This window comes from Meriones unguiculatus, chromosome 7, assembly GCF_030254825.1.
Source record: "Meriones unguiculatus strain TT.TT164.6M chromosome 7, Bangor_MerUng_6.1, whole genome shotgun sequence".
NCBI lineage: Eukaryota > Metazoa > Chordata > Mammalia > Rodentia > Muridae > Meriones > Meriones unguiculatus.
Window position 1 is genome coordinate 81,823,865 of NC_083355.1, and position 524,183 is coordinate 82,348,047.

Consider the following 524,183-nt stretch of genomic DNA (forward strand, 5'->3'; position numbering starts at 1 on the left):
GGGAGAGGTGTGGGAGGCTTATATGTCCTGAATGCTCATTTAATCTTTTTAAATCGCTACTTGCTCTGTAAGCTAACCTCATTCCAGGTCTGACTTAGGACATTTAAAAACAGCCTTGTCTCCCAGATTTTCTCTAGAATTTTCTAGAAAGCAATCAATACCCAAAGATCGTCCTATCTCTCATTAGTCCTAAGAGGAAGAAATCAAATAGTTGTACTTTTAAAATCTAGATCTTTTCTACATTGTACATGATTTTCTATTAGTTTGAATGAAAGAAAGAAAGAAAAAAGAAACAAAGAAACAAAGAAGGAAAGGATAGGGGTTGGATTTAACATTATGGGAGGACAGAGTAACTATCTACCTTTTGCTACACTCCTTTATTTTCCAAACAGAAACTGTGCTCTTTGGGTATAGACTAGAAATAACTGAGTGAAAGGGTGTTCTGGTTAACAGTGGCAGGCTGGGAAAAGATAGTAATAGCACGAGTTCCTTAACTTTTATGTACAAAGATTCATCAGTGCATTACACAAATACTATAGGATCAGAGGCTATAACATTGCAATTTCTATGATCTAAGGAATGTGAATAATAGGACCAAAGGCTTCATTTTGTATACAGATAATCTTTTGATAAATATCTTTCTAAATCTAGTTCCTATGACTTGAAGTTTTCATATTTTAAAAAGTTGAAGAGAAAGGCCATGGAATATATTGGTATCCCCTGAAATCCGCAGTGTACATGTAAATTTGCTTCTCATCAAACACATTAAGTTATCTACTGTACATTGAAGTATGTGTTCATTTAGAGAACACAAGATAAGAGCACGTTGAAGCCCACGCTCTGTGAGCCTACTGTGCAGTCCGAGAGTTTTCTGCAATAGCATGCTATGAAAAACCCATCTTAAAAAATAAGCAGTTCCGTCACTAGAAGTCCAATGCACTATCCATTGCGCCACAGATAGAGTCTCACAACAGCGTAATGCAGCCATGATCATTCAGGCCTTTACAGCCATTGAAGCAGGACAGTCTCCCCAAGCATGGTTGGCTACCATAAAAAGCTAAAATGTTATGTTCAGGATGCGAGGCTAAGCACTGCACTCAGGGTCAGCCGCTTTGGACCCAGAGAAGAGCAAGTCTGATTGCATGCGGGTTGATGCCCCAGGTCCCGCCTCTGAGAAAAAGGTATCGGATGGGTCTGATGCTCTTTGGGTGGATGACACCTAAATGAACATCAGTACAAAGTCCCAATTTATTTCTAATATCAGAGATCAGACCTCTACTCTTGCCTGATGCGTCCAAAACAAAAAGGGGGAACTGTAGAGAGCTGCGTAATGCTGCGCCTTTAAGATGGAGCTGGTTTCAGCCTTCCACCTTCCCGATGGTGAGTGCTCTCTGTCACAAACAACTCCACATTTGGCTAAGGCTGAGGATCTGGCTTGCTTCCATGTATGTGGACCTATCTGCATTGCCCATGTGGCATGCTGGGGTTGGCTACCCAGAGGCTAATTAAAGTGGGCTGGCTTTCTCCAGGGTCAGATGATTGTTCAAGGTTCCTGAATAAACCGCATTGAAAAAAAAAAAAAGCAGTACTTTAAGTACTTAATATCTTTGTTTTTACATAAAAGCCTGAAATTTTCATGGGCTTTTAAAATAAGCATGATGAGGGTATAAAATCAAAAGTTTGTCCTCAATGCCTACTATTACAAATGTTTGAATTGGAATGCTAATTAGATGGACTTCCTTAGGCAGAAATAAAGATCATGAAAAAGTCTGTATTCATCAAAATTGCATTTGTGGCCTATCAATATAAAGTAGTCACAATTTCTCCTTTGACCTGATATAATGAACACATATTCCAATGAGGTATTTGTGTCCAGTGATAAAAGAAAATGTCTTGAATTTCAGGTCCTTTATGGGGAGAGAAATCCAATTGTGTAATAGTAGAATTCTGCAGAGCAGAAGGTCAGAGTTGCTTATTTAAGTCATATCATTTAGCATAATTGATCTTAAATAGCTCGTGTTTTTAATAGATAATAGTCATAAAGGAGGAAGATCCCAGAGACAAGACTTCATATGTAAGTAAATGGGATCATAAGGTCTGTTCCAAACTTTTTCAAGAAACCAGAGATGCCAAGATCTACTAGTGTCATTTGATAAGGCCAACATTGCTACAGTTCTTTGTTCATGCAAGGTAAGAATTGAATATATAAAATTCAACCTAGAACCCTTCACATGTAGCCCAGGGCAGTTCAGTGTCCAAGTGGGTTCCATAGTAATGGGAAGAGGGACTGCCTCTGACATAAATTGATTGGCCTGCTCTTTGATCACCTCATCCTGAGGGGGGAGCAGCCTTACCAGGCCACAGAAGATGACAATGCAGCCACTCCTGGTGAGATCTGATAAACTAAGATCAGAAGGAAGGAGACGGGGACCTCCCTTATCAGCGGACTTGGGGAGGGCATGCGTGAAGAAGGGGGAGGGAAGGCGGGATTAGGATCGGAGGAGGAAGGGTTTTATGGCGGGATACAGAATGAATAAAGTATAATTAATAAAAGTTAAAAAATTCAATTAATGAAATTTATAAACTTCCGTAGGAGATCTTGGGGTTGAGAAAAAGGAAGACGTTATTAAGAAATAATGGTTCAAATAAGCCAAACCTGTAGAGGAGATTTTAATGCACAAGTCTATTTAAAGGTAGGTAAGTAGGTTTTATATTTCTTCCCCTTGAATTTGATTTGATGTAAATCCACATGACTTCTAGAGTAAGACCATAAAAGGAAATAAGGGAAGCCCTTTGCAGACCGGAACATTATATAAGAGTCCTCAGGTTGCCATACTTGGAGGAAGACCTAACTATCTTATGTAAAAGGATTGGATAGACAAGCCTAGAGTTTCCATGAAAACAGAAGCCACAAAGGCCATCAGTTGCTTCATTCAAAACTTTACAAAGACAGATGAAAGAACAATGCAGCCATGCCTTGCTTTAAATTACTGACCCACACAAATTCTCCAAGGAATTTGTTTTGAAGTCTTAAAATTAACTTGTGAAATTATGTATATTTCCAGATAAAGATAGGTTATCTTTCTGTGGTTGTGAGAAATTATGTGAGATAAACAAGATGAAGTAACAAAGGGGTTTTGCTTTTGGGTCACCATTTGTGATTTTTGTTCCATTGTGGTTCACCTTCCAATGGACAGAAGGGAAGCAGAGAGGGAGGAAAACTGGGAGGTTTTGCCAGCACTGAAAAGAAAGAGTGTAACAGAGAGACCTATTACCACACAAAAAAGGGTCCAAGATAAGTTATACCCTTCAATGGCACAATGCACAGGGGTCCATTTCCTCTAAATATTTCACACCCCCTAACTTTCATGTGATCTTCCTAGATAGTCTATAAAATAATCAATTCATCAGACCCCCAATGAGCCATCCTTTCCTTAAAGCTCAGCAGCTTACAGGCAAGCCTTTAGTATATGGACTCAGGGAGGGCAGTTTAGAACCAAACTATAGCAGAAGGTAAGCTCATCAATATGCATTAATTTATATGCTAAAATCTATATACAGACGTCTGTTCATACATATCATCTTTCATCTATATTTTATATATTCTTCAAATCTTTTAATATATGATTTATTGCTCGATATCAGAAAAGAAATAAAAAGAATATAAAATGTGTGCCACTATTTTGGAAACTGATAACTCTTAAATTTACTCAGTTAGAAAGCACATAATCAACTGGGCATGGTGGCACGAGCCTGTAATCCCATCACTCAGAGAGGCAGGATCTCTGTAAGGTTGAGAACAGCCTGGTCTACAAAGTGAGTCCAGGACATCCAAGGCTACACAGAGAAACCCTGTCTCAAGAAAAGAAAGAAAGAAGGAAAGAGAGAGAGAGAGAAGGAAAGAAAGAAAGAAAGAAAGAAAGAAAGAAAGAAAGAAAGAAAGAAAGGAAGGAAGGAAGGAAGGAAGGAAGGAAGGAAGGAAGGAAGAAAGAAAGAAAGAAAGAAAGAAAGAAAGAAAGAAAGAAAGAAGGAAAGAAAGAGAAAGAAAGAAAGAAAGAATACAGCTAATGGCATGGAAGTAGAAATGTTACAAGTGATAAAGAATACATTTTGTAGGAGATGAATTTTGATATGACTTTAAGAACTACTAGAACAGTGTGTAAGCTGTCCCTTTCATATGTGTTATTTGGTCTGACCTGTCAGCCAGTTTGCAGGTCAGAAAGGAAAACTAGCACCTGGATCCCATAAGAACAAACTGCAGGTTTATCTGGCTCTTAACACATCCAACCTCAGCATCATAGTCAATGGGGTTAATCAAGTGTTCTAGGCTCCCCGAGAGAGACCGATGTTCTACTCTGTAGTTGCATATGAAATTACGCAAAGCTGAATTGCTTCGTGCCTGTACCAACCATCACAACTGCTTCGTTTCCATTTTTCAAGTCTTATACAAAAAAAAAAATCTTCCATGATCTATGATCTATGCAAACCAAAATCCATGCATGAAAAGATGTTCTCTAAAAAAGTCGTTTACTAAGAATGACTTAATAAGGATCCAGCACAGACTGAGGCAGAGCTTCTTAACCTGTGTGTCACAGCCCCTTTTTTGGGGGGGGGGCTGCCATATCACATACTCTATACATCAGACATTTACATTATGATTAATAACAGTAGCAAACTTACAATTATGAAGTAGCAATGAAATAATTTTATGGTCATTAAAAAACCAGAAACTTATTAAAAAGTTGCAGCATTAAAAAGGTTGAGAAGCGCTGCTGTAAGGAATTCCCTGGATGAATCGTGGAGCTGATATCCAGCAAAGGAGGGAACAAGGCCCAGAGGAGATAACACACATACAATCTATTTGTGATGTGATGACCGCTATCATGTTTGATGAAGCCACCCATCTTTGCTTAACAAGTAGGAAGGAGTCTGTACTCTGGTTTATCCATATAGCACATTTCAATCGAAACATTAAGCTTCCCTTTGACCTTTGCTACAATCTATAATTCATGCTTCTATTTCAATCTACTACTCTCTTTAGACATTCTTGCTAAGTAAATACAGTCTTGAACACAGTCATAAAGATGAGATTACGTACTTGTCATTATCAGCTTTGCTTCAGTGAATGGATTAATTATGTCTCTATGATCCACTGGAACCCTGACCATATGAAAAGCCAGTACCAAGCCAGGGAAAAGGATATAAATAAACTCAGGGACATTTACGATTGTTTTTGCTAATTAGAAAGACAGTGCAAGACAAATTCATCCTTAGAAAAGAATGCATTTTAGTTTTTGTCTTTTGATGATTTATAAGACAATAAATTTTGTTTGTTTGTTTGTTTGTTTGTTTGTTTTAACCTCCCAGTTATTTGGAATCTGAGCCTGAGGAATCATAGCCAAGGTTAAAGGCATAAATGCTGTTGCTTACTCCCTGCTTCCGCACATTGAGCATGGAGAAGCTACACAGCAGTAAGTTGTAGAAACAAAACAAAACAGAAAGACTGGGCCATGAGAGTCTTCCAGAAGAGTCTAACGGGATGGAGAAAAGGGGGATGTGTGCGTTTTGGGAACAACAAAATATAAAAGGATTAGAGCAGACCGAGAGAGAGAGAGAGAGAGAGAGAGGAGCTGGAGGGACAATTCAGAAGTTAAGAGCACTGTTGCTCTTGCGGAGCACCTGGGTTTGGTTCTCATCATCCACCTGACTGCTCACAACTATCTATTATTCCAGCTTCAGGGGGTCTGACACCCTCTTCTGGACTTCAAAGGCATCAGGCATGCCTTCAGTGCACATCCATGTATGTGGATAAAGGACATATAAGGTAGATAGATAGATAGATAGATAGATAGATAGATAGATAGATAGATAGATAGATAGATAGAGATAAAGCTTTAATTAAAGGGAAACAAGAATAAAGGTAGAAATGAAAAGTTCACCTCCAAACCTTCCTAGTAGGCTTCAGTTTTGAATATGGAAAAGAAAGAAAGAATTCATTTTGCCATGAACTTCTGGAAGACTATGTTAGTCTATTAGGAAGAAATGAGATGAAATGGAAAGACCAAATACTATATCAAATATAAATGGTGGCAACACTATACAGAGCCAAGCATTTAGAGTACAGTGAGTTCAGGAGCAACATAGAAAGATAAGCAGCCATTGACACATTGTAGATCCTCCAGCATGCACTTCAGCCCTCACATCCACTCCATGATCACATAGGGTCCATCCTCCTTTATTCAAAAATATCTTAGAATAATAAAAGACTTACTGAGAACAGACATGGGACATCTCCAATTTTCTGTCCCTTGTGTCACCATACTATTTAACAAGATGACAAACAGGAAGGCTCCTATACAGGAAGACTTTTCCTGGGCAGTTCCATTGATCTCAGGTTGATTAGTGAGGTATGAAAGAACCTAGGTTTACTTGATTTGTTGGTGTTTAACTTTTTGAGTTCTTTATATATTCTGGATATTAGCCCTTGGTCCATATAGGGTTGGTGAGGATCCTTTCCCAGTCTGTAGGCTGTTCTTTTCTTCTGATGACAGGGTCTTTTGCTTCACAGAAGCTTTTCAGTTTCGTGAGGTCCCAGTTATTGATTGTTGCTCTTAGAGCCTGTGCTGTTGTGTTCTGTTCAGGAAGTTGTCTCCTGAGCCAATGAGTTCAAGGCTCTTCCCAGCTTTTTCTTCTAACAAAGTTAGTATGTCTGGTTTTGTGTTAAGGTTTTTTATCCACTTGGATTCTAGCTTTGTGCAAGGAGATAAATATGGGTCTATTTGCATTTTTCTACATGTAGACATGCAGTTGGACCAGCACCATTTGTTGAAGATGCTATCTTTTTTATATTGTATGGTTTTGGTTTCTTTGTCAAAAATCAAGTATCCATAGGTGTGTGGGTTTATTTCTGGATCCTCTATTCAATTCCATTGATCCATCCTTCTGTTTCTATGCCAATACCATTCAGTTTTTAATACTGTTGCTCTGTGGTACAGCTTGAGATCAAGGATGAAGATACCACCAGATGATATGTTGACTGTACAGGATTGCTTTAGCAACTCTGGGTTTTTTGTTTTTCCATATGAAATTGATAATTTTTCTTTCCTGTTCTGTAAGGAATTGTGTTGGTTTTTGATGGGAATTGCATCGAATCTGTAGATTGCTTTTGGCAGGATGCCATTTTCACTATATTAATCCTACCAATCCATGAGCATGGAAGATCTTTCCATCTTCTGATATCTTCTTCAAATTTTTTCTTCAGAGACTTGAAGTTTTTTTTTTTTTTTTCAAACAGGTGTTTCGCTTGCTTGGTTAGAGTCACAGCAAGGTACTTTATGTTATTAGTGGTTATTGTGAAGGGTGTTGTTTCCCTAACTTCTTTCTCAGCACTTTTGTCTTTCATATATATAGGAGAGAGCTACTGGTTTTCTTGAGTTATAAAAATGGGATACAGAGTTAAAAGGAATTCTCAATAGAGGACTATCGAATTGCAGAAAAACACTTAAAGAAATGCTCAACATCCTTAGTATTCAGGGAAATGAAAATCAAAACAATCCTGAGACTTGACCTTACACCCATCAGAATGACTAAGATCAAAAACTCAAGTGACAACACATTCTGGAGAGGATGTGGAGAAAGGGGAACCCTCTTCCATCGCTGGTGGGAATGTAAACTTGTATAACCACTTTGGAAATCAATCTGGTGTTTTCTCAGACAATTAGGAATAGTGCTACTTCAAGATCCAGCTATACCACTCCTAGGCATATATCCAAAAGATGCTCAAGTATACAACAAGGACATTTGCTCAACCGTGTCCGTATCAGTAGTATTTGGAATAGCCAGAATCTGGAAACAACCCAGATGTCCCTCAGTTGAGTAATGGATACAAAAATTGTGGTACATTTCCACAATGGAATACTACTCAGCAATTAAAAACAGAGAAATCATGAAATTTGCAGGTAAATGGTGGGAACTAGAAAAGATCATCCTGAGTGAGGTATCCCAGAAACAGAAAGACACAGATGGTTTATACTCATTTATAAGTGGGTATTAGAATACAATATAGAATAAACATACCTAAAATCTGTACACCTAAAGAAGCTAAGCAAAAGGACAACCCTGGATAAGATGATCAGTCTTACTCAGAAAAGCAAACAGGATGGACATTGGAAGAGGGAGAAAACAGGGAATAGCATAGGAACCTACCACAGAGGGCCTCTGAAAGGCTCTTACCAGCAGGGTATTGAAGCAGATTCTGAGACTCTTATTCAAACTTTGGGCTGAATGCAGGGAATCTTTTTTTTTTTAATGCAGTTTATTCAGGAACCTTGAACAATCATCTGACCCTGGGTAAAGCCAGCCCACTTTAATTAGCCTCTGGGTAGCCAACCCCAGCATGCCACGTGGGCAATGCAGATAGGTCCACATACATGGAAGCAAGCCAGATCCTCAGCCTTAGCCAAATGTGGAGTTGTTTGTGACAGAGAGCACTCACCATCGGGAAGGTGGAAGGCGGAAACCAGCTCCATCTTTCAGGCGCGGCATTACGCAGCTCTCTACAGTTCCCCCTTTTTGTTTTGGACGCATCAGGCAACAGTAGAGGTCTGATCTCTGATATTAGAAATAAATTGGGACTTTGTACTGATGTTCATTTAGGTGTCATCCACCCAAAGAGCATCAGACCCGTCTGATACCTTTTTCTCAGAGGCGGGACCTGGGGCATCAATCCGCATGCAATCAGACATGCTCTTCTCTGGGTCGAAAGCGGCTGACCCTGAGTGCAGTGCTTAGCCTCGCATCCTGAGTGTAACATTTTGGCTTTTTATGGTAGCCAACCATGCTTGAGGAGACTGTCCTGCTTCAATGGCTGTAAAGGCCTGAATGGTCATGGCTGCATTACGCTGTTGTGAGACTCTAATCTTGCATATATACCACAGGCCAACCAAGGTGAACAACACCAGAAGGCCTGCTAACGCTCCCATGCCCGCCCATTCCTGCAGATGATTCATGGCTGCAGCAATCCATGATGATAATCCTGTGGCTAGTCCTGCGTCCACTCTGGTAGAATTTACCATGACAATGGCCACTCTCAGCTGCTCCATCGTAGTATCGAATTCTCCAGTCCAATTACCTAAAATATAACTAGACAATTGTTTAGACAGATTTGCAGCACAGGGAAAATTCTCATGTTGTATGCTAGTGACTCAAAGTCCAGCATACTTCCATTGACAGCCAAGTTGAGCGATTTGCCATAGGGTATCAATTTGCTCCTGTACGAGGTCAATCCTCTGATTGAACACCATCAAACCTCCTTTTAGTTGAGCATAAATTCCTTTTTGTGCATCTAAGGCATGAGCTACATTAGCTAAATGATTATTCAGGGTCTGAGCAGTCTGCCCAGTATGACTAATGCCGTGGTGGTAGCTCCAACAGCCGCCAATGAGATGGCAGTAACAATGGCAGCTGTAATTCCAGGATCCCTTTTCTGTCTGAAGAGAGTCATAGCGTGAGGGCATCAACGGGCACAGGCACCCAGCAAGGCATGCGAGTAACCAGCTAGTAAATTTACTAGCATTACAGCATTGGGCAAAAAAGCAAGTATCATTACCACAATTACTTGGCTCTATCTGGCTAATAATGAATAAAAATGGGGGATATAAACAAACAGGTGTGCGCTTATAGGAAATATTATGAGAAGCCTTAACCCCTCGTTGGAACATCCTGCATCAGTTCTAGAACTAGCAGTGGTGGTGTCCGAGGTCTGAGTAGGTTCAGGAGACCATTGCCCCCAGGGGCGAGACGTACTCCTTGTAATTTGACTAACTCACTGTTTTCCTCCACTTTTGAAAGTCATTTAAGGTTCTTAAATTATTTTTTCCCTTTTTTTAAAAAATTTTTCATCATTTACACTTTATTCATTCTGCATCCCCCCATAAGCCCCTCCCTCCCCTCCCAATCCCACCCTCCCCCTGCATTTTGCCACTCCCCAAGTCCACTGATAGGGGAGGTTCTCCTCTCCTTTCTGATCTTAGTCCATCAGTTCACATCAAAAGTGGCTGCATTGTCCTCTACTATGGCCTGGTAAGGCTGCTCCCCCTCAGGAGGAGATGACTAAAGAGCAGGCCAGTCAGTTCATGTCAGAGGCAATCCCTCTTCACATTACTATGTAACCCAATTGGACTCTGAACTGCCCTGGGCTACATCTGTGCAGGGGTTCTGGGTTATCTCTATGAATAGTCCTTGGTTGGAGTATGAGTCTCTGGGAAGTTCCCTGTGTTCAAATTTTCTTGTTCTGTTGCTCTCCTTGTGGAGACCCTGTCCTCTCCAGCTCTTACTATTTCCCAGTTCTTACATAAAATTATATTCACTCTGCCCAACAGTTGCCCATCAGGCTCAGCATCTGCTTTGATAGTCTGTAGGGCAGAGGCTTTCAGAGGCCCTCTGTGGTAGGTTCCTAAGTTGTTTCCTGTTTTCTTCTTCTTCTCATGTCCATCCTCTTTGTCTTTCCGGATGGGGATTGGACATTTTAGTTAGGGTCCTCTCTCTTGCTTAGTTTCTTTAGATGCGTAGGTTTTAGTGGGTTTGTCCTATGTTGTATGTCTATATGAGTGAGTATATACCATGTGTGTCTTTTTGCTTCTGGGACAACTCACTCAGGATGGTCCTTTCCAGATCCCACCATTTACCTGCAAATTTCATGATTTCCTTAGTTTTCATTGCTGAGTAATATTCCATTGTGTAGATGTACCACATTTTCTGCATCCATTCTTCAGTTGAGGGGCATCTGGGTTGTTTCCAGCTTCTGGCTATTACAAATAAAGCTGCTACAAACATGGTTGAGCAAATTTCCTTTTTGTGTGCTTGAGCCTCTTTTGGATATATGCCTAGGAGTGGTATGGCTGGATCTTGGGGAAGCACTATTCCTAGTTGTCTGAGAAAATGTCAGATTGATTTCCAGAGTGGTTGTACCAGTTTACATTCCCACCAGCAGTGGAGAAGGGTTCCTCTTTCTCCACAACCTCTCCAGCATGTGTTGTCACTTGAGTTTTTGATCTTGGCCATTCTCATGGGTGTAAGGTGAAATCTCAGGGTTGTTTTGATTTACATTTCCCTAATGGCTAGTGAGGTTGAGCATTTCTTTAATTGCTTCTCTGCCATTTGGTATTCCTCTACAGAGAATTCTCTGTTTAGCTCTGTTCCCCATTTTTTAAGTGGGTTACTTGGTTTGCTGCTTTTCAGTTTCTTTAGTTCTTTATATATACTTGATATGAGTCCTCTGTCAGATAAAGGGTTGGTGAAGATTCTTTCCCAATCTGTAGGAGGTTGCTTTGTTTTGATGACGGTGTCCTTTGCTTTGCAGAAGCTTTTCAGTTTCATGAGGTCCCATTTATTGATTGTTACTCTTAGAGCCTGTGCTGTTGGAGTTCTGTTCAGGAAGTTTTCCCCTGTACCAATGAGTTCTAGGGTATTCCCCACTTTTATTTCAAGCCGATTTAATGTGTCTGGTTTTATGTTGAGGTCTTTGATCCACTTGGACTTCAGTTTTGTGCAGGGTGATAAGTATGGATCTATTTTCATTTTTCTACATGTAGACATCCAGTTGGACCAGCACCATTTGTTGAAGATGCTATCTTTTTTCCATTGTATGGTTTTGGCATCTTTGTCAACAATCAGGTTTCCATAAGTGTGTGGGTTTATTTCTGGGTCCTCTGTTCGGTTCCATTGATCCACCATTCTGTTTCTATGCCAGTACCATGCAGTTTTTAAAACTGTTGCTCTATAGTACAACTTAAGATCAGGGATGGAGATACCTCCAGAAGATCTTTTATTGTAGAGGATTGTTTTAGCAATTCTGGGTTTCTTGTTATTCCATATGAAGTTGAGAATTTTTCTTTCCAGGTCTGTAAAGAATTGTGTTGGTAATTTGATGGGCATTGCATTGAATCTGTAGATTGCTTTTGGTAAGATGGCCATTTTTACTATGTTAATCCTACCAAGCCATGAACATGGGAGATCTTTCCATCTTCTCATAGTTCTCATCTTCTTCTAGTTCTTTCTTCAGAGATTTGAAATTTTTTTCATACAAGTCTTTGACTTCCTTGGTTAGGGTTACTCCGAGGTACCCTATGTCATTTGTGGCTATTGTGAAGGGTGTTGTTTCCCTAATTTCTTTCTCAGCCCTTTTGTCTTTTGTATACAGGAGGGCTACTGATTTTTTTGAGTTAATTTTGTATCCAGCCACTTTGCTGAAGGTGTTTATCAGCTGTAGGAGTTCCCTGGTAGAGTTTTTGGGGTCACTCACATATACTATCATATCATCTGCAAATAGTGATAATTTGACTTCTTCCTTTCCAATTTGTATCCCCTTGATCTCCTTCAACTGTCTTATTGCTCTAGCAAGGACTTCCAGAACTATGTTGAAGAGATATGGAGAGAGTGGGCAGCCTTGTCTTGTCCCTGATTTCAGTGGGATTGCTTTAAGTTTCTCTCCGTTCAGTTTGATGTTGGCTATAGGTTTGCTGTATATCACCTTTACTATGTTTAGATATGTGCCTTGTATCCCTGATCTCTCCAATACTTTAAACATGAATGGATGTTGGATTTTGTCAAAACTTTTTCAGCATCTAGGGAGATTATCATGTGGTTTTTTTTCTTTCAATTTGTTAATATGGTGGATCACATTGATGGATTTCCTTATATTGAACCATCCCTGCATACCTGGGATGAAGCCTACTTGGTCATGGTGGATGATATCTTTGATGTGTTCTTGTATTCGGTTTGCGAGTATTTTGTTGAGTATTTTTGCATCAATGTTCATAAGGGAGATTGGCCTGAAATTCTCTTTCTTTGTTGAGTCTTTGTGAGGTTTAGGTACCAAGGTGACTGTGGCTTCATAGAATGAGTTTGGTAATGTTCCTTCTGTTTCTATTTTGTGGAATAGTTTGAAGAGAATTGGTGTTAGCTCTTCTTTGAATGTCTGGTAGAATTCTGCGCTGAAACCATCAGGTCTTGGGCTTTTTTTGGATGGGAGACTTTCGATGACTGCTTCTATTTCCTTGGGGGATATAGGACTATTTAATTGATTTACCTGGTCCTGATTTAGCTTTGGTAAGTGGAATCGATCAAAAAAATTGTCCATTTCATTTAAATTTTCAAATTTTGTTCCGTATAGACTTTTGAAGTAAGTCCTAATGATTGCTTGGATTTCCTCAGTGTCTGTAGTTATGTCCCCCTTTTCATTTCTGTTTTGTTGATTTGGATGGTGTCTCGCTGCCTTTTAGTTAGCTTGGCTAAGGGTTTGTCTATCTTGTTGATTTTCTCAAAGAACCAGCTCTTGGTTTCATTGATTCTTTGAATTGTTTTATTTGTTTCTAATTGATTGATTTCAGCCCTGAGTTTGATTATTTCCAGCCATTTGCTCCTTCTTGGTGTGTCTGCTTCTTCTTTTTCTAGGTTTTTTAAATGAGCCATTAAGTTGCTTGAATGCGCTGTCTCAAATTTCTTCTTGAAGGCACTTAGTGCTATGAACTTTCCTCTTAGCACTGCTTTCATTGTGTCCCACAAGTTTGGGTATGTTGTGTCTTCATTTTCATTGAGTTCTAGGAAGATTTTAATTTCTTTCTTTATTTCTTCCCTGACCCAGCTGTTTTTTAGTAGCAAGTTGTTCAGTTTCCATGTATGTGTAGGCTTTTTGCTATTTCTGTTGTTACTGAGGTCCAGCTTTATTCCATGGTGATCCGACAGGATACAAGGGATTATTTCAATCTTCCTGTATTTGTTGAGGCTTGCTTTGTGACCAACTATGTGATCTATTTTGGAGAAGGTTCCATGAGGTGCTGAGAAGAAGGTAAATTCTTTTGTGTTTGGGTGTAAGGTTCTGTAAATGTCTGTTAGGTCCATTTGATTCATGACCTCTGTCAGAGACATTGTTTCTTTGTTTAATTTCTGTTTTGTTGACCTGTCCTTTGTTGAGAGTGGGGTGTTGAAGTCTCCCACTATTAGTGTGTGGGGATCTATATGTGGTTTAAGTTTTATCAATGTTTCTTTCACAAATGTGGGTGCCCTTGTATTTGGGGCATAGATGTTCAGGATTGTGATGTCTTCCTGGTGGAATTTTCCCTTGATGAGTATGAAGTGTCCTTCCCCATCTCTTTTGATTAATTTTAGTTGAAAGAGTATTTTATCAGATATTAGAATGGCTACTCCTGCTTGCTTCTTGGGTCCATTTGCTTGAAAAGCCGTCTTTCATCCCTTTACCCTCAGGTAATGTCTATCTTTGTGACTTAGGTGTGTTTCTTGTGTACAACAGATTGCTGGGTTTTGTTTACGCATCCATTCTGTTAGTCTGTGTCTTTTTATTGGAGAATTAAGTGCATTGATATTGAGAGATAGTAATGACCAGTGGCTGTTAAATCCTTTGACTTTGATGTTGGCTGTGGTCATCAGGTTGTGTGCTTGGTTGCTTTTTGTTTTACTGAAGTGAGGTTATTTATTTTCTGTGTTTTCTTGAATGTAGCTAGCTTTCTTGGGTTGTATTTTCCCTTCCAGTGTCTTCTGTAATGCTGGATTTGTTTGTAGGCATTGTTGAAATTTGTTTTTGTCATTGAATATCTTGTTTTCTCCGTCTATGAGGACTGAGAGTTTTGCAGGGTATAGTAGCCTGGGCTGACATCTGTGCTCTCTTAGGGTCTGCATGATATCTGTCCAGGCCCTTCTGGCTTTCATAGTCTTTGTTGAAAAGTCAGGTGTGATTCTAATGGGTTTGCCATTATATATTACTTGGCCTTTTTCTCTTGCAGCTTTTAGTATTTTTTCTTTGTTCTGTATACTTACAGTTTTGATTATTATGTGGCGGGAGGATTTTCTTTTCTGGTCTAATTTATTGGGTGTTCTATAGGCCTCTTGTATTCTTATTGGCCTCTCCTTTAAGTTGGGGAAATTTTCTTCAATGATTTTGTTGAAAATATTTTCTGGGCCTTGGTGCAGGGAATCTTCTTTTTCCTCTATTCCTATTATTCTTAGGTTTTGTCTTTTTATGTTGTCTTGAATTTCTTGGATGGTCTGTGTCAGAAATTTTTTAGATTTATCATTTTCTTTGACAGATACATCATCTATTTCTTCCATTGTATCTTCCACACCTGAGATTCTTTCTTCCATTTCTTGTAGCCTATTGGTTATGCTAACCTCTGTAGTTCCTGCTTTCTTCCCTAAGTTCTTTCTCTCCACAATTTCTTCCATTTGTGTTTTTTTTTTTTAATTTTTCCAATTCTATCTTCAGGTCTTGAGCTATTTTGTTGGTTTCCTTCCCCTGTCTGACTGTATTTTCATGTTTTTCCGTCAATTCCTTCAGCTGTTTGTTTGACCAATCCACTGTTTCTTTTATTTCATTCAGTGATTTAAGCATTTCCTCTCTAAAGGCCACATACTTTTTGGCTTCAGCTTCTTCTATTTCTTTTTGTATTTTATTTGTTTCCTCTGTTATCATCTTCTTGAGCATAGATGTTAGGTCGTCTCCTTGAATTTCATTTATGCTGAGGTGTCTAGGGCTATTTGCCCCTGGATAACTGGGTTCTGGAGATGCCATAATGCTCTGGCTTTTGTTGGTTGAACTTTTACGCTGTCCTCTACCCATTGGGCTATCTTAGTTGTTTGAATTTAGTTTCTGGTTGTTCCTGGACTCTTGTAGTGGAGAGAATCCCTTTGGCAGGAAGATGTTTTTTCCTGAAGGAAGCCTTCCCAGCTTTTTGGGTATAGTCCTTGGATGTCTGCTGTTTTTCAGGAGTTGCTACAGCTCACCTCAGGCCTAGAGACCTGGGTGGTAACTGTGGTCCTGATTAGTCAAGAGGGCTCTCCTCTCACCGGGAGAAGTCCTGGGGGAAGCTGCCCTCCTTCTGGGTTTCTTGCTGTAAATTTAGTGATCAGCTGCGGTAATCTGTGGCGGGTGAGTACTGCTCTGGTGTCTTGGGGCACTCAGTTTTGTCTGTTTGTAATCTGCAGTCTGCTAGACTTTCCCTAGGTGACCCCAGCAGCATGGTTTCTTCCTTCTCTGTGGGGTCCTCTCGGGACAGGGGTTCCCAGTCCCTGTTGTACTGGGGCGCACAGCTTGTCTGTACCACTGAGCTGAGCACAAAGCTCTCTGCACGCAGCAGGAGCTCGGCTGTGATGGCGGCAGAAGCTCGGCTGTGATGGCGGCAGAGACCTTCCGGGGAGAGACTGGGTGACCTGCGATCAGACCCGCAACCCTGCTTCCCCGTGGGGTCCCCCCGCGACTGGGACTCCCAGTCTCAGGTACCCTTGTGCCCACGGATCAGCCTGGGAAAGTGGCTGGGACCTGCCTGCTTGCGGCTCCAGCCCGGAGACCCAAAGCCCGCCTGCGTTACCCGGGATTTCTTCTGGGTTCTGGCTGGGTAGCCGTGAGTGGACCGGACCAATTCCCCCGCCGTGGGAGCCTCCCCTCACCTGGGAAACACTATCGATGTAGTTTCAGGGCCCCGAGTTCAGTCTCCTGGTCTCTGCATGGAAAGTGCTGTCCTGCTGCTCAGATGTGCTGTTTTCCCGGCGCCGCCATTTTGGCTCCCCCTCGAATGCAGGGAATCTTATGAAAGAAGGGGGACATGAAAGATGGGGAGGGGACAGGAGTTCCACAAGGAGAGAAACAGAACCAAAAAGACTGGGCACAGGGGTCTTTTCTGAGAATGATACTGCAATCAAGGACCATGCATGGAGATAACCTAGACCCCCTGCATAGATGTAGCCCATGGCAGCTCAGTCTCCAAGTGGGTGCCCTAGTAAGGGGAACAGGGACTGTCTCTGACATGAACTCAGTGGCTGGCTCTTTGATCACCTCCCCCTGAGGGGGGAGCAGCCTTACCAGGCTACAGAGGTAGACAATGCAGCCAGTTCTGATGAGACCTGATAGGCTAGGGTCAGATGGAAGAGGAGGAAGACTTCCTCTATTAGTGGCCTGGTGGAGGGGCAAGGAGAAGATGAAAGAGGGAGGGTAAGATTGGGAGGGGATGAGGCTACATACAGCAAGGATGCAAAGTGAATACTTGTAATAAATTTTTAAAAAATTTAAAAATAACCACAGGAAAAAAATAAAGAAAAAAAGAGCTTGGGCTTGGATAAGTGAGTTTGTCATTTTAGTGTGTCACTATAGGAGCAGCTGTTCTTACAACAATGGCTGCTCCTTTTTCATTTTCTTTTTTTTTCTGAAAATAAAATAAAATAAAATAAAACAAAACAAAATATAGCTGTCACAAGAAAGTATCACAGTATTTTCTTATGGCCTCTCTGAAATTTCACTCAAATTCCACAAAAACAAAAGTGGCATTTTAGGGGAAAAAAAAGCATAGTCAGATTTACTCTGAAAAAAAAAAAAAAACAACTCTGTCTGCCATAAAGAGTTTGCCTTATTCATTACTGTTAGCATTCAGACATGATGGAACTGTTCCTTTGCAAGGTGAGAGAAAAATGCAGAAGAACACACCCGATAGAAGAATGAAGAATGATGCTGTGAGAATTCCTCCTTAGGGAACCATAAGCTACAACTACCCTTCCTCAGAAGGTCCCAATGACAAACCAAAGTTGGATTGCACCAGATTTCACCCTAGAGAATCAGCGAATTTATTGGGCTCAGAAAGCTCAATAAGGATGAAGGATTATAGCCAATACTTACAGAGTATGCATGAAGGGTTATGGACAAGAACAGTGTTACACTAAAGCAGCTGAACCAGAAAGTTTGCACTCTGCGTGGATGAAAGCTTCTTCTCCACCTACATGGCACTTCCATTTCTATTTGCTTTCTCCAGCTTATACTCTCCATCCAGCACATGCCAGAGATCCCCTAAGGCCACATGCAGTTATGTCAGAACCTCATAGCAGAAAGGAGTGCACACACACTTTCAGTGACGATCCAATGGCCCTCCCTATAGCCTTCCTTTCCATTCCATAAGCAGGTGTCTCTTAGATTTTTCTTCATATGAGCTGAACAAAGATGACAGCAATGGGCATGCCCTCATTGTACTCAATGTCCCTTGAGCTTTTGGTACAGGCATGTAGTTTAGATATATCTGGGCTCCACAACTCTGCACTTTGCTTGGTTGTGCCTTTTTGGTAGTGGTCTCCATCTGTTGTAAAGTTTAAGTCTCTGTGTCCCTTTCTCTCCCTCTCTTCTTTCTCACTTCTTATTTCCATCACTTCTTCTCTATCACTTTCTGCCCTATCTTTTCAAAAAAGGAAAGCCACTTGATTCCTCTCTTTTTATCATGTAAAATGTGAGGATGAGTTTCGATGCAGTCATTTGTGAGATATGGACAGTGACCTAAATCTTCCAGTCTATTAGATAGAATGTTACACATTTTAAACTCATCTTGAGAAGTGACAGACACTTCTGAATAAAACATGCATTTCAAGCCATAGTCAAAACGAAATCAGTCAGAAGTCATCTTTGTATGTTGTCTATAAAATGGATTTGTTGTAGGAAATACTCTCATTTAGTCCGAATGACAGTTGCTCTGTTATACATTAAGAAACACATAGTCTTTTTGTGTAGAATTCTCTTCTTATGCTTAATTTAAGATAACTCTTGATAAGTCAAGGGCTTAAAAGGCCAGGTTAGACTTAAGAAAGGGTGTGAAGGATACACCTACGTCAGTATATTGGAAGAGCAATAGTGACAAGATGAGAGAGTCTAAGACTCAAAAACACTTGCTTTTATGTGGCTTTCTTCTCCAGTCTAATCTGTAATTGAGATATTCTGTATTCCGTAACCTTGAAGGAAATGGCAAGAGCTCAGGCCATGTTTGCTACATTTCTATTCATGGTATGAAGGATCTATCCCATTGTCATTTCCTTTAACTGTTCTATATTATTCATACTTCTGTATTGTACTGTTTTCTATTAATGTCCTTGTATATAACTCCCAAGAAACTAAAATTACACTGATTTGCTTTTGACACAAAGATGTTAATAACTTTGTATAAGGATGGTTTTTAACTTTTAAAAACTCTCTCTCACAGCCTCATAAACCTCATAAACAGAAAACTCCCATGAAAGAAGAAAAAAAAACTTTTAAATGAATGATGGGTGGGTGATGATGTCATGGTGATAGCATAGAACACAGACACGTTACTTAGTTTTGTCCATAAATGAAATTCACGTTATAGTTACATTTTAAAAGGTTTTGTCTCAGAAAAGACCCCTGTGCCCAGATATATTTGGTCCTTGTGGTGCTCCTGTCCTCTCCAGGTCTTACTAACTCCCTCTTCTTTCATATGATTCCCTGCCCTCTGCCCAAGGTTTGGTTATGAGTCTCAGCCTCTGCTTTGATACACTGCTAGGTAGAGTCTTTCAGAGGCCCAGTATGGAAGGCTTCTGTCCTGTTTCTTGTTTTCTCCTACTTCCAATGTCCTTCCCATTTGTCTTTCTAAGTTAGGATTGAACATCTTACCCCAGAACCTCCTTCTTTTTTATCTTCTTTAGGTGTACAGATTTTAGTATGTTTGTTTATCCTATTTTATAGGTCTAATACTCACTTATAAGTGAGTACATACCATGTGTGTCTTTCTGTTTCTGGGATACCTCACTCAGAATGATCTTTTCTCGTTCCCACCATTTGCCTGCAAATTTCATGATTTTCTTGTTTTTAATTGCTGAGTAATATTCCATTGTGTAAATGTACCACAGTTTTTGTATCCATTCCTCCATTGAGGGACATCTGAGTTGTTTCCAGGTTCTGGCTATTACGAATAAAACTGCTACAAACATGGTTGAACAAATGTCCTTATTGTGTATTTGAGCATCTTTTGGATATATGCCTAGGAGTGGTATAGCTGGGTCTTGAGGAAGCGCTATTCCTAATTATATGAGAAAGTGCCACCTAGAACCCCTGCTCAGACAATGCCCATGGCAACTCAGCATCCAACTGGGTTCCCTAGTAAGGGGAACAGGGACTGTCTCTGACATGAACTCAGTGGCTGGCTCTTTGACCTCCCTACCCCCTGAGGGAGGAGCAGCCTTGCTAGGCCACAGAGGAGGACATTAAACCCAGTCCTGACGAGACCTGATAATCTAGGGTCAGATGAAAAGAAAGGAAGACCTTCCCTATCAGTGGATTTAGAGATGGGCAGAGAGGAGATGAGGGAGGGAGGGCAGGATTGGGAGGAAATGAGGGAGCGGGCAACAGCTGGGATACAAAGTAAATAACCCTTAATTAATATAAAAATATAAAAATTATATATCATATATATATAATAAGATAAATATAGTTGTGGTTTGGAATCCCCCCCCATCTTTGGGACAAAAAAAAAAAAAAAGGTTTTGTCTCTCTTATCAGGCTAGATTCTCATAGACTGAAAAAAAGTGTCTGTTGTCTTAATTATATTTGGTGCCAAGTTTAAGCATTGAGCAAAATAACATCAATGAACCTTCTTTGAGCACTTTTGGAATTCAGTTGGAAATCACCATAGGAACACATACTGGTTTCATATACATATCTTGTTTTCCTCTGAAAGAATGATATTTAGGCAATTTCATGATTTTTTTTTCCTCCAGGGGAACAGAGTTGGAGAATGAGCTTTGAGGACAGTCTCTCCCACACTCCAGGTCCTGCTCATATTACCCACTCTGTGCCTGGACCTAATTAAAAGCATCCACATCAATTGGTAAGACTGGATGGCATGCACAGCATTCTGTTTGACAGGGTCAAAGAAAGCTCTGAGAGTAAATATAGGACTTCTAACCCATCCCTCTAATTCTTAGGGTTTTATGGCAGTTGTAACTGTGGTTTATTGTGTTATTTTATCTCTCCTGTGGTGTTCTGCTGCTATACCAGAGCTATTGTACATGTAAATGTGGCATAACTTGAAAACAAGCTACTTGAAATCAGAGACTTACCACCCCATTGACTATTGCGTTTGAATATCTTTTGATAGGAATAAATATGGCTTTGCTGCCTGGGCAAAACCTTATGTTCACAATTTCCTCTCCTGGCTATTTTTCACAACTAAAACCTAGAACCCAGTGCTTAATTCATTTCCTGGCATCTAAAGCAGAACAAGAAGAGGAAGAACCCTTGAGTGCAGCATTTTTCTACACAGACAAGAAAATAGATTGCCTTTATTCACATTGAAAACAAAATCATCAGAGAGAATTGTTGATGCTCCTAGCAGCTGAAGGGAAGGCAGGTTGTAGGACAAGGAAATGTGGCTTCCACGTTTCCCTCTCTGCCTCCAGCATTGTCTAGGAAAAAGTCTTAGGGCTAGAATACAATCTTCAGGTGAAATATGTTCCCTAATTCATCTCATTTCATGGAACTATGCTACATCAGAAAAAAATAATTTTTCTTGTACTGATAGAATATAATGTATACTTAAATATATTACTATATATAAATATAAATATATTTAAGAATGTAGTGTAATTTCTGTTTCTAAAGTTCCTCAAGACAATATCATTTTAAGCCCTTAGCACTGCTATAAGCTCACATGCAAGTAAATTTCATAAATTACAGAATTGACTCTCTCCAAAGCAAAATAATAATAACAATAGCTTAGCTATGATGTAACTTTTTATTACTCATGATTTGTTGGCATTCTAAGTCTCATGTAACAATTATAAGGAGTTTGTAGCAATTTCTATTTCAGCTGTTGGCAATATAGTGCTAGAAGTGTTATAATACTTCAAGTCAAGCTCATCATTACAAGAACTACACGTTCCGTGAGAGTGTGGAATTGTCTGGAACTGCCACTTTTAATGGTAATGTGATACAAAGTTCTGTTTTTGTTTTTTTATATCTCTTAATGCAGTGCTATTGCCATTAACGAACTCCAGCTCCATGTAAGAACAAACACAAAGCAAAACAAAGATCCTAGAGGGACAGCTTATACCTCTCTTGGCTCTCTAGAAATACCATCAGAGAGAGATGTTAGCAGGTATAAACTCAGAGAGGAAAATGTTCTCCATGTACTATGATTTCATGTGGCTGCTGCTGTCTACTCAAGATCACGTGTTTTATTGGCACTAGAGAGAAATGTACATGGCCAAAATAACAAAATTCACCATCTAAAAAAATCAAACACCTATAGATGGGGGAAATAGCTCAGTTAGTAAAGTAGCTGCCATGAAAAATAATGAGATTTCAGATAACCAGCACTCTCATAAACACAGGCTTGCTCATACACATCTGTTGGCCTCATGCCGTGGTAGGATTTGGGGGTATAGTTGGCAAGCTCTTTGCCTGCCGTTGACCATTTTGTATGGCCCGTTAGTGAGCCCTGTGCTTCGTGAGAGATCCTATCTCAAAAGATAACATGGAGAGTAAACGTGGAAGACATTTGATGCCTACACACATCCATACACATTACTTATATCTGCACACAAAGCATCCTGTACTATGTCACTACCTTCATAGTGTATTTTTGGTTTTTGTTTGTTTGCTTCTTTGTTTTTGTTTGCTTGTTTGTTTGTTTGGCTTGGTAGGGTGACTAATTGAAATTCTAATAATGAATTTTTATAACAATGTTCCCAAGTTCTGGTAAAATCTGCTGAATTGTGTGTAAGGGGGAGAGAGAGGTCAGTGTGCTGGTTTGTGATGGTTGGAAACAGATTTTTAAGAGATTCAGAGAATTCCAGCTCTCAGATGCTCTTTGGAACTCTATCTTCTCTGTTCTCAGTCTCTAGCTAAGCTAAGTATTCTTTATCCCAGTAAAATAGTCAATTGATTTTCTATCTTGGAATTATTTCACCCAGGCTAGAATCTAGAATTAAAAGAATTCCTTTAGTTTAAAATGATTATTCAGTATAATAAAGAGAAAGGACCACACTGAAGAGTCTTGCCTACCACCTACAGTGAATATGATGAACATGATTGACAGTGGCTCTGTCCTGAGATCAAAGCACTCACTCTCATCGATGCCACAAACCTCTCACAGATGTTCTGTTTGCCTGCTTGAAACATTGATCATAATCAGTGACGAAACTACCGCTTTCTGTGGTTTTATTCAGTTGAGAGCCATCTCTAGTCATATCCTGATGCAAACACTTGTCTAGACCCCTCAGGCCCCTCTGTCAGTACGACCACATCTTCTTCCTGAGTATTTCTGCAAGAAACATATTCATTGTTATGTTTTCCCATTATCAAAATTAATAGTAGGTTCTTGGCCTTAAGCTTCATTCCACCTCCTTAAAGAGACTATTCCAACCTATTGTTTGTTTTACATTCGACATCTTTTTTTCCCTTTGAAATCAAATTTGCATACATTGAAATGCACACGTCTGAAGTGTACAGATGTAGGCATTTTGAACACAGCACTTTTGTAACTCATACCCCATCAAATGCAGAGCACTTTTAGTTCCTAAAAAAGTCTCCTCATGCTGTTCCATCTGAATTTGCAACACTAAAAAAAAAAAAATCAACAAAAACATACTTTTCTACATTTCACTTGATTTTATCACAGATAAGCTTGGTTTGTCATAAGATTTCATACATATGTGAAATTACATACAGACATATACATGCATTCACGTAAAATATGTAACCCAGGGTATAAGCATCATATCTGATTTCTTTTTTTTTCTTCCTGTAATTATTATGCATTTCTTCATGTTGATACAGTTCTTTTCATTGAAGAATATACCATATTCTGAATGCACAAGAATTTAGTTTTTTTCCTGCTGATAAAAAAGTTACATGGTTTCAATATACATACATAATAAGATATACAAATCTAGCATTTTCTAGAACAAATCATGAAGGAAGAGAAAATGGGGAGCTAAGAGATTTCACTTTTATAAATCTTTTGCACTAGTCAATGCTACACATAATAATTATGCTGGTAAACTTTATGTTTTTAACTGTTATTAAAAATAAACATCATTCAAAAAGTTACATGGTTTCAAGCTTATTTTCCACTATGAATAGAGATCCCGCAAGTATTCTTACCCAAGTGTTTATGTGCCTATGTTTTTATTTTTCTCTTGTAAATATCCTGAAACAAATTTTTATTATATATATATATAGAGAGAGAGAGATGCATATATTTAACTCTATACGCTGTCAAGCTATTTTCCAATCTTCCTTCACTATTTTCTCTCTTGAGGCTAATATATGAGAACTGCATTTATTCTCCAATATTGCCAAAACTGGTATGAAATACTTTTTAAATTTTAGCTTTTCTAGAAGATGTAAAATAGTGTCTAATCAGAGCTTTGATATTTGATTTCTGACAGCATTATATCTATTTACCTATTACTGTATCATGATTCCCACAAGTCTACCTAGTGCCTATATGAGTAACTAAATTTGGATTGTTTTAGTTCTTGTCTATATGATAAGTAAATTCTGTGTAATGTATATTATCTGAATATCTTCATGCGTAATTTTATTAAAAATGTATTTTGAAGATAAGTTTGAGTTAAGTATACCTTGTCATTTTTTTCTATCCTTACTCTTTTTTCGTGTCTGCCTAAGAAATCTTGCCTGACTGTGGTCCAAAGACCTCAAGCTTCTTCAAGAGGTTATGTAATATTTTGTTTTATTTTCAGATCCACATTTTCCATTGAAATTTTGTGTAGATTGGCAAACAAGGTTTGAGGTTTATTTTGTTTTCATATGTAGATTCACATGCACAGAAAGTGCCGGGTGAAAGCTGCTCCATTTCCATTGAATTGCTGTTCTGAATTGCTTTGACAGCTTCATAAAAATTAGTTTGCACAACTGTGAAATGCTGAGCATGACCTAAAAAAAGATGTGGAAATAAGAAGGTAGGTAGTCTAGGGATCTGTCCAATGGCTGCCACTTGAGTTCATCTTGTGTCTTGGCTATTGTGGAAAGTGCTAGGATGAACATAAGAATACAGATATCTCATTGACATTTTGAATTCATTTCCTCCGGTTATATCTGCAGTAGTGGGATTGCTGGGTCATAGACCATCATAATTTTAACTCTGGAGGGAATCTTCATGCTGCTATCTATAATGGCTGTAATTAATACTCCAACCTACAGTGCAGCAAGAGTTCCTTTCTTCACATTATCACAGAATTCTCTTTTGTCATTTGGATCATGGCAGCCTGATAGTTGAAATATAACACTCGTTATGGTTTTAACTCACAATCTGTGATGAATAGGGATGGTGTGTATTTTTTCATAGACTCCTTCACCATCTGTGTGTATTTTTCAGCAGATGTTTGTTCTGGGGCTGGAGATATGGCTTACGTTTAAACATGCTTGCCACACAGTCCTGGGACTCACAGCACTGACCAAAAGAGCTTTGTACACATGCCTGGCACTCCAGCTCTGAGAGACCCAGTGCCTTCTTCTGACCTCCATACATATAAAGAGGAATATAGGCTGATGCACAGACATACACTCACCTGCACACACATACAAAAACAAAACAAAACAAATCTCTTTGAAGATTTTGGCAGAATGCCCATTTAAGACTTTTGCATATTTTCAGGCAGTGATCTGTTCCTTTCTAGTGGTAATGCCCTACCAGATGATGGTAGTCAGCTATTTTTCTACTGTTCTGCCAGAAGTGTCTTCTACCTCTTGCTGGCATTTTGGTTATACAGACATGTTCTAGTGTGACTTTTTTCCTGAGCCTGTGGATATCACTGTCCAGACTTGCTTTGAAGATATTTACCTCTGTTTTGTTTTGTTTTTCTCCTAGAGTCTCATAGCTTTGTGTCTAATCTTTAAAACTCGAATCCATTTCAACTGGATGTGTCTGATGTGAGAAAGGGCCTAATTTCATTCTTGTGCATGTAAATATCTGGTTTCTCCAGCGCTGCTGTCTTTAAGGAGACCTTTCCTGCTGTGCATTGTTCAAACCTATGTAAAAAGCAGTCGGCCCTAGGTGTGTGCATTCCTTATAAGCCTCTTCCATGATCTACTGGTCTTTGATAGTAATTGTGGTCTATCACTTCTACTATGTTTGTTGTATTGAGATAAGTTCATTCTACACCTAAATATTTGGGAGAAATTTTTTAAATTATTTTTATATAATATATTTTGGTCATATTATTTCCCTCCAACTCCTTCCAGATCCCCTTGCAACTCTGCCCATCCAACTTCATCTTCTCTCTCTCTGTCTGTCTGTCTCTCAAAAATTCACAAAAAAATAAACCAAGGATACATTTCAAAACAACTACAAAAACTACAATCAAAGCAAACTAAAAATAAGAAAATTGATGACAAATACTAAAACAAAATGTGTATCACACACACACACACACACACACACACACACACTTTGTTGTGCAACTACTCCAGGGCATGGGGCTTACCCTGGAGTGTGGTTGATACATGGCAGCGACAAACAAACATAGATTTTTCTCTTCCCTAGAAGGTAAAAATCACAATAAGCTTTTGCCTAGAAGTGGAGCTCTGTGTTCTCTTCCCTTTCTCGGAGCCAGGATTTTGCCTGGTTTGATCCTATTCTGTCCCTGGGCACGCTGACAGGGTCTCAGTGTGTTCATAGGTGCGTCAATCCTGCTGTGTCTAGAAGGCACTGTTTCCTTGGGCTCATCAGTCACCTCTAACTCTTACCATCCTTCTACCTTCTCTTCCACACAGAGTCTTGAACCTTGAGGAGAGGGTTTGATACAGACATCTCTTTTAGGACTGAGTTCTCCAAAGTCTCTCACTCTCTTTGTATTGTCCGCTTGCGGGTCTGTTTACTAACGACCATCTACTACAAAAACATGCTTCTCTGATGAGGGCTGAGCATTGGTCTCCTCCGTGAGTATAGGAATGTGTCATTTCCTGGATAAATGATGGTGAGACTCGTTGACTTTTTTTTTCTGTGCCTATTGAAATCATGTGGCTTTTGTCTTTTTTCCTGTTAAAGTGAAATGACGTTTTACATTTTGATCTGGAGCACAGATTGGGTTTTGCATTTCGTTTGTTGTTTTCTGTCGGGCTGATTTGTCTTTGGGGCAAAGGAGAATGCTGAAGTCCGTTACTGCTGTTGTATTGCAGTCTCCCTCTCCCTTTGGGTCTACCAATATGTGCTGTGCACATTTAGTCAGCTGGACTATTTGTTACACCCTCTTTCTGCGCTGGTCCCTTTGTTTTATGTAGCAGCTTTCTTGTTTTTTAATAGCTCTGTCTTTTAGTTTAAACATTGTTTTATATAGTGTAGCTGCAGTGAGCATCTCTTTCTTCTTGCTTTCATTTGCATAGACCTTCTTTCCCATTCCTTTACTTTATGTCTCTATGATCCTTACTAGGTGAGGTGAGTCACTTGTAGGCAGCATATATTGGGACTTTTAAATAATGCTGATCAATTCATCCACCCATTCATCAATTCACCCATTTTTGAATGGGGTATTTATATTTAACCTTATCATTGAAATGTAAGGATGGTTTTCATCTTATTGTTTTTCTACTTTTCTCGATTCCTTTTTTACCTTAACTGCTATCTTTCTTTGAAGTTAAATTCTGTCTCCCTCCCTCCTTTCCCCTCCTCATCCCTTCCTCTCCCCCCATGGTCTTGCTAAGTAACTCGGGTAGGTGGTCTCAAACTCATGCTTCTCTTCCTACCCCTTCTTTAGTGCTTGGATTACAATGTGGGATACTGCACCCATCTAGACTTTTCTTTAATGGCATGTTTTGATCCTCATTTTGTTTTTGTTTTAGGTCTATGTGTCTGTTACGTTTTGTACTCTCTCATTACTGTGTAGCTTTAAAAAGTTCCTACAATTAAAACAGTGTATTTTAAGCTAATTAACAGTTTTAAGTTTGATTGCAAGAAGAAAAGCCTCTACCATTCCAATCCCTACCACGTTTTGAGTTTAGAATATTGAAATTTACATAGTTTAATATTGTATATCTTGATTTTAATAAATTATTAGAGCTATTAATATTTTAATAATTTTGTCTCTTTACCTTAGTAGTAAAGATGGTGACTTTTGCAGCACAGATGCACAGCACTGAGGCACTGGATTTGACTGTGCTTTAACCAGTGAGTTCTCTGTTTTCAGGTTACTAATGAGCACCCTTTTCCTTTAGCTTGGAGAATTTCCTTCCTCGTTTCTTCCAAGCCAGGTCTAGTGCTGCAGATCCTAACGCTGACTTTTCTCTTCTTTCCTTTTTCTGTCTTTTGGTCTGAAAAAGCCTTTATAGCTCCTGGCTTCTGGAAGACAGCTTTCCCCGGGGAAGAGTGTTCTTGCTTGCCAGCTCTTTTTGTTGTCCTTCAGCACTTTGACTCTACTCTCCATGCTCCTTTCCTACATGTTTCCTGCTGGGAAGTCTACTGCTGGGAACACAAGGACCCCTTACATTTCATTTGCTTCTTTTCTTGGTCTGCTTGAAGGAGCCTCTTTTTAATCTTTGAGTTCTGATGGTTGAACTCAGGGTTAGTTGGGTTGCTCCTGGGTAGACTTCTAACTTTCTACTTGCCAGTGCTGGGGGTGAGTGATGGTTGAGTAAGTCTCAGGAGGCTTCAAAAGTTGCTATTAAATGCCCACTGCGAGTTCTTAGTAGTATTAAAGCTTCACCTTTCTACGGAGGTTAGAGGCAGAGTTTTGGATAGGTGATCAGAACTGGATAAGGTAATTCGAATGTAGAAAGACTGAAACATGGGCCTTCATATTCCCTGTCTCTAAAATGTGATGATCTCTGTCACCTCAGAACTGTCCTTGGTAAACCTCTCAGCAAAGTATTACTTCCTTAAACGCCATGAGCCAAGACAAACGTCTTTCCTTTCAAAAGGGTATTTATTTTCAGACATTGTCATATAACTACATCATCCCCACCCTCCTCTCCTTCCTCCAAATGCTCTCATTTGCTCCTCTTTGTTCTCTTTCAAATTTTGGGGTTTTTTTCACTAATTGTGTTACATATATATGTATCTGTACATATATACATATATTCCTAAATATATCCTACTCAGTCTGTATAATGTTAGTGTAACGTGTTTTCAGGAATGCACATTTATTATCAACCAATTGTTGTGTTCTTCCCTGGGTAAGACTATTTCTCCAGCTCTCAGTATTCCTTAGCTCCCTATACTTCTTTGTCTAGGGTTGAGGCCTCATGGTTGTTGGGTTGTTAGCAACAGAAAATGAGCTAATACATCTGAACATTTACATATTTTCTTCATGTTTGAAATATTTTTGGCCAGAAATTTTTCCCTCTGTTTATAGAGACATAATCTTGCTAGGTAGCCCTTCATAGTCTTAAACTTGCAGAAATCCTCCTGTCTCTATCTCCCAACTACAGGGATGCCAGGAACTACAGGGATGACAGAGTGACCTGCCATGCTTGCTGCTGCTGCTGCTGATGATGATGATTCCTTACATAAGGTCTTTATGTTCTGTGTTTCCCTTTTCCTTTCATGGTTGTTGTAAATGAACTGTTTGCCCTCTCACAATGCTAAGTTATAAATCCCATCACCTTTTAATTCATGTTCTTTCTAGCTTTCTGATTTTAATGCTTATTTTCCCTAGACTCTTTCTTCTTGCTGTTGGTTTCCACTGAGCTTCCTTAGAACATCTAGTTTCATCCTTTTCAGTTGCCTCATACCCGCTCTCAGTTCATGCTGCTTTATTGTGTCTGTGTGATGATGCCATGCTTATCTGGTTGTTCTTGTCATTGTGGGCATACATCAGGGTCTGAGCACTTGAAGAAGTAGGTGACACTCCAATCTTCACAACTGGTTTTGCTCAGAAAATCCTGGTAGTATGCATGACACCATGGCATCCTGGAAGCCCCATGGCTGCTGTCTTTCTGCCAAAGGCCTGTGATTTAATATGACAAATAAAACGTTGTGATGGGCCAAGAGCCCAGGGAAGATCTTCTCTGTGCCATTCCCATTATGCTTGGCACAGGCGATGCTGATTTCTTACTGAGCCTTTTGTTGCTGGTGTCCGGAATATGCCAAAAGTGGTGCATGCCAGAAACTGAAGTTGCCATATAAGCCTGGGGCTGTGTGCTACCACCTGGCACTGGGCTGAGTTATTGGCATGGAAGTTAGAGCCATGTAATCAGAATAGTGCTGGCTTTTTACAAAGAAAGGCCTGCTGGTGAGACCCAGGGCAAAATCCTGAACTCACTTCCCTCTTTCTCCCAAGCAGATGTTATTTCTCTATGTGCCTTGATGCTTGAGGTTGGGAGAAAGGTAAGACAGCTTATGTAAAACTGTCCTTCATACCGTCTTTAACAGGTCTTACCCTGTTAGGTGCTAAAGCTAAGCATTCACTAGAGAGTCCAATTCTGCAAACTTGCTCTCTTTCTTCCTACACCACATGCTACTTTAATGTCCTTACTTACCATTTATGAGTTCCCTTCACCAAAGTATCATTTCAAGACTTTTTTTTTAAGTTGTTTGTTCATCACTTGAATTTGGAGTTCATGTACAAATTATTTATATATTTTAGATACATATATCTTCTTGGATATATGATTTGTAAACATTTTTGAGTCTGAAGTTTGTCTTTTTATACTCTTAGCAATGTTCTTCACAGTGAAGAAGTTTTCTAATTGTTTTGAAGTCAATCTGTGGGTTTTATTCTTTTATAGACTCTTCTTTTAATATCCCATCCAGGAACAGTTGGATTAAATGAAACTTTCCCTTCTAACTTTCATTATAACTTTGCGCTTTACTTTTTCAGTTTAGAAACTATTTTTATAGATGAGGAAGTCCAACTGAAGCTCCATTTTGTTGAATATGGATTGTAGTGGTTTGAAGAAAAATGACCCCCAGAGGCTCATATATTTGAATGCTTAGTTACCAGGGATTGAACTCTTTGATTGGATTAGAAGGATTAGGAGGCGTGGCCTTGTTGGGGGAATTGTATTCCTGGGAGTGGGTTTTGAGGTTTCAAAAGCCCATGCCAGGCCCAGACTCTCTCTCTCTCCCTCCCTCTCTCTCTCTCTCTCTCTCTCTCTTTGCTTGCAGTTGTACCTACTCAAAGGCAGCAAGTACTCCATCTATGTGAAGGAACTGATAAAAAAAGCAGTTTAAGTAGTAGAAGAAACAGCTTATTAAAATGTTTTGAAATAAGAAGGTTGACACACTTTTATTAAATTTTTTTTCATACGATGTATTTTGGTCTAGGGTGACACATTTTAAAAACAAAAAATCCAGTCTAATCAGAATAGCAAAATAAAGGACGCGAATAAACTACACAGTACCTCAGTTGCTCGGTGACTTTTCAGCAACATGGTGCTCTACGCACCAGGGTCCACAGGCAGGTTTTTTTAATCACTGAAGTGATTCAATAGAATTAAAGTTTTCAGTGGTCAGTGACTTCTGTGAGCAATAATATAGAGAGAAGGAATAGTATGTAAAGAAGATACGTAGAGAAGGGATAATATATAGAGAGAAGAGTAAAGATAAGAGGGTGGCTTAGTGCCATCTCTAATACTAATGACAATAATAAAATATACATACCAGGCTACAAACAGTTCCCTACACATTTTCTCATTCAGTTCTCATTAGTCTGACGCAGTAATTGAAAGAGTTATCATCTTCACTCTAGACACTAATAGGAAGAAACCAAAGCAAATGAAATGGTTTGAGGTCAGATCATTAAGGAATGACAGACCTGGCCTTTTTATGGATGAGTGATGGCAAATGTTGTGTATGACCTCATTTTCTTTCTGTTCTGATCCATGTTGCCTTGTGGTCAATTACTCAAACAATGCGATTGATGTGTCTTCTACATCTGTATATTTTATTCATTTACTATAACACTCATTTAGATGTCCTGCTTCTTCACTGGTTTCCTCTAAATGAAAAAGACGATAATTTAAATTTTTGGCTATTTGGAATTTTAACTATTAACGGAGAGATAAGAGGCCAAGTGTATAATCTTTAATTAGAGCAGGCTATTATTACATCTTTCAAAATCTGTATGGTATGTTATACAGAATTCAGCAATATCAGTGGGGGAAAGACACAGGTAAATTCTGGAGTCGGCAAAACAAATCAGCAAAATAGAAAATCCTAGCTTCTGAAGGCTCAGTGTGTCTTTTTATCTGAGTTGGTGATTAAAACCAGACAGGGTGTCTCTGTATGTGTGGGCGTGCATGAAAATGAGGACAAGCAATTCTGTATTTGTCTTTGAAGAGCAAAATGCACCATTTAAGAAAAAAAGGGAAAAATTAGCATCCTTGTTGGCATATTCCAAAATTGATCCCATTTAGATGAAGGAGTTGCAAACACCCCAGATGTGCAGAGCATTGGATTGGCAAGGCCAGTCCTGGACCCTAGTACATAACTGGGAATAACTCGCATTTAACAGTCTTTTCTGAAATATTTGCCTTATTTGTTCAAGGATTTTTTTTTTTTAGTGTCTTCAAGAAATCAACAGTAGGAAAAAAATACAGTTCTAGAAGGAACTGTTTCATGCTTCAAGAACTACGTGGTGAAAAAGACAACATGGTGGTCTCAGCCTTGCAGGCTTCTAGGTCTGGATAAACATGGTTAATGAACACACTTGATAAATAACTACATTTTGCGGTTACCTGTGTGATAGAACTTAAAGGCACGGTCTATGCTCTTGCACATACCTACTGAGAGACCTATCTTAAAAGCAGAATGGATGCTCTTATAACAAGTATTATGAGATGGGGCGAGTGTATATGATGTGGTATTTTAATCTACGTTTTGAGAGTAAATAAAACACCAGAATTAGATCTGTAACACAGATAATCTGCATATAAGTGTTATAAAATGTTGTAGAAAGAGAAGATTGAGATTATGTCTTTTTGGACTATCTGGTGGCATAGTTTCATAACAACAGCTATAAGAAAAAATGGGAAAGAATCAGATCTAAAGTCATCAAAGAGAGCAAGTTACAACAATATGAAAAAAATCAATGCAAATTTAGGGGAATTAGTGAGTAAATTAGGAACAACTATAATGCACATTAAGTAAAACATCAAAAATTTTGTAGGAAGAACTTGAATTACACCTAACATTAAAAACATTATTTTATTCATTTTTGAGTATTTCTTTTTTCTGAGATAATAGCACACCATTTCTCCCTTCCCTTTTATTCTTCAGACTCTCCCCAAAATCTTGCTTTATTCTCCTTTTTTCTTTGTTTATTGTTATTACATGCATGTATGTATGCACATAAACATGCCTAAACATAAGCTCTCCAATCTGTGTAATGTGATCTGCATATGTTTTTAGGACCAACCACTTGGTACTGGATAAGCAACCAGTATGCTCGTCAATGGGGAGGACAAATCCTCTCTCTCTCATTTCTTAGCTGCCTTTAACCATTTGTGTGGAGCTGAGGCTTCGTGATCTTTCCCTGTCTACTTTGGTGTCTCTATTACTGTTGTCCTTGCTCATCTCCCATTCTGGTAACCATGTTGGTGCAGCTTTACGTGTGTAGCTTCTGACACTACTAGGGGGCAAAATGTCACCGCAAACTCTCTGATCCCAGACCTGGGTGTAGCTGTTTATCTTTTGGGCAAAACTAAATAATGGGAAACTATGAGACTTGAGCCTGTGCTTTGTGCTTTCCTTTAATCAGGCATGTTTGCAGAAGCAATGCCATGTTCTGAGAGGTGGGAAAAGCTCAGACTCTTCAAAGAGTACGCTGGGGACAGCTCAAGATGTAACTGGTGATAAGCGGATCCTAACAGTATAAGTTTTATTAATATAAATACTAGTGAATGCTACGTTACTGAAAACTGTAAGCAGAACTTACGTGACCATATACCAGGAGTGTTACAACTCTAATTCTCTTTTGAAAGTAAAAAAATGTTAGAGCATGAGGATGACTTCAAAAGTTCAATTCAGTTCAGATGCTATTTTCCTGTCATGTTTAATTTCCTGTCATGTTTATTTTTATTGCTTTTCCTGGTCCTCTTCCTTTAGTTATAAAAAATTCATTTACTTCCCTTTGTTTTTTACTATCTATATCAGATAAAAAAGTTTATCTCTGCAATAGTGTCTATCAGTCTATCATTGTACCCCTTTACTGCAAGAAAAATTTATGACGAAGGAAACACAAAGAAAGAAAGTTGAATGCTCTCTCGGGATACCATCTCATTAAATGTGGAACTTGTATCAGAAGTTTCATGCCAATAGTACATTTTTGTTTTATTACCAAATTAAATATGCTTATTGTAAAAACTAGGGAGCTTCAAACAAAATGATGTAATTGGCCAAGAAAGAGAAATATTTTTTGGCCTTTGCTTTCCTAAAACAAAATTAGATTTATAAGTTACATTATAGAATGCTGGATAGGCTATATATCATAGAAGAAAGAATCATTGTTTTGAAATATTAAAAACTAGACATTGTTTTCTTCTTAGTCACCCTTCCCCTGAAGCTGCAATTTTCATCAGATCTGGTTCTTCAAGAAGGTTCAATGGTCCCTCTTCCTTCTGTTTTTGTTATGAGATTATATATGGTCCCGGTAACCACTAAATGAGGTGGGCACTTTCAGAGGAACTCTTGCTAATGTCCTGTTATAATATCCTTCATTCTCATCTAAATGTTACGGTGCAAGCTCAGCATGTCTATAAACACTTCTGTCTTTCACTTTAATCCCATGGCCTTACACTGAGCATGCTATGTGCAGGCTCCCTAAAAAAAAAAAAAAAAAAAAAAAAAAAAAAAAAAAAAAAACAAAAACAAAACCCTCGGTTCCCATTGTCCTCGGTGAGTGTTGCTTAGGAGATGACTTCTATTCTCTCCCTACCTGTTGCACGTAATAAAACATTCTTCATTCTTTTATGTCTCATCTTATCTTGTCTTTGCCCTCACCTCTGACATCAAATTAGAGTCCTAAGACACGGTTTGAGCTTAGGGATAGAGAAAAATGGGTAGTGCTATGGGCACTGGGTTTAGAAGCAATCCTTTCAACCTATAGCCTAAGTTGAGCCTACTAGGACTTCAGACACAGCTAGATGCTTTTAAATAATATATGCTCTTATTCTTCAAAAAATGTGTAGGGAAAAAAATAGCTGAAAGATGGTGCAGGAATCTGATATTGCTTGATCACTAGTCAAATATTATATAGTCGCCCTGTAGCTCCACCCTGTTTTCAACAGCCCCTTGACCTAGGGACAATCACAAGGCCACTTGTTCAAATGTCTTTCTTCTTCAGTATGAATACTGGCATATTTCTTCTGTTATTGTTAATGTAATCATCCAAAGTATACAATGGTGTAATACTTATTTATAACTTGTAAGTAACTTTCCATAGCATTAACTGTCCCATATAGCATTATTTTAATTTGTTTTGTGCCTGTATATAACTATTGTGCACAGGTGTGGGAGACATTGCTGGTACCTGCCTGCCAGCCATCCTTTCTTCCTTTCCTCATAACGTAATTCTGATTTGTGGTATTGCATATCACCTAGAATGTATTTCAAACGTATTCCAATTTTCTCATGGAACATCTGCCTGTGTTTTGAGGTTCACACTTTGCCAGTCTCCTTGCAAATAGGATTATCACATGACTTACTTCTGATAAATAAGGTAAAGCCAAGTCAGAAAGGAAAGGAAAACTTCTTCCCTACAGGGAATAGAGACTGCCATAAGCAATCTACTTATTTTTTTTCCATGTAACTTGGATCAGTGACTGAAACTATGTGGCCAAGAGAAGTAATATTGAGACAATCCCATCAAATGCATATGGCAAAGAAGGAACACAAAATGGAGCTGGCTCCTCTGGAGGATCGCAAAGGTGATGAACCAAACCATAAACGGAAAGACACTCTGGACACTCACCAGAGGCTGCCTACAGTGTTTCAGGACGTTCCATCCCTACAAGCAAATCTGTGGCGAGCATTTCTAAAGCTAAGTCTTAAGGATGGAATCCAAAAGACGATGTTGTCATTAATTTACAGACAATAAAAACCACTAAGGATTTTCCCAGACTTCCTTCAAATACTATACTATGTTTTATCAATAAAATAAGAGAAAGTCTTGAACATAAAGTTGTATTTGTGTTTATTCCCCTAAAAGCCTGCTCCTTGGGAAAAATAAAGTTGTGGACAAATTTTGTTCATTCCAGCTAGGACACAACAAGAACCTAAGACGAGCTGGGTGAACCAATGAGTTTATTAGAGTTGTAAGTATAGATGACATAAAAATAAAATGCATTAAGGCAAATCCTGCCCAGCATGAAAGATGACCTCATGAAAGAATCAGTGATTCCTATCATCTTTTAACTTTGTGTTTCTTATGTGTTTCAGCACCCCAAGACCATGCCTATGTAGAGGTTACAGCTATAGTATAAGGTAAAGATCTAGTGCCCCCCCTCCAACAGGCGAGTGCTACCAGCCTCATTACTGTTAGTATTTATCTTTACAGACCACATTACTGCTGTTTTGCATTCTTTATTGTTGTAACTTAGGAGTAAACTATAAGCTCTGCTCCATGCTGGCTGGTGACCAAATCAGGCTGGGAGAAGATTACTTCGCTGTGATAACACCCTGTAAAATTTCCAGAAGAGGCAAAGTGTCAGTAAAGCCTGCAGAACATAAAGTAGGTTATAAGTTACGTCTTCTACTTGAAAATGCCTAAACACATGTAGACTGTGTTTACAGAATAACTGATGTGTGGAAGGAACAGGATTGGGAAAATCAAGTATTGAATTTAAGCCCCTGGATTAGCTGTGCCGGGACAGCAGCTATGGCAGGGCACCTCTGTGACTCAGCGCATGCCCTCTGCAGCCTTCAGTGAACAGGCTGAAAATCTGAATCACCCCTGGCCCGTCTGCCTTGTCTGCCTTCTCTGATAAAAACCAAAAAGCAAAAGGCAAATATGATTGAGCAACAGAAAAATACACACCTGCTTTGGCTAGCAGCAAAGCTCAAGTTAACGCCATAGCACCCCACTTGTAGGTCTGTTAACTCAGATGTGAAAAGAGGCTGAGAGAGAGAAATCTCTTGGACTGAAGTTTTTGCTTGTTGACATCTATTGATCGTTCTATTTGACACATCACCTCTCCCGTGTTCACTGCATCTGTTTCCACCTGTCAGTCAATACACTAAGATAAATGTACAGTAAGCTTCCATGGCCCAAAGCATGATTTCATATTCTGCTTCTTTGGGGTTAGTTAACAGCATGAATGTGTGACATTTCCAGATGTGTTCTGTAAGTTTCAATGCCCATAGAAAAGAACCATGCTTATGTTTAAAAAAAAAATCCTGCAAGAGTTATTGGCTGTTTGAACATCATGATTGTAGATAGTCAGAACATTTCAAATTCAGAGACAAATTATCTTGGTCTGTCTTTAATCTCCTGAATAGTCATTTATGTCCATCTCTGTCTGACTTAACATGCTTTCAACTATCAAGCAAAACTTTTGGAATGTATTAACTCAGTAGACCAGTGGCTTCCACTGACCCAAAAGCTCCTGATAATATCTGGTGACACCTAAAGCTGACAGCACTCTCTGCTTACTGTTACCTGTTGCACCTTCCCACCAATGTGTCTGAAAACTGCCGTGGTTGACAGCTTCCCTTGTGTGGCTACAAGAGTTCATGTAACCTCTTTCAAGTTGTAGCATATTACTCAGGGCAACTTTAATCCATGTTCCATGGCTATTGTCACTCATATTGGGCTTATTCTGAAGTGAGAGGTGTTTTGTATCATCACTCTCCATACAAACAAAATCAAGTTCCTTTCTGGCAGTCATGAGCTCCTGCATTAATAAACGGACCCCACTTACTTCATGCTGTAATTAATTCTGTCTGCCTTCCACGTGGAATGTGATGGCTAGAAATGAAGAAGGCCCAGGACCTAGGACAGGCACTAAGAACAAATCCTTTCTTTTAGCCATCTAATTTATTGATGCAGATACAAATGGCATGAGAAAGTTATGAAATAATAACATATACAATATAATAAGATCAGAAGTCCGGTAAAGGCAAGAAAAGTATCCTTCATCTAAAATTCACTTAATGGCTCTTTGAGAGTTCTGTTGACAAAAGAAACACATTAAAGTCCTACTAAGTACCTGGGTTGTGGCTTTGATGTGCTGACGGATGACTGAGAGAAAGCTGCGAGCCCACAAGGAAAGTTAACTGAGACTCCCACAGAATAAAAAAGTTACCTATAGACTGGAATAATTTGTCATAAGCCTGGTAACTTTTAACATCTAGGAGAGAGAGGCTGGTAAGACCCATCTAGAGAACACAGCCTCTATGGTCTCTTGAGCTTAGACAATACAGACTTGTTGTTCTCAGAGTCTGGTCTTTGTCACAGAGCCCCTGGAAACGGCCACAACTGTGTCCTCCATCACACTCTTCACCATTGGCAGCCATCCTATTTGTTGGCTCACACAATTCTGTCTCTCAAATATTTTGTCTCCTGTGAGCAGAGACTATCTGGTCCTATTTTAGGTTCTATGGTTCATAATGTATTCATATCTAGATGACCTACGAAACTCAACCTAGAGATGTTTAAGGAAATCTGTGAGATTGAAATGTAAATAATTGATAGGCTTATGAAATGAACAAATATTTAAGTATTTCTATGTCCCAGGATCAGCTGAAAATACTGGGGACACTGGAAAACTGGATAATGGTCCACTCTGTCATTGAGTGTGTATTCAATGACAGAGAAAAATGAATACCTTGGCATAGCCAAGGTAAAAAATATAATACACAGTGATGTGGTAGGTAGTGGGATTGGGTATGAAACTTTCATGTATTGATCAAGCAAGCTCAGGAGTAAACTTTGTGAGTATTTGTAGCGAGGGGGTGTGACATCACATGAATGAGGCAGAGGGTAGATGAATTAAACTGGAAAGGGCGTTAGTTTAATCTCAAGAAACAGTTGCAATAAGTGATCAGGATCTGAACTCCATTCTAAGAGCAAGAAAAAAAATTACCAGAAGGTTCTCAATTATTTTTGAAACAATTCTCTTCGTTCTGCATGATAAATGGACTGTAGTGGAGCAAAACTGACAGGTGGAAGTTAGTCGGGGCCCGCTGGAGGAGCTTTGCTAAGGTAGTAACAGAAATCAGGTGAACATAATTCAGAACCAGGTGCTGAATGAGGTACAGAGGTGTTAAAACGCAGTACCCGTTCTCAGGTTTCTCCACGACCTCTGACCGGCCTCTTTATTGAATGGCTGTTCTTCAACTATCACAAGATATTCTGAGGTTTACATAAATGAGGGGGGAAAGATTTGGGGCTGGGAGATCTTGCAGCACCCCTGGGCGTGAGTAGTGCTGTTGTTTACAGTGGAACTTCTGCCATGATGTAGGTCAATCAACACCAGGTACTGAGTTCCGCACAGTGAATGAATGGGTGTGTTCTGACTCTAATTCATATTACAAATGGATTCCAAGCATTATAAAACAATGCTGTGACAAGTTTTAATCACCTTTTTGTAGATACTCCCATGCTTTAGACTTAATGTCAAATACTTCACACCTTACGAAATACTCCCACTCACCCAAACAATCCTCGTGAAGTAGCATTATCCTTCTGTGATGAGCCGAGCAACCGAGACAGCAGGGATATGCCCATAGAGTTGGGGCTAAGAAGTGGCCCAATCAGAGTTGTAACTTGAGTCTATTTACCTGCCAAGCCTGTTTTACCTTTAATTTTACATTTCTTCTCCTTTGGCTTGTGAAGACCTTCAGTAAACAATGTGATCTGTAAGAATAATTAAAAATAAGATAGAATATAAACACTATTTTAATTTGAAATGTGTATTACTGTGAAATATTATGAGTTTGTTTTAAATGTGAACATGCATATATAAATGTATATTTAAAATATAAGCATTTGCTTATGCATACGTATAAATGTATATTTCATGATATAAATATTTGCTACAAATGTATATAGTATGTTCATATACCCTGTGAAAACATATACTATTCATTCAGGGTAGAAATGAAGTATCTTGGTGGTGTTCTCCAGCCACATGTAACTTTGATGACTCCAGATCTAAATGCCCTTACAGTGCATAAACTCTTCTGGCCTATTGGAGAAGCAGTTTCCTTACAGACAAAAGGCAAATTTTTTTTTCTTTTAAATGCAAAGTGGGCTGCCATTTTTATTGCTTGCTCTACATTCCCACTCAGTGGGTGCTGAGAGAAATAAATCAAAGTGACAGAGAGCTGGAATGGAAATCGGAGCTTGCTAGCATTTTCATTGATAGAAGAATGCCTCAAGAAGATGAAAATGGAAGAAAAAAAATGAAAGTCATTCTTACTGCTAATGAAATGTTTCCTTGCTGTCAGGCAGTGTGTGGCTAGAAGAAAAATGACTTGGACTTAACCAGAAACTTGGACCACAGAATATTTTCAACCAGGTAATTAGGCTGATATGAGATGTCACAAATAGTGATTGTCACAAAGGCCTGTGTCTGAGATGCACACTCAGGAGTAAAAGGGTCCTTGGTGGCCAGGATGACACTTGCAGGGCTGAGCCAATGATGGTGTTTGGGGGCTTAGGACGACACTCTTGCACCTGCTGGGAATGCTGGTCCTTCCCCACGGTAGACCTAATTTTAAGGTTAAAAGATGGTGGCTGTGAGCAAATGAATCCACTCAATAGTGAGCAGCTGCTATGGCTAAAGGAACTGGTTCTTGGAAGCCAGCCTCTGGAACGTTGTTAGTCACCTGAGAGAGGTGTTGCTTCCTCTGGAATTAGGCCTGACAACTTCCCTATTAAACTATTTTTGGACACACACACACACACACACACACACACACACACACACACAGAAAGCTTTTATTAAAAAAAATTTTAAAGTAAAGGGACCTCTGTGCTTATAGAGGCGAACACATGACATTTTCGATGGATGCATTTGAACGATTCCTGAAGTACGAGTGGCAAGGCCTACATGCACTTGAAAAGAATTTCACGTATAAGGAAGTTTGGGGTGCTCTAAGCAAAGAGGGTTTTAATCTACCACTTGGTATTCTACAGGGAAGTGGGTAGAGAGTTGCTAGCACCCTCATCATTTGCTCCTTTTTCTCAGGGTTAGGCAGAATCTCTTTACCAGTAACATTTTAACATTCCAAAATGATATAGAAGATAGATATCTGGGTAGGTAGGTGATGATGATAGATAGATAGATTAGATAGATAGATCGATAGAGATATATGTATATATACTTTGTTTTAGAAAAAAATATATAGCTACTTGTATAAGATGTATATTATTATGGGGTAATTTAATGGTAAATAAAATGTTCTTCAATTAAAGGAGCTGAGAATTTGATGGAGAGAACAGATATGCGTGTATGAAAATTCAACTCACAATGATAGCTACTTGGTGAAAGTATGCTATAGGCACAAAAGAGACATCCAGTACAGCTTTGGAAACTAGGAAAGCATTTAAGAGAATCAGAGTTGAGCTGGCATCCAGAACTGGATACAGAGAAGGCATTGGGAAATCAAGGATCATCACAGAATCCATAGATGCAGGTTCAGAGGCCAGAGAATTCGGGGGAGATAACTTTAGCAAGAGGTAAAAATGGAGCATCTTCAAGTAATATAAAACATGTAACCTATTTTTGCAAAAAAATCTGGAAATATTAGCAATGCTTAGCAGTAACAAGGGGCAATTATTACAACAAGGCCTTGGGAATATAATTCTGTGGCTCTCCTGGGGACCTAGGCAGACCAGGTTGAAGGTTATAACAGCTGCCAAGCGTAATATTGGAACTGACAAGAAACTGAGGTGAGACTGCATATTAGTGCAGTGGCAGCAGAGACAGGGAGCATCACTGCTGATGGTTAGTAGTTTTTGACTAGTGTAGAGGAATTTTAGTTTAGAACACGGCTGCTCTGGCAAGAGATTACATCCCAAGACCTTCTAAGTCTGTGTGGTCCAGCTAGAATTCAAACACGCCTTCAATCTAGGAGACAGAGGCAAGTAGATCTGAGTTCAGGGCCACCCTGGTATAGAGCAAGTTTCAGGTAAAGACAAGTTTAGATCCAGGCATGGTAGTACATGCCTTTGATCCCAAACAGTGAAGAAAGCACTCATGTTTAAAGTGATGTCTAATTGAGTGGAAGAAAAGTTGACAAATCATAGGAAGACTTTTACAGAATAGGAGATACCCAACTCTCACAAGAGGAAAGAGAAAAGCGAAGCTACTTAAGGAGCAATGCAGAGAGAGAAAAAAGCAGTTTTGCCAGAACAGTAATAGAGACAGGTTTCAGAAAGAGAACTATGATGAAGACCACTTGAGCCAGAGAATGAGAAAGAGCCAGAAGATTAGAAAAGATTGTTGGAGTTAGTTTGAGGCCAAGCAGAGCAATTCAGAGGCTGAGAGAAAAGCCAGATTGAATAAGGCAGTTGGGAGAAAAGTTTGAAACAGAACAGCTGAGTTGAACCTGGTAGCTATGAGCACAGTAGAACAAGAAAGGGTAACTTTATTAAACAGTATGTCTCAGAGGATGAAAACACTCTAGGCCTAGGTTAGATTGTGCCCAGGCTAGAAGCTTCCCAGGACTAGGCCTCGGTTAGCAGAAGGAGGCAATAAGCCTCCAAGATGACACTTGAACCAGGTGAATAAAAGTCCTTTTATAGATGTGGATCAGTAATGGAGGTGGTGATCTGAGTATTCTATACATTAAGTCTATGAACTTAGATTTTAAGTGTGGGTGAAGGTACAAGAAAAAAACAAACAAACTGGAGTTTCATCACTAGAGAGCGAACCCGGGAAGACACTATACTTAAAACTGGCTTTCATTGTGGAGCCTGGAAAATCAGGAAGCAGCTACCCTGGTCAATTGTGCTCCAGGATGGAAGACAGTAGGCTAGAAGGATTACAAAACTCACATGGTCCCTGATGGTACAAGCACTGTGAAAGCATATTTAGATCATTGTGCTAGTGAAACCCAAAAAGCAGTGAGTTAGGGGTGAAAGAACCAACAAAAGTGAGTTGGCTTTCCAGAGTCTTGGGCACTTAGGATAAGAGATCACTGAGTGTACTCCAACTTAACGTGGTAATGGTCAGTGGCAGAAACCTGTAAGTCAGGAAACCTCGTGAAACAAACAAAGAAGAGAGATGCAAGAAACAGAGATGAAGGATTCAATCCAACACATTGGTGGGCAGCCTGGTTTGCCTCGACAATGCGAAAGTGATGTTCAGCACATGCATTTTTGGAATAAAAAAAAAGTAGAGAACGTTTATTGATGAGAAAGGATAGCAGCTAAAAGTGATGATGATTCCAAGCGGTTGGGAGCAGACAAAAACTGCAGACAGTGAAGCAAAATGTGACTGTGACGGAGGTAGAGACTGGGTGGTTGGTATCTTTCCAAATGATGTCTCGGGAAGCTAGGGATGGAAGAGACATTTGGCACATCATGGAAGTTGCCACCTCTACCAAGCTGAATGGAGCATATGCACACAGGCATACCCAGTTACACGGAGGAGGTTTTATACCTCATTAGACTTTCAACTCTCTTCTCTTGTTCTTCACAAAGGTGAAAAATATCCAAGTCAAGTGACTACAGCAAGAATTAGTTGAACTGATGAAAACGAATGTAAATGCACAAAAATAAAAACTCAGCATTCCATTCACATAATAGCTTCATAATTGCCAAACGCCTTTACACGCTGACTAACCACCTCTGAGCCTGGCAGTGCAACCCTGGACACCACTCAAGTAGGAACTCATTCTCCCGACCTGTTACTGAGGAAACCTGCTTGCATTGGTTTCTTGTTGAAGTCCTGGCCCAGAGAACTTTCTTCTGCAGTTCACACGTCATAGTTTCTTTATGTTCCGACAAGAGCTTTAAAGAGTATTTCGAGGTGAAATTAAAAAAAAAAAATGAATGAATAAACTATATTTCAAGTGCTAAAGTTTATAAAGTTGAATTTGTATGTGTAAGATCAATGTGTTAATTTACTGCTTGCAAGAATTTTTTAAATAAAATTTTGATTTCTATTGTGGTCCTGTGAACTCTGATATGCTGTTCTCTTGCAAGAACATCACTGTGTTCTATTTCTAGCTTCCTCAGAAACAGGAAATATAGATGACTATGAGGAATGGGTCAGACTAAAGAAAGAAAAAAAGCAGGCTCCGGGGGCATTACAGGGGAGAAAGAAACTGAAGGTGGGTGTATTAATTATTTAGTTGAAATTCGTAGTTCATATTTTTTTTTCTTTTTTGAGTCAGGGTCTCACATTTTATTACCTAGTTGCCCTAGAACTCTATGTGTACCAGGATGGCACCAAACTCACAGAGATCTAATTTCCCCTGCACTCTGAGTGTTGGGATCCATTCAGATAATGTAGGAAGCTTTTGACATTAGTTAGGTTCTAGAGATAGCAGCCATACAGTGTGTGGTAGTTGCCTGAGGCTTGTTTTCAATTGGGTCTCAATGCCTGCATGGTCAACTCAAACAAAAACAAAATACAGCACAAACAAACGGAACTCGTAGGGCCTGAAGAGATGGCGATGGATAGTGGTCTTGTAGTGTGAGCATGAGGATCCGAATTTAAAGCCTTGACACACACATAAGTTTCAGTGCCCAGGAGATGACAATCCCAGGAGAAACTGGCTAGTTGGACTACCCTAGTCAGTGGACTGTGATTCAAATGAGAGACTCTCCCTCAAAATATAGGGAGGAGGATAATCAAGGCCAACAAATGTTAAGCCATGGCCTTCACATGTATGTACCCACGTACATGCAAATGCACATAAACATATATCACAACAAACACAGAGAGAGAGAGAGATTTTTACTTGAGAAGCTGATTGGTGGGTGCTCTGGAATTAACCTCTCTGAACAATGGAGGCATTGCCTGCTAGAGCATGGTTGCTGTTACACTTAATCACTTTGTATAGGTAAAGAAAGAGTGGCTTTTAAAAAGTTCTCCTGTGTATGTTTTCTTCTTTTGTAGGAGAGCTAACTTCAGCGAGGCAACAAAGAAAACCGCTTTCTCTTAGGGCAGATGTTACAGTTATTAACCTGCCTTTGTTTCATCAATGGCTTCCTGCAGAGGAACCAATGTCAAGGGACAGATTCTGATGCCTCTCACCTGACATTTATTTTTTTATCAGATTATTTAGGATCTGACAAATGGCGGCGCCAAGAGCATCAGTGCTTTCTGATGCTATAAGGGGCCCATTTTCTACAGCTGGCTGTTCCCCATATTCAGCCTGAAGCATGCAATTTAAAACTCATGTTATGTTACTTTGGAGGTTAAGCTGAAAGCTTCCTTGGGTAATTGGGGTCACCTCTATGTGGGCAGGAGTACATCTGAAGCAATTTCATTTTTTTATTCTTTTCCACTCTCGGAAGTTGTATTCAGAGATGGCATGGAACTCAGAAGAGAACATTCTGTTTTTCAGCTGCTGTTGGTCACATGAATATTGGCTTTTTGTGCCATGCATGTCTGTAAAATTGTGTCTATGTTCAGAAGTGTTAATTTCAATAAATTTTTAAAATATCTTTTAGAAATGATAAGATACTCAAATGTAACACCCAGCCTCACACCCTTTGCCTCTACTTCTGGTATGTGTGAGGACAATAACAGAATTAAACACTGGCTTACAAAGCTAACTCTTTTCAAGGCTTAAGACTGTGGAGCTTGTTCAAGAGCTAGATTGAAAAAAAAAGGAAACTTCTTTATAACTTAAACTACAAAGGGTGTACTATTATTCCACACCTCATACTTTATCTGTTTTGAAACAAATTGAAGACCTTACTTCTGAAACACTGCCAAGTGAGGTCCTGCAGAAACTGAGCATTCAACCTAGGAAGACTTAACATTCAAACTTTCAAAGCAAATTCGATTGAAATTAGATGGGAGAACACTGGTGGCCATTCCCCCTTGTTCTGTCTACTAGGGTACCATTTCTTTAAAGCATAGCAAATTGCTAACACTTTCAGAAGCAAGAACAGATAATGATGGATCAGATGGGGTAAGAATAAAGGTGTGTGAGACAGGAAAAGAAGGGCAAACCCCAAAGTGAAGGAGTCTCATGCATGCCCTAGCATGCATTTGTTGATGCCTACAGCCATCCACACTGGGGAGAGATCCCCCTGAGCAGAGCCACCACAGGAGAGGAGAGGCCAGAGGCAACGTTGTCACAAGATAGAAATGATAAGGATGAAGAGCATGATTTAAAACACAAGAGAGGAGATGCAAAGGAAAATACTATCACCCTAGCATGTGGAAGGAGTGGATAGAACGGACTATCAGCAAACGATACCTGGGCCCTGCTAAGGAACTCTCAGAAAGAGGCAATGCTAGGCTTCTGTTTAAAGTAAGGATTGTTTGTCTCAAACAAATGTTAGATGATACCCCATACTCTTACTACTTCACCCCATCAACCTCTCCACCCATTCTCTACAACACTTCTCTATTCTCTTTGGAATTATATCTCTCAACCCCTTCCCCAGTCTGAGGAGGCAACAAGCAGAAACTTCATTAGCTCACTTCATTCTGACCAACAAACCCATAAACACTCAAACTGACCTCTGTCATGTGATCACACGAATCTCACTTCTAAGCTTAACTCTTCCACTGGTGCTTTGCTTTTGACCTCTTCTGCTCACTATGCCAACGGCACCATCCTGACCTTTGTGGTACAGGTCATTTTAAACAGATTTATGTATGTAGGTAGGTAGGTATGAATGTATGTATTTGTGTGTGTGTGAGTGAGTGAGTGTTTACCTGAATGTATGTATGTGTGCTACTGTGTGTGCATGATACCTATCAAGACCAGGAAAGGGCATAGGATCCCCTGAAACTGTAGTTACAGATAGTTATGAGCCAACATAGAGATGCTAGGAATCAATCGCAGGTCATCCGCAGGAACAGAAAGTGTTCTTAACTGCTGATCCATCTCTCCAGACCTTAGTACTGATCTTTTTGTAGCCTACTTAAAATGTTTTAGGGGCTAGAAAGATAGCTCAGCAATTAAAAGGATATATTGGTCTTGCAGGGACGGTTCCCAGCCCATACACAATGGTAGTTCACCACCATCTGTAACTCTAGCTTCAGGAGATTTGGTATCATCTTCTGGTTCCCTCATGCACCAGGCATGCAAATAATACATACACATGCATGTAGGCAAAACACCCAAACACATTAAATAAGTGGAAAAAAGTTTAAATGTGTTCGGGTTTCAACAAGCAAACCTTTTGTCAAATCATCATTTGTGGATTCAATTATCTTGTCCCTTTCATTGGTTCTTTTCTTTAAAAGAAATAGCTATATTTATTTTTTTCTGTCCAATTTACTTATTTTCTACTTATTTGTCAATATGTAATTCAGGAAATTTCTCAAAGCAGTTTTTAACATTCCTGATGACCTCCCTTATCTCTTCAGGGCAAACTTCATGAGACTTAAAATTGGGCTCTTTTCTATGCTTTCTGGTCTTACCCACGAGAGAGAGAGAGAGAGAGACAGAGAGATAGAGAGACACAGAGACAGAGAGAAACAGAGAGACAGAAGGAGAGGAAGGAGGGAGGAAGAAGGGAAGGGAAAGGAAGGGAAGGGGAGGGGAGGGGAGGGGAGGGGAGGGGAGGTCAGTCATAAACAGAGTGCACAGACAAGAAGTGGAGACAGACATAACACTCAGGGCCCACTTGGTGACCTACTTTTGCCAGCTAGGCCCTGCATCTCAAATGCTCTACAACCTTGGTCTAGGGGTCTAGGGTCTTCAAACACAGGAGCTGGTGCAGACCCTACACAGCATTCTCTCCTCAGCTCTGCTCTCCATGCCCTCTCCAAGTGCAGGAGCTCCTTTAAGCATGTCTTGGTGACGTCATGCCTTTCAAGTTTCTTCCTGTAACTGGCTTCTCCAGGATCAAACTGGGACATACACATATAAGAAAAAGTAATCTATATTTTATGTGAACATTTATTTCGATCTATAAATCTGCACATTATTGCTTTTAAACGTGCTCCAGTGTATTTACATAGTTTTGTGGGGGAGGTGGGATTTTTTTTTTCCTGTGGTACATATGTTACCTTCTGGAAAATACGTGTAAACATTGACAGATGTCTTTAAAAATTGTTCTAACATTATGGAACTGGCTTCGATTTCCCCAAAAACAAAAGTCTTGCTTACAGCAGGTCCTCAGTTTTAAAGCTCTGCACTCCAAGCTACCATAGATAGCCTAGGCTGTTATTTTGAACAAAGAGATGTTCAAAAAAGACGAATTTGCAAGGGGAGTCAATAGAGAACCCAGAAATTTTGCATTCTAAAAATTAGTTTTTCTCTTCCTCTTCTTACTTCTTAAGTCAAAAATATAACTATGAACTTCTAAAAGCTTGTTAATGTATTATTCATGAAAGAAGACCCAATACAGGACTGTGAGGTGCCTACAGGTATGTACTCTTACATCTCAGAAAGGGAGTAGCAAGTATAAATCTTGTCAGCAAACTCAGGATTATAAGTCATTATCAGTTTGAGAATTCAGTTTTCCTAGGATAGTACAAACATATCTTTCTAAAATTGCTAATTCAATAAAGCTCATACAAAAGCAGTTTTAATGTGACCACAAATTCAAGAATTCAGGATAATGACAAATAATGTACGTTTTCAAAACGGAGTTACTCCAGGCAGTTGTGTGTGTGTGTGTGTGTGTGTGTGTGTGTTTATCTGATAGAGATGCATTGAATTACAACAATTTTAAAGCTTATGTACATAACCAAGATTCTGTGGAACCAGTACTGTTTCACACAATGTAAGTACAAGCTTTGACTTTGTGATGTGAAATTCTGCAGGTGTTGGGGAACACTTCTGTGTCTCCTTTGCACACTATCTTTTATTCTGTATCTGTCCAACTGTTCACCCCTCTCTATTCATACATAAGCCATCTAAGCTTTGTAATATCTCACTGTGTTGCAAGCAGTGGTAGAAATCACCTTACAGCACTTTGGCATGACTGTACTAACAAAGCTTCTATTTTCCACATTTCTATCTCCTTTGAGATATAATTTACATACAATGAGAGAGATGCTTGTAAGTGTTGTGTTTATTGTTTTCCTCAACAGCATGCCCAACCTTTTATCTACCTTAAATTAGTCACACCTCAGAAGGTCTGAGCTCACCCCTCCTCAGCCCAGCCTGGTTCCCACAGGTTTGTTTGTCTGTTTTGTTTTTTGCATGTGGGTTTTGAGACTAGGTTTCTCTGTGTAGCCTTGGCTATTCTGGACTCACTTTGTAGATGGGGCTGGCCTTGAACCACAGAGATCCACCTACCTCTGCCTCCTGAGTGATGGGATTTCAGGCATGCGCAACACAAGCTAGTTCTACTCCAGTACAATTTTCAGGAATTATTTCTTTTCTCTTTGCACAACTTCCAAAAAAAATTGATATGGTGCATGCTTGTGCAGAAACTCTGCACACAAGACTGTGATTCATCCATAGTTTACGTTTGTCAATAGTGAGTCTCTTGTTGTCAAGCAGCACCTGATGATTGACTGTATCAGTTTGTCTTATTAACAGCATCTTAGCTGTTAATAATTGGATATGCTCTGGTACTGAAATCGGAAGAGCTGACTACCAAACATAAAGACATGAGCTTTGGGGTTGGCGATTTAGCTCAGTGGTATAGTGCTTGCCTAGCAAGCGCAAGGCCCTGGGTTCGGTCCTCAGCTCTGGAAAAAAGAAAAAAAGACAAAATAACAAAAAGACCAAAACAAACAACAACAAAAGAAAAAAAAAAAAAAACAAGGTAACTAAGACATGAGCTTTGCTTCCTACTATTCTGGTGAGTATATGATGGCTCACTACGATATCTTTCACTCTACTAATGTGAGCTAACACTGTTGGGCACATCCGCATGCAAATGACCTGTTGACGTTTGTTTGAAATATGTACAATTTTTTAATGTTGATTCTTGCTACAAATTGCTGGACATTTTCATAGATCTTGGATATCAGTATAGTTTTCAGATATATCTCATGGACATTTTCTTAAAATCTGTGGCCTGCCTGTGTATATCCTTTAATGACATATTGAAGAATAAGAAGTTTTGAATTTATGACTGAGTTCAATTTATTATTGTTATTATGCTGTCAATGTCATATCTTCAAATATTTGTTGGTATTTTCTAGATCAGAAGAATATTTTCCTATTGTTTTTTCCTTAAAATATGTATCATTCTATTCTAAAACCTATGATCTACTTCTAGTTAATTTCTGTGTTTATTAATTATTATTTATTTACTGTTTTATTATAGTTTGTTTTTATTATTGTTTGTAGTACATATAAATATTTGTTCCAACTATAACGTGAAAAGGCCATTTTTTTCTCCATTGACTTATTTTCATAGTTTTGTCAAAAATTGACCACATGTGCCAGGATCTATATCTGGTCTTACTTATTCCACAATGCAGGCTTTCGTCCACTTGTAGATTATAGATTTATATAGTAAATCTTAAAAGTAAAACCATATGATCCACACAATGTTCTTCTTTTTTTCAACTTAGTTTTGACTGTTTTAGTATATTTCTCCTCACATTTAAAGTTTAGAATAGTTAATGATATCAGTCCTTTTGTAAACGTATTATGCCTGCAGTTAATTTGAGAAGAGTTAGCATTTAAATACCAACTCTTCCAGTCTACAAATTCAGCATTCTGTTGTCACTTAGTCTTCTTTCAGATTTTAGCATATAGCGCTAACATTTGTTTGACTAGATTTAAATATGTATATCTCTGAAAGGCTCTTTTAAATGGCAATGTTATTAAATTTAGCAATTGATAGTTCATCAGTAACCTATGGAAATATGATTAATTTTGTAGTGTTTTTATATACTTTGACCCGACTCAATAGCATAAATCTTAGAATAATAGACTGTAATATTTTAAACACCCATATAATCTACAAGCCAGGTAGATGTGTGGTCTTTGTTTACAGTCTGTTTTCTGACTTAGCCAAGGCTTCCAGATCCATGCTAAACAGAAGTGGCAGGAAGGGGTCATCCTACCAGTCTGTCGTCATTAAATATAATGTTAGAGGAAGTGGTACTTATTCACATTTCCTTTATTAGTTTTGAAAGAGTTATTGCCTCAATTTGCAGAGGACTTTCTTTTACTTGATTACATTTTTTTCTGTACTTAATGATATGATCATCATTTTTTCTTCTTGGTGATTAAAGTATGGATTGCACTGCTTGGCGTTTCAGCATTGAATCAACTTCTCATTTCCAAAAAATTGGTTTTAAGCATTTTTCTTTTGTGTCTATCTTTAATCTGCTAAGCTTGTGTAGGTTTTTTTTTTTTTGTAACAGCCTTTATGACAGATATTGGATTATAGTTTCCTCTATTGCACTGTCTTTATCTGTCATGGGTGTGAATGATGGCTTCATAAAATCTGTTGGGAAGTATTTACTATTTTTCTGGAGATATTGATGTAGAATAGAATTATATATTATTGAAATGTTGACAAAAATACATCATACACCTCAGTAAAACCATCTAGTCAGGTGACCTCTTTTTGGGAGGATTATAGCTACTCAGTAATTGTGCATGTCTAGAGATATACTTCAATGGCAAATCACTGCCTTATCATGTGGGAATTGCTTTCCAGCACTGCAAACAAAAATATTCTCAAGACTATCTGCATTATCCTCTTCAACTTGAATTCATTTTAGTTGTTTGCAACTTTTGAGGAACTCCCCACAATTCAAATTTATGCAGGTAGTAGTACAGATCTCAACATGGCCTTATCCTTTTAACATAGGTATTTTGTAGTGATGCCTTTTGCTTTCTTGACAGTAACATTCTATGTGCACCCTCCTCTCCCTATATGACCCCATTTTTCTTTCCTTGCTAGGTTTGAAAGAAAGTAGTATATTTTACTGATGTTTTAGAAGTGCTAGCTTTTAAGATGACTGATTACGTTTCTTTATTTCCATTTCGAAATCTGATCTTATATCTTCCTTTTCTTACTGTTTCTTGGCTCTTGAAGCTTTAGAAACTATTATGTAGTTTGCAGGCCAATTGCCCTTTATTCCTAAACAAATATTAAAGTGATTAAACAAATTAATTGATATTTTCTATGGGTGAAAGAGCAAAAGACGATTGCCTTGTGACCTGTGATAGAAAATGTCTATTCAAAAACCTCAGCTCAGAATACTTATGAGAGGTGATTGGAGCTGATTCTCTCCTTCAACCTCATAGACACAGCACTAAGGTTGTCTGGCTTGGGGAAGGTGCCTTTACCTGCTGAGCAATCCTGTAGCCCAGCTCAAATTGAGTTTTGAAACTCATCACTTTTTACAACGTAAACACTTCAGGCTATATGTGTTCTTCTTAGCACTGAGTCAACAGCTCTTCTAAGATTTGTGTGAATTCAATTTCATATTTATTGATTACAAATCAAGTGATAATTTCTCTTGAGACATCTACTACCTGTTGGTGACTTAAAGATATATTGTTTAAGATGTAAAAAAAAAAAAAAAAAAAAAAGGATTCCTCTTTTTATAACAATACCATTAAGGTCAAAAGAGATATGATTTCTAATTTTTTTTGACATTTTTTTAAAATAATTTATTTAATTTTCATTTTATGTGCGTTAGTGTGAAGGTGTCAGATCCCTTGGAATTTGTGTTACGGACAGTTGTGAGCTGCCATGTGGGTGCTGGGAATTGAACCCGGGTCCTTTGGAAGAGCAGACAGTGCTCTTAACCACTGAGCCATCTCTCCAGCCCCGATTTCTAATTTTTAATATCCACTTATAAGTGAGTATACACCGTGTGTGTGTTTCTGCTTCTGGGATACCTCACTCAATATAATCTTTTCTAGTTTCCACCTGCAAATTTCATGATTTCCTTGTTTGTTTGTTTTTTTCATTTTTCTTATTAATTACACTTTATTCACTTTGTATCCCCCCATAAACACCTCCTTCCTCCCCTCCTAATCCCACCTTCCCTCCCCCTTCTTTACGCATGCCCCTCCTCAAGTCCACTGATAGGGAAGGTCCTCCTCTCCTCCCTTCTGATCTTAGTTTATCAGATCTCATCAGGAGTGGCTGCATTGTCATCTTCTGTGGACAGGTAAGGCTGCTCCCCCCTCAGGGAGAGGTGACCATAGGGCAGGCCAATCAGATTATGTCAGAGGCAGTCCCTCTTCCCATTACTATGGAACCCACTTGGACACTGAACTGCCAATGGCTGCATCTGTGCAAAGGTTCTAGGTTATCTCCATGCGTGGTATTTTGTTGGAGTATGAGTCTCTGGGAAGACCCCTGTGTTCAAATTTTCTGGTTCTGTTGCTCTCCTTGTGGAGTTCCTGTTCTCTTCAGATCTTACTATTTCCCTCTTCTTTCAAAAGATTCCATGCACTCTCCCCAACAGTTGGCCATAAGTCTCAGCATCTGCTTTGATAGTCGGCAAGACAGAGCCTTTCAGAGGCCCTCTGTCTTTAATTGCTGGGTAGAATTCCATTTTGTCAATGTACCACAATTTTTGTATCCATTCTTCAGTTGAGGGACATCTGGGTTGTTTCCAGCTTCTGGCTGTTACGAATAAGCTGCTATGAACATTGTTGAGCAAATGTTCTTGTATACTTGAGCATGTTTTGGATATATGCCTAGGAGTGGAATACATGGATCTTGAGGAAGCACTATTCCTAATTGAGAGAGCACCAGATTGATTTCCAAAGTGGTTGTACAAATTTACATTCCCACCAACAATGGAGAAGGGTTCCCCTTTCTCCACATTCTCTCCAGTATGTATTGTCACTTGAGGTTGTTGTGTTTTTTTTTTTTTTTTATCTTAGCCATGATGATGGGCATAAAGTAAAATCTCAGGGTTGTTTTGATTTGCATTTCCCTGATGACTAAGGATGTTGAGCATCTCTTTAAGTCTTTCTCTGCCTTTCTATATTCCTCTGTTGATAATTCTCTGTTTAGCTCTGTATCCCATTTTTTAAATTGGATTGCTTGATTTGTTGCTTTTTAACTTTTTGAGTTCTTTATACATTCTGGATAGTATCCCTTTGACAGACATAGGGTTGGTGAAGAGCCTTTCCCAATCTGTAGGCTGTGGTTCTGTTTTGATGATAGTGTAGGATAAACATACTAAAATCTGCACACCTAAAGAAGTTGGCAAGAAGGAAAACCCTAGGTAAGATGATCAATCCTCACTCAGAAAGGTAAATAGGATGGACATTGGAAGAAGGAGAAAACAGGAAACAGGAAAAGAGCCTACCACAGAGGGCTTCTGAAAGACTCTACCCAGCAGGATATCAAAGCAGATACTGATGCTCATAATGGAACTTTCAGCAGAGTGCAGGGAATCTTATTGAAAGAAGGGGGAACAGAAAGACCTGGAGGGGACAGGAGCTCCACAAGGAGAACAACAGAACCAAAAAAAATGTGAGCACAAGGGTCTTTTCTAAGACTGATACTCCAACCAAGGTCTATTCATGGATATAACATAGAACCCCTGCACAGATATAACACATGGTAGTTCAGTATCCAAGTGGGTTCCCTAGTAAGGGGAACAGGGACTGTCTCTGACATAAACTCAGTGGCTGGCTCTTTGATCATCTCTCCCTGATCAGGGGAGAGCCTTATCAGGCCACAGAGGAGACAATGAAGCCAGTCCTGATAAGACCTGATAGGCTAGTGTCAAGTAGAAGGGGAGAAGGAACTCCCCTATCAGTGGACTTGGAGATGGGCCTGGGAAGAGATGAGGGAGGGAGGGTGGGGTTGGGAGGGAATTAGGGAGGAGGGTACAGCTGGGATACAAAGTGAATAAACTGTAATTAATATAAAAAATAAAAATTAAAAAAAGGATATATGATTTCTATGCTTTAAAACGTTGACAGTTTTTTAACTCAGTGTCCACCTTGTTGGTTATCCCCCTGTACACCTGCGGAGATGCACAGGCTCCTATTGTGTGGAACACTCTTTGTCTACTGTTGTAGATAAGTAATATTTATTAATGACTCATTTTTTAGTTAATCTGCTGTTATTTCTAAACCAGCTGCATACCAAATTACCACACAGAGACTGTGATTTATTTAATTAACCCAGAGCACAATGCTGGGCAATAATTATTCCATCCTAAACCTCCAAGCCCATATAGTTTCCTACCATTCACATTTCACCCATTATACTTGGTTTTAGTCATATCTTTAGGTGTGATCCTATTTTTCCATGTGGTTCCAAGACCTCTTCTGCAGAATCTCTTCTTTTTCTCCTCTCACTCTTACTTCCTTCTCCTTCCCTCTCTGGACCAGGATGTCCCACCCTATACTCTCCATTGCTCAGCATTGGGGATGGTTGTTTAATTGACAATATAGAGAACAAATGGTGGCATGTTTACACAAACTTGAGACAGGTGATACTTAGAATAAGTATCACAATGCAATGTCTAGATTGAAACAAGATAGTGGGTTAGAGAAATCAGCATTTGAATGAACAAGAATACGTTGTATACATTCCAAAAGAACATTATGCCAACAGTCTATTTGATCACTTCTTTGGTAGATGCCTTCTTGTATCCTGACTTGCTTTGTTTCCTACTTCTAGATTGTTGAGTGGGAACTTAAGTTCTCAATTACCATTACAAATTTACTATCTCTATGTTCAGCTTGTTGGTTATTATACACATAGTGTGACTAATGGGCTTTTCTCAGTATTTTGTTGGGTCTGAGATCACTTAGGATCAATCTTTTTGGGTGATTTGACATGCTTAGCTGTTGCATTTACCTTTGATCTAAAGTGCCCTAGTTTGATATAAACAAAACTACAGACATTTTTTAAATAATATTTATAATTATTTTAGTGTTCCTCATCTGTAACGTCAATATGCAATGTAAACTTCATAATTGATTGAATAGGAAATAGCAGGGAAGTGGGACTTTTAGAAGAAATAATGTGTGGGAAGCTGGGTAAACATATATTTTTGAATAAATAAATATTAAAGTTCCAGCGGCATCCAAGTGGCAGTCGTAAATTTAAAGGCCTATAAGATAAAAGCTTCCAAATGATGTGGAATAGTTGTAAGCATAAGCATTTGAATGAAATTATGGGTAGCTTGTTATAAAAGCATCATTTCCAACTACAGACTAAATGATAGCCAAGAAATAAATGAGTGTTTCTTTTCATGCCTGAAGGGCATCAAGTTACAAAAAGGTATACAGTTTAAAAATGTCCTACAATGCAACATATAGACCATTGCAACACAATTTATTAAAGTTCATTATATTAATTAGAAAAACACTAGGCACCCTATAGTAAAATAGTCTAGTAGGCAAAAAGTTTAAACATAATCCACACAAAAGAAAAAATAATCAATGAATGCTTAAAGTAAATTCTGTTTTATTAATAATTAAATTAACTATAGACTATTTTTTCCATTTGTTTGCTTGTTTATTTATTTATTTAATCATCTTACAGCCTGATCCCAGTCCTCTCCTCCTGGTCCTACCCTCAAGACCCCTCCCCATATAAACTAACTTTTAAAACCCCATAGTTTGTATGTTTGATTTTGTTTAACAAAAACATAACATTTCTAATATGGTGTATATGGTGATGCTGACTCCTCTGTTTTGAAGCAATATTTTTGGAATGCCATAAAAATACAAAGCCCTTAAATGTTCATATCTGCAGTTGTCCTTCTAAGATGACCCCAGGGAAATAGTCAGAAATCCAAAATAATTGTAAAATAATTATTATAACTATGTAACATTAAGAAATAAAAGAGATCTATTTTCATTTTTCTGCATATAGACATCCAGTTGGACCAGTACCATTTGTTGAAGATGCTGTCTTTTTTCCACTGAATGGTTTTGGCTTCTTTGTCAAAAATCAAATATTCATAGGTATGTGGGTTTAATTTTGGGTCTTCTATTCAGTTCCATTGATCCACTATTCTATTTCTATGCCAATACTATGCCGTTTTTATTACTATTGCTCTGTAGTACACACACCTATGAAAACTTGAGTTTTGACAAAGAAGCCAAAAACCATTCAATGGAAAAAAGACAGCATCTTCAACAAATGGTGCTGGTCCAACTGGATGTTTACATGCAGAAAAATGAAAATAGATCCATATTAATCACCCTGCACAAAACTAAAGTCCAAGATATCACAGAAAACTAGACACACTAAATCGGTTAGAAGAAAATGTGGGTAAGACATTGGAACTCATTGGCACAGGAGATAGCTTCCTGAACAGAACACCAACAGCACAGACTCTAAGAGCAACAATCAATAAATGGGACATCATGAAGCTGAAAAGCTACTGTAAAGCAAAGGATACTGTCGTCAGAACAAAACGACAGCCTACAGACTGGGAAAGGATCTTCACCAACCCTACATCTGACAGAGGGCTAATATCCAGAATATATAAAGAACTAAAGAAGTTAAAAAGCAGCAAATCAAGCAATCCAATTAAAAAATGGTGTACAGAGCTAAACAGAGAATTCTCAGTAGAGGAATACAGAATGGCAGAGAAACACTTAAAGAAATGCTCAACTTCCTTAGCCATCAGAGAGATGCAAATAAAGACAACCCTGAGCTTTCACCTGATACCCACCAGAATGGCTAAAATCAAAAACTCAAGTGTCCACACATGCTAGAGAGGTTGTAGAGAAAGGAGAACCTTCCTCCATTGCTGATGGGAATGTAAACTTGTACAACCACTCTGGAAATCAATCTCGAGCTTTCTCAGACAATTAGGAATAGTGCTTCCTCAAGACACAGCTATACCACTCCTAGGCATATATCCAAAAGAGGCTCAAGTACACAACAAGGACATTTGCTCACCCATGTTTGTAACAGCTTTATTCATAATAGTCAGAGCCTGGAAACAACCCAGTTGTCCCTCAGTTGGGGAATGGATACAAAAACTGTGATACTTTTACACAATGGAATACTGCTCAGCAATTAAAAATGAGGAAATCATGAAATTTGCAGGTAAATGGTGGGACCTAGAAATGATCATCCTGAGTGAGGTATCCCAAAAGCAGAAAGACACACATGGTATATACTCACTTACATAGACCTATAAGATAGGATATATATACTGAAATCTATCCACCTAAAGAAGATAAACAAGAAAGAGGACCTGGGGTAAGATGATCAACCTTCACTTAGAAAGACAAATGGGATGGACATTAGATGTAGGAGCAAACAAGTAACAGGACAGGAGCCTACACAGAGGGCCTCTGAAAGACTCTACCTAGCAGTGTATCAAAGCAGATATTAAGACTCATAACCAAACCTACCGCAGAATGCAGGGAATCAAAAAAAAAAAAAAAAAAAAAAAAAAAAAAAGGAGGGGGGAGTTAATACTACCTGGAGAGGACAGAAGTTCCACAAGGACCAAATATATCTGGGCCACAGGGTTTTTTTTTTATGAGACTGTTTCTCCAAACAAGGACCATGTATGGATGCAACCTAGAGCTCCTGCTCAGATGTAGCCCTGAGTAGCTCAGTATCCAAGTGGGTACCCTAATAAGGGGAACAGGGACTGTTTCTGACATGAACTTGATGGTGGGCTGTTTGACACTCCTTCCCCCCCCCCCAGGAGGAGCAGCCTTGCTAAGCCACAGAGAAGGACTTTGCAGCCAGTCCTGAAGAAACCTGATAAACCAGTATCAGATGTAAGGGGAAGAGGTTCTCCCTTATCAGTGGACTTGGAAAGGGGCAGGGAGAAGATGAGAGTGGGAGGTTGGGATTGGGAGGGAAAGAGTCAATTGTTCCTCTCCATATACCTCCCCTAGCCAGTCCTCTCACCTCTACCCCATTTAACACTTCCTGTCTGTTATTTCAGTTTCTCCTTTATATCTCTGTGTTCTTTCTTCCCTTGAGAGCACCACCACCCTGTGGCTCCTAACTAACTTCCTAACCTCTGTTGGTAGTCAAAAGTAAACACACCCATCTGAAGTTGCAAAGCTAGCCATAAATGAGAGAGATTGTATGACATTTGTCTTTCTGGGTCCCGAGTTTCAGCCATTTACCTGTAAATTTTATCACATTATGTTTCTTAACGGATTAGTAATATTCCAGGGAGAATAGATAGATAGAAGATCATCCCTTTACCTTCTCACCCTTTTGGGATTGCACTTTGGATATAGTTGCTTCATTAATTTTATTCAGTTTTATTATCATTCAAAAGAATTAATCTAGTCTGGTAGAGGTTTACTGTCATTGGAAATGCTGCTTCAAGTTTGATGACAAAATAAATGTATATTTATAAGCTAAAACTATTTAAAATGTTTAGAGGTATGTGTGTGCGTGTCTGTACGTTTAAGTGTGTTTGTGTGTGTGAGTGTGTGTGTGTATATCAGTGTGTTTTTGTGTCTGAGTACATGTGTGAGTCTGTTTGTGAGTGTGTGTGTGCGCATGTGTGTGCATTTTTGATATCGATGGCAACTGGCCAGTGTTAGTTCTCTCCTTCTACAGTCTGTGTTCTGGGGATCGGAAGGCTGGCAGCAAGTGCCTTCAGTGGCCGAGCCGTTTCACAGGTCCCAGGGCTCCCTAATAGAACTTTATTCAGTGGTGGAAATGTTTTAGGGGGATAAAGGCTACCTTGTCACTGAGCAATTAAAACATGGTCAGTGCCATCGAGGTCCTAGATTTGCAAATAGTCTAATTTAAAAAGTAATACAACATGAGTGGCTACCTACTGGACAGGGAAGCTATGGCAGGAATGAAGGCATGTCATGAGCTTTATCCACCACCTTACTTGATGGCTCCATCTTGGTTTTGGTGCTGCAGCTGGTTCTCTGGCACTGCTTTAGTTTAGTCAGTTTTGGCCTCCAGGTTTCTGCTACTGTAGAGTGAGTCACTGGTTCTGCAGTGAGATGTGTGCTTTTCTGTTTTCTTGCGCTTCCTTTTCTGCCTTGCTTCAGACATGACGCCTCCCCAAAATTAATTTTGTCTTTCAATATTTAGCCAAAGAAGATAAGTACCATATAGAATCCAAGGGAGGATGCACAAATCTCACTCAGAAGGGGAGATAGACTAGACAGAGGTAGTGGCCGAAGAGAGGGAACAAGGTAGGAGAGGTGGCACAGAGTTAAGAGAGCAGAGAACAGATTTGGGTAGAGAAAGGGAAAGAGGACAAAAGACTATAGAGAAAAGAGACACTGATGGTAGGGACATCTCTGTGACAAGCTAAGTGAGACCTAAGTGAGGGGTTCGATCCAGGAAGGATATGAGGGGGACACAAACAGAGACTTCTAGTAGCAGAGGCCCTAGTGACTGAAGAGGACACCTTATTAACTAGACTAGTCTCCTAGCAGAGGCGGGAACTCCAACCCACCAACAAAACCTTCCATCCAAAATGTACCCTGCCTACAAGATGTGCAGGGATAAAGATAGAGCAGATAGAGCAGAGACTGAGGGAATGCCTGACCAATGCCTGGCGCGACCAAAGAGCCACTCTGTCCGAGAGTGGAAACCTCTGACGCTTTGAACGGTGCCCTGCTAAATTTGCAGGCAGGAGCCTGGCAGAGTTGTTCTCTGAGATGTGCTACCCAGAAGCACCTCAAAACAGATACTGAGACTCACAGCCAAACATTGGATGATGCGTAGGGCATCTTTTGGGAAACTGGGAGGAAAGAGAAAAGGACCTGGCGGTGATGGGAGCTCCACACGAACACAAACAGAGCCAACTAACAAGGGCCCAGAGGGGCTTGCTGAGAGTGAAGCATCAACCAAGGAACATGCATGAACTGGACCTAGGCTTCCTACAAGATGTAGCAGATGGACAGGGTAGGGTTCGAGTGTAAGGGAAGTGAGGACTACCTCAGACATGGGTCCACTTGCTAGCTTTTAGATCACTTGCAAAGAGCTACAGGGCAGCATCTCCTGTCTCAGGGTCAAAAGATCAGCCAAGCTGTGATGCAGAGAGGCAGCCCGAAGCCATGGGCCGGGCACACAGTGTGCATCTGTGTTTTCCTCTCCGTCCTGACTCTTGTACTGTAATAAAACAAAGTTTTTCTTCCTAGTACTTTTGAAACTGTCTTTTCTCTTTGGGGGCTTATCTACGTTGAATTCGTTGTTTCCAAGACTCTGTAGAAGCCCTGGGTACAATAATGTTTATTATCTTTCCATTTGTTGTCTTGCTTTTAGGTTCGTATAAAAAATATTGACTAAACCATCATGTGGCTTCCCTCTGTGTATTCATGTAGTTTCATAGTTTTATGCCAAATATTTAAGTGCAAGAATAAAGGGCATGTCTACAAAGCTGGGCCCAGAGAAGAGTGAAAGAAAGTAGATAACCTTGCCTCAGCAGAAACGACCCTGAAGCATTTCTGGGGCTCAGCTGGCCTTTGAGAAAGGTGGCTTCAAAATCAGGCAAGTACACACCCTCGCTAAAACAAAAACAAAACAGAGCCAAATATTTTTTAACAAAGAATTCTATCAGGCTTTCAAAGATTTAATGCCAATTCTCCTCAAATTAGTCTACAAAATAGAAACAGGAGGAACATTGCCTAGTTTGTTTTATGAGACCACAATTACCCTGATACCAAACCCACATAAAGATCCAAAGAGGAATTACAGAACAATTTCCCTTATGAACACAGATGCAAAAATTCTCAGTACAATATTTGCCAACTGAATCTAAGAACATATCCAAAACGTCATCCACCATGATCAAGTAAACTTTATCACAGAGGTGCATGGGAAATATGAAATATTTACAAATGTTGCACATTTACATATTTAACATATGCAAATTGATAAACATGACCTATTACATAAACAAATAGAAGAACAAAAGCATACATGAGCTCATTAGATACAAAAAAGGCCTTTGACAAAATCCAACATGCTGTCATGATAAAAGCCCTGGAAAGACAAGGGATACAATGTAAAAACATCAACACAATGAGACAGTTTACAGCAAGTCCATAGCCACCATCAACTTAAATCAAGAGAAACTCAAAGCAATTCCATTAAAATCAGGATAAGATAAGACTGTCCACTTTCTCCATACCTATTCAATACAGTACTTGAAGGCTTAGCTAGAGCAATAAAACAAGTGAAGGAGATCAAGGGGATACAAATTAGAAAGGAAGGAGTCAAAGTATCTCTATATGCAGATAATATAATAGTACAAATAAGTGACCTGAAAAATTCCACGAGGAAACTCCTATACCTGAGTAACATTTTCAGCAATATAGCTGGATACAATTAACTCACAAAAATCAGTAGCTTTCCCATATTCAAATGATAAACAGATTGAGAAAAAACACCTTTTGCAATAGCTTCAAATAATATAAAATGACTTGGGTGACTCTAATCAAGCAAATGAAGGACCTATGTGATAAAAACCTTTCACTATCTGATAGTGTCTTGCTTGCAAAGGCAATGGTAGCACAGAGCTCATGGGAGTGACCAGTCAATATCTGATTTGAATTTAGTCTGACTCCATGAGATGGAACTCATATCTAATCCTGCTTGAGTGACCAAGAGCCTGAGACTAGATAGCCCACAGACCTAAGGTAAAACCAAATTCTACTGTTCTGATAGAAGAAGATAACAAGAAAATGACTGGTAGTGGTTTCTGCTATACTCAAAGATCAGGGTCTTGCTTCCTCCTGCAGCAAGACAAGAACAAATACAGAGCTCCACAGCCAGAAAAAAAAAAATGTATTCAGAGTGAGAGACCATGGAACACTCATCCTTAAAAGAAATATCTTCAATAAATCCCTCCTTTCAGGGTTCAGGGAGGAGGCAGAAAAAGTGTGAGAGCCAGAGGAGATAGAGAACATCAAGAAAGTAAGGCCTTCCAACCACCACAGGACACAGCATACAAATACGAGCTCACAGAGACAGGAGACAACATGCACAGAGCCTCAACACGTCTGCATCAAATAGGGTCTTACAGCTGGAAGGAGAATTGGACATTCACCCCCCCATCCCTAAGCCAGAAGCTGTCTGCAACTTGCAAGTGAAAATTTTGTTTCCTTCAAGAGAGTCTCACTGGGGAGACAAAATACCCTTAAGGATAGGCGGCCTGCCCAGCAGTAGCTGGTCAACAGAGAGCAACTCAGCGGTGCCTTTGGAGGCTCATTGTCTCGTAATATCATGTCAGAGCCTTTTTCTCTCCTACAGGTCCTTAGCATATATATTATGGCTTCCAGTCCTGTGTTTTTATGGGATTTCTGAGTGTGCGAACAAGTGGATTTCTGAATCTGTGTTAGGTTTTTGTGCCTTTTCTTGGATTCTTCTCCTTCAGTTTGTTTTGTCTTATGTGTTAGGTTTTTGGTTTGTTAGTTTGTTTGTCTAATTTTGTCTCCTTATTATCCCTTAGAAGGCTGTTTATTTTCTCATGAGAGACAGAAAGTGGGTGGCTTCAGATGGAAGGGGAGATGGGGAGGAACTGGAAGGAGTAGAGGGAGGGGAAACTGTGATCATCATATATTATATGACAAAGCTATTTATTTTCAGCAAAACAAAAAAATAAGAAAATATATTAAAAATACAAAATATTTTGCAGTAATAAAGAACAAAAGGTAGAAATATGAACCAATCTCCCTATGTGCCTGAAATCACTCAAAGGTTCTAGTCCTGTGCTCTATCATTTTGGATTTAAGCTTCTTCTCACCGTGGCTTCTTGCTTATTGCTCTCACACTGAGGTTCTCGGCTGTCCAGGTTTTTACAGCTGTGATTCGTCAGCCAGGTTTGTACCATAAAACACCTAAGACACTGAAAGCACTTTTTTCATGAAGCCCAGAGTGCTCAGAGTTCATCATGGCTATTTTCACTTTCCCCACTGATGGCTGGGGATGGTGGGTGCAGCAAACAAGCCTGAACTGAAAAAGAGAGAAGGAGGTGAGCAAGGATGCTAGGAAGATAACCACTTAATACCTGGACAGAGAAGGGACTGGAGAATGTAAGGATGCAAGGGAATAATTATGATTTTGGTGCTTTGCTTCACAGTGATAGTCTTGTTTGTCATTACCCGGCCAGAAAGGTTTATGAGAAAATTTAGCGTATTAAGATAAAAAGGTTTTAGGAAGGAGTGGAAAGGAGGATGCCACAACCAGCTTCGGCTGTCAAGTTGATAACAACCCAGAGTCATATGCAGGAATTTCAAATGGAGGATTTTCTAGATTAGATTGGCCTGTGGCTATGTCTATAAGGAATTGTTTTGGGTTTTTTTTTTTTTATTTTGTTTTTTAATATTAGTTAGAGTTTGTAAACTTTGTATCCCTACTGTATCTCCCTCCCTCTTTCCCTCCCAATCCCTCCCTCACCTCCTCCCTACCCCTTTCCAAGTCCACTGATAGGGGAGGACCTCCTCCCCTTTCATCTGACCTGGTTTATCAGGTATCTTCAGGACTGGCTGCAAAGTCCTCTTCTAGCCTAGTGGGGCTGCTCCTCCCTCAGGGGAGGGGGGGGTCAAAGAGCCCGCCATTGAGTTCATGTCAGAAACAGTCCTTGTTCCTCTTATTAGGGTACCATTTGGATACTGAGCTACCAGGGGCTACATCCTAGCAGAGGTTCTAGGTTATCTCTATGCAGAGTCCTTGACCAATGTGGAACAACAGAGCCCCGCTGTGGGTGTCACCATTCCTAAGCATTTGGGCCTAAGTTAAATAAGAAAGCTTGCTGAGCAAGCCGGTAAACAGTGTTTCTTCATAGTTTCTGCTTCGGAGTCCTTCTTGAGTTTCCCTCCTGGCTTCTCTGAATGAGGGATTTTAACTTGGAAGTACGTGTAAGCCAAACCAAACCATCCCTCCCTCCGTAAGTCACTTTTGCTTTTGTTCCCATCGTCAGGAGACAAACTAGAATAGGGACCCGTTCTCTTTAAGATGTTCCTCTCTAAGGGAAGATCAGAGTCTTGGGATGTCTTGATGAGTTTTGGCAACACCCTGGTTCTGAGGGCTTCTCTCCACAAATAACATATTTCAAGCCCCCTTCTCCATGAAATTAAAGTAAAAAATGAAAGTTTACTTCATTATTGCCACTCCAGACACATTCACACATATTTACATGCTAATTTTTAAGGACTTAGACCTTCTCAGAGAAGTCTGAGATGACTAATGCCAGAGAATCCACTTTGAGGATAGAAAAGCAATAAAAAATAGCAGAAATAGCAGAAATCTGCAACCAGATTTAGAAAGAAAGGAGCCAATAATTTATCACCCGTTTTAAAATATTATCTGATTGGTAAAGAGTCTATCAGAGAGCTTCAGCATCTTAATAGCCAATGACACAGAAAATAATATTTTCATATTCAGCCACATAATTTTAATACTTGAGATGAGAAAATTCAAGAGAAGCAATATTTTGTGTTTCGTTGCTTGTTTTCAAGTATTTCACCACTAACCAAACCTGTGAAAAATAACTCCTTTGTATTTTGTAGCAAGTAACAAATAATATTAAACCAGGACTCACGAATGCCTCAAGCAATGATCTGAAAATGGAACACGTTGACTATAAAGTATCTTGGTTGTGGCAAATGCAGGATGCTAATGATGATTGTCTGAGACAGTTTGATGGCTTAAGCTCATTACTTTGATTCATAGAAAGTAACTCTCCGACAGATTCAACATGAAGGTTATTCTTATACTAATGACCCTACTAAAGTCCAGTCCAGTTTATTAATGTGAGTTTTAGTGGCACAGCTGATTTGATTTTGTGTGAGTCTCAGTCTGATGTTAACCATTTATCAGTGTTCTGTTTATCTAATTTGTTTTTATGAACAGCAAAAATTCCCATGCTCAATAAACCAGTCCAGGCAATCAAATTCATCTCTTGCTTCTATTGTCAGCCTTGAAGCAAACATTTACTAATGGACTGATTAATTTTATAATTGCATCACATGTGAGCAAAAGTTCTTTTTCTGCTACTCAGTTTCTGAAGAGTTACAAAACCACACACACAACTAAATAAAAATTGTTGGAAGGTACTTTTTAGCAAGCTGGTCAAGGGAAGGCTAACTTCTAGATTCTTAAACTTTGCCTTCAGTGAACAAATTCTACTCTTTTACTAGTATGGATGAAATCTGAGATAATTTTGCCTTTCTGACCAAGACAATAAAATTAAAATATAGTCAAAAGAATGCACAGATAGAAGAAGCATCAAAGGCTTATTAGAGAGAAAATTGGGTTGTCTGTAATACGTTGCAATGTGTTGTCTTTTTTTTTTTTTAACTAAAATGTTGCTTTGGACATCCTAGGGAGCTTTGTGGTATCTTCATAGTAATAAAGATGGCAACATATTTCCTGAGCTGACCACTTAATCTCCCTCCTGTTGTGATAAATGTGTTATGTTTGTAAGGTAGCTGGCCTTAACTGGGAAACCATGATAAACCCCTGAGCATAAAAGCTGTAATTTTTAATCATATCCGTTAAATGTTTTTTTTTTACCAATACTTTATTTGCTAATTCTTTTTTTAATGACCCTTTGACCTTTTTGTTTTTAATTGAATAGTTTCATGGTCTCTGTTGCAAAGACAGGTCTCTTGGAGGAGGTGTGAAGATTACGTTTATTTGAAGGTATAGGGACAGATGTTGATAGGTTATTGACAGGAAGGATGCTGGTTTGGTGAATTAATGGCTTTAGATTCTCTTCCAATAACTGTAATTTCACTAGCACTCAGTAGTTACCTAGATTGTTGGTACCATGCATGGCATCCTCCTTGTTGAGCAAGTCTTAAATCCAATTAGAAAATTATTGATTACTGCCAAGGTCTGTGTGCCACTACTGAACGTGTAGGGTCTAACGCCATGTGGGTCTTTGGCACTGGAGCAGGGTAAGATTGCTGGTTGCTTCTTTCCTTTGGAAGCTAGCATGGCACCTTCTGTTACTGTCAAAGCTAGCTCTCAGGGAGGGGCTGTAGGTCAGTTCCAGCTCGAGAATCTCTGGCCCTTGTGTGTGAAGTGCATGGTGTCCTTAGCATAAGGAGTTTCCACCTCTGCAGGTGACCAAGGGCAATAGCAACAGGCTTTATTTTTAAGACTCTCTCACATAGCCCTGACCAACAACTCAAAAAAGAGCTTTTCATGTCTGGGATTGGTAATTTCATTGCAGTGGTGGAGCCCAGTCCCAGTGAACACATTTACAAAACACCCCTACATCAAAGGCTCAGATGACATTGTGGAAGATGGGGCAAAAAGAATGTATAAGCCAGAGGGTCAGGGATTTTACTGTGAGACTATGTCTCCTAGTAACATCAGAAGCTGAGCCCATAAAATCTCACCAACCAAACATGAGCTGAAAAAAGATGACACCAATGAAAATGGACCAAATATATCCGGGCACAGGGCCTTTTCTGAGACTGACACTCAACCAAGGACCATCTATGGATATAACCTAGAACTTCTGCTCGGATGTGGCCTGTGGTAGCTCAGTAACCAAGTAGTTTCCCAAAGTAAGGGGAACAAGGACTATTTCTAACAGGATCTCAAGGGCAGGCTCTTTGACATCCCCCCCACCCAGGGGAGGAGCAGTCCTGTTAGGCCACAGAGGAGGACTTTGCAGCCAGCCCTGAAGATACCTGATAAAACAGGGTCAAATGAAAGGGGAGGAGGTCCTCCCCTATCCGTGGACTTGGAAAGAGGCAGGGAGGAGACCTGGGAGGGAGTGTGGGATTGGGAAGGGAATGAGGGAGCGGGATACAGCTGGGACACAGAGTTAACAAAATGTAACTGATAAGAAAAATAAAATTAAAAAAATAAATTTTAAAATACCATATAAAATATGAATCAATCAAATCTAAGCTCATCTTTAAAAAGAGTTACAAAATCTTTGGGTATGGTGGTGTATGCCTTTAATCCCAGAGGCAGACAGATCTCTGTGAGTTCCAAGTCAGCCAGGGCTGCATAATGAGACCCTGTTTCAAACTCAAAAGTAGGGGTTTAGCAAAAGTCTGCATGTATTAGTGACCAATGTAAGAGGGCCAGGAGGAGGGAAGGGATCGAGTGAGGAAAGAAAGCTGGGCAGAATTAGTGTGCACAGAGAAGTGTAATGGCCACCATCAGTGACATCAGAGGCTCAAGAAACAGTTATCACTAAAGTTCATCTATTAAAGTGATGACAGTCCACTTCATTCCTCAATACCAAAAGAAATGCAACATATTGAAAACTCTTCATATCTGTTAAAGAAATTAAATTTATAATTTTAAAATAAACTAATAAAATTTGCAGCACACATTTTGTTAATGATGCATTCCATCCTATGTGTAGGGGAAATAATGTGAACCCAATATAAACTCAATGTTGGGAGACATAAGAACCATTTCTACCAGTTTATGTGAGCAAACACCACCCTGATATCATACCCAAACAAATTCATACAGTCTCTGACTCTTTATGTGTTTTCCAGGTCTAACTTCTACTTATCATGGTATTTTGATATTCACCCAGGTTGTGTCTATAGAATCCTATTGCTTCTTTTTGTTACTAAACAATATCCTATTGTACAAGAGCATGAATGACTCTTGTTTATTTATTCATGGTGCAAATCCCTGGGGTCTCAAGACAGGTCTTTGATAGTTCCACATTCTTTTGTCTAAGAAGTAGATTGTGTTTGCTGTTTCCCAGGGCTGTTATACCATAATCTAAAAGTCTCTTTGGTGCTCTCTTTTTGTCTCTCTTTGTTCTTCAGGTTTTCTTGACAACCTAAAAATGTCTTAAACTCGTGAGCTATGAGTTCTGCTAGATAGCAGCTCTGTGTATGTGGAGGCCTTTGACAGTATCTGCTGGGTCTTTACTGAGTTACCCATTTTATTTCCCCACCTGAGAGAAGTTTGAGTTGGGTTATTTTCCTTCCTTCAGATCTGCTAGGCTCTGATAAAACTCTTTCCTTTTCCAGAATGCCTTGTTATAGAAAACAGGAAAATCCACATATATTTCAAACTGGCTGCTTTTGCCACCTGCTTGGAAGCAAGAGAACTTATGAAGGTAATACTCACAGAACAGTGAGGCTACTCTGGGTGCTATTTGCAGTTTGCATGCAAGTCTACCTGGAGCCTTTAGCAGCTTGTCAACTTAGACTTCAAGGAGTGATGCTGGATTCAATTGAGGACTTCTGCTCCATGCGCAGTGTAACTCTTAGTGTCTGCCTGCTGGTCTCCAGCTTTCAAGGCACTTTGCCTTGTGACCTCATTTCTTTGATGGGTTTGGGAGTCATTAGTTCTCAGTCTGTTCAGCACCTTTCTTATTGTGAGCAAAGAAGTGGTGACATCACTGTGTGTTAGCTTAAAAATGGAAAGTCCTTTGCTGTGTTTTTATTTTTTTTATTGAGTTATAGTTTCCATATATTCTGAATAAAAACATTGTGAATTCCAGAATCCATGTCTGAACCATTGAGAGTCAGAGGCTGTATGAATTTGTGTGGGTATGATATCAGGGTGGTGTTTGCTCACGTAAACTGGTAGAAATGGTTTCTTATGTCTCCTAACATTGAGTTGATATTGGGTTGGCATTATTTTCCCTACACATAGGATAGAATTCATCATTAACAAAATGTGTTCTGCGATTTTTATCATTTGATTGTAAAGTTATTAAATTAATTTCTTTAATAGATATGAAGAGTTTTCAATATGTTGCATTTCTTTTGGTATTGATTTTTAACAAATTGAGGACTGTTATCCACATTGATCTACTCTGTTCAGCAGTTGCTTGGAGATTGGGTGTGAGAATTGCAGCAGTAAACTAACTTTATGGAGAGATGGAAACATGCTCTTCATCTTGTTAGCAAATTCACTAAGCTGTTTGCTTAAAAATGTATTATTGTGTACGAATTATCCTTGAATAGAAATTGTCCTAAAACATTAGCTTGTATACTTTTAGAGAAGAGAAGACTGATAATGTAACTATAATTCATATGAAAAAACTCTTAAAATTTATTTTTAAAGCAATAGAGTCTTGATTCACACAGTTTATTTAGAAAATCATGTAGCAATTTATGACAATTGCATTATCTTATATGAATGAGAAAGAGGAGGCTTATAATTTGAGCTTGAACAATAGGTTTGGATTACGAGAACATGAGGGATAAGATACTTTTCACTAGCATTTTATGTATTTCGCTAAATGCAAAACCCAAGTGAGCGAAGCATATATTTATTTATATAACTAACGAAATGAATCAATAATTAGAAGGAACTATTGACAATTACAACTATAAAGTTGCCAGTCTCCTTGTCCATCATATCAAAGCAAAAGAACATCAAAACCTTACCATACGGCATTTCTATCACTTACCTGGTGAAGACTCACGTGCTGGAGAACAGGGCAGTTGGGCTGGTCTGTGCTTTTCCACACTCTTCAGGGTGAAGCCTTCATTGTGCACAATTTCAGCATGGATTGGAGCTTCAGTGTCGCCACACGGAGAAACGAAACACCTTTTTTCTCATATAATTCTAATTTGTCTTTTTTTGCATAAAAGTGCATATGGAGTGTATATCTAAATCTATTTTTTAAACACCTTCTACTGAGTTGAAGACAAGGTTCAGTGGTTAAGAGCATTGGCTGCTCTTCGGAAAGCCTAGGTTTGCCTCCCAACACCAACATGGCAGCTCACAACTTTGTGTAACTCTAGTTCCATGGGATTTAATGCCTTCTAGCTTCTGTGGGCACCAAGCACATGTGTGGGCATACATCCAGACATAAATCCAGGCCAAATATCCACACACATAAACTAAGTTTTAAAATAATTATTGCTAGGGTCAGATGGAGGGGGAGGGGGACCTCCCTATCAGTGGACTTGGAGAGGGGCATGGGAGGAGATGAGGGAGGGAGGATGGAATTGGGAGGGAATGAGGGAGGGGGCTAGAGCTGGGATACAAAGTGAATAAACTGTAATTAATATAAAAAATAAAAATTAATTAATAATAATTATTATTATTGTGTGTGCAAAGTGTGTGTATGTATGTGTATAGAAAAGGAAAAAGACAGAAGAGGAGGAGGAAGGGAGGAAAGAAGGGAAGGAAGGAAGGAAGGCAGGAAGGAGGAAAGGATGGACAGAGAAAGGGAGGAAGGAAGACACGTGCCACAATGTATATGTGATAGTCAGAGGATAACCATGGAGTCAGTTCTCCCTTTCCAGCTTCAGGTAGGGATCAGGGTCCCTTTACCCCCTGAGCCATTCATCTCAGCAACACTACAAGATCATTCATCTACAACTTCTATAGCAACACAGAGAAAACAATGTACATTCTGGTTTGCTTTATTCACAGGAATCTATGAAGCAGTAGTGTGGATTGGTCTCTCAATTTCCAGTAGCTAGAAGATGAAATCTCTTTCTTGCAATAATGTTTATGTCAGCTTAAGCTAAACTCAAATTATACTTCTGAGGAAACAGGACTGATAGGGCTTAACATTCTACATATATATATATATGTTATATATAATATAACATATGTATAATATATATGTATAATAATATAATATAATATATGTATAATAATATAATATAATATATGTATAATATGCTTCATTTGGTGGTTTAAGTAAAAGATGACAATGTCATAGCCACACACTGTATTTGGCCTAGGTTAAATTTGAAATAATGTGCTGGATTATTTAACAACACAGAAGTCAAGTTAATGGCATGTGTAAAAGCCTTGTCAGCCAAGACTCAAAGGAGCAGAAGGGTGAGCTGATTTTTATATAAATAGTCAGCTTTGTGCAATTCAAAGTTATTAAATTAACAGTATTCATCAAATATTAAACTTTACAAAAGCCATGTTACAAAATACATCAGTAACCTTATTTCATGTTGAAATGATTAACTACCCCAATATTCATTAGAATGTAGAACCTTATTGAGCTTTGTTCTATTTAGCCTTAACTGTTGGCTCCAAACAGATCTGACTACCTGTCAGAATAGGCAATTATCCAGCAAAAGAGAACCCTTCCAGGGAAACATTAAAAAATACACATTAATAATAATAGAGAGATAGATAGACAATGGAAAAACAGATATAAATGGATTTTAGAGATGATAGATATATAGCAGACAGATAGATAAATAAACAGATGATAGATGATTGAAGATGAGAGATAGCTAGATGAGAAATAAATGTACATAAAAGGTATATAATTGATTGATGATATATAGATAAATAGCTGATACATAGATGATGGATGATTGATACATAGATAGAGAGATAAATATAGATACATAAATTATAGCTAAATAAGACAGATGATAAAAAGATAGACAATAGAAAGATGATAGATACTAGATTAATATCCTGATTCATATAAGCAGCATATGCACATTTGAATTGAATTGCACACCTAAGGTGATTCTCACATGTAGCTAAAAGGACACTTTTCTACTTACAGAAATATTTATCTAAATATTCACCAGTAGCAACTAGATCTCTGTAGACTGAAGAACTGTCTTTTCTAAAAATATCTCATTAGATAAGCTAAAAATAATAATAATAAGATGAAAAGAGTATAAATTTGTCTTGGTGAATGCTTGAAAGGAAAAAAATTAATTGAATCTTATTACACTCTTTTAGTAGGTATTCCTTTTGGTAGAATTGTAAATTTTTTCACGTGAAATACATTGATTTCTAAGAAACATTCAACCTGTGGGCACCTAGCACACAAAATATATTTAAATGAGTCTTTGTGAAAAATATTTGTTCCTTAGAAACAGTAACTCAGGGACTGTCAGTGGTCATTGGAAAGGCACGAGTTCCCATTCATTTCATTGATATCAGAATTACAGGTAATTACATCTCCATGTTGTTGAAATGAAGAACAAATTTTCATTAGTGAATGTGGAAGAATGGGGTTTGAGCTGTCATTTGTTCTCTACGTCTGACCTTAATAAATTCACACAGTCATGACTGGAAATTAATTTATAAAACATGGTTTTGTTTGAAAATAACACCAGCAGTATCCAAACATTTATTTCCACTTTTTCATGAACGCATTTCTTACAGAAAGGCTTTCTTTTTCTTATTTTAAGTTCTTGCCATCCCATCCTAGAGCGTATCTATCCCAGTGTGTTTATTTTACACGTGAACTATGCATTTTAACATGTACACTTAGCATAACTATAAACAAGCATTTTGCTTGATAATATAACCAGGCAGAAATTGCAATCATTTTTTTAACTGATAATGTCCATAGCCTAGGTTATTCTAGCCTTCATACTTCCAGACATAAGTTTCATTTTCGTGATTTCCATTCTAATGATGAGCTGCCAGTGGTACTTGAAGTGAGAATGAAGACATAAAACTAAGTGCCGAGGCTGGTAAATAAAGTAAACTTTCTATTGTCAAACTAGTAAAGCTAATTAAAGAAAGAGCATTATAAAAACATGGTCTCATAAGACACAGTTACAGGAAGACAGAAAACCCCAGGATTCAAGGTGATAGAAACATACTGATCGTGGGTTTACCCAGCAGCATCTCAGGGAGGGTTGAGACATAGGTCATTCTATTCTCTTCAAAGAGCCCACTTCTTCAAAGACTTATGAAGACTAAACCCTTATATACTTGATAGTGTTTTGACAATTTCTTCACTCCATTCCTTGGACTCCCAGCACCATAACATGAATCCCAAAATAAGCTGCAAAAAAAAAAAAAAAAAAAAAAAAAAAAAGCCTTATGAGGAAATATAAGAGTGAGGAATAATTATATCCTGATCCTTATATAGGGATGCTTGTTTCTGGGAGACCGTCTGTGGTGTCTATCATCTAACAGACACATCTCAATGCTACTTATATACAGATAAGAGAATAACAAAGATGGTATAGATGTGGTATGTTTAACCTGTCATCTGGAAATACTGGATGGTGGAGACAATCTGTGTAAAAGAGAGCCATATGCTGAGAACCAAAATGTGCACCACAGCTACCCACAGTTTCTTCAAAGGTTCTCTACTCACTCATCCTCTATTTGCATACAGGATGTTTAGAAGAGCTTAGTGGGTTTCCCCACCATTCAAAGCTCTGTCTCGGGCATTCCTCTCTTTCTAAGTGGCATTCTGCATGCTAGTACCAAAGTCTATCCATTATAAGCACACACCAAGGACTCTCATTAGTATATCTTTAGCATGGAGAGCTCTTGACAGTTTATTGAGTATCTTACTTTAAGTTTTCCCAGATCCCACAAATCAATCTGCCTTCAAACAGTCACTTCAGGGAATGACCATGCCTGACCTCACAGTGACTGAGCTAGAGTCCTGAGCATCGTTCTCATTGTCTATATCTTTCTCTCCTCCTATATATCATCTCCAGGCTTTGCTGCATCTATCCTTTATAGCTCTGCCAAATTAGTCCACAGCTCTCCATCCTCACTGCTTTCCCTCCATGTCAGTCACCATCAATTTCTGTCTAGACCATTTCTTCTAAAAGCCTTCCTGCAGTTTACTGTTCTTTTCAGTGATCCTCCACAAAGCTCTCATTAGTGGTCCTTTAGCAATTCATATAGATACATAGATATATATCCAGGCATGTCAATTTCCTGCTTCAAATGCTTCCCTGGTTTTTGAATTGCTTTTAAGTCAGATTTTGGGCTCATTAGCATGACATTATAGAAGATTTGGGCCCTGAACACCTGTCTGACCCTTGTCTGACTATCCCTACTGCCACATTGTGCTGTAGACATAGCAGAGTATGGCACTTGCCATTCTTAGGGCTTATTCTGCTCTTAATGATGCTTCTCACTTTAATAAGTTCTTCATAATGTTCCTGACTTCTCTCTCTCTCTCTCTCTCTCTCTCTCTCTCTCTCTCTCTCTCTCTCTGTGTGTGTGTCTGTGTGTCCCTCACATACCATTAGTAATTCTCTTGAAAACGAACTCCTTCACTAAGATGTTCCTGACTTTCTAATAATTCTCATCACTTAACTGGAGCTAGATGCCCTTCTATGAGCTTTTGCTTCATGAAACTTGATGATAATACTTCAATTTATATTAATTACTATGTTCATTAAGAGCTGAAGCGATGTTTCAAGCAGTAAAACACTTAGGCATATACTAGACTTCTTCTGTGGAGCATTTAGTGCAGGCTAGCTCGCTTTTATACAGTATAAAGTTTGTCTACATGCTCATTTCATCGTCCGGTGAGCTATTTGTTGTACTGTAAGCTTTTAGCCATGTGTAGAAAGTAATTCCAGGAGTCTTAAATGTCTTTATGACATTTTACTTTTTCTGGTCATACAGTATGAAACCCTCCTAAAACAATGCTGGCTAATCAAGGCAAATAGGAAAACACAATAAACGTGTTTTAAATGAGGACGCATATCTGAAAGCGGAAGGAAAGCTGTCTCTCCACGATCTGTAAAAACATCTTTCCTGACCTGCCACCTCTCGTAGGTCCCAGGCTGTACCCAGGCCACCCTTTGCCTCCATGTGGGCCCAGCTGACTGGCACACAAGCGCTGGCTTTTTTTTTTTTACAAAGTCAGGCCTTATCTTTGACAGAATATTCAACTTGGGTTTTTCTTACTTTGTATTCCAGTGGCTTTAATGGACATCTTAGGGCATTTCTGATTAGTCCCCACTGGTGTACCTGTGACAGCTATAAACCATTAGTTGCTGGGCTTGCCGGAGGGTGACAAGGCTCCCTGCCATGATCATATGATTAATTCAAGTCATGCAACAACCAGAGTTCTTGATTCTTGTAGGGATCTAACAGGGGGAAATCTGGGAGAAAAACTATCTCATAGTTGCTAAAAATCCTTTTTCCCTACTAATCAATGCTGAAGATTTTGAGAAAACACCTTTTCCTCTTAACAATTGTAAAGAAAAAAAAACATTTTTTGTATTTATTATATCGGGAGGTAAACAAGAGCTCTTCTTTGAAGAAATTTTGTATCTAACAGTTCTCCAAAATGTATATGTATCACTGAATGAGTGAGCGAGTGAGTGAGCGAGTGATCAGCACAGTGTTCAGAACCAGAGGGTAAGCTGGGAAGTGGTTGTAGAGACCCAATAAATGGCTAAGCACTGTTTTCATAATGGTCCCTTTCCCTATCAAGGAAGTGTTAGTCCCCTACTTGTTCTATAGTGTCCAGGGTATTCTGGGATTCTGTCTGACTGTATAGTAGTCCCAAAGTATCTAAAGAGCAAACAAAACATTAACATCTCCCTGCTGTGTTAGACTTCAGAATTTTTGTTTGAAAAGAAGATAGATAATACACAATGTCTCAGCTGATATTAGATATTCAAACAATTGATTAAATATGAAAGGTTCCTGTTGAGCCTTGCTTCCCAATTAACTTAAATCCTTCTCTCGTGATTCTCCTTTTGAAGGACAATGAAGACAAATGTTCTAAGACCACAATGCAGTTTATTGAATTTGGACTACTAAATTTCTCAAGCATAATTTGGCTTGTTCGCTATTTGAAAATAATAAATGTCTTGGTAAATTTTTAAGTGGTTATGTTGTGATGATATTTCGTAGTGTGCTAGGAACATACACACACAGACACACACACACACAAAACAACAACAACAACAACAAAACACCTTCAAAGCTGTCAATTTCTCTGCCCACACTGAACTTGTGGAGAAAAAGAAAATATAGCTTTGAAATAGGTAATGAAAGGTATGAAGAAAACAGGGACATGGAGTGAGAAATAACATGTTAAGCAGCCGTCTCCTCCTCGCCTCTGACCTCAGCATCAATGTGCTCAACAGCAGGCGGAAGCTGTTGTGGACTTTCAGTGCACTGTCCTCACTGTGCAGCCCCAATGAGGAAAAGCTTGTCACTGTTTCACTTGAGTCAAGGTCCATGCCGTGTTGTCCAGAAACCTGCCGAGGAGCAAATGGTCACCTGCCAGCCATAGTTGGCCACCTGCTACCTCAGAACTGTCTATGATTGGCGACTGCCCAGGGGTGGTCTACTTCAGGGTGGTCAAAGACAAATTTGAGATTAGTTGCAAAGTAGGAAAGATGAAAACCCATTCACCTCACTTCCTAAGACTTCTTCAAGGTTGTCCACAAAACACACACGGCATCACCCTTACGCTGCCCTCCATTTCCACAGCCATGCACACAGGTTATCCAGCTGGGGCCTCAGAACAGCCCAGAGAGCCCAGTTAACTACTCACCTTCACAAGAGAAAGAAAAGAGGGGTCAGGAAGGTCAAGTGTCTTGGCCAAGGGCACACTGATAAGATACATGATGGTGGTGATCCCAGCTGAGACTCCTAGAAGGGGGGCATATAGAGCCTGAAGTGGCTACTTCCTGTGGCCGAGTGGGACTTCCAGTGGAGGGAGGGGGACACCAACCCCCACATAAAACTTTCGACCCAGCCAACCAATGACTGGCCCTACTTGAGTCTTAGGCCATGAGAGAGAGCCCACCACTGACACTATTAATAATATTCTCCTATTTTTGTAGACAAGAGGCTGGCATAACAGTCATCTGAGTGGCCTCATCCAGCAGCTGATGAAAACAGATGCAGATTCCTGCAGCCAAACATTAGTCAGAGCTTGGGAAATCTTATGGAAGAGGAGGAAGAGGATTAAAAGAGCCAGAGAAGTCAAGAACACCACAACAAAACCTACAGAATCAACTGTCCTAGACCCACAGGGAATCACAGAGACTGAATCACCAACCAGACAGTATACACGGGACAGTTCTACCCTGCCTTCACATATATTTCACATGCACAGCTTGAGCATCATTTGGCACCTCTAACAGCAAGAGCAGAGTATGCCTGTGACTCTTGCCTCTTGGATCTCTTTCCTCTAGCTGGACAGCCTTGTCTTGCCTCAATAGAAGACGGGTCCAGTCCTACTTGATATCTAAAGTTGGGTTAATACTTATGGGAGCTCTCCCCTTCTCTGAGAATAAAAGGAGGGAGCACAGGAGGAGGGTGGAGGAGGTGAGGGGGAGGGCCTGGGAGAAGAGCAGGGAGGGGAACTTTCTACTTACCAGGATATAAAATAAATAAATTAATTAATTAGTGAAAAAATAAAGGAAAGAAAGAAAGAAAGAAGGAAGGAAGGAAGGAAGGAAGGAAGGAAGGAAGGAAGGAAGGAAGGAAGGAAGCAAGCAAGCAAGGAAGGAAGGAAGGAAGGAAGGAAGGAAGGAAGGAAGGAAGGAAGAGAAAAACCCATCACAGAGATCTTTTCTCCCAAGATGTTCATTACCCTAATTTCTAAAATGATGTTTACACCTTGTGTCTGGTGGATTTTGAAGGCCGCAGAAACAACCTCAGACTCCTTGGAACTCAACTATGATGAGAATATGGGTCCTAAAGAACATGTGAAAATATCTCTTAGAAGGACAGTTATGGGCAAGATCTGGACAAATGGAACAAAATGTGATTGTTAGCATCACCAGTGAAAAATCCATCACAAGCAATACACTGAGAAAAAAAAGAAAGAAAGAAATGAAGAAATGGAGTTTTAAAACAAGGAAGTCATCTTGCAAATGACATATCTCGTTTCAAATATTAAAATTTTAGACATTTGGTGGGGAAGGTGAATTATTACATGACTGTTGGGGGAAAAAAGCATATTCTTCTAAAAGGAAAAATAAAACAGAAGCTTTTGCATCTTTTCCTAGCTCATGCTAGGACCAGAGTTGAGGTAAGAAAACAAGGGGTTCAGCTGGCTTTGGCTTCTGCCTAGCTGAAGGGAGAGCAAAAGAGGAATCTGAGCTATGCTTGAACAAAGCAGCTCAGAGGCGTTTAGGATTTACTTCAAAACACCGTAGCCTCCAGTCAGAACCTCCAGATTTCCTTCCAGCTTGTGTCAGGTGTTAGAGAGTGCTCCACTTTCTCAACTTGTGTATGATTATTTTTTTAAAGAAAGGGCTGAAGCTGTGCTCAGACCAAACCAGCATGCATTGCACACCCAGTCTGAAATGCTAAAACCTAGAGGAACGGTGACCTCAGAAAATACACTCTAGCATTTGGCACAATCTGGACTATGACTCTGATTTAACAGACTGGGATTCAAGGAAAGTTGGTGATTTAAAATACACACTATGAGCCCAGGCAGTCTGAGAGGAGGTCATTTGATGTGATAAAGAAGGATGCTTCTCTGATTATTTATTTCTCCACTCCTTTTCTGTCTTCTTGTTTCTCTCTGGATGTCTACCATCTTTCCTTCTCTTCCATTCACTTCCTACCTAGCATCTCACCACCTTTCCTTCTTTTGACAAAAAAATAAAATTAAAAGAGAAATAGACCTGCATGCCGGTCACTCAGGGAGCCAGGTAGCTGCAAACCTGACCACCGCTGTGGTATTCGGATTGGTGCACAGCTCTGCTCCAAACACTGAGCTTGCGCATAGGCAGGGAGAAATGAAGAGGGGATGAGGCCAAGGGAAAGCAGAACCAGAGCTGGAATTCACAGGCCTGGGGCCAGAGGGCATCTGAGAGAACTGCTCCACACACTTTCCCACCCCGGGGCCTTCTGGAGACCGCTGGCTACATTATGCCCACACAGCAAATCCCATTGCAAAGCTGACACAAGTCATGTTCTATTGTAGGACTGCTGACAGGGTGTGGAGACGTAAAAGTGTGGGGACTAAAGCAAAAAGTGCAGGTTAAGTACTTTCTATAGAAATGCTATAGTAAAGCTTCACATAACTTAAGGTGTGACTGTTCTAGCATCAGGATTATCTTGTATAGAAAAGAAATGTAAAGATTTTTCTGGGAATATCTAAAAAAAAAACATTAACTGTTACAGAGAACAATCAGTAAAGCCCAACCAATTTTGAAAATGTAGAAAATTTGAAAACATAGAATTAGAAGTCCTTCCCAGTTTCCTCACCCAGGGTAACAGACACAGTGGTTCGAGAGACGAGCCAGCTGGTTCTCCCTTCAAAAGGGGACTCATGGTGCATGGCATGGAGTGTAGCCACTTGGCAAAGCCTGACCCTCAGGGAAACTTCTTCAGCTTTGGAGCTAGGACCATACTTTCCCCATGCCATTACCTCAGTGTCTGAGTGTGGACACTGTGTGGCAAAGATGTCCAGTGTAAAACAGAGCAGCCTTTATCCCAAAATTGCCATGTCACATCCATTGTGTGACTCCTTCATGTCCATTAGTGTTCTCGCCTTTTCTCTTTTCACAGATATCAGATCTTCAGAGTTGTCTGGAAGCTATATTCTTATCCAATAATACCTTATTCTCTTCTTTCACAAGTTGTAACACCCCATCCAAGCCATACATAGTACAATAAATTTTTGTCAAGGTTTGTTACTCTCAGTCTACTTTTTATAAATGCTTATAGTTGTCCTTGAACATGTGTGCAATTTGTGTTAAGTGATTGAATTTATAACACAGACTGAATTTGAAACATTTTTATTTTACTTTCTTGGTGCTGGAGCTTAAAACCAGGTCCTCATGATATAAGCCAAACACTCTTCCAACTGAAATATCTTCTCAGCCCACAATTTTTATTTTTATTGCCGTCATAGTGAGCATTAAAAATGATTTCATGTCTGAAGCCGTTATTTTTACTTACTGTATGCATTATTATTTTTTAATCCTCAGAAGAGCAATTCAAATGTTAGTATTCCTAACTTGGTTTCTTTATGTGAAAAAAAAAAAACAAAAAAACAAAAAACAATTTCAGAGAAGGCAAGAAATTTGCCCACCAGAAAGAAACTGAGCAGTGTAGAAGTTTACTCCTCAAGCTGAGGTGCCCTGTTATGGCAGCCTTAACAAGATAACATAGGTGATTAGGCTCAAAAGACAGGCAAAGACTTGATTAGAAAGGTCATTATATGTGTGCCGGAATTAATGGCTTTATTCCGAAGGCAATGAGGAGTGACTAGAAGGCTTATCAAGGAGAGATGCAAACTCATGGTTTAGAAACGTTTAACCTATGCATTGTGATTATACCCCCCATCCCTAGCTAGCTTTCCCATGCTGAACCTGACTGGGAAATACGAACTAGCTTCTGGGTACCTAGCCAAGTTTAAGTGACAACCTTTGACAACCATATCACTAGCCTGTCTTCTTTCCGTCTTTTGTTCTCCCGGGATAACCTGTGAGTCTGACACTGTTCTAGGTTTATATCCTGTCTGTCTCACCAAATCTCATCACTGTCTGTGCCGGAACATGACATTTGCAATGCCCTGGAGATACTTAAAGAAGCTACGCAAGGGAGACCTCTGTAACAAAGGCTCACAACTGACTTGGCCCTGATTCGAAATCGCCTGGGCACAGCTAGAAATAGGGGCAATGCCCATGCTATGCCCAGGCAAACAGAGAGGTTGGAAATGCAGTTTTCCAACATCTGTCTCCAGTCCGGTCCCTTGGATGATTGCCAGGGACACAGAGGAGAAGCCAAACAAATTAATTTTATAAGGCCCCATTGGGAAGTGGAGTGATTGAGTGTGGCATGGTAGTTAGGAGAGCTTCCCATGGGCTTCAGGTATCACAGGCTCTTTAAGGGAGTCTTACTGTTTAAGAAACACCAAGAAATACAGGTGTTGGCATGGAAATGAGAGTTCTCACAGGGAGTAAGTGGACCATGAAGGAACCAGACATTGACACATGAGGTCTTCTTCTCTACCACGCTCTATCACTCAATCTGTCATGCAGCAGTGTTAAGTGTTGCCTAAGACAAGTGGCCTTGACCCAGTGAGGCCAGAGGAAATTCCTTACAGGGTTGGAGAATTAGTCTGGTGATCACTCATGAAATCCCACCACCAATCTTTTCTTGCCTTTCCACCTCTATTTCTTGTTTAGGGTGTCACTGTTCGGGATGCATATCATATGTCAAGCGATTATGTCTCTTCTTGAAGGCCGGGTGGGAAATGAGGATGTATGGTTAAGACTGGCTTTTCCTCGCTGTACACAGCGTGATTTTCTGGTGCATTTTCTTCTTTGCTTTTCTAACTTTATGGAACGACTTGACAATTAATAATGGCTTCATGTTGTTTAGAATTATGACAGAGTAAGAGCAGTGTGTTGCTATTCTCCTCATAAAAATCATCCCCATAACACTTGATATTAAGTAAAGATTGATTACTTCACTACGAAACACTCGGGCAAAATACCTGACAGAGAGTAGTGGGCTCCTTTTATGGGAGTGAAGAGAACAATCAACAAGGGAAGGTATTTCTTACAGCCTAAAAGAAGAAAGCCATAGTCGTCTTGCCAGGCAAGTTCAGAGCTCATCTTCCCAGCTTCCTATAGCTGCATTCCCCATACATCCCATCCAAAGACTGGAGAGCACCCCGTTCGTCAGTTATCTATGATCAAATAAAAAAATATATATGCCTTAGCTTATTTAATGGTTTCTTTTTAATGCTAGGCAACTTTCTTTTAGCTATGGAGAGAACAAGCCTAACATTCAGACCCATGAACCTTTTGATGTTTTCCAAAGAGAAAGCCCCTTGAAATATTATAGCTTGCTTCCCACCTTCTGGCTTATCTTTTATTGGGATTTCTTATATTTTTGCTTGTGAGTTTGGCCTCTAATGGTTGAACCATCTCTCCAGGCCTTTTCCAGTGCTCCTCTTTAAGTCTGATCTGTCAGTGTCGTGAATGATCTATGGATGTCAGAAGGGTCAGAGTTCTGTCATCATCTGAGAAGAGAGAAGTCGGTATGACACTCTGCCTACAAGGAAAAACAAACTGCTCTGGTGGGCTTAACATGGAGGGGGGGAAAGCCCCTCGTGACGGAGTGATCAGCATGCACAGCTCGAAACTGATCAGAATGCATGTCAGTTATCAAAGGCTTGGCTGAGCTGCTTAAGTAAGTATACTGCATCTGGAAAAGCAACAACAGCAGCTGTAAATTTAAATGACCACCTAATTGATTTATGATACTCCATTGTCATTGTCTGTAATGCATTTGCCAAACAGGGCAGTTAAGCAAAGACGTGACAGGAATCATCACCCTTTCCACTTTCATCTTCCAAGAGGATGCCTTGCTCTGCAGGATTCTACGGACACATCCAGGATGGCTCTGACTTACACACCAAAAAAGAACTTTCAGCTGCTTCTATATAGAAATAGTAAGAACACACTATGATGGCTTTTCCTTTTCCTTGTATGTGATCACAGCTCTACTTCTTAGCTTCTGCTTATCATGATTCGGGTTAGAATTTTTACATCTCCTCTAAAGACTTCTATACTATGCCTCTTGTTAAGGATCTACAAGTACTAGCAGTAGCAGAGTAAAACTATAGGAGAGTGTTTTATCTTTTTGAGTGAAATCTGCTTTATGGAGCCTCCAAACAAGTTTGTCTTCTTGATTAAGGATGAAAAGTTTCTTCCAAGGGAAAGGATGCTCTAGAAATTGAGTGTTCATACCTCTCACATTTGTTTTCCAAGTGTTCTCTTCCAGGTAAGGCCCCAGCTTCCATAGAAGAGAGTTGAAAGTGTGTATATGCTGTGTATGTGATAACTTATATACTGTAGATACAGATTCTGAGTCTAATTTCAGATTTCCACTCATGTTGAGGCTGTTTCTATCAGAGCATTAAATTTATGTAGAGCCCTGTTCATTCAGAAAGGAACAAATAAGTTTGCAACCCATGAGCTATCATCCAGCCAGCATCGCCACTAAAATGATCAGACTTTCTAATGTTCAATTGTACTTCCAAGCTGTGGTGATTAAATCTCAACTGTAAACTTGATCAGATCTAGATTCACCTGGTATATGGACCTCCAGCCAGGCCTTTGGAAATTACTTTTGTTAGGCTAATTGAGGTGAGCAGACTCACACACAGCAAGTAGCACCATTCCCTGGCCGAAATCCTGGATTATATGAAAATGAGCAAGTGGCCTGAGTATATTCTTTCATTGCTTTCTTTTCCTAATTTTGAATGCAATGTGGCCAGCTGTTTCAACTTCCTTCTGATTTGATTTCTCATCAGGGTAGTTTATTACAACCATAGAAAAGGAGATTAGAACACAAGCCCTATCTTATAAAGAAGGCCATCTTTCCTGGATGCCAACAGGCAATATATTAATTGTAAAAATAAAGCATGCTGTGAGCTATAGCCAATATATTTTTCACTCACAGCAAATTCATTTATTTCAAGTTCTATCCTACTTTATTTTGGTCATCTTCTTTCCTGGGATGCCTTCTAGTGATGCTAAGTATTAGTCAGGAGCTACACAAAAAAATATGAAAACAACTCAACTCTTTCAAACAGAAAGAAGGTAATAGGAAACAGCAAAAATAAATGAAATGGGATGGAAGGAATAAATGATCTCATTCTGAAATCAAGAAACCACTACCATCTCTGTAACAAAGTCCATTTTCATACACTTTCCAACACACAGGACTAGAACTTCCAAAGAGTGCTACCCTTGCCAGAGCTGGAGTACATTAAGCATTAGCATGCGGAATAAATGCTCAGCCATCTGGTCTCCACTGCTCTTACAACTACAGCAGCAAATGCTGATGCATTGGAGCCAGGATGCTCATAGTTCTTCCATCCTCCATTTTTCGATCTCTCGGTGCCTCATTTTTTTTTTTTTGGCAGAATTTAACAAGAAAGCAGATGCCAAGAGAGAAGGGTAAACATGTTTTGCAGTTCCAATAGTTTGAAGCAGAGTTGAAGAGAACAGGTGCCACTTTGGTAGAAAACAGATAAAATAACCAAAGTGAAAACTTAAAGTCTGAGACAGTAGCACTGGAGAGTTAGTTGCCTTAGTTACCCTTGGATAGTCTTCTTATGAAAATTAAATCCCAGTTTATTTAGACAATCCACTATTTTCTTTTCCCACTGTGCTCAGATGATGATGATCTCTACCTTAACAGTTTCTGGTAAGATAAGGGGAAGTAGGAGACAGCTAAAACAAACGATTCCCTTACAATGATGACAAGGAGAGTGCCCAAGGAGAGTGAAGACACATGAACTGGTGATTTTATGTGATTGATAGCCGGCGAGTTCTAACCAGCCGTACCTTCAGTGGTAAGCCATGTACCTCCTAAGGCTGCTGTGTTAGGAAAAAAGAAAAAAAAAAGAAAGGAAACGTTTTCTGTTTGATGTATGTTGTTTCTTGCTTTGGAAAGAATGTTGTAATAGAGAAATATGATCTTAAACTGGACTTTATATGAGAAGATTGACATGACAGAAGAAGACATACCTCCAGGCTAAAGTCACTAACCCTTGATCTCTATCAGGAAATTTTCTCAAATGCTTTAACTCTTTGTGGTGGCTAGTTTTAATTGCAGATTTGGTAAGATCTAGAATCACCTGGGAAGGGAGTCTCAGTGAAGGATTATCTTGATTAGGTTGGTTCGTGAGCTTGTCTGCAGGAGATTATCTTGATAAATGGGAAGACATGTCTATTGCGGGTGGCTTCTCTACCTGGGCCTGGGATCTTGGACCGAGCACTATCACACATATGTAGTCCACTACTTTCTGTGTTTGACTCCAGATGCAGTGAGACAGTTCTTTCAAGGTCCTGTTGCTATGACTTCTCTTTGATGATGGGCCGCAACACAAGAATGTTAGCCAAAAGAACCTTTTTCTAATAGGTAGCTTTGTACCTATTAGAAAAAAGAAAAAACAGTGGTTAAAAAAAAAAAAAACTATTGGTAAAAAACATCATTTTTACCAGCTCAAACATAGTCGATTTTGTTCCATATTGTATCTAGGTAGCTAGACAAAGCATGTGAAGCTGATTGTCTAGGACATAGCCTTGAGGACTTTCCAGTTTCCCACCATTCCAGGAAAAAGAAACTTTCATAGCAGGATGTTGCAGTCTTAAATCAAGTGGAACTTACATTAATCTTTAACTCAAGCCGAACATGTATTTATCATCTATTGTTTACTCTGAGCAACAGTGTTGAACTGTTGAATTGTATTCTGGTCTCAGGCACATAAGGCCTGAGAACCTAAACTCTGTTTCACCTTATAATCAAAATGGAGATTTGGAGGCAAAATGGCTTCTGATATGCTAAAGGCAACAGCAGGTGTTAACGTATCTACAGTTATGTTAGGAACTAAAGCAGGTCTCAAAGGAGGGGCTACAGAGTTTAAGCAGGTCAAGCAGATTACAACAAAATTAAGTCTTTAACCAACCCAAAGCCATTAGCACATTAAAAAGATTATACAACATTATCATTTAAGATTTTTCCCTGAAATTCAAGGGTGATTCAACATATAAAAATAAATTAATCATATTAGTAGAACAAATCATAAAAATAAATCATATTATCATCCTAATACATTGTTCTGATTGCTTTATATCGTCATAATAACGACACCAAGACCAAAGCAACTTGAAGAGGGAAGGATTTATTTCACAGTACAGCTTACAGTCCATCACAAAGGGAAGTAGTTTGAATGAAGAGTGTCTCCTGCTGGCTCCTGTACTGGAACACATGGTCGCTGGTTGTTAGCACAGTCTCGGGGAAGTCGTGAAACCTTTAGGAGGTACAGCATTTTGCTGTTGATGACACACAAAAAGACAATAAAGAGAGTAATATTTTACTAATTCACCAAATACTAAAAGCTTCTACCTAGGTAAGGAAGCAATCCGCCGTGAAAAGGCAATCTACCAAATGGCAGAAAACAATTGTAAGTCGTATACCTGATAAGGACCTAATCTCCAAAATAAATAAGAAACTCCTACAATTCGACAGCTCCCAAAACCTTCCATCAGCTGGTTAGAGATGGACAAGCAACCCGAATAGACATTTTGCCAGAGAAGATACAAAAATAGTCAACAGACATGAATAAAATGTACTGCACACCTGTCACACTGACTTTTTTAACCTACGTCCTGCCAAGCATGTGGAAAAACAAGGGGTCTTTCACGCTGTTGGTGGACTTCAGCATGGTGCAGCCAGTCTTAGGAGCACAGGATGGGGGTTCTGCAAAACTTTACAAATAGAACAACATGTAATTCAGCAGCCCCTTATCTGGGTATTTATCAAAAGATAACAGAACTGACCTGAAAGCCTCCTCCCTGAGGACTAGCTCATCATCAGACTGTCAAGGGAGCAGAGTTATGCTCCATCTCATGTGTTTTAAGAATTCTGGTGTGATGGAATGCCTGCATCTTCAAGGTAACCCATCGGTGATACTGTGGATTTTGTCACATCACTAGAACACATTGCTGTGAAATTGCAACAGTTGGACCTCCAGGCTAGTGCTGTTCCTGAAACAGTGCTCTAGGATTCTTGTCTTCATCTGCTCAGAGAAATAACTGCATAATGTTTGCTCTTGAGCACCCCTCCCCTTGGAATTCATGCTTATTAAAGTGGAAAACTAGTACTGATGGGCATTGATTGGCCAACGCAGGGAACTGTTCTTCTCAGATTCCTACCACTGACAGAGCCACATAGGAAGCCCCACATCTTCTCTGCTATGGTGACACAGTGATCATACCTGAAAAGATGTGACCCCAGAGTGGAGCATATTGAATGACTGCGTCATTGCTTAGATGATGGCTCCCTAGCTCTCTGTGGTGGAGACACTGGGCTTAGTACATGTGAGGCCTGGTACTCAATTCCCTGGACTGCAAAACCAAAACAACAAAAAGATAGCTTTCCTTGGAAGCCATGAGACACACATTGAACTTACACGGTAAGCCATTGTACTTTCGAATTAAGCTGTAACCAAACTACAGCAGTTTCTCCTAAGGAATGCATGAAGTCATTTATTTTATGATGGAAAGAGAGAATTTCCAGTACATTTTTCCCTTAGAGGTTTACAAAGTTGTAGTTACCATGTAATCATTTTTTGAAAATTATTCTTTAAAATACTGCAAACTGAGGAAAAAAAATTAAACATTCATACTTTACCCAACAGTGTAACAGCACCCTGACACTGGATGATTTATTCAAGTGCTCTCCTCTCTGAATCTGTATCTGCAATTCTTTCCCCATGATTCTAGGCAGCACTTAGCTGAGAGAGACGGAATCTTACATTATCCTATATTATTTTCCATATGCCATCCCTGCCAGCCATGTTGTGGTAAAGGAACAGGTGTTTCCACAATGATGTATTCCTGTCTTTCCCTAGTGGGTTAGGAACCTTCAAAGGCAAATTCCAAAATGTATCCATGAATTCACTGAAATCTTTAAAGTAATAGAGCCTGTTAGATTCAAACATTATTAAGCTCGTATAGAGTCTGTGCATGGTGGTGCATGCCTCTAATCTCAGCACTTGAAAGTGGAAAGCAGGAGGATCACGAGTTGGAGACCAGGCTTGACTACCTAGTGAGAAATTGTCTGAAAAATGACAACAAAAACGGGAGAGGTTAACTTCTGAATTCTGAATGTTTAATGGTCACGTTTTTAAGTCTGTGTATCTTTCAAGCCACTCATCCCAGCTTCATGTTGGTGTCTCCAGGGTCCACACACTGCTCAGATGTAGCCCATGGGCAGCTCCGTCTCCAAGTGGGTTACCTAGTAAGGGAAGCGGGGGCTGTCTCTCACATGAACTCTGTTGCCTGGTCTTTGATCATTTCCCCTTGGCAGGGCGGCCTAGCCAGGCCACAGAGCAAGAGGATGCAAGCAGTCCCGATAGGCTAGGGTCAAACAGTAGTGGGAGAAGGAATCCCCCATTTCAGTGGACTAGGAGAGGGGCTTGGAAGGGGAAGAGAAGGAGAGTGGGACCAGGAGGAGATAAGGAAAGGGACTATGATTGGGATGCAAAGTGAATGAATTGTAAAATAATAATAATAATAATAATAACAATAATTTAAAAAAAGAAAATCATTTGTAGGTTTGCAGGTGGAGGTAATTTCAGCTTGCCTGACTTCTTGACCAGTTTAGATTTAAATCATTGTATATACAAAATGTATTCTAGAACAACCTTATCTTATAGTTTGTTTCTTTAATTACTATTATCTTATAGTTGTGTTTCTTTAATTACCATTAGTATTAGCATGATTCACTTTTAGTCATTTTTTTTCTTTATATGTGGTTGCATTTAATCACCATTAGTTAATATAAGCAATAAATCCATCTAAACAATGGCATATGATTTTATATATGTGATAACACTGAAATAAGATAAATAAAGTTTCCAAATCCAGCCTTTCCCACTGGTGGAATTCCCATTGAGGACTAGGCAGTACAGAGGATAAATCCATGAGTGTCATTATGTCCTCTTCTCCACCATTCACTCCCTGTCCTTGTGAACAGGAAGAAGAGTCAACCTCTCCCAATCCCTTCCTTAATCTGAGTTGGTCATATGACACTGTGCCAGCTAATGGGAATAACCAGCAACCCTAGAGGCGGCATCACTTCCTAGATAAAACTGTGCTAGGAGACAGACTGACTCTAGCCCCGATAGCCCTTGGGGTTTGTTGCTATTATTTTGTTTTGTGTCCCAGCTGGGGAAAATGGAAGCCATTTTAGAAACAACAGCAACCAACCAGCTTAAGGCCAAGAAGCCACAAGATCCATGTCAATGAGCTAGTAAGGATTCGTGTGTGGAACAGGATACAGAAATGTCTGATTTTTTTTAAAGTCAAATATCCATAGCCCTGTGGTATCTTGTCCACAGGAGCTGAGATGAAGTATCCTTTCTAGGAGAGAATTGCAGATGAAAGAAGAAATTATTGCATTTGGAGATTCAGAAATGAGGCAGTTGCGAGGACAGTAGGATTTCAGGAGAGTGAGGGCCATCCCTAGTGCCAAGCATAAAGTAGACATGATTTTCACATTGGTGGAAGAAGATTATTTTAATGATGGATTTCAGAGAAGAACTACAATCACATGAAGCAGTCCCGTAGTGTTGATCTAATAGCTATCGCTGTTGTAATGATGATAGCTGTTAACTGTCCTATATACTGTGGGACTTATGGGGGGTGGCTGCAGTAGGTGGGAAGGGGGCCAGGAAGATCGTGACATTTGGGCAACCTCTCTGATTGTATAGAAAGGGGAATCCGTGTGCTCTAGCATCCATTGGAGTCTGCCTGTAAGGAAGCTCTAGTGGGCCAACCTTGTGAGAATTATTTTCTCATTATAAACAGTATCGATAAAAATCTTAACTTTATATCTATGTATACGAGCAGTAACTAAAACTAGTTGGCTTCCTTGCCTGGAAGCTGCATTTTCAGAAGGGTCTCTCCTGTTGCACAAGTTTTATACTTTAGAAAGACACACTGTAGGCAGCACATTGAAGATTTTTTTTTTTACCCTGGTTTGAACAGAGCATAGCTTCATAAGAAGGTGTAGGGAAATGAGTAAGAGTGTTTACAACTAGTCTGTGAGCAAGCTGGAAAAATCTAGTATCGCAGAGAACCATGAAGCCTAGGATGGGAATTTAATATTGTAATCTCTGGAATCAAAAATGTAAAGAATGAATCTAAACAAAATAAATAAACTTCAAAACTTAGTACTGAAAAGGACGTTGTCAAATTTTATATTAGAGATTCAGCTTGTTCCCATACTTTACTGTGTATTTTTGGCTATCTACAATTAATAAATTATATGAAGCTTAGATCAGTGCCTTCAAAACATTGCCTTTGCCTGACCACTGTGTTCATACAAACTATATCAACATGAGAAGAAAAAGGAGAGATGGCGCCTGAGGAAATTTTCTCGGCATTAGTGTCATGATGTTGGATATTTGCGTACTGCTGATGGGAACAGGGCTGCTGACCTAGATGCAGCGGCAGGCAGGTCAGTGTGGGAAGACACCGGCTTTCAGGCCTCTCGGGAACCCTTAGCTGGTAGTTAGCACCTGGTGTTGCATTCCTACATTCACCCTCACTCTCGTCACAATTTGCAGTGTGAAGGCTTCCTCGTTTTGTCAAACTCCTGTCTTCCGATCCAGAAGCCAAGGCAGTAAAGAGGTAAAGGAATGTTTTCCATAATCAAACTACAGTGGTTTGAACCAGGTAGATTTACTGAAGAGTTTCAATCACAGAGAACTGTGCCCTTGGCTTTTATGTGACTACTTTTGTCGACTTTGTCACTATTGACACTTTGTGTGGCCTCTTCTTTATCATGGAGGATTTTCTGTACATTGTGGACAGTTTAACAGCATGCCTGCTCTTGGAGGCAATATCACCAACACCCCTTCTTCACCCCAGGTTATTACAGTAAACATACCTGTAGATGCTGATAAATGTTCACTATTCACAAAACAGTATCACTCCTCTACCCTTAAGGAGCCAATCTCTATCCAGAGATTACCTGGCTGATGTGTTTCAAATAAGTCTGTAGTATGGGAGGCATAATTCTGACAGAATAAGAGGGAGAGAAGGCATAGTTGAAGTTTGGAAGACAAATAGATGATAGAAGAAAAATATATATCCATTGTTTTTCTGCAAGTTGGCATGATGGGATAGAAGTAAGCCAGTACTTGGCAGGGCTCAGTACTTTCTAGAAGGATGTACTGAAAACTATTATAGCTTTTTATTTTACAGCTTAAGAAAAAATGTCCCTTCAAGACATAAACAGCAAGCTTTAAGGTAAAAAAATCACATACAAAAAGAGAAAGAGAAGGGAAACAAGTCTGTGGTGATGATTGTTAGAGACAGAGTATATGGTGAAGAAGCTAACATAATGGGAATGGAATGAGATGCAGGAGGAGTTTGGAACCCAGAGCTGGGCTACGTAGTAATTTTAAATACAATAGTAGGATATGAGAACTTGGATTTTTAGTATAACATTTGATTCATTCTTTGAGAATTTTTTTTTAAAAATGTATTTTGATCATATTCACTCCTTATCCTTCCTCTAGCTCCTCCCAGACCTACCCCCTACCTCCCTACTTTCCCAACCTCAGGTCTGCTTGAGTTGTTTTGTTCGGTTGGTTTTGGTATTTGGTTTTGTGCTGCCCACGTAGTCATATGTGTGGGACCATACACTGAAGAATTCAACAACCAACCTACCAGGGGCCAAACCCTTAAACAAAGCTGACTCTCTGTCTCCAGAAACCATTTACTGTGTCAATAGTTCCTCATGGAGGCCTATGTGTTCCTCTTCACTCCATGCTATCATATTGAATGACTTAATTTTGTGCAGTTATTGTACAGGCAAGCACAGCTGTTGGGAATTCATGAGTGCATTAGTCCCATCAGAAGTGCCACCATTTTGCTCTGGTTCTCCCTGACCTTTGGCTGTTATAATCTTTCCACCTTCTCTTCCGTAATGGTCCCTGACCGTAGTGTGTGTGGAAAATTACGTAGATATATAATCTGTAATTGAGCACTCCACAGACAGTTATTCTCTGCACTTGGACCTTTGTGATTTTCTGCATCTGCTCCTATCCATTGCCCAAAGCAACCTGATGAGATTTGAGAACTACACTAATCTATGGGCATAGAGATAATAAATTTTGAGATCAGTTTTATATTTTATGTTAGCAGAATAAAAGTAGTAGATTCATCTCTGAGGATTGTGAGCTCCAAAACCAAGGGCTTTTAGCCAGATGTATCAGGCATGTGTGCAGTAGTCCCAACTGTAGCATATGGGGATGCTTTTAGATAACAGCCTTGTGAGAGGGTGCATGATCTTTGTCAGCTGAAAACTGCCTCATACAGAGGCATGTTTTTGCCAGATGGAAAACATCCTGGTGTGGACTCTGAGAGAGTATAAATAGGAGAAAAGAGAGAGAGAGAGAATACTTCACTTTGAAGTGCTCCTAGAGAGAAATGATCCTGAGAATGCTCCAAGGAGGTTACTGCTGATTCTGTTTCACTGCTGCTTTTGCTGCTAGTGTGTTCGCTGGATTGCTGTTTGGCTGGACTGCTGGAATCCTGAGGATGAAAACTGGAATCACCTCAAGGAACTCAGTCTAAAGAGGTCTACTCCTGTCTCTACTAACCTTTTTTTTTTCTCTACCTGGAGATGGGTGGCTGGAAGTAAGGTAGATGCATTTAGGAACCCCAAATAAAGTAGATTTTAAAAAATAGAAGCCTTTCTAAATTAAGATTGATCATCTTACCCAGGGTCCTCCTTCTTGATTAGCTTCCTTAGGTGTACAGATTTTAGTATGATTATCCTGTATTATATGTCTAATATCCACTTATAAGTGAGTGTATACTTTGTGTGTCTTTCTGCTTCTGGGATACCTCACTCAGGTTGATCTTTTCTAGATCCCACCATTTGCCTGTAAATTAAATGGTAAGAAACAGGAAAGGAGCCTACCACAGAGGGCCTCTGAAAGACTACCCAGCAGGGTATCAAAACATATGCTGAGATTCATAGCCAAACTTTGGGAAGAGTACAGTGAATCTTATGAAAGATGGGGGAGATATAAAGACCTGGAGGGACAGGAGCTCCACAAGGAGAGCAACAGAACCAAAAAAATCTGGGCACAGGGGTCTTTTGTGAGATTGATACTCCAAACAAGGAGATAACCTAGAACCCCTGTACAGATGTAGCCCATGGCAGCTCAGTGTCCAAGATGGTTCCCCAGTAATAGTAACAGGAACCATCTCTGACATGAACTCAGGGGATGGCTCTTTGACTCAGGGGATGGCTCAGGGGGGAGCAGCCTTACCAGGCTGCAGAGGAAGACAATGAAGCCAGTCCTGATGAGACCTGATAGAGTAGGGTCAGATGGAAGGGAAGGAGGACCTCCCTTATCAGTGGACTGGGGAGGGGCATTGAGGAAGAAGAGGGAGGGTGGGATTGGAGAGGATGGGGGAGGGGGCTACAGCTGTGATACAAAGAGAATAAACTATAATTAATAAAAATAAAATAAAAAATAAAAAAATAGAAGCCTACACATGTGAGACCTTCCGTGGAACTGGCCAAAACATCAAGCAGAGAATGGTTGTTTACTTTACAGCATTCATGCCACTGTCCACCCACAGGCAGCTCTTGCCAGGCCAGTAGTTCCTGTACTCCTCAGGGTTTATAGACTGGTAAGAATGTTGATGACTCCTTTTGCTCAGCAGCCTACACATCAATCTCCACTACTTTTAAAATTAGCCATCATGAAGAAAGTTTCCTGAACAGCATTTTAAACTATTACAGGGCTTAAACTTTACCTTTTATGGATATTCACATATTGTAACATTCTATGTCAACTGCACACAGGTGGCCAGATACTTGGTACATATGTCTGTGTGGTTTGGGGGTAGAATTAGCCTTAGCTAATGAAACTTAGTAAAATAGTTTTCTCTTCCTTTTGTGATCAGGGCTTATCTACTCATCTAAAGGCCTGAACAGAATGAAAAGAGCTACCCTGTCAAAGCAAGAGGAAACTCTTTGGAGAGACTGAATTTGGGATTTCTTGCCTTTAGATTCATACTCAAACACAAACTTCTTCTGTCACTGGCAGCAGATTTCTTTTCCTGTATTCTAATTAGCACTAGAGTAATACTATGGGTTCAACTGCAGCTCAATGGACTTTTTAACATGTGTAGTTGTATAAATCGATTCCTTATAATAAATATTTGTCATGTAACTGCCTTCTGAACGAGTTATAATACCTGCCTAGAAAAAAAATACACATGGATATGTTTTATACATCTATGTTATATATACACATATGTATGTATGTATGTATGTATGCATCTTCATATCTGCAGTTACAAACACACACACACACACACACACACACACACACACACACACACACCATGCATGCACCTGATTATTTCTGTTTCCATGGGGAGCCTTTCCAAATACACTGTTTTGCCTGGAGCTGTACTTACTATATATTCAATTTAGTCCTTGGTTAGAGTGAAACATTTTTGATATAGTGTAAACTGTGATTTTATATTGGAAGTTTTACACTACTTTATTTTCAGCAATGTAAACACTTGTGGAGTTAAAGCCAGTTTGAAGGGCTGATCATGAAAAGTAAATGGCTTCAGTGCCAGCCAGGCTGCCTGCAAGATCATGACTTGATTTAGTATTTCATAAACTAGACTCCATGGATATGCTCGCAAAGATTTTTGAGAAGACAATGTTTTTCCTTAATTTTCATTTTTCATCTTGGTAATGGCCTAAATTACTACTCTGCCAGTCAATATACGTTTTGGGGAGTAATAACACCCAACTGATAATTCCAGGAACTTGACCTCATAAGTATAATTTCTCCAACTTTCCATGCTTTATGAAAGGTTCACTAGATTATTTATATGTAAGAGAAAAAAACAAGCAAATAAACAACAGCAATAAAACCAAAATCAAACAAACAAAACCTTCATCCAGTTTAGGGGGAAAGCCCTGTGATGAATCTCAGCAAAGCAGATTCTAGGACTGATTTTAAAGACAGAGATATCACCAAGTACCTGGTCTTGAGGGTCTCAAAAGCATGATAAAATGTTGCTCTTTTTGATTTTCCATGTAACTGAGAATTTGGGAGAAAAGTCACTGGTGTGTTATATTTGCAAGAACCTTCTTTGGCCAAGCCCTTTGACTCACTGGTTTAGGTGCATTCCTTTGACTGCTTGTCACATTCATTTTATGCAGTAGGAACTGATTTGTCTCCACGTCATCTATTCAAAGAAGAGGCTTGAAGAGTAAGCAGATAATCCAGCAACTACCAGGTAACCGTTGCCATCAAAGGTGGTAAATAACAGGCATTTTCACCATCTGTTACCTGCATGAAATTTGTAGTTGAGTCAGGAGTAGCCTTGTGACTTAATTTTAATTAGTCTCTTATCCTGCCTTTTAAGATGATTTTCTGTCTTTTATTTCAAGAAATATTTGTGGATTTTTATCAGGAATTCCTATTACTGCTCTTTTTGGATTGATGCTGGTTATGAAAGCCTCAGTAATCTTAACGCACTTCCCCGTCTGTGAATATATAGTGGAGCATAGCATACCTTACAAATAGGCTAACACAAAAAGCAATTAAACAGCAAATGTTTGATTACTGCCCAATAACGGCACCCTTCCCACCCCTATTTCTATATTAGTAGCCTGTAAAATGCAGTGTTTCTGAAGCCATATTTGTGACAGTCTTTAGGTTGGACCCACAGTATGACAACCGTAAAGATAACCTTGTCTTTTGTTTCAGTTAAGGGAATCTCCAGCAGCCCTGGTTTCACGTTGGTTGTTGACCCTCTGTTGGAGGGGGACATTGTGTTCTGTAGGTGAGGAGAACGATAAGTGAATTACCAAGTCAAAGCTCACCCAGTCTCTGTGCCAAGGTGACTTACCAATGTCTGCAGTCTCCCTCATTTAGCTATTTACTATCTCAGTTGGAGACATTTTATTCCTTTCTCAGGGTTTCATACTTTTGCCGTTGGTTGACTATAATCTACTTCAGTTTCTTCTCTTTGCTAGACTAGCTTGTCTAGGGTCCAACGTAGATAAATCTTTTTCCTTCTCAGCATAAAAGTGATTTTGTAATTTGACGAGTGAGATGATAACAACTCGGACACACACTGAAACGAACCACCAGTGTTTTCCCAGGAGTATAGTCACTGTTTTGTGTGGAGAATATCTCTCCTGGACTCACCTGAAACATCCAACTCGGCCTTGTCCCAATTTTCTTTCAGCAAAACTGGGAAAATGAAGAAGTTGGAGCCACTATCTAAGCACAACAACTGTTTAAAGATTAAAGAAGCAAAAAGAATGCTTCCAGAAGGGCAGTCAACCAGCATTCCGGAGTCAAAAGCAATCAACTTGGAGGATCAAGAAGGCTGAGGAATTTACACCAGAAAACAAATCTTACCGATGTGTGTGTGTGTGTGTGTGTGTGTGTGTGTATACATGTGCATGTTTGTGTATGTATCTGTTGATACACGCTCATTCATTATCTATTTTACCTTAATTTTACACAAATTTTCCAAACACATGATGCTGAACAGATACCTCTGCACCCAGGGTAACAAGGGGAAACAAAAGTAAAACAGCAAACGTATTAAAAGGTGGAAACATTTTCTCCTGTGGAATTTATTAGCGGAGACTCTCATGTGTGACTTGCCCCCAGTGCAGACCGCTAGGTTTACTTTCATCTATTCTGCGCTTTCATTCAGATTGGGCAGAATGCCTCTGAGTCAAAGATGCTTAATCTCTCCCGACTCCTGGGCCATCCACTGAAGGAGGTGCTTCTCATTGCTTGTTCATGCGTAAAAAAAGGCTGCTTGTTAAGCCTGAAAGATCAAAATGCTGTCCTTAAATGGCTCTCAAAGAGGGCAACTTTTTCACATGTGTTCTACTAATCTCCTTTGGAAAAAGAAGAAGAAAAAAAATCTCAATGCTTTTTTTTCGTTCTTTCTTTTGCAAAGAAAGCAGAATGACTTAAAAGAAATTAGTAACTGCTTTGCTAACCAAAACTTAAAGACCTACTCTATCATCTCACAAATGTGAGTCATTAAAATATGTACCAGTGCATCATCAACAATTCCCTCCATCCCTAATGTCTCCAAAACTTTTTAACTTGAAGTAATCAGATTTTTTTAAATACTTGGTATACCTCTGTTAAGACGATGGTTTGACTTCTATCTTTAAATCCATATATTATTATTTTATTTTATTTTATTTTACAACTTATTCATTTTATATCCTGATTGTAGCTCCCTCCCTCATCTCTCGGTCCCATCCTTATCTCCTTCCCATAGTCCACTGAACTGGGGGACTGCCCTGCCATCTGACCCTAGTTTATCAAGTCTCATCAGGACTGCCTGGATCCTCTTCCTCTGCGGCCTGGCAAGGCTGAATCGCCAGGGGGAAGTGATCAAAGAGCAGGCAACTGAGTTCGTGACAGAGGCAGTCCCTGCTCCTCCTACTCAGGATCCACAGGGAGACTGAGCTGCCTATGGGCTACATCTGAGCAGGGGTTCTATCTAGGTCCTCTCCATGCATGGAGAGGTCGGTGCATAGTGCTACCTCAAGATCCAGCTATAGCTCCTGGGCATATACTCAGAAGATGTCCCACCATTCAACAAGGACATTTGCTTAACTATATTCATAGTAGCTTTATTTGTATCAGCCAAATTTTGAAAATAACCTAGATGTCCCTCAACTGAAGGATGGATACAGAAATTGTAACTCATTTATACAATGAAATACTACTCAGCTATTAAAAATGAGGAAATCATGAAATTTGCAGGCAAATGGATGGAACTAAAAAAAGAGCATCCTGAGTGAGGTAACCAGAAAGACATACATGATACATACTGACTTATAAGCAGGTATCAGCCCTCTAATATAAGATAACCATACTAAAAGCTAAAGACCTAAAGAAGATAAACACCAAGGAAGGATGCTTAAATCTCCTTCAGAATGGCAAACAGGCTAGACACGAGAAGTGGTGGAAGAGAGGGAACAGGATAGGACGCTACCATAGAGGTCCTCTGAAAGGCTCCACCCGAGAGTGTATCAAAGCAGATGCTGGGATTCACAGCCAAACTTTTGGCAGAGCACAAAGAGCCTTATGGAAAAAGAGGGTGGGGCAGAGAAGTACCTGGAGGAGACAGAAGCTCCACAAGGAGACCAACAAAGCCAAAATATCTGGGCCCGGTGGGAGGGCAGCAGAGACTGATGCACCAACCAAATCCTTATATTATTAATAAAGTATTTATTTGCATGTGTTAAAGCATCTCTAAATTGACAGACTACAGAATGATAGAAAATCTTTATCAGCTATGCATCTGACAGACCATTGTTTTCCTTACACATGGCAAGAATGGGCTAAGAGATCATGAATATGAAGCATGATCCCAGTATAGAGATCTTCATGCTGAACCTACATGAGCAGTAATGAGGTCTCTGTGACTCTTGTAATAAGGGACCTGTTTAGGTTCACATCTGCTGCCGAGAGGAAACACCCAGACAAAAAGCGACTTAGAAGAGAAAGGGTTTATTTAGCTCATCAGTCCCAAGTTACAGACCACTAGTGCAGGGAATCAATTAATAAGAGCTTGAGACACCATTTACACATCAGTTCCAGAGTCAACACCAGAGAAATGAAGAATGTATGTACCCTTAGTATTGAGCTAGCTTTCTCTATTATTAATAGATCAAGAACCTAAAAACAGGGAACGATAAGGTCTGCTTTCATGTTGGGTCTTCCCACATCAATTAAGAAGACCAAAGTAGTTATAAAGAGACCTGACCACAGGCTAACCTGATCTAAACGTTACCCTATTGAGACTCCTTTCTTAAGAGATTCTGGATTGAAACAAGTTGATAATATCAATCCCCAAGAACCCATTCTACCAAAGTAAGACAGTCCTGGGAAAGAACCACACAGACATCTTTGTAGATAAACCATAAAAGAGTTAAGTTATGTATCTTCCTTAAGATGTCATTTCTCATGACTGTATAGTACACATTTTAAACATGAAAAAAATTAAATGCTATATAATTAAACAACTTTTCTGTTGTTGTGGGCAGTGCTAGGAATCGAATATAGACCCTCTTGCATATTAGGAAACATTCTACCATGACTTACATTACCAGTCTAAACAGAATTCCATGGAAATGCAAAGAGAGACCAAATTCTGTTGAAATTGCTAATTAATCCCAAATAGAACAAGGTCAATGTGGGACCCAGCAACTTGAAATTAGAACCATGGGAGAAGAGTCAAATGATAGAGAATAAACTACCAACCTCATAGAATTGTGATGAGCAGAAAAAAGGCAAAAGAAAAATAGGAATCAGGTAGCAAAATCATGCTGTATTTTATTTTACAGCACCTTTTTACATTGGCGAAGAGGGTTTGATTATGAATGATTTTCTTACAGATGTTTCACGTAGTCTCATATCAATGCTTGACCTTTCTCTGCTAGCATAGCCATAAATTATTACTACATTTTAATCCATCTCTACCATCTTTTTTGGCTGAAAAGCTCAATTAGAAAGATACAAGTAGCTTTAGGGAGGGCATATATTATGATGAAAAATCTCTTGCTTAAGATGTGGTAAAATAGCTAATGATTTTAAGATATGAAGAGATTTGTTCTAGCTGTTTTATTAATTGCTGACTTCAGGCTGCATTTTCAAATGTAGGGTGTTTCAAATTACTAAAACTCTAAGTTGTAAGAAATCTAACAAAGTTATAATAACTTATTTTTAGGTTAGCTGCAGTATTTCGACTAAGATAAAAACAACTGTTTCCTTCCTTGCTTATCTTGATTTTTTTTTCATTCTTAAGAATTGCCACGCCTGTCTATCATATTATAATTTGTAACCAGACTCTTAATAATTTATTATGTAGATAGTAAAGAGTAAGTTTTTAATCTTCATGTTTAGTTTCTAAATTTTCAAAGCATTTTAAAAATAAAGCTTACAAGTTGAGTAATCCAGCATTGTTGCTCTATTTTATTTTCAGGAGAATTTTTGTTATCTCCAAACTTCTAGCTTTCTAAAGACCCAATCTGCAGGTGTAGCATACTGAACATATGGACTCCTACCACTGTCTCACACCTACTTCTCCAGGCACAGAAATAACCTGCCTTGAGCCTCCAGCAACAATCACACTCCCAGACTTCACCAAGATGCTTTTCTGGACCCTTTGGAATGGCTGACCAGTAAAAAGCTTTCTCCTGTGAGATCACACTGCAAAAGTTAGAATAGAACCTTAAATTCCAAGTATGTATTCATCCATGAAAAGACACACAAGGCATAAATAAATCATTAAGGAGTTAAAACATCACAAGAAGAAAGTGGTTTCCAAGCAGCTGACCTCTCAGAAGATACCTAAAATAACCTCACAGAGAGATCGAAATAATTGCTTTAGGAAAAGCTTAATAAACCAGAGAAGCCTTATAATTAAATGAGAGATAGAGAGAGAGAGAAATGGAGAGAGAACAAAGGATCAAAGTAAAAAAAATATACAGGAGCATCTGAATCTGGGAAAATATAATGAATGAAATGCTGTGTTTCAGATATCTTTTATCCCTTTCTTCAGAGACTGGAAGTTTTTCTCATACAAGTCTTTCAGAGCATCAACAGTAGAACTGAAGGAGTTAAGTAAGAATGTGTGAACTTGAAGGCAAGTTATTGAAAAATATGCAGGAGAAGAAGAAAAAAAAAAGAAGGAAAAGGAGTTGTGGAATATTTGAGAGGAAAATTTTTTGAAACCCAGAAGTTTGTGAAACAGAACAATAGGATTCACTGTTTGTAAAAACAAAATCTCACAGTGCCTTGTTAGTGCAGTAGAGTATTACCAGTCTCATAAAAACAACAGAAAATGTTCAGATTTGGGATAAGATCTAAGTATTGAAATAGAGTAAGGCGAAAAGTTTCTAATCAAGGGCTGGAGACATGGCTCAGCAGTCAAAAGCTCTCCTTGTTCTTCAAAAGGACCCAAGTTCCGTTCCCAGTACCATGTCAAGAAGCTCACAACAACCGGCAACTCCAGCTCCGGGAGGACCACCCTTCTCTTCTGGCCTCAGAGAAACCTTCACTCATGTGCACATACCCCACGGCTCACCTCACACACACATGTGTGTGTGCACATCACTAAAAATAACCATGATTTAACAAAATTCTAATAGGACAATCCCAACAAGATTACACAAGACATATTCTTGATTAAACTGTCAAAAATCAAGGCTATCAGGTCTCAACCTTACACCAAAAGTTATAGGCAAATCAATTAACCTGGAAGCAGAAGAGCTGGCCTTCTCCCGGGAAGAAGATCAAATCACTTGGTTTTCCAGTGCCAAATGACCAGTCCTGAAAACACATGTACAGCCAACATAATATGGACTTAACATGTTATATTTTAGGAACACACATATATGCATGCAACAACAACAACAACAACACACACACACACACACATATATGCACACCTCTATATATATGCAAGCAATGATAGTGAAAAATAGGCTATGGATGTGAAGAAAAAATGTGTGCTGGAGGCTTTGAATGGAGTGCAGGGAATAATGTTGTAATTACATTATAATCTCAAAATTTGAACATTTAAAAATACATAAAATGGGGGAAAATCAAGGTTAAAACGTATTTCCATAGTAGCAAGAGAAGTTGTCAGTAACACAAGGACATTACAATAAGACCATATAGGCTGCTTACAGCACCGTGTACTTTATGGCACAATCAAGAGCAGAAATAATGAATGCATGCTGGTTCCCAGCTTGCTTTCTCTACTGCTATTCACCTCAGGATCACCTTGCCCCTGGAATGATGCTACCCACATTAGACAGGCCTTCCCACTAACCAAGATACTTCCCCTCAAACATTTCCTCAGACCATCCTAATATAGCCAATCCTTCATGAGATTTCCCTTCCCTTTCAAGGTGGTTCCTCATTGTGTCAAGCTAACAATCAACAGCCAACAGCTTCTCATTAAGGGAGATTTTACTGGTTGGTAAAATAGATATAAAGCTAGTAGAGCGTGTGTTGAAGAAAATACGGGGGAAGCTGAAGGGAGGAAATGGGGGGTCTATATTGTCATATATCATTGTGTATGTGTATAGAATTCTCAAGAATAAAGAAAAAACACTGAAAGACAAAACTATTAAAAATAATTTTAACTGTTGACTTTGTCATCAAAAAGTCACTTGTAAAGAGAGGCTAAAAGTTAGCTTTCTACATGTAACAGAGGTTAACAGCTCTAAATTATATTCAATTATAACTAGAATTTATCACAAAGAAGCCTCAGATAACCAAAAAAAACAAACCACAGCAGATTTACACGGGACAGAAAGAAATCCAAGCCTTGATCTAGAGGAAATTAAAGTAAATGAGAAAGGAATGAATAAACTATAAAAGAACAAGTAAACTAATAAAGCAGTGATGGTCGGTGTGTTATCAATAGCTCTGAAGCAAAACAAAAAAAAGAAAGGGGAGGAGGTCCTCCCAAATCTGTGGACTTGGAAAGGGGCAGGGAGGAGATGAGGGAGGGAGGGTGGGGTTGGGAGGGAATAAAGGAGCAGGATACAGAATTAATAAAATGTAACTAATAATAAAATTCTCATTTTCCAATCAAAAGATATGAAGGAATTAAATTAAATTAAGAAAATGAACTGACTATGTGTTATCTAAACGAACCCCACTTAACATTTAAGGAGGCACACACTGAACCTGAGTAGAAGGGGAAAAAATTCTACGTAAACCAAAGCCCAAAATGCAGAAGTAGCTATACTTAGATAGAATAGACATCAAGGGAAAGATCACAAGCAATAAAAAATAGTCATTATTTAATGATAAAGGGACAAATCTATTGAAAGAATAGGGTGGAACACATATGTAGACCCAGTATTGGAGCACCTAAACTCACAAAGTAAATGTTGATGAGTATAAAGGAAAAATATAAAGCAAGACAGTAACAACAGGAACTTGACTGCCACCTTCCCAGTTAACAATGTCAGCCAAGGAGTTGTGTTCTCCCTGATTGTGGGTACTGAAATTTTATACAGAGAAAAACAAATCCACTACAATTGTACTGTTAGATCTAATGCAGTCACTCAGGCAAGTTGCAGGACAGAGAATCAAGTCCCAGCACCATCACTGTAATCTATCGAATCTATTCAGAAAGCAGCATGCATTTACAACGATTACAGTATGAAAACCAAATACTTCGAAATAATTTTAAGCCAGATGAAATATCTGTATATTGAAAACTATAATGCATTCTAGACAAGAACTGAAAAAAAAGCACATAGGCAGAAAAATGCTTGTGCTCACGAACTATTCGTACTACCTAAAACAACCTGCAGACATGTGACAATCACTACTAAAAGTTTAATGACACTTTCTATGAACATAAAGATTTGAGAATTTCTATGTAATTACAAGGGTAGACAAATCAATCTTGAGCAAAAAAACATGGTGGTGGCCTTGCCTTACTTTAAATTATACTATAAAGTTGTAGTAAGCAACTTTATAGTATAAAGTGGTAAGAGTATAAAGTATGCTTTGATTAACAGACCAAAATTAAAGGCACATTCTTAAATTCAACTGATTTTTTGATAAAAGGGTCAAGAACACATAATGCAAAATTATATTCTATTCAATGAATGGTATTAAATCATTAGTGAATCATTGAATATTGAATCATACTCATTCAACACAAAAATCAATTCAAAGCAAAAGAAACTGTTAAGCTGTGAGAATAAAGCAAAAAAAAAAAAAGTCCCATGATTATTATTGCTTGAAAGTATCCTCAAGTTTGTGTATTAAAGAGAAAAATCCCCCGAGCTCATATGGTAATGGTACTTAGCATATGGTTCTGCCTTTGGGAGACAATTAGGATTGTAAAGGGTCACGAGAGGCAACCCCTCACAATAACATTATTGGGTTTTTAAAAATTACAAGCTAAAACATGAGACAAGCAAAGAACATCAACAATAAACATGCTAAAGTGGACAGAGAAAAGCCACGAGGCCTCGATCCTACGCAAAGAACTACAGACAGTTAAGAAACACTGAGAGCGAGAAATAGCACCGGAGAAGAGCACACCAATTGGTTAGATAATACCAAATAGCCTTCAAAACATACCCACGGGTAATAATATATAGACTAAGCATGTTGTACTCAGTTATAGATATATAAATACACATAAGTTTTCTTTAAACTATTTTTAAAATAAAGACATGATTTGAGCATTAATGCTGTCCCTAAAATCTGTAGGCCACCACACAAAAAAGTCTAGTACTAGACACGGGATACCCACCTTTGAGTTGTTTATCAAAGGGGGTCTCTGAGACCCAGCCCCCAAATAACACAGACTATTGTCACTGATCTTGTCTGTCAGAACTTTACGATAAGACCCTGTTGCTGAAAACACCCCATATGTTGGTCCAGAACATAGAGAAATCAAGTTGGTACTGACTGGGAAGGCTTTTCTCTACTGGTTAGCTTTCATAGTGCTGGAAGGTTTTGTGCAGGCCACTGTGGAATAAAAGTTATCAATGGTCTTACTGAGTTATGAACCCTGTAAGCTACAATTAACGACAAGCCTGGCAAAGCATACCCATTGGTTCAATAGTGGCATGAATGTTATGGGGATAACCAATTGCTTTTTTATTGGATCGAAAGCCTGCTCCATGAAATGAAAGCCGTACCTGCTCTATTAACTGAACCAAGAGCCTGTGATCAGGTAGGTAATGGGCCTTCGGGGAAACCCTACTATTATTACGTTACTAAATGGACATGGTGTCAAACTCCTTTCTAAACACTATGTATGTCTCAGCCCTCATCACAGAAGCTTCTTCTTGAAATATGGCACTTTATACAGACAGAGATCTGCAAACTGAACAAACTTCAAAAAATATGAGATGTTTAAGTGCTCAGATCTAACTATAATATCTATACTGCTTCTTCTCATGAAGATTTATTATCAGTATGGAAAAGGAAGTGGAAAGACTGTAAGAACAGAAGCTCTGGAAAATTGCTGGGAAACAGCGTTTCCCATGTATAACATGCCTATTGCACATATGGACTCACTGCAAATTTCAAGCTAGTGAAAATCCCATATTGGATGACTCATGAAGACCCACCTTTATCTTTGCATTATTAGCAGTTGATGGCTGCTGGGAAAATCTCAGCTTTCTTCAGAGATACATCCCCAGTAACTTCCTTTACTCCAGAAGGTGACCCTACACCATACTCACATCCTGGAAGAACCAAGTGGAGTTGGCAAATTAAAAAAATAAATAAATAAAGCTCATGAAACTGGGAGGAAAATGTGGTTGAGAAATTTGGGAAGAGTTAGAGGAGAGGAATTGATCAAAAGACATTATATACATGTATGAAATTATCAGAGAATGAATAAAATATATTTTAAACATTTAGATGCCCTCAAATTACTGATAGAATATTGTCAACATTCCTAACAATCAGGAAAAAAGTAGAAGTTAAAATCAAAACGAACAATAACATCAAAGATGTTCTATGTTTGATCATTATCAAAAAGCCGAAAGAGAAGAGTCAGTGAGAAAACAGAGAAATGAGACTCTTCTCTTCTTTAGAACACAAGTTGCTATTACCATTCCAGAAAATGTGAAGGTTCCTCACAAAATTGAAAATAAAATCAACATATTTATCAACCCAACTTGTGGGTATAGGAGGACTTGAAGTAATTATGTCTGAGGGATATGTGAACTTTCAGGTCAGTTGCAGCATTGTTCACAGCAACTGAGATAATATGGTAATAACTTAAGTATCTACCAGTGACTGGATAGTGTAAATGTGATATATGTTTGTATATATATATATATATATATATATATATATATATGTTTATGAATATATGTGTTTATTTAATGAAAGAGTATCTGACCTTAAGAAAAATATAATCTTCTGTTTCATAGCAGTATGAATGAGCTTGGAAGATATTATGTTACATGAACTTTAAAAATATGTGGAATCTTTTAAAAGATGCTGAACTTGGGGCTGTTAAAGCCAGTTTCCAGGATCCATGCCCTGGGGAGATTCAGTTACATGTGTGGTTATAATTCAAGTAGAATCAATTGTTCTGAGCCTTTTCTTCAGCTCTCTCACATTGGTTATACTGAACAGTTAATAGTTCATTATTGTTTAAGCTGACTCATCTAATGGAAAAAAAAAAATGGGTTGAGGAGTGAAATGACCAAATTCTGAGTATGGAGGTCACAAGAAATAGAAGGCATTAGGGTAGAACAGTTACAGTAAAAGCTCCCAGATAATGAGTCATGCAGAAAAGGATAGAAGCGTGTTAAGAACATGGCAACCAGTAGATGATAGGAAGATGCTGGGTGAAAAGGCAGGCTCTCTCTGCAAATCCGTATTTCTGATTTTCACTGGAATGAACTCTACCCTTAACAAAAACATTCAAGAGTGCTTATGAGGAGACATTTTCTAATGCTGTGTGCTTGAAGAGGTTAAATATCACAGGCAGACGAGCCCACAATGGTTCGTAGGCAAATGTGTAGGAACCTGAACTTCAGCATGCCCTTAGAGGGACTCTGATACGTGGGATCCAGGACCCATCTTTGGGCATAATAGGAGTGACTCGGGGGTCTTGTTTTCAACACCTGCTCAGATCCCAGCATCCTGTTGAGTTATCGTCGGGCCTGACCGTGAACACACTGTCTTCCAGGAGGAAAATAACTCTATGCCTTCACACACCTATTACCCACGGTGCTTCCTGCCATCTGAGGTCCAGTGTAAGATGAAGAAGGAACCTACAGCTTCAAAATCATTTAAATATTGAGACTTCACATGTGTTGCATTAAGTGCTCCGTGTTCTCAGAAGAAAAGAATTTGTTTTTCTTTCATATCGTTTCAGGTTCCTGAAAGTCCAGCACCGTGCACAGTTTTCAGTACTGAAGACACTGTAGATTCCGCAAGAATAATTCATGGAAATCCTCGCAGAACCCAAGCATGGACGTGCAAGCACAATTGTTTAGCTTCTCAACTTTCAAAGTATACCCGAAGAGCACAATCGAATCTCCGGAAAGTAATTTTCTTATGAAAGATGGCCAGCAAGTGCTTCCCATAGATAATTTTTTTTTACTGTTATTGATTTTTTTTTCCTTTCTGAAAAGCTGTATGGAAACAACAGCCATTAAAGCTTACAGAGCTTTGCAACATCTGGTTATGATTGCTGACAATGGCTCTATCCCTTATTCTCAAGACTGCAAATAACACCACTGAGGAGACCTTCATTAGCCGCCTACTCTTCTCCTTTCAGAGGGCACCTGGGGAAAGACATGGAAAAGAGGTAAACACCCAAAGGCAAAGCCGTGCCTATTTGTCCATAAATTACTTATGCTGCTCTCTCAGAGCCTTCTCCCTGGTAGGATGATAGAAGAAAACCTTGCTCCTGTGTGGGTCACTCAGGATAGAGGTCTCGGTGCACTCAGTGAAGAAAACGCATCCATTTTTACTTTAGAGATGTATTTCTTGCACGTAAACTTCTGCTTGAAAATTTCTGTGTATGCAAACAGCAATATTTTTAATCATTTTTGTTAGCGAAAAATAAAAACGGAAAGTGGCTGACTGGGAAGTTTAGAGACAAAAGTCTGGAAATGAGCAGAAGGAAGAGATGTCAGGTAGGAATCTGGGCCACAGGAAGTATGACAAGAGGACAGGAATCTCTGCTTCTGGAGAAGAAGCCGTAGTTGCTGCATACTGCCCTCCTTCCAGGGGGTGATGGGCAGGGCTGCTGTGTAAATGAATGTGGTCCATGATTAGGAGGATTTGGGTCTGGTTAACTAAGCCTGGGTCTCGTGGCTGGATTCCCAGGCCAAAGCAAGAAGGACAGAAGCCTAAAGCTAAATCTAAATTAAAGGAGCTTCCTGAATCTTTTGTTAGAATTCAGACTCTGCCTCCTAGTCAAACCCATAATAATGTTGACACAAAAACACAGTTTTTAAGTTTTAAGGGGATGAGGTAGATATTCTGAGGCCACGTATGAGTGACCACAGCCTGGGAACACTGATAGAGGTTACTCCGAATTTCACATTTCAACACTGAAGTAGTTTTATAGAAACAGAAAAAAGAAATTGACGCAGCAAGACACTTTTGGACTATGTCGGTGGAAACATGTAGACAGAATGAAGCAAAGCAGGGAAGCCTCTGCTATGCACCTCAGATGCTAACAGGGAACAGTCTCAGCTTTCGGGTGGCTGGCAGGAAATTGGGGTTTTGTTAAGTTGATAGATTCCAAAAGGCCTTTTTCTTAGTCACAGGATATTAGGGCAGACACAGAGGTTATAAGGATGGCTATTTATAAAGCTAAGTAGAACCCAAGGGAAATTGTAATGAGGCTCTGGACCCACATCATTCAGACCTCTCCACAATCATTGATGGTCCAGTCAGTGAATCTGCCTTTAGAGGGCAACATGGTGGATGCAGCTTCTTTCATGGAGCATTCCCCCATGGTGGAAACATAGAAAGTAGGGCTCAAATGTCAGGGAATGTAAAAACTCTAACCCAGACACTTAGCACTAACATTCAAACTGAAGTCAGATTTATGGCTTGTTTCAGGACCTGTTAATTCAAAAGATCAAGACTTTAACACGGGCTGTGTCCTATCGGAAAGACTGGAACTAACTGCCAAATTTATGATAAACTACTAGGAATGTCTTAGGTGGGGTTAGATTATTTCTGTGATGAAACACCACGACCAAAGAAGCTTTGGGAGGGAAGGGTTTATTTTACTCACACTTCCATATGACAGCTGACTATCAAAAGCATTAAGGGCAGGAACTTAAAACAGGGCAAGAACCTGGAAACAGGAGCTGATACAGAGGCCATGGAGGGTTACTGCAGGTACTGCTTACTGGCTTGTTTTCCATGGATGGCTGAGCCTGCTCCGTTATAAACCCCAGGACCACCAGCCCAGGGATGGCACCACCCACGGTGGGCTGGGCCCTCTCCCATCAATCACTAATTAAGAAGGTGCCCTACAGGTTTTCCTACAGCCTGACCTTATGGAGACATTTTATCCCTCAAGGCTTCTTCTTCTGACTCTAGCTTGTGTCTAAGCAGATGGAAAACTAGCCGGTACAAGGAGATTTAAGGGGTATAACCTGGTAAGTATCTTGAGAAGGAAAAATGAATCAGGTATTTATGGCCAGAGATACCAAGTTTATACATATAAGTAAAGTAGGTGATTTACATTAAATACATGTAATTTTTCAAATCACTTCTTCAGTTAATATGCATTATTTTATGTGTTCTATGGAACAGTTATTGTATTCGGGGCTGGTAACTCAGAGGTGAATCTAATTCAGCTCTTGCTTCACAGTGAATGTTACAATCGAATGTGGCCTGTATGCTGCAGGAAATAGTGAGGGTGAATTACAGGGTGCACAGAGTTCTGCGAAGATACAAAAATGTGAAAGGGCAAAGGTTATAGCAGGGGGAAATGCCAAGTCTTAGCATGAAAATATATTTTCCTGGGAAAGTAGGAAAATGGATTTTCAGATGTGAGGAAAACAGGCAAAAGATTGTAAATGTCAGAATGGATGCATGTTACAGTGTATGGGCGCAGATCAGGGAAGCAGGAGGGTAAGTCATAGGATGAAACTGTAGGAATTGTGAAAATCTGGAGAGCTCCTTCTTAAAAGAGAATTTGGGTTGTTCAGACAGATAGTAGAAAGTCATCAACAATTTCAGTCAGGAGAATCTCATGTTTGTTTGTTTGTTTCTGGTCTCTACAAAGATTGTTGGGGTGAAAAATTGATTGGAAAGGGAAAAAATGCAGAGACATCTGATAAATTTTGGGGAACATTTCCAGGAAGAGATGAGACAAAGCTACTGGAATTGAAAGACTAATGGAAAATGGGAGAAGGATTTGAGAAATGAAAAAGAAAGAAAAAAAAAAGTGGTAAAGTTTTGCACCTCACAGCACACAGAGAGTGAGGGGAGGGGTGAGGGGAAGGGTGGGCTAGTAGCCACAGTATCAACCAGGAACCAATGGAATAACAGGTTTGATAAGGAAAGGTGAATGCCCTGCCAGTTAAATATAAAACTAGAGTGTGATGCAAAAAAGTGGCATCACTAATCCTGTGGCACAGTACACAAGATCTCTCTAAGAGAACATATACCATAAAAGAAAATACCAAAACAAACAAAAAAAAGTGCACATACAGAAAGCATAACAAAAGTGGAAGTTTAGTTCTACCTCGGATATTTAAAAATATTGTTTTAATTGTTAATTATCTACAGAGATTAAGACAGAGAACATACACAGGGAAGGTCAATGCAGTAATAGGACGGTAAACAGGGTACTGATATTGCATACACTTTGGATAGACAGAGGAGAGGGCATTTTAAACATTGCAAAGCAATACGGAAAGGGGAGTAGCCAGTCCATTGAGCAGGAAGCTTACTAGCAGGATAACAACTCTGAATTGGAGACGTCACCTTGATCAGTAGAATCCTTGAAGGCTAACAGGCTCAGTTTCATATTGACCGAGAAACTGGACCTTTCTGATGATTTTCAAAAAGAGAATTCATAGGAATAAATTCATTTTAGAAAAGATTAACTGTACTTGAGATGATAAAGAATGGGTTGACCATTATGAGGAACTTGGACTTTAAGCCCTTTGAGGCAAAGACTGACCTTGTGGGTAGCTGTGAAGGGAATTGGGAGGAGACCTGAGAAAGCTCTTAAATCAAGAATGCAGCAACCCCCTGACTGCTCAAATGACACTGGGGCCCAATCATGCCATATTAGTAAAAAGGCACTAAATGTAAATAAATGGAATTGATTAATTTAAATTATAATGACTGGCAAGAGCTGGAGCATTGATTTAAGGGTTTTTTTAAAATTTTATTTTACTTTATTAATTACACTTTATTCACTTTGTATTCCCCCATAAGCCTCTCCCTCCTCCCCTCCCAGTCCCACTCTCCCTCCCTCTTCTTCATGCATGCCCCTCCCCAAGTCCACTGATAAGGGAGGTCCTCCTCTCCTTCTTTCTGATCTTAGTCTATCAGGTCTCATCAGGACTGGCTGCATTGTCTTCCTCTGTGACCTGGTAAGGCTGCTCCCCCCACCAGGGGGAGGTGATCAAAGAGCAGGCCAATCAGATTTTGTCAGAAGCAGTCCCTCTTCCCATTACTATGTAAGCCACTTGGACACTAAACTGCCACGGGCTACATCTGTGCAGGGGTTCTAGGTTATTTCCATGCCTGGTACTTGGTTGGAGTATGAGTCTCTGGGAAGATCCCTGTGTTCAAATTTTCCGGTTCTGTGGCTCTCCTTGAGGGATTTAAGGTTTTAAAACATGACATATTGAAAGTTTCTAAAGGCAGAGCTCTATTTAATTTTCCAAATTGATGCTTTAGAGATGTTTATTTTCTTGCTCATCTCATTTTTTAAAAGGAAATATAGATTACAACATTGATGCCACATAATCATTTTCTTTCCCTAGGGCAAGGAATCAGACTCAGACCTTACACATGACAGCAAGTTCTCTGCCATAGAACTATGTTGAAAGTTGTATAGTCAATGCTCATAAAGGGTATGATATTCTGGGTAGATATTCTGAATAGCACAAAAGTATACCAAGGCACAGGTAATCATAAAAGTTGCAGTATGTAGACATAAAAAACAAGTTTCAAACTACACTAGAACACATGCAGGGAAGAAGTCAAATCCATGACATCCCGTTCTCTCTCCATTGCCTAAGGATGGTAAGGGCATTTCAGTTGTGTGGTGCGTTAGACTTGGTTCATGTTGGTCATAAAAGTCAAGAGTCCAGATAAAATACCAGCATTAAAATACCCCAAGTAAATTTTGTTCCGTTTTTACGGAGCTGAGAATACTGTAGTCTCATGAGGAGCACTTAATGCAATTCAAGAGTCTGAACAAACACAGTCCTACGCAGAGTAGAGTGTAAGAGTGACAAGATGCCAACAGATTATGACAGCTCCTGTGCTGCCTGACCCGGAACATTTATGCGCTTTCTAAAAGTGCCTAAGAAGCAAATTTTATCACTGCATCCAGGGCATCAACCTCATATTTTGAGGTGTTCATTACCCACAATCCCATGGGCTCTGGGAAGACATCAAACTGGAGTTCATTAGTTAACATTTTAAAAGGACACGAAGATGCTCCCCCAGGTGCCCTGATTTCAGCAGTTTTGCTTCATATGCCAAGTGCTGAAAACAGCTAACACCACTATTATTATCCACAAGGAAATCCACCCACAACACGGACCAGTGCCAAGCAACCACTCTGAAATGCTGACAGCATCACAAGTCTTTCCAACTGCAGGGACATTGAAGCAGCTGTGGCTTTCCTCACCAATGCAGATGGCGACTAGGGAGTGTTTTTGTTGGGACTCAGGAGGATGGATACAGATTGGAGAAGCCAGGAAGAACTTCGGCAGAGGTATCCAGCCATGCAGCAGTTAGTTCCAAATATTAGTTACGCGCCGCTCACATCTCCCACCTGCTCCTCATGTGATTTCTCGTTCTCAGATCCTTCAATTACCATCTACCCGATGATCCATGCTATGAAACTGCAAAATTGAATTTTTCTGTCCACTGCCCCTCCCACGGTGTCCATCAAAGTGAGAAAACCTCAACCCCATCCCTCTTCCCTGGCCCACACTTACACCTTCCCCTGCCCTCTTATTTCTCTAGACTACTGCTGGAGGACTTCCCCAGGTTTGTGTTTGACCATGATGCATTAATAAAACAGTATTATGTCTTCACTAATGATTTGATGACGTGTTAAAGACTTGATGTTGAAAAATCCAAACTGTTAATTTGGAAAACAGAAATCAAATGAGCAGTTTGAATCATTTCTCTGTGATGTTCAAATCCAGAAGCAATACTGAGCTTGACAGAATATTGTCACACAAATAAATTATTTAATTAAATATCCCAAGTATGAAAACTCGATAGAGGCTGGGGAGATGGTTGCTGGCAAAGTGCTTGCAGAGAAAGCAGGAAGAGCTGAGTTCAGATCTCCAACATCCGCACAAAGTGCTGGGTGTGGCTACATGTGCCTGTCATTGCGACACTGGGGAGGTGGAGACAGGGGCTTTCTGGCCAAGCAGTCTAGTGAAATCAAGGAGCTCCTGATCCAGCCAGATACCAAGGAAGAAGGCACACACACACACATACACACACACACACACACACACGCTGCCAAATAATTTCAGAGGAAAAGATTGAGACTGAAGTAACAGAAGTGGGGTTGAAGGACGATGCTACCTTCTGGCTCCCTGTGAAACACTTGTGAAGGACATGCTTATCACATGACATAACATCTCAGAAGAGTCATCTTCAGAAAACTAAGGTGTGAACTTTGCTCTTAATTTTGGAGGTTGATAGGAGCTGTGGTCTCTTTATTTCACTGCTAAAGAAGGACATTGCTTCCCCTGAAAATTAAGTCGCTCCTACAGAATTCAGAGCCAGTCTATGAGTGACAGCTTGGAAGGGGGTCTATTGACTGCTGCACACATCTCCACCAAGACCACTGCTTCCCTGCCCTGTCAGGGGCAAGCCTATTGCTATGTGACAATCACCTTGGAGACACAGCAAGAGCAGCTTCCCCTGGTGGCCTTTTCTTCAGTTCCTCACTTTGAAAGCCACTTACTCTTGAATGTATTATTTAATCTGGTGAAAAATGCATCACTCTTTCAGACCTTCGGAGCTCATACAGGTTTTAAAAGGTCTGGAAATCTTTCTAAAACTAAAATAGCCCTGTCCTTGACAGGGCGATGCATGGTGTTCTTATCACGACTATCAGCAGTGAGCCTGGGCGAGAAAAAACAATTAAATGAACAGTTTGTGGAATTTAGGTTTCATGATGGCCTTTTCCCCACCAAGAAGCTTAAAGAGGGGCCTCAGATGTCATAAACCAATTATCCTCCCACCATGGTTAAAAGAAGTACAAAATTACTATAGTCATAGCGTCGAAGATGGCGTTAAATCCCAGATGAAAAATACCCAGCAAAGGAAAATAGCCTGACCCTGCTTAAAGCACAAAGACTGAAAAGCCTTCAGCAAATGCCCAATTTCCTCACAAATGGAACAAACTGGCCATGCCAATTGAGTCAGAGATTGCCAATTCAATTAGTACATTTAAACAGGACCGTCAGAATTTATATGTGAGTTTTCAGTACTTTTAAGCTATAGGATCTAGCCACAGACAGGCAGAGAGACAAAAGCACAGGTTACCCTGTGCTAAGACACCTTATCTAGGTTTCAACTACATTTCCCAGAATCCTCTTCTCTTTGTGACATGGAATCCAGAAGATATTTAGAATCATATTTAATGTGGCTTCAGACTACAGTGCGTTTCATGTATATTGTTGTGACTATGCTAATCTATATTGGCTTCTGTCTTGTCACTCTCTTGGGCTTTGCCATGTTTTAAGTTTTATTTTTATTTTTATTTTTATTTTTATTTTTATTTATGTGTGTGATAGTTTGAAAGAAAACGGTCCCCATAGACTTACTTATATGTTTACGTATTTGTTTCCAGGAGGCTGAACTGTTAGGAAAAGATTAAGAGGTTGGAGAAGGCATGTCACTGGGAATGGCTTTAAGGTTTCAAATGACTCTCAAGCCATTCCAAATCTCCTCCCTCTATCTCCTACTTGCAGACCAGGATGTAAGCTCTTAGTTGTTCTTACCACCATGTCTTTGCTTTGCTGTCATGGACTCTAACCCTCTAAAATGGTAAATAAGGTTGCCTTGGTCATGGGATCTTATCACAGCAAGAAACCGAGTAACTAAAATAATATGTGGGTGTCTGTATTTGTACATCACATTTACGAGCATGCCATCAGAGGCTGGAAGAATGCACTGGCTCCTGTAGAGCTGTAGTTATAAGCTGTCGTAAGCTGCCCAATATGGGTACTGGGAACCAAACTCATGTCCTCTGGAAGAGAAACAAGTGCTCGCAACTGCGGTGCTCTGTCTCAAGCACTGGCTTTTACTTGCGACCTTGAAATATCCTTAGGACCGTTAAGCACAGGATCAGCTTGTCCTTCAAGTACCCTAATCATCAAAATCAGAGCCTCGAAGGTGATGCCATCCCCTCAGCATCCACTGCATCCTGTAAGCTCCAGCTCGCTCCACTTCATCCATGTGCCCTCGCTCTGCCTCATTTCACCTTCTCCTTCCTCCTCTAGCTTCCTGATCACTTCAGGTACATCACCAGATGCAAATGCAAATGACTGTACAGAAACTGCTTAAATGATCAGGCCAACGGAAAGAAGTACAGAATTGCAGTAGACAGAGCCTCAAAGGTGGTATTACACCCTAGTCACAAAGATAGTAATGGGACAGTCTGTTCCAGAAATTAGAAACAAGATGATCTCATCACCCGCCTGCTCAGTTGCAATGTCTAGTCCCTCTAACAAGTTCCTCATTTTGTCTGATTCCTAATGACTTGCTTTCCTGACACAAGGGCATGGCCGGTTCTGAGGCAGGCATATTGTGATATGTTGTCCAATTAAAACTGCCCGAAAGCTTCATTTTCAACCACATTGGAAGGAAAATTAGGTGACATGCCTATAACCGCACAAGTCTGTGGCACCAAATTCAAGCTTTCTGTCATGATCTCTGTGTCACATAGTTTGATGAAGGCCCCTATCCCTGAAGCAGTTTAAACAGTGTTTTGATAAATATAGGTAACAAGTTAAAGAATTTAGAGCAAAGAGCCAGGTTATAATAGGCTAGAGGGATACATGTTGATTAGACCAGAGACAGAGCTAAGGAGCTCCTGACAAGGACAAAATTGAAAGGCTAGAAGTAAGCATACTTTTTGTGGACCAGAGAGCTTCAGCATGATTTTCTGAGACATAGAAAATCAAAGATGGAACAAGTCATAATCCAGAAAAGAACCAGTAATTGGACAAAGACCAAAGTGAACAAAATAAAATTTTGGAAACTATACATCACATTTTGAGAGAACACTATATCTTTAAAAGATAAAGTTGATGCTGTCAGAGACAAACCACTAGGAAAAGTACATGGGGAAAGGCAAAATTATCGTTGAGATTCTGATGATTCTACAAGGACCAAAAGGGACAGGGAGAATGTTCAGAAGCTGTTAGGCAACTTTTAGCCACGGGGACAAAATACATGAAAGAAAATGAGTTAAAGGAGAAAATGTTCATTTTGGCTCTTAGTTTTGGTCTGTGGGCATTTGGATATATGCTTCTTGTTGTGATGGTGAGACAGAACTTCATTTTGGGGAGCACATGGTAGAGCAAAATGGCTGACCTCATGGAGAGAGGAATCAGAGAAGACAAAGGAGGAGGAGGCAAGGTTCTTCATCCTAGGGCCAATCTTCCTTCCTAATTTCCACCAGTCACAGTAATGCCTTCAAATTATGCATCCATGAATAGATTAGCCCACTCATGAGGTGAGATCACTCCTATTCCAGTCACTTCTCCAATACCATCCACTGACCAAACCTTTAACACTAAAGGCTTCGAGTCAGGAGTCATTTTGAATTCAAACCATACCAAATGGGGTGGGCTCAAGAACCGTCTGTCTCATTTTCTAGGCATTTTGAGTAACTCATTCACCCTTCTCAGTAAAACTGTGTCTATGCTGATCTTGAGATTTAAGTACAAGGAGCAAATCATCAGGGCTTGCTCAACTCCCAGTGAGGAGCAAATCAAGAGTCACTAAACCTAAAAGCCTGTGTCTTGAGATTTTCTCTCCTTAATGGAGTTCAGGACTGGTACCATGGGTGCTACACAGTGAGATCAAGGGATTGCAGAAGCTGGTAGAGCAGAAATGAGTAGGGAAGGTAAATTACAAAGTTTGAAAAATAAATTTTATCTAATAGATATATAAATTATAATAAAAGTTTCTACCCCAAGATGGATGCCACTTATCTGAATTCCAGATTATAAGTATATGTATATGATATGTGTGTGTGTGATTGCTATGTAATATTTGTACACAGAATGCATATTTATAATAGAGGTCATATATGTCTATAAGTATAAAGAAGCAAAGTTGACCCCATTTGCATAGTCATTATATTTAGCGAGGTTATGAATGAAATAAAAATTTGGTTTAGTAATTAGCTGAAACTTTGAATCTGAAGAGCTATTTCTTAATCTGTACTCTGGAATAAAGTCATTCCAATGGAATTACTTACATGAGTATTAATTTTCTCTTCTGTTGACCTACTACCAGTCACAAGATATACCTTTCCCGTTTCTTAAAATGTAATAACTTTACCCCAGTATGCATATAATTATAATGACTAAACTTGGCTTTGTGTTCTAATATGTCAGGAAGTTATACAACAGAGTAGCAACGCTAAATGAGCTCACAGGTGTACATACACTGCCATCAAAGCCACAGCCACTTTGAGTTCCCTAGCCTTTGAAAGAACTAAGAGCGCTCACAAACTCACCTGCTATTTATAGACAGCGATGGCATGTCAACATAAATAAATAAGTACCTAAAGCAAAAAAAAAAAAAAAGTGTAGTAATGGTAACTTTCTCTTTCTTCTCCTTCTTTTGTTTAGTCATATTACTTTCTGTTAATACAGACCATCAAGACCCAGAAAACCAAAACACCCCTGGCTAAGTTTTGATAAAAGTCATTAAGGGGTTCTACTACATCAGTATAGCTTAGATCCATGTTTAGTTTTGACTCATTTCAATAACCTGAGTCTTGTTGAGTTTCTAACCCTCATTTCTTGGCTCACTGTAGTCTAACCAACAAGAAAGCTGTTAATAGGTTGTGCACCTGGATTCCTGTCTAAGGGGAATCTATTTGCTGTTCTCCTGTATAGAAGGCAAGAGTTTTTATGTAAGTATTATCTTTGGAAATTTTTAGTTCATTCCACTTGGACCAGGAAAATGTCTCCTCTAATTGAGCTACGAATAGACAGAGAATAATGACCAGGTTTCTCAATACTGAAATGTAGTATGCCGTGGAGAACAGAGCTAAGCCAATCTCCAGAGAAAATTTGAGGGCAAATCACTGATGACTAGAATTATCTTTGAGCTGGCTGTTAGATCAGGAAAAGTCTACCTTTCTGATAGTTTCAGAAAGAAGTACCTGTAGGGAAGCAGTTACTCTGTGATGATCAGTTAATATCAATCCCTTATTCTGTGATGATCAATTGTTATCACTTAAAGAAGGGTAAGGGAGAAAGACTGGCCCATTGTTGTGTGACAGAACTTTTCCTGAGGAGACACAGCAGACATGGCTACTTAGGCCGTATAGGGGGCCCACAATACAGATACCACCGTGAACCAATGGGTTTTACAGTTACCAGAGTACAGCTGAGAGATTACTTACAGGACCAGAAATGACTCAAAGACAGCTGTGTCACCAAAGCCAATGCCAGCATGGGAGACAGCTGATACAGCTCACAAAGCTGGGAACCTGGAGCACACTGCACAGCCTGCAGGCAACTCAACAAGTTGGAGAGTGTACTTTCCAGATGCCTCAGTTGGTCTAAACTTCTTCAGACCAGTCTCGGGGTCTTCTTTGCAGCTTCGCTTTTCTGAGAGTAACTCTCAGAAGTCTTTATTGCTTACCCATGCAGGTAAGAGCCTAATGAATCTGGTCAGTTTTAGGGACTTCCTGAACCTATTTTGAGTCGTTTACCTCCTTGTTTAAAGAGCTATCTTGCCCGGTAGAAAGTTTCAGTCGCACAGGAAAATGTTAGACAACATCCACTATGCACCAAAACCTACTTATTTGACTAAAAGCACTTGGAGATAAGTGGAAAGGCATGAATATGCTAATTTAACTTACTAGGAATTATGTAAAAAGTGAACTGAGGAACTGAGCCCTAGGTTGTAAGAGGTCTGTCCTGGTGCAACTATAATGGGAACAGGGGTGTTTTTATCCTTATTATTCCTTAACATCAGTAATAAATACTTCAGAACAACACGTTTTCTAAGTTTTAAACAGAGCTTGCCCTCATGATTGAGCTTTAATTACACGTGTTTATATAAAATTACACATTTATACTTTTCTTTTTCTGTTTATAGTTTTTGATTCTCTTTACAGTGAAACAAAGTAAAATTGCAGAATTTAGTGTTTTACTTCAAGCGTAAGGTTAGTTCATGGCTGGATGGTTACTCATGTAGCTTGGTCTAGTGAATGGATTAGTCACTTGATAACAATCATCGTGAGATGATGGTGTTCCTAGGAGGTGTTGAGAAGTAGGAAGTAGAGCCTGGTGAATGTGGGTATGTCCTTGGCGGCAGTGTCTTGCCCTGGCCTTTCCTATTACCGTTATGCTTTGTTTTCCTGTCGACCGTGTATTCTCCTTTACCACATTCTGCCCACGTGCGTGGGGTCAAACGATTCTTTTCCTTCTGGAATTGCGAGAAGGGTAATTTAGTTTCAGTTATTTCCCACTTTAATTTGTCTGTTTCTGATATTTGATCACAGTCCGGCAATTTTTTTTTAACACAATGAACTATCTTGCTGCACTTTTTTGCTTTAATTGTTAACTGTTGGTTGTAAAAATTTTAAAAAACAGAATAATGTTTTTTTTTCTTGTAGCGTTAATATAAATACTTCTGTCATTGGAATGAAGGTGGTAAGGGGAAAACTGACTGCTCTGCAGATTAAACATGCTAGTCATACTGAGGACAAAGACAAGCCACACTGTGAAACTATGGTTTGCAGAGAAATAAAGTTGAACCAGCTTATAAATGGCCCCCCAAGACACAGATACAATCAGTCTGAATATGCCATGGTAAGTTGTTACTTTTACGAGTTGGCTTGTCCCAGATAATCATCACTTTCATAACTGCACAGGGAAGAGCCACATTTTTAAAAAAATCTTAATCTTTATCACTGAATGTTCGTATAGAGATGACACCAGAATGTGTTACCCACTGAATCCTCCAGCCAACATTGTCATCAAGGGCAATTAGTGCTGTTGCTTTGTGAAGATATCCACTATGGTTTCAAGATAACTCTGAAACCAGCAGAAAGAAAAGTGTCTCATGCCTAAACAGTTGTTTGAAGGACCCAAAAGGTTCATGGCGCTTTACATGTTCATCTTCCCTTTCATGAGCAGCTACAATCTGATGTGTTTTACTTTCTCGTAACAGAAATAATGACCAAGAAAAGCATATTTAATTTTTTTTCCATTCCTAGACAAACGGGTTTGTAAAAATGTCAGGCATGTGTACCAAATAAATAAGCAAATGAAGATTTAACAGTGTAGCTAATGCAGGAATCAAGAGCTGGTGTATATTGTTGCCTTATGTAATAATGGGAAAGCGATAAATATATCTTTTATTTGTTTCGTCACAGTCATGAATGGTTACAAGGGTAATAGAAAAGAATGTAATAATATATTGTAAATGTACATTAGTATACAAGACTGCGATACCTGTAATGGAAGTCATGGCCATACTTGACTAGGGTAGAGTTTACATGATTCTGTTCATTTTTTTGTTGTTTATTGTTCTTACAAAGGAAGCAAAGACATGACAGGACTTACGAAAATGTTTTGTGTCTCTATTCCCAAATAAAGGAGGTGACTCAAGTTTTACTTACTGACCTACCTTTTAGCAAACGCTCTCCTTATCCATCATTATTAGCAAATCACTAGGAGGGGAACTAGTATGTCAGCAAGGGTGGGGCACCTGTGGTTTCCACGCCATGGAATCCATTCCCACAGAGATTAAGGACATAGAAAGGTGAGCCCCGTTCTCCCAGTGAGGGAGCAGCACAGTTTGTATTTTTAAGGTGATGTTTGCTCTTGGTTACTGTAAAAAGAGCTGCATCTGTTAACTTTCCTGAGACCCAAATTTGGATAACCTTGTCACTGCCAACCATCACTTGAGTGACAGCAAAGGGAACATACTCTCTGAACATACTCAGAGAAGTTTAGAAAGGCGTTTGCCAGGGTATTTTCTTTCTCTTTTCTTCTCACCTCTTGACAGTAAGCTGCCTTATTGGATGTGCCCATTACATTGTACATGACCTTTATGCTAATGTCCAATTAATAATATCTCAAAGGACAAACTAACCCTTTATTTTGCTCTTGTTTTCTGTTGCTTCTTTGTTTCTGACCCAAATTATCTTTTACCAGGTTTCTAAAAGTCTACCCATAAAATGTAACAGCTGCTGTCAAGGCCCTTTGCTATCTCATATGAGCCTCTAATAGTCTTAGTTCTATTTTCCCCTTGATGCCTTTTTTTAAAATCACTTTTGCAAAAGACCCAGATCTGTCCTAGATACCAGGAAGTCACTATTCTAAGGTACTTCAAGGAATGGTGAAGGGGAGCTCAGGAAAAGGGAAGAAGTTTGTCGTCTTAAAGTTGTGGTGAAGAATTAGACCGGTGTCAGAGAAGACAACGTTTCTAAACACTGAGCACCTGCTGATCTGCTGTAGAAGAGTTCCAAGAAAAAAGTCAGGGAGGAAGGAAAACAGCAGTCGTGTCTGTGACAAGCACTAATAAGGCACATTAGCAGCAACACAGAAATGTCAACAATGAAGAGGTAACCACAAAATACAACAGCTAGGATAAGCTCAGAAGATACTGAGGAGTCTACCCAGAGGAAGATGGCTAACCTGCACAGATTCAGCCTCGTAAACATAGCTCTTCCCATTTAAGAAGAAACATGACTCATCTGTGGCTTTAAGTCAAAACAACAGATATTTAGCAATGGGGATGTACAGTCATCTCAAAATATGAAAAACAGTGTCTTGGCTTTAGGAGGACTATGTTAAAAGATAGCCACTTCCATATATTGATATGGATTTATACACAGAAACTAGGTGTTGTGATATTTATTTTGGTAGGCTCTTTGTTTCTAATTTTGTCTTTAGGTTTCTATTCAGAGTAGACAAAAGTTAAAATTGTTCTTGACAAGAGAAAATCAGATTTAGGTGCACCAGTTAAGACAATGATTATCTGATACCAAAATGCATGAGACAGAAGAAATGAACATGTATTTCCGATTTAGGTGTGCTGACATGAGGCTTTCAGAAGTCTACAGGCATCAGATAACTTAAGTAATGACCAGAGAATGCGTAAGGGCCTGGGGCCTAAGCTTTTATTAAGCACCATGTTACTTTTTCCGGGCCTGTGGATTGGCTGGTTTAAAGAAAACACACACACAGAGGACTTCCATAGACAACTGTGGTGTCCAGCATTAAGTTATAGCACAGTAAGCATCTGTAAGGTATGTGGAAGTCAGGGTCAGGGGGATGAAGAAGAAACAGGCTACATAGCAAACTACTACGCAGAAGGGGGTAAGTTTCAGTGAGGTAAAGGTATAAAAGAAAGGTGCTGGAGACACAAACTTCATGATAATAGATTTTCAACACTTAACTCTTGGGTAAGATACAGAAGAAAAGAGAGGCTGTCATGAGGAAAGGAACAGAGACATCCAGGCTCCTTCATGAAGCTAAGCAGAAAGAAGTGGAGGCTGCCCTTAACTTTCCCCCTGTACAAACCTGTAATTTCAAATTGTGAAGGTAAATAATTGTGTAATCAATAAACTCAGTGCCTCCACACTTCCAAGCAGCCCAGTAGATGAAACATTTGGCAAAAGATCACTTTGATTACTTGTTTTGTGTCTGTGTGTGCACATGTGGGTGGGCATGAGCATGAGGAGGCAGAAGACAGTATTTGGTGTTTTCCTCCATTTTATTTTTTGACACAGGGTCTCTCTGAACTAGGAGTTTCCTGATTTGGCTAGACTAGCTAGCCAGCACACACACACACACACACACACACACACACACACACACACACTGAACCTTGAAAGTAAATCAGTCAGATAAAAATGTAAACCATCTTCAACAGACACATTGATAACCAAGAGTACGGTGTGCAGCTGTAATGTCAGAGTTGGGTCAGCAGAGACAGCGATCCAGACAAAAGGTCTCCACCCTTAAGTTTTAGCAGCAACTACTTTATCCACTGAGCTACCTCAGGATCTGTGAGAGAGCATGCTCAAAATATAAAGTGGAGAGCAATTAAAGAAGACACCCAGTGTCAACCATTGGCCTCCTCATACAGGCATATATGCACCCCCACTATACACGAAGATGTATACAACACACACACACACACACACACACACACGTACTTTAACAGCAAGTTAATTAGATAATTTGGTTTTTGGTTTTAATCCACAAGACCTGTGCAAGCCCAAACCAAACCAAATACCAGCATAGCGCACAGAGGTGGACACAAATCTGTACGCTAGGCAGGGAGTTGCTTAAGGAGAAAGGGTTGCTTAAGGAGAAAGGGTCAGGTTTCTCTAAGAGTGTTCTCCCTCCAGGAATAAGTCTATTATGCTCCTGTGCAAGGCCACACATCCAAGAACATTTGGGCAGCAGAAATTGTCCTTGGTGGGGGATAAAGGTAAATAAAAGGAAAAGGAAAAAAAAAAAAGATTCTCCAAGAAATAACACACACACACACACACACACACACACACACACGCATTTCTCGGATGTTTTGAGAAGTGTGTTTTGAAATGTCCAGATACAAACTGATTCATGCATTCAAGAAAATGAGAAATCCTTTATTCCTATCCCAGCCTTGGTTGTAGTTCAGTAACTAACTATAGTTTGGGATAGTAACAAAAGTTCAATTAAAAATTGTTTTTGCATTAATGTGAAGTAATTGTGGAAACAGAAAGTTGTCAGTTATCTCTTACTTTTTATTAACAAAAGAAATAAAGATTTAACAGCGGGGGTTGGGGATTTAGCTCAGTGGTAGAGCGCTTGCCTAGCAAGCGCAGGGCCCTGGATTCAGTCCTCAGCTCTGGAAAAAAAAAAAAAAAAAAAAAAAAGATTTAACAGCTATTGTCCATACAAAAGCAGACAAAGATTACATAAACTTCCGAATGCAAACTGTCCAGGTACCTTTCATCTACACATGGGTGAGTCATTGACTGGGAACAAGAACTCTCTGTGAGCAGCTCAGGCACTTCTTGAATGTTTTCCTGGCACCTTGAAGAAGGCTCTCACTACAAAGGAGCCCCGTCACAAGGTCACCGGTTTTACTCTCTCCACGAGTCTCTTGGGCATCCTCTAGGTAATTTGGCTTTTCAACCATCTTTCCTCTGACATAGAGCAGTCTGTCTCAAACTGGCTTTCTCCTTACATTCTCTTCACTTCAAAACAATTTCCCCGCAGCTGTGAAGTCCTGGAAAGAGCCAGAAAGAAGCAGAATTTGTACCAACCTGAAGAAAAGCAGTTAGTTAAATGGAATTAAGACCAACTGCCTTGTGTTCTTTGACTCTGTCATTTCGTTCTTAAGAATACATGATAAGAAACTATATTGAAGGGCTGGATTGATGACTCGGTGGTTAAGAGTGCTGACTGCTCTTTCATGGGGACCTGGGTTCAACTCCACATGGTAGTTCACAACTCACTGCAACTCCTGGTCCAGGGGAACTGATGCCCTCACAAAAGCATACACGCAGGCAAAACACCAATGTATAAAAAAAAAATACAAATAAATAAAATTTTTTTTTCAATGCAGTTTATTCAGGAACCTTGAACAATCATCTGACCCTGGGGATAGCCAGCCCACAGCTTAAATAGCCTCTGGGTAGCCAACCCCAGCATGCCACGTGGGCAATGCAGATAGGTCCACATACATGGAAGCAAGCCAGATCCTCAGCTTTAGCCAAATGTTGTTCCTGACAGAGAGCACTCACCATCGGGAAGGTAGAAGGCGGAAACCAGCTCCATCTTTAAGGCACGGCATTACGCAGCTCTCTACAGTTCCCCCTTTTTGTTTTAGATGCATCAGGCAAGAGTAGAGGTCTGATCTCTGATATTAGAAATAAATTGGGACTTTGTACTGATGTTCATTTAGGTGTCATCCACCCAAAGAGCATCAGACCCGTCCCATACCTTTTTCTCAGAGGCGGGACCTGGGGCATCAACCCGCATGCAAGCAGACATGCTCTTCTCTGGGTCAAAAGCGGCTGACCCTGAGTGCAGTGCTTAGCCTCGCATCCTGAGTGTAACATTTTAGCTTTTTATGGTAGCCAACCATGCTTGGGGAGACTGTCCTGCTTCAATGGCAGTAAAGGCCTGAATGATCATGGCTGCATTACGCTCTTGTGAGACTCTAATCTTGCATATATACCACAGGCAAACCAAGGAGACCAACACCAGAAGGCCTGCTAACGCTCCCATGCCCGCCCATTCCTTCAGATGATTCATGGCTGCAGCAATCCATGGTGATAATCCTGTGGCTAGTCCTGCGTCCACTCTGGTAGAATTTACTGTGACAATGTCCACTCTCAGCTGCTCCATCGTAGTATCGAATTCTCCAGTCCAATTACCTAAAATATAGCTCGACAATTGTTTAAACAGATTTGCAGCACAGGAAAAATTCTCATGTTATATGCTAGTGACTCAAAGTCCAGCATATTTTCGTTGACAGCCAAGTTGAGCGATTTGCCATAGGGTATCAATTTGCTCCTGCACGAGGTCAATCCTCTGATTGAACACCATCAAGCTTCCTTTTAGTTGAGCATTAATTCCTTTTTGTACAACTAAGGCATGAGCTACATTGGCTAAATGATTATTCAGGGTCTGAGCAGTCTGCCCAGGATGACTCATGGCTAATGCCCCGGTGGTAGCTCCAACAGCCGCCAATGAGATGGCAGTAACAGTGGCGGCTGTAGTTCCAAGATCCCTTTTCTGTCTGAAGAGAGTTGTAGCGTGAGGGGCATCAACAGGCACAGGCACCTAGCGAGGCATGCGAGTAACCTAAATTCACTAGCATTCCAGCATTGGGCAAAAAAGCAAGTATCATTACCACAATTACTTGGCTCTATCTGGCTAATAATGAATAAAAATGGGGGATATAAACAAACAGGTGTGGGCTTATAGGAAATATTATGAGAAGCCTTAACCCCCTTGTTGGAACATCCTGCATCAGTTCTAGAACTAGCAGTGGTGGTGTCCGAGGTCTGAGTAGGTTCAGGAGACCGAAAAAACCTATATCGAAGTTGCAGGTTTTATATATAAAGATGGTCACTGAAGCAGTAAGGCTGTATAAATCAATGTAATGTCTAAAATACGAATTAAACAGACTTGTTTACTGTCAGGAGTATAGGCATGCAAGAATGTCGTCACAAAAAGAGCTCTTTCGAAGGGAATGTGCATAATATAAAAACCAAAGGGGAGTCCAAAGCTTGAAATTAAATTGCTAAGCTACATTTTAAAATTTAACCCTGCTTCTCTTTGGCAGCTCTTTTGAATGAATAGCTCATAGTTCCCTGTATTTTTTTTCTAAGAAACATTGATTCCTTTTCATAAAGAACAGCATTTTAAAATATATTTCTGTACAAATGCTTTCCCCTCCTCTTTTATTCATTCCTTTTAACCAGCTAACCCTCTGTCTATGCATATAAAGCTCCGTCTCTCATTTCTCCCACCTCAGCTGTCCTCTCTTCATTTTAAAAATACTTTCACATGTGATAACACATAAAACCAAATCAACCAATCTCATGTTTCTTGTCTACTGTTTAACCTACTTATAGTATTCCTTTCCTTCTCCAGCACTAACTTTATTTATTTTAAGCAAATAAAATTAACATTTCTACACTTTTGCAGCGCGTTTGCCTGGAAAGAAATCTCCTGTATCCTGAGTTCTGCTCCTACGTCTCCCCTGAATTTCTCAGTCACTTTGTTTTCCAGCTGTGGCCGTGATCGGCTTTCTTTACCTGGGGAGTTTATGATTCTAAGCAGCAAGCAGTCATCTGGAAATGGCTAGTAGATAGAGTCCAGGCCGTTTTACGATTTTGGCCATGCTTCTTCCAACTTCCGTCATAGGCCAGTCCCCCTGTTTCCTTCCTGGTCCCTAAGATGGCTGTGAGAACGAGGATCAAGCAATGACGATCCTAATGAAAATAACTAACAAATGATTTCAGATAATACCTGTCATTTAGTCATTGTATAGTCACAGAAAGTTAATGAGCAGGTGCGGCCATGAAATGGAAACACAGTAAAATTAACTAACCTGTCTACAGTAATACCTTCCCTGAGTGACAAGATTTGAACCCAGAGGTTGACTCTGTAAACATCTATAAGCTTATTCTGGATTAGCACTTCCAACATCTCTCAGAGAATTACACTTGTAGATCTTAGAATGTGACTTTGAAATATCTGGCTTTTCTCTACTATCAGTGCTGTTGTTTTACTCGTAAAATCCTTAGCTCAAAACAACCTTTCATTTCCTGTTCCCTCTCCATCTTTATGTTCATATTAAGGTCACTGCAGACGACTTCTTTACCTTAATTCAACGATATTTCTAATTCAGTTTGTACACTGATGTCATGGCTATTCTTGGTTGTCAGCTTAACTGCATCTGGATTTGACTAAAGCCCAAGTGGCTGGGTACATCTGTGAGGAATTTTCTTAGTTAAATCATTTGAAATGGGAAGACCCACTTTGAATCTGGACTTTTTTTTTTTTTTTTTTGAGATGAGAAGATCTCCCTTAATCTGGGCCACACCTGCTAGCAGTCTATATAAGGAGATAGAAAAAGGAAGCTCTTTTTCTTTGCCTGCTTGCCCTCACTTTACTGGCAAGTCAATTCCTTTAGTGGCATTAGAGCCTTCTTCTTTGGGATTCTGGTATGTACTAAAAACCAGCTGGGGCACACGGCCTCAGGGACTAAACAACCACTGGACTCTTGGACTTTGCATTTGTAGACAGCCATTATGAACCACAACCTTTAAGCCATTCTAAATGAACTCTGCACAGCGCGCGCACGCGCGCGCACGCGCACACACACACACACACAAACAGATTCTAACAGTTCTCTCCCTCCAGAGCAAGTTTTCCGAACCTACCTAATGACCCTTTTAGTATGGTTCCTTGTGCTGTGGTGTCCTCCAACCACAAAATTATTTCATTACTATTTTATAAATGTGACTTTGCTACTGTTTGAATCATAATCTAAATATTTGATATGCGACTCCCTAAGGATTTACAACCCACAGGTTGACAACCTCTGCTCTAGAGGACCGTAACCAACAACTGAGATGAAAGTTTTCAGTGGCTACTTATTTTATTCCTTTGCAATTAATGTGTGTGGAGGGGAAGTTTAACCTTATTCATTATTTGGTTCTAGCAAACCCAGAGTTAATACTTTACTGGTAATAGGTTCTTAAATATTTTTAAGCTCAGTGATAGCTTTTAAGGGGGCGTAGTGACAAAAAAAACAAAAAACAAAAAACAAACCAAACCCCCAAAAAAAAACCAACCTTAACACTTGGAGCTAATATAGTAAAAGGTTTCTTTTCTTTTGCACACCCACCTGTATAAATGTATTCAGTGAGTCACCTATCTGTTTGTATACACTAAGAAACAGGATTGCTTTTATTAACTAATTTCCTTATTGGTGCTCTCAGTTCTTTCACACGCCACATCAAGTGGAAAACATTATTGTCTACATTCTTCATGAATCTGCGTCAGCAGCTGTGAGCCAACTCTCAAAATCTATTCTGCTATTTCCTACATGGCTGGGCCAGCCTCATTAACCACCTTGCTAAATCTCACAGTATCCCCAGTCATCCTTGTCTCTCCCTGGTGCAGCACAGCTAAATCTTGGCTAATAAATTACGAACAGACACATTGAGCAGTACTTCCGCGAAGTCTTACTAGAGTATCTGGAACACCATTCCTCTCATTTAATTTCTTTTACCTTGACATTCCTTCTGTAGATAGGCTTGCCTCAGGCACACAGAGATCCTCCAGCCTCTGTCTCCCCATTGCTGGGATTACACGGCTAAGTCATTTTGCCCAGCTTGTTCCTTTCATTGCTTTCCACCACATCTGCAGACAATTCAGATGGAATCTCAGAGCCGTATTTGCAATGAAAATTAAGGATCCACCTTAGAATAGTACTGGGGAAAACGGAAACAATTAGGAGTCCCCAAAATCTCCGAGATAGCCACAAGGAGGGACATGGAATACCTACAATGACATCCTACAAGCAGTAGAAGGCAAGATGCAATCCAGGGAGTCTTATCCTGAAATCAGAGTTCTTAGCGTCTGTGTTGTGCGGTCTCTTTATATTCTATCTGCAATTAGCCATGTATTATAAGATAGTCTAATTAGTAGGCCGTAGACTCACATCAAATGGATCATTTTAGAATATGATTGTTCTTAGTAAACTAGAATGATGACTTCAATCTTAGGATTAAAGAGAGTGTTTGCAAGGAGAAGAAATGATTAAAATTGGAAATACTGTGATAAACCTATACTATGGGTACAAAAATTGATTCTTAAACTTTTAGGAAGCCCAGATGCCAAGTTCTCTAAAAATAGCAAATAATTCTCTCTTCACTTGCAAATAAAATGATTGTGACTATCCCTAATACAAATTTATGTGTTGGCTATTTTAAAGTATATTATAATAAAACTATAGTTGCAAAAGAACTATGTGTGCATCAAAATAGAAATTGCCACACAAAGGGGAGTTTTTCTTTCTCTTGAAGTTCTTTGTGAGAGGGAATTAGAATGTGTCTGCCTTTTGTTGTTGTTGTTGTTTTTTGAACACTAATGATGCATCAAGTAAGATAAAAGAATATGCTCAATGCGAATCACCATCACACCTTCAACAGATGCAGCCCATACTTTAAACTGCATTTGGCTGAACAGTATTCATCAACATTCCTTCCTAAACAAAGGGATGCGATTTTAAAGTGTTTTGTGTCAGTGTGGGTTTTCGTCAATTCCCTTTTAACAGTATCTAAACTGAGTAAAAATTTAAGTGCTTCCAATTTGTTTTCCTAGGAATTAAAATATTTATTTTGCAAAGGGAAGATATGAATATTTAATCTTTCGTGCATACGACTGTGAAAAAAAAAAAACAAAACAGGCAGACCTTAGCTCGGTATAATAGCTAAGCTCACCTGCGTTCATTTTATCGAATTCTGTTTTTTTGTAATTCTAACTATGGGAGCTGAAAATGCTGCTGCAAAACTTGTCGTCATGACAACAAAATCCCCTCAGAAATGATGCAAGTTTCCGTATGAAGAAAGTATTCATGACATGATTTAACAGAAAGATGTTGCAAACAACCACCCACAACTCCATTTTTTTTAGTTTGTCTATTGTTTGCTTGCATATCTTAACATCTATCAAAATCTCTTCTCTACATAGCTCTTCAATAAGTACGCTATGATTAATAATTATTTGAATATTCCTGTAATAACTCTTGTTTACGATAAAGGGAAAAGACAGCTGCTAACATCTGCCAATTTTCACAAGTTACTTAGACACATTTTACTGGTCCTTGGTGTCCTTAAAAATCCTTTATCCATGAAAGGAAAGATTTGCTAATGCTGAACAAGAATAATGTGTAATAAATTATATATCTGTTAACAAAGGTGGGAAAATAAAAATTGAAACAGTGAAAGTAATCATTTAAACTCATAAAGCATTATGTACATACAAACATACATACATACATTTTGAAGCCTACCACCTCACAAAAAAAGCTTTCTGCTGTGTCACTTCCTTAAGACTTTACTCTCTGTTTTCTAAAATGAAACCAGAAATCTGGAGAAAAAAATAGCAGAATGTAAAATACTGGTAACGTCTTTGAGAATACGGAAGAGTGCAAAACAATGAAAGAGTAATTTTGGTCTCCATCATCTCTGCCTGTTAATGTACCGTCTTAGTTTCTTCTTACACAGGAGCTTGTTAATTCAGCACTTGGAGTCCTTCTCACTGTGCACCACTTCACCAGTCCTTTCTACCTGCATCTAAAGTTCTGCCTAGAACAACTACAAGTAAGATTAATTTAAAATAATTAACATGGGAAAGCAAAGGAGCATAGACAGTCAAAACAACTTAGAAAAACAAGAATAAATAGAAAGGGTTGATCTATTTAATTTCAAATCTTGTTAACTTAGTCCAATAATCAAGATTATGTAGAATTGGCAGACCCAGACACACAAATAAATGAACAGACTAATTAATATATTAACCTAATTATTTTTAAAAGTCACAGAGTTAATTCGGCGGAGGAAGTGTAAATGTTCCCACAAACAGTTCTAAAAGTTCAGACATTTAGTGGCAAAGAAGCGAATGGCAAAGCGAGTCTCATGTTTTACAAAGTCTAAGTCAAAATGAACCCATAGGTTTAGATGTGAAGCACAGGAGATGTTAAAATTTTATATGAGCGAGTGAAAACTTTTTTTTTCAATCTAAAAATTAGACCTAATAACAGTTAAACTTAAGACATAAAAAGTCTTAAGACAACCAAGGGGGCTGGAGAGATGAACTCTAGACTCTGTCCTGAACACCACCAGCCAAGATAAGCTCGTGTTTAAAGTGCGTAATCCATACGTCGTCACTTGAACCTCCTTGAACTTGCTTGTGCCCTGCCAGGATGCACTCTTGACCATTAGCTACACCACTGAGGTTCAGGGAGGTGTCGTCAGGCAACAGGTCAACATTCTCTGCAATGAAAGTCGGGGAGTGTGTATCCCCAGTGTTTCCACGTGGAAGTTTGGGGATGCTCCTTCCCACGGTCGATGCTTTTTGTATCCACACTCCGCTTTCCACATACCCTCTCACTTATTCTCCTTATCTGTGTGCCACTTGGCGTCCCCCCCTGAAGTCTAGCTACTCTGAGGGAAAAGACACTCTAAAGTGTGCCTCTGTGCGTCTCCCTTCCAAACCATAGTCGTTCTATAGAATAAGAATATAATTAGTACACGTTTATAAAAGAAGACATTTCAGAAATTATAGGAGATTAAAGATCATATGTTATACATTCAAAAGTTCCACTATTCTGTAATGTTATAACCATATAAAATTACCATATACTATGCCGGTTTCTTCTGTTTAAGCACATTGAAACAAAGGCAGAAACATTTTAAATTAAATTTTTGTTTTTTTATATAAATTACATTTTATTTACTTTGTAGCCCCCTCCCTCACTTCCTCCCAATCCCACCCTCCTTTCCTCATCTCCTCCCTGCCCCTCTCTAAGTCCACTGATAGAGGAGGTCCTCCTCCCTTTCCATCTGACCCTAGCTTATCAGGTCTCATCAGGACTGGCTGCATTGTCCTCCTCTGTGGCCTAGCAAGACTGTTCCTCCTTTGGGGGTGGGGGCCAAAGAACCAGCCACTGAGTTCATGTCATAGACAGTCCCTGTTCTCCTTACTAGGGTACCCGCTTGGATACTGAGTTGTCCTGGGCTACGTCTGAGCAGGGGTTCTAGTCTAGGTTATATCCATCCACGGTCTTTGGTTGGAGAATAAGTCTCAGTAAAGACCCCTGTGCCCAGATATATTTGGTCCTTGTGGAGCTCCTGTCCACTCCATGTCATACTAATTCCCCCTTCTTTCATATGATTCCCTGCACTCTGCCCAAGGTTTGGTTATGAGTCTAAGCATCAGAAAGACACACACAGTATATACTCACTTATAAGTAGATACTAGACCTAAAAGATAAGATAAAACTTCTAAAATCTATGCACCTAAAGAAGCTACACAAGAAGGAGGACCCGGGATAAGATAATCAATCCTCACTTAGAAAGACAAATGGGATGGACATTGGAAATAGGAGAAAACAAGAAACAGGATAAGAGCCTACCCTAGAGGGCCTCTGAAAGAATCTACCTAGCAGTGTATCAAAGCAGATACATTTAAAAAAAAAAAATTAAATACCTGAAAATACCAAGTAGAAGACAGTGGCTCTGGAAGGGAAACAGTTCGGTACTGAGTTATTCATTCGATTCTTGGTAATGTTGATGTTTTAAATGTTAAGATAACATTGAACATCTGTTATCCACAAATACTTGCTCAGCGTATTTTAGGAGCGTGGTTCAATGGTAGGTGTTAGCATGGAATAAGCATTCAGGAGACATGCTCTTTGCCTATTTACAGTCAGGTCACAGAATCAGCAGAACAAGAATACGATTTATTTTTATCAATTAGAGAGGACATAGTATAAGGTACACAAGCTCAGAACAGACACACCGAAAAGTAGTATCACCTGAAGACCCTAGGCTGAAGGGCTTCTCATTGGCTTCTTCTTAATAGTTGCTCTTCCTGAAGCATCAGGAAAGTAAGCCAAAGCCTTAGTCTGGAGCAGCTACAAATCTGTCTAAATGTTAACAAGCTGACTCTCTTCAAGGTAATTCAAATGTTTTCCTACTAAGGCCTCCAGGAAGATGATTTTCTATTGCCAAAATGTCAAAAGATGGTGCTGTTTTCTTCCTAACATCCTAAGAAGTCAATAAACCATACCAACAAACATAGATTTAAAGTGAAACAGTATTGCATCTCCTAAGCCCATGAGTTAAAACACGATTTCCCTAAAGGGAATATCATAACGCAGCCATGTCTCCTGTCTCAGCAAAGCAGAAGGGTCTTTTAATTTTAGTTTGACTTTTTTAAAAAATGTACCAGAGAAAACACAGCGTGCTGAGGGAAGCCACTTTTCCAAAGGACAAAGGGTCCGACAGAAGGATTGAACAGTTGCTGAGGCCCTGCAGTTCCTTCCTCGGGTGGCAAGGAGAGGATCTTTCCTAGATGTTCATCTTGGATTTTAAGGTGCTCACATTTGAGGCTGGGGAGATGGCTCTGCAATTAAGAGCACTGGCTGCTCTTGTAGAAGCCCAGGATTTGATGTCTAGCACCAGTACAGAGGTGCACAACCAGCTGTAAGTCCAGTTTTAAGGGAGCACGACACCTTCTTGATGCCTGCTGGCCCCGGAAACACGTGTTACACAAACATATGTTCAGGTAAACACCCATATATGTAGAAGATAAATCTTGTTTGAAAAGGCGCTTACATTTGAGGCTCCTCAGGATTTAATTTAATACTCACGAAAGTAAGTTCACTCTTTTTCCTTTTGTGGATAATAAAGTCCTTGAGATTAAAATCTTTGGAATTGCATCTGTCTTCAGCACAAAGTAGCCGTATTTAGTGAGTAGTGGAAGAGGGATCCTGGGAGGCTCTGAACGCCTTAAGCTCTGAAGGGTTCAGTCTCTGCTCCCCGAGGGAACACTTCCCAAAGTGCTACTCCATCTGAACTCTTTCTCCAAAAAGAAATTACTAAAATGTTTAAAAAGGCCATATCTGAATAGTTCATAAATCAATTAATTTTCAATACCAAGGCAAAAAGAATAAACAGAGACAAGAGGGGACAAGAAGTTTACTATCCCCCTAATGAATTGTATTCCTGTACAAAGTTCCCCAACGACAAGACAGGAAGGGGATATTAATGAAGCTTAAGATCATTGGTCATTAGGGAAACATACTTTTAAGTAACAAGATACTATTCTATACTCCCTGAATGAATAGCAACATTAGGGGTTCGCAAGAAGGAGGGGAAACCTGATCCACTGCATTTTGCTAGTGCAAATGTGAAATGCACAGTCACTTTGAAAACAACTCAGCATTCTTGCAATAAAGCACATGCAACCAAAGGCCCCACAGTGGTTCCACGTCTCCATATCTACCTGTAACAAGTGAAAACATGTGTCCATACAAACGTTTACAAAAGCATCATTCATGACCCACCCCCAAACAAAGCCTGGATCCAATAATATTGTGTGTCAACCATTCAAAAAAAAAAGGTGTAATATTAGAGGGTTACACTGTAGTAAAAATAAACTCTGTGTGTATCCAACACATGAATCAGCCTCCAAAATGTTTTAAGTGAAAGTAGTTAGGTACAAATGTTTACATCTTTGGCTGTATCAGTCTACATACTGTATTAAAACAGTCTTGCCGTGTTATCTTATGGCCTAGAACTCCCTATGCAGACCTAGCTGGTCTTGAACTCACAAAGATTCTCCTGGCTCTGCCACCTGAGGGCTGAGGTTGAAGCATGTGCCACCATACCCACTGTATTAGTGTATTTCAAGAACTATTTCTGTAAATGAAAATCTGAAGAAACAGAAAGCAGATGTCAATACTATCTCAGGGTATGGACATGAAGACTGAGCACAGATCGGTGTGAAAAACCATCTTGTATTAACTGAAATATTCTAGAATAGACTCGTGATAGTTGTGTATGATATACATTCACTGAAAATAACGGAATTCTCTATAGGGATTCTCTATAGTGAGACAACTTAACCGTATTTAAAATCGCTTCTTGAGAATAATTTGTTAAAAGGTAACAAGGCCTTTGAAATGGAAGAATCTCTAGTAGATCTGGGCACCTGGCTTTGATGCTGGAAACTTATTTGTAAACAAACTGTCAATCACTGTCGGAACTAAGGAAGATGGATTTCTAGAGTTACCATCCTCATGAAGAAATGAGAGTGAGAGCTCTTCAGCGAAGCTATCAGTTCCTCATAAATTGTTCTGTTCTGTTAGTTTGTTTCTGTGCTTTCTTTTGTTGTTGTTGTTGTTTTCAGTGCTGTGGGTACATGTGTGCTTGTGAAACGGTGTTTTGGACATCCCTTTCAGGCAGGTGGGGATAGAAAGGAACAGACATGCGCAGGATTACCCACTGACATGAAAAGGGGCACACATCACTGCCTGCAGCTCACACCATCTTTTAACTTGTCCATTAGAGCACTGGACAAGTAAGAAGGGGCACAGGGACAGGCAGGGCAGGCTCTTGACTCAATTCAACCGTGGAGTCTAACGTCTAAAGTCATCGTAATAAACCCATTGAAGGCATTTTTGCTGACATTTATTAGATCCCTTACAGTTTCAGCTATAATGGAATGGGTGCTATCGTTTACAGTGTGAGAAATAATTCAGAGTCATTATACGGCTGAAAAAAAAATATGCTCTCAAAATAAAGATTCACTCATCCGTTTTTGTTTTTGTTTTCACGTGAAAGGTGCTAGCGAGGCCCATTGAGACCACTACTATTAACTGTAAAGTATGCATTGCAGTGGGGGCTACTGCTTCATGACTGATTGTGGGTGCGCTCTCCTCCCACAGGCGTGAAGACCATGGCCGTGGGGCGCGCACACTATCTACAAGTTGTAAAAGCAGGAGGACGCTTTGACTCTGTGCCGTTGCCCCAGCTGCTTAGTACCCTCTAGAAACAATTCCCAGGGATCATCCTTAAAAAAAGCCAGCCACTGCATCTGCACTGATAGTCTGCAGGGCAGAGCCTTTCAGAGGTCCTCTGTGTCGGGCTCCTGACTTGTTCCCTCTTTTCTCCTTCTTCTGATGTCCATCCTCTTTGCCTTTCTGGATAGGGATTGAGCATTTTAGCAAGAGTCCTCCCTCTTGATTAGCTTCTTTAGGTGTACAGATTTTAGTAGGTTTATCCTATATTATATGCCTATATGAGTTAGTATAAACCATGTGCATCTTTCTGCTTCTGGGACAGCTCACTCAGGATGATCTTTTCCAGATCCCACCATTTACCTGCAAATTTCATGATTTCCTTATTTTTTATTGCTGAGTAATATTCCATTGTGTAGATATACCACAATTTGTGCATCCATTCCTCCACTGAGGGGCATCTGGGCTGTTTCTAGCTTCTGGATATTATAAAAAAGACTGCTACAAACATGGAGCAACCTTTGGGCAGAGTGCAGGGAATCTTATGAAAAAAGTGGGATACAGTAAGATCTGGAGAGGACAGGAACTCCACAAGAAAAGCAACAGAACCAAAAAAATCTGAGCACAGGGGTCTTTCCTGAGACTGATACTACAACCAAGGACTGTGCATGAAGATAACCTAAGACCCCTGCACAGATGTAGCCTATGGGAGTTCAGTATCCAAGTGGGTTCCATTGTAATCGGAACAGGGGCTGTCTCTGACATGAACTGATTGGCCTGATCTTTAATTACCTCTCTCTGAAGGGGAAGCAGCATGACCAGGCCACAGAAGAAGACAATGCAGCCACTCCTGATGAGACCTAACTGACTAGGATCAGAAGGAAGGAAAAGAAGACCTCCTCTATCAGTGGACTTGGGGAGGGGCATACATGCAGAGGGTGGAGGAAGGGAGGGATTGGGACGGAACGAGGAAGGGAACTACAGGGGGGACACAAAGTGAGTAGAGTGTAATTAATAAAGAAAAACAAAAAGCCAGCCACTGAATGTGGTCTAAGTCAGGGTTCTCAACCTCAGCCACTTGGGCAAGTAAAGGCTGGGTATTCACTGGGGGTTAGGGTTGCCCTCATACTGCAGGGTACTCACTATGTCCGCTCAGCATGTACGCTTGGTATGCTCCCAACAGATGTCAGTAGCACCCAGCCCCCACTGTAAACAACAACAACAGAAATCCTCCAAGGCAAGGACAAATATCTTCCAGAGAGCAAAACCCAAAACAAATCTGTGAAAATATGTGGCAAAATCAAACTCTTCGAAGCAGCTGGAAGGAGAAGTAGAGTTCGAAAGAGTTCGATGTTTTTTCCACTGCTGGGTGGTTCAGATAACTACGTACCTATGGATACACAGGGCATTCAAAAAACATTCTAGAGAAAACATTTGTAAGAAGGAAAAGGCTACATTATTCTGCCAACAAACTTCAGCATCCAGTACAGTGAGCAGGGGAATGGAAAAGAAACAAAGTTTTACTACATGTGTGACACCTGAGCTCAACAGACCACCTTTATTATAAAATTAAAGTAACATACTCCAAAACCAGAATCTAAAATTTATAGCCAGGATTTGTTACTTTACTGGATGTCAGATCTTAGTGTGTGTGCATATATGTAAATTTATATGTATATGCATATATGTTTGTATATTCTATGTGTATGTGTGTATATGTATATAGTATATTCATATAGATAATGTATATATACCAAAGTCATTGTACAGTCCACAGAAAAATGAAAGGCAATGTATTCTGAAAGTTTATGACTGTCATTACTTCATATACATTGCAATCACTTGAGCAAAACAAATTAACATCACGCTCTAATGGCTTGCTAGTCATGCCACTGATGAAGGTTTGACAAAACAGACAAACTTCATGTAAAATAAAGTGCTGGACAGACTAATTCATCAGCAATCCCTTGATGTATACACTCACATCCTGGAGCATGGAAGACCTCACAAAGCATGGGGGCCTGCATTAGGGCTGCACTCAGGAAAGCATCAATGCATGTGGGAGGCAGACTTTGTAGGAACAAGATGATGCATTGAAACTTGGGTTTCAAGAAAGAATATGATTGGCTTGAATAAGCTTGAGGACAGCAAAGGTGTAGTTCTTGGGCCATTGAGCTGACAACTAGAATTGTGCTGCTGGCCCACCTGGTTAAATGTAAATGAATATATTTAATAAATATATATTTTATATATATATGAAGTGCTATCCTTTGAGGGGTAAGGTAGAGTAGAACTCATCAGGTAGGAACAAGAGAGCCTACGCTTATTTTGGAATTCCTGTGTAGTGCAAAGTTATCAAGGGAGGGCATAGAATGAAGAGCATTATGATCCACATTCTCAGACAGTTCAGATTTATTATATTTCACTCAATTTGAATACAAGGAGAATATCAAGCAACCAACTGCTGCCCCAAGGACTTAGTTGTGCTAATGTTTTGTAAATTAAAGTCTTCCTTCAAAACTTTTACTTTCAGCAACTGGAATTCAACTTTTTTTTTGACTATTTATTTCTATTTTTTTAATTTTTATTTAACTTTTATTAATTACACTTTATTCATTTTATATCCCCCCATAAGCCCCTCCCTCCTCCCCTCCAGATCCCACCCTCCCTTCCCTTTCTGCATGCATGCCCCTCCCCAAGTCCACTGATAGGGGAGGTCCTCCTCTCCTTCTTTCTGATCTTAGTCTATCAGTTCTCATCAGAAGTGGCTGCATTGTCATCTTCTGTGGCCTGGTAAGGCTGCTCCCCCCTCAGGGGGAGGTAATTAAAGACCAGGCCAATCAGATTATGTCAGAGGCAGTCCCTGTTCCCATTACTATGTAACCCACTTGGACACTGAACTGCCATGGGCTACATCTGTGCAGGGGTTCTAGGTTATCTCCATGAATAGTCCTTGGTTGGAGTATGAGTCTCTGGGAAGTTCCCTGTGTTCAAATTTTCTTGTTCTGTTGCTCTCCTTGTGGAGTTCCTGTCCTCTCCAGCTCTTGTTATTTCCCCCTTCTTACATAAAATTCCATTCATTCTGCCCGACAGTTGGCCATCAGGCTCAGCATCTGCTTTGATAGTCTGCAGGACAGAGCTTTTCAGAGGCCCTCTGTAGCAGGTTCCTAGGTTGTTTCCTGTTTCCTTCTTCTTGCTTTCAGAGGCCCTCTGTAGCAGGTTCCTAGGTTGTTTCCTGTTTTCTTCTTCTTCTGATGTCCATCCTCTTTGCCTTTCAGGATGGGGATTGAGCATTTTAGTTAGGGTCCTCTCTTTTATTTAGCTTGTTTAGATGTACAGATTTTAGCGGGTTTATCCTATGTTGTATGTTTATATGAGTGAGTATATACCATGTGTCTTTTGCTTCTGGGACAACTCACTCAGGATGATCCTTTCCAGGTCCCACCATTTACCTGCAAATTTCATGATTTCCTTATTTTTCATTGCTGAGTAATACTCCATTGTATAGACGTAAAGCAACAAACAAAGTAATCCACTTAAAAAATGGGGAACAGATCTAAACAGAGAACTCGCTGTAGAGGAATATAGATTGGCAGAGAAGCATTTAAAGAAATGCTCAACCTCATTAGCCATTAAGGAAATGCAAATCAAAACAACCCTGAGATTTCACCTTACACCCATCAGAATGGCCAAGATCAAAAACTCAAGTGACAACACATGCTGGAGAGGTTGTGGAGAAAGGGGAACCCTTCTCCACTGCTGGTGGGAATGTAAACTTGTACAACCACTCTGGAAATCAATCTGGCGCTTTCTCAGACAACTAGGAAGAGTGCTTCCTCAAGATCCAGCCATACCACTCCCAGGCATATATCGAAAAGAGGCTCAAGTACACAAAAAAGACATTTGCTCAACTATGTTTGTAGCAGCTTTATTTGTAATAGCCAGAAGCTGGAAACAGTTGAGATGCCCCTCAACTGAAGAATGGAATTAAACTTTCAAACACTGCAGGAAGTAGGAGACACAGTCCTCTCTTTTAAGCTCAGTATTACATCATCTGAGAGCTCGGCCCTGAACTCGGTGCTTCTTTGCAATTTCTCTGCACAGGTCACCATGAAGGAGGAAATAAATGAAGCAGTACTGGGAATTGAAATTTCTCCCTCTCTGTACATAGGCAGGCCATGTGCTGGGTCTACCTTAACACTTTTTCTGCCTCAGGAACATAGGCAGAAAGTTGCCAAACCCTGAAATTCTACAATTAGATAGTTTTCTGGAGATGCTTTCAACTACCAGAGATCTCCCCCAAATAATTTACCACTTATTTTATTTCTATAACCACTAATACAATAGCTAAGTTTTGTCTAGATCTGAGAATCATTTGGAAAATTAAAACAGCAAATATGTAAAGAGCAAAAGCTTGCTCCAGAGTCAGATCTAAGTTTGAAAACTTTTCTGACAGTTTCAACCTAGGTAAGAGTGGGAAAAGGCTGTTTATCGCCCATAACCTGAAGCCTTGTTTCCCCCGTGGGATTGATGGGAGAATTATATATAAAAGCAGCTAAAACTCATGATTTCTCTACTTGTCAATCCATTCACTCATTCATCCATCCATTCATTTATACATCTACCCTGTCAGCTGGCCTCTCATCCATCTGTCCATCTATCTATTCATCCACCTACTCATCTATCCATCCATTCATCCATCCATCCATCCAACCATCCATCCATCCATCAATCCATCCATCCATCCAACCATCCATCCATTCATACCACAACAAGTGAGAATCTCAGTTCTATACCAATGTTAATCAAACAGAACAACTAACCTAACAATGAAAGCACAGAAGACAGAATCCTATAGAAGTGACAGACATCTGCCAGAAATGGAAGAGAGGTAGGTAGCACTTGTGAAGATGAAACGTCAAACTGTCAGCCTCAGCTTTGGGTTCTATATCATGTTTATATAATTTGATTAAATATCTCTGACCTTTCTTTTTGGTCACACACACACACACACACACACACACACACACACACACATTCTTTAGCTTGAACCTTGAGATTTTATTTTGTGGCTATGAATTTTAAATCAGGACGTACTCTATAAGCATCCAAACCCTAGTCTAGGTGTCAGGAATCTCATACGATATTGCAATCCTGAGAATGAAAATGTCATATAGTACCACTCTCTGGACAATTTTAATTTAACTTTTAGATCAAGAAAACCAGGCAGTTTTTTAATGTAGCTGATATGTTAATAAATTGTAATGCATTTCAATTAAGACAGGAGTGTGTGTATGTGTATGTGTGTGTGTGTTGATTGTGTCTGAGCAAACTTGGAGTTTGTCCAGTTTTCTCTATGCATACAGGAGAACTTGGAGCTTTACTCAGAGCTAGGTGTCAGCAAGGGTTATTAATATTTATGGCTCCTTCTCAGTAAGTCTGAAATCTACTCTTGCCTGGTAGAAAAATCAATGGAAGCTCCGCATAGTCCACTCTATCCTTTAAGGCACTTTCACTCTGTTATCTCATTTGATCTGTCCCCAGACTACTTTAGGCTACTCAAAAAGTGAAACGCTCTCCAGCAAGCAAAAGAAAGAGAACTCTGCCCAGGCCACCAGTGCCAAGTGTCTTGTTTTCAACTGATGTCCAAAAAGGCCAATATCCCCAACCCCCACCTCCCCTGATTCCACTTTGTTGGGGATTTCCTGGCGATTGTAATTGTTGGACACTTTCTCTTTTTTTTTCATTATTTTTTTAATTTAATTTAATTTTTTATTATTAGTTACATTTCATTAACTCAGTATCCCAGCTGTATCCCGCTCCTTCATTCCCTCCCAGCCCCACCCTCCCTCCCTCATCTTTTCCCTGCCCCTTTCCAAGTCCACTGCTTGGGGAGGACCTCCTCCCCTTTAATCTGACCCTGTTTTATCAGGTATCTTCAGGACTGGCTGCAAAGTCCTCCTCTGGGACACTTTCTCTTACTACCTTTATTTTCCTCAGCCAGGCAGGGAACCCAGTAGCTACCTGCAGACTGTCTCTTCTTCTTGCCCTGCTGGTAGCACAATAAGAAACTACAGGGGAGAGGAGGGCACTAGTAAACGTATGCAGCAGGGAGCAAACTCCTGTCCTGAGTCACTCCCCTCCTTCCTTTGTCTAGTTGTAAAATTTGGGGCAAGAGTTTAAAGACAGAGAACGTGGAAACTTAAAGAAGGTTGACTTCCCTTTCTCAGCAGCAATCACATGTCAATAGCTCCTCGGCTGCGGGCTCTTCCATGCTGGGATTTTGTCTGGCTTGAGCTTGGGTAGGTCATGCTATCTCAGCTGCTGTGAGTTTATTGTGTGTACCTGCCCCATTGTGCCTAGAAGACATGATTTTCTTGAAGTCTTCTATCCCCTTTTATCTCTTACAGTATGTCTTCCTCCTCTTTCACATAGATCTCCCTGAACCTTCAGGGTAGAAATGCAACACAGACATCCCAGTTAGAACTAAGCACTCCATCGTCTCTTATTCTCTGCACACGGACCAGGTGGGGACCTCTGTGTCAATGTCCATCTACTGCAAAGAAGCTCTTTGTCTAATAAGGGTTGAACACTCTACGGGTAGAGTTACGGGTGGAGTTATCAGGCATTAGGAATCGTTTTAATGCTATTCTTGGTGGAGGGGGTGGATGTTGTAAGGAAAAAGGGACGAAAGCAGAGGGAGCACTGTACGCTAGTTTATATAGTGTGTCCCACACGCTCTACCCTGAGAATGCGGCATGTGTGATCATTACAGCCTTGACTCTGATTACTGGGATTTGATATAGCGTGCCCACCCGTACCCTGCTGCTTCTCCAGCAGAGGATGTGGGTCAGCTGCTCTCCTTTCAGCATGCCGCTTTAGAAACTAAGCAGGTAATTCCACAAATGCTGTATCAGAAACCCTTTGCTTTCTTAATTAGGAAACGGAAAGTAGTTCTCAGAGATACTTCACGTATTATTGAGGTTTTGTAGGATACTCGCCCTCTGGTTTTTTTGTTCTTGCTTTCAGTAAGGATTAAAGTCAAAATCTTTGTACAAAAGTGAGAAAGCATCATTTTGTTCCATGTATGTCTTGAAATAATTCCACAATGTCATATTATTAGAAGAATTTCTAATACAGTGATAGAATTAAGAAATATTCAGGGGGCTGGGAAGATGGCTCAGTGGTTAAGAGCACTGCTCCTCTTCCAGAGGTCTTGAGTTCAATTCCCAGCAACCACATTGTGGCTCACACCCATAATGGGATCTGATGCTCTCTTCTGGCCTGTAGGCACAAACGCAGATAGAGCACTCATGTACATTAAATCAATTCAATTAATCAATCAATCAGTCTTTAAAGATTATTTTAAAATATTAAAATAAATAAGCTTTATTTTAAAATTAAAAAATAATATCTTGAATTCTACTTAGGCCAGATCATTAGTTGTCATTTACAGTACAGTGAGATCTGATAATTCAAAGAAACATTCACCTACAGCTTAACATTATAACTTTAGATGTACTGTGAATCTCTTTACTTATCCCACGCCAAATATAAATATTGCACAAGTATGAGATGACACTGGTCAGGTTAAAATCAACATGATTCTTGTGTTCGATATTTTTCTTTTTGTCAGATTGACACAAACTAGGATAATCTAAAAAGAGAAAACGCTTACATCAGATTGACCTGTAGGCAAATCCATGGGCTATTTTTAGATTAATGATCGATGTGGGAGGGTCAGGCTCGCTGTGGGTGGTACCATCAATGAGAAGTTCCTGGAAGGTGTAAGAAAGCAGGTCAAGCCAGCCATATGGAGCAAGCCAGGAAACAGCACTTCTCCACAGCTTCTCCTTCAGTTTCTGCCTCCAGGTTCCTATTTTGGGCTGTTGCCTTGGCTTCCTCTGGTGATAGATGGCTACCTGGATGTATAAAATGAAGTAAACTCTTCCCCATGTTGTTGCTTGATCACAGTGTTTATCACACCAGTAGAAAGCATCGAGGCACGTCCCCAAACTTATCCCCTTGTGTTTTTGTAATAGGAATCTCTTTATATATGTAACCAATTTCAAAATTCCAAAAAGACTCGCTAACTCAAATAAGTTCCATAAAATGCACATTTTATTTTGTATCATGAAAAAATATCCACATTTAAATAAAGTGTGAAAAAAAAAGCAAAGATAATCCTCCCTGATGAAATACAGTTTATTGTGCTAAAACCCAGGATTATTTTGGGTTAAAAACTTCCACCTGCCAATTCACTTTTGGAAACAACTATTTCTTTAGAACGAACTTTTAAATAAACTGAAAATTGTGACAGCCTTCCCAACTGCAATTGAATTTTGATCAAAAGCATTTCAGAATTGACCTTAATGTCTCCAACTTAAGATGTTTTCACATAACCTCTCAGCAGCTGAGCAATAGATAAGTTGATAGTACATACAAATCTCTATATTACACACTGCAATGCCTTGATTTAAGTAGAAAAAACATGATCAGCCTAGCATGAACCAAATTTTGAAGTATAGACAAGTACTGCTAGCATATTGGCATTAAAAATATCTTCCATGTAGTGCTGACCTATTTCCTTAGTTGATACATAAACCAAATATTTCCAGTGAATTAACTCTTAGGAAGCATTTTTAATATCCACAGACATGGTTACAGTGGCAGAAACATTTGAGAACTTAAAGAACAATCCCTGTAGCAACATCATCAGGAGTTTACATTTTAGGGTACAAAGTGATATCACAGGTATACAAAGTCAGTAGACCATACAGTGAAAAGAAATATATAATTCTCATTATATCACAGATATGCATAATTCAATAGTGTTGTCTGAGTACCAAGCATTTCCTGAAGCCACTGCTGTCTCAACAAACAACAGGAAACAGCTGCTAGCTGTTTTTACCACAACATGTGGGTTTGAGATAGACTGGGTCTAACTTAGTGTCCAACTTACGCTAACCCTTTCACTAGGGAAAAATAGGAATTATGATAATGATGGGTGAAGTTGGTTTCTTAAGTGAAGTATATGTTTTCCCTTCCTCTCTCTGTGACCGAGGGTGCCAATGAATCCACCGTAAACAGTCGGCCAATGTAACATCATAATGACGGTGCTGAGACTCAGAATGAAACATTCCCCCAGGGCTCATAAAAAGCGGTCCTTTTTATGAGCCCTGGGGGAATGAGCGGCCACTAACTTCTCTAAAATGAAATGCATTAAATAATCGATTTCCACGTAAAGCACATTCACATTTTATTTAACGGTACACACGTTCGACATATAACAGACCGGTATAATAGAGTCGATTCCGTCACACTTCGACACAGAGCTAGAAAAGATTCATTATGCCAAAGTGCATAGTTTGCCGACTAGCTCATCTTCCTTCTCAAGCCACTGTGCTCTTATCAGGAATATTTTCTTTTTTTTTTTTTTAATATTTTCTTTCTTTAAATTTTATTTATTTATTATTTCTACAGCATTCTGCCTGCATGTGTGCTTGAGAACCAGAAGAGGGCACCAGCTCTCATCGTAGATAGCTGTGAGCCACCATGTGGTTGTTGGGAATTGAACTCAGAACCTTTGGAAAAACAGCCAGTGTTCTTAACCTCTGAGCCACCTCTCCAGCAGGAATATTTTCATAACGTTTGGTTGGAAAGTCTGCAACCAACTCAGACCCTTATGCAGCTTCTGACACTGTTCAATTTCCTTTACTAGGTGAAGCATCCTACCATGGGAAGAGGGGGATCAATTTTACATTACACCGTCAAAGACAATTTAGCTGAGAATAACGATACAATATTTGACTGGTATTTGCCTCAGCTATTAAGTGTACTTATTCAGTCGGGTTTACTCCGGCATTGAGGGTTTTTTTGTTTTGTTTTGTATTGTTTTGTTTTGTTTTGTTTTGTTTTGGTTGGTTGGTTGGTTGGTTGGCTGGTTGGGATTATTATTTTTTGTTTGTTTGTTCGTCCTTGTCTGTGCTGGTCTTTCCTCGGCCAGTGATTCTGCATAAATGCCAGTCCTCTGGAAACCATCTAATCAAGATGCATGCCAACTACCCAAGCAGAGACCTAGATTTCAGGTTTGGAGTCAAAATCAAAAACTTGGAAGTAGGTAAAAAAGCATACTCTCGTATTAGAAGTACCAAATAATTGCCAACTTTTCAAACTAGTTCATCATGTTTTGTTAAAATCAAAACTATGGTTGTAACTAAGTAATTTTAAAATTACTCAAACACAAACTGTTAAGATATCACACAAGGAGACATCATGGAGGAAGCAACTCCCTAATCCCCCGTAGCTTTCTGGGTGTGTTCTGTGAACAAATGCCACAATTAGCACAGGTTACAGAGAACATTTAGAGACTCATTCAAGTGAGAATGCCCAGGAAGAAAGTGGCCTAACCAGAAAGCGCCCCAGAGGTCCTCCCAGTGAGACACAGAGCTGTGTGCTGTTCACAGTTCCCTCTGCCTCCTGTCACTCACAAGGTCGTCTGGATTGAGACTCCAGACTGCAAGGTAGTGACATCATAACTCTGTTTTGTTTTCTCGAGACACTTTCTTCAAACATCTCAAAAGATAGGAAAACAACAACAGCAAAATCACATTTTAGATGTTAACCTTTTTCATAAGAGAAAATTATTTACTTTCTTAAAAGCAAGTATATGTACAGCAAATGTATTAAATTTGAGGCATGAGAACACACAAGAGTCCATTCTAAATAGAAATAGCTCTTTTGGAAGATGTCTTTAATAGTGGTTTGGCAAGAAACGACCATCAGTGTAATCAATAAAAAGACCTGAAAACACTATTTAAAATCCAATGAGTACACCTCCCCCCGCCCTGACAAATTTTCTAAATAAAGCCCTCTGATGTCTTACAAATTCCAATATTAAAAATGAAAGTGAACTACAGAAAAACATAAATCTTAAACACTTATTGCTTTTTTTAATTTAATTTACCTCTTAGGTGAAAATTCAACTGGAAGAATATTAAATATAAAATGCCTGTAATGTGTTTCATTTGCCTTTTACTTATGACTATACTTCCCAGTTTCCCCATTGCTGCCTCTCAAGTGTTGGGAGAAGGGAAGGCAAATTCAGTTGTTGGCTCATGCTACACTTTACTCCCAATGGCTACTGTATAAACCTCTTCATTTACTCTGGCCACCATGAAAGACAAGCATTTCCATCTCAGGGTGTACTTTTAAAAGTTATTTTGATTTGGGGAGTCTTTGCACGTATATGTCCTAAAAAAAATTGGAATTCATGCTTCAAGAGCCCCATCCTTATGACCCTTTTTCTCTAAGGTCCATTCAACTGCTTGTGTTAACATCTCAGCTTTCCTGATTTAGTGGTTATTAATTAGCTATGGCAATCCTATTCAAGTTCCTTAATTTACTCCCTCAGAGGAGTGCTGCAGAATTAAATACAATTATTTAAATACATTGCTTAGTACAGTGAGCACTCAAAAAAAAAATGGGCCTAATTAACATTTGCTTACTTTTATATCTAAGAGGGATGGGCGAGCCAAACAGATTTGACTACTTTCAGCTAGCCTGCACCATCTCTGGTTCATTTTCTAAATCCTCAGTGGTCCTGACCTGCACAAAGCATTCAAATGCCCTAGCCTTGTATTAAGCAAGAAACAGAAAAATTTAAGTTAGAATACAGACTAGTACTCTCAGGACATTTGTCAAGTGTGGTAGGTATTTAAAAACAAAAAACAAAAAAAAAAAAAAGAAAGAAAAACAACCTGAGTCTCTTCCCTATATAACATGACTCAGCATTTTAATGAGAATCTAGAACAAACCACACCTTCTATTGCCATGTAAACAAGTATGGAATAATTAATTCTCTCTTTACCCCCAAAATTTTGCAAACACTCCAAACTTCACTATTGAGTTTAATCAATTTTAAAACCTTTAATGATAATTAAAGAATTTTAGGTGACTTACTCTCAGTATAAGGAGAGGCCCTATGTTTGTATGTGTGTGTGTATGTGTGTGTGTTTGCTTTCCTGAGTGTGTTTGAGGTATAAAAGACAATACTGTGGGTGATAGTGTAGCAGAAATCCATCTTTTTTCAGGATTTTTGGACATCACCATTCTCAGATGGCTGAGGAAGCATCTATTGGGCATAAAATACTTTGAAAATTAAAGCTATTAATCATAATTTACATAGGCACTGCTTAACACATTGATGTATTGAAGACAATTAAGTATCAGTATTCAATTAATTAATTTGTTATTTAAAATATTTAAAATTTAGAGAAAGCATTTTGTCTTAATATTGAAAGTCATTTGACTTAGCATCTCTAAGTATTTCATTCTAGAAATATACTTAAAGAGAAAAACTGAGTTAAGTCCAGGGGATTAAAAAAAATCTATAAATGTGGGAAAAGTTAATTTGATATTTTAGGGAAAAAGGGGGGATGGTGGCTAGTAAAAAGAACTCAACCACTGGTTATCATTAAAATTAAGGATGATAAATATCTCAAAACACATAAAACTTGGGAAGAATATTTTACTGAAGATCTAAACTTTACAATAGAGAGACACGAAAATCGAGAACACCCAGCTGTCGAAGAAGGGTGACTGGAACTTCATTGTTAAAACTGCATTTTCCACAGTTTACTTAAGGGGACTCGAACCAGCTCATGGATGAATTCCTTTGCTTAGAAGAGTAAAGAAGAATCTGTGCAGGACTGCGGCATCTGACTTTATTTCTTGTTCAGTTCTTACAGCTGGGGAAAGTGCAATAATAGATGTTATCCAAGTGTCCAAAACCTGTTTAATATTTAGAACGCATATACAGTTGTTCTCTTCCTTTTCAGGGGAGTGTGCCAGTCAGGAAAAGATATTATAACTACAGAAAAGGTGCAGTAATGTTTTCCTCTGCTCTGTTATTGTTCCGTGTCAATTTCTTGGAGTTTTTTTTTTTTTTTTTTGCTTTGTTTTGTATTGTTTTTTCAACTAGTATCAAATCTAGACTTATGTAACCTTCTCACTGAGAAGGCAGCGTGTACATTTACAGAAAAGGGAAAAAAGTGTGTAAAACTAATCACAGCACAAGAGCAAAGCAAAGAACTGTCATTCTAAATGTGGACACACTCACTGGTGTAGACTAGAGCTTGCCCAACAAGCCTGATAAAATTCTACAGGCATCCAGGTGTCAGCCGCCAACATGCATCTCTTTGTCCATTTCTCCCAAACGTGGATATGCAAATCCTGATCTGGATTGTCACACATGCGCGTAGCCTGGCATTAGTAACTTATTTAGTACTTAAGTTTCCATTAGTTTCTTGATTGTGTGACCCTGATGAACTTTAGCTCTTGCTTTCTTCTCTCTGGTCCAGAATAAGAATATTTTCCGTAGGGTTAGAGCACTTTTTATCAGCTCTAAAAAGTAGTGTCTGCCACATCACTTTCATAATGGTTCTTTGTTTCATTTTGTTTTGTTTTGTTTTTTATAGAAGCTGATAAAGCATTAAGGCTATAAAGCAGAAGTTTGCACTCAGAGCAAATTGGCTGAAAATATTTATTTGCATATAAAGCAAATGTTAGTTGTAATGCCACAGGCCTAACATGGTGGATAAAAATATTACTAATAGCTTAGCAAATAAATAGAATATTACAGTGGGTATTAAAAAGTAGGGACCAATGATGGACCATCCCTTAACCCCCTTTGACTCTAAGTCTTAATCTTTTAAAAAACACTTAAAGCTAATCTTTTTTTTCTTTCAATGCTTCCAACTATGTACATTTTCAAAATAGTCTTAATTGGAAATCATTTTTAAGTTGCAGTTTGGTAAGAATCCTAGCAAAATCCAGTGAGAGACCTAAACATAAATGTTTTTTCTGGTGCAAAAATAATGTCCCCTTTGTGTTTAGTGCTCTGGTTATTTTCTTACCTCGGACCATCACAGCAAACATAACAAAAGACTCTGTGTGGAGCCCAAGGACAAAGGCTTCTCCGCCAAATAATAAAACATTAACAAATTGAACCTTATCTTCAAAAATCAAATGTTACTATGTTGTATGTTGCCTCCTTGAATTACCAATAGTAACTATGCCATCAATTTTTCTATCAAAACACTGTTGCCAAGGACACATGAGCAGGTGTCAGTGCTCTTGAAACAGCTAATGTGATTTTCCTATGAATAAGCCACTTTCCCCTGACCTAACAGCAGCTTGATGTAAGAGGGGAGTAGTTTAGGTCTTTGCTTTAGGATTTGTTGTTTGGAAAACTGAGATAGAAACACATTAATGATAGATGACTGCGCAGTTTCTGCTAGACTGATAACACCTGGAGTCAGAATCCAGGAAGGCACCCAATGCTCATCCTAGGACATGTAAAATCTAAACATAATTTCTTCTCTTCCCATTCAACAGATTCCTGGGAGCAATACTCACATCTAATAAAGATATCAAAGCTCAACATTCACCCAAGAAAATATTCATTTTGGAGGTATCTGTGTGTGGTGGCTCCAGATAAATTTTCTCATTGTCTACATGAAACTTTAGGGAAAAATAAAAACTCAGAGAAAATAGCTTAAAAAAGAGAAATTGTACAAGGTAAAAAGATTCACCAATAACAATTACCAGGAAAAAAAAAAAGAAGCCATGAATTTGCAGAACAAGGAAGGACATCTGGAAGGGTTTGAAGGAAGGGAAGGGAAGTGAAAAATATTGTTAATTAAGTTATAATCTCAAAAAAAAATAAAGTACAATTCACAAGGATCAGCTGCTGCTATACAATTCCAGTCACTTCTTTGAAGACTACTTAAAAAACAGTTTTTTTCCCCCAAAAGAATTCCAAAGTTTTCTGGGTCTCACAGAGAAATAGCAACTCCTTAAATTCTCTAAGACTTGTATTTGCATTCCGGTTGGCTTAATTCTCAAAATGACACTTTGGTTTGCTGTTATAATTAAAATTCCCATTAAAATACTGGGTATTACTGAGTTGATATTTGTTCTAGGATCCATTTAAAATCTTGCATTCTCACATCCTCTGTCCTTCTGCCTATGTAAAGTTATAGGGAATTTAGAGCTTTTGTAGCCTTGTATGCCCGGTGAGGTGTAACCAGGATTGTAAAGAAAAGTTTCCTTTAAAGAATGAAGTTCGGATGTGAATTCCAAGAATAACCCTGAACTATTTTAAGGTCATTTGTGTAAAAGAGATACACCAGTGAGCTTTGCCCATTGTTTTCTACCTGATGGGTTTCTATTTGCCTTTTACTGTAAGTCCTTCTGTGTTCTAGAGCACATTGGGTGTGACACTATTTGAGACAGGTTAGCAATCCTTCCTGCTTTGATGCAAAGATCACAATTGTGTTTGCATTTGACTTTCACTATCCCATCACAACCACCTGTCAGGAATACAGTGTCTGACTGTATGTATTCATACCATCATAAGAGAATTAAAGGTGTAAAGGTTGCTTTGCAAAATGTTTGCATTTCAAATACGTATTCACTTAGTCCTATTAGTATGTTGTTCAGAAGTATAATACTAAAAAAAATATTCTGGATGCATCAATTGCACCTAGACAGTGTAGGAATAAAACATGCAGTCATCTGGTCTCCCATAGAGCCTGCACTGTGTGTTGGTTGAGGCCACACAGATGTGATTGCATCATTACCACATGTGTGCAAGCAAGTGTTCACCCTTCATTAAAATCTGACTAAATTCTACTGCGAAGGATTTTAAAATCTGGAAACCTAAGACTATATACAGTGTTTGCTGAATGTGTGCAGAGTGCCTGCAGCCCCACAGGTGTGCCATCGCTCAGAGGCAGGGGTCTGGAAAAGAATAGTGTGGGAACTGCCCCGAAAAACAAACCGCCGATGCTTTTCCTCCCCATTGAAGGCCTGGCACAGTCCCAGACCATTATGGTTGTCACCCCCCACCTATTGGAACGAGTGTTTAGATAGAAATCTCATTATGGCTAAAGTCGTAGGTCGTTAGCTAGAACTCTGAGCCAGTGTCACATTCTGGCAAAGGTTTGAAAGGACACGCACTACACTTGAAACCAGCTTCTGTTCCAGTGACCATCTGACAGCTTTAGACCAACTGTTAGTTTTAAATGTGGCTAAAGCCAGAACACTGGTTTCTGTATTCACATTTTTTTTTATCACTCATTCATCTTCAAAGGTATTTGTCATACTTGACAAATTGAGTAACCCAGTACATCACAGAAACCAAGGACGAGGCATCTTTTACAGCACGATAGCTAAAACAAACACACCCCCAAACCTCAAGTCTAAGGCTGATGCTATAACTATTTCATTTCCTTTTGCCTGTGGTAGTTAGGCATCTCCTCAGAGCATGGAGATATATGACCCTGGAAATGTCCATTCTGAGAAATGGAGAGGGAGGCAACTGTAACCCATGGTGCGTGACACGTATTCCAAGAGTCCTAGAACAAAGGGACACATCTTTGGGACCTGTGAAGAACTTAAAGAGTATCACTGTTTCGTACTTCTCCAGTATGACTGTGGTAACTCTTCTTCCTATAATTTTCAAGAGACTAGAAGATACAAAAGCGCTTAAAACTGCATATAAAAGAGCAAAATATTTTCTTGAATTTTGTCACCATTTTTGCATATTCACCTGTGGAGATATATATATATATATATGTATATCTATATATATATGTATATATATATATATATACATTCTACATATTAGTAGTCTAGCCATATATGAGTGATTGACATATATTTTCAGGTTAATGCAAACACTAGCTTCCTTACTCTCGTTATTAAATCTTATGCCTGTGCCAACTGAAAACCACATCCCCAGGAAGAACTCCAGAAAATATGCTAGAGCCATAAGAAACAGCTTCCATGGGTTCTCAAATAAGGTATGCGTTTCATTCGGAGTGTTTATCATCTGAGGACCTAAATACAGACTGTGCAATGTTGTGACATCTCTTTCGACTGATAATAGGCACTTTCTCAGAAGAGGAATTGTTACCCAAAAGACTATGACATTCAGCCTCATAAGCCTTTTGTAAGTGGATCTGCCTGAGCCAAAGTGGTCTATTGTATCAACTCAACAGAAGGCCTGCAGTGCAACTGTGTGATGAAGAGCTTAGGGAAATTGTATCCAGAGTAAAGTTATAGAAAAGCAGTTCTCTTAATAAAGCAACTTTAACATTTCCTTCTAGGTTGGTTATTTTATAAGCCAACCACATTTCATATGTTACCTCTATAAGCAATAAAATCATGTGTCAGCATTTCTGTACCTATATTTCGTTCTTTCTAAGTCACAGATGGGCAATTAAAATGTGCCTAATTGCTTATGTTCTTTTAAAAATTGCATCATTAACCAGTTACACTTTTGATACATTTCTTTGCTAAGAGCCTTTCAACATCCCGCTTTGAACCAGCTTTGGAAATACAAATGTAGAACAATCATCGCCTTTGGACAATCGGCATATCTAAGATGTTGCTAAGAGGCCCTGGTACCCTGGGGTGCAGTGTTTCTATAATAATATACACTATATTAACAATTGAGTATTTACGGTGTTGATAATGTCAGCTCCCAAGATGACAGTTGTTCTCCAAGACGGAGAGACCAGGGAATTCTTTACATAAGAGCTAATGATTACTATCTACTACAACGCTAAAAAGGAGAGGTACCATTGAGTGGAAATGCAATTCATGCACAAAACCCATAGCAATAAATTCTCAGTATCCGACACTGGCATCAGATGTAGGCAACGAAACAGTCATTTCACGGAGCAAACATTGCCTGTAGGGAAAAAGAACCTAACCGTAAGTTACAGAAAAATACCCTATGGCATGAGATCATAAAATGGTCTGGCAGCTTCAGAAGCTGAGCTCTCCCTTGACATTAATCTATAAATTTTAACTAAACAGAATAGTGAAGAAATGACAGTTCGATATACTCAGCCTGAGATCAAGTTTGTCATGGCCACATTGGCAGGTTGGACCCTGATTCTTCGAAGATTACATTGCCTTAGTTAACAAAATTCATACTTTTTTTTATTACAGAATAGAGATTATAAATACATGTAAAGTGTGCATGCAGTCAACTTCATAATGTACAAGCAATATCTAGGTTTTGAATAATCGTCTTTGGCAGGCCAGAATCCAGCTGGACATGCAGTATGTACATATCAAAATCCATATTGTGTTCATCATATTGAAAGCAAGTGAAAATATATATGTATATACTATATATACACACATATGTATATAGATGTATATACTATTTTAAATATATTAACAAATATATATGTATATATATATATATATTAAAAGTTGATTTCATCTTTGTCAGATTCTGGTGACTCAGGCCTTGAGACACTAAAAATATCCTGACATGGTATTTGGGGAGGTACTTGGAGTGGAATTTGGGGTTTTGGAGAAGATGCCTGGGGTACACTTTTCTCTGAGAGTAGTTTTAAAATTTCCGCCACCTGTTTTTCCAGGGCGGTCATCCTGCAGCTCAGCAGCTGGATGTCCTCTTTGAGTTCATGCTTCACTTCCTGCAGTGTGGTCTGTAAGGCCTGCTCGGGGATGGGGTAGAAAGGGTGCTTGGCATCAGCCTGGATGGGACTGTGTTCTAGAGGGCTTCGGGCCTCACCGGCTTTATCCAAACGAAGGTCACTTTTTGTAATCCCGCTGTCACAAGAATCTGTTTTCCTCAGGGGGTTTTTGGTCACACTGTTCTCTGAGTCGCTGCCCTTGGGGTCCTCCGACAACAGTCCCATCGACTCAGCTTTGGTGACATTATTCCAGTCTTCCTTCTTCTCCTCGTGAGCCGCCACGTTGTTCTTCAGTCTCAGCCACCCTTTTCCATTCCCGTTTTTCATTCTGATGGGGCTGTTGACTTTGAGACATTTTTGTTCAGCACCACCATTGGGCTTCAGTTCCATGGCATCTCGGTTGTTCTGCTTAAGAGACTCGTTGGTTTTCACGTAGGCCAGAGACGTCTGGATGGGGGTGATCTGTGACACGGTAACCACGCTGGTACCTGTGATAGAGGCTCCATTCTGCAAAGGGCGGCTCTCTACCTGGACCTGGCTCCTCTCAGGGTCACTTTGCGCTGAGCCCTGGTTCCTTAGTTCCTTCTGCTGTTTGAACTTCTGGAAGAGCTTCCTCACCGGGTGGTCCACAGGGATGCTGAGAGTCACCTCGTTTTTCTGCCGCAGCCTCTCTTCCTCCTCCTTCTTCACATCACTGATTTTACGGAAGATGATCTGGAGAACAGGAAAGACCATTAAGCCATGGTTACGGAAGCAGATGGCTCTATAATCATGCGACACTGGGCTGGGTGTGCTTTGCTTTACAACGAAAACATCTGCATTGGAAAACATCTTCATAGCCACACACTCTTTTCCCAAGGGAAAATTTATGCAGCTGCCACACAACAATCCAACGTACCCGAAATCTAACACAGGGGACACTGAGGATTCTCTTAGACACCAGGAGGGGAAAATAGTTAGCACAACACTGTACAGGCACTTCATGGACCCATTTAAAAGAATAGACACAAACATACATTAGTATCTGTTCATCGCTATATGTACAAATATTCCTGACAATTATATTCCTTACAATTCCTTGGTTGCTTATGTTTCCATGAACACAGAAGAAGAAGAGTTTGCGAGGAAAAATCTCTAAGAAACACATGCCAGGTCAACACTCATCCCTGAACTTGCTGTTAAGTAGACCACCTCGGAAACTATTGAACTTCCATCTCTAAAATGTTCAAACACATAAATTTTGCTCACGTGACATTTTTGATGTAGATGGAATTCCAAATTTTAAGGCTCTTGATATTCTAAATATAAAATTCAATATCTAGCATGTGTGATGCTAGCTAGACATCCCTCAGTGAATAAGTAGACTATTAAAATCTCCTGAAACTGTTGGGAAGGATTTGTGGAGACACTATCAAAGGTAACAAAAATTATTGGCTATATGAGATATTACAAACTATATTTTCAGTTAGAAGCTAACTAAGTGAGTTTATTTTTTCCTGGGTTCCTGAAAAGCAAAGTGACCACAGGGGAAATCTGTGAGGAAAATTAAGAAGAGTTTCATCAAATGAAGCACTTTCAGAGTCAAGCAGTTTTACAACCCAAACAAAATTACTTACCTTTTCCATCCTCCCCATGTTGTTGTTTAGAGTGAAAATTATACATTAAAGATGTGGTTCCAACCAATAGCAGACCCTCAAAATATATACATATTCTCTTTCCTTGAACTCAAAATACCTCCAACTTGTAACCATTTTTATCACCTTTCAAAGGTTCAGCAGCTCCCAGGAGTAACATACGGTCACTGATTTTTATATCAGAAGGAAATATTAATGATGACTACTGTTGGCAGGAGAGCCCAAGGTCAAATAAGCAAAAATTCTCCTTCTAGGCCAGACCATGTTCTCTAAATTGAAAATGATACGCTAAAGTCAGTCTATCAAGTGGTAACAATTTGTATCTTAAGATAAATAAATATTAGAAGCTCCATGATTATATGGAAAGGCTATCATATCCTCTCCTATCTGGTAGCACATGACATTGGCTCTTTTTAACAGATGTATCACTAATTTCCAAGTCTGGCATCAAAGTGCAGTGGTTTAATTAGAAACTTTCCCAAGGTTTGACATGCTTCTCATCCTTCCTGCGGAAACAGAGCATGTACTAAGCATTCAGGGCATGAAACACCTTCAGGGATCAGGCAGACACCAATGAGAAAAACTCAAATACCATTTCCATCCAACTCATGTTGGTCCCATGAGCAGACAGAAGAAGCCTGCCAGAAAAGACCTGCCATAACCCCATCTAACTCACTCTAAGCCACTGTTTTAAACAATAGTTAGCCTGGAGCAGACAGAGCCTTGGTATGATCCTTGACCTTAGGGGAAAAGGAGTTCATTTCAAACCTCAGTGGAGAACAACAGGTGATTGGAACACAGAAAAGTCAGAAATAACCCGGGGCAACCACCCAGTGTGTGGATCATGCTAAACAAGCGCACGTTATTTGCCTGAATGTTGAGGCATATCTGGACTCACGTGCAATTTCATTTTAACATAGAGTCTTGTATTTTTGTTGCTCCTCTTGGTGACCCTCTTCCTGTGCAATAGATCGGACTGTTGCCATCCCTCTGCCTCACAGCTGATAGACACCTCACTGAAAGGCTTGCGACCTCCGGTTATTGAGAATTAGAGGCCTCTGACCTCGGGAACAATTTTATAAGCTTTTTAATATAATTGCCTAGAATTGCACACAATTACTGTGTGTTTACCAAGTTCAGGGTATGAATGATTTAGGACTGCACTATGCCTATGGAAAATATCAATAAAAAAGAAAAAAGTCTTTTTTAGCTTTCTGGACCAACAGTTGCTCATGTTCACCTCTCTTCACCCCCCACCCCATGAACAGACAAGGGTATTTGTATTGCCAATATTAAATTGAGAACAAAGACTCCAAATACCAAAAGACATAGTGCAAAGGAAATCTTGGCAGAGGGCCAGATCTCCTGTGTGCACTGGGAGACAAATGACGCACAATTGGACTAGCCCATTTTGAAAGAGGAAGAACCAGAGTTTGGGATGTTGGGTGACATGATCCTGAAATGCACAACACAGTTGTTCCTTTTTCTCACCTACTGCAGGGCCTGAGGGAATAAGGTGGGAGATAGATCTAGCTTCCCATGTTTGGGGAAACTTGAACATCAATACTGGCTCTTACTACTCATTGGGACTTGCCCCTCTTGAGACATCAATGTATGTTGAGAAAGAAAAAGAAAAGTACAGCATGTCTCCTATGGAGGTTGAAGGCTCAAACCCTTAGCCCCTCATCCACTACTTCCGTTGTAAGCTAAATAAGCACTGGCCAGGAGCCACACAGGCTCAGGACCTGTGACTTCAGCCTCTCAGAAGCCAGACACTGAGAGAGCAGCGCACGGAACAAGGAGAGCTATTGCACTTTGTGGAATATCCGCTACCCGCGATTTTCAGACCCTTAAATAGCCACACATATTTAAAAAACAACAACCAGGAATGGCCCAAACCCTGATTAGTGACCACAAGCCTTCCAGACCTCAAACACAAAACAAAAGCCTAAGACACCGAAATAGGACAGGTCACCTTTCTCCCTTAGCACCTCACAGTCCTGAGCCGCGTGAAAGCAAGAAGAGGGTTAGAAGATTCCACACCCAAAGTATACAATTTAAACCAAACCCTAGATACTAACAATGGCACTTGCACTTGATCGACTTGCCGAATGTATCTATGTATTTTGAGCCAGGATATAATATTTTAGAGTATTGGATTTGATGGCATTTACTGAATTAAAAAAAAAATAGTAAGGGACAGAAATATCAATTTAATGTAAAGATTATAAACGAAGCTTACCTACAGCAACATAATCCATCACACACTTGCACCTCCCATTTAATGGTCATCCATACTGCGTGAGATAGGTCCTATTAGTTTCATGTAACCGAGGACCAAATGGAAAAACAGAGAACAGAAATGGTTTGTCTTAAGCCACACAGCTAGGAAGTGGCTAGGACACAAACCTAAGGACTTGGACTTTGTATGAGCCTAGCCATTCACTCTTTTGTCAGTCAGGATGACTTAGTGCTGACACCTGGACAATGGAGGAACCTTGGATAGTTTAATGGATGAGAAAGAGAGATGTGGGCAGTTCCATACCCCAGAGGTCCCCTTCACAGACAACGGCTATGGAGAAATATCCTTTAAAAGAGTGAGATGGAAACTCCATGCTTGCTGGATCAATGGCAGCCTTGACTAATGGCAGGAGAGGTCTCTGTGAGAGACATCTGACTCCTTAAATTTATTTTTGGAGGTTCCTTATGCAGAATACTTATTCAGATTCATTGTAGGGATATAACAATATTATGAACTTAATTCTTAGCTTATGACAATACACAATTTTCTTCATGAAAGGTAAGCGAAGATAGGGACAGAAATTTAAAGGTCCTAATAATTTGACATAAACTATACAGATTAATTTAAATGAGTATTTTATTGAAAGAATGCTGTTTGCTCCAGAAAACCAGCATTAAAATGATCCACAAAGAGATCATTGTTTTTCAATTGATGGAGAAAAAACGTAAATCTGTGATTATCAATATAAAATAAGTCAGTTTTTAAAAAAATTTCTCATCAGTACTCATAATCTTGTACTTGATGCACTCTAGAACCATCTTTTGTCCAACTTAAAAACAAACTTCTATTAACCACAAAAATCAAAGATACAGTTATCAACAGAAACTCAGGCATCGGGCCACACTTCTTGCTACATATTATCAGCACCATGCATAACAGCCGGTGCTGTATCAGCAAAGAGGTTTAGTTCTTTTAAGCTTTCCTCCTCAGTGCGCCATTGTGTTCTGCAGAACCTGCTGGAAGGTTTAATTTATTTAAATGATAAAAAGCTTCTTAAACGTAACAGGGAACATGGCCAAGTGAGCTTTCCATTTCAAAAGTAGGACATTTGATCATAAAAGTGATATCAAAATTGAATAATTTGAATGTGTACTGAACTTTGAAATCCAATAGAGGCAGCGGAGAGGAGTCATTTGTTTAATGACATGGGCTTAGCATTATGCAATTTGGAGAGAGAGAGAGAGAGAGAGAGAGGTGTTTTCTCTCAAACGGCCCATCACTTTCCAGATCTCTGAGTCTGAGGAATTGACTGGGAATTTACAACTCTCTGCAGTCAAGCAGTGGGCAGCTCTGGCTCAGCTGACTCTCCTGGGATCCAGCTGCTTTGACTCTTTGGTTCATATCGTTTTCAATACACTTAGTCACTCAGTCTAATTCTACCTGTTCCACACCATTTCAACCCAAGTAAAGGCAAAGAAAGATTTATTCCACACTACCCTGGGCGGATCAGAGGCTGTGAGCTCCTAAGAAGTTACAGGATGCTCTCGCTGTAGCTGCTGCATCTCTAAGTTTAGATATCTTGATGGTTATGATGAAACGCCGCGACATTTTCAGGTATGGCACCCTTGCTCTACCGACTCCAAGATGCCTAAGAACAAGGGTGATACTACAAATTAAGCGATCCTCTCTGGTTCCAAATGAAATTGGAGGAATTCATAAATTAGTAAATTAAGGTAAATATAAGGTGAAAGGGTGAAAGGAATGTCAGCAGGGAAGAAAGAGAAGGGAAAAGGCGGAAGAGAGGAGGGGAGTGCTTTCATTTAGTAATGTGTGGTTTCTACCTACTGTAAATGAGGTGATCAGCAAGAAGGAAAGACAGAAAATGCCCTCCCCTCTTTCTGACTCTTCTTTCTTCTCTCTCTCTCTCTCTCTCATTTTCTCAGTCCCCCTTATTTCTGTTTCCCCTTCCTTCTTACCCACCCTCCCACACAGACCACGAAAGCCACCAGACCACGTAGGAAAGTATTGAGTCACATTTGTTAACTTTCTCTTTCTGGGAAAAAAAATGTAATAAAAATTTTCAAACTTATTCTTAGTACTCTCTCCCGCTCTATTTTCTTTTCCGTACCTGGGCGTGACAAAAATAGACGGGAAAAACCTATGAAGCCTCAACTCTACCCAAGGAACTACACATGAGAACAGCTGGGAGGGGCAGGGGTGGCTCTCCCCGAAGAAGAGCACACCAACTGGTTGTCCAATCTGCAATGGTCAGCCCCCAAAACACACGTGCAAGTAACATTATACAGACTCAACAGAATATATTCAGAAATATATTTCTCTCCATATGTTTTATATACATAGGTATTTCTGTATACATTTCATATATGTATAAGCATGCTATAAAAAAATCAATGAAAATAGAGGTCATGAATTGAAAGGAGAAAGGGGAAAGGTGTATGTGAAAGCTTGGAGGGAGGTAAATGAAGGAAGAAATGCTGTAATTATTTCATAAGCTCAAAAGTAAAATAAAATACTTAAGTGATCAAGGAGAAAAAAGAAGCTAGCCAACCTATGACCATCACTTTCTTTTTTTTTCCTAATCTGTGTTAAACACAGCCAGCCTCAAGCCACAAACCTACTGCTACCATTTTCCAATCTCTTCCAATAAAACCAAAGTGTTGGGAGGCTATCACAGAGAGCAGTGTCAAGTGATTTGTCGCTGGAAAATACTTGACCACTTCTTTCCAATTCTTACCTGTTAATTTTCTTTTAAATTGTTATTCTTTGAGAATGTTTATATATGGGCTGTTTCACATCATCTTCACTCTTCTTTCTCCACCTCCAACTCACCCAGGTCCCCATCACTCCCTCTTCAACTCATGACCTCGTCTTTGTGAATATTACGCATATGCAGATGCGTGAGCGCCAGCACAGCAACCTACTGAGTCCATTTAGTGTTGCTCACATGTGTTTAAGGCTGACACGTAAACTTGCATGTGATTTCGAGTCTTACATGTATTTCTGTGAAGCTTCTTTTTCGAGATTTGTTTTCCTTTTAACCATGCTCATTTGTGTGCCTGTTGTCCAGAGTCCTGAGGAGAGTGGCAGAGCCCCAGTTGTACGATACCTGATACCTAATAGTGACGCTGGAAACTTATGCTCAGTCCTCTTTGCCAGAGCGGTTTGTGCCCTTAACCCACTGGGCCCGCTTTCCAGCCCTAAGCACTACTATTTTAGAACAGATGATGCCAGGGCGCGCTGCTAGCATTATCTCATGTTAGTTTCTAGGGGCATTGCCCTGAAGAAAATTCAAAAGAATAACATCATTTTATTTCTAATATTTTAGCATAAAGGTTTTAGCACACCCATTTTCAATGATTTTTTTAAAGTCGATAAAGAAAAACATCACAATTGTGTTTTGCTGGGAAAGAACAACTAACCCCAGCACTTGCCTGAGTTCCGTAAACGAACCATTAGACTGCGTTGTATTTGAGATAATCATTCCAGCCACAGCAAACCACGTGCACATATTGGTTTTTTGTTTGTTTGTTTGTTTGTTTGTTTGTTTGTTTTTATCTTGGGAACATTAAACACAAATACCAACATTAAGAAAATAGTACTCAGTCATTTACAGGGATTATTGCTGCATTTAATCATCACACGAATCCATGTGAAAGAGGGGAAAACTGAGGCTGAGAAGGACTGAAAAATCCTCTCCAATCTCACACAGCTGAGTATCAAAGCAGGCTTTCCGAGCCAGGTTAATGGACAGAAAAGTTAGGCTACTGCAACATGAGAATTCTTTGATTAAATGTTTATGTTGGCTCACAGAGAAGGCACTTTAAACAAAATGAAGGAATCCAGGGCTTGAGAGATGTCTCAGTGGTTAAGTGGTCAAGAGTGCTTTCTGCTTTTCCACAAAACACAAGCCCAATTCCTAAAATGCACCCCAGACCACTCACAACCACCTGTAACTCTGGCTTCAGGAAATCTGATGGCCTCTTCGGGTCTCCCCAGGTACCTTCATTATGTGGTATCTCTCTTTCTCTCTCTTTTTCTCACTCTCTCTCTCACACACATAAAAATATCAATATTTAAAAAAAGACAACAACACTGAATGACTTCTGTGACCACATTAACCAGAAGTCACCACTGGGAGCTGAAATGTCAACATCCAGGAGATGTATTCAGACTTGATACAGATGTAGACAATAGTATATTTGGTATATGGCTGTTGTGATACACTTGACAAAGGAATCAACCTGTTTTCTCCATCCTCCATTTTCTTCTTGAAACTCTGCACTGTAATTACTATTGTTTCCATTCACGGTTCTTCCCAGATGACAGATGAGGCCAAGAGGAATTAATTATACAGGTCACCTAAACTACTCACCTTGTCAGTACATAGTTTTGAGGAAACCCATTTCTAAAAGCCAACACCAGTGTTCATTTGTTCTTCTATTCTATGCTAACATTGTGTGTGTGTGTGTGTGTGTGTGTGTGTCTAAAATTTTCTTTGAGCCTGGGATATTGGCTCACACCTTTAATCCTAGCACTCGAAGGCAGACACAAGAAGATCTATGTGAGTTTGAGTACAGCCTGATCTACATAGTGAGTTTTGTAGTCAGAGCTAGGAAATAAGACCCTGTCTTGGAAAAACAAAACAAACCCTATTTTGTAGTTCAGAGTACACTTTGAATATATTACCCAACAAGATTGCATTTGATATTATCGTTTTGTCAGAGGGAACAGACCTAATACGAAGCTGTAGCTTTTACTTTAGAAGAAAATGGTTTTATTTTATTTTATTTTTATTATTTTTATTGTTTTTTTTTGCCTCAGGGGTGCAATTACTAAGATGGAATATTTACAGTCATTTTATATGTTTTCTTTTTCCATAGTAGAGACAGTTTTCTTTAGCTTCGGAGGATGAACACAACCCTTAGACATGTATTTAAAATTTTAGGTGTTTCTACATTTGGTTTAACATAGAACAACACAGTTTCCCTTTAGCATCACATAGATTCAGCCATAAAGGTAAATAATTTAAAAAAGACTTAGAAATGTGCATGTAGTCTAGATGACATATCACCACTTTAATATTTTACAGGTAGAATCAAAATTACATTAAAAATGGTGAGGGGTTTTGGTGTTTCTTAATTTTTCTGAGTTTGAGAGCTGAAATGTAAAGGAACCATTATTGCCTGTCTCCAAGACCATCTTCTACTTCCTATTAGAGTATGTGTAATTTATGGATTTTTACATTTGTCAGGGGAGGTTTTGTAAAGGCTTTTTGAGAGTAAGGAATCAAGGGTTTAGATATTATAATATTCCATTTTGCTACAAAATACGTGAAGTTAAATGTGTTGTAAAGAAAAGAGGTTTATTTAGCTCATGGTTCTAGTGGTTGAAGAGCCCAGGAAAGGGCCTCCTGGCAGAGGACATCATAGTGGTGGGCTCTATGTCAAAGGGAAGTTTCGGGGAAGGTGCTGGGCTCACAGTCCCACCGGGCTCAAATCAGTCTCTCTGGCTGTGATGACCTCATAACTTCACTAGTTACCCACTGGCCATAGCTCCCAAAGCCCACTTCAGGAACACTCTCTCGCCACACATGAGCTTCTGGGAAGCACAGTGTATCAAGACTGTATCCGGTACCATCCTCAACACACCTATCTGTGTGGAATCTGTTGCTATTCTTTCGTCCTTTTAAGTACCAGATGTATTTCAAGGTATTTCTAAACTAAAATGCTATTTTACCATGACGTGTGGCGATGCAACGCAAAATAAATCCTGGCTGTTTATGTCCATTCTAACGAAAGTAATAAATATAGCACATACATACCCAAGGTCAAAGCTCAGAATATGATCTTTAAATATTTCTTATGCAAACTTATCAAATTCTTGCTCAGTGGTCTTTGCTTTAGACCCAGATTTCAATCCCTGCCCCCTACATGGGGCACATGGCATGGCCTTATCTACTTGGACCATTTCCACCTTTATTTAACTTAGGAAAACACTACTAGAAACAATATTAGCAATTAGTGCCACTTCTAATTGAAATCCCTTCAGCAGGAGACTTAGTGTTTGGGTCACTGGAGTACCAGGCCTAGCCAGAGCTCTGACTGGCTGTGTGACCTCAGAAACAAGTTCCATGACCTCTCTAGAGAGTAGCCCGCTTATTGCACTAATAATAAAGTGACGAGGCTTGTCTTTTTAGCAGTAGCTAGCTTTGAATAGATAGCACAGGCAGCCAGTATTAGATTCTTAAAAACATACATACACACCCACAATCTCCATGTACTCTTTAAGTTATTCTACACATAATATCTTGCTGGGAATAACATTTGCCCTTTTTTCTAGGTGTCAAAATTTCCATGTACCAACCACTGAGATTTCTGTGACCCTAGGTAACAATTATAGATCCAAGATAAATAAGTACTCCCTTTATTTATGTTTTGGCTCCATGTCTGCCAGAGCCAACTGCTCACACGCTGTGTGGAGAGAAGATGAAAACTTGCTGCTAATTACCAAGGTTTCTGCTTCTAAACATGGCTGGCCAGTAATTGAATCTCAGTGTCTAGAGTCAAGCACTAGTTAATAACTTTGTCCCCGCAGAGTTGAACTGTGATTAGTAAGTCTAGTCAAAGAAGATAAAAGCCCTGCTGACTGGATCTTTGGTGTTACAATTGCCAGGAGTTGGAATCTACAATTTTTAAAAGGAAAGTTTGTTTAAGTGACTGAGAGATGCCTCCAACGTTACATGTACACAGACACCATGAGCAGAGCCTATAGGCCCATGATGAGTGACCTCTGAGCTGCCAGGAATGGGAAATCTGGTGGAAGGGCACTCATTGCGCTATTGGGGCATAAATTGTGAAATTTTACATATGTGCATTAGTATCGAAATATGTGCTAATTTCACAGGCAACCTCTTATATACTCATGCCATTTGTATCAAATATAATATTTGATCATTGAAAACATCTGTGGCCAATGTTTAGACTGCTTGAAAAGAATCATTACATAGTCAAAAGAAACATCCTTCTATTGCATTTCTTTTATTTTTAGCAATTTTAGCAATTCTTTCAACCTTAAGTTGGAAGAACCCCATATTTTACATTGGCATGAGAAGAACAGTTTCCTACTAGCACAATCTATAAAAGCTTAAGAAGGGCATTGAAACCCTATTTCCATAGTAAAAGCAGACTAGACTAGAGCAGATGACTCTTCAAGGATTTTGGGTCTGAGTGGAGGAAAACCTTTGAAAGAGAAGTAAATGAATCAAATGGGGGAAAAAATGAAAATTCATCTTTTACAGAGTCATCTGGACTACAGGCACGATTTATCCACAGAAAATGTAAAAGCAAGTATCATAAACAAATGTAGGTATATATACATATTTGTGGTTTGAAATATTGACTATTGCTAAAATGTAAAGATTTTTTTTCTAATTGACTCATAGATTTAAAACAATCAAATCTTAATAAGATCATTTAGCAAAATTTAGTGACCTTAGTCTACAATTTACAAGTGAATGCGAAAGAGCTTCAAAAGTCTGACTGGTGTTTGTTGAAAAGAAAAAAAATCTCTACTATTTATGTCACCCATATTTCAGTATTAAAACTACAGCAATAAATACAGTATGGTGCTGGCACACTATAAAGCAAATTAGCAGAATAGAGTGCTAGAAATAGAGCCACATGAGTTAGACATTGATTTATGAAGGTGGCAATGCCAGTACATGCCAGAGATACAACAGTCTTTTCTATATAGATATAAGTTAAACTGAATTTCTACCAGATATATTGTACTTCAGACTTTACTGTCCCCATACACAGCAGTTGTCAATATATCATAGAACAGTGGTAGGTAAAAGAAATAAAGAGGAAAATATAAAAATGCTTTCTTGACTGTAGTATATAAAAAAGTTTTAAAGCGTTACACACGCACAACCAGTAACCACATAAAGGGAAAAATCAAAAACATACACTAATCTGCGGTAAGATTTTATAAGGCGTTTTTGTTCTTTGCAAGATACTATAAAAAGGACCAAAAGTCAAGGAACAATGAAAGAAGATAAATTAAATACCACATGTGGAAAGATGACATACATATTGTTTGTGTAGATATGACATAAGAATATATGGCACTATGTGTATTGGTGTATACGTGTGTAGACACAAATTTACAAACAAATGTGCTCAATAAAAGACTTATATCTGAAACTTGTAAAGAGCTGTTATAGATTATTAACTACAACAGACAGGTCCAAGGGAAAAATACCATTTGAATTTTTAAGTTATATAAGTAGCCATTTGCTAAGAAACTGTGCTTCCCTTAGTCAAGGTACTACACCTTAAAACCTCAATGTATTTCATTTACATCATCAGTGTAGTAAAACAAAAGAAACACAAGTGGTCAAATAAATAAGATAAGCACCCTGCTTATAGTTCAGAAAGGACAAAGAACATGAACAGGCGGTTTAAATATAAAATGAAAGCATGACGTAGAAGAGTGCATGCCACGGGCGAAAGACAAATGTCACCTTCACTATCTCCTCATAATCTGACCATTGTTTCCCAAATTCAGTAATCTGTATTGACTGGTGTCCATAGCAGTAGATAAACTGTGAGCCTCTGCTTCCCTCAGCTGAATTGTATGTAGTTATCTGCATAAAATTTTTCCAATAGTCTCATGGTTTACTTAAAGACACACACACACAAAACTAGAAACCCAAAGACTCTATTATGATTAATCTTCGCAAGATAAATACCTCAAAATATCAGTAATAGGACATACTTTTGTAAGGTTTATAGTTAAAATAAGAACACCTAAACAGCATATTCCATCAATCTGTAATGATGAGGCTACTCACAATACTCCAAGAATGAAAGCTCTAATTTGTACTGGTTTGTTCAACTTGTCCTTCCTATGTACACCAGCTCTTTTCTAGGCAAATTTCTTTCTTTGTTTCATTTGCATCATTGCCAATTGGAAGGTAAGAGAGACTTAGTATAGGGTTGTTAGTAGGCGTAATGTATTATGGTATCTAAAGAACTTTGAAGAGTGCCTGAAGCCTAGCATAGCTTTAGTATGTGTGATACCTGTCACATCAGACAGAAAGGCAGTCAGAGTAAAGATGTAGGATCAATAAAGTAGATATAGAGCAGAAAGCATAATGACTAGTGGTTGTCAACTGTATAAAGCCACTATCACTAACTTGTATGATAGCATGGGAGAAAGCTTCACAACTCTTTAAGAAGGAGCCTTGAATCACCGACAGGATGCAAGATACAACCAGTACGAAACTGTGGGCACAGTGACCCAGACAGTAGAGAGGTACACACGGCTTACAACATGGTGCATGTACAGAGCCTTGCTTTGGCCTTTATTCTTGGTGTCAAACATTCTTTGAAATAAGAGTGGAAAGCTAAGCTAAAAAATAATCTTACTTTAAAAATTTCAGGATCTGGCTTGCTTCCATGTATGTGGACCTATCTGCATTGCCCCCGTGGCACGCCTGGGTTGGCTACCCAGAGGCTATTTAAGCTGTGGGCTGGCTTTCCCCGGGGTCCGAGGATTGTTCAATGTTCCTGAATAAACTGCATTGAAAAAAAACAAAAAAAACAAAAAACTTTTAGAGTAACGTATATCAAAATGAATGTTGAGAGATGCTTAAATAGTGGCAATATATGTTGATTAAACTTAATTAGTATTGTAGTTGCATATTTTTCTAAACTATTGTATCATTTCTAATTTTCTTGATGTTAATTAACAATTCAATATTTGTGCTAATTTTTCCTCAACTTTCCAACTATCTTTTTAAAAAAATATTCCACCATTTCCTTTCTTAAAATTGATTGATTAGCATTTGAGGTAAGAATAATTGACTTGTAAGAGGCAATATTGTAAAGTAGAAACAATTTTGTCCCTTTATCCATGATTTTACTTTTCCAGTTGAACCACAGTTCAAAAATATTAAATAATAAATTCTGTAAATAAAATTTTATGCATTTAAAATTGAAAAAAAAAAAAACTTCACACTAGACCATAGCTTCTATGTTATACCTCCTTACAAGAATGTCACCCTGGAGACCAATAGAGACCCCAAATATAGCATTACATCAAGACCTGTAAGGCTTGGTGATGGTAATATAAACAACTACCACCATCTGTCACTGGTCAAAGCTGAAAAGGCAATAATGTGGAGTATGTCAGAGGTGACACCACACTGCTAATGCAATGACTATATTTAGCTTACAGGGTCCATTTGTTCATGCCATGTTTGTTCCAGGAATAATGTTCTGACGTTTTGTGTGAATATAAACATTGTCCCTTAGACTTGTTCTTCATTGAAATTTTAACTTTAGTTCTACATATATTGTTCCAATGAAGGAGATCTCCCTCCTGTCTCACAAATACTCAGCAATAATTGACCAGAACTTTTACATACACTTTTCTTCTCTTCTTGAAAGGATTATGATTTCTGACATTCAAATTTCTTGCCATCTGTTAGTCCAAACTCTACCTCCATGATATCTTAGGTTATACTAATTTTTGTCAATCATATATACTATGAACTATTACTCCATTCTTATATAAAGAATTTCGTGTAAGAAAAAAAAATTTCATTATTCATCAGTAACTTTTGAGTTCTATAAGAGCAGTCACTGTTTTATTCTTTTCCCCAATTTTTTTTTCTGTATTACATTTCCCTTCCACATAACACACTCTCCTGATTGACATTCCATTCACTGCCCAGGGACCCACCTCCATCACCTCATCTAAATCATTGTTCTCTTCTGATTTCTAAATGTCAGCATATTCAAGTTTGTATCACTTGAAATAACATTTGTATCTTGAAGAATGACATTTTTGTATTGACGTATTTATTCTCTACAATATACATTTATGTTCCTAAAAAGAATCACTTAAATTTAACATATCTTTTTTTTGTATTTTATAAAAAAGAAAAAAAATAGCTTTTACCTGGGACAAAGCAGGTATTAACCCTCTAAACTAACTTTCCCTCCCAGCCTCAGTCTCAAGGTACCTCCCATCTGTCCCAAAATACCTACTAATGTTCCCCATATCCTCCACCATGCTGCTCCTTTTTCATGCTAACCCATGGCCCCAGTCCATTTCCTTCTTCTCTGAGCCTCCCTTCTCTCTTATCTTGTGGTCTCTCAACCCCAGCCTATGAACCCCAAACTCTACCTCTCTCTTCTGACAAATGCCAAGCTTCAGCAATTTTTTATCAATCAATCCACTTTTAATTAGGTGGAGCAGGGTTTGCACAACAACTACAGGTATTTGAGAATGTGCTCTGATGATATGCTCATCTGAGCAGGGACAAGATCTTGGGGGCCAGTAATTAACATTGAAATACATAGCACCAGGCCAACCCCAATTCCCCTCTTCTGTCTAAATTAAAAGGCCATTTTAAAAATAATATACAGTAAGAACAATCATGAAACAATTATAAAAACTATAGGTAAGACCTCTATACATAATGTCTGTTTTAATATATTTGGCAACCTTGAAGAAAATATCTATCCTATCTATGAGGGTCTGAGGTTTTGTATCTAAGTTATTTTTTATCATAGTTTGTATCTATTAACCATTATTATCTATTATCTATCTAGACAAAAAACATCTATTTACTTCCTCAGCAACTAAGCTAATTATAAAACTATGACTATCTGATCTTCAACCCCATCAGAGACTCAAGAAGGAATAAAATTAATAACTTGAGTAAATAGGAAGTGCATGTTAGCAGCCTCCAAAAATTAAAAATTGACAGTAACAGTTTGCTGCCTGAACAGCCACCCAAAATCTCTATAACAATGGAGCATTTTGGCCCAGTACCTTTGACAGACATACTTACAAAGGAGGAACTATTTAGGACTTGCGCACCCTGTCTTAGCAGAGCTTGGCAGTCTACTTGTCCTGCATTTAAGCTTTCCTATTTTAGGCAGATTCTGTCTGTCATAAAGTAAGGGCATTTTTTTTTTTACCTAAATGGTTAGCTTGCCACACTTGAAGCTATCTCCATATGGAGGTTCTTTGAGGCTCATCATCTTCTTTGAGGTAGGCTGGGTGCTGCCAGGAGTTGATCTGTCTCATTGTGAAAGACTCTTTAAAATAATAAAACATCCTTAAATGCCATATTCTGTAAGCCTCTAGGGTTTTTGAAGACCACCTATTTATTCATTTTTACATAATATATTTATAAAATTATATATATATTAATCTTAGGATGTATATTCTTGTGATAAATTATACTAGTATCTGACATGACCGTGAGTTGGTCAACTAACAATTAACCTGCAGTACCTAAATATCCTAAACAGCTTGTAATAGTAGCTTTAAAAATAACCTTGAATTTGTATCAATATACCAAAATTTATACGAATATATTAAAATAGACTTATTTTTGCAACAATATAAAAACCCTATACCAATGAGTTAAAATTAACTTTATTTGGGAATAACAAATAAAGTCTTAGGTTGAGGAGTAGATTCAATAATCTACCTTTTGTCTATGTTCCTATAAGATATCACTACATTTTCTTTTTTCTTTTCAACCCTTTTCTCCATATCTAAGAAAGAGAAAATAAAAGGAAAAAGAGAAATCCCTGAGTCTAACTTTATTTTCTCTCTGAATAAGATCATTAATAATTTATAACCAAGCCCCAATGACAATAAATATCCATCACTCAAGAAAACAACCAAGAACCTACCCAAACCCCCTTAATGGAAATGAGGCCTCATTCTCATGGGTTTCTTGTAGTTGGTTTGTGGGGCAAAGGAATCCTATTTTGAGGCCCAAAGGAAATTGGGAAAATGTTTAAATAAGGTAGCATTAACATTTGTGGCCCAGTCTCTGAATACTGAGAAATTCCAGGCTTACTAGAAGTCCTGTTTCGAACAGTCTGAAATGTTGGACAGTTGAGACCAGCAGCCTTCTTTGAAGCTGTTTTGGGAGCAGGCTTTGATGAGAAATAGCCGTTGAAGCAGTTGAGGTTGGATTTGCAGGATACAAGAACAGATGAGTCAGCATCTCAGAATGCTGGAGTAGGAATCCTGTCAAGTCTCATCCAGCATCATCAGTGTCCAGTTCTTTTGTTCTCCCATCCATGGTCCCAAAATACTTATTAATGTTCTCCGTATCCTCCATTCACGTTTATTTAGCCATGTGCTTCTTTTCTATTCTAACCCATGGCACCTGTACATTTCCTTCTTAGAGGCAGGGGTACTATCATTAATTATTCCTAGACAACCAATATAACTCAGTACTAGAGAAATATACAGGCCAACACACACACACACACACACACACACACACATTGTCTCTACTCAGTTAGCCAAGTCAAGAAAGAAAGAAAGAAAGAAAGAAAGAAAGAAAGAAAGAAAGAAAGAAAGAAAGAAAGAAAGAAAGAAAGAAAAAGGTACCAACTTTCCTGAGAAACAAGATAGCACCTGCCTGGACTCCTGGATTCTGATTAGAACCAGTTCCTGGATGAGACTTCTAGTTTCTCCTCTGAGCTCTAAGTATAATAAGGATTAAATTTTTATTTTAATTTTTCAAATGTGTGTATGGGGGTACAGTGTGTGCGTGTAAGTGTAGTGGCCACAGAGGCCAAAAGAGGGACTAGGATCCCCTGGAGCTGAAGTTACAGACAGCTGTGTGCTACCCAAGTGAGTGATGGAAAGCTGACTCAGGTCCTCTGAAAGACCAGTACAAGTTTCTAACCAGCAAGCCATCTCTTCAAGCCCTGAACCGTCACCTCTTCCCTACAAGAAGATGGAGGGCATTCCTTCTAGAGATAAGAGCAGCCACAATACTGAGCTGGAGCTCAGGAACTGTAAACTGTGAGTTGTGCACCATGCCTAGGCCACGCCTAATAGTTTGCCCTGGAGGACCATTTTATCGTTGTCAGATCAGGGAGTTACATAGTCAGCTGTTGCCATTCACTGTCTCAGAGAACTCACTCGCTCATACAAACAAGGCACACATGTAACATCTCAGGACTAGTGAAGCCAGGGGACCATAAAGCTAAAAAATGGATAGTGTCCAGGTCTCTGAATCTCAAGTGGAGATGGCATACTAGAGGCTTGTTTGGGACTGGTAAATGCACAGTAGTTAACATTTTAGAGTGGCATGGCACTTAAACTTGAGGGCTTATGGATTTTTGAAAAATATCATTTTCTTTTCAAAGAAACAAGAGCTTTCTCTAAATTTTCACTGTGATTTCATTTTATTGGTATTAAGTTTTATAGAACTAAAGTCAAAGCAAATTATAATCTAGAATCCTTTGCATGAAAAAAGAAGTCCTTTTTCTTTACAGACTACACAAAAAAAACCTATAGTTTTTCTTGGCATTTACTATAGAGTGAAAATATAACTTTGGGACAATAGATGGTATGCAGGGACAAGAAACACATAAAGGACTATTTTCTGGCCCTTGTTTTCAATAACGTGTAATAAAGTGGCTGTTAAGATGCAGTTGTTTAATTTCAAGTATTGGCTTGAAAGTAGTGGTGCCTGCAGCTCATATTGCCCCATCTCCTTTAATGTTCATGGAAAAAATGGTTCCAGGGGAGGGAAATCAATAACTTTACAAATAGTAGTGGCCTCCATGGATCAATTTACTACAATCAATAGCCCAGGGATCGATTTACACGACTAACATTCCGTCCTTTTGTCTTCCCTTTGTTGCTATTCACTGTAAGGGCACAGAAGTCACTCCAAATTATTTTATCTTGCTTTAACATCCAAAGGAACAAGAAACCTCCTCCCACATCTCATCATGAGCAGCAACAATGGCATGTTTATTTGTTCAATGAATCTAAAGATTCAATATAGCCACAGGAAAAAAAAATCTTCATGTCTACTAGATAACATAGCTAAAATAGATTCTTACTTGTAGAAGGATGTCCTCTTCTATGCAAAGATAAACATCCCAAAGCTGGGAGACTACCCCAGCACCTGAGGAAGGACTGCTGTATTGTTCTGAGTTCAAGGCCAGCCTGAGGCACAAAAAGAGCTTCTTAAAAAAAAAAGAAGGAAAGAAAGATGGTAAGATGAAAAAAATAAAGACAAAGAAAAGGGTCAAAGTAGCAGTAACAGTAGCTTGAAAACTTTTTATTGAGCTTATTTGTAAAAAGTGAAACTTGAAGACTTCTGATTTTCAAAAAATAGCTGTAGTTTTGAAAGTATTAATTATCTGGATAAAAAGTAAAGGTAAGCAAAAATTGTCACTAAAGTTCAATTTAACTCTCTTCCTTTTAAAACCCAACATTGATTTTTTTTTTCTGATATGGTTGCATGGATTCAACAAAGGAGTAAGCAGTTTCCACATGGATTATAAAGATATAAATGTAGTATAGCTTTATATAAAAATCAGAGTCACGGCTGTATTCTTATGCCTCTTGTGACATCTGCTTTAGCATTTAGGTGAAATTTGCTACACTAAAGCATGAAGATGTTAATTATAATGCTTGTAGATGTTTTGTTACCTAAGCATTATAAAATAATTCTAAGTTGCCACGTCCGTGGGTTTAAAATAACTGGAAATAAACTTTAAAAATAGCACCTGAAAGAAGAAGAGAAAAATCAAATGCTTTCCGCTGTGTTAAGGTGGGTTTTGAGGGATGGTAGTTAATGGCCTCATGTCCAATGATTCTATCCTTCCACTGACCTAATCTCTTGGAACTCTGATCCTGAATCACCCTTTGAACTTAACCTTCTTGAGATACACTGTCAGACTACCATTCATACACACACTGAATGAGAAAAACCAGTCAGTAAAACACAGAAGGTACATGAGATATCCCAGGACCCAGGAAGAGCACTTTCTTCTCTCCTGTGACTGTGTTAATCATGTCCTTTCTTACAAAATCCTCCCCACTCCTAACCTCTTGCAATCTGCAAATGGTCATGCATTGTTCATTGGGAAATTGGGTTTAAGAGAGCAACTTTCTCAATTTCTCTCTCAGCTCTCCTCACTATCTGTAGATGAACACAGTGGTGCCTCTCCTCTCCCCCTCCCTTCATCAGAGGAACAAAATCTTCCTTCTGTGTAAAGCCTCTGACTCATTCAACCACCTGTTACCTTCAAGATATTTCAGCATCAATCATTTTTACATCCAGCAATAGATTTAACTTCTTGGCTTTAACTTCAATAGCTTTGACCTTGGCTTTCAGTTCATCTCTAGTTTGGTTAAGAAATGAGAAAAAAGAAAGTTTGTAGAACTCAAAACTGAAACCTTTCATCTAACTTTTTCAACCACTGTAATCATATTTTCTTCCTCCTCTGCTCAATTTAATGTGCAGCTGAGTATCACCCATTTGCCTCTCCTCAGCCTTCTCTCCCCACTCTGTACTCTGAGATGCTGGCATAGGTGACCAAACCAACAAGCTTATGTGTTGCTTTGTTTTTGGCTTCATATCGCCAACAGGAACCAGTAAGAAAGGGTGAAGTGCAGAAGACTAGGGACCAGGGTCTTTGTTATTTTGATTTTAAAGGATCTCTGTGGGTTGGCTTAATTCATTCAACCTTCTTGGTAGATTCCTTCTCCATTTCTTTTTTTTTTTTTTTTTTAATGCAGTTTATTCAGGAACATTGAACAATCCTCGGACCCCGGGGAAAGCCAGCCCATAGCTTAAATAGCCTCTGGGTAGCCAACCCAGGCGTGCCACGGGGGCAATGCAGATAGGTCCACATACATGGAAGCAAGCCAGATCCTCGGCCTTAGCCAAGTGTGGAGTTGTTCGTGACAGAGAGCACTCACCATCGGGAAGGTGGGAGGCGGAAACCAGCTCCATCTTTAAGGCATAGCATTCCGCAGCTCTCTACAGTTCCCCCTTTTTGTTTTAGACGCATCAGGCAAGAGTAGAGGTCTGATCTCTGATATTAGAAATAAATTGGGACTTTGTACCGATGTTCATTTAGGTGTCATCCACCCAAAGAGCATCAGACCCGTCCGATACCTTTTTCTCAGAGGCGGGACCTGGGGCATCAACCCGCATGCAATCAGACATGCTCTTCTCTGGGTCCAAAGCGGCTGACCCTGAGTGCAGTGCTTAGCCTCGCATCCTGAGCGTATCATTTTAGCTTTTTATGGTATCCAACCATGCTTGGGGAGAATAATCATTTAGCCAATGTAGCTCATGCCTTAGTTGTACATAAAGGAATTAATGCTCAACTAAAAGGAAGCTTGATGGAGTTCAATCAGAGGATTGACCTCTTGCAGGAGCAAATTGATACCCTATGGCAAATCGCTCAACCTGGCTGTCAATGAAAGTATGCGGGACTTTGTGTTACAAGCATACAACATGAGAATTTTTCCTGTGCTGCAAATCTGTCTAAACAATTGTCAAGCTATATTTTAGGTAATTGGACTGGAGAATTCGATACTACGATGGAGCAGTTGAGAGTGGCCATTGTCACAGTAAATTCTACCGGAGCAGACGCAGGACTAGCCACAGATTATCAACATGGATTGCTGCAGCCATGAATCATCTGAAGGAATGGGCGGGCATGGGAGTGTTAGCAGGCCTTCTGGTGTTGGTCTCCTTGGTTTGCCTGTGGTATATATGCAAGATTAGAGTCTCACAACAGTGTGATGCAGCCATGATCATTCAGGCCTTCTCCAGTTCTTATCTCTCCTGGACCACTCCCTCTCTCTGTCTTTGTGTTTCTATATGTCTCAAAGCCACTGCAAGCTGACCATTCAGGATGGGTCTTTCCTCCCTTGATAATCTCTCTGAAAGAAGTCTCAGAGACACATCAGTCTTCTTCCAGGTAGAGGGTGAAGAGTAACCATCACTGCAGTTTACTCATCCCTATAGAGACAAATCCAAAGCTTGCCTGCACTTCATATGCAAGTCTCTGATTTAGGTTTCTGTGGTCCTAAATCACAATCACCAAAATGACCGGTTTGAAAGATACCTAGCAGATTACTAAAGCTCACCTCTCAGCCTACCCATGCGCATGTCTCCAGAGATAATTTACCCTGGGAGGAAATACTCATCCTGATGGTGGGCAGCACTAGCCTGTGGACTGGGGCTGAGATGGAATTAAAGAAAGGAGAAATCAGCTAACAGTTGCTTCCTGGCTGCCGTAAAATGAGCAGCTGTGCTCTACCATACCCTCCCAACACAACGCACTGCCTTACTACAGGCCAGGGCTAATGCCCTGTTCTGTGGAGAATTCATCAAAGTAACAGGAAGTCCGGCTGATAAATTCTCCTTAATTATCCATGAAGACTTGGCCATTTTTTTTTCTTGCTAAGTCTCAGTCTGAAATGTTTTTCTTGGAAGATTAGCTGTGGCATGGAGACCCTGTTGCTGTTCCTCCAGCGCTCATATGTTGATGTCCTGATCTCCAACCCGATGGTATTCGAAGAGGGACCTTTAAGAAATAAGGGCACATGGATGGTGCTCATAAAAGGATCAGGGTCTTGTAATATGAGGCATGTGAGCTTCTCCCTTCCCTCTGTTCTTTACCATATGAGGACCTGAGAAGACAGAGGTGCTCACGGCAGCAAGATGTTGTCGCATTAATCGTGGATATCTCATCCTCCAGAACTACGAAAAATGTGTTTTATTTTTAGGCCACCTAGTTTATAATAATTTATTTTACCAAAATAAGATAGAGAATTCTCTTGGCCTAGGGTTAGATTTACTCAATTTCATTTCTTGTTTCTATTTCATTCTCGTTCCCCCAGTCTTCCTGATTCTACTCATGACTCATCAAAAAGCAGTGTGGATATTTCAATGACTGTTTTCTAGATTTAAAAAAAAAATATCTGACCATTCCACCACACTGTTTAAGAATCTTCAGTGGTTCTAGTTTGAGCTTATTCAAGGCACGTAGGTACTTTTTTCCTGTTTTGACCCCTATCTATGAATCCTTGACCCCAGCAGCTAGAATCTTGTCTTGTGCTTTATGAATCACTAATACCAAACTGGGTTTAGTTTCTAGTCCAAGTCATACTATTTTATGCCTGCATGCCATTGAAGTTTGTAAGTTTCTAAAATGCCTTTGACTGTGTCATGTGATTGTGTCCTTAATGCTTAGAGTAAGTTTTGTTTTTATTTCCTGTCTGAGAAGGTATTCCTTTAACTGCTTTCTCTCGCTGCCATTTCTACTGACATTGTCCTCCACAGTCTCTCCTCCTGCTTCTAAATGGCTGTATTTCCCTGACACATCTTTCAGGGAATTTAAAGTGTTATATTGAAATTATCTGTCAGCACTCTTTCTCTTCTTCATCAAGACCTGGAAGCACGGTCATCTTTTCACAACTGCACCACAGAGCCACTAAAAAGCAAAGCAAATACTCAACATCATTCTTATAACAAAAAGTGAGTGTTGTTAATAACAAACCTGTTCTTACTCTGGCTTTGTGGTCATGGTTTAGAAAATGTACACCAAAATACTACAAAGGGTCCTGAGAAGATTCTATTCTGATAGATTCTAGTTTCTCCAAGGGTTGAACTGATACACAGTAGGCAGCAGGTCTTACAATAGGTACCAACTTGTAACAAAAACAACTGCAGACAAGTTCATGGGATAGTTCAGCTTAAAGCTATATGCACTAAGAGAAAATGTCATGCCTACCTACATATATAAGAAAGGATGTCCAGGGCCTGTCACCAAGACCTGATTAAATATTTTACAAAAAAAAAAAAATGTAGAGTGTTCAGTTTGGAACATAAGAGAGGGATTTTGAAGCAGAAGGAATGATGACATCAAAGGAAAAGTTTTCGAGGCTCAAAGTAATTGAATGTCATAAGAAAATGACAATTGTGAGGAATGATGAGTCTGAGGAACAATAGCTATGGTTCGAGAAACTCAACACATAATTGTGGCTGTGGTGGTGGGGCACAGACGGCAGCGAAGAACAATAAACCAAGACTGCTCAGGAGCCCGTCCGATGCCCTGAAGACCCCCGAAGCTAAAGACATGGTTTTAATATTTGCAATGCCTCAATTTCATTGTTAATGTCTTTTCTGTATGTTGCATAAGAGAGTTAACTTGTTATGTAGGTAACAGTGCTTACATGATCATGATAATAAATTTAACATAATTCATTACAACTATTTATTATCACTTTAAAGTCACACAGTTATACAGCTATGTATGTAATTACTGTTGACCTTTCCTTCAAACGATAGCCGGAATCTAAGCAGACCTCACTATTCCTACCAGAGCTAATCTGGTTTAAGCCGCTGGCATGAACTGAACTGTGTTCCCCAGAAAAGCCACTTGCAGTCTTCTAGTATCTCAGAACGTGACTTTAGTTGGAGACACTATTTTTTCCTCTCTTTTTTTGCAGGAGTAACCAAGTAAAAAAGAGATAATTAGAATGATCTTCCCTCCAATATGACTGTTATTCTTTATAAATCTGGGAAATTTAGGTATAAACACACTTCCATCAGGAAGATTATGAAGACAAACAGACGTGCGGTGGAATGACAACCAGCAACCAAGGAACACGGAGGATGCCGGTAAGCAACAGATACTGAGGGTCACAAGGTCGATCCCCGTCTAGGGCTTTCAGCGACAGTGCACCTGCTCAAACCCCAATTTCATGATTTGAGCATCCAGGACAGTTAGAATAATTTAGAACTTATTTTTTTTTTATATTTTATAAATCACATACTTTTTTTTTAATCTAAAATGAATGGTAATATGATCTACAAACATCTAGTAAAATGATTATCAGAGCCAAGTAGTTTAACAATCCAGTGCCCCATATATTTGGTTTTCTTTATGCATGCATGTTGGGGAAAGGTGTGTCGGTGATATAGCCACTGGTAAGTTGTCTTTGCTTCAATTAATAACCTCCCGCCCATGCTCGGACAAGAAACTAATTAAACTCAGTGAGTCACACACAAAACAAAGCATGAAAGGAGGGGGACTCCATGGGAAGAAGAGCATCAGTTGGAGAGGTGGGGGGCAATGAAAGGGGACTAGATCCTGAAAACAACTAACTATAGAGAAAAAAGATGTACAGCATGGTGACTATGGCCAGGGTTCTAATTTCGTTTTAAGCTACACAGTCTTGAGTGCTTGCAGCCTAGCAACTTAATGCAGCTACAATGCCTGAATATTTGCACCCACCAGGGACCACCTCACTGGTCCCTTGTTCCACAAGACATTTGCATCTTCTAAATCTCTACCTATAAAATCCACATGGGAAATAAGAGCAAATGAACTTTGTAAAAAAGGAAGGTTGGATATGATTAGTCTTTCTCTGAAATTGTCCTTTGGTTCCTCATCTTGTCTAGAGTAGAAACCAAAGTCCCACAGCAGATTCCAGACCGCTTGATCTTATATCTTACTATCAGCTTGTTTGAACTCCATGGTACAACCTCACTTGCCTTCATGTCTGCTTCCAAAATATGCCTGGAAGCTCTGATCTCGGGTCTTTGTGCTTACTGCTTCCTCTGCTTGAGTCTTGTGGATGCTCAGCCTTGCTCCTTCACCTTCTGTAGATTTGGGCTCAGATATGAGGTTGTTGTGATGCTTAGTCTCCCGATGTGTATTTATAACCCCCCCGTAAGTGTTTCCTTTTCTTTCAGTGCTCCTTCCTAGCAGTGTGTAGAAGACCATCTTATATTTATTTGTTGTTTTTCCAAACAGAAATTGGACAAGGATTTGATTTGTTCACTGTTGTAGGTTAAGTAGGTGATATATAGCCACAAGAGAACACCAAACAGTAGAATAAAGACTGGCTACCCCTAGACTGATGATTTACGTAGTTCACTGAAACACTCAAGAGGGGTGAGTAGCCTTGCTCTGTAGCCTCAGAGTCTTTATTCATCTGATAAAATGAGGAGTCTAAAATTTACTGTTGACCTCACCACGAGGATAAGCTTGAGTGGAACACAGGCAACTGTATCTGGGCCTACACAGTATTTTATAAATACAAAATGTTATTAGAATGAAATAATTCAAAGTGTTATAATGAGAGCATTTCTGTATATTGAGGGGTTAGTAATAAAAGATGACAGTCTTAATTGTTGAGTTCAGCCTTCCTGAAAATAGGCTATAAAAACGCAAGCGAAAGTAATCTAATGAAGCACAGTTTGAAAATCTCTCTAAATTAGGAGCTATGAAATCCAGTTGCCTTATTAACAGTTATTACCATCTAAGAGTTACTGAAAATACTAGCAACATACAGGAACTTGGGCTTTTTAAGCTTTTTTGGGTGCCATAAAAGAGCTCCTATGAATGAATGAACTTCAGCTTCCTTAACAGAAAGTACACTATGCCATAAGAGGAATAAAGTATCTAAAATGTAAAACAGGTTTTTAAATGAAAATATAATTACATTGTTCCCCTTCCCTTTGATCCTTCCAATTCTTCCCATGTACACCACCCTCCTTCCCCTATAAAAATCATGGCCTTTTTTTTTAAACTTTAATTGTTATTATTTTACACACACATACACACACACACACACACACACCTAAATATGCAATCTGCTCAATATATTCAATGTTGCCTGTATGTGTAGAATATATTTCAGGGCTGACCATCTGGTATTGGATGACCAACTTAGTGGACTCATCCCATGGGAAGATATTGCTCTTGCTACCAGCATTCTTCAGGTGTCAATAATTCTTTGTCTAGGAGTGGGGCCCTGTAAGATTTTCCCTTCCACATTAGACTATCCATTGGTGTTATCATTGTTCAGGTTCCGTTTAGGCAACCTTTTCACTGAAGAATGATGAGTGACTTTTCTTTGTAATTTCTAGAACACATAATTTTACAGCAGACTTCCTGGTCCTTTGGCTCATAAAATCTTTTCTCTCTCTCCTGTGATGTTCCCTGGGCCTTAGGTTAAGGAGTTCCCTGTTGTAGATACATCAGTGGAGGCTGGGCACTCCATGAACATTTGTTCTTTGTATTTGACCAAATTGTGGTTTTCTTTAAAGGCTCTGTCAGCTGCAGTTTCTTTAATTTACCATTTCCACTAAGATTTGCATGTGTGTACTCCCATCAAATAAGAGTTCAATCTATGTTTATCAATGCCTACTGAGGATATCTAGTATTAACAGGCAGTACATAGTTTAAAAGGATCTATTTCTGCTTAAGGTTAGTATTATGCCCGATAAGACTCAATGGTAAACAAAACCTGGTTTTTATCTCGAAAATCTTATCATTGATGTATAAATATATAGGTCTGTAGAACCTCAATACGAAATAGAGGACAAAGGGCTGTTAAATAAAATGAATGGCCTTCAAAAGTTCAGTGGGAAAGAGGGAAAGATGAATTTAGAGTGGGTAAAACTAGAAAGGACTTTAGAGGTGATGTCATTTTGCCTGAGTCTTAAAGGACTCTCACAACCCAACAAAGGAATATACGATGAGAAGCAGGGAATGAACAGGTTGGCAACTCCTGAACTAAAAAAAGATCAAGAATAACTTAGTCTTAAGGCATAGGGTGGACATTCAGGGATCATCCCTGATAATTGGGAATTAACCATGTGAATGGCAAGAATTCTCTCCAACATAAATTATACAGTGAAACTACATTCAAAGAGAGTGATACTCAACAACCTTAATAAATAAATAAAAGTATTGCTGTTGTGCTCTTTTTAAAACTAAACTTTATTTGGGGTTCCTTAAAGCCTCTTCCTTCTAATCCCCAACCTTAGGTAGGAGAGAGAAGGTTAGTGGGGAAAAGAAGTGCAGACCCCTTTACTTCTCCTGGTTGTTTAGGGTCAATGGGTTCTTTTAGGGCTCTACTAATCTCCATCAACAGCAGACACAGCAACCAGTCTCCCAAATCACTGTGTTGAAATGCTTCTCTCCATCTCTCTCCAAGCTGCCACACTGTCATCGTCTCTCGTCTCTCCGAACTGTGACTCGCCACACACCACATTTTCTCTCTCCAGGCTCTCCTTTCTATATCCCTTAGAGTCTTAGGCCATGCCCCTCTCTGTGCTGCACAAGGCAGGCTGTTAACAGCTGGCAAAGACCATGCCCCACAGGAGGCAATTATCAGCTGTGGACAAACTGAAGCCCAAACTAAAATCCTACACTTGGATTAAAACAGAAACAAATTTATATAACAGAACTGAGTTTTTTAAGAAACCAAAACTTCTATTGCATATTATCTCTCTTATTCAAATAATTTGGGGGGATCCTTATGAATCTTTTACAATACATCAATTAAAGATATATATATTGTTAAAAATAGGAATACTTGTACATTTCACTTCAAAAGCCTAGTAGATTTCATTGAAGGTTATATTTGAACCTTAGGTAAGGAACTAAATCACTAGTTTAAATGACAATACTATGTATGGCTAAATAGACTAAATACTCCTCTATGTTTGGGCATATAGTGGTTCCTAGAGAAATTCTGATGGTAGAGCTGCACTTGAAAAATAAAAAAAATCACGAGTCACTCTACCAGAGACTATCTAAGATGCCATCTGCAGAATGTCATCATTCTGTCACCTCAACAGAGAATGCATTTGATATAGAACCCAGTGACCCATCAAACACATCAACCCCAAAGGCCTGACAGCTGTGCTCACATCCCTGACACACAGATTGGAACACACTAGAGAAGGTTCCCTGCAAGCCTGCAAGTGGGCAAAGATTTATCCCCCTAGAATCCCAGAGAAAGAGATCTGCAGTGTGGCTCTGCCTCAGAGCCACTGGGGGAAAAATTGCTGCATATTTCCAGGATTACCAATGACCTGTTGCCTTTAATTTATAGCAGCAGTTTAATGGACTTCTATAAACAGGCCATCCATGTAAAATATAATCAAATGCATGCCTTTGAAAAAAGCAAGCTGGTGATGTTGGGGGGGGGGTGTCGGTATGAAGAGTGCGCTAACATCTGAATCAGCACTGTTAAGCATCTTTTTGTTGTTGTTACTCAAAGGTTTTTTTTTCCTTTTATTTTGGAAATCATAGTACCATAACATCATTTCTTCCTTCTCTCTCTCCAAATCTTTCTATATACCCCACCTACTCTTGATCTCTACTTGTTACTACATACATGTAGACACATACATATACATATGCACATTCCTAAATACAACCTGCCAGTCTGTCTAATGATACTCGTATGTATGGTTTCAGGACTGACCATTGGTACTGGATAAGTAATTGGTGTGCTTTTCTTCCCTGGGGAAGATTGTTCTCCCACGCTCAGCATTAGTTGCCTGCATTCTCTGTGTAGGGTTGAGGACTCCTGGTCTTTCTCCCATTCACTTTAGCATCTGTATGGTGTCCTCATTCAGCTCATGCATAGACAGCCATGTTGGTGAGACTCCATGGTCTAGCTTCTGACATTACCAGGAGATATAATCTCAGAGCAAACTCCCTTATTCTCCGGCTCCTCTTCAGCTTTCCTGCTTCTCTACAGCAACGTTTGCCAAGCCTTAGATGTGGGAGCATGTTTTCTTCCGATTGAAAAACAACATAAGAAGAGCTAAGCGTCTTGACATTCCTGAATATTTAAACATGTCAGGTCTAGTTAAACAAACAGAAAAAGGAGCAAATGGGAGCTGGCCTATGACAGACTCACAGGATGGAGGACAGTTATCAAAATATGAGGACATGTGGCTGCGGTGCCCAGATGTGGACAGGGGCATTTCTGATGATATATATGACTACAAGAAGACACACGTCTTGTCATTACACTCCATATTTCTCTGTGTGTGTGTCTCTGTTTCTCTGCCTGTCTCTCCGTTGCTCTACCTCGCTCTGTCTCCATCTCTGTTTCTGTCTGTCTGTCTGTCTGTCTGTCTGTCTGTCTCTCTCTCTCTCTGTGTGTGTGTGTGTGGTATGTGTAGTATTGTTGTTTCTGTATCTCATCTGTCTGCATGCCTTGTCTAATCTCAGAAACGCTGTGACAAGCATGCCCTCCCTTAAGCCAAAACACAAGTGGTCTTGTTTCAGATACTAGTTAGCTAGACTGCCTTCTGCTCACCATGCTGCTCCTGTATTGCTATCCTAACATCATGCCAATCTCACATCTCCTTAGAAAAGCCTTCCTCATTTTGCATAAGCTGGTCCAAGAAAAACATGACACTGGAAGAGACGCAACCCTAAATGGATAATATCCTTATATTTGCAACCACATCTCTTCATTTATTATACGATATACACAAAATGTGATTCTTACAGAGGTATAAATGATTGCTGTCAGCTCAGCTTCCCATAGCAGATAGTTTAGTGCCGAGGAGCCACGTTGGGATGGCAGTCAGAATGGAATTAATATCCCACTAACACGCCAAGTTTCCCCATTCTCTCTTCAGAGCAGCACAAACTGATTAGCTCTGTGCAGCAATTTAAAACGAAGAACTCATGGGAAGCCTCTAATAGTCTCATTTCTGACTTCCATTACTTAGTTAACTAAACTTAATCTGTTAATTTTTAGATGTGTCTTATTTTTAAGTAGAAGTCACTTAAACATATGCCTTTATTTCTTCTAAATATGGACAAAAAGGGAAATGCAGAAATGTAGACACATCCCTTTCAAATTTTTTCTTTGCCTTCCTTTCACCTAGTTGAGTGTGCGTGTCGTCTGTGTGTTCATGTGTGTGCAGGTGTAAATGAATGTTGCGTGTGTTCCTGTGAAGGCCTGAGGTTGAGGTCTTGATTCTTCCACAATTCCCTTTTCATTTTATCCTTTCAAAGCCTTATCTCTTAATCAGACCCAAAGCTACCCAGTGGCTGGTCTTCCTACTTAGCTTGCTGTGGGCTTCCACATGGGTTCTGGAGGTCCAATTTCCAGATGCATGTGTGAAGCACTTTAAATGCTGAGCAATCTCCCAAGCCCTTCCATCTCACCTTTTAAATGTATTTTGTTTTATGTAGACGAGTGCTTTATCTGCACGTATGTATGTGTACCACAGGAGCACCAGGTACCTGTGTAGGTCAGAAATGGCCATCAGATCACCTACAGTTGGAGTTAGGAACAATTGTGAGCAGCCATTGTAGCTATGGCATCTGAACCTGGGTTCTCTGCAAAATTAACAAGTTCTCTTTACCACTAGGCCATCTCTCCAGCCCCCCAAACTTACTCATCTCACATTTTTAAAGGCAAGCATCATGATCTCAAACTGCATCAATAGCTGTGTGGTAAAAAAGGCTCCTAAGAGAGTTTCCCCAGAAGAACAAGGATATTGATGAAGAAGCCTACACATATTCCTTAAGAACACTGCCGGGTTTTTGATGCTTCTGATGGAGGAGATCTGAAAGACTGTGCTACACTCTCAGATGACTGGATAACTGACAGTAAAAAAGCTGCTCACTTTATCAATAGGCTAAATTAGGATAAAAGGACCAGTGCTCAAAGAGCTCATGAAAGCACAGATGGGAAGATGTTAAAGTTGTTACACAGGCTGCCTGCAGAGAGCTACACCTGCTCTTAATGAATTGAACAGGCCAAGACAATAGGTGCTTAAAGCAGGAATGGCTTATCTGGATGTTTAGGTTGTAAAAGGCTTTGTATCATTCATGGTATCTTAGGCTCTTGGTTCCTTTCCCCCATTCAATGACAATGTACAGAAAGGTGATCAGTATTCTAGACTTTATAGAGGCACATAAAACCATGTGTAAATATATTGCATGAAAGTAGAAGTTACTGCCTTGGGGAAGAAAAAGGACTAAAATAAAAGGGATTGGCGAGAAGGGAGAGGGAGATGAAAATTCAGTGGAGAGGGTAGCATGTGGGGGATATGCTTAAAGTCCATTATACACTTTCCCTTATAAAATTCAGTACCATGTACAGTTGATGGATGAGCATTACAGTGTTATTTTGAGAAAGATACTGCCTGAACAAGACTTGAACAAAGACAATATCATCAGGCATGCTAAAGTGCAACAGGAAAAAGGCGCACAGAGTCCCATCCCAGACAAAGAAATCTCACATTCTTACAGGCAGCTAATGACTGATGAGATGGTAAAAATTCACCTCTACCAGGGGGAAGCCCCTAATTGGTTATCCTATACAAAGTTATACACACTAAGTCATATACACACAAAGAAAGAAAAACAGATTCAACAGGCTCTGTGTGCTCTCTGTGTATGTGTGTGCACGTGTGTGTGTGTATGTGTGTGTGTGCAAACAATAATCATCAAAGAAAAAGAGGGCCTCAATTCAAGAGGAAGACAGAGAGAGGACACAGGAAGGGCTGAAGAAAGAAAGGGGAAATGATAAAATTAAATTTTACTTAATTCAGAAGGAAGGAGAGGAAGACCTCCCCTACCAGTGGACTTGGGAAGGGGCAGGCCTGGAGAACAGGCAGGGAAGGTGGGGTTGGGAGGGGAGGAGGAAGGGGTTTATCAGGGGATACAAAGTGAATAAATGTAATTAATAAAAAAATAATAATAAATAAATAAAATTTTAATTAAAACAGCAAAATAAATACATTTTTTTTTAAGAAAAGAGACTAACCAGTAACTGGAATGATATTTACAGCTCATTTGATTTAAAACGAATGATGTATGATTTAAAACATTCCCTGAGTGGGTGGTGCTTTTACACAGTAGAGGTGATATTGTCTTCTGCAGATTCCATTTCTATATTTCTATATACTCCTTGTTCGCTATGTGTACACAGAAACACAGTTTTTTGTTTTGTTTTGTTTTTTGATTTGTTTTTTTTTTTCTGCATGTATTTTATTTTACTATAGCCTCTATTTTGTACCTTAATAGATAACCTTTGGGAAGAAAGCATGGTGCAGTTTCAAGTGGACAGCTCTGTAAGTTTCATCCTGCCAAAATTTCATGTAAGTTTTCTACCTCTGAAGACAACATGCTATAAACAGGACCTCTGGTCTCCATGAAGCCCAAGCTCCATTTTGACTGCGCACCTTAGGAACACGCTGAACACCTGTGAAGCTCAGGGTGTTTTGGATTATCAAATGGATCAGCGGTCTATTCCGCAGACGCTTGGAAAATTAAATTACATGGCGTGTGGGAAAACGGTGACATGATGCTAGCCCATAGCTTCTGGAAGCTTTAGGGAAGCAAGTGCCTGTACTACAAAGAATACAAGTTCTACTCACTACACTATGAATCCACTGACCTTAACACTTGTAAAATGTTAATTTCCTTTAGCTCTTATTAAAACATAATAAACTGTATGGACACGGTATGAGTTTTGATAAGTGAAAGTACCAAATAAGGAATGAACGAAAATAACATGGTTAAATCTTCATTAAAATTTAAAAGAGACCTCTTGAAGAATTTACAAAGTGACTCTGTGACAACACCTCTTGGGAAAGTCACCTGTGACCATCTGGGCACAGCGGTTTTCAGCAATGACTACACATGCACATGATAATCACCCAGAGTACTTTGAGATATCTATCTATCTATCTATCTATCTATCTATCTATCTATCTATCTATCTATCTATCCATATATACACACACACCTATACAGTCTGCATAAATATGTGTGCTATACATACATACATAATATAACATACATACATGGATACATTTGTGCTGCATATATGCACGCATGTACATATGGGCACGCAATCCACTAGCACCACATATGTCCAGGTAGAGGTTAGAAATCTGCATCAAAACACAAGCTCTTGAACAGGTGAAATGCTGGAGTGCAGGCCTAACAACCTGAGTTCAATCCATGAATCCCACAGGTAGAGAGAAAGAAATGACTCCTAGGAATTGGCTTCAGGCATCTACAAGAGCTCTGTGGCTTCACACACACACACACATACAGAGAGACAAACACACACACACACACACACCACACACACACACTCAAAAAGCCAAGTCAAGCAAGCCTTTGTAGACACATCTACAGGCAGGAAGCTTGTGTACTCCTTGTGCCCATTCCCAGCGCTGCCTGTACCCACAGAGCATCAGCAGACTCCTATCTGTTCTCACCATGCCCATGCAAAGCAGTCCCATGGCAAGGGTTTGGAGAAGGAAAGCTGTCTTGGTAAGGAACACTGAAGAACTGGGAGCAGCTCAACACAGTCTTGACCCAAGAAAACTTCACCGTGACTTGGAATAGTTAGTAAACATGGGAAAGAAGAAACCACATTTGGCTAAGGCTGAGGATCTGGCTTGCTTCCATGTAGGTGGACCTATCTGCATTGCCCACGTGGCACGCCTGGGTTGGCTACCCAGAGGCTATTTAAGCTGTGGGCTGGCTTTCCCCGGGGTCCGAGGATTGTTCAATGTTCCTGAATAAACTGCATTGAAAAAAAAAAAAAAAAAAGAAACCAATTTAAAATTGGAGCCTCCATTTGGGGTTTCTCTATTTTCATTTCTTTAAACCTCTATTTTCTTCAAGTTCTTATAATTTCGGGGGGAACTAAAGAAAAACAATGAGCATGGGTGGGATCATTAGGAAAGACAATCCTGCCTCATTAGTGTTTCTGTGTACAACCACTGATAGATTTTTGATTTTGTAGCTTCAGCCTCCTCATTTACTTCTTTCAATAATTCTACAAGGTTGAGAAGGCACATTTCTATATAGTAATATAAAGCAAATTTTCTCACGGCTTGCTTAGATTCCAGGAAGCTATTGTTTATAACTCAATATTGAGAGATCTTAGTGTGGGCGTTAGCTTCTCTTGGTCTGAATGTGATGATAAAATCTACATAAAATATAAGAGCTTTACAAGTGTTGACTATTATAGGCATTCTCATTTTAGAGGTGATCATACTGAGGCACAAGAAAAGATGGTCACTTAAAGTGAGAAAGATCTTAACGGGCGGTATAAGTTACAGCATAGCTTGCTGATCTTTAGCCAGTTATATTCATACTATTAATGGCCACAGAATATTGCTCAATAAACTTCATAACATCAAATTAACTAAAAAAGAAATAGTAAGTGTCTATTATGATTTCAGATCCTAAGCAGTAGTTTGACTATGACCTTAAGAAAGAAGATAGAGTACTAGGCATGGAGATAACCTAGAACCCCTGCACAGATGTAGCTCATGGCAGTTTAGTATCCAAGTGGGTTACATAGTAATGGGAAGAGGGACTGCCTCTGACATAATCTAATTGGCCTGCTCTTTGATCACCTCCCCCTGAGGGGGGAGCAGCCTTACCAGGCCACAGGAGAGGACAATGTAGCTACTCCTGAAGTGTTCTCATAGACTAAGATCAGAAGGAAGGAGAGGAGGACCTCCCCTATCAGTGGACTTGGGGAGGGGCATGCGTGAAGAAGGGGGAGGGAAGGTGGGACCAGGAGGTGAGGAGGTAGGGACTTACAGGGTGGATACAAAGTGAATAAAGTGTAATTAATAAAATTAAATTAAATTTAAAATAAGAGAAAGAAGATAGACACATGCTCTTGTTTAGGAGACGTGCAACCCAGCACGTCCCAGTCTTGGTCCCCAGGACAGCCACTGGAAAGTGAAGAAACATTCAGGGGTCAGGGCTTACCGTATGGTCTCTTAATTGGTCATGTGCCTAAGGGGATTATGGGAGACCCTCAGCTCCCCAGCCTCGCCACTCATATTCCCAAATATAACCTTAAAGTAGCAAGTTCCCTCGATCATGAATTCAAAATCCAGAACTGTGAACTAAAATAAACATTTTCTTTTTTGATAATTTATTTATCGCAAGTATTTTTGTTGTAGTAACAGAAAGATGAATAGAATCACTTGCATTTGTATGTTTTTAAATAAGAGGCAGAAAAGTTAAATGAAAGCTGTCACAGTGTCTGACACTAAACGCTATGCGATGATAAGAAACTATGATTATTCACTCAGCCAACGTATCATTCAAAGGGCTCTGGGGGAAAGCCTCCCTTTGAAATAGCTAAAGTGGAAGGAAATGTCTTCTGAACCATGTGCTTGTTGCCAAGAATTAGAGACTAAGAGTCCTTAGTAAGAAGAATCAAATGAAACAGCTCAGCTCTCAGAAGACTGTCAGACAGGAAGAGTAATAAAGGGAGGAAGAAGGAAGGTGGCTGAGGAAAGTTACAAGGGATTGTAATGGGGACAACCAGGCTTCCTCAACTGCGACGTTAGCCTGTACATTTTGTTTTGGCCTGGAGTCCGGCAGGGGAGGCTCCCTACCTCCTCCTTCTCTGTAGGACGTTCACATTGCACAAATCACCAGTGAGACCAAGGTCACATCTCCGGGCTTCTCGAGCTCAGAAGTTATCTTCCGGAACAAATACACCCAGTGGCTGGTACTGGGTTTGTTTATGTCTCACAAACTCATGGGGCAGAGAGCCTGAAGAAGTCATCAGACCCCTGTGGTCAGGACTGTAATATCCCAGACAGAGCAGCAGCGCACCGCTTCTGTAGAATAGCACGCTGTCCCCTCACAACCTCAGTGGGTCGTCTTAGAAAAGGCAGCCTTAAGTTAAATCAGTGTCAAATGTAGTCACTTCCAAATCAGGCAACCTTCCCTCAGAATTTTTAGTGTGGCAGAGAATGTTCAAAAGCACTAAATTTAACGTTTGTGGATGAATTACACCATATACAACTTAAAACTTTCATAGACCACACGCTTTATTTTTCCATTTTCAAATACTCCGTGGGGTGGGGGGAATCTTCTGACCTGAAGTCATGAGCAGAAAGACTCCAGGACAAAATCTTGTAGAGAAAAATGGAATGAGACTAGGGTGCAGGGGTTCTTTAATTTAATAAATAAATTCATTTATTATTCATTTTACAACCCAATTGAAGCCCCCTCCCTCCTCTCCTCCTGGTATCACCCTCCCATTCCCCCTTTCTCCTTCCCATTCTCTTCAGAAAAGGAAGCTCCCCCCCTTACAAACCCACCTCCAGCACACAAAGTCACATCAGGACCAAGTACATCCTCTTCCACTGAGGCCAGACGAGGCAAGGGGCTAGGGCATTTATCATAGAAGCCAATAAGTTAAAAAAAAAAAAAGACTATTGGACATTTTCTGTTATTATAACAAAACTACCTGAGGCAGGCTATCTTTTTCAAAGTATGAGGGTTTAGGACATTATACTTGGAAAGTTCAAGACCATGACAACAGAATTGGCTGGGCTCTGGAGAAAAAAACTACAGAGCAGATAGAAGCACGATGGTACAAGCACGTGCGAGGGGAAAGTAGCCAGAAGATTGCTGGGCTTCAACATAAATGGTTTGTTAATCCCTTTAGAAGACACAACTCCAGTGGCTTAACAACCCCCCCCACAGCCCACTTCCCACAGACTGCCACCTCCTCACATCGCTGCAGTAAGGATCAAAGTCCCAGTGCAAGAGCATCAGGAGACACCCTCAAAGCGATGGCATGTCGCAGCGCCAGTGTGAAGGCTAGGCTCCCTAGGTGGGAAACAGAACAGACCTCACCTCTGCCATGCATCCTTCAGAAGAGTATCCATTCCTAATCTACATAACTCACTTCCGCTGTCTCCTCTCTGTGAAGGACATGGGGTGATGGAAGATGATCACAAACCTCTTACTGTTCTAAGAGGACTTGGTACCCTCTAAAGCTTTTCAACCATGCTATGTGTATAAATCACCTGGCAAGGATGCGCCCAAGGTATATTTTATACCTGTGGAACACTATCTCTGAAGTGAATCCCAGAATCTGACTCGAACAGCATCTGGAGAGATGGATCACGTGGGAGCCCCCTTCTCCTATGTGGTTTGGTCTAACCTGTCTCTCTTCAAGAAAAAGGGCTCTATAACTTCTCATCCAGAGTTCCCATAATCCTTCAGGTTGTTATCATTTAGCTGGAAATTCTTCCATTGGGCTTTCAGTAATCTTTAAATGTATAAATTGATATATAGATGTGATAACATATGTATATGATCATATATGTAGATATATATATCGTACATAGATCAAATATAGAGATCGTCTATGTAGGTGTATATCACATACATGTATTTATAATTTTAAAATTGTGTGCCAAATCAATGTGGATGTTAAAAGCACCAGAAGTAGCCTAGCCAGGTCTAGGTGAAATTTGGCTGAGATTAAAAAAAAAGAGTGATGACAAATGCTGGCGTGGGTGTGGGGAAAGGGGAATACTTCTTCACAGCTGGTGGGAGTCTGAATGGGTGCCGCCACTATGGAAATCAGTGTGGAGGCTCCTCAAACAGCTCGAAATAGATCTACTGCCTGATCTAGCTGCACCCCTCTTCAGTGTCTACCTAAAAGGCTCTACACCCTACGACATGAACATTTGTCCATACAGGTTCATTTCTGCTCTGTTAACAATCTCCAGGAAATAGAAAAAAACCTAGGTGTCCCTCCACCGATGAATGGATAATTTTTAAAAAGTGGGACGTTTACTCAGTTGAATAATACTTATTTACAAAAAAAAAAGGTGAAAATATTAAATTCACAGTAAATGGAAGAGACTGGAAATAGTCCCTCTGGGTGAGGTAACCTAGACCCAGAAACACAAATGTAGAATGTTTTCCCTCCTTTGTGGATGTCAGCTTCGAATCTTTTAGATGTGTGTTTCTCCTTGTCCATGGAGTTCCAGAAATTAGTAAATGGTCATGGGAGTTATCAAGAAAGGGAAAGTAGAACACAGTGATATAAAGGAGTCAAGGGGAGTTATGGAACAGGGAGAGCTAAATGGACTGCTGGGTGAAAGAGCAGGGTAGAAGAAGGAATATTAATATGGGGAAAGATAATACAACCTGAAAAGTTTGTATTAAAAACTACTGTTGCAGAAACTTTCTAAAATATAAATACATACATATATCAGAAGAGCTTAGCTGGAGGTATCTTCTAAAGGGGTAACAATGCTCCCGTGAGATACCACAGGCTAACAAATTAAAAGACCCAGGATAAAGATGGGCTACTTTTATTGGAGCTGTTGGCCAGTGATACCTCAAAGACCCCCAAATTTTACAGGCTACTGCCAGGGCTCACGGTTACCCTTCAGAACTTGACTTGGGCACAAAAATCCCACCATTAGCTAATGGGCTCTTGGTAACTGATACTCACCATAGAGAGAGATTTAATTTTTTTTAAGGTTGTGGCCCTGAGTAGGCCTAAGAAGTTCTAGGCGGTGGCCATGTGTTTAAGAATGTATAGGCAGCAGTAATGGCACTGAGTGGGTTAAAAATTTAAAAAGGGGGTAGGGAGTGAGAGTGAAGTTGAGAGGAGATAGGGGAAGGGTTGAAAAAAATCTTCAAAGCTCAATCTATGAAACTCTCAAAGAATAAAATGCATCTTTCAGAACACCAACAGCACAGGCTCTAAGAGCAACAATCAATAAATGGGACCTCATGAAACTGAAAAGCTTCTGGAAAGCAAAGGACACTGTCAAAACAAAGCGACCGTCTACAGATTGGGAAAGAATCTTCACCAACCCTTTATCTGACAGAGGATGTATATCCAGTATATATAAAGAACTAAAGAAGCTGAAAAGCAGCAAACCAAGTAATCCACTTAAAAAATGGGGAACAGAGCTAAACAGAGAATTCTCTGTAGAGGAATATCGAATGGCAGAGAAGCATTTAAAGAAATGCTCAACCTCATTAGCCATCAGGGAAATGCAAATCAAAACAACCCTGAGATTTCACCTTACACCCATCAGAATGGCCAAGATCAAAAACTCAAGTGACAACACATGCTGGAGAGGTTGTGGAGAAAGGGGAACCCTTCTCCATTGCTGGTGGGAATGTAAGCTTGTACAACAATTCTGGAAATCAATCTGGCGCTTTCTCAGACAACTAGGAATAGCGCTTCCTCAAGATCCAGCCATACCACTCCTAGGCATATATCCAAAAGAGGCCCAAGTACACAAAAAGGACATTTGCTCAACCATGTTTGTAGCAGCTTTATTTGTAATAGCCAGAAGCTGGAAACAACCCAGATGCCCCTCAACTGAAGAATGGATGCAGAAATTGTGGTACATCTATACAATGGAGTATTACTCAGCAATGAAAAATAAGGAAATCATGAAATTTTCAGGTAAATGGTGGGACCTGGAAAGGATCATCCTGAGTGAGTTGTCCCAGAAGCAAAAAGACACACACAGTATATACTCACTCATATAAACATACAACATAGGATAAACCCACTAAAATCGGTACATCTGAACAAACTAAGCAAAAGAGAGGACCCTAACTAAAACGCTCAATCCCCATCTGAAAGGCAAAGAGGATGGACATCAGAAGAAAAAAACAGGAAACAAACTAGGAACCTACCACAGAGGGCCTCTGAAAGCCTCTGCCCTACAGACTATCAATGCAGATATTGAGCCTGATGGCCAATTGTTGGGCAGAGTGAATGGAATTTTATGTAAGAAGTAGGAAATAGCAAGAGCTGGAGAGGACAGGAACTCCACAAGGAGAGCAACAGAACAAGAAAATTTGAACACAGGGAACTTCCCAGAGACTCATACTCCAACCAAGGACTATTCATAGAGATAACCTAGAACCCCTGCGCAGATGTAGCCCATGGCAGTTCAGTGTCCAAGTGGGTTACCTAGTAATGGGAAGAGGGACTGCCTCTGACATAATCTGATTGGCCTGCTCTTTGATCACCTCCCCCTGAGGGGGAGCAGCCTTACCAGGCCACAGAAGATGACAATGCAGTCATTTCTGATGAGAACTGATAGTCTAAGATCAGAGAGAAGGAGAGGAGGACCTCCCCCATTGGTGGACTTGGGGAGGGGCATGCATGCAGAGAAGGGAGGAAGGGTGGGACTGGGAGGGGAGGAGGGAGGGGCTTATGGGGGGATACAAAATGAATAAAGTGTAATTAATAATGATAATAAAAAAATTTTTTAAAAAGTATGTCTTATTTATATGTGTGTTTAAAGTTCTTTAGTATTTTAATATTGTACATGTTATCTACCCTTTACATATTATGCATATTATACCTGTATGTTAAATTTTGGAAGTGCTGTAATACCATTTCTGCTCAGCACTAGGAGAAAAATATTTTTTGCTTCTTATGCATTCATACGTAGAGGTACTTCCACAAAGATGATACGTTTTCCTCCGGTTGTAACTATTTTCTCCCAAGGAAAGACATAACCTTTCTGAGTAGGAAAGCTAAAAGGAGAAGCAGCCTGGACACTCCCTCTCCACTTTTGAAGCGGAACTGCCTGCAGAGAGGATGTATCCCCTTGCAGCTACCTCCTGAGGAGTTAGCCAGGCAGTCCACCTACCTGCAAGGCAAGTCTGCTAGTTTAGAGCTAAAACACTGAAAAAAAAAATCACTTGAAACAGCTCTGAAGCCAGACCCTATACCGGGCGAGCTCAATCAGTAAAAAACTATCCTATTTGGTTATTTCGAGTAATTCCCAATGGACGTAAGGTTTCCGTATCTTGAACACTTCAAACTTGTACAACTACCTAAATAAAGGTCAGACCGCAGAAGTGATGGCATTTACTGTTTGTTTGTTTATTTATTATTTATTATTGTTGTGTGTGTGTGAAAGCATGAGGTGGTGAGCAAGGCACAACTGCATGGAACTGATTCTTTCTTTCCTTTTGCCTTTATCCTGAGATCGAACTTGGGTCACCACACTTGCACAGCATGCGTTTGCATTTCACCCACTAGACCATCTTGCTACCACCAGAAGAAGGGATTTCTGAGCTCCTTCGAACTGTGAGGGAGCTGGGATGGAGCTGAGATTAAGAACTCTGGGAGCAGGGAAGGGAGTGTGAACTTAACTACTGCTTTCTCCTAGCTTGGTTCTCTGCCGCTTATTTTCTGTCGCACTCGCTCCTCCCCCAACAAATCAAATAACTCTAGTTCCCATCACATTTTCATACAGATAGAATTTACTCTACAGAAATATGAAGCCAGGCAAGAGGTCTACCCAGTCCTATTGGAAATAGGATATATTCATATTCATTCCCTCAGTCACCATGACTTTTCTTTAACAATACAATATTAAAAAAAAATTACTACTCAGGGAACATTGCAGATGGGAGAGGGGCACAAAGATTGTGAGAGCCCAAGGATTGGGGAGTTTATTATAAGATTGTAGCAGGTTGTTTTTTAGAAATGTATGTATGTAAACATGCATACGTACTTAACAGCAATTAATGGGTGGGGAAGAGGCATCCATTGAGGTCAGGGAGGGGTTTATGGTAGCTACGAGAAGAGGAAATGATGCGATGTTATAATCTCACAAATAAAGGAAATAAAGAAACAAAACCTCACTACCCTAGTGTGTGGCATTACACTGTTCACATCCTTAGCCTTCGAGTGAGTTGATCCTTTGGCCTCAGTTTTCTTTAAGGATGTGGTCACAGGGCGACAAGCGGGTGGAACTCTCTAAGCTTCTGAGCAAAAGCGTCTCCTGCCTTGATGATGATGATAAGTTAGGGCTGGGCAAGGGCAAGGTGGGAGCACTCCCACTGAGACGGCAGACATGGATCCTGGGGAGGACCGCTCCGAGCTAAACTTTTGGCTGAAGACATTCTCTAATTCATGAGATGCTCTTTCAAAATGACAGTTTTATCTCCCCATGTTTCTTTTAATTAATAACCCCATGGAATCTTTTTCATTAAAAATGAATTTTACCTTTATTCTGAAATGTCAAACATGAATAGAAAGAGTAACTTTTTCTTGCAGGTAATATTTTTTTATAAAGATATCAGTTTACCTTTTCTTTGACAGATTTTTGCAGAAGAACTAGGTTGTTGGAGAAGTATTTCTCTTTCTTATACCAGTGGCCTCTTTATTATGTTCTTTTATAAGCCGATGGATGGAAACAAATGGTATTTATAAAAGGCAAGTCCTTCAAATACACTATATAATTAAGAGCAAGTGAAAGTTAAAATTTTATAAAAGCAAGTGGTTTCTTTTTTTTTTTTTACCTCTAAAAGCGTAGATTGAGGCTGAGTACTTGGCTTGAAGGTTGAGCACCGTAACACTTGAATATTTTTTAATGCAATTCAAATTTTATGTGTGTCTGGAAATAAAAAGGTGAAATTAACTTGTAGTTTATAAAATTTACCAGGAAGTTTAAGCAGATATTGCAAAGCGTTTTCCCACTGGGTTTTACGACTATTTCCTATTAAGAGAAACACATTCAGGACGGGTGTGCTACTGCATGCCTTTAATCCCAGCACTGGAGAGACAGAAGCTTGCAGCTCTCTGTGAATCTGAGCCCGGCCTGGTCTACAGGGTGAGTCCAGGACAGCCAGGGCTACACAAAGAAACCCTGTCTTGAAAAACAAATGAGAGAGAGAGAGAGAGAGAGAGAGAGAGAGAGAGAGAGAGAGAGAGAGATGTGATTGTGGTGTCTATAGCCATAGAGGCATGGTAACAATAACCAGCTGAGGACGAGTCCAGAACCTACAGTGCGAGGGTGAGTTCCCCTCTAGGTCAAGTTAAACTGGGCTCATGCTGACTTAGTGCCCGCAGTGAGATAAGGCCAGGAAATCTTGCCAGTAGCTGACACCAGGGCACTGCACTTTGTCAGTCAAACGTGCCAAGGCTGAAACTTAACATCACAGCCCTTGCCTGTCCCTGACTTATTGGTGTTACCCACCTTAACTGAGAATTTGGTCCTGACAGCGGCTCCACTGTGTGTGTGTAGCTTTGTAAGTGGCCACTGCTTGGGTTAACAGATGGAAGCATTTTTTTTTTTTTTTAAACTCAGCTCAGAACCCTGACATCTCTGTGATTTTTTTTGGAACATCTCATTGCTGCATACAAAGTCCTGTGAGAAAAGGTTACCACTTTATTGTGAGTGTAACCAGAATTGCATTAGTCCTGATTTGAAAAGAAGCCCTGGCCCACCTCTCCTGTCCACAGAAGTTTAAATGGGAAGCAGTCATTGGTTGAGACTCTTCCATTTTTCTCTTGCAAACAAACAACTAAAGACTCATCCCAAGTTACAAGCCCAATACCAGGGAAAGAAAGTATTCAGCTGTCTCCGAGAGAACCCCAAATATTATAATGTTCCTTTACTCTTTTAGAAGTTTCAGCCAGCTAAAGTGTATTTGCTCATAGAATTCTCTGGTCAAATATATATATATATATATATATATATATATATATATATATATATGCTTATAATTCTCAGATGATTTTCTAACCTTCTAGAAATGTGGTGTCTACATTTTTATTAAAGATATATTCACAAACAAACATCTTAGCATTTTTCAGAGTTAAAAAAAAAAGAAAGGGCTTAGGTGTTTCCACAATACCACCACAAAGAAAAATAAAATGGAAGATGAGAAGAGGTAGCAGAAAAAGTGAAAGAAAAAGCAGCAGGAGGAGAGAACACGAGGATAAAGGAAAAAGCGGGGGCACTCCAATCCCTTTTCCTTTCTGTCTGTTACTTTCCTCCCAATACTTGCTCTGTTATGAGCATTAGGCGCAACCACCAGAGAGGAAAGTGGCACACCCTACATCGGATGAATGAACTACATCAGATGACATCGTAATTCATTCATAATAATGATAATATCACTTGAGTGCAGTGAGAGACAAGGGATAAGAGAGATGCCTATTTGAGAACTTGACAGTGGGTTTCTGAAGACAGCATCCATTCTGTACATCCTTTGAGCCTTAAATGCAGCGTGCAGAAGATACTGAGCACAGCACTGAGCTGTTTGTGTGGGAGTTTGAAGAAAGCAGCGGCCATGTACAACTGGAGCTCATGAGCGGAGAATGAAGTAAGGCCAAAGCTGAGCCTGGGGTGGGGGGTGGAGCTGAGATAATGTGACTTGTTTCTTTTATGTGATATCAATATAAAGGAAGCATATCTTTTTGCTTTTTTCTCCAACATTCATTTTCCTGCACTTCATCACTGCAGCTAACTTCCGTAGAAATTGGTTCAAATTTTAAAGGCAAAACAAACAAACAATCCATTCTTTTAAAGCAATGTCCCAGATGGAATGGGCTAGAGAAACGCTACCAAATCCACTTTCATGACTCCAGTGCTAGCACAAACACGCATTTTGAGGGGCATTTGCAAACGCTTTGGACGATCCGGCTACATTAGAAGAAACACGACAAGCTCCTTGAAGGCACTTGGCTTTGTTCATTGCCCTCCTCCAACAGTCTGTCCAGGAGGTGTCTGTGTCAAGTCATTCCAAGCAAGCTGGCAGTCAGTCTCTATTGATGGGGTCATAAATCCACCAGGCTGGATCCCCTCTCACTTTTCACTGGCACAGAGACCCTCTGCTGAGTGGTAGCATACCCCACAAGACTGAGGAGACCTCTCAAAACATTCTGGGGTCTGCACTCCATGCACTAAAGATGTTTTTCTTACTCTGGATGGAATGTACAGCTTCCTGCCACGGGGAACTGACTGTCAAAGGATCCAGAACACTTACTGACTTTTCAGTGTATTTAAGTGGTAACTCCATACACCACCACTCTTACAGTAACCACAAAGACACTGATTAAAAAGAAGAGAGTTCTGGTCAGGGTCCAATGTCTCATAGGCCCTGCGTGTGCTGCACTTAGGAAAAATTGGCTTCTCTGCACATAATTAGCAGTTGAGGTTTTTAGCCTGAAGTTATTATACTCATTTCAAACTGAGTATTTCCTAAGGGGCCATGCCGCTGCTGAACTCCTGCAGGTAACCTCACTCTCTGGAGGGTGAGACTGTTGGCACAGAAGAAACCTACGTGAAAGCAAATGTCAACTTCAAAAAGCACCCAGCAAATCGAGTATAACAGGGTGTAGAGGAAAGACACAGAAAAATGAATGACTTTCTCCACAAGAAATTACTGTGACTTCCTTAGGTCATCTCTGTGTCTCTGACTATTTAGTGGAACTGCTTGATTTGATACCTTTAGGGAAACATTGTTATGGCACAATGCCAAAATCTTCAAGATGCATCTCGCAGGTGGGAGGAAAAGGGCAGTCTATGAACCTAGATGCTATTTTTGGCCAGAGTAGTCAGCTATTAGAAATTCATTCCAACTACAGTACAGCTCTCTGTTTTCTCACTTGTAAAAAAATGCATGCTTTAAACTCCTTTGAAGTCTATATACATATGCAATATAATATTATATTATACATACAATAAGAGTAATGTTTATTTTACTCTTCATAGGTGACAGTCTGGCTGAATTTACTGTAACATCGGAAAAATCCTCCTCTAAATAAGCAGATGCTTCTGAAAATGTGTTCCCTGCTAAGCCTTTATGGCCAACCTCAGAGGCATCTTGGAAGCCTTTCAAGTTCAGGTTTGTTGAGTGATATGTTTTCCCAGATGACTCTGAGGACAGAAACAAATGAATCAGTTGAGTCAGTTTATAACGTGAAGGAAATAAGTCCCTAAAATGACAAATCACATGGTAGAATATAGATATTGTTTTTGGGCAAAGAGCAAAGAACTCACAAATGCTCTCTGTTCCTAAAAATATATTAAAATGTGGGTCCCCTAAAGAAGGATTCAAACTCAATATTGTTTGTTTACTTATAGTATATAATATACTCACACAGAGAATATTCATTGGCTTTTTCGTCGTTGTTGTTGCTCCAGAAATGACAAGGAAAGATAAACAGAAGATGGTCTGATGGGGAAAATCGTATGCATTCCAAATCAAATGAATCTTTAAAGGCACCAAGAAAAAAGAATACTATACACACCATGACCTTAGCATCCATTTAAACCTTGTGTTTTCATCCATGAGAAATAATTCCCTTTAAATAAAGATGTCTCACAAGCATCATGCTTCCTGTAGCCCACTCACTGATGTGAATTGGTGGGAATCAAGAAACGGTAGAATAGAAATGGAAAGTATGCCAGGCCACAGAAGATGACAATGCAGCCACTCCTGATGAGATCTGATAGACTGAGATCAGAAGGAAGGAGAGGAGGACGTCCCCTATCAGTGGACTTGGGGAGGGGCATTCGTGAAGAAGGGGGTAGGAGGATGGGATTGGGAGGGGAGGAGAGAGGGGCTTATGGGGAATATAAAGTGAATAAAGTGTAATTAATTAAAAAATACACTAAAAAAACTCCTTAAAAAATGGAAATTATGGGAAAATACTGAACCCATCCCTTCCTCTGGAATTTGAGAAACTCAGTGCTTAAATGGCTGCTCTGGAGGCATACTGAAGGGTGAAAGATCTGTCAACCTTTGTCCCGGCAACTAAATGTGGAAAAGTCTTCATTCTTTCTGGAAGCAGACCAATAGAGAGCCCCAAATAGAAACAGCTTAAGGACTCAAAAGACTCCATAATTAGGTCCCTGCTTCATCTAAATGCGCATGACAGACTTCTAGAATTGCTGAAGTTGCCTCTGTAACCCCCGTTGCTGAAATGGGAGCCAACTTGGAGGTGGAAAAGGTAGGTATGCGCAGGTCTAACTCTCCTGGCTTGCCTCTAACAAAATGGATTTCCAGTACAAATGGGGTAATTTCTCAGTGCCTAAACTAGGAGGCAGAAGCTTCACCATCCGAAAGGTGACTGTTTTTTTATACTTCATGTCCTGGGGGCAGAGCTCAGAGTGAATTTGCAATCCAGATGACCAAGTGAGGTAAAGACAGCTATAAGCATACTCTGCTCAGATTCAAGTGTTGTGAAAATTCCCAAGAGTCTTTCCTGCCAGTGCCCCAGAGGCAGTCTCTACTCTGCCACCACAGCCCTGAGACCAGGGGATCCTAATTCCCTACCACCAGAGCTGCTGCACCCCTCTAGAATGCAGCAGCAGGATCGTGCAGATTCTGCAGGCACAGACAATTAGAAGGAGCAGCTGGAAGTTAACGCTAATTGTGATTTAGCACCAATTAGCAGTGGTCATTTTCATCATTCTGTTTCATAAGGCTCTTCGCCAAAGTTGTCAAGGGTATTGTGTGCCTGGGTGTTTTCAGAGGACAGTGATTAGTCTAGTCCCTGAAGTGGAAGATTTGTGCTCGGGAGAATGGCAGACTCATATTTCATTTGTTCACTTATGTATCCCACAGTACAGAAGATGGGTTTGTTTGTTTGTTTGTGTGTGTGTGTGTTTGCTTGCTTGCTTTTTTGGTCTTTGGCAATAGAAAATACCCTCTTAAATTTCATTGCTTGGAAGTAAGATCAGAATACAGACAGGAAAACAAATCGCCACAATAGGTGCTATGAGACAAATAGACATAGGGGCCATATATATAACACACAGTTCAGAATGTTATGGAGGCAATGTGATCTTTTGTTCCAAGTGTGGACAGGGTCCTAGTGATCTTTTTCCAACAGCTAAAAATGAGTGGGTCTTTGGAATGGAGGAGCTGTCACATGTTGTATAGCTGTCGTAGCTTGGGAGAGGGACGAGAGCGCTGCCCCTGAACTCCCACTCATAGCCCATGCCACTTTCCACAAGAAGCTGGCACGCGCTTCTGAAATCTGCACAGGACACAAGCTACCAGTACAGTACACTTAGCAAGTACGTCAGGGAGGTTTGGTAGCCAGTTCTAGTAGATTTTCACTCGCAGGACTGCTGAAATACCTCATGGCTCACAGAAACAAAGAGGAGATTCTGGGGTGCTGGAATCACCACGGGGAAAAGCATGCATCCTGGGAAGAAAAGTAGCTGCTGCGTTGCAAGCTAACGCCAGTGCAAGTATGCAGCTAAACCGCCGTTTCTTCCTTCGGGAAAAACAAAATGCAGCGCTGGTGGGTGCTTTGCTTCCCCATAAACCTGCCAGGTAACTTCTGGAGAGCTAGACTAAAGATCTGGTAAAGATCTGGCTTTGTACTCTCCGTCTGTCTCCCTGTATCTGTAGATTCTTTAGGGCATTTCTCTTTCTCTAAATGGGTATCCTTCTGTGTGGTTATGCTTTTTTCTTTATCTCTTTGACCTCTCCTCCTCCTTCTGTTCTTTCTCTCTTTTCCTCTTTCTCTTTCTTCTGGTTGAAAGAGGGTGTGATTTAGTAGCCTGGGCTAGCCCTGAACTCACAATTCTCCTTCCTTGGCCTCTTAAGTGCTAGAATTACAAGCATGCACCACCAGGCACCCGACTTGACATAGTTAATCTTGTCTGTCAGCTTGCTCTGATTGAGATATACACACCTAAGAATTCAGTAGAGTAGCGTTCTGGATGTCTGTGAGAGCATTTCCAAACACGATTGTCATGTGGGCTGGTGACTGAAGTTTGAAAAGCTCTCCTTGAATGTGCTCAGCCCTGTACAAAGGGATAGGGGATCTGGAGGGAATAGAAGTAAAAAGTGAAGACTGTCCATTGTGTACAAGCTTCATTGTTCATGAGCAAGAGAATGTGGTGCTGCTGCTCTCTCCTGGGACCTCAAACCCTAGCTCGGCTGCCTGGGAACAGATCAATACATCCGCCTCACTGCAGGCCCTCAGCCTCCAACTGGGACTGTGTCGTAGGTCTCCGTGTTCTGACACTTCCAGTTTCTTGGACCAAGCAGATACCAGGTTCTCGGTTTCTCCAGCATGCAAATAGCCAGTCTCCACTCATGTAAGCCAATTTAACACCATTCCCCTTTCCAAGGAAGCATCTATTCTATTAGTCGTGTTCCTCTGAAGATCCCTGGTCAGTGGGTCTTCATCAATCACTGAGTAATCAGAAACAACTCAGAAGTTATAAAATGAGCAAATTTTTGTTGTGGTACATCTGGAGCGGTTTAGTCCCACTCCTCTGCAGCTTTTAGGTTCAATTATTTCTCCATGGTTAGCTTAAAGTAATAAACCGTGGTGAGTATGGATCAACTTCTGACATTATTCTCAAATATATATATATATATATATATATATATATATATATATATATATATATATAAAACTTCTGGTATAGCTTAAGCTTTAGATAAGGCTTCTATGAAGTCAACTGACATAAATCATTATGACATCAAGTGTAAGTAGTAGGTGTATAAAAGAGGATGCCAGAAAGTCCCTTTTATCACCCTCTCCATTTAGGGCAGTAGGATAAAGGCCATGTGAGCCCACAGTGAGAAAGTATTCCCTAAAGGAATGGCCTTCATCCTCTATTCTGTAATTCTAGCCTCTGTAAGTTTAAGCCACTGAGAAGTTCTATGTTGTAGCCGCCAAATGCTGGACTTAGATGAGACATATACGAATGTGAGCAATGAAATTAATATTGACACTAGATTCCAAATTAGCCCTGAACTGAGTACTATAGAGTGCAATACAGAGGAGTCTGAACCCGCAATTACTCTCAGGCACGCAAGGAAGGGGTTTCTTTGGTGATACAACTGAAGGACATCTGTCAGTTTGGCATCATTTTCTATCAGTGTCCAGTGGATTCCCCTTTATAACAATTATGGAAGTATTAGGCTTATTTTTTCCTAGTACCATGTAGCTTAGAATTTTGATGATAGCCATCAAAGCCAGCAAAGCCATGGAGTTAAAACAGATGGCCCCTGGTCCTGATCTAAGGCAGCAGTTCTCAAACTGTGGGTTGTGGCCCCTTTGGAGGCCACTTACCAGATATCCTACATATCGGATATCTGCATTACAATCTATAACAGTAGCAAAACTACAGTTATTAAGTAGCAATGGAATAATTGTATGGTTGGGGGTCACCATAAATAACATGAGGAGCTATATTAAAAGTTCACAGCATTAGGAAGGTTGAGAATCACTGTTATAGAGGCATAAAGGAGTTTGCATATGTAAATATATTCTACACCAGGAAGTTAAACAGGAAACCTCCATCAGGAATATATTTTTTAGCATCATTAACATTAGTTATGTGAGTTAGTTTACTTCACAGTATTTTCCTTTGAGGTTTTTTTTTGGGGGGGGGGAATTGGCTAGAGGGTAACCTTGGTTCTCTGTCCCCAACAAAGGCCATTCTCTCTACAGCTCCACATGGTTTGCTACCACCAGCTGAGAAAATTTCAAGGCTTATAAGAAATACAGCCATGACCATACAGGCCTTTACAGCCATTGAAGCAGGACATTCTCCCCAAGCATGGTTGGATACCATAAAAAGCTAAAATGTTACGCTCAGGATGCGAGGCTAAGCACTGCACTCAGGGTCAGCCGCTTTCGACCCAGAGAAGAGCATGTCTGATTGCATGCGGGTTGATGCCCCAGGTCCCGCCTCTGAGAAAAAGGTATCGGACGGGTCTGATGCTCTTTGGGTGGATGACACCTAAATGAACATCGGTACAAAGTCCCAATTTATTCCTAATATCAGAGATCAGACCTCTACTCTTGCCTGATGTGTCTAAAACAAAAAGGGGGAACTGTAGAGAGCTGCGTAATGCCATGCCTTAAAGATGGAGCTGGTTTCTGCCTTCCACCTTCCCGATGATGAGTGCTCTCTGTCAGGAACAACTCCACATTTGGCTAAGGCTGAGGATCTGGCTTGCTTCCGTGTATGTGGACCTATCTGCATTGCCCACGTGGCACGCTGGAGTTGGCTACCCAGAGGCTATTTAAGCTGTGGGCTGGCTTTCCCCAGGGTCAGATGATTGTTCAAGGTTCCTGAATAAACTGCATTGAAAAAAAAAAAAAGAAATACAGCTCTTCTAGCTTCTCATTATTTTTCATACTTGAGATTGTCATCTTTGATGATAAACTTGTCAATATTTTCATAATTTTTAATGCAAAGGTTAATAAACAATGTTTCCTGTCAAATAAAAGCTTCTCATTCTATATATTCATTCCAAAATGCGTAGTAGCCAGGACAGTTCCTAAGGCACTGACATGACAGCAAGGAGAAAAGCATGGTATAACATTGGGATGACACAGCATTTTGTCATTCGCTATATCACTTCTTAAACGATGTTGATGTGAAAGGCACACACTTTTGATAATGTCAAAGTCTCTGCAATGCAGGTGACAGGGAAGCCAACATTCACTGTCAATGTTGGCTCACGCTCAGGTTGGAATCCTACTGATACTAACCATGCATATAACTCACTTGGTTTGCCTGCTTGCTTGTTTGGGGTTCTCTGTCTATTTGTTCTAAAGCAAGGGTGAAACATACTGAAGTCGATCTCTGAATTGCATATGAGCTCATGCTGTCCTTACTTTTAAGGCTGAATGTAATCAAGCCTCAGATTTTATAATCTTCTACAAAAGACTTGTTAAAGATAATCTTTAGTCTGTCCTAGAAATGGCTGCATGAACAAAACCAGAGCAAAGGCAATATCAAGGGATACGTTAATGTGGAAAGTGGAAGCGTTCTGCAGGGTCCTACTTTTACTCCAAGACTTTTGATCTACATTTAACAGTAGAAATGCTGGCAGCACAGGATTCAAAGAACTTAGATACAGGTGGAAGATTTGGCACTGGCTTGCTAAGTTAACTCGAGTGAATCCTTCCACTTCTTAGTCTATTTTTCATCTATAATGAAATAAATTAAAATAGGTAAGCTACAAATTTTTTTTCTTGACCTGGAGGGAATAGGAGCTCCACAAGGAGAGCAACAGAAAAAAAAAATCTGGCCACAGGGCTCTTTTCTGAGACTGATATTCCAAGCAAGGACAATGCTTGGAGATAACTTAGAACCCCTGCATAGAAGTAGTCCATGGCAGCTCAGTGTCCAAGAGGGTTCCCCAATAATAGGAACAGGGACTGTCTCTGACATGAACTCAGTGGCTGGCTCTTTGATCACATCCACCTGAGGGGGGAGCAGCCTTACCAGGCCACAGAGGAAGACAAAGAAGCCAGTCCTGATGAGACCTGATAGACTAGGTTCAGATGGAAGGGGAGGAGGACCTCCCCTATCATTGGACTGGGGGAGGGGCAAGGGAGAAGAAGAGGGAGGGAGGTTGGGATTGGGAGGGGATGAGGGAGGGGGATGTGGTATATAAAGTGAATAAACTGTAATTAATAAAAAATAATGTTTTTCTTATTCTCAATTATCCTTTCTTTGAAATGAAATCCTGTGTATTGTCATCACCCTTCTAGTCTCTCCATGTCCCCTCTCTTGTGTTAAACTGGATTCATCCTCTTAGTGTCCTTCAGAACTTGAGTGTATCCTTTCATAGCACCTTCCCAAATCTGTGATAATCTCTGATCTGTGGGCTCCTGGACAGCAAGCACAGGCCTCTCCCTTGGTGACCCCACAGCTATTAGTAGGAACTGCATTAAATACACATTGAGCCAACCAATGCTTTCTGTGCCATGCTTCAACAAAGTGTCTCATCTGACTGTGTATACAGAAAATAGCAAATAAAACCTCTCACTCTTCTTATTTAAATAGTTGCTCTGGAGGGAAATATGTTCCTGCTATCTTGAAAGTGAAGAAAATATTCAGAAATAATTCACAATCTCAGCCATGCTTAATGTAGCCGTAAGTGCTAATGTAACATTTATTTTAAGCTCCAAGGAAATGAAATCCTCTTGACAGCCTCATGTACAAATATACCTACCAATTTTTAAATGGCTCATTTTCTTATACTCATAAAATGTAATGCCTGTGGGCTTCATAATTTTTTTAAGAAAAGGCATCCAATAAAATTACCAATGTATCTATCGATCTGAGGAACTCTGAGAATACAGATTCCTTATTAACCTTTATAAATGTAGTATTGTTGGTCCTCAAGATTATTGTTGGTTTGAATGACTGCCTAGAAGTCACAAGATCAGCACAGAGTCACAGTCATGGTCATGACCTTCTGCAGCCTGAGCACGCAAAGCAAGAGAGAGAGAGTCTGGAAGACCTAGGCTAAAGCACCCTCTCAATTCCTAAGAAGTGCATGTGAGGCGTTGCCAACCGTGAACTTCACCAGGGATACAGGGTCTGGGGAATGCTCATCTAAGCATCTTCTACCTGGCCTACACCAAAATTCCACAAAATAAAATAATGCACTGTTTACACACATCACATTATTTGAACAAACAATTTAAGCACAGAAAGGGACTCACTAACCAGAGCAGTAGGAATCATCTCAATCCAAATCCCCAAGTTAACTATTTAGGTAATTTTTTCAAAGGACAGCAGTCATTTCTACTGGGCTCGATCTGTTTTCATATAAACACTTTAGACAATTGAATAGCCACCAGATGGAACAATGAGAAATGCTATTAGTTTAAGAGTCCAGTGGGAATCTTTTGAAATCTACCACCTACACTGAGAGTGCCAATTATCTCCTTTGACTCAGACCTGCAGGCAGTATTGGATTCAATACATCCTCATTCTTTCATCACCGCCAGAAAGAGCATCTTGAATTGGTTAAACAGATAAATACATAAACTCATCTGATGCCTTTTCTAACCATTCCTAAACTCATAATAAACCACCAAAGTATGCTCTCATCACAGAAAACAGTATATCAACCAAAGCCCTTGGTGAAACTCATTTTAGATTCTGACTTCTGCACAAGAAGGTTCATCTTCTGCTGTCTGGTGAACCATTTGGACCTTTCTCAGAACAGTTGCTTTAAATACATAAAATAACAATAACCAGAACAACATCTTGGACTATCTTAAGCATACATGACGAAAATCTTAAAATAACTGTGTAATAGTTACGTTATAGACACAAATATTGTGGGAGTAGCCAACCATTATCTGATTGGATTTAAGGCCCACTCCATGAGATGGAATCTATCCTTGAAGAGTAAAATACAAGAGTTTTATTATCAAAGTTTACAGGTTACAAGTAAAAAAACCTGTGTCAGCCTTCCTATACCATGATACCAAGGTTCAATAATTTATTCCATTTAGGTCACAACTGATAGGGTCAAGAGTAAATAAACAAGCTTCGCTTTTTTTAATTGTTTCATTTGTTTGTGCAGAACTTTTAGAACTAATCAAATACATTGGTTTTAGTACTAATTTTTTATTATTTAATAAGGTAATTTGATTTTACACACTATAAATATACATATATACTCTATCTAGTTTGTATATATACACATAATTTTTCACACACACACTATGTAAATATAGGGTGTATACTATATATACATTTTACACACACACACACATATATATATATATATGTGGTGTGTGTGTGTGTGTGTGTGTGTGTGTGTGCCAAGAAACCCAGCCTGGCACTCAGTAAAGCAGTTTCCAACTTGAGTGAGAAGCAGAGGCATTGACCTCCCATATGAACTTGGCAATCTTTACAGTAACTTTCGCTCTCTGGTGCTCCTGGGTGCTCTCTGTCTGGCTCCTCAGCCACTCCTATTTCTATAATATCCTCTGTTTTTTGGGTGGCCCTCCAGCTGGGTGGCAAATAAGGGAGATGTGATTTCCGCCAAAGGTAGAAAGATTTCTGTTGGTATAGCTGCTGTTTCTATCTAAACTCCCGTCCTCTGCGTCCATCGGCTGACACGTACATAATGCTCATGAGTAGCCAGTCACCTGTCTGGAAAAGGTTTATCGAAACGCGGGGGTGTTCATTAGCCTTGTTACACCAGTGGCCTTTAAAAGGAAGAAAGGCGGAGAGTTGATCCCTATCTCTTTCACCATGAAGACACAGTGAGAGGGTAACCACCTGAAAAGGCCAAAGAGGGTGCTCACCAGGGAACCAAATAGACCAGATGCCCAGCTCAGGCCTCCCAACCACCAGACCGAAAATTTCTTATTTAATCCAATCAGTCTTTGGGAGATTACATCCTAGTCTCAGAACCTCTACCTTCCCATGGGTGAAACAATTACTTTACCTTCTTTATGTTGCTAGTATTTAGTTAAGACTATTATATAAAACATACTGAAGTGCCTGGCTCCATTCCGTTACGGTCGACCCGTGTGGAAAGTCGGAGACTTGAGATTGGCAAACAAGCACTAAAGATTTTGCTGTCTGGTCCTTGATTCAAAAAGTTTGCTAATCCCAGCTCGAATTGTTGGATAAAATTTACCAGAATACTTTTCTACAAGAATTTTTTTTTTAATAGAAGAGCTTAAGGCTTAAGGTTCTGTTAAAGGGGAACTTCTAGTACAGCCACTGAAAACCACACACTACAGCATCTCCACTGTGTAATGTGCAATTTATACACTGGCCAGAGCTGCACTCTGCTAAGGCTGAGAACACGGGCTCAAACTCCGAACCCTTACTTACTAGAATCATGTTCTTACTAAATGGTCACTATGAGATCCCTAGCTCACTACGAACATAGTCTTCGTTACAGAAGTGAATGAGAACTGTTCGACACAATCATTCTTACAATAACAGCAAAAACAACCTTATTTTTTTTCAACTGGCAAATCAATGGAGAATAAAGTCAGTGAGCAGATGGGGCATCCTTCAAACTGTGGGGCGTGTGTCTACGGAAAAGCCTGGCAGCTGTTGTAAAAAGTTTGTAGATCCAAAGAAGGGTTTGAACCCAGACTCTGACCCACACAAATTATTTGGCAGGTGTAAATGACACTTTCAGAACCTTCATCTTCTTACAGTTGAAGTGGATATTCTGCCCCTTTTTGGTGGGATGCTGGCATTAACAATATTATCATATATAAAATACATTATGCCCACACATATAAAATAGGCTGTTTAGATGGTAGTTTGTGCTACTCATCACTGAAAGAAACCCTTTTACAGTTTTCTTTCACATTTTGTTTGGCTGAGAATGAAGTGGCAGAGACTGGCAACACATCCTGTTCTCACAATTTGCCAAGTTACTAAATAATCCATTAGGAACAGAGAGATGAGATTATGAAAGCAAATTAAAAAAGCAATACAAGCCATAACAAACTGGGAAGGCGAAAAGCCACTTGCTGTAACTTAGCAAGGTACAGTACCAGCACCTGCACACAAAAGCATGCAGTCCCAGATCCCGATTTTAAAAGTAAAAACAAACAAGAGTTCTCGGTGTGTAGCTCAATTTTTTTTTAAACTTGGAGAGTCACAGTCATATACGCTGCCAGCTCTAATAACCAACAAAATGTGAGTGTGTATGTGCGTGCACGTGTGTGTGTGTGGTCTCTGCACAAATGCATGCACGGGAGTGTGCAAGAGAAAAAGAGGGAGCAGAGCTTATGATTAACTTACTTTGAAGAAATATATATTTTATTTGTGATCTGTTTGAATTATTTCTGCTTGAGGCTAGGCCTTGCAACCATATCAGTTGGTGTGCTGGCTAGTTTTATTTCAACTTGACACAAGCTGTTATCTGAAATAAGGAAACCCCAAATGAAAAAAAAAAATACCTCCATAAGCTCCAGCTGTAGAGCATTTTCCTCATTAATAATTTATGGCGGAGGGCCCAGCCCATTGTGCGTGATGCCATCCCCAGGCTGGTGGTCCTGAGTTCCATAAGAAAACAAGCTGAGGAGCAAGCCAGTAAGCAACATCCTTCTATTACCTCTATGTCAACTCCTGCCTCCAGGCCCCTGCCCTGCTTGAGTTCCTTTCCTCACTTCTTTCAGTTATGGACTTTGATGTGGAATTGGAAGCTAAATGAACTCTCCCCTCAACTCACTTTTGATCATGATGTTTCATCAAAGCAATAGTAACCTTAACTAGGACAATTAGTTATTTAATATTAATCTGCTGGTTCTGATTTCTTAACATGTTCAGAGGAACATTTTATGTCACAAAATGTAAATATCAAGTGATATCTGAGGTAATCAGCACATTTTGAGGAGTACAGTGACGGTGTATATTCTGTAAAATGTAATGATGATAAATAAGGGCTTAGAAACTTTTAGAACAGAGAAAAAAATTTCAAGTCTGATTCGTTTTTGAGTTAGTATGAATATAAGAACTTCAAATAGCTGTTTGTAGGTGGGGACCTTACAGCAGAAAGCAGAATATGAACCCAAGAAACATGGGTTCCCTAACAGCAGGTAAGAATATTTTATATTTGGTTCATATTTGGACCCCTCTCACTCATCTGTCAATGGTTAATGCTGGTATTTCACACTGTGTGCACTTAAAGCTTCCAGAGCTCAGGGGGCGTATGGCTCATCTCTGTTCTCTAGAGCTGTTAACTTGTCCCCAGGTTCTGGATATTCGGTGACAATTTGTTAACACATGAACTGAAACATTGCTCTAATACAGATCAAATGTTTTGAAACTCAGTAGGATTCCCATTCTGGCCAGCCTATCCTTCTCTTGAACCCCAAGCAAGAAGCACATTGATTTAATTCTGTTTGTTTCTGCATTGCTACAGTGTGGATATTAATTTCTCTCTTGACTGGCTTGTTTGCCTTCATGTTAACTACAAGAAAGGTTTTATTTAAGAGGCCGTAGAAAGGAAGGATCGTTATACCAAAACACTTCACTATAGACAGGCAATCATTTCACGTGACATTCCTTAAGTGCAGTTATCTAAATGTGTAATTCATTCTTGGCCATAAAAGAGTCTTAGCCAATGTCCAATGACCCATAAATCAGAGATAAGAGGTTTCTTTATGCAAATTAACTTTATGTCACACTCATCAATAAAGAAACAAATGGTAATGAGGATCAAGTTTATAGCAGAACCAGAGTAAAGGTATCCTGTATCTAGGTACAGGATATGTCAGTGTGGCTAATTCATTCTTCTGATGGTATTCTTTGAAAGAATGGATGAAAAGGAAGCTTTGCGGATTGATTGTGATTATGAGAAGAAGGGTTGAAAGAACAATGGGAATAGAAAATAGGTAGCCAGCTTGATGGACCTTCCCAACTTTAAAGACATGCATACCATACAAAAAAATGCTGATGTCCATTTTGGAGCAGTGTCACAGACTCAGTGAGCTAACTGTATGTGATGACTATCTTTGGTTGACAACTTGACTACATCTGGAATTAACTAAAATCCAAAGGGCTGAATGATTTTTCTTGATTGAATTTTTCTAAGTGGGATAATCCACCCCAAGTCTGGATTTTTTTGAAGTGGGAAGATCCACCTTAATCTGGGCCACACCTTCTGGTGGCAGCCTATAGAAAGGACATAGAAGAAGGAAGCTCTGACTCTTTGACTGCTTGATCATATGTTTTTTTTTCTCTCTCTCTCATAAGTTTATTCCTTCACTGGCATTATAGCCTATTTCTTTGGAGTCCTGACATATAATGACAACCACCTGAGACATCCAGCCTCAGGGACTAAACAACTGCTGGATTCTTGGACCTGGGGGAACCCTGACTAATAATATACCATGCCATAGCAGTTTCCAGTCCCATTTGCTTCTCCCCAAGTCTGTTTTTAATTTTGCATCTTAAATAATAAAGATTCAAATATTTACTTAGATAATCAGAGCTGTCTTCTCCCTTTGGAAGTAAAAGATAAGAATAAAAGGAAAGAAAATTCTATCACTTTATGCAGATGGGAATGTACCACTTCAAAATAAAGTACTTCTCTTTCCTGGCTGATAGAATATAACTTGTTAGTCCACCTGAATACTCATAAGGGAAAGAAGATGCAACATACCCGCTTCCTTAGATTGCAAGTGAGAGTGAGATTCCTTGAAAATGAGTTTGCAAATGCTGTATAGAAGTCAAGGACCTTGAGCAGGGCTTCTCTCTTGATGATGTGCAGATCACAGTAAGTCAGGGCCCGGACGTTGGCACACGCATGAGCAAGGGTGGTTTCCTTCCAGAAGATGTCTCCGAACACATCACCTTTCCCTGGAGAGCAGGAAAAGACAACAGTTTCCGCCATGCCCACTAGTGTTCTCCAGTTTACTAAACCGTCCTGAGCTATAGAATTCAAACTCCTCTGTATGTACAGAACATGGCTCAGCACGTTTTCGTCCTTTCAGTTCCTGATGGAAACCTGATATTGGAAAAATAAATGCCATTTATTGGAATAGCCACTACCTTCATTTTAACACATACTTTCAGGAACCTTTGCAACATTAATTTTCCCATTCTGAGAAGAAAGAGCAAAAATAACTTCTTTTTTTTTCATACTTTCTAGGAAAAAAAATTGAAAACAAAACAAGATGCAGTATACAAGAATCTGTTGTTATAGCCTTTATATATCTGCCACACTTGTAATTTCTACCACATAATGTAACACAATATCCATTAAACTGGATTATTCAGTAACTAAGGATTGCACTCGAAGCACGCTAAAACTGTGTCATGTCTGTCTTCAAAGCATGCCCTTCTCTCTCCACAAGGTTAAACCTGGCAGGGTCTCAGCTCTAGCTCCAGAGTGCCCCAACCATAATTTCTGAGCTTAGAAAACTCAACTGTGGGAGCTGGAGAAGGATACACATTTGCAATCCTACAGAATCAGAGTCAAATGAGGATGCACTGAACTATGGGAAATGTAGAAAGATACACACTTGCAATCCCACAGAATCCGAGGCAGATGCTATAGCCAAATATGGATGCATCTTTATTACCTATTCATGTCCAAAGCACCATTCCTTGAGGCCCAAGCACATCCACATTTCCAGATTATAAGTGCCTAGTTTTACAAATGGCTTGAGGAAATGTCAAATGTCCATAACCCTCAACGGTCCTTCTGCTTAGAAGGTTCCCTATGAGCCCTCTGGCTTCTAAAGTTCAGCCATCTGCTCTCTTTGTCTGTTTCTGCCAATATGTGCTAAAGTGGAAAAGACAGGAGTAATGGATTCCTGTGGGATAAGCTTTCCTGGAGGTGTTCCGTAGATGATTTGTTCTTTCAGCATTCTAATCACGGGAAACAAATACCTATTTACATTGTACAGATTAAATCAGAAGAGGAGGAAAAAAGACGTGGTCCGTAAAACCCCCAAGGATAATATACATCACTGGAAAGGAAGGTGGGAATAACCAAAGAAATGAGAGAAAGAAATAGGCATAGAAATGGAAGTTGGCTCAGTACATCCCAGATTCTTTGCAGCTGGGAAACGCTCAGAACATAGGAGCAGAGGGGCCAACCCTAACAAACACTTTAAAGTAGATGAAGAAGGCATACAAGTTATTAACAAGGTGTTCAGGTAACCATGTGGATCACATGATCAGCATAAAATAATCATAATAGGTACTTAATTCATTTTCAAAAATCCACTTGATTTTCAACACAATAAAAAAAAAATATATCCTTGCGGTTGATATCACTGTTTAATGACTCAACTGTTTGGTACCTACGTTGGCCAAGGAAATAACATTAGGAACCAAGTAGCCAAGTGGTCAAGATACACAGTATCATGATAACCTGGGGAGACGGAAATGTACATCCTAATACCACATCCTATTATAGAGAAGAAATCTTTATGTGACATTCTCCTTAAGCTAGCATCTCCAATTATGAGTATTTATCCTAACAGCATAATCAGAAGCGCTAAATTTACTTGTGAAAATGCTCGCAGAACCAATATTTATAATACTCCAATGAAGCGTGTGAGCTAAAGGTCAAGGGATAAATTACGAAACACTAGATAGCCACTTACTAACAAAGACTGTATGAACTGACATATGGAAATACTCACTTTACATAAAATTAAAAAATCAGAATATCAACGGATACACTCAGTACAATCACATTTTATGAGCCACACATTCCTACCCTATCACCCATGCATGTAAATAAAGCTTAAAAGCAAATGTACTAATATGGTCAATGCATGTTTTTGTTCAATGGACATGCATTGTTTTACAAAGATAAGATATTAAAAACAGTTCCAACAGCACAGTCTCTGGGGCTAAAAAGATAAGTTTTTAAGAGGGCTCTTTTGCTCCACTTCCACATTTTTTTTTAATCTCTATATGCTAACTTAGTCTATACTTTCTTTAGACTCTTACTCTTCCTTAAAAAGATGGGAAAAGGATTATATTTCTTTCAGATTCATTTCTATGACACTATCTCAAATTACCAATTATAATATCATCTCCGACTGTGATCAAATATCTGATTTTCAGGCACGAGACACTGTGGTACTAGCTAATGCATTTGACTCAATTTTTTTCAGTTCTAGGGATTTATAAAAATAGATTGGGACCATCACAGGTAATACACAGGGTGGTGTTATCCATCATAGCCTGACAATTTTTTAAAAAGTGCCATGCATTTGGCTAAGGCCGAGGATCTGGCTTGCTTCCATGTATGTGGACCTATCTGCATTGCCCCCGTGGCACGCCTGGGTTGGCTACCCAGAGGCTATTTAAGCTGTGGGCTGGCTTTCCCCGGGGTCCGAGGATTGTTCAATGTTCCTGAATAAACTGCATTGAAAAAAAAAAAAAAAAAAAAAACCTAGATGCAACTGAGAAAAAAAAAAAAAAAGAAAGCCATGGGAAATTTTCAAACTCCATTTCAGCTTCCAAAGTTGTTACCAAATTCAATTTTTTTTCCTCAATAAATTGTTAGAATAAAAAAAAAAAGTGCCATGCACGAAAGGCCAAAAGGAATCACAAAAATGTACATAACATACCAATGAATATGAATAAGTACTTAAATCAGTTCTTTGAAATAACATAATACTAGATCAAAAGCTGATTAAATAATTGGATGGATGAATCTAGAAATTCATTCCTCTTAAATTTCCCAAATGTATAGAGTATGAATTTTTTTAAAAGTATTCCCTTATAATATTCTGGGTTTCTTTAATGTCTGTTGTGATGTTTCCCTGTTCATTTCTGATTGATGTTTTGGGTCATCTATTTCTTTACTTTGGTTAGTAGGGCCAAGGACCTGCTTTCATTGGACCAGAAGGTGTCAGACGAGCCTCCAAGGGAAGGTAGTAAACAATTGTCCTGCCCACCTATGATGCCTATAAACTACAACAGGGACTATCGCATCACAATAATAACCCAAAGGGTGCAATATTGGCACCCATATCTTGGTAGCAACCAACAGCTCTGTGATTGGACTCATCGCCTCTTAAACAAGAGGTACTGGTATTAAAAACCTGGTCAACTACATAGAGGAAGTAAACTCATGGATTTTTAATAGAACTCACTTTACTGAATCATCACAATCCCTATCTGCTTCTGACAACAATAATCAAGCATACAGAATAAAACTAAAGCACCAAGACGAAAAATATTTTATCAAGAAATAAACTTTTTTAGAAAAAAAAGTTCTCATAATAGAGTCAAAGTTCATTGTGTAATTGTGCTATGACATATAATCCATTACACTATTTTTAACTTATAAATCAAAAACAAATTTAGATAAGAGATAAAAAGAACAAATTAATAAGAGAAAACGCATTACAATAATAAAAATAAAAGTTTAAGTAATAGGCTATTACTTTTTTCTTTCTGTCATTTCCTAACATTCTGTATAATGAATCTACATAACCTTTATTAAAAGAGCAAAAAATAGCAAACTAATTTATACACATATATACTGATAACACATTAAAAATTTAAAGCATATACAAATATCAAAATATCAGAGACCTACACCAAAATTAACAAATGTGGATTATTCTAATTCTATCATTAGACTAGCTAATAAATGTTTACTGTTTGTTAGTAGAGACTCAGGTATTTAAAGATACTCAATAAATGAATAGAATTTCCTCTTACAAAGCAGATGGTTGTTAAGTACATAGGCATTCAAATGTTAACTAGGCATTTTATTTTACCTCGTTGAAAGTTTAAAGTCTTAACCTATTTCTACTTTGAATTTTACAAATTGATCTTTTTCCCCCAAAAGCTAAGGATCAAACTCAGGGCCTCAGAGCTCTCCCATTGTACTTCATGATCACTCCAAAATCACTTATCATTTTGGAAACATGGGGGAAAATATCTACAATACAGAAAGAACAATTAAAAAAAAACACAATATTAACTCCTGACAAACTTTGTCTCCTACTTCCCCTTCAAAAACATTAGAGAAATATAACAAAACTAGCCAACATGGATAATTCTACTTCTTGCATCAAAGTTCTCACAACCCGATGCTAACCATTTCATGGCATAAAATTACCGAGTAAATGTGATCTATGAGCTGAACATTAGCTTGATCATTCACTTCAAATTATACTTGCTCCGTCCAAGTAAGTCATCTAACATATTGCTTCGATTCACAGCAATCTTTTATTACACTTCTGGGAAGGTGGTCATCATGCAAGTCAATGACTTATTTGCCAGCTGTGATAGAACCCATTAATGTCATTCTTCAAAGCACATTACAAACTTTATATATTCTGAAGAAAATTAAAAAAAAAATGTGGACATGGAAAACCTAGTAAACACACACTCTTCCTTCATGGCAAAGATTTTTACACACTTTCAGACAAAGAAACTCCTATTCCTATTCATAACTACAGAATTTCTGATGCGAGTTTTTAGGTCAATTCCTGCTGGGTGCAAGTCATCCCTGCTGTAAACATTTTGGCTCTTAAGAAACTAAACCCCCTTAAAGCCCTAAAATAGGAAGGAACCTCACACTTAACAGCAAAGCTGTTGTTTGGCCTATTTATATTTTCTCAGTTCTTTGCATCAAGCCCAATGAAGTACTGCACTGCTGAACCACAGGAAACTGGATTGGAAAATAGAAATTAATGCTTAATATTCACATTGTAAGAAACTGTAAAATGTGTCTTATAAAACGAAGCTAGATTTACAACATGATTAAAGGAGGAATACGGCTATAATCAGCTTGGGGATTGTGATGCGCTATGGGGCTAGTTTGACAGCCAGATTGGTTGCTTATTATTATTATTATTATTATTATTATTATTATTATCATGTAAACACATCATCTAGTAAGTGGATGACATGGATTTAAAAATGCATAAAGTTCATCAAAGTTATTCGTTGGTGAGTATAATTAAATTATCCAACAGGTCCTTTGAATTTTACTTGGGTAGTTTCTTAGCATGTTTAGAGTGTGGCCATGGTTCTATTCAATGAGTTTTCCCACCCGTATTTGATAAGAGTTTATTTCAGCTGATAGTTCCACATCACGATCCATCGCTGAGGGAAGTCAGGGCAAGGACTGAAACAGGGCAAGGATCTAGAGGCAGAGGCTGACACAAACGCTACAGAGGAATGCGGCTTACTGGCTTGCTCTTCGTGGATTGTTCACCCTCCTATCTTGTAGCACCAGGATGGCCAACTCATGGATGGCATCACCCATAGTGAACTGAGCCCTCCGATATACAACCTCAATGAAGAAAATGCACCACAGGCTTGCCCACAGGACAATTTAGTGGGAGCAAGTTCGCAGCTGAAGTTCTCTGTTTCAAAATGATGCTAACCTTTGCCAAGTTGACATAAAAGTAGCCAGCAAAGGAATATGTAGGAACTAAATATAACCATGATGAATCAAATTAATATGTATCTATTATCTCAGATAGTGAAAATGTGTTTTTGTTCATGGGCCAGGGGAATTACAAATCTACTTATTTAGCAAAAATCCCTAAAAATTACAGAATCCATTTAAGAGAAAATGCATTTAACCAAAACTTAGCACTACAGAACTTCTCCAAAGCATAAAGAAAAGTGAAAAAAGGAAAGAAAGGAACAAAGGAGATGCAACCAGCAAGAAAACAAGTGATAAAGTAGCCGTTGTCCACTTAACAATAAGAATGGTAAATGTAAATGGATGCAGCAATCCAATCAAAGACACTAAGGCAGCTAAATGTAATTAATATCCAGTTGTGGCTTGAGGTGACTATAACAACACAGCCCAATGAAAAGTGATGATAATGCATGCTGCCTATAGCTGATACATTTTATCTTTGAAGATATGTAAAAACAAAGTAAAAGTATGTATGAACATATTCAATGAGACAGTGATGGAAAGAGAACAAGGATACTGATATAAGATAGACTTCTAGAACACAGTGACCATCAGAGACAAAAAAGGTCATTGCTTAACGATAAAGGGACCAATCATGGAGAATAGATCACAGCTGTAAATACATGTGCTTGTGGGGCATATAAATATGTAAAACAAATATTTTTGACAGGAGGAAAAGAAGGAAACAATAATATATTTCCATTAGGAGATTTCAATACCTCACATTCAACAATGGTTTCATCAATAAAACAGAAAGTTAGCAAGGAAATACTGGACATGAGTGGTATTTACTTAATTTACTAGTCAGTTCATCACTATAAGCAATCGTGACAGTTGGCTCATAAACTTTATTACGAAGACATATTTATAACGGTGTTCATCTTTGAGTTTTTCAAATTTACATTTTCAAACGAATTTTGACTCCTTGTAAATTGTAAGCGCCATCACATAATATCTTTAAAAAGAAAGAAGTGTGAGAAGTATTAAAGCTAAAGGTTTTATGCATCCATTAGAATTCTAATTCTTTTTGCATGTGCTTATTCGTTTTTATTTTTAGTTTGCGTGTGTAAGCAGTTCAGCGAAGAGCATGTAGAGGAAGGGGAGGATACAAGCCTGGCTACCGAGGAAGGCAGAGAGCAGGAACTGAGCATCCTCATCACTGGGACATAGTTAATCCTCAACACTGGAAAGCCATGGTGGAAATCCCAAGCAGATGGACATGATGCCCTGGATTGATGGCAGAGTAGACAGAATTGGGATTTGAAGCTGGGAACAAACTGAGGGCAATGCCAGCTTTAAGCAAAAACCGTAACGGCAATAATAATAGTGACAGATAGTAAAGATAAGAGACCCAAAGGAGAAAGCTGGTAGATGCTCAGTAAAGTGCTTTCCTTACAAGCATGAGGACTTGAGTGTAATTTCAAGAACTCACCTAAAATAAATCTATGCATGGAGGCACACACCTTCCAGAGTAGAGGAAGTGCAGACAGGCATATACATGAGGCTCAGTGGCTAGCCAGCTTCACTTAGTTGGCAAGTTCAAGGCAGGTTAGAAAGACTGACTCGGAAACCAATACTCAAGGCTGTCCTCTGTCTTTCGTGCATATGTACACAGACACATACATGCGTATACACATACATGTGTACAACAGAGAGATAGAAATAGATGCATGCATGCGTGCACACATACATGTACACACATATACACATGAGCTACAATAATAATAATAATAATAATAATAAAACTTAGTTTAAAGAATGTTGTGGAAAGGGTTTGAAACTATCAAGAAGACAGTTGCTTTCATAGGTTAGGCGATATCTGCCACATGAGAGACTCTGAAGTAACACTCGGAGCCCTCGATAAAAGATGTGTCATGAACCCCAATTAACCGATTAAAATCAACATCATTTAAAATTCAGCAAGCATGTACTTCAAGAAAAGGAAGAGCAAATTTGTTGATACTACTGACATTTGTCTTCATAATATGCAGGTCAAAGCTATACGTTTGACACTTCATCTAAGGTAAGGGTATATGGAGAGAAAGCAAGGAAGAAAAATTAGTTCTAGGACTAAAGGGACCAAGCACTTGACTTCTAATAGGGTTCAGTGGAAAACAATAGCCACAGGTTCCAAGTTCTCAGAAGAGTAAAATATTATTCACTCACATCTCAGATATGATTTTCTTTTCAGAATAAAATTAACGTGCAGAATTTGAATTTTGAAAAGGATAATTTATGTTCTCTTTGAAAATGCACAAATGTTTACAAGACATGACTCTTCAAGAACCAATTCCAACTAAAGTAAAATCTTGATCCAGCAGATTTTCCTCATATTTCTACATTTCCCTTCCATCTTTCTTCTCTTATGCATCCTTCTCCCAACCTCACAATAGCATCTACCCCACCCCTCTCCTGAATCCTACATACATAGTCAAAGATCTTTGGGGAATTGAAATTTAAAGTTGAAAGCCGTAAGGCATAGATTTTCTTAGTTTAAGATTCTAACCCTATGATTCTAAGAATCAATAAAGACAAGTGAAAAGAAGAAATGTGAATAAAACAAAACCTGAGTCTTAGGAGCAAGGCCTATTGTTGGTAGCAAGCTACTATTTTAACAGTCTCTGAAAGGTGCAATATACTTGTCAAGACATTTAGAAGTAACCTGGCTATTTCAACCACACCAACAAGTCTATTCACATTAAGTAATTATAGACTAGGAAATAAAAAGTAAAAAGACATTAACGAATATAAAATATGTATGCATCATGAACTTAATTTGGAATTCTTTGTGTTTCATGCAAAGTGGGAAGGTCAAAGAAAAAATGCGTGGAGGTGTAAGAACTGAAAAGAGCTTCAAGTTGGAAAAAGACATCAACTGCAATTATATTCATATGCTCTATTTAGAAAAAAAGCACCCTGAAGCCATCCCACAGTGTGAAAACAAAGGTATTTATTGACTTCATTTTTTATCTTTGCTGTAATTAGTTACGCTTCAGAACGTACTTTTTAGAGTGCTTGGAACTTTCGACACACTAAAGAATCATGCCCTACCAAGAGACCACATCAAAGGCTGATCCCAAAGAGTAAGAATGTGCCTGTTTCTGGATCCAGAGACTTGAATTAATTTAAAAATTACCTCCCTTCTTTACTTTTCATCTGGAAAACAAGTCCATAGCAAGGAAGGAGGCTGCTGGAGAGATGATAGAGAACCTGCCAACTGACTTATCAAGCTATAAGGAAATGGGGAAGAAATGACAGAAGAGGGGAGAGAAAGAGGAGGTAGGGAGAGGGAAAGAGGAGAGGGGAAAGATAAGAGATGAGAGGAGAGAGGAAGAGAGGAGAGATGGAGGAAAGTGGAGGGGGAGAGAGGAAAGTGGAGGGGGAGAGAGGAAAGTAGAGAGGAGGAGTTAGAGAGGAAAGTGGAAAGGACAGGGGAGAAGGGGAGAGGGAGGGAAATAGAAAGGGAGAGAGAGGAGAAAGTGGAGTGGAGGGAAGAGGGAGGAGAGTGGAGGGAGAGAGAGGGAGGTAAGTGGATGGGAGAGGGAGGGAAGTGGAGGGGAGAAGAGAGAAGTAAGTGAAGGAGAGGGAAGAGAAGGGAAGTTGAGAGGAGGAAAGTAGAGGGAGAAAGAAGGAAGTTAAGGAGAGGAGAGGGGAGGAAAGTGGAGAGAAGGAGAGAAGGAAGGATATGAAGGAAAGAAAAGAGGGGAACGTGGAAGGGGAGAGAAGGAAGAAGGTGGAGGGCAGGGGAGGAGGGAAGTGAAAGATAAGGACAAAGAAGGCTACCTAAGATTACTTGCAACTTGGTGCTATTTAAAATTTCTTCCATCTTCCATAACTTCAAAATAAGCTAACAAAAAATGTTTTAAAGGAATGAAAAGAAACAATTCCGAAAGGAAGGGGCAGTGACTGCACGCCAAGCTTGATTGTTGAGTTAGCATCCACCAAGTCTGCCTCTCCTGAGGCATGTTCAAGTGTCTTAAATGTTACAAACTGAACTTTTATTGCCTCTTGGCTGAAGCAGTCTTTTAATGATCATGAGTGAGGTGTCCCAGAAGCAGAAAGACACACATGGTATAAACTCACTTATAAATGGGTATTAGACATATAATATAGGATAATCATACTAAAATCTGTACGACTAAGAAAGCTAATTAAGGACTCTGGTAAGATGTTCAATCTTACCAATTCAGAAAGGCAAATGAGATAGACATCAGAAGAAGGAGAAAACAGGAAACAGGACAGGAGCCTATCACAGAGGGCCTCCGAAAAACTCTACCCAGCAGGGTATCAAAACATATGCTGAGATGCATAGCCAAACTTTTTGCAGAGTGCAGGGAATCTTATGAAAGAAGGGGGAGATAGAAAGACCTGGAGGGAACAAGAGCTCCACAAGGAGAGCAACAGAACCAAAAAATCTGGGTTCTTTTATGAGACTGATACTCCAAACAAGGACCATGCATGGAGATAACTTAGAACCCCTGCACAGAAGTAGCCCATGGCAGCTCAGTGTCCAAGAGGGTTCCCCAATAATAGGAACAGGATCTGTCTCTGACATGAACTCATGGGCTGGCTCTTTGATCACCTCCATCTGAGGGGGGAGCAGCCTTACCAGTCCATAGAGGAAGACAATGCAGCCAGTCCTGATGAAATCTGATAGACTAGATTCAGATGGAAGGGGAGGAGGACCTCCCCTATCATTGGACTGGGGGAGGGATATAGGAGAAGAAGAGGGACAGAGGGTGGGATTGGGAGGGGAGGGAGCTACAGCTGGTATACAAAGTGAATGAACTGTAATTAATAAAAATAAAATGAAAAATTTAAAAAGGAGGGGAGATAGAGAGGTATCCACATAATTTTGACTCACTAATTTAGATATGAACAGAATCTCAATCCCAAGACTTGGGAGAAGAAAGAATTAAAGTGCACACTCAAAGAAATAAAGAGATGGTGAGACTAACCTGAACCCAGGGAGAGGCCTTGGATTCATATTTACAGTCTCATTGGGCAAAGCCAGCTGCCATTTCCTTTTCAAATGGAAGGAAAATGAATTTTGTCTCCCTGAGCGAATGACTCCGTTTTAACAGACCCAAGCCAGGGTCACTGTGCTCACAGCTTTCTCTGCCCCTTTTGAGGAGTTACCAAGGTACGGTGTGACAAAGATAATGAAGCCAAAAAAAAAAAAAAAAAATGGCTAGGAGTCTGCAGCACTCACCTAAATAGCATGCATTTGGTGTCTGTTTTCCCATCAGCCTTTTCTGTCAAGACCAGTAAGGAAAAGACGAACGCATGTGATCAGTGTTTCTTTTTTATCTTCCTCTTTAAGTAAACAAGTGTGGTCATAGTATGGACATGCTTCATTTTACCACAAAGGGCTGTTCCAGGGGTGTGCTGCTTACAGGAAAGCACATGCCTCCTTTATACCCCCCAACAAACAAGAGTGAAAGGAGGGCAGTATCAAGCACACCCAGGATGCTGATTCCCAGGTACTCTACTGTTTGCTTGCAAAAATATTTAAGGAAAAATAATTCCTACAAGAGACCTAACTGAAGCAATCATGTTATTTTTCAAACAATTAAAGAAAACTTTGAAGACAATGTAATTTCTTTCTTTCTTTCTTTTTCTTTTTTCTTTTTTTTTTTTTTTTTTTTCAGCCCAGGTCCATTTTCTACTGCTTATACAGAAACACCTTTCCTGTAAAAAGGTCATTTCTTCTCCAATCTAAATTCTGTCTTTTCTAAGAAAGTGTACTTTTTGAAATGAGGCTTTTCTTCTTTCTTTCTTTCTTTCACTTTTCTATTTCTTCCTTTTTTTTTGCATTGGATTCCACCTTAGTTTTCATTTTTGCCTTTACAGTTTTTAAAACCCATCAGTCAGTCTTTTTCTTAGGAGAATCAGTACAATCAAACTATGGTACACTGGCTTTGGTAGCAAAAAGAAAAAAAAATCCAATAGTTTAAAGATTGAACTCATTTTTCATGAGGCACAAGCCATGAAAAATGTGATCAAAATGAAGCCGACATCGTGCGATTCTAAGTTATTTCACCGGAGAGAAACACAAGGGGTGATGTTCATCTGACCTCCCATTTCTTCCTTTTTTATCTGTGTGGATTCTATGAACCTGCGGCCAGATTAGAGCAGAAAGTGATCTAGAAGTTCATGCACCAATTTTGCTTACCAAAATGTGCCTATTACCTTTATGGCCGTGTACGTTAAGTTGGTTCTTGTTGTCATTGTTATTGTTGTTTATTTTGTCAAGTTCACGTTCCGTCTCCTTCATGTCGTGCTGTTGGAAACCTTCCCTATTGAATGTCTGAACTGCAGAATAAATTTATTGTCAGCCAACTAATTTTCCTAGTTTGTGAAAATAGGTGGATGGAGCCAGCTTTCTAAACCCAAATTGAATTTCCTTCCATTGTGCTCACTCCTGTGGGTCTCAGTAGCCTGCTCAACACCATCACCTTCATACTTCACCCACCGTGACGAAACAGAACCAGAGAGCGGGATGATGTAACAGCGCTCAGCTGGGCACTGACTAGCTGGGCAAGCCTCCATACTTTCTCAGGCCTTGCCTGGTGCTTCTGTAAAGAAAAAGGCCGAACTGGATGGATCTGTTGCCCCGTGAGACCAAATCCCCGTATTACTAATCTGACAATGGCTCTAAAAGTAAATTCCCACTTACCAATGAGGGTGTGTCAAGTCCCTTAGGCTGTGGGCAGCTTTTGTCTACACAAATGTAATGCGACCCTAGGTCACCTGTTCACTGTGACTGAGAGTAATGTTCTCTGCTGAAACAGCAGCCGGTTTTTGCTGAAATTCATCATCTCATTAGTGACCCCATTTCTAAAGTCACCAAACAGAGGAGATTTCTGTTTAGAAGTTTGGGAAGCTAAAACTCCAGGTCTGAGACCCATTTGTCACCGTGTCAGGAAAGTTCACAGTACCTAAAATGGCCACCACCTCGTCATCCTGGATAACTTCCAAGGACCCTGACACCACAAAGCATAGGGCATCCACACTCTCTCCAGCGTGGTAAATCAGGTCCCCAGGGGCACAGTGAATGGTCTGGAACTCCACTGCCAAGGCACGCAGACATCCATCACTGGCCAATCGAAATGCGGGATGTTCATTAAAAACCTTCCGGTTCAGATGCACACAGATGTCAGCTCTCATGTCCTTGGGACAGATGGAGAGAACCTGGAAAGAGTGAAAAGTGAATAAGTGAGCAGGAAAGAAAAAGGGTCTAGTTCAGAAATTAAAAAAAAACAAAAGCCACACAACAAATATTTACTGACCACTATTATGTCTCCTAGACAAGGTGCCAAGGGCCTGGAAGGCAAAGTTAGACGCAGGCCTGTACTCAAAAAACCTGGGGTCTAGTGAGATGCACAGATGTCACATCACAACACAGCCCTTGTCACAGCCAGGGACCATTCAGTCAACACTTGCGGAACGTTTCCCTATTACAATAGTCGTTTTTGAGTGACAGTTGGGGAGAATCTTGGGCAAAAAAGTTATAGTCATGCCTGAAAACATATGCATGCAAGTAACATTATATAGACTGTGCAGATTGAAATTACTTATTTAGGAATACATGTGTGCCTATATATATGCGCATCTGTACACATATCATATATATATCATATATGTATATGACATATTTATCAACAGTTATAGAAAGTGAGGCCAGGAAATTGGGAGAGAGTAGTGGGTGACATGAAAGGGTTTGAAGAGCTGGAGGGACAAATGGTGAAATTATACTGTAATCCCAAGACCTGAATTTTAAAAATAAGTAAATAAAAATAAAAACTAAAGTTGATATCCTTAAAGCCAATTAGCATGAAATATTTGCATTCGTATCAATCCAACCAATGTTTCAAAATTATTTTATAACTACACAAGAATGAATAATATTATGCTAGTACAGACAGGAAGTAGATAGGTATTAGCTGACCATAAGAAAATTAAATCAGCACAAGCAGTGCAGCAACTCGACATTCTGTAAGCTCATGTAAGCCCACTCTTACTATTTCTCCAGTCTGAAAGATTTTCCTCTATAAATTAATGAATGCCCGGGCAGAGAAAAGAGTCTGCATAAGCCCTCTCTGAGGCAAAGGTAACTGGACATATCTCTAAGCAGGACAGACAGTCTTGTGATGCAATTTCATTACAGGTTGACTGGGTTGGGTGCTGGGAAGGGGAGCAAAATTCAAGCTCAAGGTTCCCCTTAGGAGTGATGAATGGCAGAGCATGCTGGGAAAGCAAGGTGTAGGGAGCTTTCATTAACTGTAGGTTTCATAGTAGCATTTAAAAACCTCTGTTACAGTGGATATTATGATCCTGTTTTAGATTTTGTTTTTACTCTTTTACAGATTCATCCACTCAGTTCATGGCTTTTAGTTGTTTTCATTCCCTCCTTTTCTTGCTGAAATCCTTCTTCTGTGCAACAAGTCCCCCAACTTTCAGGTTAGGGTGCAATGAGTGTTGGAGGGTTGCCTGTCTGAGTACGGGAGGGAGGGTGTGGACTGGAGCCTGTGCAGCTTATCAGTGTCTACAACACTGAAGAAAATGGCATCCCTTCACCACCTCGAGGATTAACTGTCAATGGTATCTCAGCGAGAGGCGGGGCTATCATATCTAAGCAAAGAATCAAAGAAGGCAGGCTGCCCACCTTGAAGATACATGTGAAGGCTCTTTCCCTCTACCCCCTTGATAAGCCAATTTTAATACAATATTATTTGGTGGGATTTCTTTCAATCTTCCAAAGATAAAGCTAAGTTGCTTTTCCCATTCAACTACAATGAATAATAGTTAATGTAGAATAGTTCTCTTTCTTTTCTTAATTATGCTCTAGCTGTAGATAGATCCCTGCCCTCCCCCAATGCTGGAAATAACCCGATGTGTCTTTTTATTTGTGTCTTACCATAAATGTAACACTGGTTGCTTCTCTGCAGGGTTGATCCATCATCACACAATGCAATTAATTATGCTTCCTGGATTCTTTCTCTTTATGTTTCCTGAGTCTACATTTTATTTCACATCACAATCATCTCCAAGGGATTTATTTTGATAATCTTCCAAATTCCTACAGAACACAGCCATAGACTCATCCGCCTTTCTGAAATGTCTCCTCTTTGAAGAAAGGAATGCCCTAATGGAGCTTAAAAAGCAGATGGTGCTTCCCCCACGATAGCAATTTCCAATGATGCTAATCAATGTATCAGCCTTTAGTGAGTTTAGATAAGAGTGATCGTTCCACAGGCACTTACTCAGTTTCTACTATGTGTCACTGTGTTAAATCCCTGGACATGTATACACAGGCATTATCTTTGCTGTAGTGGAGCTAACAGTGGGTTCTGAAGACAGACATGAAGAGACAGTCACAACGTAGCGCAAAACTGTAATGGCAGGGACACAAGGGCACAAGCTACCTATGAGTACAGCATGAGGTCATAAGGCTGGGCTCAGGAGGACATAGCCCCAGGTTCAGCTAGATCGTTTACTAGTTTTATGGTCTAGAGCTTTTGCTTAATCTCCCCAGTCTTCATCTATGAGATAAGGACATTGATCACTGGCATCCTATGTTCATGGTAAGAATTTAAGTTATCCTGTATAGCCAACATGTAGCCGGAGCTGAAGAAAATGCTGGGCTTTATTACCATCATTAAGCACACATATTCCTCTAGTTTGTTTTACCCTCTGCAAAGTCCATTTTCTCAACCCCTGTGTGAAGTCTATGTTGTTCGATAAATTCCCAAAGAGAATTAAGAAAGTACTTTAATATAAATCTGAGCATACTTCAGAGACGGGCTAAGGTTAATGTTTTTGCAGGTTGAAAGCATATAATGTTTTTAAATGCATATATAAATATTTCATCAAACAGCACAGGGGAAAAATGAATTTGTCTGTTTTTGTCCATTTACCATATAGGGTTTTTAATTCATTTTGGAAACAGCGGGGTTTTGTTTTGTTTTGGTTTGCTTTTGGTTTTTTAAATTCCTGATGCTGGGGCTGAAATTCAGGGTCTTCTTGTTTTAATGATTTTTTTTTCTGCTTCCTCCTTTTTTATTTAGAATGCATTGTGTTATATATTTCATCAATTTTTTTAATTTTATTAATTACACTTTATTCACTTTGTATCCTCCCATAAGCCCCTCCCTCCTCCCTTCCTGGTCCTACCCTCCCCCTTCACTCATACCCCTCCCCAAGATTTTTATTTTTATTTTTTATGTGTGTTTGTGTTTTGCCTACATGTGTCTATCTGTGGAAGGGCATCAGATCCCATGGAACTGGAATCATACAGAGTTGTTAGCTAATATTTGGGTGCTGGGAATTGAACCCAGGTCCTCTGGAAGAGCGTCCAGTGCTCTTAATTGCTGATCCATCTCTCTAGCCCTGGAAACAGTCATTTTATGCCATTTTAGTTATTTCTCCGAAGACTCATATTGCAATTGGAATCTTCAAATATTTAGAGTAATCTGTGTTTACTAAAACATGACTGCCGTTGCATTTTAAGCACGCCTCTTCTGTTTCTTTCACATTTTGATACTCTCACTACATCTTTTCTTTAGATTATAGTCATCTATTATGTTTATTTGTCTTGCTTTTAGTTTTCAAACCAGATTTTGCACACACACACACACACACACACACACACACACACACACACACGGCTAACCTTGAATTTACTGTGTAGTCCAGACTGGCCTCAAACTCATGGCAATCCTCCTGCCTCAGACTTCCACATGTTTGGATCACAGGCGTGTGCACTTGCACACTCTACTTTCACTGATTTCATTGATTGATTGCGTATACAGACAGCTGCCACAGAGCTATGCCTGAAGACGAGCTCCCTCTCTGAGGCCTTAGACAAACCATCTTCCTGGCATGCTGTCAGAATTATAAATATAACATTATTTATCCCGGGAACTGATGACATTCACAACTTTCTTAGGCAAGAGAAATGTAGTTTTAAGCGACAGAATAAAAATATCATTGAAGGTAACTCTCTCACAGAGTACAGTGGCTCTAATTGCAGGGTATTTTGCCATGACAGTCACATCCATTTCTGCCCCCCTTGGTAGATTCTCTAATGGTCTCTCACAATCACCAGCAAATAAAATTATACTGCAGTGAGGAAGATTCAGGGTAAGAGTGACTTCTGTTTATCTCCAGTGTGTATTATGTCTTCCTTCATCGTGTTAGCATATCAATAAATTAGCTTCTTAATTAAAAGAAGCCATAAATTTTCCCTTGGAAGGGCGATGAACTATTTAAGGAATCGTTTCTCATAACACTTCAAACCGACTCTGAAAAACAGGTGAATGCCATCCTCTGAACTCTAAAATGCTTTTGTATTATTTATGACATCCATTAAAACCAAGGTCAAGTCGTACAGTAGCAGACATCTCTTGGGATCAGAGGGGCAAATCTCAACACTGGCTACAGAACTCTTAGTAAAATAAATATGACCATGTTATCTCTGCTTTCTTAAAGATCATCCATGGCTTGCTTCCGCACATGGTAAAGGCAAAGTTCTGACCAGGCTTCCAGGGCTTTGGTAGGACCTTTCACTGTTTCCCTGCAAGCAGGCACATTTCAGCCACCCGTTTCTCCTCGCTCTGAAACTCCCAAGGCACCTGGCAATGCTTCACATGTCTTTCCTTCTTGATTGGCAGGTCCGTTGTCAAATCCTTTGCCTCATCATCTCAGATCCATTTCTCTCTCTCAAACGCAATTCTATACAGTTCTATCACAGAATTTAGGATCGTAGAGAAAGCAAAATTAAGAATAAGAGCTCTTGTCATTTGTTTGTGTTTTTGTTGTTAACGGCAAAGAAAAAGAAAAGAACTTGGCAGAGGTTTCAAACATTTATTTTTCAACTTTGAATTAATTTTTTAGTGTTTTTTTCTAATGAACCCTTAAGTTATACTTAATATTATATATATATATATTATATATACATATTTGTTTTTTCAAAAACCAGCTTTGACTGGAAGAAGTTTCTAAGGACTAAGACTCTCTCTCACACACATTCAGTTGTTCATTTAACCATAAATTTTGAGCACTGGCTAAGTGTCCAACGCTACACAAGTCCTCAATGTCTAGAAGAAAAACTGTCACAATGCCTATTCCCTGGAGCTTACAACTGGGCGCAGTTGAAAAATCACCATTTCTGATCCAATGCCCCATTTACAGGTAAGATGAATGCTTTCCCTAAAAGCTATGTGATTGGCAGAGGTCATTCTCAACAAATAACTAGCAAAGCAAACAACAACAAAAGAAAAAAAAAAAGCACAACTCTTTAGTTCAGCCATGAAGTCATGCTTCCAAGTGGAGATGAATCGGAAATAAAGTGATACTGCTGTGCCATCTGGTACTCTCTGGCTCTATGTATACTACAAGAACACACATACTGATTTCTAAAAATAATTGAAGGTTCAGTTAATCAAAACTAAACTCTAACAGAAAAGCACTAGTTCCCCACTTTACCGCTGGGCAGTCAACCCTTTGTTAGAAATTTGTTCTTATTTCTATTGCGCATAGCTCACAAAAATGCACCTCACACTTCAACATGTCGGTAATGGCACAAAAGCATGCTGATAGGTCCCGTATGCCATCAAGGTTTACTAAGTGGAAGTCATCTCTTACCGGAAATTCAAGCAGCCACCCATGGATGAAAAGGCCTGAGCTAGATATTTAGTGAGTGCTTGATAAATATTCCTTGCCTTGGCTCCCTCCCTCTACCACATTCATCCATTATGGTGTTAGTAACTGGGAAACCTTGGAAAAGGAGGTCTAAATATATTGACACAGGAGCCGTCTCTTACTCAGTATTTCAGAGTACTTAAAGCCATACTCTAACATTTACTCTACGCGGTATGAGTAATCAAAGCCATTAAAGAAATTAAACTTTTCCATGATTTATACTTATTTATGCTGCCATTTTCATAAAACTTGAATCTCTAAAGTTTTATCTCCGACTCTTCATTCTTCAAAATCATATAATCAATATTTTAACTCAGGTGATACTTATTTTTAAAAGCAACAACAGAGTTCATTAAGAAGAAAAGGTCTTAGTATAGATTTAAGCATTGACATTAAGGAAGACAAAGAGAGGCTCAAGAGACGGCTCAGCAGTTAGGCACACGTATTGCTCACGCATACACACACACACACACACACACACATGCATGTACACACAATAAACACATGTAACAAAAAATTTCAACACTAGAAAAAAGAAAGATGGGTAGAGATATATGTAAGAGAAGCAGAGTACTACCTGCCTTCATGAGGGAGGGTGGTATGGACTGCTTGCTTGAAAACATACTTTCAGTCACTGCAGACTGTTTCCAAATAGTTGCCGTGAACTTAAGCCTTACGTTGTAATTAGAGAGCAGGCTTCCCGTTTTCTTTTCCGTAAGTCAGCAGCCACCAATACCCTGCCTGTATCAGATTATCAAAATACGGGCTTTAGAAAGCCAGTGTGTAAAACACAAAAACACCTTTAAGGCCCTTTCCAAATTGCTTCTCAGCAAAAGCGTACCAAGTCACTCCACCCTGCTGTGTGTGAGAGAATTGTATGTTTTCTTAATACTCTGAAACTTAAATCTCCCAGATAAGTGTGGAGACAGAAAGGCAATTTCACCTGAAAGAAAAGCAGAATTGCACAGTGTAGGGAGCAGAAGCAGGGCAAGCTTCAGCCTTAGCGGAGTCCTTCCTGTCTTTACTCCTAGCCCACTGCTCATAGGCTGACCGCCATTGGGCGTACTGAAAACACATCTCCAGTGGATAAGTAGAGATGAGGTCACAAGGCAGAGAATGGAACAGGGCCTCATCCTAAGGTCTCCGATTGCTATGAGATACATAGTTCTTCTGATTATCTACAAAATCCTGCATCAGGAATAATATATAATGTTAGAGCTTTTAATAATAGTGGACGCATAAAAAAATGACCTCCCTTTTTTTCCCCCTAGGATATGCAAAGGATGTAAATACACTAATGACATGCTGATAGGCTTCAGCCATCACTGACACTATTTAAAATCCTTTCTTGCTTTCACACAGTTCAGTCATGCACTGCTAATTAATCTCTCCTCAGGAGGCCTGGAGAATTGATATTAAGTCAGAGAAATCAGTAGAGGGAGTCAGGCAAGTGACATTTACACATAAAACATTTTTTATCCTCCTTCTTAGAAATAAGGAGCCCCGAGACTGGGAAAAACTGGTGTGCTTCACAGATATGCTGCCCTCATTCATTTAAGGGAAAGGAAGTTCACGGGGAGGAGTGAGGGAAGAGAGAGAGAGAGAGAGAGAGAATAGGGAAGGAGGGAGGGAGGGAAGGAGGGAGGGAGGGAAGGAGGGAAGGAGGAAGGGAGGGAGGGAAGGAAGGAGGGAGGGAGGGAAGGAGGGAAGGAGGAAGGGAGGGAGGGAAGGAAAGAGGGAGGGAGGGAGGGAGGGAAGGAGGGAGGGAGGGAAGGAGGGAGGGAGGGAGGGAGGGAGGGAAGGAGGGAGGGAGGGAGGGAGGGAAGGAAAGAGGGAGGGAGGGAGGGAGGGAAGGAGGGAGGGAGGGAAGGAGGGAGGGAGGGAGGGAGGGAGGGAAGGAGGGAGGGAGGGAGGGAGGGAGGGAGGGAGGAAGGGAGGGAAGGAGGGAGGGAGGGAAGGAGGGAGGGAGGGAGGGAGGGAGGAAGGGAGGGAAGGAGGGAGGGAGGGAAGGAGGGCAGTCATGCAGAACAGCAGAAGCTGGGCTTGATGTTCATTTGCCAGTCTCCAGGGTGTCAGACCTCCAAGGAATTACGCTGGGAACAAAGTAATGACATGACACTAAGGCAAATTAACTTCCCTTATTTAAAAGCAAAAGGTCATTTTTATCGACTTAAGACTGTTATAACCAGTGAAGAATTAGAAGTTAAAGCCCACTTCTTTCACTTCGGAGATTAATTTCCTGAGAGCAGGCCCCAATACTGAAGTGAGGCTCTTATTATAAACACAGAGAGACCATCCTATGAGGTCTCCGGGACCTTGCTTTCAGATTGACCTAAGTAACACATGGGGAAAAGAGCAATTGCTGTCATTAGTGTTCAAATCACCAAAGCTTCCAATGACTGCAAGTAGTAACTTTCTAAATTAGGACTCAGATAAAATGCAGGCTACGCTGGGACTAGTAAATGGAGCAGTAGGAGCAGCACTGGTTGCTGAGCCTGAGGACTTGTCTGCATGCCTGAGTCTGATCTCTAGAATATATAGAACTATGCTGTGACCATCACATGAGATGTGACCATCTCATACAAACCTAGTTAATAATATAATTGTTCTGATATAAATCTCACATGTCATTTTTTATACTGAATTTTGACTAAATACAAGGGTATCAAAGCAGATGCTGAAAGTCATAGCCAAACTTTGGGCAGAGTGCAGGGAATCTTATGGAAGAAGGGGGAGATAGAAAGACCTGGATGGGACAGGAGCCTCATAAGGAGACCAACAGAGCTAACAAAATTGTGCCCAGGGGACCCTGCAGAGACCTATACTCCAACCAAGGACCATGCATGGAGAGGACATAGACCCCCCTGCCCAGATGTAGCCCATGGGCACCTCAGTCTCCATGTGGGTTCCCAAGTAAAGGGAGCAGGGGCAGTCACTGACATGAACTCTGTTGCCTGCTCTTTGATCACCTCCTCCTGGTAAAATGGCCTTACTAGGTCACAGAAAAAGAGGATCCAGACAGCGCTGATGAGACCTGATAGGCTAGGGTCAGATAGTAAGGCAGGAGGACCTCCCCTATCTGTGGACCAGGGGAGGGACATGGGGGGGATGAGGGAAGAAGGATGGGACCAAGATGAGATGAGGGAGGAGGCTACAACAGGGATACAGAGTGAATAAATTGTAATTAATATAATAGTAATAATAAAATAATAATGATAAAAATAGCTTTGCAATCATAAAGCCTATCTCCACTATGTGTAATGGGAATGGTTTTCCTTAAATACACAGTAATTTCCATTACTAATGTTTTAATTAGGATTTCATCAATGTCATTAATAAGGTATGAAAATCAGCACTGAACTCTGATAGTTACTGGATTATTGGCTTAGTACTATATGTGGCGTCATGGTGACCAATTGGCATAATATTTTTGGAACCAAACTTTTCTTCTATGCAAAATCCTATCTAGTAATATAGTAGAAATAAACCATTTTTAAAGTTTAAGAAATTCTTTTGAATTGATTTGTAGTCTTCAACATCGTAAATACTAAACTATCATCTTTTGGAATCAGCATTGTGACACTATAAAGGTGCTTTGAGAAAAAAGCCTGGCTTGAATTTTAGCTCATGCAATATTTATACTGAAATGTGTCACCAGTGCCTTCTTGGCTGAGAAACTAGACATGTCAATAACACCATCTTTTTGCTCAGAAATCAAACTTGTCACAATTTCATCTCCCAGAAAATAGCCATGAGTACTAGAATAAGTAAGAGCCCTCCATGAGGAGAAGCTGTCACCAATGTGCAGGATTTACATGTGACAGAGACCCTCAGATGCCTCTTAAAGCCTCAAAGAATTCAACTGAAGTCCCAAATCCTGTAAACATAATCTCCTTTCTGCCATGGCTGATCAAACACAGGAGATGAATAGACAGGCTGCTACAGGTGACATGTTGACTATAAGGAAAAACAATGGATGACAGCCATGTACCAAAGAAGCATTCAAAACGCTGCAATATCACAATCAACTTATGGTAATGAAAAGAATCGTAGTACCATTCCCAGTGGAGCCGAAGAAGATAAAATCCTTAGATATAAATCTAGCTAAACATGGATCCATATTCTTACAATGATGAAGTGCTAATGATAGAAAATCAAAGAATGTCTAAAATAATAAAGACTTACCACATCAACAAACCAGGAGATGGCGCATACTAAACACTGATTCTCTAAGCCAATCTGCAAATTGCTAAAATTTTCACCGAGATCCCATGAAGTCTGTTTGCAAGCATAGCAAGTTTATTCTAAGATCCATATGTTAAGGTATAAAATCTAGAAGACCTAAGACCCTTGGGAGTTGGGGCAGAGGAAGGGGAATGACTAGTCAATGTTGCAAATCACAACAGTGATTAAGAAAGTAGAATGAAGCTGGATTGGAACACACCTTTAACTCCACCACTCAAGGAGGAAAAGGCAGGCGGATCTCTGTGAGTTCAAGGACAGCCTGGTCTACAAAGTGAGTACAGGGCAGCCAAGACTACACAGAGAAACCCTATCTTGATAAAACCAACATATAAAGGAAGTATAGTGTTAGCAGAGGAACACAGGTTAACAAAAGAAAACAAAAAACATGGAGAAAAATATGTTCATTTCTTTACAAAGCTTCAAATGCAGCTCAGTGAAGGACAGATAATTGTTCAACAAATAGAAATGGAGAAATTAGAGATTATTGAACCTCCCTTCAAAAAGCTAAAATCCCATGTTGAACCTCACATCTCAAGAATGCTAATTTAAAGTAAATAAGGAGAGGAAGACCTCCCCTATCAGTGGACTTGGGGAGGGGCATGTGTGAAGAAGGGGGAGGGAGGGAAGGATTGGGAAGGGAGGAGGGAGCGGGGCCACGGGGGGGGGGATACAAAGTGAATAAAGTGTAATCAATTAAAATTTAAATTAAGAAATGGAAAGAAAAAATCAAGTAAATAAGGACTTAAGAATAAAATTCAAAACTGAACTAAAAACTTTGGGGGGAGGGGAACATAGCAGAATATATTCTGAACCTAAGTCCAAAGAGAGCTTTTTCTTTTTTTGTTGTTGTTTAATGTCCCTCCACAAAATAAGCTTTTGTGCTGTGAAAATATGTTGTAAAAGATTGAAAAGACAAATTACAGGCCGGGAAACATATTCGCCAAGGGACTGGTACCTAAAATGCTTAAGGACACTCAAAAATTTATTAAGAATCCAGTTATAAAGTGCCCAAAACACAAGGACAGATATTTCACTGGAAAGAATATATAAACAAACAAACAAGAACATATGCTCAATATAATTAGCCATTAGGGAAATATGGATGAAACACATTCTTCTACTGCTCATCTAGACAGAAAAATATTGATTTCCTAAGTGATTATCAAAGGAAGTATGTCCCATATACTGCCAGAGGATATACAGAATGACACAGCCACTTTGATAAAGAGCTTATCAGCTTCTTATAAAAATAAATGTGAACTTACCACATGACACTGTGGTTACAGTGTTGAGCATTTACCCCAAAAGAAAGAAATAATTGTTTTATACAGTGTAACTACACATGAATGTTTATATATACACTTTGTTGTAATAGCTCTAAATAGGAAGCAACACAAACTCCTGTCAGTTAATGACCACCTGAAATGTAGTGAATCTATATCATGGGACTGTGCTTAAAAATATGAAGGAGCAAAGCATTGCCATACGCAACAGCTTGAATAGAACTGGAGAGAATTTTGGGTGATGATCCAGAAAGTAACTTCAAAAGCTCATGGGATTCCATGTAGAGAGCACTGTTGGAATTTCAGAGTTAAAGAGAGACTAGAAGAGGAATAATGAAGGGAGGTCATCATAAAATAGATGGCCCTTAATAAGGTTAATATATAGAGGAATTTTATTTCAGAACATGGCTGCTCTGAAAAGAGATCACATCCCAAGACCTTCAGGTTTATGAGATCTGGCGGGAATGTATACACACCTTTAATCCCAGGAGACAGTCTAGCAGATCTCTGAGTTTAAGGCCAGCCTGGTATAGAAGAAGTTAAAGGTTAAAAAAAATGTTTAAATCCAAGTATGGTGGGACATGCTTTTAATCCCAGCACTCAGGAGACAGAGGCATGCAGATCTCTGAGCTCTAGCAACTTTAGTTGAGTTAGTGAGAAGGGAAACAGTGAATGGAGTTGAGTTCCTGGCAGGTCATTCAGACACAAACTTTTACCAGGAGAGTTTTGCAGAGAAGGAGATTGAAGAGAGAACAAGCTAGACATAGGTAAAGACAGAACAAGCCAGAGAAAAAGAAGGAACCAGACGTTTAGAACAGAATGCTAGAGTTAGTTTGAGGCCAAGCAGAAGAATTCAGTCAGAGTTGGAGAGAGAAGCCAGTTTGAATCAGTCAGCTAGGAGAGGAGTTTGAGCCAGAACAGCTGAGTTGAACCAGCCAACTAGAGTTCAGAAAGAGCTGGAAAGGGTGAGCTTATTCGGCAGTAAGTCTCAGAAGCTCAAAACATTCTAGGCTTAGATTAGATTGTACAAAGGCTAGAAGCTTCCAGGACCAGGAGGCAGTAAGCCTCCAAGATAACAAGTACATTGGGTGAATAAAAGTTATATCAACACTAGTGACATATTAATGTTGATTTCCTAGTTATGCAAGATGGTGTCATGTGGAGAAACTGAGTGAACAGTATAGAGAACTCCTCCATTTGTATCTGAGGACTCTATGAATCGCAAAATAGGAAGACAGAAAAGATAAAATTCTCATATTCGGGCTTTTGTAGGAAGTAATACGTAGCTTCTCAAATGTCTGGAGTCTCTGGTAAGCCAAGATCAACAGGCAGGCAACACACATGGAGCCTCTGACACATTTTTAAGAGTCCTAACTTTATTTTGGTTTGTTTTCTTTTGTTTAACCTAATGATCTCCGTTTCAGACTATTTTCTTTTTATTTTTTTTAATTTACATATTCACTTTACATCACCAATCATAACCCCTTCTCATTCTCTCCTCTCAGTCCTACCTTGTCACTCGGTTTCACCTTCTCCTCAGAAATGAGAAGCCCCCCCCCACACACACACACACCAGACTCTGCCTACAAGATGTGCAGAGATACAGATAGAGCAGAGACTGAGGGAATGTCCAACCAAGCCCTGGCCATGGGAACCACCCCATGGGAGAGAGCTAACCCCTGGTACCATTAAGAATACTCTACTACAGACAGGAGCCTAGCATAACCATCCTCTGAACCAGCAGCTGATCCAATCTGATGCTGAGAATCCTAACTTTATATAAAGACAGATATCCGTGAGAGCACTCCAGTAGGAGGGCCCAGCCTCTGAAACTGCAGCCCAAGGTAAATCTGTCTACTTTGTAAGATTTCTTTCAGGCATTTTGCTTAGCTCAAGTCATCAGCAACAGCAAGCTGGCTAACATACTGTGAAAGGTGAATCAAGAAGAGAAAAGAACTCCTCCCTTGTCTAGGTCCACGGAGATTTTTTTTTTAAGTGTACCCTAAGCAGCTTTGTCATTTCTTTTTCATCAGCTCAGAGATATACTTATTCATTCACTCACTGATTCCCTTGGGTGAATATTCATTTGAATAAATTATCCAACAAATGGATAACTCATTTGTTGGACACCCATGGATACTGGAAATACATCATAGCTTTCAGAAAATAAATAGATGATCATGGCATTCAGAAGTTTCTCAAGTACTGGCTGATACAGACATGTCGACAAAAACAAACAACAACAACAACAAAAAAACCCTATGCTATAGTGAGATAAGTGCCTCATTCTAGAAGGTCCGAAGGATTGGGGGACTTGAATGAAAACTTTACTAGGATAACCAGCAGCCTTGTATCTACACTAAGATCACATGATTTAATGTTTGTGTCATAGCAAACCAAACTTACTGTTCCCAAAGTTGAGATTCACGCTCAGTGAGTAGTCTCCAGAACATGCGCACTCCAACGAGTCTCTCCTCTCATGTTTTGTCTGTTCCTCACCATCTACTTCAGAACAAATGCAGTGATTTTCTGCGCTTAGCTTTCCCTTTCTCAAATGCTTTCCTGCCTCACTGACTAAGTTAGAAAAGACTACATTTCCTTGATATCAGATACAGACTGTCATGTGCCAATTTATTAGAACATTCACAGATGGATGAATAGTGTAATCACTGTGGAATTAAATATTTGTGAATGTTTAATAGTGAAACTCGCTCACAGTGTCTATTAACAGGAATTTATTAATGTTTTTAAAGATCTCCAAGGCGTTGGCTGCCAGCCCTCTCCTACTGGGTAGGTTCCCGCCTCATCTCATCACTCTTTGAATGTGTCAATTTCTGCTATCATTGTGTGCATTTGGATTGTTCTCTACCCATTACAATATTTACAAAAACTCCATCTCTATAGATAATGTCAATCCACTTCTGCTGAAGGGTCTTGCTTTAAAATAATATAGCTTAAAATAAAACACGCATTGGTGTCTAGGTTCTTCACCTTCCCATTTGACAACAGGACTACTTCATGCATTAACCCCCTCTTTAGTCTTCCTGCTCTAACGATAAGTCACAACCAAAGACTTCCTCTCATCGTCAGAAGATAGGAAACGTCCAACCAGACAAGCTACCTTACAGCAGACTAATCTTTCCACTGAGGACAGCTACAGAGCTTGATAACAAATGGGGGAAAAGACATTTGAATCCATCAGACAGATAACAAAGATCTCAGGAGCCAAGAAATAGCAGAACAGAGAAAACATCATCAAGGTGAGTCTCAGACTCATTTTATATTTCCCTTACAGAATACATATGCTAACTTATTAACGACGCAGGCAGAGAGAAGAAATTTGCAGCAGTGCAGAGTAGCTAGCCAGACAGCCAACCCCTAGGATCCTAAGATCAGGAAGAGACATGCGAGAGCCTAAGCGCTCTTTGCCAGAGTCATTGGCCGGTTCTTACGCAGGACAGACCAAAGGGTGCAAAGCTCCACACAGTTTGTGAAAATTTTCCTCACTGAGAAAACAGTGTGCATCCCAAGACCTACAAAGCATGAGCGGCATTAGTAAACAGCATCTAGCCAAGACTCCAGCACTAAGAGCAAACGGTGATGCTTTAGATCTTCCAAAACATTTGATGTATATTTAGCTACCTCAGTCTCAGATGACCTCAGACTGGGTGGCTTCTGCCCTTGCTGACTTCCAGAAAGCAAAGAAAAATCTTTCTGAAAAAAATTTAACATTAGCTATAGGCACTTCCATTTTTTTTTCTTTTTATCCAGCGATTAATAAAAAGTTAACAGACAGCCAGGCATGGTGGTGTGCAGATCTCTGTGAGTTTCTCGCCATCCTGGTCTATAAAGTGAGCCCAGGGCAGCCAAAGCTACACAGAGAAACCCTGTCTTGAAAAAACAAACAAACAAACAAACAAAAAAGTTATCAGGCAAACAAAATGAAATGACAGCAAACCAAGCAGATCCTTAGGTGATCTACATATTGTATTTCTCAGACATTACTTTTCAGTAGAGAGGCTGTAGATTTCTAGAATGACCTGTAGATATTGCCCTGTCATAGTTCTACCATTTATTTATTTGTTATTTAATCACTGTACAGCCTGATTGCAACCCTCCCTTCTCTCCTACCAGTCCTGCTCTTATCCCCTCTTCTCTGAAAAGGTGCCAACCCACCTTTGCACATCAAGTTGCAGCTAAGTGCATCCTCTCCCACTGAGGGCGGACAAGGCAACCGAGCTAGGGGAAAGGATCCAACAGCAGGCAACAGAGTCAGATTGCTTTGGGTGTATGGTTATCTTTATGGTTGTATGTGAATTTTAGGATCTTTATTATATCTCTTTAAAAATACTATGGTATATAACATTTGAGTTTTATAGTCCAGAATTTATTATTATGGTGCAAAGAAAAATCTAACTATATTTCTTCGCATATGCGGAACCCGCAGACATATGCTCCAGCGCCAGGCGGTTTCTGGCAGAGAGATCTGGGCCCGGGATCTGGGATTGAAGACATTCAACCCAACTCTTTCCTGAACTACCCTGGGACCAGCCACCATAAGCCTTCCCTGTTGGAGGGGAAGGTCAGAGAGGCAGCACACAGTGCAGGTGGACACCGAGTCCTGCTGCTACAGTGCCACAGAGCTGACTGTTAGCCTACACCTGCATTTGCCCCAGCAGCATCAAATCAGAGAGTAGAGAGCAAGGGGAACCCCTGTGCAATCCCACTGGTCCTGCAACCACTGTTGACTGCTCTCTCCTTTCCGGCATCTGTGGTATATAAAAACTTCTCATACATTTGGAGTTATTTTTTAGGATCATCTCCGGTCATTCTCATAGGTTAATGTGATCATCCTTCTGATGAATTCACACTGTCTTATTTATGACCCAGTGCTCCTTACCTCACTCCAGTGTCATGTCTGTCTCCACCACCCAAATGAACCTCCTTCATCAAGCTAGGAAGCAAAGTCCTAGGAGAATGCCCTTCTTTATATTTTATTTATCTGTTAGACAACTTCAGAAGAGTTGTTCATGCTCTGCTCAGTTAAATAACTGTTCACTTTACTGAATTCCCCAACCACCTTTGACCACCCTCTCTGGCTCTCTCATCTGCTTTGAAATCTAGCTGCAGGAGCAGCTCAAAACTTGGTCCTTCTCACACTGACGCGGATGTAATTCTGAGTTATTTCACTTAGGAACTCCATGTGTTTCACGTACTAGTGGCTTCTGAACTTATACAACACGTGAGCTCCAGAACTATAGCCACAGGAAAAATAGGTACTGAATGTCTACTGTTTTCCTGGGCACCCTTATAGGGGCTACATACACAACAGCAAACCGAGAAGACAAAAATAGCTGCCTGTGTGGAATATTTAGTCTGAAAAGAATGTTAAAAGTGAATATTATCTATAATGTTTCAAGTGGTAACATGCCTGTGTAGAAACGAAAGTGAAGCAAGCAAAGAAGACCTTCAGGATGGCAGAAACTGCAAGCCTGAATAGGGTAGCCATCTGGTAATAGGGCAGAAAGCCAGCCGTTTGAAAATGATGTCAGGAACGTGCAGCGTAAGGATCAAATGTGGCCTGCCACCTGTATGTGCGCGGCCAGAGAACTAGGAATTATTTTTTTTTTTACATTGATAAAATACATAGATCAAAAGAAAGCTCATTCTTTATGCTATTGTGAAAACACCGAATTTGGATCAATGTGCCCGTGAATAATGTCTCCTGAGACACGATGATATTCATCTATTGACACACGTCTATGACTCCGTTCACGCTTCATTGGCAAAGCTGAGTATATGAGACAAAGATCACATGGCTCACAAAGCCCTAAGTATTTTCCATCTGATCCTTTAGAGAAGAGGTGTGCTGATCCTTGATCTCAATGAAAATTCCTCACTGTTTTACACAGAAAGCCCTACACAGCCAAATCCCTTTTAACATCAATTGCAAGATATCTGTAACTGAACAAATGTATTTACTTCATTAATAGACAAGAGCATTTCTCTTTGGAATCCATCTGCTAGGAGAATTGAAAGATTCATATGATAAAATTCGTAGCAATGACTTCTATCCTTCACCTGTATTCACATGTGTTTTAGTATCTCATTCTTTATTGACTTTAGTTTTGTATGAAACCTGTATGTCTGTGTATAAATCAACAAAAATTTGAACAAACTTAAGGAAACAATGTTTGATTAATATGCTAAGAGTTATCCTTAAAGCATAATGACTTTCTCTGTTGCAGAGGTACAATTTTACTATGAAATAGATACATTGAAGTTCATGTAACATATTCTGTGTGAGGAAGTGTTTGTCTTCCATAATATACTATGTAATATCCTTACAAAGACTTTAAGGGAAATATGTGATACTATTTCAAAAGCTTTTCTTTTTTTTTTTTTTTTTTCAATACAGTTTATTTAGGAACCTTGAACAATCATCTGACACAGGGGAAAGCCAGCCCACAGCTTAAATAGCCTCTGGGTAGCCAACCCCAGCATGCCACATGGGCAATGCAGATAGGTCCACATACATGGAAGCAAGCCAGATCCTCAGCCTTAGCCAAATGTGGAATTGTTTGTGACAGAGAGCACTCACCATCGGGAAGGTGGAAGGCGGAAACCAGCTCCATCTTTAAGGCGCAGCATTACACAGCTTTTCATAACTTTTTTTTGTGTGTGTGTGTGTGTGTGTAGAAAGAGGGGGAAATCGTAGTGAGCTGGAAAATTTACTGCTATGAAATAATTGAAGTGTTGGTGCTAACTCTCTCAGAAACAAATGACCAACCCGGCTTTTAAAGAAACAACAAGTTAGAAAATGGAATTTGAACTTCAGTGTCCCAGTTTCCCTGTCAGTTCTACTGGTCTCTTCTAAAATACTTTAAAAATACAAAGACAAGGGGGAAACAAAACTAGACTATTCGAGTGTTTTGTTTATTTGCTCATTTTCTTTTATCTCTGATACAATTAAATATTTGCAATAACCCTCAAAAAGCCAAATACAGATTTGTAGGGAAAATCCATTATAAACACTTCTTCAAATAAGTTACAGATAAATGTAAAATCATAAATATGAGTTCTAGAATTCTACCAAATGTGGATGTCAAACCCCAACTTTTTTAAATGTGTGTTTTGTTGTCTGGTTTTTATAAATACCAGGCTTTGTTGGTGGGACCATCATGAATACTGTTATTGGTTGCTTTTTTGCAGAGTATTGCATGTGTGTTGGCTTCACTATGATCCCATGATGCACTGCAATTGGTTCATTAAAATAAGTTTTTAAAAAGAACTTAATTTCTTGAGGGAATTCAAGAAAATAATATTTGCATATATTTATAAATGCTCCACGCTAATTATACAAATACAAGCAGCCTTTTCTAAGCTCAATGCTAATAGGACTATAGGAACATTTTCTCAATATTGGAAAAAATGCTAATATTACTCTAATATTCATTCTACATTAGTCAGATAAGCTTACTAAAATTCCAGGCTTCATTGTTCCCAGTTGTAATTAGACCAATTCAGTTCAATAAAATACATATCTTTTATGCATTAATGAAATGAGAAAAAAGAATTATTACAATCACAGCTATTACTTGGCTTCAGAACACTTGTGAAGTAGTAATCAGAGATCATGTAACTATAATACCCTCATAAGGATTAATATTTTTCCACGCATCCCAAAGCACACTGAATTCTGAAGACTATATTCCCCTTATTGTCAATGTGAGCGAAGACCAATCCTCTAAATCGTAAGGAGGAAAGCAAAGGTAACAGAAAAATCCTGCTACCACAAATGTTAACAATGCAGAAATCATTCAAGATGTGCTAGAGGAACTGAAAAATATTATTAATGGCATTGTCTATTTAAACCTATCCCCCCCCTCACTTTCAGGCTTTATAATGGCAAAGATGCTGGCTTTACATTTCACAGCTTCGTCTCCAGCACCAGTGTGGTCTGGGGCCTTGTAGGTATAAAGCAAGTGAGGGCGTGTAAGACAGAAGGCCTGGAGCATAAACTGGAGAGCTAGAACTCTAGAAATCAGAATCAAATTCATTTGGCCACTTATTAGCTCTGGCATCTTGAGTAATTTTTTTTTTCACAGTTTCTTTTTTTATCTTTAGAATGAGGACTCTAGCACCACACAGAGCATTTATCATCATGCCTGAAGGGAAAGAATATATAACACTACGAAGAATTCCATCAGCATTCTCTGAAGCAGAGTTCCCTTGCTATTTAACTTTATATTTATTTTATTTCGTTTTGAGATTATAATAAGTTTACATTACTCCAATCCCCTTTCTCCTTCCAAGTCTTCCCAAATGCTCCTCCTTACTCTCCTTCAAATTTGTGGCCTCTTTTTTCACTAATTGTAATTACATGCATATATCTGTATACATACTCATTCACAAATATAACTTGTTTATTCCTTTTCTTTCATTGAAAATAGATTCTTCTCTCATATAATACATTCAGAGCACAGTTTCCCCTATCTCCACTCCTCACAAACCCCCTTATCTTTCCTCTTTTCTAGATCCATCCCCCTTCCTTTAGAAAAGACAAATGAGACTGTTTATCCAACCAGCGACCATGCATGGATATAACCTACAACCCCTGCTCAGATGTAGCCCATGGTAGCTCAGTATCCAAGTGGATTCCCTAGTAAGGGGACAGGAATTGTTTCTGACATGAACTCATGAGCTTCCCCTCTCCCCTGGGGGAGGAGCAGCCTTTTTAGGCCACAGATAAGGACACTGCAACCATCCTGAAGATACCTGATAAGCTAGGGCCAGACGGAAGGAGAGGAGGACACCCCCTCTCAGTGGACTCAGAAAGGGGCAGGGAGGAGATGAGGGAGGGAGGGGAGGATTTGGAGGGAAGGAGGGAGTGGGCTACAGCTGGGATACAAGTGAATGTATAAAATTATTTAAAAATTAAAAAAAATAAAATAAAAAGAAAAGATAAATGACAGCAACCAAGCATGACAAAACACAATAAGACAAGGCAAAAGCCTTCACAAGGAGGCTAGACAAGGCAATCCAACAAGAGGAAAAGAGTCTCAACAGCAGGCAAAGGAGTCAAAGATTCACCTGCTTTCACAGTTAGGGATCTCATAAAAAGCACTTTTGGCTTTTGAGCTACATTCGTCCAGGTACTGCCCCACTGAAAGCCAGTACTTTTGACATCACCTTAAAATCAGTATCGTCAGGCCTAAGGCTGAAGCTTTATTCGATCGTTCCTGCTGGACCGTGAGAGCTACACGGCAGGAGCTATCACACAGCTGCCACTGTCATCCCAAAGACTGAATAATGGATTGAACACACACAGATGTTTATTATTGAATACCAAAGTAAGGAAAAGGATCTCCGAGGTTAATGTCAATACCTCCTAAAAATTTTTTTTGGGTTATCTAAACTTCCTGTCAGGTCTCAGCTTTCAGCATTAAAGAGAATTTTACCAGCCATTAAAAGAATTATCTGCTTTTCTCTTCAGTCATATATAAGTGTATTACAAAGTCAGGCAGTCAAGGTCCAGTTAAATTATTCTAAAAAAATCAAGTGAGAACGGTGCCTTGCCATTTGCAGTGAAAAGTATGTGGAACTCACGGGGCAAATTTGGTTTGCTTCCTTATTGTATGGCAGGGGGACATTTCACTGTGTTGAGAAGGGCTGAATAAATGAAATATTTCCAATCAGACTTCGCCCTATGTTTTGTCAAATTGTATGTTATTACAAATATGCTAAAGTTGTGTGGCCATCGACTTTTGACTTTATAAGGGGCTCTGAAGTAAAATGATGGCTAGATTAGATGGACAAAGACTTTGCATCTACTATCACTTTAAACAGTCATTAGATTGGATTCTAATCACAGCAGCTGGACTGTTTCTCTTTCAACAGTGACTGGTTTCCCCTGGGAAATGGTTTTTCCATAATTCTTCATTTGCTGTCAAAATGAAGTTGCTACGAGTGTTAAAATACTAAACTGTTAATTTAAACCCTGCCTTCTGATTTTTCCTGAGTACTAAGAACACTACAATTATTTCTCCTAAGATCTTCTCAACAAGTATACTTAATTTTTAATTTTGTAAGTCATAGAAAAAGATCATTAAAGAATACACAATCTCACTGTAAGTTTGCCTGATCGTTGGAAAATTACCACGGGAGACCTGCATACTAGAACCTGAGACTCTTTGCTTAACCCATTGTATCCCACCTGCAGGGTCTGGTTTTATTCCTAAAGAGGAACCCTTAGATCTTCCCATTGGTTTCTAGGAGTAACCTCTGGCCTGTATTATATATAAATAAATACCCAGCTGCGTCTCCCAAGAAATACCTCACATTAGCAGCTAGACACATTTTTCAAACGGCCTCTGTTGCAGAGCTTAGCTCTGAGATTATGTCTATCAGTTCTACCCACTTCTTTAAGTCACCATGACATGGTGGTGAGTGCTAAGGCAGAAAAGGCTTACTCAGAAGAGAATGCTGTAAAAAACAGGAACAGTTAAGGTATGATAAGATATACTGGTCTTCCAGAGGCTGATGCTTCATATCGGGAAAGTAAGTGTAGCTGCTTCCCTTGAATTGAAACATTGCTCTCTGAAAGGAGGAGAGTTTCGTAAGTCTGAGGACAATTAGAATGTTGCAAGATTCGCCAGGCAACTTAAAAATCAAACAAACAAACATAAAAGCAGTTACATAGTTTTTGAGAAAAATGCTGTCTCTGGTGCAACTGCCTCCTAGGTGGGCTTTTTGGTGAGAAACTCTACATGCTCCATTTGTGCTGGCTAGTTTTATGTCAAACTAACACTAGCTAGAGTTATATGAAAAAGAGGGAACCTCAATTGAAAAAAAAATGCCCTCGTTAGACCTAGCTTCAAGGCATCTTCTTAGTTAGTAATGGATGTGGGAGGGATCAGCCCATTGTGGTTGGTACCATCCCTGGGCTGGTGGTCCTGGGTTCTATAAGAAAGAAGGTTGATCAAGCCATGTGAAGCAAGCCAGTAAACAACACCCCTTCCGTGGTCTCTTCTTCAGCTCTTGCCTCCAAGTTCCTACCCTGCTTGGGTTTCTGTCCTGATTTCCTTTAATGATTAGCAGTGTTGTGAAAGGGTAAGTCGAATAAACTGTTTCCTCCCCTACCTGCTTTTTAGTCATGCTGTTTTAGCACAGCATTAGAAACCCTAACTAAGACAAGTATGTAACCCCCAGCCCGTGCTTCTGTCAGTAACCTAGATAAACTCATGGGTTCAACAAGACAGACTCTCTCATAGCCTACCTTCTGTTGTATTAAATGGCAAAAAATATAGTATGTGTGTGTTGGAAGAAAGAGAAAATCAAATGTGCTATTAGTTGGTCTATTAATTTTACAAGAAATTGAAAGATCAATACCTAGTGTCAATATCAATATTCTTTAAAAGAACATATACAAATTTATATTGTTATAGTTGGCTTGATGTTTTAGAAGTAATAACCATAAAAATAGCACAGCCTATGAAATATGAAAAGTCTACGACCCAGAAACCCTTATTTCTGCTGTTTATATCAAGGTAACAATCATAAATATACAATAATGGGGAAATAAAAAATATATTGATATATATCCACAGAAAAGAACACAAAGGCTTCCATGACATGGTTGAACATCTTAAATTCTACAGTCAAAATATATTCAAAACATCACCAAATCAAAAGGGAATTTGAAATATGATACCAACTGGATGGTTCCACATTTGAACTCATGAGATGGGTTGCAGCAAAATACAGGGGTGCTGAAAGCATTATGGAAAGTTGTCTTCAGTTTATATGCTCAGGAGGTGCATTATAGCCAAACAAGTTTCATGTAGATACCTCATCATGTATAGGTAAACCCCAAATCTAAAAAAAATGTCCAAAGACCTCCCCATTTCACATATTTCAAATACAGGCTTTTTATCCTGTACATAGTTACAACACCCAGCTGCTCATGAAGCCATATAGAGCAAAAGTGCCAGAATGTAGTTTTATAAGTAGTGTTATTATGAGGGATTTAATGTACTTTCTCTTTTTTTTTTTTCTGGTTCTGATTTCCAATTTTACATAAAAGTCATCTGTTTTCATATAAATTAACATTTTTAGAAATAAAATGGTTATATAATCTCGAGACTTTTGCTTAAAAAGGCACATTTCAGGAACACCACATGTCAGCGTTTTAAAAGGGAACTGTGCCACCCCTTCCAACAAACGCACCATTGTGAGATGTGCTAATGGTATCCTCAGGTCACAAATATATCCCTGACACTTCCCCACAGCCCTGTCTTGTCTGTGCTCTGGTAACACATACCACTGCAGCCCCTGATTAATGCCCTCAAAGCCAGATGATCCGTGTAATTTTATCATAGTCTAAGCAAATATACACTAATGCATTAAGATAGATCCAGGAACCAATAACATGTTATACTGCTCTATGTAGCTAGTGGATTTAGAGTAAAATTTTTAACGAATATGAAGTGTTAGTTGAAATTATCCTGTGACAGTAGAATGCCAGGTAACATATGTCTAGATAAATTGGGTAACTGATGATTTATTTGTAATTAACAGAGTCCTAAGATCTTGGCTTTTTCTGCTTTTTGCTGTTTCCCATCCTTAGACCAGTTGTTTGGCTACCAACACGTAACTAATTTCAGTCTGATTATGAAAGGTTGCAAAGTTTCTATTTCTAACAAACTCTGTTGTCCAAATTCTACTATGATTTTTTTTAATTCCACCACACAGCCTTGCAACTTGAATTAGATTGGTCTTCCCCAACAGACTCTTGCCTAGCATACTCTATTCCAAGCATCAACACAACTTACCATGTATGTTTTTTCCATAGTTTTTGTGTTTTCCTTTCTATTAATTCTAAGTAACATAAGAGCAACAATTGTTTATTTGTATTTCTCACTCTACAGCTATGATTACAAAGACCAACAATATTTTTATGCAGAGTCAAACTTCAGAAAGTACTGCTGCTACACAGATCCTCCTCAACTGATGCCTCCTATCATCTGAGATGCCTTGGCAGAAACTGGGGAATTGAAAGCATCCTTGAGGAAGCCCAAGAAGTGAGGGAGGATGCTAATGTGAGAAAATAGGAGGTTAAGTAAAGGATTTGAGGAAAATCCAGATTTATAAAAATCAACGTAGAAAGAACCCCATCAAATTTCTCGGTCATATGGTCCACTCCTTGATGCCAAATCATACCAGGAATGGCACCAAGGAATTGATGGGCAATATACAGCTGGAAGGACAACTATCTTTCATTGTGATTATTTTCTTTTTTAAAGGTATTCCCTGCATCTTTTACCACCTTTTCTCTGCCTTCTGCTGTGTCAGACAGAGATACCAATGGCTATTTGACATGACATGTAAAGGTTCTAAGCTTAGTTTTTAAGAATGAATAAAATAATTTTTAAGCAGGCATCCTTTATCCATTATAATAAAACCCAAGAAAGAGACAGGAGGGTGGATAGAGAGAAGGGAGTCACAAAAACTTTAAAAAAATAAATAATAAAGAACAATGCACTCAGGCCGGAGAGACGGCTCAGTGATTAAGGGTACTTGCTCTCAAGACATGGGTTCAGAACCCAGGACCCACAAAGTGAATCTCAGCCATCTATAACTTCAGTCCCAGTGGATCTGCTGCCTTCTTGTGACCTTTACTGGCACTGCATGTACACAGATCACATGCAAACACACGGGTGGAGAATAGACACATAAATAAAGTAATTCCTCTAAAAAGAACAATATGGTCAAACCATGGCAAAAGTTAGTAAGAGAAATCCCAGGAAACGATGCATCTTTTAAGTAAGGCGATTATAAAGCCTGACCATCTGCATAATTCTACCTTTAACCTAAAAAAAATGTCTCATGTTCTAAGAAGCATAATGATTTTGCTCAAAAGGAGGTGCCATTGCTGAGAATTTGTTCTGGTTGGAGTCAAGTCTGAAAACAGACCCATCAAAGCATCTCAAAATAAAATAACAGGTTAAATAGAGACATCAATTCTTAGTATGACATGGTCCCCATGCAGATTGGCTCATGGCTTTTCCCCATAGTCTAGAATGTGATTCTATATTTGTTTTTAGTGTATACATATATAAAATATTTACTTATCTAAATTATGATACAGTTGATGTTTCAGTTTCATCCATATTTAAAAACTATTGTATTTTCACTAAGTGCTAAGTAAAGACTAAGAAAATGATGCCAGCCATACAGCCATGACTGGAGAAGAGGAGAAAGCTATGCTCATCACTCTGAGTGAAATGATTTGCCTCTCTTATCACTGTCTACCCACTGCAGGCATGCTATGAGCACTTTTCACACTCCAGCCAACCAAGTGAGGATAATGGCTGCATCTCTTCCAGCGATGTGAACCCAGAAAGATGGGACGCAATGCTTGTGGTCTAGATGAAACCAAGTTATTAAGTCATCATGGCCCGTGTGGATAGCTCCATCTGTCTCTTTCTCTGTTACAGTTATCGAATGATTCCTGTGACCTTCCGCAGAAGCTAATGGCCAAGTGATGAGAAAATGAAGTTCAAACTAGCCTGCACTTTTGCGCTAAAGTAATGTCAACATAGTAAAGCAAAAATGAAAAGATTCTACTTATTATTATTCCTACAGAGATATTTGAGGCATTAGGACTTAATTATAATATGTTTCTTCTTTCTTAAAAATTAGCATAGAAAAACAACATTGCCTATTAGAGTACATGTACAAAGCTTAACTAATGATATTAGGTAACGGTAATATAAAGACTGCATTGAAGACTTCTAAAACTATACAAAAGCCATGAGAAATTAAAATTCCTACTTTGAGTATTCCAAATTATTATTACAGAAAGTATTAACATTCCCATTTGCTTAAAATAATACTATTGTATGTTTACTAAGACCATTCTGGATTACTGGTTTTCTCCAGCATTTTTATTAATGTGTCTTACTTTTATAAAATAATGATATTCATTATGACATTTTAATGTGACTGTAATATACTGTGTTCATAGTCAGCTCTAGTGTACTCTGAAGTGCTTACTTAACTTCTGCTTCAGGGAAGCGGCTGCATATAAAATTTACCTTGTTAGATAAGATATGAAAGCTAGCGAGAAAAAAGAAATGACAATCACAACTCCAAATACACTCACTCTATATAACGTTAGGAGCTAGCAATTGAGAAACAGTCGTGGATGAAGTTCCTTTCCCACATCTAAGCCAAAATTTTAAAAGTTGCACTTTTCAGATACTAGAAGCCTAAGGATATTATTTATTTATTTATTTTTAAATGATAGAATAGGCATAGTGTCTCTTGCCCAATAAGCGAGTAGTATACAGGAGAAATGCTTCAGGGCTGGCCTGGCTTAGGCCCATCAGAGAATCTATGAGTTCAAAGTATTTTTAAGGAAGTATTGATTTTATCATCTTGCAAAGGCCAATTCATCTCACTCGTGAAACTCTATGGACAAAGACGTTAATAAAAATAATGCTGATTCCCTGCACTCTGCAGAAGGTTTGCTTATGAGTCTTAGTATCTACTTTGATTCACTGCTAGGTAGAGTCTTTCAGAGGCCCTCTGTGGTAGGCTCCTGTCCAGTTACTTGTTTTCTCCTACATCCAATGTCCATCCCATTTGTCTTTCTAAGTGAGGATTGATCATCTTACCCCGGGTCCTCTTTTTTGTTTATCTTCTTTAGGTGTACAGATTTCATTATGTATATCATATCTTATAGGTCTATATAAGTGAGTATATACCATGTTTGTCTTTCTCCTTCTGGGATACCTCACTCAGAATGATCTTTTCTAGATCCCACCATTTGTCTGCAAATTTCATGATTTCCTCGTTTTTGATTGCTGAGTAGTATTCCATTGTGGAAAGGATAGGAACTCCACAAGGACCAAATATATCTGGGCACAGGGTCTTTTCTGAGACTGATACTCCACCAAGGACCAGGTGTGGATATAACCTAGAACCTCTGCTCAGATGTAGCCCGTGGTAGCTCAGTAACCAATTGTTTTCTCATAGTAAGGGGAACAGGGACTATTTCTGACAGGAACTCAATGGCAGGCTCTTTGACCTCCCCACTCCCCAAGGGAGGAGCAGTCCTGCTATGCCACAGAGGAGGACTTTGTAGCCAGTCTTGAAGATACCTGATAAACCAGGGTCATATGAAAGGGGAAGAGGTCCTCCCCAATCAGTGGACTTGGAAGGGGGCAGGGAGGAGATGAAGGAGGGAGGATGGGGTTGGGAGGGAATGAGGGAGTGGGATACAGCTGGGATACAGAGTTAATAAAATGTAACTAATAATAAAAATTAAAAAAAAAACAATGCTGAGAAATGGGCTGGAGAGATGGCACAGTGGTTAAGGTGCTCGGCTAGCAAGTGTAAGGAACAGAGGCAGATCCCCCAAAGCCCACATAACACACTGGGTGGGCAAAGGAGCTGGCCTGTACTTCTAACAGAAGAAGGAGGAGACGGGGTCCACATAAGAGAGCTCTAAATTTGACTGAAGGACACTGCCTCAATAAGTAAGTCTGAAGAGCAATCAAGGTTGATTCTTGACATAATGTTTAGGCCTTCACATATATGGGCACTCGTGTGTGTTCACACACACACACACACACACCACAAAAATGGAAAAATGTTAAAATTAGGTGTTCAATTACTTTAGAATTTTTTTTCTGTAAATTGTATGCAGACTATCTTAAATATTGTTCCTGAATCAGAAATAACAAATAACACAGCTCAAATCATGCAGACACTATTACCTACAGATGTAATACTCTCAGCGTTAGTATTAGGGAGCTAATCAGATATGAGAGGTAATAAGGTTGTTGAAGACTTCTCTCTCTCTCCCAGACACTATCTATCTATCTATCTATCTATCTATCTATCTATCTATCTATCTATCTATCTATCTATCTATCTATCTATCTATTTATCTATCTATCTATTTATCTATCCATCCATCTATCTATCTATCTATCCATCTATCTATCTATCTAATCTATCTCTTCCTCCCTCCATCCTTCCTTCCCTTTCCCCCCTCTATTTTTCACTTTCTCTCCCTTCCCCTTCTCTCACTCCTCCATCTTTCTTTCTCCATCTCCCTCCCTTTCTCTTCTTCTCCATCTCTTCCCTCTCTCATCCTCCCTTTCTCTCCTCCTCCCTCCCTCTCTCTCTCCCTGATTCTTTCACTCTCTCTTACTTTCTCCCTGACTCTCCTCTCCATCTACATCTCTCTTTCCCTCTCCCTCTCTCTCTCATCAGCTTGTAAAACCAGAAACTTCAACTGATCAAAATAATGGCATCTGAGTCCCTCGGTAGAAACATGACTCTCTGAACTTCCAGGAAAAATACAAGAGTACTATCTAGCTGGAGGCTTTCTGCCATTATCCAGTCTCATACATGAGGGTATGTGCCTACACAGTGACCTTTCTCTCCCCCTTGGGAGTGCCTTCTGTCATTCTGTAACATGCAGCCTTTCTTCTGCTCTATGCCCGTATGTCACCATCTAAATTTATTCAAAAGCAATCACAAAGACTGGAGAGCAGAGAGACAGCAAGAGTAGTGTGTGGGGCCCGAGAGTCCTTTAGGTTTTCAATCTACTTGAGTCTACCTAAATCAGTGGTTCTCAACCTGTGGGTTGCACAGGCATGGCCTAAGAATATCAGAAAATAAAGATATTTACATTGCTATTCATACCAGTAGCAAAATTACAGTTATGATGTAGTAATAAAAATAATTTTGTGGGTGGGAGTCACCACAGCAGGAGGGTATTAAAGGGTCGCAGCATTAGGAAGGTTGAAAACTACTGACCCAAAACCCCTACTTGTAGAAATGAATCTCCTTCTGAAGCAGCATGATCTTTTCTTCAAATAAATTCAGTTCTTCGAGCTACTTTCCACCCCTCTCCCCAAGTATTCTCTTAGCCAGATAAAATATTTATGTTTCCTTTACCTGTCTTTCAGATAGCAATATGATCTGAATTGTAAACCACCTTGTTCAGCTTTAAGTAAGTGGGCTGCCCTTTGTTGTTATTTCTTTGAAATATCTGGTTGAAAGGTGATTGCAACAGTTGTTCTGTGATGTGATTGATACGAACTGTATTGGGGTGACTGTTACCCCTTGTAAACCGAAGACAAAAATACGTCTACTGAATCTTCAGGCAGAGCCATGTCTGATATGTAACACTGAAATCATGACAGCCCCTATGAACCTGTCACCTGACCATCTCAGGAAAGCATCATGCAACCGAGAGTAAGAGACTCCAGAATGTTCCAGGAGATCCAGCACTGTGTCTTCCCTATTGCTGACAAGGCTGCTGAAATTGCCATCCAGAAGTATATCCATTAGACCAGCTAGATCTGGTTCTGCATCTAATTTCTGAAGCAATACTCTAGGCAGATGCTAAGTTCAACCCTATGACCTTACATTCCTGGCATCTGTCTTTTCATCTGCACCAGCCTCTGCATAGGCAACCATTTAAGACCTCTTTGAATTCCCTTGGACTCTGCTGTGCTCTCTTTAATCCTCTGGAGTCATTCTCTGGTCTACATATACACATGGAGAGATGCAATGACTGTAATATACAATGTGTGGTCTGAGAATTCATACTGGTAAATAGGATTAGTTTATGGATGGAAAAGGTCGTAAGAATTGTAAATAAAAATCATGAGGGTTTGGGTTTTAACCTGTAAAGGAGACTGCAGGCACTAGGGTAGTGAGAAGTATCTGGTCTATAAAACTTTATACGAATTATAGGTTTTTGTAGTTCCCCCAGACTGAAAATACAGTCCCAACCCATTTATTTCATTTGAGTTATTTTCCTGAAAAGTTATTTCAAATGTCAGGATACATTTTATGAGCTTTAATCATCATCCCTTCTATTTCCCTTCATAATCTTCTTTCATTTTAAATCCTCTCTCATTCCACCCATTTCTCAGTCTTTTAAATACAGAATGTTAGCCAGTGGCAAAGAGCAGAAGACGGATTTTGTTATTAAGTCAGTAAATACAGAGCACCTGTAGTGGTTGATAGTCAATAAAGTATTGTCTAGTAGATAAAATTAATCTAGGTGCTGCCCCATGCCAAAAAGAAATCACCTAAAACAAGCTTCCATGATAAAAAAAAAAAAAAAGTCCTAATCCCCACATGAGTATGGATTTAACCCGTGATTGTACTCAACAGAAGCTGGTTAAGACTGAGTTAAATCACTGTGATTAATTTGCTTGTGTATTAGTGTTGAATTCAAAAATCTATAAAACTAAATATGTGGAGAAGCTAGAAGGAAATCATAATAATTGGAGCAAAGTTTTCCCTCTAATTAGCTGTAATGCATCATTAAATTCCATTGTACATAGGGCTGAAAAAAATAGATGCTTTAGAGCTAACACAGAAAGAGACATTAAAAAAGAGACCAGGCTTCATTTATTTTCCTCGTTTTGGTATGTACATTTATAAATTTTCTAATAATATCTATGAATAAAAATATTTTCAAGAAAACATAGGCGAACTATGCAGTAAGACACCTATGTTAAGACAACAAACTTCACTTACCAAGCAATATAGGAACAAAACATTGAATCAAAGAGAGTAATTATTAAAAATTCTTGTACTCTTTACTATGGATGTACCCTGAGTATATCCATTGATATAATTACTGTTACACACCTTTCATTTTATCACCCCACAACTGTATTTTCATAATTTCAATCAACTACACTGTAAGTGCTTGTAGCAGAGGTTAACATACATTAAAAAGGTTAAAGATAAACAGATAGAAAAGCCCCACGGGTCCTTTGCTTCTCTGCTGAGAACATTCTCTTAGGAGCACAGAGCAGTTAACTGGCGCACCAACTCTTATGGGGCAAGATGATGGCTTAGATTCACTGGTGACAATGGAGGTGATGGGAACTGAAGTTAGGTAAGGGTGTAATGAGGGTTCAAATGTGTGGAATTTTATCCTAAGAATCTGAAAGTTTAGTTTCCACTAGGTAAACTGGGGAATGTCAGTAAAATGTATTTCTAAAAGATAACTAAGAACCTAAGTTTTGGGTCTTCTATCTGATTCCATTGATCCACCATTCTGTTTCTATGCCAGTACCATGCAGTTTTTATATCCATTGCTTTATAGTACAGCTTGAGATCAGGGATGGAGATACCTCCAGAAGATCTTTTAGTGTAGAGTAGTGTTTTAACAATTCTGGATATCTTGTTATTCCATATGAAGTTGAGAAGTTTTCTTTAAAGGTCTGTAAAGAATTGTGTTGGTAATTTGATGGGAATTGCATTAAATCTGTAGATTGCTTTAGGTAAGATGGCCATTTTTACTGTGTTAATCCTGCCAAGCCATGAGCATGGGAGATCTTTCCATCTTCTGACATCTTCTTCTAATTCTTTCTTCAGAGACTTGAAAATTTTTTTATACAAGTCTTTGATTTGCTTGGTTAGGGTCATAGCCAACCTTTGGGCAGAGTGCAGAAAATCTTATGAAAGAAGTGGGAGAGAGTAAGACATGGAGAGGACAGGAGCCCCACAAGGACAACAGATCCTAAAAGTCTGGGCACAGGGGTCTTTTCTGAAACTGATACTCCAGCCAAGGACCACTCATGGAGATGGCTTGGAACCCCTGCACAGAGGTAGCCTATGGCAGTTCAGTATCCAAGTGGCCTCCATAGTAATGGGGACAGGGACTATCTCTGACATGAACTTATTGGCCTGCTCTTTGATTACCTCCCCCGAGGGGGGAGCAGCCTTACCAGGCCACAGAAGAAGACAATGCAGCCACTCCTGATGAGACCTGATAGACTAAGTGCAGAGGGAAGGGGTGGAGGGCCTCCCTTTTCAGTGGACTGGGAGAGGGACATGGGTGGGGAAGAGGGAGATACAGGGGAGATACAAAGTGAATAAACTGTAATTAATAAAAATAAAAATAATTAAATAATAAAAAATTTAAAAAGAACCTAATTTTTTGACAGATTCATTGGACCTGAAAAGCAGAGAGCAATATATAGTTGAGGAAACAGGTCTGAGATTAGTTGGGACACTCACGTGTTGTTAGCATGTTTTTGAAGTCATGACAAAGGCTTGTATCACTGCAATGAATAAAGACAGAAAATAGAAGGCCTCAAGGACTGAGCTCTAGTGCCAGCTCTGATACTTTAGAAAATGTTAAACCCATTTCTTCCACAATTTGCAGAATTGCACAGCAGAGCCAGGCAATGCAGTCTTTGCTAAGACTGGGCATTTCTGTATCTATCTAAAAACGGCTTCTTAATGACTTGATTTTTATTCTGTTATAGGTGAAAGTAAGCTTTGTGTAGTGTTTACTAGTGATATAATTTTGAGATTATATTTTTTGAAATTATAATTTAATAACAACATTTCTCCTTTCCCTTTCCTCCACCCAAACCCTCTAATGTACCTTTCCCTGCTCTTCTTCCCAATTCACTAATTGTATACATATATATTCATAAATATTACCTGTTCAGTACATATAATGTTACTTGTATGTATTTATCTTTTTAGGGCTGATTGTTTGGTTTGCCTACTTTGGGGAAGAGCGCTTCTTCAGCTCCTAGCTTTTCTTAGTTGCCTACATTTCTCTGTGTAGGGTTGAGGCCTTCTGGGCTTTTTCCTGTGTGGTTTAGCATGTTCCTTGGTGTGATCATTGTTAGTTCACGTGGGCAGTCATGTGGGCAACCTGAATGCTCGTTCTCTGAGGATTGGCTTTCTTGGTACCAGAAGGTGCCATGTAAGCTTCCAAAGTGGGTAGGCAACCAGCAGTCCTACCAGCTATGACACCTACATACTACATCAATAATCAGCCCAAAACAATAACTGTAATGGTACAATAGTGGTTTAGATATCTTAGTGGTAACCAACAGCCCTCTAATTGGACTTAAGACTCACTCACCAAGGGTAAAACCATGTCTGGTATTAGAAACCTAGCTAATACCCAATGCTAGTGAAGTCATAGTTATTGTAGCAGAAGCTACAACCACTGATTCACTAAAACAGCATAATGCCTTGTGACTATTTTTTTTAATGTCTAAATAACCTTAACTATGACTTTGGCTCACTTAGTTGTTAAAACATTCTAATATGACTGATTTATAAAAATACTTTACAAATTATAAAAATTGATTTTGCACTTTTGCAGTGATGCTTCATTTCTACTCAAATGTTTCAATTTTTCCTTAACTTATTTTTTCATTAATGTGTATATGTGGGTCTCTTTCTGTGTCTCTCTCTCTGCCTCTCTCTTTCTGTCTCCCTCTCTCTCTCTCGTGTGTGTGTGTGTGTGTGTGTGTGTTAGTGGGGTGGGGGAGCTCCACAGAGGCAAGAAGAGACTTAAATCAAGGAAATGGATACAAATTTCTGTTTTCTTCTTGTTTGGGTAGCTTAGGAAGCTTGTTGGCATGTAGCTTAGGAAGCGTTTTAAAATTCAGTCTCTCCGAGGAAGGAATTATGGGGAATCCCCACACCCCTTCTGTAGGCCCGAATCTGGCATGCATCTTCTTCTCATCATGTATACTGTCACCGTAGCTAACTCGCATCTGATCTGATCTGAGTGGGGATTTCCCTAATAGGCTGAAAGGAATCAATAGTCATGGCATGTTTCATGCACAGCAAAGCTTTTATATTTGTCACATCAACTTAAATCTGCTTTTCCCAGCGCTCAGAAACAACTCTGAGTGTAATTGAGTACCTTTACCCAACTTCCTTCTCTCTTCCCTCTTCCCTCTTCCCTCTTCCCTCTTCCCTCTTCTCCCATCCCATCCTGTGGTTACCACCATTCTACACTCAACTCGGCTCCTTAAAGTTCTCTGAATGAGACAGAACACGAGTTACTTGTCCTTCTAGGTCTAATCCCATATAAAACAATCTTCTCCGGCCCCATCTGTTTTGTTATTCATGACAGGCTTTCATTTTTTTTCTTTAAACGTTTGCTTTATCTTGACTGTTGTGACTAGTGCAACAGTAAACACGAGAGTGTGAATATCTCTTTTGTACAGTGGTCTGCTTTCCTTTCGCAGCTGCCCAGAAGTAGGATAGATAGATCCTGTGGTAGATTCACTTTAAGCCTTTTGAAGGAACATCCTGTGCTCAACAGCAGCTGCACTAATTTCCATTCCAATCGTGGAAAAAAACAAAAAAAGTTCCTTTTCTTCAACACCCTTAACGGCATTTGTGATTTTGCCTTTTTGTCACTGTGACAAATGTTCCTTGAATGTTTTCCCACTAACCACATATTGGTGGGTCTTAATCAAATCGCGAAGAGATGTGCTTTCATTGCTTTTTCTTCTGTGGTCATTTAACTGGGAAATGTCTGCTGCGGATTGTGGAATACTGAAGAAGGAGCCTGTCTCTCTTCTCTCAGAACGCCTCCATGGAACTACCTCGAACATCACCTGCACCTTCCCTTCCAATTTCCAGTCACACTTCACACCTGCTCTCAGTCATCTGGGTCTTCCCATGCCTGCTCTGGCTTGAAACTCGCTTGCTGCGGTTTGAAGTTCCAGTGTATAAACATCTAGTTTGATCACTCATGAGTTCTTACACACACACACGCACACACAGACACACACACACACAAGCAAGTCAAAAATACATATCACCTAGAAATGGCAAGAAAGGTGTTTTGGAATTTGACTGTCAGCTGTCAAAAGCAAGTGTTCTACAAAGAACAGTGTCCAGTGATGCTCTCCAATTCCAATAACTCAGGACTGGCTTTCACTCACTGTGCGCCAGCTCTGGCTGCCGCCCCTTACATTTGATATAAATCGGGTGGTATACAAAAGTGAGGAGACTTTGATTTATTGGAGAATTTTATTAGAGAATTTTGGGTCAGTCTTTGCCCCAAATATAAGATAGGTGGGAAAAAATTTTAAAAAGCAGCTCTCACAAAAATAAATTAAAAAAAAAAAACAAGAAATGAAACATGGGAATAACTGGAAAAGAGGTATGTCTCTACTACTTGTATGAAAAACCAAGGGAAGATTAAGAATTAAAAATTACTTTATAATACATGTGATAGAGAGGAGTTTAAAAGGAAGATACCCTAGAAGATAATACAGATTTTTCACTTATAACAGGGGAGTTTCTTTCTATTTTTCTTTTTTAAAAATATACTTTAAAAATGTCTCTCCCCCCTCTCTCTTTGCGTGTGTGTGTATGTGTCTGTGTGTGTGTGTGTGTGTGTGCAGGTACCCACAGAGGCCAGAAGGGGGTGTCTGATCTCCTGGAGCAGGGGTTACAGGAGGCTGTGGGCTGCCAGACATAGGTACTAGGAACATAATTCCAGTCGTTAGCAAGGGCAGCAAGCTCTCTCAGCTGCTGAGCCATCTCATGAGCCCCTTGTAATTTTTAAATGGACAGAAAGTCGAAGGAAAAATTAAGAATAAGATCTCATAGGAGACTGCTCAGAGAATTTAACAGAAAATTACTAAGTAGTAATGAGAGTATCGTGGGGGAAATGGAGTAATGGGCTGTTTTCAGAAACTGAGTTTTCTCGGTTGACTATTATGACTGGTGCTAATTGATTGTTAATGGTTGGGTGCTCTGCACTGTCTAAGCATCAATAAATGTGACTGACTGAAATGTCACTTACAGAAACTATAGCAACTATAAGGCAATTGCAAAAAGGGAAATGTAATATATCTAAATATCTTGCTAAGCATGAGATTAATAGTAAATAGTAATAATAACAATCAACAACTATACCTTCTCCGTGTCGATGCCCTTTGACATTGACCACGTTGAGACGATGTAATCCATGACGCGTTCACTAAGGCCTTTCGGAACCTGATACAGTTTCAGGAAATCTCGAACATTGTTCAGCATCTCGTGGTAACGGTTGGTGTTGGCATACATTTGCTGGAAAATTGTGGTGACGTTTCCAAAAATAGTTGCATAAAGAAGAGCTGAAACGAGAAGAAATGATCAAACTTGAGACAGACGTTCCAAGTTCAAAAGAAATCATAAGCTGACCGTGTCAGTAGCGAACGTTACAGAAGTATCTTCATTAACTTCCAGAGGGAAACACATGGGAAGGAACCCCTGACTGCACTGCTTGGCCTTGGCATACTCTCTAGAAAGGTGACCATAGAACAACAGTCGTGAACTCCGTGAACATTAGCATGCCAAACAACATAAAAGCTCCATGAACGCGACATAAAGTTATACATTTGCTAAAATTTCTGGCCCTATTTTACTTGCATATTATCATTATTAGTGTCTGTGTGTGCGTGCATATGTGTGTGTGTGTGCGCACGTGTGTGCATGTGTGTCCCTGTGTGTGTAGAGATCAAAGAACAACTTTGTACCGCTACATCTCTTCCTTTCACTTTTCCGTTGGCTCTGGGGATAAAACTCGGGTGACCAGGTTATGTAACAAGCACCTTACCCACCAGGCCATCTCCGCAGCCATCAGCATTTCTAGCCTTTTTTTTTTTTTTTTTTTTTTTGTCTAGCCTCACCCTCTCAAGAAAAGCCTTATCAAGTCATAATTTGCCGGGGCTTGACAATCTCGCTTAGAAATGCCTGCTCCTCTCACAGCTCACTCCTTCCAGCTTTTGGAGTACTTCTTTGGTTATAAATATTTTTGACAGAACATCAGAAATGCTGGGGGGGGGGAGTGGAGACAGATTAAAGTGCTCTATTTTTAGAACTTTGTGTAGATGAGTAGGGACGAAACTCAAAGCTGAAATAAAACTGTCAGAGAGCTTGGAGTCGTTAAGCCCGTGTCAGTACAGAAAGAAGTAGAAATGCTTTGAGCCCATCATTTTCAGAGCGAAGGCAGCCTGCGACCGTTGTGGGTCATCTACAGGGGACTGCAAGTGAAAACGAGTGCTGCTTAAGGCTGAACCTTGAGTGTACCAGCTCCCTTCTCCCTGGGTCCTGTCGGTCTGCGCATAAGGATCTACTGTGGGGGAGTCTGTGAAAGTCACTGGGTTCAAACCCCAGCTGAACATGCATCCACTGTTTCATGCTACATTAACTCCTCCCCATCACTTTCTTACTAGCGGGAAGTCCCGCTGACAAAGGGGTGGTGCTGTACTCTGATTTTCAGTAAACACCACGCAGCAACTGCAGGAATTCTAGAAGCTTCTCGTTAATACATGTGATCAGCAGAGATCACTTCCATCTGTCATTTTCCATTCATTTGAAAAAGGAAAAAAAACATTTCTTGCAAGAAAATATGAGCTATTTCCCTTTGCAGTATCTGAGCCAAACACTGTTGGATATAAATGATGTAAAACCCAGCGAGTAAAGCAACTTAGGATTCTTTCTGTAGTGGGGAAAGGGAGGGAGCAGGTGGGATTATTTGTTTCTCTGAAAGCAGGTGTTCTCCTCTGAGTGTAACACATTGTAATTCCACAACAGAAAACTGTTACTTTATAAAAAAAAAAAAAAAAAAGTCTGTAGTTCTTACTCTTAAGGTTGTTATTAAGGGATTCAAACACCAGAGCAGGATGTTTTTTAAATAAGTTGTATTTAATTAAAATTAGATAGAAATATTTCTAAACTGGGTCTTTAAAACTTATTTAAAATTATTTAAAACTTATTTAAAATGTAACACCCCCTCAAATAAAAGTAATTACAGACATGACATCCCATTATATCATTGTTGTGCTTAAGAACAGAAACAGCAACAATATTAACAAGTTCTTAGGGAATAATCATCTAAAATATGCAAATTCATGTTTTCAGAAAAGAAACAACCAGAGTGAATGGTATTTTTCAAAAAAAAATAATGAATAACTATACAATACTGAGACAATTCATTAACTGTGTTCTGTAATAGTTCACAGCCTTTAAAAACTGTCAGTCTGTATCACAGGATTACTTATTATTTATGCTTAATTAGACTGTCTTTCTAACATGCTTGAAACAGGCTGCATTTGCCAAGCATCTTACTGCTGCCTTCCACACAGAGGAAGAGCAAAGTGTTAGCAAATAGTGTCTCGCTCAGAAACATTGAACAGTTTTTCATGTCTTTGCAAGAGCTGCGGAAACTAAGTGAGAGACGTTGTCATGGGTTTTAGTATAGTAAGAAAGTTAGCATTGAAGAATGCAGAAAGAAACAATGTTTCCAGGCTATGGCCTTAACTTCAGGAAGTACACTGAGAGACTCCTCCTGCTCAGGGGAGAGACAATTCGGTATATGTGTTAATTTTTAATGGAGCACAGCGTGGAGAAGTGCTCTGTCTACTGCAAAGGAAGGAGAGAGGTGAGCGCAAGACTATAGTAGAATTCTGCCCACCTGGTAAGACCCAACACAATGCCTATCAGATCTCAAGTTTCTACACCAGGACCAAGGGCTACTTCTGGACCTGTCCTGCTACCAGACCCGAGGCCCCAGTGGAATACATCCATAGTCTGGACACTACCTCTGGGTAGCTGGAAGGGTTTGCAAGGTGAGGCTACACCAGCCGCGGGCTGCAGTACCATGGGCTTTGGCTCCAGGTTGCACTGAGCTGAGCCCAGAGTGTGGACTTTGGATGCAACAGTATGGAAGCATTGACGACTCATGGGAGCTTATGAAAAGTGCCTTCACCGGGAGATCCAGGAAGAGACAAGAATCCCGTGGCTTCTGACCACATATCGGTAACTGTGGATGAGTTATCTGGGCTCACCCCAACCCTAGAGAGATTTATAGGAACAGCTGCCTGATAGCATGTAACCAGGGATTTATAAGAAATAGGGCCCTCAGGCACCCCACAATATTGAAACAATGGCAGTGCTCCAGTGCGGACTTGGGGCAACACTGAACTTGGCTTTTCATCTGCTGCTGAAGTAGCTGACGCCACAGAGCAGCTGCCTAGAATTCCCGAGACAAGCAAAAACAAAGCCGCATCTTCAACTGACAATAATGGACGAAAGGAAGTGCCAATTACTGACCCTATAGCAATCAATCTACACACAGCCAGGGGATTGTCATAAACCCTTTAAAAAATTGAACAAACTTCAAGGAAACATAGAGAAACAACTCAGTATTTTATCGGAGAAACCTAAGAGAACTGCAGTAACTTAAACACCAACACAAGTAGCCCTTGAACTGAAATAAATTAATTTTTTAGAAAGGAAAAATAAATAAAGAAATGAATAAATAAATAAATAGAGCAGAAAAGTTCACAGCAACTTTGGGACAGCATTAGAAGAATAAATACTTGGGGTGCGGCATTCAAGAGTCTGTAGTGTGTTTCAGAAAGAAAAAAGCATACTCACATAGACAATAATAATAAAAAAAACATAAAAAACTGCCCAATCCTAAAATCCTACAATTGAAAAGAAACTGAAATAGTGGTACATGAAGGTCAATGTCATCATAATTGGTTCCCAGGGTCAACATGATTGATTTAACTCAATGAAAACTATCTCAAATCATAACATAATCAATTCCCAGAGGTTAAATAAAAAAGAGGTTCTTGAGAAAGCAGGAAAGTAACATACACACAAACACATGTATGTACATAATGCACATAGACACATATGCACACACATACGTATATGCCCACACATGTTACAGTTACCTGCTTTCAGTAGAAACCTCATAGGCCATAAGGGAGTAGTAGGATGAGGTCATCACACATGCTAGATAAAGTTTTTCAACCTGTGGGCCATGACCCCCACAGATGTCACATATCAAATATTTACATTATGATTCATAACATCAGCAAAATCACGGTTATGAAGTAGCAGTGGAATAATTTTATGATTGTGGGTCACTACAACATGAGGAGCTGAAAAAAGGTTCTAAAGCCTTAGGATAGGTAGGAGCCACTGTGCAAGAGGAAAAGAAACTATCAATAAAGGATAAAGTACCCAGCAAAGCTATGGTTCAGAAAAAGAAGTATCCTCAGACAAACAAAAGCTGAAAAAAATTATCACCACCTGACATGTCCTCGCAAAAGGAAAAAAAAAAAAAAAGACCGAGTTCTTTAAATGAATAAAAAGGTACTAACCATCAAGAAAGAACTGGACGTTTAGAACTCATTAATAAGAGAAACTACACAAACTCAGAAGAGCCTGTAATCCCAGCACTAGGGAGACAGAGGCAGGTAGACCCCTGTGAGTTCAAGGCCAGCGTAGTTTACAAAGTGAGTTCAGAGCAGCCAGAGCTACACAGAGACACCCTGTCTCAAAAAAACAAAAACAACAAAACAAAAAGTGTGATGGGACATCAAAACTCACAATATGGGGAAGGATGAATATAAATGTCATGGTTTTCTCCGTCCTCACTCTCATCCTTTTGTTTCTTGGCCAGTTTTATGATCAGTGTTTAAGCCACTCTCATTTCAAAATGTGTGTGTGTTTTTTTTTCTTAAGTTCCACTGTAACCACAAAGCACAAACCAGCAACAGACCAAAAAATAAGAAGCAAGTAAGCAAAACACCCTCCTAGAAAAAAAATAAAATAAAATAAAATAACCCAAGCACTATAAAGAAGATTACGAGAGGAAGAAACACACAGTAAAACTGAGAGCCACAAAATGGCAGAAGCAAGATATTACTTAACAATTACGTGAAATGCAAATTAATTAATTTCCCGAGAGAGATATGTGAGGGGACTGAACAAATAATAAGGAATACCCGACTACGCGCTGTTTGCCACACATGGCCCTGTGCTTCTTTCCCACTTGGCTCAGCATCTTCCCTTTGTACACTAATCTCTTCTCCTCGCTCAGGTCTCTGCTTAAAGTGCGTTCCTCTCAGGGGTCGTCCCTGACCACCGGGGCTGAACATTCTCTTCTACCAGCGTTCTCCAGATCTCTGGCTGAAACATAGCTGTCTCCGCTTTAATTTATATTCCTGTGCTCATTTGTAATGTATCCATTTTCCTTTACGCTCCCTACTATATTTCCCCCAAAAAAAGATGCGGTTCCTGGGACATATTGGTGTTCAATATTTTTTCTAGTAAATTCTATGCCCCCAAAAAAAAAATAGTGTTGCAAAATATTTTTTTTCATATAAAAACCCTTTACTGGTGATACAGTGACGTACATAAAATACATATTACTGAGACAGGTATAGTAATGAAATATTTAAAAGGAAACATACTATATATCCTTGTCACATTAGGTTAATCAATACATTGGAAAGCCCCATTACTACTTAGCAAACACAAATGCTCTTGATGGAGATGGTCAGCTGTGTAGAGAAGCATCGCACTGTTGTGCTCTCTGAGCGGCGATAGTCAATCACATCTTAGTAATGACGAGGAGCATGCGTGGCAATTTCAGATGTGTGTTTTTATGTAAATTTTGTAGTCTTTTAGACACAACACAACTGCTAATTTCATGAGTTTTGGTCTTAGTAATCTTGGCATACACGTTAGCAAATGTCATATTAAAGTCTTACTTTTCCTGTATCCATTACAAAAAGATTACTGTATGATTAAGGCTGGGGATAAACACTTGGATTTCCCTGTCATCAAGAGACAGAGGCCCTTTCCCCTTAAATCTTGATATACCCCAATGGTATAGGAAGGCGATGTCTGCACAGCAAATATATATGCTTAAGCCTTAATAAACTAGGAAATTCCAGTTCTCTATCATTTGAACATCTCTGAAAATTTAGTTGCCATTTCACGAGGAAGCCAAAGTGTTCTAGATATATCTTCATGAAGAGAAATAAGGAGCCCTGGACAATAGTCTTGACCTTAGACTAAGTAATTTTAAATATTGATAGGAATATGCATTTATGATAGCATTTAAGAGTATATACTCAACCATCAGTTCTCTTTTCAGTATATTCAAGATATGAAAGCTGATGTAACAGCATCCACTTACCAGCCATTTGGTTGAACCAATTAAAGGGAGCCTATCCCAGGCTCATTCAAATCATTCCAGCCAATACCAAATGAAGTAGAAATAATCCATGTCGCCCAAGCCTTCCATAAGTCACAGATTCATGACATAATAAATTGTAATTCTTTTTCAAAATCCACTAAGTTTGATTAGCTATGCAACTATAATAATTTAAACCATAATAAAGCAGAGTGGTTCTCTTGGAGAGTACCAGAGGCAGGAGGGTGGAGAGCCTCTTCTGCTACATGTCATCATGCCGGAGTGAATTCGGGAATAAAGCTTTTCAACATTAAATATGGCTTCACGCTTTACAATTGAAAGCACCTATTTTTCTTATAAAGTCATAAGTGAGCCCTTAAATGTTTTCAAAATCAGATATAAATTGATTGGATCTCAGAGGAGTTAAGGAACAAGATCAAAATAAAGTGTGTGCGATTCTAAAAGAAGTTCTGCAGGTATTTTGAAAAGATTGAATGCTGCCCCTGTAAGTCATCATGAAGTATCAGCATTCGCTTGAGAACTGTTCAGCTCAATGTATTTTTCTGGAGTACAGACTGTGCACGCCAGCCAGTACCCCAGCTGCCGGGGCTAAAGTTTCAAAGGACACATTACACTTTCACGGCTGCCCATCTGGCACTGAACAAACAGTTGGTGTGCTGCTCCCTGGGAAAACCACCTCTCCCACTCGCAGCTCTGACTGGTTGTCTTTAGTTGCTTGCGTAGGTTTGGGGCACCATAGACTCTTCTCCATCTAGTTTGGTTTGTCCATTGATGTCATCCTTGTTTTCACTCACATTTGGGCAGTCAGGTTGGTGAGCTTCGATGGGTGTAACCTCTGACATTATGACACACAGTAGCACAGCAAACTCCCTTATCCTCTGGCTCTTATAGTATTTCCATATCCTCTTCTACACTGTTCCCTGAGCATTAGAAGCAATGATGTTTTGCAGATGCACCATATCCATTGGGCACACACACACACACACACACACACACACACGCATGCAATAACAATTAACAGAAAAACAGGCCATGAATTTGAAGTAGAATGGGGAGAGCGTATGAGAGGGTTTGAAGAGAGAAAGAGGAAGGAGAAAATGTTGCAATTACATTATATTGTAAAAAAAAAAAACAAAAAAACGCACGTAGTTATAATATGCCAAAAAAATAAAAAATAAAAAGAGATTATCAGCTTTGAGTAGCATACACAATTTCCTAGAGCTAAACACTATTCTTAATTATCTTGAACCAAATTTTGGGAAAAAATATTCCATTTTTAAATAGTACTATAATAATAATAAATCCACAGATAAACTTATAACCATCCAAAGCATAGGAGCGGTCAGTAGTTTATTTGTCAGAATTGAATATTATGTAGCACAAACAAAAATCTATATTCAGGTAATTAACTGCAGAAGCCTCCATTAGTGAGTTGCAAATGACAGCAGATAAAGTAATGATGTTGGGGAAGGCTCTGAGGAAAACAGGTTCTGCATTCAGTCCATTTTATTTGTTCTTGGGTCACGCTGCACTCACTATGTTCTTATCAACAATCTTTTCTTTGTGGAATCTTTTGTGCCTATTACAACGAAAATCAACCCTGACTTTTTTGTAATTATCTTCTGTGTATGAGTTTTAGATGTGACAATTGGCCTTAGACAGAGCTATCCAAAATACTGAAATAGAGACACAGTTCTGGTGATTTGTAGGGTCATGTAACTGGTTTAACGATCATTTGTTTCCTATTAAATTTCCTGAAGGCCACCTTTACTGGTGATGCTTCAGAGGTGCAAGAATGAGCCCCATCCATTTGTGGTTGGTGATCTGTAGCTTGTTAGAGTGACTGTAGCGGTGTTCTGAAGTGGAAAGGCTCATCTTCGGAAATCCCTGGTGCCAGAGTGACTCCCCTCCCACATCTCCTCTAAAGGCTCTTGCATGCCTTGGATCAGCTGTTTACACGGGTCCCCTCCAAGCTCTCCCATACGAGCTGGGCATTTTCTTTCTCTAGTCTTCATAGTCCATGCTCCATCCCAGCCAGCGTCTGCACTCTACCACTTATCTTTCAGAAGTGAGTATCATTAAATACTTTGTGTTATGTGCTTATTATTGGAAACTATTAAAAGTGCTACCCTTTTAGGGGATACTGGAATTTGGGGGAGAGGAATCTGATGAGGTGATATAAGCCAAATGAACACTATTTGAATAAAATCAACCTGGAAGAGAAACTGAGACATATCATCACATATCAAATTTTCCCATAATGCTGGACAGATTTAATTGGCTTAGAGCTGATCTTGTGGTTATCATAACAACCAGCTTCACCAAAATAGCCCTAGTAATTGACATTGTTCTCTATATCATTAATATGGTTTTAAAGTTACAAAGACAGCCATAAGCCTACATTTACTTTTTACTGATGTTATATCAAAGATGGAAGGAAAAGAGAGTCAGAAAGAAGTGAGGAAAAAGAAAAGCAAGATTTCAATTAACTTTAATTAAAAACAAGAATTCTAAGAAATCAAAGAAAGTAAAATGAAATATCAAGATCGCTTATCTTTCCTGTGTTTATTATTTTCTTTTACGCCAAGTAAACTCATTTTATTTGCTCTCTCCAATCCATCAGAATACAGGTAGACTTTTTAAAAATAAATATACCCCATTTGCTTGTACAGTTATAGTCTTTACGGTGTTGATGAAAACTAGCTGAATAATACACTGGGCTCATCATTGCAGATCCTTTTGGTCTGGGTTACACATACCAATAATACCTAGATTGTCAATTGTCAAGCAGCCAAAGAAAACTCGCATGTTAAATTAAAATTAAATTAAAGTGCATGTTATTAGACTGGTGTGTGGCAGGGTTAAATCAATAAAGTGTTTGCTCTCTAAGCACATAGACCAGAGTTTGTTCCCCAGAATTTACAGAAAATGCTGGGGATGGTGGCATGAGATTATGATCCCATCACCGGGGCAGGGGAACATGTACAGGAGGAGGCTTGGAGCTCACTGGCCGGTCCATTCTAGTAAATGATCTCTAGCCCAGTGAGAATCTGTCTCCAAAGAGATTCATGATGTTACCGGGAACTAAACTAGTGGCTGCCTCTGGCCTCTACAATTACGTACCCACATGTTTGCACACCTGCACACACACATACACACACACACACACACACACACACACACACACACACACACAGTACCTTCATGAATATGGGTACATACAGATGCACACAAAAATAAATAAATATAAAAACAAAAGTGTACGTTACCTTCAGAAAGCTCTAGCTGGCTTTCTCAGTGCCAAACACTTACCCCTCACCTCTGTTTTCACACCTCTCCTCGCCCTGAGCTCTCCTCACAGCATCTACTTCCCTGATTGTTGTATCACACCTTGTTTTTTATTAACTGGTACATGTGGGTCAAATACCATTTTATTTTTACTTTTCATGCACATTGCTGAATGCATGGGAGAGAGTGGCTTAAAGCTGTACTTAGAGCAGTAACTACGGGACAGCAGGGCAGGCCCAGAAGCTGGCCACTGTGTAACTTTGGGCAGTGGTCATGGATGCAATAGGATCGATGGTGGGTTTTCTTCTGAAGAATTTAAAGTTTTAGAACCTCGGGAACGGTTTTTCATATGTTCTGATCTCTATAAAAAGCACGCACCACGTTTATAATTACACGCTAGGCAGGGACCGTGGATGCTGTTAGAGCAGAGTTAGGTGGGAGAGAGGTAGAAAACAAGCTGATGGCAGCCTCTGCTGTGTCCTGTGTGACCTTTATGTGCGGCATCTCCAGAAAGTCACGTCATCTCCCTAGGTCTTCATCTTACCCCCACTGTAGAATAGGAGGGAACAGATATTAAAACTGAATCTAACCCAAGCCAAAGCTTGATCAGAGATTCAGTTTCAACAGATATTCAACACAGAATTCATGTGACAGGGACGGAAGACAGTTATTCTCTCTACTCCACAGAAAACCACAGGGACAGTGTCAGTTCTGTCCTTGACAGGACTCAAAGCTCTCCCGCATGAACAGCCGGTATTGAAGAAGAGCTTGGGAACTAGAATGCCCAGGAACCAGACACAGCGTCCATCCCTTAAGGATACATGTCAGGAGATTGCAAGTCTATTATGGTTGCTACTTTCAAAACCTCGGCCATTTACTGCTGCAGAAAAGAATGCTGGCTGACTAATAGCTTCGTAAACAAAAGGGAAGGGGTAGTTCACCTCACTTATGCTGAGAATGACAACTTATTCATTGAGGCACATGTCAACACTAATCAGGACTGATTTTTATTTTCAGTGAATTAAGAGTTCAAGAAAATTAGGTACGTATGCTTGTGATAGAATGGCATTGCTAGTTAGTGAATCTTGGAGTATACAAATTGCCTAGGAAACATGAATTGATACAGCTCTAACATTTATAGCGTCTCACTGCCGCTTCATGTCCTGAATTATTAAATCATCGCTGCGTTCAGAAACCTTCCCTGACAGCCCAGTTTCAGTGCTACATGTGGGTTGTGACAACAGTACCTCCATGTGTCAGGCACAAAGCAGGGCCATTGAACTTAAGAATAGGTAAACACATGTTTGAAAGGGACTTCCAGCCCCTTTATTAAAGTTTTATGACTTCCCTGCACTGACTCAGCTCCTAAACACAAGAAACCATACCCTTACCTTCTTTTCAAATGAAGTCATAGTTTTGCCTAATGAATAAATGAATAGAAATTAATTTAGCCTGGTTATATTTCTTAAAAAGAAACGAGGTATAAGGCGTTTCCTCTCCATGTATAGCTAACAGAGTATAACTCTATCTCTTCAGTTGCTGGACACGGTACACAAATTATATTACTCCATTTTAAGATCTCACAGACCACCTAACAAATAGTCCAGAAAATAAGCACTATGATTCATGAGCCAACTTATTCTCTAAACTCTTCAAGCAGGCTCAGCGTCATCCATCTCCTTCATAATACCCAAGAATGGCTTCAGTAGTCATCACTGAAGTAAATTATTAACCAAAGCAATTAATGCAACACAGGTACATTATCTTGAAAAACACATAACTAGCTTGTGTGAGCATACTAAATTGCTCACTAAATTGCATGTACATAACTGAATTTTTCTAAATAGGCTTTTAGAGATGTTGTAAATGTATTTCGGCCTTTTTGCATCAGCCAATAGGCAGGACTGACGCACTGAAGCTCACAGTCAATGCATGTTTGCTACGTGTAAGCGCAATGCTACGCGTCACGGGGAATACAAGGCTATGCAATTTTACACACAGACCTTTATTCTTTAAACTACCACTCGAAGCAATTTGGTTGTAAAATTATATGATTATGAATTCCCTCATAGTACTTAAAATGTTCTGAACAATGTATCAGAAGGCTGATGAAAAACCGGCACAATAAAAAAGCCTGACCACTAAATAACAACAAATTTGGCTACGTGTTCTAAAAGGGCTAATGTCAAAACTAGATGAGCTGCCCACATTTCCCACTGAAATGAATCCACATTAAAGTACTGGCTCAGCCTCGTCATTGCTAACTTTACGCTGTCCCTGCCAACTTCCCTCTCCTACGAAAAGGGCTACCTCCTCTGCTTCTGTGGCACACATCTTCTCATCCTGCTATCCTCTCCTCCCTTCTCTGAGGGGCCCTCACCACTAATCATTCCAACTGGCAGCTTCTGGGGAGCAAAGGAGGCAGCTTCACACCCATCCTATGTAGATGGGATTAAGGAGCTGCCCGGGATAAACCGGTTTTCTTCCTTTGGTCCAAACTTCTCTATTTCAAGAGACAAAAATCTGAGGGTTACAGCTCATTGCCTGCACTGGAATGCACTCTGTGATGGAGTATGCCGATTTTCAGGGTGCCAAGCAGCATCTGAACTCCTGTGGCTTTCCTCTTTCCAAGCAAGGACATCAACATCGCAAGTGCCTCCGAGGTCACACGATTAGGATCCTGGGGTCTCCCTCTCACAATGACTGATGTGATTCCTCACAGGGACGGTGCCATCTTCATCCGGCCTAGAATACTTCCCCACTCCACTTCCTATATTCACATGAATGAGTACAAAACACGAAAGCGAGGCTCTAGAATCTGAAACCACCATGTTTTTTCCTTGCTAGGCCCGTATGCAGACTAAGCTGACTCTGAGTTTAAATCGTACAGTAAATTCTGAAAAAAAAAAAAAAATGAGACAAAGTAAAACTATGTTTAAATAAGGCAAAATTAGTTGGTCAAGGTGTAAGAAATTTAATTTAATGGAACAGCCAACATCTGCAGGCTGTAATCTATTGGAATACTATAATAATGCCTGTGATGGTTAACAGATGTTTCTCTTAAAAAAAAAAAAAAAACAAGCAAGGATTCTGAATCAAATAAGTTTCATTAACATTGCATATTAATTTTCTTTCTTGGAGAGTCCTAATCCACATTAACATATCACAATGAATATTAGCATATCAAAAGCACTAAGGAGCCTTCTGGTAGACACCATTTTTCCATACTTGTGTGTTTTGAAAAACCTTTTTTGATCATTTGAAATCTACAAACATTGCAGATCTCTGTGGAAAACTACTTCACAATCAAAGCATCATGCAGGAGGGAGCAGGTGCAGACACTAGGCACATGACAGGCTGGCATCATTGTTAAGAATCCTGGTACAAAACAGCCAAGGACTCTAACAGTTATATCTGGGAATCATCCCCTACCTCCTCTTGCAGTGTTCATTTTCAGTCTGTAATATCTTCCTTTGTGCCGACCTATGCCTTCCCAACCCTTCCTGACGGTCACTTCAGTGTGCTTCTAGATTTTTCTGCAGACAGTGAAATTTTATTACAGGCAAGATAATATTGTCCATGATGTGTTTATTTTCAAAGACAGCCATGCACACTGATTGACATCAGCTTATCCATGGCTGTGGAAGCACTTCTTTGACTGAATAATAACCCACCCCATGTTGCAACAAGATTGATTCTTATACTGAGTAATACTCAAGGGACTATATATATATATATATATATATATATATATATATATATATCAAAATATCACCATCAAATGAGAAAAACAAACCTATGTGACAAGAAAAACCCACCGCCCATAAACTGAAAAAGTGGAATAAATGGCTGGAACTTTAGTCCTGAGAAACTGAGAATTCTGCCTACAAAAGTTTTGGCCTTCTGCCTAGTCATCAAGAGCTGGACAACATAAATTAGCAGTGTAACTAATGGCTTATGATCAGGAAAGCCAATAGAAACTTACTAGGTTAACATTTCAAGGTTTCAAAGATTGTTAGTCTTGACTTGATGAAACTCTTTGCACCTGTCTAATTATCAAGGCTGTGTGTCCTATGAAACCCTGTACATTCCATGAAACCCTGTGAGACATATTCTTGCATCTACTTTCTTACCAGCTACCACAATAACATAATAGGTTTTATTCTTTTCTAACTCTTGGTGCCAAATGCTCACCTTTTCAATAAATTATTACTGCCAAGGTTTGACACGTATGGAATAAAGTCGTATCAAGTTCATCCCACAGGATGCGTCATTGTGGCAGAAGTGTCAGCTATAACAAGCGTGTGATGGAAATGATCTTCAGGGCTCTTGTCAGGTGGTATGTACTAACCTGGCATTGGTTAGGACTGAACACTTACATGACAAACGTGGATAACCGGGGCTGACAGCTGCCATTAACCCTGTGAAGGAGAATTATACTAGCCACATTTCCAAGATTACATAGTTTACAGGTGCCTTCATAATTCCCACTATTAAGTTAAAAACAACAACAGGGGATTGGCTATCCCCTCAGAAATCCATATTTTCTTCCAATCTATTTCTAAGATTGAACTGCCGCAATTACCTTCTAAGGGGAAGTCCTTGCCAATGATCACAGGCCAACTGGAAAAATGGAGTGTGACTAGAACTTTCTCCCAAGGAAGCAGAAACCTGCAAATGTGGTGTTTGATCGGTGACCAAGCATTTCTGTGTTTCCTATCCCCATGGCAGATGGGCAGACCACACAGACTTTCAGAACACTGATGCTCTCGATGGGAACTCAGACCTCCAGCCTGCCCTCCCCTGCGACTCTGCAGTCTTTGTATGTGTTCTTTAGGGTCATAACTAAAGAGAGGAGGGTTAGATGATCATGCAGACTGCTTCCAACATTTGCTGGCTGGAAAAGTGCTAGAGGACACGGAATCACCGAGGGATGAAAACAGCTCTGCTGCAACAACCTTCAGTGAAGCCAGACTGGCTGAAATATGAATCTACCCATACCATTCTGTTTTAGGTCTTGCGGTGATCCCTTGATGTCACCGGCCTCGACTCTTCCAAAAGTCACCCTCCAAAATCCCTTGAGAGTGGCTCTCTGCACGCTGGGCTGCTTCTTAACCTTGTTATTTTCTGAAACAATCGCAATATGCTCACTCCTAACTACATCCAGAGAGCATTGCTTACAAACCCATCTATTCCGTCCACTTCTGCAGTAGCCTCTTACCTGGCTATTTAGTCACAGCCTTGCTTCAAGAAGTATGTTCTCTACACAGCAGCTGGAACAGGAATTTACAGCCTCGTCAATGTGTGCAACTAGGCTGCTAAGAAGTTTCCAGGGCGTTCTACCATGTGGAATATGAAACCAAACTGCAGAATCCAGGTCATCCTCCGCCCATCTTGCGCCCTGGACTCTCAGATGTCATGCCTCTCAGTACCTCCCCGCTTCAGCAGCCACTGCCTGTCTATTTCTGATGTCTACACCAGAGATACACCACATGCGTCCATGCTTTATCTTCCCACACAACGCTTTATCTCCGCTTGACATGGCCTTATAAACCTGTTTGTGGTCTAGAAAACTAGATTCCCTCTCCAAAATGAAAGCCCATGAGATCTGGTATCTGTCAGTCTTAATATGTTATTCTCAGACATTAGCTCCAGCAACAGCAAATGGATGGATGGATGGATGGATGGATGGATGGATGGATGGATGGATGAGTGAATGAATGAATGAATGAATGATAGCTGAATTTGCGGGTCCTGGCCTTTTATGCCCACAATGCACATTAGCCAGTGACATTTTTCAGTTACTCCATCTCATATTTCAATTGAAATTTATTCAAGTCTCCGTGATCTTCCCAAGACCCCCACCTCATGTCCAGGGCAAGATCCCCTCTCTCAAACTCACAGCCTTTGTCTCTGACATCATATCTGGCATGTGTGTAGGGGGGGTACTCAGTCATATCATATAAATGTGTAAATGTTCAAAGACAATAAGCCACATAAGAAATCATTAACAAGTGGAGGTGCAGACCTAACATTGTGGTTTTTAGGTCCATGGCTAAGTGTACATGATGTCATAGTTGCTGTGAAATATAGACTTCTTTCAAGTGAAACCCATGTTTCTGCGGTATTTTCTCCTATACTGCTTTCAACACAGTTGACATTTTGGTTAAGTAAAGCAGACATTTGCTTAGGGCGTGTTACCTAAATATTAACTTTCATAGATCTCCTTGGCACTTTCTACAGAGGGATGCTTCAGGAATTTCCCAGAGCAGGGTGTGTTATTGACTTGATGCATTAGAACAAGCGCATGTCAAGAATTTGCTCCTAAATTGATGGTGGTCAATCTGAAGGACCAAGCCTTTGCTAGCTGAAGGTATGCTGTAATAAATCATTTGATTGGAAATATATCTCTAGAGCTCGTGTGTGCTAAGAGAATGGGACAGAGACAAGTGAGGAGTCTCACCCCTAAAAAGGAGTGGAGATGAGTACCCATTATCTGGAATACTTGGGTATTTCTGATTTCATATTTATTTCCAAATATGAAACTTTTATGTATATATGGATTACGTGAGACCCAGGTCTAAGCATGAAATTCATTCATTTCATAGCCATCTTACACACACAGCCTGAAAGTAACTTCATATAGTATTCTTAGTGTGCCTGTGTGTTGTTTTGTTTTTAAGTTGGTGATAATGCGGTGTTTAATTGGTTTTTTTTTTTTAAAACCATTTCTGTTTCTTTTTCTTTGCTTTGGGAGTGTTTCTTGAGATTTTAACTTAATGACAACACTTCTCCCTTCCCTTTTCTCCCTCCAAACCCTTACTTATACCCCTCCTTGCTCTCCTTCAAATGCATGGCCTCTTTTTTAAAATTTTATTTATTTATTACGATGTATTCACTTTGTATTCCCAGCTATAGCCCCCTCAATCTCCTTCCAGTCTCACCCACTCTCCCTCTTCTCCCCCTATGCCCCTTCCCTAGTCCACTGATAGGGGATGTCCTCCTCCACTTCTATCTGACCCTAGCCTATCAGGTCTCACCAGGGCTGGTTGCATCATCTTCCTCTGTGGCCTGGCAAGCCTGCTTCACCCTCAGGGAGAAGTGATCAAAGAGGCATGGTCTCTTTTTTGTTAATTGTTGTTGCATGCATATATGCATATAGTTAGACATATATATATATATATACATACATACATATGTCTAAATATACCCTGATGAGTCCATACAATGCTAATTACATGTGTTCTATTCCCCGGGGAACTCCACCTCTCCCTAGCTTTCCTTGGTTGAGTGTGTCTGCTTTGGCTACAGCTTGTTCTACACTGTCAGGTGTGTAATTTTTCCTTTGTAAAATCACGTTCGCCCTCAAAAACTTTCAAATTTGGATTCAGAATTCGGGCCTAGGGACATTCATTCTTATAATTTTAGTTTTAAAACATTAGATTTTATTCTACTCAAAGTCTACTTTTTCTAGCTGTCTATCTAAAGTTAAACTAAGGGGATGAGGATCTTCTCATAAAATAATGAATGAAACTGTATCCAGTAAGAGCCAAATAGACCATTTTGTTCATGATCAAAACTGTTACATTGTGCTATAAGAAAAACCTCCTGGGGATAGGGGGCCCACACAAACATGAGCCAGCACCCAGTGAGACCATTTTAAGTGTTTTCTAAAGTTGTTTTGTGTGGCTTAATGTCATGATAGATGAGTCACGTGGAGTCACGACAGTCAAACTTTGAGTCACAGCTCAAAGTTTCCATCCAGGTGAGGCAATTTCCCCGTGTGAAACACTGAGAGTTCTCACGGTTTCACTGAAAGACTTGTCTAAACAATAGACATGAGTTGAAAAGCTGGATTTCAGAACTGACCGTGTCACCCATTAGTTATGCTAAGGGTCCTGGGAAATGTTAAGGGAACTGGAATAAACAGAATCTCCTGCTTCTTTATTGAACGTGAGAAAAGATAGACAAGGACATGGAGGCTGAGGAAAATCATAGATAATTCCATGAACTGCGAGGCAGAGGCAGGAGCTGCACAGCTGTTTGGTTGGAGGCAGGGATGTCTGCCTACATAAGTCAGAAGGAGCTTGGTCAAAACCAGACAAGCAACTTTCACGGGAACCCCAATTCTCAACCCTAGTCATTCCAGATTCGGTAGCATCTCTCCGGTCAGCTTATCCAGTGTGGAGAGGCTGTAAAGTTCTTTTCTCCTGTGTTCTCACCCCGTTCCGTCTCCCTCAAGAACAAGGAAATCTCCTTTCTTTCAGAGGAACCTTTGCAATTTCTTTTTGCAATCAAGTCTTTATCAGCTTGTGAGAAAATTTTTTTCTTTTATAATTTCATGCCACATTCATTCATTGACTCAAAAGTATCCTTTAGGCCAGATACTACACTAACTTTAAACAAAAGGATCTTACTCTGTGTCATCTGCTGCTGCTTTCACTGTATTACATAACAACAATCAAAATAGCAATTCCCTCATAAGAACTCAGCTCCTCCCTTGAAGATGGTTCTGACAAACACAAGCAACAACAATTACATAAAGCATATATTTGAAGGTGTGTGTATTGACTAAGGACTAATGAATAAATATGAATTAGTTATGTTACTTATTATGAAGTTCCAAGAATTTACACTCTAGCTGCTGACAGAGATACTCACAAACATATCAAATTATCAGAGGATGTAGAAATATCAGGGGGATTAGTAGGAAAAGGAGAGTTGCAAAGGAACTGGAAAATATAAATTCAAAACTAGGCATATTAGTCTCACACTAGTAGGAGAAATAATGGCAATTTAAAGTGTAGAGTACACATGAAAGGCTGCTATCTATACTGTTAACAGTTTACTGACCTGGAATGTGTCTCTTGGTAACTGAAAGTAATGGCTTTTGTAATGTTTATAGTGCTTGTTTCAGTCATTAGGCAAACAAACTTGTATCATGTCTCTAAGGATGAAAACAATATACAAATCTAACCCAAGTGTGTGTCAGTGTGTCATGAGCACCAGACTTCAGTAACTGAGCTGTCCAGCCACTTAGGTCACAGACATGACCCTTGAGAAAGATGATGACTTAATGGAGGAGCGTAGAAATCACTATTTAGTTTTCTGGGAAGGTTTGGTGTAGAATAATATAATAAAATTACTTCCCTGTTTGTTCGTTTGTTTGTTTGTTTTAATCAATGCCCAAACATCCCTCTCAATGTTTTTCTACAAGTTGAAAACAAACCAGGTGGCAGCATGCAGACGTAGCTTGGATAGGAGAGCACTTTTGGGATTTGTGAGCTTTTAAGCAACTTTGACCAGTCTCCTGCTGACGGACGTTAAGTCAAGTCTGCGTAGTTCAGCTGACGTCAGTTGAGCTCATGGCTGCTCAGAGCCCAGCTTTTCTACTTTTAGTTAGGAGTGTGGCTCTGTGTGCAGCATTTACAAGGGCTGCTCAGTGTCTTCTAATCTACTCAAGGCCTGAGACCACGAGGAAAACATATTTTTGTATCTAAGACAAACAAATGCACTCATAGAAGAAAAGGGCCCAAGTTAAAATTAGCAGCCTATACTTTCATCCATGAAAAAAATATATGGGTTTTGTTGGAAATTTTACATATTTGTTACTGCAAATATGCAAACATAAAATATTATATATTGATGGATTTAGAATGCACATTCACTCAGAGGCCCTTCTAACAATCATCCCTCAGCACCTTGCACATAAATGTGTGACTTACTTTTAAACAGCTGTTGAGAATAAGAACAGAATAAGAATATGAACAAGTTGAATTTGGCCCTAACTCTAAGAAAGCACCAGGCTACTTTGTGACCACCAACGCTATTTAATCTTGCCAAGTTTCTTCTGTCAGATGCTCCCCTCACAAATTAATACCTTGCCCATTTCTTTTTGAGATAAATGGAAAGAGATTACAAATACAAAATAATGGGCTGGTATACACAAAGCCCTCAGAAAAGGACTCCCTGTCTCTCTGCTTGAACCCGAAGGCTCACCCATGCTACACGCTGGGTCGTAATATTTCATTGATCTATAGCATGCACACTATCCAGTTTCAATGCCAAACGCCTGGAAATGGGTGGAAATATCTTGGTAGTGGTAGAGATGGCCTGTCAAAACCTGTAGAGGATAACATATTTCATAGCAAAGTGCTTAGAGAAAATTCAGCAGCCATACTAACTGCAAGTAAAAAACAGTGTTGACGTGCAAATGACGTGAGTGCACAAAGGCACATTAATCAGAAATTAACCAAAAGTACTGAGTATGCATGAGTTTAGTCACATTGTGAATCACAAAGAGAATAAGCAAAAGTCTACCTTTATTTCTTTTTTCCATTTCATTTTTCATTTATTTATTCATTGTGGGGAGTGAACAAAAAAAAAAAAATGCCTTATTCAAATTCCTACTCAGGCTTACACTGAATGGTGCCAGGAAAGTTTCTTTCTCAGGAGACAATTCTATATGTAATTATATTTTCTTCAGAATAGGCTGTGGAATTTGAAGACAGGTGTTTAGTGGAGCAATTAAATGTTAGAGTTATATATCCTGCCTCCTTTACAAACATACAAACATATAATCCTGTGTCCTTATTCTGTGCTAATGTCTCAGACTGAATAGAAAAAAAATCTCCAAAAAAAGAAATGATTCCTGGTACATGCCATGGGATGAACGAACCTTGAATATAGGATACTAAGTGAAGTAAAAGAACACAAATAAATAAAATAAAGTGAAATGAAAACACAAAAGGACAAATGTTGTAAAACTCCACCCATAGTAACTATCTAGAATGTGGAAACTCACAGGAACAGGAAGTAAAATGGCAGTTATCATTGGTGGGATGGTCAAAATAGAAGAAACAGTGTTTTCATGGAAACAGAGTTTCAGTTTGGCTTGAAGAAAAGGTAATGAACACTAGTTATGAAAGAGAATATAAAGCTAGTTTTTTTCTAGTTCTAACAGCCATGACTTTTTTCTTTGTTTGTTTTGGTGGTGAATGCATAAAAATGTCTGATGTGAAAGTATAAATCCACCATGAAGCTCCACAGTTTCCATACTGAATGACTGTTCTAACTATATGGAAATTCATTTAGCTGTATAGCCTTTAGGTCTGGTTAATTTTGTTGTGTGACACTGTTTTATTTGTGATGCCTTTTTTAAGCAATGAGGTTTAAAATAAATATTTAAAAAATTAAAAACAAACAAAGAAAGTGTGGAAAGTTTTCAAAGAAGAACACCCAATGCCAATGTTAAAGATAATTCAAAAGTAGAAAACCAGACATGATTTCTCAAAGTCGGTAGACTCTGGGAAGATCTGACCTCAGTGTGCCTACGTGTAGCTTAGGATATTGTGGCACGTGACAGCCTACAGGGAAGCCGACAAGATCAGTTACCACATCACAGAAAACTGCAGAGAATCTTCAGAATGACAATAAAACAGCAACGTGCCGATGCTCTTTAAATATAAAAGAAGAGGAATATTAATTTCAGAAAGTGGGTCACAGGCGAGCAGAGAGTGGTGAGGGAGTCCGTCATGGCAGCAGCCTTATCATGACACACTTCACCTTTTCACTCGAGAGTGGAATAACGAACAGTCGCTAAAAAGTTATTGCAATATTTGTTCACTTGAACATGTTTCAGAAAAAATGGCCGTCGTCTCAAAAGATGAAAAATAAGCATGACCTGCAAAGGTTACACTGCACTTAGAGTTACAAAGAGGCTCTATTTGAGAGCCCTGCTTGAAGCTGAGAAGGAGAGATGAAAGTAGGTTCTGGGGAAAGTTGGTGGTATCAGAGTGAGGAGAGGGGTGGATATGATCAAGATACATTTTACACATGTATGACATTTTCAAAGAATAATATAAATAATTAATAGAATAGAATACAATTAAATGAAACTAAATGCTTATGACTTGCTTAAAGATTTTCAGATTACCTATTTTCAAAGCTTTCGCTTCTGCATTGACATTCTACTGTATCTCTATCACCTTTACAAGACTATAAGAGCTGATGGGACAGCTGTCTGTAAAGTGCTTGCCATACAAACCTGAGAACCTGAGGTCAGAACAGCACCCACACGAAAGTCAGGTACGGGTGGAACATATCTAGAACACCAGCAATGAAAGAGCAGAGACGGGAAAATAAACCAGGAGCTTGCTAGTCTACCCAACTTTTGACCTCCAATTTCATGGATAGCAACCATATCTCAAAAACAGGGGACCCCTGAAAGACTTTACCCACGAGGCACGGAAGGAGATACTGAGACTCATAGCTAAACTTTGGGCAGAGTGCCAGAAACATTATGGAAGAAGAGAGAGATAGAAAGACCTGGAGGGACAGGAACTCCACAAGAACAACAGAGCCAAAATACCTGGGCCCAGGGGGTCCTACAGAGACCAATACTCCAACTAAGGACCATGCATGGAGAGGACCTAGATCCCCAGCTCAGAGGAAGCCCATAGGCTACTCAGTTTCCAAGTGGGTTCCCTAGTAAGCGGTGCAGGGCCCATATCTGACATGAACTTGGTGGCTGGCTCTTTGATCACCTCTCCCAGGGGGGTGCAGTCTTGTCAGTGCACAGAGGAAAGTGATGCAGCCAGCCTTGATGAGACCTGATAGGCTAGGGTCAGGTAGAAGGGGGGGAGGTCCTCTCCTACCAGGGGACTAGGGGAGGGGCATAGGGTGAGAAGAGGGAGGGTGCATGGGACTAGGAGGAGATGAAGGAGGGGGCTACATCAGGGATACAAACTGAATAAATTGTAATACAGAAATAAGGAAATAAACAAATCTTAAAAATTAAGGTGGACAGTAGTTGACTGAGAAAGACACCAACGCTGACCCCTGACTTCCATTCACACCCACGCATATGTATACAGACAAGTCCACATACACAATGGCTAACCTTAAGCACATAATCATGTTTATTAGTCTTCTAGAACCCACTGGAAGCTCTTTAATGTCATCCTCCTAACCCTCCAACCAAGACCGTTGATCTCTCTCAGGAAAATAGTTCTCTTTGATGGTAGCATGGACTGTTTAGCAGAACCAGTGCGGAGCTGTTATGCCATATAACTAGGCTCTACGTCATATGCACAGCCAACTGAACATCAGCCAAAAGTCACAAGCAATGTGCTCCATGCTTAATCTGTGTATCATGATTAATTACGACACTTGTAGCTGGGCTGCCAACGATACTCAGGTCTGCAGAGTAGACGGCACCCTGGGGCTCAGGTACCCATGGTTCTAAAGCATAGTGTGATATGTACCTGGAGTACCAGGATCTCCTCTCTAATTCGCAAAAGAAATCACTTCAGGACAAAGTTTTCATTCCTTTTTATAATGATGCACGAGTATATGAGAATCCATGCAGGATGTGTTTCGTGGGTGAATTGCAACTGAGCAGCATAATTCTTCAGAATTGGGCACAGATACAAAATCACAGTCAGCTGAGGTTCTTACTGGTAAAACATGCCATTTTGGCTCATATTTATTAACTAAATTAGCATTTAGACAGCTAAGCAAAAAGTGTATACTACCGCGTGCACAATAAGAGTCTTCGGGACGGCAGCAATTCTTTTCTACTGTGTGAGCAAAATGATTTTTTTCTGGTATCTCTAAGCATTCCATCGGTGGTTTACAAAGATAAGCTTCTACAATGAGATTTTAAGTCTCTAAACATCAGTCCAACCCAAAATTACATTGAGGAATCACAGTGGGAGCTGTTTAATGAGTTAATTAGTACCCACTCTTCCAGTGGAGCTGAACTCATCAATCTGGGGGATAAACAGCAGATGCTTGCCTTCTGCTTTCCGAGTGTCTTTCCTGTGTCCCCATCCTCCATTTCACCGCACGATCCAATCAGGACAAATGTCTGAACAGCATCTAAGAAAAAGTCACTAATCTTTCATTATGTTTGTTTGTTTGTTTGTTTGTTTGTTTGTTTGTTTTTGGAAAGCTGACAAATGAGTTATTCCATTACTTATCCCCAAAAGATGCAAGATTTTATATAAAAGATAGAAATCTTTTCTCGGTAGGGGATGATTTTGATTAACTAGGGTGACTCTCCAGGGTTAAAATTAGTCCCGAAGCTGCAGCTACCACTCGTGGGATATAAGTGAAAGATATCTAAACTCCATACTGGAAGGCTGGCCACACAGTCCTGCTAACACTGCACTTGTAAACAGCACATAAGACAAAAAATGAAATTGACATAGCCTATACGAAGTGTGTAGTGATTTTAAAAAAATGAAAACTACTATTCTAGCTGGCCATTTTCACAGCCTCAGGGTGTATACATATATCCAATATTTATAGACACATATGCTGTCTTTCAAAAAGTAAACAACAAATGCAAAGATTGGAAGGCCAATTGAACAGTCAAGTGAAAATTACTGATAATGAAAAAATAAAATCTAAGTTTGCGTTACTAAATATACAAACCACAGAATATGCTCATAGAAATTCTGTAACTCAAAAGGATATCACTTGGAGCTGCATTCAGTCATAAACTAGGAGCCTTATAGGTAAAGCACTGGAGAGGAAGGTGGGTGAGTACCCTATGATTTATTAGCAACTTAACAGGAGGAGAATTTAACAAAGATGCACCAAGGATATCAAACCCAAGACTCCGAAAACAAATATTCTGCCCCAATAAACACAAAAATCAGCTCCTGAAAGAGGAGGAATTTAAAATATTGTGCAGCCTTTTTGCTTAAAGGCAGCTTGTCCTTTTGTCTTTCTATAAAATAAAAAAAAGAAAGTCCTAGTCTGACAAGTTTGTTCAGGAGAGGCAGGCAGTTCACTGAGCCAAAATGCTTGTCTCTGTGACTTTGCCATAAACCCTTGTTTCAATACAATTTCTGTCTTTATTGCAGTCCTGTAAATGAGAGAACATCAGGTTTCTAAACTTGCTTACTTTGTCCTCAAGAAGGTACCAAGGTCTGTCAATAATAGCATGATCAAAATCTCTTCCTGTCCATACCAGTTCCTTGTTTCTGGAGCTGAACATAAAAGCCTCGTGATTTAGTTACAGCTTGTCGGCTTCCAAATTTTTCCTGCTTTTTTTTTTCTTTAACATTTAACAATTCTTCTCAAATCCTCTACATCATGCTTACTAATATAATTATTAATAACATAACAGTAAATCTAAACAGGTTCTATGGAAGGCTCAATTTTCTGCATAACTGTTTTTTTTTCCAGGAAGCCACCATTAGGTTTATTATTTTTTTATTAACACCAGCTTTTGTTACATTATTCTAACTCTAGCTTTTGGAGAGAGGCCCTTAACAGTAAGAAATATCCACCAAGGGCAATGAAGGGTCAATCCAAGGTGTGAAGGAACAGATACTTTGTCAAGTAGTGCCCCCAGGATGCTTGGCTTCGACAGTTAACCCATAAAACTATGTCATTATCGTTTGTAGACTTCCAAGAGTCTGTTCTTCATCTGAAGAATCTATTTAGGTCTGTGTCTTTTTTTTCCCCAGAAATCAATTTTAATTTCAGAAAATACTCAAGATCTCAATCTAATTAGAGAATAATAAGAATATCTCCATTTACCTAAACAGAACCTAAGAACTTCTTTGTCATGGAAACACGTCATTTGGGAGAAGCCAAAGTCACCTGCAGACATATTTGTCCTTAAGAGCCAATTTTAACGTGTCCTAGTAGGTGAAAACACTGGGCCATCATGGACTAAAAATGGTGGAGTATGCAATGAGATCTTATAAAGAAGGAATTCTTGTTTGCAGTTTTGGTGTCTGCTTCTAGGTGACACAAGTTAGATATCCATGGGATTTCAAACTGGAGGGAAATGAAATTATTTTTTTAATGCTCTGTTTAACATCTGTTCATGGAGAATGTGTCAGCTACCTGCACTGTTCCAGACAATGTGAGCAGGACCCTGAACAATGCAAGTGGAAGCCCCCCCCCTTAGTGAAGCAGGACAGCACCTGGAGGAAACACAGAGAAGACAGGGTAGCAGAATGTTAGGAGTGGCAGGACCAAGGGTCATCAAGCAAAGTGGGAGGCAGCGATAGAGGAAGCTAAGTCAGAATCAGAGAGGAGGCTGCACAGACATCCAGAGGGCATCCACCGCACAGAGCACCTGGCAGGACGGAGTCTGGGATGAGCCCTGGTGCTGGTTCTCTGTTGTCACTACCATAAAATATTCCTCTAATGATTATATGTGCTGAGTCACTATGATCTTTCTGCATTTGCATATGTGGTGTTTTTATTAATTGTACCCTCCCTGCTCGCCCTCTTCCTCTCCTCTCCTCTTCCCTCCCTGGTCCACTTCTTCCCTAGTGGTCCTTCCTTTACTTTTAGATCATATTTTTTGCTTGTGCGTTTGTGTTCAGTTTCCAAATATAGGGAAAGGTAAATGCAACACACGCCATTCTGTGCCCTGAGGATTTTGCTTGAGGTGATGATGTCCAGTTCCATCCACTTCCTCCAAATGGAAAAGTGTTATTCTTTTCCATGCTGAGTAAAAATCGTGTGCATGTGTGTGCGTGTGTGTGCCCACATGCATCTGCGTGAGTAGGTGTGTTGCGTGTGTGTGTGTGTGTGTGTGTGTGCATGCAAGTGTTTCCACCTACCTCATATTGACACTCTCCACTCTTAGAAGCATCACCCCTGAAATAATGTAACTTTCTTATTCAGGAAGATGATGCTGTGCTTGTCCCAGAGGGCTAAACTCTGTATTCAAATGACATCTCCTACAACACAAGGAAGTTGAGGCTGGCTGCCAGTGACTTCTGCTGTGTCGACAAGCTCTCAATAGCCTTTGTATAACTGATATATTAGAAGCAAAATGTTAACTGTAAGACGTTCTCCAATCTCACTTTCTCTGCATGAAATAGTTGCTTCCATCCAAGAGCCTTCACTAAATGAATCCACCTTTGACTCTCATTAAGTGCACTGAAATTAAACTCACCAAGCTCAATAAACTTTTCAGATGTTTCAAAAGATAACTCCTCTTAATTTAATTTCCAGAGCTCTGAATGAATGCATCACCCTCTCTCCCGCAGCTGGGAATCTGTAGAGAGCGAGCCCTATAATCTCCTCTGATGATAACTCCAAAATAGATCAAAAGACCTTAAATTCCTAACACTGAGCCTAATAATGGAGATGAACTTGACACTTACCCTTTCTTTGGCTTTTGACTCAGTTAATGAAATTATAAATACTACATAATTCCAATATGCTCAGTTTGCTCTGAGTAAGCCTTAAAGCTTTGAGTATGTGAGATGGGAAGGTCCATTCTTTCTATTTAAAAAAAATGTTTTAGAGCATTCCTCTTTACTATAAATATTCCTTGGTTGTACTTTGTTCAGACTCCTCGGAAATTGTGGAAAGATTGTAATAACCCTACGGCCTGCAATTTTAACCCTTCAGCTAGTAATACAGTCCTAAAAACTTAACAGTCGAAACCAACCTAATCAGATCCTGAGACGGGGCTCAGAGGATGAAGGTGCCTGCCACAAGACCAACACTATGAGTTCAATCCACAAGACCCGCATAGTGGAAGAAGACAGCTGTAAATTGTCTGGCCTCCATTACTGTATAATGGCATGGTGTGTGTGCACATATACACATACACAGACACACACACACACACAATGCATTTAATTTCTACTTAAAAATCAACAACAGCCTCATGACTGTAATAAGGTAAATTACTTCTTTTAAAAAAATGGGGCAAAGAATTGAAATAGAGCATGTATATCATTTTAGTAGGTCTTCTTACTGTAGAAATGTAATGATTTGGGTGTGAAATGTTTCCAGAAAAGGTGTAATGTTGGAAGGCTGGTCTTTTTCAGATTTTGAATTTTTTAGGAGGTTGGCCCTAAATGGCATAAGTAATCTTCTATATTCTTTTCTCTGTTTTTCTCGTTTCCTCCCCTAAATGCTCATTTCTCTCTCTGTCTCTCCCTGTCTCTGTCTCTGTCTCTGTCTCTCTCTCTCTGTGTGTGTGCGTGTGTGTGTGTGTATATATGTTATCTCTAACTCCTCCCTCCTCCTTCTTCACTTCTCTCCTTCCCTGCCCATTACAATGTAAAAAAAAAAAAAAAAAAAAAACCTGAACCACATTCTCCCATCACAATAATGTTCTGAGCAACAAAGAAACTAACTAATGATATATTTTTTAAAAGGTGAAAGTGAAGAGAATCAACAGAAATATACCTTTTCTCATTAAAAATAAAAAATGAAAACTCAAAGAAGATACCTTGTAAAGGTTCATCAACATTACTAAGCAACAACTTCTTATGCACAGGAGTCAGTTGAAATCTCCCTTCTATGAACTTTTGATGTAATCCTAACTATATTTACACATATTCTAAATTTATCCTTGTAAGAAGAAAGATAACACTGAAGGACAAGCCATAAGCAGAAAAAAATAATAATCTTTCAACTGCTAAGCTCTTCCAGCAGGTAAAAATGATGGAAATCTCCATTGTGTCTTCAATTCAATAAGTCACAAGTATGTCCAGAATGAGTCTGTAGAAACAGTTCTCAGAACCGTGCTCTTCCATAGTACTCGCTTAGTCCAGAGAGACAATAGGAGGTAGTTTCAAGCAAATCCTCTTTCCAAATCTGAACTGTTGATGAGCTGCAATGCATCAGCGAGATCTGTTTCCATTTGCATATAAAAATACCTTTGGTGTAAAGAAGTGCCAAATGTCTACTCCATTCTTCACGTCACATTGCCAATGAACATTGGAAATTAGGAGAAAACATTTCATTCCTATGCCTCTTCCCTAGAAGGTATCCTTAAAGAAAAGGTATACTAATCCATATAGTATCAATATTTTGTAGATGTGTGTGTGTGTGTGTGTGTGTGTGTGTGTGTGTGTGTGTGTACAGGCATAACACAGGCTGCTGGGGTTGAGCCTAGGTCCTCGAACATGCTAAGCAAGCATTCTACCACTGAGGATGGTAGAATGCCTACCACACCAGAAGCCCTTCAGCACTCTCTCGGAGGAAGCTCTCCCAAGGTCTGTTCTGCAGTCAACACAGCTGCACTAATCATCTCTCCACAGAGCGCGCACCACAAACTGCTCTCCCTGTGCAGTTGTTGGCCATGCAGTTCTTCTGATCATAACTTAAACTTTTTTCCAAATAAAAATCTCTATGACAGTCTAGGAAGCACTGTGGTGAAGCCTTTTCATTCCGGCCAGTATATTAAGGATCTCCATAAAAACATTTGAAGATTCAGTATGTGTAAGTATCACCATCTACATTCAAGGCCCAACCAGCACCCTATCTCCCTTCTAAAGAGAACATTTACTGAAATGGAGAGAGAACAAGTTGTTCTTCACATCTGAGCAAGGTAACAAACAGGCACAGTGAGAGGGCAGGGAAGGACAGAACACTTTGTCACCTGTTTGTTCTTCATGACGGGGACCCCTCTTCTCTATTAATACCATGTTTCAGCTTTTTTTAAATTTATGCTTTAGTGGCATCGAGACAAACTGGATATGACTACCAAAAATGTATGAATCTTTTAAGCAAGTAGCTTGAAAATAAACAGAAGTAATGCCCTATTAACATGCATTTGAGCATAGGCTATAAAAGATGAGTAAGAATAGTAAGAGCTGGAGAGGACAGGGTCTCCACAAGGAGAGCAACAGAACAAGAAAATTTGAACATAGGGAACTTCCCAGAGACTCATACTCCAACCAAGGACTATTCATGGAGATAACCTAGAACCCCTGCACAGATGTAGACCAGGGCAGTTCAGAGTCCAATTGGGTTACATAGTAATGTGAAGAGGGACTGCCTCTGACATACTCTGATTGGCCTGCTCTTTGATCACCTCCCTCTGGGGGGGGGGGGGAGCAGCCTTACCAGGCCACAGTAGAGGATAATACAGCCACTTTTGATGTGAACTGACATACTAAGATCAGAAAGGAGAGGAGAACCTCCCCTATTAGTGGACTTGGGGAGTGGCATGCAAGCAGAGGGAGGAGGGAGGGTGGGATTGGGATGGGAGGAGGGAGGGGCTTATGGGGGGATGCAGAATGAATAAAGTGTAATTGATGAAAAATTAAAAAAAAAAAGATGAGTAAGAAAGGTCTAATATGGAGTCCTTCAATTATTATCCTAAGCTAATTCAGTTTATTTCTAAGCTATTATTTTTTATATCAAATACTGTTAAGCAAGAAAAAAGTTTCTATGAGTGGAAAACATTTTTTCTAGATAAATCAAATGAAAACTATAAGACTGGAAATTAGCAAGAGTGTTTAATGCTTAATTAACGAAAGAAAAGGCTTTTTATTTTGAAGATGCTGGGATACTAAGAAAAAACAGGATAGATAAATAAAAAGGGATCATGGAGTGTAGCTCAGCTCTACCATGACCTCAGAGGACAAAACAGAAGACAGAAGACTAAAACATATCAGAGCTTTTCCTACAAAATGTAAATACTATAGAAAATTAAAGGTTTTAGTTAGGTAGACAAGGAGCAAATGAAAACTGGAAGCACATTATTCTTTCTGCATTCCCAAAGGCCCCAAAATATAGTACTTTAAAAAAAATTCCTTGTTGTTTATTTATCTATCTGTCTACCCACCACTTCCAGGGCCAAACTGGCTTAGTAATTAAAATTTCCAGTTGAGTCAGTCTCACATCAATGAAGCATGGCAAATCAGTACTAACCACAGCAGAAGAATCGCCAAATGTTTTCATTCGGATGCTAAATTTTCTCATTTAATGAAAACTCATGAGTATAATCGGATGTGAAATCGATGAGCCAGAACGTATTTATTAAGCACCTGCTCAGTACATGACACTGTCCTGGCATGATAGGTTAATGAAGAATAAAAAACACTAGAGGTTTGGTTTTAGGAACCTGTGACTACATTAGGGACACACAGTAAAAATATAAACAAAATTAATAGGTTGTAAAGAGTCAAATTCCAAAATTATATTTTCAAAAGTGAAGAATGAGTTGACACTGTGATTATATTTTGCTCACCATGGTACCTAATTTATGGAGCTAAAAACTAAATAGAATGAAGAAAACAGCATGGAATTTCAGAAGGGAATGAGTAGATCTTATCTGAAACATCTTATTTTGCCCTGGGAGAAAATGGGGACAATCATTAACAGGAGACTTTGTCAAACACAGTCACTGGGGTATCTAGAAAAACCATGATGGGAACATTCACAGAGATCATCACTTCATAGAGCATAGGGGACATGCAGAAAAGAAGAAATTCTAAAAACTTAGAGACTGAAAGTACAAAATAAGATTAAAGATGTGGCTCTAAGTGTATCACAAAAATAAAACTAATATAAAAACAAAGACTGACTATGTAAATATAATTATATGTGTAAATGTATTATATATAAACTGTGCCCTGCTTGCCAGTGATACGAGTGTATTAATTGCCAAACAAACTGATATGCAGGTAAATAATAAACTAAATAAAACTGGTACTTACAACACACAAAACAAGCCTTCACTACAAAGCTTCAAGCATTGCTAGAGACAGATGTAAATATTGCAAGAAATATAAGAACATGAAATGGTTGATAGACCTATTAAAATTATTTCCGGAGATATTAAATTATTTTCAGAGATATAAAAACACTACACACACATACATACACACACACACACACACACACACACACACACACCTATTATATCTCAGTCCATTTCCTGGTTTCCATTTTGGCAGCAAAATCTCAGGGTAAAAAAAACAAATGTTCATTATAGGAATAAAATCCCTCAACTCAAGGAAAGAGGAGTGCAACCCAGCATGGAGTCTGCCTGTGTAGAAAAAGAGGAGGGGGGACCATTATCCTTCCCAGACTGGAGGGGGAAACAGACAGCTAAAGGAAACACAGGAGGAATTTCATGTCATCAGCCATATCACTTGGTGCCTTTGAACTTCAGGTTCAAGAATGGTGTTGGCTATTCAACCTATACTTGCATTCTGCCACCATGCTGTCTTATAGAGGATGCTGACAGTCACAGAGAGCTGAGAGAAAATTTTATCTAGGAGTATCAGGGAATGTGTCAGGCGTTCAGTGATAAGTAAGTTTCTTTACTGTGACAAAGAGACTGCCTGCATCATCCATGTGGCCCAAGGAAATAGCTAGAAAAAAAAAAAAGATCACAAATGAGTAGATGACTGACTCTGCCCTCAGATTCTTCAAAGGCAAAAAGAACCTGTGAGCCTGTGAGCACTGATGCTATCACAGCTTCAACCCGACAATGATTACATCATATGTAAATAATAGCATTATAGTACAGACCAAATTGTTATATTTTTCAGAAAATGTTGATGATTGGAGATTATTTCTTAAATAAAAAGCATCATGCCTAAATTACTTTTCCCAAAGGATCAAAACACAGGATACAATTATAAGTGTGATTTTTAATACTACAGAAATTTTGGTATTTTATAAAAAACAAAATTCCAATACTGGGGACCTACTTAATGATTCAGGCATCTGGCGACCCTTGCAAAGGGCCCAAGGCTGGTTCCCAGCACACACACACACAGCAGATCACAACCATCCCTTTCTTTAACTTCAGTTCCATAAGATCTGAAGCCCTCTTCTGGCCTCCATGGACACCAGGCATACATGTGGTACAAAAATTCATACACACAAAATAAAATAAATAAATATTACAAACAGTATTCCCACACCGTTCCTCATGAACTTGACACAATTGTAGTCCACACAAAATACACAACTTTTATTAAGAGTGAAAGCAAGGCAAAAAAATTGTTCCTATATGGGCGTACAATAAGTTCAACCTAGCTGACTCCTTTATATGTTAAGAATAAAGTCACCCTTCCTTCTTCTTTTCGTTACTATAACTGTTTACATTCATGAACGCTCATCTGTCAGAGCATACACGTTCAGCAGCCCCACACTGAATTGAGCTGTTATGAAATGCTTACGCACTATTTTGACAGAAGTACAAGCAGAGGAAATGCAGATTCGGTCTGGTTAATGAGACATGTTAATTCTTCTCATCCAACTGGGACACTCTTACCCACAGAGGATTTGCAACATATGTTCCACCTGATTCCCCATGAGCCCCAACTGCTTCTTCACAGCCACACCTTCCCCTTAGTGTGGGGAAGCAGATTTGTGTTAGGTGCTCCTCATTCCCAACCCCATATAGATATGTTCATAGAAGGAGGATCTCGTCAAAGTTACAAACAGCATTTTTTTTTCAATGCAGTTTATTCAGGAACCTTGAACAATCATCTGACCCTGGGGAAAGCCAGCCCACAGCTTAAATAGCCTCTGACCCTGGGTAGCCAGCCCCAGCATGCCACGTGGGCAATGCAGATAGGTCCACATACATGGAAGCAAGCCAGATCCTCAGCCTTAGCCAAATGTGGAGTTGTTCGTGACAGAGAGCACTCACCATCGGGAAGGTGGAAGGCAGAAACCAGCTCCATCTTTAAGGCGCGGCATTACGCAGCTCTCTACAGTTCCCCCTTTTTGTTTTAGACGCATCAGGCAAGAGTAGAGGTCTGATCTCTGATATTAGAATTAAATTGGGACTTTGTACTGATGTTCATTTAGGTGTCATCCACCCAAAGAGCATCAGACCCGTCTGATACCTTTTTCTCAGAGGCGGGACCTGGGGCATCAACCCGCATGCAATCAGAAATGCTCTTCTCTGGGTCCAGAGCGGCTGACCCTGAGTGCAGTGCTTAGCCTCACATCCTGAGCGTAACATTTTAGCTTTTTATGGTAGCCAACCATGCTTGGGGAGACTGTCCTGCTTCAATGGCTGTAAAGGCCTGAATGGTCATGGCTGCATTACGCAAACAGCATTTTTTTTTAAGAAACTTGACTAGTTTTCTAAGATGATTTACTAAGGGCTAAATGGCTGCTAAAGATACTCCCAAGACGGGCCTTAGGTTTAACAGAGTGCCGAGTTTCAAGCGGGATGTGTATCTAGAGCCAAATGGAGGGCATGTGTCTAAAATACGATGGTGCCTAATTTCTCCAAATCCTAGAATCCATCCTAATAACTGACTAGCATGTTCAAGCTTTCCGTGTGAGACAAAAGAACCTTTGATGCAAATGGAACTAACCTCATAGAGAACAAAACAAGCTTTTTTTTTTTATTTGCCATGCTCAAAAATTAGCTCACCCTTGATCTAAACACATTTCTGAACACCTGCTTATTTGTCTTGTATATTTCACAGAATTAACTAGAGGAACACTTGAGAAGTCACGGCAGTTGCTCCAAGTTCAGATGATATTGTCTGTGTACTAAGGTAAGAAAAATACCAGAACAAGTAGTCTCTGTCCCGCTTTCCTTTCTGTGTCGCCTTTTAATCTCCTTGTCAGTTCATTGGATCCTCAAGAACGAATATGGTTTTATTTACTTTGAGCTTAAATGAAAAACACATGGTAGTGTGTGCATGATTACTCCTGAAAATTATTAGCAAATATGAAAAATAACAAGGCGCAGATTGAAGAGACTCTTGTATATTTACAATTAAAGCCAGCACTATCCTCCACTTAACTCCATAGAATGAAGACATGGTAAACATTTGGATTCATCTTATTTTTCTCTCTTGATGAAATCTCCTTTCTTCCCTTCTCCTTCACTAGGAAGGGATGGCTCAGGAAGAGTGTGACAATTAAAAAAGCATCTTGAATTTCCAAAGGTTAGAAAATCACTCTGCCAGTTGTATTCAATTGCTGTAACAGTCCCTGGCACCTCCCCTGCTCTTCAGGGAGTGAATCCCAGATTCCTGCTAGATGAACCAACTGCCAATGGAGAGGAAGTCATAAGCCAGCTTTCCAGAGTGATATAACAATGTCTAGTCCTCAGCTCTTTGATCACTTTGACTTGCTCTATCAAAAGGACCAGAGTGCTTTTAAACAGGCTCCCAAGAGCATGATAAAAGAGAGACATACCCTGGGCAGTGATCAAAACTAGGCTAAGGCTGAGGCTGGAACCAGTCTCACTCACATCCATCTAGTGCTCAGATTGCCGCATGTCTGCCTCTCTCCAATACTTTGTCTTTCTCATATTTGGGGAATGTCCCAACCTCAACAAAAAACCCTTTCAGTAGGCAATGACCATGGTCTTATTCAGCCTCGCAGGGTTGTTGATTGTTGAATTTTTTCCCCATCATTCTGTATTTTAATATCAAGAAGGCGCTCATTCACTCTTTGACTCCTTCATTGAGAGGCAGTCCTCATTAGCTCTCTTTACTGCGAGTCTACAAAGTGCCAGCACCACGCTCAGTAGAAAAGAGTAAACACCAAATGTGTGCTGCCTGTATTCAGTAGAGTTTGCGGCTATCTCATCGAGGAATATATGTGCACACCTCTGCAGGTCAGCACATATGGTATGGGAAGTCTGGGTTGACGCAGAAAGGAAAGAAGTCGCTCTCTAACAAAGCCCTTCCCTTCTCTTTCACACAAAGCTCTGTTTCATTTGGATCAATACTGCTCAAGGTTTCTGTTGAGGATCAGAATACTCTACCTTCTCTCAAAGAAAATAAACCAAGATTGGGTGGGGAAGCGTAAAACTCAACCATCCTTCATTGGAACAAAGAGAACACAAGGGGTTTCTCTCCTTTGCTTTCAAATTGAAATTTAAATTCATAAATATTAAGTGACGGGACTATCACTCACGTGAAAGAATCACATTACTTCCCTCTATCTAAAGCACACCAACCATGAGTTTATTTTTTTTTGCTTTTTTATCTTATAAGAAGATGGCCTTTTCTCCCTTGTCTTATTTTATAAAGACATTAACAATGTATCTCATTCTAGTTTTCTCGTAAGCTGGTACATACTTGTAGCAACAGCTTAATAGATTTAGGATGAACTCCAGAGACTAAAGAGATAGCTCAGAGGTTAAGAGCACTTGTCCTCTGGAAAAGGACATGGGTTGAGTCCCCATCACTCGCTTTCATACTGGCTCACAACTATCCATTTACAGTTCCAGGGAATGTGATGTCCTCTTCTGACTCCCTAGGCACTGGACACATATGTGCTACATGTACATAAATTCAAGAAAAAAGCACTTCTACACATAAAATAAAATGTATAAATTTAATTTTTAAAAAAGCATAGTATCTGTCCACGTAGAGGTTATTCTCAAATACCTTGCATCTATTTTTTTTAATTGTTCCATTCTGTAAACATTACACTGCCATTTCATTTCTCCCTGGAATTTTTTAAGATACATCCATCTTCAAGACATATTATTTGTAACTTTACAATCTGAAATCCTCCAGGTGCCTGAACTGTAACTTCCTATAAGTCCCAACTCTTCCAGTATCTCTCTAAAGAGAGATGGAAGGCATCTCTCTTTAGTTATTGAATTCTGATGTCATCATTTTTTTTTCCTAATATAAACTATCCAGGTTGGGTGTGGGATCTCACAGAAGTGAGGCAGATTAGTCAGGCATCATAGCAAAAATCTTGTTTACTTAGAAGATATTAATCCCTGTGCAAACATTAAGTGTGGCCCAGTCATACCCTGAGTGCTTCAGAAGTAATTACAAGCAAGAAACATAGATCTTGTCCATTACCCCTCCCCCTGGTTTATGAGGCCTGTCACACTATCCGAGAAGGAAATGAAATGTCTGTTATGATTTGTCTTCATGCTGTTTGCTAGTTTATTGTGCATTTTTATTCCCTCCCACCCGATGGTCTTGTTGACAATTTCAGGCAAGTAACGAAGAGAAGGGCAACCGCTAAAATGAGAAACCAGCAAGAGACCTCAAATCCAAAGTCAACATTCAGCACAGGACTGCGAGCAAGCAGGCAGACCTGTGAGGATTCAAGCACACCTGCAAGCTTCCAGATACACCTGGGAGCATCCAGCACACCTGGGAGCATTTAGGCACACCTGTGACAATCCACGAACATCCGCAGTTCTGGAAGTGAGAGTCATGCCCCTAGACAAGGAGCCTGAACAACAAGAGAATACAAATAGGGTCTCAAGAAGTGATGTATTTTTTTTATGTTCCTTCCCATCTTTGGGTGTTTCCTACAAAGCCAGAAGCAGTTCTCAAGATCAGGGTCAATGACTAGAGTGGCAAGTGGATGAACACAAAGCAAAACTGCAAACAGCCAGTGCCTTAGAGAAAAATAAAGAGCCCAGAGGTGTTGGGCAAGCAGCTTCTTTCACAGCACCAAGTCCTGAGTTTGAAAGTCAGAAACACACACACACACACACACACACACACACACACAAAAACACATGCTCGTGTGCACACACACACAGCATTTACATTCTCTCACAAAAAAGAAATAAATGCATTTTTTCTGTTGAATGCAAGTATCTTTTATTTCAGATGTTTTTTAAAGAAAGCAAAACTTTTGGGCTGTGAATGAACTGCATGATTTTCTGCACATTTTTAAAATTTATTCTTCTCTCATACAATATATTCCAATTGCAGCCTTTACATTTAAAAGACAGCAAAAGATTTATCAAATAACTCACCTTTCATTTCAAGCAGTTAGGATGCCTCTGGGTAAACACGGTTAGGAACCCTGAACTTACTGTTGATGATAAAATAGAGCAAAGATTTTTCTAGATGTGCTTTTTGTCAAGGTAAGTAAATTATTCTAATAACATGAGGAAGAATATTGAGACTATTTTTCAGTAATTTTCTTTGACTACAGAGTCAACAAAATATTTCAATTAATTAGGAAACATTTTACCTAAGAATTTCCTTAGCAAGACCTAGAGAGGACAGGAACTCCACAAGGAGAGCAACAGAACCAAAATATCTGGGTACAGGGGTTTTTTCTGAGACTGATACTCCAACCAAGGACCATCCAAGGATATAACCTAGAACCCCTGCACAGATGTAGCCCATGGCAGCTCAGTATCCAAATGAGTTCCCTAGTAAGGAGAACAGGGACTGTCTCTGACATGAACTGATTGGCCTGCTCTTTGACCACCTCCCCCTAATGGAGGAGCAGCCTTACCAGGCCACAGAGGAAGACAATGCAGCCCATTCCTGAGGAGACCTGATAGGCTAGGGTCAGATGGAAGGGGAGAAGGACCTCCCCTATCAGTGGACTGGGGAAGGGGCATTGGAGGAGATGAGGGAGGAAGGGGGGATTGGGAAGGGATAAGGAAGGGGGTTACAGCTGGGATACAAAGTGAATAAGCTGTAATTAATATAAAAAATAAAAATTTAATAAAAAATACAAAAAAGAATTTCCTGCCTTCTTTCAAGTGTGCAAGTGAGAGGACCCAGTCTGTTACAGTCCCCTTGTTCTTTGATTCCGTTGCCTTAGTAAAGTGACATGTTTTGAATCCAGGCACCCAGTTGCAGAGGCAAACAGATCTCTGTGAGATGGAGGCAAGATTTAGCTACCTAGTACTTCCTACAGGTAAACTGCTCACCTTGTGGCCTCCAAGAAAGAGGTGGGGAGAAGACTTCCCCAAATTGCTTTACACTCACCTAAGGATCTTCCCGCTAAGATCCCTCTGCCAAAGGTTCTAGTGCCCTTCCATAGTACTGTCATGGGGATCAAGCTGCTGACACATGGACCTCTGGGGTGCATCCAAAAGTCAAAGCCTGTGACTGTTCCCCTTACCTTCCCGCTGTACAATATAAGAGTTCAGAGCGAGCTTACACGAGCTATGCCATGCCTTGGCTTGGAAGCATGACCTGTGACCCTACCTCACTTTCAGTACCAACTCCTCCACCACTCCCATCCCGTAATTGTTCAGTCATTTCTATTTCCACTATACTTAAATGCACAATTGTCTTACTTAGTTTTGCTTTTTGTTTTTTCTTCAGTAGAATGATACTATAAGCTCCAGGAAACTAGAATCAGGGGATGTTTTATTCACTAACACAGCCCAAGTTCCTACAGTAGTGCTTACTCCTTCAGACACCTAATCCTTCTCAATTAATGTACGACTGAAAATTTTAAAAACAAGTAGATACAAAAAAAATGTTAATTCAGTTCTCTGTGATAATGTGTTATGCATGCACACCAATTTCATAATAGATAACAGAAAGATTTGAATTTAAAAACCTTATCAAATGGTAAATAAGGAGGAAATTACCTGCTTTGTTAAACCAGTAATATATACCAGGCTTTGTTGTGCAATTAGAAACATTTCATTTACATCTGTGAAAGGAAGGTATGCTCATTTCCACAGCTATCATGACGTATTTTACTGAGTCTCCAAGAAATGCAATAAGATCATGTAAAAACAAAACACTTTCGGATGGCGACAAGAGAGTCATGTGAGATTGTCACTTAATAATCCAAGTGGAATCAACAAAATACTAGCATAAGACACACTAAATCTGTTAGAAGAAAAGGTGGGGAAGAACCTTGACCTCATGGCATAGGAGACAACTTCCTGAACAGAACACCAATAACACAGGATCTAAAATCAATAATCAATAAATAGGACCTCATGAAACTGAAAAGCTTCTGTAAAGCAAAGGACACTGTCATTAAAACAAAACAACAGCCTACAGACTGGGAAAAGATCTTCAATCCTATATCTAACAGAGGACTAATATCAAGAATATTTGGGCAGAGTACAAGGAATCTTATGAAAGAAGGGAGAGATAGAAAGACCTGGAGGGTACAGGAGCTCCACAAGGAAAGGAACAGAACCAAAAAGTCTGGACATAGGGGTCTTTTCTGAGACTGATACTCCAACCAAGGACCATTCATGGAGATACCTAGAACTCCTGCACAGATGTAACCCATGGCAGCTTAGTGTCCAAGTGGGTTCCATAGTAATGGTAACAAGGACTGTTTCTGACATAAACTGTTTAGCCTATTCTTGGATCACTTCCCTCTCAGGGGGCTGCAGCCTTACCAGGGCACAGAGGATGACAATGCAGCCACTCCTGATAAGACCTGATAGAAAAGGATCAAATAGAAGGGGAGGAGGACCTCCCCTATCAGTGAACTGGGGGAGGGGCATGGGTAGAGAAGAGGGAGGGAGAGTAGCTTTAGGAGGGGAAGAGGAAGGGAGCTACAGGTGGGATACAATGGGAATAAATTGTAATTAATTAAAAAAAGAATAAAAAAGAATATAAGTTACCATCAAAAGCAAATTAAAACTGCTGAGGTTTTCTCCTCTTAACAACTGTATCCATGTTTTTATAATGTCTGTAAATGGGTTTTAAATCAGAACTAGGTTAAAATTTTCTTCTTAAGGGGTAAAAATATACAGGCAAGTGGAGGGGAAGAACTCATCGAGGTGAACGAGATCACAAAATATATGGTGCACCCCCTCTGGGCTTTAGATGTAAAATGGGTCACTAATAGTGACATAAATGAACAGCAGACAGTATGTCAAAACAAATTTGAAATGTCTACATGTGGAGACAAGAAGTTGGCAATTGATTCCAGTTTCTAGGTAATATAGGAATAGTTTGTCTAATTGGCAGGCACTCTTTAAATTCCATTTATATGACCACATAGAATAATTATATTACTCTGGCAAAACTAAAATATAAAAGGGTAAGTTGGATTTTGGTGTACAATTGGAAAATTCTTTGATTACTTTCCTTGTGTGCCTGTGTGAATGGGTTATGCACACATGTGTATATATGATTTGTGCATGTGTATGTGAGAACACATGAATTTGTTACAGAAAAAAGCACGAATTTGGGGGGAGATGTGGGCGTAGGGTCAAGGGAGGAGCTGGAGAAAAGGGAGGGGAGGGTCTTACAAAGAAATGTTGAACTTATGTAAGAATTTCTCAAAAAAAAATATTTGAAAAACCACAACCAATCAAAATTCAGAGTTGTGGAGACAAGTCCTGACAGATATATCAACAAAGAATATTTACACATAAGGCTCAGGGAACATTATGGTGGAGAGATTGTAAGAACCAGAGGATCAGGGAGTTCTCTGTGGGACTGTGTCTCTTAGTAACATCAGAAGCAACACCCATAAAATCTCACCAACATGAGTGCCTAAACATGAGCCAGACAAGGGCAACACCAACAAACACTCCCAACATCTTGTGGAAAAACCCACAAGACCTCAACCCTACACAAAGAACTATAGGCAACTCAGTAAAGCTGGGAGGAGGAGGAGGAGGAGGAGAGGTGGTCCTCCCCAGGAAAGAGCACACCAATGGGCTGTCCAGTTCCACACAGTCAGCCCTGAAAACATACACATATAAGTAACAAATGGACTTAATGGTATATATAGTATGTGTGTGTGTACATGCAAGAACAATTGATGAAAAAAAAAGGAGTTTTATGGAAAGTAGGGAAGTATGTATGTGAGAGTTTGGAGGGAAAAGGGTGAACAGAGAAATATCATTAAATTACAACTTCAAGTTTTTTTTTAATCATGGTTAAATCCCACTTCGTTCTTAAGACTGAGAGTGCCAATAAAGAAACATATCCACAGACATTCTAATAGAAGTAATCAGAGTGAAAGGGGCTGCATCTTCAGGACTAGATGCACAACATGCTAATATATTTTCTTAAAACTGAAGACTATACCAAGGGTTATGATAAAATCAAAGTTGCTAATGATATATAATGAGCTCTCAGGCTTTAGCCATATTCCTTCTACACAAAGAGCAATCATTCACAACCATTTCAATTGAATGAGTCCCCACCAACGCTGGCTGCTGCAGCCTAAAGTAATCTTACTTGTGTTTACATTTTCAGGAGGCCCAAACCTCTGTAAACTGAAAAAAAAAAAAAATTCAAAGATGGAATCAAGGAAGAATGTCACAGGATTTATTCTTATCATCATCATCATCATCATCATCATCATCATTATACAATTTATTCACTTTGTAAAGGATTTAGAAGCACCATGCCACTCCAACCAATGAGTACATTTGGGGAAACAGGATTCTAACACAGACGCAGTTAGAAAGATGCAGAAAATAAAGATACCATATACTTTGCAATAACGTTAAGCAGTGAGCACTGTGGCTTTTTAAATTTGGGACCAGCACTATTAATCATCTTGAAATTTTCCACTGGAAACCGATGAAAGCTCCTTAGGGCTCTCCTCTCAGACTTAAATCTGCTTTATATTTATGTACAGCATATAAAGCATATACATTATGTGTTTCCTTGAAGATACATAAACGCCATGCCTAGTGTCAACAGGAGAGGGATATGATGATGACCACCTTCGGGGATGAAAACAGGTTTAATTACTTATGCTCCTATGATGATGGAACAAACCAATGTGACTTCTAGTACCTTTACTTGGCACAGACTAAATAACAAGACACAGGCTAATCCGTGGGCAGTGTCTCTTGATCCTATATGTCTCTGCAATGCCCACCTCAAGCACATGGATTGCACACAAACAGTTTTATGCCTGCCTCGGTCCTTCCATTCTCTCTTGCTATAACAATGCAACTGGCCATTCGCTATTATTAGTCAGACACACTTACATACTCTTTGCATTTTACCGGTCATATTGCCACTACCCTTCCCCAGCCATACTGTCCTTCATCTTGCTGTTCCTCAGCTATGAACATGGCAGACACATCCACAACTCCCCAAAGAATATGTGTTTACTCTTTCTAGAAGGCGCTTCCACAAGATTATTCACAGAATACCTCATGTCATCTTCAGTCCTCAAGTATGACCTTTCCCATAATCCTACCTGATTCCCCTCTAGAATGTCTGTGCTCTGATTTTCTCCTTATTTTTCCACATGCTAATTATTATCATCCACTGATATACTATAAACCCTCGTGTTTCTGGGTCTCTCATCTATTGCTCTTCTCCACATTTTAGGACATAAAATTTGATGACAGCTGGAATCTACATTTACTTCAGTGTTGTATTCCAAGCTGAACAACAGATGGCTCGTATTAGGTGCTTAGCAAATATTTGTTAAATAATTTAATGGAGTTGGGCCTCCACACCTATGGCTTCCATATGACAATTCAAACAGCTACCACAGGTTTAAAAAAAATTGTCTCTATTAAACATATTCAAACTTTTCTTATTATTCTGTAAACAGTATAACACAACAACTTTTTATCATAAGTAATCTAGGCATGATTTTTAAGAACGCATTGACAGGTTATGCACAATACTATGAAACTTTATGTAAGATAAGTAGCCATGTGCAGATTTGGGCATCTAAGTGGGTTGTTGGGATGAATTTCCTATAGACACCAAAGTATATATCTTCTAGAGACTAATCCTTTATAGACAAGCAAAGTATATAGCTCTAACATTCAGAAAAAACTACAGGAAAGATATTAATCTTTCATCTATGAGAAGGAAAGGAAACCTTAGAAATATCAATAAATGGTCCAAAATTACACAAACAAAAACTGTAGAACTGTCAATACCCAATACTAGTACACAGACAGGTAGTTTTCCTCATCGCCAGAACAAAATACTTAATTGAAACATCATTAAGAGAAGACAGGGGTTTTTTTTGGTAGGAGTTTCTGTGCGCATTGACAGGGAATGCATGGCAGAGCTAATGGTCCTAAGAATGTGTGTCAATAGCTCCTCATGTCCTGGATGCTCGGGAGAAGACCAGAACTGAAAACAGGAAGTGTTGGAATCCTTGGAGTCCTGTTTCTAGTGGCATTCCACAGCCAGCAAGTTCCCATGTCCCCAAAGTTAATCAACTTCCCCCAAAAAACTGCCACCATCTGGGGAATCACATGCTCACACATATGAGCCTGTGTGAAACATTTTATATTCAAACCATAATAGTAAACCACATCCTAGCTCACACTTCAAATCCAATGGGAAGATTGTTGCCAAGCATACCTCCATTTTCTCTGTGAGGAGAAATAGCTGCTCAACAAAAACACAGGAGAAATGAAGAAAAAAGACCAAGTCATTTACTGTTGTTGACAACTTTAATTTTTTAAAAATGAGGGATGAATATGAAGAAGAAAAATAGCAGAAGTCAATAGTCAATTTTCCAGCACTACCTGTACGAAGTAAGTCAAATACAAGAAAAATACATCTGCCAGAACAAGAGCCCACACATTCCCAATGCCTTTAATTCTCCTTTAGAGGAATAATATTTCATATTCTCATTCCAGTCTGTAAATACACATCTAGATATTGACTGAAATTACTAATATTTTAAAGTGATGACAGTCTAGAAGTGAATATCATGTTTATGCCAAGTTTCCATTTATGTAATTTTTTTCAGCTTGAACATCAAGATATTATTACATTGAAAATAAATGCTTACTGGAATTTTTATGAAGCTAGTTTCTTTGTTTTGTTACATATTTTCTATTTATTTATTTATTGTTCTGACAGATATATTTTTCTTCTACTTGACTTGTTTCATACAGGTAGCACTGCAAAATTGACTATTTACTTCTGCTATTTTTCAGAAGCATCTTAAAAATTATATTTAGTAGCCAGGAATGGTGGCAACTGCCCTTAATCCCAGTACTCAGGAGGCAGAGGCAGGTGGATCTCAGTGAGTTGGAGGCTAGGATTGTCTACAAAGTGAGTCCAGGACAGCCATGGCTACACAGAAAAAAAAAAACCGCTTCAATAAAAATAATAATAAATAATAAATAAGTAAAGTTTAAAATTAAATTACATTTAGTCACTTGGCCATTATATTAGATAATCTGCCTCTAAATATGGAAATATTGTATTTAGTAATATAAAAGTATCCCTTTCAATCTATCAGATAATTCTTGGGTAGGGTTGAATTTGATGTATTATACAATAAATAGGTTTGAATATATGTATGAATGTTTATGTTTTGTAAAAACCCACAAGTCATAATACTTTTCCTCAACATGTTACTATCAAGAGGGAGGGTGCCTTTGTTAGGATGCCTATTGATGTGACCAAAAGCAACCTGGGAGAAAAAGGATTATTTCATTTTACAAGTAACTCTCGGGTCACGCTCTACCACTGAGGGAAGTAAATACCTAGAGGCAAGAACTGAGGCAGAGGTGGTGACAGAATGCTGCTTACTGGCTTTCTCCTCATGGCTTGCTTGTTTCCTTTGACTGCTCAAGACCACCTGCCCAGGAGTTTGGAACCACCCCTCACTGGTATGGTCCCACCAACATCAAGAAAATTCACAACAGACTTTATAGGCAGGTCTTATGGAAAATATTCTCAATTAAGATTCAACATTCCCAAGTAGGTCCAGGTGTGTCTCGAGCTGACAAAAAACAACCAGCACAGAGGGCTCTATCGTAGTCAAGGACTTTTGATGGGCACAGCGTTTGATAGGCATGACGTTTTGAAAGGCAGGGCCTTTGGAGAGGGAGAGCCTTTAAGGCAAAGGCCTTATGGGTGTGTTAACCTTACAACAGAGGCATGGTGGGTGCTTTGTTCAACCCGTGTGCTAGATGAGGTTGCCAAGAAAGCGCCATATGAGAAGACAGGCCCTCACCATACCCTCCCTGAGCCTTGGGCTTGGCGTCACCTACAGTAATGTATTAATAGAAGCTCAAAGGAGCTAAATACGATGCTAATGAGAAAATATTCACAATTCAAATATGCATCCCTTGACATTTTAACAGGAAGAATGATGTCTCAAACATAAGTTTTCCAGCCAAGTCCTATTAAATTTTGGATTCTGCAGCCTTTGTGAGCAGATTCATTGTCTTAGTCACTTATTTTATTTTATTTTTTATTGTCTTCAGGATTGAAATAATGCCTGGCTCAGAACTGACATCAAATATCTGTGGGAATCAGATTAATGTACCATAGGTAACAATCCAAGCTCTCCCCCATTCCGATCAAGACGGATGAAAAAAAAAATAACTATCTATATTCCTAGTTGGCTCTGTGACTGGCCTAAACTCATTGGGATTCCTACCAAAACGTTCTCTAAAATGATTAACACTCTTTCTCTCGTCACACTCACACACAGAGGGAGAGACACACACACACACACACAACACCACTTTCTTAAATTACTTCCAACCGAGTACATGACTCGGCAGCTTCTCCTGAGGCCATCAATCCTCATTCTTGAGAGCGGCGATGTAGTGTTACCCGGGAGCTGCTTCACCCAAGGCTTGGTCCCCAGCCCACCATGCTACCAGAAGGAGATGAAACCTTAAGGCACCTGTTATTGAATGTTGATTTGACACCAGGTATTAGGAAAGCATTCTACAAAGGTATAGCTCTAACTATGGTAGCTACATCTACTGTTATTATACTAATGTAACATCCACATAGTAAATGAGAAAAAAGGTGCCCCAGAAATGAGCAAATGTCCCAACATCACCTGCCTGGTGAGCGGCCCAGTCAGAATTTGAAACCACCTGTGGCTGATGTTGGTGTCCCTAACCACAACCATGCCCAGAATAATTGTTTATTTGCAGGAACGTCAGCCAGCTTAAAGGGACGGAGCATTTCTTGGCCTTGCAACCTGTGCATGTTTTCTTTATACCTCACCAAATAACCTGCACCTCGCTGAGGTCCCCGTGTTATTTTATTAGGAAGAACAAACCTGACTTGAGAAGTAATTAACTTCAGGGAAACCCCCTGGTTCTTGGAGCCTTTTCATCAGAGCACTAAAACAAACATGGCTGTGGACCCGCTGAGCTGTCTTTTCTGCCTTTCTGTTGAGGGAAGAGACAGCTTTCACTGCCTTCACTTGAAGCTCTGAAAACCCCAGGCTGGCAAACATCACTAATGGGATCCGAGGACTTGGACAGTCGCAGCCATCGACAGACCTGGCGTGAGAGGAGTGCGGCACCACTCCTCTCACACTCCTCTCACACAGCAGCAGGCTGAGTGTGTCTAAGTGAGGCACAGGAAAATAAATGTTGGGTCTCAGCAGACAGCAGTCTCGCCCTAAGGACTCTCAGTGCCGGGAAGGATTTTGCCTTAGTTTGATGGTAAAGGAAGGGATTCAGATGAAGAGGAAAACTGCAGAGGCCAACTGGTCTGCAGAAGTAAGTGTTGTCCCAGAAGAGTCCAGAAAGATCTAGAAGCAATTCACGTAAAAGGTCAAAAGGGTCATTTTCTAGAAATACCAGAAATTACAGTTTGAGGTTCATACCAATGAAATAAGGATATAAACTAATATAAAAATCATAGCTTACACCACTGTCTAAAACCTGTCTGAATGCCAAAAGATGGTATATTAGAAAATAATGATATTTCATTTTTTTTCCATCCAAGTAAAGTATGTTTTTCTCTCATTACCAAGCTTTATTTTGTTCTGCACAGACTCTCCTTTTCACTTGAAGAAATTGAATTTTGTTTATATCTTTCTAACTCGGAGAATCATGTTTGCTGCTCCCTTTTCAAATTTACCCTTGGCAGAGAATGAAAAGCTAAACAACATCTTATTTTGTTGCATTGTCTCAAGTGCAATGCTTTTCTGAAAATATCACTGTTTTCACACAAACACTAATAATTCATTATTAATGTGATAACGCCTAAAAACCTATCCATTCTACCTCTCTATTATAAGAGGAGAGGCTGACTTAAAGACTGAAAGTGTTCCACAAATTTATCTGTACCAAAATCCAGTTTAATACCAAGCATAAAATCCTTTCTAATTGTACATATAAAATCCCGCTTAATACTTGCTCTGACTATTTACTGAAAATGAGATGAGAAAAGAATTTGCTCAATATGCCTGCCTGAAAATGGACCAGGCATTCTGATGAGGTACTCTTTTGTTGACCCATTTTCACAAATTCATTTAACTACTTGGACATCATCCTCTTAATTCTTAAACCCAAAGCAAACCCCACATTATTCTTAATACCTGAACATTCCAATGGCTCTTTTCTTTTAACATCTAATTGATTTTCTACTGAAATTCCCTTCAAAAGACTCAACTGGAATCCGATTACTACAAGAAGGATCATATTAGCAGTCAAGGGTTCTTTCCTAATCTTTCTATCAATGACAAGATACTCCCTGCCTGCTTTTCCATCACTCAGGGTGGTTGTGTGGCCTCAGCATTACTGAGCCAAAATTCTAGTATCACAAGATATGTGATTTAGGATGAGTTACCTATTCTCTTCCCCCTGGTGTCCTCATCCAAGAAATGTTGACAGGAATGTAAACTTATTTGTGAAACTAAATAGGAAAGTGTTTATGATGTTCTTAGTAAACTTTAAGTGTTTTACATATATACATATAAGCAACGATTTCCCACTTTGGCTCCATATTAGATTCAAAAGAAACCATTACTACATGGATAAAAGAAGGCATTGTTGCGGTTGGACCCACAAACAGAAATCTTCTTTTCTTTACCTAAAGATCCTCTTTTATTTATTTTAATTTTTTTTCACTTTGGAGACTCTCATACAGGAGCACAGTATTTATATCATTTCCACCTCTTCCTTATCTTCCTCCAACTCCTCCCATATCCCCCACTCCCTCTCAAGCTCATGATATAAGCAGAAATTGCAGAAGAAAAGATATGTCTGAACCCATAATACTTAAAAATGATTGTGTGGCAAATATTAAGCACACTATAAAAGCAGACCAAGTACTATCACTTGGAAAGGGAGGAGAGGGAGTATGAAATGTAATATTTATACACAAAATTCTCAAAAAATAAAGAAGGCACAGGAAACCCACTTGTACACACACACACACACACACACACACACACACAAATTGGAAACTATGAATGTAGTCAAAGGACCTCCAAGTTTTGTTTCACTTTTCATTTGTTTTTTTTAGAGAGAGAGGGAAAGAGAAAGCGAGGCATGGAGTTGGGCGCTAGTGAGGTAGGGAGAATCTGTGAAGAGTTGGGGGCGGAGAGAATCATTAGAACTTATTGTTTGAGAAATGTTTCACACAGAAACAAAAACAAGCCTTACTAGATAAATTAAGCCATGCAAAGCACAAAAATTTAACCTTGAATGAAATACGGTTTCACTTGGGGACAGGGCAGCAATTTATTCTTGTAACTCATTAAGCAGTGTTCCGTTGATCTTCCTGGGATGCCTGCTCTTTCTGAAGGGAAATAGAGTAGGAATGAATCTCAGGGAGAGAGAGGTGGATTGTGAAGAGGGATTTGGAGGAGAGGAAAGTGGGGAAACTGTCTGGATGTAATATACAGGGGGAAAAAGCAAAGATGGTGGGACAGGTAGGACCCCAGAGCAGCTCTCAGGAGGCTGGGTGGCCCAGAGGAGGAGGCTGCAGAGGGCATAGAACCTTCAGAACAACTAAACAAAGGCAGGTCTATGAGAATGCACTTTTAAAAAGTGTTCTCATAAAATTGGGGGGAAGTAAAAAAAAAAGAAGAAGAAAAGAAAAATGTTTCAATAAAAAGAAAAATAAAAGTTTTTAAATCAGAGAGGACAATGTGGTTTTCCCATCGTCTCATATATTTAAGGAAAGCAGGGCTTAAATTATATTTTAAAACATGAAGAATAACACTCAACTCAGAAAAAGCTTCCTCTTTTGACCAAATCAGATGTGAACAGTTCTGGTAAGAGAAAGAAAGAAAGAAAGAAAGAAAGAAAGAAAGAAAGAAAGAAAGAAAGAAAGAAAGAAAGAAAGAAAGAAAGAAAGAAAGAAAGAAAGAAAGAAAGAAAGAAGAAAGAAAGAAAGAAAGAAAGAAAGAGTGTAGACTTATGCCCCTTGTCACAGAAACATTTCCACACTGCATTGTAACCATGCAAACAGATTAAAAACAACATGAGTATTGTGTTTTCTTTAAAAAACAAAAGAAAAGAAAAGAAAAGAAAAGAAAAGAAAAGAAAAGAAAAGAAAAGAAAAGAAAAGAAAAGAAAAGAAAAAACAAACAATAGATATAAGTGTACTTGTACACTGAGGAAATGCCAAGAAGCAATATTACACAAATGCTCCTATGTCCTGAAGTTTCCAGTGATGATCATTTCTCTTTTATGTAGTGTTCTATATTTCATTACAAGCACATATTATTTTTATACCCTGAAAACAACAAAGAAGTTATTTTCATTTTTATTAGAAAACAGACACTAGCTACTTCCCCAAGACGCGCTATTTTAATAATGTATAATTGTTGTGTGCCTTTTCCTGTGTGCTTTCTAAAGGTAGAATTGCATTCTGGGATATGCCAGGACAGAAAGGAAGTCAGAACATTGAAGCCCAGCCCTGCTGTGATGGCTAACCTGGGCATCTATCTCACTCCACACTGGAGCAAAACCTGGGAAGCTTCCACGTCTCACTAGCCGGATGTTTGCCTCAAGCCAGGCCTCTTCGTGCTGTTCTCCCTCCCACAAAATCTGAGTAATAGCAGCTCTGTTCTCATGAGGTTATTCTGAGGATAAAATGAGTCAGCATTTGTACGGGACTTACATTATTAGCTGATAGTAGAAAGAGAGACCGTTAGCTGTTCTGCTTGTTATAAACTGAGATGACGTCAGTCAGTGGTTGCTACCGTTCTCATCAGCATGTATTATCACCTACGGATAGATACTACAAGAGAAGTCACCTTCTCTGTCTCTGAGCCAAGCACTTGGACTGAAATGGTTCACTTTAAGTATAGTCTCTCCAATCCCATCATAGAAAGAGCAGATGGTAAGGGGATAAAAAGGTGAACTTAATAACTAAAGCCCCAAGATGTCAACCTTTGGCAGAGTGTTATTAATTACTTTGAGAAATCAGCGAATCCCTACGTAAAGGCATAACCAATATCTTGCATATATGCTGTGCTCAAGAGCATCCAGAGAGCATTCCAATTAAGCCAAATGAATGGGGAAACGAACTGTGCTCAACCTAGCTTTCAGACACTAACTCCCACTGGGGGAAAAAAAATGATCAGGCAACTGGAGGCTTCCAGTGACGAAGATGAATGAGGACAGAAGGCAAGTGACACAGACCAGGAGCCAGAATACGGATAAATCCCAGCGTCCACGTGTGTCAGCAGTCTCAGAAAAGAAAGCTGAAATTCCGTTTCTGCTCTCTGGAAAACAGAACCTCTCATGAATGGAAACCACAATGGACCAAGAGTGCTAACTATGAGAAGTGCAATGGGGCTGCCTGTTCCCACCCCTTATCTCTCCTTCAGTGCCCGCGTGAGCCCTCTGGGCCTCAGCTCTTACAGAACCTCGGCTCCAAAACTGCTGAATTCAATACTGCCCTTGGTCAATGGTTTTTTTGTTTGTTTGTTTGTTTGTTTGTTTTTCTTAAGGCAAAAAAAATGTTTTGTGTTAGGCTTGTATTAAATAAAAGTTACGATGTGTCAAACAAGCTTCATTAAATCATGGAACCAAGATACCAAGAAGTATTCGAATTGGTTAAATTTTTGAAAAAATAATTTCACTTTCCTGCCTTTCTCTGCCTACTCCTAAGAACCCAGCATGAAGAATCTGGAACTCAGGTCCAGCTTTACACAATGGAAAATAAAAATACAGAGAGGGCTACATAACCAGATCACCTAACAGAGGTCACGCAGGCAGTTTTAAATTTATGAAGCATACTCCTTACACAAAGAGGTTATGCAAGTTGCAAAAGAGCTTTCTCTTTCAACACAGCAATTAAATACATTAATTGCTCCGTGTGGCCTTTAAATGCAGCACAATTAATTATCTCTTCCTACCAGTGACTCTGCGCCTCTGTGTGGCTCTCTACCTGGAGCCTTCTCACAGATCCTCCCCAACGTTTACTTTATTTTTATCCTTATTCTAGAACGGCAGAACACGCTCTGTGGCAGAGTGAGAGTTTAGGTGAGAAAACAAACAAAAAACCTCAGACAAATGGGGCTCAGCATGCTCCATAATTAAGCAAGGTTGCAGGGACATGAGGATCTGTTTTTCACTCCCTTGCTGCCCAAAAACTACTCATTAATCCAAAGCAAAAACTACGTGCTAAAGACCTATAACTATCACAATTACGGGAAAGAAAAATTAAGCATGTCCTTTCACATACACGGAAGTGATGTTTGTGTCTTATGCTGCTAAGAGTAGAAACTCAAGAGTAGAAACTCTTGGTCTCGTGTGCAGGGGCTGGGAGACCAGGTAGGCCAAGGAGGAAGCTGCTTTGGCATTCACCTAGAAATTTTGTGTGATGGAGAGGGGTCTTCAGGAAGCTTGTCATCACAGTTCTAGACTATCTTGGCTAGGATAGGATTCTTTGTGACTGGAGGTGGTCCACTGAAGCCCCAGAACTCTAGACATAGGCACTGGAGAGGACTTTCCCACAGTATCCGTGGACCAGCCATCTTCACGCTCCACCAGCTCCTTTCGGGGCCTAGAGTGAGCCAAGCTTGACTTATCTCTCAGGGACCTGTGTATTAGTTATGAATGCACAATGGACAGAGATAGGTCCAGACTTACAGACCAAGAGATGGTGAGTAAATGGTGACAGTTTGTTCTGCGTAAATGGAAGCAGACACAGCGGGGCTAGGTTTGGGGGACTCTGAGAAAGCCAACAGGATTTTATATCCAAATATTTAAAACAGGCCTGTGGTGTGTACTTCCATTTGATTTTATAGCAACTCAATCTCACAGACCTGTGAAATGTGTCTATGACCAGAGGTCTATTCTACTTATTCTAGGCTGTAATTATAAACCATATAGATGATATATACCATATTTAATATAAATGTATTTAAATATTATTTCTTATTCAACTACATCAAGTGGTCTTCCTTTGATGTTTCTTAAGTTTTCAGGACAGACATGGGATTTTATACAACTTTTAACCCTTAAGCCCCTGAACTTATACCAAAATAATTATAGCTATATCTCGTTGTTCTATTTATGCCCATAGAGATAGAGAAAAACACATATGTTAAATCCCTAAGGACATAAGTACATACGAGAGAGACTGTGTATATGTGTGTGTGAGAGAGAGAGACAGAGAGACAGAGACAGACAGAGAGATTTAATAAATGATTCTGAAAAAAATGAATGTTCACATATAAAAATTTCAAATGAGAACCTTATCTCACACCAAACACAAAAACAAATTCAATTTATTAAAGACTTAAACATAAGCTAGAAATAGTAGCTCACATGCATAATCCTAGCAGACAGGAGATTTAGAGCAGGAGGTTTTCCATGAGTTAAAGACTAGCCTGGGTTACATAGTGAGCTCCAGGCTATTTAGGGTCACAGTATAAGATCCTATCTCAAAACAAACATACAAAAAATACTTAAAAAGAATAACTGAGACTGTAAAAAGCCATGGGTGGGAAACAGAAAAAGATCCTTGAAGTTGGGAGTTTTTGCTAGACACTAAGACTTAGCAAGTGAAATGACATCAAACCAAACCATTTCTGTACAACTAGCAAAATCAATGAAAAGGCAACCCATGGGATGGAAAAATATTTTAAAAATAACTGTCCAGGAGGGATTAATATAAAATACACATAAAGAACTCATACAGCTCAACAGCAGGTCAACATCTCAGTAATGGATAAAAAAAAAAAAAAAACTGAACAGAACTTTTTTTAAAATATTTTTCATGTATTACAATTTATTCACTTTGTATCCCAGCTGTAGCCCCACCTTCATTCCTTCCCAATCCTGTCCTCCCTCCCATCCTCCCTCCCTCCCTCATCTTCTCCCATGCCCCTTCCCCAGTCCACTGCAATCAGGAAGGCAGTTCTCCCAGAACTTTCTTTTAAAAAGGCATACAGGTTCTTGTCCTGTTCCCTGTCTTCTCCTGCTTCTTATGTCTATCTCGTTTGTCCCTCTGAATGAATGTTTACCTTCTTTAGGACTATAGATTTTAATATGTTTATCCTATATTATATGGCTAATAATCACTTATGAGTGAGTATATAGGACAAGAGCCCACCACAGACAGCCTCAGAAAGGTATCAAAGCAGAGGCTGAAACTCATAGCCAAACTTGGGGCAGAGTACGGGAATCTTATAAAAGAAGGGGGAGACAGAAAGACATGGAGGGAAGAGGAGCTCCAAAAGGAGACCAACAGAGCCAAAAAAAAAAAAAATACTGAGCCCTGGGGCCCTAAAGAGAACGATACCCCAGTCAAAGACAATGCATGGAGAGGATCTAAAACCCCAGCTCAGATCTATCCCCAACTGGGGCCCCTAGTAAGGGGAACAGGGGCTTTCTCTGGCATGAACTCAGTGACAGGTTCTCTAATCACCTCCCTCTGGGAGGTGCAGCCTTGCCAGGCCACAAAGGAAGACAACACAACCAGTCCTGATGAGACCTGATAGGCTAGGGTCAAATGGAAGGGGAGGAGGACCTCCCCTATCAGTGGACTGGGAAAGGGGCATGGGAGGAGAAGAGGGAGGAAGGTTGAGATTGGGAGGGGTGACAGAGGGGGCTACAGCTGGGATACAAAAAGAATAAATTGTAATTAATAAAAAATAATTAATTTTTGTAAATGGATACAAAGAAGAGGAGGAAAGGGAGGAGAAAAACAAAAGCTAGCGGGGCACGGTGGCACACAGCTGTAAACACAGAATTCATGGAAGTAGAGATAGGCAGAACTCTGTGAGTTCCAAGCCAGACTAGTCTACAAAGTGAGTCCAGGACAGCCAAGGCTGCAGAGAGAAACTGTGTCTCAAACAAAAACAAAACAAAAAAGGCATACTGAGCCAGGTATAGGTGGTACACACTTTTAATCCCAGCACTTATGAGGTAGAGGCAGGCACATCTCCCAATTCGATGCCAGCCTTGTCTACAAAGCGAGTTCCAGGACAGCCAAAGCTGCAGAGAAACCCTGCCTCAGGAAAAAGGGGGCATACAAATGGCTGAGCAGTATATGAAATCAGCACCAGTCATCAGAGAAACGTAAATCAAAATCACAATGAGGTGTCACCTCCCACCTGGTGAGACGGCTGTCTGCAAAACATGGAAACATAAATGTTGGGGAAAATATGGAGAAAAGAGGACCCTTCCATACCGCTGGGAGGAATTTAAATTGATGTAGTTCTTATGTAAACTACTCTCACAAAGTTAAAAATAGAACTACCATGTGATCCAGAAATCCCATTCCCGAGTATTTATTTATATAAATGAAATCCAGGAATTGATGAAATGTCTGCACTACCGTGTTCATCATGGTTTTATACACAATAGCCAAGGAATGAAACAACCTAAGTGTCCATCCAAGCTAAGCAGGTTGTCTTACTTAGGATTTCTTTTCTTGTGACAAACAACAGTATGACCAAAACCAAGATGGGGAGGAAAGGGTCTATTTCATCAGCTTGCAGACCATCATCCAGGGAAGTCAGCCCAAGAACTCAAGGCAGGAGCTGATGCAGAAGCCATGAGGATTGTTGCCTGCTGGCTTGCTGGCTTGCTGGCTTGCTGGCTTGCTGGCTTGCTGGCTTGCTCTCTCAGCCTACTTTCTGATAGCTCCCAGGACCACCAGCACAGGGAGTGGCACTACCCACGGTAAGCTGGGCCCTCCCACATCACTCATCAATCAAGAAAATGTCCTATAGTCTTGTCCATAAGCCAGAGAAGTGGTGGAAACACTTCTCTACTGAGGTTCCCTCTTCCTAAATAACTCAAAGTGTGCCAAGTTGACATAAAAGTAGCCTGCACACAGACAACTAAAGTGAGGGGGTGGATCTAGAAAAATTAATCTTTCTTGACCCTGATGTTTGCATTGACAGAGAAGAACCTTGAGGATTTCATACCAAGTTAAAAAACCCAAGCTCAGAAAGAAGATGCATATTCTCACTGATATGTGAAAGCAATAGAGTTAAACACAGAGAAACAGAGTAGAAGTGTGGTCACAGAAGACCAGGGTATAAGGATGAAGACATTGATCAAAAGGTACAATCTTTCGGGAGTAAAACACATTTTGGAGACATAACATACGGCACAGTGAACACAGTTAATAACCATGTGTTTTATACTTGAACTACGCTAAGAAAGTAGATCTGAAGTAGTCTGCCCACTCCTCGCCCACACGTACGCGGTAACTGTAATAGATATGCTAATTAGATTTTTCTGGCAATCACTTATTGCATATCATAATACGCATAATGTGTGTTAAAATATCAAGTGATATACTTCAAATGTATGTTCTATCTGTCTACCGTACTTCAATGAAACATGAAAATAACTAGCAAGCTGCTGAAAAAGATTTGGTTGCCTGTTGCCTTTGAACTACTTTTTTTTTTCTTTTTTTTTTTTTTTTGGTTTGCCATAATTTAAATCTCTATATAAAGGAAGGGAGAAACACTCTGTAAATGACTGTTTAAGACATATGCTATCCTAGCCCACTTCAAGACTAATTAAGGCACACACTCATTTCAAATCGGAAATAAACCTCAAAAGGTTTAAAACAAACCAATGCATGGTATTAAACCATATGGTCTTTCTTTTGTGTGCCTATTGCTTTTTTTGCATATTTAACTTCTCGTCTAAATGCTTCCTTCTTCTCTTTAAAAATTCTCCAAAAGTGCACTGTTTTATTTTTCCTGTTGCATGTCATAATAAATGTTTCTCAACATTAGATTCGTGTCAGTCTAAAGTACATATTTACATATATCTTTATATAATAGTGTATAAAGTTACATAGGGGTGCAAGTATAAATACATAACCATCTTGCATTTCACGGTAAAAGAAAAAGGAATAAAAGAGTAACAAGAAAAAAAAAGAGTAACCAGTCCTTTCCTACTGCCCCTGTCATGTGCACCTGGCCTACATCCCCAGAGAAGAGCCTTTGTGTCTAGATGACAAATGAGACCCATAAGCTGTCTCATAGCTGTCTCATGGCTGCCACAATAACCTTTAAAAAGAAAACTACTCTGCAACCTGCAGTCAGATTTCCAACTGTGGGTTTCAACATTATAAGTAAAAATCCTTGTGTATTTCTGATATAATACTAATGAGATTCTCATATTAATAAAATATGATATGGAACACTATTGAAGAGTTTTTGCAGAATCTGGCATCTGGGGTCAATGCACAGAGCCAGGAAGATAAGATCTTTTTGTCATTAGGCTTTCACAAACTTTAGAAATGATGAAGCTACAGAGTGATCAATACCTTACAGTGAACTTTTCGAAGTGTTTCAGGCAGGAAATACTGAAAGTAGATGGGGAAAAAAAGGAAATGGGGGAGAGAAGAAAGAAGGGCAAGGATGTGAAGAAGCAAGAAATGTGCAATAGAGTCTATGCTGTGGATCTTCATGAAGTGCCCCTTTGTGGTTGCTCTGAAACATCCCCCCAAACCTTCGGATGTCTTTGACAAGAGGAGCTATTTGGGTTTTTCTGTTATAATTTTTCCAGTAGATCAAAGTCTAAGTAAAATTGTTCTATGCATCTGGTGAACTAGGTTATCAAGAAATACAAAGTTCCAAAGATACCGATGCTTCACAAAATGATTGTTAAGGCAACAGGAGATAGGTCTCTGCTGTCTTTATCTAGACCACCATAACAAAAATGCTGAGAAACTTAAACAATGGGAATGTATCTTTTAAGTTTTTAAGGCTAGAAGACAAAGGTCGGGGTGCTGGCAACTAAGGTTTCAATGGGTGCCCTCTTCCTGGCTTTAATGGCTGCCTTCCCACATGTCTGCTTCAAGTATTTAGAGACAACCTTGTTTTATCTTCCAACTCATTTTTTGTTGTTGTTGTTGTTTTCTTCATGGTGTTTGTCATTAAACCTACCCCCTTGGCCATACTAATCAAATGTTCTACCATTGGCTTCACCTCCCTCATCTCTTTCCTCCCCTTGTAAGGACAACAGCTCCATCAAGTCTGAACTTTACCCCATGATGTCATTTCAGCATAATTACTTCCATAAAGGTGCCATATTTCCAGCACAACCATGTGAAGGGAGAGGGCTTTGACAAATGAATGGGGATGGGGACAATTCCATCCCTAGCACCTGCTCCTTTGGCATGGATCAATGCTGAAGGGTGACAGAGAACACACAAGCCCTCATTTCCTGCTCTCCTCTCCACCTGTTTCTCATAGAATAATGCTGACACTAGACTGCAGACATAATTAGCAATGGCCGACAAGATACAACCTGACAGGAGACAAATTAACCTAAAACAAAAACAAAAATTCAACAATGAAAAACAGTCATGTTCAAAACTAGGCAAAGGCCTTGAATAAGCTTTCTCTAAAGAACAGCAGCAAGCGATGATGAGAAAGATGTTTAATATTTATTTTTACTGGAGAAATAGAAATTAAAATCACAATGAGATACCATGCAAATAGTATGGCTAGTATTTTTTAAAGCACACACACATATACACAGAGAGAGAGAAAGAGAAAGAGAGAGACAAATGTTGGCTTAAAAATGTGAAGAAGAGGGTTGGGGAGAGTGTTCAATAGGTAAAGTGTTTATCTCTCAAGCATGAGAACGTGAGTTAGATCTACAGAACCCAATTATAAATGCTGGGTATTTGGGCATGCGATTGTAATCCCAGTATGTGATAGAGAGAAGAAACCCTGAGGCTTCCTGACTAGGCACTAACAAGCTCCATGACAAAAAGTAAGTCTGATTCAAAGAAGCAACTGTGGTATGATAACTTCGAAATTGCTTGGTCAGTAGACTTATCACGTTGTCTACATTTCCTTATATTTTGGTAAACTTTGGCCAAGAGTTCAATGGTAGCCTTGCTGGAGAACATGTGGATTAAATATTCAATAGGTCAGTAGATTTCTAGTTTGTTCTGTAGCCTCAACAAGATCTTGACTGACGATCAATGAACACTTGAAGAATCACTTCTAGAAGCAATAAAAATTCTCGGGCACTGTCCTGAGCATTTTATATGAATTAACTCATTTAGTTAAACAAACAACAATTCGATGAAATAAGTGTTACCCCACTTGGCAAATGACAAGTCAGCAAGAGCTTTTGTCCCCAAGATTAACAACAGGTCTGCAAAAAGGAACCAGTGGCCACCTGCCTCCTTACAGAATATTAATTCCTATATATTTTGTCCTGCTTGATCTATAAGAAGACCTTCCTTCAACTGCTCACTCATTCCCATTTCAAATGCCTTCCCGACTAGCCGACAGTGTTCCTTACTCTTACAGTGCTCCTCACTCCTACAGTGCTCCTCACTCCTACAGTGTCCTCACTTCTATAGTGTCCTCACTCCTACACTACTCATTACTTCTACAATGCTCCTTCTACAGTGCTCCTTATTCCTACATAACCTCCTGACTCATGAATATCCCCCTTCTTGTTTTATTTGCTTTTTTTGTTGTTGCTGTTCTCATCTTACTAACTGGTAGTTTGGGGAAGTCACCGGGACTAAGTTGCTTGTATTTTTCTCTACACACTCTCTACCATGAGATGGCAAAACAATGACCGTGACTATAAAAACATCACTGCACCATACCGAAAGATGTTACAAGCCAGAGTTTCTCCCTGAAACTTAGATTCATCATTTCAAGGAGCTACTAGATTGCTGTGGCTATATGGCTAACAAGAATCTCAAACTTCACGACTTTTCAAAACTTAGCCCCTAATTCCACCACATCAATCCCTCCATAAATTCTAGCTTTCCTGAGATTCTGCCTCTTCCTTAGATGTAGCTAGACCAGGCAAATGTTGGGGTCATCTTTAACTTCTCTCTCACTTTAAAACCCCACATCTAGGGGCTGGAGAGATGGTTTAACAGTTAACAGCACTTGCTCTCTTCCAGAGAACCTAGGTTTTGATACCCAGCACTCATATCAAATTGCACACAACCACGTGTACATCTATCTGTGGACACTTGCATGCATATGGTAGATATACACACACTCATACACATACACACATACACAAATAAAACAGAAACATAAATATTTTTTAAAACCCATATGTGATCTGTTAGCACATCCTGTTGGGTCTATATTCAAAAACTAACTAGAGTCTTACCACTTCTTGCCATTTCCATTGCTGTTTTCTTAATCTAAGAAGTCATCACCTCTCACTAGAACCACTTCAATAACCTCACTAAATTGACTCCGTCCACCTGACTTTGTTACTCTAGAACTTAATGCCAATGCAATGGTCAGACTGACCGTGTTAAAACATATCAGATCGTGTGATTTCTTCTCAGAACCCTCAAGACGTTACCGTTTACAAATTAGAATAGTCATGGAATGCTGCCTACCCTGGGACCATTACCATTTTCAGTTCCTGCTGTGTCATTTTCTCTGGGTATTCAGTTTATAACAGAGACATAGCATTCAATCATGTTTTCCAAACTTTCTTTTTATTATTAGCCATGGTGACTCTCATTAGTCAGCCTTTTCCTGCTTTAATTTCTACAGGCCAAGTTCTGAAAATAAACAAATTCTTGGTACCACAAGGAGATAGTTTGTTTTCATCCTCACCAAACCAGTAAACACACACTCTGTAAACTTGTGTGTGTGTGTGTGTGTGTGTGTGTGTGTGTGTGTGTGTGTGTCAGGCCAAAGACTTTAAAGGTAATGTTGACCCAGAAACATTAACAGGGAACAAGCTCTATAGAATCCCAAGTGATTTTAACTAAAATCAAAACTACACATGGGCTCACTCAACATGGGCAGCTCAGATACAGTACTCAAATCTAATATCTGTCTAAGTCCAAACTCAAACATCACCTATGACTTGTCATTAAAACTCAAACAGCATTGTGCTGATTCACTCACAGATACAGAATGCTGCCAACTAAAGGTTGAGAGGAATTTCAGTTTAGCTGGCATTATAAGAGTGGATTTATTCCCATTCTTTTATTGCTATCTGGTAGTCCAAAGAGAAAAAAAAAATCAAATCCTAGTTTAAGAAATTGAAGATATTTTGATCCAGCTTCATCCGTGATGCTGGTAAATTTCACACCTTTCTTTAATTCTCAAATATAATCCTGAAAAGGTTAGATGAATAACACAACCTACACTAAAACTTTTATGTTACAATATTAATCAGTATAATAGATGTGATTAGGGAAAGATGTGGTTCCAGAAATGAGCTTAAGGCATGATGTAATACCAGAAAAACAAACAAACAAACAAAAAACTGGATCTAACAGATAAAGAATCCACAAAGAGAAGGCAAAGGACCCTGACACCGTAACGGCAGCACCATTCTGAGAGCTGGGTACAGGCTGTAGACAAGAGTCCAGGCTAGACAAAGTTAGAGGGATCCCAGGAAGATAGACCCAAAGAACAAAGTTACAATGACCCAGCATAAGTGCCTGAAGATTAAATTTACATACTGGAGGAAAATTTAATGATCAAATTAAAAGAAGCACGTGGAAGACAAAAAAAAAAAATTAATTATAATCGTTAGCCTAGAGGGAACTCTGTTGTTCGTAATCAGAATGCATCACTGGCTTGCTGTAGAAGGTGTTTTGACAGTAATGATATTAAAAACTACATTTTGATTGGATGAAGATTATTATTGCAGCCCTTTTTCCAGAGAACTTGGAAGAGACAAGAAAGTAAATACAAGTTCACGGGTAGAAGACTGAGAGTGAACCCAAACAGGCTGAGGAAAATCCCAAAGCAAAGAGGAATATCTTACTTCCTGTTCCAAACGCTGGCAAGTCAGAATAGTGAGAAATCGTGTATAGAAGAGTCCACATGACCATAGACAGGTAGGAAAGGGCTGCAGACAGTCCTCAGTAGGTAAAGCTTGCCTCACCAGCATGGAGATGCGAGTCTGGAACTCACAAAATTCTGATGCTTTTTGCTATACATCTGCAATCCCAGCACTCCTACGGCCAGATGGGAAGAAGGGACAGGATAATCAAAGATAAGACCCTGACTCAAACAGGGTGGAAAATGGGAACCAACAGCAGAGACTGTGCTCTGATCCCTACATGCATGATATGGCACACAAGTGCCTACAGTCACATATATAAACACACACACACACACACACACACACACAAATAGCAAACTGCAGAACGCTAAGCTCTGAAAGGAACATATACACTGCAAACCCTTCTCAAGGCTCAAGGATCATTGCAGAAGAAGAGGTGGAAAGAGCATGAGAGCCCAGGGTATGAATGAGTACAAGATGACATTCTGTGTTGTAGGGGTTTAGGTTTATGATATGTAAACATGTTTTTCTTGTAATTCCAACTGGGAGATTTTAGTTTATCGACACCTGTTAACTGTCTCATGCAGAGCGTGGTCTTTGCCAGATGAAATTAGTTGAATTCTGAGGAGTTTGAAGGGTATAAATATGATATCCAGGGGGCGGGGGAGTGCAAGGGGTTGGAGAAGGCAGAGGAGGACTGCTTGCTGAACCTGCTGGCTTGCTGTTTTGCTGGTTTCCTTGACTTCTGGATTTCCTGAGGATGGATATTGGTATTGTCCCCAAAAGAATCCTATGACCTACCCAGCAGGAAGAAGTAAAGAAGGATCCATCCCCCTTCCTTTACAACCTTCTTTTGCCCCTACCTGGGGTTGGGGGGTTGGAAGGGAGGTATAAGCTTTAAGGAACCCCCAAATAAAGTAGCATTTGAAAAACTAGCACCTACAGTTATGTTCAGCATACAGCAGGTCAGTTACACATATGAACTCACAGCAGTTGTGCCAAGCCCAAACCAGACCAAATGCTAGCAGAGAGAGGGGGGTTGGAAACACAGAGCCATCACAAGCCACAGTACTATTCGTGATTGCTAGCTTTGGAAGAGGGAGAGAGAGTTTTCTCTAACGTTATAGCCCTGGTAAGTTGATAGTCCTCCAGGAGAGGACACGGCCAAGAATATCTGGGCAGCTCAAATTGGTCTTGAAGAATTATTTTTTAAGTGACACAAAGGTGGGTAGAAAGGGGGATGAATTGGGAAAAACTTGGGGGTGCATATGATCAAAGCATGCTGGAAATACCTCTCAAAGAACAAAAAAGGAAGAGGTGGACAGCACTGTTGAGGTTGATTTGAGAAGTAGAATGAGGCAGAGGTCATCATTGTGCCTCTGTCCATAAAAACCAGAAATCCAATGTGTATTTGTGCTTCTCCACTCATTGTTCACAGATTTTTTTTAACCACCATTGAAGTGTTTAGATTATGGAGAAGTTGTGTAGTTTTGACCATTTTTCAAATAAGGAGTATCAAAATTTATTCATCTTTTCTATAATAATGTTCCTATCACTCCTGGCATACTGGTTTGGACTATACAAACAACTTCCCTGAATTTGTGACTAGCATCTTAGTTAGAGAGGCATACCATAAACATATAAGAAAAAATATATTTATTTTTTTGTTATATAATTTATTGCAGTTTATTCAATTTGTATCCCAGCTGTGTCCTCCTCCCTCATCCCCTCCCAATCCCACTCTCCATCCGTCTTCTCCTCCTATGCCCTTCCCCTAGTCCACTGATAGGGGAGGTCCTCCTCCCCTTCTATTTGACCCTAGCCTATCAGGTCTCATCAGGACTGGTTGCATTGTCTTCCTCTGTGGCCTGGCAAGGCTCCTCAGGAGAGGTGATCAGAGAGCCTTTCACCGTTCATGCCAGAGAAAGTCCCTGCTCCCTTTATTAGGGAACCCACTTGGGGACTGAGTCTATGGACTACATCCGAGCTGGTGTTTTAGGTCCTCTCCATGCATTGTCCTTGGTTGTGGTATCAGTCTGTACAGGGACCTCAGGGCTCAGATTTTTGGCTCTGTTAGTCTATTTTTCTTGAGTGAGGTAACCCAGAAGCAGAAAGATACACAGGGACTAATAGTCAACAGGAGATAGAGACTTACATCTGTTTGGGAAGAGTAGTCAAAAACACATAAAGTGGTATTTCTAACAGGAGGACTCTGTCATCAGAGAAACACCTGGGAGCCAGCTCTTCCCATTAAGCAGCAACCATTGGAAGAACTGTTTGGCCTATCAGGAGAGCTGCCCTTGATCTAGCAATGATTCATTTCCGGTATCATGGCTTTCAGCACGTAGCAGAAATGTGATCCTGAAACACAGAGAAGAACTAGCAAGAAGAGTGGGTAAGGAGGCAAGCAGGGAGAAACATCAAAACAGCTACAGTTGTTCACGTGAGAGTGAGAAAGAAGCTACGAAGTTCATGAATGCAGGGAAGCTGCGAGAGCAGAAAAGAAGTTTATTCCCAAAAGAAAGTGAATGGAGACGGGAAGCAATTCCTGCTTTAGGAAGCATGAGCATGAAGAATGAGCAGATGGAGAAGGAGATAGATGGCCAGACTGTGTGTTTATTCACATGTGTATGTGAAAACAATTGTTACAGGGACATTCAAGCTACACAGCAAATCTGACCACACTTTGGCCCACTTTACTAAACACTAGAGACATATATGTAACAGTTCACATAGCATTACAAAAGGGCGTGTTCAGCTCAGCCTAGTAGCTGCTTACACCAGTGCTTTAAACACGAATTCTCCTCTTTCCCTCCCTCTCCGCCCCACTTACAAGTGCTAACCATAAGTCTGCCATCAAACCAATTCTAACCACCACCGCCATCGTCTTACGCTTTGACTGTGAAACATTCTGCTGTCTTCCACCCTTGAGACCTTACAGCTTTTTTTTTCCCCATAGCATTAGAGTGACAGTTATAAAACATGAGACAAGTCATGCTATGATTCAGGGATTTGGCAAGCTAAAACAGAGACATGATGAGCTCAATGACACCACAGCAAGATCCCATCGCAAAAGAAGGAGGAGGAGGAAGAGAAAAAAAAGAAAAAAGAAGGAAGAGAATGAAGAAGGAAGAGGAGGAATAAGAAGAAGAAAAGGAAGAAGACAAAGAAGTCTTCCTTTACATTTCACTCCAAATAAAAGCCATCTAATCCCACCCCACCTCAACACACACACACACACACACACACACACACACAGCCTTAAAACTACATCTTTAAGAGCTACCATCAGGTCCCCAACGAAGGCAAAGAAGGGTGGTCACAGATTTGGGAGAGCCGGAAAGGGTAAATAGGAGTGTTGTACAACAAGAGTTGCTCAGCAAATCTGCGAGGGAGGAGCCTGAAGAAGGTATGATACAGAAGTACAGGCTTCAGTGGCACTTCTCTTGGCTGCCCTGACTCCAGCTGATGCTCAGGAGTCCTGGAATGGAAGAGGGAAGAGCATCCAGAGGGGGAGGTTTGAGGGTGCTGGGCAGTAAGAGGTCAGGCTGAAGGAGCGTGAGTGCTCCCATGCAGATGGAAGAAAGACTTTTGTTTTCCTAGGCATTCTTACGGGAAAATGATGGGGGATCTCAAAGAAGGTCTCGGGACTCTGAGGAACCTGGTAGACAAACTCAAGAGCAGCCCAAAGCAAGAAATCTTCCCAGAAATAGGAATCCTCTAGCAAAGTCTGGGAGGAAGAATATATACATGACTTTTTTTTTTTTTTTTTTTTTTGTGTGCCAAGGCCCAACTACAGACACCAATGTAAGTGGCTTTCCTTCACAATTATTACAAATTGGTAACCTTTCCAAATTAGAGGCCCACAGATTCAGACTGATGGCCACTCTGAAATATGACTTTATCTTTAAAGAAGGTGGAATCCAAAGGGCAGCTGTTGAAGCAGCTTCTGAAAGGGCAGCTGAACCTTCAAAGAGAATTTATGATGTCTCCAGCATTTCTTAAAAGACAAAGAGGATAAAGTTTTTAATACATAAAGATCATATCTCCTACACACACAGCCCAAAGGTAAGGCTGTATCCCTGGATGCTGACCTCCTAAAGAGGGTTAACAATTCAAGTAAAGATCAGATTTGCAAATAGGAAGTGATGACTTAGAAGTTGGCTTAGAAAGCACTCCAAAGAAAACCCCTCTCCAAAACCAAAACCAAGCATAAATGTCTTTGAGTTTATTTTCACTAGCCCTGAATATACTTACATATGGATTTATAAGTCTTTCAATATGTGAAAAAAGTACTATTTTAGGCAAAACTAAAATCATCTGTAAGTAGACTTTTGAGAGCGCCTGTATAAGGCTCACCTAAGGTTTTCATGCTCAAAGAACATGCCATCGCCTCCAGGTTAGTCTGTCCTGAGAAATGCATACCTTCTTAGAGGTCAAAATTTAACTTACTAGCTGGGCGCTGCGGCCCACGCCTGAAATCCCAGCACTCAGGGAGGCAGAGATAGGCAGATCTCTGTGAGTTCAAGGCCATCCTGTTCTACAAAGTGAGTCCAGGACAGCCAAGGCTACAGAGAGAAACACTGCCTTAAAAAAAATTTGAACCTAGTGGAAATCATTAAATAAACCTGTGATGAGGAAATAAACCTCTCTTCTGAGTAAATACATAAATTTAGAAAGTGGGATTGCCTAAGTTTCTCTCTGACTCACTTGTGTTCTCTTCTCTACTCTCTTTGTGGCTCTCCTTTCCCAAGTACCTGCTTAGCCAGTTTCGCGCCCCTACAGTCTGGGTGTCAATTACTTTCTATAGCCAATGACTCCTGGAGCCATCTCTCCATGGCTCAGAAACCCCCAACCACATTCCAGACAGCCCAGTGAAGCCCTCCAGCCTAAAGACCTCAGCATCTCGTCCTGTGGTCCTGCTGACTCCTCCTCCTCAGCCTCAGAAATGTGCTTTGTGGCTCATCCAGCTCTTTGTAGAAATCTGAGTCCTTTTGGACTGTTCTCTAGTACCTCACAGATTCACCTCATCATCAACTACAAATTTAAAAACGGCTTCGGGAACATTTTATAGAATCTCCGTAATGGATATCCCAAATAAGACTGCAACCCAGGATGTGTTCCCTACATCTTACAGATGAAGGCTGACACGCACGCTCCTTAAAGTTTATCTCCTTGTTGTTCCTCTTCGCCCCAGGGATTTTTATGCAACTTCAAGAACGGGGGCACATAAAATAGATGTGCAAATCAAGTATTTACTGCTAATAAGTCATAAAAATTAACAATTATTTGGTATACGTTTTACTATTTATTTAAAAGTTAAACAACTTTTCATAGTAATGAGAAGGATTTGTTTATTTTTACATAATGACTCTAATCACAGATAAATATTAGATACTGCAGGGCACAAAGCATCTGACCTTTTCCAAGGCTGAATATACTTACTTTTATAACCCTCAATGCTATGGACACCACATTTTATAGATGCATGGTATAAAATAGCAGAAGTATGCTTTGGGCCATTTCAGACTGATTGAAATTCTGTCCTTATCCTGAAACAAAATTCACTTAAGTATTTTGTGTGTGTGTGTGTGTGAAACTCAAGCCAGGAACTCAGACAATAATTATCAAGATCAAATATGCCAGTATAATACGATCCAAAGATGGACGAATTTGATACACACCGAAGAATCGGGGCAGGAAATATTAAAAGTCTTGTTTTCTGTAATTAAAGCTCGTTTCTGTAAAAAGCAGCAAACTTGGGATATGAAGGGAAGACACTGACCCTCCTAGCACAGTGGCCTTGAATCTGGGCCAGTGTTGTAGGCAGCAGCCATTAGTGTTCAGGGGTGGGCGGTAGATGCTGTGCGAGGCATGTGTTCTATCTGTCCAGAACCATAGCTGTAGTGAAATCACAGGGTGTCACATGAGCAAGCACTGCCAAAACACCCCCCACCACTTCCACGTCTGATTTGTAATTCATGTTTGATCTTTGCACAGTCACAAATCTTTTACTGATGCCAAATTTCCGTGTACTTTACAGTCGGTCACAGGGTCAGGTCCTGCAGCCTAGGGAGCTGGTATAAATTCTTAATAAATGATGATGAAAAACTTGAACCTAGGTTATCAGACTTGAAAGTCTATAGCCTTTCACGAGCCATGAGCCACCTGCTCTGTCGCTTGTTCAAAGCTGGATTGCAACATTGCTGTGTTCGATGGTTGGTATGTTCGTTGTCTGTGGCCATTCCAGTAGTGGAGATGAATGGCTACAACAGAAATCTACCATCCACAAAGCCTAGAATAGTCACTGCCTGGCCCTTTACAAAAAAAAAAAAAAAAAAAAAGTAATTTGCCAACTCTACATTTAGACCACTCTGTGTACACATCACACCTCATCATGTCTTCCTGAGTTACCACAACAGTCTCCTCTGCTGTTTCTTTGTAGCCATTAGCTCCTCTAACCAATCTTCCACACAGAAGAAGCAAATTCTTCCGTTTATCCCAGACCTTGCAGGATAAAAGCCACAGCCCTCCCAAAATGATGAAAAGCCCTTGGATGTCTTGCTTTTCCTTCTTTCTCTCCAGACACGTCCACTTTCCACTTAAGCCAAAATGAAATGAATCGAGTCCCCATCAGAAAAAAAAAATTCCATTTCTCCCCCCCCACCTCTCCCTCTGGTTATGCTTCTCCCTCTCCTTCTCTGTCCTTCCCTCACGGCCCCCTTTTTTTGGAAATAGGTGGTGACTTCCCTATTTGGCATCACATTCTAAGTTAGATGACCTGTATCACTCATTTGCTCACTCAGCATGTGACCAGTGAACACAAAACTCTCCATGAGAAGGCAACGTTTTCAACTAAATAAACAATAGCAAAAGGAGCAGACACTACAGTTGGGATCTCAGTTTCTCTATTTGTTCCTACACAATCTTGGTTCCTGGTAGACAGAGATGTAAGCTGGACATGGAGGAAGAGATGGACATTGATCTAGGTAGGAATGTAAAGTCAGGTGGGAGAGAGGGAGACAGCACATTGTCTGTCCCTCTGGCTGAATTAACAAGCTTAGTGAGAGCCAAGACGCTTCTAATGGCCACATACCAGTGCTGTATAATGACTGCTATAGTTCCAAATGGACTGAAGAATTCTCATAATATACAGTTCAGTTCCTGTGTGCCGGATCTCAGCACCACACCCAGGCTACTTAATAGACCATTAAGAATATTTCTTGTTGTTTTCTGGAAAGACTCTTTACAGATTCTGGGGGTTCTTGTGAAAATGCGGCATGGCCTAAGAGGAAACAGAATATGAAAGAACATTCCTGCAAAGGGCAGTTCTATTTTGATAAGGAGTGGAGGGACAAGAAGGCACCTTACACCATCTTTTTTTAACCACTGGCCTACATCTGAAAGCATTAACCATAAAAGACTACCTAGAACCAAGAATTCTGAGCTCCACAAAAATGTGTCGCCTCGTGGGAGACTCAGTTCATTAAAGGAAAGAGGAGATAAAAGCAAAAAATCTTTCTTACAGGCAAGGGTAGAGCAAGCACAAAGAACTGGCCCAGTTTCCAAAATAAACATCAGGCTTAAAGCTCTCCCCGTCCGGCTAAAGAGAAAACCCAAGTGAAAATGAGCATGCTCATACTCCATTTCCTGCCTGCACCACTAGAACAGGCACAGGAGGTACAGCAGTTAATGTTATACCTGAGCTAACTCAGTTTGACATGATGGTTGGAAGAACGTCCTCCACGTTGGATCAGACTGACAATTCGCTTTTAAGCCTTTCTGTGTATCCATCTAGATTGAGTAACCTCTTAGGTCTCCACAGGTGTATTTGAAAAATGTCTTTTGTGTCCTGAGTCATGTGCATTTCAGTCGTCCCTGTTCCTCATTTCTACACCAAAAGACACTTCCTGTTCCAAGTACACCTCGATGGAGCACATTTTCTTAGCTTCACAAAATCCTCCTGACAATCTTCCCTCTCATGTCTTTACTAGGCTTGTGGAAAAGACACTTCCACTCTTCCTAGAGCTGTGTGTCATTTTATGACTAAGCCATGGAACTCTTTGGGACACCACCTCCTTTCCACAGAATTTTGTGCCCCTCCCCACAGACAGTGGTGTAACCAAGTGAAGGGACACTAGAATGTCAGCATTAAAAAAAAATTTGTGTTTCACTCAACTCTTGCATTCAATATCTGAAAAATTAAAACCCACAGATATGTAAAGACTCTGTAAGATGGTCCTTTGGGCCTTGGTACCCAATTAATGTATGTTATTTTCGTCTATAGGTCTTCCAGGCTCTATTGATGTTCTTTCCAAATAAGGAAGTGTGAAGGCAGAGTCCATAACCTCATCTTGACTCTCAGAACACACAGCACAGAGATGCTAAGTGAGCTCACAACTATTGAGGAGGGTGTGTGGTGCTGGCCTCTGTTTGATGATGAGTGACGGCTGGGTGGCTAAATGCATCCTGGTGACTCTTACTACCTATGTGGAAATTCAAATTTCCCATCACACACATCCCATTGGCAGATTGTCTTCGTAGTCTGTTAATCTGCCAAACCACTTTTCTGCACTACAGGACATTTCTAGAGTGTTTTAGTGACCGCCAATGATATCATTTTGGAAAACTGCACACTATAATCATTATTACCTGGGTTTCTTGCCTGCCAATTAAAAGGTATCAATTTAGTTATATTTATGGTTTTCAGTCTTGCTTTTCTTAGCTTTTCAAATTGCTCTCTTCAGACTATAGCTGAATAAATGCTCACTGTTATATTTCATATGAGTTAAGCTACCTCAGTCCAGAAAATAAACAAACAATAATAGAAAGAATAAATAATGTTTTAAATAAAATGAATGCTCAAAGTCTAACCTGGCAGCCCTTTGACGCATACTGTCTGCATGCTTAATAACATATAAATAGAAGATTAAAACAAATACACATATAAATATGTATGTGAAAAAACACTAATTATTGATGAATGAATTATCTGTAACTTACTTTCTATTCATGTTTCTCTGTTTTATGAAATTGTAATAAAGAAGCAAATATAGAGTTCTTTGTGATGGTTAGAGAAAACAAAAATGCAAGTTATATGATAATTTAGTAATAAAGTAAATTGCTTTCTTGATGAATATCTAGAAGAGGATTCATAAAAATACATTAAGACAAGAGGATAATCACATTAGAAAAAAATCTACACTCATATCCTGTTGTTTTATAGCCATCAAAACAAATTATCGTTGTTCTAAGGTGTTTTATGAATAGCTGCAAAATTAGACAGTCTGTTGATCTTTAGAAAGTGGAAAATTATTAGAATTCAATAACAAGATTATGTAAATGAAGTGGATTAGAAACCATTTCATGAAAGCATCATTAAGTATTTACTGATCAAATTGGCAAAGAGATTACCCACCTTTTGTTTTAACAAAAACAAATCTGCTGTTCTCCACAACTGCGGGAGAACTGGACAGCTATGATATGGAAAGCCTTTGATAGTGAACTTCACGAATGCCAACAAAACTTCAGATTCATTCACAAATGGACAGATGCAGAGCACTGGAGAGGACCCGACTATGTTATTAGGGTGATGGCTACTCCCAGAGCTATAGCGGTCACTCCAGACAGGAAGCATGCAAAAACTGGAAAAAGACAAATTTGAAGTCATAAAAGTAGGGTTGAAAACATATGTTGAGAACCAAGAAATCAGTTCAGGTTGAATAAATGGATTCTCCACATTGGACAAGCCTAGGATTGAAAGTTTGAAATTTTCCCTAATAGCAGATGACAGAACTATATTGCGATCTTACGGACATAGGAAGAAGCTGGGATAAAACACTGTGAATAGGAAAAGTTATAACTATTTCTTCTAAATTGAAGAAAGACTTAGGCGTAAGATTTAGGAAGCTGAGGAAATTAACAAGGTCCAGGTAGTTCATGAAACTACCGGGCTTGAATAGCTCAGAAAGTTATGAGATTCGTAAGGTCCCTCCAAAACATTATAAAGGCAGAAAACAGTTTCTGGAGCAAGGAGGCTCTTCAGTGAAGCTGCCTGCAAGTTGGGCATTGAGCTCCATGGCTGCAGTTTTCCTGAGTCATCGCCCATACCAGGATGGGATTTCTAGTGAAGGAGCTGCTGTGTTTGAGTCGCCTGTGCTCCTATAATTAACTCAAATAATCTTAAACTAGACTCGATAGCAATCATTTCTCTGGTCAATCATCATTGCCCTACATGAGATGAAAAGACATGTTTACATTCTCCCAAGAAAAAGCCAAATAACAATCACGGCCATAATGTTTCTTTAAAGATTTCTTTGGTGTTCGCTCACAAAAAAGAGTCATCTGATTAAATTCTTGGACAGAGTCCACATGCAGTTGGGTGTTAGGTGGCAAGAGAATGGGAATCAGAAAATAACACCCCGCAAAAGAAAGAAAAAACTCACAGCGGATGGAAGAACTGTACGAGTTCCCACTAAAATCTCTAAATTTTGTTGCACGGCATGAGAATTTCAAGTGGCTTTCTCTGGGATAAAATAAGTCATTGTCTATGAGTAATGATTATTTTTCTCATAGTCAGTTGGCATCGTCAGCATCTCCATCAACTTTTTGACAAAAGGTTTTTCATAGTTATTATGCTCTATGGTCCAAAGTGGTTCTTGTCAAGCTGCCAACACAGACTGACCGGATTCTCAGCACATATGAAAGCATGGACTTTTCTATTTCCTACTTTCCTCTTCCCCCTCTCTCCTTTTACACGTGTGTGTGCGTGCACACGCACCTCAGAGAGAGAGAGAGAGAGAGAGAGAGAGAGAGAGAGAGAGAGAGCCCTTAAATCCCTGGCAAGGATGGACAGCATGTACTCAATTCTGAGATGAGCAGAGGTATGTTTTTGCTTATTTTCCTTGGTAGTACTAAGTGAAAAGTAAAACAACGATAGCACCAACATTACAAACGGCTGCAACCTTTATATTTGGTATCTTGTACATATGTGTCTAATAAAGCCCGAAACTGTGCAAGGTATCACACTTCACGAGTCTGAAGAGTTCCTGTAACCTCAATTTATTTGAAGGGAAATATGCCATGAAATCACCGAAGACTACAGAACTAAGAAGGATATTAAAATCTATTATTTCCCTGGAACAATCTGGCTATAGAAGACGGATTCACACAGAGGCTTAAACAGAAATGTAAAGCCAATTGGCAGAAGGACGTTAAGTACCAGAATCGATTAAGAAAATGTCTACTCCTGATGCACCAGCCGAGGACCATACAGGGAGAGGACCTAGCCCCCTGCTCAGATGTAGCCAATAGGCAGCTCAGTCTGCATGTGGGTTCCCAAATAAGGGGAGCAGGGGCTGTCTCTGACATGAACTCAGTGGCCCGTTCTTTGATCAATTCTCCCTGGTGAGGTGGCCTTGCCAGCCCACAGAGGAAAAGGATGCAGGAAGTCCTAATGAGACTGAATAGGCTGGGGTCAGATGGTAGGGGAGGAGGGCTCCCACTAGGGACCAGGGGAGGTGGAAACGAAGGTAGAGAAAGGGTAGGTGTAACTGGGAAGAGATGAGGGGAGGGGGCTACAATTGGGATGTAAAGTGAATAGATTATTTAAAAAATACATTTAAGTTAAAATAAGAAAAAAAAACAAAAAAACATCTACTCATGCATTGAAATGATAAGGCAGAAACTCTAGGAAGATGGCGGCCAGCCTTAAAACTAAACAGAAACTGAACATGAGAGGGTAGGAGATCTAGATATTGCAGATCTATTCAGCCACACAGAACCTAGAGAATAAAATTGAATCAACTCTGAATCAATGAAGTTTTGAAAACCCAACTGAAACAATGTGAAAACTCCCAGTAGAGGGAGATGCAGAGGAAGAGCGAAGGGAGCGATCACCGGTGATGCCTCTACTGGCTGTCTTCTTAGACCTTCTACCAAAGAGTCAACTGAGTGAGAGAGTTACTCACTAGCCCCTTCTCTCTCTGAGCACATATAAAGTATAAAGACTGCTGATACTCTCAGAATCACCAAGCTGATGGAAATAGAGACCAGTCAAATGTTCTAGAAGGAAAGACTAGCAGGTTCCTGAAAGATTTCAAAAGGCTGCTTGGAAGGCCACCGCCAAACCTGTTGAGCTGCCTCAGAGTTGGGAAGTGTGTGTCACAATTCCAGATTTTATGAAGTATCACCCATGCTAGAGTGGAATGTGGGTGATAGAGCTTTGTTTAAGTCATTTAGGCTTTCTAAGCAATCCCCCCTCCATATGTCTGTAAGTAACCCCAACAAAAGTCATTGGTTCACCAACCCAGACTTCGGTGGTACCCATGCTTTTGTCTGTCATCAGTTCTCCATTGATAATAGGTCAGGGGGTGAGTGCTATAAGCAGAGGAAATTAGATTGGCTCAAAGAAAACGGATATGCTTAAAGACAGCCAGAGACCTAGCATGGACTGGAGAGAAACAGACACAACCAGGAAGAATAGAAAATAGAGAGAGTAAGAGAGGATATGATCTCGTCAATAAAGGTGGAGTAGGTATTAATCCCTACTTCGAATAGAAGCTTCTCTACTGAGGGCTGAGTAATCTGTAGCATAACAGTAAGTTATTAGGAGTGAGCTTAGTACTATGTCCATTTAGCACAGTAACAGTAGTAGGCTCTCCCCTATGGTCTATGACCTATTTAGCCACAGGTTCTTGACCTGACAGTGGATTTCCACTTGTTGGGTGAAATTTAAATATAATCATATTTAAGAACTCACACAATGTTCATGCCACCATTGCATGACTGGGCACATTTTTCCAGAACATATATTATCGTAGCTTCCTGGGGCTCACAGATCTGTAAGATTAATGATTATAGTTCTCTTTTGATAGCAATGGATAGCACCCCCAGAATTCTAGAACCTAACCCATAGGAATGATACTTTCATATCACTACCACCTTGATAGTCACAGGTTTTGTGTGGCTCAAGTGCATTGTCTCTTCAACAATAGGGTCTAATTCTCAAGCTATAAACAGTAATCAATAGCACTGACAATAGTTAAATAGAAAGTCCATTCCTGACATAAGGATTTGTGTTAGTAAGCAGTATCAAACTGAGGCATTGTTGCCCAGTTTAGGTTAACTCCATTTCAACTCTTTTTATATGTGTGTGTTTATATTTATTTTAGGAAGCTTCTACAGTAGTAGGTACTGTACAATGATTACCTTTTTAGAAGCTATTGGTTAGTGAGGTCCCATAGATCCCCAAATAACACAAGCTATTGTCAATGCTATTAATATACATGTATGGAGTGTGTGTGTGTGTGTGTGTGTGTGTGTGTGTGTGTGTGTGTGTGTTTAAAATGATTTCATAGAATGAGTTGCAGGCTATGGTCCATATGGCCCAGCCAGTTCAACCATGGCTGCCTACAAATGGAAAATGCAAGAATCCAGTAGTTGTTCAGCCCATGAGGCTGGATGTCTCAGCTGGTCTTCAGTATATGACGAACCCCAAATAAATAGGCTCTAATGCCAGTGAAGGAATGGACTTGCCAGCAAGAATAAGAGCAAGCAGGCAAAGAGAGAGGCATCCCTTCATATCCTTTACATAAGCTGCTATCAGAAGGTGTGGCCCAGATTAAAGGTGGCTCTTCTCACATGAAAAGATCTGAAGAAGAGATGTACGTTCCTACCTCAAGAGATATGGTTAAAGTATATTCCAATGCTATATACATAAATGGAAAGAAGTGCATGGGGAGAAGTTGGGAGATGTTTACATAAAAGTGCTGTCAGTGTTCCCCAGTAATCAGTGTGACCAAAACAATCTGCTCTCTACATGTTTTTATATATTTTTATTGCTTTAAACATTTTTCTGATATTTGTTTACAGTAAGCTACATTAAATTTGTTGATTTAATGTATAGTTTCATATATGAGAAATACATTCATATTAGAAATATTATATGGTTGAATAAAATTTATTCACAGGAAGAAAAAAAAGAGAAAGATCTGGTTAAAAGTGGGTCTTCCTACTTCAAGTGATTTAATTGAGAAAAATCCCTCACAGGAGTACCCTGCCACTTGGATTTTAGTTAATTCCAGATGCAGTCAAGTTGACAAGGAAGAATAGCCATTGCAATAGAGAACAGGGTGGATCTGGGAAGGATTAGAAGGGTGGATTTTATCAAAATTGTATGAATTGTATAAAATTCTAAAAGAACAAGTAAAAATAAAATAAAATTTCTACATGTATGGGAAAACAGTAAGTAATCTTGCTTTTGTTTTGTATGTATTAGAGATATCTGTGGTAAGGAATGTTGCTGTATATTTACTTAAAGGGGTACTCTAGCTTTTAGAGTCTAGATAGAGATCCTAGGGCAAGAATAGCAATGGAAGGAAAATATAGGAGACTGTTTCAAAGGTCCAAGATATCAACAACATTAATTGGGTCTTAGGTGGTAAGCTGTGGAAGCACAAAAAAAAAGTAATTAAATGTAGTTAGAAGGTCAAGTCAGAAGGCTTTGTTGTGAGTGGATATAACACGAAAGAACAGAAATCGGGGATGCTTCCCATTCATGGGGCTTGAGGAACAAAGGAAATAAAATGTTTCAACATCTACATAGTTTTTTTTTTATTTTACTTTGATTGTGTTATGAAATACTATTCCAGATTACCCATCTTAAAAAAAAGAGTCTGGCAAATTCTTTAAAAACTAAATATGTACTTACTTGTAATCCTGGGCATTATTACAGAGAATTAAGAAGATATGTCCATACAAAAACATATCTACAGATATGCAAACACCTTTATCTATATTTCTTTCAAAGTAAAAACATTCCAAAGGAATCCAAGTTGATAAATCACAAACATACTTGCACATCAGAATGTAGAAGTTGGCGGAATTCTCACATTGGTTCCCTGTCCTGTGGAGTGAGGGGGATTGTGGTTGGAAAGGCTAAATGGAAGCCTTTGCTATTGCCTCTGACAAGGAGAAGAGTGTGAAGTGAATAAAAAAAATCATATCAAATCCCTGAAGAAAGTTCAGGAATTAGTGCCACCATCAAGGACTTGAAAGTTGCAGGCATGGTGGTTCCCTCCACATTTCCCTTTAACTCCCCTATCTGGACAGTGCGGAAGGCAGATAGACCATGGAGAATAACAGTTGACCACTGAAAACTCAGTCAAGTAGTGACTCTAATTGTAGCTGCTATACCAGATGCTGCGTCCTTCCTTGAGCAGATTAACACATCTTCTGGTACATGGCATGCAGCTATTGACCTAGCAAATGCCTTTTTCCTCAGTCTGTCCAAAAGGACCACCGGAAGCAATTTATTTTTATTTGGCAAGGGCAGCGGCATACCATTACAGTTTTACCTAAAGGAAATATTAACTCTCCAGCCCTGTGTCATAACTTAGTTCGAAGAAATTTGAATCATCTGTTTCTTCCACAGAATATCACACTGGTTCACTATATTGACAACTTTATGCTAATTGGACCAAGTGATCAGGAAGTAGCAACCGCTTTGAACTCATTGGTCACACATACACACATCAGAGAACAGGAAGTACACATCCTATCAAACTTCAAGGGCCTTCTACCTCAGTGAAATACTCCAGTCTGTGGGGCATGCAGAGACATTCCTTTCAAGGTGAAGGATAAGCTAATATACCTGGCCCCTGCCACCACCAACAATATTCTAATAGTGGGCCATACATTCCTCCCTTGGGTGTGTTACCCTGGCTCATATGCCATGAAGCTCAGAAAGCTGCTAGTTTTTTGTGGGGCCTAGAACAGAAGGCTCTTCAACAAGTCAAGGCTGCTGTGTCAGCAGCTCAACTACTTGGACCACATGACCCTCAGACCTAAAGGTACTTGAGGTATCAGTGGAAGGTATGGGTGCTGTTTGAAGACTTTGGCAGGCCTCTATGGGTGATTCACAAAGAGAGACATTTGGAATTTTGGAGCAAGGCTCTAACCATCATCTTCAGACAATTCTGCCTCTGAGAAACAGTTCTTAGCCTGCTCCTGGCCCTTAGTGGAAATGGGACATTTGACAACGAGCCACCAAGTTATGATGAGACCAGAGCTGTCCATCATGTTCTGAGTTTTATCTGACCCATCAAGCACTAAAGTAGCAGGTGCACAGCAGCAACCTGTTATCAAGTGGAAGTGGTATATACATGATTAGCCCTGAGCAGGTTCTGAAGGCACAAGCAAGTCACATGAAAAAAGTTGCCCAAATGCCAATGGTTTCTACCCCTGTTCCGGTGCTGTTTACTGCTAAGTGTGTATCATAGCGTTTGCTCTATGGTGGGTTGGCTGAAAAGGAGAAGACTGAGGCATAATTTATTGATGGTTCTGAGTGTTTTGCAGTCACCACTCAGAAATGGACAGCTGCAGCATTACAACCCCTTTCTGGGACAGCCCTGAAAAAGACTGGTGATGGAAAATATCCAGTGTGCAGAAGTTCAGGCAGTAAACGTGGTCATACATTTGTTTTTCGAAAGGAGAAATGGACAGATGTGCAATTGTTTACTGATTCATGCAGCATTCTTCCTGACAGGCAAGTTATGTAACCAAGGAAGGTGTCCAAAAACAGAGGGACAGATAAAGAAGATATGGTATGCAGACTGTGCACGTGTGAAAGAGACAGGAAGAGGAAGGAGTTTGATGTGAAAAAACAAAAAAACTGAAACTGAGATATTAATTTTAATTAAATTAAGCAAGTCTCAGAAAGACTTTATGTTTTCTTTCATTTATAGTCCTTAGGTTTAATATAGGTACATAAAGTCATACGTGTGTATATGTCATGAGCGCAGAGGAAAATTATCTAAGAGAATGAAGGCTCCTAATGGGAGGAAACAGGGAGAAGGCTGTGAAGGACTATGTTCACGGTACAATGTACAAGTGTGTTGAAATGTCCTTACATAACACAGTGTCATAGGTAGTGAATACATATGAAGACTTATTATGAAACATAAAGAAATTAAAATTCTTAATTAAGACGTCCTTCAAAGGGTGAGTGGGAAAACAGTGATGGTCCAAACCACAAAACGCAACCCAGAGGAAACCAATTGATAAATTCCATTTATATGTATCTCAAAGGCATAATTGGAGTATAAAAGGCAACTTTTAAAATTTTTTTTTTTACATGATTGTTATGACATCTTAAAATCACAAGATCATAAAGATGGAGAATAAATTATTCTCAAGAGACTGAGGAGGGCAGTAAAAGACATGTAAAAAAAAACTGTGGTATTAAGAGAATTAAAAAAAAAAATCTGTACACCTAAATAAGGTGAGCTAGAAGGACCCTGGGTAAGATGATCTATCCTCACTCAGAAAGGCAAACGGGATGGACAATGGAAGGAGAAAACAAGAAAGAGGACAAGAGCCTACCACGGAGGGCCTCTGAAAGACTCTACCGAGCACTGTATAAAAGCAGATAATGAGACTCATAAACAAACTTTGGGCAGTGTGCAGGGAATCTTATGAAAGAAGGGATAGTAAGACCTGGAGAGGACAGGAGCTCTACAAGAAGAACAACAGAACCAAAAAATCTGGGTCCAGGGGTCTCTTCTGAGACTGATACTTCAACCAAGGACCATTCATGGATATAACCTAGAACCCCTGCTCAGATGTAGCCCATGGCAGCTCAGGATCCAAGTGGGTTCCCTCGTAAGGGGAACAGGGACTGTCTCTGACCTGAACTCAATGGCTACCTCTTTGAGCGCATCCCCTGGATGAGGGAACAGCCTTGCCAAGCCACAGAGGAGGACAATGCAACCAGTTTTGATGAGATAAGCTAGGTCAGATGGAAGGGGAGGAGGACCTCCCCATATGTGGACTTGGAGAGGGGCATAAGAGGAGATGAAAGAGGAAGGGTGAGATTGGGAGGGAAGGAGGAAGGGGACTAAGCTGGATACAAAGTGAATAAACTGAAATTAATTTAAAAAATAAAAATTTAATTAAAAAATTCAAATTATGAAATGTTACATTCACAACTTGAAGGAGTAAGTTATTCATATTTTGAATTAAATGAAAACTACTATTGGTGATTTTATTTCCATCCAGTCATGTTCAATGTACATTATATACAAGTGTTTTGACCAAAAAAAAAAACTAATTTTACAATACATGTAAAAATAGGGGCTAGCCTTTATCTGACAAAGGACTCATATCCAGTATATATAAAGAACTAAAGAAGCTGAAAAGCAGCAAACCAAGTAATCCACTTAAAAAATGGGGAACAGAGTTAAACAGAGAATTCTCTGTAGAGGAATATCGAATGGCAGAGAAGCACCTAAAGAAATGTTCAACCTCATTAGCCATTAGGGAAATGCAAATTAAAACAACCCTGAGATTTCACCTCACACCCATCAGAATGGCCAAGATCAAAAACTCAAGTGACAACACATGCTGGAGAGGTTGTGGAGAAAGGGGAACCCTCCTCCACTGCTGATGGGAATGTAAACTTGTACAACCACTCTGGAAATCAATCTGGCACTTTCTCAGACAACTAGGAATAGCGCTTCCTCAAGATCCAGCCGTACCACTCCTAGGCATATATCCAAAAGAGGCCCAAGTACACAATAAGGACATTTGTTCAACCATGCTTGTAGCAGCTTTATTTGTAATAGCCAGAAGCTGGAAACAGCCCAGATGCCCCTCAACTGAAGAATGGATGCAGAAACTATGGTACATCTATACAATGGAGTATTACTCAGCAATGAAAAATAAGGAAATCATGAAATTTGCAGGTAAATGGTGGTACCTGGAAAGGATCATCCTGCGTGAGTTGTCCCAGAAGCAAAAAGACACACACGGTATATACTCATTCATATAAACATACAACATAGAATAAACCCACTAAAATCTGTACATCTAAACATACTAAACAAAAGAGAGGACCCTAACTAAAATGTTCAATACCCATCCTGAAAGGCAAAGAGGATGGACATCCGAAGAAGAAGAAAACAGGAAACAACCTAGGAACCTGCTAAAGAGGGCCTCTGAAAGCAAGAAGAAGAAAACAGGAAACAACCTAGGAACCTGCCACAGAAGGCCTCTGAAAGCCTCTGCCATGCAGACTGTGAAAGCAGATACTGAGCCTGATGGCCAACTGACAGGCAGAGTGAATGGAATTTTATGTAAGAAGTGGGAAATAGTAAGAGCTGGAGAGGACAGGAACTCCACAAGGAGAGCAACAGAACAAGAACATTTGAACACAAGGAACTTCCCAGAGACTCATACTCTAACCAAGGACTATTCATGGAGATAACCTAGAACCTGACAATGCAGCCACTTCTGATGAGAACTGATAGACTAAGATCAGAAAGAAGGAGAGGAGAACCTCCCCTATCAGTGGACTTGGGGAAGGGCATGCATGCAGAAATGGGGGGGAGGGTGGGACTGGGAGGGGAGGAGGGAGGGACTTATGGGGGGATACAAAATGAATAAAGTGTAATTAATAAAAGTTAAAAAAAATAGGGGTTAGTTAAAATATTTTTGAAGAAGCAGAAAATAAAAGATTTTCTCCCCCCCCCAAAAAAAAGAATCTTTTCTGTTTTGTTTTGTTTTGTTTTTAGTGTTTGTGTTGGTTACTTTTCTATCATGGTACAAAACAACATGACCAAGACATTGCATGGAAGAAATAACTCATTTGGGCTTCTAGCCCAGAAGGTTAGAGTGCATGATGGTGGTGCAAAAGCATGGAAGCAGGAGCAGGAATCTGAATGCTCCCATTTTGAAGGTCAGGTAGGTAGCAAAGAGAGCCTCCAGTGACACACTTCCTCTAACATGGCCACACCCCCTAAGCCTCCCTCCCAGGACCGTCAATCAGGGACCAAGTGTTCCAAGAGACATTTCATTCCTGCCACCACAGTCCTGGTGGTCAGAGTCAGGGCCTTTCAGGCTATGCAAGCACACTCCCACTAACCTACGTCCACAGCTCCCAATCCTGTATCTTAATTGTGAGGACAGTGATAAGACTCGGCACCTGTGGCAAAACATAGACTGTAAATTCTGATACTGTATCCCAGGGATGAGAGGAGAAAATCGGGAGGAAGAGAACAGAGCCTTTCTCTGCACAGGCACCGTGGCTTGTGGGGCGTTTGCAATTACTTCACAATAAAAAAGTCACCAAATACTAGATGTGTGTAAGTGTCAGGGAACCTGGACTTCGTAGTTGTCAAAAGCAGCATCATGCCGAATCCGACATTTGACAAAACATTTTCTTTGTCATATCGTTGTCTGAACATCTTTTGAATAGGAGTATCCGTTGAATTGATCGTGGCAGAGGTCTGTGTGTAGAACACGAACCCTTCCCCCCACCCCCGAAGACTGCTAGAATAGATAACACTCGCCGTCCTAATCCTCCCCCTCGCGGAAAACCTAATCCAGACTTACAAGCCGGGATTCTTGTCTCTCTGGCTGTACACACGATGACTAAAATAGGGAACATCACGCACAATAACCCTGGTGCTCCAGGGACTTCCTGACACTCTCAACAGTGAATCCTTAGACAGGGCTTCTCAACCTGTGGGTCGCAACCCTCGCGGGGTCACATGTCAGGTATGCCGCCTATCAGATATTTTCGCTACGATTCATAACTGTAGCAGAATTCCAGTGACGGAGTAGCAACAAAAAGAACTTGAACGGTTGGGAGTCACCACAACATGAGGAACTGTATTAAAGGGTTGCAGCATTTGGACAGTTGAGAACCGCTGGACGCTAACATCTTTCTCATGAATGTCCATGTTTTTGGAGCCTCAAAAAAAAAAAATGAAATGAAAAGAAGATTTACACCACATTATACCAAACACCAATGCTAACAACTTCAAGGCTTAGGAAATATCTTAACACTGACCATGTCCTCAGTACAACCTTAAAGTTACCCCAGGTTTCTGGACTAGGCTTGAAGGAATCATCTAGGGCAGCCTAAGGATGGAAATGCCTGGAAACTTTCCTTTGAGACATTTTAAAACGGCATCTAAGGTCCGTCCCTCTTTCATTTCTGGAACTCTGATACTGTTCAGTCAGAATGTGAGGCAGAGAACATGCTCTTTAGCTCTTTGAAAGGGCATTCTCCTTTCAAGAGCATCAGCAAGTCCCTGTAGTCAGGCATGCACACTGCTAAAGGCCTTCAGTTCACCAACCCTTTCACTCTCTGGCAAAACTCAACCGACTTCAGTGTTTGTCAAAAGGCTACATTTATGAACTGCTTTTCACTACCCTTCATTATAAAAAAAAATTACATCTAACTGTATCCTGAAGTCCGCTTTAATTCAGAAATTCAGTTATTGACTAAAATATTTTCTAACTATGGTCTTATGTCACATCCCATCTGCTTTTTCAGGAATCCAACTGCCAACAAAACCTACAGAATGCGCCAGACACCTCCTGTCTAGATACCAGAGCTGGTTCCTTCTCAAGAGCTGCTAGGCACAACACCACGCATGGAATCCAGTCACAGACTTCCCAGTCTGGGTTTTCTACCATCCCCCGCACATGCGCAGTTTTTCATGTGCTAGTGTATTCCAAAGAGAAAAACACATTTCTTGCATTTCTATTTTCTAGGGCTGCATCAAAAGTAAACCAATGGCAAGTGATTTTAGTTGAAACCTTTCATAAGAAAAAGATCGTTTTGATCCAGTAAGCGTTTAGAGGCAGGAAAAAAAATGCAAACACTAAAATTAATAGAGAAAGCAGAAACAGTACTTACAGCCAACCATCATCATGGCCACTGAGAACATCTTCTCCACGTCTGTGGTTGGAGCTATATTTCCAAATCCTATGGTGGTAAGGCTCGTCATGGTGAAGTAGAGGGAGGAGACATACAGGGAGTCTTTGCTGGGCCCTCCTTCCCAGATCCCTGCACTAGTGTTGTAGCGATATGGAGTCCCAATGCTCAAGGCCAACTGGTAGAGCCAGCTGTCTATTTGAATGGTGTTGGTGACTTCATCAATGACTTCATAGTCTCCGATGCTGTACCAGATGCAGGCCAGCCAGTGAGCAACCAGTCCAAACACACACACCAGGAGCACAAGGACCGCCGCTCCATATTCCAGGTAGTGGTCCAGTTTCCTAGCAACGCGGCCCAGGCGCAAGAGGCGGACCACTTTTAAAGAACTGAAGAGACTGCTGATTCCCTGTGCAGGTGGAAAAAAAAGTCCAATGACAATGGGAAACACTGTAATGAGCTACTTTTATGAATTTGGTCACCCAATTATAAACTAAAAGCATGAGCATAAGAAAACTCTGGTTTTAAGTAAGCAAGAAAAAGCCAAAATAATAAATATTTTTTCTTTTAAATGTAAATTCTATCTCACCCAGGAATAGAATGTTTCAATTGAGGAATATCGAATGGCTAAAAAAAAATTAAAGAAATGTTCAGTTTCCTTAGTCATCAGAGAAATGTAAATCAAAATGACCCTGAGATTTCACCTCACACCCATCAGAATGGCTAAGATCAAAAACTCAAGTGACAACACATGCTGGAGATGATGTGGAGAAAGGGGAAACCTCCTTCCTTGCTGATAGGAATGTAAACTTGTACAACCACATTGGAAATCAATCTGGCTCTTTCTCAGAAAATTAGGAATAGTACTACCTCAAGATCCAGCTATACCACTCCTGGGCATATATTCAAAATATGCACAAGTATACAACAAGGACATTTGCTCAACCATGTTCATAGCAGATTTATTTGTAACAGCCAGAAGCTGGAAACAACCCAGATGCCCCTCAGTTGAGGAATGAATACAGAAATTGTGGTACAATTACACAGTGGAATACTACTCAGAAATTAAAAAAAAAAAAAAGGAAATCATAAAATTTGCAGGCAAATGGTGGGAACTAGAAAAGGTCATACTGAGTGAGGTATCCCAGAAGCAGAAAGACACACAGGATATATACTCACTTATAAGTGGATATTAGACATATAATATAGGAAAAACATACTAAAATCTGCACACCTAAAGAAGCTAAGCAAGAAGGAGAACCCTGAGTAAGATGTTCAGTCCTCATTCAGAAAGGCAAAGGGGGTGGACATCAGAAGAGGGAGAAAACAGGAAATAGGACAGGAGCCTACCACAGAGGGCCTCTGAAAGGCTCTACCCATCAGGGTATCAAAGCAGATGCTGAGACTCATAGCAAAACCTTGGGCAGAGTACAGGGTATCTTATGAAAGAAGGGGGAGACAGAAATACCTGGAGGGGACAGGAGCTCCACAGGAGACCAACAGAACCAAAAAATCTGGACACAGGGGTGTTCTCTGAGACTGATACTCCAACCAAGAACCATTCATGGAGATAACCTAGAACCCCTGCACAGATGTAACCCATGGCAGCTCAGTGTCCAAGTGAGTTCCCTAGTAATGGGAACAGGGACTGTCTCTGAACTTAGTGGCTGGCTCTTAAATCACCTCCCCCTCAGGGAGTGTAACCTTACCAGGCCATAGAGGAAAAAAAATGCAGTCACTACTGATGAGACCTGATAGACTAGGATCAGACGGAAGGGAAGGAGGACCTTCCTATCAGTGGACTTGGAGAGGGGCATGGAAGGAGAAGAGGGAGGGAGGGTGGGATTGGTAGGGGATGATGGAGAGGGCTACAGGTGGGATACAAAGTGAATAAACTGTAATTAATAAAATAAAAAATATTGCCAAATTTTACTAGCGGAAATATTCCCATTAGCTAAGAACTGTTCAACCTAAGAGAAGTATAATTTTCAAATGCCCTCTGCACTGAGTATAGATGAAGAGGTGGTATATTCAGGCCCTTTCTTTTTTTTTCTTGCTATGAAAGTTTCCACTTAGTCTTTATTTTCTAAAAGGTTAAAAACTTCAAACCTTCTGAATAAGGAAACCCAGTCTGACTAGTGAAGAAACAATAAACACATCAGTGCATATGGGACAAGAAACAAAGATCATTATTCCAACTGTCCCAGCCTGGATGAAAAGAGCTAACCCTAGGGTTTGTACACAGACTCCAAATTCCCACCGTTCTCTAACAGTCATAAAGAACTTATCCAAAAAAAAAAGAGCAGAAAGACATTCACATTTTGTTAAGAAACGTATTGATCTCAAGGAATGTCCCATAGTCAGTTTTTCAGAAGCATATGCATATGAGAGGTTACCAGGGGAGGAGGGTGGAGGAGTAGAGAGGCAGGGAAAATGCATTCCTGACACAGGTTGAAAAACAGAGGAAAATTAAGGCAATGACCTGGATGCTCTCACCTGCAAATCAAGTGAAGGCCATGAGCTCCTCACCATGAATTCAGTTCCCCAGATGGCAGACAAAGCAACCATCCTAACCTACTCTGACTGGCAGGCTGGAACCGATATGACATCAACAGAATTCTAATCACAGAATGGTGAAGTTCTTGACATTTAAGGCAAAATAAAATTTAAAAAAAAAAAACAGCTTCAGAATATGGTTTTTTTTTTTTCAATCTTGAAAATTTTGCAAAGAAAGAAAAAAAAAAACAGAACACAAGATGCAGAAGCACCTCATCCTGAAGACAAGAACCATTCAGCAGACAAGGCCATTCCAGCAGTTTTGTCTCCACCTGGCTCTCTTTAGGCTGGCCTCAATTTCACTTGCCAGCTCTCAGATGACATGTTATATCAACAAGCCGGAAATAAATTCCCTTTTCATTTGAACAGCTGGAGTAAAAGTAAGAGTAATGTAAAAGAACTTTAAGTGGTTAAGAGAAGTAAAGTTAGGGCTGAGGAGACAACTTAGCCCATGGAGGGCTTGCTGCTCTAGTATGGGCAACCAGAGCTTAATACCCAGAAACCTTGTAAAAGAGGTCAGGCATTGTGGCCCGTGCTTGGAATCCCAGCACCAGGGAGGCAGAAACAGGAGGATACAGTCCCTGGTGGGAGACACTACTTCAAAAATGAAAATAAGGTAGACAGTGTTTGAATAGCAATTATCAATACAAACACACACACACACACACACACAAATAAACATTTATGCATAAACACCAGAGAGAAGAAATGAAGGAAGGAATGAAAGAAGGGGGGAAGGAGGGAGGAAGGAAGGATGAAATTAAGACAAATAGGCATTACACAGTGACATCAATGTTATATAAAGTAAGAAAGTTCAAGACAGCTCAGAAATGCTCAAACATGGAGATGTATGATTGTATACAAGAAAGAAAAATAAGGGCTTGTGGAGGACTTCTGTATGCCGGGGTTTGGGGCTGAGTGCTGGGGACATTAAGATAAATATGCCTTGCCTCTACTTTAAAGGAATTCATAATTGAGATGCATGAAAACTCAGAGTTCAATTTAAAAAAAAAAATTAAATGCTGCTGTGGATGCCCTTTTCTAGGTAGCTTAAATGTGTGAAGAAATGGCGGAGCTTTTTTAAATGCTCCATAGGAAAAAAAAATCATTTTTGTTTGAATTCTTCTCCATTACAAACAGAAGGAAAACCACATTAATCCCATTTGAACTAATAAATTGCCACAAGCCCCAGCTAGAATGCACAAATGAGAATTTACTAGAATTGGAGTCCCAGAGAAATAGAAGATTTATCCACAAGGGATCGGGCCTGCCTGGAGCACAGCTGCTATTGGGGCCGCTTATTTGAAAGTGTGTTTTCCACAGCCTGTCCCAACTTCACTTAAATAATACATTTGGTGCTTTGTGAACACAGGGTCAGTCATAGCTTCTAGAGTTGTCTTTTTCTCTTTCACTTATTTTAATTCTTTTAATTACACTTTATTCACTTTGTATCCCCACTGTGGTTCCCTCCCTCCTCCCGTCCCAATCCCTCCCTTCTTCCACCCTCTGCATGTATGCCCCTCCCCAAGTCCACTGATAGGGGAGGACTTCTTTTCCTTCCTTCTGATCCTAGTCAATTAGGTCTCATCAGGAGTGGCTGCATTGTCTTCTTCTGTGGCCTGGTAATGCTGCTTCCCCCTCAGGGGGAGATAATTAAAGAGCAGGCCAATCAGTTCATGTCAGAGACAGTCCCTGTTCCTATTACAATGGAACCCACTTGGATACTGAACTGCCATGGGCTACATCTGTGCAGGGGTCTTAGGTTATCTCCATGCATAGTGCTTGGTATCAGTCTCAGGAAAGACCCCTATGCTCAGATTTTTTGGTTCTGCTGCTCTCCTTGTGGAGTTCCTGTCCTCTCCAGATCTTACTGTTTCCCATTTCTTTCCTAAGATTCCTTGCACTCTGCCCAAAAGTTACCTATAAGTCTCAGCATCTGCATTGATAGTCTTCAGGGAAGAGCCTTTCAGAGGCCCTCTGTGTCAGGCTCCTGACTTGTTCCCTCTTTTCTCCTTCTTCTGATGTCCATCCTCTTTGCCTTTCTGGCTAGGAATTGAACATTTTAGAAGAGCCCTCCCTCTTCATTAGTTTCTTTGGGTGTACAGATTTTAGTAGGTTTGTCCTATATTATTTGTCTATATGAGTTAATATATACTGTGTGCATCTTTCTGCTTCTGGGATAGCTCACTCAAGATGATCTTTTCCAGATCCCACCATTTACCTGCAACTTTCATGATTTCCTTGTTTTTTATTGCTGAGTAATATTCCATTGTGTAGATATACCACAATTTGTGCATCCATTCCTCCACTGAGGGGCAACTGGGCTGTTTCCAGCTTCTGGCTATTACAAATAAGGCTGCTACAAACATGATTGAGCAAATGTCCTTATTGTGTACTTGAGACTCTTTTGGGTATATGCCTAGGAGTAGTATAGCTGGATCTTGAGGAAGCACTATTCCTAGTTGTATGAGAAAGCGCCAGATTGCTTTCCAGAGTGGTTGTACAAGTTTACATTCCCATCAGCAGTGGAGGAGGGTTCCCCTTTCTCCACAACCTCTCCAGCATATGTTTTCTCTTGAGTTGTTTTATCTTAGTCATTCTGATGGGTGTAAGGTGAAATCTTAGGGTCGTTTTGATTTGCATTTCCCTGGAGACAACTTCCTGAACAGGCTCTAAGAGTAACAATCAATAAATGGGACCTCATGAAACTAAAAAGCTTCTGTAAAGCAAAGGACACTGTCGTCAGAACAAAACGACAGTCTACAGATTGGGAAAGGATCTTCACCAACCCTGTATCTGACAGAGGACTAATATCCAGTATATATAAAGAACCAAAGAAGTTAAACAGCAAAAAATCAAGTAATCCAATTAAAATATGGAGTACAGAGCTAAACAGAGAATTCTCAATAGAGGAATATCAAATGGCAGAGAAACACTTAAAGAAATGTTCAATCTCATTAGCCATCAGGGAAATGCAAATCTTTAACTTATTTTTAACCAATTTCCTAACTTGCATACTTTGCAAAATCACCTTCCAAGGCTACCCTTCTCCATGTTTCTTTATGTTCTGGGATTTTCGTCATGCATGTCTCTAGACCTTTTAAGGTTGTTCCTTGTCTTTTTCATTTTCCTTTTTCTTCAAGATGTATTATATTTTATTAAGACTCTCTATAAATAGATGATATAATTTGTAAAAAATAATTACTAGTTTTTCCAGGAATCCAAGTCTGTTTTTAAGAAAATTTTTAATTAGAAATTAGTCATTCAGGAAATGCAAATCAAAACAACCCTGAGGTTTCACCTCACACCCATTAGAATGGCTAATATCAAAAACTCAAGTGATTATGCATGCTGGAGAGGATGTGGAGAAAGGGGAACCATCCTCCATTGCTGGTGGGAATGTAAACTTGTACAATCACTTCGGAAATCAATCTGGTGCTTTCTCAGACAATAAGGAATGGGGCTACCTCAAGATCCAGCTATACCACTCCTGAGCATATACCCAAGTACACAACAAGGACATTTGCTCAACTATGTTCACAGGAGCTTTATTCATAATAGCCAGAATCTAGAAACAACCCAGATGTCCATCAACAGAGGAATGGGCACAAAAACTGTGGTACATTTACACAATGGAATACTACTCAGCAATTAAAAACAAAGAAATCATGAAATTTGCAGGCAAATAGTGGGAATGAGAAAAGATCATCCTGAGTGAGGTAACCCAGAAGCAGAAAGACACATATGATATATACTCACTTATAAGTGGACATTAGCCATATAATATAGGAAAAACATACTAAAATATATAGTCCTAAAGAAGGTAAACAACAAGGAGGACCCTAGGAAGAGGCTGATAATCCTCATTCAGAAGGGTAAACAGGTTAGATATCAGAAGTAGGAGAAGACAGGGAACAGGACAGTAGCCTTCCATAGAGGACCTCTGAAAGACTCTACCTGGCAGGTATGGAAGCAGATACTGAGACTCATAGCCAATCTTTGGTCAGAGTGCCAGAATCCTTATGGAGGAAGAGGGAGACAGGAACCCCACAAGGAGAACAACAAAGCCAAAATACCTGGGCTCCAAAAGGCCTGCAGAGACCAATACTCCAACGGAGAACCATGCACGGAAGACCTAGATCTCCTGTTCAAAGGAAGCCCATTGGCTGCTCAGTTTCCAAGTAGGTTCCCTAGTAAGAGGTACAGGGGATATCTCTGATATGAACTCTGTGGCTGGCTCTTTGACCACCTCCCCCTGGGTGGTACAGTCTTGCCAGGCCACAGAGGAAGATAATGAAGCCAGTCCTGATGAGACCTGATAAATTAAGGTCAGATAGAAGGGTAGGAGGTCCTCCCCTATCAGGGCACTAGGAAAAGGGCATGGGGGTGGGGGGAAGACGGAAGGTGGGTGGGACTGGAAGGAGACAAGGGAGAGGACTGCAGTGGGGATCAAAGTGAATAAATTGTAATAAATAAATATATAAATAATTTTAAAAAGAATTTTTTGTTATCTTTTTAACTTTTATTAATTACACTTTATTCACTTTGTATCCCCCCATAAACCCTTCTCTTCCCCTCCTAATCCCACCTTCCCTCCCCCTTTTTCACTCTTGCCCCTCCCCAAGTCCACTGACAGGGGAGGTCCCCCTCTCCTTCCTTCTGATCTTAGTCTATCAGATCTCATCAGGAGTGGCTGCACTGTCATCTTCTGTGGCCTGTGGCCTGATAAGGCCGCTCCTCCCTCAGGGGAAAGTGATCAGAGAGCAGGCCAATCAGTTTATGGCAGAGGCAGTCCCTCTTGAGTTTCGTGCAAGAGGCAAATGCCGCCTCCTCCACATTTCCATGTGAAACCCCCACGGATTCCAAAGGTCTGAAGAGCAGAGGGGTGCTTCACTTCTCTCAGCTCAGTTCCTTATCCCTTGTTCTGTAATGCACAGCACTGTTGCCCACCTGTTCTTTGATTCTTTCCTTTTTCTTATAGATCAGCATCGCAAGCCCTGGCTGCTCTGTTCAAGGTGCCTGAGAGCAACATTTGCCCAGATTACACATCTATCAAAATGTTCCTTTTTTTTTTTTTTTTTTTTTTTTTTTGGCTCCTACGGCCATACTTTTGTCATGGTTTCACGTTTTGTTTCATGCTAGCCATAGTCGCTGCTGGTATATTTGTTGTGCTCATGTAATGGGAATAACCTCTCTGCCCTGTAAGTGCCAATCACACTGTACAAGCTGCCAGGATAGAATCGTTAAGATGTACATCTGTCTAATCATGTGCCTTTCTGACCTAAAACCGTTTTCTGCTACCTTATTATTCATGGGATTAAATATGACTTGCCTACCTTGATCACCTGGTGCTAACCTACCACAGCCACTCCTCTATATGACTGGCAGGCTGCTGCAGGATTTACTCATCGCAGTGAACAGAATCCCAGGCTATGCCATACCTTGCTACATACGGGTCATTCCCTCTCCTTAAATAATCCTTCCCTCTCATTTTCTTGGCTGCTACAAGCTTATGTCATGGCAAATATTCTCTCCTTCACTGTCCTCATTGTCACGCTCTCACCTCGTTTATTCTCCAAAACAACTCTATGTGATAAGTATCAAGAAAACACGGTCCAGAAAAATGTAGTCATTTCAAAGAGTTCACATAGCTAATAACAGAAGGATCTAAGAACAAACATGAGCAATCTGGCTTCAGACTCCTTGCTCATCCTGAAACTCAGGATGCCAAGATCACATGCACTAACCTGCAAGCTGGCTCAAAGGAGGGGCATTCTCTACAGGACAGAATAAAAGATAACATACCTAACCCCCTTTGGCAGGACTCAGTCACAGCAGAGGTCCACAGAGGATGCTCTGTGGAGGTCTGTAGACCCCAAACAGACTGGCAAGACATTTCATTTTACAGTAGTGGGATTCTGACCTTCATTGCTCACGGAGGAGCAGAGAGGCTTCAAGGTCCCAGCAAGCAAGCAATGCAAGCATCACCCAGGCCCAGCCCTCAAGCTTCTAACACATCCTTCGCAATAACCACATGTTTTGAAGTCTTCCTGTCCGAACCCCATCACAGCCCACATAATCCCAACAATAAGAACCTTGCTAAACACCAGAACTGAACAGACCCTCTAAGGCCTCATCAGCATATACAGTTGAACACACTCTCTATCTGCTGGGCTTTGATACCCACAGCAGAAGAGAGAGTGTAAACACTGCAGGTCATTTTCCACTATTAGTCAATCCATTCATTGTTTCAGCTAATCAGAAACTTTTACTCAAAGTTCACAGACAAATAATTCAGTTGGCTGTTTTATTGTTGTTGATGTTTTGGTTTTGGTTTTGGTTTTGGTTTTTATAATGTATGCTTTATTTTTCCGAGATAAGGTTTCTCTGTGTAGCCTTCAGTGTCCTGTGCCTCACTCTGTAGTACAGGCTGGCTTCGAACTCACAAAGATCCACCTGCCTCTGCCCCCTGAATGCTGGGATTAAAGGTGTGCACCACCCCTGAAGGGCTCAGTTGACTCTGTTTAGAAACTATCCTTCATTATTTTTTATCAAAATGAATCTCATGCAATCATTACAAATAAAAACTCAGAATTACCGCAAGCCAAATGTCTACCCCTGAAGAATAGATGTGGGATGCTATCTTCATTCAATGGACTACTATGTAAAAATAAACCAGAATTATACCCAATAACATGAATAAGTATAAACATATTATATTGAACAAAATCAATAAGACACCAAAGAGTGGGTAGGTTTGTCTTGTGAGTTTCACGAGCTGTATGCCTAATGGTGATGGGATTCTCTTTGGAAGACCCTAAAGTCTTGCCTGTAATGCTAGAATATCACTAGGTATATGTTGAGATGAATCTTCACTTTTATTATTGCTAGAGAGCAGGATTAGCCAAGCTCTGTACCTAAACAAAGTCTTTTCTGATCTTATGGCTCATTCCTATGACCTGTACAATGGGCCACAAATTGGATTCAATTCATTGGTAACTTTAAGTTTACTTGTCTGATAATATTTGAAAATACTTTTTACAGACTTGTTTTCAAAAACTTCTCTCTTATTTTATCCATATTTTTAGTAACAATTTCTTGATTCTCTATTTTCCACCGGTGTTAAGGGTTGATTCATTTTCTGCTTCATTTCCCTCCAAACTTTGCGGTCCTTTTGTGCTCTCCTCTGCACCCCATGGCTTTCTGCCTTATTCTACCCTCTGATATCTCACAGCTCAGGTCCCTGGTGGGAAAAAAAAAATACCAAACACAGCAAATGCATAACAGAACACAGCAGGGTTCGTGGGGAATCTCTCAGTCATTGCCTCTGCCTTCCCCATCCTTGCCAGTTTCCTCCCTTGACAAGCCCCACGGGCCGCAGTAGAGTAAGGAACATTCTAGAGCAGGAGCAATCCCCATGCCATTAACTCTTCCATTGTTTTGTGTATTGCCACATTACGAAGTATTAGGAGCTAGTCCTAGCAATAATAAAATCGTCTAAAATACACATCAGTTCGTTCAGTTTACCATCATTCACAATAGCAGATGTGAAACTCAGCCAGTATTCCTTCCTGTTTTCTTCCTTTCCATGTTGGGCAAACATAAGAAAAAATAACCAAAGAACTTTCTTGTCCAAGGGTCCCATGACAGTTAAGGGGGAGCAAAAGAGCAGATATTGAAACAGTGTCCTGCTGTAGGGTTTTTCACCTCTACCTTGCCATCTTGCAACACAAGATTCTGTGACAAACCATTTTTTTAAAACCATTTTTTTAAAACCACAGGTGGTATTATTTCCCCTGTTATTGTATCTGTTCCCCTCTGCAAAGGACTTGTAACCATTCCATTAATATTTTAGAGCCCTTGCATCGTAACCAGCTTTCTGGCTTATTTCTCACAGCAGAATGTGATATGAACGTCACTGTATCAGTTCCAAATCTAGACTGCAAATCCCTTGCACTGGTCTTTGAAGCCCACCAAGCTACCATGTGAAGAAGACCAAGCTTTTGGTCAAGAAAAGAGCAGAGAAGCAGCGCTCTGCATCATCAGCTTCAGTCAACTCAGCAGCCACTACTGATATATGGGTGAACTTGACAGAAATAAGCCCAAAGCACAACTACTCAATCAAACCACAGACTCATCTGTTATAATTTTTTAAAAATTTCATACTTTCATTGCAGAAGAATACATAAATATCTACCTGACACCATAAATTTTAACCAACACCACCAAGTAGGTAAGACATAGGCCTACAAATGGAAACAATATTTAATATACAATTCTTAGGTATTGTTTGTCTATTACATTAGAAAATATGTTGCTATTATACTTTACTTGGATTCATAACAATCAATTCTCTGTACTGGGGAAATCAAAGTTATGATCACATATACCTTGAAAGTATTTTTGAAATCCAGTCTTACCTAAAACCTCATCACTACTGTAAGTGGTACCAGTGCAAATAGCCCTTTCAATAAACCGACATTAGAAGTTGTCTCCAATTTATCTGCAAGAACTTTCCTACTTCTCAGGTATCTACTCCCATGGACACAATCTGAAATGCATCACATCCATGTCAGCCCCGATAACCTTGAATTGGAAAACACATCCACAGGACCACAGCCTCTTCTCTGTTGAGTTCAGTGGTGCAGTCATACGAAGTGAAACAGTAGTTCAACCCCAGCCAAGCAACATTTTCCCCTCCCCCAATCTCTCAACCTTCTGAAATCTCTATTTCTTTTATTATGCAGCACTGTACTGGCTGATTTTGTGTGTCAACTTGACACACAAAAGAGTCATCAGAGAGAAAGAAGCCTCAGTTGAGAAAATATCTCCACGAGAACATGAGATCCAGCTGTAAGGCATTCCATCCTGGCCTGGTGGTGCTGGGGTCTTTAAGAAAGCAAGGTGAGCAAGCCATGGGAAGCAATCCATAGCCCCTGCATCAGCTCCTGCCTCCAGGTTCCAGCCTTGCTTGAGTTCCTGTCCTGACTTCCTCTAATGATGGACTATGATCTGAAAGCGTAAGCCAAATGAACCCTTTCCTCCCCAGTTTGCTTTTTGGTTGTGCTGTTTTGTTGTGGCAATAGAAACCCCAACTAAAAAAAACACCATAATTTTGATAACATCAATACTAGCAATTTCTTTGAACTTCTTACTCTCCTTATATACTCTCTATCAAAATCTGTTTCCTCACCAATTATCAACTTTCTTTACACCTAGATAAGAACTATTCAAGAAGCTACACAATAGAGAAGATTGCTTACCATCTAAATCCACTAGTCAACTTCAATACATTTCTCAACTTCTTAACAACTGTTCTATTTTATTTGTAACTTCATTTACTCCATGTATTTTTAAACTGTCTCTATTCTGTCTCTAAACATTCTTCATCCAATTACATTTTCTCATATAAAGTATTAATATTTAAGCATTTTATGTCTCTCAGTAAAAATGATAATATACCCCTTTCAATGTCGTAACGATATTGTCTGAATCAGAAGTCAGACACCATGGAGACAGAAAGACCTGAAGGGGACAGGAGCTCCACAAGAAGAGCAACAGAACCAAAAATTCTGTACACAGGAATGTTTTCTAAGACTGACAATCCAAGCAAGAACCATTCATGGAGAAAACCTAGATCCCCTACATAGATGCAGCGCATGGCAGTTCAGTGTCCAAGTGGGTTCCCGAGTAATGGGAACAGGGACTGTCTCTGACATGAACTCATTGGTTGACCCTTTGATCCCCTCACCCTGAGGGAGGAACAGTCTTACCAGGCCACAGAGGAAGACAATGCAGCCAGTCTTAATGAGACCTGATGGAGTAGGGTCAGATGGAATGTAAGGAGAACCTCCTCTATCAGTGGACTGGGGGAGGGACATGGGAGGAATAGAAAGAGGGAGGGTGGGATTAGGAGTTGATGAGGGAGGGGGCTATAGCTAGGATACAAAGTGAATAAACTGTAATTAATAAAAAATTAATTAATTTTAAAAATTGCAAAAAATAAAAAAATAAGAAATCAGAAAAAAAATATCAGACACCAAGAAGTAACCTTTTTCTAAACATCTTTTTCTAAACATCCCTTACTCCTAATCTACCTTCAAATTTTATTAGCTTTACCCCTTAAGTATCTCTTGGATGTCAACTCCTCCAACTCCCCTATCTCCACAGTAAGGGCCCTTCCCTCCTATAGCTAAATGTCATTTATCTGAATGCATTCAGTCTGTTATGAACATTACAAAAAGTATCATTGTCAAAATCACTGCCAAGTTATCACCATACCTTTTAATTATTACAAACTTTGCTCAGCTTTGCACCTACATAATCTAGCCCATTCTTATCACTCTAATCTCAGTCTGCTGCACTCCTTCGCTCCTTAACCACCTTACTTCTGATTCTTTGAAAATACCAGCTCCCTCAAACAAAAGGACTCTGTATTTTACATGTGTTCTAGAAGCAATGTTCTGTGATTCTTTCAAATCCCTGTCCTTAACCGATGTGGCTCTATTAGTGCTTTGTAGCTCAGCACACTCATCTTCTCCTCAGAGAACCTTTCCTATCCTATCTAGAACAAGTCAGTTCATTAAATGAGCTCATAGGGAAATATACATTTTCATCACGGTATTTTATTTGTAGTTGTGTGTGCCCATCATATTCTGTTCATTCATTTACTCACAGCACAGCCTGTAATTTTTTGGCACAGAGTACTACTTAGATATTTATTGAAAAAAAATAGTACACCAACAAAGGAATAAAATAATAAATACGTCTCTCATAATAATTTCTCATTCCTCCAGCATTTATGTTGTAATAAATAATTAATAAATATTTAATTTTCATAGATAGACTACATCTGGCAACTGGATCAAAACCACAAAACAATAATAATCTTTGTTTCATAAGTACTGGGCCCTTATTCTAAATAGATTTTATACATGAATGACTACATAGTCCATTTCCATTTCCTTTTGTAGAGTGCAATTTGAAGACTGAGAGAAAATTGCAAACTACATTTGTTTTCTGAACCTCTAACCCAGATAACAAATTCTATTGCCTCCTTTCTATTCAGAACTTTCTTCTCTGACTCATGCTACCAAGAGCTCCATAAGGAAATAATCCTAATTACTCCAACCATTAGCAGCATCCTTCAATATGGACTCTGAATTTAAATGACTTGTACATGATACTTGCTTTAGCCAATTTGTATTCTTACTGAATAAAAATGACTTGGATGGATGAATAGATAGATAGATAGATAGATACATACATACATACATACATACATACATACATACATGGATAGAGAGATAGATGAGAGAGAGAGAGAGATAGGAGATAGATGACTGATAAATAATAAATGATAAGAGAGAGGTAGAGAGATAGAGATAGAGACACAGATGGTAAATACATAGGTAGATACATAGATGATAAACAATAGATACATGAGAGATTGAGAGATAGAGAGATGATTGATAAGTGATAAATGATAGAGTGATAAAGAAAGATATATAGAGATGATAGATAGATAGATAGATAGATAGATAGATAGACAGATAGATGATAGATATATAGGTAGATAGATAGATGATAGAAACATAGGTAAATAGATATTGATAGATGGATAGATAAAAGAGAAAGAATGAGAGATAGAAAGATGATCGATAAATGACAAATGATAGATAGATATACAGATAAATAGATAGATAGATAGATAGATAGATAGATAGATAGATAGATAGATAGATAGATAGATAGATAGACAGACAGACAACAAATAAAGAAAGGGATACTTCCATTTAGCAACAATAATTTCCTAACTTTTTAATGTTTCCCACTACAAAAGAGATTTTCTTTTTAATAACCATTGGGTCATCAGTAAACATAAAGCCTGAGCAAAATATGCAACATACAGAGAGAGAGAGAGAGATTGACTAAAATTTTTGCTTTCTCCAAACATTATACTTACAATCAAACAAAATTGGAGGATGCTTGAAAATCCTTCTTCAATAAATTTTACAGCCTTGATAATAACACAAGCCCTCATGTGCCCACCTTTCCAGTCTCACTCTGCAGCTGTCTCCTGCTCTGTTTATAGAGGGCTTCTTTTCTACCTTTAAAAAGTGCCATATTCACTTTCCCTGGGGGATGTTCAAGCACGCTGTTTTAAACAGCTTCTCTAACCTACCAACTGCTTCTTCTGTCGGACAAATTCCTACTCATCTTCCAGGTCTGAGCTTAAACATTACTGCTTTAGAGGCTTCTCTTAGCTATTGCCATCCTCAAGGAATTTGGGACTCTCGCTTTATAGCACTGGTAATTGGTCCAAGAAATGCTGGCAGAATAAAGTAACAGGCAATAAAATTTGAAACAGAAAAAGGCTGAAGCAATTGCAATTAACTATGTAAGCAAATGAAAAGTGGAGAAGTTAAGTATATGTGCCTATTAGGGTTCTTTTTTTAGTTCCATTTTTATTTTAATTTTTATTAATTACACTTTATTCACTTTGTATCCCCCCATGCCCCCTCCCTCCTCCGCTCCCAATCCCACCTGCCCTCCCCCTTCTCCACACATGCCCCTCTTCTAGTCCACTGATAGTGGAGGTCTTCTCTCTTTCCTTCTGATCCTAGTCTATCAGGTCTCATCAGGAGTAGCTGCACTGTCTCCCTCTGTGACCTGGTAAGATTGCTCCCCCTAAGAGGGAGGTGGACAAAGAGCAGGCCAATCAGTTAATACCAGAGACAGTCCCTGTTCCCTTTACTAGGGAACCCACTTGGACACTGAACTGCCATGGTCAACATCTGTGCAGGGGTTCTAGGTTATCTCCATCAATTGTCCTTGGTTGGAGTATCAGTCTCAGAAAAGACCCCTGTGTCCAGATTTTTTGGTTCTGTTGCTCTCCTCCTGGAGAGGAGCTCCTGTCCTCTCCAGGTCTTATTATTTCCTACTTCTTTCATGAAATTCCCTGCATTCTGCCCAAAGGTTGGCCATAAGTCTCAGCATTTGCTTTGATACCCTGCTGGGTAGAGCCTTTCAGAAGCCCTCTGTGGCAGGCTCCTATACCGTTCCCTGTTTTCTCCCTATTCTGATGTCCATCCTCTTTGCCTTTCTGTATGGGGTTTGAGCATTCAGCCAGAGTCTTCCTTCTTGACTAGTTTCTTTAGGTATACAGATTTTAGTAGGTGTATCCTATATTATATGTCTAATATCCACTTATGAGTGAGTATATACCCTGTGTGTGTTTTTCCTTCTGGGATACCTCACTTAGGATGATCTTTTCCAGTTCCTACCACCTACTTGCAAATTTCACGATTTCCTTGTTTTTTATTGCTGAGTAATATTCCATTGTGTAGATGTACCACAATTTCTCTATCCATTCCTCAGTTGAGTGGCATCTGGGCTGTTTCCAGGTTCTGGCTATTACAAATAAAGCTGCTACAAACATGGTTGAGCAAATGTCCTTATTGTGTACTTGAGCATCTTTTGGATATATGCCTAGGAGTGGTATAGCTGGATCTTGAGGAAGTGCTATGCCTAATTGTCTGAGAAAGCACCAGATTAATTTCCAAAGTGGTTGTACAAGTTCACATTCCCACCAGCAGTGAAGGAGGGTTCCCCTTTCTCCACAACCTCTCCAGCATGTGTTGTCACTTGAGTTTTTGATCTTGGCCATTTTGATGGGTGTGAGGTGAAATCTCAGGGTTGTTTTGATTTGCATTTCCCTGATGACTAAGGATGTTGAGCATTTCTTTAAGTGTTTTTTGGCCATTTGATATTCCTCTATTGATAATTCTCTGTTTAGCTCTGTACCCCATTCTTAATTGGATTATTTGATTTGTTGCTGTTTAACTTCTTTAGTTCTTTATATATACTGGATATTAGCCCTCTGTCAGATATAGGGTTGGTGAAGATCCTTTCCCAATCTGTAGGCAGTCATTTTGTTCTGACGACAGTGTCCTTTGCTTTACAGAACCTTTTCAGCTTCATGAGGTCCCATTTATTGATTGTTACTCTTAGAGCCTGTGCTGTTGGTGTTGTCTCCTGTGCCAATGAGTTCTAGGCTCTTCCCCACTTTTTCTTGTAATGGGTTTAGTGTGTCTGGTTTTATATTGAGGTCTTTGATCCGCTTGGACTTTAGTTTTGTGCAGAGTGATAAGTGTGGATCTATTTCCTTTTTTCTACATGTCGTCCTCCAGTAGACCAGCATCATTTGTTGAAGATGCTGTTGAAGGGCTTTAGCATCCTAGTTTTTATCAACTTGACACAAACTAGAATTACCAGGAATTGCCTCCATCAAGTTGGCCTGTAGGTAAGTCTGGGAGACATTTTTTTATTGATATGAGACATCTCAGACCATATGAAAGGGAGCATCTCTGGCCAGGTGGTCTTGGGTTTCATGAGAAAGTAAGCTGATCAAGCCATGGACAGCAGATGAGTAAGTGGCTTTCTACCATAGTCCCTGCCTTGACTCCTACTTGAGTTCAAGCAGTGACTTTCCTTGATGATGGACTGTGACATGAAAGCATAAAGCAAAAACATCCTTTCATCCCATTTTATCCCATTTTGCTTTGGGTCAGTGTTTTACCACAGCAATGGAGGGGGAAAAACCTAGAACACTGTGTAACCCAGAGTTATCCAGGGAAACAAAACCAATAGGAGACCTACAGATAGAATTAGAAATAAAGGCAGTACAAAGAGAGTAAAAAATACAGATGTATAAGGTATTACACTTACCAAGAGAGATGCCTACCCTTATTTATATCTATTTGTCAAGAAAGAGGTTGGAGAAATTAGCTTATACGGTTATAAGGGCTTTGGTCCAGGAGAGCCAATAGCATAATTCAATCGAAGTCTGCAGACTACGAATCAGAACTGTTTTTATTAGTCCCAGTCTCTGAGCAAGACAAAATGAGGTGAAACAAACAAGTGATAAAACTGGAGAGAGAAGAAGAGAGAAGAAAAGGAAGAGGAGGAGGAATTCCTTTTTCCACCTTTGTCCCACTTGCTCTTAACTGAAAGCGACCCACCCACATAGGAGAAGGAGATTTTCTTCCATCAAATACACTACTGAAAATGATCATCTTATCCAGGGGAAACAAAACAAAAACAAAACAAAACACTTAACCTCCTAAGGAATAGAGAGGAGAAGAAAAGTTTGAGGACAACACGGAGTGACTCAGATTAATAACGGAACAGCTGAGTAACGATCTGAAAATCTTTAGACAGCCAGAGCTTTGGAAGGAGCAGCCACGTTTCCTAAGGCAATTTTCTCAAAATGACCCCTTTCTAATAATTTTAATGATAGTTTATGTTCACGAATTTGTATGGGATATAATTTAAAATATGTCAGTATCACAACAAGATAGATAAATGTGGTCGGAGAGTAATTCCTGTATATTTGAGCCCATTCTGATCCTGAATTATCCCAGCCCATCACTCCCTTATTCACTAGCCAACCTCACTCTGTTAGACCCACTCACCTAATGTTAGAATTGGCTGTATATTGGACCAAAGCCTCCTTAGTCACTTTGATCTAGAACCATATTTTACTTTCTAAGCTACCATTGTTTCTTTTTCTATATTCTAAAACATTATCGTCTTTATATTTAAACTGCCTACCGCTTGAGGTTATAGGAATATCTTTTTGCTTGCTTCCTAGCTTCTTTCTTTCTGTCTGTCTTTCTTTCTTTCTTTCTTTTTTTTTTTGGTTTTTTTAAGACAGCATTTCTCTGTGTAGCCTTGGTTGTTACAGACTCGTTTTGTAGACCAGGCTGGCCTCAAACTCATAGAGACCAGCCTGCCTCTGCCTCCCCGATTGCTGGATTTAAATACATGTTCCATCACGCCTGGCAAATATCTTTTCTTAACAGCTGCATTTAACCACAACATACTTTCTTAACCGACTCAACTTCTAATCACTCAAGTCATTATCTATGTAAGTTATTGTTCTGTATTACTTCAATCTGTACAGAATGTCAATAACTATATATCAATAACTATGTATATTACCTATATATGTGTATGCATATATATATATGTATATATACACACACACACATATATATATTATTTTTACATTATTATGTTTGTTCACTGTGTTTTTCCCTCACCAGAATATAGACTCTAGCCAAGATGGCCTTAACTTTATTAATCTCTAGGCAGGCTTCATCTCAATTCCAAGTCTCTGACTTCCCTTTCCTTAGAGCATGTACCACAGAAAATATCCGGTGAGAAGTCTTTCTTTAGTCCTTTAAGATGTTAATTTTCTAACCCCACACCATGAATGACTTCTTATAAATCAGGAATGGCTTGATCAAGGGCTTTGGGAATATTTCTCAAGACACACTCATCAAAAAGACAGAGACCTTCCTGTTACCCAGACACTCAGCTAAACCTTGATGAGCACCAATTAGCAAGCACAGGTGGCCTAATCCCATTGAGCAACTTCCCCAGGATTTGTCTCAGCAAAATGAGCTCATTCTCCTACCTCTGTTGCAACAATCTCGCTCCAAAAGTCCTGAATAAAGAATTCTTTGTTCTTATTAACAACGCCTGAGACAATTTCTTTTAACTATTTCCATGAAGATGGGAGGATTTGCAAGGTCCCCCACTGCTACATCCCTGTCAGTGAGAGTATGTAGAGTCGGGAGTAAATTGGTGAATGAAATGAAGGAAGGGTGTTTTTCTTTTTTGCACCTAAAAATGACTTTGATAGAAAGAAAGAACTATTCCTTGGGCCACCCTTATTTATTTCTAAATGCACCATCAGTTTAAACAGTTGCCATTCGCTCTACAAACCAGAAACACCAGAAGCTAATGACCAATGTTAATGTTATAAACCTATCATCTACGGTAATGTGGAAATTACATATCTCCTAAAAATAATCACTCTTTGCCAATATAGACAGCATTGTCCTTAACTAGACACATTGCTGTTAACTTTAATTTTTTAGATTTTAATGCTGAACATTAAGCACAATAGATTCTAAAATTCAAGCAGATACGTTGGATGAATAGTTTAGTCTAAAAACTTGTAATTATGAGAAAGATATGTTGCCAGGTTCATGATATTTACACCTCCTCATTAAAAGTGTCTATGACAATGGAATGGGGAGGAGCTCACAAGCCTCACCCTAATGAGGAGCTATTGACAGTAAATGGTTTCTGGGGAACGGAGAATTGGTTCTTTAAGCGTGCCAGTCTTAGCAGGCTGACCACACTTCAGTGGATGGCCGCCCCACCGCCATGAGTATAGGAGTAATATAAATTGGATTCTTGGATTTTTGTTTTTATATTAATTACATTAATAATATAATTTTATATTAATTAATTTTTATATTAATCACAAATAAAAATTATTCATTTTGTATCCCGGCTGTAGTCCCATCCCTCATTCCCTCCCAACCCCGCCCTTCCTTGATCATCTCCTCCCCTGCCCCTCTCCAAGTCCACTGATTGAGGAGGTCTTCCTCCCCTTCCATCTGACCCTATCTTATCAGGTCTCATCAGGACTGGCTGCATTGTCTTCCTCTGTGGTCTGGCAAGGCTGTTCTCCCCTCAGGGGGAGGTGATCAAAGAGCCAGAAAATAATTATGTTTAAAAGAGGTGGTGGGGAGGTGTAGGGTTGATCTAGGGGAGGAGTAAGTTAAAATACATTGTGTGCAGTTCTCAAAGAATTCATTAAAATATTATTTTACGCAGCTAGGGACAATTTTAACAGGTATACAAATCTTAAACAAAAGTTTTTGAGGAAGGCCATTCAAAATGTAATATAATTCCTAGAGCACTAACTTTTAATTGGGATGTTGACCTAAACGCAAACACATAATGTCTTGGGCCAGGCATGAAAGCACATCACTGCATTCCCAGTACTCAGAAGCCTGAGCGAGGAGGATTACTAAACTCAGGCCAATCAAGGATGAACAATAAATTTGAACTAGCCTAGTCAATTCAAAGCTAGCCTGAGCTACATGGAGAGACCCTGGAAGGAAGGGAAGAGGAAGCAGGAGAAAGAGAATGGGAGGAGGAGAGAAAAGAAAACTGGATGTGAGAGAGATGAAAGAGAACAAAGGGGAGGAGAAGACAGACATTCCCCCAAATAACACAAAGCAGAAGCATGCTGGTAAACCATGTGTCTGTGCCCGCAACACATGTCAACTCATGACAGCCATAGATAGTTAGCAACAGACTCAGAAGGCATGCGGGACAGGAATCACTGCTTGTCAGTAGGACAGTCCTTCCTGTGGGAGTTGACCTCATAGGAATCCACGGAACTGTCTACAGAGCTATAGCCCTTTCGCCCCATGTTCCCAAAACAGACAACAAGTCAAACATGAGAAAGGCAGGCTAGAGCTACCTTCACTTAAAGCCATCAGATCTGAACCTGCCTTCGAGCAACCGTTGCGTCTGACACAGAACTGAAACCACGCCTGTCTACATTAGCATGGTTTTATTCGCTACCTCTGCCTCTTCTACAGCGATCCTATTTACCAAGAATTTCCTGCCCCAAATTCTCATTTTTTTTCTGTTATTGGAAATTTCCAAAAACCCGCAACTCATCAGTACAAAACCTCAGCAGACAGCCTGTGCTCTTAGGATCCTTTCAGCTCTTCACTTCAAAGGCAACATCTTGGAACTGTGTGTACCTCAGTGGTGGGGCTCAGGCTTAGCATGCACAAAGCCAGGAATCAACCCCTATGGCCAAAAATAAATGATTATTCTGACTTTGCTACCCCACTCACCCTCAACTGTTGCATCATATCTTTAAGCCTTACCCAACTTTTAACCCAGCATGACCTGCCCCATCTTAGAAGTACCAACTTTGGTCCCACTAAATCCATAGGCCTTCTCAAGCACGGGGATGAATGCTGCGCAAAAGCGCAAGAATAGTCTCTACACGAGCCCCTACGTAGCAATGGATTTCAGCTCTCCTTAGCCATTATTTTAGAATCAGGCCCCAAAGCTCAAAGGCAGGAAGCGCTCCTCATGAATGAAGATCAGAACAGGACATAAGTGTCTTCTTATGTAAGCAGAAAAATAAAATAAAGGCGCCTCATTACTTGTTATTTCCTATTCTCTCAGAGCTGATTCCCTCAGAGGACAGACCACTGTGTCTCAGTGGAAAATTCATGCAAAATAATGCGGGCCTGCAACATTGATCAGCTTCAAATATAAGAAGAATGTCTGTCATTAAATCTGTGTATTACCCAACCAGTAAACACAAGAAAAAGAAGCTAAAATCTTAGACCATAGCCATCACATCCAATTTGAAACCCAAGGCTGACCTTACCTTCCAAACCTTTTCTCCTCTTTGAGTTTCACTCTGACTGATCTTTTATCACAAATATTGATGGTTTAGAAGTCATTTTTTTCTCAAATTAGAATTTGGGGACTTTTCCATTCAGAGACTGTGTGCCATGACCATCTCTCACTAGATGCCCTCCAACATTTTGTATGCTCAGTGGAAAGTCTCATCTAAACTCCGAATTGATTAATCAATCACTAAACATGGAGTGGAGTGGCAGATTGGGCCAATCAAACTGGAACATTTCCTGCATGTGAGGATAAGCCCATGCATAGGATGGAACTCATCAGAGATGTGAGCTAAATGACCAAACGACAAGGAATCCCTTCCTATCTGAGAGAGATTTCCTCCTGACCATTCACCCCCATTATCAACAACAAGAACAAAATGGGTAACCCAAGTAAACACAATAAGCTGCTATACCTCAACCAAAAAGCAATCACAGAGAAACTGAATAACAGTTTAGGTTGGAATTGGAAATCCAAGATGTTCAGTTAGGAAGAGTCTCTAGCTAGGGCAACCATTAAGGTCTGCCGTCAATACCTCTGGAAGCCAGCAGAATGCTAACTCTTCAATGGTTAAGAGGTTTGTACAATTTCAATTCTTCACCAAAGTGGGTGAACCATGAATCCATTAGTCATCAAAATGTAAATGTAAAATACAAATCATAATTAGAACACCTATGGTTGCTGAAAGTAATAGAAATGAAGCAATGTGGGTGGCAACAGGATTGAACTAGACTAGAAATCAATATCTAGAAAAATCTCTCAAATACTGGAAAATTAAATGCCATACTTGTAAATACCTTCTATGCCAAAGGAAAATTTAAAAGAACAATTAAGCTTATTTTGAACCATATAAAAATGAAAAGACAACCGTTTGTGGGGCATAGTGATGGTGGTGCAACAAAAGAAAGATTCTAATGCCAGTTTCCTCAATTGCCGCTTTACCTAGGAATGCAAATGCAAATTGGATCACAGATAAAAGAAATATTTATTTTTAATTAGAAGGAAATGCAATGTACTTGAAACCAAGAAAATCAATAAGGCCAAACAGTTGGTTTTTGGAAAAATTGATATAACAAGTTTCTAATACAGTGCACAAAAACTGTGAGAGGGAAGAGAAGAAAAAGAAAGGGGAAGAAAAGAAGGAAAGGAGGAGGAAAAGGTGATACAACTTAGATAACATCATTATGAAATTTAAAATATCATAAATATCCAAAACACATGCAAAGAATATTATGAACAACTTTGTGACAACAAACTTGATAACTTTAATGAAATGAGAAAAATCTATGAACGTCATTATCTGTTAAAACTCATATAAAAAGCAGACCATCTAAATAGGAATATATCTATTAAATAAAATTAGTGAATAGTAACTCTTAAAGTGAGAACACTTTAAAACTCAGCAGTGAATTCTTTCAGACATTCAAGAAAGGAACATTCTCCAATTCTCTACAACTTCCCAAAGATGAAAGCACATAGAATACTCCTGGTGTTCTATGGATCCGAGTCCAACCATGAGACTAGTATTACCCTAACAACAAAGCTAAAGACAGTATACTAAAACTTTAGACTAATGTTGCTCATGAATATAAATGCAAAACCCCAAACAGAGTATCAGGAAATTGAATCTTACAGTGCAGAATAAAACATTACACTGTGACTAGGTAGAATTATGCCAAGATTGCAAAGCTTATTCAACACTTGAAAGCCAAACAACGTATTAAAGAAGGGAATTTGCATGATCAGATCAATGAATGTAGAAAACATGTTTTACAAAATCATCAAACTAAGAATATATACATCTCTTCAATTTAAAAATAACTATCTAAAGAAAGCCATACAACAAATACCATACCTAATAGTGAAAAACTAGACGTTTTTCCAGTAAGATGAGGAATAAAGTAGATATGCCTCCCCTCTCACTACTTTGGCGTAACATCATAATAGAAATCCCAACTGATTCAATAAGACAGGAAAAGAGAAAAAATAGTATGTTATTTGGGGAAATGAAGTGAATATCAAATAGCCAATTATACTCCTATAAGTCAATGATGCACACATGAAATTGGACATCTAAACCACAACACTATTTATGTCAGTGCCCTCAAAAATAAAATATACAGGCATAAATATAAAACGTGCATAAGATCTATATGAGAAAACTTACAAAACTTTTACAAAAATGGGGGCTGGAGAGATGTCTCAGTGTTTGAAGTGCCTGGCATAAATACATAAGGGCTGCCATTCAGATCCCCAATGCCCTCATACACAGCAGGTATGCTGGCTGACCTATAAGCCATCACAAGACACACTCACAAGACAGAGACAAGATAATCTCTATTTGGAACAAGATATCTAGCTAGACTAGGAAAATCAAGGAGATCTGAGTCCAACCAAGAGACTCTACATCAAAATATAAGAGACATCAAGTGCCAACCTCTGGCTGCCATAAACATGCTCACACACAGGCAAACACATTCATCTCTGCCTGCACATACATGTATGCCCACACACTTGTGAACACAGATAAACACATATGCCACATACACACAAAGGGATACCAAAAACTGAAGATATATCCCACAATTATGGATAGCAACACTCAATAGAAGCTACATACTAATTCTTCCTAACTTGACCTACTAACAAAACAACATTTCAATCAATATAACAGCAAATTTTAGTGGATGCCAACAAAATAATTCTAAATCTATATGGAGAAGTAAAATAGAACATCTATCCTACTATTTTAATCAAAAGAACAAAGCCAGAGGATTGGTTGATGATACCTGATTATAAGGCTTACTATAAAGCTACAGCAGTCAAGAGAGTGTGGGATTGGTAAAATAATATACAAGAAGATGAATATAGCAGGACATATAACCCAGAAATACAAAATACATAACCCACATGCAACTACTCAGCTGAGTTTTGATGAAGGACCAAACTAGAATATCATTTTTTCCCCAACAAATGGTAGCAGAACAACATTCACTAACATGTAAAGATAAAACTAACAAACAAAAAAACAAAAAAGCACTTGGTCATAACTTTATGTCCCTCATGAAAATTAATTAAAAGTGGATCATACAGTTGAATAAAAAATAGAAAACATAAAGCTGGTGGCAGGCAACATAGATGTGTAAGGCTATTTTCTGTTGCTAACACAATGCAAATAGACTGAGTAGGTTATTTAAAAAAAATGAAAATAAATAAAAAGCTTTTACTTGAGCTCATGGTTCTGGCCTAAGAATAGGGGAACATCGCTTATGAAGTCTGTCTTGCTAGAAATCCTAAGACAGTTCAAAGCATTACCAGGCAATACTCAAGAGACCTCACCGAATCAGTGCCGACCCCGGGCTTACATTTCAGAAAACCCAAAGATCCGTTAATCCTATAAATGGATCAGTCCAGTCACACAGCAGGGCCATAATGACCCCCAAAATGTCTTATCGAGCTCTGCTCTTACAACCCCACAGTGAGGACTAAATAGTGAGTGAGAGAGGAGACAGTCCATCCTCAAACCACAGGGAAAGGAGGAAACTGAGGCTAATTTAGTCAGAGTAATAATTCTTTGGAGAGTATGTATATGTGAAAGGGTTGAGTATGCACCTATGTGCTTGTATGTATGAAGCTAGAAAACAACCTTGGATGTCAGTCTTCAGGGGCTGTCCATCTTTGGGGAAGGGTGTGTGTGTGTGTGTGTGTGTGTGTGTGTGTGTGTGTGTGCTTCTTTGTGTGTTTGTTCGTTTTTTGATTTATTTGTTTGTTTGTTTGTTGATAGGGGTTTTTACTGGCACTTAATCTGTCAAGTAGCCTAAACTGGCTGGGTAATGAGTCCCGAGACCTCTGTCTGTCTCTGCCTCCCAGGTACTAGGATTACAAGTACACACCAACATGCCTGTCTTTTCTCCTGTAGGTTACTGGGCTCAAATGCAGGTCCTCACATTTGCAAGGAAAGTATTTTGCTGAATGCTCATTCCAGCCAATGACAATTTGGGGGCATAACACCAAATGTACAATTCACGGGAAAAATGATCAGGTAAACTTTTTTACAAGGTCACTGTCTGCTTTGTGAAAGACTTTGTCAAGTGAGTAAGAAGACATCACAGAGTAGGAAAAAAAATCTTGTAAAAGACAGAGCTGATAAACAGAACTGTTACCCAAAATATGCAAGGAATTCTTAAAGTTCGACAATAAGAAAATAAACAACCTAGCTAGATGCAACAGTGTGCATGAGTAATCTCAGTACTTCTGAGTTGGAGACAAGAGGATCAGGGGTTCAGAACCAGCCTCCTCTACACAGTGAGTTCAGGGCCAACCTAAGTTACCTTGAGACTCTGTCTCAAAACATTTTTGAAAAACTAATTAATAAATGAATAAAGGACCTTTTTAATAACTGACTGAAGAAAGATTCAGACGACACAGAAGCATTTGAAAAGATATTCAACACCATTGTGTTATTATAGAACTGTGAAGTAAAATGGCCTTCCACCAAAGATCCATTATTAATGGCTGAAAATTTAAAATACTAACTTTTAACAAATGTTGACAAAGATGTGAGAAAATAGACTCCCATCTCATTCGCTGCTGATGGGAATACAAAATGGGAGTCATTTTGACAAAAAAAAAAAAAAAAAAAAAAAAAGGTAGTTTCTCACAAAACTAAGTATACATTGTATAATATAACGACCACGGCCCTCTGAACTGACTCAGACTGCTAAAAGTTCATCTCCTCATTTAAACCTGCATACAAATATATGCACCAGACTTACTCATGACCAACAGACTTAGGACACATTCAAGGCATCTTTCGGTAGGTGAACAAATTAGCATCCATCTAGACAATGATACATTCCTGAGCACTAAGAATGAGCTATCGATGCTTGAAATCCCATAGAGCACCAGTTCTCAACCTGCGGATCATGACCCCTTTGGGGGTAGCATATCAGATATCCTGCATATCAGATAGGCTTACACTGCCACAGTGTGTTTGTGCCCCCATATACAATCAAAACTGTCAGTACATGCTAAACAAAGAGTGAATGCACACACATACACACAAATGTGTATGTATTCCTAAATATAGTCCATTCCATTTTTATAATGTTTCTTGTATATATGTTTTCAGGGGTGACAAGTTGGCCCTGGGTAACCAAATGGTCTGCTCTTCCCTAGGGAAGACCACCTCTCCTGTTCCCAGATTCCTTCTCTTGTTTGTTGTTCTTTGTGTGGGTTTTGGACTAGTGGTCTTTTCCCATCCACTTTGGCATGGTCACTGGTGTCATCCCTGTTTGGCTGACATTTGGCCAGTCATGGTGGTGAGAATTATGGATCTAGCTTCTTTATGAAGTCACTAGGAGACACAATGTCAAATAAACTCTCTGGTCCTCTGACTCTCTTTCATTGCAGAAGAGGAAATCATATGATTTTTGACAAAGATGCCAAAAACTATATTGGCAAAAAAAAACTTTTTAAAGACCAATGTTAGAAAAACTGGATCTCCATTTATAGAAGAATGAAACTTGATCTCTATCACTCGCCCTAGTCAATAATAAACTCCAGGTACAGGAAAGACCTTATTGCTTGAGTTGAAATGGTAAAACTGTTAGAGAAAAATTAGGCAGAACACTTCAAGATTCAGGTAATAGGCAAGGAGTGTCTTAATAAAGCCCCAGTTGCTCCATAAATAATGCCAATTATTGACAAATGGAATCTCAAATTTTAAATATATATATATATATATAATTACAAAGCTAAACAAGAAGAAATCAAATCACAGAATCAATAACTCAACTAATGAAATAGACAGGTTTCTCTCAAAAGATGGAGTACAAATAACCAGTAAACATTTGAAAAACTATTCAACCTCATTAGCCATCAAAGAAATGACAGTTAAAACGACACTGAAATTCATGTCAGCCCACTTAGAATGGCAGCCATCAAAGATAGATAGATAGATAGATAGATGATAGATAGAGCGATGATAGATAGATAGATGATAGATAGATGATAGATAGATAGATAGATAGATAGATAGATAGATAGATAGATAGATAGATAACACCAAGAGCTATGAGAAAAGAAAAACAAAACTCTTCTCACCCTGCTGCTGGAATGTAAACTACTCTAGCCCACTATGGCAATCAGCACGAAGTGTCCTCCAAAAAATAAGAATAGATCTCCTGTATGACCAAGCTATGTCCACAGGAGCCCAACTCAACATATCACAGAGAAACTTGTGCATAAATGTTCATTTCATCACTATTCACAGCAGTTATATTATAAAATTAACTCAGAGGGCCAACAACAGAGGAATGTGTAAAGAAAACGTGGTGTATACACACACAAAATTTGTTTCAGCTATAAGGTACCACATTATGGCCTTTAGGGGAAAGTGGAGACATTGGAAACAGCCATAAAATTAATTGAGCAAGCACATAAAGACAAATATTGCATATTTTCTCTTATTTGTGTTTCCTGTATTTCATACACATACATAAAATCATGTGTGTTCACAAAATATTAAAGTAGAAACAAACTGTCTATGAAAATAGAAAGGAGTGATGGGGAAGGAAGAGGGGCATGGGAGAAAGTGATCAGCACACAGTGATACACTTGTGAAAACCAACCTCATGCAGCACAGGGCGTGTGCAGTGACGCTTAGAGCGAACCACAGGGCGTGTGCAGTGACGCTTAGAGCGAACCACAGGGCGTGTGCAGTGACGCTTAGAGCGAACCACAGGAGAAGTGATGTGGGAGAAACTGCATCCAATGCCTTTCTAATCCTCCAAACCTCACTTTCAATGATCTATTTTAATTTAAAACATAATAGCAAGTCAATCGTATAAATAATGATGTCTACCATTACTATTCCCGGTAGAAGATCTGAAGAGGCAAAAGGGACAGAGAGATTCTAGTCTGACATAACTCATTACCATCTACAAAGCATGATTACCCTCTTCTGGATGCTAGATTCTTTTTATGATAACGAGAGGGAAAATTACAATTTTAAATGTACGAGGTAACATGAAATCTGTGTGTGGCAGTTTGACAAGCATAATTATGAACAAATAATAATTCAGACACCGTTTCAAAGGACTTTTCTAAAAATTAAAAATCGTATCGACTTCCACTTAGCCATCACCGATTCATCCAATTTCCCTGCAGCATCCATGCGTGAGTGATCTTTTTACTAATTTTGCTTTGTTCTGGCCCATCTTTTCAGGATTACCATGTAGTCATATCACCCATCATCATCTCATCCTTGTAGCCCCTTGCTACTAACCAGCATGTTATCTGCAGACCCAATCTTTCTTTATGTGCTTTCCACCAGCTCCCCAAAGATCCCCCAAACCAAGACCCCTCACGCTGGTTCAAATGCACACTACAAATGAGCTAGCTTCCACTCTGAGGATTCATGAGAGAATGTTTTCATCCTCTGTTTTATGATCTCCAGAACACTCACATTCCTTATTCTCGGACCAAAAGCTTTCTATAACGAGTTCTGTCTTTCCTGCCTCATAGTTTTCTTTAAAAAGCATGTATCCAGTTCTCAAATTCCTAGTAAGTCGAATTAGCTTCGGGGAGCATATCAAGGGTCTTAAAATTAGAGTAACATGAAGCTGCCTGAAGTCATTCTGTACACGTATAGAAATAAGGGATTGAACTGTAATTTCAGACTTATATTCTCTCATATTCCCCAGTCCCCATTGGCTGGTTTGGTTCCTCTTGTTTAAGTTCCATTTCATCTTTATGTCATTGTAGAATTCACCAAGAGTCGGGAACACCGCTCTGCCTTCTGCCATCAGTGAGCCTCCATGCAGTGAAGGACCATGGGAACATACTCCTCACCACCTCAGGATATACACTGAAACTACACAAAGAAAACTCAGCAAATAAAACAACAACCGCCTCTCTGACTTATAGAATGTGTTGAGTGAAACTCATTAACGTCTTTTCACACTTAGTCCTTCTCACAAGGCAGTTGCTTTGTGAGAAATGCAAGGCAAGACAGAGGGAGAGCCACCGTCTGGCAACAGAGCATGCCCTGGAGTAGGCAGAAGATTCCAGATCGTCCAAAGACTAATAATAAAACTAAAATACTTTTAACCATATGAATGATCATGCATGTTAATTAGGAGTTTTCAGATGGATGCAAGGAAGTTTTCCTGGACGAGAAAGCTGCATGCGATGTGATGAATGGTTAACAAAGAGCCAAATCTTCAAGAATGGACTCAGGAGGCCAAAACCGCCTCAAATATAGTGCAAGCAGGGAAACTGATGGATCTGTACCTTGTACTGACAGTGAGGTAAAATAAATAAATGAATAACACAATTAAAGGAGAAAACTAAGAATGCTGTGGAACCAAAATACAGTATATTAAATTTAAAGAAGGTGAACAGTGGCTGGAAGATGTTCAGCTGTTAAGAGCACATGCTGCTCTTGCAGAGGACCCAGGCTCAATCCTAGCATCCGTGTGGTGGCTCACAACCATCTACCACAGCAGTCCCATGGCATCTGATGTCCTCTTCTACCTCCGCAGGTACCAGGCATGAGCATGGTAGCATACATGTGTGCACGCAGGCAAAGCACTCATGCACATAAAATAATAAAACAATAAATCTTCAAATTTTTGAAGAAAATGAACAGAAGAAGTCCTTGTGTTATTTGAGGGAAAGGTAAATATTCTCACAAGCTTTTGGGATCTCAATCAAATGCTGATATAAAAATACAAGGAGTCAGCTGGGTGTGGTGGCACACACCTTTAACCCCATAATTGGGGAGGCAGAGGCAGGTGGATCTCTATGAGCTCAAGGCCAGCCTGGTCTACAAAGTGTCCAGGACAGCCAGAGATCTGTTACACAGGGAAAACCTGTCTCAAAAAATAAAAAATAAAAAAACAATATTCATGGATTAATAGAAATATATTCAAACCATTAGAAAGAGTCCAATGTATTCAGGGAAACCTCAGTTCATACAGAAGAGGTTAAAGTATCTAGGAAGCAGCACAAGAAAAAAAAGAAGAAGAAAAAAAAGTGAAGAGAAAAAGAAAAAGCATAGGAAATGGAAAATATGATGCTCTAAATAAGTCAGATTGCATTTAATCACAGTAAAAATGAATAAATTAAGTTGCACAGTGTGAAGAGTCTCAGAATCTATCTAGTCATTATAAAATATACATTGGATGTAATAATCTACAATTACAGAAAGTTAAATATAGCAATATACACGCCAAGTGCTCACGGATGATGCAAAAGCAAATTTAGCTGCATTAGTGTCAAGCAAAAAAACATTATTATGGTCAAAGAGAGTTAGAAGGTTGGTCATTTTACCCCGAGTCCTCTTTCTTGTTTATCTTCTTTAGGTGGATAGATTTTAGTATATTTATCCTATCTTATAGGTCTATATAAGTGAGTGTATACCATGTGTGTCTTTCTGCTTTTGGGATTCCTCACTCAGGATGATCAATTCTAGGTCCCACCATTTGCCTGCAAATTTCATGATTTCCTTGTTTTTAATTGCTGAGTAGTATTCCATTGTGTAAAAATACCACAATTTCTGTATCCATTCCTCAACTGAGGGACATCTGGGTTGTTTCCAGGTTCTGGCTATTACAAATAAAGTTGCTATAAACAGGACAGGAGCTTACAGCACAGGGCCTTGGAAAGACTCTACCTAACAGTGTATCAAAGCAGATATTAAGACTCATAACCAAACTTTGACAGAGTGCAGGGAATCATATGAAAAAAGGGGGAGTTAGTAAATCCTGGAGAGTACAAGAGTGCCACAAGGACCAAATATATCAGGGCACAGGGGTCTTTCATAAGACTGTTTCTCCAACCAAGGACCATGTATGGATATAACCTAGAACCCCTGCTCGGATATAGCCCATGGTAGCTCATTGTCCAAATGGGTTCTCTAATAACGGAAACAGGGTCTATTCCTGACATGAACTCAATGGCGAGCTCTTCGACCACCCCCCCCCCCTCAAGGGAGGAGCAGCATTGCTAGGCCATAGAAGAGGACATTGCAGCCAGGCCTGAAGACACTTGATAAGCTAGGGTCAGATGGAAGGAGAGGAGGTCCTCCCTTATTAGTGGACTTGGAAAGGGGCAGGGAGAAGGTGAAGGAGGGAGGGTGGGATTAGGAGGGAAAGAGGGAGGGGGCTATGGTTGGGATACAAAGTAAATAACCAGTGATTAATATAAAAAATAAATAAATTAAAAAAAAGAAAATGAAAAAAAAAAGATGACAATGCAGCCACTCCTGATGAGATCCGATAAACTAAAATCAGAAGGAAGGAGAGGAGGACCTCCCCTATCAGTGGACGTGGGGAGGGGCATTTGTGAAGAAGAGTGAGGGAAAGTGGGTTTGGGAGGGAAGGTGGGAGGGGTTTATGGGGGGATACAAAGTGAATAAAGTGTAATTAATAAAAGTTTTTAAAAAAAGAGAGAGAGAGAGAGTTAGAAAGTACTGGTATCTCCCAGAAATTGAAGCAGTGAGATGATGGTTTGGGAAAGTTTAGAATAAACAAGGAAATTACAGAATGTGTTCAACATATTTAAACAAAAAGTTTTCCAAGGGGGGAGAAAATGGAAAGAAATAGAACAGACGGAGATTCATCATAAAAAGAAGTTGTCAAATCAGAAAACATGCTTCTTGAGATTGAAGAAGGTCACTCCATCAATCTCTATAGAAATGTATGGAATAGGCCCTATGCTAAGGCATGTCAGACAGTTTCTAAACCTTGTGACAAAGGAGATAATACATTAAGTGTCTACAAAGAGAAAACACGTCACATGTAAAGGATCAGAAACTACACTGGTTTCAAGCTTCTTAAATGGAACCAGCAGAAGATAGAATGCAGTGGTAGCATATCTTCCAAACTCCTGAAGGAAAATTACCTCAAGCCAAGACTACGGCAGCTAAGCAAACTCTCAATCAGCAGGATGGTAAAGGGACATTTGCTTAAGTCCATGGTGTTGGATGAGTATCTCTTGCATTTGGTACAGTGAGGAGGCACTTAAACAGGGAGCAGAAATTTGATAATTAAACTTCTGGTAAGTACATTGAATGAGCAACCCTTAGGAAAGACAGAAAGGTCAGAAAAGGAAAAGCGATCACAGGATGCTGGAGGTCTCAGCTATGAAGAGCCTATAAATGCTCAGTGTTTATTGAGCTAAAGAATGATGAGCCTTTATGAGCATAAGTTAATGGCAATTGAACATGTAGGAAAAGAGTCTGAAAGCTCAGATTTCAGGATGAGAAGCCAAAGATGAAGCCTAAAGCTGAATCGCCAGAGGAAAGATAGATAATTGTGTTCCTCGGTAGTGCAGAAACAGATTATAATAAGCAAATAAATAAATCACCTAAACAACTTAAGTCGTTCCTCTAGAGTCTGTTCTTTCTTAAATAAGGTATTGCCAACTGTTCTCCATGGAGCCTTTATTTACTCATACTCCCCTGAGCAACGTGTGACAGTGCCTGGGGCCACACTGCTTTGTTCAGGTCCTGGAGGGATCAGGTGCCAAGCCAGAGTCATCTGTGCAAGAATTTGACTTGGATGAATGTCCAGGGGATATAGAAGATGACAGATAGATAGTAAGGATAAAAGTTCAAAAGACAGTGCAGACCTGGAATCTGGAAAGGATCATCCTGAGTGAGCTATCCCAGAAGCAGAAAGATGCACACGGTATATACTCACTCATATAGACATATAATATAGGATAAACCTACTAAAATCTGTACACCTAAAGAGACTAATGAAGAGGGAGGACTCTTGCTAAAATGCTCAGTTCCTATCTAGAAAGGCAAAGAGGATGCACATCAGAAGGAGAAAAGAGGGAACAAGTCAGGAGCCTGACACAGAGGACCTCTGAAAGGCTCTGCCCTGAAGACTATCAATGCAGATGCTGAGACTTATGGGCAACATTTAGGCAGAGTGCAGGGAATCTTAGGAAAGAAGTGGGAAACAGTAAGATCTGGAGAGGACAGGCACTCCACAAGGAGAGCAACAGAACCAAAAAATCTGAGCACAGGGGTCTTTCCTTAGACTGATACTCCAACCAAGGACTATGCATGGAGATAACCTAAGACCCCTGCACAGATGTAGCCCATGGCAGTTCAGTATCCAAGTGGGTTCCATTGTAATAGGAACAGGGACTGTCTCTGACATGAACTGATTGGCCTGCTCTTTAATTACCTCTGCCTGAGGGGGAAGCAGCATTACCAGGCCACAGAAGAAGACAATGCAGCCACTCCTGATGAGACCTAATTGACTAGGATCAGAAGGAAGGAAAAGAAGACCTTCCCTATCAGTGGACTTGGGGAGGGGCATGCATGCAGAGGGTGGAGGAAGGGAGGGATTGGGATGGGAGGAGGGAGGGAACCACAGGGGAGATACAAAGTGAATAAAGTGTAATTAATAAAGAATTTTTAAAAATACTAATTCATTCATATTAATGATCAGCCAGAAGGTTAATTAGCTTGACGCCACCTACATCAGTGATGTTTGTTACTAGATGATAGAAATTTAATAAAAAGTATATTAGCCTACAAAAAAAAAAAAAAGAAAGAAAGAGTTAATGGAAGATGTGGCAAAGAAGAATTCAGAATGCAGGCCAGAAAGAGAGAGCACCAGAACAAAAGCCGTCCGAACACACATATGTATGCAACAGTATTACATAGGCAGGGATCTGCCTATAAACTCTGCATATTCCTGGTGTAAAATTTAGCTACCATGCTCACATGCTCACACCAATTCTTATTAGAGATCAAAAAAATGGAATTGATGAATCTTGTTCTTGAACTTCCAGAACTATGTGCAGAATATTGCCTTCATAAGTAATCTGTCTGGGTATTTTGTTATAGTGACGAAAATTTGACTAATACACTCCTTCTCTCTTGTATCAGTCCACTCTTTCAGCACTCTTTAGGAAAATACTCTATTCCTCACTGTGTCGCCGTTTGACACAAGAGACCTCTGGAACTCATGCCTTCTGCCCGGCTGAAATTTTGTAGTCTTAGTTCAACATCTTCCCAAACCTCCTCCAACACTCCAAGGCCTTGTTACACCAGTCTACTCCCGACTTCTGTGAGATCAACTTATTCAAATCCTTATATGACTGTTTTATTAAAAAATTTGTGCCTATGTTCTAAATAACTTAAATCATAATATGCCCATGTAAGAATCCTTGTAGTAAATGGAATACTGTTTATTGTCTCTTATCCCATGCCTGGCATTTTCGAAGTCAGTGCTTTCTAATTCTCTCCAGAAGATAAGTGTGAAAGAAATGGCTGTACTTTTAATGGCTTGCTGTATGCAGAATCTAAAGTTAAAGATTTGTTATCATTCAGTATTTTTTCCATGCTTCTAAAGTAATGGTCATTCATACTCTATTACAATAAAAATTCAACATTTGCTTTGGAGGAAATAATTTCAATATTACTGTAATTGGTTAGGATAGAAAATCTATGGAAAAGTCAACACAGAAAAGGTCCAGTCTTCACCCAACACACACAACAACTTTCTGCCTGAGTTCTGTAAGGAGGACAGTGTAGAACTTCCGGGAAAGCAACATGGTAACATAATCATTGTTAAAACATTTTAATAACACATGCTTCATACTGCCTGACTTAAGGACTGCACCCTCCCAGCTTAGTGTAGTAACTTCTAAGTGACCCACACTTGTTAGAGAGAAGAAACGGTGAGTGAAGGAATCTTTGAAGATATGACACATTTTAAATATTCCTATTTTCACGAACAACGTTCAACAGAACCTCAGTGAGGTCAGACGTCAAAAGTCATCAAATTCACTTTCTACCTATGAGTGTATTTATGAAGAATGTAAAGCAAAAGCAGAAATCAAAACCGCGACAGTTCAAACACTGCTCCTTGGTGAAGATATGTCTTTTGTGTGAGTGGTTTGGTGTCCCCCTAACTCCACTGGAAGTCCCACCTGACTACTGTCGGTGGCCACTTCAGGCTCCATATCCCCCGATGCTCAGAGTCTCAGCTAATATGTTAACTCTTAAAACTGCCGCCATATGTGACCTGAGTGAAGGAGTTACAGGTCTCTAAGGGCATGAAGTTTTCAAAGCTGTTTCTTTCTAAGAAAATGAATTTTTGTGCTCTAAACCCATCAACTGGCTTGTGACTCTAAATGCTGCCACTTTTGTCCTCCTCAACCACTGTTCCTCCTCCCCCCTCTCCCTCCTCCTGCTGCTGTTCTTCCTCGACCTCCTCCTCCCTTTCTTCTCCTGCACTACCTTCCCCTACTCCTGCTCCTCCTCTATCTTTCTCTTCCTCCTGTCTTCCTCCAATCACAACCTTCAGCCATAGCCATTTTCCCAGTAATTCACTTTTTCAGCCAAAAAAAATCAAGGAGGGAAACATGGGTAAAAGTTAATTTAAGGAAACCGGCTATAATTTATGGTACATGCTTAATAAGATCATGGTTGTAAGCGAAGGGGAAGCTGAAAAAGACATTTTATCATCTGCGCGATTCTTTTTACTCTGCTGTTTTTAAAACATTTGATCTCTAACACTCCAGAAACAAAACCAAACCAACTTACCTCGTCCACGTTCTCGAAGGCATTGATGATGTCATAAGGTAAACAGGACAACAGGTCAATCACAAACCAAGTTTTCAGATAGTTCATCCGTATGAGCTTAGGGTCAGAAATGACCTCTCCACCCGGCCCCACAAAAGTTGTGTGAAAATTTAAAACGATGTCAACCAGGAAAATCACGTCCACCACGCTGTCCAGCACCAGCCAGGCTATATTGTTCTGCTTGGTTTTGAAAGAAACGTTGTAAGGGACCATGATGGCGGTGTAGAAGGTAAGAATTAAAATCACCCAGTCCCAGGTAGTTTTAAAAGCACAATAGTGTAAAATGATGTGTGGTGGCGTCTTTGGCGCTTCTTGCTTGTACTGAGGAAGGATGTCTGACCCCAGCTGAAGAACCTAAAAGAAAAAAAAAAAAACAGTATATGTAAATGATTAGGATGCCTCTGAAGACAGATGTGACTGAACGCCTGCCAGGAGTAGAGCTACAGCCTGAGTCACATGATTCTTCATTTTAGGCCAATCATGTTCTATAGCTTCTTCTCCCATTTCAGAACCGCCCCAAGATTTGTTCAGAAGGCCCCCTGTGTGAGTCCAAACACTTCACAAGCCGATCCGGCTGGCTCTCCAGTGGCCGATCTTGGCCCAGGGCATGGTGTCTCCGATGCCCATGCACTGGGGCATGCCTGACAAAACCACGTGCCTTTCACTGGCTGTCCTATAGCTATTTGGGTGTCTGACCATCATTATTCACACATATTTAGCACTTTAGAAGACATGCTTTTGCTTCTCATGGCCTCCCTGATCCTCAGGGCCTCACGTTTGGCAATATCACTGTTCTGCATTTGCCCAGCAAGGACCCTGGTGGCTAACGGGACACTGTTGGAGGAAGGGAGCTACATGCTGTGTTCCCCTATTTTCTATAAAACCAGAACTTAAAGTGAGCATTGCATTTCACGTCAGGCACAAGCTTCCTTTAGAAAACAAAACGCTAAATACCAAGCTTAGCTCTCTGCCTCTTTAACAAATGGAAAACGATCAGCGCAAGTTTATATGAACCTTAATTTCCCTGTTAGGTCTAATTAAAGTAAGAGAAGGAGAAAAGCAGATGGCCCAAAAAGAGCCAGTGGTGACAACAACTAGAACACAGGACTTAGATTGCCTGCTGGAATCTGGGAAATGTGAAACAAGTTGAGGGCACTCACCCAAAATTGCCATCTTGGGCATTAATGCCATTAAGGGTAACATGAGTGTCAAAGAGTGTGGCAATAAAGCTTTCTTAACTAACATTTCCAGTGGACTTTCATAACTCATGCAATTATTATTCAGTGCTTCCAGAAGACAACAACAACACAGACTCCAGGAGGGAGGAGTCTAACTGATACATGCATCAAAATTTTGAATGCATGAATAAACAAAGGAATACCATATAGTTCCATGCTTTATCTTCCATATCTCTCTCTCTTTCATGCACACACGACTCGAGCACACACACACATGTGTGTGTGCATAAGCACATACCTTTTGAAGCCTGGCAGAATATCCTAAAATGTTTCAAACATCAAGCTTAAATAACCAAAAACTAAGCATATAATATCTTGCTATTTTCAATATTAAAAATGCTACTAGTATTTTTAGTGGTATATTATACTTACTTTTTTTTTTTAACTTGAGGCTATAAAAGCTATTTTAAAGATATTTTACGTATTTACCTATATTCTCAGTGCCCCAGGTATATTTTACCCTGGGGTCTTAAATTACTTACTAACAATTTATCCTAGCAGGAAAGTAAGCTCCGTGTTGAGATGGAGTGCTAGGTATAAAGAACCCGCGTAATTATGGCTTCTCTCTTACCTTCCAACCACCATCATCTCCCATTTCACTGGCAGGGGTGGGGTGGGGGGAGATGGAAAAATGCTTCTTTTTGCCATCCGTATCTACATCTTCTGTAGCTAACTCTCAGGGGGTAACTCGGGGTGTTTTAAATCTGGTTCACATTAGAATCTCCTGAGAAGATTCTGTAAAATGTGCCGTATTCATACCTAGGCCTCCAACCCCAAGGAAGATGACATTGGCCTCGTGTGGGTTTTCAGAAAAGTCTTTATTTTACCTTTTCTGGGTAATGGTAGTGTATAGCTCACCTAGTTTCTTTTTTCCTTCTTTTTCTATTTCAGATCTAACTAGTCAGGCAGGATTAGCAAAAAGTGCTCCAGGAATTCCAAGGGAGGAGGAAGGGGGTCGGGGAATAGAGGGAGAGAGGCCAGCAGAGGAATGGGGAAGGATAAGACCACAGAAAATAACGTCATTGAGATTTTGACCTTTGTCAGAGGCAGCCCGGTCTTCTGCCTGAGCTCAGCTTTATGCTTCTCTAAGAGGCAGTGAGTGAGTGCCCTGTCCCTCAGCATTGTTTCACTCAGTGTGGCATGGGAACTCAGTTTTGTACTAATAGTCACACTCTTTTCATTGGAAGTTCTAAGAGTTATGGGTTCTGAGAGTCTTGGATAAGGGCAGGCATTTCTCCCTACCCAGCATAAGCTGAAGGCCATCAGTAGGATGTCGGTACATGTAGACAATTTATTAACTGGTTTGGTTTTTTTGGGGGGGGTGCGCAATCTTTCAAGCTAAGGTCTGCTCCAAATTTAGATCAGGTAAAATGGATATCAAATTTATGTGTCTTGGAGAAGTGAAAATTCCAGAGGAAACAGTCTCCAGCAAATTATCTTAGTATTTTAATATAATTGAAAAGACAGCATTCTTGTGCCCACTTGGTGTTTCTTTGTTGTCTGTTTTTGGAAATCTAAGGATACACCCCCAATATGACCATGAAAAAAAACCTCAATGAGAAAGCTGGCTACGCCTGCCTTCTCTAAAACAGCAAACTTCAGACCTGATAAAAAGCCTTTTCTTGTTGGACTTGTCAAACCTTAATTCGCTGACTGATTTAAAAAAAAAAAAAGCAAAAAGCAAAAGTCAAAAAACGAAAGAAAAAGAAAAGTCAGATAAGAAGAAGAACAAGAGTGAAAGTAAAAGTGAAGTAAAAGTGAAATGATGTGATGAAATGGAAAAGCTCACATTTGGAAAGCCCTGAGTGGTTCTGGGTTCAGGGGCCCCTCTCCAAGGCCCCTTCCCTTCAGTAGGGTGGTAGGGGAAAGAAAACCTGAGAATAAAGTGGAGAAAGAGGCCAGAAGGAAGCATGCTTAGAAAACCTCAGCACACAGAGAAGCAAGCTCAGACCCTGAGGCTGGGCTGTATGAAGAAACTGGACACTTCGGGCAGAAGAGAAGGAAGCTTCGAAGGAAGCAGAACTTAGAAAGGGGCCCTGTCTACCCGGCTGCTTTAAACCGCGAGACAGCTGTGGATCACCTTTGTACACAGTTTGAGCAATATTACTTAACAGTATATTCATGTCCTGTTTGAGCACAGCTATACCAAAATGTTCTGCTTTCTTCATGATAACAGCTATTTAGAAAAAAGGGGGAAAATACTGTGACAGACCTCTTTATCAGTTGTAAGCTGAGGAAAACTCCAGAACTCTAAATTCAAGGAATATACTTTCTTTCCCAGCCCTCTCTAACCCAGAATTTGTACTTGTAAGTAGCTGAAAATAATGCCTCAGTTCAATTTTATTCTAGCAATATAAATCAAAGGAAAAAAAATGAATTCAGTGGTGTCTTTCTCCTTCTCGTTAACTCAAAATATTATGAGTTCCCACTATGAGGTGAGCATAGTTCTGGTATTATTCTCTCTCCATATCTTTCTGTCTCTCTGTCTCCCCCCCGCCCCGTGTGTGTGTGTGTGTGTGTGTGTGTGTGTGTGTGCATGTGTGTGTGTGGGGGGGGGCACACATGTGGAGGTCAAAGAAAATCCGCACAAGTCAGTTCTCTGCTCCTTCCATATGAGTTCCAAAACTAGAATTCCAGACGCTAGACTTCGCAACAAGCACCTTTGCCTGCTGAGCTGTCTCACTAACCCTAATGCTTCTATTTTTCCAGACTTCACTCCACCAGTGAAGTATAAGCTCACACTCATACTTACCCTAGAGTCCCAAGTCTGGGTAAATGCTACAATATCTTAGGTTCTTCATAAGTTCCCTGTTCTGTCTTTTCACTCCTTAGTAACAGCCTGTTTCTTACTCATATTTTCATCCTTCACAGAAATCCAGCTACAGTGGAAAGCCTCAATTAATGTTTTACACACACACACACACACACACATGAATGAATGAATTCTCTGCCCCATTTGTTCAATTAAGTTCCACACTCTCTAAGCATTACCTAAAATGAACTACATTTCCATGCAAAAGTCGGAGAAAATAAAAATAAATATTTCAAATTTTAACAGCTCTACAAATAAACAAAATCGCTTGGAAATCGTGTTTACGTTCAACAGTTTAGGGGGAAATGTATTGATACGTTGAAAACGAAGTCCTTCCCATACTTACTTCAGCCAGTCGTGAATGCTTGTGGACTGTCTCTGTTTTATTCATTGGTGTAAGCTGCTGTAAAACACTCCGACTATTTGTCAAAGCCCGCGTCAACCGGGCAAATTTTGTCCAACCTTCGGAAGACAAAAAGAGAGTTTTGGTTATTCATATGCAATGAACGGGAAGTCCAGCATTCCCTCAGACAGGCAAAGGATCACAGCAGCTGCACGCTATCCAGAAAGACTGAGAATCGTCTGTTTTATTCCTAAGTAGACACCATCATGTGTACTTGAAGTGTGACGAAAATGATGCGCTTTCTAATATTCGTGACATTTTGTAACACGTGTGCCTTTTTCACATCTATTATGTAGTCCCTGTAGCCAAGGTAGATAATAGGTATAAAAAAAATTCTGTGGTCCTGCTTGCTTCGTATGGGTTTGCTGAGGGAAAACGGCAAGTCCTTTCTCAGGACCCCATGTATCTGTGTGTTCCTAGTCCTTAGAACTCACTAATGGAACATAAGCGAAAACATGATGCCACATATGCATCCCCATTTCCAAAGCACGTTGGTAGCACACCTCTCCTCCCTCTACCGCCTGGATACAAATAGCAAGGCCTGAGGGGAAGGCCAAGCCACTGGATTGCTGTGTAGAAGGGTGACGCCACGGCCACTTGCTATGGATTATTAGGTGAACAAGAAATGTGCTTCATCTGTGTCAAATCAGTTTTGTTCCTTATTAACAAAAAAAAAAAAAATGATACATAACAGTAAGGCATATCATTACTACATTATTATTGTTTGTTACGGCAGCTACTGCCACCTTAATAAAAACAGTTCTACTGTGTGTTGGATACAGAGATACGCAGGAAAAACTCAGTTCCAACTGCTCTCACATATCATGGTTCAGGGCACACATTCCACTGTGCTTGTAGCATAACAAACGCAATTTCTCCTGTTAACAACTGCAGCGAAATCTAAAAAGTTATGCTTGGAATATCTAAAACCCTAATTGTGTTTTCTGAAAGAGAAGTTGCTTTTGGGAGAAAAGGAATGTGAATTTAATGGGAAGAAAATTTCTTCTGGGGCCTCGGATTGCCATTATTAAAATCATTAATTTCAAAGAAACGCCAATGAGATGTGAACAAATAGAGAAAAGCCAGACATATTCCAGCCCCGTCTTAACTATCCTTTCTCTAGCTAGAGCAAAAGCTCAGCCCTGTTAGAGATTTCTTTAAACCCACTTGATCATGTCTGTGGTATTACCTATTGACAGGATAGTCTCCAAACAAAAACAAGTCCTTAAAAATAAAAACTGCAGCTGGCCAAAAGGGTGATGAAATTTCCAATTATTCAATAAACGCTGAAGGAACCCTGAGCCCACAGGAGACTGATGCCCGTGAAATCACGAAGTACTGGTGACATTAGACTTTGCTACTAGCCTTCAGACTGATCCTTCAGGCTTAGAACTGTTCCCAGCAATTCAGTGCCTTCTCTGTGTTTGCTGATTGGGTGTGAAGTAAGCTGACATCCACTGATGGATGTCTTCTTCATTAATGTCTTCTTCATTAATGGTGTTTACCTTCATGACTAGAATTTAAAATCAGGCTGGGGGCTGCATTACCTGAAACCCGAGGTTCTGAACAATGTTTGGGTCTCACACGAGGCAACAAAGACACCATGAGCTCTCCAGAAACTGGGCATCAATACACAGAATCAACTTGAATTCTCTGTCACCAACCTCGACTTCTCTTCTGTATGCTGGACCAGCATCCCTCTCTGCCACTGGCCACACTCTTCTAAGATACTCTGCAGACAACTGGCTCCCAACATGTCCAAAATTCATCTCATTTTACTCTTTGTGTTACAAAGAGTAACACAAATCCCTGATCTTGATAAATTATCTGGTACTATTTCTAACAGTCCAAGCCAGTAACTTGACACCCACTGTCCTTCTTATGAGTGTGTTCACAAACACACACACACACACACACACACACACACATAGACACACACACACATACACACACACACACACACACCGCACACAAAACACATACACACAAAGGGCTCTAAGCCTTCTAGTTTATAATTTATGAATCAATATATTTCAAAATGAATGCCTTCCATCCTCATATGTCAAACAATACAGCACATGTCACTGCAGTCAAGTGACAAATCCTGAGAACACATCCACATGCCGGTGAGCTTCTTTCTAAAGCACAAATCAGATCACACGTTCCCCTGTTTCAACCTTTCACTTCGACCTGGGGACTTCCAGGATAAGGCTGAGTCCTTGGGAGAAAGGTCATTGAGCCTCTGACCACAAGAATTCACACTACATCTATCTCCCACCGTCTCTTCTTACTGTTTTCCGCCCTTACCCAACCAACAGAAAATTAACTGAAGAACAAACTCAAAATATAACTACATCTTCCAGTGTTCTCTTTACATACTGTAAAGTCCCATTATTTTCTATATTACACTCATCCTGTTGGTCATCCTCCCACCCATCTGCTTGGCTAATGGCAGCTCAGACTCAAGTGAGGAATTACTTATTTCTGGGAGCTTATTTGAACCACCTATAGGAGGGTTGTGCCCTCCTCCATCCACTATAGTGCCACACATCATGTGACAATAACGACCTCAACAGAGACATGGTTTACTTTGGGTAAACTAGAGTTCATACCTTCACAGTGGCACAAAAGGCTGAAGGTAAGTTAAGAAACAACTGACTGACCCAGTTCTACTTGACACTAAAGCCCATTCTTGGGTTAGTATGATGGCCCTTGATCCGTTTATTGGGTTGGGTGTAAATGATAAGACTACTGGACTGTAACAGTCACCAATCATCAACAAACTAATATATATCTGATAGTTTTTCATCTTACATTGACGGAGGATTATAGATGCAGAGGCTATTTCCAGAAACTTCCAGCTCATCTGTTTTCCTTACTGAAGGCTCACGTTTCTAAGAAAGGTGATGTCAGCTCAGGTGGATGGGGTCAAAAGAGAAAAACCACTTCCCTTCTGTCTATACAATAAAGTTTGCCAAGAAAAAAAAAATTCTCTGAACAATGGGGAAATCTGAGAGGGCTACAGCTAATAAAACATGGACAAACTCAAACCTTCGGAATGTTGGCATCCACTCATCTCCCACAGCCATGCAGAGAAAATGAGACGTGTGAGAAAGGAGAAGCACAACTATGAAAGCCATTGTCACATGGCGGCGTATGGTGCTGCGTGTCCCAATCCGGCAGCAGTGGTTCCTAATTAAAATACTCACAAAATGCTTGTTTCAATGTGCCTGTGTACAGCTACGTATAATCTGATCAACATAACTTGTAGAGGGAACTAATTACAGTTTTGTCAAATAAATGAAGCACTGGGTGAAAAAGTTAAACAGAGAGTAGCGTATCATTTGCCTTTACATGCAATTCAAATTAAAGTGTAACAAAGGAGCTAGGCTCAGCTTTTGGGAGGTGTCAATACAATTCATGACATTAAGGAAGAGCGCTGGAGTGAAGAAGGTTGAGAGTGTTCCTGACGTTCAGAGAACCTGAGGAACCACAGGCTGAGAAGGAAAGGCAGGGACTGGGTGATGAGCCAGCAAAGACTCCCAAAGTCCTGGGGAAACCAAAGTCAAGGGCAGTTGGTCAGAGAGTCAGATTTTGCTATCAACAGGCCCCAGAAGGTAGAGAACAAAAGCCAAGCCCGAGTGTGTTCTTTTCATATGTAAATCAGTAGAAGCACGGGAACCACAACTCCCTGAGTTCATTGGCCAGGGTCCTCTGGCAGTCCTAGGCTCTAATGCTCTAACATTAGCAATTTCCTGAAGACTTCCATACCTCCTCCTCCCACCACCCACCCACATACTGCACTTGAAACAAACAAAAGCCACACCCAGCAGAATATCCTGAAGTCTCCCTCCTGCTCTTCCCCGCAAAACCAAAATGGTGCCTCTTGCCTGTTCCCCTTGGTGTCTCACTCTTGCCTGCTCCACTTATCTCTAAGAATGAGGCTCTTCCTATTACAATGGAACCCACTTGGATACTGAACTGCCATGGGCTACATCTGTGCAGGGGTCTTAGGTTACCTCCATGCATGGTCCTTGGTTGGAGTATCAGTCTCAGGAAAGACCCCTGTGCTGACATGAACTGATTGGCCTGCTCTTTAATTACCTCCCCCTGAGGGGGAAGCAGCATTACCAGGCCACAGAAGAGGACAAGGCAGCCACTCCTGATGAGACCTAATTGACTAGGATCACAAGGAAGGAAAAGAAGACCTCCCTTATCAGTGGACTTGGGGAGGGGCATGCATGCAGAGGGTGGAGGAAGGGAGGGATTGGGACTGGAGGAGGGAGGGAACCACAGGGGGGATACAAAGTGAATAAAGTGTAATTAATAAAGAAAAAATAAATAAAATTAACACACACACACAAAAAGAATGAGGCTCTTTGTTTCTCCCTGGTGTTGAGTGTGCTACCCCTGACACACGCTCAAGGCATTTCCAGATTTTTCACTACTGTAAACCATGCCATGTTGAATTTTCTTATGCCAACCCTTTTGCGCTCTGGAATTACTTCCATCGTTAACAAAATGGGTTTATTCCAGCTTTCCCCAACCTCCATGTTGAGGCAAGTGAAACTTTGAAAGAGTCACAAAGCTGCACTGTGTAGGTCAGAGTATAAAAGAAAAAAAAAAAAAGGCTCCTCAGCAGTTCTCACTTCTCCTCCTCACCCAGCTCGCCTCCACAGACATCTAACCATCCGACTGATTGCTCAGCAGTTCGCTGATGTTACTTAGACGTGGTCGATATGGGGTAATATGAACAGACAGTTGCACATGACAAGCAGAATGCTTGCACTGTAAGTTGTTCATGCCATTATGAGAACATTTGTTCTCCTAAAAGCTCAGCCTGCCAACTCGTTCTTAATAAAACATTAGTTTAGCTCTATTGGGTTGCAATTAACCTCTTTGTCATGGACTGCCTAATCTTAAAAATGAAAGGAAGTCACAGAGGCAGTTAAATCAATCTATGGGACTGCAACACAAGATTCCAATCTATAAGGAAAAAGCTTAGGTAAACAATTTTGCTCTCAGCCCACGAGACTGCCTGGCATAATTACTCCTATTTCTTCCTTCATCGTCTCCTATCTAAAGAAACATCATTGTTTTTTGCAAGCAGGTTACTTTTTTGGTGTTATTTTTATTCTGGAAGATTTTTTTTTTTTGCCTCATTATTGGCAAAAAGGTGTCAAGACTATTTGGCAGAGGACGTTTCACACTGTAATTATCCTAGCAGTTTGGGAGTCTGTTTGAAAATCCTGTACAGCAGCAATGGGCAGAGATTTGGATGATGATCTATCTTTAGGACACATAAAATAATCAACAGCATGGGTATTTTGGATTCAATTTGCATGTCATGATAAAGTATTAGATACTGCTGATCGATTCTCTGAACAAAACTTCCAACATTGTAATACCAGGTACAAAACATAGCGAGACTACTTTACTCTGGGGAATTAGCACCGGGGCTTCGGTTGGTCCCAAAGGCGCTGCTCTGTCAGAAATACATCATCCTCATGAGACCTTAGGAGCAGAGAGGTAAGGTGGCCCTGCCTGCCCGTGAATTCCTACTACAGAAAACAGCAATGGGCAATCCAGAGAGCATGAGGCTTGACATCAGCCTGAGCCTTAGGCTCTTTGGCAGTGAAATGGAGATAATAGCATTAATTTCAAAATTAGTGAAATGAGCAATGATAAGCAAAGAGTACCTGGTAGGTATGGACTATCCATCGGAGTTTGTGTCCTTCCCAACAGTAATTTTTGCTTTATGGCATAATCCAAAGGCATTATTTATATCAGGTATTACAACTCAGTTTAAGGACAAAATAATAGTAATAATTCAGGATGAAACTTTGGTGAATGCAGGGTTTGCTGTGAGCAGACCGGCACTCAGCTACTGCAGCCATTAAGGGCCACAGTCACTGTATGATCTGATTCGGGAACACAGTTCAGAGTCCATTCCCTCAAGTCTTTCAACAGCACCCGGGTTTCTTGGAGTGGCAGGGGATGACAACATAAATAGGAGATCAATATGAAGGCAAACCAACAAACTTGGCAAATCTTCAAAGTACAGAAGTCCTTGTCTAATCAATAGTCCTTTTGAAGATTCTTTCCCCTTCACTCAATCAAAACTGAACTTCAAATCAAAACTCAATCAAAACTTTTTACCCACTGCTCATCGCCATTCCTCTGACTAGACAAAAGCAGAAAACAGAATGATGGTCTTGGACACTAGCAAAACTCTTCACCAAGACCCTCAAAGGACATCTCTGCCGCCCAGTGGTTCTGTCTCCCTTATCTAATCATTGCCTCACTCTCTTGACTCCTCTCTCTTCTCCTTTACCATCCTTCCACTCAGCTGATCACCAAGAACACAGGTGCACTTGGAGGAAAGTTCTGACTATTTTTGCTTGTCCTCCCCAAGGAATATTAAAGAAAGGGCCACACAAATATTCCCAGGAACTCAAGAATATCCACAGGAATATTCTCAGTTTAACTTTTGGTTGAGGGAAAAAAAAACAGAAAAGAGTAGGATTACAAGAATAAGATATTCCTATAGAGATCATGAAAAAAAGTTCGTATTAGGTAACTCTGAGGCCAAAGGAGGGACCAAAGGCAACATCACTAATTTTTCTTCAATATTCTAAACCCAAGTAATTTTAATATTGTGGTACTTATAATGAAATTGCATGTTTTACTTATCCAAAACTATCATTTCTGCATTTGTCATTAAAATAAAATCATACACTATTTTACAAAGCTTCCAAAAATGCTCTCCCATTCCCATATCACTAGCTTCAGAGATATAGTAGGATGATGACTTAATGGTATAAATATTTCATGTCTTTTGAATTTTTCATGTTAAATGTACAGTTCACATGAATAATAGAAATAGTTCATATGCAGCATTCATAGTTGCATTACACAATGCTTTTTCAGTAATCTGTTATGTATTGGGAAGGCATACAGGAGTCTCAGGAAAAAAATCTTTTAAAATTAGCCCATCTTCTAGAATTTCTGGCACTAAGAAAAGATATTTTATACCAGAACTGTTCACAGGATTTTGATTTGCATACTTATTGAACTCGTTGCTCAACAATCAACTGGTCTGACTTGTCTGGAGTTACTCAAAAAATAATTTATAGAAGTAGAATGGAAGAATGGAGAAGCATTCATTTCAGAAGTAAAAGCTCAGCCAGCTTAAAATTGTGTCATAAATTTCATAAAGTAAATTTTTCTCATTTATTTATTTTATTCACTTGGCATCCTTATAGCACCTTCCTGCCTCCCCTTCCAGTTCCACCCTCTCTCCCTCCTTCATCCTCCATCCCCTTTTCCTCAGAAAAGGGGAGCTCCCTTTCCCGTCCACCCCAATTGCATTAGGACTGAAAGCATCCCCTTTTCCTGTGGCCTGTCAAGGCAGTGTTGCCAGAGGAAGGTGATCTAAAAGCTAGCAAGTGAGTCCCTGTCTGATTTAGTCCCCATTTCCCATTCTAGAGTACCCACTTGAAGCCTCAGCTGTCCATCTGCTACATCTTTGTAAGGGGTCTAGGTACAGGTCATGCATTTTAAAAATCTTCTACTATAAATATATGTATATTTGGGGGTAAAATATGATCTAAAAACTCTTTGCTCAAGTGCCATTCATGTGTGAAGACACCAATTTTTGTTGTTGTTGTTCATTAACTTTTAAATTTATATTTAATTTATAGATTTATTTATTACAGTTTATTCACTTTGCATCCCCGCTGCAGCCTTGTCTCCTCCCAGTCCCACCCACCCTCCCTCTTCTCCCTTAATGCCCTTTCCCCTAGTCCCCTGATAGGGGAAGACCTCCTCCTCTTCCATCCGACCCTAGCCTATCAGGTCTCATCAGAGCTGGCTGCATCATCTTCCTCTGTGGCCTCCAGAGGGAGGTGATCAAAGAGCCAGCCACCACATATCAATTTTTTACCTTTTATTTTTTTAAATACCTTGCCCAAAGATAGAGTAAGGTTCTCACTGATGTTCCTTATGAAAATAAGATCATCCTCCTGTTCTTACTTTTCTGGGGATTTTTTTAAGCATGAATGAGAGTTGAATTTTTCAAATGCTTTTTATGGATGAGTGCTGAGTTTTTTTCAAATACCTTTTTCTATGCCAACTGACAGGGTCATATACTTTTTCTTTACCACCTGACTGATGGGATGGATTCGGGAACTGTTTTCTGAAGATTGAGTCCATTTGGTTTTCATGCCTAATTCTCCTTATACCTTATGTATTTGGTTTTATGGATTATTTTATGTTCAGGGTGAAAAAAATTCATCTATTACTTTCTTTTTCTGGAATGTCCGGGTTTGGTATCGGAGTGGCAACTGGCCTCATCACATAAGCTGGGAGAAATCCCTCTGTTTCTGTGTTCTGAAAGACACCTAGAGAATGTGCAGTTCTCCTGCAGGCAACCTCAGCTGCTGTGGGTCCATGTGCACAGCAGCCACAGCACGTGAGGAAGACAGCAAGCCTCCTCCCCACCCCCCAGCTCTTACGTTCTTTCTGCCTCTTCTTCCTACTTGCCTCTAGAGACTTGCTGAGTTGGGAGGCTGATTAGGATGGCCCGTTTAGGGATGAGAATGGAGGTAGGCATTTCTGGAAAGGGGAGAGGAATTGGAAGAGGGGAACAGGGGTAGGTATGATCATATTTCATTATATCCTTGTGTGAAATCCTGAAGAAAGAAAAGGAGGAGTATCTTCCTTCAGTGTTTATTAGGGTCTGCTGATGAAACTATTCGTACTTTCAATTTCCTTAGTTTGGGTCAACTCTTTTCTGCTTAAGTACTTAATGGTGACAGGGAAATGAAGACTTTTCTGTTTCTCCCATCCCCCAGTGAGTTTCAAGAGGTTGCTCTATTTCTTATAAGTCATCAGTGATGACCACAGGGTGGTATTGTCCAGGCTTCAGTGGTATTGACCACAGGATAAGCGGATGTAGAGCTTTCATTTCCTGTATTGGCAATTTGTGTCTTCCCTCTTTTCCCTCTTTTTTCTTAATTAACCAGAGATGGAGATTTATTAGCTATAACAGTATTCTCGTTATAAAAATTAGCCTTGAATTTTGGTGAGTTTCTCCTGAAGTTGTCCTGTTTTACAGTGATTGATTGCTCCCATATGATTTAAGATGTCTTCACCTTGCTTTGGTTTAAAATTCACTTTTTTGTCTAACTTCCTATCATGAAAACTAGGTTGCTGTGATTTTTTTAGTCAGTTTCCTTTGTAATACATGCATCTAATAATACATATTTTCCTCGAAGCACTGCCTTTATTCTCTTTCACAAATTTGAAAAATCTAATTTTTTTTTAGTTTAAAATATTTTAACAAGATTTTTCTGACTCGTGGATTGTTTAAAAATGTGTTTTTTAACTTCCAAATTGTTGGAGTTTTTTGACACATCTTTCAGTTATTGAGTTTTAATTTATAGTTATGATTGTGAGCCTATCCTGTAATGGCTGAGTCCTTCCATTATAGTCTGAGAAACATATTGAAAGGTATCTATTTATTTAAATTGGTCAAGATTTTTTGTTTCAGAAGATAGTATCCATAGTGAGAGTTCCATATACAACTGGGAAAAAAATATCTTTTCTAGCCATTGTCTGAAGCATCATGAGGTTTTAAAGAAATAAATCAACATTAGGTGCAAAGATGATTAGAAGTTCATATTTTTTAAAAATAGTATTAGCTGGTTGTGATTATGCGCCTAATTCCAGCATTTGGATGACTAAGGCAAGAGGATACTGAAATGCAGGTCTGCCTAGGTCATACTATAAGATGAGAGAGAGAAAAAAGATACAGACAGACACAGACAAGAGAGAGGTGAGGGTTAGGGAGAGAGACAGAGCGAGCTCTGGTCCCTAAATTGAATATTTTACTTGCTCTTCCAAAAAATGATTTCATAGGGTCTAGAATTTCAGAGACACATATAAATTAATTTGTTCAGTCATATTTTCAATAGTTGGCACAGTATAATGTTTCTCCTTTTAATTTGATACTAACAAAAATGTGCATAGATGCAATATTAAGTATGTAGACTCACCTGCAAGGGATAAATTAATGTGATTTTCTGTAATTGTGGTTGCAGTTGGAAAGCTTAAAGCTCTGTGCTGTTTTTTCAGAAGGAAGGGGAGGGATGGTTTGCCAAAAGCATAAAGGCAGGCATTTCCTCTTGGTCTCCTAAGAGGTACTTTACAGAATAACATTTCATAAAACCCATTTCTAAATGAATGTTAAAGTCTTCATTTAGATGACACCAGCTTCTAATTTAAAACCAAATGGAGAAAATAAATTGGGACCAAATTACATGGAAACGAGGTAAAAGCTCTCCAGGTTTCCATAGCCGCATCTCTGGATGCTGCAGTCAATAACGCCTCACTTGGGAGGATTGCATCGGACCAGACGCTGTCTTTACGACAAAAGTCTACAAGGTCCACTCAGGAGAACGTACAGCCAAATAAACAGAGGCCGACAAATAAACTAAATGTAATCAACTGGGAGGACGCAATCGCTTGGACGAAGCAGCGCCATCAAATTATTAACAGCTCTCTGGTAGGACCTCAGCGAAATCAGTTCTGGCTACGTGTAACCCTTTCGTTCTAAAGCGCTCTCGGGAGCTCGGTACTGGGTGCTGAAATGCCAATTAGGCTGCTCCGAAGTTGACCTTGCTCTACTACGGAACTCCTCCCTACATTTCACTAGCTGGAATGTGGAGTAAACACGGGGGGCCCTGAAAGGATGAGGCCTATAAAAGGCCACCAAGTGTCTCACGCACAGAAACTCCTCTTGGGAAATTACCTTTCGTTGAGTCATCCTCTATGGGCTGCTTGAACAGTGTGATGTCCTTGAAGGTACACAGGAACAACACCACCTTCTCATGTTCGTTCCTTATTGGTGCGATTTGCATGTAAAACCAAACAGGGGTTCCTGTGGTGGAAAAAAGACATGGAGGGGAGAAAGAGTGGAGCGTCAGGGTCACAGCATGATTAGCTTTCCTGTCCCCGGCTCCCTCCTTCCCCCTTGCTTCAGCTGCTTCCACACAAAAACAATAATTGTGTTACTTGAATAAATAAAATGCTTTAACCAGAGCTTCTGGTACAGGACTATGATCCCAGCTACTGAGGAGGCTGAAGCAGGAGGATCACAAAGTCAAGGATTGCCTGGACTAGAGCGTGAGCTCAAGGCCAGGCTGAGCAACTCTGGAAGACCCTGTCTCAAAAAATAATTTAAAGTACAGTTTTCACAAGGGCTGGGAATGTAGTTCAGTGATGGAATGCTTGTATTGTGTACATGAGGCCTTGGACTCAATTCTCAATATAAAACAACAGCAACAAGAACTATTTCTATCAACTACCAGTCGTTCAGATTCAATGAGTGTATTTCTAGCCCCAGATAGGAACATTCTAAAGGACAGTACAGTGTCTCTTCCCAACCTCTGCACACAAAGGCTGTCTTGCTACTAAAGTATCACCTTTAGGTCTGAGTCCTCAGGCTTCTGAGGCTCTCGCAGACTTCATTCTGACAAACTCAGGGAGCGTGATCACTCCTACATGCCTCTCTGGTCTTGTCACTTTTTGACAAGTGTTTCCAATTAGCTCCAACAGCAGTACCTACTGCCCTGACAAGACCAGCTCCTAGACATCTAAAATACAGCTTCTATCCCAAGGCTCTTTCTTCAGCCGGATGGACTTGTGTGAGACCTTAATGATTTTGCCTGTGTCCATCACCAACACTTGATACCTACTGTATACAGACTGCCACCTGAAACCCTCAGGGCAGTGTTAAAAGAGAAAGAAAAAGAGCACATGGGTTCAAAGCTTGAGAATCGCCTGTGTCTTCGCAAGCCACTGCCTCCTACCCCTTGAGGCTCAGCTCTGCCACATCATTCTTCAAGTAACAGCTACTGCACTCTCCGGAGGGATGAGGGTTTCAGAGTTTTAAAGCTCAGTGTCTGAACAGACCCAGGAACTGACAGATTGCAGAGAAGGAATAGACGAAGGCATGAGAAATAACCTCAAGAGAATAATTATCCACCAGTTGGCAACACACTGAAGAAAGGTTCTATCACAATAAAAAACAAATAAGTTAGATAGATGGTTGGATGGGTGGGTGAGTGGGTGGATGATAGACAGACAGACAGACAGACAGATAGATAGATGGATGACTAGACTTTCTATTATATTATTATCAAACAAAAGTGCAATAAAGCCTATCAAAATGTTGATCCTTAGGGACAGAAAGGGTTTGTGAGGTTCAGGATTTGGAGAGCAGATGTGCAGTTAGTGGTTCCCAATGAAAACCAAATAACAAGGTCCTTCAGACCTCAGGCCAAAACTGCATCACGGAATGCTATTTCCGGTTCTGTTTAAACGCCATGCCGTAATAACAGTGCTCTTAAATTAACCGATAAATTTGGGGAATCTGTCTAAGCCATACGAGGGCTAGCTTGTCATTTAGACAGGAGCTGTTGAGTCACTCAGCAGGCTCAAGAAGCCAGAGCACTGCAGAGAGAGTTACAGAGTAACATTCAGCTCTGGCCGCTGAGTCTTGTGCTGGCCACTCCAGCAGGTCCACGGAAGGACACAGCCCCTTCTGAGATGATTGCAGAATGTGAAAGGGACCTGGAAACAATCGCATCACCTCGCAGCCAGGCTGCCTCCCTGTTTCCTGCTCATTGCTTTACACAATGTGTCTGGGAACTGTGAGTGATGTGCAGTTTTACAAATCGCCGTGGCCAGACACTGCTGTGTTCATGGCCTGTGGCTGTTCCAGCATGGTGAGGTAGAGGCAGAGGGGTCATAAACAAAGAGAAAAAGAGCACTGAAAATCCTTTTCTTTTCCCAGGGCCTGCTAGAAACCTGGACAGAAGGTGCTGTGGTCACATCCTTGCCTTCCTATGGAAACAGCCACTTTATAAATTCTGGCAGAGACCAGGCTGTCTGAAAAGCTCTTCTTAAATATCAAGGTAGAATTTTTCCAGCTCATAGACTCGTACTTCCCTCAGAACAGGCTGAATACTTTCGAGAAACTGTGAAATATCCTTTCTATTCTAGTTTTAAGGGTCAGAGATAGACAGGGAGACTGAGAAGGAGGGACAGAGGTGCATTCCTGCCCAACACTTGGAACAGGGCCTGGGCACCAAGAAAATAATTAGGCTCTGTCTTTGCCCCAGAGATACTAAACTTTCCCCAGAATAGAAAATGTCTCCTTTTAATGGGGCACTAGATGGGAAGAAAGAAAAAATAAATAAAAGGTTATAAACCGAAGTGTCAGTCATGACTGAGAAAATCAGAAACCTCAACAGCCTCATTTGCAAAATGCCATTTACCCTAACATAATTAGATGACAGAAATCTTGGTATTCAGGCATTCCCCAAATAAGCTTCTACAGATATGTCGATTTGTCCATCTAATATTTTTCAAAGTCACAAAACACACTTTTTGCAGTTGGTGAGCAAAAGCTGTTTGAGACAACCACTTACAAAGAGCCCTTAAAATCTGGCTGAAATACTTGTATTCTGCCCTAATGCATGGTTAATACTTCCCTTTCTGTTAAAGGAAAATCAGAATTAATAATGGGCTCAGAGAGCACACAGAGGAGGACAGGAGTTTTAATCTACAGGGCCTGGCTCCTACCAGCCATACACAGATGCTTATGTATCAATATACTGTCCCTGACCAAGACAGACCTGAACAAAAGTCACATAATAATATCAAACCATGAGCACAAGGTAAAATATCTCAACTATTCTGGAAGGAGAATTCTAGAGATATAACATATTAGCAATATGTTTATTTAAGGTAAATAAACGAAACAGCATCCAATTAAGGTACCTTTGACAAACTCATACTTATGGACTTGGCCATAATGTCTGAAAATGCAGCAAATACTTGTTAATTCTGCTTAAATGCCAGGCTAAATTATCTTCAAACATTTGCTAAACTTGGGCCATATATCCAAGTCATCCTAAGACTAAAAATATCTATATGAAAATGAAAAGGGCTTGGGCATTTGAGCATCCTATGAATCATAAATAAATATTTGGGCCTGAGGGGAAGACCCAGAAAAAATCTACAGCCTCAACAGCAGGAAGAAATGATCACTCAGAACTGATTGTTTTCTGTGTGACAAGCTGGCAGCTGAGTGAGACTTCAAACAGAACATCTCTGTGGCCTTGACTCTAAAATGCAAGATAAAATGGAAAGTTTCGACAAGTAAAACCACGAAGGACAATGCTCCTATCACCAAATGTACTGCTCTGAGGCGGCGTCTGTGGCCACCTTTTGTGGGGTCTAGTGCTAAAAAAGAAAATTTAATCTTAATTCCACATGTTCCATAAAGAATGACAGATTGAAGGAAATGGAAAAATAAATTGTGCACCACAAGGTCCAATGTATATTGAACCTAGAACAAATATGTCCTGCTGAGATTAGAATGTCTCCCACACTTAAGCACACTATAGTAAAAGATAAGTATGGATTTTGCTATTATCTACCATGAAAGCATGCGTGCGCATACACACACATTTTTAATATACATTTTATTGAATAATTATAGTTACACTACATTCTAATCTCTGCTTCTCCTCTCCCCACCTCCATACCCACCCAGCTCCACCCCCCATCTCTCTCTAGAAAACAAACAGGCAAACAAACAACAACAACCCAAACCAAAATTTTTTCAAAAACAGAAAAATCACAAGAAACACACATGTACATGCACACAAATAAAGCCATTAAAAAACACAAAATCAGAAATAACAGTATTCAAGCAAAAGATCAATGAGTCAAAATATGCCAAAAGCAAAGCAATTTATGGCAAAACGTCCACAAAAATACCATTAGGTTTGTTTTGTGTAGACCATCCGGGCTTACGGGCTCTGCCCATAAGCGTGATTAATACACCCAGTGAGACTACATTAGAGAAACCAGTTTTTCCTTTGCATGCAGATCTCCTTTGGAGATGGCTCCTTGCTTAAGGATTATGTAGGGACTTGTCATATCAAGAAGAAGAAAAGAAAAAGAAGAAAAAGAAAAAGAAAAAAGCTCACGTGAACATGCAATGCAGCCACCAAGAAAATGTGGTTGTGGCAGAAAAAGCCTGTAGTGGTAGTAGGTGGTTGGTTGGTGGTTGGTTGGTGATTGGTTGGTTGGTTAGTTGGTGGTTGGTTGGTTGGTTGGTGGTTGGTTGGTGGTTGGTTGGTTGGTTGATGGTTGGTTGGTGGTTGGTTGGTGGTTGGTTGGTTGGTTGGTTGGTTAGTTGGTGGTTGGTTGGTTAGTTGGTGGTTGGTTGGTTAGTTGGTGGTTGGTTGGTTGGTTAGTTGGTTGGTTGGTTGGTGGTTGGATGGTGGTTGGTTGGTTGGTTGGTGGTTGGTTGGTTGGCTGGTTGGTGGTTGGTTGGTTGGTTGGTTGGTTAATTTTTCCCCACACAGGGGCTATCTTATGAGGTTCTATGTGATGACATACTTGGCAGTTGACTCTGCACAATTCTAATCCTAGAGAATAATTTACAACAGTCTGCAGTAGTTTAGCAGATGTGAATGGCCTGTCCTGAGGGAAAGGCCTATGCCCATTGCTCTTCCACGGGGGACAGTTGAAGTCTAGCTAATGGTTAAATTTGTAAAGACCAACATCAAATAACCACATTTCAACCTCACTGATATCTGTGTAGTAACCATAAAGAGAGACTCCTGTGGTACTGCAATTATGAACAATACAAACAGTAGAGAAATCCTACTCAGAGAATTAATTATAAGATTTTTAAACAGAGCCACCATATAATATAGCACTCCGGTTCTGGGTATTTACCCAAAAGATTTGCAATCTATGAAATAAAAGGATATCTGTGTTCTCATGTTCATTGAACTACAATTCATAATAACCAATCTTATAATTGACATAAATGTCAATATGAGCTGATAAAAAATGAAATATGTATACAGAGTGGATACCGTTCAGCCTTCAAAAGAATTTCTTGGGATGGGGAGCTGACTCGATGGGTAAGAATGCTGGCTGAGCAAGCGTAAGGACCTAAGTGTACACCCCAGAACTCACAGAAAAAGCCAAGTAGGGCTGTATGTGCTAATAATCCCAGAATGGGATGAAACAGGGGAGAAGGGAGGGGCAGAGAAAGGAGGACAAATGGGTTTGCTCACTGACTAGTCCATCTGAAGAGTAGGAAGCTGTGTGAGACCTCATCTCAAAGGAATACAGCAGAAGTTAATAGAAGACACCTAACTTCCTCTACCGGCCTCCGTATGTATGGACCCCACACACATGTACGTCTGCATATACAATACACATATACACAGAGAGAAGGAGAGAGCTTTTGTATGCACTTATGATATTTGCAAGAACATGGAAAGAATACAAGAACACAATACTAAGTACTAAGTAGATTAGGCAGGCACAGAAGACCAGTACAAAGCATGTGCTCATTTTGATTGGAACTAAATTGTTTATAGCAGAGCTTCTGTTTATCAGCTTGCTGTTTATCAGACAGCAGAGCTTCTCAGCTGTAGGGTTGGAGTAGGTGTGAAGGAGAGACGGTCTAGGAATGCAAAGTCTGTGTGATGCGAGAGAAAGGTGAGCTGTATTAGGCAGCATGGTGAACAGGGTTAATAATCGTAGCATACTGCGGACACCAAAGCTACCAAAGAGAGTGATTTCCAATACTCTTTTAAAAAGTAGATATTTGAAATTGTGAATGTTTGTTCGACTTGAGCATTCATATTGTACTGCTAAGCCACGGTGTTGCTTTGCACCCAATAAATATGGACAACCATAATGTTTAAAATAAAAATGGGGGGCTGAAGAGATGGCTCAGCGGTTGAGGGCTCTTGTTGCTCTTACAGAGGACCTGCGTTCAGTTCCCAGCACCCCCATGGCAGCTCACAACCATCTGCACCTGCAGGCCTTCGAGATTTGACACCTTCTTCTGACCTTAGCTGTCACCAAGCACGCATACGGTACACGTACATACGTGCAGGCAAAACATTGGTGCACATAATATATTTTTAATGAAAGAAAAAATAAAATAAAATTGTAAAAGCAAGATAAAAAATATACCATGCTTGTTTCCATCCTTGAAGAGGATCATTTCACAGACAAAATTGTTATTAATTTCCCTTTATGATCCCCCCAACACCTCTTCCCCCTACACCAAGAGCGATAATACAGCACTGTCTCTTTCCTGCCTTGGTGCTTAGCCACCATTTTCTGAACTCTAACATTTGGAAAAGCCTGGGTCATCTCATTGCCAACAGAAATACCTACGGTTTTTTTTGTACAGAAGAACTTCAAAGCAGTTTGACTCGTAGTTGTCAAACGTCTGCCTGACTTTCTCAATGGTCTTCTTGTCAGTCAGTTCTCCATACATAAAACTGAAAGAAAAAAAAAAAGTCCATTTCGTTTTTGTGTCACTTTTAAACTATTACATACCACACAACGGTTTAGGGTTAAGTCGTTCGTTTTGCATGAAGTGATGTCCCCACGCAATGAACTAAAATATGTAAGCCATCATTTCAGCGAACTCTATTGTGTACATTGGAAGTCACCAATGTGTTGTAACATACGTACAGGCAGTAGAATGTTAAACCGTGTTTTAATCGCTGTTGCTGAAACTTCTTGCTGACCGTTAGCTTTGGAAATGATTTCACTTGTAGAGTGAAACAGAGAGGCAGAGGGAGTGGCTCTGGATTGTAAACAGTTTCTGGGTGCACAAATTTCAATTACCATGGTTCCGGGGAACACATTTCACACCAGCACTGCTCGGATCTCAGCTACCGTGGTATGTCGACTGTAACGGCATGAAATGCAAACCAGCAAAAAGCACCAGTACAGCCACGCCCCTTACCCATTGTTTCGCTTTCTCTGCTTTCAAATGGTCAGGCATGATCCAAAACTATTAAATTAAACATTCTAGAATAAAACGTTCGAAGGTTTAAAATTATGTGTTAGTCTAAACAGCATGATGAAAGCTCTTGCTTTCCGGCTCCACACCTCTGTATCACCTCACTCCCTGCTCAAGGTATCCAAACTCTGGAGAGTCCGTACCCTCTCCAGGCTTCCCGGTAGGTCTCTTAACCACTGTCTCAGTTAGCAAATCAGCCACTTTAGTTAGACAGTGTGTATATTCTAGTAACCATTATTTTTCTTAATTAACAGTCCCAAAATACAATAATAGTGACTATGAAATTCAGACTTTTTAAAAGAGAGGTTGTAAAATACTTCTTTAGTTGAAACTAAAAGTACAAATGAGATAATATCAACATCCCTGATCTCAAGCTGTACTACAGAGAAATAGTAATAAAAAATTGCATGGTGCTGGCATAGAAACAGACAGGTTGATCAATGGAACCAAACTGAAGACCCAGAAATAAACCTATACTCCTATGGGTACTTGATTTTTGACAAAGAAGCCAAAACCATACAATGGAAAAAAGATAGCATCTTCAACAAATAGTGCTGGTCTAATTGGATGTCTACATGTAGAAAAATGCTTTCTCAGACAATTAGAATAGTGCTACCTCAAGATCCAGCTATACCACTCCTAGGCATATATCAAAAATATGTTCATGTGTATAACAAGAACATTTGCTCAACCATGTTCATAGCAGCTTTATTCTTTTTTAATTTTATTTTATTTTATTAATTACACTTTATTCACTTTGTTCCCCGCATAAGTCCCTCCCTCTTCCCCTCCCGGTGCCACTCTCCCTTCCCCTTCTTCACGAATGCTCCTTCCCAAGTCCACTGATAGGGGAGGTCCTCCTCTCCTTCCTTCTGATCTTACTCTATCAGATCACATCAGGAGTGGCTGCATTGTCATCTTTTGTGGCCTGGTAAGGCTGCTCCCGCCTCAAGGGAAGGTGATCAAAGAACAAGCCAATCAGATTATGTCAGAGGCAGTCCCTCTTCCCATTACTATGGAACCCACTTGGACACTAAATTGCGATGGGCTACATCTGTGCAGGGGTTCTAGGTTATCGCCATGCATGGTACTTGGTTGGAGTATGAGTCTCTGGGAAGACCCCTGTGTTCAAATTTTCTGGTTCTGTTGCTCTCCTTGTGGGGTTCCTGTCCTCTCTAGATCTTACTATTTCTCACTTCTTACATAAGATTCCATGCACTCTGCCCAACAGTTGGCCATAAGTCTCAGCATCTGCTTTGATAGTCTGAAGGGCAGAACCTTTCAGAAGCCCTCTGTGGCAGGTTCCTAGGTTGTTTCCTGTTTTCTTCTTCTTCTGATATCCATCCTCTTTGCCTTTCAGGATGGGGATTAAGCGTTTTAGTCAGGGTCCTCTCTCTTGATTAGTTTCTTTAGATGTACAGATTTTAGTAGGTTTTCCCTATGTTATATGTCTTTATGAGTTATATGTCTATACCGTGTGTGTCTTTCTGCTTCTGGGACAGCTCACTCAGGATGATCCTTTCCAGGTCCCACCATTTACCTGCAAATCTCATGATTTCCTTATTTTTTATTGCAGAGTAATACTCCATTGTGTAGACGTACCACAATTTCTGCATCCATTCTTCAGTTGAGGGGCATCTGGGCTGTTTCCAGCTTCTGGCTATTACAAATAAAGCTGCTACAAACATGGTTGAGCAAATGTCTTTATTGTGTACTTGAACCTCTTTTGAATATGTGCCTAGGAGTGGTATGTCTGGATCTTAAGGAAGCGCTATTCTTTGTTGTCTGAGAAAGTGCCAGATTGATTTCCAGAGTGGAAATCTTATTCTTAACAGACAGAATCTGGAAACAACTCAGATGTCCCTTAATTGAGGAATGGATACAGAAACTGTGGTATATTTATACAATGAAATACTACTCAGCAATTAAAAACAATCATGAAATTTGCAGGCAAATGGTGAGAACTAGAAAAGATCGTCCTGAGTGAGGTATCCCAGAAGCAGAAAGACACACATGGTATAAACTCACTTACAAGTGGATATTAGACATATAATATAGGATAGTCATACTAAAATCTGTACACCTAAAGAAGCTAAGCAAAAAGGAGGACCCTAGCTTGGTAAGATGCTCAATCCTCATTTAGAAAAGCAAAAGAAATAGACATTGGAAGAGAGAAAAAAACAGGGAACAGGACAGGAGCCTACCATAGAGGACATCTGAAAGACTCTACCCACCATGGTATTAAAGCAGATGCTGAGACTCATAGCCAAACTCTGGGCAGAGTGCAAGGAGTCTTACGAAAGAAGGGGGAGTTAGAAAGACCTGGAGTAGACAGGATCTCCACAGGAGACCAACAGAACCAAAAGATCTGAGCCCAGGGGTCTTTGCAAAGACCGATACTCCAACCAAGCACCATGCATGGAGATAACCTAGACCCCTTGTTCAGATATAACCCATGGCAGCTCAGTGTCCAAGTGGGTTTCCTAGTAAGGGGAACAGGGACTCTCTGACGTGAACTCAGTGGCTGGCTCTTTGATCACCTCCTCCTGGGGGAAGGGGACAGCCTTACCAGGCCACAGAGGAAGACAATGCAGCCAGTCCTGATGAGACCTGATAGGATAAGGTCAGAGGGAAAGGGAGGAGGACTTGCCCATCAGTGCACTTGGAAAGGGTCATGGGAGGAAGTGAAAGAGAGAGGATAGGATTGGGAAGGAATAAGGAAGGGGGCTATAGCTGGTCTACAAAGTGAATAAATTGTAACAAATTAAATTTTTAAAAAATAAAAAATAAAGGACAAATGTATGAAGTAGAAAAAATGCAAATAGATCCATACTTATTACCCTGTACAAAACTCAAAGTCAAGGTAGATCAAAGACCTTGACATAAAACCAGAGACTCTAAACCTATCAGAAGACAAAGTGGGAAAAGTCTGGAACTCATTGGCATAGAAGACAACTTCCTGAACAGAACACCAATGGCACAGGCTCTGAGATCAACAATTAATAAGTGGGATCGTGGGATCTCATGAAACTGAGAAGCTTCTGTAAGTCAAAGGACAATGTCATTAGAACAAAATCTTCAACAACCCTACATCAGACAGAGGGCTGATATCTAAAATATACAAAGAACTTACAAAATTAAACACCAGCAAATGAAATAATCTAATTTTTAAAATGGGATACAGAGCTAAACTGAAAATTCACAACAGAAGAATATCAAATGGCTGAGCAGCACTTAAAGAAATGCTCAATGCCATCAGAGAAATGCAAATCAAAACAACTCTAAGATTCTATCTTATGCCAGGCAGAATGGCTAAGATCAAAAGTTCAAGTGACAACACATGCTGCAGAGGATGTGGAGAAGGAGAACACTCTTCCATTTCTGATAGGAATGCAAACTTTTACAACCTCTCTGGAAATCAATCTGGTGCTTTCTCAGAAAACTGGGTATAGTTCTACCTCAAGACCCAGCTATAACACTCCTCGGCATATACCCAAAAGATGCTCCCCCATACAGCAAGGACATTTGCTCAACTATGTTCATAGCAGCTTTATTCATGATAGCCAGAGACTGGAAACAACCTAGATGTCCCTCAACTGAAGAATGGATGTAGAAATTGTGGTACATTTACACAATGGAATACTACTCATTTATTAAAAACAAAGAAATCATGAAATTTGCAGGCAAACAGATGAAACTAGAAAAAAAAATCACTAAAAGTGAGGTAACCCAGACCCAGAAAGACACACATGGTGTGTAGTTACTTATAAGTGGATATTAGACCTACAGTTTAGGATAATCATACTACAATACACAGACCCAAAGAAGCTAAGTAACAAAGAGAGCCCAAAAGGAGGTAGCTGAATGTCACTCAGAAAAGAAAAGAAAATAGACAGCAAAACTGGATGAAGAGAGGGAACTGGGCAGGAGATGGAATGAGGAGGGAAACAAGAGTGAGGATCAGATGTGGGGGGAATGAGGGTGGGAGGTGGGAGGACTGAGAACAAGAAGGGAAACTGGAGAGGGACACCTCTTGGTCAACCTGGAGGCCTGCTACAAGGTAGGCTCCTGGAAGATACAGGTATGATTCTAGCAGGGACTCCTAATCGTGGGGGTGGGGGAACATATGAAGACTGAAGTGACCACCTCCTGACCAGGCAGGACTAGTGGAAGGAGGGAATCAAGAACCCACCGACAAAACCTGTGAACCAAAAATTACCCCACCCTCAAGAAGTGTGTGGATAACGAGGGAACAAAGATAGAGGGAAAGTCCAAGCAATAACTGGCCCAGCCTGAGAGCCACCCCATGGTAGAGAGCCAGCCCTGACATTAATAATAATGCTCTGCTGTGCTTGAAGACAGGAGCCTAACTTGGCTATTGTCTGGGAGGCTCCAGCCAGCAGCAGATCAGACAGATGCTGGGACTTGCAGCCAAGCATGGGGCGGAACTCTGGGGGTCCTATGGAAGTGTTGGGGAAAAGATGGAAGAACTTAGAGGGGACAGGAACCTCACAAGAAGACCAACAGAAACAACTAACAACCCAGCCACATGAGGGCTTTGAGAGATTGAGACTTCAACTAGGATGGTCTGGTCCTAGGCCTGCACACATGTAGCCAACAGGTGGCTTGGTCTTCCTATGGGGCGCCTGGTGAGTGGAGCGGGGGCTGTTTCTAACATGGATTCTGTTGCCTGCTTTTGGGTCACTCCCCCCTGGCAGTGCTGCCTTGCCTGGCCTCAGGGAGTGAGGATATGCACAGTCCTGATGTGACTTGATGTGCCAGGGAGAATTAATGCAGGGAGGGTGGGATTCCCCTCTTCTGGGGAGAGGTAAGGAGGGGAGGGAAGTGGCACCCTCGGCATGTAAAGTAAATAAACTAATATAAAATTTAAAAAATTAAAATACAAAAAATATATATATTTTGGAGAGTAGTCACATCTTATTACAATGCATTTTCACAACTGTTCTTTATGGTTATTATTATTGCTAATGTCTTACTATTCTTAATTTATGAATAAAACATTAGCACAGGTTCTACGTATGGCAGAAAACAGGGATGCAGCACTTGAGCCATCACTACTTCCAGAAGGACCTGGCATCCTGGAACCTATCCCCCAAGCGTGAAAGAGATAAACAGCTTCCAATCTAGAGCCACAACAAGTCACGCCACGTCCTTCAAAGCCTGTCGGTATCGGGAACTGCATTGGCTGCATAGCTCACACAGCTGGTGGAGCACACCTCTGTGCTGCCTTCCTGTCACTCATGATTGCCACGTGCAGCATTCCGTAAGTAGACTGTGAGTCCCAGCAACTGTTGTCATAACGTTGCGGGGGGGAGCCTCCCTGAGGACAGCTATGCTAGGCCCCTATCTGCAAACATAGCAGAGGATCGTTCATAGTGTCAGGGGATGGCTCTCTCCCATGGGGTGGGTCTCAGGTTGGGCCAGGCATTGGTTGGACATTCCCTCAATCTCTGCTCTAACTTTATCCCTGCATGTCTTGTAGGCAGGGTAAGTTTTGGGTCGAAGTTTTTGTGGGTGGATTGGTGTTCCCCTCCTCCTCTAGGAGTCCTGTCTAGTTAGAGGGTGTCTTCTTCAGTCTCCATGACCCCTGCTACTAGGAATCTCAGCTAGAGTCATCCCCACATCATCTCAGAAGGATACCCTGTCTTAGGTCTCCAGCTAAGAAATGTCCCTGTCCACAGTTTCTTTCTGCAAGCCCTCTGTCCTCCTGTCCCCTCCCCCCTCACACTCTCCTGAGGTCTGGTTTCCACCCTCAATTCTCCCTGGGCTCCCTCTCTGCATTGTTCCCTCTCTTCAACCACTTCACCTGTCTATTCTATTTCCCCTTCTGAGTGAGATTTAAGCATCCTCCCTTGGGCCCTCCTTGCTACTTATCTTTTTTGGGTCTGGGAATTGCAGTATGTTTGTCCTGTACCACATGGCTAAAATCCACTTATAAGTGAGTACATACCATGCGTGTCTTTCTCAGTCTGGGTTACCTCAGGATGATCTTTTCTAGTTCCATCCATTTACCTGCAAATTGCATGATTTCCTTGTTTTTAATAGCTGAGTGACATTCCATTGTGGAAATGTGCATTGGGTAAAGCAGTGTACATAGGGAGCCTTGTAAAAAAGTGGAGGAGGGAGGATGAATTGAAGGACCTGGAGGTGTAGAACTCCACAAGAAGACCAACAGAACCAGCTAACCAGGGTGCAGAGGGATTTGCAAAGACTGAAGCACCAACCAAGGCCCATACTTGGTTGGACCTAGGCCCTCTACACAGATGTAGCCTATGGGTAGCTCAAGCTTCATGTGGATCCTCCAGTAAGGGAAGTGGGGGTTGTCTCTGACATGGACTCTATTCCCTGCTTTCTGATCATTCCCACCTGGTGGAGCTGCCTCACCAGGCCACAGGGAAAGAGGATGCACTTAGTTCTGATGTGACTTGATGTGCTAGGGAGGGATGGGGGGAGGCTCCCCTTTTCTAAGGAGTAGGGTATGGGGGAAAGGGAGAAGAGGGAGGATGGGTGGGACTGGGAGGCGAAAAGGGAGGGGCTAGGCTGGGATATAAAGTGAATAAATAGGAAGTAGAGACTAGTCAACAAATACTAAATTCCACCAAAGAAACGAAGGATAATTGTGAACAACTGAAAATAACCAGTTACAGAAGACAGACGGACCCATAGGAATGTTGCTGCTAGTGCCAGTTGAGAGATTTTACAGATTTTCATAGGAATTTCCACCAACGTACACAGGAAAATGGCTCATAAATAAGTGTGTTCCATGGGAGAATTCCAAGGCTGGTGTCTGGGGCAAATACATGTTTTTGATATGGCTGAAACATACAAAGTAAACACAGGCTTAAGGAGCGATCTTCTACATGCCATCAAAGCTTTCCATTGTTAATGGTAAAAGGAAGCCCAAAGCAAGATGACAGGCCAGCGGAAATGACTACAAAGAAAGGAAAGGATGAAGGGAGGGACAAGCAGCTACTGTTCAAATAAGGTGTCCTTGCGGGAGAGAGTCGGATTGCAGAGTGGGTGAAACAGAGGCACTAAGGGGCATGATGGCAGACAGTTGAATAAAGAAGAGATCAATGCCTTTTATCAGCTGCCCCGCTACCCAGGTTGAGTCCAGTTTGTTACTTGGAAAGTTCTATCACAATGAAGAGTACACAGGAGACGCCCCAACAGCTCACACTGGCACCCTGAAGTTTTGCTGCCGGGCAACCCTGCAGCCTCATTGAGTCTTTGGGGAGGGCTTGCCATTACACTGTTCTAGACAGACAGGAGCTCCGGTCATGAAGCACACTCTCTCCTGCCTGGGCTATTGATGCACACCACCTACCTTCCCCTGCCTGACTTCCTGTGTGGTTTCTGCTCAGGACCGTTTCCATCGTTAAAGGTAGAAGAAAGCCTATGGCGAGTTGACAGGCTAGTGGCAAGAAAAGTGTGGCTCCAGCATCCCTGGAGACCTAGCAGATGCCCTCTGCACTACACAGGAGCATTGTCCCCTCTACCATGGGAACCACACCACACATGCCTAGGGACCTTCTAGTCTGGTTTCTGGGACATGGTCCACAGAAACTGACACACAGTCATCACATTTTTGCATGTGTGTTGCATTATGCCTGCCTGAGGCCACTAGGTAATCACTCTTCCCCCGCTGCTCTGAGTACCACACCCTCCTAGGCTGCTAGACTGGCCCCCCTGATACCTTTGCTTCCCTTGAACTGCATTCATGGCCACTGAGTACAGTTGAAGAAGTTATTTAGAGACCATAACTGCAGTGGTCAACTTGAGCCAAAACAGTACAGCCTACTAAACAGATACCCTAAGACACAGAGCCTAAAGAAATTCTTCACATATGAAAGTCACGCAGTAGTGGACATAACTGATCCACCAGAAATGCAAATATCAGCATAAAGAAGCATGAGGTATGAAAAAGCAAGGTAACGTGATAGAGCTAAAAGAGAGTAATTATGCTCCAACAAGACTCCAGGGAAAAGGAAATAGACAAAATGCCTGAGCCAGAAAAGAATGATCCCAAGAGCATCCAATGACACATAAGATAATTTAAATAGATCTGTGAAACAGCGAAATCAATTAATGAGATGAATAAGAAATTCAACAAAGAGAGAGATCATCAAAAGGAAGCAACTATAAACCTTGAACCTGAATAATGAAATGAGTCACAAAAAAAAAAAAAAGATATGAACAAGAGCCTCGACAACAAGCTAGATCAAGGAAAATGTCTGAACTTAATGACAGACCTTTTGAAGTGCCACTGTTACACTGAAGAAATAAAAGAGAAAAATCATCAGAAAGAACAAAAAAAGTTTCCAAGATTTATGAGACGTGTGTGAATGAACAAATGTTCAAACTATGAAGCTTCCAAGAGGTAAGGAAAGGGAGCAGAGCACAGAAAACCTATTCACATAACAAATGAGTCACAGTTCCATCCATTTCCCTGAGTATGCCATGATTTCATTTTTCTTTATGGCTAACAAAAATAGCATTGAGTAAAAGCACAGAATTTCTTTACTCATTCATCTATTGACAAACATCGAGTCTAGTTTCACTACTCAGCTTTGTGAATGGTGCAGCCATGACCATGGATGGGCAAGTATCTCAGGGGTGGCATTCAGAGTCCTCTAGGTGCATAACCAGGAGTGGTGCAGCTCATGAATATGCTAATTTTAATGTTTAGGTAACCTCCATGCTAGGAATGGGGAATGTGGCTCAGTTGGTAGAGCATGTTGCTAGAATGGACAATGCCCTGGGTTTGATCTCTCAGCACTGCATAAAACAGAACACAGTGGCACATGTCTGGAATTCCAGAACTAGAAGGCAGAAACAGAAAGATGAGAAATTCAAGGTCACCTTTGGTTACATAGTGAGTTCAAAGCCATGCTGAGCTTCATGAAACCTTATCAGAATAAAGAAAACAGAAAGTGAAACGTCCCTAGAGACCATTAAAAGGCTGATAACTTCTTTTAATATTGGAGAAATACAGACACAGAAGAAGCCCAGAAGTCCCAAAATACCCCAAATACATTGGACTCAAACACGTCCTCACCGAAATTTCATAAAGAAATATTACATGTAAAAAAAAAAAAATTTATGGGAGATTTCTTAATAAAAAAAAAAACCTAATAGACTGCAAGGAAATATGACACCATATTAAAAGCTATGGGAGGGAAAAAAAATTGTTAACTTACACCATTGCACTGAGAAATGCTATGGCAAAACAAAGAAGAGCTAAACTATGTAAGAAACGAAAGTCCAAGGTAAAAATTAGGGAATCCATCATCTCTAGAGTAGCCTTAATGAAATAATGCTCAAGGGAAGCCATACCTGAAAGGAAAAGAGCAATTGCTACCACTGTGAAAAGATGCAAAAGACTAAAACCCTCCAGAAGAACAGTTACATAAAAGATAAAAAGGATCGAATCTCACCCATATGGAAAACAAAAAAGATAAAGTGCAGAGCTAAAGACTAGAATGTGGCTATTTGGAACCAGAAAATGAACAAAATGGCACAAATAGCTCTATGAATAACACTAATAACCTTGGATGCAAACACATTAGAAGCCCCAAATAAACAATAAATATTGGCTGAATGAACTAAAAAGCAAGACCCAACAATATGCTGCTTACAAGTAGGACTTACTTCCTCACCATTGAAAATACACAGACATAGGCAGGGATGAAGCAGGAAAGTCATTCCACAACAAACAAGCAAGAATGGCTAAGCTTTGACAAGCAGGCAGAAAGTCACAGAGGTGTTAGCTATGTACTAATGAAAGGAGTCTACTCAATGGGATATGTACCATGTATGTCTTACTAATGCTAGAATACATCATTTTAAGGCCCAGTGTGGAGGCACACACATTTAATCCCCGCACTTAGGAGGCAGTAGCAAAAAAGATTTCCATAAGTTCTAAGCCAGCATGGGACACATAACAAGTGCCAGGACAGCCAAGGCTACACAGAACAACCCTGTCTCAAAAGAATAAAATACTCAATGTTACAAAGAAAATACTGTTATATCTAAAGGAAGAAACAGGCTACAACATAGTGATGACTGTGGATAGCAACACCCTGCCTTCATCGATGGACAGGTTATCCAGAGCTCTCATCAAAACCCATCAAAGATGTATCAGAGACACACAATGGAACAGAGCAAGTGAACTTAACCTAAAAAGGCCACAGATGATAATCTCAGAGCAATATCACAATGAGGAGAGAGAGACATGGAGACCGTTTCCTGTCAGATCTGGGTGACACTTGCACCCCACTAAGTCCACAAAGTATGGCACTCTTACCCACAGCAATTAGGCCAAAGAAAGAAAACAATACCCAAAAAGAGAGAAAGTCTGATCACCATAATCTAAAGACCCCATCAGAAGACTGCTGGGTCAGGTAGCCAAATTTGGCAGTTTCAGGATAGAACACTGATACGGAAATATCCGTAGCACTTTCATGCACTACAAGGAGCTTGCTGAAAAAGAAATCATAAAGTAAGCCCATTTGTAATAAATATTGAAAATAAGAAACAGCTGGGAGCAAATTAATCTCAGGGAGTAAACGACCTCTACACCGAAAACTGCAAAAAGCTGATAAAGAATCGTAGGAAGATGCACACACACACACACACACACACACACACACACACACACACTGGAATGACCTTAAATGTATGTGGATTAAAACATCACTGCTAGAATGTCCAGGTTACTCAATAAAATACAGAACCTTCTTGTAACTTCTACCACAGTATCACTGTCATTCTTCCCAGAAAGAGAAAATTCCTCCCTTTCATAAGAACGCACATAACACCCCGAGGATTAAAGGCATCCTGAAAATAAAGAAATTAAAATCTGGAGCCAATTGCAATAAGAGATTGCAGTACATGCTATAGGGCAGCAGTAGCCACAATAGCGTGGGCACTGCATAAATTCTGACGTGCAGACCAGGGGAGCAGAAGAGAGATTCAGAAGTGAACCCGCATATCTACAGCTAAGGCCTACTGTCCAAGGAAGCTAGCACAAACACACAAACACACACACACGCTTACACCATCACTCACTCACTCATGCACATGCATGCACACACGTATATATACACACAGAGATACATTTATGCACTAGCATGCGCACAAACGCACACACAATACATTAGAGAACACACACACAATAAGCGATCCTGGGGAAACTGAATAGCCATATGCAGAAAAATGAAACTTCATCCCTTTCTTTCAGCTTATACCCACATCAACAGAAAACAGGATTAAAAGACTAAGTTTGAAGTGGAAAACTATGAAACAATTAGAAGACAGAGCAGAAACACTTGGAGACCTTAACACAGGAAATAGCCAGGGAGAGGCTCTGTAAGGCACCAGTGTAAAAGTAGAAAGTCCCGCAAGCCAATAGAGTGATGAGAGCTATAGAATCTGGAAGGATTTCATCTGCCAACAGATTGCATTCAGACTACATGAAGAGTTTAAAATGCTAAGCCCAAACTGAATACAATTGGAAACTAAAAAATTACATTTTTCAAACAAAGAAATGCAAATGGTTCTACCGCTATATGAAGGGGGAAAAAAAAGGTTCAAGATGACTAGCTATCAGAAATACAAAATACAACCGTGATGAAATATCCTTCCACTCCAATCACAATGGCTACTTTATTTATATGTATGTATATATAAATACATAATAAATAAATATAAATATATATAGCTATTTCTGCTCAGTAATTGCCCAAATCATGATGACAAATGGACAATAGTACATTGCTATGTGGATAGGGCATGTTTATGTGCTTATTTTACTTGCAAATGCTGACTGTTCTGTTGCAATTTCTCAAGCCCTGGCTTAGGATAACCAAAGCTCAGTGCAGTCATTGAATAGTTTACGGAATTCGAAGGGACTCACGTTTTAGAAGGAGCAATTATGCTATATAACTTCTGCTCCTAGAGAATGCTAAACTGCCCTCTAGGAATTACAACTGACTTCTACTTTATTTTATTGGGAGGAAAATGTCATGAGTTTCATAGCAGTGACCCATCTCTCCTGTGGTACTGAGAGCCCATGACATACCAGAAGACCTCTGCACGTGGAGAGCCAACTGCAAACTATGTTTGAAGAGCAAGTCATCAGACCTCTCCTCTCTGATCTTAGTTTCCTCATCAGGAAAATTATGACAGTGACCATATAGCTCAGGGGTAAAGATTAAAAAGATAATGCACATGAAATTATGAATCATAACAGGTCACATGATGCTAAGACACTACTGGACTGGTTCTTGTGAGTGGAGATATGAGGTCATGCCCACAGGTCAGCTCTCCTTCCTTGCTTTCCTACATTCAAGGATACAAATTGGGCCATGTTTGCTAAAAAGACGGGGGACACACAGTGTTCTGTGACTTCCTCTTGTGTGAACCCATGAGGCTGGAGTAAAATTCTAGGCCAGTCTGCTCCTGTACAATGGCTTCTTTCTTGCCATACAACAGACTCAGTGATAAGACTTGAACTTTGTAGAGGGGATGGGGGGATAAGTTCTCTTCAGAACTAGCCCAGACTTGACTCAGCATCTACTTATCTTTCATTTACATCTGTCAAAGAACAACTTTAAGAAATGTGGACTTGACCCCTAGCAGGGTTTCTTTATTCTTATATTCTGTCTTCTTCCATAAAAATATCACAAACAGTCCCCATTGAATTTAACAACTGAGATAGGTATAAGGTTGATAGACTTCCAACAAATAAAATAAGCTTGCAACTCTATAAATAAATAAATAAATAAATAACCTAATCATGAGTTCCATCAGCCCTTCTTGCTTTTCCATTGTCCAGGAATGGTCCTAGATGGATAAACCACAACATATGGCCACCACTCATAAAGGCCAATATATGTGCAAGCTTTAAGTCACATACCAGCAAATGCTTCATCAAAAAAGTCAACACAGAATGAGTTATGCTGTTGCTAAGCATAGGGTTCATCTTGGAAATGGCTGCAACAGCAGAGTCATTAGAAAGGTGATGGGTAGGATCATAAACCGAGATGTGTTCTCAAAGAAGAACAAAAAAAAAAAAATGAGCCCTGAGTAAAAGCTAAGAAGGGAAGCTGAAAACTCAAAGAAAACCATCATCTTTGGAATCTGAAAGAAAGTAATTTAAAAAATAAGTCAAAGGCACTACTTTATACAGTAGATCTTAACCAAAAGGTTTTTACAACCCATTTATTTAGACGGTCTTAAAAGAATTTAGATGGAGTCATAAATGATACATCCACAGCATGTGACTAAAGGAAATCAGAACCTTAGGAGTTTGTTGTCACTGAGATGTCTCTTCCCCCCTGCAGTTTTCCTCCGTGGTCCTATGAGAAGCAGAAACATCAGCCAAAGGGAACCCACTGACTTCCGGCCATCATGTCTGAAGTACTCTTGTGTGGATAAAACTGCTGGTGAAATTTCACAGTGCACCTTGTCACATTTCTGCCTTGCTGTCTAACTTGATGACTTGGGTAAGGGATTGGGAAAGGCTTTCCAATGGGTGGGGATATTTTTTAAAGCATCGGTCTGCCCCTCAAGCCTCCCCAAACACACCTAGCATAACTGCTCTTCCACCCCACTGTCCCAGAAACAAAAGCAGAACAGATTTCTCCGAAGTGTCAGACTAATAAAGAGTCCCCACCTAACCTGTGACAGCAGGTTTCAAATGACTTTCCTTAAAACCTTTCGTCCTTTGAATTATAAAGCAAAAGAGATTGGAATTTCCTTGGAATCCTGATATGTTATAGAGCATCTTTTTCCTTTTACTTTAGCAAAAACAAAAGTAAGACAGTACTGCGTGTGTTATGACATGGCAAGGAACCAGACAACCGGAAGCCTCAGCCATGGTTGGCAACTGTGAAACTAGAAAGGCTCTCTGGACAGCAACGTGAGGGATCCTTTACAGACTTTGCACATGTCATACTGCCTCAGTTCATACCCTTTCTAGCTCAGAAACAAAGTATTTCTCCTACAAGGCTGGGATGTATGTAAGGTTGCCAGTCTCTAACATGTTTGAGGTGTGAAGTATGGGGGTTGGATGTCATGGATAGAATGGATAAATGAAAGGAAGGCCAGTGACAGTCAAGAACTCAACTATAGTCAACTATGGTCAAATGAATGTGTCATATAAAGGCTTAAAGATGTCTCAAAAACATAATGGTGGATGAAGACAGTCAAAATAATGACAAGTGTTTCATAGTGCAATCCTGAAGGTCTTAAAAAATGGACATACAGAAAGCAACTCCATTTCAGGAATCTATATTTAATCAATGAGTGGAGAGAGCACTAGCAAGACACACAATACATATTCCAGGTAACCACAGGAAGAAAATGAGAACAAGATGAAGATGAAATGAAGCCTTTGGGGAAAAAAATAAAGATAGTGAAATGGCAGTGTTATCACAAGGTGAAAATTGTGTTTAATTTTATTCCATCCAGTAGAACAGAGATTGTGCAAAAGATGGAAAAAGATAAAAAGACAGAAGAAATAAATCTCAGTCTCCTGATACTGTAAAAACACAATTTGACATTTTTTTTTTAATTTTCCTGTAGAGCAATTCACATTTGGATATTTTTAAAATGCGACGTGTCACTATTTACCTCATTGTCACTCCAATCCTATTGACTTTAACTCAAATAATCAAATGATACATATCATATATATTACATATTCTTCTTCTCTGCTACATGGTGCGATTGCTGAGGCTCACTAATTTGTTAGTCACTGGTTTCTTTTTTCATACATTTGAATAAAATTAGTCATTAAAATCAGTAAAATTACCATCTTTAGGCCTTACCATCAGGTTTCTGCCAATGGCCTCAAGGCCCATTCTCCTGATAAACTGCATCCTTTGCAAAGACATTTTGTGTCATTTTCCTTTTCAGATTCAGTGATGCTATTTTATTATTACTTCTTTTATTACATTTAACTGAGAGGTGATAGAAAAGAGCATAACAGAATACATGTGACATGAAATCAAGAAGGAGGACTGCCTGAGGAGGGAATGAGGGCCAGCAAGGAGGAGCTAGGGAGAGGAGGGAGGACAGCAGGAGAGGAAGGTAAAGAACCAAGTATGGCGTCATATATTTGTGGAAATGCCATCATGAAGCCCATTACGTGCCTCATCATTGAACAAGGATGTTTGCTCAACTATGTTCATGGCAGCTTTGTTTGTAACAGTCAGAATCTGGGAAAAAACACTAAATGTCCCTCAATAGAGGTATGCTAACTTTAAAGATTAGTAAAAGGAATTGTACAGGTCCAAACACCAGTAAAAAAGTATTTGATTTCTTTTCAAAGCTCTTTACTGTGTGAAGTCACTGACCAGCACATTGCTGTGGAATTCAGTGAGTCTGGAAAAACTGACCATAACATGGTGACCTTTCAAACTAACCTTATGTTTGTAAATCTGGCTATAATTTTCTTCTTCCCTTCTTCTGTATCCCTGCATCTCATGTCAAAAAGATTCTATGAATTTGCTCAAGAAATAGAGAAATTTGTTACAAAAAAATAGACTCAAAGCACAGATCCTGTTTAATAAATGCATGGGGTTTTTGTTTGTTTCTTTGTCTTGTTTTTTTGTTTTTTTTTTTTTTTTCAGTCATGAAATGTATTATTCCCTTTATCCACTGTTGTACTTTCAGCATATGAGGTTTAGGAAGTTAGGGTTTTGTCATAATATTTTAAAGCAGATTTCCTACAACTTGATATTTTGATCATTTCTGGATCTTCACTCCTCTAAATAATGGTGCAGTCAATTCAAAATGGTAAAGTTTATTTTTTAAAATAGGCGGAAGAGAGAGTTTCAAATGGAAATGCATTTACACAAATCATGCTTCCAAGAAAAGCTGTCAGGGCTGGGGTATGCTCTGTTCATTCAACACCCACTCTGTGTGGGCCTGAAACGGCTGCAATCCTTAGAGAAGCAAAACACACTTCATACTGTGTACAAGTGAGGAAAGGCTGCTTATTCAAAGCATGGCCGTTCTTGAAAGTGTGTCTCTGCGAGGTGGAGGAAAGCGAGAGAAGACACGCTCACTTTGTTTCACAGGGGAAAAATCCAAATAATCCAAAATCTCCTGGAATGCTCTAACACTGGAGAAGAGATGCCATAAATAAATCATGCTTTGCAGAAGCATGGGAGACCTGTGTTAGAGTTTACTGTGAAAGAAAGACACTATAATTTAACAAAGACAGATAACAGCGCGCTCTTGTGTTCCGCAAATAGTGCATTCAAAAGTGAGCGTGGGCTGGTGAGTTGACTCAGTGGGGAAGGTCACGCGTGGCTAAGCCTGACTGCCTGACTACCTGAGCTCAGTTCCTGGATCTTACCAGGCGGAAGGAGAATGCTAGCTCCCACAAGGCTTCCAGGGCCTTGACTGCCATAATCACACCATGGCACTTGGCACATACACACAATAAATAGATTTATAGATGATAGATAGCTATGAAGATAGAGAAAGAAAGAAAGAAAGAAAGAAAGAAAGAAAGAAAGAAAGAAAGAAAGAAAGAAAGAAAGAAAGAAAGAAAGAAAGAAAGAGAAAGCAATAGAGGAAGACACAGGAGGATGTTCTTCCCTGGCCTACACATGCATGAGTACAGACACTGACATCAGCACATACCTGTACATATCACACCCACACGCACATACCTGCACACACACATACCCATACACACGCTTTATACACACATACATACATACATGTGCATACATAATACATGCACAAATAGAGCAAGTTCATTTAAAACAAATATGGTGTTGCAAGCAAAGATGTACACGATGTACGATCTGGAATCACAGAAGGGACAAGCACGTCTTGCTTGGAGAATTATAGAACTCGTTAGGTGGAAAATGGCATCTGGCACAAAATCAAGGAACCAGCCATCCACGAAGAAAAGATAGGGGAGCTTTTATGTTCTATTAGACTCTTTACAGTGCCTGTCCCACACAATAAAGTTGACCGGAAAGCTTTCCCTTTTCCTAACTTAAACTCTCCTGAAAATACATGGACACAATGACAGACGAGACACATACGCCACCTCATTGCTGTAATGAACACACCCTTAGTGTTCTATGGATTTTCTAGCACAAAGATCAAATATCTACCGTGTTAAAACATATATCAGTACTACCAAAGGTATGGCTCATCCACAGACCACAGTTTTCATTACTCCCATTTATTCTTATAATAACCCCCACATGTGAGATTACAATATTTTAATTCTTATAACACTCATTCTTTGGAGTGTAGAAAAATGTAGAACGAATATCAGTATTAAAAAAAGAATGAGGGTGTCTAGTGGTGGAAAGATGGGGAAGAGGAACTGTGAACAGATTATTTCTCAAGCCTTGATAAACATTAAAATCACCTGAGCTTCTGGTTTAACTTGCCAGCTACTGGCCCTGCATATCTATTTTGGCTAACACTGGCTCAATGGATTTAGGAGTGTTAGAATTTGTTTTGCAAAGGCTATTTAAGTTTTTCTGTGTGTAGTGTCAGATTTGGACGTCATGAAGATGTGGATTATTCACAAGTCTATAAACCATTCACACACACACACACACACACACACCACACACACTGCATCTCAGCATAAATGGGTAGGGAACAGAAACCGGAAATCTCCCTGCTTATCTGGGCAAGTCACATAACACAGAACGACCTATGTTTTCTCAGAACATGAACCAGAAAGAAAAGTCCAGATCCTTTTCAGTTCCAAAATCATTTGACTCCAACACTTAGTTAAGTGAGAAATTTAAAGAAAAACCAAGGCAGCGGCAGGAGATGGGGGTGGGGTCCCATCCATCCTTAATGAAATATGGTGGGAAAGATTTAGATTCTAAATTAGTTATTTTATATATTGGCTTGTTCGCTTCGTGATCCCCTTTTATCATAATTCTCCTTTAACTTGTAAACATGGCCTAATGTGAAAGTTGTCGTAAGTAATACAAATGTGAAATTTTGTTTTATATAAAATAAATCAAACAGCTAGGGTGTGTGTGAAAATACACCATAGTGTATAAAGGCATATGACTGGCTCAGAGTAATTGATGGGCTTCTTTTTCGCGCCTTTACGCTCTTATGAACCAGGCTCCACTTGGCTGGGTCATGGTTTCTATTTTGTTAGGAACGATTTTAATTGCTCAAGAGGTGTCGATGTCAGCAGTGGCGCCCTAATTCTGACTACTCCCATGATCACTGAGTACCTTCTCCTTCTGGTTCATTGTAAGTAACCAAAAAAAAAATTTTTTTCGTAAGGGAATTATTTCACATAGAAGCAAAACTCTTCCCTTGCAAAGGTTATCAGAAACAGCTCTTAACGTACATATTTGCTGCTCACAATTATGTCCTTTTTCACTTCTCTAACACAACTCTCATCCATTCATGAGTAAAAGTAAACACAACCCTCTCAGCCACCCTCAGAATTTGGTCCATATTTGGAAAGGATTTCAAAGTTGCTTGATCCACTTACCTGCAAGTGCTGCTTTTCTGCATTACATCAGCTCGGTGATACCCAGAGAGTTTACAAAAACCGTCATTACTATAAACTACAGGCCAGTCCACAATTTGGGCATTTCCCAGTAAGAAACTTGATTCTAAAGGAGAAAGAGAGAATTACTTAGCTTTATCAAACAACTTTCGTCTTTTGAGTGATCAAAAAGGCAAGCTTATAAAATGCAGTGGTTGCATGCTATAGGACAAATAATACAACTTGTGCCATAACCATGGGGACCAGTGACATCTGCAATAACCCCAAGCCTTATGCAACAAACCAAACTTCCCACTGAGAACAATGTATGGCATCCCTTTGAGTTAAAGTATCTTAAGGAAGAAGAATTTGCTCAGTAGTGAGTAGTAATAATGACTAAACACGTCTTAATTTATTAAGATAGGCTGGAGTCACATTTCCATAAATGGAGAATATTGATGTTATAACAGAGGCAAATTGATAACACCCCTCTAAAATGCTATTAATACGGTATGATTTGATGGGACAAATTCGTTGTTCCCTATAATATGATCTTGAAAAATCTAATCTAATCTAAAAAAGCATTAAAGAGTCTTCTTTGAAAACAAAATCTATCATTCAAATCTATCACTTCTACATGTGACATAGAACCTAGAAAATATACATATTATATATAAAAGATATTACTGCTCTATTTTACACAGAAAAATAGGTTTGTTCTAGGCATAAAATTAGTTCAAAAAGTATATTTCGGTATTAACTGTGGCTGAAAGATCCAACAGTTTCGATGCACACTTAACAATGTTAATAATCTCATGATAATAAAGTGAAAACGAATTCAAATAATAATAACAATAAATATTTTTAAAAAGAATAACAAGGTAAAAGGAATAGCCTAGTTTAAAAATCTACTGTAAAATAATCTCCATTGGGCTCATCTTTGGGTAGAATCTAAAAATAGAAGTTAAATTGTGAGTGGCAGGTTAAAATCCTGACTCGGAATTGGCTTGCATAAAACAACAATGCAATTCAACATTTACTGAGTGAAAGCTGCTATGTGAAAGGTGAGGCTCTGGATCAGATGTTGGAAGGGAACAAAAGTTAAAAGAACATACTCTTTGCTCTTCTTATCAAGTTTACACTTATCAATTTTATGCCTATCAGAATGGCTAAGATCAAAAACTCAAGTGACAGCACATGCTGGTAAGAATGTGGAGCAAGGAGAACCCTCCTCCATTGCTGGTGGGAGTGTAAACTTCTACAACCACTGAGGAAATCGACTTCCTCAGACAATTGGAAATAGCTCTATCTCAAGACCCAGCTATACCACTCCTGGGCATATACCCAAAAGATGCTCTACCATACCACAAGGACACTTCCTCAACTATGTTTATAGCAGCTCTATTCATAAAAGCCAGAAACTGGAAACAACCCAGATGTCCCTCAACTGAAGAATGGGAAAAAAAAAAAAAAGTGGTTCAGTTATATAATGGAATACTACTAAGCTATTAAAAACAAGGAAATCATGAAATTTGCAAACAAATGGATGGAACTAGAAAGTATCATCCTGAGTGAAGTAACCCAGACCCAGAAAGACACACACAACAGGAGCCTAGCATAACTGTTCTCAGAGAGGCTCCACTCAGCAATGGATTGAAACAGATGCTGATACCCACAGCCAAACATTAGGAGAAGCTCAGGGAATCTTAAGGAGGAGTTGGGCGAAGAATAGAGGGACCTGGAGGGGACAAGAACGCCACAAGAAGACTAACAGAGTCAACTAACCTAAGCCTATGGGGGCTCACAGAGACTGAACCACCAACCAAAGAACATGCATGGGCTGGATCTAGGCCCCTACACATTAAAGCTGATTGGCAGCTTGGTCTTCATGTGGGTGCAAAAGGAAATGGAGTGGGGGCTGTCTCTGACATGGATGCAGTTGCCTGTTTTTGGATCACCTTCCCCTAGTTGGACTGCTTTGTCTGGTCTTTGTGGAAGAAGATGCACCTAGTTCTGCTGCAACTCGATGAGCTGGGACAGGTTGATGGGGAGGTCTTCCCTTTTCTGAGGAGAAGGGAAGGGGAGAAGGGAAAATGGGGAGAAGGGTGAGACCACGAGGGGAGAAAGGAGGGAGCGGCAACTGTGAAAAGTGAATAAATAAATAAATTAGTGAAAAAAGAAAAAGAACACAAAGTAGATATCAAAATGATCTGGCAGAATAAATACTAAATCAAGCACAGGGTGATATATGACAAAGGCCTCTGGAGAGCAATAGTAACCAAAAAAATGGACAGAAACTGAAAAAAGATGGATCCTTTAGAAAACAAAGGCATTTTTTAAATCATCCAGTCTGAGAAGACTCACACTAAGGACAGATGATGGGGTGATGGAACAGAAAGTCACATAAATCTAAGGAGTCAAAGGCCACAGACCTTATAACAAAAGTGAAAGTCAGAAGAAAAGACAGAAGGAAGACAGGAGGGAATTTAGCAGCCTTGAGAAAGACAGAAGTTTATCGTATAAAACTCATAGCAGTCACCAAAAAAGAAGCCGTTCATAAATAAGGCACAATCAAGAGGCAAGTCAACTTCTCATCCAAGAACACCGCTGAGGAAATAAGGAAACCTACAGTCTGGGAGAAAATATCCACAGTACAGATACCTGAAGTCAACCCAAAATATATAGAGAATTCCCACAGAAGATCAAAAAGGCCCAGCTAAGGAAGCTGGGGAAATGATTTGAACAGATGTCTCAAGGTGTGCCACAGCCAATAGGACAGTACATGTCCCCACTCACAAGACATCAAGAAAGCACAAACTCAAAGCACAGTGATATCCCACCATTGAAGCTACAAGGGCTAATACTGACACCAACGGTGAGAATCTGGGACCACTCGACCTAGCTATAAACACAAAACGTTATGAGCTCATTGAAGCACGATTTCTTGTAAAGTCAAATATTCATCTGTAATCCAGAAAGTCCACCCTACCTGTTTACTCAAGTGAAATGAAACATGGAATCCCAAAATAGACAATGCTGCAGTGGTGATAGGAGTCACACAATGTTTTCCCTTTTTCTGTGGTTGTAATGAAGGCTCAGGGTGACGAGCATGCTGATTACCCAAGATAATGGTTTCTGAAGGGAGTGAAGGGATGGCAGGAAAGACGAAAAATGATCTTCTGAGAGATGTAAGTGCTCACTATCTTAGTTGAGCTGTACATGTGTACATTTGTCCAAACTCATTACGTTGCACATTTAAGCACATTTTAACTTCACATAAGCTTAGAAAACACAAAAGTATTAGATACTCCTCGCCCTTTGGGATGTGTTAAGGAAAAAAAAATGACATTTGAGTTAAGTTTTCATTATGAGAACAGCTATCTGTATTCCTCTGCAGAGCCTAGCTACCATGATGAGGGAGGCTAGCAGCTTCCTGCAAATCTGAGTAAGATATCAGAAATTCCTCCTTAAGAGCATGGTGTTTTCATCTGTACACAGCATCAATGACAATCATCAAAGGTGATTTTCTTCCCTCTCTTAGCCCAGGTTAGCTTACCCTCTCTAACCCATAAGCCATGTACCTGATGACCAGAAGCCAGGGTAGGCCATCTGGCTACAAAGCTGTGTCCTGCCTTAATTCATCCCAATATTCAGTCTCATATTCAAACCAATGTCAGTTTGTCATCTTGAAACTCCATGCCTCTTTGTGCATATCAGGAAGCCAGACTCACAAGCACCCCTCCTTCTAATACAAACATATTGCTCCTTATTCCTAAAGTCTACACTGTTAAGTTTAGGTCAGGTTCTTCATCAGTTCCCAAATATGCTTGCCGTCGATGCTAACTCTTCACTCAACACACTTTTCTTCCATCCCTTCACCTATGAAACACTGAAAGAAAACCTCAACTCTGCTTTCTCTATACCACACTCACTGAGGGCCATACACACACACCCCCACTTACACACACCCTCTGCTTGCACACAACAAACAAGTGGCCGAGCGAAATGTATTAAATACATACAATGGGATAATGTGCACTTTTTTTTAAAAGTTAGCGGTGGGGGCGGGGGGCACCCTGCCATTTGCAACAACATGGGTGAACTTTGGGAGACATCACGTTAAGTAAAATAAGCCACACAAAGAAAAACTGTGCAAGATTCCATTTACATTTAAAGTATAAAATTTAAATACACGAAATAGAGAGAGAAAAAGCATGGTGATAAGTTACCAGGGACTGAAGGGTAGAAGAACTGGACAGATGTAGTCAAAGGACACAAAAATGTAGTCAGCAATTATACTTTTGAGAGAACTGCAGTTTCCATGGCAACTATAGTTACAGCCGTATATTGTATATTTGAAAGTCGCCGGGGGAGTAGATTTTATTCTCAATAACGAAATGATACGTGATATAGTATAAGTGTTAAGCAGCTTGACTTAGCTTTTCTGCGATGCACTCGTATACTAAAACATCATATTATTTACGATAAATGTACACAAAAATGTGTATTTTTACTTGCCAACTTAAGAACATTTTTAACTTGCAATATAATATATTACTTATTGACAGAATTCCCAATGTCCTGGGAACAAGGATCCTATGTGCTTTTATAAAAGAGGGAGAGAACGGTTGAAACTTTAGCATGTATGCTAATCTGTGGGGTTTTTTTTCCCCTCCAAGAAACTGCTTAGAAACCCATAGTTTTCACCCTTCTTTTTTTTTCACCCTTCTTTTAAACAGGAATTCACTGAAAGAAATGCACAGGAAGTGTGTGTCCACACAAAGATACTGTCCCCAAAATTTGTTAAACAACATTTACTATATGACATTTTCTGTACTATTTTATAATCTGTTTCAATTTTGAAGTGTATTAAATTTTGAAGTGTATTAAATTTCATCAATATTTGAAAACCTGCCTTAAGCAACCCTCCAAAGGCTTTGTAGACCTCCCTACGTCATGAACAGCCTTGCTTTCAAAACATCTGCAAGATTTAGGACCAGAGCTCTGCTTATTCCTTTTTGATTCTGCCATTTATAATGTCTTCCTGCTGCCGCTCAGACATTTTCCATTGCTCTCCAATAAGAATGTCTTGAAGACTGCAGCTCAGCAGCTTCATGCAATCACTACCCACTGGTCTGTTTCACTCATTCAACAGCATGGCCACGTGCTAACAAAATGCCTAACGAAAGCAGCTGTGAGCCCCACTCTCTGAGAATGCATCCCTTATCTCTAACCAAGGCAACATCTCCATCCCTATCTTCCTGATTGTTCATCAGCAACAAGTCAGATGTCCACAGAGTCCAGGTGCTCGGGGTCAAAACCAGAATACGTGTTCTCCAAATTTTAACTCTTGACTGAGGTATGTGCAGAATCACTCTTTCTAGGGGAAACTGTGGCTTTTTTTTTCTTTAGATGGAAAAGTGGACAGGTTACAGATGAAACCGACAATGAAAGCAGAGCCTGCAGGGAGGGCTTGCTCCTCTTAATGGTTTGGACGCAGAATTGTTTATGGAAAAGAAAATGAAAGTTCAAACCAAAGTAGAAAGTGGATATTTTGCAGTGTTTCAAATCCATCTTTAAAATATCTACTGAATTACCTCAAAAACATTGAATATTAACAGTTAAGATAATTCAGTGGTACACACTAGTGTTTGCTCACACAGTCAATCGGAACTAATAGAGAAAAACTTTAAGGCTGTTAGAGGGTTTTAAAATAGTCTACGAGATGTGTCTTCTGTTCATCCTTGTGCTTCAGATTTGACACCAACCATCTAGACTATAAGAGTGAAGTAATTAGACTATGTCATCTCCCATCCCTTCCTGCTGGGTTTTAATAATGTGACTCTGGCCTTATGGAGGACAGCTGTACAGACAACTGGTGAAGGTTCACAACAATCGAAGTCCCACGGTCACCCCGTCACAGCCTGTTCTCCGCATTCAGATCACTCCTCAACATTGCTAAGGGGTAACAGGAAGAACCTGGGGATTTCAATTAAATTATCAGTTTCTATACATACAAATGAGCAACCGTTATAAGCACCCCTCTGGGTGATTATGGAGACTAACAATGAGTAATGTAACCAAAATCTCTGTAAACTATTAGAGCAAAAACAAATCTTCATAAAATATTATAGCACTAGCAGCAAGATTTTTCCGCAACTGGGCCATAAGTGAAGAGACAGCTAGCAGCATGCTTAGAGGGTGCGTGAGCACCCATGTTTGCAAGCACAGAACCAAAAAAACACTCCTTACGTTGGACCTACAAATTGAAAACTTCCATGGTTATATCAGGCAGAGGTAAACTGCAAAGTAAGACACTCAACAGTGGTAAGTGGATACAGGTACAGTAGACAGAGATTGTTGAGCTCATTTTATAAATTTGGATATGTATAAGCCAAAACACTGCGTGAATACTCAATGCTCATATTATTAAAGCCCTAAAGTCACACATTTCTGACTTTAACAAATGTGAAATCAGATAGCATTAATAAATATCAAGAACAAGAGCAAATCTAATCAAAATTACCACCCAGAATTTTTTAATTTCTTTCAGCTTTAAAGCAGGGTGGGTGAAAGAAACTTGATTTTAAAGGAATAGCTCATCGCAAAGGAGACAATTTAGACTCTAGAAGGTGGGATAATCCTAAAGTGTCTGCTACAGGATGTGGTTATGGAAATTTCCCAGAATTCTAAGTAACTGTCGTCATCATCGTACTTGATTCAAAATGGTTTCTTAGGGTCAACAGAAGTTTTAAAAACCATTTTTTTTTCCTTTTTACATGGGATTTCTTTTTTATCTTTTTTTTTCTTTGTATTATTACACTTTATTCACTTTGTATCCCCCCTGTAGTGCCCTCCCTCCTCCTTCTACACACATGCCCCTCCCCAAGTCCACTGATAGGGGAGGTCTTCCTCTCCTTCTTTCTGATCCTAGTCTATCAGGTCTCATCAGGAGTGGCTGCATTGTCTTCCTTGGTGGCCTGGTAAGGCTGCACCCCCCTCAGAGGGAGGTGATCAAAGAGCAGGCCAATCAGTTCATGTCAGAGACAGTCCCTGTTCCCATTACTATGGAACCCACTTGGACACTGAACTGCCATGGCTACATCTGTGCAGGGGTTCTAGGTTATCTCCATGCATAGTCCTTGGTTGGAGTATCAGTCTCAGAAAAGACCCCTGTGCCCCGATTTTTTGGTTCTGTTGCTCTCCTTGTAGATCCTGTCCTCTCCAGGTCTTACTATCTCCCCCTTCTTTCATAAGATTCACTGCACTCTGCCCAAAGTTTGGCTGTAAGTCTGAGCATCTGCCTTGATACCCTGCAGGGTAGAGCCTTTCAGAGGCTCTCTGTGGTAGGCTCCTGTCCTATTCCTTGTTTTCTCCCTCTTCTGATGTCCATCCTCTTTGCCGTTCTGAGTGGGGATCTTAGCCAGAGTCCTCCTTCATGATTAGTTTCTTTAGGTGTACAGATTTTAATAGGTTTTTCCTATATTATATATCTAATATCCACTTATGAGTGAGTATATACCCTGTATGTCTTTCTGCTTCTGGGATACCTCACTTAGGATGATCTTTTCCAGTTCCCACCATTTGCCTGCAAATTTCATGATTTCCTTGTTTTTTATTGCTGAGTAATATCCCATTGTGTAGATATACCACAATTTCTGTATCCATTCCTCAGTTGAGGGGCATCTGGGTTGTTTCCAGCTTCTGGCTACTACAAATAAAGCTGCAACAAACATGGTTGAGCAAATGTCTTTGTTGTACACCTGAGCATCTTTTGGATAAATGCCTATGAGTGGTATAGCTGGATCTTGAGGAAGTGCTATTCCTAATTGTCTGAGAAAGCACCAGATTGATTTCCAAAGTGGTTGTACAAGTTGACATTCCCAAGTGGATCGAAGACCTCAAAATAAAGCCAGTTATATTAAACCTGTTAGAAGGAAAAGTGGGGAAAAGCCTTGAACTCAGTGTCACAGGAGACAACTTCCTGAACAGAACACCAACAGCACAGGCTCTAAGAGCAACAATCAATAAATGTGACCTCATGAAACTGAAAAGCTTCTGTAAAACAAAGGACACTGTTGTCAGAACAAAATGACAGCCTACAGATTGGGAAAGGATCTTCACCAACCCTATATCTGACAGAGGGCTAATATCCAGAATATATAAAGAACTAAAGAAGTTAAAAAGCAACAAATCAAGTAATCCAATTTAAAAATGGGATACAGAGCTAAACAGAGAATTTTCAACAGAGGAATATAGAATGGCAGAGAAACACTTAAAGAAATGTTCAACGTCCTTGGTCATCAGGGAAATACAAATCAAAATGACCCTGAGATTTCTCCTTACACCCATCAGAATGGCTAAGATCAAAAACTCAAGTGACAACACATACTGGAGATGATGTGGAAAAGGGGAAAACCTCCTCCACTGCTGGTGGGAATGTAAACTTGTAAAAACTATTTTTAATGTGATATATATACACAATGGAGAGGAAAAGTGAAAGAGATGCTTACAAGGTTACCAGAGAGTTGAAAAGAGGGAGGGGTCAGCCAAAGAACACAAGAAGTGGCCTCAGGCACTGTAAGTTCTGATGTTTTATTGCCAGATGAGTTAGTAACACACAGTTGTTTCAAAATTAGGAAAAACAAAAGGATGTTCATGTTCTTATCCCAAAAAAAGGTGACAAAATATTTAAGGTGATGGACAGTCATTAGATTGATTTGATCATCATCTAATGCATATATGCCTCAAGACATATTACTGCCCACACAAATACAAACACATAATTTATCAATTAAAAGCGAGCATGAAAAACTGTAAATGTAGAGAATGTAGCCATACTTTCTCAGTCTTGGTTTCTCACTTTGATCAAGGAGTTTCACATTAGGAGGATAAGAGTTGTTTGTCCAGCTCTCATACCCTGGAGTTTCCGGTTTAGTTGATCAGGAACAGAGCTCGCAAACATTGGTGTTTATTTTTAAATCCTCTCAAGTGGTCCCAATGCTCAGCCAGGATGGAATCACAGTCACCTAATTACTGAATGCCAGAAGCTGTAATAAGATCTTGTCACAAGTGTCAAAAGCAGACATTGCTAGAGTCTAACGTAGATACACTGAACTGACTTCCTGAGGGTAGAATGCAAAAATTACAGCCCAGGAAATACAGTCCTCCCCCCCCAAAAAAAAAAAAATACAGTCTTCTGCTCAGAAAAGTCTGGGACACTTTGATCTGAGCTCTTCCCTCTCTCCTAGGCCCCACCAGAGTCACCTGGTAGTTGGTAGCAATGCAGCATTTAGGATCCACTCTAGACCCGAGTCAGAACCTGTGGTTTGAGAAGATCCTAGGATGGTTCCTGAAAATAATATTGTTTCTTTCTTGCCTATCTTCTCCTTCCTTTCCTACAGACGGAAAAGCAGGCCAAGAAAGTTACAGGACTCTGCTGATGAACATGGGCAGTGGGAGGCTGGTACCAGGAGAGGAAAGGAGCTGACTTCCCAGGCCCCGATCCTCTGTTCTATCCCTGTGTTTCCCAACTGCAGTTTGAGCTCTTGCTTTGTTTAGTTTCATTTTAGCATGGAGCACTTCTTCAAAGAATGAATTCTCCGGGTGATAGCAAAATGGCTACACTTGAGCTCAGGCTACTACATCTTAAGACCATTTGTAAAGGAGATCAGAAACCCACACTGACAGAAAGTTCTGGAAGTGGAGCGGCCATAAGCAGTCTGTGGAGTCCCACGAAGTCACGTGGGCAATTTCTTTCCTTTCTATGGAAGCTCAGGAAGGGGAGGGGGGCGGTGAATGGCTTTCCTCTGGGCGGCTCCAGCGAGATTTGACTTTTTACAATGTTACCGTTTTGTTTTTACGGAAACTATATTCTTCTTAGATCTAGACATGCCGGGACACTAACAGTAGGAACGGGGAAGAGAAGTAGGTTGAAGAGAACAAACTTGAAGTGAGAGAAGATAAACAAATACAAATATCTAAGGTACAGCACACTAAGATTGCTAAGACACATTTTAGCTCTTACGGTAAGGGGAAAATAAAAGGTTATCACTATGGGAAGCAATGGAGCAATGGCTAGGTCAATTTTCTTGACTTCCCTGATGCTAGCAGCAAACATGAAACTTGTCTCAAGACAAGGTGGAAGGTGACAAATGACCCTGTCATTTTACACACATATACACACACAATACACATACACATACACACATACACACATATACACGCATGCATAATTTTTAAATGTTGCCTATGTAAATAAACCTGGTATTTTAAACAGTAGAAAATAATGATGATAAAGTGCATTTTGAGGGGGTTGAACTACTCTTCTTTCTCCCTCTCATCTTTTTATGCAAATCATCTTCGAGAGAAGTATTTCAGAGTATTAGCAAGAATTGTCAGATATTTTAAGAAGTGATAAGACAACCAAATGCCACCTAGAACATGGAGAGAAAAAGAAGGCATGGAGCAGAGATAGGAGAGGACCTTACAAGAAGAAAATACTGTATATTTTTCCCAAGGTCTACAGCAGCCTATAAGAAAAGCCAACCAGGCATCTTTCTAAATATGTTCATTTAGTCCTAACTGAGTGAACATAGCTCCCAGGAAACTGGGTGGCGATTCTGAAATGAGACTTTGGGGCTAGGGAGACAGCTTGCATAGTCAAGTCACAAGAATAACCACCTGGGTTAGAGGCCCCAGTAAGAAGGCAGGTGCAGCAGCATGCCCTTTTAGTCCCAGCTCAAAGCAGGACCCAGGGATGGGAGTAGGAATTAGAGTAGGTGCAGTGAGGTGGGACACACCAGACAGAAGCTGTAAGAGGGAGGGTGGAAGGGGAAATGTCCAGCGTCCCCATCCCAAAGAAAATTTCCCTGCTTTCCTCTATACACAGACGCTGACTCCAGACCTGCTCCCTCAGGACAATAACATTACTAAATCCGAATCCTCCCACCAATGACACTTATTGGAAACATCCCTTGCTCTGCCTCTTCCATTGCTCCTCTCCCAAGCCAAACCACCACCCTTTCTTGCTTGGACCATTGCATTGCAGTGATCATGTAGCTGCCCCTTCGCTTTCACCCTTCCTGCCTTCAGCTCCAAGACAAGCACCACTGTGTTCTAGAGATCTGTCCAGGGATCTTGAGATAGCCTCCAAGTGTTCTTCCTCCCCCTTTGGCCCATTGTCATCCAACTGTATTAGTCTAAAGCTTCCACCTAGCCATCCATTCCTCTTTTCTCTCTGTGTGGCTGTTTGCACATTCTCTCTTTGCCTGCAGCCACTCCTCTTCCCAGTTTCCTCTTATCACTTTAATAGCACTTCCTTAGTCAAGCCTCCCCAAACTGCCTTCCAGTCAAAACTTGTCTGTTACTTGTAACCAAGGAGCTCTCTCCTTCTCCTTCAAAATGCCTGCCACAGCTTCTACTTAAATGTTCTCTGCGTATTTGTTGCACAACTGATGACCCTTCCAGTCTCTGAGGTCCGTGAGCTCAAGGTACATTTTGGTGTGTTCATCACCACACACCCAGCAATCTTTGCTGAGAGAATCAGATGAATGTTTCTATTCCTATTAAGAAAGTCAGTGGGGCTGGAGAGATGGCTCAGAGGTTAAGAGCACTGACTGCTCCTCCAGAGGTCCTGAGTTCAATTCCCAGCAACCACATGGTGGCTTACAACCATCTATAATTAGATCTGGTGCCCTCTTCTGGCATGCAGGTGTACATGCAGGCAGAACATTGTATACATAATAAAGAAATAAATAAATATTAAAAAAAAAGACAAAGGAATGACTTTGAAAAAAAAAAGAAAGTCAGTAAACAATTACAAAGCAGTGCATAGACATTATCTAGAAAGTATATAAGGACTCAGCTGGGCCTATTTCATCAAGATACTATAATATTAACAATACTTAATAATGATAATTGGCAAACTTAAGCAGACTTCCTGCACTTTGAATAGCATCTGAAAACTTGTGAGCCTGCGTCGGGGAGCCAATGTTACTTTTCTGAGCTTGTCTTCTGGGTGAGTGATATTTATAGACATATTTAAGTTTCATGTGGCAGTAACAGAAAAGTCCCTGAAGCGTACATAGCACATTTTATTTGGGTTAAACAAAATCTTGATACATATGGCTTAAAAAGACATAAATAATTTATATGTGATGTCCCCATCTACACTGTTGATTTCTGCTACGTGTATTTCCCTTTTCAATAAAAGGCTAGTCTCCTTATGTCCTTACAAACTACGCCTTTTCCTCCAAGTCTGTAACAATACAGCCAGTGTGTAGACACATACGTTTTGTACTTTTCAAAACAAGACTAATTATTATCTAATAATATTGGCAACATTAAGCAGACCATCACTGTGGGAGTATGAAATATGCAAGAAAAAAAATCTGTTAATGTATTCAAACATGTTCAGCTGTCATCAAAGATTAAAAATATGCCTTCACATTTCATCTCCTTCAAGATCAAAGGTACATTTTCAAGTTTCTGTGTTTCTTTGATGGCATTAACCTCATCATTCTCCACCTAGCCAAAGAGGATCAGAAAGCAGGAGCTACTTCAGCATCTATTCCTGAAATTCCACTGCTAGAAACAATAGAACTGTTACAGACTCTTTCTTTTTTTTAAAAAGAAGTCCAACAATTAAACTTGCACTTATGTATTTGTGTGTAAGTGTGCACACACAAGTGTGCATGTTGAGGCTAGGGGTCAATGGCACATGTTGTCCTCTATCTCTCTCCATCTTCTGTTGTCAAGAAAATCAAACATGAATGGCAGTAAAACTAATTTAACATGCTTGCTGGTTCTCTAGACCGGTTGGCCAAAACCCTCACTAGGGTGAGCTTGTCCTTGCCCCCTGCCCAACACTGGAATTGCAGGTGCAAGGCCATGCTCCCTTCTCTCTGGATGCTGGAGATACTCACTGGCCCCATCCCAGTTTCCACTGTAGTGCTGACTCTTGCTCATGACATGTACTTCTGATAAACCATGCTGGCCAGAATCATTAGAGCAAAAACACAACTGCAATCACTGCCTACATGAATCACAGGCACACAAAACGTGAAACATTCACCTTGATGTAGTTAATGACAAATTGTTACTGAATCCTATTGCGATGAAATTTCTTACAATACCTAAACCTTTAGACATTCACTAGTTATATAATCTAGGGGGAAATGAAAGCTAAGCCAGTCAAGATGTGTTTGCCAGGAGAGAAATGTATTACTTATTTAATATTCAAGCTTCTTTTTGAAGCTTACAAAATATACAAATGTTTTCTTAAAAAGAAAAACCAACATCTTTTCTAAAGAGGTTATATAATTCTTCAAAGTTAATCTTTTAAGACAATCAAATGTAAATGACAATAAAACTAATGAAGAACTTTAATTAAGACCAATCTCCAAAGTGGTTGTACAAGTTTACATTCCCACCAGCAATGGAGGAGGGTCCCCTTTCTCCACATCCTCTCCAGCATCACTTGAGTTTTTGATTTTGGCCATTCTGATGGGCGTAAGGTGAAATCTCATAGTCATTTTGATTTGCATCCCCCTGATGACTAAGGACACTGAGCATTTCTTTAAGTGTTCCTCTGCCATTCCATATTCCTCTATTGAGAAATCTCTCTTTAGCTCCATACCCCATTTTTTAATTGGATTGCTTGATTTGTTGCTTTTTAACTTCTTTAGTTCTTTATATATTCCAGATATCAGCCCTCTGTCAGATACAGGCTTGGTGAAGATCCTTTCCCAGTCTGTAGGCAGTCGATTTGTTCTGACGACAATGTCCTTTGCTTTACACAAGCACCACCCTCACTGAGCTGGGTCTCCTTCACCAATCACTAATCAAGAAAATGTGCCTACAGATGTGTGTGTAGGGCGAGCTGATGGAGACATTTTCCCAACTGAAGTTTCCTCTTGCCAGATGACTCTAGCTGTGTCAAGTTGACAGAGAAACAGCTATACAGTAGGCTTTCCGGGGCAAATCACAACACAATTTAGATTCTACGCCACTGTCCTTGTTTTTTGTTTGTTTTTTGTTTTAGTTGTTTACCTGTTTGTTTGTTTCCGTTTTCTGTGTTTTTCATTCTACATCCTATGCAACAGAAGCTAGTTCAGTGGCTCTCGACATGTGGGTCATGACCCCTTGCGGGTCAAATGGCCCGTTCACAGGGGTTGCCTACGACTGTCTACATATCAGATATATTTTTATGTTCATCGGTGTTTTACCTGGGTGGACATCTGTGCGAAGGTGCATGACCCCCTAGAACTGGAGTTACAGACAGTCATAAGCTGCCATGTGGGTGCTGGGAATTGAACCCAGGTCCTCTGGAAGAGCAACTACTGCTCTTAACCACTGAGCCATCCCCCCAGCCCCTGCATAGCAATCATTTACATTAAGATTCATAACAGTAGCATAATTGCAGTTATGAAGTGACAACAGAAATAATTTTCTGGTTGGAGTTCATGACAGAATGAGGAACTGTATTGAAGGGTCGCAGTGTTGGGGCAGTCGAGAACCACTGAGGGGCAAATCTACAAGTTCAACTCATTTTCCCCCCTGGGCCATGTTCACAGGGGCTGGTTACACAGAGATGAGGTCTTCTGTTGTGCCTTCTGGCTTCTCAGACCATGCCCAGGTACTGGGGCAGTCCAGGCTGACACTCCCTTTACTCTGAGTGATAAGTTGTGTGGAAGTGGCAGGGCCGTGCTCAGGTCTCTTGTTTGTTGATCTATCTGTTGGGATTTGACTACAAATTAGGAAACTCTTGATTAAACTGGATCCAATGCTTGAAAGCTCAGTTAATGATTTTAGAGGTTTCCAGTTATTTAATATGTTGCCTTTATTGGGTCAAAAAAAGGGGGGAGGCAGAAAAATCTCCTATGCCTTACCTTATCCAAGGAAAATGGTGAAAAAGCAAGTCCGTATTAAGCCCTGTCTAGCCAGTGCGGTGAAATGCCTGAGACCTGTGCATCCTGCCCTCATCTCTTCAACAGCCCTTCCAGCCTGAGTTAAAATACTCAAGAGCTTCCTGCAGCACTATGGAGGGAAATTATCAGCTTCCCTGAAGTGGGTTCTCCCAACAAAGACAGGTTGTTTTGGGGATGGAAGAGAGAGTCTCCCTAATTGGGTCCTCACTCCCTGAAGCCTTTTTTTGAGCTCAGCTAATGAGGCATTCTCCTTTGGGGACCTGTACTCATATACCATGAGCATATATGGTTAGCTGTGGTCATAGTCCATTCAGTGAAGCCCCAAAGTTCACTCAAGGTGCACACTGCCTCTCTAGGAGCGACAAAAGAAATAGGTGGCAAAATCTTTACAAGACCCTTAGGTATTGTCATCTCCCTGGGGAGTAAAACTAACATTATACTGAGTGGAAAAGTGAATATAAACCCAAGATTTCTAGACAAAAGGACAAAAATATGAAAGCGGTCTTAGCCTGTCATGAGAAAATACCACAGAAAATTGATATCTTTGAGAAGAAAAGTAAATAAAACCAGGTTAGGCCACGGTTTAATGAGGTGTGAGAAGAACAAGAAGAGAAACTCCAGGTACCATGGCCCACAGGGCACAAAAAAGACAGAGATCAAATGATGACTTTGGAGAAGACTGCTCTGGAAAGTGGGAGGAGGATGAGCAAAGGAGAGATGGAGGGAGGAACTTAAGCCACTGAGGACGAGGAAAGAAAAGAAAGACCAGAGCTAGGCTCCAGTAAAAAGGAGAAAGAACATGTAATTTGTGAAAGGAAACATGTATTTGCGTGTGAAAAGGCTGAGGGGGGAGGGGAAGGATACAGCCTTAAGTCTTACAAAACCATAAAAACCCAAAGGTAAGCACTTTGAACTGACAAGAGAAAAGGTCATGAGCCGGAAATTAGCAGTTGCAAAGACATAGAGAAGGAAATAGCAACTCGGAATTGAAGGCATCCACCATGGATGGGGTGTCCAAAGATCTAAACAAGCAATCGTTCACAACACTAAAACACTGTTTCCTACGGGAGATGCTGTTCTCACACTTGGCGTGTCTTGCCGAATTTAACCTTCATTCTAACCATGTAAGCCAGGTCCTGTTATCACTGGTGAGGATACAAGGCTCAGGTAAGGCGGTGAAATCATAACCAACATGCACTTGAAGAGAAGCATCACCATGACATTGTTCTGGGTTGCCTTCTAGCACACAGTAGATATTCAGTAACTTTCTGTTGTATCACTGAACAGTTCACTGTACAAGTGGCATGAAGGTCGGGCAGAGAGGTATCGGTTGTCTTTAGGGAACTTATCCTCAAACTATCTAGCCTCCAATGAATAACTACATTATCCTTACAGTGTTATAAGTGAACAAAAGTAAGTTCTTTGTGGTTTAATTTATCCCCAAAATAAAAGAGAATTGCACAGACAGAAAGGATGGGCCAAAGGACAACCTTTCCCTACAATGCAAGTCAGCTGATCAGTGTTTAGTTACATGTGGCCATCAGCAGCCGGCTGGCTGGACTGTAAGCTGCTTTGGCCATCAAGCAGTGAAACTCTCTTAAACAGGCAAGAACTGGTTTCCAAGGATTACTAACTCCTAACTGCAAAGTTGTTCAAAATAATTCAGTTAGACTATGAAAACTGATAAAGTTATTTCTTAATATAAATTGGCCCTACATTTCAGATCGTGGAAATTAAAATGAAAATGGCAGTGAATATTGTTTGCACATCAAATTGGACTAGAAGACAAGAATGCTCCCATGGGTGCCACTGATGTGTCCGTGCTGTGTGATTTCTGTTTCTAGACACACACCGTGAGTAAATAAACATCTTCAGCCACACAGTTACTTAGATCACTCATTTCATGGACATAATCAGAACTTTTTGGAAAAATCAGTTCTGAACTTGGTTACTTGAGGAGCAGAAATCAAACTGCACTCATTGGGTCAGCCTTTCCTTATTGCTCCACAGAGGAGGTTAGGAGAGGGTGCTGGTGTGACCTGCATCCTTGAGGAGTTGCCATAGTGGTCCAAAGCTTTCACGACATTATGTATACATTCTTACAGCTAGAAACTTCTAGGATTCTGCTTTGAAGCTCAGGCCTCAAGCTGCTTACTTCTTAAAGGTCATAGGACTTTGCCCATGCATTAAAGTCCTTCATATAGGACTTCAATAATTACATTTCCCTGATCGGACCAGAGCCCCTAAAAAGAATAAAAATCAGTTTTAGTAAAATTTCAAATTGCCTTTAAACCATTGCTCATTTCTATATTATTTTGCCCATTAATTTTCTTGTTTCTTTTCATCTGAAAAAGTAAGATATTACAAAGCTATTGCCTGAATTTCACACGTATGTGTCGCTTTGTTAAGTCCTTGTGTCCACATAGAGCCAAATACTAAGAGAACGTCTGATATACTAATTTATTATGATGATAATAATAGCTGCCTTAACTTGATCAAACATTTCTGGATCTGGCCTTCTCCATCATTGCTAGTGCATGCTGATCAACAGGAAACTGAATCTTTCAGAGTAATACATTCCTAACCATGACTCTCGGAGTTTAACAACTTGGGGAACTTTGAAGGTAATTTGTTTTAGCTTTGAACTTTATTTTCAAATTTTGGGAAACATCAAAAGGCTAGAATTATACAAAGGCTATGGAAATAACTAGAAATCTGTGCTCTCTTTCAGTAAATTCAATTATGAGCTGACTCTACCTCTGCCTTGAGTCTAATACAAGTTATATAATAAAAAATGTTATAGGAAAAACATCTGATGAAATAGTGAGTAAACAGCCATCTCCCTAGGATGATGCATTATACACACAGAACTTTTCTGAAGACTTGTATTTCATATATAGCCATTATATGAAAATGTGTGCTTTAATTAAATTTTCATTTGATAGTGTAAATTCCCTAGTAGTCTAAACCACATCATATGAATATTGCATTATAATTATTCACGGTGTGTGATTAGCCAACATCACATGTCAATGTTTACTATTTTGTTGCTATCATGTTTGTTTAGTTTTAAAATAATTGCCAGCAATCTGAATAACTTCCAGTAAGGCAAAGGAGTAAGCACCTCATCTCGCTGGACTTTCTTGTTTGTCTTATGTTTTATACATTTTCTTTTATGCACAAACACATGCAGACCCCTTGCCCCCAATCATACCTGAGGCGTCTAGGGGAAGAGAGAGAAAAGGAAAGATGTTGGCTAATCAGTGATCGTGACGGAATCTACAGTGACCTCTTGTGGTAAAAGGCAACACAGACGCTTGGGGGCCACACACACTCACTCTGGGGAGTGTGAAAGCACTGCTCCTCCAAGCCAGCACTTCAGCGAAATTAAAAGATGAATATTCACCAAATGTTAAAGCTTCTGTGTGGGAATCCACTCAGTCATTTCCAATTACTCCTGCCTTCCATTAAAAATATAACGGATTACTTTTTTTTTTTAGAAGATTGTCTGAAAGAGGGTTAAATAAACAGATTTCTTATACATTCTACTCCTGGGATCCAGCAAAAGATAGACACCAGTGAGAGCAATAGTGTGCAGGGGGCAATAGCCTCTTCACAGCACTCATTATGTAATGTGGTGCAGGCCCACAAGTGAGGTGATGCTCTTGGATATTCGTCGATATGATTTAGGAAGTGGCCAGTGTAACTTCAACCTCTTTGATACTGTAAACATTAAAGTGGTGCATTATAAGACTTGGGTAAACCGATGCTTCAAAACCAATATGTGGTTTTATCAATATTTCCTGAACAGTGTCTTAGATGATACAGAAAGCCATTCAAGGGGGCAAAAAAAAAATATATCCAACTTTATAACATCGCCAACAAAAAACATTTGCCTAACTGTTCCCTTCAGGTTTCTTTTTTTTTTTTTCCTCTTTTGTTTTGATACCAGATCACTGTTTCTTCTCCCGGTAAGTTCTTTTAATTCCACCCTGTTTCTAAGCATCAGTTACAGCATGAAGATAATTTTTTTTAATCTTTTTACAAGGCAGAGGTGGCAGAGTAAAGAAAGTGTCTGCACAAGCCCGCATAAAATGGAAAATTGAAGCCACTGAGGTTTCCTTGGAAGATGAGCTTCTCATCACATACTCTTTTCTCTGAATTTTTTCTTTCCTGAGTCCATCTTCTCCAAAGAGAAAAATAATACTTCTAGGTTTTCATATAAGTGAAAAGTCCTTAAACTTTAATAGTATTTTATTAGTAGATAACTTCACATCAGAAAATAATGGTTTGAATTTATAATTTAAAAAAAAAACAGCAATATAACTTACTGTCACCTTAACTAGTTGTTGCTGGCTATATATTAGGGAGTCTGAGCGAACACATGGGAGAAAAGTGCTGCCTACAAGGATGGGCACGTTGAGAGCTTTGATATAATATTTTTGTCTTTTGAAACTAATATTCCACCAAAAAGTTTCTCAGATATTTAACTCAACATTTAAGTTTACATCTTTCTACATCTAGTTTATACTAACAAATAATTTCCATGAACACTGACCACATAAAGAGGGCTGAGGTCCTGACAATACCAAACACAGATTTGCTCCACGGCTGCTCAGGAAAGAGGCCCTCTACAGTGGTACTGTTCAGATGAAATGAACTTGAACACAATTCTCAAACCCTCCCTCCTTGGTAACTCATTTCTATCCAAATAGCCAATATACACTTAAAATTCACTATGGTTGACAATCTGCTATTTTGGACCAGCCAGTAGGACTATTTCTAAGACAAAGCAATGATAAATATTCAGGAAGATAGATACTATTTTTTAATCTGTTCATCATACCTTGTACCTGAATATTGAAATGCTACACCACAGCCTATAAATATGTCAATCAAAATCAAAATTCTATTTTAGTGCTTATCTAAGCATTCCTGATGTCTTTGTACTTTTAACCTTTATAAATCTTGCAAAAATAAAATACTCTCTGTGTTTACAAGTTAGGAATGATCATATTCCTTTTATCTGTTTTAATCAAGTCTTTAATCTTGAAAACTTAGGGGGAGAATTCCTCGGTTGTCCTGTTTTGAGAGTTGGCTATAAAATGTGTACATACCCATTCTACACAATGGCTCACATTGTTTTCTTTTATGGACATAGTCACCAGTAACAACTTGCAATTCCGGCCTAAAACACAACTAAATAAGGTGGAGGCAGAGGGGAAGACAGAATAGAGCAGCAGCAGAGAGGCTACCATGGCCTCTCAGGGCACGGAAGGCAGCGCTGCTCCCCTAGAAACTGCAGCTGAGGGCTCCAGAGTTGGGTTATAGAATCCTGAGCTTTAAAGACTGTGCAGGTATGCCATCCCTCTTGCCTATTGGTTCTGTATTACCAAAAAGTTATCTGATAGATTCCTAACTGCCTGCACTCTCAGTCACAAGCTACCCATGGACAAAAACAAATATTTGTTATTCTCTCTCTCTCCCTTTCTTCTTGCTCTCCCCATTCCCTTCCCTTTCTCTGTCCCCCTTCTCCTCTCCCTTTTCCTCTTCCTCTCCCTTGTATGTGTCCCTGTGTCTGTGTATGTATACGTGTCTGAGTGTCTAGGTGTGATTTTGTGTCTCTGTGTCTATGTGCGGTTTTGGTTTTCTTTCCATTCTCTGTCAGTCTTTGTGAATGATTCACTTTTTGTCCCCCCCCCCCCGTGTCTGTCTTTATGTCCTGATGGATGTCTGTCCATGTGTCTTTCTGTTGGCTTTCATGTCATCTCTGCCTTTTTCTACACACATGTTTACCTGATCAGTGTAAGATCTCAACTTTTCAAAAGGAAATTATGTTGTATGAGAAAGAAAAGCTCATCAATATGAAATGCCAGCCTGTTTCTTCAGTTCTTGAATCAACTGGGAATGCTGCCTCTATCACATCCTTTCCCCCTCTACAGCTCTGCCAGCAGTTCATTCCCAATGCTATTAAGTTGGTGAATGATTAAATCTTCAATGTGACAAACCTGATCCATCTATGAGAATCCTAGAAGAAATTTTATCTGTTACTCTTAATTAAACAATCTCTTAGGATGAATCTTTTTCAATTTCTCTGCCAAGTCAGGTAGCAATGACAACTGGAGAGCCCTCCCACATAAAATGGGCAGACCAATTACATACTGAACTTTTCAGTTCAGGTACTTGCTGAGGCTTTTCAGTATTTACTACGTATAGAAATGTATAACTCTCAAATATCTAACACACCCCCAACAAAATCCCAAGGTTTTGTGACCTACTACTATTCGAAGTTGTCCATAGACAACGGGGAGTGGGGGTGGAATCCTTAAATGTCAAAACAGGTAAATCTCACTCATGCTTGATGTTACCCAAGGAAAGAAGCACTAAGTTAATGAACCCATTCTAATTCCAGAGTGTAAAAAAAGATAAAATATTCGTATGTTGGGTTGTAGATATAAAATGGAGGCAATGGGAGTAGGCAGTTCTAAGCCACATAAAATAAATCTTTATTTCAAGTCATGTCTGACATTCTAAACCCATCTCATGGTTCCAATCTGAGAAAGTTGTTCCACTCATAATGCCACAGTGCTAAACTTTAATCCAGGGCTTCTCTCGGCCTCCCTCTTCATCTGAGAGAGTGGCAGGGAGCCCATGGGTCCGGTTTTCTAAGCCCTTCCTTGAAAATGCCTCTCAAAGGCCAACTGTATGAGTAGAATACCTCAAGAAGATGAGAAATCTGGAAGACGATCACCATAACCCTATGAATGGCTGCTTCCAGTGGAATTCCTTACATTCCACCCAGCAATCGATTGTCTTAGGGCTCCCTGTATTCTAGACCCATGGAAGGTATTCATAAAGAAGGCAATGGTTAGTAGAGAAAGTCCATGCCATTTTAAACATGTGTTTTAACTTACATCGTCATGAAAACTGAAAGTGCACATGAACCTCACGCTGGAGTGGCTAAAAATATTACAGGGATTAAAGTGACTGCAGCTCTATAAGCTATTTTTTTTTCATCCAGATTTGCCACTGCTGCTCCAGACTTGTACAGAATGACACATTGACCAAACCGGAAGAAAGATTCACGGAGCTCCAAACCCCAACTCCAAGGTGAGCATCTAAAGAAAACACCTTAGGCTACTCCAATGCCAAGGATGTGTTTCCAAGCCTGGTTTTCCTAGAGAAGCTAATCCAGGAAGCGGTGTCCTCCAAACTACCACTCCGTGTCTGGTTATTTGCTGTCATTTCTGTGCGCCTCTCTAACCCACAGCCAAGAGTCTGAACCACGTTTTCATACAGACGACCCACACCGTTATCTGCTGTGTAAGGCCCCCAAAGACACACGTTTTCCAGGAGTGGTGGACCAACTGAGGCATCACAGAGCCTCACAGAACATCCCCACTGCTTTCCCACTCAAATCCAGGTGCGGAATTATCTTTCTCATAGTTCTCTAGGAAGGGACTCTGAAGAAGAAGAAGGAAAAAAAAAACCTTAAATGATAGTCCATACATCATTTGTGGAGTTGAAAAAATTATGCATAAAGAGTTTAAAAAACAAAACAAAACAAAAAATCAACTAAAAGATGTATAATCCCAGAAGATCAAAATTCTATGATCTGACCACACATAAATGGATGGTATTTTAAAGACACTTCAGAGGCAGGACAGCCTTCATGGGAAGGAGCAAGTGGAATGACATTGTTCAAATCTTTCTCCCAAGTGCATTGAGAGCACAGAAACTGTGGCTTTGTTTCCGCCCTTCTCCTGACCAAGTGAAATGGGTGAGACGGAACCTATAAACCAATACGCAACGAAGAAAACAAAGACGTGAAACTTTAAACACAGATCTGATCCTCGTAACTGCCTTGCCATCTTTCAAGCACTGACTTTTTCAGATTCAATTCTCGCCATAAGGCAGGGGACTTTCTCAGAAGCGCACGGCAGGTCCAAAAGCTATCCCGGTGACTTAAATTTGATGAAGTAGCCGCTTTCCCAGCCATTCCCAACTTAAAAGGAAAGCTTCCCCCAAAAGCTGCCTCTAAGAATTTGGTCAGCGCTTGCAGCCCCGTTTGGGAAGCGATGGGACAAGTAAGAGATTCACCATCAAAGTGAAATTCAGACCTATTCGGATGAACCTCCGCTCTACCCACCCCCTTCCCTAGCTCCTAATCTAAGGTCTGGACAGGTGGGAGGGGGCACATCTCTCTCAGGAAACTGATGCAACTTACGTTCCTCCACCACCTCGTTCCCGGCCCCCACCCACCCCAAGCCACCAGGTACCACTGCCTACGCCCCCTCCCCCCCTTAGGAGAGGGATGGGATGGGCAGGATGGGGGGGGGGGGAGCCCACCGTGGGCGGGATGGAGGTGGGGAATGTTCTGAACTGCAACTCTCCTTACCACTGGAGCGCCTGACGATGTTCTCCAAAAATGTGTTCTGCGGCGCCACCAGCCCTCTCTTGCCCCCCGGCATCCTGGGTCTGGAGAGCAGCGGCCAGGATCCGCGGCGGGGGAGGGGGGGAAGCAGGAAGAAAAGGTGGAAGAAGAGGAGGAAAAGGTGGTGGAGATGAAGTCGAAAGAAAAGGGGGCGCGGCGGCGGCGGCGGGGTCCCCTGACTGTGTCTCCAGCCCGACCCGGATGAGCAGCTCTGGGGAGGAGGACCAGGCAGTTCATGGTAGTAACGCTCCCCCGGCCGCCGCTGCCCAGACTGTGGCGGTGCCGCACACGGGGCTGGGGAACTGCAGGCTCCGCCGGGCACAGTGCGCCTGCGCCGCCCCCGCTGTCGCTGTCCCGCCGGTGCTGAGGCTGAGGCTGCTGCTGAAGATGCTGCCGCGGAGGCAGGAGCCCCGACGCGGGCTCAGCATTTCTCCCCTCTGCCCCGCGCCCGAGCTCTGGGAAAGAGCGTGGAGGGACTCTACTTCTCTCTCCCCACCCCTAGCCCAAGCCAAGACCCCCCTTTCCTTATCTCTGCTCCCTCTGTCTCTTAGCCCATCCTTCTCAGGCAGCTGCTTCACAGCTGCCCAGGCAGCCTAACTTCTGCCGGGCTTTGCGAGCGCCTAGTGGCGGCTCCTTTCTCCAGAAGATCCAGACAAGTGTTCGCTGGCCGGTGTGGGCTGTTGTTGGCAGAGGCAGGCAATGTCAGCGGGGAGGGGAGTCACATCTCAGCTTCTCCCGCCACCATCCCAAACCCCAGCAACTCCGGGGGGCCGCTGGTCCTGGAGTTGAGGGCTCCTGCTCCAGCCCAGGCTCTGCGCCGGGTAGGAAGTGACTGGGTGGCGCTCCGGGACGCAGAGCAGCCACCTGACGCTGCTACCGCCCCCCTCCGGGCTCCGGCGCCTGAAGCCTCAACACGGGAGCTTTCTGCATCCTGAGAACCCCCACTATCTGGAGCAGGAGCCAGATGGAGTATGAGCGCAGAGCTGGCACCCCAATGGCGCTGCGCCCCAGGCTTGATGTGGTGCGGGAGGGTTGGGGGGGCGCCTACACGGCCTCTGGAGAGCTTCCCCGGGGCTGCTGAGCGCAGGGGGAGAACAGGGAGCCCAATCCCCCCTACCAAACTTGCAGAAAAAAAAGAGTTCAGCTGACGCTAGGAGTCCTGGGAGAGAGTGAAATTCAGACAAGAGCGAGAGCAACTGGCAGCGTGTGTTTGGAAAAGTGGTACAAGCCGCCTTGAGAATGAAGCCGCGCAAGGCTGAGGAGAGGCCGCCCTCCTAGGCGTTCAGGACCTGGACTGGAGTGGGACTGTTAGAAACAGTCCAAAAGCAGGGGACAACCACACAGGAGGGAAATTTTCACAAGTAAGAATGGGGCGGGAAGACTAGGAAAGAAAAGGGGATGCTCAAGCTGCAGCAGCCACTTCTTTCTTCAAAGGCATTGTTTTTGTGTTTTGGGTTTGTTGTTGTTGTTGTTGTTTTGGTGAGTGGGGTTGGTTTTTTTGTTTTTTGTCTCCAACTGCAGCATCAACACCGGCTAAGAACCCCTGACCTGCAAATGTGGGGCGCTTATCCCCAAGTGGAGGTGCTAAGAACTCTGAGGATGGAGTTTAACCATCTGTTGGTAACAAACCCTCTGCCTAAATATGATACACAAGCCACAAGCTAAGAAGGGCAGGGCCTTTCCTTCAGGAGGTCCCCCCTTGGGGGGGGGGCGCTGTGGAGGCAGGAACAGAAAAGGCTCTGGAGCAGGGCACAAAGGGTAAAGGCTAGTTGAACTAGTGTATCTTCCTTGCTGGAGTCAGGCTATGCCAGGGGCAAGGTAATCTTTGTGGAAATGATCACCCCCATCAAGATTCTTAAAACAGAGAGCAGGCTGAAAGTCAGGGTGCGGTAACGTTAACTATACCCATAGAGGCCAATGACTTTGAAATCTATCTCTCTCTCTCTCTCTCTCTCTCTCTCTCTCTCTCTCTCCCTCTTTTCCTTCCTTTCTCCCTCCTTTCCTTCACTTATCCCTCTCTCTCTGCTTCCCTAGCTCCCTCCCTTCTTTTCTCAAGTCTCTTTACCCTCCTCTCCCAGTCTTCCCTATTTTCTGTGTCCATCTATGGCAGAGAGTTAAATGTAAAACCAGGATTCAGGTTTTACCCTAGTGTAATTTTTCTCTCCTCTGAAATCTCCACTGTCCACTCAAAGCCTGGGCAGGTACACAAACCTGAAGGGTAAACACAAAGCAAAAAATTAGTTCTTCGGAGATCCCTTCTGAGGGGGGAAAAAATAAATAAATGGAGACATTGTGGTTTGCTCCAGCATTGTCTGGTTTGTTCCAGCATTCCATCTAAAGCAGTGGCGTGCGGAGAAGGCAAGTTCAGCCTCCTTCAGATAGAATGTCTCTTCAATACATTGGGGGTGCCCTGAGTTAAATAACAAGGGGCTCCAGCAGAGACTGCATCTATCTGCCTAGCTTGCCACGGGTTAGAGGCAGTAATGCATCCTCAGACATACAGCTCCCTCGTGCAGCTGGCAAGGTATGCATGGGGTTTGGGGACAGGAAAAACAACAAGGAGCTGACACCCAGACCCAGCACTACCACCCTGATTTCCAATACCCTCTGTTGTGTCTGATGTGACCTATGCTCAGAAGATCCCAGAGTCCTCAGCTGTTCGCTGGGGTGGTGAATATACAGGCCTAGTGTTTGAAAATGTGGACATATCTATGTGTAGGTTTCTATCCTTGACTTGTAGCACCTTATGGTGGTTCTATCATCCACACTGACAGGGAATATTTCCAGCCTATATGTTCTTTTGCACACCCTCAGCTGCCCACATCTCGCCTCTGTGTATTGATTTACAGTCTCAGCTTCCTAGCATTTCCCATCTAATATAAATATCCCTGTTTCTAATCATTTCCCTGTGGGTGTATTAGCTCACACTTCCCAAAGAGGAAACTCTTTCGGGCTCCATTAAGACACACAACCACTGTAGAATGTCCCCATTTGTTTCCATCTACAGATTTAATTAAAATGGCATGCCTCCTTTCTTCTTTAGCCTTCATTTCTGGATAGTATTGTAACTTTGGGGTTATCTTAATGAACTGTAGGGAGCGAAAACAGCTGGGCATGATAAAACGTCAAGGCATTTGGTTACACATTGCATTTCTTAATCTTCCAATTTAAATTTTTGTTCAGGCAAAGCCGATACCTGGAAAGATGAAGTGTCTTATTCCAGAGGACACAGTGCTTTACCGTCCTTGGGGTAGAAACTATAATTGGGCCTCCTGACCCATAATCAAGGGTCCTTGTAAGTAATGACCTGAGCTTGGATTTGTGTGGCAACCATCAGTCAAGAGCTTCCGGTCATCTTTACTGCCATTACTCACAGCTAGGGCAAAGAAGAACCCCGAGCAACAACTTGTAACAGCTCCCAATCAAATCACAGTGGAAGAAAGCAGAGCAGAGAAGAAGCAGCAACAGCAGCAACAGCAGCAGCAGCAGCAGCAGATGGACTGCCTGGCCCTAAGGACTGTGCCGGCAGATTGCAGCAAGGTGCCAATACAGCATTTTCAAAGTGTTTTTGCAGACAGAGTCCATATGTTGTGACCAAACTACAGGATGAACTGGTGAGAAAGTAAGAGATTTAAAGGCTTCAATAACACACAAAGAGTTTCTTTTTATTTGTTTATTTTTATGACCAAAATTCCATTTCAGAGCATAACCACTTGAGCTTTTTCTCTTGTGTCTTGAGGTTCGGTGATTAGCAAGGTGTTGTCTGAGAGAACCAAAAGTTCCAGCCCCTAACAGGGTCTTCTGCCTCTGGAGTCAACAGCAGGTGTGTTCCGGTTTAATAAGAAGGAATGTAAAAGGAAAGCCTTAGAGGTTAATTTATCGGGTAGTGATGATTTGTAACCACTGCCAGTTCCCTTCTTTTTAAAAAGGGTTCTTCCTTTGAAGGGTTTTGTTTTGTTTTTAATGTAGCATGTGTAATTAGATTTCAATTTTCTAGAAGAGGTCATGTTTGAGCCTTTGTGTACAGATGGCCCAAACACCACTCCCTATAGAAATGAATCTTTTCTTCAATTGGGCTGTCTTCTGAGACAGAAAGATACAAATCCATCATGCAGTTTTCAGGTGCTGAGTGATAGGCTTGGATGGAGGGATGGGAAGAAAAAGAGGGAGGGGTCATAAGTTCTGTCCCATGTCAAGGGTTGGCCTCTTTAGCAGCAGCAACCATTCCTTCCCTTCCTCCCACCCCCAGCCTCACTCCATGTTCTCTCTAGACCACTAATATCGATGATACAAACATTGTTTTACTCTCTTGCATGCACAATGTCATGCATTTACACTTAGACATCAGAACTCTCCCTCCCCACCAACCCAACTCCATACACACAGAATCTGTTAATGGAGTACAAACTAGACATATAGCATAATGCAGAGGCTCCATGCTTTGACCTCACACCCAGGCTGCCTGGAAATTAGACTTAACGTTTGTTGCTTTTATGACCTAGGTCAATTTTCCATTCTGAAAAAGGAGCACAAAAATGAGACCTATATAATAAGGGTTTTTTTGCGAGGATAAAGTATGTCTTATTTGATGTTATTTAAACATATGGTATGAGTATTACTTATTTTCCTCATTGTTGTGGTTAAAATACCCTGACAAAAGCAGCTTAAGGGAGGAGTTTATTTTGGCACACAGTGTGAGGGTACAGTCCATCATGCATGAAAGTCATGGTATCAGGAGCTTGAGGTGGCTGGTCACAGTTGGGAGGCAGAGATTTTGTGCTCGGCACCCTCTCTCCTCTTTATTCAGCCCAGGACCCCAGCCTACATAATGGTGCTGCCCCATCCTGGAAAATCTCCCCCCAATCCCGCTCAATTAACCTAATCGAAACAAACAGGTGAAAAAGCACTGTGTTCGTGTGTGAAAGTACATGCATGAGCTTTCTACTCTCTTTGGCATCAGAAGCACTAGGGGGTGATCCCCTCGCGGCTTTCATGGGCAATGTGTTGCCTTTTTCTTCCTCCTTGAAATTGGTGTGGTCATGCAAATAGAACTGGTCACTGAAATATAATGGAGGTGAGTGATTCTTTCAGGTAAGAGCAAATAAGAGCCAGGACTCCATTTCCCATGCTCCTCTTCTGGTGCCTCTGTGACTGAGGAATTCAAGAAATACAACATCTGCCCAAGAAGAGAGTCTACATCTGCAGCATTATGTAAGCAGGAAATAAACAAGGCACTGGGATTCTACAGTCTGTGACCATCTTAAAGTCTGCTGGAATACATTCTGAATTTGCTTTAGAAATGAAAAAAAAAAATAGGAGAACAATTTTCAACCTTGTCTACATTTAAAGATCACCTGAGGAATTCATAAAAATATCCCAAAGTTCAGGCCATGGCACAGACCAGGTAAGCCATAATCCCTGATGATGAGACACTGACATAAATTTCTTTATAATGTTCGCTAGGTGATTCCAATATACATCAAGTTTAAGGACCCCCTAGCTACACAATGTTCAATCTGTGAGGATCCCTGGAATTTAAACGATGTGTCAAGATCTCCTTCGGCTCCTAAGGATCAAGCTGTAATGGAAGTTATGCTGTCTTTGTAAACTCAGTTATGTTATATAAATGTTTTTGTTTTAAGCCCAAATGTGGGATTTTTGTTTGGGCTTTAGTCTGTTCACGGCTGATAATTGTCTCACGTGGGACATGGCCTTTGCGAGCTGGTAACAGCTTGCCTCCTGCAGCAGGGAGGGGGCGTGGTCTAGGACTCAGCGGGCTATAAATTAGAGAGCCCAGAAAGAGACGGTGGCATACTGTGTTGGCATGTGGTGGGTATCAGTTTGGAGAGACCAGAGACGGTGGTATGGTGTGCAGAGAGAAATGCTTCAGCGCAGAGGCTGGGAGGAGACTGGCAGCTGCGTTTGCTGTTGCCCAGAGACTCGTAAAGCCCCAGGGGAACCCATTGACTCTAAAGAGCCAGGAGAAGTAAAGGGGTCTGCACCGCCTCTCCCCACTAACCTCTCTCCTACTGAGGTTTGGAGAGCTTGGAAGGAAGAGGCTAAAGGGAGCACAAATAAAGAAGTGTCTAACACGAGCTCTAGATCAGGTATTTGGTTCCACCCGTTGAACAGACTCGGCCCTGAGTCTTCCTGAGCTCGTAGATACAGAGCGCCTCAGTGGACGACCGCAGGCCCTCCCAGACTCGTGCACTGCAAACCCCAGGCCTCTAAACTCAGCCTTTTCAATCCAGCCCAATCTCCTGTCTGTCCCTAGCTGGCAATGTCTTCAGTTCCCCACAATGGCTTTCTCAACCCTTCTCCTTACTCATCACACCAAAGTTCTCCCAGCTCTTCACGCTGAAGCTGCCACTCCCTCACCTCCCTGTAAGGAATATGTCACACTGCCAATTCATAGACTCTTGACTTTGCTCTCTCCTCCCTTGCCTTCTAATATGTTAACACGGAAACCACCTTAGTTCCCAGCCTCTACCGCTCTTCTGGATGGTGTTTACTTGTACCTCTGAAGAAATATGCCCATGCACTGGCCTCTACTGCACCAACCCCTGAAACAAGCCCCACTCCACAGCTAAATTTTAGTTTGTCAAACTCAGTGAGGACATATCCATTCTTACTTACTTTACCCGCCTACAGCATTTGATCCTATTACTACTCTTTCCGTCTGGAAGTATTCTAGTTTAATCTCACTGGTTTTGAATTTTATCATTTTAGCATTTTATCACACCTACCTGTATCAGAATTCCCTAGCCCGTAAGCCTGGTATAGTCACAATACCTACCTCATGTGGTTTACATAACATTTATAAAAGATAATTGTTTGTCTGGAAAAATAATAAAGAATAAAAACAGGTATCAAATAGATAACATCACCAAAGTGGGTACTTACAACATCTAGCAGAAATTGCCAGAGTAGCCAGATTGACAGAGTAAATAAAAGTAAGTTAGTAAGTAGCGAGGTTTGGAAGCAAAAGGTCCTCTCCATGGATGAGCTTTCACCTTTTCATTCCCACTGCAAGCATTTTTCTACCACGGGATAAATAACTGCAGCCTGTGTTGAAAATGGTTTACCTTCTCGCTCTTCTCCGAGGCACAATAATTTTAAGTTTTTGTTTTGTTTTGTTTTGTTGTGTTTTGTTGTGTTGTGTTTTGAGACAGGGTTTTACTGTGTAGCCTTGGTTGTCCCAGAACTTACTTATTACTCTGTAGACCAGGCTGGCCTCGAACTCATAGAGATCCACCCTCCTCTGCCTCCTAAGTGCATGCACCATCATCACGCAGCTTTGCCAGGCTATTTTTAATGTTCTTAGCTGTTTGCTTTTCTCTTCCTCCCTGTTACAGGGTCCAGGGGCTACCCTACCCAGGACAAGGAGTCTAGAGGACACTTAAACGTGCCTGAGTCTAAGACAAGGAGGCTCAGCATATTCCCGGAGTCCACTCTCAACAAGGGCAAAAACGCTCATGACAACTTACCAGTATTAGTTATAGTAAAATAGCACAGGGGGAAATCTTATGCCCAGGCTTCTAAAACAGAAAATTATGTTTGATACCCCTAAATTCTTCTTATAAATTTTCTACAAATTCATTTGCCAGAAATTCCAGACCTGAACTGTAAACTGGTCATCTATGATCCTTTTCCATCCTGTGTGTTAGCAAGTTGCATAACAGAGGTTGTTCTCCCTAACCCTGATAGGAAAGACACAAACATTCAGAAATCACAAGTTTCTAAACCCTCAAGCACAGGACTCCTGCCTACAGGGTAGATCTCCAATCACACCTAAGCATTAGCTGGCTTCCTCCATATGGCAATTCCACAGGGATCCCCAATTCAGCATACCCAAAATAAACGTATCATCTGACAGCCGCCCAAACTCTCCTGCTGGTATTCCCATCCCAGGAATGAGGGATGCCACCTACACCCACCCTGCAATCAAACTCAGTGACTTCGGTGTTTCCCCTACCTCCGAAAGCTCTCTGGGCAATGCCCACTCCTCGCCTTCTCTGTTGGCACCAGCCAAGCAGCACACATCATCTTTCCCGTGGACTCTTGCAAGAGCCTTCCATGTGTTCTTCCTGCTTCCCACCATCCTTCAATTCAATTCCAATATCCACCTCCTTCCTCAACCCTGCACCGTAGCTGTCACCACAAGCCTGACTCCTTCCATTTTATTCATGGAACACAGATCTGCTTATGCGACCCCACTGCTCAAACACATCCAAGGTTCTCTTTGGCTATGGATGACAACCCAAAGCCCTCTACAAGTCTTTTCTTCTTCTCCTTCCACTCCTGCCTCCTGCTTAAGTATCTACCCAGTCTCAGCTCTTAAGCTTCTGCTCCGAATCAATCTCTTCACTCTTCCTCCCCCACTCCTTCTTCTCTGTATACTTAGCACACTCTTGTGCCCTCAGCATCCCCCACACCTTCCTCCAGCACCTGCCACATTCCTTCAGCTCATAGGCTAGGTGTCCTCGGAGAGTTCTCTTTGTTCTGTCCAAGACGTGGCAAAAACAAAAACAAACAAACAAAACCTTTCTGCATCTTCTCTTACAGCTACCCTGTGCTTTCTTTACTGCAACATTTACTTCCCTGTTGATGAGAAGAGGCTGCTGAGACCTTGCATGCCTCCTGAGAAATGCTATTGCCCCTGTGACAAAGAAGCATCTGTAAGTAGGGGATGACCAAGACAGGAAACACTAGAAAACAAGAAAGTGTAGGCTAGATTTCAGCCTCTATTCATACTTCCATGGGTGTCCTCAAGGAAGAAGAATGGAGGTTTACAAGCTGAAAGAACTAAAAAAAAAAAAAAAAAAAAAAAAGGCAAATCAGAAGAATAGGAAAGTTTGTGGTGGGTGACACAATTTGAACTTAACCAAAAGAAAAGATAAAGCAAGTGACAGAGGCCTCACTTTGGAAGTCTGGGCTCTGCTCTGTAGACAATGACAGGCATGTTTCAGGTAAGGGAGTGGCATAGCATCCTAAAAGAAATCCGGTGCAGAAGTGAGATACAAGATGGCTGGGGAGAGGAAAGCCAGGATTAGGCAAACTAGGTAACATACCCTTTGCAGGTGAAGAGCTGATGTTCTGAGACACTAAATGGTTCCCCTTCCCTGTACACTGGAGGCTGCGAGCACCATCTCCCATGTAACACTCCTCATCACAGCCCGTCTCTTCCCGGCTTTGAGGTCTGAGTCCTAGAACATCGAGGGAATGGAAACACAATGAAAAAAGTGTTGTTTCAAGGGCTGTGTGCATTCGTACCCAGCGCTGGAGATTGCTCTTAGTACTTTGCATGCATTTCCTCGTTTCATCACAATAGAGTGAAATTAAATTTAATTCTACAAATGTTTATTGTACACTGGGCACCACAGTACGTATTTACCAAAGATGAAACTGAGGCAGAGAGTAATTAAGTAACTGACAGAAGGTCACAGATGTGGTTTGTGGCAATAGCCAACATTATCTACCCACGTACTTTGTTTTCTGAGCCCAAAGTAGCCATTCTGTTTAATTGATTGCTGCCCTGTGTAGTCAATGAAAACAACTGGGAAAACAAGAACTGGCCAGATTACATATCCCACCTCTGTTCTATACAGGAAAAGGAAGTCCTCTTGCTAGAGGAAAAGAGACAAATTGGAGCCAAGGTAAAGGTAAGAAGAATGGGGTGTGGTGATGCATGCCCTTAACTTCAGCGTTCGGGAGGCTGGGGCAGGAAGATGATGAGTTTGAGGTCAGCCTGGGCTATATATTAAAAAAAAAGAGAGAGAGAATTTCTCCATCTCCATGTGAATCTGTTAGAAAGACCTGGAACTTTGAGAGAAATAGAAAAGCCCACACACAACATTTTAGGGAGAAAAATGTTCAAGTCATAGCAATATTCTAAATAAATTTTAAAGAAAGTGTTCTTCTAGTATTCAAAACCTATTACCCATCAACAATAAAGTTGCCCCTGCCAGAGTTAATTTCTAACATACATCACCATTGCTGTATTTTTTAAATTGTGGTACATGGAAATATCAACCAGCATTCATGTTAGAATGGTTATCACCAGCTATTACCAGCGGTTGGCTACAGACCTTGAAGTTTAGAAACGTCAATGAAAGTACCCTGTGAGAATCACAGAGCCAGATAAAATGTGGAGAAGTGTTGCATATTTTATGTATTACTTGAAAATTATGTGCTAGGCATATTTTAATCAGAATTTATGATAAATTCAAATATGTGCATGGGGAGGATAGAGAGATATGCATTCTCTTGAGAAGCAACCATCAGGTACTTATCTATACATCACTGTCCCAATTCCTCACTTCTGAACTTAGCTAGCCCAATGCAAAAAGAAATTTCTCCAGTGCCGTGTTAGATGTCTTAACTATAAAAACAATTTAAGAAAGAAAGAATGAAAGAAAGAAAGAAAGAAAGAAAGAAAGAAAGGAAGGAAGGAAGGAAGGAAGGAAGGAAGGAAGGAAGGGAAGGAAGGAAGGAAAGAAAAGAAGGAAGGAAGGTTTTCTCTTGGTTCACAATTATAGGTGTTTCAATCTTGGATGAATCAACGCCATTGGTTTTGGGCCTGGAGCAAGGCAGTATACTGTGGCTGAGAGCTAGTGATTGAGCAGAGATGTTCATTGACTGGGGGCAGGGGGGAAAGATGCTGGAGCTCTAGGATCCCTGTTCCCTCCTTACCACTAATGACCAGAAGACTTCCTTATAGGTCACCCACGTTAAAGTTGCCACCACCCCCTAAGAAGGCCAATCCAGAAGCTGTAGTTTTAACACAGGGGCCTCTGGAGGATATTCCAGACTCAACCACTTAATGTCAGTTCAGAGAAAGACTTTGGCTTTGATCAGAGCTCTGGTCAACATTTATATCATGAATGGTTTCCCTGAGATAGAGAACACCACAGAAAACCACAAGTGATCAAAATTCTGAAAGCAAGTAATCATGCAGTACACATCCCCAACCGATACATCCAGACCACAGCTCCTGCACCTAAGGCTCAGAGAAAATCTTGGAAGATGGAACAGCTATAAGGTAAGAAACAGAAAAACAGGTAGTCTGCTGTGAGATTGTGTGTACTTAAATTGCCAGGGAAGCTACACACATGTAGTATTAACCACATGGCTGCCTGAAAGAGATGACGCCAATAAACATGCTAATACAGGAGGGGGAAATCCTATCGGACACGTTCCTAGACAAAATCTAGAGGCAACTAAGGAATGCAGAGGAAAGAAATACTCTTCCCCAAAGAGACCCCCAAATGCTTATCCAATACCAAGTGGTCATTCCTGAAATCATACATATGCAGGAAGTCACATGTATACAAGTAATATTGTAGGAACTGAGCAAATTGCATTTATATATTTAGAAATGAGTGTGTGTGTGTGTGTGTGTGTGTGTGTGTGTGTGTGTGTGTAACAGCAATTGCAGAAAAAGAGGCCATGAAGTTGAAAGAGAGCCAGGGGTAAGGTACGTAAGAAGGGTTGAGAGAGAAGAAAAGGGGAAAATAATTTGATTATATTTTAATTTCAATTTTTAAAATATATTAATACAAAGAAAGAATAGCTGCCCTGGAGACCCAATGCTGTAACGGGCCTGGTGTGGACCTGCATCGCACACTCCATCTTGACTGCTAGGCAAGACCACATTTGGTAGTCTCACTTTAGATACCGGCAAGTTTCCCGAAAGGAAGAAAGAGTTGCACACGACAGCCATCCACCAGTAAGGACCCAGGTAGTAGCAAAAACCCTCCATTACAGCAGGGACTCAGTGAATGGCAAGAGCCATTCATTACTGTAGGGGCTCAGCAAATTGGAGCATCTGTGATTTCTACTCTTTTTAAAACAGAATATATAGAAGAATAGCATTTTACTCACTGTGAGGTGCTAGATTAGATAATACTTAGTGCCTTTTCTAAGGCCACAACAGAATCCAAACCATCAGCTCTCCGCACAATCGTTCTTCACATCCAAGAACTTACTAAGTTTCTGTTCTGTTCAAGGAGCTGAGCCAGGCACTGTGGAACCTCCTCAGTTTACCCCTACCTTCTCTGCCACAAACATCATGTCCTAAATATTGTCCAGCTATATATATGATATATCCATATATACACACACACAGTTTCTATGACCTCAATTTCAATAGACTTATTGTAGCATGTTCAAAGCCCAAAAGGAAGAAGTACGAGAGTCCCAGTCATGCTTCACAGTATATTCACAAGGTGTTCAGGGGCCTGGGGGACCAGAGCTCCGGACATCAGCTTTCAACTTCCAGAAAAGTTCCATAGTTGTGAAATTCTAGTCATAACCTCGAAGGAAAGAAAATTGTACATTTAAAAAGTCATTCCAAAGAAGATTTTTTTTTATCACAAAAGATCATTATGTTGTATTCCATTTGCAGTAAAAAAGCCTGTTATAGCTTTAAAATTGGTCCGAAATGTCTCCCATTGTATTAACATCCTTTGCATGTGAATGTAATGAAGACTGTCCATAACAGACACCATTTGGGAGAAATAAAGCCAGTATCTTCTGTGACTGTAGAGTTCTTCAGGGCAAGAAAAATCCCACTTCGAAAAGTAAATATGCAAAAAAAGAGGTCGATCAGAGCTGGCTGCTGACTCAGAGAGTAAAAGCAACTGCCTTGCAAGCTTGACAATTTGAGTTGGATTCCTCCCATGTGGGAGGAAAGGACCCACTCTCAACCACGTGTTGTCCTCCGACCTTCACATATATCATAGCATGCACACACAGAAACAAACAAATAATTTTTTTAAGAAAAAGTAGATCGAAGAGAGTTGGGTTTATAAACAAGAGTCAGAAAAAAAGTATTGTTTTAAAGTATGTGTATGAACCTAAAAGAAAATGGACATGCAGTTAGAGAAGTTAAAGAAGTCGATGGTGTCACATCAGGAGGGAAAGAACAGTCTGAAATAGTCTACAGGACTCCTTGGCCCGAGCCAGAATCTGCTAGTTGGGTGGGGGAAAGTTCACATATTTTAGGAGCTATAAAGTAGTGAGGCTGGATCAGAGAAGGAGGAGAGAGAGATTCAATGTGATGCTGAGACTCCAAGCCAGGAGTTAGAGATTCTCTTCAAAGTCAAAGTCTGGGCAGGACAGAGGAGATAGGGAGAAAAGAACAAGCTGGAGATGGAACTTGGAAATAAAAGCAGCAGAGCCTCTGATGAAATCAAAAGCAGTGAGGAAAGTGAGGACGAGCGAGTCCCCCTGACTCCACCTGTCCGCTCCCCACTCCTGACTTCAGCAACTGAGGAATAATGTCACTGTTGTCGGTGGCGTGCAAATTGTGTTCCAGCAGAGACACCAAGAGCTGTGTTTTGACATGGCTGAGGCAGTTTGGTGTTTGAGTCTGAAGGTCAACAGATTGGCAGATAAATGTGCCTCAAAGGAGACAATTCTTCATTAACCATATAGTCTCAGTTCCACAGCTGCTACAAGCATGACTGAGTGCATGGCTACATATGTGCCCCATCTTTAGCAAGTAAAAATTACTTTTAAAAATACAGTAAATGAAGCAAACACAACAAGAGACCAAATCTTCACAGAATGTTTTACATTAGTAAGAAAAAAGAAACGATCCAAGCTCTTCATTCGTAGAAGCTGAGCTAAGTAAAATGAAATGGAATTCAACTACTTAAAACTGCTACTAAAAATCTGCATGTATTTTAATTTCTCACATGAAGCTATAGCTACAATAATTTATATTGGGAAAGAATCTTACTTTTTATGTGGTTTGCAGAATATCTATGATTAGCTGTATTTTTTATTTTGGATGAGTAAAGTTAATAAGCAAAAAGCAAGCCAACGTAAAGAATAAACAGGAAGGGATAGATAGATAAATAGATACATAGAGAGATTAGATAGATAAATGAAATAGAGAGATAATAGCTAGAAAGAAAGAAAGAGAAAGAAGATAGATAGATAGATAGATAGATAGATAGATAGATAGATAGATAGATAGATGATAGGTAGATATAGAGATAGATGATAGATACATAAATGATTGATAAATAGATGATAGATAGATAGATAGATAGATAGATAGATAGATAGATATGAGATAGATAGATAAATAGATGATAGATGGAGCAAAACATAATCAGAGAAGGTACTCCAAACATCCAGCAAAATATCAATGGGGAAACCCCTTTAAGGCAACCAGACAGAGTCACAGATAGAGTCCCAGGCAGTGTCCCTTAATCTGGCATTCACAGCATCCAATAGAAACAGACTAGGGAAGTTGAGGCAGTACACTGGAGTTCCCAGTTGAGCTTTCTCTCTATGGCTGAGCGTTCCATGGCTGCACTTGCTTCTTCGCTTTCCCAGGCACTTTTGCATTGTAGGGTAGACAATAGTACCATCTGGTGGACTACTTTGCTTTCTAGCTGTTCTTCAAGGGCACAATGGTTTTACTCCTAAGCTGTTTAATACTCTCCTCCCTGTCACAGAGTCGGGGAAGAGGGAGTGGCCCATCCTCAAACAAGCCATCTTGGAGGACATTTTAAAATAAACATGGTTGGCTATGCAACAGAGCAGGCAAAACCCCTATTCTAGAGCTCGCTTCTCTGTGGGCTCAAACCGTTCATGAAAATCCACCACTGTAATGTACATCACAGACACATGTGCTACAATGCACATGACATTTTGACCAATGAAGAATAAAACTGATAACAGTATTGAGATGACTAACTCAAAAATAACATATGCACAAACATTTGAATGGTGGTTCCTTGGGGAGGGTGTTCTGGGTAGATTTTGTTCTGTTTCATACTTTACTGCTTTACCAGATTGCTTTTACAGTTTGCACACATTTTTATATGTATATATTTTCACTTCCACTTTTATACTAGAAAAGAACAAAGGGAGCTATTTTTATAGGTAGAAGCAAACAAACAACAGACTGGAAACTTCAGGTGGTAGTCAAAGTCAGGCCAGCAGCCAGCTGCTCTGCTACAGCAGTGAGCAAAATATGCTTTGTGTTTATTCTTCAATTCCACAAACACTGCCCACACACCTACTCTGGACCAGGCTCTCCTTAGCTGATGAGAAAATACAAATGAATGCATTTTAGTTCCTAACTTGTAGAAGTACATAAGGAAGTACCCTGGCTTTAAAGAGTCATCTGTAGAAAACTGTATCAGTTTGCTAGGACTTCATTACAGAATTTCACAAATCGGGAGCCTTAGACAACACAAATGTATTTTCTCGTCATTCGTGAATCTGGGAGTCCAATATCAAGCTGTCTGGGCATTGAATTTGTTCTGATGCCTCTCTCTCTCACACTCTCTTTCTCTCTCTTTCTCTCTCTCTCTCTCTCTCTCTCTCTCTCTCTCTCTCTCTCTCTGGACTGCAGATAGCCACCACCTTGCTGTCTTCGCATGGTCTTTATTCTATACATAACTATGCCTCATTCTTTGTTTTTTATGGGAACGTTGGTTATAGAAGGTTAGGGCCACTCAACCTTAGGACTTCAGTCACAAGGAGAGAAAGATGATTGGTGGTGTTCACTGGAATTTTACCCTTTTATGTGGCATGGCTCTTTCTTTCTCAGTTAAACCTCTGGGGGAACACCCTCACAGGCATGCCCAGAGTTGTGGCTCCTAAGTAACTCTAGAATCCAAAATAACATGCCTCGCGTAGTGTCCCATGATTTTTTATTCCAGCACTTGGGAGGCAAAGACAGGCAGATCTCTGTAAGTCCGAGGTCACCCTAGTCTACATAGTGAGTTCCAGGACAGCCAAAGCTACATCAGGAGACCCTGCCTCAAAAACAAAAACACAAATACAAAATGACGATCACAATTAGCAGCTCCTCAAATCGCTGTGTTTGATGTGTCATGAAATAAGTCAGGTGTGTTGGTTAATTTTAGGTGATCTTGGCCTGAGCTAGAGTGATTTTGGAAGACAGACACTCATTTGGGAAAATGCCTTCATAAGAGTGGCCTGGAGACAAGCCTGTGGGGTATTTTTGTTGTTAATTGATATGGGAAGACTTCTCGGTGTGGGCAGTGCCACCCCTGGGCAGATGGTCCCGGGTGGTATAAAAAAGCAGACTGAGAAAGCCATAAGGAGCAATCCAGTAAGGAGCGCTTCTCCATGGCCTATGTATCAGCTCCTGCCTCCTGTCTTTAGCTCCTGCCCCGATTTCCCTCTGTGATGGAGTGTGGCCTAAGAACTGTAAGATGAAATAAACCTTTTCTTTCCCGAGTTGCTTTGGATCGTGGTGTTTTGTCACAGCTATAGAAACCTGAGCTTAGATACGAGGCTTAAATAAAATCAGAGGTTAAAATGCTGAGACCATTCACAATATATATCATAAAATTTACTCACTTTATTCAGGAGTACTCGAAATCCACTTGAATTTGATATGGAAAAAAAAAAAAACAGAAAATAGAACTTAAGGAGAGAAGGCAATGATTGAGAGTTCAGGGAGGAAACAGGCCCCTGTCCTAGAAATCTCACTAGGAACTGTTTTCGGAACTTCAGGAATGGGTCTCTTGAAGGCTTCCATATGGGCCTCATGAACCAATGACAAATGCAAGGCTGAGTATAGCAGTTCAGTTAAAATGATGCATACACTATAACAAGTTCATCAAAGCACAGGGTAAGGGTCCTGTCTTGTCCCTCTCCCACTACCTCTAGTCCCCTTCCTCTTCACGGCCAGCCCCCCACCCCCGCTCTTGTGGTGTGTATGTGTGTGTGTGTGTGTGTGTATGTGTTTGTATTGTGAATTTCATTAGGGCTGTTTACAGGATCGTGGGTACTTGACCAGAGGCTACACAGATAAAGAAAATGTCTATCCCACTAACAATTAACTGCCTATAAGTCATCAGGGAAGGACAGGCTCCCATGAGGTTCTCCTCATTCCATGTCTGAGTATCAACAGGCCCAATCTTGAGAAGATCTTCAGCAGGTAATCACAACCACCGTGAACCTTGGGCAAGATAAGGCAGATGTTTTATTTACGGCTTGACATTCAACAGACATATTCTCTGTGCTTTGACCAGTTATGAGCTTACAGCTAGCACTGGCCACCAAAAAAAGAAGTTTCTCAGACCGAAGGTGATAGAATCAATAACCTGTGGGCACAAACGTAGTTATTTAGAAGGCAATTTTATGAGCACATTATGTCTATCAGTAAAACAACAGCAACAGCAACAGCTTCCCCTACTTGGGCCTAGGACATCCCTAGCCATGACCTTTTGACCAGGTTTACAGCACCAGATGTGGACCCTCTCCTGTAAAACAGGCGTCAAACCCAATCAGAAGTCCTTTGGTTACTCCGTAACAGGCTTGCCGCTGTTGCCCTAGCGGGATCATCTTGCGTGGCTGGTCAATATTGGTGCGCTAAGTGTCCTTAGCTGAGTAAGACTGTCGATAATGATTCTCCAGCAGCGGCCGGCATGGCAACAGCTAGCCATACGGTGGCTGCCCATCAGGGAGGCAGCTTCCTGTCGACTTTCAGCTTGATTTCTTTATTTCCTGTAACCAAAGGATCTGGCAAGTTCAGGAACAGGGCCTTGCCATTCGGTTCGGTATATAACCGAGAGCAACAATATGGCCCGCACTGTTGGAGCATACTCGGGGTCTCCCTGACAGAGCGCCATAAGAAAGTAGCCCACTCCCGGCTCTCGGGTTTCAAATAACCTCCAGCTTCTAAAAGCATCTTTATCCACACGTAAAAGGTGCCGCCATGTTTGTTTGTTTTTTAATCGCCGTTGCTTCTGTGATAGTCAGAATACAAAAAAGAGAAGAATCATTACAAGGTTCCCTCTTCAAGGAATGAATGAATGAATGAATTCTCACAATATGCAAAGATTGTTTTTACAGAGCAATGGCCAAGGTTGGACAGGAATATAGATGATAGAGCTGGGGTGTAAAAGGAAGACCTTCCTACAGTGGGTTGGCACTGGGAGCCAAAGACCGAGTGAGCTAGGACGAAAGAGATATCACAGCAGAAGGCAGGGGAGGAAGAGAACAGTAAGAGTCTGTATATCAAGTGTTTGTTGTGTCGAGGGCAGGGTGTGGGCAGAATGGAGAAGGACAGGAATAAAATTGGGGACATTCAGTACATGATAGAGAGAAGCAGGGGGAAACTTTGACGGTGATTGGTATTTCACCTATTTTCAAGTAGAATTGTAAGCTATGTGGTGATTATAACTTTCCATATTATTTCTACTCTGAAGGAATTGATGCGGTAGTGAGACATAACCAGGTAACATACCCCAGCAGAAAGTGTGATACCATGGGAGACATCAGTGCTCTGTGCTCTAAGCTACGCTGCAGGTCACCAATCAAAGAGCATGTGCTTCCCTTCGCAAAAGAGGAGAGAGAGAAGGGCCATGCCATGCTCCTTTTCCACTTTGGGCTTTGGAAAGCAAACTGCAGAGTTTTGGAAAACATTGTTGAAGATGGAAGTTGTCGGGAATATTCAGCAATTACTGGAAGTTTTCAAATGCAAAGGCTTCTGCCAACCGTAAAAGTGTCTACCTCTGACATATTAGGTGGCAAAATAATCATTGGTTTACTTTAATTGCAGCAGAAATAGTCCAGTGTTAATCAGTCTGTGAAGGCCAGAGTTTAGGGGTGGGGGCAATATTGCAGAATAGAACCAGCACACTGCTTCCTGAGTTTGATCTCATGGAGTACCAGACCCTCTTCGTTACAATGCTCCAACCCACTCCTACAGTTTCCTGGTACAGATGATAGGATAACAATGGTGGATTTACAGAAACCAAAATTATTCTGTTGTGCCCACCGCCTCCACTGTTGAACAATGCCATGGTTATTGCAGCCACTAGCATTTAACAAAATTTCTCTTAGTGAGATTACAAATTCCCAGAAATAGCGAAAGCAAGTTTACACTGCTAATAAATGCCACTGGTGCATATTTTAAAACTATGATAATGCAGTCATAGAAGGTGGTCAGCTGGAAACTGTCAGAGCTTACGAAGTAAGTCAACCTTGCTTTGTCCCTGATTTCAGAAGATGTCCCACCATTCAATAAAGACATTTGCTCAACTATGTCCAAAGCAGCCTTATTTGTAATAGCCAGAATCTGGAAATGACCGAGATGTCCCTCAACGGAGGAATGGATACAGAAAGTGTGATACATCTACACAGTGGAATACTCAGCTATTAAAGACAAGGAAATCATAAAATTTGCAGGCAAATGGATGGACCTAGAAGAGATCAACCTGAGTGAGATAACATAGAAACAGAAAACCAGGCATGGTATAACAAGCGGAAATTAGCCATATAATATAGAACAGCCATCTACAGACCTAAAGAAGATAAACAATGAGGACCTGAGGGAGGAGGCTTACATCTCATTCAGAATGGCAAACAGGATAGACACCAGAAGTGATGGAAGAGAGGAAACTGGATGGGAGCCTACTATAGAGGGTCCTCTGAAATGATTCACCCAACGGGATCGAAGCAGATGCTGATTCTCTGGGCCGATCTTTGGGCAGAGCGCAGGGAGTCCTTTGGAAGAAGAGGGGGGTGGGAATAGAGGGACATGGAGGGGACAGGAGCCCCACAAGGAGACCAACAAAACTAAAAGATCTGAGCCCAGGGGCTCCTGCAGAGACTGATGCACCAACAGAGGACCATGCATGGAGAGGACCTAGACCCCCTGCTCAGATGTGGCCAGTTGGCAGCTCAGTCTCCAAGTGGATGTCTGAGAGAAGGGAGGAGGGGCTGCCTCTAGCATGAACTTGGTTGACTGCTCTCTGATCACTCGACCTTGTTGATGCAGCTTTGCCAGGCCATGGAGGAAGAGGATCCAGGCAATCCTGATGAGACTTAACAAGCTATGGGCAGATGGCAATAGTGGAGAACTCCCCCTTTCAGTGAACTAGGGGAAAGAGATGGGGGGGAAGAGGGAGGGAGGGTGTGACTAGAGGCAGTTAAGAAAGGGAGCTTCAGTCAGGATATATAATAAATAAATTGGGAAGAAAAACATAAAAAATAAAAATGTTTGAAAAAATAAATAAGTCAAAAATAGCACTCAATATTTTTACAATGTAAAGCAGCTTTCTAAGACCCCCAGCAACACCTCAGAACTACACTTAGAGTGGGAAGACAGGAAGCAGTGACGATGGTCGGCCAAGGAGCCAGGCCATGTTGCTGGCTAAGTAGCCACAGACATATTCTTGTCAGAAAAATTAAAATGATGGCATTGGGGCGCTGGAAAACCTGCTCATTCAGTAAAGCCTAAACACACGTGTCCCACTCCCCAGCACCCACATAAAAATCCAGAAATGGTAACACACACCTATTATTCCAGCATTAGGGAGGTACAGAATGGAAGGTCCCTGAGGCTTTCTAGCCAGCTGCTGTAGGTAATTGAGCGAGCTCCAAATTCAGTGACAGCCCCAGTCTAAAATAATATGGAGATCAATTGAAGAAGACAGCTGCTGATAACCTCTGGCCTCCATATCCATGCCCATGTACACACAAGCACACACACATACACATATTAATGCAACATACACACACACACACAAGTACTCGCTGCTATCAATGGCTCTTGGAATCTGGAGGATCTTTCACCAATGATCTTGGAAGGAAGCGCTGAAATCCTAACTCAATCATCTGGCAGTTGTGGTGTCTGCAACGCTCCGGAAGTGCATCCCTCGTATTGGCTGTTTCAACTACTGTATCTCAGACCTAAAGTCTCCTGCAGTTCCTATGGATATACAACAAATTACTCCCTGATTTGATCGCTTAAGACAATGCTTAAATTGCTTGCAGGTCTATAATCTTGAGCAGGGTTTAGCAATGCTTGCCACCCTCTCTTTGATTGGACCTCAGATAAGACAACCCGAAAGACAGGCTGGGAATCCTTCGAAAGTAACTCGCTGACTTTGGTGACCTAACCTGGGCAACTGGGAAAGGCAGGAGCATCTTGTGTGTGGTCGGGCTTCATCACAGCACAGCGAGAGAGGGAACCTGCTTTATTTCTTTACTCAGTTTCCTCGGCTGCTCAGCCTTCCAGAACACACATTCCAGATTTTAATCTTAAACCAGAAACCTTGAAACAAATGTAAAGTGGTCGTCTTTGTAGCAAAGTGACCATGGTTAGCACTAAAGTACATATCTCAAAAATCACTAAAGAGAGAATTTGAAGTACACTCACCTCAAAGGAATAAAACTATTTTAGGTGTTCGATGTTAACTGGTCCAGTTTGATCATTCTATAATACCTAAATGTATCAAATCATCACATCATGCCCCATAAGTATATTTAGTTATTGCTTATTAAATAAATAAATAAATTACCCCCATCACCCAAAAAAAGAAAGCCCTGTGGATAAGACTGCTTAATTTGTTTTAGTATTTTACAATATTTGAGTAATGGAGGACAGAATCCTCTGCTGAGCTATACGACATAATTAGTTTTATACAGATTTAGCTACTGGTTACGTTGAAGAAAGAGCATATTACAGAAAAGAGAAGTTTGTTAAATTTGTTCTTTCTTCTGCAAACTGTATTATGATTAGACTTGATTGACAAGAGTATTTAAACCTAGAAACAAAACCTGTTTGAAGATACTCTGTCAGCATTTGCACAGAACCACGTTTGTTTTAATATGGAAGATACACAACCATTGAAAATACTCGCATTTAACATTTTATTTGTACATAAATTCGTTAGAAGAATGAAGTTCTCTTTTGGTTTATTGTTTTCATGTACTGTTCCTTTATCTTAAGTTTGGTAAACAGAAGCACTCTCACAGCTGCTTTGAATTAATTAAAATTTCAAGAACGCCAGGAAAGAATAATTATTCTTCCTTCCTTTCTTTCATAAGAGTAAAGGAGGCAGGGAATCCTACTGGCCATTCCAGGAAATACAAAGATATTTTGAGCATGAAGGTCTCCCCAACAATTTCATTATTATAAATGTGAGGCCTGATTCAGAACAGGCAAAATCAAAGGGACTCCACAGACCAGACAAGGACACAATATCCAAAAACAAGAAATCATTACAGGCAACGTATTTAAATAAACAACCGTGATGATCAACCTCCTTGGCTTTTTGAAGGTACTTCTTTTTTAAAAGACAATTTCAACATTCAAAAGGCAGAATTAGCAGTGCGGTTCATTAATAAAAAGAAATGTGTCGTCCTGGCTTAAAGCAATTTGCTACGCAAAAGAGCACCCAAACCATCCATCAACTGCTCGTCTCAGCCTTCCGAGTAGAGCCCACATGACACCGTGCAGCAGATGATTTGTAAGCTGCTCCTCCTTTACACGGAAGTCAATACAAGTTTGTCAAAACTTTTGACACATTGCCTTGCTTTTCAACCCATTACGAATCTATGTCATGGAGGGCCTCGAGTCTCCCTCTTAAAAAGTTATCAAGGCTCTACCCAGCAGTGTATCAAAGAAGACACTGAGGCTCATAGACAAACTTTGGCCAGAGTGGAGGGAATCTTATGAAAGAAGGGGAAGATAGAAAGACCTGGAGGGGGCAGGAGCTCCACAAGCAGAGCAACAGAACCAAAAAAATCTAGGCACAGGCGTCTTTTCTGAGACTGATACTCCAACCAAGGACTATGCATGGAGACAACCTAGAACCCCTGCTCAGATGGCAGCTCAGTGTCTAAGGGGGTACCCTAGTAATGGGAACGGGGACTGTCTCTGACATGAACTCAGTGGCTGGTTCTTTGATCACCTCCACATGAGCGGGGAGCAGCCTTTCTAGGCCACAGGAGAGCACAATGAAGCCAGTTCTGATAAGACCTGATAAGCTAGGGTCAGATGGAAGGGGAGGAGGACCTCCCCTATCAGTGGACTGTAGGAGGGGCATGGGAGGAGCAGAGGAAAGGAGGGTGAGGTTGGGTGGGGACAAGGGAGGGGGCTACAGCTGGGATAAAAAGTGAGTAAACTGTAATTAATATGTACATAATTTAAATTTAAATTTTAAAAAAGTCATCAGGACACTCATGTGTTTCCAAGATTTCCCAAGGAAATGCTAACAGATAAGCATCCAATAGGACAGAAAGATGAAAAGACAGTGTCATGAGACAGAGGGAACCCGGGGAACTTAACTTTCATTTGACATGCACCAACCACCTGATGGAGTTCATTATACTAAAGAATAAAGAAGAAAAAGCATTGATATGATCATCACTGAAATCAACATAGAAAAAAAAGAAAACAAAATTCAACAGCCAGGGAAAAAAAGTTTGTGAATTAGAAAGAAGAAAAATTTTAACATATTGAGTAACTAAGAGGGACTTAGATATATCATCCTGCATATCTGTAAAATATTGAACATTTTGTTCCACAGGGAACAAAGGATAAGACAAGTGTGTCCTCTCTCATCACTGCATTGTATGGAGGAGTTAACCAGTGAGGACAGATATGAATGGCACAGGTAAGACTGGAATGGAAGAAGTCATCACGTTCTTATTGCATTGCTGTGACCAAGACGGAATCAGCATGGGGAAATGAGTTCATTTTGGCTCATGATTTCGAGAGTGTCGGTTCATCATAGCAGGAAAGCATGTTGGGGCTCATGGCAGTGGAAGGGTGTGGCAGAGTAGTTCATGCATGTGCAGACAGATAAGAAACTAAGAACCCAAGAGAAGGACCAGGAGTGGGCTTAACCTTCCAAGGCCTGCCTCTACCAGCCTACTTTTGCAAGCCAGATCCCATCTCCTAATGGCACCTTATCATTCAAAAGAGGAGTGTATGCTGGGGGCCATTTAACACATGAGCCTTGGGGGGTAATCCAGAATCAAATCATAACACAATTTAAAAAAAAAAAAGTTTCTCTTCAAGACTGCAGGACAGTTTGGATACAAAAATGCTAATGATTGTTCGATCCTTATATTCTCAGAATAGAAAGTCAATGTACATGAAAATGAATGCATTAGCAGTGATCCATTGGAAGATGTTTTTATATCATTTACAACATCAAAAATAGTAAAAAAATAAATAAATAAAAAATAGGCACGAACAGGTGCAATACTCATAATAACACTATAATGATACCAACTCTAAGTAGCACTAAATAAATGGAGCAATATGAAGTGTGTGCGCACTGGCAGACTGGTAATGACATTCACAAATATGCTAATTACCTAGCAATTCCCCATAATTTCTATCATAATCTCAGAAAGCATTTTAAAGAGCTGAGGGAGTCCTTCTAAAGTTTATGTGAAACCGTAAAGAATTTCAAATACCTGAACTTATCTTGAAAAGAAACAATTAAGGTGAAGAGCTCAAACTATATAAAATGAAGATCTACTGTAGTCAAACTATCAAGACTGATATTGAAACATAAACCAATAGATGACTACAAATATTGTGGTGGTTTGAATAGGTTTGGCCCATATAGACTCAGTCTGAATGCTTGGTCCATAGGGCGGAGCACTATTAAGAGGTGTGGCCTTGTTGGAGTAGGTGTGACCTTGTTGAAGGAGGTGTGTCACTGTGTGGGTGGTCTTTGAGGTCTCCTGCTCTCAGGCTACACCCACTATGGAACCCAGATGCCTCCTTGCTGCCTGTGCATCAAGATGTAGAACTCTCAGCTCCTGCAGGGCCATGTCTGCCTGCATGCTTACAGGCTTTTTGCCGTGATGATAATGGACAGAACTTCTGAGACTGTCAGCCAGCCCCAATTCAATGTTTTCCTTTATAAGAGTTGTCGTGACCATGGTGTCTCTTCACAGCAATAAAACCCTAACCAAGACAAATACAGATGATATAAATAGGCCCCAAATTGTATGATCATTTGATTTTTCAGCCACAATCTGAAGTAAGGCAATGAGAAAAAAAAAAAAAAGATTTTATCAAATTGTGTATGTGTGTATCCATACCCCTATAAAACTTAGCCCTCAACCCACACCCCAAATTTACCTTGAAATGAAACACGGCTTAAGAACAAAGTGCTGCTAAAGAAAACAAATAGGAAACTTATTTGACCTATAAAATCAAGCAGAAGTTTCTCTGACAAAAAAGTTGTGATAAAAAATAATGTTAAATTTGATTTTACTGGGAACAGGAGAGATGGCTCAGTAATGAAGTGCACTTACTTTTCTTGCAGACAGCCAAACTTCCATTCTTAACACCCACATTGAGAGAATTACAACTGTCTGTAGCACCAACAGATCTGGCACTTCTTCTGACCTGTACCTAGATGTGTCTACATATAAACACACAACATGATCATGATGATGATGACACCAAACTAACCCAGAGCACAGGATGTTCTAGCTGGCTGGGCCTTGAAGTTGGATATGGCGTGGGGACTCTGAGATAAGAAATAAATCGTTTTTAAAGTCACTATCAAAATTAAAACTACTCATTAGGTTCTATTGATAAAATGATTAGGCACACCACTTAACAGAGGAGATATCTTATGTACTTAGTTTATATAAAAACCTTCTAATTTCAATGAACTTTATGTAAGTATAGATATGGCCTCACGGGGGACATTTAAATTTAAGTCATAATATAGATAAACAAAAACACATCCTTTCAAAACTTGTGAGATATCCCAAAAAATAATGCCAAGGAAAGGAAATTATAACTATAGAGATTACTTTTTAAAAAATAAGGTAGGAAAGTTAACAGCATAACTTTGCGATTTAAGGGATTGTAAAATAAAAACAGATTAAATTGAAAGCTAGCTGAGAGAAGGAACTAGTAAAGATTGGAACAAAGACAGGTGAACTAGAGAAAATCAATTAAACAAAAAGGTTGTTGTTTGAGAAGATCAATGCAACTGTCACATCTTTAGCTAGCTAGAATAAGTTTTAAAAAAAGATAAATTACCCAACTGTGAAAGATGGAACATTATGACTAACTCTACTGAAGTAAGGAGAATTATAAGAGGGTACTGTGAACGATTGTATAGCAACAAACTGAAAAAAAAAAAACTATATGAAGTGAATAAATTTCTAGAAACCAGACTTGATTTTCAAAAGTAATTCATGAAGAAACTGAGAATGTGAACAGACCCAGGAAAGAAACCACACCAATAAAAAAATCCCCCTACAAAGAATTGTCTTATACTTGATAGCTTCAGTGATGAATCTTGCCAAGCATTTTGTGAACACAAATCCTGCTCAAAATTTTCCAGAACACTGAGCAGGAAGGCTCCTTTCTAATTCATTCTAAAAGACCTGTGATGCCTTAATATCAAAGAGGGGTGAAAATACTATGAAAAAAAGATCCAACAAATATTTCTTGTTGTGGAATGATACATGAGTCTCTAGGGTTTCTCTACCCTGGCTAGTTCACACATAATTGACACAGAGACTTCTTGGATTTAGAAAAGTTTTAAAGCACAATTACTGGTCAGGTATTAACCATCTAAACTGTTTTGCCATTTCCCAGAGTAACACTCCATGTAACTTGCCGTACTTATTTCTGTCTGGGCTGCTTCTGTTCTATCAGGCCAGCCCTCATGGCCATGTGTTCATGGTTCATTCTGCGCAATGGCAACTTTTTTCTCTCTGGCTTCCTCTTCTCCTACTGCATCTTCTGATTTCTCTGTCTCCTCCTTCCCTAGCCCCTGGCCTCATGGTCCCTCTGGGACCCCAAGCCTGTGAACCTAAGCTCCGCTTACCTCTCTTCTGCCCAGTTAAGGGCTTCAGCAACTTTATTAACCAATCAAGTTTAAATTAGGTGGAGCAAGGTTTACACAGCAAAGACAGGTGTATGTGAGAATGTGCTCCTCTGGGTTGCCACTAGATCTTGGGAGCCAGTAACTAACATTAGAATACAAAGCACCAGACCAACCCCCAACAATCCCTTAGAAACATGGTTGCAAAAATCTTTAGCAAATTGAATTCAGCACCGTATTAAAACAATCTCACACCATAGGCAAATATAACTTATCCACAGGATGCAAGCAAAATTCAATTTATGAGAGTCAATCGATATAATACACTATATTAGCAAGAGAAAAAACATGATCACCCCAACTGATGCAATTAAAAATGACTCAATTCAATAATCTCCCATGATAAATAATCAACAAACTAGTGATCGAAAGAAATCAGATTGACTTATAAATGATATATATGAGAAATGCACTATGCACCTTGAACTGAATGGTGAGAGATAACAGCTGTTTCTTTAGGAAGAGGAACAGGGCAAGGATGCTCATTTTTTTACCACTTTTGTTCCTTACGATATTAAAATTCTAGCCAGAGCAATTCATCAGATTCAAGAAAAGAAATACAAGGCTTTCAAACTGGAATGAAGGAAATAAAATTATCTCTGTTTACTGATAATAGCTCACACATAGAAAACGAAAAAAAAAAACAAACATCAGAACTAGTCAATGAACTCAGCAAAAAAGCAAGATACAAAGTCAGCACAAAAAATGTTATATCACTAGCTTCTAACAACGAACAAACTGAAAAAGAAATTAAGAAATCATGTGTAGTTACAGTAGTGTCAAATATAATGCACCTGGAAATCTACTTAACCAAAGAAGGAGATCATTTATGCAATGAAAGCTAGAAAATGTTTCTGGGGGAAAAAAGTTAAATGTGTCATAAATAAATGAAGTTACTGGTACATTATAAACAATGAAGTTAGTGATACATTAGAGTTGGGTAGGTAGGTAGGATAGGGTAATAGTGAATGTCCAGGAAATTCCATGGATGTGATAAAAATATTTACTGCAGTGATGTACACATGTATCTGTGAACAGTTTAAAACTCTTGATTTGAACTCTTATGAAGCTAGTAGTGGCAATATTTACCTTCATAAACATTTTTTCCATTAAGTCCTTTCTCTTCTATAGCCATTGGCTATTCATTTATATATTAGGCCTATGACCTAGAAGTAGACTGTTGGGTTTAAACAGGTTGTAATGTAAGGAGAGAACTCTCTTGAGAAAAACTTGCCAGGGTGCCCTTATGGAAGAAGGAACGGTTAAGAAAAGCTCAAGCTTGGCCTGATCTGTGGGCAGTCTGGAATCTAAGTTACCCCTGGAGAATCATTCCCTACCTTGAATCAAGGCCTGCTCTCATAAGCCCCACATTAGTAAATCTTTGGCTTCAGACACTCTCAGAATTTGGAGTTGGATGCAAGCAGGTTCCTATTGGCTGAGACCCATTTTTAACTGGTGAAAGGGTAGCAGCTCTAAGTCATGGCAGCCAAGACATAACAGCCAGGCAATGGGCACACTCATCTTCCCAGAGGGCACTGGGCAAGACAACACAACAAATTTACTAGATATTTGGTGGAACACTTTTGGAGGCTGGCAACCATTTAGCTAAAATAACTCAGTAATTTGTGGCACATAATCACAGTGACGACATTCAGTAGCCACCCCCCCCCCCAAAAGATGGGGAAGGTCCTGCTTCCTGACTATACCAAGGCACTACAAACGTGCTTTTAAATATCACTCAGGAAAAAAATTAATGAATTGATTTTTAGAAACAGTGTAAAGTGAAAAGACTACAAGTGTATGAACGGATTAATTTTGTTTTTTTGAGAAGGTAGCAATTTGTATATTTTAACTACTCTTCTTCCACTGGGGAAGGAGATATATATATATATATATATATATATATATATATATATATATAGTGATTACTGCTCAGTGGCAGGATTGTAGCTATTTTAGTTTCTGTAGTTTGCTTATTGGTTTTTTTTTTTTTCTGTAGTACCTTCATGAAGAAAAAAACAATTTCACATATGCTACACCAAAAATTCTCAAGTTTTGAACAGAAATAGCATGCCCATGATGGAATGAATGGAGACTGAAGAAACTTCAAGAAAAAAAAAAAAAAGCTGTTCTGAGGGAGGCTGCCAGCCCTGTGTGTGGTCCTCTATTTTCCACACCAGTTTTGTCTCCTCGTGATAATTCCAAGGTGACTGAGATCTTGAAGTTCAGTTCCTTTTCCAAAATAATTTCACTTACTAGCTCAAGTGGCCAATCACATCTGCCATTTCTTGGCCACCAACGTGAAGAGACTGCAAAGGCTTCCGGGGACGCTTCTAGGAATGAAAATAGTCTCTCTACACTGGACTCTTTCCTCAGAAGAAGCCTCCCGTGAATCTGATCACCAGTGTGGCCAGCACTGTTTAGCACACTGAGCGCTTTCGGTAAATACGTGAATGGAAGAGTTAACAAATCACTCTCAAATCCTATCCCCACAGGAGGTGTTCAAGCTATTTGAGACACAGACACAGAAGTGGAGAGCTACAGCTTGGCCTGAGGTGAGGGAGCCTATAGGGCTGGGCCCTACATCTATAGACACCAATGTGATCTCCTGGTGAACTGTGTTACAATCTAACTGTTGGTAGAGCTCCAGGTGATGTCTCTTACCTCTTACAGAATCAAGTCGTGAACTGCTTGGCATGTGGGGGGAAAGCCCACACATACCTTGTCTCAGGAGTTTATTACACCAGCTGTTAGACGGCAGAGGAAAGAAAATGTGTTTCTTGGTTTATATATTTCTCTGGCCCAACATGTAAATTCAAAGCTAAGTCTTGTCACCAATTATTCTATTTACTGTAAACCTCTAAGTTGCTAAGCTTCCTGTTGGATTTGGTTCACCTGTTTTGTTAATTTGTTTTTTTCGTTTGCAGGGTGAGGATGCTAACGGTGTTGCCTTATAATACCATGCTACGGGTCAGACCGCAAAACGTCACTAAAACACCAAGCACAGGGCCTTGCACAGCAGACACACTATAAATGTTAGACCCTTCATCTAAAGATAAAAGGTTCTAGAAGACAGGAATTATTTTAGGTAGGTAGACAACCAGCTGGCATTTGAAGAAAGACACTGAAAGGCATATTAAGAAAAAAAAAACATAGAGCAGGTGTCTGGAAAGATACATAGAATATTTAGAAACACAGAATAAAGTGATGTGAAATTGAAATGACCCTCGGCTCTCTTCCTGTGAAAGTGAATTATAAGTTTCAGCTTGAAATGCATCTTTCTTAGGAATTTGTCTCTGAGGGATTTTGCTTTAAGACCTGTATTTAAAGAGGTCATTTTTCATCAACTTGACACTTGCAGCATATACATCTCTTAAATTCAAACAGAAACACAAGGAATTTCTCTTTCAATATTGCCTACAAAGAGATTAAAGAGAAGTCTTTCTGCAAAGTCACAATATGGAAGATACAGTGAAGAAAGATTGTGGTGGTCCTGGTAGGTGGTTCATTTTTTCAGTTAGGTTCAGAGGACCCAATAAGTCGTTAGTCTAGGCTCCAGGCTCATGTGAATTTTGTTGCACTCCAGATAGAGCAAACTTAAATCAACTCAGGCAGATGGAACCTTCATCATTACAAAAACCCACTGCCCCAGCCTTCAGGCCTTTTCAAGTCTAAACCCCAACAGCACACATGAAACAAGCTCCTGGAAAATGGTGACATCAACTGAACACAATACAGAAAAAAAAAAAAAAGTGGTAGAGCTATCTTCTTAAAAGTCCTTATTCCTGCTAATAAATTCAAAGAGTGAATGAAATCAAACCTTCTGGGAGGGTGACTGACATTAGTTCAGTGTGCCTTCCCTAGAAGTCTGGCTGCAGGGAAGGAAGAATGTGAGAATGTGCGACAGGAAAGGACCCCATGAATAAGGGCAGACTTGACGGGGCACACCTGTGATCCCAGCTACTTGGAGGGCTGAGCCACAAAGATGGAAGTGAAGGGAGGCTAGAAAACTGTCAGTAGTCCTAATGTCTCAGGTCCAAGCTGGAATCCTGACGCTAGGATAAGCTAAGTAAGTAAGGTAGATTTCACGCACAATTAATTAATTAGTTAATGAATTAGCATGAAGATCACCTACTTAATTCTCGAGGACTTGAGCATCCTGAGGGACTCGGACGACAGAGGCTACCCTGGGTAAGTAAATAGAGAGACGACATTTTTTCCCCTCAGACCCTTCATCCATACATCCCTGAAAAGGAAGAAGGAGCTTTAATCACAGGGACTCTTGATACAAAAAAATAAGTCTGGACTTCGTTGTGTAGACAGGCCTGCAGGTTGAGGTAAGAGGGTCACAAGTTCAAGGTCTGCCTAGGCAACCTAAGTAAGATATAGTCTCAAAATAAAGGGTTGAAGGGAGCCTTTGAGGGAGAGGGTCCGTGGCAGAACGCTTGCCTAGAGGACACGAGGCTACGATCCCCAGCGATGAAAAACACTTCTATAGTGTCTTACCAGAGACACTGTAAACACCTGGAGTGCTCAGTAATGGTGGGGTCACGTCTGTCTGATACCACAGCTCTGTTACACATCGGAACTGTTCATGTCCACATTTGGCATCATACCTTAAAACGGTGCTTTCACATTCACAGCCTTTCTAACCTTCCGGACGCTCTATGTGTGGGCTAGAGTCCACAATTCCCATTTTACAAACGAAGACGTGTCGGTGCAAGAAGTCAGTGAATCTGACCAAGACGATACAGGTAATAAATGGGCCAGAAAGCATCCCGTGATCCGTGCAATCTAACACAGATAGGTCCAGACAACATTTCACATCCAATGTAGGCTCACAAATGCGCTTGCAAACCTACATGTTGCACATGGCATGTGCTCTAATCTCATTTAAAAATAATCACAGGATTGATCCTCCTACCCAGGGCCCTCCTTCTCGCTCAGCTTCTTTAGGTGAACAGATTTTAGTATGCTTATCCTATATTATATGTCTCATATCCACTTATGGGTGAGTATATACCCTGTGTGTCTTTCTGCTTCTGGGATACCTCTCTCAGGATAAGCTTTTCTACTTTCCACCATTTGCCTGCAAATTTCATGGTTTCCTTGCTTTTAATTGCTGAGTGGCTGGCTCTTTGATCACCTCCCCCTGAGGGGGGAGGGGACAGCCTTACCAGGCCACAGAGGAAGACAGTGCAGCCAGCCCTGATGAGATCTGATAGGCTAGGGTCAGATGGAAGGGGAGGAGGACCTCCCCTATCAGTGGACTGAGGGAGGGGCATGGAAGGAGCTGAAGGAGGGAGAGTGGAACTGGGAGGGGACCAGGGAGGGGCTACAGCTGGGATACAATGTGAATAAACTGTGATAAATAAATAAATAAATAGAAACATAATTAACCACAGGATAAAAAGTTAAACATGAACACAAAGGTATAATAGAGGGGCCTGGGGAGGAGACTCGGTCATTAAAGTGCCTTCCTCGCAAGCAAGAGGACCTAAGTTCAATCTCCAGCAGAAAAAGCTAAGTGGGGTGGCGGATACCCACAATCTGAGCGCTGGTGACACAGAGACGGCATTCCCGGGGCTTGCTGCCCAGCTAGTCTAGCTGAATTAGGAAGCTCCATGTTGAAAGAGAGACCCTGTCACCAAAAAGTAAAACCAGAAGGTGAAGGGCCAACCAGATAGCTCAGTAGGTAAAGACACCTGTCACCAACCCTGAAGACACAAATTTGACCCTGAAACTCACATGGCGGAAGAAGAAAACAGACTTCTACATGTTGGCCTCCACATGCATGCCATAACGTGCACCTACATGCATACACACATGCATGAGCACACGCAACGCACTCTCTCTCCCTCCTCCACCCATCCCCTCTCTCTCACACACATGCACGCATACACAATTTTTTTTAAAAATTTTAAATAATCATGTGGAGAGTGATAGGGAGAGAAACCTGGCCTTGACCTCTGGCATCTGTATGTGTGAGCACATGGTGCACCCTACGACACACGCACACACACACACACACACACCAGTGTAATAGACGTACAGAGGCGATCAGTTAATAGGAAAAAAAAAAGTGGTCATGAGGCTAGCACAGGTACTCAATAAACAAAAACAAAACAAAAAAAATACTTATTGCCTGGGAATATTAGATTTCCCATAATATTGCTGAAGCTTTAAGTTTTAGTTTCACCGGGGGTTGTTTATGGTGGAGAAATGGTGCGGATTACATTTAGCCAGGAAATGCTGGGAAGTGCCAGTGTGCTTGTCTCAGTTGTGTGGATTTTCACTTTAAAATTCGCTGCCTTTGCTTGGCCCAGTAATTACACTTTGAAGTTCCGAGGCACAGAGAAGCTGATGCTGCAACTAAGCGAGACTGAATGGGTTTCTCATTGTTTCCCATAAAAACATGATTTGCTGCTACAGTGTTTCCCTTCACAGAGAGCTTTCAGAGGACCAGATCCTCCCCTTAAGAGAAGAAACAAAAGCAGCCAAATTGCCAACATTCTTCACCTCTACCACCAACTGCAGACAGCTAATTTGCATGTTTCAATGAAGGCTTTTATTAAGGTTATCTCCAAACAGAATCCTATCTGGAGTGTGGAATACCTCCCGGTGATCTTTAAAAGCTGTAAGGCCCACGGCGCCATAACTTTGGTGATGCCAGTCCTGTGCAGTTAAATGCAAGCCTGATGCTTTGTCACTTCTCGAATCATTCTGTCAGGTAACCGGTAAGTACCTTTTAGTTCAGTCATTACACACGTTGTGAAGCTTCTGTCCAGTACACAGCATGGGCACCTACTGCGGTGTCCTCTGATCTGTAGACACCCTCCCTTCTCGCCAAGTCAGAGTAACCAAGGTTCTGCCATGATAAGCAGATGCGTGAACACTCAAAACACACACCAGAAAATTAGACTATCCAACAGACAACGCACACCGCAGCCAAATGAGAGAATTTACAGAGACAGGAGAAGGTGGCATACGGAGCATTGGCTCCTTTGTCCTTGAGTGGAGTTTTGGATGCGTCCCAATCCCAGGAAGAGATCAACAAAAACTTGAAGAATAAAACTGTGAGAAACCCCTAGCAAGGTAGGTTTGGAATTGGAGGTTGCAGCAAGCAGCAACCTGGAATAGCAGCCAGCATGGCACCATGGACAGAGACCAAGAAGGAAGAAGGTGTTTTTCCCCACACACAGACTTTTAATGTTCTCTAGGGCCAGCCTGGGAAGGCCCCCTTAACAGGCAGCTGACGAGTACAGAATGGACAGTCACCCACTGCTACCTCTCCAGGTACAGACACCATCAGAGCCTAGTATTCACAACTGTAGAAACACTTTCTGTGAAAGAGCAGCCCCTGACATGAAGGGCCAGATTTCCTAAGAGGAAGGAAGTTTGGGGGTGGATTAGGGTAAAGGGGAAAAAAAAAACAAAGACTCATTAATATCAGATTGTGTGTAAGAACTGTTCTTTTGGGAGGCATACCCCTGGGAACCAGAGAAGACGTGAGGAAGATAAACAACAGAGACTATCGCAATAAATTAAAACGTAAACCAATAAAGCCAAAAGTCAGCCAATAAGTTTAATAACTTTTTAGACAGATTGATGAAGAATATGAGAAAAATTATGAACCAGTATCAGAACGGAAAGGGGTGGGTGTGACTGGAGTCCAGACCCTACAGGAAATTCCTGAAAATCAGCACCGTTGGGAGTGAGTGAACAAAGCCGGGAGGGGGGGCCAATTTCAAACAACCAACCAGCACGCTCGATATTCTCATCAGAATAAGTGCCATGAGGGGAAGACCTAAGCTCTCAAATGGCATCAACAGGGATGAGGGTGTGGGAGCTAAAAGGCCCCCTGCACAGCCAAGACTGCCGTGGACCAACAAGAGCGTTCCAATGAGAAATTCCGCGCATTTAATAGAATTGAATGTATGTTTCCAATAATGGCTAACACTGACCTTCAGGGACATGAGAAAAACTTTTCTCTATGCATAGAAGGTATTCAAAAGTATTTGTCATGAGCTCTGTCGTGAGATTAATTTTTGTGGCAGGGATTGGAGGCCAAGTAAGAGTCATCGAAGAAAAAGTCAAAAGATATTCATTATAGTGTGGCATGGCAGTGTGTACTTGAAATCCAAGAGCTGGTGAGGCTGAGGCAAGAGATTCTGAGTTCAAGGTTAGCCCAGGCTATGCAGCAAGACACCGCCTCAAAAATATTATATATTACATATCTATGCATATATATACAAATATTATACCCATATGCATGTATATAGACATACACATATGGATAATCATTTCTCCTCTACTTGTAACCTGAAACAATCATGATAATGATTGATTAATTTTTCATCTTATCGTTTATAAATGAAATAGAAATAATGGAGGAGGATTATCCTGATCACTTTGAAAAGAAACAGTTCTCTTCTTTTCCTGAGCTGTGTTTCTAATGAGCTGTGTGTGCATGCTGAGGTCAGTTTCTGGGTCATGAAAAAAAAAATTGTGATTGATTAGGGGATTCCCCAGAAACTCTTAGGAGTTTATCAGTAACATGCACACTGCAGCTGGGTTTATAGCACACCTATAAGTCATCTCCCTGTAAGTATTCCAGGCCTGTGCCATTTCCTTATTAGAGCTTTTGAGGCCCTAGCCAGATGTAAAGATAAGCAAGGTGTGACTGGTGTGGAACCACAGAGCGGTGGAAACTGTGGCTGAGTTATGAGCTTATTAAGAAATAAAGCATGTGGAAGACACATGGTAAATACAAAGACATGCATTCAAAATCAGTATTACAGGTGTTAGTGGGTGTGGCTCACACAGTCGAGCAGGGGAGTGGAATGGCGGTGGGAATGAAGCAGAGACACTTGTCATATGCTGCACTAGGCTGGGCTATGTATTCGGAAGTGCTGACATCAAAAGCTAAAATGGTTTCTGTCATTAAAGGGCTGTTGGGCCCGAGGAGCTCTAAAATGGAGGGTTCTTGCCTTAAGCAAGGTGAGAGGTTCAACCAAGAATCTTTCTGAAGGAGACATTCAGAAGAGGAGAGAGAGAGAGAGAGAGAGAGAGAGAGAGAGAGAGAGAGAGAGAGGATGTGGTTTGACAGCACATGGTACGAGTGTGCGGAGGATCACTTCAGAGGCAGAGTCCACTTGAGCAACAGACTGGGCTGTGAGTCTGTGGCCGAAACACTGTAGTGTGCTATGTTCTCTGTCCTCTTCAGGATAGGGTAGACTCTGTGAGCCTGCGGTCATTCAATGAAAATGTGTTCTGATGAGGTATTGCAGAGTCTGCGCCACACAATCGGACTGCTGTGTCTGTAGTGATGACTCCTGAGGTTGTAAGTGTGGCTGGGACTATGCCCTGCTGTGTGTCTTCTGGTCGTCATAACCCCAGAGCTCACCTACTGCCTGGTTTGCTTGAATTTTGCTCATGTTTTGTTTTCTTTTTAGAGAAGGTCAATGGTGGCATTTCATTTTATTTTTGGAGGACAGGGGGTGCCAAGGAAGTAAAATATTTAAAAATAAGTGGCATTGGGGAAAGTCAGTTTCTGCTATTCTCTTTCAGGGGCTGTTTTGTTTGTTTGGGGCTTGTCCTGTTGCTTGTTGGGTCAAATGGGAGAAGTTTTGTTCCCCCTTTCCATAGTCATATACTAACTACATGAAAGAGTCAATTTCCCCAGCAAGGGTGGTCTGAGGGAGCACGAGGCTCCTCCTGCTACCATGCAAAGCAGTGCAGGAGGAGGAGGACATCCAGAGACCCACCCACTGCCATGCCCAGGAGGCATAGGCTAGGAAAGGTGCCCAGACATCTGCCTGCCAACATGCAATGCGGGTGGGCTGTAGACATCTAGAGGACTACCTGCCACCACGATACGTGCTGCAGGGTGAGGGGCGGGGTGAAGACACCCAGAAGACCACCAGTCACGTGGCCTGCCCTCAGTGGGAGGCACTACAATATACAAGTATGTGGTGGACAGATGGGAGAGAAAGAGAAGCAGAACAGTTTGAGCACTGTGAAGAGGCGGGACTGGAGAAGAACAGCCTGTTGTGAGTAGCCAGCGCCACCAACTGAGAACATGGTAAAATCCCAGCCTGTGCTGCCACTGAGGGCCATGTCTGGATACACAGCCATGCAGCAGGAAGGGTCTGGGTCGATGTCCATGGTACATAGTACCACTAAAGACCATACACACACCCCTGGTCTGGGCTGCCTCCTGGAACCACATAGGTGTCCTGGGGCTGTGCAGAGCTGGGCCCCACCCCTCAGTGGCTGCAGCACTCTAGAGAACAGGCCCTGCACCTAACCCAGGCAGCACCGTGGAGTTGGCCTTGGGGGGGGGGGAAGGGTTGGGGCTGCCCCAAGGGCATGATCACAGGAGAGCTGGCCCCACCACTTCAGGTGGCACAGGCAAGGAGGTGATACCTTGCTCATGTCACCCCATTCCTCACCACCTGTGGCAGTCAGGAGAGCTGGCCCTGAGGTCATGAGAGCAGGAGAACTGTCCCTGTCCCCTCACCAACTGGAACACTTGGGAGAGTGGTCCCCATGCCACTGGGCAGCACAGGCGAGCTGGCTCTGTTGGCCTTAGGGCAGGATGAGCCCATGAGGGCATGAGAGAAGGAGAGCTGACCCTGCCCCTTGTCCAGTGCAGCATAGGGTAAGCTAGCCAGGGCAGCGCTGGAGAGCTCACCCTGGTGGTGTGCGTACAAGAGAACTGGAGAGCTGACCAACTCAGCTACCTACCACCCAGGCCTAGGTCCAGGGCTTGGAGTTGGCCCACCTCAAGATTTACCTTGTCTATGAACTCCTGGAGTATGTGAAAGGGTCAGTCTTCAGGATCTCCATGACACAAGACAACAAGACATTGTAGAAGGGTCCCAGTGAGGAGAGACCTGGAACCAGACTTATTGCAATGAACAAGTGAGGTCAGTTTGGGAAGTAAAGATGTGTGGACAGAAGGGTACGCTGTGAGACACACTGCAGCTTCCGGGAGGAGATGTTTTCTCTGCTTTGTTTCATTTCTTTTCTTACTTTTATTTTTGTTGTATTTTCTCTTAGGGGTTGGTTGCAAGAGCAGAGGGCAGGTATGAAGGGATGGGGAGATGAGTGGGACTGTGCTGCGTAATGTGAAACTCAGATGGCATCAGTAAAAAGGTTAAAAAAAAAATGTCAATTTCCCTGTGACAATTTCCTATATGCAAACATCATACTTTGATCCTATTCCCCCTCTTTAATGTTCCTTTTTCTTCACAGTCCCCTTCCTTCCCCGAATATGACCACAGTTTTATTCTTCTTTATTGCAGGATAATGCTCCAGTTTGTGTGTGTATGTGTGTGTGTGTGTGTGTGTGTGTGTGTGTGTTCTTTATTTATTCAGCTGATGATAACCACTTTGGTTGACTCCATCTCACCAGTCCCTCTAGATGAACTTGCCTCTCTAGATGAACAGGGTTTATACAGTGTGCTTGCTCTCCTTCCTCTGCCTCTTCGGTTGTTAGCGGTTTACTGCTCTCGCCTGTATAAATTATTTTACACACTCACAGAGTCAGATGTCGCCCGCGTTAATTTGGAGCCCTTTAAAGGTCCTCATAGCACCTTAATAACGTACGCCTTAAAACACGGCTATGTATCTTCATCGCTGATAACTTACAAACACCCTCGTTGCGCACAACCATCTGTGTCTCCAAACGGAGGCAGCAAAAGTTGTCCTTGGTAACTCCCCAAGGCTGCCTGCAAGCCAACAGAAGTCTCAGGTCTTCCCATCTTGGAAGGGAAATACAGTAGTTCCAGTCAAAGCAGTTGATGCTCTTCAAGTACCAATGGAAGGCCGTTCCAGGAGCCCCCAGGAATAGACCGGCCCTAATTGCAAGGTGAGTGCTCCCTTTGAGAGGAAAACACAGCACAGAACATCGGAAGCTCGATTTCCCCAGTGTAGGAAGAGCTGGAAATGTTTCTAGACTCATCTTAAAAGGAAGGAAGGAAACTTAAATAGTTGCTGCAACTATGTAACTGTGTGAAGCTCCCAAGCTGTGGGGATTTTTGTATCTGATTTCAGAATTTTTGTATCTGAACACCAAATGATGCTCCCAGAACACTTCTGTGAAATCTCAGCAGCAAAAGATAAAGGCAAGCCAGGGGGCCTCCGCATTTGTTAAAATGGTCTGTGTAATCCATTCAGTTTATTCTGCTCCAGGGCAGGCTGGTTTTAATCCTCATATGCAATCCATTGTGACCCTCTGCCTGCCCAGATGAGAGGGTAAAGCTCTCACGATAATGTAATGTCATATCGGGGAAAGGATTCCACAAATCCTCCTGTAAGATTGCTATAAAAATCCAATTGGATGAAAGCCTTAGACACACGCACACACATCCAACCCATGCAGCTCCCTGTGAACACAGGTCAGGAAGGGGACTGGGATAAGCCCGAGTTCCCAAAAGCCATCCCCCTTCAAAACACATCCCAAATGGGGAAAATCTGGATAGGTATTGAACAAGATGTTTGATGAGTACTAAGACCTTCAGATATTTTCCCTAATACCTTTGGTTCACCTTATAGACATCATTCTTCCCTCTAGCAAACAGGAACAGTTTTGATTAAAAAAAAAAAAAAAAAATTTAAGGTATATTGTGATTTCTGGGTAAACTTTTTTTTTTTTTTTCTGATTTTAAGCTCGCTGCTCCATGCTTATAGTGGTATCCAGATTTGATGGAGAATTAATAAACAATCCTAGAACGGCTACACCGGCCTGCTGCTGAAAGCACCGTGCCTCCCTGTCACACTCTGACCTGTACTCCTCTGTGAAGCTGCGTGGACACTCCCCACAAAGCAGCCCCAACTCCCCGCTGGGGCTGCCGATCTCTTCTGTTACCTACATTTGCAATCTGCTTTCTGAGTTGTCTGCTTTTGCTTCTGTGATGCAGGAAATGGCAGTAGGGCCTTGTACATACCAAAGGAGAAAACAGTGCTGTTCTGTGGGGGAAGCGGGAGGTCAGAAACTTGGACTGCTCTGAGAGCTGAAGAACTGTGTGGAAAGCATTTTCAATAAAGCGCTCTGGCCTTTGGAGAGAACGCGCTGCTTAATTCTTCTGTCATGATTTTTTTTTTTTTCTCAGAAAAACCAAACATTACGTGGTACAGAGTTTAGCCTTACTCTCTTTGTCCTGAGTTTGAACCTTCATTTTTTCAGACCTCAAAAAAGTCTTGGCTTTCCTTCTAGATTCCGTCTCTCTTCCTTTTGGATCCCACCCCACACTGCCAAATGTCCCAGCCCCTTATTCTGACGACAAACTCCCATGCTGGCCGGAGCTCTGCTCCCTCATCCTCACACACCACCCGCTGGAACACCTTCATCCCCCACATCTTCTGGGCCTGAGCCACCGGGTTTCGGATCCGGCCTGCTCCGCAGTTAGCTTACGTGTCTTACTACCGCACCAGATGAGCTACAACCCAAAGACCAGGGCCCTTTGACCCCAGTCTGCGAAACAGGTTCTTCGTCATTTCTTGGGTTTCCCTCATTCTCGTCCGTACGTCCCCAGATCCTCCTGATACAGGAGAAACTTGAGCCCATCAAACTGATGCTGTACAGCCTATTACTAAATGAACTTGTTTAGGAAATTTTAATTTACACAAAGCACAATTTAGTTAGAGGAGCGATGCCCTCCCCTATGACTGGGAGATAAATATTGCGCTAAGAAGACTTGTCAGAACTGCTGAGAAAGTTTCTGCTAATGTTTGTTCACCGAGACTGACCTCCAATTAGGCCCCGTTCCCAGAACAACAGGAGACAATCCTGACTTACAGTCCTTATGTCCATCCTGTATCAAAGAACATGCATCGAAGGGGTAGGTCAAGGGGGCAGGGCGGGGTCACCACCATTGAGCCCTGGCCTACCGTTAAGTCAGTCCCCTGCATTGTTACCAGGAAAAGTGTAATTCCTCCAGGTGGGCAAGCTGAACCCTGGGCTACAACTATTCCAAAAGAACACTAGTGTACTTAAGTAACAATCCTGGCAATATCTCTGCTCTGATCCCAACTACCAGACTTGCAGTCTCCTGTCTCTGTTTAAATTATTCAAAATATAATCTGGGGCCAGGACCTGAAAGAAATTTAAAGACGACAGCTTATGTGGACTGCATAAACCCAAGGTATTTGTAAGTTTGTAAAATCTTATATTTGGGGCCAGCTCCTGTTTAAGTATTAGCCAGAGCTGGATTCGGAGCTATTATTAAAGGGCTCTGCCTTCATTAATCTCTAAATGCGCAGGGTGAATTCTCACTGGAAAAGGATATTATTTCTGCAACACGAGTTCAAGCAAATCACATTACAGCACACCTTTAAAGACTTTGTGTAGGATGTAAGAGTGACAATAAGATGAATCTGTCCAACTTCTAAGCATGAAACATCCCCCTCCACCACCATAGCCCACATATATTAAAGCCACATTGATTAAATGACAATACACCACACTGTTTTTAAAGACCTGAGCAGATTCTTTATTTAATCTCCATGTTTGAGAAACTGATGATAGCCAATATTAGTTCTCCTTTTTAACTTTGTATTGATTCCTTGTGAACTTCAATCCCAATCCCACACATCTCCCTGTCCCTCCATACCCACCTTCTGCCCTTGCAACCTTCCCCCTCCCAAAAAATTAAATAAAAATTTAAAAAAATAAATTAAATAAGATAAAAATAAAAACTATGTTGCCATGTGATTGTTATCTTTTATTCACCTGATGCAATTGTCTCAGAGGCCTACTGCTGAATAAATAGCTCATCCTTTCTAGCTCCTTCTGAACTCTGGCTAACTAGTTCAATTCACCTATTCTGGTTCAAACTCCTCTCCAAGCTGACTGATTCAAACTGGCTTCTCTCACTTCTGACTGAATTGCTCTGCTTGGCCTCAAGCTAACTCTAGCAATTTGTTCTAATCTTCTAGCTCCTTCTCCTTCCCTGGCTTGTTCTATCTTCAAATGTGTCTAACTTGTCCTCATCAGCCTGTCTCTGTAAAACTCTCCTAGTAAAACTGCCTCTCCCCTCTCTTTCTCTCTCTCTCTCTTCCTCTGCACTGCTCTCTCTTAAGTCACCTCTCTTTTCTCCCTATTCTTATTAGAGTTGGGCATAGCCTATTCTGTCAAATCTTTCTCTGATTTGTCACTTTGTCTGCCCCTCAATTAGACATCACTTTCAAACATGGGTGCATCTTTCTACAAACTAACTTTACCTTCATTGTTTGGGGTTTTTCTGTTGTTTGGGGGGGTATTTTTGTTTGGGGGGGTTGGTTTTGTGTTTTGGTTTTGGTTTTGTTTCATTTCGTTTCGTTTGATGTTGAGCAGTAGTATTTGGCTTTTTCCTGAACAATGTTGGGGATGGGTTCCATCTCATGGAGTGGCCCTTAAATTCAATCTGATATTAGTTGCATACTCCCATAGACTTTGTGCAACCACTGAACAAGCTTATCTTGCAGGCAGGACACAATTGTAGATGGAAGGTTTGTAGCTGGGTTGATGTTTTTCTTTCCCTTTTGTTGGCATCCATAGAACAATTTAGTCATGAACACTAGTTAGCAGGAATGAAGGCTCTAGGTAGGCATCAGCTTGACTTGCTCATGTTCAATAAGTTTTGTGGACATTGTCTTCAGCAATGGGCCTTTACCATCAGTTTGTGGAGAGTAACCAGCACCTTTGAAAATAGCTTAGGTTATTTGGGCATGCCCATGGGCCCCTTTGGCCAACAGCTCAGATGTAACCCGTTCCCAGAACTGGAAGCTTATTTGGTAATGAAAGATGTCCAGTTGGGGCTCCCCCATTATTTGATGACTCCATTCACATCACCTTCATATCTGTATATATTTTAGAAAGCTTCTACTAGGGATTTTATATTATCCCCTAAATGGCCCCTAGTTTTAGCTGCCGCACCTCATTATATCACCTCCCTTGCCCTCTCTTTCCTCCCTCTCCCCATTTAACCATCCTGTTCCAGTCTGCCCTTCTCATCCAGCCATTCTATTTATTCTTTTTCTCCTCCTGCCCCTTTCTCTATACCTAACCTCTGTGTTATATGGATTGTAGCCTTTTATTGAAGACCTAACAGATAAAATCCACATATAAATGCATATAGATCATAGTTGTCTTTTGAGGTCTGGGTAATATTTAACAGCTGAGTAATATTCCATTCTACAATTTTTTTTATCCATTCTTCTGTTTAGGCATATCTAGTTTGTTTTCAAATTTGTCTTTTATGAATAGAGCAGCAATGAACATGGTTGAGCAAGTTTCTCTGTAGTAGAATATATATCCTTTGTGTGTGTATATATATATATATATATATATATATATATATATATATATCCAAGAGTCATATTGCTGGGTCTTGAGGTAGATATATTCCCAGCTTCCTGAGGAACTACCACACCGATTTCCAAAGAGGTTTTATAATTTCACAATCCATCAGCAATGGAGAAGTGTTTCTCCTTATCCCACATCCTTGCCAGGATGAGCTGTCACTTTTTTATTGATCTTAGCCATTCTGAGTGGTGCAAGATACAATTTCAAAGTAGTTTTGATTTGCAGTTTCCTGAAGACTAAGAATGCTGAACATTTCTTTAAGTGCTTCTCAGCCATTTGAGTTTCCTCTTTTGAGAATTCTTTATTTATCTGCACACCATTTTTAATTGGGTTATTTGTTTTCTTCATATCTAGTTTTTTAAAGTTATTTACATGTTTTGGACATTAGGATATTATCCCTTTATCAGATGTATAGTTAGCAAAAAAAAATCTTTTCCCATTCTGTAGCCTGACACTTTGTTCAAATGATGGTGTTCTTTGCTGTACAGGAACTTTTCTGTTTCATTATTAATTGCTTAATTAATGATGAATAATAATGATTAATTCAGGTCCCATTTATTCATTGTTGATCTTAGTGCCTGTACTATTGATGTTCTGTTCAGTGGGTTTTGTTTTTTGGTTTTTTTTGGTTTTCTTCGTGTCAATGAGTTCAACCCTATTCCCCACCTTCTCTTCTATCAAGTTCAGTGTGTCTGGCCTTACAGCGAAGTCTTTGATCCATTTGGTGTTGAATTGTATGCGGGTTCATAAGTATGGATCCATTTGGATTCCGCTAAATGCAGCTATCCAGTTTGACCAGCAACATTTGTTGAAGATGCTGTCATTTTTTCCATTGGGTATTCTAGTTTCTTTATCAAAAAGCCATGCCCACAACTGTCCACTTTATGTCTGGCTCTTTGATCTACTCTGTTGATTAACCTATCTGCTTTTATGCCGGCACCTTGCAGTTTTTATCCTTGGCTGATTTTCTTCATTAATGTGTAGTCTTCCAAGCAGTGCCACCTCAGCCTCCTGAGCACTTCATATTCTCTGCCTTCTGTGAACCCCCTGCCTGAGTGCTCATCTGGTCACTCACTCTAGAAATTTATGTCTGTAGCCCCAGACTCTCTCTTGGCCCATAGCCCTGTACCTATCCGTCTTATTGGCATCTCTGCCAGATGGCACCGGTTAGCTAAAATTTAATACACCTGGTTTAGAACCAGACTAATGAAAGCAGGTAGAAGAAGCAAAATTCAGGGTCCTTTGGAAGGCTCTGCCAATGAAAGTATCTCTGAAGTCAGTCCACATCACTAGAAGCCTGACATGAGTCTGGGTACCCAGACAAAATTCCCTGTTCATTTTGCTCCTTTTAATAATTTTGTTTGTTTAATAATTTATTTTTATTTTATGTGCATTGGTATTTTGCCTGTGTGTATATCCGTGTGAGGGTACCAGACCCCTGGAACTGGAGTTGCAGACAGGTGTGAACTATCATGTAAGTGCTGAGAAATGTATACAGGTCCTTTAGAAGAGCAACCAGTGCCCTTAACTGCTGAGCCATCTCTCCAGCCCCCATTCTGTTTTGTTTTGGAGACAGGGTTTCACTGTGTAACCCTAAATGTCCCGGAACTCACCCTGTAGGCCAGGCTGGCCTTAAACTCAGAGAGATCTGCCTGCCTCTGCCTCCTGGGTGCTGAGATTAAAGGCATGCGCCACCACCACCTTAAAATCCCACAATCACATATTCTGAAATTGTGTGTTTTGGGTTGTCAGAAACTAAAAGTTGACAGTAAATTACAAATACATTCTTTTAGTAGACTATTGGGTAACCTAAACTCTTTGTCTCTGATGGGCTTTTTCTAATAGGGATGTTATCTTGTTTCTCTACATTTCTTCATAATCTTGCCTCTTGAATGACTTCATTATCTCATGCTTAACTTTTGTTTAAGACTGAATACTTAGAACCCAATTGTCCTTATCTCAAAAAAACGTACAAAAACCCAGGCCTAATTGACTGTCATTCCTAATAATTCCACTGCTAAATCATAAACAAAGTCACATAATTACTTCTATTTCTGTGACTACTACTTTTTATTTTTAATCAACTTCATCTCCCATTGGACTTTTATGAAACTCTCTTTTCATCTGCTATGCTAGACTTTCTGCAGTGATTTTTCTATGAAGAAGCCAGGGTGTCTTGAAAAAAATGTAAATCCGACAATGTCTACCTCATTTTACATTCTTCAATGTGTCCTACCTTTCATAGGATAACATTTAAAATCCTCAGTGTGACTACAGTTTTACGCATAATTTCATTCCTAGCTACCTCTTACCTGAATGCTCCCCTTCACTCATTGTGCTCTAGCCACAGAGTTTCCATCCCTAACACAGCCCATGCTGTCAGAACCTTTTCTTTTTCCCTCTCCCCTGCATCCTTGGTACCTAGCAATGTTTGTCATGTACCAGTTCCATTAATATGTATTGAATGCACCAAGGAATGAATGGCTTCTCAGGATCATAACCTTTATGATAGAAGAAGAGTTAAATCAGCTCAGATCCTTTTAGCTGAAAGTAATGGAGGATCCAACAGGCAGACGCCTAAGCAATAAAGAATTCCATTGTATCACACAACCAGATGCTCAAGGATAGGGCATCTCTGGGTCACTTAGTTAAGCTACATAATAACATCTTCTGGCCTCTGGGCTCTCTCCTTCTCTCTACTCTGCCATTCTTGGTCTGCCATACCTCTCCTGCAGTCACAGCACTGCTGGAGCATTTCAGACATGACAGGTAGATGACCATAAACACAATAATAAGCATGCTGCCTCCCCAACTTTCTCTTTATCAATGAGAAGCTTTTCCTAAAAACTTATAAGTAGAATAATTCTAATTTTTATAGGTCAAGATTGAGTAATAAGCACTACCCGCATCTCACAGATCACCAGCAAGAAGGAGGGGATCACCATAACTCACCCAAACCTGAGACGATCAGTGTCCCAAAGCTGGGAAGAAGTTCACTGTTCTTAAGTGGTCAATAAGGGAAGCAAAATCAGAGTATTACCAACAATGAGTACTTGAAGGTTATGAGAAGTAAGAAAAGGGATGAACAAGGAAAGAACAGTCAGGCCACCAACCATGTTTGCCAAAATGGTCATCATCATCAACAACAACAACAACATCAATGTCATCACTGCTATCATTACTATCACCATCATCATAATCACCACCACCACCACCACCACCGCCGCCACCAGTATCATCACCAGTATCTTTATTCCCCTGGTCTGAATAGTAGTGCAGTGTCTCCCAAAGCCCATAGCTTAAAGATTTGGTCTTCAGTCTTAGTCCCAACGGGACTAATGGGAAGTGACTGAGCCTTTGGAAAGTCCTTAAGTGACTGAAGACAGGAAAATACCCCCCAAGAAGGTTGTAGAATCTCAGTCTCTCGGTAACTTTCTGCTTCCTGAGCCATAAGGGGAGGAATTTGACTCCATCGCGATCTGGGACCCGAAGCAGTGAGGCAATCTGGATTTGTACTTAGGCTCTCCTGAAGGAATTCTTGGTTATTCGTTCACTCATTTATCTTTTCAACAGCATTTACTGAGCCACTATTATGGGCACTTCACTAAAGACAGAGAATAAGTAACAATGTTAATATAAAAATTCATAGCCTAGATCGTAGAACAAATCTGTTTAATATTCTATTATTATACAAAAGTATTTTCCATCCTCCATAACCAATATAGTAGCCACTAGTTATCCTTGGCTATAGAGCACTTAAAATATGACTTAGAACAGATTAAGCTAACATTTATTTTATTTAATTCTAGTTAATTGAAACATAAAAATCCATATGCAGCTGGTGACTTTTAGACGAGATCATCAGGGATGTCCACCTTTTTGAAATTGCAATATGATATTGTCATACGTACTGTGTTTAGGCTGTGTTCATATCTATTTTGAAATGCGTGAAGCTAGTAGACTGTAGCTTAGATACATCTGTGAGCACTTTATAAAAAAATAGTCACCAGGTCATCAGGAATGCAGAAGATCTATGCAAACAGTATGGGTTCATAGAGGAATGTATTACCAGTTGTTTTTAGGACAAGGAAGAAAGCTTTAAAAAAAACTGGTCAGTGGTGGTGCATGCCTTTGTTCCTAGCACTCAGGAGACAGAGACAGGCAAATCTCTGTGAATTTGAGACTAGCCTGGTCTACAAAGTGAGTTCCAGGACATCCAGGGCTACACAGCTGTCTCAAAAGCAAACAAACAAAAAGGTCACAATTGGAGTTGGAGAGATGGCTCAGTGATTCAGGGCACTTTCTGACCTTTGACAGGGAAAAACTTTGGTTCCTAGAACCCAGATGGGGCAATTCTCAACTACCTATAACTCCATCTCCAAGGCATACAACATCGTCTTCTAGCCTGTGTGGGCGTGCTCACATAGGTGGCATCTACACACGCATGCACGCACACATATACACATGCGCGCACACACATAAATTGTAACTAGCATTTGCTACTTTGTGGGTTCTTTTTCTTTTTCACCCTTTTCTCCCTTTTTCTCCCTTTTAAACCCCATAACACTGAATAGACGAGGAAAAAAGGAGTAGAGAGGAAAGGGGGCATTGTTATCATTATCATTAGACTTTCTGCTGATTAGGGTTACTTACGGCAAGTTTGATCTTCACCATAAGAATATCTGATTTCTTCTTCTTTCTCTTCCTCTTCTTATTGTTTCTTTTTTGTACATAACTATTTAACAAACTATAACCAACAACATCCGACCAGCAACCCTCACCTCTCTCTGGGGGCCTACCATTTATATATCCTCTGAAAAGTTCCCAGAATTCCAAATGTCACACAATCACAGAAATCGTCGGCAGCTGGCAAAATCATATCACTGCTAGAGCACGAGGCAAATCATAGTCATTTGCTGTGAGGCAGCCCATATACCTGGGATTAAATCAAAACAAGATTCCCGTAATATTTCTGTTCTTTTTGAAGAAACTGAAATTATAAAATTCTCACTGTGATAAATAAAAATAAACACAAACAAAATCTGTAGTCAGAAGCCAGGTAAGTTGGTACATACTTATAATCCCAGCACTGGAGAGGCTGAAGCAGGAGGATTGGAAGTTCCAAATCAACCTAGCTACACAGTGAGACCGCCATCTTAAAAACACAAGCAAAAAAAAAAAAAAAAAAGTTCTGATCATAAAATACAGGTGGCTTATTGCTTTAATAAGAAGAGGGATCTGGAAAAGATCATCCTGAGTGAGCTATCCCAGAAGCAGAAAGATGTACACGGTATATATTCACTCATATAGACATATAATATAGGATAAACCTACTAAAATCTGTGCACCTAAAGAAACTAATCAAGAGGGAGGACTCTTGCTAAATTGCTCAATTCCTATCCAGAAAGGCAAAGAGGGTGGACATCAGAAGAAGGAGAAAAGAGGGAACAAGTCAGGAGCCTGACACAGAGGATCTCTGAAAATCTCTGCCCTGCAGACTATCAATGTAGATAATGAGACTTATAGGCAACCTTTGGGCAGAGTGCAGGGAATGTTAGGGAAAAAGTGGGAAATAGTAAGATCTGGAGAGGACAGGAACTCCATAAGGAGAGCAACAGAACCAAAACATCTGAGCACAGGGGTCTTTCCTGAGACTGCTATTCCAACCAAGGACCATGCATGGAGATAACCTAGAACCCCTGCACAGATGTAGCCCATGGCAGTTCAGTATCCAAGTGGGTTCCATTGTGATAGGAACAGGGGCTGTCTCTGACATGAACTGATTGGCCTGCTCTTTAATTTCCTCCCCCTGAGGGGGAAGCAGCATTACCAGGCCACAGAAGAAGACAATGCAGCCACTCCTGATGAGACCTAATTGACTAGGATCAGAAGGAAGGAAAAGAAGTCCTCCCCTATCAGTGGACTTGGGGAGGGGCATGCAGGCAGAGGGTGGAGGAAGGGAGGGATTGGGATGGGAGGAGGGAGGGAACCACGGGGGGGGGGATACAAAGTGAGTAAAGTGTAATTAATAAAGAAAAATATAAAAAAAACACATACATTTCATATCCAAACTAAAAAAAAAAAAAAAAAGAAGAAGAAGAAGAAGAAGAAGAGGGGTGTGACAGAAAACTAAGCTTTCTACAACTTAGCCAGTGTGAAAAGAAGCAGCCAACAACTCACCCAATAAGTTCCTGAAGCCCCAAGGGTCTACAAGTCTGTGTCTCTGAAAGCTTCCTTCATGAGTACATGCTGTCTGTTTGTCTTTGTTTCATCTTGTGTCTTCAATAGGACTGCAGGGACACAATGCGGGGGGGTGGAGAGGAATGCAGATGAATGAACTATCTTCTGTGTGATACTCTGAAATATTTTGTTTTAAGAGCAGGAAACTTTGCAGACGATAATCCAATTATCAATATTCTATTTTGCAGGTTTACGGTATAACAAATTGTCTCTGGGGATCTGATTTGTTCTCAGAAACTGTGCTTGTGTTTGGGAGAGAAAAGCCATAGGCAAATGAGAGCAATGCAAGGGGGAGACAGTGAATGCGTAGACACGTGACAAGAAATCTAAAGGCATATTTTCAGCTCATCTTGGTGGAGAGATGTGAAGGAGAAAAAACCCCAAGGGCCAAGTTCACCCTTGACTAGTCTCGGATGTGGATACATACACAGAGATCTGCCAACAATATATCTCAAATTCTTTGTGCTATTACAAGAAAATAGCCAAAGACAATGCACAGAGGTAATGTCTACATCAACAGCGACTTCTCTGCCATATTCCTATGTCTAGAACAAGTGTCCAACTTCTTCACTTCTCTAGGCCCAGTTGGTCAAAAAAGAATTCTTAGGCTACCTATTAAATCTTCAGGAGTGTCCATCCCATGGCCTGTGGGTTGTGAGAGCCTACATATATTTATCTTGCATGGTATTTTGACAAGAACCATGTAATCAAGTTAAACACACACGCACACACACACACACACACACAATGTTTTAAGTAAGTTTGCCATTTTGTGTTGTGCTGCATTCACACATGGCCTGTGGGCTGTAGGTTGGACACTCCTGATCTGAAGAGACAGTCAACAAGACAGTACCACGTGGCTTGGTGGTGCTTGCTGGTTTTCAAGGTGTGACCACTGTCAGAGAAGGCCTCTCTAGCTACCAACATCTCACTGAACACTGAATGAAAAGAGACAGCAAGGACACATGATTCTCACCATACAGACTAAAGTAAACATAATACTGCAGTGGGAGGGATTTTAAAAATTAGAGTAGAATAATGAAGAAAGGACATTTCTGCTATTTATTACCTTTGTTTTTAGTGTCCTGTCATGTGACACTTAATAACGGTATAGTAACTACTTTTCTGTTGGTGTGAAAAGGCACCATGACCGATGCAGTTATAAAAGGAGTTTACCTGGACTTATGGTTCCAAAGGCATGTGTCCCTCCTAGCAGGAGGTCTGGCGGCAGGCTGGTACAGCCACAGGAGGAAGCTGAGAGGCCATTCCCCTGACCATAAGCAGCAATCAGAGAGAGCAAGCTGAAGGTAGGATGAGGAAATGAATTTCCAAGGCCTGCTACCAGTGACATACTTTCCCCAGCAAGGCTGCACCACCTAAAGCTCCCCAAACAGGGCGACCAACAAGGAGCCAAGTGGTGTTCAAATATCTGAGCCTATGAGGGGCATTTCTCATTCAAACCTTCACAAATGAAGATACATCCTTTTTACGCTTTAATTTGTGTTTAATTTTTGTTAGGCCATTTCCATTGTAGTACCAGGTTCCCACAGACAATTTCCTTCATGTATATCATATGCTTTGGCCACTGTCACTGCTCCCATTCTTTCTCTTATGTACTGCTGATGGCATGAGGGTTGGTCTTGCCACTATGAAAATTAGCATGGAGGCTCCACTTCCCATTTTCCCCAATGGTTTCTGCTTTTTCCTTACTCCCTTTCTGCTTTCATGTTGGATAATACACGGATAGATGGTGCTGATAGATCATAGATATACTGATTGATTGGTTGATTGATTGATTGATTGAAGATAGATGGATAGAGAGATTGATTGATTTATTGATTGAAGATAGGTGATAGATAGACGATAGTTTGAAAATAGACAATATAGATATATATCGATGGTTTATGTAATTATGAATTCTAGAACACTCAGATATGAGTGCTATTTGTCTTCTGTACCTGACCTTGTTTAATATGACAACCTTCAGGCCCATTTTCCAGCAAATGGCATCATCTCACAGCTGAATAAAACTCCATTGCGTATAAACAGTACATTATCAATATCCATTCATCTGTTGACGGGCACCTTGGCTAACCCAATAACCCAGCCACCATGAAAAGAATTGCACTAAACATGGATGTGCAGGAATCTCTGTAGTATGGTGACTTAGAGTCCTTCGGGTAAACAACCAGGAGTAGTATAGCTGGGTCATATGACTGGGTCATACGGCAATTATCACTGGTTTGGTTTGGTTTGGTTTGGTTTGGTTTGGTTTGGTTTGGTTTGGATTTGTTTCTGACAAACCACCATGCTGACTTCCATACTTGCTGCACGGATCCACATTCCCACCAACACTGTTTGTACACGTGCTCCTCTCTCTGCGCTTCCTTACTAAGGTTGGTGGCATTCCCTTTGTGCACGGTAGCCATGCTGACTGGCTTGAGACAGAATCTTAACATCGCTTGAATTCACATCTCCCTGATGGCTGGAGATGCTGAAATCTTTTCATCAAATCTTCATGGTTTGTGCACTTCGTCTTTCAAGAGCTATCGGCTTAACTTATTAACCCTTTACTTGTTGCGCTTTTTTGATTTTTTGCTTAGTTTTGCTTCTTTACATATTCTAAACCTTGATCTTTTGTCAGAACTACTGCTAGTGAGGATTTCTCTCCCATTCTGAGGAAGGTTATTCACCACTCCTTTGCTGTACAAGAGCTTTTTAATTTCACATGTCCCTATTTGTCAAATTCTTGGTATTATTCTTGGTATAAACCTTTGGAGTCATTCTCAGAAAATCTTTGTGTATATATCTATGTCTTGGAGTGTTCTCCCAAGTTTTCTTCTCAACAATTTCAGGTCCCACATGAAAGCCCAATGCACTTTAGATTGCTTTCGGTACAGAATGAGAATCACCTGGCTTCATTCTTTTGCTTCATTCCCAGCACTATTTGTTGAAGAGGCTGGAGATGCATTCTGAGAAATGCATTACTGGGCAATCCTTTACAATGCAAACATCATAACGGGATCCTTATACCAAGATGACCATAGTGTCACCAAATGCATTAGTCTCTGGAACCACCACCGTGTATGATCTATCCATTGACCAAACTGTCATTATGGTGCTTATGACTATAATTTACTTCATTGTAATTTTAAATACTTTGTGATGACTGCTATGTTTAGCAGATGGCTTAAAAGTTACAAAAAAAAAAAAAAAAAGATTTCTCAGTGAGTAAAGGTGCTTGCCACTAAACCTGATGACCTGAAGTCTTGGGAAGTCACATGGTGGGAGAGAGCACCAACTCCACAAGTTGTCGTCTGACTTCTGTACCATGGCACATGTGTCCCCACACACATATGTATAACAAGTAAATGAAAAAGTTCCTGGCAGTTTTACTCAGGGCCCCAGCACACCATTAGTCCAGCCGTGTTCTAAAGATATGAAATACTATCATTGCCAAGAGAAGCATATAATCTATTCGTCAATAAAAGAGTGCAGGGGCTGTCTCTGACTCTGTGACCTGCCTTTGGATCACTTTCCCGTAGCTGGGCTGCCTTGTCTGACCTCGGTGGGAGAGGATGTGCTTAGTCCTGCTGTGAAATGATATGCCAGGGTGGGTTGGCATCCATGGAGGAGGGGGTTCCTCATCCCCTCCCAAAAGGGGAAAGGGAAATGGGGGAGGAAGTGTGAGCATGTGAGGGTGGGACTGAGAGGAGAAGAGGGAGAGGGCTGCAAACAGGCTGTAAAGTGAATAAATTAATTAATAAAAAAAGAGTAAGGATGAGCTTCAGAGACTTTAGAAAAAAGACAGAAGCCCTGCAAACATCATAGAGAAGATTTATAGCTAAAAACCTACAGAGCAGATGCAAACTATCACGTATGTTAAGGAAGTGTGAAGCACTCTGCAGATGAGACTTTTAATACCTTATCCTTATAGATGAGGTTGTGAGCTGGCCCAGACAACACCCATTCCCACCTTCCTCACTAAAAAAATACCTTATGAATCATTAATTCCCCCAGCAAACAAATTATATTTCCCAGACTCCTTTGCAGCCAAAGGTAACTATGCAACAACTGAAGCTAACTAGAAGTAGGTCAAAGCCACCAGGTACATTTCTGAAAAGATTATTTAAAAGACTAAATTAAGTGTGATGATTGTTCCTCCTGAATCTTTTTTTCTTTTCTAGCTGAACTTCTTTGTCAAGATCCTGGGGACTTTGGGTTGATAACCCACACTCGAGATAACTGAGTCAGATGAAAGCATGCTCTTGATGCCATCACAGTACCCCTCTGCCAGCCCTACCATGCTCACTTCTGATTATTTATTATGTGGCAGGGCAACTACATCATCAGTTTGAGCTGCTGTGTATTAATTAGGGAACCAGATCAGATGACTGGGAAAGATTGTGAAGATGGGACTATAATAAATATCATTGACCCAACCTATAGCGTGGCTGGCTGCCAAGCATTCATGAACTTCCTCAGCCCCCTATTAAGTACTCCAAAGATCCAAAAATAAAGAAATGAAAATGAGTATTTTTGCACTATAAAAATTTTATAACGAATTTTGACTAATTGTAGGACATAATAACTGGTGGCCTATATATCCTTTGATGGCAGAAACATCAATAATAAAATAATCAAAAAATGATGAAGAAACAATGTATCCCCAGCTTACCCTACCAGCAGGGCTTCTTTGTTTCCAACGAAACAACTTAGCTGGATGACGGGAATGCAATTAAAATGAGGATCATAATTCAGGCAGAACTTAATCCAGGGTTTTAAACAATATTATTAAGATTCATTTCTCCCTACCCGTTGGCTGTCTTTTATTGTATTTCCTGAGATAACTGGATCCTGGGGTTTGTGTGGTAGCCTCCAAGCTCATGGTGGCTTGTATCCCATATCTGAATACAACCAGGGGCACGTTCAATGCTGTGACCTTGCCAGAGCCTCTTGACCCCTCCCTGATGCTGAGGGACCCCTTCCAAATCAGGAAGACAGAATACTAGGTTCCATCAGCAGGAGCTGCAAGAATGTGTAACAAGGTGGCACTTTGGGAAAAGTTTTTTTTTTTTTCAACTGCTGTTCTATTTTCCCCACTCTGATACTGGCCTGGGAGAATGGAGAACGGATGGTTCTTTTAAAGGAAAATGATATGTAGTATCAGAAAAAAAAAAGGAGAAGATGCCTGTGGCGCTATCAAAATAATAATAATAAAAACATCTCCAATCATAAGCCCCTCTCTCCTGGGATAGTAATTCACCTGGAACCATCACTCCCCATGTTTCTTGAGCCATCCCAAACCCCCGCATCTCTTTCTGCATCCACAGGAGATGCTGTCTCCAGGAAACAGCTAAACAGGAAGGACCATGTGTAATATTTCATCCCAAAACTAAAGAAAGAAAAAAAAAATGAATGAAGGAGAAGCTCGGGGACCATTAGCTGGGTCACCATGATTCATGGGGTCAGAACCAATAGGAAAACAGAGCTAACGTTAGCCAGGAAGCACCACTGTGAACTCATACCAGACACAAGAATGAAACTGAGAACACTGCATGTCAGAAACTTAAAAAGAAAACGGTGACATGTTTCCGCCATATGCCAACATTTACAGGTAAAAAGAAATAAAATTAAGCCTCTGTAGAACTACCCATCATGAAATTTCATGTCAGCTACGTAAAGCAGAACTTATAAACAAGAAGAAAACTGATTAGAGTGATTGTTCCAGCTTGACAGTAACAAAAAAATATTACCACATGTCACAATGGAATATTAACATGATAGAGGGTTGTTCTGTGTATTTATTCCCTGGAGGACAGATTTTACAGTAGAGCTATACAAGGCATGTCTTTGTCTACTGAAGTCTTTGTTTTGTCTGTTCTAATGATTGCCTGGGTTGCATGCTATTTGAGGCCTGTACAGTTACTTACTTAATCAGGGCTTACTGACCTGCAGATTTTGACTCAGACCCTTTGAAGGGGAACTGATGGGTAAGAAGATATCAGACAAGAGTAAAAGGCAAAAGTGCATGCTCCTGGGGTGGGAAAGCAGCATGAGGGCCAGGTGGCACTCAGGGTAGTCAGGCTTACCTACTAGTGTTGCTTCCACAACTATCACAAGCAGGTGGCTTTGATGACAGAAATTCATCACCTCACATGCTGGAAGCTAGAGGTCCAAAATCAAGGTATCAGCAGGTTGGCCTTCCCTGGAGGACATGAGGGAAGGAGCTGTTCCTGACCTCATCCCTTGACTTACAGACAGGCGTCTTCCCCATTTGTCTTCAACAGCATCTTTTGTCTGTGGGTCCAAACGGCCCACTAATGTGAGGGACCCAGTCATAGTGAATTAACACATACCCTATGACCCAGTAAACTCGATTACCTGTGCGAGGGCCTTAGCTCCAAATGTCCTCAGAAATGCTAGTCTTCCCCTCCTCCCTGTCTGGGAGGAGGATGTCTCATGGGGAATGCAATGCAATGCAATGTATAAAAGAAGGAACAGGGTTTTGTGAAACAGGACAACAGGACAAGAACGGAATTGGTTCTGCCTACTAGCCAGTGGGTAAGGGCTATGTCTCTTTAAAGGGCCACTTAGAATCATCACTAGACTAGGAGGCTCTTTCCTCTCTATGTGTTGCAGTTATGGCCTTTTAGCTCACATCACCTCTCTCTCTTCCTGACACAAGCAGATCCATATTTTTCCAATCTTCTACTGAATTTAGGATCATTCCATAAACAAAGAATTCCTTTTTTATAAATTAAAAATTAAAAGTATCATTCATGAGCATAAGCAGTATAGTGTACTTCGTATCCAATACGCAGAAAGCCCTGATCTTGTTGGTTTTGTTTCCCTCTTTTTTGTTGTTGTTGTTTTGTTTTCACCAAAATATATTTTTATTTTTCAGATTATAATTTAATTATGTTTCTCCCTCCCCTGCCCTCCCATATAGCCCTCCCCATCCCTCCTTTGAATTCATGGCCCTTTTTTTAGTAATTGCTATTGCATTGGTTTTATTTTTCTGGACAGAGTCTTATTCTAGCCCAGCCTGGCTTGGAATTTACTATACAGTTCAGGCTGTCCTTAAACTCATTTACAATTCTCCTGCATCAGTCTCTCAGGTTCTGGGATTACAGGTGTGCCATTATACCTGGCTTCAGTCTTTACAAATAGAGTGCCTAAATCCCTCGATTCTGAGGACAGAGGTCTGTCCTAAGCAGTGATTTTAAGACTCAAACCTCACACTTCCCTCTGCCTCCAATCTGATGGAAAGCATCAGATTGTCCTTAATTGGGTTTCTGTCCCAAGACCCAGGTCCCCTGTGGCTGAATCCCATGATGGACACCATTGTTCTTTAACCAAGTTCCTAAGTTCTGGACCAGAAATGCGTAACCAAATGCTTGGTTTTCACTGCAGAGCAGAATTTGCGAGTTCTAAATTCTCTTTTGCTAATCTGTAGTCAAGAGATTATATCCCTACCCCCTGGAACTCATTCCCCTTTCTCTTTAGAACTAGGTACAGTTGCCAGAAGTTTATAGAGTCACACCCATGACCACTGAAACTTCACATAGTTCTGGTCTTGTCCCTAAGCAGAAATCCTGACACCTACATATAGAAATCAAATCAAACACTTTCGTTATTTTAATTGACATTGATGGGTGTTAACGCCTTGAATATCTGTTAGTGTTTCTTCTTCCTCATCAGACAAAGGATCAATGCTCCACACATCTTTCTCATCTGCCCATTCATAGAGAGCACTTGCTTTAACCCCACCAGTTTCTGGCCCTGACTAGACTAGGAAATCTCTTCAAACTCAGATAGGAATTAGTTTAGACAAGAATTCATATGAAGCAACTCATCCCTGAGGAAGACACTGGGTTCCCCATTGTGTTCTCTGCAGCCCTTTCTAATACTGTGATAAAGCCAGCAGCAAGGGATGAACTACTAAATTTCCCATGGGCTCATATGTCAAACGCTTGACCCCCAGCTGGAAGCGTTATTTTGTGGGGGAGAAGGGAACCTTATAAGAGGAAATGGGTGACTCGGGGGAGGGATGGGGTGTTTTTAAAGGCACTCCCCAGCCACTGGTCCCTTCCTGTTTCCTGTTTGCCATGACGTGAGTTAGCCTCTGCTACATAATCTCTGTTCCCATACTGTCCTGCCTCACCATGGGCTCAGGATCAGTGGCGTCAAGGACTGCAGACTGATCCCTCTGAAACCAGGAGCCAAAATGAATCCCTTAGGTTGTTTACTTAAAGCACCTTGTCCCATCGGTGGCGGTTACAGCACTTTGACTCAATCCTGAAGTGGAAACATTCAAATACCTTCCAGTCTTAACATTGCCTTTTCCTCGAGTGGATCCAAACTTAACCTACAACCACAGAACCACTCCAGTGAAGTACCAGGAGCAGTGTGTGAACGGGTCAACTCTGGCCCGGCTAAACACGCCCAACATGTTCCTGAGAAAGAAAGGCCTGCTCCTTTGCTCAGAAGACAACTTCAGAGGCCCTTGGAACACCCTGCCTGCTGGGTGTTCTTTTGTTCCTAAGGCCCAGAGGCAGGCTGCATCAGCTGCACTGAATAGGTTGTTCTGGCAATTTGCCTTATAAGGAATACTTGTTTTACAGGCCTGGGGGTCTCGGTTATACCAACTGGGCCTGGTCTCTAGGGACACCAGGACCAAGGTCAGGCCTGCAGCTGCTGCGCATCCATGAGACTTACCTGAATCATTAACAGAGCTTAAAAGGCCTGGACACCAAGGCTCAGGGAAGGATGCCTGATCAGCTGTGCATCCCAGGCACCATTATACAGTGTTACTGAAAGACCTAAGGGCTCCCACGTGACTCCACCGAGACAGGTCACCGGCTTCACTTGGCTCGCCTTTGCTGATTTAATCTTCGCTATTTCGCTGTAGTAAGCAGCAGGTTTTGAGGCTGATGAATCCTCACGGATGATCACTCTGAGCCTGGTCCTGAGGGTGTTCAACTCGGAAGCACAGGAAGTGAAAACAAAACAGTGAAAGAAACAACGCCAGACAACAATTAACTCAAACTTTGGATACGCACGCACACCCTTGGAATGTTCTGCTCTATCACGCCGCCATAGACTTCACTCCAGCATCAAATTCTTAAAAAAAAAAAAAAAAAGTTTTGGCTGCATCTAGACAAATTTTAAATGACTAACTACATTGACAAAACATTTCAACCTTTACACGCTTATCAGAAGTAAAAATAAATAAATAATAGACTCCCATGTTTACATGGATACATGCAGAGGAACATTCATTCCAGTATTGACTGTGATAGGAGAAGGCCAGAGGCATTGGATATGGCCTTCAGCACACAATAATTACGATACAGAGTCTATCCATTCTGTAAAACATTGTGCAATACAGGGACTATTAGACACTAAATCCAGAAACATGCCTCAGCTCTATAAAAACAAAATAAAGTTGTGATGCTTGCATTTGTGGATATATAAAAAAAAGAGCATTGGTGGCTGGGGGTTGGGGGAAGGGGATTTGGGGGCAAAAGTGGAGAGATCACTCTGTGGTTAAAAGCTCTGGCTGCTTCTTCAGGCTCAGTTTCCACCACCTACATGGCTGCTCACAGCCGTTAATAGCTCCAATTCCAACTCTTCTCTCCCGGCCTCTGTGGGCACCGGGGCACACTGGTAATGAACAGACATACACTCGGGCCAAATACCCATATACACAAAAAAATAACTAAATCAGAAAGAAAGAGAGAAAGAAAGAAAGAAAGAAAGAAAGAAAGAAAGAAAGAAAGAAAGAAAGAAAGAAAGAAGCAGAGGCGGGAGAGGAGAGAGGAAGAAAGGAAAAAGAAAAGAAAGGAAAGGAGGGAGGGAAGAAGGGAGAAAGGAAAGAGCTTGCAGTCTGAGCAATACAATGCCAGTGGGTACCATGCAGTGAGTGAGGAAGGGATGGATTTCTTTAATGGTACCGAATTCTTTTTTTTTTTTTTCTCACAAATATATTCTCGGTGTTTCACGGACTTTAAAACACCGAGAGTTGCAACTTTCAATTGCTTTGCCTTTGTGTAGAACACCCAAGTCAAGCAGCTGTCAGCAAACTCCCGCAGTAAGAGCTACTGTTCCGTTTAGTTCCGGCTCTTCCCCTGGGAAATGCCAACAGAGCTGCTCCCGCTCCAGCAGATGGGTCTGGCTCACCAGGTGGGAGGCAGGTAGCTGGAGGGAGGCTGGCAGACAGCACACGTGAGAATGAGGCGCTACAAAAAGTACTTATTTGACCTGACCCTCGGTTGTCATGGGGATCTTTAAAATACTAACTAAAAGCGTCCTTGGTCCCAGGATGCCCCAAGAAGAATTCTTCCAACGAAGCCTTTCTCTGCACCCCGCTGTGGAAGCGGGAACTGTGGCAGTTCCCGCGGTGGAAAAGGAGCCTGGGAGTGAGGGATCTGAGCCAGTGTGAACTGTATTTGGCATGAGGCTCACAGGTCATCATCAAGGCCTTCTACAACACGTTCTGCAAACGCTGTAACGCTGTCATCGCAGTGAATTAGCTCCCTTTTCCTACCATCTCCACGGCCGTGACTTCCAATCAAAGGAATGAGAGGAGCAGTTTACACAAGGAGGAGCAGCGACTCCTTCTGAGGGACGAACATGGCGGTCATGCAGCTCCTGGACTAGCACAAATATAAAGACAGAGACACGAGAAGGGTGAGGGCCACGGCTCAGTCAGCAGAGCCTTTGCCTTGCGAATATGAGGACCTGAATTCAATCCCCAGAACTCACATGGAAAGACACGGCAGGAGCTGGGCAGATGGTTCAGTGGTTAGACACACGGGCCGCCCTTGCAGAGGACCCAGCTTTGGTTCCCAGCACCCTGGGCAGCACACAATTGCCCATACCTCCAGCCCCAGGGATGCTACACCTTCTCTACTCTGCAGACACCAGGCATGCTTGTGCCCTACATACATGCATGCAGACACTCACATGCACACAAAATATGTTTTTTTCTTAAGCAGTAGTGATGCACATTTGTAATCTTAGCACTGGTAAGGCAGAGGCAGGAGGTTACCTGGGGCTTGTGGGCCTACAGTCCTGCCACCTGGATATCTCCAAGACACGAGGTCTCAAAAAAAAAAGGTAGATGGCACCCATGATTACACACACACACACACACACACACACAAAGGAAGAAAGAAGAGAGAGAGTGGGGGGAGAGGAAGGGAGACAGGGAGGGAGGTAAACAGGAAAGAAGGAAGAAAGAGAGAAAAAGAGAAAGAAGGACAGAAAGAAGCAAACCCTTTTGCGTATTTAAAAAAAAACTGCCCACTTTGTTTTAGTTGCATTATACAATTCTAATTCTGACACAGCAATTTGTCTTTTGATGTCTATCCAGCGGATGAGTTAAAACTTTGATTAATGAAAAGCAAATGTCCCGTATTTATCCATCCTCTTTAATCTTTTACATGAAACGGGGGAAACATTAATCTCTGACAGAAGATGAACCTCCAGTGTAGAAATAATAAGGACTAGGCTTCAAGATTTAACAGAAATGTGACTCCAAGGACCAACTTGTAGATCTCCCTAACATTTGTTTTTATCTCCATTTGAAATCAGTCCTGTCAGGAAATATGAAAAGAAAAAAACACTTGTACATAGTCTTCAATTTCCGGAATAAACTGAGTCTCATTATAAAATATCCACATTTTTTTCTGTTGCAATTAATCTGCTCACAAGAAGGTTGAAGGCAAAGGTTAATGAGTCACAAACAGGGCCGCTCTGCCTGGCAGACTGACCGCCACTGCCACCCAGAGAGGGCACAGCGCCAAGCAGTGACTCTACAAAACACTGTGATGCTGTTTGCAAAAAGGCTGGGAACTATGCCATCTTGCACGTTAAAATTCACACACCCACACGTGCATGACTGTACTCCTGATATCATAACCCTCTGAAGGAAAGTAACTAAGGAGCACGAGAAAATGTGCAAGATCCACTCTCCAGCCCTGCACATGTGATGGATGATGAGGTAGAGGTGTTTATGGAGTCCGTGGAACTTTCTGTTCTTCAGATTATTCACAGAAGGGATTGATTTTGAGCGAAACAGCAATAATCTGTGGGAAAGATAACCTTGGAAGACGGTTCATAAGTAACTGTTCCTGTGATGTTCTTTAAAGCTGAAGTTGAACCAGGGAGCACATTCAGAGAACAGCTGTGAACCAACAGACTGTCACATCTGAGGTAGGCACAGAGCACATGAACGGCAAAGTCCTTTGCTAGCAAGTTTACCATCAACAGGGGACCCAGAACCGAGACGGCAACACTGAGACCCGGCAAGGAAAAGGATAAGCTGCTCTGACGTCAACCGAGAGCGTGAATCCTGAGAGCCTGTGAGGGAACAACCCCAGAGCAGGCTGAACACGTCTGGCTACATTCAGAGTATCTGAGTAGGTGAGAAAGAGACTAAAGGCCTCGGGGCTTGGAGAACATTTCAAAGGATGGCAGGAATGTCTGAGCGAGGCCAGTTCTTGGTGGAAATGCTCTGGTTATTTCTTCTTTAATTATTGCCTGGGGTGGTGGACGAAAGAGATGTTGGGACAACCATGATAGAAACAGGAGGGTAGGGAAAAAGAAAGAAAGGAGCAGGGGTAGAGAGACTGACCAGTGAGAAAACATGACTAAGGATGCAAGAAGTGGATGGCACCATCCATCGTTGGAAGACATGGGAACTAATGCGTACACTCCTGAACACACTGAGGTAGTTACTCAAAAGGCAAAACAGAATTACCGTAAGAGCAGCACTTTCATTCAGGGGTGGGTAACCAGGAGGCCTGAAGGCATCCATTCACACAAGAACGTGAGCTTGACCATTCACAGCAGCATTATTCACAATAGGTTTAAAACAAACAAAAAAAAAAAGCAGAAGCAACTAACGGATGGATACATAAAAATGTAGCTGGTCCAAACAGTAGAATATACTTAGCTATTTTTAAAAAAACTACTATGCTAACTAAAAAAGCTGTATATGAAAGGGCGCACACTGTATAACTCCACACATACACAGAACACGAAAATTATACTGACAGAGAGCAGGTGTGTGGATATGAACTCAGCAGGGGTGAGTGCGGAGCAAGGGCTGATGGGAAAGGTTCCCCTTGAGAGTGATGAAGGTGCATCCTGGTGACAAGAATGGTTTGTAAACGACTGAGAAGGAGCAAACTGACGACTCTAAGGAGGAATTGAATCGCCAGCCAACTGTATCTCGGTTTTGCAAGTCGATTCCACACTTGCCAATTTACAGCTTGGCTTCTATATATAGATAAAGGATTCATAGGCTCCTTGTATTTCTGCAATGCGAGGTGTAACCTATGAGTTGCTTGAAGAGAGTGCTGTCTGTCCACTACAACATGGGCATCCACAGGTCTAGGGATCAGACACATATTGTATTATACTGAAGCCACCTGCAAGAATCCTCATTCCAGCAGGAACATGGCATTGTTTCAAGTCTGACTCTTGATGCTATAAATGAAGCAAGATGTGGTGAGTCTGGATTCATTTTTCAGGAGTGTAAGAGACAGAAAAACTAGAAAGCTCCCGTTGCAAACAGTTGCTGCAACGATGGGACAGACTGAGAGTGAGCAACTGAAGCATTTGAAAGCCCTGAAGGAAAAGAGCCTCGTTGCCTGTGGTTGCCCCTAGAGGTGGGAGGAGAGCATATGGGAGAGCTTGGGGGGAGGAAAGGGGTTAGGGAAATGATGTAATTGTATTTTAATCTTGAAAAAGAAAAAAAAATGTTGTAAAAGGAAACAAACATAAAGGGAATCCTGAGATAGTGGGGTTGCCTGAAAGATGGGGGCCCCCTCTCTTGTTAAATGCTCCCTTCCTCAGCGCAAAGTCCATAAGGGAACTGCAGAGCCATGGGACCACATCCAAGGCTCATTAACAGCTCGCTGGAGAGCTGAGGCCCAGGCCTGCACCTGCCTCAGCTGTCCACCGAGACCTCCTCCTCGTCCTCCTCCTCTAGCTTCACAATGTATCAAAATGCCACCAAATACATCTTACATTTGCACAAAGTTACTAAAAGACCCCAGAAAGGTATTGAGACAGACTTTATAGAAGAAAGTGCTACCTAATATAACCACTGAGATTTTTTTTTTTTTTAAGCATTGAGACAGCATTTGAAACTACAAAGGAGAAATGCCAAACTCAGAAAAGGGACATGGGAACAAGGACAACTGAGAGTGGGTCAGGCAGGAGAAGACTGGGGAAGGAGGCAGAGTACAAATACAGCTTCAGATACGAAAATTAAATTACAGGATACACAAGGAAGAAAATCAAACAAATAAAAACAAGCAGAAATAAGGGTGAGAAATGGGCTGGATCAGGGAACTCCTGCCAGTGACATCATGGAGCCAAGCTTCCATCCCGCTGACAGTACTGAGTGTGGGCTGCAGGTACGGCAATCTTATGTTGATACTGGGAGTCTGGGAGCAGAGAGAGGCAGCAGCGACCTCTTGAGAGCTACCTCCACGTCCTTACGGGTCCCACTTTCTCTTGCCTTCATCACCCTAAGATAAGATGTTCTTGGTTACAATTCCTGTTGCTGTGAAAAAAAAAAAAAATACCTTGAGAAAAGCAGCTTAAAGCGGGAAAGGTTCATCCTGGTTCCCAGTGCAAGAGTATACAGCCCATCATAGCAGGGAATTCAGGGTGGCAGGAACATGAAGCAGCCGGCCCTGGTGCATCCGCTCACTTTCTCCCTTGTATACATCTGAGAATTCCCACCAGGGAACAGTGTCCTCCATTTAACTTAGAGGTAATCCCCACAGGAGTGACCAAAAGCCCAGCCCCTAGACCTTAGCAAGTTGACACCAAAATTAATTATCAGACAGGCTTTCCAGCAGAAGGATTTTTATGAAGGACAAACCACAGAGTCAATTCCTGTCCGTTGGGGCAGTTATGTTCTCTGTAAAGTTGCTTTAAACACTGGGGAGATACGAGTTCCTATGCGCCTCTGCTATTGCTATCAATTTAGCAATAGTTATCTTTTTTGTTTTACAGTATTTCTGTCTAAGAACACTTTCTTTAATAGATATTATTGATTCATTAACAGCTCACTTGTGGCCAACAATGCTATGCCAGATGCCTAAAAACAGTTTCTCTAGCACGCATTCTCAGACACACCACAGGCTTCCTGCACTTAGAAACACAGCACTCACTTTAACACTACACTTGAGATCATTAATGTACCAGTTTAAAAAAAAAAGAACTGTACACTAAATTGAGTATGCAGAAGATATTTGTAGTGGTATAAGAGCTAAAATAAAAACAAAATAAGGTTTAAAAAAAAAAAAAAACAGCCGATCTCACACTGAGCACACTAGGTGACTCAAATAGTTCACTGCTGTGCATGAATGACCCCAAAGCATGGATTTTTCTAAACTGAGCAAGCAGGTAAAGTTTTAAATACAGAACTGATAAGCAGGAGAAATTGACTGTAGTTATAAAAATTGAAGACTTTGAGAAATATTATGCATGTGAATGTTCCTTTGGGAAGCCCATGGAAGTCAACTAAAAACACCCATTGGGTTGATTAAAACTTAATGGTGAATAGAAGGGTGGGAAAGAAAACTGAAATCGATTTTATCATCTCTTGTGTAGAAACAGCTATTGTTTGCAAGTCAGAGGGGAATGAGAGAACTACGATGATTCCTGGATCAACATGTTAAAAGTCCTAGAGCTAGTGTTTGCTACCTCGTGGGTTCTTCTTTTTTTCCCCCTTCTCTACCTCTTCTTCCCTTTCAACCCTCTAAGAGTAGATATGGGAGAAAAAAGGAAAGAGAGGAAGGAACGAGATTCCTGAATAAAAGGGAGTCAAAAAGGGGCCGATGTTGTCATTGGTCCTGCTGCTTAGAGGAGCTGAAATCCTAGGGGCAAGTTTCATCTTTGCTGTGAGGATATCTAATTTCTTCTTGTCGTCATTTCCTGAGAATGAGTACTTAAAAAACCGTGACCAACAGCAACCAACAACCCACACTGCCTCTCAGGGCCCTAGCATTTATATATACCCTCTGAAAAGTTCCCAGAATTCCAAGTGTTACACAATGCAGAAACTATCTGTAACTGAGAAAATCACTCTCCTGCTAGAGCACAAGGCAAATCATAGACAGCAGCTCCATATCCCCACACCTGGGATTAAAACGCAAACATACTCTTATAATATTCTATGTTTTTAAAGAAACCAAAATTCCAAAATCCTCACTTCTTATAGCTCAGAAAATAAAAAGAACTGCAATTGAATATAAGAAGAAAAAGGTCTATGTGGTATAAAAAAAAATAGTTTAAATATGAACACAGAGAACATACTGTAAAATGACAGAGCTGTGATCAAACACACACCTTCTTTCTATTCATGTACACAAGTTTATCCATTCACAGGAATAATCTTGTCAGACCATAAAACAGAAGCTAATTTCATACTGCTTACAGGGATATGTTTAACACTAGACAACTTCAATGCTTTAAACATAAATACATACACATTTTTTTAAATGGGGCTTGAGACTTATACATTAAACAGGGTAGAATTCTGATCAAATATCAAAAGACTAAAATCTAATTTCTTCTTGCTTCTTCTTTGCACACAAATACGTAAGGCACCACAACCAACAACAGCAAACACCAACCGACCAACATCCCACACTGCCTCTCCAGTGTCAAAGGAGACAAAGGATACACCGTATTGCCGAAGGAATGAGTTAGAATGAAGACAGCAGCTCGGAATATGTTGACTTTCACCCGCCACGTTAGATTTGCTAACAGATACTGTTGTGACAAGGGAGACTGCCCCATGGAACACAGGAGATGAGTTAGGCAGAAGAGGAATAGTTAGGAAGAAGTACGGCTTTATTTTTTTTCTGGACCAAGTAATGCAAGAGGTGGGATAACTGGGTATCCTGTGGATGTCACCTTTGCTCACACGTGGTGACAGGGTATCTCATTTTGCCTTGCTCTGTCACTGTCCCAGGAAGACCATGTCTGATGTAGACATCCCATGAAATTGTGGAAGGTAAAAGCAGGGGTGGCCAGCACAGATATCAACTACATGTATCAGGAGCTACCTTTCAGTCTCTTGGTATTTTATATATTTAAGAAAAATAGACTAGTAGCTTTGGCGAAAGTTATAGAATGATGTATTGGGCGTTTATGATAGGAGATTCAAATTTACTTCTCTTAGTCTAAGTCAATTCAATTTAAACAAAAAGTAAGTAGAATAAAGAACATAGCTTATACTATGGGGTGGATTAATATGAGTCATTTATTATATTTGAACATAGAAAATATACTTTACCTCCACCTATCTAGGGAGGATTCATAAAAATCTAACATAAATTAGTCCACAAAGAATATCTTGATAAATGCCTTAAGAGAAGAGATAATGTAGCTACATTATTCTAATAAAGAACACATAAAACCAGGAGTTTATCATAAATGTAAATGCTAGGTAGGGTAGGGATTGAGACATGGTCTCCTGCTCCGGCTCGACCTCCATGCTGCGTAGCTGAGTGCGGACTAGAGTTTCTGATCTTCTTGCTTTCAAGCGCCACTATGGTCAGACTAAAAATACAATTTAAAAAAAAAAAAAGACTATTCTTTTAAAAAGATTGTACAAATATTTTTTTTAAAAAAAGACTATTCTACCTAAAAAATACTTTTCATAGTCTTGATCTTTTCATTTAAATGAAAAATGTATAAAAAAGTTTTACTGCTTTTCTAGAAAGCAGTAAATATCAAAGGACAGAACTAAAGTAAAACTTGGGGAGAAAATGAATGTCCTTAAAATACTTACATCATAAAACATGAAAAAATTAAGGCTGCAGCTCAAAAAAATTTAAGAAGTCATCAAATGAACCAAAAGAAAACTATAGGAAGGAATTCATTTTTTAAAAGGCACAGGCATAAATGAATATGTCAAAACAAAATACTATCACAAAAACTAACACAGGAGACAATAATTTTTGTTTTGTTTTTCAAGACAGGGTTTCTCTGTGTAACAAAGAGCCCTTGACTATCCTAGACTCACTTTGTAGACCAGGCTGGCCTTGAACCCACAGAGATCCTACTACCTCTATTTCTCAAGTACTGAGGTTAAACGCTTGTGCCACTATCCCAGCCTGACAATAATATTTATGAAAGCTACTATAAAGTTGGGGAAGACTGTCAGTAAAATGTAGCATGAAACTTGATCCCAGCAGCAAGTAAAAGACCAGACATAGCATCACATATCTAAAATCCTTACACCGAGAAGACAGAAGACACTTACTGCCAACCTAGCCTTTATATGCATGACTATACATGTGTCCATGCAGGCACACATACAGAGTGGGGGAAAGAGAGACAGAGAGAGAAAGAGCTACCATATATAAACATTGTTAAACCCTGAGCATACAGAAATGCAAAACAGAAAAGATGGATGGATACCTGGAAACAGGGATGAATGGATGGATGGGTGTATATAGGAATAAATGGATAGATGGGTGGGTGGATGGATGGATGGATGGATGGATGGATGGATGGACAGGAAAAACAACTCTTGACCTTCAGTTTCCCTAAGTACATTTTTCACAAACACGTTTAGCAAATATCTACTATCAGTATTTCACAGTTAAACACCTTAACAGCCACCAAAAGGATCAGTTTTCTTTTAAATTTTAAAACCTATCTTATTTATTCTTTGAGAGTTGAACATGTATACAATTATTTTGATCATCTTCATTCCCCCTCCAACTCCTAGATCTGCCCACCATAACCCCCCCTCCATACTTCATCTCCTTCCTTCTTTTAATAACTCATTGAGTCCAATTGGTGCTGTCTGCACATGCATGGGTATGGGGCCATTCACTGTCATGTGGCTAAGTACAAGAGTCCACACCCCTAGATAAAACTCACTCTCCCAACCCCAGCAGCCATCAACTGCCAACAGCTCTTCAGTTAGGGGTGGGGGCTTGTGAGCCCCACCTCAGATCTTCATAGACAGAATCTCATCTCAAGCATTCTCACGTCAACAGTTAAAATATGTGGAACAAAAACATTTTTAATAAAAACACAAAATTGGCTCGGTCCACCGGAGAAAGATTCCTACTTGCCAATGTGTTCATGTGAGGTACACAATAGACAGAAGACATAGACAGGAAGGGTACCTTGGAAAACATATAACTTCACTGTCCATGCTTTGTTATTTCCATTGTTGTGTGAGAGAATATGAGTTGGCTATACAACTGTTTTAAGCAAGAAAAAAAAAATAGAAGGATTCAAGAGGGCCTGGGAATGAACTCGATAATCAGGAAAACAAGGCATCTCCCTCCCCATGGATTTTTTTTCCACATCTTTAAATATTTCTAGAAATGCAGCTGCAACTCCTGGCATTCTTTCCAAGAGCCCTGAGACCATCAGCAGTCTCAGGGGATCCCTGTGAAGGGCAGTCAGTGCCAACATGCCACAGCCACACATCGTGGATCCCACACGGCTCTGAGGTGACTTACATGGTAAACCCTCTGTGTAAAAATAAAACAATAATGGAGAGGCGAAATAGTGAAGGGACCAAATGGGAAATGAAGCGAATCGGATCTTCAGGTGCCAGGGAAGGCAGAGCTCAGTGAGTGCGTTCTGGGATTGGCCTGGGGCTTCTAGGCATTACCTCTGCCCCAAGTGGGAGGCATTCTGGGGGAACACCACTGAAAGCAGTGGAGGCTGTGGGTCTCTTCATTTCTGTCAGCGCAGCAAGAGAAAGGTTGCTGACTCTTTCAGAAACTTAGAAGACGCTGAATGTCAAAAGTCTCCCACCCGCTGGCAAGGTGTCATCAAGGACAGAGATGAACACATGAGTACGGGCCCCGGGAGTTGGGTAAGTGGGTAGGTGTATGTACATGGGAATGGATCTGCGGGTGGATGGATGAGTAAGTGGGTGGACGTGTGAATGGGTGGGTGATAGGTGTGCAGATAACTTTCCTCCTCACTGAACTTCTTCCTCTAGATAACACGCTCTGTTGCCCTTTCCTCCACTTCTCGTGTGTAAATCAGAGAAGGAGGGCATGGTAGCCTCTGCTTCATAGGACTGCTGCTTAGGTTGGGTTAATACTTATGTCTGAAATATAAGCAGCATAATGTATCTGCTAAGGTATTTTACTAAGTGTCCTTTTCTAGAACTTCCTGTGACCATCTCAAGCTTACATACATAACCCATCTTGGGTCTATTTGTTTCTTTCCATCTCTAGTACCAAAACCTGCCCAATCACAGCTCTCTGGTATTCCAACCTCTCTCAATGTTTTTCTTTCAATTTTCCTCCTTCCCCCACACCCTACCCTTTGACTCCACACATGGTACTCTTGCTTCACAGGCTCCATAGTCTTTTCTGTCTTACTCTTTCTGGGACCTCTCTCTGTTTTATTTTACATTCGCCTCAGGTCCAAATCCCACTTCCACACAGGGCCACTAGACATGGTTGGTCATATTGTACATCATGGGATTTCATTCATAATTTGGTCTTCATGAACAGTGTTGTCCAGAATTAGCAGTGTCTACACAGTTATAGAACAGAGTCCTGCCCATCTCTGCCCTATCTACAATGCTTTTTTGTTTGTTTAAGTATATGCTTAGAGGTCCTTCTTTTGGGGAGGCTCTTCTGAGCTCCTCTCGTGGCAAAATTTGTCACTTCTCTTAAACTCTGTTTTGGTATCTCATGACATTGATTGGGGTCTATTTAAAAAAAAAGTTTCTCATGTATCCTTCAATCACCAGGTACCAATTAGCAGACGGTGGCCTTGAATTTATGATCCTCCTTCCTCTACCTCTCAAGTATTGGAATTAGAGGCATGTACCACCTTGCCAGGTTTACACAGTACGTGGGAATGAACACAAGGCTTTGTGTGTTCTAGACAAGCACTGTACAAGCTGAGCTACATCTCTAGCAACATCACAGCTCTTGACAAAGTATTCTATGTGGTCAGACATGGTGGTGCACACCTTTAATCCCAGCACTGGGGAAGCAGAGGCAGGAGAATCTCTGTGAGTTTGAGGCCAGCCTGGTCTACAAAGTGAGTCTAAAACAACCAGGGCTACACAGAGAAACCCTGTCTTGAAAAAACAGGAAAAAAAAATATTGTAAGTTGCATCTATTGCCAGGAACTGACCTGACTGGGGCAGGAGGAGGAGGAGGAGAAGAGAAAGAGGAAAAGGAGGAAGAGGAGGAAAAAGCCTCAGCACGCCAGAAACTCAGTGTATTTATCATAGAGTTGAACAGAGAGGCAGCGTTATTACATATAGCTGAATTAAAAAGTGGGGTTACTCGGTAGAGATTCAGAAGAAGGCAGGGTTTATGGTTTTCAGCTGGATAGAGGAGACAGGCTTAGCTAAGCTCAGATGCTCAATCTGAGGGAAACAGTCTTCAGGCCTTAAACATCCAAGGGGAGAGAGAGATGGTGAGCATCTTCTGCGCATGACACCAACATGACTCAGAAGAGGAGGCTTTTCCATTTACCTTGAGCCTCGCCAGTTTCCCATGAGTGGGAGACGAGGGTCTCTGACATGGACATAAGCACTCAGGGCATCCTCCACACCCCACAATTTTAATCATCTGTTTTCTGTATTTGACTTTTTTTTTATTAAGTTGCTAGTTATTCAACACATTCCAACCAAACGCAATACAGCTTCTCATCTTAATCCTACTTACCTACATACTCACTCCATTACCCAAACTTGTCATCTTCTATATTCTGTATTTTCTACCCAACCATCTCCAACCAACCTTTTAATAATAACCTGCTATTCTTCTGTGCGTAACTGGTGAGTAACCATAGCACTTGTGTAGTTTGGATGAGAATGACCCCCACAGGCCCCACATATTGCAATACTTGCTTCCCAGTTGGTGAGCTATTTGGGACCAATTAACTCAGGAGGTGTGGCCTTGTTGGAAGAGGTGTAGCTTTGTTGGAGCCAGTGTGTGACTTGGAATAAACTTTGAGATTTCAAAGGTTCCATGCTTCTCCCTCACCCTGTCCCTCATCCTTATCCTCTGCCTCATCCTTACCCTCTCCCTCTCCCTCTTTGTGGATCAAAATATAAAGCTTTCAGCTAGCAAGTGCTCCAATACCATGCTTTCCCGCCTGCCACCCACTCCCGCCATAATGATAGTGATCTAATCCCCTGAAACTGTAAGCAAGACCCGAATTAAATGTTTGCTTTTTGAAAAGAGTTGCCTTGGCTATAGCGTCTCTTCACAGCAATAAGACAGTGACTAAGCCAGCCTTCTATGGATTTCAGCAGTGGAGCTTTCTGTCTAATTTACATTACAGTTATCTGCTCATCTGCTGATCTCCGCAGATGCTAAAGCCGGGAGAGATGTGCAATCTCTTCCTTTCAGTAACCATGACTGAAGGTGTGCTGCTAATATATCAAAATATTTAAAAAACAAATAATTCGGTAAATTTAAAGTATGAATCTAAATAGAGCATTTGTCGAGGCCTCATTGATGTTTACTCCTTGGGACTGCAGTTTTACATTTTTTATTTTTAATGTACTTCAGTCATTTGAAATACTGGTTTATTTAGAAAGCCATGGCAAATTTTCTATAATAAAATGAACATCTTTCATTGTGTAAGTGAAGATAATTTTAGTATCCACTCACATATGTCACTAGTTGTGAACTGTATTTCAGGGCTGAACAGTTAACTGACATAAACAAATGTTGGCAAAGAAGAAGAAGTTTCCTGAAGGATGCTATAAATAGAAAAGCATCTCCACCAGGCACTGGGTTCATCCCAGTGCTCATAACAGTCAGAACCACAAGCAACAAATAAAAGGAAACCACCACAAAATACAATTAAAAATCTAACAACTGTTCTCGAAAATGAACTCCAGTGTCTCCTGATAGCAAAATGTTTATTTTGCATACAGGTGTAGAGTCATAAATATGTCCTTTTAACTGCAGTTTCTCCCACACCCTCAAAAGAAAAAAAGTATGCTGTGTTTGAGTCTGTCTTCTGACTCTAAACTTAAGGATTTAATTAAGTCACTTAATCTTAAAAGCTTTACTTTTTTATATATGGCTACAATAAAAGGGTCAGATAGAAGGGGAGGAGGACCTCCCTATTAGTGGACTAGGGGAGGGGCATAGAAGAAGAAGAGGGAGGGAGGGAGAGTGGGATTGGGAGGAGACAATGCAGGGGGCCGCAGCCAGAATACAAATTGAATAAATAGTAATAAATAATAGTAATAATAAAAGTTAAAGTGGTAATAACGTGATCTCACAAGGTTAAGTGTCAAAATTAATGTGGTTGGTATATGAACATGATTTCTAAACCATGAAGCGTAATGTCAGTGTTAACTGATCCCCAACAATCTCTTTCCAAGGAATAGCTCTGCCCTCAGTAGAGGCTATCTCTAATTTCATTCTCTATTGTTGGAGTGACTTCCTCAAACAATAATGACATTGTCTTGAACATGAAGGAGAAACTATAGCATTCATAAGCAAAACATGCATTCGCGTTTAGAGTATATTCCTTATTTGCATTCACATCTTTTTTAATTTTTTAATTTTTTTATTGTTACAATTTATTCACTTTGTATCCCAACTATAGCCGCCTGCTTAGTCCCCTCCCAATCTCACTCTCCCTCCCTCTAGAGAAGTGGGTTAATAATGGACCTTACAGCTGAGGCGAAGGCTCAGTGGGTAAGAGTACTTGCTGTACAAGCATGAGGACACGAGTTCAAATCCTAATACCCATGTGAAAAGCCAGACTCGGTTAAGCATGCTTATAACCTCATCACTTGGGGGGGTGCCGGGGGAAGGGAGGAGTATAATGTAGGATTGCTGGCTGCCAGCCCAGCTCCAGATTCAGTGAAAGAACCTATCTCAAAGGAATAAGGCAGACGGTGATGGAGCAGGACACCCAACACCATCTTCCTGCCTCTGGGTGAGCATGGTACACACACATGAATGTGCACATACATAGAAACACTCACACACAAAAAAGTGAAGCTTGGATATCAATAGCGTTTAAGTGGCTGTGAGAGAGAACGAGGCTGAAACACAAATCCAAGAAAAACAATTCAGCCCTGGAAGGAGGAGGCCGCAGGAGGGGGTGGTGTCATGGAAACCAGAGGAGGAAGGAGTCTCTAGGAGGGAGTGTTCAACAGTGTCAACGGCTGCTGAGAACAACAGAAAAACAACTCGGAAAATATTTGTTAACACACCTTTTAAAGACGCAATTAGCGGGTTGTGGATTCCAAGAACTTCTTAACGTAATATGAAATTATCTGGAAACTGTAGAAACAATCACAGCCAGGTATGAAAATCGAGGCACTGATTCAATTAGATTTGAGATTCTACTGAATGCCTGGTACTCTCGGAGCATCACAGGGGCTGGTGGAGCAGTCATGATGACAGAATAGCATGTAAAGCTAATAATCATGGACACTCGGAATCTTTTCTTCTGTTTTTGTTTTTTTGAGAAGTAAGGTTTATGATAATGAGCCTAGCGTATGATGGGAATGTCCATACTTCTCCTCCATCTGTGTGTGTTACCCAAATCTTTCTCCCACCAGCATGCAAAGCGTGTCACCAAACAATGAAAACATCACAAGTCAACCCTAATTATTAGGCTACCCGCTGCCTTTTCCAAATTTGTGCTCAGATATCTTCTTCAGCCTAGGAATTAACGGCCTCTTGATGCACCAGAAGCCACATTTGTCTCCTTGCTGTGATAAGCACTTGGCTTTTAGCTCTGTGGGTTGGGACCCGATGGCCACTAGGTGGAGAAAGACACCCAGTGACCCCTGCAGCAAAGAGGAGATGAAGTTTTAGCTCCCTGGCTGCATTAGTAATAATTTTCTAACTGCAGGGTGGATTCAGGGGTGAACAAAAGACATGTCTGTGAATGGTGATGGCACCACCTCTGTACACTTGGATCACTCCTCTTTCCCCTAGAATCTATGCATTCCCTCTCCAAGAGTGAGCTGTATGCCCTTCTGGTCAGGATAACCTCAGCATTTGAACTAATGGGTCTTAAGGTACGCCTCTCAGCCTTCAGTCTCTCAAATGGACCCAGGGAACACAGCTCAGGCTACATCTGTGCTATAGACAGTTTGCCCCTTCATCTCCTCTTTCCTCACTGTGCCATCTTCAGAAACCACCCTGAGCTAAGAAACCATAAAGGACCAAACCAGCCATATCATCCACAAATAACTGCGTGTTTACTTAGGATCTGGGGGCTAACAGTCTTCAGAATCTAAAGGACTAAAACCCCAAGGGTGAAATTTGAGAACAAGAGCCAACAGGCAGCACATCCTGAGACGTGATCACTCACATAGATAATAAAAAGACGTCTGTTCCTCCAGCCAGAAGACACATCCAAGGAAGCCACAACCCTTGGCTTCATCCTGTCCCAGCTTTTGGCCAGAGCACGCTCTGGTATTATGTTTCTTTCTCATCTTTTCCTCTGACTTCACGTGTCTGCTATTTTTAATATTCATATCAAATAAAGTGATATACTTGTATTTCCTCATTCCTTATCTAAATATTCAAGTATGTGAGTTGTTTATTGGAAAATGTTTTATCACTTGCCAACTCATCCATGTTGGTGGAGAGGAAAACTGATAATAGTTGTAATTGTTTCCTAAACATAATTACCCGCACTGCCCCTGGAATATTCCAGCTTATCTTCTTCATTTTGATAAAAATAAAAAGATTAAAGTATAATCACGGACTACGAGATTAGGAGTGAGGCCAGCGGAAGAATAAATGAAGTAAAGACTAGATGGAAATATTGAATAGGGCTGCTCAGTTGGAAGCCCTGTTGGCCGCCCTTCCTCAGATCCTTCTTACTAACCTTGCAGGGGAAGTGCTATTTTTTTAGCTGATTCCTTATTCATCATCTCTAGTGGGTGGTTTTCCTGATATTTTTCAATCCTTTGAGGGTGCCAGTAGGTCTAAAGGGAAACTATTCTTTCCGACTATTTTAAGAAGTCGTCCTAATTAACTTAGTTGGTATCTGGAGATCAAACCTTCTACTTGGCTATTATTCCAACCTCCACAAAACCATGCAAGCTTCATGACACACAAGGAATTGAGAGTGGAGATGTTAGGCATGACCTAATCCCTGTCCTGTGGCCAAAGGATGGGGTACGGCAGCCGTGAGAAGCAGCACGCCTTCATTTAATCTCCTAACAGCAGTGACAGATTCAAACACATGCCCAAACCTGTAGCTGTTCTGACTCACAACACTCGTAATAATGAGGATCTTTTTCCCCCTCTTGTTATCGTAGAATAAGTCGGGGCATTGTACAGTAAGTCGGGGCTTATTAGGTAAGATGAGAACTTCCAGTTTAGACGTTTTATTTCCAAAATGAGGTTAAACCTTTAATTTCACAAACACATGACCAGAACAGATACCACACAACTTTGAACCTGGTTCCCTTCCAGACCACCCTGTAGGGTCCCGAGATCTTAGGAATAACACAATATAACCCTGAAACAGGGGACCTTCTGTGTGAGTGCATGTGTGACTCCATGTCTTTGGTAAATCTCCATGCCATTGGGTAAATTAGAGTCGTGCTTTAGGATTTTGTTCTTATACGTACCAGAAGATTCAAAAATAGAGGCGTTTTGACCTTTTTGGAGAAAGAGCTGGTAAAAATAAAAGTACCCGGTTACTTTGGAAGAAAATTGGGAAATCCTCTAATAAAACACAAGGACACTAGTCACACCTCCCATCTTTTTGGAGTTTTGTAATAATAAATAAATATAATATTAAACTGTAATATTAAATAAGTTATGCAATCTTTTTAAATTTATTTTTTTATTAATTACAGTTTAAGTTATGCAATCTTACATGACCCCATGAATTATACTTTTTACAGTAACCTACGGAATAGGTGTGCTTTTGTCCCACCCAAAGCACCGATGAGGGAAGTGTCACTTAGAATAAGTGTGCAAGCATGTGCAGCTACTAAGTGGCTGAGCCAGGGCTAGAGAGAACACTGGCTGTCATGAGAGCCATATTCTAATCAGCCTGGATCACTGTCCCCAGGTGTGGGTGAACCTCCATAGAGCACCCATAATATTTCAGACAAATAAGGGGCAGATCATTCCTGCTCACCTAGCAGGCTGTCAATCACCTTAGTAAGTTCTCCTCTGGGAACACCCCCTCTGTATATTAACAGCCCGGAGAGAGCGAGGTGCCTCGTTTGTCCCAGACGGGAGTGTTTACCTCATAAGGTCAGACTGTGGGCATTGCTCTCAAAGTCTAATGTTGGTGGTGTTAGAATCAACCCTCACTAGATTTGCCCATGACCCACATCCGTTCATCCAGCTGGGTTCCAGACTCACTTCTAACCACTAGGCGTATTTTATCCTTCTTTGTGTTATAACCTATTCCATAGTAGCCTTACAGCTTTCCTGCTCGTATCAAATAATAAACAAACCCCACTCTGTCTGCACAGATCCTAAAGAACAAGGTTCCACCCAGCATTCTTTCAGAGCCCATGAGATACTCCACCCTGACAAAGCCTAAAGGTGCATGAGCTGCCAACCCAGGACCAGGCAAGGTAGAGCAAGGGAACTGAGAGAGTTGTCTCTAGGAGCCTTCTGCCTTCCTTAAGCCTCTCAGAGCGGCAGCCTGCCCTAATTCCTGTGGACAGGAAGGTAATGGCTAATGGCCAAATATGTTCTCTACTGACTGAATTCCTGCAGAGGACTCATGAAGGGGGCAGAGCTTCGGATATTCTTCCTGCCGCGAGGAGACACTCCTGAGACAGTTTCTCCTGTGACATATATGATTACTCACAGAGGCCGGCGTTTTGGGGGGCCAACTACTGCAACTTGGAGTGCGGACGTGCATGTGCTTTTTTCTTACACCAGGATGCAGCCGCCCAGGAGAAAGCAAATGCAGACTCAGACCTCTAGAAGAAGTTGAGCCCAGGAATCAGAATGGAGGGTGCAGAGTGGTCAAGAACAAAGAAAGTGGCTTAAGGAAGCAGTAAGCAGGGACCCTGAGGAGAGCCAAGGTGACTTTATCCGAGAGAAAGTCCCAGCAGGTGTGGGGAGTCCTCACTGGAGTCCCCAACATTCCCAGGGCCAGACTGAGACAGGCCCCACCTCTGAAAGGACCAAGACGCAGGCAATGTCTCTGAGATCTCAGCCTTGCTAAGGAAACATGTCACATATCTGTCTCTAAAGTCCACGTGGTGGAAGGCCTGGATCTCAGGACAAAACCCCCTTGATCAGAATGGAGATACAAGTCCAGGGCCAGACCTGGTGCTCTGACCCTGAGACAGAGTCCTGCCAGCTGTTTAGAGTCAGAATGGAGGTGACCATGAGACATGGGGACCACAGGCCCAGCGGCTGACCGAGCAGTAGCTCCAGGTCACAAGGACTAAAATGGAACCAGGCAGAATCTGTGCAACACGTTTGGGCTCCAAGAAAAGGGGCCCATGCAGGTACAAGCCATCCTGTGGATGCAGCATGTGGCAAATAGCCAGAGTCAGGTTATGGCACCTCTAGCTACTGTTCCCTCTCTCCCAGAAGCCAGGCTGTGCCCCCGGAAGTCTCTCCCCACCCCATTGTGCCCTAGCAATCCCCTTGCCCCAGGCCCCCATTCGTACCTACAGCCTATATCCCCCTCTCCTTCAGCTACGGCCAGTCTTTATCATTGTCTGCCATACTCTTAGCACATAGGCTAGGTCAGGTAGCCTGGAACCTCCCCCTTTCGCCTCCCCTGGAAATCCATATGAGCAAAGAGCCCCTTTGTTCCTTGAAACGGAAGAGAAACGGAAGGTTCTCTGCTTTCAGGGACCATCATAGTTGCCTATGGCTATCAGGCTGCAGCTCTCCTGATAAGCCTCCAAGGAGGAATTTTGCTTCCACTTCCTTCCCGTGCTCTTGTGTCATCTTTTAATAAGTTGTGGCAGTGTCCTTGTGTTATTTAAAAAAACATGTCTTTCCAAATGGAAAGGCCTACACCAGGCACAGCCCAATACATAGAAACCAGGCTCAGTTATGACCTCCAATGTGTTCTGAGACCTTTCCAGAGGAGACGTGTGGTCCATTCCCTCCAGAGAGGGACCACAGACCACAAAAATAGTTCCACCCCTGTCTAACTCAGTCAGCCAGTGAGTTCACTGGAGCTTATGTGATGGGGCTACTTACAGAAGCATAGATGACTCAAGGTGACTAAAAAGCCACCTTGGCATGATTGACAGGCCATGAAAGCTGCATTCCTGAACCTCCCTACAAAACTTGCAGACAAACAGCGTATCAGAGTCCCATGGGAAAGTCACCCCTTCCTGGTAACTGGTTACTAGTTTTATGTAACTTTGGTGAGAGTCCTTGTGACTCTCATAACTTCCAAAAGCTTCCTGAGCCTTGTAAGTTTCCTTTACTTCCTGAGTCTTACGGAGGGACCTCTGTCTTCTCTCTGTGTCCATTCATTAGAACTGATTACACATCAAATGCTCCTCATCTATGCATCCCTGGA

General features: G+C 40.3%; 1 protein-coding gene and 1 long non-coding RNA gene across 2 annotated transcripts; one reads left to right on the top strand and one right to left on the bottom strand.

Moving 5' to 3' along the window:
• Positions 1 to 144,051: 144,051 nt before the first annotated feature.
• Positions 144,052 to 446,228, bottom strand: Kcnh5 (potassium voltage-gated channel subfamily H member 5). The gene is made up of 11 exons (XM_060387658.1): positions 445,380 to 446,228; positions 422,055 to 422,178; positions 402,886 to 402,992; positions 396,410 to 396,538; positions 385,540 to 385,655; positions 381,105 to 381,497; positions 344,645 to 345,071; positions 262,226 to 262,425; positions 226,190 to 226,442; positions 213,492 to 213,688; positions 144,052 to 155,187 (listed from the first exon to the last, which is right to left on the bottom strand). Exons 1-11 carry the CDS (start codon positions 445,450 to 445,452, stop codon positions 154,240 to 154,242), a joined length of 2,967 nt encoding a protein of 988 aa, XP_060243641.1. The 5' UTR covers positions 445,453 to 446,228; the 3' UTR covers positions 144,052 to 154,239.
• A 7,754-nt stretch (positions 446,229 to 453,982) lies between these two features.
• LOC132655435 (uncharacterized) lies at positions 453,983 to 463,724 on the top strand. The gene is made up of 3 exons (XR_009593246.1): positions 453,983 to 454,093; positions 455,024 to 455,077; positions 463,625 to 463,724. It is a non-coding gene; the product is annotated as an uncharacterized LOC132655435 (long non-coding RNA).
• The last annotated feature ends 60,459 nt before the right edge of the window (positions 463,725 to 524,183 follow it).

Coding starts and splice junctions, on each gene's coding strand:
- Kcnh5 (XM_060387658.1), bottom strand. CDS start 445,452: ATGCCGGGGGGCAAGAGAGGGCTGGTGGCGCCGCAGAACACATTTTTG. Junction 385,656..396,409: donor AGAGGATGACTCAACGAAAG/GTAATTTCCCAA, acceptor TGTCTTCCGAAG/GTTGGACAAAATTTGCCCGG. Junction 155,188..213,491: donor CTTGCAATCTAAGGAAGCGG/GTATGTTGCATC, acceptor CCTGTTCTCCAG/ATCATCTTCCGTAAAATCAG.